A 570267-nucleotide genomic window follows, 5' to 3' on the forward strand; every position below is an offset into this window, starting at 1 on the left:
ACTGGTACATGGGTGAGCTCTGACACCTCGTGAGGAAGGGATGGGACTGGAAAGGGGTTATGTGAAAACAGATTCAAACGTGTCAGTGTACAAGTCCGTCACTTGCTGCAACAGTCCCCTGCGGGCCATGGTGCATACTACAAGATGGTAAATGGAGGTGGAGGTTGGAAAACAGAACATGCCAACACAGGGCAACAAAGGCTGGACTATCCTCTAGGAGAAGCCTCATCTCTAAGTGCCCCATCTGTGCTCAGAGAGGAGCAAATTGGCATCTAAATTTCTGCCATAGCAGGTGGGTATAGGAGAATGAAAGACCTTTGGCATTGGAGAGCTGGAACTTTTCTTAATGTTCAGATCTCTACATTTTCTTTTTGGAAGTCAGTGTAAGATTTTACAGGGCTAACAAAAAACGTGCTTCACAACCCCCCAGATTTGCTCTTCGACATAGAACGGCAATGTGAAAAGCCTGCTATTTTGCTGTCAGCAAAAATCAATGCCAACCTTCAAAGGAATAGCAGCCTTGTTGTTGTTAGGTGGTCTAAGGCAAGTCAAGCTTTCTAGAGAGAGTTACGAGCTTTTGTTGGACCAAATAACACAGCTGGTCTACAGACAGGCTTTTGGACTCGCATATCTCCAGAGCAGAAGCAGGTCAGACATGAACACTGTCTTGGGCAGCCAAAAGCAAGTCGAACTAATGCTATTACCTTTCCGCATTAACTTGCCCGAGGACCGCCGGGCTGGGACCGCTGCCCTGCGGGTCGCTTCGCCCGTGACCCCACCACGGCCCGGCCGGTCCCACACCACTACCGCCGCCCTCTCTTCACCGCCCGGTCCCCTGGTCAGTGCCTGCCCCGGCCGGGGAGCAGCGCAGGGCTTTCCCTCCGCCTCCCTCCGCCGCCGCTGGTGCATATCCCACCACTCCGGTTCCCAGCGCCCGCTCCTCCCGGGAAGGCAGCGGGAGCCCCGGCCCGGCTCTCTCACGCCGCCGGTCTCACTCCTGCGCCGCCGCCTCCCATCACCGACCTGTGACAGGGGCTCCGAGCCCCCCCCTCTCCTTCCCCTCTCCTTCCCCTCTCCCGCCCGCCCCCGGGCCCTCCTCCCGTCACTGATTCGGCGCCGGAGCCCAGGGTGCCCGAACCCCCTCCCCAGCCCCGGCCCTCGCCGCGGCTCCCGAGCTGTCAGTGCGCAGCCCCGCGCCGCCAACGGCCGCCAACCGCCGCCAACCGCCGCCGCGGAGCCGCCACCGCGGGGCGGCCGCAGGTACCGTGCAGGGGGAGCGGGTACTCCTGCACCTGCGGGGCCGGGCTGCACCTGCGGGGCCAGGGGTGAGGATCGGGGTTCCCCGGCCGGACAAGGGGCGCTGGGAGCGGGGCCGCGGGCGGGCCTGTCCCCGGCGGTGCGCGGCTGCCGGTGCGGAGCGGTGCCCGGGCGGCCGCAGTCGGGTCGTCGGGGGGTCTCACGGCGGCGGCCGCGGGTCGTGGAGAAGGCGCGCGCTCGGGACGCGCTGCGGTGTCCGAGCCCGTGGCCCTCGGGAGCGGTGGGCAGGGCGCGGGGCCGCCCGGGCGGGATGCGCTCTTGCTCCGCTCCCAGGAGAGGCTGGACAATAGAGGGAAATCGCCTCTTTGATTTCCAATAGAGTTTATGTGGGAAAGGGTGTGAGATTTTGGCCCCTCTTAGAATGGAGTCGAGGTTGGAGCACCTCCCGGGGCCGGCCGTGGGGAAGGGCATCGTGGAAAATTCCCACAGGGGCAGTTTCTCAGGTGGGAAATAGCATTAATCTTCAGTTTCCTGGGGGAACTGAGTCCCAAGGGTTTTTCCAAGAGTAGTGTAGGCGACTGATTCTGTAATGTGCAATTTTCTGACAGATAATGTAGCTTAATCCTTCTCTGTGTACTTGGCATTCCCACAGTCATCTCCTCAACCCACTCCCTATGAGCTCCCAGGGAAGCAGTTCAGCATCTCCAGATGATGTTTCTGTCAGACACTCTGAGAGTTTCTGCACTGCTGGCTGACTAGAAGGCAGCATTGTGACCCTTTGGTTTATGCACACACTGAACGAGCCGCGCTTGAATTATTCATTCTGATGCTATTGCAACCTTCTGCAGTTTCTCTTCTCCAGGGACATGATGTGTAACAAGACTTTGAAATGCTTTGCCAATGAGGCTGCAGTCCTATCTAGGCATATGGCAGCTGTTTGCTTTCTAGTTGTTCTTAAGGGTTAATTTATAGCAGTAAAAGGCATGTTAAGGAAGAATGAGGATTCCCAGTAGGGCAGCATTATCCTCTACCTTCCTTCTGTTTCTCTCTAAAAAGCCATAATTCAGAGTACTGAATGGTTAGTGGACTAGGCTCTACAATTGAGTTTTGTATTTTCCATCTGGAAGAAGCAGTGCCTTCAAAGTACATTTGGTTTCCATGTACAAAATGCCTCCAAAGTACATTTGTCGAACCTATGGCTTTGACATGGAATTGATTTGAATCTGATGATTTGTCAGTGTCGTAGATGTTTGCTATTTTGTAGATTAAGATACAGATACAGAAATGAAATACATTGGAACAAGAGATGTGGTGGCAACACTTGGAATCCCATTTGTTGTTATTTATGTTTTACAAGCGTGATCGTCTGTCCATTGTGCTGTGCTCTCCAGAGAGTGCTCATTGATACACTCAGAGCCATTGATATTTTCCAAGTACAGGAGGCTGGGTGGATGCACAATGGCAGCAGCTATACTTATGAAAATACAAGATAACTATACCATGACCTATAATCAAGTAGGTGTATGATAGTTTTATATTCTCCATTTTAATAGTAGACATATTTCTGAACAGCGGCAATGTTGATTGTTGATCGATGGTTTTTGGAACACCCACTCTGGTATCAAATATGAATCTAGATGAACACAGGCACACAGAGACATACTGTATGTCTAAAAAGCCAAGATAGTTTGAACCTTCTGTGCTTAGCACCCAGTAATATGAAGACCAAAAGACAACAAGGCAAATGCTAGTGGAAAAAGAACATCAGTCAGCCTCCAAGCAATGACTGTCATTCTGCTAGAATTTCCAAATTCTTATGGTTAGTTATAGGCAGAAAGCATTGAAATGAACTAATCTGATAGTGATGGTAGATTTCCAAGGTGGAGAGTACCTCTGAGAATACAGTATTAACAGCTGAGAAATGTCTCCCTCCAAGAAATACTTACCTCTACATAGACTCTAAGGCATGAGGAAGAGCAAATAATAGAGCTTAAAATTCCTAGAGTCTTTAAAATGATGAAGTCTAGATATTCATTACCAGCATCTAAGGTCAGATGTCAGGATTTGGTGGATTTTACTCCTGAACTCTTCCATTCACCCATCCTTTTAAATGCTCAAGGTAAGAAGTGTATGTTCTATTCCAAGGTGCACAGTTAAGGAAAATGATGTTCCACTTGCCTTATTGTTACAGCTTACTGACTAGTCTGTAGGGGTGAGGATCTTTGTACAGTCTTCAAAGACACATTAATGCTTGGTAGTTTGAGAGTTCATCATACAATATTTGAAAGACAAGTTCTGATTTTCACCCAGTAGAGATTGAAAGCTTCATCTTTTACTTCTTGAATGACACCCAGAAATTTAGTATAGCTCCCATGGCCCAGCAGATCCAAGCTGAAATAAAGTCAGGACTTTAAAACTGAGTTTTCCTCTCAGTTTTCCTTTACCTTTTCCTTTGCTCCTATCCCAGGAAAGGAAATTTGCCTGATGCTCAAATGAGATAAGCCAGTAATACACAGCTGCTGTGTTCCTGGCTGTTTCGTCAATCCCTTGTCTCCCCCTGAATGCTTTCTTGTCCCTATAAAGCCTCTCTATAGTTGCATATTTCCTCCAGACAGGTTAGAGAACAAAGGAGGAATTCCTGCTGCATCTAATCAAAGGTCTAAGGTTTCCGGCAGAGGTAACACTGCCAGAATCAGAAGATGATCACAGAGCAAGCAGTAAATGGCTACTCCAGAGGCTAATAACTGATTACGAGGGCCCCACTTGGAAACAGTATGAATTCACAAAGTCCTATTTCTCTCTCTTCACCCTCCAGCTGGTTAATTCATCCCATGCATGTTTTCTACTGTGCTAGAGCCTCAGCCACAGTGCCAGGGAAACCATCCATATTGGGTTAAGGAATCTGGGAAGACTAGAGTAGTGGTTACTGGAATGAGAGCCAGAGGCAGATGAGACAGTGAAGCCACTGTTGTCAGGAGGAATACCATATCATCTTTATTCCTATGTACACAAAGGCTTTCTATCTCTTATGTGCCTGCTGGTGACCACCACAGCTGGCATTTGAGCTCAGAGGAGAGGAACATGGAGTCCTTTAGCCAAGGGCAAATGCAAAGAAGATATTTAGTCCATTGAAACCAACTAACTGATTAGATGCATCCCTTCCAGTGTGTGCTGCTGGTGTAACTGCAATGAATGTAATAAATTATGACATTCCTAATATATCCCTAAGTCTATGAAGAGAGCTGGTCACATCTTTCCCATTCATTATTTCAATATTCCAGCAGGTTCTAACAGAATCGGCTTTTGTTCATTTTGCCTATTTAAAGATATTTGAGTGAGAGATTTAATTTGTGTTTATTTGGGGTTTTTTTCAAGTAAAAATTTGGGATTCTTGACTGTGGTTGCACATTAATTTAAATATTTGCTTTGGTGAGGCAGAGGGCATAGCAGCGAAGGAGACTATAAACTGGGTAAACATGATTTTATGAACAGAAAGATCTTCTTTAAATAATATCAGAAGGTTCAGAGCTCATAATCCATGTGCCAGCCCCTCAGAGAAGCCACAAGCTGCTTAAAATGGATATGATAGCTGTGTTGGTGTGCCCTGGATCTGCTTTTCTCCAGTGTTCTCTTAGGTGACCTGTATGGTAAATATAAAGAGTGGGTGTATCACATTTGCCAGGGACATTAAACTGTGAGATTTGAAATATGCTGGAGGAAAGATGAGAATTCAAAACTATTCCAACAAATTGGAAGAATTGCTAGGAAAATAACTGGATGAAATTCAGTAGGGATAAATGCAAGGTACTACAATAAAGCAGGAATAATCAACTGGATAAGCACAAGAGAGAAGTAAATTACTAGCCTGCCACTCTGCAGAAAAGGATCTGAGTGTTATGATAGATCACAAGCTGAACATGAGTCAATGTCATGCTGTTGCCAATGAAGGCAAACATCTTGCTAGGATATATAAAAGACATATAGCCTGGAAGACATGTGAAGCAATCCTCCTGCTCTGTTCAGCATTGCTAAAGCCTCAGCTTGGAAGTTGTGTGAAGTTTTGGTTATTACACTTTAAGATAGGTGTGATTCATTGGAGAGAGTCTAGAGAAAGGCATCACAGGTCAGAAAAACATGACCTGCAAGATGATTTGAAATAACAGAAAGCATTTAGCCCAAAGACCAGAAAGCTGCAGGGGAATATTTCAGTCTTCAGACACAAAATAGAGGAGGGAGTGATCTTTTCTTTGGGCTTATGGTAGATGGAGCAGAAAGCAAGAAGTACCAGAAAGAAAGATTATTTTAGACTGCAGGAATAATTTTCTAGGACACAGGATAATAAAAACTGTTGAATATTTGGTCTGGGGAAGTTGTAAAGACTTGATCATTTTAAGAACAAGTTACACAATTATCTGTGAAGAATGAAATTAGGCTAGATCTATCATGGGAATGCACCTTGAACTATTTGACATCTTAAGTTCTCTTCTAGACCATCTTTCTGTCATTTTATGAAGGCAACATCCTCATTTCATGTAAATGAAATAAAAGCTGTCTGTTGGCCCTGTTTTGGTGTTTGTCTGTTATCCAAGGGTAGCACAGCACCAAGAACACAGTGCAGCTCTTTCTGAAAAGAGCCTGAAAGAAAAGCAAGAGCTTGGTAGAAGATGATTAAAAGAGGTGTCTCTTTTTGAAGAAGACATAAGGAACAGGACATTCTGCTTGACTGACTCCATGAATGCTGGAAACAATGATATAGAAGAAGAAAAATGAATGAGGATTAGCAGTTAGGAAAATTATCTGAGCTGAAAATACAAAATCTTCTAGTATTTAACTCCTTGAATGAAAGACTGTAGTCCAAAAATACTTTTTTTAGAGATAAAGTGAAATAAAATACTGAAATTCAAAATAGGAATAAAATAAAGCATAGTCTACAATTGATGTTTTTAGGCATTTCTCCAGGGAAAGGAAATCTAGGTCCTGTAGTATTCATGGTATAACATATATTGTTTAATATAAGTGGAACAGACAGTCCCCTGTGCATAGTGAGAAAGTGATGGATCTCTGTGAGGAGACAGGTAGAAAGAAATGAGAGCAATGATCATTTCTTTTGGATGCTGCAGTGGAAAGCTGCACATAAGATCCTGAATAGAACATGTTTTGAATCCAACCAAAGAATTTCTTAATCCTCTAAAGGGAGAAAGATTTTTCTCTCACCCCAGGCTTTTGGTCTTTCCACTCAGGCAAAAAGAAAAGCTCTTGGAGAAGTTACAGACATACTGAGAGGAGTGGAAGTGAGTTTTATACCAACTGGTAACAGGGAATTTTTTCTGTGAAAACAGGTACTTTCTGGGACTGAAAGGCTGCAAAGCAACTGTTGGAAAGAATCTGTGTTGAATGAACAATACAAAGAGGAAATGAAGAATTAGGCTGTGCTTTCATGGAGCTATTGCTCAGCGAACTGTTGCATATTAACATTATAATCTGGTGTCATTTAAACACTCTTATACTTGAATTATCCATAAATGGATGGAAATCCTCATATTTTGATTTACTCTGGGACATGTGAGCAGAAACTGTAACACACTATAAGCTCTGACTGATTTTTTCCCTGCCCCCATCTTCCATTGCCGCTTGAACACTTCAGGAGAAGAAACAATTTGCTTGGAAAGCCAGCCACTTGATGCCCCAGATATTTCAAAGTAAATTCGCATCCCTTCTACCCAAGGGCTGACCCATAGCACTATAAGTGCTTCGCATTAGCTTGTATTTCTTTGCCTGATTTGTTTTATTGCTCCTTCTCCCATCCTTCTCTTTGCTTTCTTTACTTCTCATATAAGTATATGAAACCCAGTCTTCATTTGGGAGACAGGGTATCCAAAAGAAGGTTTACTGTGACTCAATGCTAAAGGAGTTTCAGATTTGGAACAAGGTGATTCTAGAAGGAGATAAAGGTTAGCTAATGTAAAAAGGAGGAGGCAACAAGATGGAGGGGTTGTTCTCTAGGAAACTTGGGAGGAAATGTGGGGCAGGGTAGGCAGAAAACTACTGAACATGCTGGAGGGGATTCTGCAGATGTTAATCTCCTGTTAGAAGCTGTTGATAATTGTCTTGAAAAGGAAAGGTGTTAGACAGAAGTAGCCAGAAGGAAGGTAGGGAACTGAAAGAATTTGAGTAGAGGGAGCACTGGTTCGAAATATGAACTGAATATGAACGTTTGGGTTTAGGGTGCCTGGCTGAAATTTCTCAGTGTGGTTGTGAGGAAATTGTGTAGGCTATTGCAAATGGCACTTCTGTCGGTATGAGCTGCATATTTAATGCAATGTAATGATATCCAAGCCTGCTTTAAAAAAGCATCTGTATGACAGTGTTCAGAGCAGCCATATCCTTTATTTCTTCTTTCTTCTTCTCTTATATCATGTCCAGCTAGAGTCTAAAAATCTCATAAATCCTGCCAGTAGGTTCCTGCACTCATTATTTTAGTATTTTAGAAAAATTCTTTTCCTATAAGCAAAAATCAGAGGCAGCAGCTTCAAGCTGTCAAAGGCAATTTTGCCTAGGAGGAAACTGGCTGGTCATGCAGATAAGCCTGGAATCTGTGAACACTTGACAGGCTCTGAGCAGTTTCTTACTGTGAATGAGGAACTGATGAGTGAAGAGCAGTGTCCAACAGCGCTTTTTGATGGTAATGCCAGAGCCTTTTACCAGCAGCTTCCCGGTGCAGATGGAGTTTTACAGAAATAGTCACACAAGGATTTCTACTGCCATGATGAGGGGACTGGCATTTATTTCAATATTGGAAACAATATAGAGCCAGAAAGCAGATATAGGAAAACTTTGTAAAACTGCATGTGTATTGAGGAGATTGTTCAGCAAATGCTTCTCTCTGTCACCCCAGCCCAGCTAGGGCAGTAGATTCTGCACTGTGGCGGCAGCATCTCTCTGCCAGACTGTCACAGAAAAATCCAAGTTCGAAAGCACAACTGTGAAACCTTGATTTGTATAGGGCTTAAGGGAGGCTAAAAAATTGCACAGGCCCAGGTTCCAACTGCTATAGACATTTCTCAGAAAGGTCTCACTACAAGGGATTTGGCAGGAAAGACCACTGCACGTTTGTGATTGTGAAGGCTCACACTCAACAAACATGGGATGTAGACTAGATGATCTCCAGAAGTCCCTTTCAACCCTGACAATTTTGTGATTCTGTGACAATGAATAACTGCTAACTTATTTTTCTACTTTTAACAGTGTATCTGTAGATATAAAAGAAAGAATGCTACTGGGATGAGAATTTGCTAAACCTGATTCATGAAAAGCAACTAATATTGAAGAGCACTATGTGTACTGCAGATTTTCATTGTTAATTGAGAACTTATGTGTCACCCAAAGGAAGTCTGGGTCTCAAGAGACTGATGACAAATACCGTGTGCTCACATACAATGATTATTCTTTATATGATTGTTTCTTGATCTATCTACCAACTCACATTGTCATATTGGACAATTAGAGAACAGGACCAGAAAAAAGACTCATTAGTTTATGTGGAGTTTGACTGACACCTCCCTTTCCCCAGACAGTGTTTGGCAGGTTTTATTCCAGAATAATACTGGCCTCTGTTTTGGTGCTGAGTGCATGATACTTGTTTCTCCCCAGTTCTCCAGCTCCAGGCCTGTGTCCTGACCCAGCAGGAGGAGGAGCAGAAAAGCAGATGTCAGAGCAGAGATGCGAGATATGCAGCTCTTAATGCCTTTAATCACCTTCTTCACTAAAGCAGAGCTCAGTGAATTTCCAAATTGAGATGTTGCAGCATGTTGGCAGTGAAGAGCAGCACTGCAGTGCAATTCACAGTGTTCTCTGAGTATCTTCACAGTAATAAAACAGCAGGGCATGAAAAGAAATTAATGTGATTTTTTGGCTGAGTGTGGTGGCAGATGTTAAAAGACAGCATGCTTTCCTGCCTTACCTGTCAAGACAAGAAACAAAACTCCCAAGGAAAGCAGCATTCCTGTAGTGAAATGCCCCAGTACAGATAGAGGTTTTATTCAGGTGGATTCGCAAAGCCTGCTGTCAGAAAATACTGGTCAATAGCAAGTGACATTTTCTGATTCTGTTGTAGTGCAGCCTTTGATGGACAAAAAGACCAAAGCAATTATGTTTCCATTGATGAAACATAGTGTTACAAGTTGATCTGTCAAGCAACAGGAACTGAGTCTCATCCTTTCTGAAGGTTTTCTGTTAACTGCAGATAATCAAGAGGAGGACCAGAGATACCCAACTTGTGAACATCTTTGGTTGCATTGCTCAATCAACTCATAGAAGTCAGTGACCTCAGACATAATCCCATAATCCCAGCTGGCGCTCAGCTATCCATTTATTCCCTTAAAGGATGACTACTGGACTCCACAGGCTCAGCCTAGCTTGTGATCTGATGATCAACCAGCAAGAATCAGCGTATTCCTCTAGCCTTTTACGCAGGTGGGTGATGTGGCAGGTCTTAGAGCAATGACTGGAGGGCAGCATTCCAGAGTGGGGGAAGGGGTTAGAAGCAACAACTGCAGGCACAGAGTTCTGGGGAAAGTGAGAATTATGTGCCCACTCAAGTGAGAGAGGGGAAGAGACGGTATGGATATGCAGCTAGAGAAGAAAACAGACAGGAAAAATATAAACCTTGTTCCTTTTTCTTCATTAGGACCTTACATAACAGTTAAATCAAAATCATACATTGGCTGATACAAAGTGCAGGAGCACCGACTCAGAGAAAGGAAGTTGAGGATATAAAACCGTTACAGAGAGGACAATGGGCAAACACCACAGGTTTCAATATCTTTTATAATATCTCCACAACCTCATGTATGATAATCTTCAACAGAAGAAAAGTTGAAATTTCTATAATGTATATACAGTCAAAATTACTTTCCTATTTAGTGCACCTTCATGGGTGTCAGGTTCCACAGGTTCCTATTAGGTCCTGGTCAAATAAACCTACTATTAAACTACTGTTTTCATTCTTAATGAGGGGAGGAAAGGAGCATAAAAGAATCAGTGCAAGATTTTTCCCAACTGATGATGCTGTACCTGACAGGTCTGCTGAACAGCTAGACATGTGAATGGAAGTAGTAGTATGGAACAGGAAGGAAAGGCATTACAGCCTGTGTTTAACTGAAAAACTTATTCTCATCTTGGCGAAATTTCCTTTAATGTCTATAAGTATTTGTTACAACTAAGGATTGAAAGAAAATTGGCAAATAGGGCATCAACTCTGAGAACAGCATAGGAACCTCCTTTTCTAGTCTGCGTGGTTGGAGGATGAAAATATTCATTCAGCTGCATTGAAGGAAACTGCTGCTTAGATACATAGAGGAAAATGTGGTTTAAAAAAACTCCGAACAACCAAGAACTACCTATGCTGTAGATACCTGCCTATAGTAAATACTGTAAATAAGGACCTTATCGCTCTCTACAACTACCTGAAAGGAGGTTGTAGTGAGATGGGGGTCGTTCTCTTCTCCTGAGTAACAAGCAATAGGACAAGAGGTGACAGCCTCAAACTGCGCCAGGGGAGGTTTAGATTGGATATTAGGAGCAATTTCTTCACTGAGAGGGTGCTCAGGCATTGGAACAGGCTGCCCACAGCAGTGGTGGAGTCACCGTCCCTGGAAGTGTTCACAAACCGTGTAGACGATTGCTGGATTAATGGTTGGACTTGATGATCTTAAAGGTCTTTTCCAACCTAGCTGATTCTATGATTCTATAGTCTCCGAACTGTTACTAGATTTTCATTTGTTAACAGGAGGAGTAGAGATTATCCTGAGTTCTAAACTTCCCTTCACTGGGAGGAAGTGGGGTAGGAAAACTGTGCCGTGGCATGTAACAAAGAAACAAGAAGAAAGAATAAAGGAGTTAGAACCTGAGCTGATTCCAGAGTACTGATTCTAATGTCATTCTGCCCACCTGGTGTTTCCACTTTGTCACTCACAGTTCAGTTTACACTATTGACTATAATGCAGAGATGTATTTGGAAAGAAAAAAATACATGTCCCTAAGGATGTGAGCTACTCCATCACTTCAGGAAAACCTAAGAACAAGCTGGTCTTCAGTGGGGCTGTCTAAACAGCCTTTTCATTCTCTACCAGCCCTTTAAAGTCCCCATGCTGCACTTGTTCTTGAGAAAAATCTTCATCTTTTTCCTGCCCAAACTCTTACTGAAAGAGAAAAATTACAAGAGTAGTCTGTGATGCTGAACCCATCTGCATCTTCCTTAGGCGCCTGTGTCCAACTCCTTTCTGGTTGGACACAAAAACTGTGTCCAACCCAGAAACGTCTTCTGCAAATGCTTCTAAACTTTCTCCCTCATTGCCTCTTAAGAGTGTCTCTCATGGTCTGTATAGCCATTACTTTCTTCTTCACATTCTCCTTTTTTGCTGCTATGGTACTAACTGGATCTTGGCTGTTGATTCCAGCTGGTCAGAAATGGACCATACCGTAACGAAATTGTACCATTTTATTTGCTGACTCTTTCAATTTAGCACCTTTAGTCCTGCAGGGTTTGTTGTTTTTTTCCCCCCAGACTTAATAATAGCATAGTAAAAGTAAGAAATCTTATGCTACATTTGCTTATTATTACCCATTTCTCTATCTGATGTCTTCTGGGCTGTAAGCATCTTTTAAAAGCTTTTCTATAGACTCCAGCAATGTGCAGTTCAGCAGCCTACCAGTTTCTTTGCAGTTTACCATAGTTTAAATATCTTAAGGGAGGTGAAATTTTAAAATTAATTCATCCCTGTAATTAATTCTTATTCATTTTAAAATAATAATTTCCAATTTGCCTTTAGAATAGCCTGAATCGCGCTGCTTGTGCTCAACAGTCTTCCTCGTAAGGTCTCTGTCACTCCAGTAGGTCTGTTGCTGGGGCAGTCTGTCTGGCAATGTCCTGCACTTCCTATGGTTTTGCCTGCACAGCCAAAGCAAAAAAACTCAGGACTTCTGTGAAGAAGTTCTCCTCTACATGCCTTCCAGCCCAGCGACTTGGAACAATGAAAGTGGCCTCTGCTCCATTCTCTGAGGTCTCTGTGCCTTTCTCTCTCTTGCACTGGCCAGCCTGCCTTTTGGTCCTCTCTCTCTGTCTTACCTGAGATCTTTCTGGTATATGCTGCAGAAGTGTCAGTTACTTCCTTTTACCCATCAAAATACCTCCTGGTATTCCAAGCCAGACTGTCTCTGTTAATCCTTTATGCCAGTGTGATCTGCCTTCTGGTGCAGCAATCCAGTTCTTCCAGAGAGATGGGATGCTTCAACAAAGCCTTGTTCCACAGGCTCACTATCTCTTGTGCACAGCATGAGAAAGAAATGCGTACATAAACCAGGCTAAAAAAGGAAATTAGGTTTGGGAGTGGGAAAAGAGATAGTTTAACTTTGACATTACTGCAACTGGATCCATGCAAAAATTCCTGCTGTCGAAATGGTCTCATTGTTTTATGTTTAAAGGTAGCTGTGTTACATAAACACGGCACAGCAACAGACTTCTGGCTTTCTCAAGCTGTGGGGTCCAGTCTTCTCTGGCCTATGCTTTCACAAAGCACATTTATCACTGAACTCATTCCCAGCAACAGCTAGCTTTTTGCACTACTTACTTCACGTGTGATTTCAGTGACACCTTAGCAACAGTTTGTTTAACTGCATGTGTATAACATCTTTATAGCATTCAACACGTTTTATGAACTACAGTTTAAACTCAAATGTTCTAACAATGTTTTCTCTTGGTTAGCATTAGAGTATGCTTCTTTGCTTTACAGCTTTTAGTCCTGTTTTCTTGAGGAGTTTGTATGTGGTTGAGAGTTGAACATGTGTAATTTGTTCATTTAGAAAAGGATGCAAAAAGATTATATCACATATTAAAGCATTAGTCTGTTAGAATAACTCTTTTCTCCCATCTGGGGTTTATTCATCCATCTTCTCTACTAAAACACCACTTTGTCTAAATGAGTATTTTTCAAAATACAAAATAGCCAAAATAGAAGACATGGTGTGTCAGCCAGCCTCTTCAACTGTGCATAACAAATTCCCTTGAACGCTGCTACAGGAAGAAAAATCTTAATGTCAGAACCATTGTGTTTCTATTTTGATCAGTGAATATACACCATGTTATATATCATCATTTTAGCTTAAACGAAGTTGTTAGAGCTTCAGCTGAAATAGAGCAGGTTTAATTAATATACTGAAGTGCAGGCTAACATTAGAGGTTTATGCCAAAATTAAGTCTCTCCATTTTCTTTTCCTGATTATGGCTGGAGTTGAGGCACTTCAAAAGATTTTTTTGTCTCTCCACGGATCTTTGAGTACACAGAAGCTGGTTTCTAATGTTAAAGGACTCCCTTGGCTTAAGAAAACATTGAAAATTAAATACTTTCCATATTAATGCCATACAGTTCTGCCATTCGAAGTACGGCTTAGTTTCCAAAAAGCATTCTGAATGCTTCAGACAATGTTTTACCTCTCATGATTGTTCCAGAGTTCCAAAAACCCGCACTCATCAAAAGCAGAGAACAGCTAAATCTGTATATGAATCCCTCATTTTGTCACACAGTCTCTTTATACAGATTCTGCTTTTGAGGATCTGCTACAATTAATTTCTCCTTGATGTTGGAAGAAGTGGTGCATTTGCATCATTATCTGATGCTTTTAATCTGTATCAGATGTGTAGAACAGACAGTATGTGGTATCTGGGGAAAAAAATTTTGCTAACTATAATCCAAAAGAGCTGTTCATTACACAGGCTTGCACTGATTCGAATAATAGAAACATCTGCAACTGTCCTTAAATGTTAGAGTTAGAGCTAGGAAGAACAGGGCTTTGCTCTGGCAGCTTACAGGATTTTAAGAACTTTTACTAACAGTTCATCCAACTGCACTGCTTCGCCTTTGTTTCATATTTCATTCTTCAGTGGTCTTCTGGGTAAAACTCCCACTGAAAATAAAGGACTCTCGCCTAAGGTAGGAGTAGGGAATCTAGCTCATTAATAGTTTGGAACAAAAAGAAAACCCTTGTGAGTTTTGCAGGAAGATCTGGCCTACAAGTCCAGAAGTGGGGTGACCTTTCTATTATTGAAAGGCCTTTTGTAAATCCATGGATTTCAGTAGAAGAGTAGAGGTCTTTCCACTGGTGGATTGATTGTTCCAGGACAGAAAAAGCACCTCCAGCAAGCACAAAGCTATTAAAGTTTCCTGGGCCATGCAAATGGTGATTTCTGTCTCTTCCTTTTCAAAATAGATTTGCAGCTCCTGTTCTACTATGTGAGTCACTGCCATTTTTGCCTCTTCTTTTCAGGTCATTAATTTAATGTCAGTGCCATTGAGAACTGTTTAGCTCCATCACGTGTTTTGTGCCCTCTATTCCAAAATTAGTTTCTTGACTTTTTCCGTGTGGGCTCCTGCCCCTGTTGGTATTGCCTAGTGTAAAGGCAGTAACATACCTTGTTTATCCCTTGGGTGTGCTTAGCTTCATTGCATACTTCTGTGGTATTAGCACAATAAGAAATGGTATGGTAGGGGTTGAAGGGCCCTGATTCATACATAAATGGAATAAGAATAACACTGTTGCTGTGTTCTTATGTATGGCAGTGCATGGCCCACGCTGAAGACCCACTTTTCACCCCTACCTTTTTCACCTCACTCTGCAGTTTCAATACTTATGCCACAGAGTGAATTGAATGCTGATACCACAGGGTCCATGGCCAGCCTCACACCCCTGTGCTCTTTCTTCCCTACTGGAAGAAAGCTATCCCAGTAAAAGACTTGAGCACCAGAAGCATTTGCAGGGGGAGCAACAGAGCATTTTGGAAGTTTTATCTTTCAGACTTCATACACTAAAACGCAAGTCCAAGAGTTGCCATGAGTTGCCTCTGTTTGTGATATCCCTGTGCTAGCTGAGTCTTCCTAATGACTGGCAAATTATTCTTAGGCTGGTTTAGAGTGAGAGGCAGATCTTAGATACTTTCTAAATTCTTTTTAAAAGATAAAGAACTTAAATAGTCCTGAAAGCAGTGAGTAGGAGCTGTCAAGGAAACGACTTGCTAATGGAAGCACATCATAATCAACTGCCTTATTGAAATGACTTGCCAATAAGTTACTGGGAAGAACTGATAAATAAGAGACTGCAGCAGCAGACAATCTGTGCGACTGTAACTGTGTGACCCAGCCTTTAATAAGTGACCTTATTACAGAGAAACTAGTTTGGCACAGAAACAAGGATAGTGATCATTTGAAGAAACATAAGGTCAGATTCACTACAGAGTTTATTAAACTCTTATTTGGTTTTAAACTCTTTTTGTGCTTTTTGGCCAGCAGTGATGTGCTTGCCACATATTCACTGATTCCTGGATACACCGAGAGCTGTGGAGCACAGGCAGCACTGTAGAACCAGGCTTGACACTGGGGCTAAAAACACAAATGCCAAATCCTTTCTTGTCTTTTCTTGTCTCAGGAGCATGCAGCCATGTCACAGTCGTCCTGGTTCTCCATGCAGCCACACCACTGTGATCACTGGAATAACAATGGATGATTATGAATCAGAAACATCTAATAGCCCTTATAAATCTGCCTTTAGGGCTTGGTTTTCTGAGCTGGAAACTGAAATGAGCCTGCCGTGCTAGATGTAGCACTCTGCACTCTGCAAAAACAATACTGCTGAACCAGAGGCTGAGCTCGCAGGGTGACAGTTTGGGATTTAGTTCATGGTGGGATGTAAGGGCCTTTTAGTATTGTTTAAATGGCAGCAATAGCCAAGTGCTGTACAGACATGGGAAGAGGGAGAGTCTTTGCCCCGAGGAGCACTGAAGCTAAATGACCAAGTGAAGAAAAATAAAGACAGCATGGAAGCAGATGCATGGCAATTAGCTATGGCTTAATAGTTCTATTGAAAATGCCCTCTTAAATTAATTTCTGGGTGAAAGAGAGTCTGTCTGTCAGACCTGCTATTAGCTGTTTTGTCCCATGTAAGTGTCATTACTAGGGTTGGAAGGAAGTCAATTTTCAGTTGTGGGAAGACAGTATCTGTAGAAATCAGTTATAGAATCAGCAATCATGACTTAGAAGGTCTCTATTCTGACTTTCTGCTGCAAGCAGGGCCAACACTGTATGCATACATTGCTCACAGCTTAATAAAGACTGGTCTTGAAAACTTCCAAGCATGGAGATATCACAATCTCTCTGGGCCCCATTATTAATTGCCCTCAGCATGAAATTGTTTTGATATTTCTGGTGCGAACCAGAACCCTTTGTATTTTATGACCATTGTCTGTTACTCTCTCACCATGCACATCAGTGAAGAACCTAGCTCTATCATCTCAGTAACCTCTTCATAGGTACTGGAAGGCTACTACTAGATCCCTCCAAAGCTTTCCCTTCTCCAGGCTAAAGAAGCCCATTTCCCTCAGCCTTTCCTCATAGGGCAGGTGCTCCAGACCTCAACCATCTTGGCTGCTCTCTTCTGGAGTCACTCAAGTGCAAAATAAAGTGGAATAATCACTGCCTGTGGTTACTGGCTACCTTCTGTTAATACAACCCAGTGTGCTGTTAGCCTTCATTACTTGCAGAGCACGGTGCTAACTCAGGAATAAATTCTCGTTATCCAGGACTACTAGATGCTTTTCAGTAACATTGCTCCACAGTGTTAATTGCTACCTGTACCAACACACATCACAGCTACAGGGATTTGCATTCATCCCTGCTGAATTTCCATTCAGCCCATTCCTCCCGCCTATCTAAGTCTCTCTGAATAGAAGCTGTGCTTCCAAGTGTGTTGGCAAACCCTCTGGTTTGGGGTTGTCTGCAACGCTGATGTGTGGGCACTCTGTCTCCTCCAGGTCATTGCCAAAAAATACTAAAGAGGAATAAACACTAACCCTTGAGCCTGTCAACCCAGCCAGTTTCTCACCCATCTAGCACCCCACTTATCTAGATTGTAACATCACAACTTGGATACAGGAATGCTCCAGGAGACTGTAACAAAAGCATTGTTAAAAGGTAGATGACATCCACTAGTTTATTCTCACAAGAAGGCAATCAGTTTTGTTAGACATGATCTACCCTCAGTCAATCAACGCATGCTAAATGTCATGTCCTTTGCCTAGAAATATGTTCCAAGAAATACACTCCATGATTTTTCCAGGGAACAAGGTGAGGGGCTAACTGGCCAACCAGCCTGTAGTTCCTCAAGTTGTCTTACTTGTCCTTTCTGAAGATGAGAGCAACTTTTGCCTTTCTCCAGTCACCAGGGACCTGCTTTGATCTCCATGACATTTCAAAGATAGACAGTGGACTCTATATGACATTAGTCAACTGTCTCAACACCCTTCAGTGCAGCCCAAGGGATCCCATGGATGTTCAGGAGAAGCAGGCTAAGTCAGGAATAAAAATCTGGGGCCTGGAGGAAAATACTGAGATGTTTGTGAGTGAAGTAATCTAATGTAAAATTAGCACATGGATGAATAGCTCTTTTTGTCTTTGCTAATGTGTCCCGTTCATGTAATTAAGTGAGAATCTAATTAATTATTGAGTTCGTATCTATTGGAGCTGCATTTAAGATTTCAGTTTTATTCTCAAGTGTGAAAGAGCAGGGATTTTAGGTCAAGCTGAATTCCTTTTGGTTTGATGAGTGATGCTGGGTATCACATCTTGTCAAAACAGGATCTCATTGCCACCTCACACTTTACATGGATTCCATCTGCTTTACTTCATTCCTAGGCCATCCCAGTTGATTCAAGTATTTACCCCTTTATCCTTTTTAGTTCAGGATTTGCCTTCACCCCTCCCCTCAATGAGTAGCACGTTTTGCTCCTGTTCTGCTGATCTGTGGATTCATTGTTTTCAGGCTGGCAAGCCACCAGTTCTGAGGTGACAGATGGAGCAGACTGCAAACCAGGCAGTTGCCTCCCAGCCTGAATGATATTTTAATAAGCACAGAGAGGTGACAGGGAGAGGAGTTTCTCACTGGAGTGACTGGCAGGTTTGTTTTCAGCCTCAAAGCACTAATAGAGGATTTTGGCCTCAGTCCAGAAAAGAAAAATCACAGAAACTGGAAGCAGAAAATCCCATTAGCTTCTAATTTATCCCTCTATTTTAAGGGTCAAAGTTTTTTCTCTCTGGCCTATTATCCAGATAGGGATAGTTTCCCTGTTTTCCGAATTTCAGCTCTCTCAGGGATTCAACACTTTTATTTATTTATCTTTATCTTTTATTTTCCTTCTTTTTTTTTTTCCTTTTCATTCATTTTCTCCATTGCCTCTCTTCCTTCCATAAACATTCTCTCTTCTTCTAATTTCTTTGCACTCTTCACAGATTCATGGTGAAGTCTGCCTGAATAACGGGGTCTACCAATTTACTTGGCTTCCAGCTTCCACATGCTGTGAAAACAGCTAGTGCAGTGCTAGGCAATGGCATCTGCATGGGAATCTCGAAAGCATATGTCCTCTTCTCCCTGCCCTTCAGCTGTATCTCAGTTGTATAATACAGGGTCTGTGTAGGGCTTTGTTTCATCCTTGGTCTTGTGAATAAAAGCACTACAAAAGGGAGCTCTGGCAAAGCCCCAGCACACTCTGAGATCCCTCTGCATTGTGAGCAACACAGTGTTTTGCAGGCAAGCTGTAGGATAGCCAGGCTTTCAAATGGGAAGATTGTTTTTCTTCCTACAAGCACAGGGAAAATAGATCCAGCTCTCACTAGGAAAATATCAAAATGGTACTGGGATCTGAACTAAGGTATGGTCCTGCACACTGATCACAGAACGCACAGGAAACTTCTCAGTATCGGGACGTAGACCTTCATGTCTATTTATCAAAATTCAGGTCTGGGTTTCACCTGGAAAATGAGCTTTAAATTAATGGGATTCCTGCTAAAATATGCTGCTTCTTCCTTTCAGATACAATGATGACACTGAAGGTTCAGATGCTCTTTGGCTTCCTTTGCTGCATGATTTTTCTGCCTACAGACGGCTTCCCAGCGGACCCCAGTACTGAATTTCGCTCTGCTTTCTCTGTGGCCAGAACCAGCAGCATGGAAGGGAGCTCTGAGATGGTCATTACCTTTGACAAAGTGTATGTGAACATTGGCAATGACTTTGATCCCAAGTCTGGATTGTTCCGCTGTCGGATCCCTGGAGCCTACTACTTTTCCTTCACCGTTGGGAAATACCCAAAGAAGAACTTGTCAGTCATGCTGATGAGAAACAAGAATGAGGTGCAAGTGATCGTGTATGATGAACATCACCGCAAGGAACGGAAGGTAGCAAGTCAGAGTGCCATGCTGCAGCTTGACTACGGTGACACCGTTTGGCTGCGTTTACATGGAGATCCCAAGTATGCTCTTTACAGCAATGTGGGCCCCTATACAACTTTCAATGGCTACCTAATCTACCCAGACACTTCTGCCTTCTTCCAGAATGCTCTTAGCTCTCAAGAGATGGGGCCACACCATCACACTATTCAGCAACTTCCCAGAGAGCAGAATGAAGCTTCACAGCCACACATGTTATCTGATCAACCAAGCAGGGAACAAGACCCTCGCTCTGCATTCTCTGTTGCCCGCTCACAGAGTCTCCTGGGGACAGATGACAAGCAAACCCAGCATGAGCCCATCACATTTGACACGGAGTTTGTGAACATTGGGAAAGATTTCAATTCCTCCACTGGCATCTTCTCATGCCGTATACCTGGTGCATATTATTTCTCCTTCACCATTGGCAAAATGCCCTTCAAGACTATGTCAGTGAAACTTATGAAGAACCACAATGAGGTGCAGGCCATGATCTATGATGACAACCACTCCAAGAGGCGTGAGATGCAGAGCCAGAGTATCATGCTGCCTCTGCAATACGGGGACACCGTTTGGCTCTACAGCCATCAGCACGATGGCTATGGTGCCTACAGCAACCATGGCAAATACATCACCTTTACGGGCTTCTTGATCTATTCAGAGGCTCAGCCAAAGCAGCTTCCAGGTGCCAGCTTGAATAATTAAGGGTCAAATAATTAATTACAGATGTGAAAGCAGCATAAGAAGAGCCAAGGTGCCATGAACTTGGGTATAGCTCCTCTTCAATTATCGTCCTCTACTTTGAGCATGCTATCATGTGTCCAGTGCTTCCCTTACGCTGCACGCTTGTGCCCTGTCTGCAGGGTCACTGCTGTGTCTGCCATTCATCCACAGAGAGGTCTTTACAGTTTGTATGTGTGTGTCCCGTGTTGGTGTTTGATTTAAGCATAAAGCATGAGGTAGTTTTTTGGGGCAGGGGTGGGCCAGTGTAATGAAATGCCAAGGATCAAAGAACCACTGCAGTAACATTCGTGCAGATCCCCAGCATCCAGAGAGCAAAGAATACGGTGACTTTCCTTGCATATCTGGGGAGGGAATAAATGTAATGAAAATAAATGTAATAAAACCACAAAATATGTAAAATTTCCTCAGATTGGAATTTGTTGTTACTTGTGTGCTTGCCACCAGCTGAGGTACCAGTTCAGGAGAGAAAGCAGCATGGTGATTGTACCAGCTGCAGTATGTGCTACTGAGCCAGTCTGTACACACTCTTTCTTATCATCCATGTGTGTGAAGTGTTGGTACGTCTTATGATTTTATTGCAAATTTCACAATATTTGGTGCTTTTCTTCATCTGACACCAATGAAGTCAAGAAGCTGTGTTTGAGAATCTCAGCTTCTACTTAATGAAAATAATACATTTAGAAACAAACTAAAAGCAGGCTTCTAGCCCTTGTAGTAAAGGTTGAGGGCTCAAATCTATGAATGGAGCATCCTCTGAAAGCTCAGAAGCAAGGTAAGTAAGAAGAATAAAAGAAGTGTCTTTAAATCCCTTAATATTTGGGTCAGGAGCAGGTTCATAATGATAAGCGTGAGTAGTATCATGACAAGCAATGGCAGTGTTTATTGCAGGGGCATTGTATTCCCCAGAAATGAGCTCCTGGAACACAAGAACCCAAAGGTATGGCTGACCTGCTATATGCTGTATTGGTAACCTAGTGCAAACAGGGTCAAAGGCACCATTAGGTGACACTTTCAGCATCTGTGTTCCAGTGGTTTCTCATACACTGTGTTCACCAAGCCATAGTGCTGGTGTAGAGGGGCTGGTGTGGCTGTGGAGGGCACTGGCGTGTTCCCACAGGGCAATTGGGACTGACAGCAGGATCCACCCAGGGGGGCAGTAGGAAAGCAGGAGGCTGGAGGCTTCATCATGGTGCAATTGGTGCTATTTCAGTTGACCCTGGTTTGTCTCACAAAATACATAAACTGCAAAGTGCCAGGTTGGACGGGGCTTGGAGCAACCTGGTCTAGTGGAAGGTGTCTCTGTCCATAGCAGGGAGGTTGGAACTGCATGAGCTTTAAGGTCTTTTCCAACCCAAACCGTTCTATGATTCTGTGATTCTATGATCTTGAGCATGCACAAACCTTTGTGACATGACTCAAGTTTAATTTATAATCTCCTCAAAAGATAGCAATGCTCTTAGACTGATCCTAACAAAATCCTGAATTCAAAATGGTGTGTTTGCATCTAGGTCACCAAGCCAACCCACTCAACTTTTATCCAGACATTCACATAGCTCAGACTGTATATTCTCCAGCAAGACAATATTCTCATGCACTAATGCCATCCCGGCTCAGATTTTGATGATATTCTCTGCTCGAGCTGGACTTGTCTGCAGCCACTCCCTGGCTCCGTCACTCCATACGTACCCTAGACATTAAAGACTGGGGGTATATTTGGGAAAAGGGTGAAGGGTAGAGATTAGAGTTATGTAAAAAACAGCATAAGAACAGAACAACATTAGGTGGGACACTAGTTTACTAGAAGTTATACTTCGAATAAAGTGCTACATCCTTGGGGGGGGGAGGAAGGGGGAAATAGAAGCAACAAACAAGCTGCTTTATGAACTGTGTAAATCGATCTCCTCCTGTCATAGCCCTAACCTGACCTCTAAAACCATTCTCTGTGGCATCTTGCTTCCAGGCTTCTTATTCCTGCCTCACCACTTCTCTCCATCTGTTGGGCAACAATGGCTTGGAAAAAGATTAATGAGGGCAAAAGCCAACAATTCCCACTTTGAATGTCACACATGACTCCTTTGCTCAGCATGGAAAATTAAGACTATATCTATAGAAAAAGAATTATAGTTCCCATCATCTAAACACATGCAATAAATGTGCAAAATTAATGTACCTACAATGGCATCAGGAAACCAGTAGAAACAAAAAAAAAATCAAAACCCTATTAGTAGATAATTACGTTTATTTAATTCCACATTGCAGTGTGTAAGACAGAGAAAAGTTAATGATCTCTTTCTATAAAATAATTGTACTTCTCATTTTGAGGATAGAGATCATCCATTTATTATGTTTGGCTTGTAAAGTGCCATAGCTGTACAAAAAAACTTCATAGAATAGGTAAAATCTCCTCCAGAAATAACTAGGTCACAATCCTTAGGAATTTAAATGAGCTTTAAGGAAGTATATTCCAGATATATTCCTGATAACTGACACAAAGCAGTGTACATGTATAAATATGATATGCAAATACTAGAATGCTTCATGGAATACGTATGTTTTCAGGTTTCTTTTTAAAGAAAAGTGAATACATGAGATGGGAAATTACTACGGATACATAAAATATGATGACACACAAGCAGAAAGCTGAAATTAAATATGTGACCCATATCATGAAACACAAGAAAATCTGCTTAGCTGGTTACTGGAGAGGAGAAAAGATACTATATTTGGCTGAAACCACAGGAGGGATTTAAGGAGGCTGAACTGAATGATCTGAAATGAAGTCAGCTAGGACAGCAGTATGACTTCCTGGAAAAAAACTGCCAGGGCATCTCTCCAGTAAGCATCAGTGATGAAGACAGTTAACACATCTGAATAGCACTGCCCCCTTCAGCACAGCCCACTTAAAACCAAAACACAAGCAGAACAGAAACAAAACGGAGAGACTGAAATGCACTTTATGGTTTTGTCCTATTTAACTTAAAAATAAAAGCTTGTGCATAAATCCTTAGATGGCTGCAATGCAGAACGCAGGACAACAAGGTGTGATGTATTTGTACAAAGTCCTGAATAGTGTGGAAACCATCCAACATAACCAAGGATGCAGCTGAAGTCAGGTGTGTCCTTTCCTATGGTAATTTCCTGTATTAAGTGTCTCTCTTGGTCCTGGCCAGGTTAGAATGATAGAAATGTTTCAGGGATGCTAAATGTGAAGGTTTCTCCTTCCAGGGCCAGGAAGCCAGGAGCAGGGTGGTATTCACAGGGCAGAGCCCCTTGCACAGGTCACGAAAGATTTCATCGACCAGCTGAGAGAAAAAGCTAATCCAGAGATTTTTATCCAGACCCTGCGTGGAGCGAACCTGATAGGCACAGTAAACATTGGTGAAAAGCAGGCGGTCAAACCCCAATGGAGGTAAGGGGGTGTCAGTCAGTGAATAGTAGCTCAGATGCTGCTCAATCTCTGCTGGTGTTTTGGGAACTTCCTCCTCAAAAATGTGCATGAACCACCGTGCCGGGCGCAGAGAGGCCAGCTCTTCATCCTGCAGCCGGACTGTCCCATTGGCCTGAATATCCAGCCCTCCCCACAGCATCTGGAAGAGAAGAGCAGCATGTGAAGCTCAGTTCAAACCCTCCGCCAGTTATAACCCAGCTGGAGGGCCATCTGCAATGCTGCCAAATCTCAGGCCACACCAAGAGGCGGCTGCTCCCTGACTCGCTGCTGGCGGCCTGCCTAGTCCCACTCCATGGCCTTCCCCGCCAGCCCCACACCCCTTTTCTGACCGCCCCACACCTCGGTTTTCCCATGGGACCCTTTTAGCTTTCTCCTCCCGCCCTGCTGCATCTCCTGCTGCATTCCCACCCACAGCGGCTCCCCAGTGCGGCTGCCTTGGGAAGGGGTCTCGGCCATTTGCTGAGGAAGTCACTTATCCCATGGGGATGGTCCCTTGTCCCACCCCAGAGGTGTGAAGTGCCATGGAGGGGATCAGAGCCCCCTTCAGCTGCCCCCCACAATGGGAGGGAGCACAAACGCATTAGGGCATTGCTGAGGCGTTCCCTAGGTACTCCCAAAATCCGGCAGGGATGAGAACAAGCAGAACATGTGAGTTTTTCACATGCAGGCAGGTGGGACCATGGGCGCTAATAGTGCCTTGGCCCAAGGGCCCCCAATACCCAGGAGACCTCTAAAATGATGTTAGCATCCTCTGGTCTGCGATGGGGAGTGTTGGCGCCGGCACCATCCCTGCTGTAAAGATGTTCATCTGGAAGACATCAGGCAGAGTTTGGTAGCACAAGACTAGGTCCCTTCCTGTTTATGTTTGTCATTTGGTTCTCAATAACATCTTCAATGTTTCTGAGCTGTCACTGATAGCTTGCCAAACATGACAGATGCTGACCACGGGATTTTGGTAAGCAAAACAAGCTTTTTAAGAGAAGCAGAAGTGTTTAAGGGAGGCAAGTGTAAGTTTTGGATATGACAGTCCTTAATCCTGCCAACAGAGCTAAAGCACATGGCACCAAAGGCATTTGCTTTGACAGGCAGGAAGGAAGCCTCTCGCACTGAATATGGGTGGGTTTTAAACTGATGGGATTTGGTTGCTCGGCAGCTTTTGCTGGAGAAAGCAATGCTCCCCCATGGAAGGAGGGTGCTGGGAGGCTCCTTGACCTGCTGGTGGAGACATACCCTGATCCTTATCCTGGTTTTATACTTCTTCCCTGAGCATCTGCTGCCAGCAGGGCCAGTGTGAGGGGCAAAGAAACCTGTTTGGATCCATTATAGCTCTTCTCATGCCCACCTACTTCCTTGCCGGGCCACCCCACATCATTTAACGTGGGAAAAATAGATACAAGGCAAGAGGAATAGGAGTTTATTAATATGAAAGTCACATTAATCCTAAGAATTCTTAAATTTTCATTAAGTAATACTTCTACTGCTTTAACTTTTTGCATTTATTTTGCCTTTATTATTTCTTTCTTGGTGAAAAAGGAGACACAAGTCCAGTCCAGGACTGTGACAGGGAAGCTGCATCCCCTCCCTTCTCTGGGTTACTCAGTGTAGTCGTGTAGCCAAGATTCTCTTCTACTTCTTACAAACTCATCCTTAAGGTCAAGAAACATGAAATGAAAAAGGCTCATATAAAATAGTAACCTTTCAGACACCTTTTTAAAAACTATTTTTATATGGATTAAAGCTTCTTTATATAAAAAGAGGGAGGATTTATCTTGAGGACTCCAGAGTTAAGGTCAGCACGCGCTTATAGAGAGTAGAAAAATAACTGTATGTGTGTGATGACTACTAACAAACTGCACTTCCAACTTTCCATTCTTGATTAAAGCCTTTCAGGGAGACGCACAAGCTACCTGAAGAAGTGCACTGCCAACCCCAAAGCTGCAGTGATTGGTTTCTCTGCACAGCTGTAGGCTCCCTGGTCCAAGCCAGCCGTGGCTTTGGAACGTGAGCAGGGATGTAGCTGCTCTTTCCTACTCCTCCATGGATGTGCCAGCAAGACTTTTAGCTCAGGTAAAAATACTGCATCATCTGAATCTTTCTTTGCAGGGCTTCTCTCTGCTAACTGATACTTTAGGTTCACAGATCCCTCTACTGAGACATCTGACTGGATTCAAAGTCAGTGTATTTGTTGACCAGCCGCCAAACTGCTGTTATTAGTAACTGTCTCATAAGTATGTGCACTGTTAGATTCCTGAGTAGAGCAAAACAAACACCAAACAAATCATAACAAATAATGTATTGAAATAATAACGTAAATATCCTCTGGAGATGGGAAAAAAAGGTCCCTTGCTTACTTTAACATTCAACAATTGGTTGGTTGGTTGGGTTTTTTTTTCCCAAATAACATCTAGAAAATCCACAAAAATTCTTGCAGGAGGAGATTTTTCCAGTGCAGACCCAAGAAAACCCTCCCCCTGCCACTGAACACAGCAGCAGGTCTTTATCCTGCTAGTAGGTACAAGTGCCTCCCCCCGTGAACTGGGACTCCAGCGCTTTCCCATGTCAGCACGGCCCCAGCCGGAGGCTTTGACCATAGTTAGAATCATGGAATCTCAAAATGGTTTGTGTCGGAAGGGACCTTAAAGCTCATCTAGTTCCAACCCACCGCCATGGGCAGGGACACCTTCCACTAGACCAGGCTGCTCCAAGCCCCGTTCAACCTGGCCTTGAACACTGCCAGGGATGGGGCAGCCACAGCTTCTCTGGGCACCCTGTGCCAGCACCTCAGCACCCTCATAGTGAAGAACTTCCTAATGTCTTGTCTAAATCTATCTTCAGTTTAAAGCCATTCGTCCTTGTCCTGTCCCTACCTGCCCTTGGAAAAAGGCCTGAAGAAGCAGGCAAAATCATTCCATTGGCATTGCAGGAATGTTTGCCAAGCCAAGAAACCACATTCCAAGCAGGTGCATTTCCTACCTGTCAGCCTCTGGGATCCAGCAAACACACACAGGATCATCCAGGCATTGACCTGTTCCGTGGCCATAGCAGCTCTGCTCTCACCCGTGCGTGGTCAGTGCCGTGCGTGGAGTGAGAGCGTTTGCTGTGGTGTCCTCCCTTCTGCTTCTGGTCCCAGCAGCCTCTGTTGGAACAGAGCCCTCTTTCTGTGTTTCTGGTTACAGTCCTGGGAAGGGCTCACAGTTCAACTTGCTGACCCCAAAGGATATTTTCCATCGTATTTTGGAAACTTGGAAGACTTTGTTGTGAAGTTTTTGGCAGAATCATTTAAGCTTCTTTTCCAAAGTCTGACTTCCCACTGCAGTGTACTATAAGAAGCTATCATTTGCACTATGCAAATGACTCTTAACAAGGGAGGTTCCTTCTGCGTCCACACAGCACCTCTGTCACATCTCTGTGACACTTCTGCTCAGCTCTTTGGCTTCATTCTCAGTTTTCTTTTTTCCCGAGTTTGAGAATCTGCAATCAGTCCTGAACTGTCACAAAGAGATAAGGCCAGCATGCTTATCCATGATTCATAGAAGCAGATTCATGGAATCGAAATAGCAGCCAAAATACACAAACAGGCAGAAGAAATGTCACTTTCTCAGTTCTGTATCAAACCTCCCAAAGGGAGAACTCGGTATACTGACCTAGCAAACAGCAAGGATCAGAGTCAGGCAGGCTTTAGCACCTCATTGTCCTCTCCTGTGACAAGACTTGTGGGTTATGATAGGCACGGTCTTCCTTAGATGTTATGAATTACGTAGCTGAAACTACGTCTGATTCCCTTCACAGCAGATCTATGTTCTCTACACATCTTTCCACTTTTCTTAGGACCCAATCCCCAGTCAAGCTGTTCTGTATTTCTACTCTGCATGGCACTGTATGGTCCTGGATTCTCCAACAGTTTCTGGGATTCCAGGGTTATACAAATAGGTAATAATATGAACAAATAAGTAATAATAACGTCTCCCTCAGGTTAAAGGGGGAAAGAAGTCATCCCAGAAAACAGAGGAGATGGAGCTGATACTCATACCTTTCTCTGTAAGTTACAGGGTGTCAGTTTGTAGTGACTACTGTCACCAGATATTTTACTGAGGGTAGGGATGATGTTCCAGTTAGTAAGCTGTCAGCATGCAAATATCATGTCTTCTGAACCTTTCAGGGTCTGTAGCTCTATCTGGCAATATGTGGACCCACGCCAGCTGTGAAGAAAAGCAGCACATAACGGAAGAGTCCCGGATTTGGCTCTTATATACTCAGAGCCCTCAAAACCCAGAGCCATTCTTGCCCTCAGTTTGGATCAAAGCAAGACCTGTGTTTCTGTCATAACCTTGGCTATCTTCAGATCAGGCTACACTTCTTTCAGTTTTCATTATTTTCTGCTGCTTACGCTTTAGTTACGTCCTGGGATGAGGTATCTTTTATTAAACTGTGAATCACATGCTACTCAAGAGGCAGATAGTGATGACCCATCTGTGCGGTGAGATGGATATGCCTTCTGGTTTGTGCCAGAGTTCCTTGCAAACCACAGCATACGCACGACTTTGTCTAGAAGTCACTGTGCAAAAAGCCCCTACATCTCATGGACCATGAAATAGCCTCCCTTTAGCATCCACAAGGAGGAGTCCAGGATTTTGGCCAACATCTGCAAAAGCCATATATGATTTTGTCAGCAGGAACATTTCCTAGGAACAGCTTGCAGCTGAAGTGCCTCGAGGAGTATACCCATGATGGTGGGAGGGAGAAGAAAGGAGGCTCAGAGGCTGTGCTTAGTGGACTGATACAGAGGCAGGCAGGGGACACGAATCAGTGGTAGATGCTGCCTCGAGCTAGGGAAATTTTACTGAATTTCGTCACTATCCCACACAGAAAGGCAATTGCAGAGTGTAAAGATATCCCTTAGTTGCTTGGAAGCAGCAGCAGCTACATAGTGCACAGGAACAAGCCTGAGTTTCTGACAGCTGCACATAGTCCCTGCATGTACTATTGCAATGGCAGTGAGCCTGCTCCTCCTGATGGATTTTGTCCTTGCCAGGTAGTCACAGCTGAGTGTGCACAACCCTGCCCCTCTGCACCCCACCTGGCCATACCATCTGCTGTAGGAGCAGTTTCAAAACATCACATCACGCCAGGTTTCTGCAGGGGCACCTTGACTGGTTTCATCCTTTCCACCATGACCTCCTGAAGCAAGAAGATGGGAAACAGGAACAAGATATGAAGGATCATAAACTTCAGGAGCTGTCTGGATGGTGGTTGAGACACGAGGTGTGGTTAATACAGCACTTAAAGAGCCTCTTTGGGAGGAAGGTTTCTTTGAGATGGGACTGCAGGGAGATAGGCAGCATCTTCACATAAGGGAAATCACGCTTATAGAATGGGAGAAATCTCTTGCTTTGAACCTGTCGCCCAGAACTTGGGGAAGACCACAGCCCCCCAGCCTGGGTCTGTCTGTCAGATGCTCAAGGAAGGAAGATGATATGGGTTCAAACTTAAACAGGGGAAGTTTAGGTTAGATATAAGGAAGAAGTTTTTTACTGTGAGGGTGGTGAGGCACTGGAAGAGGCTGCCCAAGGAAGTTGTGAATGCTCCATTCCCTGGCAGTGTTCAAGGTCAGGTTGGATGAAGTCTTTGGTGACATGGTTTAGTGTGTGGTGTCCCTGCCCATCACAGGGTGTTAGAACTAGATGATCTTAAGGTCCTTTCCAACCCAAACCATTCTATGATTCTATGATTCTATGATTCTGTGATTCTATGAGAACATGGCTGAGGAAAGAGGGAAAGGAAGACATACATACATGACTCCCAGAGAAGGTGAGGTTTGAGTCACAGATGGGGAAAAAGAAAGAAAACTGTGAGGGATGTAGAAGCGAAGCATTGGCAGTAAACAGACAGGACCTGTACTGTGATTTTCCAGGTATGGTGCTGCTGGTCCTTATGCAAATGCTTTCCCTTTCTCTTTCAGTTTGTAAGTGGCATCCACTGCTTGAAGGGGTAATGGGCTGCATATCAGTGACAGGGAGGGCCCCAACCCACTGCACCTCCTGCACAAAAGGAGCTCCTCTGAGGTCTCACACAACTTGGAAATATCATGGGATGCAGCAGGATGGGTGGTATGCAGCATGCTGTCACCCAGCGTGGCCCTCAGTAGTCCCATAAGCTCTGTTCTGCAGGAGTGCAAGGCCCAGCTGAAATACCCATCTGGATTTTGACTGGAGATCGATTATATGGGCCCATACAAACCGTGTGGCTGTGAAGCAGGCGGATACCCTGACACCATCAATAGTCATATCCTGAGGGAGGAGAGCCTGCTCGCCTGGCCATAGGGAGGAATGCCAGAGTTCTGAAAAACACCAGCAAAACCTACTCAGCTGGGGAAGCTCAACATGGTGCCTATGAGTCATCTCCTAAAGTCTATTTGTCCCCACAGTACCAGAAAATCTCTCTCCTGAATAGTGTGTCTGTAAACCCACTACATCTGACTTACATCTCATCCAACATCCTCCTACAGTTGGGAAATCTAACCCAGGCAAACAAGCCTCACGGAGGCTGGCCTTGTGGACCAGGCAGGGACAGAGGATTTAGAAGACAGTTCTGCACTTGACCAGGCTGACCACAGCCTTGCCCAGCATGAAGCAAGTGCCCATGAGCCACAAGGAACCTAGAGCAAGCAGGCTCTGTAGGCAAGAATGGCTTACAACACTCAGGAGCAGTGGAGGAGGTAGTGTGCCAACACTGGCAGTACTTTGCAAGGCTGTGCAACCTCTTGTGCCCTGGGATAATGCGTCTGGGTGAGTAAATTGCACTCTTCATAATCTCCCAGGCTTCTCTAATGAGAAGAGATTTGGGTCCATTAGCAACTATGCCACATATTAAAGACCTGCTGGAGCCATGCCTGTCCCCACAGGGCTAGCTAGTTCTCCAGTACACACATTCTTCAGCAAAGCTTACATGTTGTTTAACTTGACAGCATGTCTAACATTTCTTGATGTCAATCAAATTCTCCTTCTGCACAAACATCATGTTTAAATGGCAGTTTTCCTTCTGTTCCTGCCACCATCAGTCTTCTGACTTAATATACTGCGAAATACAGATTTTTTACATGATACAGACCATGAGTCTTGGCATGGTGCCTCAAACAACCTGGGATGAGGGAGGGAGAACATGGGGGAAATGTGCTTTAAAGAGAATTTTCACAGCAACAGAAGTGGTGCCAGGAACTTTTCTGTCTTGTGCAATAGGCATCAGCATGCAAAAAGAGCCACCGCAACAGAAAACAGAACCAGCTGTGGAACATGTGCAGGAAGGACTAAAAGTACATTTCCTATTTAATCGGCTCAATTGATGGCAGATCCAAAGTGAAGCTGAGAATTGTATAAAACCCCAAACTTCTGCTGATCCGAGTTCCTTTCTCTTTTCTGTAGAGCTTTAACTTCAAAGGTGAGTGGCAAATGCTATTAACTAGAGAACACTGTTCTGAGCCACATCCCAAATGCTGTCAGCCACAGCAGCCTGAAACAAATTAAAGAAACAACAACAAAAAGGGAATTTAAGGAGCCCATGCTTACCAGGCTGGGGTGGAAAGAAGCAAACAAACATGAGACCTGATTCTTACCATACAGTTCAACTCTTTGTCCTTGAAAACAGATCACATTCTAGTTACAATGAGTACTTGTCTCTTCTTTTTCCTTAATTGAATTGACTATTGTCCTATCCCTTCCTCCATCCCATACTTTAACCCCCCCAAAACCCCTTTTTTAATTAGTGCTTTTACAATTTAAAAGCTTAAGTAGTGATTCAGGGAATCTCTACAAACAGCTTGTGAATGATTTTATGAAATCTCTTATACAATAGTTTTCAGATCTTAATGAGGTCAGTCAGCTTTCTGATGCAGAACTGAGTTATGCATTTTCTGGACTAAGGACAAGGGACATCATTATTAATTGACGACTGCTGTAATGTTATCCACTCAAACAGGTGGTGGGCGGACTGAGACAGTGTTTTTCCAGCTTTTTTTGGAGAGCGCTGAGATTTTCCACAAGAGCAAAGATAGTGGTAATGCTGTTATATCATACAGCTCAAAATAATTGGAGTAGTGACAAAAAAGGCATAGACTCTCATCTATGGCACAAGGGAAGGGAGGTATTTTTGACTGCAAGGAAAAGCACAATCTGAAGATGCTGGAGGACTCCTGATTGTGAAGAAAAAGCCAGGATGAGAGAGCAGCACGTGAGAGGTTACCTGCAACTCCTCTGCCAGCAGAACAAGCACTGACCTAATTCCCAAGGAAACAATGCAGAGATTTCCACAGTTGTTTTGCTCCGGATCCAGGTACATCTTGTGTTGTCCTAATAACAACTGTATTAGAACCATTTACAAAAGCTGTGCCTGTTTGGTATATTATTAGCTTCTTCCCAACACCCATCTTGGAGCTGAGATACTGCTGTACCACTGCTTAAACTACACAGTTGCTTTCAGTACAGTCTCCTGGTGAGCATTCAGGTTATGATTTATGCCTGCAGGGATAGTTAGCAGAAGCAGTGCACATAAAGCACTTTAGCCACAGGGAATTCCTGGACTCCGCTCAATTTGCAAACCGAAAAGACTAATCCAGTGTCAAAGCAGCAGATAAACATCTACCAGCTGGATTATGATGATTGTAAATTAGCATCCCTCACCCTGTACTTTTCATCCAGTTTGAAAACAACATTATTCATGTGACCACATTAGGCAGGACTCTCATATCAATTTTTATTATTATAAATACTATGTAAGAACAGAAAGGATGGTGCTGCGCATCCACTCCATTCTGCTGCTATTTTGCATCTTCTTTCTTGGCTCCTGCTTCTATTTTCAGGGTTTCTGGAGCTGGACGATATGCAGGAAATGCCTCCCAAGGACTATTCAGATCAAACTTGCGAAATTCCTGAGCTAGCTCCACAGGCTCTGCCACTACCCGTTTCACTTCATCGTCATACCGCACCTAGAACAGTGCAAAGGACACAGTCATTTTCACACAGTCCCCACAGCATCTCTGCTATTAGCTGTACAAAGTAATGACCCGCACCACCCTCCAGTGTAGGCAATCCTACTTCTATGCCATGAATAGGCCACAGGCCCCTGCCACAGCTTCAGTTCTTATTAAACAAGAGCCTCCAGGTGTCCCCAAGACCTCTGGACTCTCCAGGAAAAGCCTCCTCTTTTGCTACCACATACCTCAGGTATCCTGACTAACTACACTTGAGTTAGGAGCACGCAGCCTACAGTCCATACGAAGTCCACATGGAATAACATATTTAGTTTGTCATATGAGAAAGGAATTTCTCCTGAGCCACTGAAATAAGGTGGCCCATCTGCCTGGCATAGCTGGCGACTATTCTCATGAATCTTTCTAATATAGCTATTGGGTTTCAGTTGTGCTTCTTAGCATAACACTCAGAACACGGGACAAAAAGACAAACACGGTGAAACACAGGTGAGTACCAGACAGCAGTGACTGGCTTGCTTTATTCCCACTGTGCCAGTCCAGATCTCCAAACCACAGCTCAGGAGATGCCGCCAGGTCCTCACTTGCAGGATTTGCTGTTATTTCTACTTTTCTTAAAAACCCTTTGATGCTTGCAGAACCTCACTGTTTTCCTCTGAAATTCAACTCAGTCTTAGAACTGCACCAAATACGATTGGTTCTGCAAGGCAGTCATTTGAAACTAAACAGATACCAAACACTCATTTCACTTGTGGTTTGACATACAGAGGTTAATATTTGATAAATGGTAAGAGTGAGTTCAACTAGTTTTATAATCTGAGCCTACAAAAATTCACTGAAGTGGAGTTCAAAACTGCATCAAGATCAGTTCAGTCCTTTATTCCTCTGGGAATCTCCAGTTTTGCAGTGGTAAGTTTAATCTTCCAGAAGACACGCTAAAAACAGAAGCACTTCCCCTGACTGACAATTGTCTTTGGTATACAACACATGAAATCTGCTCAATGTCTCTGGCTTTAGGCTGCCTTATTACAGATGATACTTTGTGATTACTTCAAATTTCCATGCAGGACATCTATACAACTTCTATGGAATACACACAAGTGAAATACCCCTAGCACTTTTCTGAAAAGGATTTTATATTACTATGGTCAGAAATAGAGAGCATAGTATTGGAGAGATTTGATGAATTTAGACATTTCTCCTACCTCCACATAACCAGAGAGTGGGAAGTCCTTACGGAAAGGATGGCCCTCAAACCCATAGTCTGTGAGGATTCGCCTTAGATCAGGGTGGTTGGCAAAGAAAACACCAAACATGTCCCACACCTAAATGAAAGAGAGCCAAGTACATTGAATCAGATTAGAGAAAAAACACATCCAAAATTTCATGTATTACATCTATAAAACTTCAATTACATGCCTGGCTTCATGCAGTGCCAGCAAAACTGATGCAGGAACTCATTCCAAAGCATATCAAACACCCTTTTATCTCCTACTCCGAAAATGCAGCCAGGGAAACACTTCCCTCTTTCTTCATCAGGGCCCTGGCAATCAGTTTAATCAGGAAAACACAGGCTCTCTCCACAAAGACTCTGCTCCAAGCACAGTGGCACTCACCTCTCTTTCATACCAGTTTGCTGCCTTGTGCACAGACACTGCTGAGTCAATGGGTGTCAGCTCATCAGTGTATGTCTTTACCCGGATCCGACTGTTGAATCGCAGAGACAGGAGATTATACACAATCTGAAGCAGAATAAGAGAAGGCACTGGTCTTGCATGGCATTTACGGTTTTATTTGCAGCACAGTATTGGCTAAGCAAAAGCACACAAAGACTATTTCAAACATTCTTTATCAGCAGAAACACATTCAATGCTGGGCACTAAAAGACGCTATTACAACTGAGGTTCCAATAGCTTATCACTTTGGTCCTTGGAAGTGCAACAAAAATGATGTGAGATTTAGTAAATGTGACTGATGAAGAACAGCTGAAATAAAGAGGGACTCTAAATCTTAAAAAAAGAGAATGCTGAAGGGAAGGAGATACTTGACAATAGTCTTTCAACAGCCCATTACAAAGAAAACAGCTGAAAATTACTCTTGGCATCCAGTGGGAGAAAGCTAAGAAGAAATACCCTTAATTTAGCAAGTAAGTTGGATATCAGGGAAAATTTCTACCTCTTCTGGTGATGAAATACTAATAAAAAGGCTGCTTACGAGGAATACTAGAACCTCCAGGGCAGGGGGGAGGGAATAGTTACTACCAGCAGACTGAAAAAAACCCCAAACCTTTGTAGCAAGTTGTGTAGCCTTGTTTGATACTGCCTCTGTGAGGAGGCCTTTGAGCTAAAGAAACTCTCTCTACAACCCTCAGGATTTTTGCCTGATCACAATTTATGTTACCAGAAGTCAAAGCTGTTATTAGCAAAGCAAGAAGGAACTACATCTGAAAACAACAGACATCTGATTAGCTAATATAGCAAAGGCAAACCTGCCACCCCTCCCTTTCTGAGCAGTTGTTGCCAAGTGATTTAATACCACAAGATAAACCAAAGGAGGGAAATAAATCAGCTACTTTTTGTTACCCTTGTTATTTGCTGGGAACTGAAAAATCTACCAATTTACTCCTCTTGCCCAAAAGACAGTCTGCCCAGATCAGACACAGGAAGACAGATCATCTCTTCATCCATAAGACTACCTAAACCATAGCCAGCCTCCCACAGCACATGAACCCCACGTGTTTTCTGCCACTGCCTTTTACAGATCTTCCTAAACTACAGTAATATGAACAAAGCTTTTGAACAGTGCAAACACAATACGCTGAGTCTGTGGTTTCCCCAAAGATGCATCTTTTCTTCTTCTATCTGCAGCTGCAATTCTTCTGCAGCTTAAAAGCTGTAAATTGAGATATTCAAATTTGTGGGAGCCAAATCTCCAATATTCATTGAAAGTCACTAAACTGGAAGTCTTCTGAGCTTTCTGAAAATCTGCCTCATGGCCTGTTTGGTACTGACTTTCAGGGAATGTTTTTTAAAACAACTAGATTTTGTTTTGTTTTAAAGAGCAAAACAAAAAGAGCAACTGACAGGCCTAACTGGAAGAAGGAAGAGCATCAGTTCACATCTGGCCAGAAAGAAGTCTATAGACAATTTGGTAAAAGCAAAACAGAAGAGAGAACAAACAAAACAAATCAGAGAACAAACAAAACAAAACAATGCAAGAGAGAAACTGTCAGCAGAGCACAAAAGGAAAGCTAGAGGAAGAACCCAGGCAGTTTATCAGTTCTGCTACTGCTTCCATGATCAACAGATCAAACAAAACCCAGCATTTCAGAGTGGATTTTTTTTTCACTGTCAGAAAGCAAAAATGTGGTCAGAGCTGCAAGAGCACCCACAGCCATGAGCACTTGTGAAACTTTCAAAGTCCTGTACCTATGAGCAGTCCTTACCTCAAAGCGGTACTGCCGAGATGGGACATCAACTGCAGTCAAGTCAGCCAAGGATTTGAACTGGGCATTAGTGTGGTCACGAAGGAAGGTCAGAACTGGAATGATCCCATCTGGATGGATCAAAAGTTCCAGCTCATTGAAACAGGTCACCTGATAAAAGAGTGGAAAGGGCATGAGTACAAACACCAACAGGACTGACCTGAATCCAGCAGAACACCCAAGGAGGTATATGGTATAGCAGACACACAATGACAGCGGATAAAGGGGCTTAATAATGGCAGTAACTTCATGGAATTCTGAGAGTCTTTCTTCCCCAGAACAACTTCTGAAAACAACTAACAAACAAGTAGTGTGTTCACCGAGTCCTGTCCCCCCTACAAGAGCAATTTCTCTAACAGCACCTACCTGTGCTTGCTGGATATACTTGGGCATAATCTCAGCCACATACTCCCCGAAAGCACATAGCTGCTTCTGTTCTACTTCATTTTTTGGTCTGACAGTAGCTAAAGAGAAAAATAAAGTTCCCAAGATTATGGCAGGGAATACAGAAAGCTACAGAAAGAAGGGTAGCAACTCCTATCCCTGACTTACGAATCCCTTGTAATAGTCTAGCTGTCTGTCAGTGGCTCTGACAAAAGCCAAGCAGCTTCAGGGGTAGGTACCCTGCAAAATTTATTTATGGTAAATCTGAAGCTAAACACAACATATAGTGTAACATATAGGATGCTGTAATAAAGATAAGACTACAGCAACATACCTGTGTTGTGGTACACAGAACACAAAACTAAAGACTCTGATAAAGCAGGAAGTTTGTGTTAGCGCTAGACCATTTCGTTTGGCGCACTGTAAAGCAGCAGGAGAAACAGTGCAACAAGAAGATGGATTTATGGTAATTGCAAAGTAAGTTTTCAGAGTGAAGACCTACTCAAATCAAAACCTTTCAAGGGGATAATGGAAGACACCACAGTACCTAAGTGGAAGATTGTGGTCTTTTAGTCATTTAAAAGTGCAGTTTTTATCAAGCGTCTCAGTTCTTCTAGGTTCACCGCTTAAGGCTGGAAGAACTTGTAGGATTACAAAGAAGACAGAGACTCCCTTTTTATAGGGAGTCAGATGGAAAAGACAACGGGTGATGGGCACAAGCTACTCCTGGGGAGATTCTGACTGGACACAAGAGAAATCATAGAATAGTTTGGCTTGGAAGGGACCTTCTAAGGGCATCTAGTTCAACCCCCTTGCAATGAGCAGGGACATCTTCAACTAGATCAGGTTGCCCAGAAGCACATCCAACCTGGCTTTGAATGTCTCCAGGGACAGCGCATCCACCACCTCTCTGGGCGAACTGCACCAGTGTTTTACCACCCTCATTGTAAACAATTTCTTCTTCACGTCCAGCCTGAATCTCCTCTCTTTCAGTTTAAAACCTTTACCCTAATCCTATCGCAACAGACCCTGCTAAAACATCTTTCCCCAGCCTCTCACTTTCACCAATGAGAACAACCAAAACGGTTCCACCGCACAAGAACGTCCTGAGGGCAAACAAGCACCCCAAGGCCGAGCTGCCGGGAGGTGACAGGGACACCACAGAGCCTCTTCCACTGCTCCCCCCAACCCAACCAACAGCTCCAACCGCAAGACCCGCGTCCCGCTCCCCCTCACTCACGGCGAGTCTCTGTGGCGGAGCTCCCCGTCAGCCGGGCCTGTACCGCCGCCGCCGGGCCTGCGCCAGCTGCGGAGAGAAACGGACACGTCTCACTCACCGACCGACCGACCCGCGGCCATGGGCTGCCGCCGCCGCCACCCCCGGGGAGCCCTCACCTCGTAGCGCGGCCCGCCCCAGACCCCGCGCCGCCGCCGCCACCAGCATCCCGCCGTGACACGGACGGGCAAGGGCACGGACCGGAAGCGGAAAGCGCCGGGGGACGGAAGCGCGCCGGGAGCTTCCCGGGGACGCTTGCGGCTCGGTGGGCGGAAGCGGCGGGTGGCTGGCGGCCCCTGGCGCAGGGCGAGCGGCGCGGAGCAGGCTCCCCGCGGCGGCGGCATGAAGGGAGGCGCCGCAGGTGGGTCCGGCGGGAGGGCGGGGAAGGCGGTGAGCTCTGCGGAGGTGTGTCCCCCGGCGGGTGCGAAGGGCCCTGGGCTGTGGGTTCGAGGCGGCTCGTTGCCTGTTTCCATAGCGTTGTTGTGGCCGTAACGGGGGTCTTTGGTTTCCCGGGAATTGGCTTTCCAAGCACACCCCTCCGCCCCAGCCTCCGGAGCGCGGAGCCGCTGTCCATGGAGCGCGGAGCTGTGTCTATGGGTTCGCTGATCCCGGGCGCTGTTATGATAAGGAAGAAAGGCAGTAGGTGTGTTGGTTACACCGTCATTATTACACTGCTGTGCTCTTGTCAGGCCACCCCTGGAATACCGTGTTCGGTTTTGGTCCTTGCAATGCAAAAACGATGTGGACAGGCTGGAGAGGATCCACAGAAGGGCCACAAAGATGATCCAGGGACTGGGAAGCCACATGAGGAAGGGCTGAGAGAGCTGGGCTTGTCAGCCTAGAGAAAAGAAGGCTTAGGAGAGACCTTATCACCATGTTTTAGTATTTAGAGGGTGGCTATAAAGAAGATGGAGACTCACTTTTTACAAGGAGTTAAATGGAAAAGACAAGGGGTGATGGGCACAAGTTACTTCTGGGGAGATTCCAGTTGGACACAAGAGGAACATTTTTCATAATGATAATCGTCAGCCATTGGAATAATCTCCTCATGGAAGTGGTGACTCCCCGTTGAGTGTAAGATTTTGCTTTATGGGACACTTTACTGTTCCTGCACCTCTCTTTCTTTATAGTGAAGATGCCATGGATGCAAAGGGGAGCTTTATGTTTACAAAGAAGAGTGTGAGGTTTACAGTAGTCTTTAGCAGCTGTTGGCATTTCTTTAGCGACTTGGCACCAGCCTTCTGGAAGTCGCGCAGGACGGTAGAGGCAGCTGGTTCTGTTATGTCAAGAGGAAAGAGTGGTTCATCCGTCCATATCCTGGTGCTCTGCATGGTCACTTTGGTGTGCTGGGCTGCAGAGCACCTTGACTTACAGAGATGAAGAGTCTTAACTGAAGTCTGACTTCAGTTAAGACTCCTGGATTTGCAGGGTAGGCTCATACTTGGTACGATGTGTTCTCTGCTATTTGCAGTTCCTCAGTCTCTTACAGACTAATGTACAGGTACTTTTCAGACAGACCAGAACTATTGTAAATTCACACTAAGGGTAGAATTAAGGCAGGCCGTCATCAGGGATGGGGTGGGCTTATCCAGCCATTCAGGGATGTAGACATTACTTCCTGTGAACAGAACTTGAGCAAAGAAGGAGGAGCCTTCCTGTATCAAGCAGAGCTATTGTAAAAAAAATGCATATTCGACAAAATAAAGCCTGGAAGAGTAACTATGAATCTCCTGGAGAAAAATTCTGTCTTTGGGGAAACATTGTACTGGAAATCACGTTCACTATTAATTGAAGAAATTTGTGGTGTTAGTCATCATGGCTGACAGTTGAGGTGTAGAAATAAGTTTAAAGTGGATGAAGGTGGACATGTATTTGCTCCTGTCAAGACCCACGTGAAAAAGGAGCACTTTACAGCAGTCCTTCTCTGGTTCAGAAGGTTTTTCAACCCACAGTCTCCTTGGAGCTCTGCAAACAGTCTCTGGTACCTACTTCGAGGAGTTATCTTTTAAACTGAGTTCTCCTTACACCTTGGGAAACAGTGACTAACAACATCTAACAGGTTATTTTGCATGCTAAAGATGTATGGCACGTTAACAAACTGAGTGTAACCATCAGTTACCTCATTTGGTTAGCTTGAAGGACTGGTGGTTATGTCTCGCAGACTTCTCGCGTATCTTTGGGGTAAAACCAAGTTCACCTTACTTGATACCGCTGCATCATGTTGGTTCTGGATGGTAATTAACTCCTGGTGCTAAGAACTGCTGTCTGTGCTCTCTGTTAGTATGATACTGTAATCCTTTTCCTATCTAGCCCAGCTATGGTGCTTCCACATTTTTTTGGCTTCCCAAGTTTCCTAGGGTGGTTGCTGGTCTTTCCACTTGAATAACTGTTGCTGCATTTTTTTGTGTTAGTGAAATGAATTGTAAAAAGCTATGCACGTCTCCCAGTTCTGCTGGGACGTGATGCTCACTGTACTGGAAGTTTTGTATATGTTATAATTTTAATCACGCCAACTTCTCATTTGTTGTTTGAGATTCTGAAGCTCAAGCAGAAGTTTCTGGCTGCACTATTTATATTCAGTCTAAAATATGCTGGCCTCTTACCAATATGTTTGATTTTTCCCTGTATCCTGAAGTACTGCATAATCATGTTAGTGGAGAAAGACATGTAATTATTGTGATTTTACAGATTGCTGGAGGTCTGATCTGTGCAGCACCATGGATTCATCAGAAGAGACTGGAGGCTCCTCTGCAGAAGAAAACTACTTTGTGAACTACACCTTCACCGACCGCTCCCACTCAGGCCGTGTGGCCCAGGGTATTATGAAATTATGCTTGGAGGATGAGCTCTTTGCTGATGTTACAATATCCGTGGAAGGCAAAGAATTCCAGCTGCACCGCTTGGTCCTCTCAGCTCAGAGCTGCTTTTTTCGTTCTATGTTCACTTCCAACCTAAAGGAGGCCCACAACCGGGTGATTGAGCTGCAGGACGTTAGCGAGAGTGTCTTTCAGCTCCTTGTGGACTATATTTACCATGGGACTGTAAAGCTGAGGGCAGAGGAGTTGCAGGAGACCTACGAAGTGGCAGACATGTACCAGCTGACTGCCCTTTTTGAAGAGTGCTCCCGTTTTCTGGCCCGTACAGTGCAGGTTAGGAACTGTCTGCAGGTCATGTGGTTGGCAGATCAACACAGTGACATGGAGCTCTACACAGCTGCCAAACACTGTGCAAAGTCACATTTGTCTCAACTGCAAGACACAGAGGAGTTCCTACACCTGCCTCTCCGCCTACTGACAGATATCCTTACAGGTAAGGAGTTCTTGGGACTAGCCAGGATGTGGATGTAGAAGGAGACTTTCAGAGAGTCTATCAGGGGTTGAACAAAATAGATGGAAAGATCCAAGCTTTCAGAATCACTATTCAGAGGCTTAGCTAAGCTAAGCAAAGCAAAACATTCTGGATAACCTGATGAGAAAAAAACCCTATTCATTGTTACTGGACACGAAGCATCTAAGCTATAGAAAAGAGGCACAGAGGGTGCTGGTAATTCCCAACAGTTCCTGAGTCAACAGGTCAGATGTATTACAGGTTTTTTAAATATAACTTAGTGACTTTCAACAATTTGTTGTATTTTTATTTGCATTAAAAGTAAACCAAAGAAGCCTTACCAGAAATGAACACTTTATTAAAGTATCATTCTTTAGTATGTAATCATTTAACATAATAATGTAACAACTCAACATTTGTAAGAAGGCTCGAGGACAAGCTATATTTTTAAGACTATGTTCGTGTTATTAACAATTGTATATAATTGTTAGGATTCTTTAGGCTAGGCACTCAGCTGCCTGAAATAGAGGCATTGTAACATCTTAGGTAATACAGTAATTACCCTGCTTGTCAAGGTAATAGCGTTCCCCAGTAATGATGCTGTGACTCAGTGCTGTGAAGGATGTGTTAATACGTCAAGAACGTAGTCCAACTGCCACCAATCCTTAAAGTTTCTCTGCTGCCGTAGCAGGTACAGCCAGTGCGTGAAAAACTCTTCATGATGCTGCATTCACAATTTCATTTTTGTGCATTTATGTATCTTTGCTAGAGGAAGCAAGAACGTAGAAGAAGCTCACACATTCAAGTGTGCTGGACTTGGGACCAGAGAGATTGCCCCTTCCTTGCTTTAATCAAATAACTTTGTAAATGAGTAAATAACTATACTTCGTGTATCACCTGTTTTATATGTTGTTACAACAATAAATCTGCCATGACTGGCTACTTTGGAATACTGTCAAATCTTTAAATCTTTAAAAAGATTTAAAGTAGCCTTTAAAGTTGATGCTATGCATATGAGAGTCTTTACAGATATTGCATTGTATTATCTCTATTGCATCTAAAGAAATTCACAGTCGAAAACCTATTGAGAATATGGACTGATAGTTTAAAAAAACCTATTATAAAATTAATTTTGATAATTAGCTAAAGTTATTAAACAATGTTGTGAGTTCCTTAAGAAAAACTAAATTCCTAAAATCATGAAATAAAGCTATAGTGGTCAATCACCCTTAACTTCCTAGGAATTACATGTAGTAAAAATAGTTTTAGGACTGCGGCCTTTAGTGCTTGTGATCCTAACTTAAAATAATTGCTCAATAAAACTTTTTTTTCATGCATCATCTATTTCCATATATAGAATAACATTACTTAATATTTATGCCAAAACTAAGCTCATAAAATGTATTAAAATCTGAAATACACTCTTACTGCTGGTAGGGAAAATTTGTCTTCTGCAGTTCCTGCCTCTGTTTAGTTAATGGTGAATTAAATAGAGGAAGCTATTAGTGGCAAGGATTAAAATTAATGAAGTAGTAATTTATTAAGCTTTTATTGCACTCTAGGACCTATTTCAAAATCAGAGTTTCTCCATTTAGCCGCTACATGTGATGGATAGCTTATGGAAATCCCCTTTACTAATGGAGTTGAAATACCTGCTTTTGTTCCACACTTTTTTCTCCTCCCTTACAGTAAAAGGAAAGCGTTGGAATTTGTCTGATGCCTTTAGCATCATTGAATGCAGGGTTTGATGTGAGAGCAAATTGCAAAATCAGAAAGCCTTCACAGGGAAGCCTTTCAATGAATAAAGCATAATTGCTGGCTTTCAAGCTGGAAGTAAATACCTAAAATCATCTAGGTAACATACTGATGACGATGCAATAGTTTGTGGCATGACCAAAGCTTCCAGTTATGTCTAGAAACACTGAAATCTGATGCAGTCTCTTGCGTGTTTCCTATAGTCACACTGCTAAGGAAAGCTACAAAAGCTCATTGGGGATTTCCAAATGTTAAGAGGATAGCAGCAACAGCAGATGTTCAGTCTTGAGGGTCAGCTGTCTGACAGTGCTCAGAGAAGGAAAATTTCTGCAAATGGCTTGCTAGATAGGTGTCTAGGACCAGCCAGAAAGAAAAACAGCTGCTGAGATTCTCAAATAAGAGAATCTTTTTGCCTAAATACTTAAATAAGAAAATATTTTTCATCATCAGTCACAAAGCATTTAAGTTCTCTTTCCTGCCCTTCCTCTCGGACATAGGTTCCTTTGTTGAAACTCATCCAAAGTGCTTAAGATCTGGCAGCTCCGTCTTCTGATACTTATCCAAACTAATTTCATGTAGATGTCAGGCTGTCAGTGCGGATCATGCCTGCCAAAATCTGTAAGCCTCTATATCCCTTTTTACTCTCTAGAAAACACGGTTTGGGGTGGGAGTAGGGGAAGAGAGTCACAGGAAAAGGATGTTCCTGAGTACATACACCTTTGTCTAGATATTATAAATGCCTTTCTGTCCCCAAACCGCAGATGGCGTTCCATGTTCTCAGAATCCGACAGTTGCCATAGAAACCTGGATCAACTTCAACAAGGAGGAGCGAGCGGGCTTTTCGGAGACACTGCGATCGAGTCTGAAGGTATAAAAAGCCCTTCTGTTCCGGGGTTGGTGTAGCACTTGCTGGTTTCACACTTCCCAAGCCAGGGTATTCTGCTCACAGGTGTGAAAGTCCCAAAACACAAATGCCATTGAAATTCATGGTGCTTGTGTGAGGAATACTTTCATTGTCATAGATAGTAACCCCACTGACAGCTTTTCTAATTTAACCCGAGGCTGCTTTCAGTAGTGATTAGAGCAATGCCACAAATAACTTATTTCACCAGATGCTCTGTTACGAGAGAGACCATTCAGAAATCCTAATTGAGCATTCCTCTCATAACTCTACTCCCTCATTGATGTAACCAGCCCTTACCTAAACCACAGACACTTGAGTTCCAGTGAAGTCTGTTGCTATTTGCTATGTCACATATGACTGGTATATTAAAAAGGCTTTGAGGCTCTGAATCCTGAACACTGTAAGGTGGCAGGACTTGGGAAGCAGGTCACACACCTCAGGCCCACAGGTGGGTCTTAAGCTGAAAAATTGGGTCTTAGGCATCACTAATGTTTGTGTAAACAGGTCCAGTTCTGCTGACACACTCCTCCTTTCTCTCAGGTGATAGGAGAAAACGTTCACATCTACCTGATTGGAAAGGAGTCATCACGTACGCATTCACTCGCTGTCTCTCTGCATTGTGCTGATGATGACTCCATAAGTGTGAGTGGCCAGAACAGCCTGTGTCACCAGATCACCGCAGCCTGCAAACATGGCAGTGACCTGTACGTGGTTGGTGGCTCCATTCCACGACGCATGTGGAAATGCAACAATGCAACCATAGACTGGGAATGGTGTGCTCCTCTGCCCCGTGATCGGCTCCAACACACCCTCGTCTCCGTGCCAAGCAAGGATGCAATATACTCACTGGGGGGGAAAACTCTGCAGGACACTCTCTCTAATGCTGTCATATATTACAGAGTACGAGACAACGTCTGGACAGAGACCAGCCAGTTGGAAGTGGCAGTCTCTGGAGCTGCAGGTGTAAACCTTAATGGTGTCATTTACCTGCTGGGTGGAGAGGAAAATGACTTGGACTTCTTCACCAAGCCCTCTCGGCTAATTCAGTGCTATGATACCAACACAGAGAAATGCCACGTGAAGCCATACGTACTGCCTTTTGCAGGCCGCATGCATGCAGCTGTACACAAGGATGTGGTGTTCATTGTAGCCGAGGGGGATTCACTGTTGTGCTATAATCCCCTTCTGGATAGCTTCACCCGGCTATGCCTGCCAGATGCCTGGAGCTCAGTACCATCCCTCTGGAAAATCGCCAGCTGCAATGGCAGCATCTATGTCTTTCGTGATCGCTATAAAAAGGGTGATGCAAACACTTTTAAACTTAACCCAGCCACCTCTGTTGTAACAGTCACAAGTGGCATCAAAGTGCTGCTCACTAACCTGCAGTTTGTCCTGGCCTAAGCAGGAAAAACAGGCCCAGTGATAGAAAGGGCAGCAATGGTATTCTGCTGTGCAGCTCAGAGGCACCTACCACCCTCAGCACCAGTCCCGATTACTACGAGCTCACAACATCCAGTAAAGACCCCATCCTCTATACTGTGCAGAGGAAGTACAGGCTTTCTGGCTGTGGGCCTGTTCTGTTACATAGCACTATTAAAGTTGAACGGCTGCATCGTAGATTTCAGATGGACTAAATGCTATTACTTTGATCCCTTGATGATAAGCTGCTTGTGTTTGAGGCCCAAACTGCAGCAAATGGCCTTTTTAGGCAGGAACCAATCTGCCAATAACAAATCCTGTGGCATATGGACAACGTCCTCCTTGGCCCAGACTGCTGATTTTAACTGCCTGGGAGATTGTGTGTTACAGCCATGTCAAAGTTAGACTGTGCACTGTGTCCTCCAGGGATGTCCCCATTTAAACATTCCTGTGTCCCCATCACAGAAAGAGGCACTGGCAGAAATATTTACAGCAGATTCCAGAGCTGACCCCAAGTAGGTTGCATTATTCAACACTTCTCCTAGAGGAGTGGTAACAAACTGGGAACTTGCTTACTGCTCTGTCATCATGTAGCATAAAGACAGAGATGGTTTTTATGAGCACTGGCTTCCTTTACTGTACAGGGAATCCCCACCTCTAATCATAATGTAGTGTTGATTAAAGACAGAATTAAGACCACTTCCTCCTACCCCTCTCTGTTGGCACTGTAACCCTTTGGGTAAGAATCTGAATAAAGTCTCTGCTGAGACAAAGTTTCCTTTCCCTTTGCTGCAAATGTTACAGAACTTCCTGTGGATTGCAGGTCAGCTCAGCACTGATACTGTGTGTGGGAGAGAACTATGGGGCTCCAAGAGAATTAAGGTATTGGCCACAAGGAAAGGTTTTAATGAAACTTTACTGTAATTTATGTAAAAACTTCTTTATTGGTGGTCAAGAAGTTCAATGCATAGATCATTAAGACTCAAGTTTCTTTTAAAGCAGCCAAGACAAGAGATTTTGATATATCTTACTGACACTATGCAGTTGTCCCAGCGATCACGTTCCTGTGAAATGTCTCCAAGACCTGGACTTGCTTGTGCCGAATGAGGATGTGGGGACGGATCTTGGCAATAGCCTCTATTGCTTCCTGAGGGCTCCAGTGATGCAGCTGAAAAGGCAGAAACCCTGCAAGTGAAAATACACTCCCTCTCTGTACTAGTTAATAGAGCCTTCCTGGAGGCTACAGGCAACACTAGGGTTGTTTTGCCCCTTCTGTTTACTTCATGTTCCTCACAGAGGGGCCTGAACATCAATGCAAGTTCATGAAATGGGTCCCTCAGGTAAAAAGGGATGGTTACTGCTTGGGATCTCCATTTTCTGTCTCACTCACACTTCCATCAAATTGTGAATGGTTTCCTGTCCTAGTCCCACCAGACCAGAGCAAAAGTGCAGCTTGCTGCTTTGATTTTTTGGAAACCTTTATGAATATTCTTATCACACTTCAGCACTTAGAAAATTTTCCAGGGAGCACTTGAAAACACCAATATTAAAATCCACATGTGGGATTTTGTTCTTAGTGCTGGGTCTGTAGAGGAACTCAGAAAACCAAAGTCACTTCTCTTGATCCTGATTTGCATTTATTGAAAAGCTTAGAAAGGTTCACCACTTCAGCTAACTAAGGAGAAAAATCTGAACAAAAATGGATGTTTAATCTGCTCAGTGAACCTACCCTCACAAGTGACTTGCTATTCCCATCTCAATCTGTTCCTCCATAGAATTAAAACCAGCAGTATCGCTCAAAACTTCCATCTGCCACATTCTACAAATCATCAGTCCAAGCTTGGACCTCTCCTAAACTGGGTCTCCAGTCCAAACTCTATAAAGTCATAGAATCTAGAGAGCAGGGAAGAAATGTAGCATGTGTAGGGCTGTAGATACACATGTGCCTGTGTACACATGTAATGGAGCATCTCCCCTGTGAAGAAAGGCTGAGAGAGTTGTGGTGGTTCAGCCTGGAGAAGAGAAGACTCTGAGGAGACCTTATTGTGACCTTTCAGCTCTGAAAAGTTCTATAAGAAAGATCGGGAGATACTTCTTAGCAGGGCCTGTTGTGATAGGATGAGGGGTGATGGTTTGAAACTAAAAGAGGGGAGATTCAGGCTGGATGTGAGGAAGAAATTCTTTACAATGAGGTTGGTAAAATACTGGCACAGGTTGCCCAGAGAGGTGGTGGATGCACCAGCCCTGGAGATATTCAAGGCCAGGCTGGATGTGGTTCTGGGCAACCTGATATAGTTGAAGATGTCCTTGCTCATTGCAGGGGGGTTGGACTAGATGCCCTTTGAAGGTCCCTTCTAACCCAAACTATTCTATGATTCTATGGTACATTAATGCACCTGGTTATTAATGGTCAGGCTTCTTACGCAAAAGAAAACTGTAAAGGTTGGCTGTATTTGCCTAGACCATAGGAAAATAAACCTCATTTAGCATTGAATCCTTCTTACTTGAATTAAATATGCTGCCACCATGGTGGCACTGCGGGAGCGTCCCGCTTTGCAGTGCACATAGACACTGTGACCGCAGGCTCGGTGTTTCAGAATGAATTCAACACCCTTGTGGAGGTTTTCCAAGGTGGGGACTCCAGTTAGATCCACGGTGCTGAGACGCAGTTGCTCCACTCCCATTGCCTCCCATTCCTGAAATGGACATAGCAGAATCGATCAGTTAACTTTGGGGTATTTTGTGGTTATTTTCCAGAAAGTTGGGAAATTCAGTAGGGTTGTAAGCTGACTTTGAATGTTAATACAAACCATTCCATTGAATAGAACCATTCTACAATTCTATGTATCCTTTAAATCAGATGTATGAAAACTTCAGCGCTGGCTATCAGAAAGAAGTGAAAGGGAACTGAAAAGGTGTGGTTCAGCTGAAGGAAAGGAGGGGAGCTGGGATCTCGTCCCGAAGCAAAAGGTGTTCTTGTATGTGCACAGGGATGTACATGGATTCAATATTCCCCTTTCTGCCGCCGCAGCTCTAACACTTTCTTTCCATCCTCACGTTTTACTGGCCTCTCGCACAGTGTCAGAAGCCAGCTCAGGTACGAAGAAGCCGCGTCTTTGCTGTCAGAAGCGGTCGCTGTCAGCATCCCGGCTAAAGCCTCGCCAGCGCCGGGACAGCCAGGGCGACAAGAGACCCTGACGGGCACCGGCAGCTCCCGGGCTCACCTGTGCGGAGCAGCAGAGGAAGCGGGTCTCGTACTCCTCGTTGAGGGTGACTACGGCGCGCACGTTCTCCTCCGCCACCAGCTACGGGCACAGGCACCGTCAGGCTCCGCCGGCCCCCCGCAGCCCGGCCCGCCTCGCCGCGACCGCCTTACCCTGCGGCTGCGTCCCCGCAGCGGCAGCGCCCCCAGCAGCACGGCGCCGTCGATGCGGTGGAACCAGGGCCGACGGGACCCGGGCAGCTGCGCCCGCGCCGCCGTGTACAGCAGCGTCGGGTAGAAGAGCAGTCGCGCCGCGCCGGCGCCCAGCGCCTCCGCCAGCACCATCGCGGGCAGCGCCGCGCCGCGCCGGCTGAGGGGCGGGCGAGCGCACTGAGCGTAAGGAGGCGGGGGAGCCTGCAGTGGGAGCGGGGCGGTGTCGGGCGGGGCACCGAGTGGACGGCCGGTAGGAGGGGACGGCGGGCGCACAGTCCCGACCCCTCCACCTCGAGCCCGCTGTGGTCTCTCCCGGAAGCGCCGCCATCTTGCGGAGCCGGCCTGAGGCGGCGCAGGGAGCGGAGCGGGGCGCGGGTGGATCCCCGGGGGCAGGTGAGGGCGGCGGCCGCCAGGAGGAGCTCGGGCCGGGCCGGGCCGGGCCGCGCCGGGCAGGAACAGCGCCGAGCCGAGCCCGCGGAGAGTGCGATCCGCATCGCGCAGGTAACGGCTCTTCTTCTCACCCCGTTTCCCGGGGCTCCCGCCGTGAGGCCACTCGTGCCGGGCCGCAGCGGCAGCCTCTGCGGCGGGCGCCTCGCTCCCGCCCGCCCGCCCGCCTCTCCCCTACCCCTGGCGCGGAGGGGCAGGGGCCCGCGGGGCGCCGCCGCCCTGTGCGCGCCACCCCGGGGGGGGGGGCGGTGCCGCCCCGTCGGGAGCCCCCTCTGGGGCCCGGAACCGGAGGCCGCCGGTTGTCGTATCTGATCCGAGCGCTGACAGCGCCTCGGGCGCCGCCGGGCCGCGGGGCGGCGGCGGGGGGCGCTGCAGGTATGAGCGCAGCCCGAGGTGGCGTCGCCATTGGGGCGGGGGGGTGCTGCGGCGGGCCCGGGCGGGCCTTGGGGCGGGGGAGCGACTCCCCTGGGCTACGGCCGCCGTCAGCCAGCTGAGCTGGGCGGCTCGGGCGCTGCGGAGCGGCCCGGGGGCTTAACCTACGGTGCAGTTACAAGTCGTCGGGGGCACGGTAGAGGCCTGTCATTTGGACTAGTGAAACGTTTGGTGGCATGCGAGGCAAGTCGGGTGTGCGAGAAGCGCAAGCAGGGGAATTGGAGTTCAGCACAGTGTGAGGATTTGCAGTGTCAAGCGTGAGAAGGCAAAACGGACACCACGGGAATGAAGTAAGAAGAGAAATATAAAAACCAGGAGAGACCGACCGTTAAATGAATGATAAATACATGAAGAAGCAATAAAGGTTGATAACACCATGGGGTTTTTATAGGACTGTTCATGAGTAGGTAGTTGAGAGGCAGCATTGTAATAAAGCATTGAGCCTTCATTCCTTTAAATTCCTGAAGGATTGTGGCCCAGCCGTTTTCACCTTTAAGGCAGAGGCATTCTCTTCTGCCAGAAGTTGTCAGGGAACATTTTTCAAATGTTGCAGCTTTCTTGTATGTGCTGTTTGAGTGTGGCCATCAGGTGTGTTTCACCAGGAGTTCACTTGATTCAGAAAAATACTTGGTGGGAATTTATATCTTGAAGTATGTTTTGCTTCTGGTTTGCAAGAGCTTGGACTTGCTGAGTATCTTGAATTTATTTATTCTTACTTTTATTTTTGTGTGTGTGTCTGTCCTTCCAGTCTTTGTATTAGTGATCACAGTAGTTGTGGTATTATGTCCTGGTGCCTTTTGCTTTCTTCTCTATTCCTTTTCTGCAGATTAGTTCACAAGATAGATTTTGCTGCACTGACTTGGCATTGCATATCCATAATAAACCCGTTGGATTTTTTTCTTTCCCCTCAGCTATGTTGTTGGCAGCTCTGCGTAATGTGAGATACTCTGTACTTCTAGAGTTGTGTCTGGACCTAAGCCTTTAAGAAGCAGCTTTGTGGAAATACTACTGCTGTGGTAGATGCTTAAAAATTCCACTTACGTCTTTACGCTGAGATAGGAAATGTGAAGGTTGGTGCAGCTTGAATCCTGCAACTTTACTATGTTCAGTTGCATTCCTGCAGATGAAAAGTCCCCAGGGCAGGAGCACAATTCTCACTATTCTTTTATCTGCTCAGGGACATGGGTGCAGATGTGTATATGAGTAAAATTCCTAAATAGGAATTTAAAAATACAATGAGATAAAGGATTATTTTTAGTTTTAAGATGATTACTGTTCTTTTTCAGCATATGCTCACTTTCAATATTATTCCTGATATTTATTCTTGGAAAGTATATGCTGTTTGTGGAGTGTGCTCACCCCTTCTGAATCATCTCTGTGTTCTTCCTTTCACTCTCAAAGTTTCTAACGTTCCATTAGAGAAAAATCAATCCCAGATCCTACCTCCTTAGTTACATGCTTTCCCTTATGTATCTGCTTCTTTTTTTAATATAAAACAAAAGAATAGATGCAGGCTTAGAAAGGTGTGTTAATATGCACAGAGATATATAATAATTTTATATCTCATCAGTAATAAATCCATAATTTGTGAGGTCCCTTGCAAGTACCATTTACATCAATTGAAGAATCACTAGATGAAACAAATTCAGAGAATCATAGACTGGTTTGGGTTGGAAAGGACCTTAAGATCCAGCCCCCTGCCATGGGCAAGGAACACCTTACACTAGACCATGTCGCCCAAGGCTCTGTCCAACCTGGCCTTGAACGCTGCCAAGGATGGAGCATTCACCACTTCCTTGGGCAACCTGTTCCAGTGCCTCAGCACCCTCACGGTAAAGAACTTCTTCCTTGTACCTAACCTAAACTTCTGCTGTTTCAGTTTGAACACATTACCCCTTGTCCTATCACTGCAGTCTCTGATGAAGACTCCCTCTCCAGCATCCTTGTAGCCCCCTTCAGATACTGGAAGCTGCTCTGAGGTTTCCACGCAGCTTCTCTTCTCCAGGCTGAACAGCTCCAACTTTCTCAGTCTGTCTCCATATAGGAGGTGCTCCAGCCCCCTTGTCATCCTCATGGCCTCCTCTGGGCTTGCTCCAACAGCTCCATGTCCCTCTTACGTTGATGACACCAGAAATTATGGCACTTTGACATAAGAGAAATATTTATAATACTGTGTAACTTTCCTTTTGAAATTACTGCAAACAATACTATGTTGCATTTCATATAAAAAGAGATGTTTATGTGAATCTTAAGTACTTAGACTTGCATTGAGTTAATCCAGTGTCCAACTGAACTTTGTAAGAAACTTTATTATGAGCAGGTTGTTTGTTAACTGTTTCTTGCATCTTTTTCTGAAATGTGGTCATCAGTTAACTCTGCTTCTTCATTTCATCTGTTTGTCTTCTGGGTCTCCTGCCACAGATCTCTTCAGAGGGCCTGCTCTAATTTTTTCTCCAGTGGTTTCTTTAGGCTGAGTGGGAAGTGATACACATTCTCCCTGGTTTTGAGATTTCCTGATTATTAGTCTCTAACTCTGGTACCTAGGAAGAACCTGGTGCTCTGGCTGTTGAAATAGAAACTGTTGTTCAGCAGGTATGTCCATGAGGCAGCCAGTTCTGCACAGCAGCAATAATCCAACAGACTCAGATTTATATTTCTGCATTCTTATGTATCAGTCTTGCCGTGAATGTCTGAAATGTTTTATTTCAATGTAGGCATGTTCAGTATTGCTTCTTGTCGTTCAGTTCACCATTCCCCAAGGCTATGTGCAGAGTTATTTCACTGCCTTGGTAACTGCCTTCAGGCAGGAAGGTATCATTTTTATCCATTGATCGGTTATTTGGCAGGGGAAAAAAACAGTATAAAAGCAGAGTAAAATACTTCAGGGTTTATTAGAATGGGAGTTGTAAATTGAGAAAAGTTATTTAGGCCCTTGTATGGGTATTTCTCTTGGAGTATCACAACACCGTGTCTTGAGTTGTGATCCTGTTACAGGATTTCTTGAGGCAAGAGAGATGATATTGATTGGAAAAAAGTAACCAGTAGTTTTATTGTCCTTCCTTCTGTCATTAGAGATCCTTGTGTTCCATGAAAAAAATGCAGGATACCACCTTTTCTGCTGTTTCTGTCTATGCCTACTTTAGATTGTCTTGTTAAGACACTCTGTGTTTGGGGTGTAACAGTGAAAAGAGAGCGCCTTAGCATTCAGATTTTCAAGAGGAGATTTCCCAAACATCAGCTGAGCAGCATCTTGTTTGCACCTGATGTGACATACAAGCATGTAAAGCTAAAATATACGTTAGGTCAAAGCAGGAAATTTGGATAGAGCAAGGGAGAAAATGTACACTACTTTAAAGCTGCAGTGCAAATTAGTCTGCAAACGCTTTGCTGTAGGGATGAATAGCTGAACTGTGATAGACGGAGCAGGCTTATTTGTTTGACAGCAATGTAGTACAGCACAGTCATCATCCCAGGTAGAGGAAGTCTTCTTCCTGACATCTTGAGTAGCATAAAACTTCCAGCCATCTTAGCTCTGTGCATTTTAAAAGAGAATTGTTGCTAACTGAATTCAGGATGAACAGTGAGCGATTAGATAACTGAACAGAAGTCTTCAGAAGTCTTCAACTCTTAATGAAGAATTTCAGTTTAGGTGATACAGTTTGTGGCACAGGTATATATGTGTGAAAGCTTTATGCCAGAAATAGAATCATTGTCCATAAGCTGTCTTCTCTGTCGCATGTATGCATATTGTTCTTCTGTCTTCAGTATTCTTGGTATTTCATGGTCTGTTTCTTTGTTTCATTTTTAGAAAAGATACGCTGTTTTACTGGCTGCTCTGTTAGAGGCAGAGTGCTAGTGGGAAAACTGACAAACTGCATGTTTTGGTAATGACTATTGATTTAGAGTAGATTTATAACTGATCTAATGATGTAAATTGCAGTGGTAAAGTTCGAGGAAGTCCAAGATTATATAAACTGGTCTTAAAATCATATCTTGGGGATTTTCACATTGGTTTAACTAAATTACTTGTAAATGTAACTTGGAATAACTGGCTTAGACACTGCTGAAATTCATGCCGAATAATCAGGCTCTTGGGGTTCTTTATCCTTTTCAGCAGCACACCTCAAGGAGGTCTTGAATAAGCATGCTGATAAAAGGATGAGTGTTCACTGAGTATCCAGTGTCATGGCAGTATGCTACCTGTCAGGCTTTCCTTTGCAGACAATTTTGGTTTTATATGGTTGCATGCTGTGTATTCTCTCAGAACTGAATGCTTTCCCAATTCTTACAAGAACTCAGGTGAAGTTCTGTGATGTCTTACATTCTTTTTACTTGAAATTAGAGTTTTTCAGGACTGTGACTTTTTTTCACTTCCATTAAAAATGTACTTTCTTTCACTTCTGTCTGAAGGCTGTTTCATACTGCCCCTTTCACAAAAATAATGTAGTTCTTATCCACTAGATTTCAGTATCTCGCATGTCAAAGTAAAGCTATTGTTCTTCAAGCATCTTATCATTTAGAATTCAAGTTTTCACTGAATACATGAATATTCTCTGCTATTTTTGCCCCAAACTATACAGTTCAAAAGATATTCCCACATACACACTTTATCTACAGATCCTTCAGAATCTGTTGGAAAAGGAACATTCATGTCTTGTCTTTTCAAAGCAGAGGAGTTGGTTATTTTTGAAGACTGTAGTTTGAATGAAGTACTTAGCAGACAATGTCCAAGTCTACATACAAAAATGATAGCATCTTCCTTAATTTACTATATGTAGAGATTTGCAGGATGAGCACCAGGCATCTTAATATCTCTGCAAAATCTTAAAAGATAGAGCCTTGATAAATGATTCTTCAGAAGGCAACGAAATACAGGTCTTTCAGGAAGAGAGAATATGTTTTGAATGTCACATCTAGCTCTTGCGTTTCCTATGAGCACCACACAATGTAAAAGTAATTTTCTCAATTATAGTCCTAGATTCCTAAGCAGAGCACTATCTCAAAATCTTGCTGCTAACTCACCTGTGCCTTCCTGTTACTTGCTTTCAAAAAATTCATGGTTTTCATTTAAACTTCTAAATAAAAAACCATACATCTTGATGACATGTCAGCTCAGAGAAGAATTGTGTTTCTTCTGGGTTTTCTTTTGTCTTGTCCTCGTGTTATGACTGTACAAATGTCTAGCACAATTTATGAACAAACCAGTAAAGATTCCTTGTATAGTTGTAAATGATGTTAGAAGTGATATTACTGTTGAAAATTATCAATGTGCAAGATCTTTGGGGGGGGAAAGAAGGGTTGTATGTTTACTTTCCTAAAGCAGTTTTGACTGCTTAGAAATCTGTGATCATATGCTTGGGCACTTAGGAAAAGATACGTGAGAATATTCTGATATTTATGGAGTAAAGCCACCTATATTACATTCTGGAGAGGGACATCTAACAAGGACATGTAGGGACAGGACAAGGGGGAAGGGCTTCAAGCTGAAAGATGGTAGATTTAGATTAGATATTCGGAAAATTCCTCACTATGAGGGTGCTGAGGCGCTGGCACAGGTTGCTCAGAGAAGCCGTGGCTGCCTCATCCCTGGCAGTGTTAAAGCCAGGTTGGACGCAGCTTGGAGCAACCTGCTCTAGTGGAAGGTGTCCCTGCCCTTGGCGGGAGGTTGGAACTGCATGAGCTTTAAGGTCATTTCCAACCCAAACCATTCTATGATTCACTGCCAGAATGTGATCACTATCAGAGACTGGCTGTAGGTGATATCGTCTGTATTTCACAGTGTGGAAGCCGCTCTGACAGATTCTCTGATGTAGAATTTGCTTTAGAACTTCTTTGGATTTTAAAGTATTTTTCATTTAATTCAAGACTAAGTTTAATAGGCATTTCATGACTACTGTCAGGGGAGCTGGACTCGGATGCTGTTGTTGATCCTTTTTTCTGAGGAAAATAATTCAGGATATGCCTTGGCATCCAGCTAATTCTGAGTATGCTCAGAATTTGCAGGTAGCCTAAACCATTATCTCAAGTCATGAGAAATTAAGAAAAATCCATAGATTGTTGTTTCAAATACCGGCATGTTTATATGTACTTGCAAGTCACATTAACAGAACTACCTGACAAATGCACTTATCTGAGTTCTGAATTGGTTACTACATTTGTGATACAGCTGAAAGTTACAGCTTCCACTTATTTGTATGAGAGAACTTTTCTGGTAGCTTCTGTAAGATAGTTTCATATCACCCCATAAATGTGAGGAGATTCACTAAGTATAAGATTAGGCAGCACAATACAGTGATAAATCTCCCATGAAAAATTAGGCTTTTGTAGATGAATGAAACTGCTTTCAAGTTTGCTGACTTTCATACCTGTGTACTAGAAAAAATCAGGGACTGTGCCACTTTCTTTTTTTCTTTGAATACCTAGGGATTTGGGTTTTCTTTCAATTCTCCTCTTTCTGTGCCAGAACATGAAAAGGGGAAGGGAAGGAAGGAAGAGGATGGGATGCTGCATAGAAGTGGATTTCTTTGGTTTTTTGAGAACAAGAAGTAGAAAAGGTTTAGTTTGTGTTCAAACACTGGCAAAAAGGACTACTGGGAAAGCAGACAGAATATAGCAGGTCACCATAGTAGTTTGTGTCAGCTAATGGGAAAGGTCATTCTTGCTGGTTTAGGAAAATACTTAAAAAGGGAGAAGGGTTTATAAAGTTTGCTCTAATTTCATTTGGGGCAGGAGGTGAGGTCAAACCAAGAGTTTAGTATGTGAGGGTGTGTGTCCAAAAGCAACAAGGAAGACCTGGCCAATTTAGTAGTTCTTGAAATGCTGGTGGATGTGGGGATTCCCTGGAAGGGAGATTTTTATCTTGTGTCTGAGTTGCTGCCCAGATTCTGATGGATGAAGCGTGTTGGACATTTCTGCATTGCTAAGGTGGGCTTGAGCAAAATGGACCTGGAACTCATTTCAAAACAGTTACTCCTAGAAGTTTGTACACGGATTCTTTTCTTCTCCTGCACAGTGTTACAGTGCATGAGAGTGTGCATGTGTAAAAGAACTTATCTTAGCAATGGTCTCCTTCAGAGTCCATGTATGGGTAAAGCAGTTCGGCTGGTTCAGCTCCCTGCTCCTCCCTCTGAGAGCTGAGCAGAATCTCTTCTGCTGAAACGGTTGTTCCGCTTTGTGCTTTCTATATTTGTACAGCACAGCACGCTAGCTAACCAGGCAGTGTGGCCAGCCTTGTGTGCATGCTGCATTGGCTGGGCACAATTGAGAGCCAGGGCTTGCAGTCTCTGTTGTTACGTCTGTCTGTCTGCGTCTCTGGGGAGGACTGGCATTCCAAGTGAAAGGTGATCTATTTGTGGATGTTTTCTTTATTTTTGTGAAATGGAGTTCATCCAAACTGGGAGTCTAGAGCCCGGGAGTGGAGGAGGGAAGGCAGTTGTCTTGCAGAGAGAGTTATGGAGTGGGTGGCAGTGGCGTCAGATACAGTTTGAACCTGCAGAAGAGCTGCTGCCTGCTGGGATGAGGATTTTAATGTCCCTGCCTGCTTTGGGAAGTGATTAGCCAGGGCCTGTAGGTTTCCATAAAAGGTCTGTTGTCACTGTCTGCCATGAAGATTAATGAAAGGTAGATCCTGTCCTGGAAGAACTGAATGCTGTCTTTGCTTGTTATGGGCAAGGGGGATTAATAAGGAGCTAGACCCTGGCCAGCCTAGTTTGGAATAAGGAGCTGGTGTTGAGGGATGAGGTTGTAGGAAATGCCTTGTAGGGAAGAGCTGGAAACTTCTAACTAGGACTTCCCTGGCTGGTCATTTGCATAAACTTTGTGTTAAGGCCCTGCTGCACACATTGGGATGACTACTCACAATTGCTGTTCTTAAGTAGTAGATCAGCTGAACAAACAGTGCAGGAAGTCTGTTAGCTGCTGACACTGCAGTTAACTGTTGATCTGATGTTCTGTGAGTAGTAGAAAGGTGCTCAAAATAGCGACAGCAACTATATCCACCATTAACATTGACAAGAAATCTTTTTGAGATGGAGAAAGAGGGAAATAGGTTATAGGGTACTTTTTCTTAGAAAAAGTCTTCTAGATGATGCTGTCAGCTTACAAATTCTGCTCCCTTTTGAATATCTATGCAAATAGGCATCTCACCTTTTGTGTTTGGACTTTGAGTGAGGAAAACATTGTTTCACTTGTGAAACAGAAGCCAGCATCTTGCTAAAATCATTTTTGAGGACCATGTTCCACAAACTCAGTCTGAATAATATTTCTTTCCTACCACTGCAGTGTCTTCAGTGTCTTTCCTCCCAAGAAAGCTGTGTGTATCGAATTTGGAAGAACCAAATTTTGGAGGCAAATCAGGGGATTTCAGCTGCTGTCAATGTCCATATCTCACTGTGTCTGCAGGCAGGCAAATGTGATGGATGCATGGCAGAGGGTTCTCATTCTTGAACTGCTTGAACTCAAGTTGTTGTATGGCTGTTTTCTGATAATTCTTGGTTTAACGACAGCACGCTGCAGTAGCTGTCCGTCTTCATCTGGAAAACCTATGGAATTCATTGTGAATATGCAGTTTCTGGGATGTTAAGGTGGTTGTGTTAAGTGCCCCAATACATTTTCCAATTCTCACATCCTCTTAAAGCCTCTGCCTACCTTTCTTTCCACTCTTCCACTTCCTGACTCTCCAGTTGACATCCTCTCACTTATACAGGCCAGAGCAAAGTGGCAAAAACATAATCTAAACTGTTCCTGAGTTTACAGTACCAGTTAAAAGCAAATCTTTTTACTGTTTGATGCCAGTGATTGGGGTCGTCAATTCCTCTACTTTAAAGTAGAGCTTCAGCTCTACACACCCAATATTAAAGTTTTCTGTAGCATACTTAACTGTTGCTTGTAGTCTCCTGGCAGGAATATGATTAGGCAGTTTCAAAGGCCTCTTGTATGTACACTACTGCACGTTTAAAAACTAGTTTGTCCATTCTGTGAAAGATGTCATGATAAATGGGTAGAGCACTAAAGAAATATGTTCACCAAGTGCATGGAGTAGATGACAAATAAAGCCAGGCTGTAGAATGGCACTAGGGAATTGAAATCGTCCATTTTGGAAGGATTGGCTGCATTGTTATCCTGTTTGCAGAAAAGGTTTCATCAGTGTTGGAGGCAAGTGAGAAATTAACTTTTGTCTGACATCCTTTGAAGGTGCTGAAATCCCACAGGAAGGGGTAATTTTTTATTTTCTTCTTACCTTGCTGCTTTGTTCTTTATGAGAAGCATTCCTTTTTTTTTTAATGTCATAATCGTGCAGTTGAATAACAAAGTTAGGTTAAGTGTGGGAAGATTATGGGTATTTGGAATTAAGTCCAGTGTCATTTGAAGTTAGTTAAACTTATAACTGTAAAGGTGATAGATGCATCTGTTTCTTGCAAGTATAGTGTTTTCTAAACAGAAGTAGTGGAAGCCTTGTTTATCACTTGAGGCCTTTAAAAAGGATTAATCAGAGAATTAATGATGTGAAATTCAGCACCTAAATCTCATAATGTCATTTCATGAGTAATTTGAATGAGCATATGCCAGTATTGCTCCGAAAGAGACTTGTTCCATCTTTCATGTGTTTCCCCTTTCCTTTGTGCTGCCAAGAGCATTTGTGTGGTTGTGCAGTGAAGTGAATCAGGGAGCATGTCTGGGTTAAAACTATTATTTTCCTGTTGTTGTTGGTAGGCTAGATCCCACCTGGATCATTTCCTCTCCCAGGCTTGTTTTACAGAGGTGGGGATAGATAGCTGATGATGAAAGAGTTGTAGTCCATTCTTTTGGCAAGAGCATCGGCTTAAATGGGATCTGCAGTAGGAATAACTTGATCTATTCCTTTGTATTTCCACCTCATTCTACCTAATCTTTATGAAGACCTTATAGCCAGTCTTCTCTAGTAATATAACCTCAAAAAATAAAGTTACAATTGCTTGCATGTGTTACCTGTTGTGGCACATATCATTTGGTTCTTAGGGAGGTACTAAATGTCGTTGTAACATTTCTTTACGAATGCAGTATTTGATATATGCTGTGTTTGATGCTGCGCTACAGAGAAGCCTGCTGTTCATTTGGGAAGAAATTGGTGAACTTTTCTGATGTGAGGCAGAAAGAAGATAATGTGCTACATAGTTACTGTGAGGTTTTGGTTCAGGAACTGTAAGGTACCTCCCTGAGACTCCAGCAAGATATACAAGAGGATTTTATGTCTATTTTGAGCCCTCATGCAGCCAAAACTGTATTTATAGCACTTGGTTTTGTCTTAAAGTTTCTGGAGTCTTCTCCTGCTAGCAGTGGAAACCAGCTGATGTCATACTGTGCCTTCCAGGAACAGTGAATGGAAAGAATTGATGGAGAAGTGTATAAGTGAAGAACGTCTGAAAATACGTGCATAAACCTACAAGCAAGTACTGAGCCTCTAGTTCTTGGCAAAGTGTACTGACACTCCTGATCCTTCCCACCCCCTTCTCCCCTCATCCAGCTAAAGTCTAAGATCGGGTGACTGATCCAGCCTTGTACAGCAGCGAGGGTTTCTGAGGCTTTGGGAAGAGAGGAGTAAGCAAAGCTGAGCTGGCACAAGTCGGAGAGCATTAATCACTACAGGCAAGCAGCCTGGAGGGAGTGTCTCAGGTCACAAAATGCACCATGAGGGTAATTTGTGGAGTAAAAAGCTGTTAATAGCAGTAGGAAGGACATTCTATTAGTCGTCTTTGGGTGATTGTAACTAGGACATAGGTAAGCTGCTTCAGACAGAGAAAAGTTCATGGTAAGGGTGGCATTACATCTGTGAATGGTATTCAGGCAAAAATAGTGCTTCAAGGTGCTCATTGTGTTTATGCATTGGTGTGTTTTCAGTGGGAATTAGTTTGTAAATTAATGCAGATTATATTATCTGGGTGGTTTTTTTTCTATATTATTTACAGTGGTTTGTATGCTTCAGATACTACATAAAGATATTAGAGAGGGGTAAATACTGCAAAGTAAAGAAACTAACATATATTAAATGATGCTGCAAATGATGACAAATGAGAAACCTTCAGAGAGCTGGAGAAGAAACTTAGGAAGAACTGCTTTGCAGTGAAATGGTTAGATTTTCTTTCATTTGGGTTTTTGAACAAAAGTCAGGACATTCCTAAGTGAACATTCCCACAGCAATGCCAGTGTTTGAAGAAAAAAATAATAGAGAATATTTTTTTAAAGCTTCAGCTCTACACACCCAATATTAAATCTCTTGAAGCGTTAATGAAAATTATTTGCTGTTGGAAATGATTTGAATCAATATTCATTCCTTAAAACAGGGCATTGACTCCAGTTCTTTTCAGATGTAAATGAGTGTAATTTGAGACTTGTATCCATTTACTTCTGCAAAGGATTTGACCATGTGCCTATTACAAAAAAAAACACCTCAAAATAAAAGTAATTGAGCATATTTTTACTCTTTGGTTTGCAGGCGTGACAATGGCAGACTCTGCACGGTAGAGTTCATGGCAAGTATTTGCCTAATATAAGCCAAGCAAGAGACAGATACAAGCTTAAGGTAAATCAGTCTTTCATAGTTGTGCTTCTGTGCAATAAACTACAAATGTTCACACTTAAACATTTGGAAAATACAGAATTTCAAACCTACTCAGAACTTTGTGTCCAGGTTGATTCTGATCTTTCAAAATTGGGACACCTCAAGATGATTTTCCCTCTGAGGCTGGCAGTAGGTGCTGGAAATGATCCTATGCGCTGTATCCACTTTTAGTATTTTAGGTGTAATAGTACAGAATAGCAATTGCACTTGAGGATTTTCATGAGGGACCCGCAATACAAATTCTTGGTTTGGATTTTATTTTACTCTGTTTCGTGCAGTGAAAAGAAAGAAGTACCTTTATATCATTAGGAAAGACTTACTGTAATGGAGAGCTGTGCAAACTGTCTGCACAGAGTGATTTTCCCATTGAGCTTTTTTACCTTGCTTTTAATGATAGGTAAGTGAAAGTGTTAGTGTTTCAATCTTGTGGCTGAGATGGATGAGGCTATTAAAGTTCAGGTAGTGTTGTTGCTTCTAGAACTAAGCTTAGTGGTTAAGCTGAGTATATTGTTTTTGTTCTCTACACCTTAATCTCTTACCCCAAAAGAAGACATAAGCCTCTGTGCTACATTTGGTAGGTCTTCCTGTGGCATGTACAGTATCCATAAAGCAAAACATGAATGTGTCTTCCCTGTGTATTTTGGATCCTCATTCAAAAAGTAAATGAAATGTTGTGTTTGTATCTACATTCTATATTTGCAACTCTTCAGGTATTTTGAGAGTCCCTTGATGCCATAATCTGTTACTAACAGTGAAATGTTTTGTGGAAACTTTTAATGAAGTTTTTTTATTAGGTTTTCAGCTGAAATGCAGCTGTAACAATGTGATTATACTCTGGCTCCTATTGAATACATTCGGTCATTAGTTCTCAAAACACCTTGTCACAAAGAAAACAAAGAAATGATAATACTGTAAAACCAAAACCTCTTAGGACTATCAGGTGACTTGTCCAATGCTATTCAGTCCCATAGTTAGTAAGAGAACTGGTGGCTTCTGAGCCCCAGTTTCATGTTTTCAACAGTAGACTAGGATTGTTTTGCATTCTCATAGTGTGTGTCTCTTGACACTTTCATTGTGGGTTGTAAGACTAATGATGGATCTTGGGATTGTTTAAGCTGTAATTGCTGACTGGACATGGAACAGACATTGCAGATGTAGTCTACATCCCAAATCTGAAGTGTTTTATGCTATTCTGTTTACGGTAAGCTGTAGCATGGCGTTTACAATGTTTTCATCTCTTTTTATTGTCTTAATCTGCAGTGATCCCAAAATGTGAATTTCTTCTATTTATTCTGTTCTTCCTACTATGTCTTAAGTTGAACAAACTTACATCCTGATCGTTGAACATACTGTCGAAATTCAACTGGTCTACTTAGTAACTGTACAGATTGTGTGCTAATATGTATGTATGCACATTAGTGCTTGTGCTGGCGACACTGAAGAAAACAGTATTTGATAGCTCTGCACAAATGAAGTGAGCAGTTGCAGTGACTGGGAGCTGTTGCCTTGCATTGAGTAAGTAGCTTCTGGTGCTGAGAGAAGTTTGCGTGGTGTAAAGATTGCATTAGAAGCAGCATGTTTCTTAGATAAGGCTGCTTCCTTAGTAAGGTTTTGGCACTAAAGGAGTTTCTGGTTGCTGTCTTTTTCTTGCTGTCTCCTAAGTAGCATTTACAAGAAATTGACATGCTTTCTGTGGGTTGTGGCCTGAGCCCTACAGTAATTGAAACTTCATCTGATTTGTATAGGCCTCTCTAGTTGAAATCTGACTTTCCTAGTGCACTTGCTCCTTCGCTCTCTGATGCACTGTTAGCTCCCTCAGCAGCTCTTCCAGAGAAAGTTATTTTTATATTTCTAACTCTTTATTATTGGCCATAGTGGTACTTTAAACTATGTAAATCCTCAGTGAGTCCAGACTGAATGTTGATTTATGTGAGAGACTGTTGACGCCAGGATGTATCTGAGGTTGAGAGCTATGTGGTCTGTTTTATCTGTTAGCCTCCTTAATTGTCAGTGGTGATCTTGACATCCCACAAACATGAATTCCTGGAAAATGTAATGAGAAATCAGAACTAACTGGTGTAGACAAGTGCTGACTATGACAGTAATTTCATTGATCAGAATCCATTAAATGATCCAGTGTTCTCTTACAGATGGTCCTGGGTGCTGGTGAGACTGGATTTATAGGGCTCGTATCCATTGTCAAGTACTTAGTGGTTAGAGACACTTGTTTTCATTACCAGCTGCACTTCTATTTATATTATATTGCATACCAGAAGTTACAACTGTTTGCTCATCAGTGAGAGTGTATTTTGTCCCTCTTAGATCTGGCAGGTCTAAGCATTAAATCTATCTGTTAAACCCTCATTTTTCTACATAGAATTGTCAGGTAGTGTCATAGTTCCTCCTAGCTTTGTACAGAAGAAGTTGGAAGTGACATCTGTACTCAGATGCAACACTTCAGTCGGGGGCAACTTCAGGAAAGATCTTTGCAAAAACTGTGATGAGATGTCCCAGTTTACATCTGTTAATTGATTTTCTGTCCCCACTAAAAACCTATACTTGTGCACCTATGAAAACAGTTCACTGTCAGCATCTAATGTTGGGCTGGGGTGAATCTGCTGGTTGCAGAAATTCCTATGCTACACATATCGAGCAGCATGAGAGCAGTATATACCTTGATCTGGGGTATCCAAGTCCTGGTTTCTTCTGAGAAGAAATACAGATTTCAGGGTTTGGGCCTTTGGGCCAGATTTGTTTGATTTATCAACTCAGCTCAAGTATTCGGTGTATGTTCTACATGCAATTAAATGAACCATAGTAAATCAACTTTGTTTTGATAAACATTTATAATTTAAGAGCATTCTCCCAGGCTTTTTCCAGGTGGTTGTCAGATTTACTGCTTGCATTTTAAAGTTCTTATTGTCCTGGATTTTGCCTTTGATTCAATGAGGTGTATGTATTTTGCCAAAGGTATCCAAGAGTTATGGGTACCTCTGGCTATGTGAGCTGTACTTTTGGTTCCTTTGAAGTTTTTAAATTAATTCTCTAGAGTGTTCCATAGTTACATGTGCAATGGGCAGATTCTTTTTAACATTAAGAAGTTGTTTACCAGATATCCCTAAGCATTTACGAGATCAGTGAGCTGGGTTTTTTTTTTTTTCCCCCGAAAGCTGATTATCACAGAAGTATAACTTGGCATTTAGGACAACTTCCATAGGGCATAAATATCTGGCAAAGATTGGGTTTAAAAGGAAGAAAACAACAATTTAGTGTTACATGATGTTTTGAATCCAGGTCTCTTAGCAGGAATCTGAGACCATTTTTTGGCCATAAACAAATATTCTTTAATTAAACTTCAAAAAGGCAAAGGAATGTGCGTGAGGTAGAAGGAGGTGTCCTCAGGTTACATATTTGCTTCAATCCCTACTAGGAGCTTCATAATCCGGAGTGTTATTGTGAATAAAAAAAAAAAAAAAAAAAAAAAGCTTATGAAGTATTCCCTGACCAATAGTCAGTTTTCACTAATATTCTAGAAAAGAGAAATCCATAATTCTGAAAATTCGTATTTCTGATAATGGAGTTATTTTTCTCAGGATTCATGGATTGAATTTTTTTTCTTGTTCTTATCAAGTATTCTAAGAAAATAATTTTTGTTGTTGTGATTAGGAATCCATGTTCCTTTAGAGGGTATAACACTTTATTAAATCATAGAATCATATCATAGAATCATAGAATGGTTTGGGTTGGAAAGGACCTTAAGATCATCTAGTTCCAACCCCCTGCCATGGGCAGGGGCACCTCACACTAGACCATGTCGCCCAAGGCTCTGTCCAGCCTGGCCTTGAACACTGCCAGGGATGGAGCATTTACCACTTCTCTGGGCAACCTGTTCCAGTGCCTCAGCACCCTCACAGTAAAGAACTTCTTCCTCATATCTAACCTGAACTTCAACTGAACAAATTGGGAAGAAATTAGAACAATTGAAAATTACTACAAAATAGCAATGAAAAATTCTCAAGAGATCTCCTTCTGGAAAAGAGGGCATTAGTACATGTGATAAAGATCCAAGTATATTGCAAGACAAGATAGATGAGGCTATGGATCACTTATCCATGCTTCTCAAAGAATACAGAACAGAGGTTATGAAGGGGCCTGCAAAGCAGTGAAGATGTGGGAACTCAAATAGCCTTGTATAACTTCCCATGCAGACAGATGCAGTTTTTGGTTTGGCACCTATAGATAAGTGAATGGATTTGGATTTTCTGTAAAATACTTTTAGACTACCATGAGTCCAGTTTTGCAAACTAACCTACGAGGAAGCAGAGAAGAAATTCTTTAAAAAATAACTCAAAATCCAAAGTTTACATTTAAATATCTGTTAGCTTGTGTTGGGGGGCAGTTTGAATCTGCAAAAAGAGAAGTCTGAATCACAGAGTAGTGTCACCTACTTACAAGGTGCTTGTACAGAAAATCTGTGTGGTTCCTGGTTGATGATTTTCTTAAGATGTAGAAATAACACCTTTTTCCTTGTTGCGTTAGTTCTTTGTGTTCCCTAATTCAGAGCTTTCTCATATGTTTTCATCTTACATAAGAGTACCTGTCTGCAGGTTGTCATCTGTTAGTGATGCTGCTGTCAGAAGAATGTAATGCAGGAGTTTAGGATTGTTGGGACTGCTGTTGGTAACTCTGCTTCTGTCATGACAGCCAAAAAGCCAGACAGGTAGAGTAAGTCCATGGAATGTTATTAGGAAGCTACAAGGCTTCTGTTTTCAGCTGTGTTGTGTTTGCAGTTCTTTCTTTTGTGCCCTTACATGTATTCTCTGTATTTTTGAAATGTGCAACTTCATTTTTGAGTCTAACGAGGGTTGTTACTACCTTGTGATTACTTCTCTTATTAGAAATATGCTTTACTTTCACAGGCTTCAGCGTTTTACAAGATGGAGTTCATGTTGTAATGATTGTTATTATCTAATTTTAACTCCAGAGTACTCAATGCCTGTTTTTTTCCTTCCATTTTTTAGACTGAAGACTGGAACAGCTAGAGGGAAGTGCGTAGCTGCAGGTACGAACAGTTTGTATCCCTCAGTTATGTACTGGAGCTTCACTTCAAAGGTTTTGAGAAGGTGTTTTTACTTTCAATGATGAAAGCAGTCATTTTCCACTGCAGTGAGCAGTGCTCCCTGAACCTGAAACTTCACGCTTTCCTGCCTTTGTACTGCTGAAGGAGGCTGGGAGTGTTAGCAACTTCAGACTGCAAGTGCCAAGTCAATAGGCTGCTTTAGCTCCATCTCTAATTTAATAGTTCTAGTAATGAACTACAAAGTAGAAATGTGTGTCATCTTAGCAATTTCTCGACCAGAACAAATCTGAGATACTTTGTAATACATGAAACACTAAAGGTGTGTGTTAGTGTAACAGCTCCTTTGGGCTGGGACAGATTTGATTAAGGACATAGTCTGGTGAAAGAATCCTTGGAGCCAATTGCAGGGGTCTTATGGTGTAATTTTCTTAATGCCTGAAGTCCAGGAAGGGTGTAGTTTCATAAGACAGATGAGACAAGTCCCCCTTGATTTCTAACTGAGTAGTCCTGTGTCCTTTGCTTATGCTGCTGCTCGTGGTAGTTTGCATGGTAGACAAAATCAGCTTGACAACCAAATAAAAAGCTCTTTTGTGATTAAGGTGTTATTTCTGTGGTTTAGCAAATTGGAATGATTTAGTGTGTGGTCAGAGAATACCAAAAGAATAGATCAGACTGTTTATAGCTGTGCATCTCAAGAGTTTGCGTTCATTTCTAAGGACAAATGACCTGTAATGGCCGTGTTAAGTAACACTACCACGCTCAAAGTGGAGTGATTGTTGTTTGTCTGATGAATCACCTCTGCTACAGCAGAAATACTTTAGGTGTGCTTCAATCTGTACACAACCAGGGAGAGTTGTGTTTGTTACTGTGTTGTGAAAACACTTGTTTTCTACTATGGTCAGACATTCGCTGCATTTTTCATAAATACCTTGGAAAGGATATAGTCATGTCTATGTCAGAAAGTAAATCAAATTTGTCCTTAAAGTGCAGGATATCCTGTCTCTCCATATGTTACTCATCAGGGTAGAAAGAGCTAGAATTAGGTTAAGAAATCCAGAAACACCTTCATTTTCAATGGTTATTTAGAGAACTGGTGATTGACCTCTGTGTTTGCATGTACTGGTTTGAGGGCGTTCGCCTCCAGGCATTGAAGGTGTTGCAAAACACTCAACTTCTTTCTTGAATGACTGGTGATAGGTACTTTGCTCTTCCTGCTCCTTTGCTGCTCCAGTAGGACCACACAGAAGATAGGAAAGAGAATACTGGTCATTATGTTTGTGTTTTTGTCTGAAGAGTTTGCATCTTTTGAGACAGACTAATCTGTGATTAGACCTAGTTTTCAAACTGATGAGATCCTGCCAATTACAAAACACAAGTCCAGATCAATAGATTTGGATTACTTAACAAAATAATCAGATTACTTACATAGCAAAATAATCAAGTTCTTATGATTGCTGAAAATAAGTCACAAAACAAAACACTTCCATTTGCTGCAAGAGCTGTGGTTTCTCATCTTAAGAGCAGCGTGAAGTTGAATTCGTCTGCCTTAATGTGAATGTAGAAAGGTGTCCAAATGAAAGAGGATTGAGTCTTTTCTTGAACATCTGATAATGGTGTATAAAAATGTAGGCATCCGAGTATGAAATGCCTCTTACAATTATTGATTCCATAAATTAATTCTGCAGAGAGATTTCAGAATAAAACTGGTGGCATTCCACTTCTGGTCTGGTATAGAGAGTAAAATTGAGGAGTCAGCTTTGCTTCAAGATAAGGAGTCAATCAGCCTTTGAAAGAGCACTTGGTTTCGTTCCCTACTTTTCTGATAGCTGCTATCTTTGAGCAGGCAAGTTTTTGTTTACTCTGAGGCTCAGGATTGCTTCTTGGATTCGGAAATTTGTATGCCACACTTTGCCAAAGCAGATTAAACAGTTACTCTTCTGTCAACTATTTAAAGTGCTTTATGAGCATTGCCAGTTTCAAGACTGAGGAACTCCTACCTCTGTGTATATGTACCTCTTGTCATATCCACATTTACCATGCTGATACTCTGCTGGAAGACCAAAATGCCTTTATACTGTTTAAATGCCCTGTGAATAGAAAGCACTCTAGTTTTTCACATTGTTCTTACTACCTTGCCCCTCCTTTAAGGTGATCTTGTTGTTTTCCTGAAGGTAAGGTCTAATGAAAATGCCGTTGAGACAGATCTATAGGCATGTTGTGTGATGAAGAATAGCAACTTCTCTGTTTTTACATGAAAGATGTCTGTGTTCCAATACAGTATCTGTAGATCTGAGCCCCTTCCAATATGGAAAGAGGTGGCATGGAGATGAAAATGGGCATTAAAAAATTGTAGATTTGTCTTAGAAGGAAATTCGGTTTTTCTGTCATAAGTTAATTCTTCCTCAATGCTTCTAAAGCCATTTATATTGTAGGAAAATAAATGTAAATCTGTTTGGTTATATATTTATTTGTTTGAAGGGACTGTACTGGATCAGAGTAGTCTTCGTACTTTCTGGGCTTAGTTCTTCCTGAAGTTGAAATCTACTGTAGTATCTAATCTAATGGTTATTTAGACCTTGCTAAAGAGGAAATTTTTATCAGGCATGGCTGTATTTTTTTAGCTGATGGGGAAACTGAGGCACATGTATCAGACTGGTTTTCTTTTGTCTCTAGAGGGTAGGAAAGCTTAGTTATATTTCTGAGACATACTCTCTGACATTTTGATTGTGGTCCTGCATATGTAGCTTAAAAGCTAGCTTGTTTCCTCTGTTAGTCTTTTCTACCCCACCATGTATGTGGTAGATGGAATTGTTTGCCTAACCAGGGATACCACAACCCATTCCATCATGGACAGTACTGGAGCTATACTTTTGCAGCCTTGTGCCAAGAGCCAGGGGAAATAATGCCTTCTCATGTTCTAAGTTGATGCACTATGTGGAAATTACTACTGCAGTGATTACTATTTTTAACTGCAAAGTGTGCTCTCCTGGAGCTGTCTTGGCTGCATTTGAACTCTCTTCAGGTAACATTCAACAAATAGTTTTCATTTGGATAAAATAAAGAGAAATAGTGAGTGAATTTTTACTGTAGTATTATATAAATTGATTCTTGTTTGTGTCTGGTACTATTAGTAGAAACTAATTTGAGGTTAAAGGACTCCTTAAAATGGCTTGCATAGCTGCTCTGATAGCTGCAAGGAACAATAACACTTGTGACTTGGTGCTTTGTTTAGTTCAAAAGTTTCCCTGAAACTTAACAGGGGAAGAAAAAAAAAGACTATTATACTTTAGGAAGATTTATGAACATATCTGACTGCTATTCTAAGACATTGCGGTAAGGAGAGGCTTTAAAATCATTTAATAATACGAAGTTTGTTCCTTTGAGTTAAGATGGCATGTTACGTTTCTTAAATAAAAAAAAAGTAACTCTTTCCAGTTCTTAGGGGTTTACTTCACACATGCTTGAGGTGTTTTGCTTGCAATAAACCTTAAAGGCATTTTTGATTCACTGTAGTTCTGCAGTAATGCAACAATCTTCATATGTGGCATTGTTCTGGAATTGTATAGCTATTCTGTGGTCTCCCCTGGGTCCAGTATGCAACCACACAGCAATTCTGTGTAAATGTAGTTGTTTTGCCCGTTGTAGTGCTTTGCGGCATGTTTGGCTTGCAGACAAGCAGACTGTTGAGAGCTTTCCAGGACCCAGTGGATTTCCAGCTCCTTAGCAGAATAACTTCTGGCTCTGTTTCAGTGGCAGAAAACTAACCTAAAATGCATAGTTGGCTCTTTAAAAACCTCTCCAGCAAATATTGCTGAGGTGACAAAATGCTTGTTTCGAGGGCATCTTTCAGACTAAGTACAGAGCTGCGTTTTCTGGTGATGCAGGAAAAGACAGCAAAATACAGGCCTGTTTGAAACCAGATTTCTAGGTCTCGTGTTTGTATTTACAAAGTATTCTGTTCCATATAATGGCTTGCAGGGTTTTTTCTTACGCAAGAAGCTGAAATAGCTAAAGGTAAACTTTGGGCCAGTCTTAAACCCCGTAATTTTTGTAAGCTCAGAGACAACATTTGGGGGGAGAAACAGGGGATAGGCTGTGTGAAGTACATCTGTACCTCTGCTTTCAGGGCATGATAGCTTGCAAGCATAAGTAATTCTTCTCTTCTACTGCAGATTTAAGTGTTGAAGTGCAAATGTGATTTGTCATCCATAGTTTCTTTGTGTCTCATTGTCTGAATTCAGGCAATAGACAAAAAATGAAGTGGGGAGGGGGACAGGGGAAACCTCAAATCTTGCTCTGCCTGAAATGTTCCATCCTGCCTCCTTTTAGTAGTTCTCTGTCTTTTCACAGGCTAGAAATGCATGTCCTCGCTTCTTGTACTCTCGTTTCCTGCCTTGTCTCCTGTTCTGTGTCATACTGCTGCCATTATTTCCTCTTGCTATTGTTGTGACGAAGCCACTTTTCCTTCTCTCTCAAAAACTTTTTTCTGTCTACGGTGCCAAAGTGTCTGCAGGTCTTTCAGATCTCTTTTGGGTGCTTAAGGTTTGAATAGTTTGCCTCTTGCAAAATATAAGCGTTACTGTGTTCTAGCACTATGATGATAAAAACTCAAAATGCTTCTCAAACTATGCTGGAATGTTGGCAGACATTTACAAAAGATAGTAATTTTTAACTGATAGTTTCTTTTGCAAACGTTCCCATAGAGCTTAAGCACATTTCATATCTATTTACAAACCACCATCCCCACAACCTGCAGATAGATTAAAAAGATTAAATCTTGTATCAGTTTTGTTGTTGTTTTTAGCATTTATATGTCTTCATAGATTGAGGGAAAGAAACCTATATGCTTCTGCTTTAAAAGCAATTGTCCTGGGATTCATACATCAGTGCTTCTTCCTCAAATCAATTATTAATTGTAAAATGTCTTGCAAAGAGGGGAAAAACATGGCATGATTCCTCCTTGTCTATGAGCAGCCGAAATGAATTATTCCAGGGAGCCTGCATTAAGGCTTGTTCTTCTCCCTTCTACGAGTACAGATGCTCTAATAGGTTGTCGTGCATTTATTGCTCCAGATTCATGATTTGATCTTTTGGCAATTTATTCATCTGCTTATTTGCTTCATGTCTAGTAACTTTCATACAGTATCTTCTCAGCCAGGCTTCCGCTGTCGTCTTTGCATCACAGTTTTACTGTGTTGTGGGTTTTTGGTTTTGCTTGTAATTCGCTATTGCTACCAAGAAATAGCTGATAATGCTGATTTTCATCTCTCTCTCCATTCCCTGGGTATGAAAAAGCTGTGGAAATATGCAAGATAAAGAAACAAAATTTAGCTGGGAAAGACAAAAATTTAACATACATTTCAGATAACTCTTCTGAGGGGCACAGTTGGGAACTTTAATTACACAGTTGAAGTCTAAAGCTAGCAAAAGAAACTGTCTTACACTATAAGGGAAAGACAACAATCCAGGTACCTCTTGTGTCATATTTCTATGAAGATTAATGGAAGTGTTTAATGTATCATTAGGGAACAGGTATAAGGAAGAGATAATTAAACACCCAAAAAAAGGTGGACTTTCTAGGAGAATATTTTAATTTGAAGAGTTTACTTACATGGGCATCTCTTACTTAATTCACTGTGCTAACGTAGTAGACTGTTATCCTAATGCTGTACAGGTCAAAGATGTTTCTACCAGAGCATTAGTTGATTCCTGGTCTTTACTGTTTGTACTTGAAAATAGGGTGGTCAGATCCTGGCTGCCTTTGGAAAAACCCAGGTAAATACTAACGTTGTCTATCACTTTGTAAATGGCACTGTTGCAAACTCTGATATTTGAAGTTCTTTGGAGTTTCTGCCTCTGTGTAAAAAAGAATTAAATAGATACATGTTCTGGAAATAATAGTTGTGATATATCTCACAGTAATGCAAAAATATTTATGTAACCTCAAACCATAGGGCTTTGGAGGCTACCAGCTTCCTTATTCCTTGTTGCCATAGGGTAATAAGAAATTTTATGCTTGGAGATGTGTATTTGAGGTTATCATCAGGAGGTGGTTTCATGGCCAGTCTACTCCATTTCTTCCTCTTTGGTAATGCCTGTGCAAGTCTTTAGTGTCATCACTGAAGTAGCAGCCACAGCTGCAGTGGGTGAAGCACTGGGTGAGCAGCCTCCTGCTGCTGTGTTAGCTGGCAGCTATGCACTAAGACAGTAAAACTCAGGGGGGCATCATGCAGCTGTTCTGCTCTAGAGAAGTAGATCATTGTCTGCAGAGCTGTGGGTCATCATATTGCAGAATTCCAATACCCACAGCCCCCTCAGTATATTCACAGCACGCTCACATGTCCCCTCTCAGGCAAGCAAGAGACAATTTGTCAGAGGGAGGTGACATGAAAATTGAAGAAGTTTGGATGCCAGTCTCCTGAAGTTTGTGAACTTCATTCATTTGCTATAAGAGGGTCTTAAGACTGATAAATCAACTTCTTTTGAGTTCTTGTTAGACATCCTGTTACTAGCAGTTACTGGCAGAGCAGGATCTAGTTGCAGTTAGTTTGACTTCTTGGATTCGAAGAGATGTTCTAATCCGTTTCCTGATAGGTAGGCTCTCATATTGCAGAGCTACTGTCTGCCATTTGGTGTAAGCTGCCCTCAGGAGTGAGCCAGATATTGAGTGTATCAGAGATTGAATTTGTTCATCAGTTGTATAGTGGCATATTGAAAGCAATTGCAAGGCATTTTAAAAAGAGGGAAAAGTGTGGTTTCTCTCTACGCTGTAACATTTCCTGTACCACCTCCAGGGGTGTGGGTTTGGGGTTTTTTGTTGTGTAGTTTTGGGAGGGTGGTGGGTTTGCTGTTACTAAAGCAATTGAATATAGTGCTGATAATAGCTGAGCATTTTTAGTTAGCATTTACCTAGTATGTGTACAGTTCAGTTCTTGAGTACTTTTAACAGGACAACTCTTTTTTTCCATAGTGCTTTTTGGTTTGTCCCAACACAAATGCTCTTTGGCTTGTTCCAGATCTATCTTTGCCAGTCATAAAGGCTAGTAATCTGTGGTGTTTATTTTCACCACAGAACTGACTCAGTGGTCTCTCAGCCTCTCTGTTTCCAGCTGAGGAGAACCAAGCCTGTTGTGGTTTGTCTGGTAGCCTCTGATGGGTCTCTTCCAAGTGCTCGTCCAGTCTGTTCTTACACTCATGTAAGTTTATTGTATCTGCTTTATCCTGCCAACAAGGAGTTCCAAAAATCAACTTTTTGTATGAAATACAATCTCTTTTCCTCCTCAGAGGAGGAATGGTGGTGTATCAGTCATTAAGATTTTGGGGTTTTAGCTGTCATTCGAAAAGCTAGTTTCACGATGCTGGCTGCTTAAGAAGGTAATAGCCACATACAACCTATTACAGTTGATTTGTGAATTCACTTCATTCTTGTTTGAAATAGAAGCAGGAGGGACATCTAAACTGGTCAGATAAATAAACATGTGGCAGTCAAAGCAGAAATGTTTGGCATCATGTTGGTATGTGGATAATGCTGTAGATTCGAGTCTTCCTTACTTGTTTGTGCTGTTACATTAAGGTCAAAGATGTTTCTATCAGAGCATTAGATGATTCCTGGGCTTTCCAGTTTGTACTGCCAGCAAAGTGATGGTTTAAGGTCACTGGCCTGTCTAAAGACCTGGTGCTCTAGACTGCTTTGGTGCTCTTTGAAGTGCTTTACATTAATGTATGCAGCATGGGAAACAAACAGGAGGAACTGGATGCATTTGTGCAGTCTGTGCTGTAATGTAGAAGTATTTTCATTGACAGAAATAATAGATATCTGCTACAGAGAACTTAGTTGGATTTTTATTGGCCTATTTTTTAAGGAAACAATGCATGAGACTTATACTGTCATTCCTTCCTGAAAACTTTTGAATCCACTGTTCATATTCAGATAAATTTATCAGAGCAGTAAATGTGTCAAGGCATTAAATTCCTAATCACCTAGTATTAAGTGAGGGGAAGGTCAAAACCAGAACATTCGGGTCTTGCCCTTTGCCCATCAATATCCAGGTAGCTCCAAACTAGTCTGGCTGTAGGCTATGGCACAGCTAAACAGGCAGAAGTCACTGAAGGATCTTGAGACTCATTGGATTTATTGTAAGGAGGTACATCCATAGGAACATCTTTCTTTAGTTGTACTTTTAGTATGTATTGGCATACTTGTGTTCAGGGTTACCTCTCTAGTGTTTAGGTTTATTGTATAGCAAACAGTATTCTCAGTTCTTTATGTCCCAGGAAAGCATCAGTGCATCCTGGTTTGGATGTGAATTTGGAAACGGAGAAGCTAAGGGAAGTTGCTTGGATTTTTGCATCAGGTTGGTACAAGGCTGGAAACAGAGCTTTCTCCTACAGCTTGCAGTCCCTTGATGCCTCTCTGAAACAGCATGTTCAAGCAGTAGATCTTTTCTGACCAGCTTAGTTAAGAACCCCTTCATAAACAGACTTACACAGGTATTGTGATCTCAGTTGCCACAGAGAAGCAGTAACTTTGGTAGTTTTCATCCAAACAATGTCTTCCATAGCTATTCACATGAAGTTTTTGCACTGGCTGTCTTGATTTAGAAGGGTAGAAAGTTGTGACTAAGGAACTTGAGAGCTGCCACAATGGACACAGTCTGTTTTGTGGTTTCCTTCTGATAATGCCCAGTACTATGTGCATTAGACAGATGGGTCTAAAATCTTAATAATTATTGATTCGTCTGTGTTTAAAGCTCAGGTTACTTCCTAATGTTGCTTCCTAATGCTAGCTGGAAGGTGGTAGTTCTTACGTGCGGTATTTCGATGCATATAGCAATCTTTTTATAAGCACAAAATTGTTATTTTTTGCAAACTTTGGTGCAAAGTTTTATCTCCTTTTCTAGAAAATTAACCTAATTACCTCGTTTTATAAAATAGGGTTCATACAACTTATTTTTAAGCATTTGTCTTTACTGTTAAATAAAAGGGTACATTTAGCTGCCATTTTATTTTTCCCTTTCTTAGAGTGCTTAGACAGAGAAAACATCATCCTGTAAGCCAGAAGGATAGGTGACTTGCTGCTTCATCTGCTGGCTGGGAGTCTTGGGGATTTTCCAGGTCAGAATTCATTCCTTTTGAGATTTCAAAGAATTAATTGGAGTAGGAGTTAGACCCTGTAAGCCAGCAAAGTAGGTCAAAAATGTATTGATATACCCCATTTTTGTTGCAGAAATATTTTGAGGAAGGGGAGGAAAAAAAGCTAAGTATAAGCTATTTTTAGAATAATATTTACTTACCTGATTTGTGAAAATCCATCTGGGTCTGGAGAGTATGGAGGGATTAAATGCTCTCAAATAAATGCATAAGAGAACACTGTGAAACTTTGCTATTTCTGAGATAGAAGCAAGTGTTATCCCCTTCTATCCTTTTTCTCCACCTGGAAACTTCTGCAAAACTTCATATGAATAAAAATGAGTTTCAGTTAATCCAAATTGTAAGGAGCCCAAAGATTTATGTATCTTAATGGTAAATTCAGCATTCTGAATGTGTCAGATTTGCGTACCCACAGTGCATAACTGTCATAGAGATTGGCAGAGGAAGAAATTGCCATTTTGGCAATTGGGTGGAGGCTTTTTGTACCCAGTGAGGCATGGGGAGACAGTTTGGATTTCAACATGGGCAGAAAATGTTCTGACCACAGGCTTGCATGATCAGCAGTGAAACAACAGAATATTGACAAATAGTTACTGGATTTTGATGCATGTAATTTAGGGGTTATCTGTTCAAAACCAAAACTGCAATTCAGCAGCACTGTAGGGATCTGGGTACGCACAGATAATCCAAGGGGAAGTTTATTCTAGGACCTGTCTCCTTCAGAGCTTCACAGTGTCTGATTTCCCCATAGCCTGTATCCTTTCCCATAGCTTGCTCTCACCATCCCCATAGTCCCTCAGCTTCAGATTTGTGTATGTTGTCCGAGTTTCAGACTGTATCAAATAAAAGGTGGTATTATCTTTAGCTTTCAGAGTTATATCCTCATTGAAATGACCAAGGCTTTCTTAGGAAAGAAAATACAACACAGGATTTTGGGGTTTGTGGTTGTTTTTTGGTTTGGGTTTTCTTTTTTAGCTTTTATGCCCCAGGATGTGATGTAATTCTATAAACTTAAACATAAAAGCAAAACTTTTAGCATTTACACTTTGCAATCTCTGAGGAGCATATATAGCAATAGATTCTGCAGCATAATGTAGGACTTCAGAAGCATAAAAAGAAAGAGATTTAATCTGTAGTATGTAGAAGTTTTTAATGTTCATGTTGTCAGATTAGCACCACATTTAAATGTGTAGCTACAGTCCATAGAGCTTGGAATTTCAGACATTGTTTCTATTATCCTTTGAATAGAAACAGTCAAAGAATGGATCTGGAAGCCAGCAGGAATTTGACATCTGAGCAAAAAATAAGTGTGTTTAGCTCTCTTATTTTTCTTTCGTTCTTTGTGAGCAATGGCTGGGGTGACTTTTGTGGGGTTTATAATTCCAAAGAAACACTGCTTCCTTCTTTAATTCTTCTTATTTCGGTGCGGTACTGAAATACAATCTTTTTCCACTCTGCAATATTTTCACAAGTAAATTCTGTAAGTCTTTTAATTTCACTAGTTTGATGCCTTCAACTAAACGATGTCAAAACAAACCCAGTTTTAAAGCAGTGTTTTGTCACTAAAATCATTATCATTAGTGCGGACGTATGGTGCCCTGGCACTGATCTTGGCTAACATACCTTCAGATATTTATTCATCATTCTAGTATTGATTCTTCTTTTACCCCAAATTGTCCGTAATAGCATGTGAAATTTTTGGCACTGCCATTAAATGAAGTGAGCACTTCAAAGGAGAAATTGGACTAAGTGTAATAAAAATTAAAAATTACTGTGTAGCAGCATAGTTGCACAAAACTGTTTTTATTATCAAACCAGTAGTCTGCATTTGACATGGAGTATGATTACAATGCCTGAACTTGTTGCAGTTCTGTCTTAACAGAACAGGCAGATATGACTTCCATTTTGAGGAACAGAGAGATGAGGGAAAGGGTTGTGCATAGGATCAAATTATAATGACTTAGTGATTTTTCTTCAATAAACTAATCAATCTCAGTTATCTTTTTAAAATGCATTTTCTAGAGTGTCTGTTGCCAGCATCATCTTTCATTAAACCTACAGTGAGCGTGGCTGCTGGGGTATTTTACTGGCTGCTTAAAAAGCTAAAGATGACCAGAAGGAATGAATTCTGGTCTTCATAGATAAGGTCAGAATTTAAAGTGTTAGTGTATGGATCTATGTGAACAGTGGCAAGAACCCTAATGCATCTTCTGCTGTCCTACTAATGTAAATCTGAAGTGTTTCTCTCTCTGGGCTCATTTTAGACAAATCCACCAAGTGGGCTCTAGGCTCAGTTTAACATTTGAATATGATGTGTTTTACACAACATGGCATTTTTCAAGTGGGAAGGCTGTAAGATGTGTCTGAAGGTAGATATGAATAATTTCCTGAAAGCTAATAAATTGACCTCTGTTTCTTAGTGTCTGCATGCTCTTAACAGTGGTGCTTAGCAGATAGCTTACACCTTTTTCATTAAAGAATAAACTTTCTTGCATTTAAAACATGGTAAGAGCATGCGTAAATTAGTTACTGTTGAGTATCTGGTATATGATGACTGGAGTGTTGGAATGGAAGGATACAGCCCTTCAGGAAGGACAGCCAGGGAAGATGAGGAGGGGATGTCACCCTCTATGTCGATGACCAGCTGGAGTGCATGAAGCTCTGCCTGTGGATGGATGAGGAGCCAACCAAGAGCTTATGAGTCAGGATTAAAGGCAGGGCAGGGACAGGTGACACGCCACGCAGCCAGGAAGACTGAGCGGATGGGGGCCTGTATAGACAGATAGAAGCAGCCTCACGTTCATAAGCCCTGGTCCTCATGGGGATTTCAGCCATCCCGATTATCTGTTGGAGGGACAGCACAGCAGGGCATAAGCAATCCAGGAGGTTTCTGGAATGTATTGATGATAACTTTGTTCTCCAAGTGACAGAGGAGCCACCAAAGAGATGGGCTGTGCTGGACCTTGTTCTCACCAAGAAGGAGGGACTGGTGGGGAATGTGAAGCTTGAGAGCAGCCTTGGCTGCAGTGACCATGAAATCGTGGAGTTCAAGGTCCTTAGGGTGGCGAGGAGGATGTGAAGCAAGCTCGCTACCCTGGACTTCAGGAGAGCAGACTTTGGCCTGTTGAGGGATCTGTTTGGTAGACTACCATGGGAAAAAGCCCTGGAGGGAAGAGGGGCCCAAGTAAGCTGGTTAATATTCAAGGATCACCTCCTCCAGGCTCAGGAGCGATGCATTCCAACAAAGAGGAAGTTGGGGAAGAACGCCAGGAGGCCTGTGTGGATGGACAAGGAGCTCCTGGACAAACTCCAGCACAGCTTCCTTTTTGTGGAAGAGGGTGGAAGCAAGGACAGGTAGCCTGGGAGGATTACAGAGAAATTGTCCGAGCAGCCAGGGACCAAGTTAGGAAAGCTAAAGCTCTGATAGAATTAAATCTGGCCAGGGACATCATGGGCAATAAGAAAAGCTTCTATAAGTATGTTGGTGATAAAAGGAAGACTAGGGAAAATGCGAGCCCTCTCGGCAAGGAAAGAGAGTACCTGGTACCAGGACATGCAGAAAGCTGAGGTGTTTGTTGACTTTTTTGCCTCGGTCTTCACCAGCAAGGGCTGCAGCCACACTACCCAAATCACAGCAGGCAAAGGGTCTGGGACTATGACGAGTTGTCTGCTGTAGGAGAAGATCAGCTTTGAGATCATCTAAGGAACCTGATGAGAGGCATCCACAGTTCCTGAGGGAACTGGTGGATGATGTGGCTAAGCCACTATCCATCATATTTGAGAAGTCATGGCAGTCTGGTGATGTTCCCGCTGACTGGAAAAGTGGAAACATAACCCCTGGTTTTTAAGAAGGGAAAAAAGGAAGACCCCAGGGAACTACAGGCTGGTCAGTCTCACCTCGGTGCCCAGCAAGATCATGGAGCAGATCCTCCTGGAAACTGTGCTCAAGCACATGGAAGATAAGGAGGTGATATGTGACAGCCAGCATGGTTCCACTAAGGGCAAATGGGGGAAGGTGTCCCTGCCCTTAGCAGGGGGGTTGGAACTAGATGGCATTAAGGTCCCTTCCAACCCAAACCATTCTATCATTCAATGATGTGTGCTAAATTCATGTCTTCTCTTATTTTGCAGTAACATGCATATCTTATATTACCAGGCCTAACTCCTTTTAATAACCTTTTAATCAAACGCACTGTAGGCACATGATCAGAAATGTTTCTGGTTTGGTTTGGTTTGGTTTTTTTCAGAGGCTGGAAACAGTTTTTTATGAAAGAAATAACTGACATGCTGTAACTGTGCAAGTGTAAATCAAGCTGTATATACTGGCCAGTCTAAATAACTGCGGGTACATGTTGCAGTCATGGACAGACAACAAAGAAGTGATCGCAGCTCCCTCAGCATGCGTTCCTCAATGCTCTTAAGAGTTTATTTTGTGGTTATATTAACTGTATATGTAAGGCTCATGTGAATTCGTGTTTGACTTGAATTGCTGATCCCTCCTGGAGTGTTCAGGCACACCCAGCTGCCTCTGCAGCACTTGCTCCCTGCAGTCAAATATTTCTGCATCTCCTAATGATTCCTGTATTAGTCAGATTATCTCCCCAGTCATTGGGGTATTGGAAAGTTAACAAGAGGTGTGTAATGTAAATACATCTCACAGATCCTTGATCAACATGTTACTCCTGTTATAATGATGAAGCAGCTGACATAGAATCATAGAATAGCTAGGGTTGGAAAGGACCTTAAGATCATCTAGTTGCAACCCCCTGCATGGGCAGGGACACCTCACGCTAGACCATGTTGCCCAAGGCTCTGTCCGACCTGGCCTTGAACGCTGCCAGGGATGGAGCATTTACCGCTTCTTTGGGCAACCTGTGCCAGTGCCTCACCACCCTCACAGTAAAGAACTTCTTCCTGTATCTAACTTGAACTTCCCCTATTTAAGTTTGAACCTGTCACGCCTTGTCCTGTCACTGCAGTCTCCGATGAAGAGTCCCTCTCCAGCATCCCTTGTAGGCCCCCTTCAGATACTGGAAGCTGCTCTGAGATCTCCACGCAGCTTCTCTTCTCCAGGCTGAACAGCCCCAACTGTCTCAGCCTGTCTTCATACAGGAGGTGCTCCAGCCCCCCTATCATCCTCATGGCATTCCTCTGGACTTGCTTCAACAGCTCCGTGTCCTCCTTATGTTGAGGACAGCAGAAGATGTTCTGATTGGTGTTTTCAAAGATTATAAGTTTTCAACAAATAACTGACTTTTTTCCCCTTTATCATCTATAGGCTCTGTATATCTCTGGATTTATAGATGCATGATAGGCAAAGCGTTGTTTCCAGAAAAATGTATGTTTTGCTCTATAAAGGAGTAGGTTTTGATGTTCTGTGGTAGTTTTGAATAATCAAATCTTTTTAGCTGTGATTGTTTCAGCAGGTTCAGAGAAGCACTTACCATTTTTCTCCATAGAAGTTGGGAGGGTGTCAAAGATAGTGCACAAGGTAAAAAAAGTGAAATCAGCCCTTGGAAATGTTGGTGGTGAAGGAACCTCTTAGCTTCACACCTTAATATTGGTGATTATGGGAAGCATCAGTCTGAGCCTCAAGGCCTTGGACTGCCATTTTGGGAGGCAAGGAGTTAGTTGGGGATGGAAAGACTGTAGTTTGTATTCTTTCTGCTCTGTTACCCATTGCTATCTTCATGGATCTGACACTCTGTTTATCTGACAGTGCACTCAGTACTGCTTCGCCAGGGAAAATTGCACAAAACAAGCCCAGTGCATCAGCATTTTCATTGTGTATTAAGCTGAGCCTCCCTTCACATGGTCACATCCCCTTTTTAATCTGGGATTCCATGTCCCTTTCCCAGTCCAGCCTTGTTTCTGTGGTGTCTATTGCTGGTCTCCCGGAGCTTCTGTTTCTGTGGTTTGAGTATTTTTTGTGTGGCTGAGTGTTAAGACCTGCAGGACTTTTGGAAGTGGCGTTGTTTGGGGGTTAGGCAATACACTGATTTAGTGTTAGTAGTTTGTCACAGACTGAGGTGATGGCTGCGTTCAAGTTGGATTTCCTCCCAGAGATGATGGTGGACCATTGCTCATTGAATGCCAGCCCTGTGTAAGTATTTCTGTCTTCATGTCTAAGTTTATAACTGAAGTGATGGTGGGAATTGCTGTCTCTGGAGCCTCTGTTGTCTGATGAACTCCCGTTCCGGGGAACAAGATGGGGGGAATGAGATAGAGCCTGCAGTTTGTTTTCTTGAAGAAATCCTACTGGGTGTTGACGGTTGATGTTGGATCCTGCATAGGGGGAAAAATAATCTTATAAGTTTGGGGATGAGGGCTAAGGAGGAATAAAGCTATTTGGCAGTACTGTTTATAGTATGCTACAGGTGCTGATATTATAAAATCAGTTATTTAAATCAATAGTTGGAAGAACAGTTTCTGTTCTTCCCTATTAATGACTCCAGACTAGACCTTTCAGTTAAGGAATGAAAGATTCCTTGAATACTGTTGAGATCATGTTAAGAGTTGCCCAGTTAATGCGAGCCATGCTAAGCTCTTGCAGCTACCCATGGCATAGAAGGCGGGGCTGAAGATTATTGTTGGAAGAGGGTAAATGTTTCCAGTTGTTCTGCTTCATAAAAGGTATTGTTTTCCTTGACTGTTTGGAGATGTGCTCACCGTTTCTGAGTGGAAAGAGAGAGAGGAGGGAAAGTATTTATGATGATTCCCTTCCGTTCTACTAAGAAGTTTTGTTGCTTATCTCAGGGGAAACCTTGTAACAGTTTTCAGATACCTTAAGGGGGCTTATAGGAAATCAGGAGAGGGACCTTTTACAAGGGTGTGTGGGGACAGGACAAGGGGGAATGGCTTTAAACTGAAAAAAGGTAAAATTATGAGCTTTCCCTGGCATCACTTCTTCCATAGGCTCTGAACATCAGCATATTGAGGGGGGAATTAAATAATTCTTTTGGAAATCTTGTTTAATTCTTTAAATTCTGTTCAGGGGGCAGTATGATTGCAGATGGACAGTGAGAGGAACACTGTTTCATGTGTTAATAAGCCATTCAAAAACGACCTCTAAAGGAAAAAAGCAGTGATGAAGAGAGCTGACTGCTGTAGAAGGTGGCCACCTGTATTCTTCAACAAAGAGACTGGGGGCAGAGGGAGTCATTGTATAATTACTGTTCCACTCACCACGTCCCTTCTAGACTACACAGGGGCTGGTCAGCAATTCTAACCTACTGATCACTATAGCTACAATAGAATGTCGTTACAGTCAGTCTCCCACAGAGAGAGGTCCTGTGGTATACTAGTCTGTGACAACTGATAACAAGACCTCACATTGTACTCACCAAACTGTGAGGGATCAATACAGGAAGCAGTGTATGGTTGTCAACAAGCTATGCGGAGTTTAACGCAGTTTATCAATGGGCTGTAAACTGTTCATACAGCTAGAGATAATGCCTTGAAGTCTGTTGAAGATTTCCATACTCAAAACTTCTGTATTGTTGTAGTCAAAGAAGTGACTTTTTTTCTATGTTAACACCCTACCATTCCTCGATTCAGTGTGTGGCTAACTATGGATTGTCCAATCTTCGTGTACAACCCTAACCCTGTTTTTTCTTGCCAAATATTGCTGAAAGCTCTCTAGTTTCACAATGAGCTATTGCTTGGTAAACCTTTAAAGAAACTTCTCATCTGTTCAGTTGTACCTGTTTCTCTGTGTTAAGATGGATCCTCACCCTGGGAAATAGTTCCGGGTAATCACATTTAAAAACAATGAAGAAAATATTATCCTCTTATTTTCAGTGGTTACTGGTAACTCCAGTGATCTGTGGGTAGACTGAGTTCAGGTTCCTTCCTGTTCTGGCTTCTTTTTCTGTGAAATTTTACATGGTTGAACTAGTGATATTTTTTTAGTCATTTCAACAGAATTATGTCCTGAATCTCAGTTGTTCACTACATATAGGAATAAGCCTTAAGAGATGTTTTAAACAGCTGCGTAGAGAGTGCTTGGTTTCCAGGTACACACCTTGCCAGTGAACGTGAATGATTGGCCTGATTTCGGCTGGAATAGAGTTAATTCTCTTCCTAGTAGCTGCTACAGTGCTGTGTTTTGGCTTTAGTCTGAGAATAATGTTAATAACACACCTTAAGAAGCCAGGAGAGAGCACAGCCAGGACAGCTGATCCAAACTAGCCACAGGGGTGTTCCATACCCTAGAACATCATGCTCAGGATATAAACTGCGGGGAGTTAGTTAGAAAGGATTGATTGCTGCTCAGGATGGGCTGGGCATCAGCGGGTGGTGAGCAGTTGTATTGTGCATCACTTGTGTTTTCTGACTTTTTATTTCTTGTTTGTTGTTGTTGCCTATTATTGTTATCAATAGTTATTGTTAGTTTTATTTCTATTATCATGTTCTACTTCAATTATTAAACTGTTCTTATCTCAACCCATGGGTTGTACATTCTTCTGACTCTTCTCCCCAAGTAGCTACGTGGTACTTTAGTTGCCAGCTGGGTTTAAACCATGACAGTGATGTTTCTGAATATTCTCTGGTATGCAGGACTGGGAATGTGCAAGAGTCTTTTTTTATATGTGTATCTTAATTACATACATTGATATATGTGTAGAAATAATTTGGTTTTTTTTTATCTTGCTGTAAGCATGCTGCTTCTAGCTGCAACAGCATCTAAAACCTGTAAAAAGATATAAACCAGAAATTCATTCTTGATTTCCATAGTGCAAAGAAAATGAATGGCACACTGGATCACCCAGACCAACCTGATCTAGATGCTATCAAGATGTTTGTGGGTCAGGTCCCACGGAGCTGGTGTGAGAAGGATCTAAGAGAACTTTTTGAACAGTATGGTGCTGTCTATGAAATCAATGTCTTGAGGGACAGGAGCCAAAACCCTCCTCAAAGCAAAGGTGAGAATTTCTATGCTTCTCATGAGACTAGGAGTGTTAGCTGCTTTCATGTAGTTAGTCTTAGCTGTTTGCTTATTCAAAGTTTGTTTGCTTATTCAAACGTCCCTGTGAGGAGCTCCTGTGTGACCAGGTGTTCATGCTAGCCCAGGCTTTATAGTCTGAAGTGTATGTATCTGATTATATTTGGACTGCTGTCCAGTCATTAACTGAGCTGAGGAAAATCATAATTTAAGAGCTCAGAAGTGATGGGGATGCTTGAAGAGTATGGATTATAATTGCAAAGCAGAACTTAAAGTTAATATTGTGTTGCTCCAGAGCATCTTTGTGATGCTATAATATAGTCAAAGTGTTGCTGGAAGTGTCACAGTTTCAGATAAAATACAAAATTGAGGTCTTACTCAGTTGTATACCATCAAATACTTGTGTACATCAAATCCTAACTAAATGCTGTACCTGGATTTGCAGCTCAGTTAAGTGCAATGTCTTATTTCCTGTGAAACTAGGTAAGTTTTTGGTACTAGCAAATAATTGTTGAGTTTGATAATGAAAGTAGCCATCAATTCTTCGGCAGATGTATCTAAGCATTTGCTTTAATAGCATATTGGTGATGTTGGGCCAGTTATTTTATTACACTTAGAAATCTTCTTTGAACAGTCACTATCAGTAGTACCTACCTATTTCAATGTCTACCCTCTTCTACTTGTCATAAGTTTTGCATTGGAAGGATAGAAGTGGGACTTGCAATTTCCACACAGCATATCAAGATTCATAGTTCTTTCTTGGCTAGAATCTTGTTTTCATTGCAGGGTGCTGTTTTGTTACATTTTATACCCGTAAAGCTGCACTAGAAGCACAGAATGCTCTTCACAACATGAAGATCCTCCCAGGGGTAAGAGAAGAGCGATGCTTTCTTCACAACTCTTTGTTTTTCTGAGCTCTGGCACCACTGATGTACAAACATATGTTATCTTGCCCTCAAATAATGTTTTAAAAGAACTATTCAAAAGAGCAATGTCATGAGATTTATATGATAACAGATCTTAAGGGAATTTTGAAGCATATGGTAGTGAAGTGGGTGGGTATGGCTCCTATAATACTCTCCAAGGAGGAATGATGGCATATCATAAGGAAAGCTTTTCTTTCTTCTAGAAATCTATGTGTTGTTACATATGCATTTCTGTAGAGGCAATTTAGGCCTTCTTTCTCTTTTTTCCACAATTCATATGGGATGTATTTCATAGAGTATAAAGTGAATGTTATCTAGGATTAAATAATCTTTTTACATTTCAGATGCACCATCCTATCCAGATGAAACCAGCTGACAGTGAAAAGAGTAATGGTAAGCTTTAGTATAGCCTCAGTTCGGTGGCATCATTTGCTCTAATAGGGAAGCTTGAGGATTTTCCTTTTGTTAACAGCTTCTGATGAAGTCTTCTTGAATTGGAGACAAAAAAAAGAGAAGCTGTGTTTTCAATGCAGTAGGTAGTATAAGTGATGTCTAAAATTCCATGACTCAGAATCTCCCACTGCTGCTGCCTGCAGTAGAACCATGTTGTCAGTTAGGGAAACATCCAGTGAGTTCTTCTTTGTACTAAGGTGGTTTAAATACGTGTTGGGGATGTGGACAGTGGAATTGAGTGCACCCTCAGCAAGCTTATGGATGACACCAAGCTGAGTGCTGTGGCTGATATCCTAAAGGGGAGAAATGCCATCCAGAAGGACCCTGAAAGGCTAGAGATGTGAATCTTGTGAAGTTCAACAAGGCCAAGTGCAAGGTCCTGCACCTGGGTCAGGGCATTCCCAAACATGGATGCGTGCTTGGTGATGAGTGGATTGAGAGCAGCCCTGTGGACAAGGACTCGGGTTATTTGTGGCTGAAAAACTGAATATAAGCCAGCAGTGTTTGTTTGCAGCTGAGAAAGCCAGTCATATCCTGGTCTGCATCAAAAGAAGGGTTAATAGGTCAAGGGAGGTGATTCTCCTGCTCTACTCCCCTCTCATGAGACACCTCCTGGAGTACTGTGTGCAGCCCTGGGGCCCCCAACATAAGAAAGACATAGACCCACTCTAGCGGATCGATAGGAGGTCCGTGAAGATGATCAGAGGGCTGAAGCGTTTTTCCTATGAAGACAGGCTGAAAGTGTTGATGTTGTTCAGCCTGGAGAAGAGAAAGCATAGGGGACACCTTATAGCAGCCTTCCCATACCTAAAGGGGGCCTTACAGGAAAGATGGGAGGTATTCTTTATTGGGGAGAATAGTGATAGGAAGAGAAAGAACAGTATTAAACTGAAAGAGTGTAGATTTAGATTAGATATTAGGAAAAAGTTCTTCCCTGTGAGGGTGGTGAATATTTCTGCACATTGGCCATTTCAGATGGATTAAGACATTTAGCATCTACCACTGGGTAAATGATCATTTTTCCATGCAGTTCCATGATGAGTTTATATATGTACATGCTCAGATGATTGTGTATTTATATAAATTGCTGCAAGATAAGCAAAGAAAGTGTTTAACATCTTGTAGTTTCAGCCTATTTGAATTTATTTTCTTCATTTGCCATAGTTAGTATAAGATTAGCATTGCATCATGGAGAAGATAATCCTGGTTCCAGAAAACTTACATCTTAAGATAATTGAAAACAGAAGATGGGATATATGGGTAACATCTAGTAGGAGTAATTCCATCTGCAGGTTCCTCCATGTGTGTACAGAATATGTTTCTGTCTAAATACATCTAGAATGGAGTAATTCTTTTCAACTGTTGTTGGGAGGAGAACAGAATAGGTTCATTAAATTAAAACTGATCTTGCATCTCTCTCTCACACACAGACACACACACACAGACAAATATCCTGGGAAAATAATGGAAAGAGGAAAAAAGTATTTAATGGAATTTTAGGGTGACAGTTCTGAGGCTATTATGAAATTATATGAGTTTTAGTAAAAGGTGTAGGTGAACATATAAATTAGAAAGCATCAGTTAAAGTATTTTAATTTGCCATTATTAAAAGGGATTCTGGTTCTCTTGAACTAAAATGGATGGCAGAAAGTATTTGAAAGCAGCTTTTTGCTCTGAGAGCTTGAAAGTGAACTGAGTGCAACGTTAAGAATTAATAATCAGTTAAAGTCATAGAGATGGAATAGTTTGGAATTTTCCTCTTAAACACCATAGAATGCTCAGCAAATAAGTTGATTTCCCCTCACCATGGCACTTAATAGGAGGAGGCTTTCTTGAAGCTTCAAATTGTGCTACATTTTTCATGATACTGTATTTTATATTGTGTTGAATCTTGTATTTTCAGACTGGTTTATATTTCCAAATGATATTCTACATTATTTGCTTCGTCCTTTAAAAGCAAGTATTTCAGAGGTGATTAGCATCCTTAAATAAGTAAAGCGAGACACAAAGTTCTGCTCTGGATTTGAATTTACCCCACTCCCTTAAGTGACCTTAAACTGACATTCATAACCACTAACTGAAAAACTAAGATAAATGTCTTTCTGGACCATTTATTTTAAATTGGTCTGCACAGTGAAAGGCGCTATTCAATTCTAATGTATCTGGTAACACCAGCACTTAGAGGCAAGGTACAGTAGCACACAGTCTATTGTTCTGATTTGAGGTGTTATTTTCATGCTCATGGTACAGAACAGAATGGATAAATCTGAAATAGAACTGAAACTGTTCTGGTTTAGCAACAGATGTTGCTTCCACTGTTGAGACAGGAGCATGAGGGAATAGGCAGATCTAAATTTAAGTGATTGGCATGATAAAGAGGCTAGAAATAAGATTTCTGCAGCTCTGTATCAGTTTATGTACAGTTAGGTATGTTGGTAATCTAACGATAGGAGAGACAGAAGCGAGAGGATGAAAATAGTCCAATAAAACATGTACAAGTCTTCTCTTACTGACCGGGAACTGAACTTAGGAGATAGAGGGAAGTGCTGAATCTGATATATTCTTTCCTTATGTTCTTGCAGTTCACAGGCTTGCAAGGGAGAAACAGTCAGCAAAATCTAAACATAAACCATCATAAAATGGGCATCCTTGAGGTTCAGTGAGCTATCTTATATGCATCCTCTTAAATTGAAGCGATACTATTATTGGGAATCTGGTTTTGACAAGTCATTACCCTTAGTACAAGGGAAATAACTGCAGCTGGTGGAGAAGTCTTGACAAAGTAAGATCTAGTAAGCACATACTTGCTGGTAATACTCTTTATCTTTTGCTTTCTTAGCAGTAGAAGATAGAAAGTTGTTTATTGGAATGATATCCAAGAAGTGCAATGAAAATGATATCCGAGTGATGTTCTCCCCCTTTGGACAGATTGAAGAATGCAGGATATTACGTGGCCCAGATGGCCTGAGCCGAGGTAAGCAGGAAGCTTTTCAGACAGTTCAAGGCTCTCCACTGGATGCTGCTTTTTGCAACTCAAGGTGGCATTTTTTTCCTACCCACCACCATTTTCGTGTCTGTATTCATCCAGTAGTTGTGGGTGTAAATGAATGACTTGGTTTTTTTTTTTGTTCTTTCCCCAGGTTGTGCATTTGTGACTTTTACAACAAGAGCCATGGCGCAAACAGCAATCAAAGCAATGCACCAAGCACAAACCATGGAGGTAAAATAAGTTAGTGGGTGGCAAGAGATGATGTAATTTATCAGGCAGTCACTATGGAGTTTGGAGGACTAAAGGGCAGAGAGAAGGATAAGTGCAGTGTGTGTTTCTTCACAAATGCTACTCCCGGACCTTTGTGTGTGTTCTGCTTCTATATTTAGAGCTTGAGATAGAAACTTCGTCTGCAGAGAAAATACACCAAAATAGAAAATAGAATTAAAAGCAAATGAGATTTTGAACCCTTAATGAAATGTGCTGTTTGAATATATATATGTGTATGAATGCATGTAGAGGGAGGGAAGAAGAATACTTCCAATGACTGGGTCTTAATGCAGTATTTTTGTGACTGCTGGGGATAGCAAGTATGTAATTGTTTGAATTGCTGTTTGCAGGGTTGCTCTTCTCCCATTGTGGTAAAATTTGCAGACACACAAAAGGACAAAGAGCAGAAACGAATTGCTCAGCAACTCCAGCAACAAATGCAACAGATCAGTGCTGCCTCAATATGGGGAAACCTGGCTGGTCTCAACACACTTGGACCCCAATACTTAGCAGTGAGTTTCTGATTTGGGTTCTTTTAATCTCTTCAGGGATTGCAGTGTCTGACTGTCTTGTAGTGTTTAATGGATTAATTTTTTAGAAGGCTCCTGATAGGTTTATGAGCAGGCTTCTTAATCCCCACTTAGTGGATGAAGAGGCTGAAATTCAGTTATATGCTAACAGCTAGTCAGGATATATTTAAGTGAGGATTTTGACCCCATCCACTGTAGCCCTAATTATTGAAACTTCTTTCTTTGTTTTCCTGTCTTCTGTAGAATGACTATGTGCTGGGAACATTTTCTTAATATGTTATGGCCTCAATGTAATATGAATGCCCTTTTCATGTTTATCTGATATACATAGTTCTTGTATTCCTATTCCACCTCTTTTTCAGCCTTTATTTCTCTCATCCACTTCCAGTGAAACCTAGTAGTTGGTGTTGTCCAAATAGAAAAGGTGATCAGGTTGGAAGTGCCAATCAGACAGTGCACAGTAAAATGAAGAAAAGCTACTGTCTTTAGTAAAACTGACAGAAAATAGTCTGTTGTTTGTCACTGATTTGAGTCGATTTTGCTGGGTCACTAAAGTGTGAACTTGCCAACAACTGATGTGCTCTGACTAGAGTGGCTATGGGAACTGTGTTCATGCAATATAAGGTCTAGGGAACAGAAAAGGAAAATTTCATGGCATTCTTGGTGTGGTGTGCTCTGGAAGTGGGGGCATTCTCTCTTTTACTACTGCTTTAGGTTTGGTAGATGGGAATTTTTTATAACACCACCTAGTTAGTTGAGAAGAGAATAGGAAATCCCTCTAGCTTCTGAGCTGAGGCTTGAGATTTCTGTCATGGCTGCTGTCTTTAAGGAAAGCAGAGTGGGTTCTCTCTCATGGTGTCTCTTTGGTTTTGGTATGGCATATGCCATTTGTTCTGTGCTGGCAGTGTCAGCTCTAAAGTCTGGCTTGAAGTATGTAGCCTTAGGGGTATCAGTCCTGCCTGAGGTGCTTTGAGTAGGAGTTCTCTCACTACTGATTCCACTGTTTTTTGTCTTGGTGTGTTAGCTATAAACTTCCCTCAACGCTGATAATGTTGAGTGAGGAAAGCATTGTGCTGTTGCTTTGGCTGCAATATGCATGGGCAGTGTGGATTTTCACTACGGTGGTGCTGTGGCTGTAGTGTGTAAGGGGAATTCTCTTTACGCTTTGCTCCGGTGTGGTGCATGGGCAGTGGGAATTCCCTCTGTGACGGCGCTCTGGCTGTGGTGTGGTGCAGTTTCTCCCAGAAGCGGAGCCAGCCCTCACTCTCACTCTTGTTTTGTTTTTTGGTGTAATGTCTAGCTTTATTTGCAGCTCCTTCAGCAGACAGCAGCTGCGTCATCTGGGAACCTGAACACACTGAGCAGCCTCCACCCAATGGGAGGTGAGTTTTTTCCACCAGAAGCAAATTCAGTGCCCAAGAAAAGAGAAGGGTAGAGAAAGTAGCCAAAAGTCTGTAGACATGTTAACCTCATTTGAAATAAGTAGTCCTGAGTTCACCCACTCCTTTGGAGTGACAGGAATCCTCTGTTACAAGTGTGGATCTTCCTCCTTAGTCTTAGTTAACCATTGTCCCCAAGGTAAGTATATGCTGGTAATCTCCCCTACCTCTGGCTTTAAAATTATCTTCCCTTATGGGTGCAAAAAGATGGCTCTCTTTTATTTCATCCATGCCTATGTGAAGCATTGTGTTTTGAAGTAAGCAGTAATGCATGTGTTCCTGTGATAATGGATACTTAGATTGCCCATTTTAAGTTCTTTATTCTTAAATACTTCAAATTTGGAGATGCACCATGAACTAGTCCTTCATTTAGGTTCTTTAATTCCTTCATTTGGATCATGATTGGCTATGCTATTGCTGTTAGGGAAATACCAGCTTCATATGTATGAGCTAAATTCCTTGCTGTGAACTGCTAGTCAGAATATTCACTAAGTATAGCTGTAAGTATAAGTGCAGCCACTAAGTACTAGGCTGCAAATTGATTGTCACTTCTGTCTTCACAGGGTGGGTAATAAAAATCCATGTGTTAGTAACTCCATTCACCACATGCTCTAAATTCTTCTGATGGCAAAAAACCCTATAGTTTTGGTTTTAATACTCAAAACTTTAAGGTTTTAAAATTGCCTTCTGGAGTTGTACAGTAGTTCACAATACTACATGTCCTGTCTGTGCAGAGGTTAATCTAAAAGTCGTAAGGAAGCGTCTTTGTACGTCTGACTTGTTACTGATGGGTGTACCAACACAGGTAGAAGCTTTTGGAAAGTGTTATGTTTTAGATTGTAAGAACTTGATTTATACTTGAGCAGCCATTCTAGTGGAAGATGTCCGTGCCCATGGCAGGGGGGTTGGAACTAGATGATCTTGTAAGTCCCTTCCAGCCCAAGCTTGATACTTGAGGTTGATTCTAACCTTAGCCTATTATGCTTACTTTTTTCATATTAGAACTCTTCAGCTGATCTCCTTTCTTGAAATTCACAGAAAGAAAAATAAAGTAGGTAATTAGATCCCAAACTACATGAAACTTTGTAGACAAAATTTAATCTTGATACTGTTTGAAAGCAGATGGGAAAACAATGTGATGACGAGAGGGCAGGTGCAGAGTGAACATGCCAAACTGCTTCTAAAAGGAAGCAAGCTGCTTTGTTCTTCACTAGCTTTAAGACTTGCACTTTTAACCCTCTGTAGCAGAATAAAAACAAAAAGTACAACTTCTTGATTTTAATTTAATCCTTTTGTTTTACAATGGCACCTTGAGAATCTAAATAAAGGCAGAATCCTGTTTCAGGCACTAAACGTGGTTAAGGAAACAGACCTTGTCACAAAGAGAAAACAATTGAAAAAGATTTAAAAAAATGAACTATGCTAATAGTAGAACGGGGTTTTGGAAAATAAGTAGTTTATACTTCATTGCCATTTGCAATTTTTTGTCTGCACATGCTTAAATTGCAAAACTGAGATTTTAATTGTTAGAGATGTGTGCTTTGTCACCAAGTACTTACAATGCATCCAAAGAAGAGGTGCCACGTCTGCCAAGGACATTTTGATGTTGTAAATGAATGGAGAATAATTTAATTATGGTTTTAATTTTGTAGGGAAGAATTACGAGGGATTGTCTGAAGTCATATGAAAAGAGGAGGGATTGTTAGAATAAGTAAAGGTAGAAAAAAAAAGGGAAATAAGGGAAAAGGGTTGAGAGGCAGAATTGGAAGAATGGAGCTAGCCTACCAAAGGATGGCTAAAATACAGAATTCAGAAGGTCAATATTGGTGATAATCTCATGGCAGAAGAGGGTAAAACTACAGCGTCAGTACTGACTGACTGGTTTCATTCAAAAAGTAATACTCAAAATCAAGGTGAGTCACATTTGTAAATTGACCACTAAAAGTTCATCACCACAGAGGTACCTTCCTCCCCCTGCAGTATTTCTGGCTGCTTACCCACAACATGCCTGATGTTTCCCACTTTCCTTACCACTTTTGACCAGCTGGCAAGCCTACACGTACATGGGCTGATCTTGTGGTCAGCAGTTGCCACTTAACACTCCCTCACAACTGACTGTTGCTTCTTGGCTGCCCAGGGGACCAAACAAAACATGCTGATGCTCAGTTGATTGTAGGTTAAAGGTGTGACTTTGTGGCCACTGTGGTGTGTAAGCCTTCTTTTTGCTGTTCCCATACAAAGAGTGTGGAGCAACATGAGAAAAGAGGAGGCTATTGGCCTCATGTCTAGGCAAGTTTTCTAGCTTGCAGATGAGCTATCAGATCCTGGCTTAACTCTCAGTTAAAGCTGCTATGCTTTTGTCTACATCTTGGGTTAGTGACTACCTGGTCTTGTACTGGAAATCATCTATCTGGGCAATGAAAGACTTCTTTTTTAGTTATAACAAGGAATCTCAATGTGGAAAAGATCAGTAACTAGTATTAAGCCTCTTGTTTTTAAGCTTCTTCCCATCACTCCCTTGTCATGTGCTAAGACTGCTGAATCTGTTAAGCTTGGATGATGGTGACCATTATAGGAGATACTCTGTGTATTCTTCAATGTGTTGCAGGACTGAATGCGATGCAGTTACAGAACCTGGCTGCATTAGCAGCTGCAGCCACTGCAGCTCAGAATACACCGAGTGGTACCGCTGCACTCACTTCCTCCAGCAGTCCCCTGAGTGTGCTCACCAGTTCAGGTAAGACGCTGCCTATGTACATGGGTTGCCTTAGGAATTGTCTCAGGATAGATGTCACCTGTTTCGTCTACCCCTTTTTGTCACTTTCATGTTGATTTTTTTAATAGATAAGCAGTTTTACTTAGTAGATTCACTCGTCCTTTTTTAGGATAGATATTTTTGCCACCAGCAAAGGCTTTTTTTACCTGCTGTGTTCCTTCCTCCAAATGGTCAGATTAATTTAGAGTAAAAAGAGTTTTTGAGGTCATGATGAAGCAGAAAGGTAGGTGACCTCTTTAGAGTCATGTCATTACAGTCTCATCACATATTCCATTTATTTGTGATTTTAGGCAGATATACCCTGTTCTTCTGGACATAGAGATAGAAGATGCCTTAAGCATGAAGTAATGCATTCTGTGCACTAGAACAGTACAGTTTGTTTTCTTCTGGCATTAATGAAGACAAGGATACTAGAACTACCTCACAGAAGTAGAATAAACAGACCCCTAGTACATTGACTGGAAAGCAGTTATGTAGAACTGAGTGTATGAGTTGCAAATAAAAATCAGTATCTTCCTCTTTTGTTTTGGGGTTTTTTGTGGTGGTTTTTGTTTGGTTTGGGTGGGGGAGGGTTGTTCTTTGGGGGTTTTTTTGGTTGGTTGGTTGGTTTGGGTTTTTTTGGTTTGTTGCTTGTTTGTTTTACTTTAGGTTATGTACATTAGCCAGAGAGGCTAGAATGTCCAAGTAGTGTTCTTTTGCTGCCTTATTGTTAAATGTGATAATTAAATACAACAAACAAGAAAACAACATAAATTGTGCTTACATCAGACATGCTCAGTTTTTACCACAAATGAGGATCAGTATCCTACTCAGTTATTTCTGTCCTACTTTCAGTCATTTCTATATGCTGACATGGGAAGGGAGACCCTGGATTTTCAGGGTGTCAGTTTTCCAGCAGCTGTGGTATGGTATGTGGGTTTGGGGTGGGTTTTGTTTTTCATAAAAAGCCAAATTGCTTATCCAGTTTTGAAATCCAGACTACAGAGTTGACATCCTCACCTGTGATTGTGAGAGACCAAATGGGGGTTTTAAATTTCCAGAGGTAGCTTTCTATATTGTGAGAAGGACCAAAGGACTGGACTAAGAGATTATAAAGAGATTACAAGGAAAAGCTGTTTAGAAAATCTTATGTCACATGATGAAGAGTTAAACTGCGGGTGCTTTGCACAGTTTTCTACTTAGAGAAATCCCCAAGAATGTCAAAGGGGGTTCTGCTACTGGACAGGGGGTTTTTACATTAAACTTTGTGGTCTGCAATTCTTAAAGATTAAAATGTCAGAATTTATCTTGACTCCCAGCTATGTTGCCCTATCTATAATTAAAACAACAACAATGAAGAGTTGAGGTTACAGAAAAGCTGCATTTATAACCCACTAATGCTTCTTCATCATAGAGAAAGCATAGACGTGAATATATCTGAGATTTTTTCCCATCTTTCCTAATGTAGCAGCAAAGCTGGAATTGTCAGGTTAAAATTTGCTATGACTGGTGTTTAGAACTAAGGTTTCCTTTTTGGCACTTTAATCTACTGACTGGAGCACGTTTGTTCTCTGATTTGTTGAGGTGGGGTAAGGAACTGGCAGGTTGTGAAGTTCAAATGCCAGACATGCTAGAAAAGGCAGAGACAGCCTCTTCTCAGAAGTGTACAGTGAAAGGACAAGGGCAATGGACACAAGTTGCAACAGAGAAAATTCTGACTGGATACAAAAGAAAAATTAAATGAATGGTGAGAGTGATAAAGCTTAGAAACCAGATGCCAGAGGGGCTGTGGAATCTCCATCATTTCAGTGGTTCAGGTTGGAAAGAACCCTGAACAGACTGACCTAACTCAGAGGTTAGACCAGCTCTGAGCAGACCATTACACTAGATGATCCATAAAGGTCCCTTTCAACAGAAGTTATGCTACTATTCTGTGATTCTTTGGGATTGGTTTTTCCTCCATGAATTTTAGCTGTTCCACAGCACTCTGTAGGTTCCTTTTTTCCTGATGAGAGACATATCTCAGGACTCTGTTCCACTTTTGATCATGCTGGTGGAGGGGCTGAGGTAGTAGGGAGCAGTCCATTTTTAAGTACCTTCTGTGCTGAATCCAACTATGATTGCCAGTCATATCAATAGAAGTTTGAGTGCCAGTAATTAAGTAATCAGGATGGGTCATTTGAATTAATATCCTATACAGATGTATCAGTCAGTTCACTTTTCAGGGGGGACAGGAAATCTCAATGTGTACAGACAGCATTCAATCTCCTGGTACTTCCTGTAATTATAAGCTTTTTAACTCTTTAGTCTGAACTGTTATCTCTTATAAAAGCAAACTCAAAATTCTCTTGATTAATATTTATATGTGCATTTACACATTCAGGGCATTCCTCCTGAACCATACCTAGACCTTAAAAAACTCAGTATATAGCTGTTCAGTACCACGTGTTAGTAAATGCCTTCCTTGTATGTGGGATGTATGGCAACATCTACTGTGATAACTTTTTAAACCTAACTGCAGATGAGATGACTACCACCTTGACTTCTATCCAAATGTTCACCTGATGCTCACTTGGTCATCTCTCCCACATTGTCCTCAAATTGCATAATTGGTGGAAAATCCAGACAATCATCATACATAGTTATATTTTTTATTTTTTTTCATCTGCATTGATCTCTTTTGTGTTTGGGGAACTTAGAAGTCCACACAGTGCAGAGTCTGTGCGGTCTATGGATAGGTTACATGGCAAAATGGTTGAACTCAGAGGTGTTAAGTATCATTGTTCTGCTGTCTTCCTACTCATTTGAAGTGATTTTGTTTGCAAACAGCAGTATTGTGTATTTTGATGGAGCAAAACCTTCAGCCTTGCAATAAAGCACCTACTCTTTGAAACTGAACAGACTGCTGCTGCATGCACCTCTAGGTAATCCAAGTTACAGAGACTGTGGCCTTAGATAAACTCATTTAAACTGATAGCTTGTGAAGGGAGATTCAGGAAAGTATTATAAGAAGTATCTTGGGATTAGAGTGTCTTTTCCATCATCTTTTTGAGTCTGATATCAATAAGAATTGTCTGCTCCAGAGCAAAACAGAATGGCTGCATAAGCCAATGTACGTTTCTACTTCTCCTCCTCTCAAAGAGAACCATCAAAGGTCCAACAAAGACTAGGTGAATTTGCTGGCCTTAGTGTGTCTCCAGCAAAGTTGTTCAGAGACATCACATTTTTTCTGCTTTTACTGGAACTAATTCTGGTACAGTTCAGTCAGATTCATTGCCTGAATTTTAGTGCTCTTTTGCTCATTGCTTGGATGCTAGATGACCGAATTAGAACAGACTTACTGTTCCCTCAGTTTACCCTACCTTACTACAAGTCGGTCATTGATCTTCTTGTCCAAGTTTCATTATCTTTCCTAGATATTCTTTACTACATATTCAGATTTTCTGAAAACCTTTTCAAGACTTTTCAGCTAGTTCTTGTAGAGTTAAGCTGTTTGACTAGCTAGAACTCAGTAGATGGATCTAAGAAAACATAACCTCAGTAGGAACCAAAAACTGCACAGAAAAAATGTTAAGAATTGGGTATGGAGTAAAGCACATGTATAAAGCTATATTGGTTTTCCATCTCCATTATTTGTGCTGTTTTCTGGTCTAAAATGATACACAAAAACCCAGAAGAACAGAAAGGGTGACTAGAACTGTGAAACTCCTTCCCTGTTAGGAACAACAAGGGAGCCTGAAAAATGGAAGACTGACCTAGGAGGAGGATACGATTGAAGCTTACAGATACATCAGTGTTGTGATGAAGACGAATAGGGAAAGACCAGTCGTTAGCTATTTCAAGACAAGAATTACAGGATATCAGGTGAAGTTGTCAGCTGACAGTTCAAAAATAAAAAGAGCTATTTCTTTGCATAGTGCATGATTAAATTGCAGAACTTGTGCCTTAGAACATAGTAGAGTCAAACAAGTTGGTGTTTGTGGAGTAATGGAGGAAATTAGAAACCACTCCCCTGCTCCCCCCAGTCCTCAAAGTTATTTTACAATATTAAGGAAATTATAGGGTAAAATGCAGCTCCTACTCCTGGGATGGAAAGCAGTTAACATGCAGAGAATCTACCCTGAAATAGTTCCACGGGCAACCCTACAACCTTAGCATATGCGAAGATAAACTAGACAGAGTGGAGAAGAGTGAAGACACTACCCCCAGGCTCTGTTTTACTCCCTGCAGGTGTGGGAACATGGAGATGCCATGTACTGATAAACCACCTAGCAGCTGACAAACAATGATTGTACAGTGAGAGAATTTCACACCAAAATATGTATGACTAGAGCCACTCAAGTTCCATATACATATGCTCAAGCTCCCTAAATGTTTAGTTAATGCTCCATAATCATATACTTAAGCTCTATATTCATATATATTTAAAATTCCGTAGGTATTTAGTTAAGAAATTGAGACTTACGTTACTGTGAAAGAGCCTGAACAGATACAAGGGCCTCTTTAAAGGCTCAGGAGACCTGAGAAACAACAGCGGTTCATGATGAGAACTGATAGATGGAGAGGCTGTGGTCTTGTTGGCAGGCTGAGAAAAACAAGACTAACAAACCTCTCATCAAGAAAGACTGTCCTTGAAGTCTGCTGCATCCTGACAACACCTGGACAATCATCAAAATACTGTTTTTCACAAGTGAGAAAAACAGTATTAGTTGTCCTTTTGGTGAAGTATCATCATTATAATCTTATTTTAATACTAAAAATCTCATTCACAAGTCAAAAGACCCCTGCCCAGGTTGGGAGACCCTCCCCATAGCATGCATTATTGGGCATTTAGTTATGTACTCCTTATGCAAATTAGCTGAGTTAGTAATATGAATTAAATCATACAAATATGTGAAATTAAGGGGAAGGGGGAGAGGAAGTTATGACTCCATTGTAACTGCTCACATCAGTTGATGGCCTGAACCTGTCTTCTCCCCCCCATAGGGATGCCTATTGGGTAAGAGCTATGCTCTATGCACATTTCATGATTGATTTTTAGCTGGCTTTATGAATTATTTTCATGCTGCTTCTTGCAGTTAGTATATTATATTGTCACCAACAATATAACTCTCAGTTAAGATCTATTTTGTGTGAGTTTCCAGAGACTTAAATTAGCTTAAAAACTTCCTTAAAAATGTTTTACCTTGATGGGTGAATCTGCTATTATGTACCCTGAATAGGATGGTCGAATCTGATGTAGTGTGCTGTCTGTAGAGGGCTCTGACAGGCTAATTGGGCTCAAGGGTCTCTGGGGTGGTAACAAACCTGTCAAACTTACAGGTGAGGGGGTGAAATCTTCCCCCTTATGGGGGGGATAAACCCCTTACTGAGGTTAAGACCCCCTTAATGTGACAGTGTTCAAAATGCACTGAAATTAATAAATGAAAATTGTAACTTTATTACAGAGACATTGCCCTTGGCTGAAAAAATCCTAGATTCACAAGTTGCTGCGTTGGTATACAGACTATGCCTAGGGTATACTCCTGTATAATTGTCCTGTGTTTCTGCTCTACTGTTATTTATCTGCCATTAGTCATCGTCAGAAATGGGTGCTGACTCAGTACAGCAATTCCTAGATACATATGATAAAATAAACCAAATGGTGTTAAATTCTCTTGGCATTTTCAGTACTAAAGCATATCTTGTTTTGCTTAAAAAGACTTCTGATAAAGTCAGCTAAGCTAAAATAACTGTGTTCAGCTTTTTGTAGTGGTTTAAATGAATTTCTCTAAAACCACAACCTTTCTAAAGTAGGAAAGGCATCTGTTCTCTCTCACCTTGCTCTTTAGCCTTGACTTCATTCTTCTTTTCCCATACTACTACTGTTTTATTGTAGGGTTGTCTTTTTAAAAGGTGTTCTCATGTGTCAAATGTAGCATATCAGTCTTGCAGAAAAAAGTGATATTCTAAAATCAAGGCATATCTGAACACAGGCTTTTATTCTGTCAGCTGTGCAGGGGTTTTTCTACCAGCTTGAGGGTTATCCTGTAACTTGTTCTCTGTATTTGTCCAATATCTAATATGCTACTGATAGTAAGATGGGAAGTGTCTCCTTTTCTTCAGAGTAAGCATCTTAAAGTATAATTTGGAACACAGTCTTGTAATTTCTGACTTGATTGGAGAGTTTGTCTACAACTTTACCTACAGGAGGTTTGTCATTAACTCTGTCAGTACAAACTCTAATCAGTGGTATGAAGTGCAGCTCACTGGGTTCTCATGCAGCTTTTGTTAGGTACAACTCCTTTTGTTAGGTACAGCTCTTGCTGGGGCTTGTTAGGCAAGTTTGCTGTATTCCATTTAAATAGTTACTACTGTATTCCAGTCCAGCAGAGACTTTGTGCCACATACATGAAGTGGGGAATACATAGTGTGTGAATCTGCTTGAAAGGTGCAGACCATTCTTTTAGACGTTTTAATGGCTGTATGCAGCATAACTGAGAGTCAGAAAAACACAAAGGAAACTGAAAATGCCTGAATTTCACTTCTGTGGCTACCCACTTGGTCAGACAGATAAATTCCTCTTGAAACAACACTACATGATGCCTTTACAGTACTAGTCATCCATATCTTCTAATATGTAGAAGTCATAGATATTTTCCAGTGCATCTTGTGCAGTAAATTTAAACTGCATCAATAGCTATATGCATAGCTTTTCTTATTTACCTTCTTCATATTCCGAAGTAGTCCACAAACCTGTTAGGAAAACCACTGCTATATAATCATAAAATAAGAAAAAAAAGAGTAATTTTTTTTTATCATGTCCATAATCTTTGTAGATTAATGTGAAATTCTGTTTCTTTTGATATACCAGCTTAGAAAACTTTTTTCTTGTGGCTTTTATGTCTGTTTCTGTAGAACTTACTCTACCTGTTGTAGAATTTGGCAGGCTGTGTAAGCTGTTAGTCTGCTAAGTACTATACCTGTAGACATCTCTTACTGAGTAAACATGGTTGAAGATGTTAGTGGCACAGTCAACAGAGGATAGACTGTGTATTTTGGATGTACGTTTCAAGACTTCTCATGGTTCTAGCTCCAGCTGTTGCAGCGAGATTTTTAATGGAAAATTATTTCATGTGTCAAAATAATCTGGGCATCTGCTGTTCCTGCTCTGGCAGTATGGGAAAACCATATGTTCAGTTTGACTGGAGCTTTCTTTAATGTCTATAGCATGCCTATTTCAGGTCTTTTTCAGCTTGTGAGATGTTTCACGGATAGATACTAATATGCAGCAAGTGATTCTTACTCACTATAGTCAGCAGGAAACAGGCACTGCTGCTAGTCACCTTAGGTTGAAGTAAAAAGCTGTACGTTGTGTGAATCTTGGGTGCCTTACACTTTATTTTTTATTATTTACTATTATTTTTTTATTATCTACAAAGAGTAGAAGTTACGATGAATTAGGAACTATTTGAAAATGTAGGAAGGGATTAGAAGATATAAGCAGTATGATCAGTCAAGTTGTGTGGGTCTGGGAATAATAATAATAATTATAATAATATTATTATTATTAATTATCATCATCATTATTATTTTGACGTAAAGTATACTGCATTGCCTTGATCTGTTCCTTACCAGCCTTTTCTTCAGAAAAAACCTTAATGAAGAAGTTGTATTATCAGGACCAAAACAATATTGCTTGAAGTCTAATTATCTTATTTTAATAGCAGGTTCCTCACCTAGCTCCAGTAGCAGCTCCTCTGTTAATCCAATGGCTTCTCTTGGAGCATTGCAGACACTGGCAGGGGCCACAGCAGGCCTCAACGTTAGCTCTTTAGCAGGTAAGATGTGTGTTGTGGTGGGTTGGGGCAAGAGCTGGTCATCATTCCTCAGGCTGTGCTAGTTCTCTGGGGGTTTTCCTGCTCCCTCATTTTTGTAATAGCGCAGAGGATTTGAAAGGTAATTGATCTGGCTCAGTGGAAGTACTCAGTCATCTTTATTTTCTCTTATACAGGAATGGCAGCCTTAAATGGAGGACTCGGCAGTGGTGGTCTCTCAAATGGGACAGGTAGCACAATGGAAGCTCTCACGCAGGCTTATTCTGGAATCCAGCAATATGCTGCTGCTGCATTGCCCACCCTCTATAACCAGAGTCTCTTAACCCAGCAGAGTATTGGTGCAGCAGGAAGTCAAAAAGAAGGTAGGCAAAAAGGTGTAGGAACAACTCGAGAGGGGTTTGCTCAGCCCTTGCAGCTACCTTATCTGCAGAGCTTTTATTTGGCAGCATTTTTTAGAGTTCTAGAGTTACTGAACATAAAGAAGGAAGACCTGTGAGGTCTCTATTAGGGGCTATCCAAAGTAATTTTCATATAGTAGTTTTCTCCCAGAATTTGTCTACTCTTAAATGCTTAGGAATTGTATTCCTCTGCTTTCCTGGAGTACAGAAGAGTGAATCTGCAGCCTGATGCATCCCACTGTCAAAGAATCAGTTATGTTTTTGTGAACTTCATTCTCTTGGTCCTTCACTTCTTCCCACAGCTACTTAATGCCAATCTCTTCAGATTCAGAATCAATTTAACATGTAGTATAAAGTAATGAAGAATGTAGGAGTACATTTTCAGCAGAATGTAGGATGTTTAGAAAAGAACTTGTCAGATTACAAGTACTGCAATTACTTGTATTTCATATTGAGATTTACTTAGTTCCTTTGAGCTGCAAGCTTTGCATAGCCATTTTAGTTGGCATCTGGGGCTCAAACTTAGTCTTCAGCTTTCATTGCAACAAAGATCTGTGAAGCAGTTTTGACACAATGTGGAAATTACACATGAAAACGGTGAGAAAGAGCTGGAATTATTTGCATGGTCAGTCTCAGCAAAGGGTCATGCTGACTTATTCTGGAGTCAAGTACTCCACAGAAGTGCAGACAGCAGTTTCATTGTTTTACCTAGAAAATTTGGCTCGAATGGCTCTTTTACCCTTTTTGGTGAAGTGGGCCTATGTTATCCATGCTGTTTCTGAACTTCTATTCCTATTTGTTGTTTGAAGGTCCAGAGGGAGCCAATCTGTTTATCTACCATCTCCCCCAGGAGTTTGGGGATCAGGATCTGCTGCAGATGTTCATGCCATTTGGAAATGTCGTCTCTGCCAAGGTCTTCATTGACAAGCAGACCAATCTAAGCAAGTGTTTTGGTATGTTGGGTCTAATCATTACCTGTAGAAAGGTGGCTTCTTTCTAGTAATCTCTTTTCCAATATATTGTTTAGTCTAGCTTTTAAGTCAAGTAGTGACTTTTTCTCTGTATTTGTAAGAAATAATCCAAACTCTTCCAGCAATGAAACTGTATTTTCTCCCCAGTTACTGATTCCAGCCATTCACTGGAGTTATTTAAAATGGGTTCCTTCAAAACCCTGGAGAAGTTTATTTTGAGGATACTCTTTCCCTGGAAGTATATATAACTTTTCATCTGAGAGAAATCTAAATATAATGGTACAAGTGCCATGCTGCCTTGACAGCCACTTCACTCCAAACAAATCTGCTCCCATAATGCCAAGAGAGTGATTTCAGTCTTATATCTTTAATGAGCTTTCATGTATAGATTAATATTTTCCAAGCTTGGTGTTCTCTCTGGTATGAGTTCTTACGTATCAAACTCATTTTTGTTGGAAGACCAGAAAATGTTATTTTAATATCCTGACCTTTGTGTGTCTTTTGGCCAAAGTTCCATACATCAGAAAACAGTGCTTTGTCTGAGAGCCCTTTAGTAAGAAGTTCTTATGAAGAGTCTGCAACAGTTAGGAGCTTCTAAATGGCATTTCATGCAAACCTCTCTTACCTTGCGAGTACCTGCATTTCCAATTGTGAGTACCTGTTCTGGAGAGCTCTGGCATGCCTTAATTATGGATTTTCCTTTCTTCAGGTTTTGTAAGTTACGACAATCCTGTGTCTGCACAGGCTGCCATTCAGTCAATGAACGGCTTTCAGATTGGCATGAAGCGTCTGAAAGTACAGCTCAAGCGCTCTAAGAATGACAGCAAGCCATACTGAGCGCCCCTCCCCTCCGGGACTGGAGTGAGAAGGATCTTCTGGTAAGTTGGAGAGGAGCGCACTTAGTGATTCGAAGCCCTAAGGCTGTGTTTTTACAGTCCTGGAAGCTGATCCATGCCTTCTATCTGGCACATCTTCCCCTGAAGACTCGGCTGCAGCCTCTGCTGAGAATCCCGCTTCGGATGGAGGACAAGTTTGTGCTTTTGTTTCCAGTGTTTTACTTTGGAGTTTAGGTGCCATATCGCTGAGGTGTTTCTTTTTTATTTTATTTTATTTTTATTTTATTTTATCTTATTTCTCTTTTATTTGAAGTTTGCTGTGTTTGTAACCAGTGTGTGTTGAGAAGGACCAATGCCAGCTCCTTGGGGGTGGGGAGGCAAGGTTAAAGGGAGCAGCAGAAACTGACACCACACTGCCTTGGGCTAGAGAGGAGAAGAGGGAAGCAGAACTGACACCACACCACCATGGGCGAGAGGAGAAGGGAAAGCAGAAATAACACAGAACAGCTGATGAAAACAAAAGATGGGGAAAGAGAAGTGAGTCCATCCAACTTTGGGTGAGCAAAGAATTGACTCCATGTAGCCATTGTCATGCCCCATCCACTCTTTGAAGTTTCCTTAACTGTATGCCATGGTGGGGGGTTAGTAAATCATCTCTAAAGCAGGAGACAGTCTAGAAGGGTGAACACATTAACAAGCCAAAGGAAAACTGCAGTGACTTTATTTTGCTGTATATAAAGTAGTGTTTATATAGCACTGTGAATGTACACAGCACTTTATAAAATTATTAGATAATATCCCTGCCCAGAAAATTTCACTGTCCATTTACAGTTGAATATTAATGAGATGCAGTGAATTACTCCATATTTAAGCAAACTTATTCTATGTACTCTATCTAGGTTTTGTAGAAAGGTATAGAGACAGCTTAGTCTGGATGAAAACATCTGAGGCTGGAAACGAGAAACTTTTTATCCCTGGTAACCTACAGATTTTTTTTGACAATTTTTCTTCTTAACAGTTCATCCATTTCTGTGGAATTCCCCATATTCTGTGGAATAATGTCCTTTTGCAGAGTATTACTTTGAATTCATTCTTATAAGCATAATATAAGTGCTGTTTGTTTCTCTATTAAAATGACTTCAATTGAGATACAAAGCCCAGAGTTACACTAACACAGCTCTTGAGGCTCCTGTTTCATATATGTTCTTAGAGGATTTGATTTCTCAGTCTTAACTCTGTTGCAAAGATAACTTCCTGTTGTGTTTTGTTTTCTAAACAATCTGTGCAGTGATTTGGTCTAGTAATTAGGTATTTATTTATACTGCAGTTTTCCTTTAAGGTGGTGTGTACCAATGCAAAGCTATAACACAGGAGCTGTGGAACCAGAGCAGAGCATTGAGCCATTCAGTCCTATTCTGCTGTTTGGTACTAGCTGTTATCTTCTATATTGAAGGAAAACTGAACACACCCCTTCAATGAACACACGCTTTCTCTGCACACTTGTGAAATTGCTAATGCGTTGCTAAGGGCCTTTGTTATACACTGGTTTTAGGGGGCTCAAAGGACTTTTGACACTCTGGCCTGAGTTTTAAGAAATCAAGAGTAGAGTCCCATTTTATAACCACCAAAATCCACCTCTGTCACAAGAGGAAGTTTACAATTTTTGTGTGTCTTTAACAGAAGTTCCATTTACCTCATATTTTCTCCTTTTCCTTGTTTTATTTGTATTGCTGGTTTGTGATGCTGTTTCCCAGTTAACATTGCAGGCTGGGAGCCAGATTGTGTGTGGGTCAGATGTAGGGTTGAGACATCCTGTTCTGCTCCAGCAGGAGGAGCACTAAACCCATCAAACCTGAGATCCCGTGGTCTGCTGGGAGTGTCAGTGTTCCCAGAGACAGGGCCTCTTGGGATCTCAAACCTCAGAAGTACCAGGCCTGACCCGTAGCATCCAAGAAGAGCCCTTTCCATTCTTAAATTGAAAATCAAACCGTTGATGCCAGTCTGTCTGTATTGATGGCAGACAGCAATCTATCAGTATTATTCAAATCATTTTGTGGTGGCAAAGGTTCAGAGGCCAGATTGCCAAATTTCCCGGTTATGCTGGCATGTGGTACCCTTCCGTGTTAATTATTTGAATCTCTCTAGAAACGTGAACATACACTTAAGTGAACCATGTACACTTGAATTCTGCATGATGGGAAAGATGTGTCCTGGTTTTCTGAGAAAAGAGTGTTGGAGTGTGAAGGCCTCCAGGGTGATAATGGGATTTTTTTTTTTTTTAAATATACATAATATACTTTTCAAAAAAAAAAAAAAGAAAAAAAAAGAAAAAAAAAAGAAAATAAACCAACAACATATTTGGGAGCAACTGCTCCAAGTGCAACCTGCTGTAACCAAGAATGTTGTTTCTATTTTTATAGAAGTTTTATACTGCTCCAGGGTGGAGAATATTTATTACCTAAATTATTTCACTGGAAAAGACTAAAAAAAAAAAAGGCCAGGGTTTTGTAGAATCCTGAATGTGATTGTTTTACACACATAATGATGTGCATGATTGAAACTACTGATTTTCAGTGGCCTGTTTGCAGCCCAATAACTGCTAAATGGGGAAGACGAACGCTGTGAACCAGTGGAGGAGAGCACTGTGCTCTGGGGTCTCTACAGTCACTCTTACCTTCTTTGCACCCTGCCCCACTGTACTATCCAAGACCTTCGTCCTGTCTTTCTTTTAACCTGATGCTCTGGCCTCTTTACGAGTCATTTCAGTCACCCAAAAGTAGATATTCTAGCTCTGCATCCTATAGTGTGTCCTCAATACTGTACCTTATGGATCAAGCTTGGCATTGTTGCAAATAGATGCAACTCCTATTGACATTAGGAGATTGACCAGTTTACACTGTGGCTTAGTTTGATCAGTGACTCCTCCCAGACATAATCACCTTAAGACACCTAACTTGGGCTAGCTCTTGTGCCTTACTGGCATAACTGTAAGTATTGCCAAAAAGATAAGAAAAAAACCAAACAAATCTATGCAGGTTAAATTTTAAAAGGTGTGATCCTCAGATGGTTTGAATCAATGCAGTTCTGCTCTCTTCAGAAGAGCTGCATCAGTTTTCACCAGCTGAAGATGTTGCCCTCTTTGTGTATTTGTTTCAGATTTCCCTTTCTTGGTGTATCTATGTATATGTTGCCAAAGTTAATAAATGTATCGAGTTTGTGACTTGGGCAGATTTTTTTCTGATAACAGAACTGATCAGATAAAGTCAATATTTCTGTGTCTGTTTGGTGGCTGCCACTGACTCTGGAGATTTAGGCTCTTCTTTGCCTTCCAGTCTTAAGACAGGTTTCTTCCTCACTCATTGGCAAGGAAGTCTGGGATTTTGGGGACTTGGGGCTTTTAAATTTTATTGTATTTTTAATTCCTATCATGCTCTCATTCAAGTGCAAATCAAATCAGTGTCAAATGCTTTATATCCTGGATAGTAGGATAAGAGTTGGGTGAGTTCAAATGAACTGCAGAAGGATTGGCTTAAGTAGCCACATGGGCAGAGTATTCTGTATGCTTATAAACCAAAGAATCTGAATTTTCTACAACAAAAGCTAGTAGGTCTTCTGATGAAATGGAATTCCATATTACATGTGCCACCAGGAAATACTTAATATTTTTAGAAACGAGACAGAAATGGTCTACTTCATAGATTTGTTTTCTCACATTTGTTTTTACTAGATATGCCATAATAAGATAAAAGTATTGTGAACAGTTGAAGTCTTGGTCTGATGCCACTTAGTATCAAGTACTGTAGTAAAGAAAATCATAGTCTTCAGTGCCCTCGATAATCAACAGTCCAAAATAGGATTATCTCTTTGTAGCTTAGTTTTTTCTTCCAGTAATACAAAACTTGCATTATTAGAAAATGCTTTTCATATATAGTGATTAAATTTTAATCCTAAACAGAATGAGGATTGGAATTTTTTAAAAGTACCTGAGACAGTGATGGTGAGTATCTCTATATTTTAATACTGAGGCAGTTTACTAGCTATGGGCACTACTCACTGGAAAATAGGTGCCTCGGAAAATTTCTCGCTGGCAAATATATCTATAAGGAGAAAGCTTTTCATCTGAATACTGAAACTCCACGTAGTATGATAGATTCTGCTTGCATGATAGAATTAATTGAAGTGTTTCTTCTAGTTAATGGTTGTGAGTTAGGGAAGAGCAGCCAAGCAGAATGAAATTGTCCCATTTCATTTGGAAATGTCTAAAAGCAATTTGGATAAACCAAATTTCAAATAAAGGGTGCAAGCATGAACACATAAAACACACAAGAAGCTTTGAGAGCTGCTTGTTGCAAACATTTAAATGTATCTACCACAAAATATAAAACACAGAAGGCAGAATCATCACACTTGCGATAATAAAACAAGGACAAACTGGAATAACTTTCCCCAGGTTATTAAGTTCTTATCCAGCATCTCACGGCTTTGCTCTTGCAGGCCAGTGTTTCCTCAGGGCTTTAATGAAACTTAGTCTTTCTCCTCAAATTTGCTGAGCGAAATATTTGAAAAATCCCTATAAAAAAAAAAAACCAAACAAATCACACAAAGAATTTCTATGGTACATGCTTACATGTCACTTGATTTCATGCCTCGTTCCTCATGCCTCAGTTTGTGATGAATTTGCCTTTCTGGTTTAGGATCCCAAAATGTTCCTTATCTCTTGCAGCTCACAAGCTGAGGGGAGAAAACAAAGGTATTTATATCACGTAATATAACAATTATTTATAAAGTCTTCAAGAAAGCTTCAGGAAACACATTTTTTTTCTACACATCAAACTGGCAACAGTGACTGTAGAGCTTCTCAGAGCCCAGAATCCCCTCCTCATGAAGTCAGGGAGCTGGGAATGCAAAATCCCTGTGTAGGCCTAATGGCATGAAAAGTGCTCAGCTAGGACAAGTCTTAACTTGCAGTCAAGTCTTAAGGAATTCTTCTCTGAGATATGGAGGGTTTGTCTTGTATAATTATTTTTCCCCTTCCCCCTTGTTCCAAATCACCCACCCCCAGTTTCATGGGCTCCTAGGGAATGAGAAGGGACTGTAGCTGAAGGAAAGAACATGGATTTCCTGGGCTACTACTGCCTAAGAACTTCCCACATTAGGGTGCAGGAAAAGTCTCAGCCGTCAAACCACCTGTGAATCCCTTATGTCCTCTGTCTTGTCTCTCATGGTCTCAGTCTCTGTGGGCAAATGTTAGCCCTGGAGCCATATTTTTTGGAGTTGGTCTCCTGGGGAGGGAGCTTGCTCTGTTCTTCTCCTTAACAGAGCTAGTGCAGACACTGGGCACAGGGCAAGGCAAATGCATGCTAACCAAAGTGCTCTGGGCTGTGGAAAGCTCCCCAGACTGGGTGTTGAGAGGGAAATCCAGGCCTCTGCTTCAATTTGGTTTCTGGCAGTTTGATGTTTACTTGGTGTCCTTCATGTACTTCGACTTTTACTTGTCCATCGTTGGCATGTGCTGCCCTTCCCTGTCAACTCCCTTCCCCAGGAGATCTCATTGTACAGTGCCCATTCTTGTTCTCTCTCTCCGTGTTTGGATGTACTGCTCTGTGTAACTCAGTGGGTCTCCCTCTTTCTGGTTTGTTTTTTTTTCTAGATTCCTGCCGTTTGTTCATCGTTGTGCCTAAAGCATGTCGATGTGGCGTTCAAGTACATCGTCCAAATCCTTGTCTCTTCAGCTTCTCTGATGCTTGAACTCTCACCTTTGACCTTGTGTTCACCTTTGATGCTGATGTGTATTTTTATTACGTTTGTTTCTTTCTTTTTTTGTTTTTTTTGGTTTGTTTTTTTTTTTCTTTTTGGTTTTATTTTATTTTCGTGCTGCCAAATTGGTTTTGCTAGAAAGACTGCTGCAGGGGAATATTTAAACTTGCATTTGAATATAAAAGAATTTCTATTTTTCTAGACCTTCGTAAGATAACCACTTGATTTTGTGAATCTGATTCTTTGTAATTGTCTTCAGAGCAGCCTTGCTAGCATACCTTGTGAGTATTTGTATTTCTGTGAACATACAGCCAATCACTTTCTAGGCTTAGGGGTTTTTTTCTGTGTGCTTAGTTGGGAAAAAAACATAAAACACCACCGTTTCGAAGAGAAAGTCAATTCTATGGTGTGACTCAATCTTTCAGGAGACTTCCTAGTCACATTTTGCTGATCTGGTTTCTGTGCTTGAGGAGACAGCATGTGTTTTTATGAGTTCAAACTTGTGACTTGAGTGGCATCAGCAGAAAACACTTGAACTACATTTTCTTCTGATTGTAGCTACATTTTTTGCCCAACATTTATTGATTTTTTTTATTATTATTATTATTTTTATTTTTCCCCCCTGCTTCCCTATGTGATTATCAGTCTGCAGTGAAAATTTGATCAAAGTTGATGTTGTATTTTGTTAAGCTCCAGCATGCTTGGGTTCTTTTTTGTAACTACAATCTCCTCAGCAAAATGTGATGTTTCTGTTTTAATCTTTCAAACTAAGATAGTGCCCAGAAATGTTTTGCATGTTTCCTGCTGTTTTCTTCACACCCTCGTATATATCACCTTCACCTCTCCGTTTTCTATAGTTTGTGCAAAAACTGAGCAATTTAATGGGTTTCAAAGGTATCCTTTAAATTGGTGGTTTTGGTATGACAATTATCTGATCAGAAGCCACCTGAGGGCATCTACCTGTGCACTTAGACTGTCTGCCTGACAGAGCACCTGGACCTTGCTCCATCTCCAGTGCTGTCAGAGGCGCCTAGGGGCTTGGCTGCACTGTTCTTGTACTGGAAATTTTGGTGGAAGGAGATAGCTGGGGAGCAGGAAGGTGGGGGAACTTCACAGTATTTCTGCTTCCGAAGTTATCTGAAGCTAGGGCTCCATTGAAACATCTTTTGTATCATTCAGGGCATATTTATGTCAAATCCAGCCCCAGTTTAATACCATCAGTCAGACCTTGATGGCAGGATCCTGGAAAGCAGGATCTAGGTTAGCTCTTGCAATAAAGTGTTGGAAATAGCCCGGAGAAAGCATTTGTAAACCTGGTCCTACAACTGCTGGCTCTTTTCCCAAGCGACAAGCACAATACAACAGCCTCTGCAGCTGTTACCTGAACAGGGTACCATCCCCAGCTCTCTTCTCAAGGGCCTTAGCTGGGGAATCTCTCCGGAGATTTTTTACTTTTTGTTTAGTTTTTAATTGGGCAATGAGCTAAGCAGGTTTTTTTTCTGGCTTGCAGGATGAACTAGAACAGGTTACTGCTTTCTGGGTAGCAGGCTTTCCCCCTACCCTACATACCATCTGCACAGGTAGAAACTGGGATGTAGCTTCTAGATGAAGAGCGTGTACTGTGATGAAGTTTCAGTCAGAAGGAGAAGCAAGCTTGTGTAGGTATCTTAACAGTAGAAAATAATGTGAAATGAAATCCCAGGAGAAGGGGTTTTGCTGAGAAAACAAATCGTGTTTGATTGGATGGAAATCTCACTTTTGTCCAGTGTTTGGGAGAATGCAAAGATGCAAAAGGATTTCTTTTCTATCCTACTCCTGAGTTGGCTGAGGATATCCTCAGCAGATACTGGCTAGACTTGTGGAGACAGTCCTTAATCTGCTTATAAGACAGACCATGTTTGGGATATGGTACATACACCTGGGAGTAAAGCGTGAGGCTGGATGAAAAAAGGAGAGAACCTTGTTGATTTGGGAGGTAGGGTTGTGGGCTGGCTGCTGTTAGTCCCACAGTCTGAATGCACAGGGCTGTGTGTCAGTGGGGGGCACTGGTACCCTGCAGTGTATTGAGTAACTGCCAATACGTTTCTGTACATGAGCATTTGGTTCCATAAGGAACTTTGGAGAAACCTGTGGAAAAACTATCTGAAGAAAACCAAAATGCCAAACGTTGGATGTTTCTTTCCTTTCTTCTTTCCTTTTCTTCCTTTGGTTGTTTTAATTGTTCTGTGGTGGTTTTAATGGATTTGAGACAGTGGAGCAGCAGCTGCCTTTCTGATTTTTGGCTGCTTTTTGTGAATAATTTAAAAAGAAAATTTACATTTTGGAGACAAACCTGTGGGCTTTTTTATTGGTACAAACATTGTATTTAACACTAGGGGTTTTGTACAGTTTTTTGCCTTTTCTACTAGAAAACAATGTAAAGTGATTCACAATGTGACGAGAAAACAAATTGCCACTATGACCAAATGTAGAGTCTGTTCTGCAGTAATGGGATTTAATCAACTCGAAGTCGTGGTTCAGTCGTAGAAATGCTTTTCTTTACCTTGTTTTGAGCTGTTCCTTTTATTATTTTTTTTCTTGTTTTGATTTGCAAAACAAAAATGTCTTTTTTGTGTGAAATTGTGTTGTACTCTGTAGAGAATTACAGATTTTACTTTAATGGTTTAAAAAACAGAGGAGCACGTGTTGCTTTTCTGATCCGATGGCAGAGTTTGTGTAGTGGATTTCAAGATGAAAAGATTTGTTACAAGTTTGGAACGAGCGAGTATGTGTTAAAGGAATTTTCTTCCTTTTGTGTGTGTGTTTTTTTTTCTTTTTTGTCCCAAAGGGCAACTTAAAGCTGTTTTAATTGCACAGACACACCGACAACAAGTCATTTTGTATATGCCAAGTGTGGTACCTTCCTTTGTTTATTTGCTATTAAACTGTTTGAGAAGAGTCCTTGTGTGTTGTATTTGTGTCTCAAACTTGAGGTTCTTTTTGGGTGGGAAGATGAGGAGAGACATGAGAGAATCTTCCAGGTTCTTAGCTGTGAGCCACAAAAGTCTTCATGGCCCAATACCACTTGTTCTGGATGTACAGTATAGCCCTGAGTTTTAACCTTTATGTAGATGACCTACTTTGAGTAGAAATGGGAAAGGTTTTTTGGTTGATTAGCCTCCATTTTGCATCATTTGGCACTGTGTAGCCACTTGCCTGTCCGTGCACTGTGCTTCCTGGTGTTTCAGGGGCTGAATAACCAGTGTAACACCAGACTTCAGCTATATAGGGACAGCACATGTGCGTGGTGGTGTGTGGGGTGTGGGATTAGACAGGCACCAGCTCATACTGCTCCTACGAGCCCCATACCCACCACTGCCTCCTTACCCCTCTGGAACACGGCTAAGCTTGCTGAACCTATCCTGGTTCTGCAGTGCGGTGATATCTGCAGTCCCCAGTGCTCCCAGTCCTTGGAAATACTACACAGGGAAAAAACCCAAATGGGTTGGGATTATTTACTAGCTCAGGTTTTGTGATAAGCAAAAATTACCTGCTTTGCTTTTAGAACTGTGATATGTTAATAATGTGAAATAAAATGAATAAGAAACAAATATTTGGTGTAGGCAAAGTATAATCCATTTAGAAACTTGCCACGAGTTTGACATTAATATTGTCTCTCTCAGAAGGAAAGTACCACAATGGCCATGACTGCCACATTTCTGAAAGCTCCTCAAATTCAGTGATGTTACTCCTTCCTTCTGCTGTCTTGCATCTCAGAGACTGCAAGCGCTTTCAGGGCAGCTACGTTTCTCCTCTGTGTCCTTTTCCTCTGTTATCTGGCATACTCTGTTTCACCCCATTACTTCCTACATGATTGTAAATCTGAGAGCACTTGCAAGCATCGGGATTCAGTGCTGCATTCCTGTCCCTGCAGCGCACCAATTGCGATGCGAGGTGCTGAGCCATCTGCTGCAGAGTGTGCTGGGATCCCTGCGGTTAATTTGCAGCTGTTGAAAAGGGAGGCTGGGGAGATTTCAGCTCAGATATGTCTGAGGTGAAGGATGGAGAGAAACAATTGAGTCAGAAAAAAGGGCTGTTTAGGCAGGATGGAAGATTCTTGCTTATGCAAGAAGTTGGCAAGGCTTATCTTGCACAAAGCTCTGCAGTTGTATCTTACAGAACTTGACACTAGATCCCTCTGGGTAGGTGTATCGAGAGTCAGAGTATTTATCTCTGAAAATAATCAGCATTTCACATGAGTTGTTATATTTATCAACATCAACAGGAAAGACACAAACCTGTAGATTAAGTCCTGATGTTGAATGTTTTCGGAGAAATAGTTTTTCCTCTCGCATCCACCTCCACCTTTCACTACGTGTTCTGACTCCAGTCTCCAATCTTCCTGACTTTACCAGCCATGTTCTGCCGTGTTCATATGGCCAGGAGTCACCGGGACACATTATGAAGACCAGTGGGGAGGAGGACAAGCAGCTCAGCGTGGTCACTCTGAAGAAGTGACTGCGTGATTAGCCACACCGCGTGTATAGCTCCACTGCATGACAGGTGAGATTCCCTAACTTGGTGTTTCCATGCACCTTGCAGGCTTATGTATTTGCAGTTCCTGAGAAGAAACTGTGGATCATTTACTGTAGAAGCCATACTTCAGTCTTGCGTGAACTAGAGCTATGTTGAGCCAGAGACTGATGATCACTCTGCCACTGCTCTTGAAGCAGCACAGGTAGTCAGTGTCTTGGTGATTCTACCAATTTACCCCTCCTTATTTAGGCAGCTGCACTGGGCTTGGGGTGGGATGTTCCATATCAAGAGTATACTTCTGGTTTCTGAAAATGACCAATATGAGCTTGATGGAGCTCAACCTTATTTTACTAGGATAAGTTTTTATCTCAGTGGGTGAGTTTTGAGTTGATTCTTAAGAGACTAAGCACAGTTTCATAGGAGAACTCGAAAGCAAGAACAGTGTGATCAGCAAAATGCAGGACAGATCGATCATTCCCCTCCTGTTAGATGGGTTTTGTCAGACTGCAAAGCATCCTCTTCTCAGTTTGCCTTCTTGTGCAATCTGAGAGTGAATACTGAGGGGAGCAGTGCTTTGGTGAAGTGGTCCAAAAGCATCAGGATGAGTCTGAGGTACAGGCAGGTTACTTGTAGAAGGTTAATTTTGCAAAGTACTCTGCTCCTGCAGAGAATGATGGCATTTTTGTTTTCCTCAGTCCTGGCTTGATTCTTTTATGTAGCAGACTCCAATGTTTGCTGTCCTTGGCCTCTTCTCCAGCCCAGAAATGTGATGGCCTCACCATTTTCAATGCTTTCCAGTGGGACCAGTTTTCTGCATCTTGTGTCCATCCCACCACCCCCCTCCAGAGAGACATATAAGAATTACTGCAGGGAATAGAGACTTAAAATTCTGAATCAGACCTTTATGGAAGCCCTAAAACCTGTAAAGTATCTTGGTAGTAATTTTAACAGTGCTGCTGAAGGGTTTTTACACAGTGACCAGCTGTGCCGCAGCACTCTGTAGATTTTTCCACACTTTCTACTTCCAAAGCCTGAGAGTACACAGAGTCTGTGCTGGGACATCATCTGGCACATTACTGCTCTGAAAAAACAACGCTAAATTTAATAATGCAAATGTCATAGAGTATATAAGCTCCCAGAAGAGACTCAGTCTTGACTACAGCAAGACTTTTCTACCATTTAAAGTGCTTTTCTTTAAAAACTATTTTTCTGAGGATATTTTCGATACAGGTATGGATGAAATCTCTTAGATCATGACAATGATGTAAAGCCTCTGGGCAGACTGGTTCCTTATTTTTGTGTGTCCTGCTTTCCTTGGGGACATTCCCTCAGGAAGGCTCCCTTGGGTTTGTGTTTCCTTAGGCAGCCATGATGCAGGCCATGATGTGGTGGCCTGTGAGCTGATGCTGTTGGTATTTACCTTTGCTTGTGGAAGAACCACCACCAAATTCATATAGGAGGAGGGAGGCAGCTGAAGATGTGCCTGCATGTGGGTCTGTTGTTAAAACCCTGATTTGCCATTTCTTCTCTTTGGCCTGTAAAAGGATCCCAGAACACGTCTGGGACTTTTGTATCTGAAAAACATGAGACTTCCCTGAGGCATTCCCCCACCTTGAAGTTTGATTTCTCTTCTTATAAAGCAGAGTAAATCCATAGATAACCAAGACAGGGCCCATAACAAATACAGCATATCAATGGCTGTATGAAACTGGACTCCTAGAGGAACCAGTCTAAGATTTTTGCTCTTTCAAAGGTGTGTAGGAGAGTTAAAACTATCTTCTAATTGGGCAAACAATTCTCATATGCAATCAGAAGGTGCAGAAATCTGTTGCTTTGGGTCATTAGAGTAATTTTGGTCATTAGATGCAAGTCCAGAGGAGGCCACAAAGTTGCTCCAAGGGCTGGAGCAGCTCTGCTCTGGAGACAGGCTGAGGGAGCTGGGCTGGAGAAGAGAAGGCTCCAGGGAGACCTTAGAGCAGCTCCTTCCTGTAGAACTAAAGGGGCTACAGGAAACCTGGAGAGAGGCTTTGGACAAGGGCCTGTAGGGACAGGACAAGGGGAATGGCTTTAACCTGCCAGAGGGGAGATTGAGATGAGCTCTGAGGCAGAAGTTCTTCCCTGTGATGGTGCTGAGGCGCTGGCACAGGGTGCCCAGAGAAGCTGTGGCTGCCCCATCCCTGGCAGTGTTCAAGGCCAGGTTGGACACAGGGGCTTGGAGCAACCTGCTCTAGTGGAAGGTGTCCCATCCCGTGGCAGGGGTTGGAACTGGATGAGCTTTAACGTCCCTTCCAACACAAACCAGTCTGTGATTATTGTCCTTCATGAAAGATCAGCAAGTTCTGGATGCAGAACTTCAGCAGTGCCTTTGGCATCTTCCACTGAAAACTCTTGGGAGGACTGTCACAGGTATCGAATGGCAGCTAGCAACAGTCAGTAATGAACAAAGCTTTTCAGGATGGTTAGCTGCTTCTTGTCCCTGAAATTAAGAGCTCAGTGCCATATCCAGCAAATGTGTGACAGATTTGGACAAATCCTGTGTCCACACAAAAAGCCAGCTGTGGTCCTTAAAAGCGAAGCTGAATTTTGTGCCTGGTAAAGTATTCAGCACATTGCTGCAAATATAATACTGCACAAGTGTATATGCTGGAGCCCTAGTTCATACCTTTTTAAAGGCACGTATTGTTCCTAAAGCTACTCTCCCAGCTGAGGCTGCCACCTCCCAGCCTAGCCCAGCACCACCAGTGCTTAGAAAGCAGGATGGTCGGAGGGAAGGGGAAGAGACAACCAAGACATCCCTGAGACTGTGGCGATTGTCTCTCCATGGGGTGTTTATAAGCCAGCGCTGGCGGGCAGGGGTGGGCAGTTGGCTCACCATGACCTTGGGAGCCGGGAAGCCTGAGCAGCATTCCTGGGAGCCACGTGAGCCGGACTGGCAGGCGCAGCTGCAGCCAATGGGGAGCAGACCAGCGCTGGCTGCTCGGGTTGAGTTTCACTCCTGTCGCTTGAGATTTTTCTCCTTCTCTCCCTGTTGTACTTTTCCTCTTTGTTTATGGGATTGGACAGGCGGATGCGCTGATGGAGTCCTAGAGAGCAAGACGTTTGCCCACTGGATTTGGGATTCTACCTTCAGTGCTGAGCAACCACTTCTTGCCATTGCCTACCACAACTCCAGCCCCCTGCCATGGGTGGGCTTTTATGGCTCCAAGCCTTCTGAGCACACAACCCACCCTCCTCTATCAGGGCATTTTATGTTGTGTTCTCTTCGATGCATTTGCTTTTTGTTGTCCTTAGAGGTTAGTGTATGAGGCTTTTTAATGCACGGGAGATGGGTCAGGACCAGACAAAGCAACAGATAGAGAAAGGACTCAATCTTTACCAGTCTAATCAGACCGAAAAAGCCCTGCGAGTCTGGATGAGGGTGTTGGAGAAGTCTGCGGATCCTGCTGGCAGGTTTCGGGTTTTGGGTTGCCTCATCACTGCTCATGCAGAGATGGGCAGATACAAAGATATGCTGAAGGTAAGGAACTGGAGATGAATGCATGCCATGGTGTGGTACCCACTACGGAGAGTGGCTGGAGATTAGAATGTGAAATTGGGGGTTTACTTTGTATATAGTAGAACATACCAGATACTGAGCGCAAATTGTGTGCTGCTGTAATCACTGGGTTGTCCAATAGCTCCAGCCCACAAGGCACATAGAATACTACTTTTCATTGGGTCTGGTCCCTCAGGATATCCAGGTTATTGAGGTTCTCCAGTTAATAATGGGGACCTTTCTTGATCTATTCCCCACATGCAGGCACATCATATTATCAAGCTTCAAGAAAAGAGATGAAAACAGGGCCTTTGCTCACTTGAAGCTCTTCACAGCGTGTATGTCAGTGTAAGAAGAGATCTCCAAGTGGATTCTGTAGAATAAGCAGCAGTCTTGAAAAGACATGTGTTGTCTTGTTCTTCAGCTGCTGTTTGATATCTAATGCAGATGTTACTTTGGTTTTATTACAATTCTTTGTTTGCAAAGGGGCTGATTAAGAGGGGAGGGAAAATGCTTTTTTGGCAGGGGGATTGAGACATTCCAGGAGGGGTCTGACATTTGAGGTCAGAGAGGGGCTCCCAGTTGTCAGGACAGCATAGAAGAAAGAAGGATATATAGGGCTTGAGTGGTAAAAGAAGCTGAAGTTACGTTTCAAGAGCATGAGGATAAATGTGTTTGATTAAATGAACAAAAAAGCTGATGTGTGGATCTGAGAAGTAACGGGATGCATGCAGAGAGCAGCAGGCAATGTTTGGGAGACTGACTCAGGAATCTGGGAAACGAGGCAAGACGATGTTGTAATAGTCTTAAGAAACCATCCCAGCCTGAAATAGGGTCTTGCTGAAGGGTCTTGATATTCTTGTCCTGGAGTTTTGGTTTGCCTCTTACTAGATTAGTAATTATTCAGCATTTAGCACAAAACATGGACAAGAGCCCACATCTCATTGAAAAGTTTTTGGTAGCTCTGTTTAGGGAGGGGGGAAGCACATTTTATTAGTAAACCCATGCCCTGTCTTAAAACCAAATACTTGGGATGAAGAAGAGGGGTGTTAATACACTTGGAAAACATTTGAAGAGAAACAATTCTGATAAGTGATGTGGAATTAGGTGGTGGCAGAAACAACAGACTGATTAGGGAGAAGTAAAAAAGATGTGGGTACCTGAAGGAAATAGTGAAGGCTTCAGGAAAACAAGAAACAATCAGAGGAGTGGGCTCAGTATAGAATCATAGAATATACCTGAACCTTTGTTTGCTACCTGAGAACAGAAAGAGGGGTCAGAACAGGTGAATTTTAGTTCTTCCCAGTATTAGGAAGAAAAAATAGCTTCAGTCAAACTGAAGATTTTATACCACGAGTGATCAAAGATGGAGGAAGAACTTTAGCAGTAAATCACAGAGGAAATAACAGGAGAAAAGGAGGCAGAATTAAAGGTATGAAATTAACTGTGATTTAAGAAGGGTTTGCGATGGAGAGAAAAATTACTTCACACCAAGGAAAGAGGCTCTGGCAATCAGGAAATAACGCAGAACTTGTACAAAGGTAAGGGAATGTGGGGAGCCATGAGCTAATGCACAGTACTGGGTCCACACAGCAGCTTTCCTACAGCGTGGAGGAAACTGAGAACATATATCCCCAAATATATGCAATTATGGTTGGTGGTTTTTTGTTCATTTTGTGAAGAATTTTACAATGTTATAGTAGCTTAAATTACTATGTGTTGCCACTGTACAAAAACAGGAAGTAATTGGTGCCCTTGGGAATTGTTATCCATAAACCTCTAACTGATAATCTCTAATGAAAATACATACAGAGAAAATTGCTATATATTTACCTTTGCTACTGGTATTAGTTCAAGCCTGCAGTGTGCTTGGTTCACCCCAGAACACTAGAGTCACTGCTCAGAAGAGTTTGCAGTCTAAAAGAAGGAGACTTCAAGCCATTTAGGAGAACTGTATGCAATTAATCCTGAAGGTAATAGAACAAAAACTGTGAAGACTGAAATTCATTAGTAAAAACTAATGAAAAGTAGCAGCTTGCTTACTTTTATTAAAGGGTACTTTAATATTTTAAGAATTCCAGAGAAAAGGGGAATAAATTAAACTGAGTGAAAGAAAACTGAGCAGCACTGTGTCAGATGCGTCCTGCTTCTCTTTAGGGCCTTTAACAGCTTTCTTCCACTAACCACCAGCTGAGTTAATCTGTGTGGAGAGAGGGAGAGGTTGCTTCAGACTGCTCATAGGCCTTTTAAACCACCAGATAACTGCTCAGTGTAGACCATGCTTCTCAGTCTGTGCTGCTGGACTGCACCCTGCTCAGAGAGGAGCCGTTTCTCCAGCACAGGGTGCTGCTCTGTGGGTGTTTGAGCTGCACTTAAATAAACTACACACTTTTATAAACACTGTCTTTTCTACTTCAAGTTTGCAGTGGTACAGACTGACACAGCACGGGAGCTGGAAGACCCGGATTTCCTTACAGAGAGCTACCTGAACCTGGCTCGCAGCAACGAGAAACTCTGTGAATTCCAGAAAACAATCTCTTACTGTAAGACGTGCCTGAACATGCAGGGTACGACGGTGAGCCTGCAGCTGAACGGCCAGGTGAGCCTCAGCATGGGCAATGCCTTCTTGGGCCTCAGCGTTTTCCAGAAGGCTCTGGAGTGCTTTGAGAAGGCTTTACGCTACGCACACAACAACGATGACAAGATGCTGGAGTGTCGAGTCTGCTGCAGCCTCGGGAACTTCTATGCACAGCTAAAGGTGAGGTCACCTAAAGGACAGAAGGGTGATTGTCTCATGGATTCAGGAAAGAATTGGAAGTGGTGTGGATTTCGGCTTATTGCTTTGCTATAGGATGTGAAGTACTGAGAGAGCGTTGAAAGCTAAAATCTCTTCTTTGTAAAATCACCATCCTTCACAGTAAGGATGGCAGGGTTAGTGCAGTGTTCATACAGCACAGCAGAAGCAGCTGTGAATGTTCCTGTGTGCTGAAAAGATCAGACTTAGCTTCAAAGAAGATCACATCAGAGGAGGTACTGTCTGTACACAGGGCTGGCAGCCAGAACTCACGGATTCTCTTCTTCTACCATTATCACAGGCAAATAGCTATTGATGTGAGCAAAACCAGGCGGGAGCTGAGGATGGGGGTGATTCACCAAGTTCTAACTTCTGTTACAAACAGCACCGAATAGGTTTTCCTCACAAAGTCTTGATTTTTGTCACTAGTGAAAGACTCACCAACTGAAGTGTTGAGAACTATCAGTAAACCTCCCTCCTAATGCCCAAAATAAAGACAATAACATTGTGCTGGGTACTTTTAAGGTATGAAATAAAAAGGGAGAAAGAAAATTGTACAAGTTGTGGTTTCCTTTGAGCATCTCAGAGAATCAAAAAATATGAGGCCTTTTTCATCTCTGCACTCTCATGTAACTTACTTGAGAATGCGTTTAGATAGTTAGGTAACAGTTTTGCATAATTATGGTAAAGTAAAATTTCTTTTAAAAATGCTTTTAATGCAGAAAGATGCCTAAAAATGAAAATATGTTACATTAGTACTTCTTGGGGATTTGGCGAGGCCATAATTCATTGTTCCTGTTTCCTGGAATATGATGGATAACCAGATTCTGACTTTCCATATGGAGAACATAAGGGCTCCATGTAGATGTTGAAAGCAGAGATGATGTCAGAGCAGAGGTTTTCAGCCTTTGGTTGTAGAGAAGGGTAAATAGTTGCTTTTTTATCTTTTATTTTTGCTGTAACTGCTGTCTGTCTGTCTTACAGGACTACGAGAAAGCCTTATTCTTCCCATGTAAAGCAGCTGAGCTGGTGAATGATTATGGCAAGGGCTGGAGCTTGAAGTACCGTGCAATGAGCCAGTACCACATGGCAGTGGCCTATCGGAAGCTGGGGCGCTTGGCAGATGCTATGGACTGCTGTGAGGTACAGGGTGCAGGCAGATGCAGAGCTGTCAGAGGTCTCTGCAAGGGGATCTTCCCTACAGGACTGGGAGGAAGAGATACACATGACATTCACACTTGTCTCTAGATGTTCCTGTTGCCTCCCAACCTTAGAGCTGTGGTTTCAGTAGCCCAGAGGGGCTCAGAAGTTTGGGTCTATGAATTCCCCTTGGTTGGGAACATGCAAACAAGACTTTGTGGCTGCAGTGCACAGCCCCAGCACTGCTGTTTTAAATGAGGGACAAGCTCTTTTACTGACCAAAGACAATTTCTTTCAGGAGTCCATGAAGATAGCCCTGCAGCACGGCGACCGGCCTCTGCAAGCACTGTGTCTGCTGTGCTTTGCAGATATCCATCGCAGTCGCAAAGACATACAGGTACAGCTCTTTCCTGCCAGGGAGGACAGAGGGGATAGCAAGAGGGTGTGCAAAGCAGGCCATAGCAAAACATGTGTTTTCCTCCCTGCTTCTACAGACAGCCTTTCCTCGGTATGATTCCTCCATGAGCATCATGACAGAGATTGGAAACCGCCTGGGCCTGATCCAGGTGCTGCTTGGAGTGACCAAGTGCTGGATGATCCAGAAGGAGCTGGACAAGGTCAGTTACAAACTTGTTTCTACAGAAGTTCGTGAGACAAGATTGGAGCATACAATCTTTTTCTGAACTGTGTGCCTATTGAGGTGCAGTAGAGACCTGTACCCCTTGGTTCTACCAACAGGGTCTGTTGCTTGTACAGTTACATTTCTCCAAATGGTCCCTCTCAGCCAGGAATTTGTTACTAACGGCATGAACATCCATTCTGAGTCAGAGAGCTAACATACAGAAGTGTCTCATCAGTCAATCCTCATGACTTTAAGCATTACACTGAGAAGCCAGCACTAAGAGAAGGAAGCCTACTCCGACATTGTAGCCAATCAGCTTATGCTTGTGCTCTGAAATAGATTCCACTGCCTACTTAACAGCTATGAGTTAAGCTCATTGTTGTAATAGTGATGATGTTTAAACAGCTCTACAGCTCCACCATGTGCTTTGCAGACAAACGTGGCATTAAATTCCTGGAGAAACTTTGAAGGCATAGAAACTGTGATGTGAAACAGAGAAATGAGGGCAGAAAATCATATAGGAATGAACAACTGGTCAGTGTAGTGCAAGTGGGTGATGTTACTTACTTTGAAAATGCTTATATATGTAAGTTATATACACTTACGGCAGTGTATATAAGTTAAAATCCAGATTGCACTAGATGCAGCAGATTACACTGCAGGAACATTACTGAGCTGCAGAATGAGACGCTCAGAGACTAGCCTTGAACTAGTGCTGAAGAATCTGGAATGCCTGTGCAGTGCTCCATCAGGATGCTGGTTCGGGTGTAAAGATGATTTAGATTCATTCTTATCACTCATATGAGACACACAGAATTTTAGCTCAAAGCATCCCAGATATTAGGAAATCAAGTTTCTGTCTGTCAGAAAAGACAAACTCAAGGTGCTGTCGGCATCTGAGTTTGCCTACAGCAAGGAATCAGTTGGGTGAGATGCCTTGCAGTCTCAGCAAGTAAACACTGTGTTTGCAATGGAAGAAGAAACTGTGGACTTAAACTTTGCTCAGTGTAATCCCAGCCTCATCTCATATTCAAAAGATAGGACAGGACACAGCAGGTAGGCCTCCACATAAAGGAATATTCAGAGCACTCATCAAACCCCTACATCTGCTGATCCCACACCCAGCCATTGCCACCCTCTGGTATCACAAGCAGCTCTCACTTGTGAGAGCCTGGGGAAGGCTTTGCACAGAGCCCTAACCTCACCAAAATCAAGAGAATGAATAGATGAATCTTGTATTCTGCTCCAGGCATTAGCAGGAAATCTGCCCTGGTGGGTCAGGGACCTCATGCCCATTGCCCCAGATGTGACCTCCTCAGATGTCACAGCCCTGAATACTCACCCAAGCCTGTTCCTCAACTTGCCAGTCCCAGTTTCCATGCTACTCATCCCAATATCAGTTACCTAATAAAGCAGTTTGCCAACTCTCCACTTGCAGATTCCCTGTTCTTGTCTTAGCTTCCTCCATCTTCCCAGCCTTCTCAACCAGTTAATCCATTTCCTTTCATTTGCATGTGGTCGATGCTGTTGCAGATCCTCCCAGGCTGCTGTCAGTGTGCAGATCCTCTCAGGCTGTTTGCCCAAACTCTTGTGCAGTCTCGTATTCCTGTCCAAGACAAACTGTCCCCTGGACTTCTCAGCATCTCTTCCCCCACCCCACATGCTTCACTTTGATTCTTAGTCCCAGCCATTCATTTCAGGGTTTTCCAGTAGCCAGCACTCTTCCTAGGCACAGCTCTCACTAACTGGTAGCCTTCAGTTCCTGCTTCCCTCTTCGACACGTTCCTTATCCTAGGCTGTTGCTGCCACCACAGGTCTAATGCCATCTCCTCTGTATTCAAAGTCCTTTCATCTCATCTGGTCCTCCTCTGCTAGAATAGTAGTAATGCCAAATTATAGGGTAGAAGTTTTATAATGTTCCTCCCGAAAACTACTGCATCACAAGGAGACCTCTTCTTCTCCTTGGACAAATCTGAAGCAGATCTCAATAGTTGTGGTAAAAAGACTGATGATCAGAACAGTGAGGAACACTGTGGCATTTAGCAGAAAGTAGGGACTCATTTTGGGTAACAGCTGCTATGCTAAATACTTTCCTTCAGATTGAAAAAGATGGATAGCAGTACACTCTTACATCACATCATGTGCAAAGTGGATCTGTAACAGCAGGGGGAAAATGGAAGAGCTTTGTGTGTTGGTGGTGCTGATCCCCTTCCTCCCCTCTTGTACAAGTGAAATTGGAGTTGCCCAATGACTACTGAGCCTGCAGGGTAGGATGGGGAAAAGGCACAAGGTTTGCTTGTGCTTCATCCCACCCCCAGTGGGCATGTGTGACTGAGTTTAAGTCTTACTCCCCCTGCTTGGAAATACCAGCCTCTGCCAACATCATACCCCCCATTGCACCGTATGGCTGTAACAGAAATGCAGCTCTTGGATTATCTATCTGTGGTCCTTCAGAAGCCAAGCTTTTCTTATGGATGAACTTTTGGGAGGGGAGGGAAATCTGCCAGATGGCTATCCTGCATCTCCTCAGCTGCAGTGGTGCTTGTTTATCCAAATGCTACTCTGTACCTCTTTACCGCTCTCTTTTAATAAGTCCCATAGGACATTCATACAAGTCTGGTTTTTATATATCAGGTTGAGAACTGATGATGCATGCTCTCCATTTACAGGCTCTGGAAAGCATTGAAAAGGCACAGGAGCTGGCAGAGGGACTAGGGAACAAGGTAGGATCCTACAGCTTCTCTTCAGCACTGTCTGTAGTTTTGTGTCAGGCAGCTTAAGAACCCAAGTATTGAAATATCCAGACTTGTTCTTGCTGATTAACATGTCTATATTAACAAGTCAGTGCCTGGGACTTGGTTTGTTGTGAAGTGTTTAATGATGGGCAGTTGCAGAGATGATAATCAGTGTGCAGGTCGGAAAAGTGAGGGAAGAATCACAATGGGATAAATAAAGGGGAACGGGAAGCAGTAAAAAGAGGATATTAAACAAGCAGAGAGCTACGGTATTGGGGGTCTCTTCTTGAAAAGCATTATTGCCCTGAGCAGCAGCTGAACCGTGTGCTGGCTGGAGGCAAAGGGAGGTGAAGTACAGCCTGTGTCATGGATAGCTGAGGAAAACCACTGATGAAAGAGCTACCTAGTGCCTCAAACCTGGTGTCCCCTTTTGTGATAGAGGGAAGCAGGGTTAATGGCAGGAAGTGCTGGGAGACAGAATGTCCTTATGACTGATCCTGTCCCTCGGGCAGCTTTCTGTGCTGATGTTTCCCTGGCTGGCTGATGGGGCTGTAGTGGTTTCCACTGCTGTTCCTGGTCTGTCTTCACCTTGTTGTTCACTTCTCTTGTTTCTGCCCTTCGTGTGCAGCTTGGCCTGCTGAAGCTCCACTGCCTGTGTGAAAGGATCTATCGCACAAAGGGGCAGCAGCGAGAATTGCGTGACCATGTAGTGAAGTTCCATGAATGCGTGGAGGAGATGGAGCTGTACTGTGGCATGTGTGGAGAGTCCATTGGGGAGAAGAACAACCAGCTCCAGGCGCTGCCTTGCTCCCACTTCTTCCACTTAAAGTAATGAGCTGGAAGTACCAAAGATCCTTGTTGTGACATTAGTCACAGGAAAGAGCTGTTCATGCCCAGAGTAGGACAGCCCTGTGCACGCTGTTCCCTAGGTCTTTGTCCTGCTTTGCCCTACAGGATCCCATTGCAGTGCTGTGAATCTCATGGCCTTGAAGGGCGAGATTTCATAGAACCATAGAATGGTTTGGGTTGGAAGGGACCTTAAAGCTCATCCAGTTCCAACCCCCTGCCACGGGGGGTGGATGTAGGTATAACGTCCATCCCATTCCCAGTTCTGTCCTCTAAATGGTTGCTCACTGATTCAGGTGCTTAGCCCAGTTCACAGATTCTTATTTAATTCCTCCTGGGGAGTCAGTTCTTCACTCCCAGGGCCAGTCTGGATTTTTACCCTGAATCCCCCCATTTTCTCTCTCATCTGGCTACACTGAGGTGAAGGTGTTGGGTCTGCCATTGTGCTACTACCATGAAAGTTTAGCTATACCATCATTTTATTTTTAGAGGAAACGCAAGTGTAACAAAACACTTGGTTCTGAAAATTAAGAACGTAAAGACATTTAAAGCCCAATGACACCAGCATTAGGATCAAAGTACTGGGCAGGGAGAGGTGCCCGATGAGCCCTGAGGGTTTGTCTCCAGCACTCCAGGAACTTACTTTTAAAGAGGGACGTGCTGAAGCGTGGAAGAGAGATCATATCGGGAATAACATTACGTGGTTAATACAGGGAGCAGGAGCGGCGCCGCGGGCGCAGAGCCCCCCCACAAACGACCTCCTCCCTTTGCAGGTGCCTCCAGACCAACGGGACCCGGGGCTGCCCCAACTGCCGCCGCTTGTCGGTGAAGCCCGGCTACGTCTGACCCTGCCGCGGGGCTCGGCCTGCGCCTCTGGAACTGCGGCACCCCCGCTGTGCTCGGGGGCCCTTCGGGGCCGGGGTGGGCGGCGGGGTCCCCTCGGCTTCTCCCCTTCGCTCGGCGGGCTGGGGCTCGGCCCGGCTGCGCTGCTCTGTACGGGCACTGACAGCAATAAAGCGCTCGGCGGGGCCGGGACCATGGACCGCGCTGCCTCCCTGCCCACCGCGCTCCGCAGCCGGGCCCGGCACCGCCTCACGGGGCAGCAGCGCCGCCGCTCCCGGCCGGGCCCCGCCTCTGCACCGCCCCAAGATGGCGGCGGCGCCATCACTCAGCAGATTTACCCGCGGCACGTGATCCGCGCGGCGGTTCCCCCCTCACCATCGGAGCCCGCAGATTCGCCACAGCCGTCGGGCCGCTCCCCGGGTGGTGGCGGAGGGGCTGCGGCCGCGGTGCGGTGCCGTGCCGAGGAGGAGCGGGTGGGGAAGAGGAGGGACCGCGGGGCCGCCGAGCCGCCTGTGCCGCCGCCTCCCGCCCTGCTCCCGGGGCGAGGAGCGCGGAATCTGCCGCCCGGAAGCCGCTGCGCTGTGCGGTCACTGGCTGAAAGATGGCGTCGGTGTGGGATGAGTCCGAGGTGAGCGGCCGGGGCCGCGGGCCGGGGGCTGCGGTGGCGGGGTGCGGTGCGGGCCGGGGCGCGGGCCGAGGGTGACGCTGCCGCTGTGCCCCGCAGGATGGCGTCGGCGAGGAGGTGCTCAAGATGTCCACGGAGGAGATCGTGCAGCGCACGCGCCTCCTCGACAGCGAGATCAAGGTAGCGGCCGGGGGCCGGCAGCCGCGGGGGGAGCGGGGCCGAGCCGAGCCGAGCCGAGCCGGGTCGGGTCGGGTCGGGTCGGGCTTGGCGTTGGGAGCGCTGCGCTGCTGGTGCAGTGAGGGGAGGGCAGGGGGAGGTTTAGCACAGCCGTGGGAGCAGAGACAAGGGCAATGAAGAATCAGACGCAGTTACCTAGATCGTGAGCCGTAGACTGAGGAGTAGTGAGCTTCGAAGGTAGAGTAGAAATACTAAAGAGCAGGGAGCTGAGGGGTCGGACGTTCCACAGAGCTTTGGAAGTGCTTGCTGGAGGTACACAAGGCCTCCCAGCTCTCGCAGGTCCAGGAAGAGTCTGTTCCGTGGCCTGGGTCAGGCAGGATCATCGTGTAACTGGGGTTGGAAGGGAATTGAGAACGCTGGTCAAACCTTCTGTCCAAAGCAGGGTCAGCTGTAACCCAGGCTGCTCAGGGCTTCCATCTGCTTGGATCTTGAAAGCCTCTAAACAGAGATTGCACCATTGCTGTGGGTGTTCTGTGGCACAGTCTGTCTCATAAGGGTAAAGATTTGCTTTACATAAAGGCTGAACCTCTCTTGTTTTGGTCTTTGTCTGTTGTCTCATCTGTCTCCCATGCACTGCTGTGAAGTGTCTGCTTCTGTCTTCTTGGTACCTTCTCCAGTAGTTTTCTTCTCCAGCTGAAGAAGCCTGCTTCCCTCACTGCTTCTCATAGGGCCTGTGCTCCAGCCCCCAGCCATTTCGGTGGTCCTGTGCTGAACTCAGTGCACTTTATCAATGTCTTTGCTGTAGGGACAGTTGCTCCAGATAGGATCTAACACATATTGAGTAAAGAGGGATGATCACTTTTCTCCATCTACTGGCTACACCCCTGTTAGTACAGCCCAGGGTGCTGTTTGCCGCCCTTGCTGTCAGGGCATGCTGCTGCCTCCTGTTCAGTTTATTGTCCATGGAGACCCCCAGGTCGCTTTCCACAGAGCCAGTTGCCAGCCTGTGTCACTGCAAGGTGCTCTTCCTTCCCAGGCACACTCTTCCTCTTCTGTAGGTTACTAGGACAGACCTGGGTAGACCTGACCCAAGATAGACCTGTTTTCCACAAAAGAGCTCTTCTAACTTTGGTATAAGCTTGTCTCTGCTGCCTGATTTTAGTAGTATTGAGATAAATTATTTCAGGAATTCTACAGAGCAACTTGATCCTACTGCTTCAGAGGCCACAACTGATTCTGACTTATTAACATACTTGTTTTTTAAGACAGCAAAGATAAATGTCTTATTTTTAAATTGCAGAAGACAGTAAGGAGTAAAAGTTGTCTTCTTTATTTTATAGTAAGAGCATCGTAATTGAGAAATGTTTATTGGCACCTTCCTTTCATGCAGTTTTCTTTGAATGTTTCACAGGCTAATTAATCCTAAATTATTCTAATAATTTAGAATATTATTCTAATAATTTAATTATTCTAAATGTTTTGCATTTATATGTAACAGATACAGTACTGACTCCTGTAGTAGTTCCGTCCCGTGAATAAGTACGTGTTACAGCACAGTATTGGACTTAGGTATCAAGAGTTTTAAGAAGATGATAGTTTTTTTAGGGAAGAGTGGATTTCCCCATTAAACAGAATCACATAAGCCAGTTCTCCAGAGATTATTTGGGGCTACAGTTACTTCATTGAGGTCACAAAACCAGCATGTTTTCAAACTATGTGAGTAACCAGGAAAGGGGGGAAAATGTATGTGGGTGTCAGCCAGACAGCACTGAGAAACATCTGTATTGAATGCATTGGTCTTGGGTATAACTGTACTAACTGTTGGATGGTGAGCACAGAGCTGCTTTTCTGACAGGTAATAGAATCATACAATCATAGAATGGTTTGGGTTGGAAGTGATCTTTAAAGATCATCTAGCCCAACACCCCTCGAATGAGCAGGTCAACCAGATCAGGCTGCTCAGAGCCCCGTCCAGTCAGACCTTGAATGTACAGTTGGCTTTCTGGGTGCAAGCACATACTGCCAGCTCATGTCCAGCTTTTCATCCACCAGTACCCCTAAATCCTTCTTGGCAGGGCTGCTCTCAATTCGTTCATCCCCAGCCTCTATTGATATTGGGGGTTGCCCTGACCCACGTGTAGGACCTTGCCCTTGGCCTTATTGAACCTCATGAGGTTCACATGGGCCCACTTCTTGAGCTTGTCCAGATCCCTCTGGATGGCATCATCCTGCCCCTCAGCTGTGTCAGCCGCACCACACAGCTTGGTGTCATCTGCAAACTTGCTGAGGGTGCTCTCAGTGCCACTGTCTGTGTCATTGCTGAAGATACTAAGACGGTACTGGTCCCAGTTCTTCTCTAAACCCAACAAAATGTAACTTTAAAATAGGTGTGTGTATATGGATGCATATAGATATGCACAGGTGTGTATATCTAGTCACTTGGGTGTCTGTATGTCTGTGTATATTAAAAAAAGAAAACCAAAACACAGCTGCTTTATCTAGGTCATATCCTTGTCTAGGTCATATTGCAACCCTGTAAGCTGCTGTATTGATCAGGGTAAGGTTATCCAGTGACACTGGGAAGAAATGACTTCAGGATATTGATTAGTTAGAAACCAGAATGGATTGCGTAGCCTTGATTCCTAACCAGTGCTGGCTAATTTGCTGGGTTTCCTCTTTTTGTATTAGGTTTCCCTTTATAACCACTGTTTCCTCAGACTTATGTTTTTATAACTTTTACTTTTGGAATAATGCATGAATTTTATCTTGCCTTGGTCTTCTGCTTATGATCCCTATCTCTTTCCTCTGCGTCCTGGTTCCAGATCATGAAAAGTGAAGTACTAAGAGTGACCCATGAGCTTCAGGCCATGAAAGACAAGATCAAAGAGAACAGTGAGAAGATCAAAGTGAACAAAACCCTGCCATACCTTGTCTCCAATGTTATTGAGGTGAGAGCAGGGCGCTCTTTTGCAGCAGTGTGACAAGAGTGTGCTTGGGTAGGAGAAGGGCATGAAGCTCATCAGTAATTTCAGACACGGTGTATTCTTAAGCAGCTGTCACTCTGCTTTGCAGCTGCTGGATGTTGACCCCAACGACCAGGAGGAGGATGGAGCAAACATTGACCTGGATTCCCAGAGAAAGGGCAAGTGTGCTGTGATCAAGACCTCTACACGTCAGGTAAGACCCATGTGCCCAGCTAGGTGTGGGGAGTGCTGAAAAGGACCTTCTTCTCTAGAACTGCTGGTTTTGCTTACTTCCATTTTTTTCCTACAGACATATTTCCTGCCTGTTATTGGATTGGTTGATGCTGAGAAGTTGAAGCCTGGGGACCTAGTGGTGAGTGAGGCTGTTGTGACTGTTAGATACGATGCTGACCAAAAAACCTGCCCCTCAGAAAGGAGACATGTCTGCCCAGATTTCTCTAAGACCATTTCTTTACTAAAATATTGATAAAAAGATATTATGGGTTCAGTCACTATGTAGTATAGAAAGGTAGTTTGGGGGGGGTGTTCTTTATGCATACTATTAGGTGCTGACAATTTAGATATCATCAAGTAAGCTTTCTAAACCCAACCTTTGGTATCGTAAGTAGATTGGACCCCTGTTTTTTGACATGTGCTGGGTAGCTGTAGTGGTGTCCACTGTGCCAATGAGTGATTTCATGAGTGCCAGTGTCAGAGCTGGTTATTCCTGCATCCTTGAGGTCTAGTGAATCATCTTTGATTGCATGTTCATTAATTGCTATCTGAAGGGCCTGTTAAAGGCAAAGGATTTGTGTTTACAGGGGGTGAACAAAGACTCATACTTGATCCTGGAGACTTTACCTACTGAATATGATTCACGGGTGAAAGCCATGGAGGTGGATGAGAGACCCACAGAGCAGTACAGTGACATCGGGGGGCTGGATAAGCAAATCCAAGAGGTAATACTTTATGTTTAGTTCCTGGTGTGACTGAGGACAGCAGTCTTTGAACTACAGCTCAGAACTTCAGCTCAGAGCAGGCAGCCTGGATCTGTGGAGAAGAATGGCTTTATCTGTTACTATTTTTGTTTTGCTGTAGCTCGTGGAGGCCATTGTCCTGCCAATGAACCATAAGGAAAAGTTTGAGAACTTGGGTATACAGCCACCCAAAGGAGTCCTGATGTACGGGCCTCCAGGAACAGGGAAGACGCTGTTAGCTCGAGCGTGTGCTGCCCAGACCAAGGTAAAAGAAACCTTTGAAAGCATGTGCTGCTGTAGCATAGTACCTAAAAAGAATAAGAACATCTCCAAGGGGAGAGGGATCATACATACAAATTAGTGTTACAAAGGCTGGGATCTTCTTGTCTTTTTTCTTGCTTGGTTCTTCTAATTAAGGGTTTCTTGTGGTACTCAGAACTGACCCTACTGAGAAACAAGGCATAGGATTCTCTTTCACTTCCCAGGCCACATTCCTGAAGCTCGCGGGTCCACAACTTGTGCAGATGTTCATTGGTGATGGAGCTAAGCTGGTACGTGATGCTTTCGCTCTAGCCAAGGAGAAAGCTCCTTCCATCATCTTTATTGACGAACTGGATGCCATTGGCACAAAAAGGTGAGGTGTAGGCCATGTTGTAAAGCTCCTGGGAGCTGCCCAGCAGCCCCCTTTGCCTGTGTGTGTGAGGGAAGACTAGCTTAAAGGATGGCCTATTCAGAAACAGGTAAAGCCCATCACAGATAGCAGTTGCCACAATCCTTGAGCTCATGAGTGAAGTTCATGAGACTTGGGATCTATCTGATAGACTCCTGCTGTATGAACTGTTTTCTGATAACTGCATCAGGCACATGGAGATGATGTTCACCCTCATTTGCTACTTGGGCCTGGACAACATTAGCCCCATTCAGCTCTAAGAACATAGTAAGACTTAGCTATTACTGCCAGCTATTTGAGTCACAGTCCTCATCAGAGTAGGACTTCCTGTAGTTTCAAGGAGGAGTTTGGAAGATCCTGGCGGGTGAGCATGAACTGCAGTCATTCTGACTTCTTATGTGATTAAAAACATAGGGACAGCGTGGTCAGGTTCACGCTGATAGTTCTACCCTTGTTTCCTCCTCAGGTTTGACAGTGAGAAGGCTGGTGACCGAGAGGTGCAGAGGACCATGCTGGAGCTGCTTAATCAACTTGATGGTTTCCAGCCCAACACACAAGTCAAGGTTGGGATCTAGCAGAGAGTGCTACTGAGGCCCAGGGTGCTCTAGCTGGGGCTGGAAAGCAATGTCTAGGGAGGAAGTTTGGTGGATCCTTGTGGAGGAGAGGCCTGTCCTCCAGATGTCTCAGACTGACGACCCTACTTCTGTTTAGGTGATTGCAGCAACCAACCGGGTTGATATTTTGGACCCAGCTTTGCTCCGCTCTGGACGATTAGATCGCAAAATCGAGTTCCCGATGCCTAATGAGGAGGCCAGAGCCAGAATCATGCAGATCCATTCACGCAAAATGAATGTCAGGTAGGGCAGAAGCATGGCCTTCTGGGGCTGTGTTTGTCACTATGAGGGTACCTCAGGGCTCTGGCGTGCTAGGCACTTTTGTTGAGAGCTCACTGTTGGGTTTTAAGGCAGTTCCATACCTGGGTGTTTCTATTTGGTACATATGCTCAGATTTACTTTTTTTTCCCTGCCCATCTCAGCCCTGATGTGAACTACGAGGAACTGGCTCGCTGCACAGATGACTTCAATGGAGCCCAGTGCAAGGCTGTGTGTGTTGAAGCGGTAAGTATTCCTCTACAGCAGCGAGTACTGATAGCGAAAGGTGGAAGCTAGCATGGAATAGTCACTTTGAACTGATGTGGTGCCCTCTCTAAATACTGTCTCATTGGGCAGGGGATGATTGCCCTCCGCCGTGGAGCCACGGAGCTCACCCACGAGGACTACATGGAAGGAATCCTGGAGGTTCAAGCAAAGAAAAAAGCCAATCTGCAGTACTATGCCTGATCTCTGCCCAGTCAAGGTTGTGGCCTTGGCAGAGGACAGGACTAGACTGGACTGTACCACGTACTTTCTGTCTGGAAAAAATAAAGTATTTTTTCCCTCTAAAAGCAAACCCATGATGTGTTGGGGCTGTTGCCCTTGCGTGGTGGTCCTACATCTGCAAAAGGGAAGGTGAGAACCTCCTGTCATGGTGCCCATCATGTTGCCTTTGGAGCCTCTTCTAGAACTGGATTAAATCCTGCTCTGCTGCTTCTGGATGAGGACCAACAGGTTATACTGCAGTAAGGAAGTGTACGTTGAAGTGGATGAATGGCAGCCTTGGTTTTGCCTGTGCAGCCAGTGAACAGACTATACAGCTTTGTTAGAGTCTCTGAAACTTCCGAACACCCATTTTGCAAGGGAACATGATTCAAGTTACAACTTTGTCATTTCACCTTAACTCTGGAAGCTTAAACACCATCGCTGATGTGAGCTCTCTGGTGAATCAGTTGGTAATTAGTCAGAAAGAACTGAAGGTTTCATCCACTGAACAAGTCTTTCAGTACTTTTAATACCAGTTGCGAATTACAACTTCCATTTAAAAATTACACTTTTCATAAATACACTGACTTTAGCATTAAGTATCTTACATGCCACTGTATTGTATTTTAAATACAATGTAAACATCTCCAAATGCTGGCCATCTCATCTTTACCTGTGCAGTTTTTGGACACTTGGGAGAGGGACGGGGATGTGAGGGAAGAAAGAATAGATGAATGAAAGACAAATGCACCCCAGAGTACTTTGGCTGATGTTCCTGAGTTAGCCCTAGTACTAGCACTGGTTTCTCACTGCTCATTTTGGAGAGGGAGCTTGTTCCAGCAGAGCGTGCGTGTTCTTGACGCGCTGTGCTCAGGGGGCATCTGACCTTAGAAAGGGCAAGTGGTGAAGTGAGCAGAAGCCACACATTCCTGAGGAAAATACACTGTGGTTCCTTTGGATGTTAATATGAGGGAGAGGGGGCTGTTACTTTAGCAGTACTGCTGTTTGAGCTCAGGGGGAATTACTCATCTCCTTTCACAGAACAGGAGTTGCACCCACAAGTTAGTTGGGGCTGAAGTTTAATCCCAGCAGCTCAAACTATGACATATTTTCAGAAATAAACCCTGGCCTCTAGTGGAATAGTTTAAGCTGCATGTTGCATACATCTCCCTGTTAAAACAAGGGTATGTTAGCTGAGTAACCTTACCTGTGTAAGAAGCTGAGGATAACTTTCCCCTCCTTTCCTAAAGCCAGTAAGAGTTCTTTTAGAGTCTTACTGCTCAGTTACAGCCAGCTCCTTTTGGAAACAGCTTTAGTAGTGAGTAAATAGCTGATATCACAGCATGGAATAGAACAGATTTCTGACTTAAATTAATTAATACTAAGAATGGGCTAATTCTTTGGCCTAAACCTCGGCTTAGATCAAGGTTCTTTTGGGAAATGATGGCCTGAGCCAACACTAGACACGCCTGTTGCAAAAGTGTTCAAGCCAACTTCACATAGCTCCTTGCCCTAACTTGGGTCTGAATTACACAGACCTGCAGCAATAGAGTTGGTGCGTAAACATCCCTTACAACTGGACAACAAACAGGACCATGGAGGTACAGTTCAAAAAACAGCACAAAAAAAGACACAGCCTTGGACTTAATCCCTTGTAAACAGAAGAAAAACAAAAGAACTGTCCCCCTTAAACCATCAATGAGCAAATCACCAATAATTCAAACCTGGAGTTACTTGCAATGTCTGTATCCGCGCCTGGAAGCTGTAGCAGCATCCCACAGGCTGGTGTTTCCACAGCTATGGCACTGCTCTCCACGCGCTGACATTCCACCTCTTCCTGGTGTTAACCCACAGCTCTGCCCAGGCTGCGCTTCCCAGAGTCTCTTCTCACTCCCGCCGAGGTCACACGGCCCCATTTTCTTGTCTGGGTTTTTGTACGGACGCCCGCGAAGTGTTGAGGGATGGGGCCAATGTGCAGAGGAACCCAGCCAGCAGGGTGAGGCCCAGGCCCCCCCAGGCACAGAACATGGACCAGCCATAGCCATGACTGATGTCCTCTGGCAGCCCATAGACGTAGCGAGGATAGCGAGATAACTCAAAATTGATCCCAGCTACGCATGTGCAGAGTGAGATGATACAGCATGTACCTGCAGGAGAAAAGCAAGAGGGTTCTACGCTGCCCTCAGACAGGTTAATGATGCTGGGTTTTTTCCCTAGGTGTTTTCAAAGTCATATATTTTCAAAATCAAGAATTACCCGGGTTTTTTGGTAGACCTACCAGTCTCTTCTTACAAGGTAGGGATGGAGGACACAAACTACGTAGGACTACACTTCACAAATAACCAATATTGCCTTAGCTCCCTCTGTTGCTCTTTCAAACTCAGTCATCATGCTTCGAGTCTCCTGAGACTTTATGTCCAATGACTAATGTCATCAGGTTCCAGACAAGACTTGGGCAGTCTCTCCTGTGGAAGGTGAATTGCTGATGCCCAGGGCTGCAAAGTGCAGCTCTGCTTGGTTTCTACTTGGAGCATCCAGGCTGTAGTCTTGCCCCAAAGACAGTGCCCAGGTTTTTGTCACCTGCTACACATTCCTTAAGCACACTGAGCATAGAGGAGAAAAAAAAAGCTGAAGAAATGCAAGGCACTCTAGTATGTCTAATATACACTAGACTCAAGGTCAAGGTGATCATTTTATTCCCTCCAGCTCTGGATCTGTGTCTAAATACCAATAACAGCTCTTACTGCTGATAGCAGTACTTACGGGTATGGTGCCCATCACCATAAGTGCAGAGCACTCGAAAGAGACCCAGTCTACCTGTTCCACTTACACTACTTTCCTCTCTCACTGTTGTGCTATAAAGAAATGAAAATGTTCCCAAAGGAACCTGCAGTTAAGCAGCACATAAGATGAGCAAGGACAGCACAAGCCTAGCTTCCAGCCTTTCTAGCATGATGCTGTGTCAGCAGGGTAGTTTTCTATGCAGCTCCCCAGCACCCTTGGCAAGCACTGAGCTCATGTCCTTACCCTCGGGTCAGTGTTCTCCAGGCTTGGCTAGGTTTGGACTTCATTGTTACCCAAAGATGCAAGCATCTCTGAGCAGCAGAAAGGCACTCTACATTGATTGCTTGGTTTGTTTGTTTGTTAAGATTCCCAAGGGAAAACTGAGCTGAGCTGTCTGACAGGAGCTGCAGGCTCCACACACTCAGATCAAGGAAGAGGACTGTACTCATTGTGTCCCTGTGCCCACACACCAGCTCTCCAGAGCAGAAGGCATGTGCACATACAGTAGGGGGTCTCCTCAGAGACATGCAAACACCCCTGCAAGCACAGGTCCTGTCCAGTGGTAACTGCACTGTGCTGATGGGGTGCTGCACTATAGAACTGCTTCTTGTGTTTGCTGTGGGCTGACTTTGCTTTTAAGAGCACCTCCCCAGCCAGCAATACTGACTGTGGGGACTTCAGGAGTAGAAGTGAAATGCTCTCACCTCCCATTAGGAAGAGCAGCCCAGCCACATACTGCATGAGCTCCTGCTGTTTGCAGCAGCCCAGCACACCAATGATCCACCCAAACAGGATGATGGACACTGCCATGCCAATGAAGCCTGCTGTCATCCTCCGCAGATCTGAGGAAAGAGAAAGGAGAAAAGCAAGAAAGAAGACATCATGAAGATAGCAGCAGGCAGACAAGACAGCCAGCGGAGAGTCCAGACAGATTCAGATCTGCTGTTTCTAACATTTTTACTTCACCTATGGACTCCTCCTGTAGCTTCTTTAAGGTAGACAGTGTGCCCATTACACTGAAACTCATGGAATCCAACTAACTTGACTCCCTTCTGCTGGGTACTGTACAGCTAGAGAGCATTCCTGTCCTCATCAAGAGGAATACTGGCCAAATACTCCCCAACATGAGACAGAAGGCTTGCATTATGAATTCAGCAACAATTTGTAACTGTTAGTACTGCAGGGGCTTTGGTTTTTTTATGTGGTGTGTTACTTTAGGATAGAGTTTGTTGGGTGAGTGTCTGCAGAAAATAGGAAAGAAGTGAGGGGGATGCTGAAGAGAAATAGAGGAAAGTGCATGGAAGGCAGATACTTTGAACGGAAAAGAGGACTAGTGGGAGGACAGAAGCAGACAGCAGATCAATACAGTATGATGGGAACAACTCCAGTAACAAGCTCTAAAATAAACCTTGGGCACCAGTGATATGAACAGCACTTTGTCATCCATAATAAAAGTGCTGTTCTTGTCTCCTAGTTCAGTCTTTAGCTGGATTTCCTCAGCACTGAGGCTCACAAGGCAGGGGCTAGGCAGAATTATGGGAGGCAACAGACCAGAAAACAAACATAGAGAGAAGCAGGAGCAGAAAAAACTGATTAAATCATTCTCAGTGACTGACAGGCTACAGGTCATTCATCTGTGTGGGAAGGACCTGGGGATAAGGCAGCTTGTGGGCCAGGAGCTGGTAAGAGGAGGTTGCAAAGACAAACTGAGATGTTGGCTAAAACAGCTTGTTGCCAGGTCACTGGTGTGCACACAGAAAAATCCAACAAGATATATACAGACTGTTTGATTACCTTTGCTGTAAGCTGGCTAGGAATTGTCAGTTCCCAGATGATTACATCTTGCAACACACTAAATACACGCTATATTCCTGAATTCACCACTTAAGCCCCTCCAAATCTCATGTCCCCTTCCAAATTACACTGTCAGCTGCTTGCCCTTCCTCACTAACAAATAGGTATTTATGCTTAGAGCCCAGTGATGGCTGAGTGAGAGCCCTCACTTGGCTCTGCATCAAGGCATTAAGTAATCCAAACACTCCTGTAGGCTGCCTGGGTTACTTACGGAGTGCATGCCACTCATCCTGCCGGATGGTGTTAGTGATGTTGATGGGTAAGTTGCGAGGCAGAGAGCTGGAGGTGTAGTGATACTTCACAGCAGTGCAGCGCTGAATAACTCCTGTAAGAGAGACATCAGTGTGAAACAGCATGAAACCCCTGCGCCTCGCACTTGCTGCCGCGCTGGCTGCCCAGCAGCGCTCACACAGCCTTAGTTCAGTAGCAGAGCAAATGTAAGCAAAAAAAGAGAGCTGTTTACATCAAAAGCCTTAGGGATTAGGAGGGGAGGAAGCCTTGCTGCAAAGAGAAAGCAAGGTGCTGACCCAGGCAGACTCCAGGAAGGAACAGCTAAAGGCAAACAGTAACAACAGTCACTAAAAACAGCTCCAGAAGCTTCCTAGAGTAACTGGTACAATCTCTTTGGGATGGCTGAGGAGTACAAGAACGTGGCTGAATACTAACAGCACTGCTTTGTCTCTAAGAAGACAGAGTTGAACCACGTTGAAAATTTTGAATAGATGCTGTGAAGCAAAATATATGGGAGAAAAGTCTGAATTCACTCGAATAGTCAGTGGCTCTTTGCTTTTCTTTTGCTAAACAATAGTACCCAAGTAGGCTTGTTTCCATTATAGCTTAAAGAGAAGTGTACCCAGATGGAAATGTGAACCTACATCCATGCTCTTCTTGAAAGGGATTTTTAGTTTAGAAAACTGATAACAGAGCAGATACCAGGGGGTGGAAGGAAAGGAAGGCACCTTTCCCTCCCTGTTATAAACAAAGCCAGGGCCAGGGGGAAAAATAAACATGGGTGGTGGGGTGGAAGAGAACAGCCAGAAAGGTAAAAGAGCTAAATAGTACAAAAAGTTCCCCTTAAACAATGGCTACAGGGTTATTACCACTATTTGAACGCTGGGGCAGAAGAACCATTCAGAAACAATCGGTTGGCCAGTGAGCTAATGAAGCTGGTGAACAACCACTATCACAGAGCTGCAGCCTCAGTGACGAGCTTTGCAAAAGACACTAGAAAAACCCAGGCGAGAAAATGGGCTTTGTGCCACTCCCACAGCAATGGGAATCATTATTTTATTCTCTAACACTGTTCACTGGGACTGTACTGACCTGGTTCCTGCAAGGACCTTCAAAGAGGAAGACCCTGCCACGTGTGATCAGTTGGTGCACGCAAGAAGCCCAGTCAATTCCAGCCATCAGGCAAAGGAGGGAAAGGTGATCTGAATTTCCTCACATTAACAGAACAGTGACACATGTTAACCCCAAAAGAGGTAAGAGGAAAACTCAAAGCTAGAGTTCCAAAAGCCTCTGAGCAGCAAAGCATTTCAAGCGGGCTCCCATCTCAGCTGTGCCTCCCACAACTCCCTTCCCGGACACCCCAGGGCACTGACACACAGGGTTGCTGCCCTTTACCCTCACACCCTGGAGCAATGGTTTCAGAACCATTTGTTCTTTGTGGTTTCAGAACAAGCCTGTAGTCCTGCCTGAGCAAATGGACCAGCAAGACAACAGAGAATGCCAATTCACTTGCAAAAGCTCCCTAAACATCTGTATGAAGAACTCAGGCCATGTACAGCACATCACAGTATCTAATTACATCTCACCTGTAAGTGTTGACCAAATTCAATTTCAATGTTGACATGATTTACATGTGTTGTCAAGAAACATGTATATGGTACAAACTAGTGACATCAGGTTTTAGATTACAATGCACTGGATTCATGAAAAGAAAGAGCTAAACACATTGTGATTATAAAGCACTAGGTATGAAAGACCAAGAATTACTACTTTTACAGCTCATTAAAACAAAAATCAAAGACTAGAGATACACATCCTTTATGATCAAAGCTATGGACTCCACAGCTAGAACAGCACTGAGAAAATCTTTCTTCTGTGTTATTACAAGAATTTACATGTAGACTAAAAGGAAAACTTCTCCACCTTCTTACGCAAATCTGGTTATTTAGAAGTTTTCAAGTATCAATTCATTCTGTCTCTGGTTTAAAAATTTTACTCTTAATCCTTTCTTGCTCAGAATTCAAAGTGCTTATTACCCAAAACAGGTAGGCAAGAGAGTCAGGAGATGGGAGAAGCAGTGAAGGTGATCTCTCAGCTCAATCACTATCCACTTTCCTACCAGAAAATCATAGCATGCACCCAGGCAACCCTCAGTAGCCAGATTTTGCATCTGCAGTTCATTCTTCCAGTACTCTCAGTGGATCTCTAAGCTTGCATGCAAATATAGTCAGGTTCTCCACACGGCTGTGTTTAGAGTGATACAACAGCCTGTTTCCAAGTACTCAAGAAAAAAGGGGAAAAACCAAACCCAAAACCCCAGTCTCAAAGTGATAGCAAAGTCAAAGGTATTTCAAAGGTACTCCTGTAAGTCCTTTGTCCTAAGCCCTTACATTCCTTAAATCACAGTCTGTAAAATGGGGACAGCATCCTGCCCTCCACTTCAGAACCCCGCTAGCAAAGTTATTTTGCTTTTGTTTAGAACACACTCAGAGAAGCACCATAAGAAAGCCTGTCAAAATTAAAAACTTGGCCTTCAGGCAAGGGCTTGAACAGAATGGAGTCATGTGGTGAACAACAAGTAATGGAGCATTGTCTTTTTTGGCACACGAGTACGTTGAGAATACAGGACAAAAGGGAGCAGGTGCTCATGTCATTAACTTACCATAAAGCACATGTACAAGGAAAAGGTTATCCAGGCAGCCTGATCCTGGCATTTCTTACAGCATTAGAAGAACACTATGCAGATGTACTGTGTGCAATCTTCTTGATTAAAAAATAAACATAGGCAGCAATGAACTGCACCTGGCAGTGTCACACAGACACTGTCATGGCCGAGCTACATCCCTGTGCCCTACCACAGCCATCACTGTTTCTCACACCTTGTACTTAACGTGGGGTTTTTTCTCCCCTCAGGATTGTGATGCAGAGACATTCCCCTCCTGTACCCCCTTACAACCCTTGGGACACTACATGCAAGTGTCCCTGGTCAAGTGCCTTCTCCTGACTGAACACAAAGGCTAGGAAAGATCAAAGGATGCTGGCTAGATGCAGGCACAGCACGGGCCCCTTGTCTCTACGCTGCCAGACACCTGGAGACCCAGGCCTGCTGTGACATATTCAATTTGTAATCCTGGACTCAGCACTCCCTGACTTTCAGTTTAGCTTTTGTCTCTCTCTTTGAAACATGCAGGTTCTCTTCTCTATGCTGCCTATGTGCCAGTGCATGAGAAGGAAATGGAGGGGTTCTCATTTTCAATTCTTCTACCTGGCCCAGTCCTATCTTAGAGGAGTTTGGCTTTCACACAGTTAGGAGAGACCCTCTTCTTCTCACCATTAGCAAGGCCAGGGAGCAGCCATGGGCAGTTAACACTGAGCTACCATGAGATCTGGCCCTCCCTCCCCTCATGCCCCAGGACACAGCGGCCACTGAAGGTCCCTGGCCTATTCTGCCCAAGATTGTGGAGAGCATCACAGCTACAGGATCACTCTGCCCACGTCACCCAAAGGCCACTAGATCTGGTAAATCGACCTTCCTTTAAAACACCATGATAACTCTTACAGATCATATTTACTTACAGATCATACTTACCCATGGCCATGACCTAACAGATTGAGTTTATTAAATATGCCACTACAACACATGCTTTACAGACCTTACAGTCACTCCTGTAACTCTTTCAATTGATCACCAGTTGGAAGGGATGGGAAAGTCAGACACCAGGACTGAGCAGTTTTCTCTCAAGAGGCTCATTACTGCCACAAACCGGTGCGTTCCTCTGCTTAAGCATCCAGTGGTTCTTCTCACTTTCTCAGCTACATCATGGCACTAAGCAGTCACTTCTGCCCAGTAAATGTGAGACGTACCAGTCTCACCCCAGTGTTTCCAGAGCAAGCTTGAAAAGCAGTGAAATCCCCAGTTTAACAAAAGTGATGAACTTTCTCTTTGTTAATTCCTTCTATTCATTGGTGTTAAAATGCATGTTGTTCAAATGAACCCACCAAGCTACCTAAAGCAGCCTACTAGAATGGATCTTTCCCAATGAATCATTTTCTGCTGTCACCACTTTGTAAGCAACACTTTTTTCATATTAATAGAGAAGATCGCTAAACAGCACGTAACAAATTCCTGCAGGACCTCAATGCTTCAGAATTCTCCATGCAAAAGGTTTTAGTTGCAGCATCAGTTATCCAGTGTGTAACCCACATAGCACAAGCTCTCTATAAGATGCATAGTGCTCAAGTTCTTACACTCACAGTCCTTCCCTTCACACACACAGATCCTCTTAAGTTACTCCAGCAGTGTTTCAGTTCTTTGGCTGCTATCTCTTGCTGCTTGCTAATCTCCATTTCCCCCATTTGGTTTGTACATTTTCTCTTCTTTTGCCTCTTTAATTGTATTTTTAAAATGAAACTCTCTATTTTTTTCACAGCTCCAAAATAGTGATTTTGCATTTTAAGAAAAATCCCACACATCATTCCCTCTTACATTTCACCATTTCCCACCTCGCAGTTTTGCACCACATTTTTTGACTCCTGCTTTTTCCTTTTAAATACATGAAGTGAAAATATTTTACATTTAAAAAAAATATACATAAATGTATGCGTGTATATGTGTCATCAGCTAAAAGGCTCAGGTATAAAAGTTTAGTCAGAGCTGCTTTGTATTAACAGTAGATAAATACAGGACTAGAAATCCATGGAATTACCCAAGTGGATAAGGGTATTTATTAGTCATGTATTCAGAATTCAAGAGAGACCCAGAAAGGAAAGAAGCCTTATTCCAGAGGTGCTAGAAAAAGGAGAGTATAAATATAAACCCAAACCAAAATTACCACAGGCCTGTCACCAAAAAATTTACTCCTCTGTCACTAAAAGCCTATAAAAATCTGCAGTTTAAGGAATATTAGGAATATAAGAAGGCATCACACATCACCAAAGAACTGGCTGAAAACTTAGTGCAAATCGAGGAGAAAGCAGGCCTTTGAGAGGTGCACAGCAGTGATCTTCAGCTCACGTGAGGAAAAAAAACCCCATTTTTTTTCCTTTTGGAAGCCCCAGCCCTAGTATTGTGCTTGAGAGAACAAGTCAGGCAGAGCCACACCTGAGTGTCAGAGGGAAAAGGCTGCTTAATCACAGCTGTCAGAGAAAAGAGAGACACAGCAGGAGCAAGGCAAGGCTGGTAGTAAAGCAGGTCAGGGGAAGGGATAAGAAGAGTGTCATATCTATTTAAAGATCTGACTCCACAAGAACTATTATTAATAATTTCCCCCTATAAAATGGCACATAAATCTTTACAGCAGCAACTGCAGACCTAATAGGCAAAGAAAATGAGGGAAGCAAGGCTTGTAGGGAAAGGCAAGGTCTTTTATTAGGAGAGCTGAAATAAAAAAGAAAGTAGAAGAAGAACCTTTTGGATTTAGAGTCCATGGAGTTTTACACATTAGACTCTGAGGAAGATCATTTACCACCCTGTAATGCCCTTGTGCACGCACAATGCAGGTTCTAGCATCTCTGTCTGACCATTACAGTGTTGGGAAAATACCTTAAAAACAGAAGTACTGAGGACCAAACTAGTATTCTTCCTACCCCTTCCCCCAGTCTTTACTAACCTAAACAGGAGCTTAAGGCATTTGGCTTAATGTGAAGCAAAAAAAAAATAGATAAATATTTTACATGACAGGCACAATTAATAGAAAGAAATTAATGAGCTGCCTTTTAGTGAATGAGACCAACGCGTAAATGAAAGTGCATAAAATGGATCCTAGGAGATTAAATAGAGTAAGAAGCTAATCACACAGCACTAGAGTTGCTACAAGCGTCACTGCTGTGTACTGGAAAGAATGGACAAAGATGAGCTGAGCTTCACAGTGCCAGTCTATCCATCCTCTGCTGTGCAGGACTGGCGTCACAGTTGGAAGCCACACTGAAGAACTGCTCCCACTTTCTTAAGATAGCATTTCCATTTTGTGCCTCAGTGGAAGCACTTCTCCCAACTCCTACTCTCCCTGTCCTAATATGTACCTGCTGGAACAATAAGTCCTGTTATTTATCATTAACCATACACAGCATTTCTTATCCTAAGCTTGTTTTAGACATCATAGAATCATAGAATAGTTAGGGTTGGAAAGGACCTAAAGATCATCTAGTTTCAACATCATTTATTTTGTCTTAATGGGTCAACCCACTACATCATTTATACCATCCAGTCCAGGAATTTTATTCATACTTCCTGAACTGCTTGGCTTTGTATCATGTGCCACAACAAAAGATCACAGCTTTCTCTCCTGTCACCCCTGGAGCCCTGAGTGACATCTGTCACAATGAAGGCCTGGTCCACTGCATCAAGGAAAGCACCCCCATGCTAGAACAGGAACAACAGGTCCCTTTCCCCTTGCTGCAAACATCACAGAGCCATAAACAATACTGTTTATATACAAAACTCTCAGTGCTCAGTAACACGAAGGTGTCAGGGGTAGGAAAATACCCACCAAGCCCTCGCTCAAGTGCCAGGCCCTGCCCTGGGCCACAGAAGGGGCTCTCCGAGGACGCGGTCCCACCCAGCACTGCAGCATCTTAAGCAGACAGGGACGCGTACAGGACCCGGGACCGGGCCGAGGCCGCTTCCCGCACGCCAGGCCCAGACGGAGCCTCCTGGGGCTGCACCCGCGCCCTCCCGGGCAACCGCAGCAGCAGCAGCGCGGCCCCACCCGCAGACCCGCGCCCCGGCCAGGCCGCGACGGCAGCCGCGCTCAGCACCACGGACAGCGGCGGGGCCGCCCTCACCCCCCGTCCCCGTCACCTTTCCGGATGAGCTCCTCGCTGTCCGGCTCGTAGCCCGCGCGGTGGCAGCGCCTCCAGAGCCCCGAGACCGTGGAGTTGAAGCGGCGGCCGCAGTGCGAGTCCAGAGCGGCGGCGGCGGCGGCCGGGGCAGGGGCCGGGGGCCGGCCGGGCAGCAGGGCCCGCGGGGGCCGGGCGCGGAGCGGCAGGTGCGAGCTGGGCGCCGACATGGAGCCGGGCGGGTCGCTGCGCTTGTGGCCGAAGCCGCGGCAGCGCTCACGGTGCCGCCTCGCGTCCGTCTCGTACCAGGAGTCGGTGCCGATGGCCACGGCCAGGAGGGCGAGGGCGGCGGCGGCCAGCAGCAGCCCGGAGCCGCTCAACGCCTGAGCCGCAGCCGCCATCTTACCGCGCCGGGGGCGGCAGGGGCGGGCGCTTCCCCTGCAGCCCGGCTGGGGGCCTCCGCCTGTGGCACCGCCCCCGGAAGGGAAACGGGGCCACCGGGAGCCGGTCCGAGGTTTGTCCCACAGCGGCAGAGCCGGCGGGGCGCTCCTAACCGGGGCTCAGGGGGGTCCCGGGGCCGCCCCCCCCCACAGCCCCCGCGTTGCTCCGCGGCACGAGGCCGCTCATGGCCCGCGCGCGGGGCAACGGCCGCGCTAACGGCCACCAACAGCCCGGCCGCGCGCAGCTAACGGCCCGTGTGGAGCTCGTGGGACGGGGTGAGCGGGGCCTCGCCGTGCCCGCGGCCGCCTCTTGCCCCGTGCTCGGCCCCTCCAGGGCCGGAGCTGCCTTATCCTGCCAACACCGGTACCACGGGATCGAGCCGTTCTTAAAGCGTGGATGAAACAAACACACCAGTATCAGCATGGGTTGGCATTTGGATACTGATTTCTCCTCAACCCTTCGTTAACAGTCAATGGAAAATAAGGCCTGAAGAGCTGAAAAATGTCAATCGAGTTTATGCAATGAGAAGCAGGCTAAAGCCAAGCCATTAGTTAAATGCAGCATTTCCGAGAACACAGAATCCTTTTTGATCCTACTTGTTCTATAGGGCTTGTTCCACCAGCTGCAGCACTATCAGTCCCCAAAGCCAGTTGTTAGGTCATTGTCTTTTCAGTTCTGGCCTCTAGATAAAATTATCTAGTGATACAGTAAGTCTAAATTAACCAATTCAATGTCCAGTTTTAAAATCATGGAACCATAGAATGGTTTGTGTTGGAAGGGACCTTAAAGCTCCTCCAGTTCCAACCCCCTGCCACGGGCAGGGACACCTTCCACTAGAGCAGGTTGCTCCAAGCCCCTGTGTCCAACCTGGCCTTGAACACTGCCAGGGATGGGGCAGCCACAGCTTCTCGGGGCACTCTGTGCCAGTGCCTCAGCATTCTCATAGTAAAGAATTCTTCCCTAATATCTAACCGTCCCTTATGTCAGCTTAAATCCAACCCCCCCTTTGTCCTGTCACTATATGCCCTTGTAAAGTTCCCCCCCTTAGTTTTATCTGTTAAAAGCACTTTTAAATTGTTTCCCAGGAAAAGAGCAACTGTTCAATTGTAGGAGATAGACTGAGAATCTGCACACACCCCTTATCACTTCTTGGTCTCTCAGCCACACCAAGCACAACCTAAATGCTCTCCCCAGCCCTTCTTCAGGGACCCTGCCCAGAACAGACTACTACTACTCTCCTCAGAGCACTAAGCCTGGTGGAAATGTGCAGGAACCACAGAAAAAGCTTGTTTTAACCACATTTCAGCATGATCCTCTTTAGCAGTTTGCACTGGACAGATGAGATTACCATCCATGCAGCTGCACATTAGTGCCTTCAAGGCAGACAAATTGAAAAGAGCTGCTGTCAAAAGGATTTTCTTACACATACTAGCTAAATTGTCTTCTACATCAAGAATGGAAAAAAATAATCACATACAATCACTCTTCTAGATAATATGTACAAATCCTTCCATTATAACAGCTCATTCCTGGAAAAATCCCAATGTTCATGTTTCCTAAATCTGCAATCCTATTGTGACACCCTACTCTCTACATTAGTTCCTCAGGCTGTAGTTTCAGAAGACGGAGGCTTCAGCAAGATAATCACCCTACAATGTTCTCATGTACGAGACTCCTTCCATTTGTTCTCCCCTCTGTGCTACTGCAGTTGTGTCAGAGCCACTCTTTGTGGAGCCTGTGAACCAGGCAGCTGATTAATCCGTGCTAGTTTTGATTGCTTTTGAGAATGAAAAAGGGATGGGGGTGGGAGGCTCATAGCACAGCCCTATAGGCAGAGGTACCAGCACAGCCAGTAGAGCATGGCAAAGCCAGGGACACAGATTCCAAAATGTAGATGGCTGGCAAAATCCCCAGGTGGTGAAGTCATGCCCTTGATCACCTACCTGTCTTCATCTTCCAGATCTTGGGTTATGGTTTTCCTTCTGAAAGACGACTTCTGGTAAGAACCAAGAGCCATGTAGTATCATTCAGTATATTTATAGGCTGAAAATCTTCCAAATGAAGAGTGGGATAAGACATGCTCTGAATCCATTTTTGAAGGGTAGAGAAAATCCTTTTAGTTCTTCCTGGACTACACAGAACATTTGACGAACGTGCCTTTATCCCACATGGCAGGTAACCAGCTTAGTGTTAACTGCCCATGGCAGGGGGTTGGAACTAGATGATCTTAAGGTCCTTTCCAACCCTAACTATTTTATGATTCTATGATACCAGATAGAGTAGTTCAGATTAAGAAAATAACTGATCATAACAGAATATGGTTGCAAAACTCTGGACAATCACCATGCAACCTCTCCCCTCAAAGAGGAGCAACTCCCTTGGTGATACTTTTCAGGGAACCCAGACTAGCAGCCAAGAATTAGAATCAGACCACACTACTCCTGGCTCTCAGTGCCACAGCAGCAGGAACAGGAAACTGGATTAGCACCTTTTCTTTCAGTTGTGAAAGTCTGAGGAGTAGAAAGGAGGGCAAGGCAGAGCCCAGACTTCTCTAGACTAACCCAGAGATACTCTAATTCAGATGAAATTTGAATTGAATTTGTAATTCAAAGAAAAGTAGAAGCTTAAACAGAAGGAGAAAAGGAAACAAAAAACCACAAACCCACATGGAAAACCATTTATTTCATCTCTATTGTCTCCATGCAGAGCAGACCAATACAGATGAAGGGGGAAAATGCATAAGAGCAGCTGAAAAAATAGAGCTAGAAAATACAATTCTCTCTGCATTTCCAAAAGTGACAAATGTGGTGGAGTGATTCCATTTCCTCCCAAGGCTCTTCATCCTCAGCCCCAGGGCTGATGTACTGGAAAACTAAGGAGCCTCTCCCTCCCACAAGCCCTGTGCTACCCAGGAATCTTCCCAAGAACCGCAGACTGTCCAGGTCTGTTGTGGCAGCCAAGAAAAACAACTCCGAAATTCTTTCTTCAGTGTCATCCACTTCACATTCCTGAACACTGAGCACTGACTGTGGTTTTCAGTCCTGGCAAGGCTCAGTGCTGATGCAATAACACCAACTCATGGGCACTCACCTGGCAATGCCTCAACTTAAATGCCAGCCTCATCTTGGGAAACAGCAGGCACGTCTTTCTGTGCAAACCTCCTTCCTCCAGATCCCTACTACAAGGTCCGTTGAGCTGAGCTGAAGGGACACCCCCAAGGCTATAACTATAGGGTTAGCATATTCCCCCAGTCCCTGCAGGCTAATCAGATTAATCCTTCCAGGAAAGCAGGAAGTGGATGCTACCTTCAGACTGGAGGGAGTAGTTGGCAAAGGAAGGCAACTTTTAAAGAGGAATAATAAAATTACATTAATCCTCCCTCATTGTTGCAGTGAAACAAGTTACTGGTGTAAGCTCGGGGTAAGGAAAGGTGAAAACATTTCAGACAGCAGTTCCTGGGCAGTGAGCACTGCGAGCATGAGCTCTCCTGCGCTGAAAACTAGGACAGGGGCTGTCATAAAAAAAGAACTGTGTCAACAGTTCAGGAATCTCTTCGGGAAGTAAATGCCTCTGCTGTGGGCAGCATACCTGCCTTGTTGCTCTGACCCAAATCGCCCTCTCAAGGCATGATCCTTCTTGATAAGGCCCTGTGCAGACTGGAGGGCTGTGCTGATTTACAGAAGCTGTTTAAGGACAGAGCTGAGTTGGTGCAATTCATATTTTGGCACCTGTTTTGTGTGCAATGACTCTGCTAGTTCAATTAGACCTGTTTTTAAATAGACTTAAGCAAAGATAAGCTCTGCAGAAGGGATGATCTACTAATTGTGTACATCTCTGTGGCAACAAACCAGCCCTGTGGAATGATGGCCTGCTCAACCCTGTGAGCTGGAATGCAGGAAAGCACTAGAAATGTCATTTATTTTTATTGGTCTCAAATTGCCCAAAAATTTATCCCAAGTGTCATACAATAGAAAACTCCTCTTAAAGCACACTTATTGTAACCCTCTCTCCTACTTAGCACAAAGCTTTTCTAGACCCACTTTTAGCACACAGCTCTTCTAGACCCATATTTAAAATCTTTCCACCAGCAGTTTCACCCTTCCCATTTCACCCTCCAGCATTCTTTGCTGCTGTGCCCCTTCCTTTAAGATAAGAAATAGATATTTCTTATCCATTCATCCCCAACAGACTAACTCCACTGTGAGGTAAGAAGCCTGGAAATAGGCTACCATCTATTTTTTGGTGATAGCATGCTCTTAAATAGGCTACACTGAACAAAGGAAAAGCTAGTGGCTGCTGACCAGGCTGTAGTGTTCAACTATTGCCCCAAATGCCCAGACCTCTGCCATGTAGCATGCCAGGCAGGGCTAACATGCCACACCACAAGAGAGCTCTGAAACATGGTGTGGGGCAGATGGTGTGTGAGAGCAGGCTCAGCCATGTTCAGCTAATGGTTATGAGAAGAGGGAGCTCAGTCACAACAGCTTCCTTCCAGATGCAGGGGAGCTGGTAGCATGGCAACAGAAGAAACATTTACTGACCATTTTTCAGATAAACAGGCTGTGCTGGTACTGGAGTGGTTAGGGCTGAGGCAAGTAATCACCAAGCTGAGCCATTTAATTGTAGTGACCTCTCCTAAAGTGCCTCAAGCTTTTGGCTCGATTTTAACATAAACAAATACAAAATAGACCAAAGATGTGGACTGCTGACGCTAATAGGAACAAGTGATGTCAATTAAAAGCTGGAGATCAAGTTGGAAAGGGTTCTTTCCCCTCTAACTCATAGCACCGTGAACTCCTCATGGGTAGGGAGTTCTGGCTAAAGCTGTTGGTTTGTTGTTGCTTTGCCATCCTTGTTCTGCCTCCAGCCCTCAAAGTGGCAGGAAAGGTCCTTCTTCTTCATCAGCTCAGGAATCACTTCTGTTGTTTTCACACAAGAGCTTGGGAGGTGTGGTTCCATCTGAACGAACCAAATGAAACATTGTCCATTCGCTGTGGAGCAGCTTTCAGTTCATTTCTGCTCACTTTATCTTTTGCTCCATAAAAATAACAAAAAGGAGAAAATAAAAGGAAGCCCTGATGTGTGGATTTTAGCAGAACAGGGATAGGAGAGCCAGGGAACGAAGTCCTGCACACCCAGAACTCTTTCTCACCTGCTTCTCATACTAGCAGCCAGATCTGCACGCACACACATAGGAAGTAACATTAGTGTTCCTTATTGCTTTGTAACAGCTCAGAGTCACTGTGGTGGCTCTGGGAGGCATCATGAGGTCTGCGCAGAGGTCACTCAGTTGTGAGCGAGAGTAGCACCATGACTGTAATGCCTGTACACAGGAGCAGAATTTGCTGCAGGGAGTTCCTGGGAAAGAAACAGCAAAATTAGGAGGAGCCATAGACCAAGTCTCAGTAGGCAGCAGCGTAAAGGCTCACGAATGTTCTTTGCCCTTCCAAATCTACTACAAGGAGAACACAACAGCTGTATGAAGTCACTGACACAGCTGAGAAGACTCTTTCCCAGCACCCCAAGCAAAGTTGTCACAAAAACATCACTTTATAGATGACATGTTTTTGTTCCGCTCAGCTGCAAGGCCCAGATTCAGGTTTCAAAAACAATTTAAGCTGGCCATGCAGCTACCCAGGTGTATATTCCTGTCCTTTCTCTCACGAGAGAACCAGCATTTCTACAGCATGTTCACAGGTACTTTGGGGACCTCATCCAGCTGACAACTACAGTTATGAAAAATGAAAACAAAAGCTGATGAATTTTGCCATTCTTTTATCACTATCTCAGGTTCAGGCTGGATTGAAGTCACTATGTACCCACCACCTCTGCATACTCTGCCAAGAGCTCTGCCAGCACAAGAGGTTATCAACCCAAAAGCAACCTCCCAACTCATCACTAACATTTCTCCACCACCACTCCTCTCTGCCAGCAGATCTGAGAGGGCCTTTACTATGGTACAGCTGGATTTGGACCTACTAAAGCCCTAATCAGACTGCAAGAAACTAAAATAATACAGGTAAGGGGAGGTCAAATGTACCAGAATATATATACCAGGGTAGAAGAGAGATGACTGAGGTGGGATACAATAACAGACTATGAAATGCTGAATGTTAAAGAGAAGAAAACTATTATTTTCTACTCACACAGTGACATCTAATCAAATTTAATAAGCAACAGGCTAAAAAACAAATAAGAAGCATCACTTAACACAGTGCAGTCCAACTATGCAAACTTGCTGCCAAAGGGAGATCACAGAAGCCCAAAGTAATGGATAGGATCAAAAAGGGATGAGAGAAGCATGTGAAGGACAGTTTCAGTGTGGTTATCAGACACACACAGCTCTATGGGGCCCTGGTTCAGACAGACCTTAAACCAGTACATGCCAAAAGCTGACAAGACAGACTGGGGAACGGGTCACCTTGCTGGACATGTTTGTGAGCAACCTGCTACATACTATGGCAGCATGATCTTTGGGACTGACTCAGTTGAAGGCTCTCATGTTTTATAGGGTCTTTGTAGTTCCATATAAAGGCAATACCTGGGTATTGCCAGTAATACCTGGTAATACCAGCACTGCAGCCTATCTAGATTCCAGCCTTGCCCATGAGATTTGGAAAGCTGGCACTCATGTGCTCCCAGAGCAGGCATGGGGAAGGATTGTATCCCTAATTCCCTGTCAACAAGAACTGCTGCAGCAGTGTCCCTGCCCATGGTAGGGGGGTTGGAACTAGATGATCTTAAGGTCCTTTCCAACCCTAACTATTCTATGATTCTGACAGGAGAGAACACTTACCAAGGATTCTTTTCCTCCAAGAGATCAGGCACAACATTTACCAAGGCAATATACAGAAATCCTCCAGAAGTGAAAGGGAGGATCCAGGCTACCGTTTCCCCTGCACGAATACAGAAAGCTTTGGTTATTACTGAGACAAAGCTATGGGAGAGAACACAGAAGGGAAAGAAGACAGACACATGGGGACAACAGCCCGCCCTCTCCCATTCCTCCAGAGGTCCCATCAGGGAGCCTCACCTGCTCCTTTTGGTGACTGAGCACATATTGCAAAGCAGGCTCCTAGAATCCCTCCCAGAGCTGTGGAAAGCTGCATCTTGGCTGCACTCCAGCGGTCAAAGCCAGCCCGAAGTAGGATTGCAAAGTCTCCAACCTGAGAAAACCAAAAGCTAACAGTTAATGAATACAAATATGAATGGCTGCCTCATCCCTGGCAGCGTTCAAGGCCAGGCTGGATGGGACTTGGAGCAACCTGGTCTAGTGGAAAGTGTCCCTGCCCGTGGCAGGGGGTTGGGCCTAGAGGATCTTTAAGGTCTCTCCCAACCCAAACCAGTCTGTTGTTCTCAGTCACAAAGGGCATCCATAAGACCAATGCTTCAAGACTCTTTGTAGTTTTCCATGATGTCAATCTCCCAGAGGATGCAGCTTCCACAGGCACAAGAAAATGTTAACCAGACCCAGCCCTCCTCTTAGTAGATGAAGCACCCCTGTAATCCCTCACGATAGCAGAATACCAAACCCTCTCACCTCATGTGGGATTTCGTGCAGGAGAATGGCCATTGTGGTTAAGAACCCAACCTGTAGCAGAGGAGAGAAGGTGATTAGCAAACAGTCTCCCAGCTCTGAGAGATGAGGCTTCCATTAGCATGACAAGGCCCCTTTCTCCAAGTTCAACCAGAGGGTAGACAAGCTAACCCTTCCCCTAATATCAGAGCAAATGACCAACATGACCCAAATCTGAAGAAGTTCTCCATCAGAGGGTCAGGACAGGGTTGCTTTTTATTTTAGTCCCCATTTCTCAGAAAATTTCCCTCCATTTCTCCAGAAAACAGGAGAAAACTCCATGCATCTTTGGGTTTTTTGCATCTTGTATCACACTTGAGAACAGTCCTCTCCAGTTAGCACACAACTGGTGACAGAAAACCTTACCTTTCTGCTAACCAGGAAGCTGGCTGCTACTGCCAGGCCGTGTGTAAAGTTATCAATGGTGTTGGCCAGCAGATTGAGGTATCCACTAATCTGCAAAGAGAAGGAAGAGCCCCCGATAAAGGAAGAGACATAACAAGATAAAAGAAAACACATGGCTTAGACACAAGTTATATGGAGGTACGATCACCTGGGAAACGTCAGGGCATGGCTCTTCTGGTGAAGACAAACTATGTCAGTGCTCAAGTACAAATTCAATATTATGTTCAGTTCTAGAGTAAACTAAGTTTTAGGGTAGGCAAGTGTTGTCTGAGATGAGGATAATCATCTTAAGCACATGACAGAGCCTTAGAAACAGAAAAAGGAAAACGAGGAAAGCCAAAATGCAAGAATATATCTGATTCCAAGCTGAAAACATTTTAGGTAACACTGACTAATTTACACAGGTGACTGGCTTCAGATATGACCTGACCTTGTTTTCTAGTCACGTACTTTAATATGCAGCTGTTAAATATCTCCTCTTAAAAAGCTGGCAAGAACAATTCAACAGAACAAATGTTGCTGAAATTGCTTTTTATAACTAAACAAATCTTCAAACATCGTACTAAAAAAGCTTGTGCTTGTGGGTTTGCTTTACCCTTAACAAAGAATAAAAAGAGAAGATAGTGATGACAGTCACCGAAAAAACACCTACTAGAGGGCTGGACAGCATGTTTATGTATTTGCATATAAATACATTTTTTAAATTATAAGCATAAAGCAGTTGCCCTCCTCACAAGTCCATTCCCATGTTAGACTTCCCTATCATGCTATGGTCATCTCCACACAAATTCTGAGTGTTTGACCTGAAGTGATTTATGAGGAAACCACCACAGCTCTCCTGCTCACAGGTTTCTGGGCTTTTTTTCCCCTCAGGTTTAACAAAAACTACTTTGTGTGGGTCCTGAGACACTGCAGTTTGAATTATTATCAAACCAGGTGTTGGCCAATACACCAGGCTCTCTCTGGACTGCAAGAACTAAGCTGGCATATATTAACTGCAGATATATGGCAGCATCCAGTGAGTGGAGAGACTGTCTAGAAACTGTGTGTTATTGACCTCTTATTTCACCATAGCATCAGATGCCAAAGTTCAGCTGGAAAAACAACACAAGTGCTGATGGGTTTCATGAGCCCTTTCTGGTCTTCTGCTCTTCCCTGTCTCTATCACTCTCTGCTTGGGGCATCTTTTCTTCCTGCCATATGGGGCTTTCTGTCAAGTCTTTCTCTCCAAAGCACCACTTTTCTGCAGGGCACTTCTACTGCACAATCTCAGGACATCTTTATAAGCTGTAAACTTTTAAGAAGTGCATTGATGACTAAGGAGGAAAATAAAGAATTAAGCAAAGCCTTACTACAGATCACGTTAAGTGAATAATCTAAGCAACATCTCCACAATGGATGCAGAAGTTCCCTGCATGCTTTGGTAAGAAAGGGAACACAAAGAGATGCATGCAGGCAGACCCATAAACACACCAGTTTTACTTCTCCCTCCTCATTTTTAGTCAAATATGACTGTCTAATAGTTCTGCTTTTCATGTTGCGAATTATGTGATTGCTTTTTCCCCACAAGCGAGTAATAATTATTCACAGAAGTTTTACACAAAAATGCTTTCCCATACCACTGTAGAGGGAAAAAATAGACCTCATGATTAAAACATTATGACTTTTTCTTGTCAGTGGCTTGGGCAAAAGCTGTCACTGAAAGAAGCAAAGCCTTGGAGTGCTCAGAAATAAATTGGGTTGATGTGACAGTTATGAGTCTCTGACATTTACATTCTGTGAATCCCTAATAGGATGTTCTCATTGCTCATAAAGAGCACAGCCAGATGAAGTGTTTATGTTCAGGCTTCAGAATTAATGTCACTGTGCAATAAAACATACTTCTACAAATCAGCAAGGACCTCATGTGCCATAGGAAAAAAAGAAAGTACAAGCAATGCAGAAGTACTCTACAATATTTTTACTTGCTAAGGGAATGAAGGCTGCAATGCAGGGCAGAACTGATCTATGTTTGGGTGCAAAGGAAGCCTCCCACCTGCAGTTTTCAAGCTAGGACAAATTATTACAGCAGCAGCTAAAGAGAAGATCTAATATAAATGGACAAAAGGTGACCGATAGCTTACCGGTCATTAAGCCCTGAAGGGTGACGTTTTTTGTTTAAATAGTATATTTCCCTTTTTGTTTTCTGAAAACAAAAAAGGGGGTTATTGAGTGAATAGTAGAACCTAAGAAGTCTGGCTTGCCATGGTTTGCTATCTTTTCTTTGTAGGCACCTACCTTGCTCACTTCCAGGAATGCTGTTTCCCCGTATGTACCTTCCCCACCTTGCACTGGATGACAGCCACTTCCCCACACCATAGGGGCAGTGAGACCTACCTGCTGCTCTGCCAAGCAGGGGGACCTACCAAGCAGCATCTGAGTTCTGACACAGTTTGTCAACAGGGCATTAGTTTGCATTCCTCCTCTACTGCCATGCTGATTTTTATGGAACTTGCAGGAATTTGATTACCCTCAAGACTTCTCTCCTCTCTTGAACTCGAGCAAAATTAATTATGGGTTCAAAAGTTATTGAAAATGAAGGGCAGAACAGATGGACAGACAGATGGAATGACTGCTTATGTTGTTGCCTAAGGAAACAGGCTAACAACGGAGGAAGATCTCGGTAGTTTTGGTAATTTCCACCCTGCCAGAAAGCCTATTAAAATATTGAGATGATATGCTCTGAAAGTAGAAAGTTAAAGCTACATGTTAACTCATTAGTTTCTGTTTCATGCATATTGACAACAGTCGATAGACTGAGAAGGGCTCTCCATGGTTGTCTAGACCTTCTACATAACACAACTGAAAGAATTTTACTCAATTTATGCACAAAGCCCGTTGTTTCTTAAGCTATAATGTATTTTGTAGAAAGCAGCTTAAATCGTAGCTTAAAGCCCACAAGTGACAAAGAATCTACCATGTCTCTAGGGTAAGTTGGTCCACTGGCAAGTTACCCTCAGTTACAGAGTTGCCTTTGATTTCTAGTCTGCTACTGTTTGGTATAGCTTTAACTATTGAAATTTAGCCATGCCTCTTACATGGGTGTTAGTATCCGTTAAGTCAGCCCTGATCTGTTACATTTACAGAGCTAAAGACTAAAGAAAGCCACTTCTTATCAAATACAGCAAACCTAAAGTAATTATTTCAGCTCCTTCCTGAATCCTTTACAAACAAGCAGTGGTATTTTGGATATTGTGAATAACACTATTGGAAAAAGTCAGATAGCTGTTTCATTACTGCTATACAGAAAGAAGAGCACTTGCCTCTTCTCTTACATACTATTTCCTACTCATCCATCCTCCTGACTGTAGCATCATAATGGAAGAATGTGTTCAAACAATTTCCTACTGTGATTCTCATACCTTTTTCCAAGGCATTGACTTCCCAGAAACTGTCCCGATCTTGTAAATACGATCTGCATTCTTTCTAATCTATTCCTTAATATTTGCATGGATCAAAGCATGCTAAAAATTCAGCTCTTCTGATGAAGTTACTCTGTTTAGCCAATACCACTGACCTCGTGCAGCCACAATGTGCCATTTAAGTAATGTAGTATCTGCAAATGTGAAGATATACTGGTTTTATAAACAATCACTTAGAAAAATCAGAAATCGTGAGGGCTGCATTAATCCAGTCCTTGTTGATAATACAGAATAACTGGTTTTTAATAGAGCTAATATTAGCAAAGTTGATTTAATGCAGTACTAGTTTTATTAGAATGTGGGAGAAAGTTATGTTTTATATTCATTTCTCAGCATCATTACCTTCATCAAACAATCTTACGACTGAATAAAAGGCAGGGAAAAAAGTTTGGTTGACAAGAATTTATCTTCCATAAAATCATATCAATTAACATTAATTTCATTATTATTTTTTTGAATTAGGAGCAAGCCCTGAGCAATTGTGTCGCCCATCAGTGTTTCATTTCTGCTTGAAATCAGTGGTAAACTAATCATCCTCTAAGTCTCTGGTTCTTCATATAAACCTTTCTAAAGTAATGGCAGTGTTTCGTAACCCAGTAATACTGTTTTTTTCTTCACTATCACTTCTGGAAACATCAATGCAGCACCCTGCAGTTTGTGCAGTGTCTGTATAGGTTATACGAATGTGACAGACATCAAAAATGCCCAGTGACCTCAGTGTATCTTCCACTTACTTGTGTAGTAAGAGCTACGAAATTACAGCAAAACAGATCTAAAATAGAAAGACTGAAGAGCCTCTGACTGACCACGTATCTAGGTTTGGGCTAGCTCATGCAACCGCACTTTCTGTTCTTAGTTACTATCCTCCAATCCTGCACATTTTTATGGGCTTTCCAACTCAAATTATAGGTCCTCCTTCACCAAAGCGGTCCTTCACTCTCTTACGTGTAATGTTCACCCAGACAAAGGTTTCCACAGTACAAAGATAGTACCATAAAACTGAAAGCAAAGCCAAGCTAAAGGTTAGCCACTTCCCAGTGGCACAGTACTCCTTTTCCCTCCTCCACCTGCTAAGCTGATTCAAGAAGTTAGGAGAGAAATAAACCTAGGGAGGGGAAAGGAAAAAGGAAGAAAAAGCAGCAGCACTAATTCTTTGCCTATGAAGCTCCCTGAATAGGCTCACTGTGGGGTCAGATGACATCCAGTGCAAAGGAATTGATAAAGGTTTGGAGGCAGAAGTGGATAAGAAGCCCCTTCTGGCAACAGATAAACTGCTGATCTGAGAAACTGAACTTCTTACAGTGGATAGCTTCAACTGTCAAAATGCTTCCAAAAGGTGCCTTAAAAGGAAAGGTGCAGCTCACAATTGGTACAATGGAGGCACTAGAGAACAGAGAAATCAGGGCACAAAAATTTAAGCAAATAAAGATATAATGACTGTAAGATGTAGAGTAGCAAAATGTGAAAGTACTGTACTTTGGTCTCAGGATTCAGCCAAAACACACGTCATCAGACATATGCCTTCACAAGAGTGATTTGCCTCTTTGGCATAAGCTGCAGTGCAGATTTCTCGTAAGTCCTCCATTTCCTCCCTGCTATGACCCACACAGACACTTTGACAGAGCAAATTAAGCACAAGTCACTCAAGCACTGAATTCCCCACTCAGGCACAGTTCTTTCCACAGACAACTCCTGAATTTTAAAATAGGTGCCCCAATAACATAAGATGTGGAGGTGAGTTTGTGAGTCTCTTACCTTGATTCTGTTGTCAGTTGGACAGGACTGGCGAGAAGAGCCATTACACTGAGCTGAATCTGTTCCTGCTCTTTGGGATTGGCCTGTCACTTTTGGCAGTGCGTAGCCACTTCCATTTGGAATCTTTCCAGCTGGTGCTTTGGAATCACAGACCTAAATTAGGGGAGAACAACTTGTCACTCCCTTTTTGTCAGTGATGAATAAGCATGAATCAGGATCAGAAATCCAATTTTCACCCTTAATCCTTTTGTCCTTCCAATGCAAATCAGCAGCTTTGGCACCCTAATTTAATAACAACTGCCAGAAATGAGACAGATTTCAGAGAGCAATGTGACATCTGCACTGTGAGACAAGAACAAAGACTTCCCAATCACCCAGAGAAGGAAAGTAGAAAGAGAGGAGGAATTGGAATCATGCTGCCTTGGCATAAGCCAGGTTCCTCTGGAAAGACAAGGGACTGAGCCTGCCACTTCTGCTGGCAGCTGCTGCCCAGAGAAATACACCTCCACCTGGGCAGGGGACGGGGCAAAAAGAGTTTTGCTCTCCCCGGTGCATCAAATAACTAAGTCAAGAGAATCACTCTATAGCTGGGATTTGTCAGCTTCCAAACAAAATGTTCACCTCAGTCTTCAGTCTCTCTGTAAATGAAAAGATCAAGTTCCTTTCAGACTTTAAAGTCTCATGTCAAGCCAAAGTAACATGTAATTGCTCTTATGCAGTGCCTGACCTGCAGTTTCATCTCTCAAAAGTCATGGCACAGCAAGGACTGAACAGTCTGTAGGAGCTGCTGTTAGGAGTTGTGCGGATGTCTGAAGACTAGCTGTTGTCTCCTGATACCTCTGCCTACATTGCCCCTTTGCAGCTGGGTGACTTTCCTCTGAACCATTACTTGCTATTACCTGGCCAACCTTAAACCTGTTTTACACAGAAATTTGCCCAAACAAATGGCCTGGTCCAGGCCATACCAAAGAAGAGGAGCAGTGAGGAACACCTTCCAGAGAAGACTGGTCTTCGTCCCAGCTGAGGACCCAGAAGGCAAATAAGTCACGATGGCTCAGTGGAACATGCATCAGCAAGCTGTCATCCTTCAAAGCTTGCTTGAGCAACAGTCTCATCTGCAGAGTGCTCCAGCTCCCAGTCCCCATAAAAGGGTAGCTCTCTTTTACACATACCACATCAAGAACAAAGCCCGGAGGTGAGAAATCTCAGCTAAAACCACAAAACCAAAGCCCAGAGATGAAACACCTTCTTCTAAAGCCCAGTGTCAAAGAAGTGGCAAAAAGCTCCCGAAGGGCATTGACAAGCTGCTCACAGTTCCAGGATCATTTGCTGCGCCTGTCAGATAGGGCAGATGAGGTGTTTAGTACAGTGCTCTAAACAGAGCAGCACTCCCTCCCCTCCGGCTGAAAACTTACCACGCCAGGGCACTCCTTCTCTTCTTCCTCTAGGAAGATCTTCTCTAGCACCAGGAAGGTCAGGAAACCAATGATCACCCAGAGACCCAGTAGCTTCTGCTGCTGAAAGCTCTGCCCTTCTCCTGAGGGACAAGAGAGAAACCTTCATGACACTAGCAAGTGCACAGCATCTCCCACGTGTGAACCTACCCTGCCCCAGACAGTTTAACCAGCAGTTCCAAGACATAAATGACAATGGAAAGACCTCTTGTGAGGAATAAAGAATAAACATATCTCAAAGCAAATTAGTTTAACTTGCTCATTCTTGACCTAATAGATATCCTCATCTTGGAAACTCAGAGTAAGAGCCCCCTTTTGCTCCACTAGTGCAATCCAGAGTATTTCCCGACAACACTGGGAATTTCAGTGAGCTCCAGAGGCAAGTGAAGGTTACATCAACAAAAATCCTGCAGCTGCATCTACTGAGCAGCAAGTCCTGACATGAAATCTGCCATTAGTGGAGCTACAGACCCACCTTCCCCTTTCTGACACACCTGAGCAAGTTATGAAGCCCAAAGCTATAAACTTCCTTTTCAATTAGAGCCAAGCTTGTGAGATAATCACCCATTCAGGCTGGCTGCAGACTTGGAGACCAAACTGCAGTGGAAGAACAGAATGACTCTGTAATGGGGCTTACATGGGTCAACGAAACCTTTATGCTTTGGGACAGGCTGGCAGAAGCAAACAAGCTAGAGCAGGAAAACAGAGTAATTTGGGAACCACTGTAGAAAGGGGGGAAAAGCACAGCAAGTTCTGCTCGCAGTGCTAGAGCCGAGGAAGAAAAAGACCAATGGCCGAGCAGATCTGAAATCCCAGGACACAAGGGCAAGGAAGTCTGGGAAACCCAGGGCATCCTTTTCCCCCTTTCTCACATTCTCAGAGGGGAAATGATTTCTTGTTTTCTCAACAGGTGAGATGCAGCAGCACTTGCCTTCTATGCCATCAGTTTGCTGAAGCAGACAGATACAATCATTACAGGTTTCAACAACCTTATCTGATGGGTGAAGGAGATACACGGGTACCACAAGCTCTGTCCCAACCCAAACAGTGTTTAGTTTGCTGGCAAACACAGGTTTCTATCACCTGCATTTCCTTTCTTCTGCATTTCCATTCCTTTCTACCATGTTAGTCATGGCTCTGTAGACAATTTTCCATGACTTCTCCTTGAGCAAAGATTGAGAGGGCAACACATCTGGGCTTCCATAGATGGAAGTATCCAGTGGAGGGGTCCCAGTTAGTCCCAATAAAGAGGCTCTTGAAGCAACACTGTTATAGGGACAGATTTATAGACAAGATGGACCTGATGGGGCAGAACCCCTCCCTGAGATGGAGCACATGTTCATGTACCAGACCACTCACACATTTATAACTTCCCATCAGGTTAAAGAAGCACCCCCTTTCCTTACAGAAAGGACAAAGGAAAATCAACAGAGATTTACAGGTGTCCAAGATAGGAAAAGTTGGTAGACAAGAAATCCATTGCAAGTTACTAAACATAAAGAAACTGTGGCCAACTCAGGAAGCCTCCAATCTCAGAATCTTTGGAAGACTGAACAGTACAAAGAGGAAGTATTACATGTGTTTTCAAGATGGAATGTAGCAGTAGGCACAGCATAGACTGCTTCTAGGCACATAAAGCTTTCATACCTGACGTTGCACTGCATGTGTAGGCCCAGGCTTCGGGAAGCAGGTGCAGAAACACATTCCCCAGTAGCCCACCAATTGCAAAACTCAGCAACTGCTTCAAACGGTGTGATCCAGCTAAAAAAAAAACCCACACCAAACACTGATCACAACTCAGCTGGGAACCAAAACATCTCCAGCTGAGATTTTGCACAAAGAGACCTAAATTGGAAGCATCTGCAAAGCAAGCTTTCAAAGGAGAGAGCATAGAACAAATAGCTGGAGTCCCTGCACTGGTTGGCTGGACAGCAGTGAGTGGGAGGTTCTGGACCACGCAGGGTGCAAAACAAACAATACCCTTTGTACAAGCTCCATCCAGGGCTTGCATTTGTCCAAGGACTCCCCATCACATTTGCAGGTTTTGCAGGTATAGACTAAAGCATCAGAAATGGACTGTCTCTTTTACAGGACAGTATTTCTGTGACAAGGTGCTGTTCATCACTGTGCCACTCAGTAACAACCCAGAACTTCTGGCTTCAGAAAGACTAAGGCAGGTAGCAGGCTTACCTTCTGACCGCAGAGCAGCTCCTGTCTCAAACGGGATCACCAGCAAGGGGAAGACCCCACTGAGCCCCACCATGAATGAACCGATGAGGGAACAGATCCAGGCATCCAGCCGCTCGCTGCTGAAAAGGTTTCCCAAGGATTGTGTCTCCTTCTCGCACAGAGGACCAGAACTAGCAGCAACATGACCCGTCTGGAGCTGCTGAGCTTCACAGGCCACAATCAGAAACAAGGAGAGCGTCCCATCAAGCAGAAGCTTTTGCTTTGTCATCGCTGAGAGGTCTCAGCCGGGTTGGCCAATCTCTGGAAAGAGCAGAGGAGAGCAGTCCTGAGTGTGCTGGAGATTCCCTCCCATCATCCCAGAGGAAAGGCCTTGGCCACACCATCCCCTCCCTCAGCATCCTAGCACAGGTCATGAACATCTGAATCTCTTCCTGATTTCAACACAGCACTAAAGGACAGAAAGGTTGTTTAGGTGTATGAAACTGCAGGTGTGAAACATCTTTTAAGAGTCTGGCTTTCAGTATCTCCTCTTACGTAGCTGGAATAGGACTCTTTGTCCTTGCCTTCCCAAGACTTCAGTGAAAGATGCTGACCAGAGATGTCTTCTCTTTGCCATGGAACTGCATCCACGTAACAAATCAGGATGCAAGACAGGCAACATAACAGAGGTCTGTAAAATCATGAGTGGTGTAAAGATGGTGAACAGGGGTAGGTTATTCACCATCTCTTCAGATGTTAAGTACTACCAGCCATCACGTGAAGCCAGTGAGGGTCAGCTTCAAAACAAAACAAATGTGACTCTTCATCAGCAGCTACCTTTTCCAATATGGAAAATTTTACATGGACTACACAAAAGACAGGACAAGTACTAAAAAGACAAATCTATTGATTGCTCATGGTTAGACAGCTCACATTAGACTCAGGCAATACTCTTATCTGAAAGGAGCTGGATGAGTAGTTGGAAAATATCATATATACTTGCCCTATTTTTATTCTTTTCTAGAAGGGTATGGGTTAGATGGTCTCTTAGTCAAAACCAGCATAGCTGTTACTAAGAACTCTTCAGTCGCAAGGAAACTGGAGAGAAGTGGGCATGTTATTAGAGGAAAATAAAGATAATTACACTCTCATGGGCAATCAGGAAAGAAAAGCAAATGATGCAAAGGCTGAAATGCAAATGCTCCTTCAGTCTCCAGAAGAAAGTGAAATGTGACAAGCAAAATTAATTTGGAAATGGGAGAAGAGTGGGTTAGAAAAGAATGCCTTAAAAATGTTCTCAGAACAGCTTTAGACTGACAGGGAATAAGAGCATTCAACTGAAGGCATGTAAGAAACCAGTCAAAGTAATCGTTGAAGTGTTAGTGACCATCTTTGAATAGGGAAGGCTACAGAAGGCTGGAGAAGCATCATGCCTCACCTACCTTTATAAAAAGAAAAAAAAAGGTGGCAGAAGACTTAAGAAGTTACAGACCAGTAACTTCAATCCTCTGACAGACTCTTGATCAAGTTAAATGATCAGTTTGTAGTTACCTATAAGATAAGAAAGTAATAAAGATACCAAAGCATTAAGTAACAGCCAGACAGAAAGGGGCCTGAAATTATCAAGACAAAATTCATGGTGCTGGAATCAATGTAAGGGCTCACTGCAGCCGAAAAGGGCAGTGTTGCTCCTTGTCCCCATTCCCCCATGATGCATCAAAGCATCCCCTCCCCATACTCATACCTGGCTCCATAAGCGAGCAGGGCATAATAAACTAGCAGGAAAAGCTCTGTTATTTTTAAAGGCTTGAACTTTTTCTAGTTTCAGTTCCTGAACTAAATCACTGCAGGAGGAAGGCCCAGTTGCAGTAAGCAAGCAAATATTAAAGGACAGAGCCCCATAGCTCCCATGAAGGAGGACACTGAGCTCCAAGCACAGTGACCACAGACATCAGGAGCAGGGAGGATGCAAGAAGGAGCCAGGGAAGACACCGGCTTGGCTAGCTGTGCAAGAGCCACTAAACTTTTAGTGGCAAGATAATAGCTGATCAAGCGTAAACTCTACTGACCCAGAAAAATCCCATCCCTTTTTTTAATTGTTATTATTTCACAAGAAAAAAAACCCTCTCAACATAGCAACTTCAACCCAGCTCAGAGTTTTGTGGCATCTTACTGCAGCGTTTTGATCAGGCTGCAGGAAACCTACTACCTATGGCATACCTTGAAACAATCTCAGTAAAGATCAGTACAATCTGTATCTAAGGGAGGGGGGAGAGAACAGTAACTCCAATGTGCCACAAAAAAAAAGCAGCACACACACATTACATTGATTCAGAAATTAATTCCAAGCCAGCAAAGTAGGCAAATGACATCCTGGAACGTGTTATTGTCCTTATATTGTAGGTGTGACACAGAAGCAGTTATTCCATTCCAGTCCACACAGGTGAGACTTTAGCCAACAGACTTCACCCAACCTCACTTATTCTTCTCTATAAAACAGATGAAAAAGATCCGAGACACTGCAGTGGAAAGAAAAAGCAGAGTGCAGAAAGGATGACCTGGGAAAAACAACTGAAGGACCTGGGTATGTTTAGTCTTAAAAAGATAACACTGAAGAGAACATTATGGTCTGCATACAATAAAAGTCACGAGAATGGGGGAAAGTGCTCAACTCTTTTTCCACATTGTAGCATCAGCTCAAATGGTAAACAAGATTCAGCCTAGATATGAAGAAGCAAATTTACATGGTGCTGAAGTGGCGATACAGGTTATCTGTGATGCAGAACCTCCAGCACTGGGGTTTTTTCAGTTCTTTTGAGAAAAAGAATAAACACCTGATGCAGTTGCTGTTTCATTGCAAGGACTAGGTCCCTTCTTGAAGTCCCTCTAGCCCTATGCCTATAATTTGATGTAAACTGGAGAGATCCTTGTTCCACTGGCAGGACCCTAGGAAAGGGGACAGGTTTTCAGCTGTAAAGCACTATTGGTAGAACCACTCCCGGTGCTGAGCTGATGCTCTGAGCACTAGTAACAACTGCAAGGAAGTCTGATGGACCAGAGATGCTGCCCTCTGCCCAGCTCCACCACATGAACTTACCTGGGAAGCTGCCAGGCCCCCTTGTTCCCCTTACTGGGATTCAGGCTCCCCACAAAACTATGCACACAGACACACACAACTATGGTAAAACTATGCCACAGAATCCTCCAGATTTCTCCAGTGGGGGAGACTGGAAGCTCTTAAAATGTTAGCCGTCCCCTAACATGGTACCTAATGGGTAGCTCTGTCCCAAGTACCAATGCAGGCTGAAGCCATTAGCCACACAGGCATCTGTACAGGGAGGTGACGGGACTCTTCAAGCACATTACACCAGCCACAGCCTTCTCTCTGCTTACTAGCTGCTGCATAACAACCTGCAATTAGAGAATTTCCTGCTTTAAAAAAAAACGGGCAACCTTTCCAACCCCAGAGCAAGCCTGATGGACACCCTCTTCCTTTGTGACAGGATTAGACCTAGAAAATGACTGAGAACGGCTTCTTTGTAAGGAACAAAGAGAAAAGAATATTTAAAACCAGGATTTATACAACCACCACATGCCTGTGAAGAGGCAAGAAACACACGCAGCAAAATGACTGCTCTCTGCAGCTTGGCAATGATGGGAAGTGGCACAAACTGGCCTCTTCCACAACCCTGTTGTCACGGCTTTTGAACTCAGTCTGGAAAAGTAATCACTGCAATTGATTCAACAAGTCCATTCCTTCCATCTCTTCCTCCACACTCACAGCCCACGTCTGCCCCAAGGGACACATGAAATGGTCTTTGAGACTAAATGGCCAAAATCCTGGAGAGAGGCAGTAGCACACAGGACAAGGGGCATGCTCAGGGCTCTAAAAACAGGCTGCATACATGTCCTTCTTCCAGCAGCAAAATGGACCAGGTTCCTCCAGAAAAGGACAGTAAATAAGCATAAAGAGGTATAAAACTGATTCCCCTAATCACATTTATGTTGGTCAACCTTCTGTGGCCCACGGGTCTGTCTTCTCTTGTTACTCACACAAGGAAAACCCCGTACATTTCTTGAAACCTGTGCTGCCTGACCATCATTACCCTGTGGCTCAAGAACATCCCCATATCTCATGCAATAAATTCCTGATGCTTATAAAATGCCTACAAGGAACTTGGGACATTATCCAGGACACACCTGATCTGATCTTTACACCAAGCTAATTATTTAGAGCATAATCCCAGCATTTGCTTTTTTCCTAACATATTGTAATCACTTGCTCAACGAAATGCACTTTTTATCTCTATAGCCCCTTTGCTTCTCTATCTTATTAGTACATGCTCCTCATGAGATACCAAGTTTACTTAATGTTTGTAAAGTCTCTGAATTCAAACCGGCTGCTCCTAAGACAAATATTTAAGAGGAAGAAAAGGAGCAGTTGGGATGTAGCCCTAGGACAAAAGAAGATTAAGGGAGAAAATAATACCCTGCCACTAAAGTTGCAGAGCATGGAAGAAGTCTTTACCTACGCCTGATTTTAGACAACAGCTTCCGGTTTCAGGAACTCAACTAGAGAAGGTCTGGAGAAATTTCTAGAGAAAGCACCTGCAGGTTCTCAGAGAAGTCTGTGGTCACTGAGGCAGAGGCATAACCAGGGTTATAGATACATATTTTTCTCAAGAAGAGTATATGGTCTATTTAAGGACATGCATGGGAGAGAAACAGCCAGTGCATCATTTACTCGTCAGTTTTGACAATGCCATTTGGGATCACAGCTCTCAGCCGGGTCAGACCACAACCCTGTCACCATCAGGTTAGATATTAGTAATATATTCTTCACTGTGAGAATGGTGAGACACTGGCACAGGGTGCCCAGAGAAGCTGTGGCTGCCCCATCCCTGGCAGTGTTCAAGGCCAGGTTGGACACAGGGGCTTGGAGCAACCTGCTCTAGTGGAAGGTGTCCCTGCCCGTGGCAGTGGGATTGGAACTGGATGAGCTTTAATGTCTCTTCCAGCCCAAACCATGCTGTGATTCTATGATTCAGGAGTCAGACCTGCTCAGCTCCTCCTGCAACAGCCTCAGGACTGGAATAACCATGAGGTCTTCCCAGCTCAGGAAAAACAAACAAATGAGATTTGCCATTTACACACCCCTGCGTAGGGGCAGGCTGCACACCAAGGCAGATGAGCTCCTGTCCTCCTCCCTGGTGGCTCTGTAGCAGGCAGTGCCAGAGAAAGCACGGACAAAACTTAAAATGCCAAAGGGAAAACCTACTGGAAAAGAGAAGATAGAATATTGACACGACGACGATTCCTGCAGCCACCCACCTCCTCCCCTCCGAGACACTGCCTTTTCAGACCACACAGCTTCATCTGTCTCAGCACAATTGCTCATTGCCACACAATAACATTTTAGATGTTGTTAGGGAGGAAAAACATGAAAAAGAAAAGGCTTTTTTACAAGTGTTTTCCCTGGAAGCCTGATCTTACAGTTGCAAAAGAGCACTGCATGGAATGGAAAAAAAAGTTATTTTCCAGGGAGGAAGCATAATTTTCAGCCAAAAATTTCTCCACAAGCCACCTCCCTCCATTAGCCCTGTGGAGAGCTTTGTATTCCTCCTGGCAGCCCTGACCTCGGCAGAGGCACACGAGGTCTCCAGCCCCCCCACTGCCCACCCCGAGCATTCCTCCCTTAATCACTGCCCACCATTAGGACCGCGCTGCTCCGGTGGGACCCTTCTTCCCCTTTCCCTCATCCCTCTCATCAAAACCACTTTGCAGAGAGACTCGACTTCTGCAAATCACGCACATCACAGCGTGCACAGCCAAAGGCTGGAGATGCACAGGATTAAGAACGATGGGGTATCGCAGATCAGAAGAGATTACAGACCCCGCGCAACCTAAGAGCTGGCAAGGCAGGCAGTTAAAACACTGTTCAAACACGGTTAAAACGTAGTTTGGGAGACAGCGACTCCTTCCCCATCCTTCCCATCATGAAAGAGGAAAGTTTGCGATCGGGCAATGGCGTTCAGCCCAGGGCTGGCTGAGATTTCTCCTCCCAGCCCATTAGCCGCGGCAGCCTGGGGCAGAGGCCGGGCAGAACCCCCAGCACAGCCCTCTCCGGTGCTGCAGCCCTGGCCCAGCCGGGCCCGGCTCCTGTCTGCAGGGGATTAACGGCGGCCTCGCTCCTGTCACTGTTTCTAACACCACGGCGGTGTGGGGGCAGTGATTTACCCTGCTCACGCACCTCGCCGGGCCGGTACTTCAGTCTCCCCCCAGGGCCCATGTGCGGTCCCAGCGCCGAGACCTCCCCGCGGCTTCCAAAACAGACACTTCCAAAACAGACACTTCCAAAACTTTCTCCGCTGAGGACTGAGCTCTCGGCCCCAGCGCGCCCGCAGCGGCAGCCACACGGCAAAGGCGGCTGGACCGGGGGGGATGCCGGCCGCGGGAGCCCAGGGGGAGCCGGGAGCGAGCGGCGCGGAGCCCGCGGTGCCGCCGGGCCGGGGCATGGCTCCCGGCAGCAGCGGCCGGGCCAGGCGCTGCCCTCACCGTGTTTCCCAAACTTCCTCCGCGCACGGTCGGGCCGGGCCCCGCCGCTGCGGGACTCGGCTCCGTGCGGGCAGCGCTGCCCGTCGCCGGCCCCGCTGCCTCCGTCCCGCCGCCGCCCGGGGCTGAGCTGCGCGGCCGCACCCTGCCCCCGCCGTTCCCCCCTTCCCCGCCGCAACAGCGGAGCGGGGGGCAGCCCCGTGACCCCCCCGCTCCCGCTCCGCCAGCCCCCGTTACCGTGCACCGCCGCCGTGCCCCTGTCCGCCGCTGCCATCCAGCCGCGGCTCGGCGCGGGCCTGCCCCGCCCGGCGGCCCCTCGGCTCCGCCCCCCCCCGGCCGGCCACGTCGGTCCCGGCCTCCCCGGCACCAGCGTCGCCGCCCCGGGGGAGACCCGCCGCCGAACGCGCTTCCGGCCTCCGCCGCGGGGGGGCGGGCACCGGCCGCGCTTCCTGCCGGATGCCCCCCCGCGCCCGCGGCGCCCCCCAGCGGCACGGGGCGGGAGGAGCGGACCGGGGGGGGCGGACGGAGCCCCGCGGTGCCCCGGGGATCCCGGCCCGGCCCGGCCCGGAGGAATCACCCCCCCACGGTCCTTAGAGGTTTTAGCGGATCCCCAGCAGGAGCTTGTGGGCAGGGGGACAGAGACACACAGGCACTGCAGGAGTCCGGCCGTCCAGAACGTGGCTATGAGGCCTTTTTACTTTAATTGACTGGATCTGAATTGTATGGAAGCCTGCACTAAGTTTTAGCTTCCAGATGTTTTTAAATACTAGAGCAGCTCTTATACATACTCGCCTGCTCCTTACAGATTCAGCACAACCTTCATGATGACACGTGTGTAACCCCAGAGCCCATAAGCACCACTATCCTGACTACTAGTGGTGAAGAACATCCACGGTTCTCACAGAGGTTTGCAGAAACTTCAGACTAGGTCAGAGAAGAGCAGAGATTTACTTTTATCCAGGCTGAGGTAGTTTGGAGCTATCTGGTTTCCAGTACGGACACTTTCCAAAACATACCAATGGACCTCTTAGTTCCATCTCTTACCATTTTCCCTGTGACGCAGAACTTGTTTCTCACTCCAGTTTTAGTAATGAATCCCGTTCCCCAAGGAGGCACTGCTGATGCTGACGCTTCTTCCTATGGTTTTGCCCTGGCCTCATTACATCATACCAATGTCATGCCCTGGAGCATGGGAATTAAGTCAGCTGCAGTCGCCTGCACTGGTTTAGCTGCTCTTTCTGCACTCGTGTAACAGGAACACAACCCTACCTACAACCACGCTGCAAATGCAGCTAAAGAAAAGTCCCGCCTTTCTCACTTGCAAGCAGAATGCTTATATAGAAGCTGAATTCTGAAAGGGAACTTTTAAAGACAAAGTATTTTGCATTTTATTCTCAAATTTTAAGATTCATGGTTCTTGTGTTCTGCAGCCGGTGGGTCATACTGTGATGACCACAGCTACAACAGGCACCTCCTCAGGTAAACCAAGGCATGCCAAGCATTTCAGACTGGTGCAATCAACAGAGGTATCATGGTCTCCGAGAAATCAGTGGGAGTCTGCTTTAGTCTTCAGTGCTGTAGAGTTTCAGGTTTTATGGCATCCCACCGTAAGCCAGCACAAGAGAATTTGGGATGAAATGGGCACTCAGCAGCTTGTGTCCCCAGGTGGCAGCTGCTAATGCACCACATGGAGCTTTCTCATAGCTGGTGGCTGCTACTGTGAATTTGCAGCGCTAGTTGAGATATCAGCATGGCAAGATCAGAGTCCAGCAGGCTGGGTCCAAGAGCCAGTAGTTAGATGGCTGGAGCAGGGACGTGGGACCTTCTCCCACAGAGTTGCTTCAGCCTGATTTCTCTGACAATGACATGGAGGGTTTTGTATTCTTTACTGAATTATTTCCCCAGCTGAGGAGAAAAAACCCCAAACAGATCACATTTAAAGGCAGACAGACAAAACCAGACACCATATATCCAGTTCTCTTTGACTTGCAACTGATGTTCTCGCCTCTCTAACATCTTTACTTGGGTGTCTCCAGTGCTTACCCTTGTTTACAGTCTTTGTGGTGTCTTTTCTGCCAGGGTGGGGCAATGATGGAACTGAAGCAGCTTTCCAGAAGAGAATGTAAACCCATTATAGCTCAGTGCCATCCATTAAAACAGAGGTGGGTGCAGCCACAAAAGCCAAGACATACCAGTGGAGCTTGGCACATCTTTGGGGTAAATAACTTGTTTACTGATAAAAATTCACTCAAAAATATCAGCTAATGGATGACAAATGCTGTGAACAGATTGATTTTTTTTTTAAATTATTAATATTTTTTTAAGTTCTACTTTGACAAAGTACCACGCTATTGGCTACGTCTCCAATCTGAAAAATCTGTTCAGAGCATTCAAGCTGAAAACAAAAGGATGGAATAAATGTGAAAGGATAAATGGAAAATCAGTTGTTCTCACTCGCCTACTGGGCTCTGGAGGTCGCCGGAGTTTGTGGCTCCCGGTAGCTCGGAGCACCAGAAGCTGCGTTTCTGCAGCGGCACCGCCCGGGGGTGCCCCCCGCCCGCAAAACGCGATCCCCGGGCCCGGAGCGGCTTCCCCGTCGCTGCCGGAGCTGAGCTACAGCGGCTGGCAGCGGGAAAACGGAACTTCACCAGCGGCAGAAGATACAATAACCTGATAGGTTAGATCTGATCTTTCGCACAGCTACTGGGCACAAGCAGCTAAACCCACGGGTAACACTACATGAGAGCTGGGTCTTGACATCGCAGCTCCAGCTCAGCCTGGTACCTGGGCTCTGTGTGCAGTGAGGGTTGGGGAATGAGGATGGTACGGCTGCACCAGTGGCCACCTCCCCGCGTTGAGGTGAGGCAGGATGGGAACACCCCAAACTCAGGGATGGTGCTAAACCTTCCCCTGATCAGTGCGGAGTTGTGGGAGGCTTTCCCTTAGCCAGGCACAGCCTCACTGGAATTTGAACCCTGAGTGTCCACGAAAGCCTGTCAAGCATCTGCTTTGGTTGAAGGAGGGGACCCCCTCGAGGAGTCTGGCTCCCAAGCCACTGCAGGGGGAGCTGGACTCTTTCCTAGGAGACATTTTGGCGGCTGAATTTCCACCATAAAAGTTGTTAAGAAAGGGATCAAAGTGGCTTAGTATGGAAGAGAATGGAATGGAATGGAATGGAATGGAATGGAATGGAAGTAAATTCATGCTTCCTCACACCTAACAGTGCTCTTGGCACTCCACCCCCAGGACATTCTTAAACATATTTCTTTTTGGTGTACAGTCAGAAGCTCGCTTTTGAAAAAGGACATGAATGGTGCTCTAAAAGTGCATTAATTGCAAAGAAAGGGTACCAGAGCCTCAGCAAAATCTCTGGAGAGGGCACATGAAACATCCCTGGAGGGCCCACGTGTAAGACTAGATGTTAAGCACTGGCAGATGGGGCATGGGCAGGCAGAGAAACAGGGACAGGAAGAATGTGGATAGGATGGGAAGGTTTTAAAAAGTTTTTCCCCATAAAGGTGGTGGTCAGGCACTGGAAGAGATGTCCAAGGTTACTGTTGGAGATTTTCAGAAGTTCAGCTGGCCTTGACGTCAAATAACCCGATCTAATTGTGAAACTCTGAGCAGCAGAATGGACTAAGCGACCTCCAGAGGTCCTTTCCAACTTAATGTTTTCTATGATCCTAGGATTCAGACAAAAACAGTACCCAGGGGTATCAAGTGAATCAGAGGGAGAGCCCTCTAAGTGTCTGAAAGGAGCTACCCCAGCAGTAGGCATTTTTGCCTGCTGTGTGATGGGAGCCAAATGCAGTAATGTTACTGCCTGGAAGTCCTGCTCTGACTCATCCCAGGACACATTTCTGCAAGGCACGACAGAAAAGGAGAAGTAACTGCTGAGCCCTGAATGGGGGGGAGAGGAGCTGGCCCCATGGATGCTCAGAACAGGGAATTTTAGTCTTACTCATCATATTATTTTTATATTTGGGTTTTCAGATGTAAACCTCAGTGTTTCTGTCAGCATATTAACTCTGTGTGCACCACAAGTTTGTCTGCTAAGCCCCAGTGATTCCCTTATGCACAACTGCCAGCTGGGAGCTCGGTCTGAGCTACTGCGCTTGACTAGTGTTTGGAAGGAATAAATGGATTGTTTGGTGATTTAATCTGGGAAAATTTCAGTGTCATGTTGGACAAAAAAGACAGGGCTGGTTTGCGAAAGAAATAGCCAGAGAGCAGGTATGGGTAGGTGAGTGAAATGTGGCAAATGAGCCATAGAGGATTTACAGAAGTTAGAGCTGAGATTCATCCTGAAAAGCTGCTCTACATAGTCTTAACAAATGTAAGCAGGAAAAGGAAGGGAAATCTGTATGACTGTGAAAAACAAGTAGTGCTGGAAGGTCTAGGTGAATCTAGACCTCTAGCATGGGTTTGTTCTTTGCTGAACTTAAATAATGAGGCCACAGTATTACCCTGCCAAGCTGGGTATTAGTATTGGTTACGTGTCTGATAGACAGTCTTCATTCTGTATCTAAATTTAGTTAATGACCACGAAAGAGGGTTTTCTTACGTTCTTCAGTGCTCAGTAATGAAACCCCTGTTTTCTATAACTTAATGCACCTTCTTCATATCTCCAGGGTAGAGCCCAAACATTGGTTCCTGCCCTTCAACTGGCAGCAGACAGGCTGCAGTTCAGTCTGGATGTTTCGATATCAGTGTTGCAGGCATACAAATACTTTATAACCAACATCCACACTTTCATTCTTTGCACAGAGTGAGATCTACATCCGTCTCTAGTGAGGTCCATATTCTGAACCCTGGTGCCAAGATTCACACACTCAGCTACTGCAAGTAGTGAGACCTGTGCTGGCACTCACCCTGAGTGCTGCAAGCTCCAGACTGTACAGTGATACAGACCCTGGAAGTGAAGTAGCCATCACTTAGCAGAGTTGTAAGATTAGTGTTTACACTCTAAGGCATGGTGTGCAGAAAGGGTTAAACAGAAGGGGTTTATGGAGTGCAAAAGGATCTCCAAAACAGAAATACTGTGATTCAGAGCAATGCCCACCTCAAGCCAGCAGAGACAGAATTTAAGTTCTCCAGCTTCTTAAAAGCAGGAGGATCCATTATTCGTATTCACCACTCAAATTCTCAGTCCAGGTATTACAGCCTTGTCCAGTTTTCTTCTAATGAGGATACCACAGCAGTGAAGAGGTCAGTGGTTTACAGTCTCCTTCCATACTCGATGAATCTGTGCAACCTCCATTTGGGTAAAATACAAAGCTACTCAGTAGGTTGGTACAAACAGTTCTGTAAGAAGACTCAGGAGAACATCTCCTGCTATGTTTCAATCTGACATGCTGCATTGTGGAATACGGTCTCAAAGACGGAAGAAATTATGAGATCAGGGTTTTTCCATTTCTGTTTGTCTAAGGTGACAGAAGTTGTATACAGCTGGCACTAAAAAAAGTGCAATTGATAGCAAAGTTCATCTGAGGCACTTCAAAGTAGGTGGGGGAAGCCCTTTTTTTCTCTTTTCTAGTTGACAAAGCAGCCCAGGACTGGAGCGATAGTGGGAGTGCCACAGGCAACACCGAAACCGAGTTGCAGACATTGTTATGAAGGAGGAATCAGAACAAGAATAGCAAAGAGAATTGTCACTGGAGCTCAACTGACATCCACTGTTACCAGTAATCTGACTTGTTGGTTAAAAGAACAATTCACACGCAACATTCAAGATGAGCAATCCAGCACACAGCAATGGTTTCCTGGTGCTATGATCAATGATGAAAAGGTGCAGGCAAAAGTAAATTTGGCAGAGACACCAAGAGGAATGATTGGAAGAAGGAAAGATGCAGCCTGGGGCTGTGTAGAGACCAACTCAAAGTAAGTCTTAGGAGGAGAAAATTGGGATGCAGGCATAGCATCTCAAAGATGAGGTCTAGAAAAGTGATTTTAGTTGAATCTGGACAGTATCAGATACAATAGTGATCAAGAAAAGATAGGTGAGAAAAGTTGTGAGATAAAGTAGAGAGTACAGCAGTGAGTACTGCCAAATCCTTTCCCCCCCCCCAACTTTGCACTGTTTTGTATTTTATCTTTTGTTTTGTGTTCTCAAAAGCCACTATCAGAAATGGGCTATGCTCTGAATAGTGCACAGTGCTTTTTTTCCAGCATGGGCATTTACTTACATTAAGCAAATGCATCTGCTGGTTGGCAGAGCCAGCGGCCCCACATAGATCACAAATCCTGAGTTTGAAAGCTTATCTACCACCCTCATTCCTTGCTATTGCCACAGACCTCTTCTCACCAGTCTGGGGCTTTGCTCCCCTGATGCTGGGCTTCTCCTCCACAGCTGCCCACCCCTGATAACACAGCTGAGGAGCCCAGAGGAAGTTGTACAAGATGCTTTTGTCAACACTCCTTCCCCCACAGACCATCTCCCATCTCCTTTGTTACTGTAAATTGACATCAGAGCTGCTGAATCATGATATGGGAGTCACAAAATGTTATTTATGCTGTAGAAACAAGGCCCCCTCCCTCTCATTTTTTCCTGCCTGTGTCAAAATGGAGTCACTGATTTTCGTCCTAGCTCCTCCTGCACTGGCACTTCAGGTGAAGCAGGCTGAGTTCTCCTCATATGGGCTACAGGCACAACCAAGGTTTTATTTTGGTCTGCTAAGAGACAGCCTTACTGAGCAGACACTGTCTGGACAGTTCAAAAAGCCATTTGGAACCAATGTCTAAGAGATTTGCCTACAAGGTCAGAGCCCCAAGGGAAATTTTCAAGTGATAGACCGCACATTTAAAAAGTTGGCCTCCCACACAGAGGACTTATTGTACTGCAAAAATATTTTGTTAGGGTGCTTGGTTACAATGGGCTTTATTCCTAAACCTGTAGATGGAGCTGAACTATGGTTTGTAACTGGATTCCTAACAAACCAGAGTGTTGAGGAAAGAAAATGGTGCGGTGCAATGAAGGGGTGCATGGAATAGAATGACTTGGAAAGCATTAGACAACATAGAAAAAAGCAAGAAGGACACAGAAAAGAGAAGAAAGAGATAGGAGGAGCCATGGTTATAGTCAGGGAGATGCTGATGCCCAGAGACAAGAAGTTACAGAGAAATGAAATATTAAAAATTTACAGGGAACAAGGGTAAGTGATGTCAAAGGGGAAGTCTGAGAGGCCTGGCAAAGCACAACGAAAGGGAGAGATTATTATCAAACCATCCAAAAAACTTCATAATGTTCAAAATTTGCTTTGTCATAAGCATTTACAATTTTTATGTGCAGATAAATGCTTTTTGAAGCCATAGCCTAGTGAGATTTAACCTTCCTACTCTAAACTGGTACACAGATTCCATATAGATTTGCTAAAGTATGCAGGGGAAACTTTCAGACTGACTGTCGAAACAAATGTACCAGGAAAGGATACTTACATATCTCTTGCAGAAATCTGATTCAAAACTGTGCTATCAGTTAGAGAAATCTAGGAAAATTCACAAATGAATCATAGAATCATAGAATGGTTTGGGTTGGAAAGGACCTTAAGACCATCCAGTTCCAACCCCCTGCCATGAGCAGGGATGCCTCACACTAGACCATGTCGCCCAAGGCTCTGTCCAGCCTGGCCTTGAACGCTGGGATGCTCCAGGGATGGAGCATTTACCACTTCTTTGGGCAACCTGTTCCAGGGCCTCAGCACCCTCACAGTAAAGAACTTCTTCCTTATATTTAACCTGAACTTCCCCTGTTTAAGTTTGAATCCATCACCCCTTGTCCTATCACTACAATAGAACTGAAAAAAAAAAGAACTAATTTCATTCACAAACGAAAAGCAAGTTGTAATTTCTTTCACTGGAATACTGTTCCTCTGCTGTTCTCTTCCAAATTCATATTGTACAACCAGCTAACAAAGAGACAAATCTATCCCCAAAAAGAAAATATGGAAAAGCAATAAAGATCTCAGTTCTCCATTTCCTGGCAGTCTTCCCCAGTAACTATGACTCACCTTAAGATTATCAAAATACAGAATAACTTCAAAATAACAAACTAGCCATGAGTTATGAAATAGTGTAGCCGACACAAGTCATTGATTTTAAACACATTACAGAATTGTTATTGTTGCTATTAGTACTTTAGCAGTAGGTGAGAACAACATTTGGATGAAACGATACATGTGCAAGAACCTAATTTGAAATCAAAGGCAACAAGAGAATGACAGAACCTATAGAAGTTGTTATTGGAGAGAAAAGAAGATAAAGTAAAAACCCAGCTGGTGACTTGCATTAAGTGTGTGACTTAGGTCATGTGAAAAATTTCTTTTTGAACAACAAATGACATCATCTCCCTTGCTCAGTTCAACTATCATTGTTTGGCTCATAGCTCATTAAAACACTACAAAATTAAAAGTACTGACATAGTCATGACTAAATGGTTAGTTAAAAACAGACCTTAAAACTCTGCATAAACTTCCCTATCATGTGCTTTGTGTTTCTCATGGTTTCAAACATCCCAATTCTACTGAGAAAACAACCTGTTGTACCACTACTATATGAAGGTTTATAGAACTGTGCTATAATGTCATAGGCTGTTCTCTCAATAGATCTCAAAAGATTTTACTCTTCTTTAGACACAGCATCTTACTTCAAACAGGGCACTGAACATGTACCCCCTCCATGACCAACAGAGAAAATAAAGGCATAGAGCATGCAAGTGGCCAGGTAATGACTCTAGGAGCAAAAAACCTAACTCAATATCCTAGATTACAAGCCAGACCCCAAACCACTGTGGATCATACACTTCTATATTAGTAGTTGCAATTCTATTTTCTTTATGAAATCCACCTTTCGATAAAAGTGATTTGGAGGTTACAGGTAATCGAAGTGACATTTCTGCAAGTATTTGAGGGTTGAAAGAGAACACCAAATGTAGTAGGATGAGAGCTCAAGATGGAGGTGGTCAGAAAACGGAGCACAGCAATGTAGCTTTAATGCAAGGACAGGTAAAGGCAAAGGAAAATTTTGGGGATTTGGAGGGTGATATTATTAGAAGCAGCAGATTAGTCACCTTTCATGTTGGGGAGAAGTTATTTATAGCTCTTTGTTTTCCACATGGTTTGCTGTGGGATTTTGACAGAAAACACATGCTTATCTGTGTTTGGCAATATGGGGAAGAGGATAGACTGAGTTTAAGAGCCCAGCAAGACTTCAGAGCTCTTATTTTGCCAATGCAATTAGTAGTTTTCCAGCTGTGGCTCTTTGAAAAACTTCCATTGAGTATCTTTAGTAATTTGTGATAGGATAAAATAAAAGGTCTTAATTTTGGATAGAATGTTCTTGGACACTGAATGCCCATGAAATTAATTCAGTTATACATGGAACATTTACTTTGGATTTTTTCCCTTGGGATTAATTTGACATTTGTCAGATTATCACCAGGAAATCAGGACAACCCAAGTACAGACTTGTCACCAAGTCTCTAAAATTCAAACTTGTGTTTATCAACTGTTTATTACTCTCCATTCCTGAGAGACTGAGAGGATAAGCAGATGGTCTGCAAATCAAAACTGTAATATTTGGGGTTTGATGGAAGATATTCATTTTGGCCAAGAGGCATGTACAGTCTTGCCTGCTGTTTATTTCCATCACTCAAAAAACTGGCTGCAAAATAGCTGTTCCTAGCCATCACGTGCCTATGCTAGGATGGGCTTTGTTATGTAATTGAACCTGCTGTAGAACAATAAATGAACAGTCATTATTTGGATAATACAGAGCAAAATGGTAGTTTGACAGGTCTTTCAACTACAGAGGATAGGCCTATTTCTGTTGCAGGATGGACACAAATTCAAATTAGAAAAGGTGAGACAGAGAATGATGATCTGAAAAGGCTTTTTCCCTGAGAGGTTATTTAAGCACAAAGTCTTAAAGTCCTCCACATCTGTCATGAAGGAGCTGCTTTTTCAAAGCCTGCTAAAAGGGGGCTGGCCCTGCTAACAGGCGAGGAGATGGTCTCAATGCACTAATGGTTCTTTCCATCCAAATTTCCTGTGTGTGTCACAGCTGCTGGTCTGTGCAGCTGTCTCTGGTTTGTGTGTTTTTTTGCCTACCCCATCTCATGTTTATAAATGGCTTATCATTTTATATTGCAGATGAGGGAGATGAAGATTAAGAAATACTACTCTGATTTCTGGTCACAAAACCCCCAACAAACAAATGTCTGTCCTGTTTGTAATTCAATAGTAAATACCAACACATTCTTACTCAGACAGAATTTTGCCCTTGGGCTTTAGATTTTTCTTTGTTTTCTTTTTGTTCTCCAGGCACATATGGCCATGGATTTATCCCCTGCCAAAGGCTTTAGAAGGCCTCACTCCTTGTGAACTCCATCAAGTGTCACTCTTCCCTCTGCAGAGGTGATTTACAGGAAATGCATAAAAGAGTACAATCAGTTTCCCTATTTATTTGTGGGATTCAACAAATTTCAAAGCAGATATGGGGCAATGAGAACTTTTAGTGATGGAACCTTATGGGAGCTGCCACCAACCTCCTGGTACAATGAATATATCCCCCTGGGACATGATGGGGGGCACTGGTTCTAGTCATGGGTGCCTTCCGGCAGGCTGAAGCAGGTGCTATCACCCTCTGATTCCTTCAGCTTTCTCTCATTTCATTCAGCAGTTCTTAGCCAAATTCACTTGTCATCACCTAGAGGTGAAGATAACAGCTCGAGACAAAAAGAAATGACTGATGAAAAGCCCATCCCAACCACTCCAAAGCTCACCCACTGTGGCAGGTAGTAGATTGGCACTGGTTTGTAAGAGCATTGCTCTTGCAATGCTCATGCTGCCCACCCATCTTGTGTTCATGTCATCCTCCTTTTCCCTTTTCATTTTTTGGGCAGATAGACCTCAGTTGCTGAGTGTTGCTTCAGTGTAAAATAACACATGGTGCTTGTGGTGTGGGAAGGAAGCTGGCTGTGAGAGATAAAGGTTGAGGTTAAGAGCAGACCGACTGTTACACTCCTGGGGCTTTGCTGCTCTTTGTATAACCTTGGTGCGGCTGGGTGATACAAATCAGCACTACCTTTTCTGATAAAATCCATCTACAAGAGGCAAGCAGCAGCCATACCTCCACATCTTTTTTGTAGTTCCAAAGTGGACAGCTCAAAGGTTAGTTTTCCATTATATTACTGACAGAGAAAAGAGACCAACCAAGTTTGGTTGGGGCTCAGAGACCTATGAGAGAAACTGAAGGGAAAAAAATATCAGAGGACCTGCAAGAAACAAAAGCCTTGGGGGAAATTCCAAGATTGCCAAAGGAAAGAACAGTCGCTGCGAATGTTTGTGCAAAACCACAATCTTCTCCTTCCGTCCTGCAAGGACTAGTGCAACTCACTTTGAAAGAGAAAGAAAGAATCAAGAGAGCAAGCAGCACTTCTCCCAGCTGTCCCACTCTGCAAAGCCCCACTGCTTTACTTCACTCAAACCAGCAGGCAGGCAGAAATGCAAAATCATGCCATTTGTGACCTACAGAAACAAAGCCTAATGTTTGCATGGGAGGGGAGACATAGAGTCAAGCTTATCACCAACTGGAAAAAATGCAGAGTAGAAATGTGCAGGTTGCTTTATTTATTTATTTATTTATCCCTTTCCCTTCATGCAAGCCTTAATTATTTTTTCTTCCCAGGAAATGCAAATCCTAAGTGAAGTCCAGCTTCATTGCACATAATCATAGACACTGAGACTGTTGGTTTTGAAAGCTAGAGACTGAACCTAACGATTCTGGAAGATGCTGCACCAAAATCAATGTTTAACTCTTTTATTAAAATCAGGAAGCATTGAAAAAATAGAGATCTGAGCTGATCTCCTCAAAGTGGTCCTTAACCCATCTTAAATTAAAATCTTCTTCCTGATCTTCTGCAGTTTTAAGCAGTAAGGAAAGTTCTTACAATCCTGAGGGCTACAGAGTAAGCAAATGTGGGTTTACCAGGTGGGTCTATGGCAGCTGCAGTCTCTCACTTTCCTATGTCCAGAGCAGAACAAATATTGTCCAACCATTCTGCCATCTGATTCAGACACAAGCTCTCTGCTCAAAGGGAAAAAGTACTGTGAGCATCTGCATAATTAAAACCTGGGACAAGCATAATGTTAAATAAAGCTTAAACTGCTAAAAAATTTCACAAAGAAGGGAAGCAAAATCTGCTCTTTCTCTGAGGTCAGCTCTATCCTGAACATAGCTCTGGTTCTGTCGCAAAATCCTGATGTAAGGAAGTTATTCCCTCTAAGAAAATTTGGTGGAACCGGAATGGAATTGGCAGGTAGAAACCCTCTGTCATTCAAAAATATATACTTTGTATATTTTAGAAACTGATGTTAGTCAAGCAAATCTAAAGCATTTGCTTTAAGCAAAAGTAAAGCTAACGATGTTTTTTTTCCCTTAAGCTCTGATTACACCAAGAAAAGCTGAAAGTATTTTACTGCACTGGTTTAACTTCAAAAGTACTACTGATCCTATAAAATACTTTATAGAACATATGCAACTCTGAAGAGGACTGGACTATTTAGTAGTAAAATATCTAGTCTAAAAGTTCCAGCAACTGCAGTTGAAACCAAGAGAGCTCAAGGCCTGTGAAAAGCAAATCTTAAGTGTGTAAGAAAAGAACATTCTGTTTTCCTTTCACACTGTAGAAACTGTAAACAGAGTCAGAGTTTGAATTAAAATTACACTTCAATTAATGTAATAAAAATGTTTTGACTTAATGTAGAATTAAGAAATTTATGGACTAAAATATATGTTAGTTTGAAAGTAAGGAAACTGTGTTTTGGTCTTTCAGCCTTCCTTTCATTGTTCTCTTTCTGCATTGCTCCAATTCTTTGTCAGTTTTTTCAGCTAACAAAAAATAATCAAATAAACCTGAACCATATTTCACAAAACCAGTTCTAAAGAATTCTAGCTCAGCAAAATTAGATTATGAGGGGTTAAAAGAAGCTGCTGACTGCTGAAAATACAGTATGGATACAGAGCAAACAGAGTGATTCCCTTGCCAGTGAATTTAGGAGAATAAAGGGACAGAGTGAAGTGTGCAGAATAATTTTCAAATTAAAAAAAAATCAGAACAGATAGTTTTGAAGTAAGAACTGTATGTTATAGAATGGCTAGTGGGGAAATGATCCCAGTAAATAAAGAAATAAATAATCTTGCTCCCAGTGAAGGCCTATAAAGCTGCGCATTTATGGACTTTACCTGAGGCCTTCTATACTCTTGGTAACAAGAGCTGAAAGGAAAACTAGAGGAGCCAGCTCAGAGCCTGCCCAGGCAGAGTCATAGGCCGGAGGGATACCAGCAGCTTGGCATTTTGAAACAGTTATCTCTGAAAAAATAGTTAGAAATAATTGCTTGAAATGAAATCAAACATAACTAACTTAGCTTCCTGTAGGATAGATTTCATTCTTCAAAACACTGATCATGTCCACATTTTAAAGTCTGTTTCCCATTTTCTTATCTGTACCCAAATAATAGAGCTTAATACAAGTCATACTTTTGTTCACAGAGGGAGGGTTTTTCTAGTTTAAAAGGCAATTTCGTACCTACTTGACTTGAAAAAGGCTAATTCAAATCCAACCAATCAGTGCTTTCTCTACCAGAAAAAATCTTTCTGACTACAAGAATCTCTCAGCTTCCTAAGCACCTAAAAGTCACTAGTCCTGAACACTTTCTGAGTTCATTTGCATAAAATGTACCCCTCTCCTTCTATTTCTTGCCTCACACATTAGATTATTTTCATACTGCATATTAGACCACTAATAAGGTACAAATTTAAGACAGCGTGATCTAGTCTAATAAGCACCCAAAGTTTAAGAGGACTGAAAACTCCCGGCTTCTGTGATCATATTCGTTGGCTCTGTGATTTAGCGCAATGAAAATCAGTGATAACGTGTGATTTTTCAACTCAGAACATAAATTTATATCTGCAGAAGTTAGTAATACTCACTTTGGGTAGGTCATAAGGAAAAAAAATCAATCTCAGTAAATATTAAGCTGGAAACAGGTTGAGACAAATCATCAGATCTCTGGAAAATGTCTGGAATCAAATTGCAATTTGTAGTCAAAACTGAATAAAGTAAATGAGGAAGAACTGGTGGAATGGTTTGTTTCTGAATGTTTGGTTTCCAGGGTAGATTTTCACAGTAACAGGCATGAAAAGGATCTCTGCCTTGCTCAGGACAAGTTATTTTTCATATTTACATGGCCAGGAGATGGAGTCCCAGAAGTCCAATCTTAAGTACATGCACAATATTCCAAAAGGGACAGAATTCAATGAGACCTCGTATTTAAGTGAGCTAGTGATTTTTTTTTATTACTTTTTTTTGTGGCTGCAGAGTGCTAAGACATAAGGATATGTTGATTTGTCCAAAAAAATAATAGATCATTAAGTCCTTCATGGAAAATCTGTGACAAGTGTGTGAACTGGAACATTTTACTAAAACCAAACAGAACCAGCCATATATTTTGCCTAGTTTGCCACCAAGAGAAAAGCATAACTGTATCATAGTTTTCAGGAGAAAAGGCATAAACAGCATAGCAGTATTCTGTCCAGTAAACTTCATGATTTTATTCATATATTTATAACTTTGAAAATAGCCAGTAGACAGAATAACCAGCTGAAGAGAGAGATGTTAGATCAAAATGAACAGAATATGGATGTGTTAATATTGGAACTAGTTCTGTTACTAATCTCTGTGCACACTTGAAATGAAAACATATTTTATGGCAGGAAAAAAACCCCACAGTTACAAGCTTTAGAAAAATTCCAGTGTGTGCTGTTAGGAGAGCTAACGTAATGAGGGGAGTTACAAGACAAACTGAAGTTGCCTGCTGAATGACTGGGCAAAACAGAACTAATCTGTATATAATGTGTTCCTTCAAAAGGAAGTATTGTGAAGTTTTCATCTCGGATTAAGTATTTTCAAAGTAAACTGTGCTGGAAGTGTTCTAAACTCCATTCTAAAGCAATTGGAGAACAGAAATCTGGATAGAAGGCTCCCTATAGTAACAGCAGCAGGTAAAATGTTCACTTCACTTTTGGTAGAATTGCATGTCCATTCACCATAGAGCAGGATCAATTGAACTGTGACAGAGAAAGAAAACACATAGAAGCTAGTGCTGAGAGACAAAGACTCAACTCTGCTGAATAAAGTATTTGTCTGTAATCCACATCCAGGCAAGATCACTTAAAGATTCTATATACAATTTTGCTGCATTAGTAAACCCAGGCCAACTTCCTAGCGATGTTTCTTTTATGTTCTGATGGCACTATCTTCAAACCTACACTTACTCTCTGTGTAGGACTTTCAGCACTCTTGCAGTGTAGCTCTTAATATTCTCCATCTTCCTGGAACACTGAACACCAGATTTCAGGATTCTGACTGCATTTCTCAGTTTGGTTGGAGTTGTGGGAATAATTGACAATTCCTAGCTGAATCCAAAAAAAAGGAAAAAAAAAAAGAAGACAGGGAATTGGTTTCACTCCAAATAATTTTTACCATTTTCTCACAAAAATGGAAATCCTCCTAGATTTAAATATGAGTTGCAAGAAATATTTGTTTCAAACCAAAACAACATACTTTTTAATTTCAAATTTTGAAACAAGAACCAATTCTGGCTTCAAAAGCTTCAACTGTTGACAAAACAATTAAGAGAATTTAAGAAGAATTTACAAATAGTTTGTTTTCCAGGACCAGATCCTCAAATCTGCATTTGTTGGACAAATGAAACATCTAGCAGAAAACTAATGCGTAGATCTAGTCTCAGTAGCTAATGTCATCTTCCTGCCTCCTTATTATTGCATTTCTTTTGCAGCAGCTTCTCTAATTCAAAAACCCTGCTTCTTTTTAATTTAAAAGCTCCTACTAAAATTTAATTTGCCCATCATCCAGGACATAAACCTGCTTTTTGTTTTTCTCCACTCTGATTTTGCAGAACAATTTTTCAAGATGATTTTAGTACCCAAACACAACAAAACCCCTCGAAGTTCAAACCCTTTTGCACATTGTATCTCTCTGGTCTCTTTTGCTTGTTGTGGAAAATCCTGTTCTTCTCTTTCAGTCATTCTTATTTCTATTCTACGCATCCCCAAGGTATGGTGTTTCCTACTTAGAGCAGTTCCTCCTGCTCCTCCTTTTATATGCAGAAGGCACCTCTATTTTCTGTAATGCTGTGGCACAGTCCTTTCTCTGCAACCATGAGAGCGAGAAGTACTTTTTCTTGTTTAGTAAGAAAAACATCCGAATCACCAGATATACATATAAATCTCCACCCTAAAAACACCCAGTTCTTCCATGTTGCCAAGGAAATGAGTACATAGTTAATCACGACGAACAAAACACAGTCCTCTCCACCTTCTCTATTTCTTTCAGCCTGTCAGCCCTCCAGACAAACAGCTTCTTACCACATTTCTGTACAAATTTGGGGGATGAAACAAAATAATTAAGAAAAAGTCTTCACATTCTGGGTAAGAGCATCCTACTTTAGCAGATGTAAGTGGCAGTGACAGAAAAACATGGGACATGTTGATGACTGAATTAGGTTACAGGCCAGAGAAACTGAAGCCAGGAGTTGCACAGGGACCCAGAGGTCAGCAGATTTCTTGTCTCTCTCTCTGTGTACCCTGCAGTGTTCTGTTAGCATTTTGCAATAGGCTCAGCAGCTAAGTTTTTGGGGTGGGTGTAAGAGTGCACCACTTCTGCGGTGGCCGTTGTGCTTCCTGTTTTCTCAAGGCTGATGGAGACGAGCTGGCGGGGCTGCTGATTTTGAAACAGGGGCAGCTGCATGATTGCCTTGTGAGAGCTCAGAATGAATCACCAGCTCATCCTTATAGAAAAATCCCGAAGCTTTCCAGAGCTGGAACTCTAACTCTGGTGGCGTTGGGCTACCTGCTTGTGCATTGAGGAGAGGGTGGGGAATGCCCAGAACACCAAACAGTCAAAAATCAAAGAGCCAGACCACAACGGATCATGAGATTAGTTCATAAATCATACAACTTTTGGAAAAGATTTTTTTCTGTTAATTTAATTTCCATTCTTTGAGATACATCCCATAATTATATATTTCATATATATTTCATAATATGAAAAACATGAAGTATCATGAGACTTTAACTAAAACCACAAATCATTAACATTGGATGGACAGGAAGGTAACTGAAACACAGAACTACCTTTACACACGTTTTGACCGATAAAGATTCAAACCATTGGAAGGTTCAAGGATACACAAAATTCAGTTTGTTGGTAAAATAAGGGAGCTTTTTGGTTAAAGACAGGAAAGAAAGGGAAACTACATTAACAACAAAAGATTTTCTTATGTAGGATAAAAGATGCAGAATATGGGGTTGGAACTAGATGATCTTTAAGGTCCATTCGAACCCAAACCATTCTGTGATTCTATGAATAAATCTATCAACAAACAACTTTATCCAGTTAGTATTAAAACTTTTGTATCAATATAAGAAAGACATTCCAGACCTGTTTACAAGTAACTACAATATAACCAGGATTACAGAAGGTGGTTCCCTGATCAGGACACTCTCAAAACTGAAATGAATATTTGAAGCACCAGCTTGCAAGAACAAATCAAGCCCACTAATCAAAGCAAACCAAAGCACCCACCCCCCACGCCCCCCAAACCAAACAAAAATGGAGTTAAATTCATCCTGTAGTTTGAGCTCCAGACTCACATTGGCCCCTAGATTGTCTAGAAATTTGAGGCTAACACCTGTTAGGTAACATGCTAATAAATATGCTTGAGAAACCTTGCATAGCCAAGGCAGTGCATATTTTACCATGCACTAAGCTCACTGAATTAAATATTAGGCTTTCCTCTATGCTTTGGGTTATCCATCACAGCACTAGCCATTTTTGGCAAACTAATATGATTCTTTTTTAACCTGTTTCAGTTCAGATCCAAGCTTCCCAGCCTGCTCCAGATAGTTTCATGATTAAAGCCTTAATTCATTACTGTTGTCTTCAGTGCCATGGCCAAAAAACAGCCCAGGTCTGTATTTTGGAAACAGGACTGATGCAAAAGGAAAGGAGATAGTGAGACAATAAGAGCCTAGAAAACCTCTCTTAAGGTTGAAAGGAGCAGTGGTTAAAGGAAGAGCTCGTAGGACCCTCCTGGGGAGATATTTGTGGTCACTCCTGACATTTGGAGCCAGGTCAGAGAGGAACAGAGACTACTATTTAAACCAAATAGCTCTGTTACTCCTTGATCTTATTGTATGTCTCATGCCTCAATGTGATCGTATGTTCAACCCAACTGACTGTCAAATGTTTACATTGTGTTGGATGCATTTAACACACATGCTAGAGAATGGTTTTGTATTTCACTACCTGTATGCTAATACCTCTGCTTTTAATCATCTGTTTGAACCACTTGCTACAGTGTCTAAAATACCCCCAAATATTTGCACATCATTTTCCACTTCCCAGACCTTCACACCCTCCCACTCTTGCCTGGCCCTGCATAATCTTAGACTGTAGTTTACATAAATATTCAATATGGATGAATGTCCCTCTACTTTCTGAATTCTTGCCATAGGCCTGCCCTGAGTTTTCACAGAGAAGTGAATACGAAAGAGCTTGAGTTCCTCTCCCCGCACTGCATTTGTTTCACTTTCTCCGCTTTTCACTCACTGATTTAATCTGCAGCTCTCTGAGCTCAAGTGTAGGGTTCCTGAATTCTGAGTTCATAGGATGAAGAGCTGCTGGAGGATGCAAGAAATGAGGACATGCCATTAGATATCTTGCCGATCTGGCTCAGTGGCTCTACATTTAAAAGTGCATTTATTAACCAACATTCTTTACTGAAAATCTCATCAAGCCTGCTTAGCAGTTTCTACCCAGGGGTTGCATTTAAAACATTAGAATAAGAAAGAGCACATCCCAGTATCCCTACCATACCACTGAGCAAAACTCTGAGAATCAGTCTATGGGGTATTATAAGATAACTTACTTATTTTCCCTCCCTAGCTTTAGAAGCAGAACAACTGCAGTCTCCCCAGTCACATGCATCTTTGAGGGTCTGGCGTGCAGCTCAGCTTGCAGCAGTATGGAGCTAGCATGGTTCTTGTGGAGCAATTCCTTATAAACTCAACTGAGGTGTTCACAAACTGAAGCAGTGTAGACAGATGCAGGCAAGTCTTGGAACTTGAGAGGAAATGCAGTGCCAAAAGATGTGGAGTGTGATCAAATGCATGTAGATGGTGGTAAAGAAAGACAAAATCTAGGGACATGTAATCTATGGATTCACTAGTGTTCATTATTTTGGATGACATGATGAATGATACTAACTTTCCCAAAATGTACAACAGTATTTTCTGGAACTGAACTAGCACAGAAGATCAAATCTCATCACTTTGCAGTTACTGGTGTACAACGGCAGCTCCAAAGCTAATGCATGAGGAAGGAGGCCTTCGCAGACCTGTGTGATAAACCTGCCCAGTCCTTTGGAACCACATACCATGAGTGACAGAGCCCATACTGACCAGAAAGGCAAGCTGCTATCTGGAAACTGGCTACCCCAGACTGCTCCAGGTCCGTGGCTAACTATCAAGTCAACTGTCAGACTGCTAGGTGGGGGAGGAGGGGGTTGCAGTGTTATGAAAGTTGTTTATCCACTGATTATCAGCAGCAAGAACGTACACGAAGTAACAGCAGCCTTTTGCAGGCAGAGCCTCTGAATTGCATTATGGCAGCAGAGGATGCACTGTGCCCATGGTTTGTGCTCCAGCAGAAACCTGTAAGTTAGCAAAAAACAATCCTATCCTTTCTTCCTCAAGGCTTGATAAACACAGACTGATCAAAACTAATGTGGACAACAGTAGCAAAGTGTGGGATGTGAAAGTTCTAGCACGTGTATATGCAAAGTTGGGCAATCTGGAACCTTATTCTTTTCCACAGAGATAGTAATCAGCAGAGTCCACTCCAGACACTGCTAGTCTGCAGTTTTGTCCTTTCATGCAACATCGGTGTTTTCACCTCAGATGGTCAGGAGGGATGGGCATGAATACAAGCTTGAGCTTGAAGCGATCAGATAAATCTTAAGTCTGTTAAAGAGGAAAAGTTGCGGTGACAGAATTTCTCAGAATTTAGCAAATTCATATCACTGCATAGAAGAACATACCTGCAAGACATTGCAGGGCTGCACTGGATGACAATTCAAGAAGTAGTTTATAATTCAGGGCTCAATTCTCATTTTTCAGGTAACTTCTTTTTTTCTGCTCAGGACCAAGAGCATGTTATACCAAACCTACGAGTTTTTTTAATTTGGATAAAATAGTATGGAATATGGATGAAGAACAAGAGCTTCTGTTCTTATGTAAGAGGCCTATAAAAACATACAACTGTTTTTAGAAGATAAGTCCTTTTCTTCATCTTGTTTTCACTCTTGCTTTTCAGGTTCCTTTCCTAATCAAACTGGGAGAACAAGTAATATGCTCTCAATGCTCTAATAAGAAACTAGTAAAAAAAACCACAAAACCGTCCTAGCCTGGGTGAAACCTCTCTGACTCCCTTGTATATAGAATCTTCTATATATGAACATAAGCATGTATAGGAGACAGATACAACACAAGTCATTGTAAAATATGAAAGGAGTAGCAAAGCTCAGCAACAGAGTGTTCCAAGGTGTGTTTTCTGATTGTTTTATGAACAGTTTTATATATAATTTGAAGAAACTGGACCCAGGGAGAAAATAACTAAAGAAATACTTTGTGGAAATTCATTACATTTCCAGTCCAGCCAAATACAATAAACACGCTGCTTTGAAATATATACACGAAATCTAGAGATAAGTCATCTATGGATTTATCAATATCCAGAGAAGGAGTGGCTCTGTTGTAAGCAAGCAAGCAAATTCCTCACCTGTTGAAGGCTGGTGAACATAGATCATTCTTACTTCTGGTGCATACACATTATGTGTGTGAGGCCTTTGACCAGTAATAGGTACTGAACAGGATGTGTGCCCTTTATACAGCTGGAAGAAAAATAAAGTAGTCACTTGTCCTAAGAGCCATATGTTCCACAAAAAATACATCATCTCATCGGTAAAAGGCATATAGCAAACGTGAAGGAAGAAAGCGGCTTGGGGATCCATGCACACAAAAATAGGAGGACCAGGAACTGCAGAATTACATAATGACTTTAAAACCACTTTGGATGTTTTGTTCATATTGATTCCAAGTGGATTCCCTAATGACAAATTAGCAATTTCTGATGATAGGAAGATGACCACTGGAGCACTCACTACAGATCCTAGAAGTCTTCTGCAAATCTAACATCTAAGCTGACAGTCAGGTCACAGAGTAATGTAATGCAAATGTAATACATCTAAGACAGGCTGAGAAAACAGATTTAGCCTCAGTGGCATGTGCTAAAATGCTAAAATAAGAGAAAGGCCCTGCTGGCTGACAGAATTTGTGAGAAAATTGTCCTAGGATTGAGGCAAATTCTCTGGGGGAGATTTCTTTCAGAGCGCTATGAACTGTCACAGAACATGTCCTGAATAACACATTATTGTGCCGAGATCTTCAAACTGATGCCATGGGGAGGTATGTGACATGCAGTGGCATGGGCAGACTTACGGCTGAGCTGAAGTTTCTTCTTAGTGTCTTACTATGTAGGTAGTTTGTCTGGGGGATCTTCAGGATGCTGCTACACCCTGGGGTGTGGATAATCCTACTATGGCCCTTGAAACTATTTAGCATTATCCTGAGACTAGAAGGTCGTCATTGTCTAAGGTGTGTGTTTAGCATCATAACACATAGGAATAAAGCTTAGGGAAAAATCCCCGAGAGATTGTAATCTCACTGACATTTAAATTTGCAGCTACTTTAGTTATTCTTGTATGAGGCTTTATTGTCACAAGATCACCCTGTAAGGAGGATCTGCCAAGAGGGATTATTTTTGGACAACTTGCCTTTTCTGAAGCAATAGCAATAATAATTTTTGACAAAAAGGTAACAAGTAAACAGATCTGACAAAATTTGACTCATCAGACCTTTGGGCTTCCAAATTGAGATGGTTTTCTGTAAGAAAATAAACATGAATCAGACTTAAAAAGAATATAATGCCTTTTAAACTTACAGGGACTGCAGGTTAACACATCTAGTTTCAAAAGTTAAGTCTTGGTTGTTTCAAGAATGTAAAGAATAAATCCATCTGGGATGGATTAAGACTTCTCTTGAAAATAAAACCCACTGAAAATGGTTTATATTTAATTTTGTTGAAATAACATGACAATGACTTCCTGATTTGGGTTATTTTTTATATTCCAGGCAAGCATCTTTCATCAGTGATGTTCCCAGCACCAAGGCAGATGTACTCCTTTGGGGTCAAGGTGAAAAGTTTGTCCTTGTTTCTTTGAAAGCATATCTAGACCATTTGGTGATGACTGATGATGAAAGTGTTGAGGATCTGTTCACTACTCTTGTCTCAGGAATCAGGGGTTTATAAGTAACTACAATCACTGCATCCAATTTTGATTTTCCTAAGAACTGATTGGATCAGGAGAACAAACAGAAAAATACTTAGGCAACTTCCTTTCCATGGTGGCAGAAAGGCAGCTGGGAGTGATCCCAGGATTGCGCACACTGCAAAAGAACTAAGTGCATTTGTTGGATTGGAAGAGAGCTACACAGTGTCTCTCTCCAAGCCTACGCATACTGGCCATGAAGAAAAGCCTGGTCTCTTCTGACCTCATGCAAAATGGACATGGAAAGAAATGGAGAATGTTCTCTGACAGAGACTCTGAGGAAGAATATATATGGAATAAGGTCATCTTTTCATTGCCAGGAGGTACTTTGTGAAAGGAAGTAATTTTAGTGTTGTCTTTCTTGAAGGTCTGATATTAATGTTTCAGCAAGAAAAAAGAAACAAAGAGCACTGCAAATCCCACTACTAATTCATCACTGTTTGCTAAATATAGAGGGCTCTCTCACCAGAGCTGAAAACACCTTGGTATATACTGATATCTCAGGCACTACAAGCAAATGTGATAATAGTTTGGTGCCAGAAAGTCAATGATAAAGGGAAAAAAATCCTTATTATAAAGTTTGGGTCCTTAAACAACCCTTTGCAACTTTGCTCAGCATTCTAGCTGCCAGGAAGTCATGAGATCCACGTGTTGTGTTACTGCCTTTTGCCTCCCACTTACAGAGGAAAGTTGGCTAAGTGTTGTGACCCATACTGCAACAACACAGGTTGATTGCAGATTAAACACATCTTCAGTTTGTCCTCAAGGATCATGCCCAGTTCTTCTAGGTCATGCCAATGGCAGTCCTCTTCCTAGGACTAGCACAGCAACTGAAACAGGTTATGACATCTTTTTATGGTTTTCATTTTCATTCTTTGTGTTCAGATTCAGAACAATGAAAATGCAGAGAGACTCTGCCAGGTCCTTCCTTCAGAGAACTAAGTTTGCAGTGTGACACAAAATGCAGTTAACCTACAGACCCCCTAAGGTTTTTCCCTCTGCAATGTTTTCTTCTTCCTGAAGTCTTCTGACTAGCTCTACAAAAAGTTAATCCTGTCTCAACTAAAATACACAGAATCAAATATGTTATCCCAAAATAAAAGAGATTCTAATCCTACTAATTTTCATCATCAGCCTTTCTCACATTATTCCTCTGCTGTCTGGGTTTAGCTTCCCAGTTACTCTCCTTTTGATGCAGCGTATCTTTCATCACTTGGCTTAGCACTTGTAATAAGACCCAAGATGTAACCTTACAGGAGGTTTGTTTTTTGGCTGGAGAACATCTCATCAGCCAGACTTCCTTCCCAAAGTGAAAGGAGTCAGTCTGTGCCTCAGTGCTCAACTGAGCTCTTCAAGAGCACCTTCCTATAGTCCTGACACCCAGTACAAGATGATGCATTCAGTAGTGCCTTAGATGATTTCCTGCTACTGGTGCTTTGAGGATGAGCAGCAGTCTTTCACTTTTCAAAGGACAAGAAGAATAATCAATGAAATCCACAGCCTGAAGTGGATGGGAACATCAGAAAACAAATCTCAAGAGAACAGCTCAGCATATCGTGCAAAGGAGGAGCAAAGTGGCAAAAGCTGTTCTAGTAAACTTCTATTTACTGGCATGCTATTGAGCAATAGTTATGGTAACGTGTCTATTCATACTTACATACACAGATTCTCCCATGTATGCATACGACCAAAAAGAAGTCAGAATAGGGACATGATTTGCAGGTGGTGTTCAGAAAGGGATAAATATTGTGGGGTGCTCAGTTTGTCAAGTTATTGCTGTTCTTCACAGCACTCTCAACAGCAACTTAAGAGCCAAATCTATTTAAAAACAGTAAATGCAGAGAAGTGAAGTTGCCTTTGGTTGTGCTGTTTTTCTCTTTCCCGTTGTAGCTTCCTCTTTCTGTTCACCAGCTCAGCACTGCTGGCAGCTTTTTATAAACCACGATTCCTACTGCTGTCAGCTTGTTTGGAAACTACACGGTGAGCTCAGTCCAGCAGCTACTGCTGTGGGTTTGTGTTTAATTGCAGGCCGGATTTGCTTTAAATTCTGTATCTACCACCATAATTTTCATTCCAAAACACTCAAAGAGCTCAACATATTCAAAATATTCAGTACAAAGCAGAATTTTGCACTAAATAGGTATAGTCATGCAGCATTAACTGAAAGTGTAAGCGCATTCCCATAAAAAGCAGTAAAGAACTGCACAATGCATATGGGAGTGATAGCTTCTGGAAGGTTAAACTGTGGCAAGGCGGTCAGTAATGCTGGGTTATTCTAGGTTGACAGTAATCTGCACTGAGTGTGCAAAGAGATGTCATGATGTCACATGGCTGTGAAGCAAAAAGCAATATTGATAAGATCTTCATTTGCAGAGGAATCTTCTACAATACCTTAGAATCTTTAACACCAGAGACAGGATGGATGAGTGAGTAGATTGCTGTCCAGAAAGATTATGATTACATGAATGATTAGGAATAAAACAGTGAAAAAGCTTTATCTAGCCATAGCATCAAGGAGAGATTACTAGGAAAGCAGGCAGAAGAAACAACAGGGAGGAGCAGAAGTGGGACTGAGGAGACACTGTAGGTTGAGGTAGTGATATAAACAGCACCAGCACTCCGTATGTTTTTGTCCTCTGCTTGCTGCTCCAAAGGCAAACTTTGCCATTGGTTTGGTGAGGAAACTAACTTGGAATAGACACATCATATTTCTTCTCACCACAGGAGAAATCCTACAGCCAGTTTGGGACTGGGGGGTGATGGCAAGATCTTGGCTTGAGGTAAATGGTATTTAGAAGAAAAGCCATACAAAGAAAATAAAATCAAAGGTTCCTGTAGGTCACAGAGCTCAAAAAACTTTTTACTTGCAGATCTCTAAAATGCTTCCATGTACATGCAAACATACGTGTAATTTACATGACCAGATTAAGCCCACTGATAACAGGGTTACTTTTTGTTACTGTTCTCAGATCCCCCAGAAGGACTTGCTGAAGTCTGTAGACCATGAGTTGAAAAGACACTAAATCATGACTGGCAAACATAGGTCTGAACATAGTACTTTTACTAGTTAATTTAATTTCTGTATTACTGAATTAAATGAAAACATCATTAATAGCAGGCTGCAACTCCAAACTATGTAAAATTCAGTCACTTTTTAAAATACACAAGCCAGTACTTGAATTAAAGTTTAAATAAACAGTTAAGGATTTGTATGTAGGTGAGGTCTGTGACTGAAGAGACAAAAAACTTGAGTAAGCCCAGGGACACAGGAGTGGGAATAAGGTGACTGCAGAAGAGCTGAAGCTCCATTTGTCACTAAAGCACATTTTATCAGCAGCTTTGCCTGTATTTGCCCATGCTGTACGTGGCTGCATGTAGTATTCCTAGTAGAACTGTAACACTCTCTGCCCGTTATCAGTCATAACAAAACCCCCCTCAACAGACAAAGCCATTGGGAAAGTCTGTCCCATTCTCAGCTGGCAGGAATCCTACAATCTGGGGACAGAGACAGCCAAGTTATAAATACTCAGCCGTGGCTCTGTTTTGGTGTCGACTCTTCTGTCTCCTACCATCTCCTACTGAGAAAAGAACCATTTCCCTTTTCTTAATGACCACTGAAATCATTTAGGGAATTTCCAGCACACGGTGTACAGATTCTGATTCACTTTAACCCCAGAAAATGCTTAACTCCTTCTGGGAATTATTGTGAATTGATCCAGGTCCTACAAACTGAGATATCCCAAGTTCTTCTTTCCCTTTTTCCCTTTCAGCTGTATACAAGCACTTAGAATCCAAAGTATTCTGCTCCTCTGCACCCCTCTGTCACTGCAGTGAAATCTCTTTAGTCATGAGGCTTTAGGCTCTCACACTGTCAATTGGGTCAGATGTGTGGAGGTTTCTTCTCCTGAAATGGGAAGACAATTTTCTTTTTCTTGTTTCTGAGACACATATATACCTCTTAGCTTATTCTTCTGTAACATTCATGTTTCACTGCTACTACTAATATAATATGGTCAAAAAAACCCCCTCTGTTTTCCTTCTCTTCTACCTCCTTTTAGCAAAGCTATTCTTTTTACTCTTGCTGTCACTTGGGTGTTGTCTCTGTCACTATGCCAATCTACACAAGCAGGCTTTGTCAAGGATGTGTAGCTTCCTCTTGCAGGACACCTGTAAGATCGATTTTTCCTTTCATTGCCTAAGCTATCACCCAGCAATGGCCTGAACTATGGCAGTCTCCCTTTCTCTGGCCCTCCTGGCTTCAGACTCTCTTTTCCCTTTCTCTCCTTTCTCCAGTGTAAGGGAAGACCAAAATAGTGTCCAAATGCACTCTTTTGTTATTTCTCCACTATATTGCTCTCAATTACTACATCAAAACAAAATGTTGAAGTCCTTTTAAGACCCTTCACTAGGTCCTCCCATGTCTTTGTTTAATGTATAACATAGCACAATAATATAATTGCTGAATGTTTGGTATAATACTTCTGGCAAAACAAGAAGAGTTAAATGTAGTTCAGTACAGTCAAATACTGGATTGTAGGTACAGAAAATTGCTTGTATTAAAAAAAAAATTGCAAAATTAGAAGACCACAATTGTGAGAACAGGGGGGAGGAAATAAAGTATCCACCCATATACATAGCAGAACAACCTTACAAAAAATATAATACTAAAACACAGAGTAAAACACCTACAACCAAACAAAAAATTATCAACTCTTCAATGGACCTGCAGTCTTTACATGGCTGATGGAGCATTTGTAAAAGCAGGGAGCAAACTGTGCTTCTAAAAACCTGAGCAGCTTAACATGGAGCTACTTACCTCTAGACTGACAATTTTTTCTACCAGAAGATTAGTGAAAGATGTCAGCTTTTTACCAAACCATGCAGATTTCAAGGCAAGAAAGCAAAAATGAATCCTAAAGAATCTAACTGAATGTGGCATATAGTAAAGATGGTCTTAGGTTACAAAAGAATGAAACATAATTAATTCAAACACAATTTCTCTTAGCAGTAACTACTTCTGTAAGAAAAAAGCTTCTATAGATAATATACTACAGTGTCATACACACTTGTCCTTGTCACACACATAAAGCTGTAACATGAGGCTTGCTTGCATGCTTCACCTCTTATACAGCCAAATGTCTATTGTGAGGATGTATAGAGCACTGGCTTCTAGCACTTCAGTTCCTCTGTTTATACAAAATTCCAGACACAAAGTCCTTGTGAAAGTGGTGGCAGAGAACAGGAAGCACAGCTGTAAACCCAGCAGCTACCTAAAGATATGTGTACTTATGAAGAGTGGTTTTCTCTTTAGAATTCTGAGACATTACTAAGAGATATAATCCTAGTAAGATTCAAGTCTGGAACATCTTATTTACATTAGGAGAGCAAGACTTCTTCCTCGATACAGCTGTACAGCAATCTATTCAGCAGAGGTATTTCTGACAGCTTGGTGGAGGTCACTACGGAGCCAGGGGAAGAATCTTCTCTAATGGTGGGTGCAGATCAGCAATTTAGTTTAGATGATAAGTGCACTTCTAAAATTCAACTCCTGATCCTCCCCGCTTACTGTGGTTTAGTTTGAACTACACAGCAGTATTAGAGCACATAAACTGGATTCTTTTCATATGAAACTGAAGATGTGGCTTAGGACTCTAGCTGCAAATGGGAATTCAGTCCATGGCATCAGACTAGACCCAATCTGAAGTGACACCCCCTAAAAGATACACAGAGTGGTTGTTGAGCCTTCATCAACAACAACTTTTTTTCTTGACAGATAATGCTCTTCTTGAGTCATATCTCAGATGTATCTTTTTCTTATAGTTTAATTTTTACTATTAAAGTATCTGATTTGGGGGGGGAGGGCACCCACAAATTGGACTGTAGGTTTAAGGCACAAGTCTATGAAGGGATCGTAGGCTATACTGCTTGCATCTTACTGGTGCTACTGGTAGATTGGATGTAGACTTCAAGAGCAGATGCTATTAAAGCATGCTTCCATGTCAATTGCGTGAAATGGCACAAGAGTTTTGAGAGATTGGATGACTATAAATGAGCAGGAATGTGTAAACTAAAAATCTGATGCCTGCAGAATGCAGAGGATCATTGAAAACTGACATCAAATCTTACAGCTATTTGAAAACACCTTACAGCCAAAATAAGTTTTTCCAAGTAGAGTAGGTTAGAAAATGTAGCTGAGATGTAAACGGATCTTGAAGCCAAAGAAATTGCCATAGGCAGATTTTCTTCTTTGCTGAATTCTGCTTTATGGACAGTTTGAAAGTTACTAATAAAATGAGAAATAAGTGCTTTTCATTTCTAAAAGTGATTGCATATCATAATGGTCCTTAAAAAAATCCATGAGGCTTTCTGGATTACTATTGACCCAAATTATCACTCTTCCTCCCAGTGGAAATAGGTATCTTCATTCTGATATGGATTTAGTCTAGTCTAAGCTTGAAAATCTTTGTCAATATAGCAAAGTTAGTTAAGACTGTGATATTTTAATGATATTTCCCTCTGGCAAAAGTCCTTATAGAGACGCTGTTACATAAAACTCAGGAAAACTGGAAAGCCAGATTGTCAAAAGCACTTGTTTTGCCATTAGGAACTTCATCAATTCTAGGAGGGGATGCCCACATAGTGAGGATAAGTCTTTGTTCAAATGTAGCCATGGTAATAAACCTCTGGGTATCACAAGGGTTCATCAGTGACTGATAATGTATCACAGTGGAAAGGGGAGCACATATTTCAGTGAAGTCTACATTCAGACTATTACAGATCCTAAGGTGTTGCTCCACATGAGAAAAAGTGGTAACAAATTCTTCTCAGCCAGTAACTTCCAGCAGCCATTTTTGGGCTCCTACTCTCTCATTATGGAAAAATGTAACAAAGCTATCTCAACTCATATCTTCAACTCAGTAGCACATAGAACAGAGTTAAATGCAGAGGATTGTGCTCAAGAGCTCCAGACTCCACAGGTTCCACAGTCGGAAAGACCCATAGGCTCTCTTTAAAGAAGAGGGCAAGCCCCCTCCCATGTCATCTGAATGGATATTCGATGTTAAAGGACGGTATATAAGACCCATAAGCCTTATTACCTCAGGATAAAAAAAGTTCAGTGGAAAACATAGCTCTGGGAAGAATATGGAACATACAAGGGAATCCTTGCTTGGAGGTCTTGTCTTACTGCTGCAAGAAAACTCAGTAGCAGAACATTAAACACCTGCTTCTGATTAAAAGACTTCAGGATGAGTGATGTTGTATGTGGTTTCAGCAGGGCGAAAAATTACCTTCCAAACACCAAACAAGGTTTGAGGTAACGGGACCTCTCTGTGATGTGGCTGAGAGTTGAAACCCTTTTGCTTTGGTAGCTTGTGGTTAGAAATAGCTTGAAGAAAAAATGGGCAAAGGCAGGGGAAGAACTGTTTCAAGAAACTGCACACAGTGAGGTGATGTTTAGAGGGAAAATCTCTCAGATTAATATGAATTTTAAATGTTTCCAGAAATAATAATTCAGAAACTTAATCTTTCAACTCAGCAGGTTTTCTCTAGTCCTCCAAATTCCCAAAATGGTGAAGGATCACTACCCTACTTCAAAAGCCTTTCTGAAGGTCAGATTACACTCTGCGAGTAGCAGTTCGCATCATATGCCTCTGGAAATCAGTTTTTTCCTATACAATCATTCGATAACTTCATCTGTTTTCTGCATGTAAGTCATCTAATAAGGTACTGCAACGATCTAGGCCACACGTATCATCTCTAGTAGGCCTTCCTTTTGGAGCGAGAAGATTCTGTGATTACAAGCATAGGGTAAAACACCAGTTATATACAACGGTGAGAAAGTATATGGTGAATTTTAGCAAGATTGTTACTAGTGATGTTCCTATACCAATATGATAGTGTAAACAAGCATTTTATTTCACTTTTAGCATTTCTATTTATGGAGATACTCTCCTTCTTAGGAAGCTTATTAAACTTCTCGACTTTCTGCTGGTACCCAAGCTTTATGGCACATTCTTTGGTTGTAATTTATCATATAGAGAATCAGTTTCATTCACTACATTGATAACCTTGGTGCACTTATGATTACTCCTGTGTTAAACATGGTTGATAATGGTGGCAATCTAGCATTCCCTGAGTGCAGTAAGGCTGGTGCGAAATATCTATCCTTATTAGGTAATTTCCTGTGCTAAGAGATGGTGCAGAAATATCCTCCAGCATATGAAATACAGCTGCATTCCACTTTAATAGAAGCCTCTCTGTGTAAAACACTACATTTTTAAACCTTCCAATAGCTGCTTAAGCTCTCTTTCAGTGTACGATGAATCAGACAGCATATCTTCTTTGTTCTGAATGGCCTTTTTAATAGAGACACAATTTCCACAATTACTTTTATTACCTATCCAATACCCACTTTAAGATTTGTGTATGCTATTGTTCACTTCCTTGTCTTCTGTTTGCACTGGATCGTATCATTGGTACTGTACTTTGCTGATCACTACCAGGCTGGTATCCAAGGAGAGACTCAAGAACCATCTCAACCATCAGAAGTGGACTGTTTAGCAGCTTGTTCATTTCTAAGTTAAAGTCAAGATTTCATGGTATGAATAAAATGAGAATGAAATGCTTATGTACCAACTGATGCTGGTGAGTTAATCTCCCATCATGTTCTTGATCTTATCCCATTGCCAATATGGTTTGCTTGTTGAATTCCTTTAGGGTGAGGAATGAGAGGAACTTGTGAGCGGCCCCTGGTTTTACCAGTGTACGAGGAAGTCTGTAGTAGCTGAAATTCCCCCTCACCCGTAGACCCAGGTGAGTGGTGCACAGGCTACTTTCAAAAGCAGAACCTGTGGCACATGGGCATAGATTGAAAGGGAACAAACCAGACAATGCAACTTCGCTTTTTCCAAGGCATTACTAACTAACTGCGAAGCAAGAAGGCATTTTGCAGAATGAGAGTGTTCCCCCCTTGTAGCAACGCCCCATCCTCTACATCCTGCCCCACAGCCCAGTTACCCCTGCCAGAACCTCAGTATGAAAGGCATTTGTTCAGTGCAGCCATATGCAAGTAAAACAGTGGGATAAAGTTTGGGGAGAACACCATGTGAGAAGAGCTAAAGCAAAATCTCTACAAGAAATTTCAGCACCTGACTGTTTAGATACAAGACTACAAACCTTGTACTCTGCTGTTAAAGGCAGTCACGATCTGAGAGATGCCAAGCCATTGCATGGGACATGTAATACATTCTCTGTTTCCCCACTCATTTTCTCCTTGCAGGAGCCAGAAAAGAAAAGAAATCACAAGAACAAAAGAGAGGACTAAGTATCTTCCACTGAATCATTTTGCTCTGTTGCAAAGTTTATGAAGAAAGTCTGATGGACTTAACTTTAGGGTTTTTTAGAAACCTAAGACTGCACATATGAAACTGCATACTTCTTTTTAACTTTCTGCTAAGTATTGCCACTCAGTTGCAACACAGAACTCTTGTCAAAGCAAGTCTATGCCACTGCCCTGTCCTCACAGAAGTTGTCAGGGCTGTGTCTTTACGGTACCTCTATTAAACCAGAGAGCAGCACCATCGTTCCGGTTCATCTACAGTGGGAAGCACAGAGTCTTCCCCAGAGCGCTGCACCCATGTGCTTGTTTATTGGTAGCAGGCCCAGGCTCTGGGTTGCTGATTATACAGTAAGCACCTGCCCATGGCTCAGGGCAGACTTCCTGTTACAGCTCCGCAACTCTGCAATGAGATTTATGCAAACTGGCTAAAAGCTGTGATGTCACAGCCCCTGATAGACCCACAGGATATCTCCCTTCTACAGACATTTGATAAAATCAGGAACTTCATATACAGCTCAGGAAGAAGTTCACCTCAGAAACTATTAGGGCAAAGAATAAGAACTTGTTAGGGTCTTTCTCCTATCCCGAGATCCATCACAGCAAAGGGACTTCACGGAGTCCGAGGATCTCACTTTTTTCCTTTTTTTTTGCTTTTTCTTTTTTGTTTGTTTCATGTGATTTTTTCAAGTCAGTTTTTCTGGATGTTTGAAAACTGAATTAAGAAAAATTCACTCCGAAGTTGGCTGAATGTTGCAAGCTTGCAAAATGGAAGGATTTCCCCTCATTCCCCCTGTGAGTATATGAGGTTTATTCCTAATATTGATCATTGGGATCAGTAGTGAAAAGCAAAGTAAACCAGGTTTCTTATGTGAGAATATCTCTGGTTTGGTCTTTATTTGTAAGGCCAGGAAGTTGGGTTTAGGTCAATATATAAAGCTAGTGACAACACTGCAATGAATGGGAAATTAACATTTCCTCCCTAAACTTGTATCTGATTTTTGATCTCCATTTGTTTTCACAGATTAAAGGTATGGTATTGTTGTACAGTATGCATAGAGCAAGTCAGTATATTTTTCCCTTCAGTGCCGGTTTTGTGATACAAGGCTGATCCTTTCTTTAGGTTGTAATTCTTAATAATCTGGATTCTCTGCCATAGTTTATGTGTTTAACTATCTACCAATCTGTGAGAGAAGAGTTGTTGAATGCTGACTTCACGTATTGCAGATTTTAGGACTCTGTTCTCTTTGCAGTGGTGGCATCTTAGTCTCTGACTTTAGTTTCTCTTGAACTGAATTCTCTTGAAATCACTTGCTATGTAAAAGCAATTGGTGAACGAGAATTCAAGATCCACAGGGCTTAATTGGGTCTTTCAATGTGCTCTCTAAGATACAAACTTTTCTGTGTGCTTATGAGGCTGTTCCTATCCTTTCTTTAACCCTGAAGCATTGTTACACTGCTGTAATTTATTGTATGAAGCACATAATGTCGCTAACCTGTTCTTCAGAAACAAACCTGAATGGAAAATCTCCAAATAGAGTGGGTGAAAGAGGCCCTAAGTAGATTTTATGAAGTTTGTAGAAGCCAAAGAGATGTCAGATAAGGTGTTTTACCTGGCTTTTTATGTGGTAGATGACTTGTGGTAATTGCTCTCTGTGTTCAGAAAACAGAAAGAGACAATGCAGATCCAAGAGTCCATTTAACAAGACTTGTATCAAGTTTTGTTTTTATCTTGTCCCATCTAATGAAGGCTAAAGACATGGTTCCTTATCTTCCACCCAGAAAGATGGCCCTTTGAGTTCCTTTCATGTTTGGTATCCATGTTCACTGAAAATATACGTCCTCTTTTGGGGAGACCCTTCATTCTAGCAGTTCATCATCAGTGTCCCTGAAATCTTGTATCTATCCAGAGGACGAGAAGACCCTAAAAATTTTTTCTCTTTTTCTTTAATACACCGAATTGCCCAATGGATCTACTGTAAATGTGTCAGGATAGAAAGCTGAAAAGAAACTGAGAAAATGAAAAAGTACACAGAGTTTTCTCAGTATGTTACGTGTTGGACTTAAAATAAATATAAAAAGAAAACCAAACCTTGTCCTCAACTACCAGAAACCAGCATCTCCATTTGAAAAAAGTAAATAATTTTAATTTTCTGTCCACTCATTCACTCATAACCAAGTTTTCTGGACTCTTTTTTTTTCAGTATTGAATTCCAGTGCACACATCGAATAAGTGGAGTGAAAATCTAACACATCCTGGCCCATAATTTGCGTTGCAGTTAATATTCTGGCTGAATTCTGTTCAGATGAATGATACAACAGGCAGTGAAAATACAACTGCGTCCTACAGGAGCACTTCACAGAGCAATTTGGTTTTTATTTTTGTGATTAAAGTGTCCCAAGATTAATAACTTGTGTTTTGTATTTTCAAAACTGTTTTAAGTGCACTTTGAGGCCTGCAAAATAGAGCCCCACACAGCTTCGTTATAAATGTCTGTGCCTCCTGGGACCTTTTCAGAGGGGAGCCATAAGCCTGTTTCTAGACAGGGGTTTCTGTGAAGCAACACTTCCCTCCTCTGCCCCTCCCCTTTCAGTTAAGGGTGGTTCAGTAACTGCCTTTCTCTTGACTATGTGAGGAAACTCTTATCCTCCATTTGGAAAACGCTGCTCAAATGGTTTAAATAGTTTAGGAGTATTGCATCTTTCTCTGAAGATTAGGACTTTTGTATGGAAAAGGTCTGCAGACTGGGCCCTTGTCTTTCAGTGCATGATTGATAGAATCGAGTTGTGCTACAGGGCCAAAAATTATTGAGTCGAACACCTTTGCCTAGAGAGGACCTCAGTTATATGTGAATCCCTAAGTAGCCACCTGTAGAAATCACAGCTTTGAATAGAAGTATATTCATATGAGAGAAAAAGTGCCTCACAGAAGGCTCTGTTCCACACAACTGCATTGCCAGCATGGTCCAGTGAGGCTGCCCCAGTGAGTGATTATGCTAATACTCTTACTCATCTTTTCTAAAATAGTTATACTGTAATTTTTTTCCAAGGAAATATGGTTAATCTGGGCCTTCAACCTTGTCTCAGCAGCACATCATTGGAAACTGTGGGGTAATTCTGAATCACATGCTAGTGAATAGTTATGTTAGGATAACAAAAAAAGATCAGCTTTTAGTGAATTTACAATCACCTGGAATCATCTGACAAAGCCTTGGTGATTAACAAGAATTTTCATATTGCTCTTCAGTTAAGTCCCCTGTACCTCTCTTAACCAATGTCAGCCAAACCTTCTAGTGGTTTTGTGGCTTTTCCCTTGATTTTCATTGCCAAGAAGGAAGATGGTGGTAAATCTCCATTTATCAAAGTCTGTGACAAATAAAGGATTGTTTGTTGACCTCTTGCTTGAGGTTGGAATATGGTTTTAGATAGTGTACTGTACCCTATGGCATGTACAAAGGAGATATCAACTTCAGACCACAGCTATGAATAACAAAGCTTTCTGTCACTCTCCTATATGACAGAACAAATGGCCATTGACATCAGTTAAATATTAAGTTGTAACATAAGCTATTCTTTGCTTTTTGTCAGGGGAAACAAAACAGTTCAGTGTCATGGAAGTGCTATTAGTAAGATGATGAAATGGGTGTGTGGGTGGGGAGGTTCCAGAGGAGGATGGGGCAAGTGGGTAAAGATTGGTACAACAGGCAACAGCAGCACATGGTGAAACCTATTCTCTCAAACTGGAGAAAAAGCTCTTAATAAAAAGAGAGAGATTAAAAACAGGTTCTTGGCAATAGTTTCTCTAATGAACAAAGGAAAATATCCCATCTTACCATAGGATAGAGAATCAGAGACAGTACATGCTGTACTGTCTGCTTTGGCCACCATCTGATTAAGTTTATGACACATAAACTTTTAAATATTTAATATACATCTTCCCACATTTGTTACTGTACCCTTGAAGCTCAGACAGCAAGATGGTAAGTGGTGCCAATTCAAGTCCTTTGTGGGGCTGGATTAGTCCAGATTGCAGGAGTTAGCAAGGATATACACATACATATTTTATCACATGGGTCACTGAGCAGAAAACAAATTCAAGGAAGAAAATTCCCACAATACATAATGAGAGATTTGAAGTCCCAGACTTTTAAAACTGGGTATTATAAAAACACAATGATCTATGTAAAAGCAGACTGGTTTTTAGATGTTGAGCATCTGCAACTCACTCCACAGTCAGCCAGGTCTGTAAATATTAAGAAAACCACTTTTTTATTTAACACACCTTCCTCTAGCTCTGCTCATTGAATACACCTCTGCACTTGTAAAACTAGCTTCTGAATGGTAGAAATACTTCATTCCCAGCTCTCAAACTGTGAGACACCGTTGCCTGTTACAGTATATTGGACTGAAATGGGGGAGTTTGGAATATCTTAGGGAAGAAGAGACAACAAAGGAAGAACACAACTAGGAAAAGTCAAACATTCGTTCCCATGCCTAAAATATGTATTGTTGTTTTACTTTTGGACTGATGCTTGGCCTTCCTGCCAAGCAATACTTCTGTACAGAGCTTTTGTTGTGGCAGTGGAAATTTTATACATAGCAAATTAAGCCTAGATTGACAGGACACTAATTTCTTTGGAAATTTGTTTACTTTTGGCAGAATATTTGTCAGAGACACAAGTTTTGATACATTTAGATACGAATTTTTATCATTTCAGTCAGTTTCTAGTATTTTAGTTAAAAATAAATGAAGATTTTTCTTTCAAACTATATGCATTTATATGACTTTCTAAACCTCCATTTCTCCTAACTAGTATGATGTGCATTTTCCATTTGGCCATTGAGGTGTCTCCTTTCTCAGAATATGAATGCCTTCCTTTGAGTTATCACAAATTAACAATTCTGATACGAAGGTAAACAACTTCATACATTCTTCAGCTTGACGTGATTTAACAAGAAGCATATATTTATGGAAAGGAAATGGAGGAGTGAGGTAAATGAATTTGGAAAGATAGTGAAGAGTAGAAATTCCATTCAGAACTTTATCCTGAAGAAAGCAAACCACAGTTGAAATACTTTTTCTTGTCAGAGATCAGAGTACACCACTGGTCTAAGGAATGTAGATGAGTGAATGCATATAACCAGTCCTGGTTAGAGAGAACACAAAGCAAATGTGTAGAGGAAAACCAAAAGCATCAGAGAGAATCCATGCTGTACTGTCTCCTTTGATCACCCCTCTGAAGTCTGGAGAATAAGTTATGTTTCCCATTAAATCTTTGTGTAGATGAAAGGCAAGTTTGTTGGAATCTTATGGATTTGAAAAGGGAGACTGCACCTGTATCTTCTGGAGACCAGAAGCAAGATGAGTCCCTTCACTGGTATCCCTACATTTAAATGATGATTTACTCCTTTTATTCAGTCTTTCCCTTAGGTTGTCTTTATTGTGGGTTATTGTCTTCTCAAGATTTGTCCAAAATAATTATCCACCATCACAGATTAATTATATTGGGAGCTGACAGCCAGGCAATGGGTTTGCTCCTGAGGCTTTGAATATTCCATGGATCTGATGCCCATGAACATCTAATCCCCTCGGAATAAGTGTCTCTTTTTCTTGATGCAATTTCATCAATGTCATCATAGAAATCAGAGCCCTAGAAAAGGACAATCTTTAAATCCCTGAATTCCAACAGAATGAACTGAAGGAGTTAACTAGAATCTACCAGCAGAGTTAATGAGAAATGGTAACTCTGATGTAGTATTCACCAGAAAAAAAATCTTTTTCCTCTTGCCAGCTGCTTATCTACCACCTCCATCTGGATTTTAGTGGCAGCTGCTGCCTTAGGTTTCATGTTCTCCAGTGGGCTAGAGGAGGAAGGAAAAAAAAAAGCTCTCCTGCATTTCTGGCATGCTGTCACCATAGCCTAAGCTTACAAAATGCTGGTGTCCCAAGAATGAGATAGATTTATGGAGGGAGTTAAGGATTTGGGACATACAGATAGGCATAAGAACATATAAACATGTGAACATTAAAAACATGTCCATCATTTAAGTTATCATATTGTTTTAAATACTTGTTCTTTGATTTTGAAGTTAGTTATGCTGAAGTCATTAGCAGAATAAAAATGCTTCTATTAGTACCTACAAGAAATAATTTCCTTTCAGCACAGAAAGCAGAAGGTGTTTGAGTTCTACATTCTGTTGGCACTGTAAGAATTTGTTCAGATCAAACTTAACTGGACAAAAGTTTAGCAAAGACCTGTGAAGGACATTGCCCTGCTCTGAAACTTCACTCTGGAAAAAGACAAAAACAAACATCAAAAGAAACAACAGAACTGTGCACAACTAATAATAAACAGACCATTATTGAAACAACAGAAGATGTTAGAGTGTTGACACTGCAGTTCTAAGCGTGGGAAGGAAGACAAGTGGGAAAGTTACCCTATGCCACCTGTTTTAAGAAGACAGGACTTCAGTTCTACAGCTAAGCATCCAATAGGTTATGACTCAATATCTGCCCCACATTTGGACTTTTTAAGTCTTGTCTGTGCTTACCTAACAGCCCTGTGCAGCTGATTTCAACCAGCAAACATTTACAGTTCATCTTGGACAAAAACTGAGAAAGAAAAAGTTTTTATGCCCCCTGTCAACATCATTACCCTCCTACAAACTGCCACCATTTAATGAGACCTCCTAGAAACACTCAGAATATCATCCTTAGGAAAGATAAGTTTCTGCTTTCTCTTTTGTGCATAGGAGGAATAATAATAACAAATGTCTGTCACTACCAAAGACAAGGTTTCCCTGCTGTGCTGGTGTGATGGCATCTTGGCTTGTGGCTGATGTTCAAGACAGCTCTTCAAGCAGTATCCAGAGAAGGCTGGAGGGTGGGATATCAAGGACTTGTGTAATATCACAGGACAAATTCTGCAACACAGACTGGGTCTAAGGAGGTGAATTACTCATTTATTTTTTGCAAACTAGTGTTTGGTGTCAAGCATTTTATTCCTGCTGATTCAAAAAGAACTTGAAGCCTCCCGCTTCTTTCCCTAGGCAATATTAAATGTGTTGGCATCTCCTCTTCACTAACTATGAATAATTTTGAAAGGATTTGTATCATCTTACAACTCAAAAAATTCCTCTTCTCTTTGCAGCCCTCTGAAGATATGGTACCCTATGAGTCAGACCTCTACAGACAGCCCCATGACTATTACCAATATCTCAACAGTGATGGAGACAGTCACAGTGGTAAGTTAAAAAATATCTCCTTGGAGCATAAAGTCTCATGGGATACCACAGGAAAGAGATTTAGGACATTCAGGAAAAGAACAAACATGTTGCTGTGATCTATAATGTATGGGCACATAATTTCAATTCAGAAACCAACAGTATATTTTTCTCCTTAATGGCACTGTTCCAACAGAGAACTGCAACATGGTTTCTTTGAAAGAGAATTTTAGAAGGCACTGAATAATGCAAGGAGCTTCCAGGACATTCAGTGTATTGCCAGGAAGGTGGCGTCTCATGATCTATCCTGCATTATCTTCACTGTGTTTTTGCTTTCCCCTGCAGATCAAAAGCACTCTGCTTGTTTTAGAACTCTTTAAGGACCTGGATTTATAACACTGTATTTCTTTTCTTGTGTTCCCATCTCCAATTGCTGTTTGACATAGGTCCTAGAACTCTCTATTTGTGCCTTCATTTTAATTATGTTTCTTTGGTATTTGGCCTATATATTTCTCTCTTTCTTTTGCTCTCTTTTGCATGCTGCCACACCTAGCTTTAACTTTCACTCTTCGTCCAGTACACCCAAGTACTTCCTCTCTCTAAATCTATGTAAAAGTTCCTTGTAGCAGTTTGTACATAAACCTAGCTCAATATAAAAATACTCTATGATTATTTATTGCTTCAATTTATGTATGTGATTTCAAAGCTTTGGTGTCTTTATGTTTTCACGTTGTCTGTGCACTGGACTCTAAATCATTGCAGAGAGGAGAATCTGGCTTTGTGCATTTCATGTCCTGTGCAATACAATGGTCCAACACCACCACCCTGGAAATATCAGAGTCAATATTGACTCAGGAAGGAAAAGCACCGTTCTGTATCATTTGTGGCAGTCCCTTCAGATCCTGGAGTTTCCCTAAAAGACTCCCACTGGTAGAGCAACTAGACCCATCACTGCTTAATTTAAGACATCTACCAGCTTCACAGTATAGCACTGTTTTATCTGTAGAAATAAAAGCTACCTTAAGCGACAGCAAATTACAGAATAGGATTGTTCTGAGCATTTAACTGAAAAAGATTCCTACCTAAATTTGTTCTCTACATTGCATTCAGGAAACACCTATAATATTCTTAATGCCTGGAGATAAAGAATTAATTCAGTTGTTATAAGTTATCTCATGGCATCTGTCGAGTCACATTAATCAAACCCAGCAAATTCCACATGGAAATTCAGGGTTTTTACATGATAACTTGTACCTGTTTACACACCCATAAAGTAAGGATAAGGTTTATTATCTCGAAAGGCAATTGTGACAATTAAACAATGACTATAAAAGATGTAGAAAAAAGCACTGGGAAATAACTTTTCGCTCATTAAGTCTAGGTTACATCAAGCAACAACATCCCTTTATCTTTCATAATTTTATTATCGCACCTGGTTTAGTGCCCATTTCTTCTGTTGGAAGGCTGTTCCTAAGCTAAACTGTTCAGATCATTATGTTAATGATCATTATGTTAATGATTTGATTGTTTTTATTCGTCATAATGAACACAACAAAAACTTGACAGTCACCTCTTCAGGTTATGTCCTAAGTAGTACATAAACACCCACTTTGAACAGAAATTTGACTCTTCCTAAACTTGTGTTGCACTTGTCCTAAAGACCCAAACCCCTGTTGTTTAATGTTTTAGCTCCTACAGTAAGTGGTTATGAAAGAGGCAACTTAATCCCAGCCCGCACATTTCAATCAAATCTTTATTTATGAAAGCACATGTAACATAGTTGGTTGTGTCTAAGTGCCTAATACACCCTCTGCTTTCCTGAATTGCTCACAGTCCAAAAGAGCAATGAACAACCAAAGAATACAAATGGGAGTGAAAACCACAAATTAGCATGTTTTGCTTCTTTCCTGTTAACACTGACAAACTCAACTTTGGCTTTCATTTTGGTAGCATGGCAGAAGTAGTGGGTCTTGAGAAGAGCCATGCAGAAGAGCAGGAAAGGGACATCATAAACTACTTTTAGAAGTATGTACTAAATGTTCAGAACAATGTGGATAAAAGCACAATGATTGAAAAATGGTGGGGAAAAAGAATAAATAAGGTGCTGCAGTGGGAGCAGTGAAGTGAGAGAGCTGACAGCATGATTAGATAGGAAAAAAAGAACAAATAATCAGGATAGAATTGTGAGAGAGAAGTTCAGCTTGGGGTACAGTGCGATCACTGGCAATAAATCAAACATAATTTTGCAGGTCTACTCAATACCACTATGGACTTCAAAGAAAGGCTACCAGGTAAAGTAAATACATACTACAATACAGAATAATACTTCTGACTTTGCTGACAAGGGACTGCTAACGGAATAGAAGGTCTTGCTCAAGTGTCAGACTACCTCCCTCTCACTGCTAAAAAGTTAATTTTGTGAAAGGAAGATGGCAATATCATAAGATGTGTGCTACATGCATTACTGTCACTTTGCTAGAGCACAATGCCGAAGGCAACCCTTACCCCATGTTTACCTGAGTAGGCAGTGAAGTACACACAATGGTGTTTCACTAATTTAATGTGTAGATCATTGCCAGTAAGTGAACACTGAATTCAACAAGTAAAAACACACCATAAACATATCCATATGTTCGTCACAATATGCATTATTTGCATTTATTTTCTATACTGCATTTTAACTGTTTTGTAAATACTGTAATAAACATAGAGACACAGCCAAGCAGGACAGAAGCTACTTCAAGTGATCAGGTATTAGTCCATCACCCCACCCTAAGCCTGTATGCTAGTAAGTCTGTAAATGTAATACAGCCTGTTTTGTAACACTAACGCAATCTTAGTAATTACAAAATTCCACTGCAGCTTTGTCTCTAAGTTATTACTAAACATTACAGGTTTAGTAAAAATCAGTTTTTGTATGAAGCCGAATGCTGACCCTTGTTCACTTTGTTGTTGGCCTCATGGAACTTACTAGATCTCGTGATCTGGGATTTTATTTTCATCCCACCATAGTAATATGACCATTTAAGAAGCCCAGCTTTGACTTTTTTAGGATTTTAGCCCACACAGAAGTGGAGGAAAGTCCAAACATGTGAACCTTAGTCTTAAATGCTGTATGGAAAATAGAAAGAACTCCAAACTTCATTAAAAAACCCCCTCACTTCAAAGCCATTCTCATGCTTTGCTGACTCATAGATTTGAAAATTTTGGCGTTATTAAAATCATGAAGTTTGTAAAGTGAGAAGTAACGAAATCCTATTGTCATTACAGACAAGACTGCTGCACTGCCTAGGAGCACAGCATTTCACTCAACAGACTACAAGTCTGTAGGGAATCTAGACATCAATTTCCCAGTGCCCTTCAATTATCCCAGCTTTTCTCAGATGAGCAAAACACAGTGGGAATATCTAAGTTGTGCAATGAGACCCTGTGTAAGAAACCCTCTCCTAGTTCAAAATGTGTTGGAAAATGTGTACAGCACAGAGCAGATCCACTTGGAGATACTAGCTCAGACCTCACAAGTAGAGCCATGTCAACAAGTTGTCTCCTTGGTCTGGGCAGAGTGCTGTGCTGACAATGCTGTCACGTTTCCGGTTCAAGAGCTGGCTCATGAATTTCTGCATAGTTTTGTGCTGTGTGGTGCAGATCTAGCCTATTACTCCACTTTCATTATAAATACCTTCCTTAAGCCTATTTCATAGTCTAATTGGTGGTTCTAACATTATTTATCTATTAGAACACGAGCAGAGCTATTCACATTGGTCAGAAGATGATTGAGAAAGTTCAGTTATGTTTTCTCACTTGTAGAGTGAGAATCTACCTCTGTGGTAAATACTAACACAATGCCTTTAAGTCCACAATTGCTTCCCAAAAGGCTAACATCCTCCCTGGCATGGGAGGGAGTTCAGAGTTCATGATTGTCCTTCCTCTAACCTTTCACTACATACAAGACCAAAACAAACACGATCTCCATGTCTCTATAAGAGAGAATTTATTTCACATCCTCTTTCACTTCACATGAAATTTCTCATAATGACTCCATTGTGTAGCTTTAGCTTGGCTTTTAATGACATTTGCCTTTACCCAAAGAATAGACACTTTCCATTTCTAGAATTTTTCTCTCCTTTCTTTTTTCCTCCTTTCACCTTAACATTTTTGAGGGAACAGAATTGCTATATGTTACTGAGATAACAAAGAACATAGAATAAGTAGCTACTGCTAACTCTAATAACTGCAGACACAGATATTGAGAGGGGTTTTATGTTTTCATGAGCAATAACTGAGCCAGGCTGCTTAACTACAGAGGGGCTTGTGGAGACAGAAATTTCTCTTTCAATGTAACTAAACCAATATTGTTTTTCCTAAGAATCACTGTGAAATTACGGGTAATTTAGAAAGAAATAAGAACTTTAACTCCTGTCACAGCTTGAATATTTGGGCATAAGTTTGTGTTGAAGTAATTGCTGATATAGACTCATTTTGTAACGCATTAGTATTATGTGATGACTGTTAAGTCCCTAAATGCTGTGCTATTAGTACTATGCTATTATAGTATTTTAACAGCTGCACCTAATTCCATAAAAAGGGAATTCAGTAATGGTTAGACTAAATAGCACACAGTGATTAACATGAATATGCATAAATAGTGTTTCATAAGTTAATTTATTTGTCTAGAAAGAGTTTAAAAGAACAGTTCTGGAGGCAGCAGGAACCTTGCCGCAGGCTTCAAAAACCTAGATGTATCTTGAAGTATAAAAACATGAGTGCTAATAAAAAAATACTTCAGAAGAATAAAAAGTAGACACTCAGAGCACGCACAAATACTTCCTAGGTGGTTTTGTAACTACCTTTCCATCCCTTTCACATGCAGTGACATGATTTATCCATGAATCAGAAAAGCAGGAAGGACAGAAAAGTAAGCACTGTGGTAAATGGTCTGATAGAGCCTCCAAACAAACTTCTACAGGCCTGAGCCATAAAGGCAGCTAAAAGAGCTTACAACTTCTCAGGTACCAACTATATTTGGTATAACCATACCACTGAATTCTCTCTAAAGAAAGCCACATTCAAAGTCACTATTCCGGATTTCAAATCCTCACTGGGATTAGATCTAATAGTTCAAAACATAAGCTGAGAAGGATGAGGAGACAGAAGCTGAGAGAAAGAATGAAGCTGGTATTTAAGAAAAAATGGTCACAGTGCATTAGTATCCAGATAACGCCATACATAATAACATCATATTGCAGAATGAGACAATGGTTTCCTCTATAAATTCAGTACAACTACACTTAGTACAAAATGTTCAGTTCTGTCCATCGCATTATTGGAAGGATGTCAACAGCTGGGAATTTGAAGAAGTGAACAAGTATGATTAGGGGGGGGGAATATACTGATTTATATTGAAAGACCGAGAGCTAAGTACATGCAGCAGGGTTAAGTGACAATTGGGAGTAGATTTTAAGGGAGTGTGATAGCAACCTGAAAGCATGTGAAGGGTGTGACAGAAATGGTTTCTAGTAATACAAGGGAAGAAAACTTGGAATAGTAAGATGTAAATTAGAACTGTTATACTGAATAACATAAAGAAATTTTGGCCATGCATAAAATGATACGTTAAAAGTTAAACTATGGAAGATTAATTCCTATCTCTGTCAGAGCAGAACAAGTGACGTCAACTTTGATTTTACAAAACAGAGTGCACACAAATACATGTGTAATTATGCATGCAGCTACTCTATGTAAGAGAGAAACAGAATCTGCAATGCTTCACATTTCCTGCAGCAGATTTTCAATTTTGAGCAGCAAATATGAAATTCTAAAAATGTTGGAGGCTTATATTGAACTTAAAAACCAGAAATCTAAACCTGAGAATGATAGGGAATTTAATTTCAAAAGCAAATAAATCAGGAAACAGGATAGTGGTTATCCGAGTACTTCTTCATGGTTTTGAAAAAAATTATCACAGACCTTTCCAACATACTGAAGAGATAAAAAAGGTAGAGAAGAGTCTGTGCCAGATACTGTAAACAATGTACACCAGACTGCTGCAACAGTTTATCCTTTTATTCTCTTGTATTGGTACTGAAAAATGTGTGACATTCCAACACATGCTTACAGGAACTACCTCACAAAGTGCTGTGCCTTTTCTGCAGCATTCCTACATTTTTTCTAGCAGAGCAAAATAAGGCCTGAAAATAACTGCAGAAAAATCTGTACATTTGCTGCATCCCCTCATTTCCATGCCATGAGGAAGAGTGTAACGAGGCTGTGACAGTATGTAAAACAGTAAAATTTGTGGCCTCAAGGAGGAAAATGTAAGACTGCTATGGTCTCTTCTTGGGAAAGGTGCTAGCATTAATATCTTTTACATCTGGTCCTAAATTATCATTGAAATCCACCTCTCCATCTAAAAGTATTCTCCTTATTAGAATGGCCTAAGTATTACTTTCCAGCCACAGGCATTTATGAGATTAGGAAAAGAAACTTTACAGGGATCTATACAGATTGTCACCAGAGACAGACAGATCTACAAGGGTGGTGTGGAGAAGTTGGAAAGGACAGCACCAGGAGAAAGAACTGATGCAAGACAGGTAAATGCCATGTTTCTTAATCTTGTAATGACAATCTATTGTTATTTCTTTAGATCATTACTGGGAATACCATCCACACCACATGCACAGTGAGTTTGAGACCTTTGGAGACAATCACTTCACGGAACTGCAGAGTGTACAGCCTCCCCAGCTGCAGCAGCTGTACAGGCACATGGAGATCGAACAAATGCATGTCTTGGATTCTACAATCCCAACCACGCACATCGGACTCAACCACCAGGTATGGTTATCAACCCTTCCTCAGAATTCAGCATGATAGTAAAGGGTAAAGAAAATAACCCATCAGGGAATGCATACTCTCATATGAAACAGATTGGTGAAATGAATTACACAAGTTCTTACTGCACAAGCACTTGATATATAACTCTTCATTCTCAGGACAAATGTGGTTTAAGCATTCCTTTTATCTGGATAATGAGGAGTCATGTTCCTCGAACTGTGCCTAAAAAGATCATTGCATTTTGTGGAGGTTTTTGAAATGTCAAAATTTTGTTTCATTTAGAACTAAAATCAACTGTTCTGAAATTCTGCAGAGGACCTGGACCTGAGAAGCTATGCATTGTCATAGCAAGGGTATCCATGGCTGCTAGGAAGGATTATGAGCCTCAAAGTAGTAGGAAAGTTTTAAGTATTTCCAAGAAACCCTGACAATTTTACATGACCTGTACAAGAAATGCTAACACAGACAGGTCACTGTCTGTGTTAATGAACAGGTAATTTTACCACGGTGAAAAAGGCTGAGGACAATCTCCTTCTGGTTTTGCCTGAAAGTAAATAAGTCATGAGCCAAAGCACACTGTCTTGCTCAGATTTTACATGAAGCCAGTCATCTCCCTGTAAAAAAAAAGATACTCCATTGTGCAGTAAAGATAGTCACCAGAGTGCCAGTGAACCCTCATACAAAGCTGAAATTATGAGAGGTTCCATCATACTGCAAAGATACTAAGCAAAATGGGCATGGAGATCACTTTTAACTTGATCCTGCAAGAATATGTCCAAAGTCATTACTGGGAGCAATAAGAAAGCTGGGTGATCTTGTGCTAAGGCAGGCAGCTACATACAGTGTGGTGAATACAAGATAGAGTAGGACTGAGGCCAGAGAGAAAAGTGATTACTGGTTACAGTGCTGCATATAATGGTGCCATTGCTGAAGTTTTGTAAGGGAAACTGCATGCATGGAGTTGTCATTTTGAGCTTTTTATGTTCAAAGCAAACTGAAATTGTATACAAATACTCTATTAATCAAAAACAAGGAAAAAAAATTGAGTGAATAAGTTAACACTGTCAACAGGAAACTGACTGACTCAAGCCATCAAACTTGTCACCTATTACTCAGAAAAAAATCAGGAATAGAATAGAAGATGCAGATACAAACAAAGAATTAGGAACAGAAAGTTACGAGTATAAAAAATGCTTCATGGAACAGCAGTCTGTGGGAAGCTTCAAGTTGTTTCAGTTGCTCCCTGCAACTGCTAACACATAATGACCTACTGTTACCTCCAACCAAAGGCAAAGAATAAAAACTAGCCCCTTTATGGATCTCTTTGGAAGCACCAGCAGAAAATTAGAGTGTATGCTTCTGCTTATCCCACTTCATTCTACTCAGTTATCATCCTCTATTTCAGGACAAAAGGCAGATAATTAATATTGTTGCCACTTCCAATAAAGAGCATTGTGCTCTCTCTGCCCCAACCAGTACCAAGCTGCAGAAGATACCAGTACGTAGAATTCACCACTACCCTCCTTCTCCTTACCAGTTGGGGATCTTTGGATTTTTACTTTAACTTAGAATGGCTCATGCAAGTGGTACCTGGTATGCTCTGAGGTTCAGGCTCTGGTGTGTCTCAGCCACAGTCCTAGGCAACAGATACTATTCTTCAAGGCATTTTCAAAGAAACAGAAGCAGGAAGCAAGCTTTAATCCTCCACTGAATTTGCCAGTTACTAACTTCACCCATCTTGTCATGCAATATCAGAGTTACAGTGAATAAAGGAAGAACTTGCAAAGATATTTCTCTAATTATCTGTTGATACGACATTTTTTTGTGAAATCCAATTTGAGGCTCAAGCTGTTCTTGGACAAGATTTCTTTAAAAAGTTGTGTTAGCCTGTCAACAGGTGGTCTCACAAATTATAAATTGAGAAATGAACAGTCATTCTGAAGGGAGAATGAAAGAAAAGGCTGGAAAACTGTGAAGAGCTTTAGAAAGAGGAAAATCACATATGGATGCCACAGACGCTGAGACAACATGGATATGGAAAGTAGCTAGCAGTTTCTTAAGCTTTCTCTCTCCAGAACTGCATTAGTAACCTGGGTCTTTCAAACTCACTGGCAGGTCCTCTGTGACTCTGCAGCATAACTGTGTGACACCGTATGCATTGACCTGTGCCGAATTTTAGGCACAAAGTAAGTGTAAGCAAAAATACAGGCAGAGAAAGTGGGCACAGTGTGGGGGAAGCTTACACAACTCCCCAGCTTGGCCTCTGCAACTCCCTTTGCTGGTGAGACACCATTCCCCCTCCCTTGTCCACAGCACTCTCCCACTGTCCCCCTCCAGCCCCAGATAAGTGGTTTCCTTACTCCCAACACCACCCCATGGTGCGCTTTAGGTTTCCACAACCATTTTCTCTGCAGGGGCACCAAACTCACTGTAAGACATTGTCCCACCTTCTCATCTCCCTTCCCCCATGGCACTGTCTCTCCCTTCCTGCCTACCCCTGGGGCCACAGCTTTCTTAACTGTAAAAAGCTAAAGGTGACTCTGTGGTGAGGGCTGAAGTTTCTCTCTTGGGGATCTGACAGGAAGCTTACACACACTCTTACCCAATCCTGGCCTTCCTGCCAGATCGCCTCCAGCCAATGTGCCAACTCATTAACCGCCAGCCGCTGTGCCCCAAAACCAGCCCGTGGCACACACTCCTTATTGGGACATTTCAAGCTGGTGCAAAACTCATTTGAAAAGCACCACTCTGCAAAGCCCAATGTGGGGTGTGTGGTGTGACTCATGAACACCCGCTCGCTGCTTCAGTGCATAAGGTCTCCTGGAAAGGGAATCAGGTTCGAGACATCCTTTCTTGGTTGAGGGAAGGAAGAGCAGTTCAGAAGGAACTCACATTCCAGGACTATCGATCCAGCCCATTTAATGAAAACCACCTTCTATATACTGCTGGGATTCTGGGGTGTTGGTTGTTGGGTTTTTTTAATGTAGGAATTAAGTTCTTACTGCCTGTCCCTCAGACTGATCTGTTCCTCATTCTTAATGCAATAATTCATGGCATTGGACCTGGTGAAGGGTCTGGAGAACAAGTCTGATGAGGAACGGCTGAGGGAACTGGGGGAGTTTAGTCTGGAGAAGAGAAGGCTCAGGGGGGACCTTATCGCTTTCTACAACTGCCTGAAAGGAGGTTGTAGTGAAGTGGGGTCGGTCTCTTCTTCCAAGTAACAAGTGACAGGACAAGAGGAAACAGCCTCAAGCTGCCCCAGGGGAGGTTCAGATTGGATACTAGGGAAAATTTCTTCACCAAGAGGGTGCTCAGGCATTGGAACAGGCTGCCCAGGGCAGTGGTGGAGTCACTGTCCCTGTAAGCGTTCAAAAACTGTGTGAATGAGGTCCTTAGTGACATGGTTGAGTGGTGGCCTTGGCAGTGCTGGGGAACGGTTGGACTTGGTGATCTTAAAGGTCTTTTCCAACCTGGTTGATTCTGTGATTCTAACTGGTCGCGATCCCTAACAAACCAGACTGCAACTGAGAATTTACAGAGCAGAAGTATATTCCACACTGCTCTTGACAAGACCTCTATAAAAGGGCAAGACAATTTAGAATAAAAACTTGTTTGCTAGCTTTGCAGATGAGAAATCCCCATTAACAGGGTATTTTCAGATAACCACTTCAGAAAAGAGAATGTGAGCCAATGTGATGTATCCTTTACCTTAGTGCTAAGGCTATTCGCCTCCTCACAGGGGAAATTCGGGACAGGAAGCTGACAGACCCATGTAATCCCATCTCTAGAGCTGGATGCAGTGCTGTAGAGATTCAGTGCTGTTGGAAGGTACTATGCCTGAGAAAGGGAGAGGACAACAGAGCCAAAGCCAGTCAAAGCGGCCATGCTAGGGAAGAACTGTTCAGCACTTTCAAATTTAAAAGAGCAGTTCCAGAAGGTCTGTGTTAGGAAAAAAGTTGTTTTCAAAAGCAGTTTTACACTGGGGGTAGGCAACAGGGATCAGAAACTCATTAGGAAGAATGCTAGCTTTGGGGATGTACAGAGGAAGAGGGGCAGTATCCCTTGCATAGGATATAATGTAGGGGAAAGTTTTGACTTTCACAACTTTATTCCTCCTTCCCTCATGTAAAGATGTATCTTTGTACATGTGTAAGTGTTGACTGTTAGGTGGAAGAGTTTCTTATTGCATAATATTTATTATAAATGTCAACAACTACATCACTCAGTATTACCCTAAACAATCTCATATACCTCTTACTTTCTCCTGCCTTTTCTGTGTAACTCTCTCCATGCCCCACTCTATCACTATCTCCTCCCTCTACTACTCTTTTCTCCCAAAGGTGTCCTATTTGCCTCGGATGTGCCTACAGTACTCCTCTCCACCGCAGCCCAGTTCTGATGAGGACGACATAGAGAGGCAGAGCCCCCCACTGGAAGTATCAGATGGGGAGACTGATGGTGTGGACCCTGGGCCTGGAATTATGCATGGAGAAACAGGTCAGTGAAGACAGAGAGACTTCATCAAGCTGTGTGCTGAGCAGCTGTTACGTTACCATGATGATAGTGAATAAAAGCGTACAACTGCTGTGACAGTGTTTTATCCCACTGCCAAAGCTTCACTTTCCCTGACTCCTTGCACTCTCCCATCCTGCAAATGACCATAACTGTGTCTACATCTCAAATCCCACCTCTTCACGTACTCCCACTTCCTTTTTCTGCCTTGCCTAATCAGTCTTCCTGAATGGATAATGGCTTTTGCCATTTATACTGCAATTTCCATTAACAAGTGGGAAATCCAAGGCAAGAATGTCAAGGAATTGATTTTTAAAAACATTTAGCTCTGTTTGCTCAGTTCTTGAAAGTCAGGTTCTGTATAACCTGCCCAAGTTAGCTTCAGATGGTTTCAAATTAGGATTGCTTTTCAGTTACCTCCAAATTAGCAAATGAATTTCAGAACAAGGCCTTGGCCTTTGGAATCTCTTGTTCTTGTTTCTTTTGCCCAGTACATCCATCTACATTATGTCCTCACACTATAACACTGTACATTGTTACAAGCGTTGCAAACTGAAGGAGTTACGTGACTGACAAGCTAGCTAAAACAGTTACACGAATTACATATTTTCTGCTATTTCAGCAGCAACTACACAGCAATCCTAATGTTTCACTGCCTTTCTTCTCTGACTCACACACAGGCAGCAAGAAGAAGATACGTCTCTATCAGTTCCTTCTGGACCTTCTTCGCAGTGGAGATATGAAGGACAGCATCTGGTGGGTGGACAAGGAAAAAGGTACTTTCCAGTTCTCCTCCAAACACAAAGAAGCATTGGCACATCGCTGGGGCATCCAGAAAGGCAACCGCAAGAAAATGACCTACCAGAAGATGGCACGGGCTTTGAGAAACTACGGCAAGACAGGGGAGGTGAAGAAGGTCAAGAAGAAGCTGACCTACCAGTTTAGTGGAGAGGTGATGGGAAGGGGAGTCACTGATAGGAAGCATTATCCTCACTGAGGCCACGGGACCCTAAGCAAGAAACATATTAATACCTCCTGGCTGGATACCAGCAGAGGAGATGGACGCATCTTTCTCTTTGCTTCCTGTGCCCCCTTCTCTGCCTTTAAACAGCCTTTACCGTCAGATGTTTCTGGTACGAATTCCCTTCTTCAGCATCTGAGAATCCTAAACATGACAGAATTCTTTGCTTCCATCCTACAAGTTGGACAGAGTTGGGAAATTTAAACCATGTACAAATATATTATTATCAGGAAATTGGTTTTGTTGTTTGATTGTATTGTAACTAAGAATACAGCTGATGAAGTTTTGCCTTCAAAGGTGGTGCTGTGTCATTCACAGTGACACTGCATTAGCTTACAGCTTTCAAACTAGCATTAATACAGGCTCTGCCGCAGCTCTCAAAGCTAGAGAGAAGTTTGCAGATCTTGGAATGATACTTGTTCTTTTAAATAGTAATAACATGTACATATTTAATAAAATTTGATATAATGAAGTTGTTGTGTTTGCATAATAAATGATTGCTTCACAAACAGATCTCACGTGCATTCAGTTATGCAGATACAGTTTATGTGTGGTGTCTGAATGAAAAGCACACTGGGTTATAGGGCTTTATCCATCTGCCACTACTTAATTTACTTAGAAACATCTTCAATGCTGTCAAACTAATTAACACAGATAATAGGTGAGATACATTACTGTGAAAGAGACTGCAATGATGAAGTCCATTTTAAAATACATATATCATCGCTATTTTTTCCTGTGCAAACGAAGCCCTGCTAGTTGTACAATTTCTCTTCACTTATACCAAGAATGGCATTTATAGCTCTATCCGGTTTAGAACATAACAATTAACCATGTTCTTCTGTGGTTTCACTCATTTTCCTGCTCCTGTTCTTTCCTTCTGCTTGGTTACCTCCACAGTGGTATCTTGATTTTACTTATTAATCTTTCTGGGAAATAAGTTGTATTTAATCATGTTTTTGCAGAATTATAGAACAAAAGGTTTTGAAGCTTATAACCGTGGATTTTAATCCTTACTGTAAAACAATTAATAGTAACTAACAACAATTCTGTTGCATAGATTACACTCAAAGTGCAAAATAAAAGATCATTCAACTGCTGAGATACCATGGTGAAGCTTCCCAGTACATCTAAACACAGAAAAGAAAATAAAAGTCACCCAACACTGAGAAAATTAGCATTTTAATTTTTAACATTATTTAACATATCTCAAATGTGTTCAAGCACTCAGAAATCAGGAAATGTCATCATGACTCTTCCAAAAGAGAGAAGGTGAAATGAGATACATCTAGAATGATGAGAAGGGTTTTCTTTAAAATATTAAAATTAGGAAGAACATGCCAAATATGACAATTCGGAAGTTGTAACTCAGTAATGTAACTAACTTGAAGCTTTTCAGAGCTTGCTCCTCATTGAAACCAGAAATAGTTGAAAGTGATGAGCTTCTTACAGACCTGAGTTCTCAAAATGACATCTAAATGCAGTCAGTTTTATCTACACTGACAATCTCACTGTGGAAGTGAAAAGTCTGGTGACATCACTGGGCTACAATGTCTCCTTGGAGCCAACCATTAAAAATCACAATGTAGTACTTCTCAGTTCATGAACACCTTAAACACATCAATCAATGCCAGAAGGTTAACTGAAGGTTAAAAGCGGGTGAAGGCTTCAGAACTTTCTCTATCCAAGACAAGAATAAGAAAGAAAAGTTCTCTTTCAGTCTTATAAAAAATCCTGAAACCCAACTTTTCCTTACTGTTCTTTGAGGATCATGTATGTTCTCCTAGTCAAATGGCTTTTATTCAATTCTGGTTAGAATATGCCAAAGCTATAAAACAATTTAAGAAGACATTTTGTTTCTAAGATTGTACTGTAAGAATTTAGTTCCTATAGGACTCAATGTCATACTCACTAAAGTAAACTCGCATAAACGACATCTGCATCCATGCTGCAGTTGTAGAATGTAGAATGGAAGCTGAAGATACTCTCAGAAGACTAGAACAACAGTCAATAGTGACATCATTAGGGTTTCTTCAATGCTGAGCTAGAAACTCAGAATTTTTCTGCTGGGTACTGATGATGACTCTCCACCTCTGACTTGCTACTAGAAAGAGACATTTGCCTTCACAGAATCACAGAATCATAGAATAGATTGGGTTGGCAGGGACTTTCAAAGGTCATCTAGTCCAACCCCACTAAAACAAGCAGGGGCACCTTCCACTAGATCAGGTTGCCCAGAGCCACATCCAGCCTGGCCTTGAATGCCTCCAGGGATGGTACATCTAACACCTCTCTGGGTAAGACTGGAAGATTTGATATTCAAGAAAACTAGAGGATTAATTCCTCTCTTCATAAAAATATCTTTATCATAAACACAGCTTGAAAAGCAGAACTGATCATTCTCTAATACTATAATTTGGAGGAGAAGGATCATTTCCTCTTACAGGAAAACTATGATGACTGAAAAGAGCTAACTGGTGAGCTAATTGTGAAGATGTTGAGGGTAACACAAAAGCCATTTCAAGCTTGTCAAAAAGCCTTCTTACATCTCAGAGATCTAGTTTTCTATTTTCTTATGCAGAAAACAATTAGATCTTAGAGAAATAATACTAAATTAAAATAACAGAAAGAATTAGAACCTTTACATGAGTGATTTGAGCACTGTGAATTACTACAAAATATTATTTTAGAGCAGCCTCTTGCACTTGAATTGAAGAATTTGCATTTTACACTGGTTTTGGCCACAAGTCACATAGAAATGGAAATAGAAGAATCTGAGGAAAAATATTTCTGGAGATGGTATTATTTATAATTAAAATGTTTCTAAAAATACTATTGAATATACTTTAATGAGCAGGATTAAAATCTTCTTTATCTCCAAAGTTGAAATCTTTTTCTCTTCCTCTTGTTAATGCTTTGAAATACTGTTTCTAAAAATATTCACTCCCCATCTGTTTCTGGTTAGGTTTTTCATCTGTGGCATAAAGAGTCTGAATAATCATGTGTTGCAGCTGTGAAGGAGGCTAAATGATGATGCTTCTCCGCCACAGTACCGTTTGCATTCCATCCAATCAAACTGGTCAGGATAGTAGGCTGTCTAATCAAGCTGAATTATCGCCATTGAGTTTCACATGCAAGCAGAAGCTTTTTGGCTGTTTTAGAGAAAAATGCCAAAATTCATGTGACAAAATCACCGGTTCAGGAAAATTACAGAGAAGGAAGCATTCCATTTTCTCTGAAAGTGGCCAAGTACCAGACAGGGACACATGTGGAAAAAGGCAGGTCAGGGCATTATCTGGAGAGATGACCCATGACTAGCACAAGTTTATTGGAACATTTCGTGTCCCACTGCTATTGGAGATCACCAATCCTCTTTCAAAGCAAACATCCATACTATAGCTGGATATTCAACTTACATATGACCTTTGCAGCCTACTTTAAAAAACAAAACAACCACCTTTATTAGCTGCTGACTGGTTCCTGAACAGTTTTTGTGGAAAGATATTATTCAGAAAACTATTGTGGAGCTAAATCCAAAATACTGAATTTCCTACAATATTTTAGACTCCTCCCATCACAGTGTAGAAGGTTAAAAAATTGCCCTGGCTGAACTGAGGGAGAATCTGCTGATAATAACTTATAGAGATCATATTTTTTAATTCTGCCCCATCAGAGAGAGTTTTAGACATTTCTAGCTCTGAGCTGCTACTCACCTACATCAGACCAAACTGCAGTTACAGGTGCGATCATTTGGTTTTGCTTGACAATCCACTTTTATAAAATCTGCCAAACTTCCTGAAAATGCATATATACATATTCTAATCTATTTACGGGTGGGGTTCTTTGTTTCTGCCTTCACTAAATTTTATCTCCATAGCCTCATCTTGTGATCCACACACTGCCAGTCTTACAGTCTGTGTCTTCATTTTCAATTACAGTAGGGATTATGCTCTGTGCTTTGCCAGGTTTTTTTTCCCCAGTAAACCTGCCTCAGCTTACCTTTTCCTATTTGTATCCCTTAATCTCTTTTCCTTTCTTCCATTTCTTTCTATTTTTTTCTCCCTTATTCAAATCTCTGCACAACAAAAGTCACTTCATAATCATTAAGCTTAATTCAAGATATAGTGCCAACCTCAATAACTAGTAGATGTATCACGTGATATATCTACTCTAGTAGATAGTTTTACTCTGTTACTCTAATTTTGCTTATACTCTAACTGCACATTGTAAATCCATAGCAGAGACTTTAACACTGATGACAATACAATAAGCGTTTTTTCTTTGACAAAGCCCAGTATCTTCTCCATGGGAATCCCACTCTTGTGTGTTTAAAATGTATGTATTAGTGGTAGAAAAGACTAGGATATGACACAGACTACAGCACTCTGTGGGTACCAAGTCCAAGAATTTGCATTTATTTCTAACTGACTTTGTCTGTTAACTTGCTATCTCACCACCTTTCTTTGTTCTAAGCAATACTCAAACCAGATTTACATAATTTCACATAACCATATACCTAAAACAATAAAAATGCAAAGCTTGTAATAAACAAAGCTACTGAAATGAACCCACTAATCTCATATTACAGTCAAGAAGACAAAGTGCTTTGCTCTTTGAAGCACTGTAACACAGCTAAAACTTCACTAAGTTTTACCTAACAAATTTACATGTTGCAGTTCAGTTGGCTCAGTTGAGCCTGTGATATGAGGGAGGTCTGTACATAACCCAAGGCATCAGAGTCCTATCCCAAGACCTGGAGAATGTAAACATGAAAACAACAGTAGGCTGCAGATATTTCTCATTTTCTCACTGTAACTTATCTGTGTCTGCTTTAGTCCCATTTATTTCTCTCATAGTACCTCACATGACCACACAGGATCTCACAGAGTAATTTCAGTTGGAAGAGACCTTTGGAGGTCACCTCATCCAAGCCCCTACTCAAAGCAGGCCAATTAGATCAGGTTTTTCAGGGCAAGTTTCCTTCCATTCTCTGTTTCTTTCCATTCTCTCCACCTATACAGCCACATCCCCCTTCTTCATGCCTTCAGTTCCCCACAGTGTTACTTTTCACTACTGGGGAGCCAAAGCAGTACGTGAGAATGAGCAGAGTAGTCTATGGGCAGGAGGGGAATGAGGATGTGGTAGGGCAGATAAGGCTTAGCAGGAGGTGGTGGAGGAGAAGGAAGGGTGGGAGGAGATGCTGGGGAGACCAAGGTTATGCAAAGGATTGGGGAAGAGGCTTTGTGGTAGGAAGGAATGCAGTTTCTGTGCTTTAAGAGCTGCCCCTGAGCTTTTGTTTTAACTCCCCAGCAGCAGAGCAGCACTGCTCTTCATATGAGAAGACGACCACTTTGACCACTAACACCTTCGTGCAGAATGCTCCGATGCCCTTGCCTTATGCAAAGTGAAGAATGTTTGGGTGCTGAGCTGGGCATTTGCTTATGCAAATCAGTTTGGGTTTCTTTTAGATATAACTCATTTTCTGAGGGTTGCATGTTTGCTTTTAGAAGCCTAATTCTAGAATTCTTCTTTAGACATTCCCTCTTCCATGTTTTCCCACACACCAACACTCTGTTCCTTTCTCAGTCAGTCCCAGTTATCCACTTCAAGCTCTTTGTTCAGCTTTTCTTCATCTCTAGACTCAGCCACCAGTCGCCTCCATATTTAGTAGATCCCAGTTGCTTTGTTTTCAATATCAGCTTTCAACTTTTGCCCGGCTAGTCTTATTTCTTACTCTCAGACCAACTTTTCTCACATGTGCCTCCAGTCAGCTTCTCTTTATGCCTATTGTTCTCAGTTCCAATATATTTGTCCAGCCATTTACAGTTTTCCCATCTCACTTCCTCTTACAGTTTCAGTCTTATCACCTACTGACTCCCAGTTTTCTTCCCTCCCTCCCATTTCAACCAGAGCTCCCTACTCAATATTCTTGTCCTTTGAGGACATATTTCTATCCTCTCTCACAACCTCTACCCTCGATTTTCTTCTCCTCACCCTTCGATCACATATTTTTATTTCCTTGTCCCACTCTACTTGGTGTGTTCCCTTTTCTCTCTGAAGGTGCAATTCTTTGCCTCCCACAGGTCTCCCCTCCATTTTATATGCACCTGAGGAAAATGCTATTTGAGCACAGAACGTACACAGTGTTTACTCTTAGTTCAAGTGTATGGATTCAGCCCAAGTGCCACAGTAGCCCAGAGATAAATGCAGAGAAAATTCTGCTGACCCCCACACCAGACTCAATTGGCACAGTGAAAACTTCTTCAGAGGATAAAATCTAGAAAGTTGTCACTGAGCATATGTAGACTGCATTTTTTTTCTATAGTCCAGAATATGGAGCAACTCAGGTTGGGTATCCTGAAGCCAGTTAAAAGTAAAGCAAGTTGACAGTCAAATGTCCAGCAAGATCTCAAATATGGGGTGTAAAGTGTAGGGATGCAAAATGTGCAGAGAGAAGCTCAAATAGGCAGGATCAGTGTTACCCAAATCTCATAACCCCTTGAAAATTCAAGTTCTGCCAATGAGGCCAAGTGCCTTTGGACCACACACCCCAGAGCTCTGTGTTCCAAAAGCACAAATGAAACAGTCTGTGGGGTTTCATGGTGTGCAGCACTTTAGCGAATGACTCCTGCAGGGCCCGTGCTCTGCACTGAGCCAGGTCAGCTACCTCACCATTCACACGAGCAAACCTGCACTCCTGGAACTGAGAGTGAATTATACTGCCTTCTCCTCAGAAACTGCTGAAACGTGGAGGTGATATTTTCACAAAACAAAATTAAGAGGCAGAGACACAAATAAACAGAAATAAGAAATCAAATAGTATAACAGAAACTAAAAGCAAAAAAAGCCCAAAGCAGAAAAGTAATATATAGATTTTCCACCTGGATAACTACATTTGGGCAAAGTCGTAACCATCTAAAAACATAGCCTTTTAATAGAAGTCAGAGAGTCATATCAGAAGGAGGTGCTGCTAACTTTGTCTATAAATGATAAATCCTCAGGGTTTTCTGCATAAATCATGCTGCAGCTATCCAAAATCACGAAGATACATCACATGCCTGTCACTGCAGGCCACCTATTACTGTCATTTTTGAACCTGACTTTGAACTTCATGATAAAAGCCACTGTCTAAGGCACAGAACAATTTAAGACTTGCAAGATAATTCCTCTGACATGGAAGGACACCCTTTTCCCTCTCATTCACTTCTTTAGCAAAACTGCAGAGAGATTTATTACAAGTAGCTTCACCGTGCTTGTGCATCAGTTCCATTTGAATATAGGATGGAACTTCAGACACTTTCTAAAAAGTTGTGTAGTGTTGTGCTGCACTGGTAAGTAGGTGTCACAACCCACTACACATCTATTTTGGGCCAGTGTAACCCTTGCTATCATATATTTCATTTGCATAGCAGTTTTGTTATTAAAAGTGTCTAACTAAATAAATAAATTAAATGTAGAAAATGCTAGAACAAACTTTACTATTACAACAATGCTGCCACCTGGTAACCAGAGGTGTAATAGCAGAGAAAACATTCATTTTGCTCTGCCTCCGACATGCAGATAGATTGAAAGTGTTGTTTTAAGTAACATTTAAAATAACAAAAGCTGCAAATTTATAACTGGTATAGGGTCATTCCCCTACATCAGATTAAATTCTCGTGGCTCTGTTTCATTATGGGGAAGAAATAACTCATACCCTCCCCAGATTAAACTTAATTCTGAATCCTGGAAAGTATCTGCGGAGAATAACCAGCTAAGGGACTGGCTCATCACAGTACTTGAATTAAGTATGCCTGATTTTGAGCACATAAGTAGTCATGTTAGGTCCATGTTTATTCATGTCCTCCAGTAGGTTGCTGAATTAAAACTATACCACTAAATGTTTACAGAAAAAAAATCAAAACGACTGTGAGAAAGATATGGAATACAGAAAACGAAAATCTGAGAAAAGAAATCCAAAGAAAATAAGATGGCAGGTATTTTCATGGAAAGGAAAATGCTACAACCACATTAAATAAGGAATATTTATGGAAGTAGAAAAAAAAAACCACATATAAAGGTTGGGAAACACAAAATGCATTGGGAAAAAGTTCCCAGGCACTTATGATGATCCGTAAGTCTAAAATAAATTCTAAGTATCTGTGACAAATAAACAGGAGAGAACGCAAAACAGAATACTCTTATTTACATGATCCCAGCAAGCATCACTGAGGTGAACTCCTGCATCCACTTCTCCCTACATTAATAAAGAAATGCAGAGTACATTGTCTAGCTTTCTTTTCTCATATACAGGGCAAATGCTTCCTCATCTTCTTATACATTTTTAGCATCCTGTTACTATAAAATATTAGATTTTGTGGATTCGCATAAACTTCTTTCAAATTCCCTAGGAAATAACGGCTTATAGACAGTCTGGGATACTACCCTCAAACAACATGCCCTTAGAATTCAGTCTAATGAATGATTGTATCTCATTTGAATGACAGCACAGTTAAGATCATCCCATACATTTCCAGATAAATCATGCAGTGGCAGAATGAACTCCCCATTTGCCCTGGAAGGAAGCAGGACCCTTCCGTCACTGTCCAAGATACGTGCCTGACAATTTTATAGGCAAATACCTGACAATAAGAAAGCAGCAAATAAAGGAAAATGCTTCCATATGTAACGTTGGGTTTAAAAGTGTTGTAATGTAGATTTACACAGCTGTGGGTTTTGTCCTAAAAAAATTGGAGGTGCTGTGACAAATGTATAGAAAACAAACAACATTCAGAGACTGAATGGGAATTTCTGTTCTCTGAGAACAAGAGGGTATTCAAATTTGAAATTGGAAACTTCAGAATCAATAATTGAATTCCTATATTTACAATGTGTATGTCAACAGTGGAATCACCATTATTGGAGAGTATTGAGTCCAAGGAGTTAATGTCATTTTAGGAAGAAATGAGTATTTAGGTGAATCAATAATATTGAGAGTTCCAAGGACTTTGAATAAATATTTAGGATGTACTTAAGCCATTATCTATGAGCATTCAGAGTGAGTTCTGTGTTAGACATGCATTATCCTATATTGAATTATCCCAAGGTTCACAGTTCTTGCTTTGAAGCCCCTCCTACTGGACACTCACAGAGGACAAATACAGGCTTGGAGTATATGATAAATACTACAGACTACAAATATAGGCTTGGAGTATATGATACATACTACACACGTAAAAAGCTCTGAACAGAGCATATCGGCTTTCAGTGAAAATAATTATTTCCTAATAGGTGAATGAGAGAGGATGAAGTAGCAAAACTCAATTCTCTGGCCAAAATGATTCCCGAGGAAGATTAGTATATTCTGATGGCATTTACAAGAGGTTCATTTTTTAAAATACTGCAGATATTTTATTTAAATACATTTTAGGCACAGAATCATAGAACGGTTTGGGTTGGAAAGGACCTTAAGATCATCTAGTTCCAACCCCCTGCCATGGGCAGGGATGCCTCACACTAGACCATATCACCCCTTATTTCAAGGACACATACTGGAGAGGCAACTAAGAAGTGTGGCTTGGATCACAGTCCGCCTCTGGATAATCTGCACACTTTGCTTTTCTTTCTCTATGGTAGCTCTGCCTCCTGCAGCCTCTACTCTCAAGGGTTGCATGGAGACAACTCTCTTCCCAGAAAGGATATGGATGTAGTTCCAACAGTGTTTGGGATCCGCTTTGGAGAGAAGAGGGAGTTAACGGCAGCTCTCTAATAGGGAGAAACATTGAAGAAAGGAATAATGATCTTCACCAGTTGAGTGGCAGATTTTTCATACTGTGGGACACGAGCCCTTTGAAAGAGTTCAAGCCAAAACAAGTAGCTGAGATTTCCTGACTCCCAGTGAAATGCCCCCGACACAGGAATGTAGGTCAAGAACATATCATGCTAACCTGTGCTCCACTAGAAACAGACACAATGGAAAATGTACATAGGTCACATCCTGCCCATCTTTCTCACTCATCTGAAAAAATTCCTTCAGGGGAAGCGGAGGAAGTATTTGGGCCCAAATCAGGAGAGGTAACAGCAGTCATTCTTGCATGTTCACATTTGCCTATCAGTCTACCCAAAGAGTCAGATGTGAAAGACAGACACAAAGTACAGTGACTGATGGGCTCTGTGCACACTTGGCTATTCTGAGTTCCCTGCCAAAAGCAGAAATCCTTTAGATTGAGGTTTTTACAGGTTTGTAAAACTGGAAAACCTGAAAACCACGTTGGTTTTAGAAGTTTTATTTCAACACTAGTGGCAGCTAAAATGTGCTCATTGGTTGGCATACAGAGTTTCTCTGATAAAGCTCAAAACTCAAAATGAGACAGATATGAAATGGATATAACACCAAGTCAATAAAGGGAGGATTGTCCACACTTACTATTTTACATACGCTAAATGTATGAATAAATAAGAAGCAATGACTGGAGCATGAAATAGAAATACCAGTGTAATTTTCTAGTAAGATTTCCCCCAGATCTTTTCTTTATAATTAAGCAGAATTAAAACTTTTAGAGGTATCAAATAGAACCTTGGAACTATTTTTAAAATGGTACCTAAAATTAAAAAAAGAAAAAGACTTGCTAGTTTTCAATAAATACATGCTGAGGATCAAGTGGGTGGATGGGGAGGGAGGACTGAAACTATTTCAGTAATGTCATGCTTCCTAGTTGTGACTGCAAATGTCAGTAGTACATAAGTGTCTCTGAAAAAGAAAGCTCTTTCCTGAAGGTTCATATTCAGTTCTACAAACACAGTCTTCAGTAGAAGAGAGCAAAAAAGAAACAAGAAAAAAGCTCTCTGATGGGCTGTTCAGGTCTTACCCAGTTATAATAACAAAGACTGAAACAGGCAGCAAGAATGCAAGCAGATCCATCATCAGAGTAAGTACAGAACCAGCATGGAGGAGATGTAACTATCAGATCTACTTGCTGAATGTGCTATAAACATGGCAGTGTAGGAATTCTTAATGCAATACATTATGTGAAGCTGGAAAATGTACTGTACGCATGTGCAATGTCATACTGTGCTCTGGTTTATACCAGCAGCCCAGTGGTAGCCAGACTTGGGTGGTTTGAGCTCTCTGGCTCCTGGAACTTGGCTATATTTATCCCAGCTGATGTAGCCTGTCAAGTGTGTTGACAAGGTGCCGTAGTTGACAACAGTGGGGAATCAAAGGGGAGGAGCAGGATGGGGGCTTCCACCAAGTGTTTCTTTAGGGGGTCTCAAAAGCCCTGTGCTCTCATTCCTGTTTAACTTGGACCCTGCTTTCTAGATACAACTGGGAGCTTTTCCAGAAACAAGGTGAAGATGCCAGAGCCTGCAAAGAAAACAGGTAAGAATCATAACTGACAGGCAAAACTTAACAACAGCTTGACAGGGAAAAATGTGAGTAGCTTTTTTACGCTAGAGAAATGAGATACCTTGGTGAATAAAGAAAATGAGAGAGGAAAAAGAGATGCTATTTTTTGAAGTTATAAATACAAGGGATGCTGAGTGATTTTTCAGAGAAATCCGTAAGTACTTTGGCAACCCTTAGCCACAGAATTTTCTCAGGAGACTGTGGGTGAGGAAAGAATAGAGATGAAATGCATTTAATTCTCAGACTCTTTGCATTTCTCGTTTCTTTTCCCAGTCACCTTTAGGACTCTGAAAAAAGCTGGTAGTGTCTCTCTTGGTCAGTTAGGCAGCATAAGCCTTTCCTGCTTTTGTTTGGTTTGTTTGGGGTATTTCCCTGATAATTTAGAGGAAGTGTTATTAGCAGATTTTTTTGCTACTTGTTGTTAGTGAAATCTCTGTGAAAATGAAATCAAATGGCACCTGGTTTAGAGCTTATTCTTTCTAGTTCTTCCAGCCAGTGACAGTAGAGCTCTAGGAAAAATAGAAGATATTGTACTGTAAAGAATAGATGTGTACTTCTTTTCACTCACCCTCCTCCATCCTTTCCCCTTGAGCTACAAGATAACTAGCCATTTTCAGAGAGCCAAGGTCACAGAGCAAGTCCTGCCCCACTAGAAAAACATCAGGAAAAGATTTCAGGTTTAGGATAGTTCTAATTTAACATTGAGAAATAAGGGATCACTCATAGACTGCTCACATAGGCCTAGTTTGGGGTATAAGGTGCAATGAATCTGTCTGAGGAGGAGGAAGAGAGCTTGGAAAGCAGAGGTAGGGAGAGTTTAGCTTCAAGACACCTGTGTGTGAGTAGAGGAAGATGTCTCAGGAACACTTTGTGTCCACAACTAAGCTGGGGAAAAACATTGTCAAAAGCTGAAGTTATGATTGTAAAGGGTAAGTGTGCACATATCCATTACACAGGGCTGGAGAAAACTTCTACCTCTGGGATTCTTCACTTTTAGATCTCTCAGTTCACTGATGCCAGTGCACACCCAGAATCACTACTACCTGATTGCACAGTACAAGGTGCATGCTTTTTTAACAACATGCAGTTTCCAGAGTTAATAATAACTGCTGATAGTTATTATTTGTGTTTTGCAAAGGACTGAACAGTCTCCTGTTGGGCTGGTAAATGGGAAAATGTCCCATGGTCTCAACAACAAAAGAAGAACTTGTTAAGAAGAACTTTCATTTTGGCCAAAATATTTGGAATCAGCCACTGCCAGAGGCAGAGCACAAATCCAGCCCATATCTCCCATTAAGAACTGCAAAGTGCTTTAATCAAAGTTAATCAAAGCATCATTAACTCCAACAAGATTCTTTATGTTTCCTCTATATGATAACACTAAAGCAACCGTGGTATCACCAAGCCTTCAATTTTATCACACTATAACAGCTTAAAGCTGCAATTTCTGCAATCAGATGGAAATAGAATCATATATAAAATAGAATACCAGACCCTGTAACCATAGAGAAAACCTTGAAAATATAAGCTGTAAATGATCAGCAATCACCCCAAAAATAAGACATTCATAATCATATTCTATTTTTAAAGTCACATGATTTTTGAGATTTATTGAAATGTCTAATGCTTGTGATTGACAACGCTGGCAAAAAGAAATATGACAAGTAGGCAAAATTTGGTAGTATGATCACCTGGGCAGTGGGACTTGATTTCTAATGGTTTAACTGCCTTTAAATTGATATTTTTAGCCTCTGTGGATGAAAGGCAAGTTCTCTGTGAAGATGCCTGCCTTTGCTAGCTAATGGTGAAGAGAAATCCTATTCCAGCTTATTTCTCCAGAGAAATCCAATAGGTGTCTAACATCACTGGTCCTACACAATCCCTATGAACAAAGCAGCCCAAACACTGATTATCACAGTAGGGGGAGGAAAAGCGTTTATTACCCACTCCGACGGAGACAGAACCAGTCACATGCCCTGTAACTTCTAGAGCAGATCTTCTCATTCCCCCAAGAGGCATTAATCCCTTTGGTTTTCTATTTCATGTTGTTTATATAGTTCAAGCCATTTCAAGATGGGAAAATGTTGAGTACAATCACAGGAGAACTGAATAATCATCTGGTGATTCATACTTGGACAAGTCACAATCCCTGTTGTCACATACAATATAGTTAAGACACTGAAGAACCCTAAGAGATCTTTTGTCTCTATTACTGAAATGTAGGCATCTGGTGTATAGCTAAGAGAAAACGCTTCATGCCAGAGAATGATCAGAGATATTCTGCCTATATCTGCTGTTTTAACAAACCTTTTCACATGTTAAAACCAAAACAAACCACGAAACCTAAACCAGTGAAATAGATTTTCCAACAGACATTCTTTTACTTTAAACTCTCCAACTAAAACACTTCAGGATGAGGCACTGCCCTATTTATTTACAGAATACCAAAAGAACTGTCGTAGCTTTCCCCCCTCCAAGAGCAACTGGATTTAGCCCTGTAGCAATTTAGTGTCAGAGCAAACAATTATGCATTGAAAAGCATCGCTTTTTGCAGGGTTCTGTTGCAGAAACTTTATGTTCTTCTCCCTTTGATTGAAACATTTCATAGTTAATCTCTGTTCAAAGCTTTTTGCAAAGCTTTGATGGCATATTTTTTTTTGCTGTGAAAATTCAGAAAGGTTAAAAAAAAACCCCAACCATTTCCCTAACAATATTTTGTGACATTAAGAGGAAACAGCTGACCTTTTAAACACCAAATTTAGTAGATAAATGGGACTTAATGGGAAACGAGTGCATTGCTATATCTGGAAAAGGAGAAGTCTGGTATTACTCACCTTCTCTGAAAATCAGACAATTTTTATTCACATATTTTACAGACTGAGAGGTCTAGATTTTGCAGTTCAGATTAGGAAATTTATCACTGGTCTATAAATAATCTGGCTTGTAAATACACAGAGGCTTTTGGCATTAATAATAATCAATGTTGCATAGTGCAGAGTAAATTGTAGAATTTCAGTTTCAATATAAACTCATCATTTTATATTTGCAAGCACCTAGCACAGTAAAGCACTGCTCCATGGTAATGAATTTCTATGCACTACAGTAATGCCAAGATAAATAGTAATAATTCATATAGATATCTTTTCCTCTTTTTTAAGTTAAGACTCAGAGCAAGCCGAACATTATTATCCCCATTTTACAGAAAGTGTGATGGATGCAGAGAGAGGTGACTGCTTAGTGAAACTATTCCTCGCCTGTTGCTCATGTTACAGGACTTTACAATCTCAGCTGCTGAAGTAGGCAAGGAATGACGAGATTGAGCAGTTCAATAGCTTTTAGATCATGGAGTGATTAAGCTTGTAATTGCAAGAAGCCACTTAGGTCCTGACCGAGGAATGCACAGCATCTTTATATAGTTCCTCAGCAAGGAATTTACAAGCTGTGTTACTGAAGTCTGCTTGTCCACAGTCTGGCTTTTAACTCAATGGAAGAACAAATGGTGTAAAAGGAAAATTAGATGCCAAGTGTAAGTACTAAAGCAAAGATAAATTTTCAACATGAAGCGTTAACAAATTAAGGAATTCCAACAGATAATACTACTTTTGTAATATTAAATACATTGACCAGATACATTTTTTAATACCAAATACACAGAATGTGCAGTAACATAACTCAGCTTTGTGGGAGAAAACCCGTGAGTGTGTTTTCTGAGTACATTCATCACAGATTTCTGCTGCAGTTTGTACATGAGCATTCAACCAAATACATTAGATTCTGCTAAAACATTTATACCTTTACCAGTTTTCATTTCAGAAAGGCAGAAATACCATTTGAAAGCCTTTATCTAACACACACTCTCCCTAAGTACTCACCTCCCTCTCCTCAATGTACACATCACAAACAATGAATGATGAAGAGTTGAAGTCAGAGCCACCACTCTGGAAAACAGGATGAAGTAGAAAAAAACCCAAAACCAAACAAAACCAACCAGCCAAACAAAAAAACAACAAGAGGATTGCTCTCCTCTACCATTTCATCTAGTTAAAATCACTCTTGGGGAATGTACACTTCTTCCTCACTTTCAGTTCACAAAGTTCACACATACTTTGAAATTCAGTGGTTTTAGGAAAAGGTTTTCACCTAATGCTTGTGATTCTTAACAAGCCACATTATTTAAAGAATGTGGCTATTAACTGAAATCATCCCAGTTATTTCAGCATTATTTTAATATACTCCCCATCTCCATGTTTTCTGTCAATCATCAAATAGGAATGCCTCTTCTGACTTCTAATTTTTACTCTTATTAGGGATAAAACAGTACTTAGTAGCTATTACTAACAATTTGATGCTGTACAAAGGCAACAGGAAAACAGTCTCTGCCTCAAAACACTTACAAAATAAATACCCAGTAAATAGGTAGTTCAACAAGAGGGCAAAGGAAACAATGATTAGTACAACAGTGGGCTGGGTAGTAGCTTAGCTGTTTTCTAGGCTTTTGTATAGGAGAGTATGAACACGTTTTGAAGCAGAATAGTAAACTAGGTTGATGGTGGATGTTAGAAAGAGATTGCTTCAAAGCAGGTCAGAAAGTAAGGGAGAAAGCATGAAGGTGCTTGCATGAAGATTTAATAAATGGCAGCAGTAGGAAGCCAGAATACTAGTTTTATTATTTTATTTAGGTGAAAAGTCAAGGAAATTGTTATTTTTGGATCTTAGATTATTTCATTCTAATTTAATTTGGCCAAAAGCAAATGTATTTTATATTTCTTCATCCTCCTGATTGAAAGACTTATTAATAAATCACTATCAAGATGAAATCGGATCATGGATCTCCAAATAGAGCTTCTTATTACTAAATGATGAAGCTGTAGCTCATGTAACATACATAACTGTATGGCTGATGTGTATATCGTCAAGTGTTCCAAGACTTTTAAAGGATGGGTGCTGCAGGCAAGTTGTGGTAGGAGCAGCATTAGCCACCGAAAAGTTTTCTGCAAGACTGCAGACCACATGCAGCCTGCCTCCTGTTCTGCCTGGGGTAGAAACTTGATGGTTTACATTACTCAGAAGTTATAGGAATTTCTTTGCATTACAGAAGCTAGAAGTCATTAGGAATGTCAGGGATATCAGAAGGGAAGTGTTGAAAAGTGGCTCTAGCCTAATTTTCTTTCTTTAGCTCCACACCACTCTTTTCTCCCTATGTTAAACTCCCCAGAGCAATTCCAATTCCATCCCCACAAAACACACACAGAGAACACTTATCACTCTCCCTCCCTTCAATAATTCCTGTCATCATCAGCACTGGTAACTCATGTGCATTCTCCAGAATTGCTATAGTATGTTAGTACTAATGTCACCCTCCTCTCCCTTTGTGCAGGGTGGGTTAAAATTTACTGGAAAGCAGAGAGTTATCAAAGTGGGTGGCAGAGGACATGGCCTACTCAGCCATCAGGTGTCCCAGCCCAATGGCATGTTCAATGGGAGCCTGGATAAACGTGTGATAGTGCCTGACAGGCACAAGAGCCGCAAGACATTCCACAACATCACATGAAAGGTGTCACAGTCAGGTTTTCCACAGCCTGATGGTGGTGGTCGTATCAAAGAGTGTTTTGAGTATGGGATGTATATATGGAGCCCAGAGGGGTGTATCTGGGTAGAAGCCAAATGTTGAAGTGCGAGATTGCTAAATGGGGAATGCACTTCTGATAAAAACAGGCAAATGTGGTGTTTTCAGGACAGACAAGAATTTTTTATGGTGGTGCTTAGGAACATTCCCAATGAGGAAATAGCTGGATTAGATTGGAGTAACTGCATAAGAAACAAACCCAACAAAATCTGCTGGTGAACTTGGATTTACATGTTACTTAAAGTAGCAGCCACAATGGAGAAGAGTAGGAATATTTGATCTCTCAGTTCTCTTTTTCTATTAAGCAGCTCATTTTTCCTGCAGAAGGAAGAATGATGGAATTCTCTTCACTTGCTCGTTCAGCAATATCTCTTCTTTAACAAAGAAATTTCCTGTAAAATCTCCAGCTGTATAATGCTACTTTTCCTTTGCAAATATGGAGAGTGAAAGATGAAAGGGAATACAGATGGATACAGACACACACTATTTTGGACACTGTCACCCATCGACACTGAATCTCAAGTGCAGGAATATGACACTTAGAGTGTCCTCTAACTGTAAAAAAGTGGGTTCTCAACAACTGTTCCAGCAGACCTTTATTCTCATGGGAGATCTTGGGGTTTTCCCATTTTATGCTTTAGTGGAAGTATTCAAAATAATTTTAAGTTGGAACTGAAATTAGTCTTTTGGCAGGAAAGGGAGAGAGGAAAAATTAAAAAGACAAGGAGACCTACTTGTAAACTTCTACATATGTATTTAGATTTCCCAAAAGTCAGAAATAGTATGTGGTGGTGGTGATTTCTCACTGTGCACGTAGTTCTGGCCAACAATCTGTTTCTGTTGAGTCATGTAAAGTAAATGTAAGAAACTTAATCACTTTGCAGGGTGTGCAGCAGAGCAGAGAGTTACTTCCAAGTATGCATGTCTTGAAACCCTGCCATTTGTAGGCTGGAACCTTTACAGGCCACATTGCTGTTAAGTAATTAATATATTTATAGATTCTTTTGTGCTAAAATGGAAGAGCAATGATGATAGCACTCCGAGACAAAAAACATGCCTCTTTGCTGCTTTATCTCTAGCGTCACAGGAAAAGGAGCCAGGCAGTAGGTATTTCAAGAGTGGGTTCCAGAACAGACCTAGCTCCCCACTGTGCAGTATCCTGGCCACCTTTATATGTCTTTTGAATTCTGTACATCAAACCTGATGTCTGCAATAACTCTCTGCAATTATTCACAATACATTGCATCAAAGAATACCCCCCTGTGTTATTTACTGAGGTGCAACAGTGTATCAAAAGCCGAGCAACTGGTAACAGGCATTGGAGCATCACTCTGTAGTAGGGAGCACTACAGGATACACAGGGCTATATTCTGTTTAAGAGCAATTACATCTCTTACAGGCCTGAGGTTGGAAAAAAATCAAATAAAAGCATTCAGGGACATTCCACTTTCAGAGGAAATTTCACACACGTATCTTACCATGGAAGAAAAGCATGCAGAGGAATACAACAGGAGCTCAGACAAGGCTGCTATACGCTCGGTGCAAACCAAAATTTTTTTCTCATCAGATATACAAAATGTGAGGAAAAAAGAAGAGAAATATGTAGTTTATGTTTTTTATATAACAAAGAGAAGCAAAATACAATACATACTAAATTCTAAATTATTAGCAATTGATACTGATTTTTAAGCAGCTTTGAATCCTTTGCAGAATAGTGCAAGACACATGACGCATATTACAACTGAAGTACAAAGGTCATCAGACCAAATCTTTGCAGATTTAAATCCACTGAGGTCAACTGATTTATGCAGTCTGAGGACATGCTACAAGAATAGAGATTTTGTGCAATGATCAAATGGTATTACTAGAAATATAATATTCACACTAACTAAAGCACCTTCTTGAAAATGAACATAAAGTATTTCTTTTAAGATATTTCCATGCCAAGTTCCTTTCATTTTTATAAAGCAGAACCAAAAGTTTAAAGCTAATTATAAACATTGTTGTGGTGTTTGGAAGAATTCTTGTTGCTGCCCAAGTAGGAGAGCCATAGACAATTTGCTACAGAGGTAACAGGTATAATTAAATGAGTTGGAATTACTAATAGTTTATAAAAGCCTGGTTATGCAGGTGTAAGCCAATAAAAAGATGACATAATGATGCACAAAAAACACCCAGTGTATGAATCAGAATGTTAATTACTGGTATTTTTATACACGAACATAATTCATTGCAATTAGTGAAAAGAGAACAGATTTCAGAAAGACAGGAACATGAACATAAAATGAAAAACTTGATTAAAAACAAAGTTGAAGAAATATAAATAAATGAATCAACTTAAAGAAATTAGTAAAACTAGTTACCTTATTAAAATCTAATCTCGAGAAAGATTAGGCTATTCATGGACAAAATCACAATATATTACTTGCTTTCCAAAGTCTTATCCTATTGCTTGCTATCAAAATGCTTTGCTAACTTTAATTACATATGACCTAAAACATCATGTGGTTTATGATTGCTCACCTTATATATTAATAATTTTATTAATTCTCATTATAAGCCTTCAAGTGCTTCTTCACACATAGAGAAAATATTTTGATTGACCTTGTAACTAATTAGAAAACTAGTAGTTCTAGAGAGCTCTGTAGACAAGTAGTTTAACTTTTAATGCTGAATTAAACATTTGAATGCAAACCACAGTTGATATTATTTAGCTGGTATAAAATTACAAAGGCCATTAGAGGAATGTGCACTAAAACCTTGAACAGTCAAACCAGAGGATTAAAGATGAACCATTCATTCATTGTGCCATATTAGGTCACAGGTTACTGCACAAACTGCAATATTGTTGGAGGAACAGATCCTGAGCCTGTTTAACAACTGTATTAAGCAACTGTTAGGACAGAATTAGTATTTCTAAATAAACCTGCATGGCAAATTAATGCAGAGAGTTAGACATGTAAGAATACACATCATGCCATGTTGTCATATATCAAAACCTTTACTCATGAAAAACCAGAGTTCATTATGGGGGGAAAGAAGGAGTGAGATGGACAGTGAGATGAGTTTTCTATCCACTCCATTTTATTTATACGACATCTCAGTCAGAGACAGAACTCGATAAACTCAAAGGCAGTTCACAACTTCTCTGTGGAAAGTGTTGTAATGTATATCTTGCATGAGCAGATGGGAGAGCAAGGAGACAGCTGCTGCAGCCACAGCAGCTGACTACATCAGATAGGCCACAATTGCAAACCAGACTTTTGTGAGCCCTCTGTCTTTTCTTAGTGTCTGCATTTACCAAGAAGCCGAAGACAACAGAGGTGACAGCCGGAAGCACAGCTGTGTTTGAAGCAGAGACAGAAAAAGCTGCCGTCAAGGTGAAGTGGCAGCGAGCTGGCACAGAAATCACTGAAAGTGAGAAATATATCATCAAGGCGGATGGAAACAAGCATTCACTGACAATCAATAATGTAGGAAAAGAAGATGACGTGACATATGCTGTAATAGCTGGAAGTTCCAAGGTCAAATTTGAACTCAAGGTCAAGGAACCAGGTACCGCTTTTCCTAAGCAATTCTAATCTCATCAGTATTTTCAGTTCCACAACCTTCAGAAATGAGGCCTACAGGAATTAGCCTGTCCTAACACCATGAATTTTCTTTACCAGAAATACATATGTTTTGCCCAATTATTTGAAGCTACTCATTAATATTAAGCTGAGGAATACAATTCCTGTGGCTAAGACACCCATTTATAGATGTCAGAAGTCCACACAGTGGAGACCACAGAAGAAATCTCAATTTATGTCTTTAGAATTCTGTCAAGCTTTTCAACTTAACTATTGAAAACCAAAGCAAAGCTACTCTAACCTAACCTGACCTAAATTAGGTAGGTAGTTTAGGTCAGGTATTTTCATTTTTAAAAAATAATTTATTTAAATACAAAATTGTCACCACTGACCAAATATTACAAGTTATGCTGCAAGGTTTTAGGAGCTCATACATTCCACAAAACTGTCTCAAAATCACCTGCTAATAACAATACATATTTCAAGAGGGACTTGAATGCAAAGAGTAACTTTTGTATTATTTGTATCACCTACAATAACTATCTGTGTAAAGGATCAGTTTGATGGGAAATTGAAAAGCTTCTCCAGGCTTTTCTTGGGAAAAACTATAAAGAGCCAAATTCCTTGGAATGTTCTCATGAAAAATGTCTGAAGATGCTGGGGATAGAAGAAAACACTCATTTTTTGAAACATTTTGACCTTCTCAGTCCCTTTTTTCCCCCACAAAGTGGTCCCCATTTAACTTTTCTGGTATTTTAAGTTTCCATTTTTATTTTGGTGACAAGCCTTAAACTCAGCTTATTCTTATACTAGTTCTATGTTCCTCATTGCCTTTCAAGTTAGTTCCAGGTAGATCCTGCTACAGGCAGACAGCCAACAAATAACAGCATTACTGAATTTGGAAGTGTAATCATTACCTAAAAGCAATATATCTCTGACAAGCACACATTCATGATGGAGATATTAGGATGCCAAAGGAGAGCTAAGTTTCCTCTATACATTATATATTGATGCCTCAAAATAAGCCTTTTCTAAACAGCCACACTTCCCAGTTATGAGAGCATCTACATTACATTTGTTAGAATAATGTTTAGTTCTCTCCAGTAAAAGTCAAGTTGAAATTTATTTGGTTAAGATCTAATGGGCTACCTTCTAACAATTAAAGTGGGATAATATGATACTTCAGTATTGAAATAACACCAACTTAAAATCACACCGTTTTCTTTCAAGACATAAATAGAATTTAGGGAAAAGACACAAATTTTGTGAGAGTGTGGTTGACTCATGTTCATATGTTCACAGACACTGTCTTGTTTTTCTGACCTTGCTAAGATTATATTGTTAAAGAGTAACTGGGTGTCCCGTTCTTATTTTCACAAACAATAATAATTGGAAAAATGGAAACTGCCCCCTAACCTGCCGAGACACAGCCACCTCCCTTTGTGACAGAGGCACCACTCAAATCAGTCATCACATGGTACAACAGGGCCTGAAATCCCTGGTGAAAAAAAACATTACAAAAAGCTGGGGAAGAAGTGCATGTGGGACTTGTGTGAAAGGTAGGTGAGGCCCTTTGGAAGTGGCTCCACTAACTATGGAAAAGAAAATAATCTTGCTACAACTGATCTGTTTCAAGAAATTCTACCTTCCTCCATCTGCCCCAGTTGCTCACTCCTACTCCCTTTTCATACATTTCTACCTTCTCCATTGTGCCAAATGCATTTGCCTGAATTTGTCTGTGAGGTCATGGTTTAATTGAGAGACCAGAAACATCCATGAGCCAGGGGAGGAAATGACAGATGCATTTATAAAGTACTTTCTCCATATTAATTACTGGCAGTGTCTAGAGCTTTTCCCAAGCTGCACACAGCAATAGCATCTGGAACATTACATTCCAACAGCAGTTAAACAAAATCTTATGAAGCAGCAAATTGTTTACAAAAATAACTGCATCATTTGACATTACTTTTTCTATTTAGACCCCTGAAGTTAGCATCAAATAATAGTGTTATCGATCAGCTGAGTTTCTACACATGAAGACCATAGAATGTAAAAATCCAGGCATCAGTTCTTTCCAAGCTCAGCAAAAGAAAGAGCCTCATCCAGCTTCAGTAGGCCTCTTCTGCTTCCAGCACATCCTCTCACTTCTAGAAAACCACAGCTAATTTCTCTGCATTTCCTAACATATACTAAAAACTGATCTTGTGCAAGATTTGTTTGGAAAGGAAATAGAATCACAATTCTCTTTAATCTTGGGTTACATTCATTTCCAGAGAAGAGTGAGACAGTCGCTCCTGCTGAAGCTGCTCCTGCCCCAGCTGCCTCAGAGCCACCTGCGCCACCAGCAGAAAGCAGCCAGAACACAGAAGGTAATAGAGAACTAGCACTTCTATCAAGTCTGGTTCGTTAACCGAAGGGAAGAACAGGAACAGGGAATCCTTAGAGTCATTGAGGAAGAGACAGCAGCTGAAAGCAGACCACTGGTCATGAATGACAGACAATAAAGAATAAGGGATCCCAGAGAGAAACATACTGAGATATTTTGGAATTATTTAAGAAATTCAGTACATAGGCTGAAACAGAAGCTGATGCAGAATGTTCTGACCAGTGATTCTGATGTTTCTTTCAGTTGCACCTGCTGGGACTCAACCAGAAGAGCCTCTGGACCCTATTGGGCTCTTTGTGACACGACCCCAGGATGGAGAAGTTACAGTTGGTGAGTAAAAAATGTGAGTGAAGTGATGCTTGTAAACTGTACTTGTTGCTTGACTATTTAGCTTTCCATGTGCAGCATGACAGCAGTGATACAACAGATAAATTAAACACTGTCCGTAATCTTATTTTAACCCCCTTCCCTTACAAGGTGGAAACATCACGTTCACTGCCAAAGTGGCAGGTGAGAGCCTGCTGAAGAAACCATCAGTGAAATGGTTCAAAGGAAAGTGGGTGGACCTGGGAAGCAAATTGGGGAAACATCTCCAGCTACATGACAGCTATGATCGAAATAACAAGGTACAATTGGCAGAGTAAGGTTCTCAGTCTTCTAGATCCTAATCTTTAATCTGGGGAAAATAAAAGCTAATGTAGGCATGGTTTGATAGCAAGGTACCCAAAGCTGCACAAAATGCTGTGCTTATGCATGGAAGACAATCTTGCAGACAAGAAACAAGCACTACAGTTTCTTGCATCCTTATCTATGGTGAAATAAGAAAAAGGCTGGAGGACTAGGGGAGCAAGTGTTGCACTACCTACTGCAGGATTCCCTCCATCTTCCTCTCAAGTAGTAGATATTTGTTATATTTAAGAGAAAACAATAAATCAGACAGATATTTAAGTATGGTCTATCTCGGTTTTAATAGATCAAGCATTTAGCTATTAATGTTGGAATTTATTGTTCTCTTGCATTGTCTAGACTACTTTAAATAGCTGAATAAGATCCGTTTTTGCCACAAATGTGTTCAAAGATGTACAAATAGGACTACAAGAGAGTCTGTACCATGACTTCTCATCCTGTGTGGTATATGAAACACTACTACCCTCTCCTGGATGGAACGGAACAGACTTGCTCACATTAGCCACTCCTTTAGCTGAGTTTTCGAACGTACTGTCTATATTTTGGGTGGAGGCTGTATTTGTTTAATGAAAGCTCTATTCCTGTTTACAATGCGACGACTGCACACATCACTACACCAGCATAGTTTGCTAATACAGCATCGTATCCTCTTAAAGACCTGTACTGATAATACTCGTTAGCTGTTCCTACTAAATTGAGGGGGTATATGTAATTTATATGATAGTAATGAGTTACACACTCCCGAAGTTCTTATTCTAAAAGGACACAGAGGCATATTTCACCTGGTGTCTATTTCTCTCCATGCTTTAATATGATGTATTCTCTCTCTATTTCACCATTTCATTTGTGAACTCATGAATTGTATCATTGGTGCCTGTTCTAGGTGTACACCTTTGAACTGGAGATCATAGAAGCAAATATGACTTTTGCAGGAGGGTACAGATGTGAAGTGTCTACCAAGGACAAGTTTGATAGTTCTAACTTCAACCTGACAGTCAATGGTAAGATGAATTCCTGCCACCTTGTTTCTTCCTTTCATTTTTTTTCCTTCATGTATGCCCACCAACAATTCTTTCTAGTACATCGTGGCTACTAGACAGAATAGATCTGAAGTATAGACCTGAAGAGCAATAGGTACACTTACAGATGCCCACAGATGAGGATTGGGATGGGTTGGCAGAGATCTAGAGCATTAGAAGTGACACTTTGGTGTCACTCAAGCTAGAACCATGATGCTCTTAAACACGGAAAGATGCAAATCAGCCCAACTTTTCTCTGGCTTTATTCCAGTCTCAGATCCATTCTTTCATGATATTTAATTCCATTAGAATAAAAGAGAGGGCCATTCTTATTTTGGCAAAAGTTCAGTACTAAAAATGGATACTTGAAAAGAAAAAAAAAGAGGGAAAATGAAAGATTTAGGGATGCGATACTATTACCAATTCCTTTCTTTCCAATAAATTCAAGTCCTGCAGAAGCACCTTGAGATGTAAAATTGTTTTAAGATTGGATGATTTATTTTACATAATACATGGTACCACCCTCACAACTGCTATACTGGAAAGCTTATCAGCAATTGAAAAGGAAGGACATTTTAACATCAATTGCCCCCTAATGTGGAAGAGTTTACATAAAGCAGTATAAGCATGGACCACCTGAAAGAGCTGAAGGTTTGGGCCATTTCCTATCTCAGGGGTTCTGTTGCAGGGACTGCAACATTGATTTGCGCCCATGAGCCTGATGAGCCTAATATGCAAAGACAAAAGTGTATTGAAATTACTCAATCAGCAGGGTTCATTTTTGATGTTTCACTAGTTGGCTGTAGGAATCATGACTTGGGAGCTGTGATTGAGAACAGTTTTTCTGCCAGTAGTAGCAGTACACCTATTCATACCAAAAGAAGCTTAGAACTGAGTAGTAAAGTTCTTTCTGTGCAACATCCTTGATGGACTTTCTGTACCTCTTTACACATTTTCAGGAATCTACTTTTGCTTTCAGAGGATGGATTATAATTCATTATTAGTATTAATATTCAGTTGATATCCAGTGTTTTTCTCATCAGGGTTTAAATATCCTCTGAAGCCAGTATTGAAACTAAAATTTACCAGCATGAGAATTGACAAAGAAGAGATAAGACAGTTCATCATGATGCAGGTTATTATGAAGCATGCTACAAGAGTTAAACTACACACAGAACACTGGATGTTGAAAGCTAATTACTCTTTGAAGATGATGCTTCAATCTTTCAATATGTAGTTGATCACAGTTTACAATATAAGACCTTTAGGAAAAAAATATGTCTGCAAAGGAAAAGCTTTAGAAATAGCAATGTATTTTTGCATTATTTTGACTTTCTCACCCATTCTTGTTCATCACTTTTTGTCACATCAGAAGCACCAATACCTGGAGACTTGGATATTCGCACTGCCTTCCGACGCACGTGAGTATGTACAGTGGAAACTTCTGTAGATCAGATAATACTTCCATGTGGCATTCATTACTTTCCTAGGCAAAACTAACTAAAAGCACAAAGATAGGGATGTCTACTAAGAAAATATTTCTACTATTAAAATACTATAAAACTCTTAGAAATCATCTAATAGAGTTTAGACTTCATATTAGCATAACAATCGTGCTTGTTTTCAATTATTCAACTGGTAATGTGTATAATTCTACCAAGAACTTCAGCAGTTTATTTTCCAGACCTGTAAAGAGCACTCCAGATATAGGCTAATAGAGAAGAAAAGATTCAGTGTGGTGCCTGGTCTTGATGTGGTCTGGCTTGAGGAACTACATATACCTTAATAAAAACATTTGCTAAACAGAAGTGGGGTTTGATGGGAGGTCTGTGAGCAGCATATCACTGATAACATTAATACAAGTATTTTGATTGTATTTGCTTTCATGTTCTATAATTATATTAATTGAATGAAGCCAATGATACTGTAAATGTTTGTGTAAAAACTCAGATATATGTATCTTAGATATTAAAGACTGCAAGGTATTGCATTGGTGCTGAAAAGGCTATTCTCCCCACACCTGTAATACTGTCTGGACTGATATATGACTTAATGGAATAACTTTCCCTTCTATTAGTAAAATTTGCAAAACTGGTTGGGTTTCTATTTAGACAATAACAACACACGTTTCTTGTTTAGTTTTTAGGTACTTTTGCAAAGTTACTAGACCAAGAATATTCCAAGAGACAACTATTTCTCTAACATAGGACACAAACCATCTGTGGCAACTTCTTGAGTTTTTCCCTATAAGTTCTATTTTTTAATGAATTTTTAGTTTCGTTTTGGGTTGGTTTTTAACATTATATCACAAAGAACTAAAAAAGGCTTGCAGCATCTATCTACAGTCAAATCCATCTATAGGAGGCTGATCATCCTTGCTGTGGTGCCTATTAAATAGAGGACACAGCGCATAGCTGCGTTGTGTTGTTTCACTGCAGTGATATCAGGCTTCAAGAGTTTCTCTTCTTGCTAGCACAGAATTTAGGATCAGTTCAGAGTGAGTGCAGTATGAGCAGCTTCAACTGTTCAGATTTTCAGCTTCTGCTGTAAGAATAGAGTCAGATTTTGAACTGAACTGTTTAAATCTGAAGCTTTCTCTCTGATACCCTCACTCAGGAGCCTAGCAGGAGGGGGGAGACGGATGACTTCAGCCTTCCTCAGGTAGCCACTGTCTGCATCAGCAGACAAATTCCAGTCTAACAACGAACTGTCTCTCTCTGCTTAGGAAAAGAAATAAAATATGGAAAAAATAGAAAACAAAACAGCAGCTTAAATTTCAAATAAATAATTGTTTATAGTATGTAGTATTTATGAGTCAAATCCATACAAATCAGTAGTAATGTGAGTATAAATAATGAAAAGAGTAGTTTGATAGTCCCAAGAGAGGCAGATTCATCTACAGAAAACGCATGTGTTTGAAAAGTGGCATCTTCTCACCACTGTCACAAGAAAAAAGTAACTTCAAATTACATGCATGTCTGCCCCTGATGTTTTACATGTTTTCCTTTCTACTGACCACATCCTGATTGAGATTGCCACTGCTCACCGGAAAGTACCAACACACACGTATATGAAAATCTGTTGTTTCCTGGCACACTTTTTACCCAAGTACCATTAAATTTCCCAGCCTATCCCTTTTGGTCCTGATGTCTTCTACCATAACAAAAATAGGAACTCTGAGATTAGACTTAACTCTATGCATGTTACAGGAATTATTAGGACCTTATTCTTCAGAAAAGCTAAATATTGATTGCTAAGCTTTCCTGAAAATCTGATATAACTACCACCTGGGAAGCAATAGGTGACTAGTTATTCTCCCAGCTGTAGATTCTGATTTTCTGACTATTTGATCACAAGAATCCCTTTCAAAAATTGGGATTATATTAATGATTTTCATGTACATTTTATGCCTGCAAACACTGAAAATCTTCTGAAAGTAGGGAACAAAGTGGTCAAAAATACACTTTTCCATTTTAGCATCATAACCAGAAAATGATCCTTTGTAGCACTGTACTACCTTGAAAGTAACCACAGAAGTAAAAATGGTACTTTCTTAATAAAAAGATCTCTTCTCACAGCATATTCGAAATTACACTTCTTCAAGATTGTTACTTTTCTCACTAACATTGCATTGTCAAGCAGCACAAGAAGTTTGGTACTTGTTTCTCTTCTGTTTAATAACAGTACTGTTAAAATGCCCTCATTCATCTGTTGAGGATGTTTTCTTATGTTTTAAAATATTTGTTCCTCCAATATTGAGTTTTCCTGACATTCTGGTTTACACTTCTGCAGACAGATTTTCTCTGAAGCAACTAGCATTATGTATTGACAGAGCCAGCATTATGGGCTACTGCTGCCACCAGTACAACTGAAAAGAATATTTTCTAAGTATAGAACAATAATTAAATACAAGTTGTTGCTGCTGGATAAATCTGAATGCTGTGAGACAGCATCACGAGATACTCATATTCAAGACAACAGAGACGTTAAGGAGCAGCTGAACATTGATGATGGAAGACTGAGACAAAGAAAATCTCCTTTGACTTTCTGAACCCTGTCTGAATGTAAAAAAAGACCTTTTTTTCCCCAAAAATTGAATAATCAATAGTCATGAAATTCAGTGTAACTCCCAGTGCTTTTATATCAAATCCTTGAAGTGATTTTTTAGCAATTAAACCCAAAGAAGTGATTTTAGTGACCTTACTCTAAGTTTTCAGAGTAGATCTATACTTCAAATGCTCAGAAGCACAGCTAAAAGACATTTGATTTGGAACACCAAAAATAACATTGTACATTCCATCTGAGTTCACCATATGTAACAGACAAAAATACACATCAAAAAACCTCCTGCTTGTTGCTTCTTGTTCTCACAAATTCATCACAACATTGTTGTGATGACGCTTGTTGAGCAATTGCATACTGAACCTCGTCTCCGAATCAAAGTCAGATCACAGAATTCCTCCTTTAACTCTTCCAAGCACCAAAGATGTGACACTTCATTGTATAATGAATTCTGGAATCACAAAGACCATTAAGAATCAATTACAGCTGGGATAATACTAGAAAAAAACCCACAACACATTATTTCAGGTTGGAAGAAGTCCCACAGAAAGGTTTAAATACTGCCAACACTGCAAACAGTTTCCACATTTCTGATATGACAGCTTTCCAAAAGCACTAATGATTCTAAAGAAGAGCTTCTAAAGCATCTTTATGATAATTAATATATTCCAGATCAATATGACCACCAAGTTAATACCCTGTACACCTTTATCCATAATCAGCACAGAAAAAATACAAGTTCATTAAATATACTTCTTAATATATGAAGACCAATATGGACAAAGAGCCTAAATAAGTCACCTTCCATGTCAGTTCACATTCTAAGTCATTCTAAACCAATCTACTACTCCCTTACAAAAATGTATCAATCATCTACATAATGCTATAGTCTCACAAGGTATTCCCATTTCCTTTTGAAACTAATTATGGTTTTTTGTTACTACACAGTACCGAGGGTCATGAAGATGGAGAGTTTAATTTTAGTGCTCTGCTGAAAAAGAGGTGAGTAAAAATCCATAAACTTAAAGAATTAAAGTAACCAGCTTCCGTTGAGCAACTCTAAAAACACGAAATCTAGATTAAGTGAAAGTTTCATAAATTCAGAATCCTTGTAGTTCTCCTAAAGCAGCTCTAACTGGAAAAAAGGATGACAGGAAATGATGGCAACTTCCCCAAATACTCGGCATTCATGCATTTCTGCTTGGTTTATAAGTTTGATGTTCCCCAAGATAGAAAAGGCTCGGACTAAGACAATTACATGCTTCCACCAGCACTTTTCATTACAAAAACTCCCAAAACACAACAATTTACAATACCTGTCTATAACACTGCCTTAATAAGAATTTTCTGTCCTAAGTTTGCACAATACTTCATATCAGCGAGCTGGGAGGATAAGCTCTTTTATTAGATATCTAAATGTTAGTATTATACTATACAACTATATATTATATAGCATTTTATTACATATATGTAAAGATATTCCATGTTGCATAAATAGTTTATCAATATTTTTTACTCTTCCAATTCTAATTTTTATTTCTTGCTTTTACTTTCACATTTTTTGGTGGAATTTCCTCTCCCATTCTCATCCTTCATTGCCATATCTGTTTTCATAACCTGTCTACTTCTGTTTTTCTCTTTTTCCCACCACCTTAATCTGGATGTTTTGGATTCTGCTGGTGCCAACAGAGAGTAAGATTTCTATTTTATTTACTTATTATAAATGCATAAGAATTATATGAATATAAGAACCATTTGTTTGAAATAATGCATGCATCTTTTTCTTAGGTGTAGAGCGTGACAAAATTTAGATAGTATGTAAGAAAATGATCAGCAATTTCTGAGACAGAAATGCTTTTAAAAAATTAATAGAGTTAAAGGTGGACCACAGAATACAAATCAATGTGCTTCTCTGAATGTCCTTTCATTTTCGCCATCACTTTCTTTTATAAGCAGTCTTGAATTGTCCTTGAATTTCCAGATTTTCTTAATAACCTGCTTCTTTAAATTCCTAGAGTCATAGAAACTAGAATCAGAAAAGCATTTGCATAATATACCTGCTGGTGCCTATCAAACATGTGCTGAAGTTTTGTTCCATCCTTCCTTAAAGATGTTACTGGAGGTGTTACTGAAATCACTTACTTCATAAATGTACAGGCTTCTCCATTACAAACCATTTCATTCCATTCCAAGTGAAGTTTCCATTGCTCATTGTCATCCCATTACTCCAAACATGCTTCTTTCTGTTCACTGCCCCTGGCCACTCACTGTGTCTTTCCAGCTCCTGAAGTTTCTATAAACACTTGTCTCTAGACTCACGTTCTGCAAATGTAACTTACCCCGTTAAGTTTTCACAGTCAACTACTTGAGTGAACGTTGTTGTGTATCTGTGTTCAGTCTTTGCTCAGCTATTAGTATCACTACTTATAAAAGGGGTTTTGTCTCCACAAAGAGTACTGGATCATTTAAACATCTGAAGTAGCTTGGTTACAGAAGGCAATAACTCAATAGCCTCATGTTTCAGTCAGGTTAACTCACACAAGTTTCAGTGGGGTAAACAGGGTCACATCAGTGTACAAAGCCCTGTATTATGCAATATGTAACATATCCAGCTAGAAGGGAATTCTGGCTTTGCAGTAACACTACAACCAGAACTCTCCAGCCAGACAAGACAGAAAGTCCACCTATCAAACTTTCTATAGTTGACACTGATACCCATGTTTCTTGTTTCATCAGGAGCCCAGAGAAGTCTGAAACAAAACCTGCATTTGAATGTTACTGTAATTCAGAAGTAGGGAAAATCTGCTTTCTGAAGAATGGCAGTAATCAAAACTGTACAGGTTTGAGACTTGAAATGGAGTAGTTGTACACACATCCTACTTTCCACAGAAAACGTAGGCAAAAAAGAATTGCTGATCTCTTTTTAATAATTTCAACTAAATGGAGGCCAAAATGAAAATATTTGCATCATTTCATACATTGACTCCAGCTGGAATGAAATGCTAAGCACTGAGAGCCCTTCTCTTAGTGCCTTTCCCTTCTGCTTTCATAATTAGTTTTGAGCAGTGGTAGGACTCTAAAAGTAGTAAAAATCTCCAGTATTTCCAAAAATGTTCAGTTTGTGGATTTAACTACTCATTATTTGTTAGACTAGAAACACAATTCATTAGAAGCAGCTTATAAACGTCACTGCCTTCTATTGCTGGTTTTGACCTTTCTTGACTTATGAATCTCTGTTTAGTGAATTTAAGCATGCTGATGATTCACTGCTCCTAGTTGTTTTTCACAGCCACTTTAGAAGTAATTAGAAGTAATTTGTGGATCCTTCAGGCTTTGCACAACACAGCTTGAAGGACACTCCTATGAGAACTGAAAGGCAAAAAACCCTCATCATGGAATGGAAGTATTGTTCATTAAAGCAGAATAGAAAAAGTTCCTCATGTTGAGGAACTCTCAAGAGCTATGCAGATGCAAATAGAATTGAAGAGTAGTCTTTTGGCACTTCAGCTTTGTCTCACCTCATGTACAAGTGCCGCTCAATCCAGAGGTAATGAACATTCCCACTATAATAAAAAGAGCTTTATTTAATATTGTATCTCCTATCATTGTAATTTAATTAACTGGTGTTGACATACAGATGTCATGGGCCAAGGAGAGGTCATTGGGAAGAGGAAGGGAACAGCTGTCACAGAACTATCAAATGGGATAGTGAGCAGAGACCTTGAAGGAGGTGACAGCTGACAGGGTCCAATCAGTTGACAGTAATGGGATAGGAAGGAACCATCTCTGGGATGTACAAAACTATTTTTAACCCCTCCACATATGTTTAAAACATATCAGCTGCATATCCTCACTGAGCTGCATCTTAATGCTCCCAAGTGCATAGTTAACCTATGAGGTGATCGCTCTGAATAAGGATCCCAACATCAGGGAGAGTAACATGAGGACGGGAGAAATTTCAGGGGTCCAAGTGCTCTATTACTTTTTGTACACTACTTAGTTCCTGTTGGAAGGTGGAAGAGTACAGCCTAACTATGCAAACTCTATGTCTTTATGGGATCAAAGAGAAAATTTGAACAAATGCAAAATGGCAAAAAGGAGGATTAGGATGGAGAAACCTTTGCTCAGAGGCAGACTTTTTTATTTTCTTTTTCATAACTCAATTAAACACTATGAAAATTACAACCTTTAACTTTTAGTACAACTTTACATGCAACTTACAAGCCTTTCCCTGTAATTAAGAAATATTAGTATTTCCAAGGAAGATACTATACTCATGCTTACGACCAAATTTCTTGTATTTCAGCTTGCATGCACCAAAACAGTATTACCAGATATAATGGTGGGATGACAATAAGTAATGGGAAAGCTAAAGCAAAAATTAAGGAAGTCTTCTCAATAGTGGGATATACTGGGAATTGCTCCCAAATTGGAAGATTTTTCTCATGATGTAGTTAAACACAACTTACACAAAATACTTTTGAAAATTCCGTGAATAATCCTGCCTGCAAATTTCCAGGTAAAGAAGTGAATACGGATGAGCACAGAAGTAGGCAGATGGAGAGACCACCAGTATTTATATAGTGCCTGTTCAGTTTTTCTTATTTCCTATGAATTTATATTTCCTTTTGAGCTACAGTTTGTGCCACAGAACATCAATTGTACTAGTACAAAGAACTCAGCACATTAGAAATACTATATACTCCTAGATTTATGTACTTGGATATCTATTCCAACTTACATATATTTAGAAATATTTAAAAGTTGCTCATTGATATGACCAGGGCAACTAGCCCAAGAACTGCTCATGTTAAAAACGCATCTTGGACTATCTGGCAAATCAGTTCAATTGTCCTGCCTTCTGCTAGGCAAAACTACAAACCATTTGTAGCGGCCCCAGACTAAATGATAGATATATAGATAAGAGGAACCTTGATTAAATTTGTGGGTGATGTTGACGCACTATTGGCAGAAAACTAATACCCAGTAGGCTGCACTTATCGCAAGAAGTCCAACCTTCAGATATTCCTATCAATTTAGTGAGTGCTAGTGAGGGCTTAGTAAGTGATTAACCACTCCAAAGATATAAGATATTGCATGCCATATTTCAGCTCAAACTCACTGAGCTGAAATCCTCTTCTCTGGCTTCCTTTCTGTTCAAGAGCTACAAGTGTGCTGGAAATCCCAAGCCTGGACTGCAGTACTTTAATAAACATAGTGTTCTCATTACGAGCAAGCCTTTTTGGGGCAATAAAAGGAGCACCAGAAGTGTTTGGTTATATCTGCTGTCTAGACTGACTAGAGTCATGATTTTTCAGTAATAATATTTCTCACAGACCAATGGGATTGTTATTTTTTGGAAAATTTTGGGGAAAACAATGGAAATATGCCCAACAATGCTTCACTTTTCTCTGCATTACCTGCTGCATAACTTGTCTTCTTATTGGGGTTTACAACTGAACATGGCTTCATTATAAGGGTGTGTTCTGGTGCACTGGAATCTGCTTGGTCCTGGTGATACCAGAAACAACAGCCACATGAAGTTCCTTTTCCTGAAGAAATTTTAAAGTTACATCTTTCATCCTTTCTCTGTTTACCAAAATACAAACTATGACAGGCAACAACTCTATCATGACAGGCTAGAGTAGACCTGTTTGTTTCCCCATAAGGTAATCAGCCATAATTAGGAATAACCAGATGTGCTTACACTTACAAATTGCAGAGTGGAAGTGTACAAAGTGTCAGAATGAGTTTGGTTTCAATAGGGAATGGCCTTTTTCTTAATCCTATATCAGAGCTTTTGCATGAGCTCCTTCATCTCCTGCTACTGAAGCACAGAGCACAGGCATGTTCTGCTAAAGGTGAAGATGACATTCATGGCTCTTTTGTATTAACACATGATGCCTTCTTTTTTGCCCATCGGGATGCTGCATGTGTTTCCAAACGGTTCTCTGTGTCATTCTGGAGTACAGCAGCTTCTTGCGCACAGTAAATCGGTAAGATTATGACAATTTCTTTTTCTGTTTATGATCCTTTACATTAAAAATATGATGACAGAATAAAAATGCCTTTCCCAAAGCCAGGCAACCAAATTTTCACTTGGTTTTGCTAAACCAAACATTAATTCTTCCATAATCGCTAGTTCTTTGGTTAAACTATAAGTAGTCCATTGTACATACTGTCTTGTTAGCCATTACTCACCCATCTATGTGTCTTCATGTTTTATAGTTTCATATAGACAGCAACTATATAGATGATAAATATTTTAATAACCTCCGATTAATTTTAGTGAAGAGAAAAAAGGTCCTGAGTAGAAAAGGATTTGTTTCTTACTAACATAAACCAACTGCTTTGTTTCTAAGGCGTTCTCAGGATGTCAGTTCAGTTCCTTGCTTTGCCACATGTTTTGTGTATGACCACACCAGGAAAACAAGGCTCCATGTGTTTCCATTACCAATCATTAAAGGGAAGTTAATATTTATTTGCTTTGGCTAATAGAAAGTAAACCCTTCAGGGCAGTAATTGGATTTTAATCGCTGTATATATAAATAGCAGGAAAACTAGTTTTATTTCATCATTTTAGGTAACAATATAGGAAAAGACTACCACACTTTTTAGAAGAAATGGCTTCATCGAGCCAATATGTAGCTTGCCAAGCCTATGGGTGTTTTTAAATCCACACAACAGTGGCAATTCAAATCCTCTAATCCCTTTCTGCAGAGGTGAAGCAAAATCTGAATCCCAATCTGATGTTGATGTCTGGGAAATCCTGAGGAAAGCTCCTCCTTCTGAATACGAGAAAATTGCTTTCCAGTATGGGATCACAGATTTGCGTGGGATGTTGAAACGCCTCAAACGCATAAAGAAGGAAGAGAAAAAAAGTACAGGTTGGCAAGTTGTATTTATTCCAAATAAATGTGTTCTTACCTTCTTCAAGTATCAACATCACCTGGACAGCAGCCATGAGAGAAGCATGAGGAATAGAGTTTCCTATTCTAATGGTTACACAGTCTTTACATGTGAAATGCTGACTCCCAAAGATTAAAGTGATGTCCAAAGCTCTGAGCTACCTTCCTCTGAAACTCTGGATGTTCTGAACCTGCTCATTTTAACTAGTTTCTTCTGCTCTGCCCCTTATCTTTCCCTGAACATAAACCAACAATACCACCACCCCCAAAACTGGTCAGTATGTCAGGTATCAGTGATCCACTTAAAGAATTTCATTTCCATTGGGATGATATATTTGGAGTTCTTGAGCCTTTTCTAGACTTGTGAAGTATTAATTGCCTAATTTTAACTGATTTGCTTTAAAAGTCTGAAACAGAGAAGGCAAACTGCCACTCATCAGTACTGAGATCAGTATCATTTTCCTACATGGGTAGACAAAGCTGTAACTCTGTGTAGGATGTGTTGAAGTACAGATTCACATCTGATTTAGAATATTCTACTGTGCTTATTTTAGTCTGTATCATCCTATGTTAAGGAAAAAGAGAAAACAGAACATGATGAAGAAAGGACAGGAATGGTAAAAATACAAACAGGGATGCAGAAAGCAGGGAAGGTTTAAGATGATGATAAACCACAGGAAAGGGAATAAGGATTTATGTCCCTGACAGAGAATGTAAAAAAAGTATGAAGTATAAAAATGAGTAAGTTTTTTTTTTTTTTACATTCTTTGTCATAGCATTCCTCAAGAAACTGGATCCAGCTTACCAAGTGGATAAAGGGCAAAAGATTAAATTAATGGTCGAAGTTGCCAATCCAGATGCTGATGTGAAATGGCTGAAGAATGGACAGGAGATCCAAGTGAGCGGCAGGTAAACTAGAAAGATGGGAAATCCCCAAAAGAAGGAACTGCAGCTTGGACAAAGTGGGAAAACTAGCTCTTATTGGAAAGAAAGGAATATAACAGGAAGAAATAGGAGCTGAGAAGGAATCTACATAGTGCTTTGTCTTCGTGACAGTTTGCTTATCACTTTTTCTTTTTCTTCCCTCTGCTCTATATATCTACACATGGAACTGGATGCTTCCGTCTACCTACGTAGCAAGTAAGTCCTCAGATTATATTCTGATCTTCATGTGTATATCCAGGGGTCAAAATTACTTTCTCATGATCTGAGGTATACTTCAGAGTAGCTTGTTTGTAAAAACAATTTCCAGCGATTTTGTGCTGAAGCCGTGACAAAGCATTTTTAATTGTAGCCAGGTTTGTTGTATCATTAGATTTTAGAAAAGCATCCCAAGACCATTTGCAGGAGTTTGTACTTCTCACACTTGTATGAAGATTTCTCCATAATTTCCCATGCTATAGTTTTTCAAGCACTACTGCTGTCCACTGCACCAGCACAGGGATACAGGGCTTGAGGCTTAAAAAACCTTGCCATTGATGCCACTAGAAAAAGAAGGAATCTCTTTCTCTGCCAGGCAGGGGAAGACAGTGTCTGGGTTGAAAGGAGTTACACTCTGATAATTACATTTAGATTCTCTTTTCAGATATATTTTTGAGTCTGTTGGGAATAAGAGAATACTGACCATAAACCACTGCTCTCTGGCTGATGATGCAGCATACGAATGTGTGGTAGGGGATGAGAAGAGCTTCACAGAATTGTTTGTAAAAGGTGAGCAATGGACTTTGAATTACTGTCACCTTCTTTACTCTCAGATTAGTTAATCTTATAGAAATGGAAATTCTCAAACATATGAACAAATTCTGACATCTCTTCAAGTATATATTTTCTTTTACAGTTAAATGAAGGAAAATTATTCCTATAGCTGCAACTAAGAAAGCACAGGCAAACAGCATGGTGATGATTACTATTAACTCTCATTTGGGAAGTGATTTACTTCTTCCCAACAATAGGGCTAGAAAGCTACTTGAAAAATTTGATTCCACTCAAGATGAACTCTACAGGCAGCTCAAGTAGTACAGAAAAATAGTGCCTCCAGTTTAGAATTTTAGACTACATATGAAACTTGATTAATCCTGTGTTTTTATTCTGTCTCCTGAAGCAAAACCCCAAAGGTCATTTTTTAATATTGATAATGTGATCTGGCATAGTAAATTTTAAGTTTCAACATGGAGAGCATCACCATATGGTTCTTCTTGTGGAGTGTAGAGTGCTAAAATCTACCTCTGGTTTTCAGTCTTTCAGAATACTGTTTTAATAAAAGTATCTTCATTTTCAGAACCTCCAATCCTGATCACTCACCCACTAGAGGACCAGATGGTGATGGTCGGAGAGAGGGTGGAGTTTGAATGTGAAGTGTCTGAGGAAGGAGCTACTGTGAAATGGTAAGAGAATAGAAAAGGGAGAAAAATCCTCAAACAACATGAAGCCGTATCACTCCATGGGACATTCTAGGATCAGTGTTTGTGGACAAGAGTTGTGACTAAAAAGGAAGAAGGCATCCTATGTAACTGCTTTCAGAAAAAGGCAGATCCTCCTCTTATATGTCAAACATTGAGGAGAAACTAAGAGGCCAGAAAAAATTAGTATAGATATTTTATAGTGTCTCTAGAATTTCTTGATCAGTGTTTACAGGATGCTGCTGACTGTACTGAGCTATTAGCCTTAAACTGTTCTAAACACTTGACAGTAAAGTCTAACTATTGCCCAGACTAATCAGATCTGTATTGTGATGAGTTTGCTGTACTTTATAGAATCTTCCAGTGTTCTCAACCACAGCAAGGTGTGGTGTTTGGTTATTCTAAAAAGTATTTTTTCTTAGGTAGAAAGTTAGTGTCTCTTGAGAGAGGGAAGGTGATTGACTTACTGTAACATAACTGTTGTAGTGATCCTGTAAAAGCAGTCATTATGTTTATGCAGTGAGTAGGATTAAGATGACAAACATTTAGACCATAGAGCCCATTTTATTGGGCATTCCAGCCAAGCGGAAGCTGGGAGGTTCATGTTGCTTGGGCAGGCAGAGCAGGCAGTGCTCACATACCAGGTCTTACTCACACTGTTCTCACTTCATTCTCTACCAGATGAAATTTTCTTGTGCTTGTTAACAGCTTCAGGCACGTGGTTATCAACTGTTCCCACAATGCCCATTACATTCCTGGAAAGTGCCAAACACTCATCTGCTCTCCCAAAGGAAGGAACTGAGTATTTAAATAGAGCCCAAGAGCTAGTACAGCATATGCATTACACCATTAAAGCCACATGCACAGGCACACACATGCTATTGTTCAGGAACTGCTTAGAGATGCCTGGTCATAAGAGATGGGGACAACCAGATCTGTCCCTCTCAGAGCACAGTGCAGCTGCCACACTTTGATCCTTTGCCTTTGAACAACTCCCCTACATCTTACAGGGCTGCTATCTGTGGGATGGGCATTTGGTGTGACAAGGGCAAACCAGCAGCTGCCTCAGCCTGAAAGGCAGCAAGTGGCCAGAGAAACTCTTTAAATCACAGCAACAGAAAACTGATCACTTAGACATTTACACTGTATTTTATTGGTTTTATTATGCGAGACAGTTAGTGCTCTTTGGCAACAAAGGGAGTATTTTGGACAATGGAGGGCAGTGTCCAGGGAAAACATGAAACACAGTATGGAGAAAGACTTTCAGTTTTATGGCTCAGTAGGGAAATGCTCAACATTTAATCCAAGTAACAGGCACTAACTCAGTGCACCTGTTATAGCAACCTTTAAACCTGGGATATGAAATCACAAACACATGAACAAAAGCAATTATGTGGCATGCACAAGACAGATAAGGCTTACAACCTCTTAGGCATGGCCATAACACTAGGACTTGGAGAACTCATTATGTGGGTCTCTTCACAGTAATCAGGAAAGAATGTTCTCTTGATCACCTGGAAAGGTCTGACGTTAGTATGTGTTACTATGGAATAGTTATTTTTAAAATTCAGGTGCTCTTGGAAATAATATAATTCTTGAAGAAAAAGATGTAAAGAAATACATAGTTTTGACCTGCTTTTTCCATCTCTGAATGCTGGATGTATCATCTGACCAGTTCCAAAGGAAAACAAACTATAGTAACACAACAGTAACAATAAATCCCTGTGTACTCGTTATCACATAGTACTTACATCAGCGTTATCTCAGAAGACATTAACCAGTTTATCCTTGGAATCTTAACAGGAAATAGGAAAGCATTTCCAGTCAGAGAAGAGAGTCATTGAGTGGCAAAGTTTAGAACAGATATTTGATCTTGCAGATGTTCAGGACTAAACCATGGCTGACCTAGCTGTTATTGTACTAGTTTTGCTTCAAGTCTGAGGCTGGACCAGATGACCTACTGTGGTCTTTAGACCAACACTTTATGGTTCTACAAAATCTTCCACTTGCAGTTTGATATCAATAGGTTCTTCTACTTCATTGCTCCAGTTACCAAAGGAAGGCCTCTAACATTACCTTATACGCGGGTTTTCACTTTTCACTGCGGAATTCTTTTAAGACAAATGATATCTGGGAGTTCTGTTTTGAGGTTTACAGTTTTATCACTCCACTATTTGTAAGTACACCCTTCTGCAAACACTCTACTCATACACAGCATCAGCAATGTGCTAGTCAGTAAAACAAACACAAGTTAAATGTACTATTCCTTTCCCAGGGACTTAAGACACTACTCATTGCAAGTAGTCTATTTTCATTATTTAGACAAGATTAAGAGAGCTCTTTCTTAACAATGGCTGAACATTTAGGTATTTTTCATGAGCCACATGTCAAAACACCTCACTAAAATAGAAATGAAGAAGTTCAGCTTTGGAACACTAACCACAGTGCATATGCCTGGTTTTGCAAGAGCAGCATGTTGAACTTCTGGATTACAGTCTGTTCTCAGAAGTTCAGCAAAAGTTTATGCGTTGGTTTGTAGCACTTGTTCCAGAACTAATCTGCATGAATGAGACTATCAGCCTTAGGAGAACATCTTGCATGTGGTTTCAGACTCTTGCCACTCAGCAATCAGAGGAAACATCATCCTGACGTGATACTAAGCACTCTGTTTCATGTGGTTGGTAAAGGCATCTTCTGTTTCCTCCCTTACTTACGTTGTAGTGCTGTGATCTGGAAGGGAGAACAGTGTTTTCCTAAACCAATGATAAGCTCCAATAATCTGTGCTGTAAAGAACAGTTAGGAGGGAGTAACCTGTAGGTATCTTGAAATGCAGTTGCAGCAGGTACATCTAAGTCACAAGCTGGAGCATTCCTGTCTCTGCTTAAAGTTTTGATCTTGTGGTTTACTTCAGCAGACTAACAGAGGCAAAAGGTTTCCTTGCATATATTTACCTGGAAATTAGAACTACAGTATTTTAATGAGTCCCTAAGTAGCATTTCAATTTGCTATCCTGTAAGCTCATTTGTTGAGTAGTCACTGGTAATAAATAAGAGAAATAACACAAGATAGGAAAGTCCTACTCTATAAAAAGCATCTTTTCTATTTCTTTTTTCATGTAAGTATCAATGAGAAAAATGTTTTCATTTACAAACTGCAGCAGCATTCAAGTAGCATAATATAAATATATTCAAATAATAATGAAAACTATAAAATACTACAAAAGGAATATGCTGAAGAAACTACAAGTTATTTTCTTGTAGCCTCTTCATGTTATTTAGGATTAGGAACAGGAAATCTTGGGTATTTTTTGTGTGACCTTGACTGAACAGCATGAATCCTCTCTGCTCGTTTCCCTTCATGACGATTGGAAATGACAATAATTAAATTTCCTCCCAGGCTGGATGGTGAAGCTTAATTTAGTAATGTCTTAAATAAACTGGGACATCCTTCAGTGTAAAGGGCTACAAAATCCAAAATACATCTTCATTTCAATCCATCCCAAAATTTTCTTAATTTACTGATGCCCACAAACCATGGATTTATAACAATTATAATTTACATCAGGAAAATTAAGACTTTTAAGTCATTTCCCAGCAAGTCCCATTTACAGTATGGCAATTTATAAAATAGCAAATTCCCTGCTGTTGAAGTGTCTTCATCCCTGTATCTTCTACAGCATTTAATATACTTTCGTGATTCTCTATAGCACATAAATAGTAACAATTGAGTAATTTCTGTGAGTGAACTCTCTTGACCCAGAAGTCAAATAGCTAGTGAAAAGTAATGGTCAAGCTGGAAGAATTCTGGTTCTAATAACATTTGTGCAATGGTCTCTCTTTTGCTAACTTGAAATTGGATTTATCTCGTGTCTTCCAATCTCTAGTAATATTAAGCTGACTCTTACTCTCTTCCAACCATAGAAAAATGGCTCAATACTATTTGTGGCATTGCAGGGAAAAGGATGGAGTTGAGCTGACACGGGAAGAAACGTTCAAATATCGATTCAAGAAAGACGGCAAAAAGCAGTATCTAATTATTAATGAGTCAACCAAGGAGGACAATGGACACTACACAGTGAAGACCAATGGTGGGGTATCAGTTGCTGAACTAATTGTACAAGGTAGGCACCAAATTTAAACAGGCTAAGGTAACCTTCTCCAGGATAGTGCATAGGGGTAGAATGATGCTTACGCCAAGGAAAAAGAACACTTACTAAGGGCTATAAGGTTTGATAATAGAGGTGTCAAGGATGTAACAGATACTCTGATAATCACAGGTGCTTAGCTATCAGCCCTGTTTAAGCCCTGCATGCTGTGGCTTTCCCTTCATATATCACTCTTCCACACAGCTTGCTCAGCCCTAGCCTTTTCTACTGAGTAAATCCACACCAAGCGTTTCCTTACAGCGCTATTGGGATTTATTAATGTGCATATTGATTATTCTCCCGATATCAGAGAAAAAGCTGGAAGTTTATCAGAGCATTGCAGACCTGACAGTGAAGGCACGTGACCAGGCAGTCTTCAAGTGTGAAGTTTCTGATGAAAATGTGAAAGGAATCTGGTTGAAAAATGGAAAGGAGGTGGTTCCAAATGAAAGGATAAAGATCTCCCACATTGGCAGGTTAGTCTTGTTTCAGAAAGCAGGTATAGGCTTGGGTATTGCATTACATTCTACAGAAACTATTCTCTCAGGGGATAGGAATATAAAACAAGACTCTGTCTTGGCTCCATCTAAAAGGAAGAAGTTTGAAACCTTCACGTATGCAATCAGCATATAGTCACAGACTTGCTTTTGTATGCATGCAGTCTTTCGTGTTAGTACGTTTGCATGTATGGCATCAGTGGTATAGCAGCAGAATTCAGTCTCATTTTTTATTAGGATTTCATGTTTTATTGGTATTCAAGCAACCTAGAAAACACATTCTTGATAACTTTAAAATTAGCAGTACTATTCAGGCAGATTCAGATAGCACATATGTATAAACCTCTTCAGAAAAACTAGTGTTAACACACAGATGTGCAATTCTGTGCTCAAGTTTCTTAGCAGTCTAACTACTACTGGAAATGGAAACCAAGAAGGTTCAGAAGATACATAAGCATTGCATGCTAGGTGAAGTCTTCCTTGGTACTCCCTTTCTGTATTCTGTTTTGAAATTACAATATACAGGGATGGAGCATTGATTTTTAGCTTGTTTTTCAAGAATTTATTGTAGTCACAATCTGCTCAAATGAACCAGTCAACAGTGTTACAGCTGCCCTTGTAATGGGAAAGGGCTGGATTAAAGCAGAGAAACAGTCTCTATTCAGACTAGACTATACCCTTGACAAGAAAAATCCATAGACAACATGCTGACATGGATTTGCTTGAATACTGAAAATAGAGCAGTCTATAGCCCTGGTGATTGTTGACTTGATGTTAGGGCAAGAGGACAAGAAGTAGTAGTAACGTCTGTTAATATCCCATAGACTGCACCTTCTCTCTTGAGATAAGCCTGTTTTTCATGGAGAGGTAAAATAAGGGAGTGGAATATATTTGTTCATGTTTCCAGAATCCATAAACTAACTATTGAAGACGTAACACCAGATGATGAGGCTGATTATTCCTTCATCCCTCAGGGATTTGCTTACAACCTTTCTGCCAAGCTTCAGTTTTTGGGTAAGTTATCTTAGGATATGTAATTGAAATTCCAGAGAGATAAAAGATGGAATTAATCATGGTTACAGCAGGAAAGAGTATGCAGAATCTCCTTCCTGATACTTTAATATAGGCACATTTCATTTCCCTGTTATATTGTTTTACTGAGCCTGTTTTCAAGTTTACTGCATTAATCTGTATATGTATATGTCTTATGAGGTTTTAATGATGAATAGTTTTAGAATTACATTGTGGGAGCAGATTCTATGTAAATTCCGTTTTCTGATCTATTTCTCCTCTCCCTCCCTCTTTCTTTCCCAGAGGTCAAGATTGATTTTGTACCAAGAGAAGGTAAGAACAGGAGTTGTTACTTATATGTAAGTAAATATGTTTTCGATAGCAAAGGAAGCAGTGTTTTTTCATTTTTAATTTAATGTATGAATATTCACCATTTTATTTTTCCATACAGAACACTTATACTAAAATTTAAAACTCTTTTTCTGCTTTTGCTATAGAACCTCCTAAAATCCACCTTGACTGTCTGGGCCAATCCCCTGACACTATTATTGTGGTGGCTGGGAACAAATTGCGATTGGATGTTCCCATATCAGGAGATCCAACACCCACTGTCATCTGGCAGAAAGTAAACAAGGTAACGTGGAACCTGGCACAATGGCTGGGGCAAAGAAGTTACAACAGGAAGTTCATTTTCTTTCTCAAATGTTGCTCTGATTTGCAATTCTTAGTTACAAGTATTTCCACCTTCTTTTTGAATATCTGCAATGCAGCTGTTTGGGATTTTGCTGGTTTTGTGAGAGTCACCCTGAACTGTTCTTTTTCTGAATGTTGCCTGGTTTTCCATTCCAAAAGAAGGGCTGAGTATGTGTGAGTTGACATGCACACAGTAAGATACGTGTTTAGTCTCTTCCTGTCTCAGAGAAAAAGAAATAAATGATGAGCCATCCCCACCATGTTCACCTGATAGGATGGATGTGTTCTGGAGATGGCAGCTTCTTTTATAATCTCTCTCAAGAATTCTATAGTCTATGCAGAAAATGTCTTCTTAGCAGACCACTGGGATAAAACTGTATTTGGTATAATGAGAATTGAGGACACTTGCTATTTGCCTTATCAAACCAATTACAAAACATCAAAGAGAGAATTTAGAAGCTAGACACAAAATGTTAAGTAGGCTCCTTTTCTGGTCATATCAGAACATCCCCACCCCTCACCATCTGTGGGATCTTAAGCTGTAACTAGCACAAAACACAGAAATACTTTGCGTGATATTCTACAGCATCATTATACTTCTCATATGTGTAGATACAGACAAAATAATATTGCCAATTATATTAATTACGCTAATAACACTTAGGACTTTTTTCTGCAATGCAGTGTTAGTATGAAACATAAAAGCCATTTGTCTCTATTTTGGGAACCAAGAAAAAGTGACTCTCTCATACACAAGTTCCTCTGATAAAACAATGACTGGGTATCAGACAACCCCTATACAGTGTTATTTCTAAGGCATGAGTACTCAACATTTGAGTAAAAGAAGCCACTCCTGATTTGAAGGATGTATAACATATACTTGCTAATGAAATCCTAAACAAACAGTAGCACAGCTTCAGAATACATTGTTTGATGCGTGTTACAGACCTGACCATGTTTCTTAGTGTTCAAACATCTACACTGACTTACTACCCTGTTGTTACAGAAAGAAGTAATCCTTTTTTTTATAGTTACAGGATGAGTAACCAGTACCTCAGGACACAGAGAGATTTACAATCAGTTACAGTGCTATAACAGGAATGCCCTGCATCTTTGTTAAGCTGTAAATTTGGTTTTGCTGACTTATTCTTCCCTTAATTCACTGCAGTCTGATACATCTATTTCCATTTCTACTTTTCACTTTTGTATCAATTGATTTCCTTTCCAGGTCTGCTTGCTGCCTTCACTTTGCTCTTCACTTTTCTCACACTTCCATCTTCAACCCCCCTAACAAACCTATGGATTCTCCTCTGTCTTGCAGAAACAGCTTTACCGCTGTGGTCAGAAAGCCTTAGCTGACTTTTTCTGGTTTCTTTGCTTTGCTTATCTAGAAAACCGACCTTATTCGAAGCAATGAGGATTCCATGACTCCTTCAGAAAATGGCAGTGATTTAAATACTGACAGTAAGGTAAGTTCCCCATTATTCATGCAGAGACACAACTATGCTTAGTGTTTTCCAGATAAAAGGTTACATTCAGAAGGAAATAAAATTAATTTCAGTAGATATTAAAACTGGTGAAGCAAAGAGAACATCAGGCCCAGCACCCTGCCTCACAATGGTAAGTACCAAACACCTTGAATGGGCACAAGAGATCTGGGGAGCAATTTTAGAGTTAAGATGCTGATTGAGGAAATCTCTTTCTAATCACCATCACAGGGTGGCTGGATTACAAGAAACCAAAGCAGTATTTTGAAAACTTCTTTAAATATATTTGTAAATGTTTTTTCCTTTTCTTTTTTTACTCACTAACCTGTAAACTTCAATAATAACTAGAGGGGAAATTAAAAGGAATCTTATAGGACACAGGGAAAGATGACAGTGGGTCAAGAGGGTGGACTACGTATGGACACAGGCGAAAGAGAATCCATAGCTTTCCAACATGTTTCCCTATAACTTATTTTGATAGAGTAAAAGAAGAAAAATTTACATTTACTATGTAACAATAAATCTTTCTCAGGTTTAGGTTTCTGGTGGCACTGTTCAAGCACATATGCTTTCTAATGGTTCCTGTTCTAAGTCTGAAGATACATGGATACATGAAGAAAAGTGTGTTATAAATGTACAGCAAAGTTGTGATCATTATGTTTATACTTCGTCTCAGAGTAGAAAGTTACCCCATATGACAGAAATCACACTAATGCTATTAACAGTTACAGGAAACATGGTAAAGTTTTCGGAGAGAAATTGTTCAAATCCATGTTATCTGATGCCAAACGCAGGTACTGTTGATTGGGAAGGTTTGCTCGACAATTTGAATTTGAAAACATTCTTGAATTTACACAGTACCCAACTGTTATCCATAAAACTCTTCACATTGATAATAGCAGCTATTCCAAGTAGGAATTTGTGGATGTACTTTGTAACTTCTTTGAAACATAACCGGGTATGTGTAACTAGCAACTAATCTTAACGACACGCAAACTTCCAGAACCAATTTTCCCAATGTTATTTACGCGAGACACTTAGTCTAAATTTTCTTTCTTCTGCATACAAATAGAACTTGAAAAACTTCATTGCTTTTCAGTAATTTTTATTCTATTCAATGATTTGAAGATTTTCCCCAGCTTACCTGCAGGCTCATCAAGCTGCCCTGGCACAACTTACAATGACTTTATCTCTTACTTTCACTGCCCACAGCTTCTGTTTGAATCTGAAGGCAGAGTTCGTGTGGAGATGCATGAAGACCACTGTGTCTTCATCATTGAAGGAGCAGAAAAGGAAGATGAGGGAGTATACAGAGTTATAGTTAAGAATCCAGTGGGAGAAGATAAGGCTGATATCACAGTCAAAGTTATTGGTAAGTGAAGGAAACAGCCAGAGCATGGAAGCATCTTGAGCTCACTGAAACTCACCCTTCTCTAAAACTGGGTCAGGTTCTGACTTTAGGCTTGGAAAAACTGAAAAGGATCATAGGGGAAGACATACTATCAACCACAAAAGTTAGCAGATGTAATTTGCACAGGTAGTTGCCTTCTGTATGACAAGGCAAAACAACAGCTCCCAGTAGAAATCTGTGTATTTTCTTTTTATATATTTCCAGTTTCAGGTGATCCTGTCATTTTACAAATGACATTCTGTACTGTATATATTTCATGCTTGTCTAAGAAAAACTTCTTGTCATTTTGTTTTGGTTTATGTTTTTAAGCAAAGATGGCTTCATTCTATAAGCAGTAAGTGGAATAAAGAGACATAACGTACCTGATATAAAATAAACAGATTGCCACTGTGAGTCACAGAAGAGCTGGGGGGGGATACAATTTTCGGTCAGTGATTTTTATAACATTTCTCACAATATTGAACTTCTTTTATACTCTGCCATGCATATGACAATGTCAGGTTAAAAGCAAACTTAGAAACGATTAAAAAAAGTTACTTTCACCTACAGCATTAAAATTTAGAATTCACTGCTTAGGTGAATACTAAGTCTCTTTTCATCTTTTACAAATCCTAAATCATAGAATCATAGACTGATTTGGGTTGGAAAGGACCTTTAGATCATCTAGTTCCAACCCCCTGCCATGGGCAGGGACACCTTCCACTATACCAGGTTGCTCAAAGCCCCTGTGTCCAACCTGGCCTTGAACACTGCCAGGGATGGAGCATTCACCACTTCTCTGGGCAACCTGTTCCAGTGCTTCACCACCTTCACAGGGAAGAACTTCTTCCTTATATCTAATCTGAACTTCCCCTGTTCAAGTTTAAACCCATTTCCCTTTGTCATATCGCTACAGTCCCTGATGAAGAGTCCCTCTCCGGCATCATTGTAGGTCCCCTTCAGCTATTGGAAGGATATTTACTATTAATATCTCCAAAATAACAAGATATAAAAGACATGCAGACATTGTATTCTATATAAAGTTTATTCTAGAGGAAATAGGAAGCCCTGGAGCAAGCCTTCTTTTACAGAATCACCTTGTTACCTTACATTTTTGCAAAAAGATGGCTGGGAAGAACAAGGAATAATCCATGGTGTTTAAAGGAAAACCGACCTAACATACAAGAATCAAAGAGCAGGATTCACTTTAGACTAAGAAACTACACTCTTAATTGTACCTCCTGTTGCTGTCTGACCAAGAGACATCGATAAAGAAAAAAATGTTGAAGAAAAATATTTCATTGACCTGTATACACAGAAATTGAAACAGTAACAACTCTTATTCATTCTCACACTTTCTGCAGATGTTCCTGACCCTCCAGAAGCTCCCAAGATCAGCAACATTGGAGAAGATTACTGTACTGTGCAGTGGCAACCCCCTAAATACGATGGTGGGCAACCAGTACTTGGTAAGAAGCGCTAAAATACAAAGTCCCCAGCAGCCTTGCCTTGATTTTTTTGCTACTCCTTTAAAATGGCACAGAAAGATTCTCTGTTTATTCACTCTAGGAAGGCTGACACTCAGAAACTAAATGCTCTAATATATCAAATCTTCCAACTGGTCTGGATTCTAACCCTTCAATTTTGGGGAGAGAGTGCCCCCTACCCTACTATTTGAATGAGAGAAATGAGCAACTCATTCAGCAAACAAGTTACCAAAGCACGAGAATGTGATGCTAAAAATAAAACTAAATATTCTCATTCAAGACTGAAAATTTAGGTCAGTATACAGGCCTTTGGACATACCGAGATCAGTCATCAGCTCCAGTTGCCTGCAACCTCAAACACTCTTACAATACATGTTTCTTTTAGAAAACAACTTTACAACTCTACTTCATGTAAACCCACACACAACAGGTCACAAAACACACTTCAATCATTTTAATGACCTTAAATCTGTGCTAAAAGCTAGAAAAATGTTACCATGTGATAGAGGAAATGCACAGAAGCCATCAAGAATATCACCAATCCCATTTTAGGTTCTCAGCAAAGCACGGTGGGTTTTAGATAAAAATCCCTATGGATCTCAGAAGGAAAAGAAATGCAAGGTTTTGACCAGTGTTAGGGAAAAGGTCCTCCGGACTCCAACTGTAGCAATTTGTTTAATAAAGATCACTGGATTTTGAGTTTCTTTAAAAAGAAAAATACACTGAAAGCTCTATGGGCTGCCATGGGGAAAACAAAGCTAGAAGTGTTCTAAAATTCTTTTAACTCCCTGTTAGTGTCTGGCAGAGAGAAGTTTGTATTTGCTTTTGGATAACTGGACTTCATCCACTTCCACAAGAATAAAGTAGCCTAATTTAATTCGTCAGAAGTTATCTGTGCAGCAATAAACAAGATGATATTGGGCCAGTCCTTTGGGGTTTCATCTCATCTGACAGGAAGAAGAAGTTAACAATTTAACCTATTTTGTGCAAACATCCACTGCTGTAGAGTTTTCAGGACAAATACTTTTGAAAGTTCTTCGTTTTGTTTTCACTGTCAAAGGAATTATTTTGCCCTACATGAAGAGGTTTCAAGCCTGCTACAAACAGAGCTAGAATAAAACACCTGGTGCGGAGGGAAGCAGCCAAGATGCAGCACTATCCATTCAAACAAAGCTTTACATCAAGTTAAAAAGGCAGGAGAAAAGACATATGCATTCTTATCTGTCTTCATATTGTTACAGATGGCATTGTAGGCAGTCTGCTACAGTCTTTATTAGCTTTATCCAACAAATATAGAAAAGAAATTCACACCCCATTTTCACTTTTATGCCAGCCTTTCACGGTGTCCTGTGTAATTTTTATGTTACTAAAGCAGTGTCTTTATCTATCAAACATTCTGTGCATTTGGGGAAATAATCTGCTTTCCCAAATGTCACCAGCAGTACCAGTATTGCCTTTTTATCTCCTTTTTACCCTTTTTTTTTGTCTGAAATTGCAATTCTGGTATGCCACAGTGAAGAAGTGTCTCAGTTCTGGCAGGAAACACTGCATATCTAAACCAGCAGAAAAAACAGAAACTGAGCTGCTGAAACTTTTCTCTGTCTCACAGACACTGAAGAAGAGAGAAAAAAGCAGGAATGTGTCAAAGGAACCATAGGTTCTTTGCTTCAGCATTCAAGCCTGTTTAAAAGCTACCGAAAACAAGCATGCCAGGGGTAAATTTATACATAAGAAGTGATGATACACCCTGTCAGCTCAGGTACTTCTTGCAAGTCAGTGTAGACAGGGAAGGCTGCTGAGGCACAGTACCTGTACCTACAGCATGTCAGCAAACATGTCTGTCGTATTCTCCATGGCCCTCTAGAAGCTGTAAGGGTGAATCATACTTCGCAGGTATACCAAAGGGATATCTTTAGGTTTGATAGCCACAACCTTTGTGAGCAGCAGGGATTGAATCACTGACCTACACAGCTCAATTCATAACTCTTTACAACATGTTTGCTATGGACTTCTACTGTTGTAGCTGACCACCGTTATGAACACACCCTCTGTAGACTATGGGGAGAGAGAGACATAGAGTACACACAAATACATGGTATGTGTAAATAACTACTCCGTGTGTTTTCTGATTATTCACTCCACAGTTAAAAGATACATAGCTTTTAAAACTAAATTTATTTAAAAGAAGTCTATGTGCAACATAGTCTATTTGTGACATCCAGACATGCTATGTGCAACAGAGATGCTGAGAAATTTAATATAGCCAGATGGAAAGAAAGAGTTTATAACTCCTCTGTAGCAGGTCACTGGAAGATAATTTATACAAACATTTCCAATATGATATAGAAATATGGATATATATATATCTAGGGATATATACTAGAGTATATATATGACATACACTCGGGATCAGGAATCACAGATTCATCTCCCAGTTTTGGGAAGCGAGAAGTTTGTCATCTAAACTGATAACCCAGCCTGACATAGTCATTCTGAAAAACAGCGTGGTAGTGTGGGGAAGGCTGTGGATGTTGAGAGGGAAGGGTGATGCACTAAAGATGTGGATTCTGGGCACACCAGCCTATATCTAAGCTATGCTACAGATTTGTTCCACAGTGCATCCAGCTCTCTTGGTTCTCTGTAATGATACTTGTTCACTTTCCTTCCCAAGGGAATCAGAGCAAGAAAAACAGTGCATGGCCAGGACTCACTTTGCTGCAGGGCTGAAGCAGAGCTGGAATCTGCACTGCCTGGGAAGCACTCTGCAATTTCATAGAATCACAAAATGGTTTGGGTTGGAAAGGACCTTAAAGCTCATCTAGTTCCAACCTCCCTGCCACGGGCCGGGACACCTTCCACTAGACCAGGTTGCTCCAAGCCCCATCCAACCTGGCTGTGAACCACTCAGCCATGGAAACAGAGATCTAACAAAGAGACAAACAAAAAGGGAAGTGTCAAACTGTTCTTCCAACTGATCTTTTGCTTTGGGATTTATGCTGTTAGCATGATGAGTGAATTGCAGCAGAATGTAAGAAATTAATGTTTTAACTCTATGTTTCATCTTACACATTTCAAGGCAATTTCTCCTTCACTGAAAGGGCTTTCCATTGAACTGCTGTGTCTCATGCATTTCTCTGCCATTAGCAGTGAATGACCACTTCCCACCAGAACGGATTTACCATTTCAACCGGCTCTGCTAGTATATTTTGCTTACATCTAAATACCTTAATAGTAGTGTATAGAATGCAAAATATGCTTAAATCCTAATGCCAGACCTATTCTAAATAGCTTCTATTCTGAAAAGTATAATTGTTCAGGTAAGAATGTCAAGATAAAAGGAAACTGCAAGAAAAGACCAAGACTTCCCACAATTCAGCTATACATTATAATTCTGAATCACATTTGGCTCTTTTATGCCATTGGAAAAATATAAATCAAATTTAGAAAGGTGATTTTCTTGATTTTCTTTTTTCCTGCAAGAGCAGTTCCTTTACATTATAAGAGCTGTCCTTTCCAGGCTATATTTTAGAAAGAAAGAAGAAGAAGAGCTACCGATGGATGAGACTCAACTTTGACCTTTTGAAAGATCTAACCTACGAAGCCAAGCGAATGATTGAAGGAGTCATTTATGAGATGCGGGTTTATGCTGTGAATTCTATCGGCATGTCCCGGCCAAGTCCCGCCTCCCAGCCCTTCATGCCAATTGGTGAGTTTTCTCACACTCTGCATTATTTCTAGGCCAAAATCAAGACAGGACAGTTTTTTCCTCTTCAACTGCCCTTAGACATAAAAAGAATGTGTTACGAAAGAGACTATCAACCATCTCTATACTCTATACTTAATCAACCTTTTCCTTTGTAATCTTCCTCTTCTCTACCCCTCATTCCCCTTTCTGAGAAGCACAGAGGTTCCAGTTTCATGAAATTGCTGATGAAATTGTAGTTGTTATAATTAGAGGTGTGAGTGTCAAGCAGGATCTGGAAAGGAGAAGAACTAATTGACAGAAATTTCCCTGTCCCTCTCAGCTTCTCCCATTCCCTTACGGGTGCAAATATCACAGTATCCCACCCAGTACTCCCTTAATCCTGGCCCTCTTCACAGCTAAAAGGATCGCTGATTAAGAAAATATTTGAGGAATGATTTTCTATAAATAATCCTTCCCAACACTGTAGTGCAGTGTCTCCTGCAGAATCAGAGCAAGGAGCAAACTAAGGGAGTCCTCAGGAAGCTTGCCTGCTAAAAGCTTGAGAGAAGACCCACAAATACAAATAGGTGGAGGTTAAAATGACCAGAGTTGCTAAATCTGCAAATACCAGTGAAGGGGTCCAGCCTGCTGAAGGAGATAATATAAAAGCAGATGATACAGTGAAGGGGTCAGAAGGAAAGGATGAACTACAAGAAGGGTCTCTTGATTCTGGATTTCAAACACACAACGGCTGGTCTGGAAAGGGAGAGGGCAACCGAAATGCATCAAGTGGAGCTACTGAAACAAAAGGTCCAAAGTCTTCATGGGATAAGCAGAGTTTTATTGATTAAGGATAAAGTTCACACTTAGTGCTTCAGAGAAGAGGTTTGGGGTTTTGATCATGTCCTGTGTGGTTGTGTATGTTCCCGACTACCTTTGCCTCCTGTGTGCTGTTCACAGCCCATGCTACCGTTTGAGTATGAGAAGTTTTGACACAGCTACAGAAAGGAAACTGGGTGATATTTTTTAATTTTACAATAACTTTGGGAACTAAGATCAATCTCAATCTGTTGCACAATTTATAAAACCTGTCATTAACTTGCTTTATATAGAAAATATTTTTAATATTTGTATGTTACATATATTTAAAAGATGTTCAGTTTATAATCCATATACGCAGAGTATGCCAAACATACATTTCCTGAACATGATTGCTTTTAAACCATGTATACTGCACTTTATGTTCCAGCACTCTAAATGTTATTGTATAAAAGTTATCTTTGTTTGCTTTTTGGAGCCAATGATTTCACAGGAGCATTTGTGTGTATTTGGGATTCTCCAGTAGGGGCTCTTCTCTGTTGTTTTTTAATCAGTAAACAACAGTCATGCTTAAGGCGCCTGATTTTAGCTAGGTGTCTTTCTGAACTGGGGGGTTAAAAAGAGCCACGACACTCCTGTTCTGTAAAGATATGAAATAGCTATAGGTAACTGAACCGAAAAGTTTTCAGCCCTGGAGTGTTTTTTCTCCAGCTTGTCTCTATTACAAATGCACAAATCAGAACTAGTGTTCCTGTAAGCATGTAGGCATAACTTTGGGTCATTTTCTTCACTGTTAGAAAAAATGAAAATGAGTGAAGTCAATTTTAGTCACTGATGAATTTGGTCTATGTGATACTGTGAATTTTGGCCGATTACAACAGGGTGTAAGTACAGAATACAGATTGTAAGTCATTTTTATTTCTAAACTTCTCTGCAGAATTCTGCCGACAATCTGACTCCCTTCTACAACTCCTTTTTTCCACTGGTTTTACTCATAAGGGAGCATTCGTGAATAGGAACTACTATTTTCACCCCTTATTCCCCTCCCTATTACAGGAATCTTATGCTGCATTTCTCTTACATGATCAGGTATTACATTTTAAAACTGCTAAATTTATTTGAAACAGAAAGTGGTGTGTAATTCAGCTGCTGATTACTCCTGTAGCCTTTGAATGCTCACAGTTATAGTGCTGTTTCTCAGAATTTACTTCTACATATTTCCTTATAGCTCCTCCAAGTGAACCCACCCACTTTACAGTGGAAGATGTTTCTGACAGCACTGTTACCTTGAAGTGGAGACCCCCTGAGCGGATTGGAGCCGGGGGATTAGATGGTTATATTGTGGAATACCGCAAAGATGCATGTAAGTAAGCACGAGTTCTGGGCAGCAGCAACTGAACAATAACTGCAGTTATTACAATAGCTTCACTGCAATATCCCAATAAATTAACCATATCCAGTATCATGAAATTTGAACTGTTACCTATGACTAACACCATCACCAGTTACCACATGACTGTAAAACCATGAAAGTCACATTAACCATAACATCTTCACAATCATCATAAAATTGAATACAGAAAAGTACTACAAAGCAAACCCCAAACAAACACAGTGCTGTTCTAGTCACTGCTATATTTTGTAGCATTCAGAAATTGCATATTCCTTAAAACCAATATAATAACAAGACTGTAACAATGTAAGTCAAACTTCCAAGTTAACTGTTACCTTATATCATTTAATACTTGTGGTCTGATAATCAAGAGTATAATTGCACCTGCTCTGGTTTCAGCTGGGATAGAGTTAATTTTCTTCCTAGTAGCTGGTGCAGTGCTGTGTTTTGGCTTTAGTCTGAGAACAATGCTGATAACACACCAATGTTTTAGTTGTTGCTAAGTAGCACTTACCCTGATGAAGGACTTTTCAGTCTCTCATGCTCTGCCACAAGAAGCTGGGAGGAAGCACAACCAGGATGGCTGACCCAAACTAGCCAAAGGGATATTCCATACCACGGAATGTCTAGCTCAGTATATGAACTCGGGGGGAGTTGGCCAGAAGGGATCATTTGCTGCTGGGCAGCACCATATCTACAACACCAAATTTACTGTGATGCTACAGCATAACATTTGTGTCATGGAAATCAAACAACAAATTCATCACTTCAATTTACTCTGACACTAAGATCAAGTGCCATATAATCTAAAGTAGAGATTTTACAGGGTATAATTTATGCAGAAATAATTTATAGTCTTTAATGAAACAGCATCATGGAATTACTGGAAACCCTACATCATTGTCATAGAACAATGATTTTATCAGTCATACTTCTGTGTCATTAGAATAACTAAGGAAACCCTAAGTATCCTGCTATACCGTGTCAATTAAGAAGTTAATAATAAATTCCAAGAGTTATGTGGTCTATTATTGTTTTCAGCCCATGTGGCTCTTGCCATTCCATTTGGGCACCCACAGGAGATATACTTATTCCAAGAAAAAAAATTAATTAAGACTTCAGTTTCTTGCTAAAAATATTTCCAAAATTCTCTCCCCTTTAATGAAAATAAATGTAGAGAAGCCCCATAGCTCTAAGCTCTATATAACAGAATGCCAAAGGAGCTAGCCAAAGATGATTCCCCTACCTTTAGGTATTTTGAATAACAAAGTGTATACATTCCTTAACTCCATGTATAAAGGCATCTTCTAGATCCAGAGTTCTCTTTCCAGCTTAGTTTATTCCCTCTTAAGTGTGGTATTTGCATGTTAAATTCATTTTACCCCAAGATAAATTTACGTGCAATTGCAGACAAGGTATCTGTTTTGAAAAATAATTATTAGAGTATCTAAATCCTGTACTTGCAGCTATAGAATGGATGCCAGCTCTTCCTGGCCTAACTGAGCGCACATCTGCACTGATTAAAGACCTGGTCACAGGGGACAAACTTCATTTCCGTATAAAGGCTGTAAATGTGGCTGGTGAGAGTGGAGCAGCAATAATCAAAGAGCCCGTTACTGTTCAAGAGATCCTGCGTGAGTATCTGGACTGAATAAATCTTATTCATCTATTTCCTCAGGCCAAAATTCTGCCTTCTGAGAATAACACCCAAATAGCTCTTTCACTTTAATTTCTGATTCTGAGAACTTATTATACTGCCCAAGTCTTATATTTCTAAAGCATAGGTCTCAAAACAAAATCCTTCTTCTTTCAAAATATGGACATTTCACCTCTTGAATGCCAACATCAGCATTTAAGAGACATTTTTTTAACATATAGCTCTCTGCTTGAAAAGTGGTTTTAATACAGCAAAATGACAGCACTGGCTACAGCAAGAGATCTATTGAAATAGAAGCAGTTATCTGTGATTGTCCTGGGTTATTAATTAACACCCTGTGTATCATCCAACAGCAGCAGATTGGAATTCATTTGACTGGAGTCCAAAAGACATCAACAGCTGCGAATAGTGGAATCCTCAAACCTTGACTCACATCAAATGTCTGCCAGAGTCTCACTGACAGTAAAATGACTCTGTAAATGAAATGAAGTTGTAACATATCTCCAAACCAAATGCACATGAAGGCAGATACTCCAACTGTATTTTAAGAAATTCTTTCTGTAAATGACTAGGAGAAGAATAAGGAACACATGGAGAGCAGAGAAAGCTTTCCAGTGAGGTAGGGGAAAGCAGGGACTAGATGAAAAAATGTGCACTAAGGTCCTCTTTTTCTTAGTGATAAGTAAGCTGCTACAGTGAGACTTCACTCCTTCCACCTCAACAAAGAACTGTAACTGAATGGCTGTAGAAAGGAAATCCATAGACTGCTCTACTTTCTAAGTCCATAAACATCTACAAATGGCAATTTACAAAGAGCTGCAGGATCAATACAGCAACAGATTAATCATAGTCTATAATCACTTTTTTACTCCCATACACACTTTGTGCCATCCTTTCTACTGAACTGATAAAGTCCTGCAAAGAAACAAAGTCCACATAGAAAGATCACATCCAATGGAAGTCACCTGTGTTACAAGTAATATTTCAAATTATCAAAAGCTTTGTATTTAATGTACTAATGCTTACCTGCAGAGCGCCCCAAAATCTGGCTGCCACGTCATCTCAGACAGACTCTGGTGAAGAAAGTGGGTGAGACAATCAACATTGTGATTCCTTTTCAGGTATGTGTTGGTTTCTGTTTTGTCATGGTTATTTCTCAGTTCTTACCTAAGTAGTTTCATAGAACGGTTTGGGTTGGAAGGGACCTTAAAGGTCATCTAGTTTCAACCCCCCTGCCACAGTTTCCCTTCTGCAAGTTCCCATTGCTTCACTGCTTAAGCAGTATTACAAATATGGCTGGTTTAAAAAATCCTTTCAAATATTAAAGAAAACAACAAAAAAAATCACTCTTCTTTCAGTCACAATTATTTTCATAATCCCCCCTTTTGGGGAAGAAGAGAAAGGAAGTGCTGTATGTAAGTACCAGCCTGTTCTTGCTTATCAACCATAGGATGCATCTTAAAGAGAGAAGTACACAAAAGCATAGGAATTCAACCAACTGCTCTTCTGGAGCCAGTGTACATGTGTACATGTTCATTTCTGAAAGGCTTACTATAAAAATTGTTTCTACCTAAACAGAGTATCGGCATTGGCCCTATATAGAATCTATGTGTATGCAAAGAGTAGTTTTAGTATTACAGTACCTGAGCTCAAGGTGTGCAAAGCACAGCATGCCAAGGGTTATCAAGAGTGCATGCATGTAACTACACATGCTGCGATGGCAGGCACAAAATGGCTAAAATACACACACAGACTGACCTAACCAGTTATCCTGTCTTTGCATTTTATACTGTATACATATACAGCAGTATAAGCAACTGTAATGACTATTTGTAAAAGACCACATACAGTTTTTCAGATGCAAGACTAATATCAATCCAGTGCAAGAATTAGCATGTGAAAGGAAAAGGTTTTCTGCATGAAACATAGGAAAAGAAATTGCAAATTGCAGATGCTGGCTTTGACAGAAATATCCTCAGTAATAATAGATGTATCATTTAATTTAGTCCTCATTTATCACTTGAAGACACTAAAAGTTCCTTGCTGTCCAGGGTTGACATTTATGAAAATGTAATGACTTATTAGTGAAGAGCTTTGAAATTCTCATGTAAAAGATGCTGGAGATATGCAAAACATTTCAGCAAGGGGGACGTGTGCACACATGACCTGTAGTCTTTTGTTTGAGCAGTACCAGCAGGAAAGTAAAAAAAAGATCTATAGAAGAGAAATATCTACATAAAATAAAATATGTCTTTTTCCTGTGGTTCCTGGGTTGCATGAAAAGTTACTTTTTCACAAAGATAATCCAATCAGCAAACAATTGCAAACCAATACATGGAGCAACTGCCTTGAATTGCATGACTGCACCACCTTGACATAAGCACATGCTTATTGTTTTCTTTAATGTTTCTTATCTCCAAAATTACTACAATGGCCCCTTCACTGAGGTCTAGACACATGCTAAATTTAAGATCTGATATTTCCAAGTTATGAAAGTTTTAAAAAATTAAATATATTGTTGCAGCTTTGATATCTGAGTTGAAGAAAATTTGCACAAAATTGACATGCTGCCTCATAAGCAGAGGAACTGATGCAGTTTGGTGCTTTACAGATTTGTGTCTTATGTCCACTTCAGCTGGTTTTGGTAGGCTAGAGTTAGTTTTCTTCATAGAATCATAGACTAGTTAGGGTTGGAAAGGACCTTAACATCATCTAGTTCCAACCCCCCTGCCATGGGCAGGGACACCTTCCACTACACCATGTTGCCCAAGGCTCTGTCCAACCTGGCCTTGAACACTGCCAGGGATGGAGCATTCACAACTTCTTTGGACAACCTGTTCTAGTGCCTCATCACCCTCACAGTAAAGAACTTCTTCCTTATATCTTCCCCTGTTTAAGCTTAAACCCTTTCCCTCTTGTCCTAAAGCTACAGTCCCTGATGAAGAGTCCCTCCATGGCATAGTGGCTAATACGGGGCTATGTTTTGGATTCGTGCTGGAAACAGTGTTGATAATTCAGGAACCTTTCAGTTATTGCTGAGCAGTGCTTACACAGCATTAAGGCCTTTTCTGCTTCTCACCTCACCAGCAATGGGGTGCTTAGTTACAGCTGGGGTTAAACCACAACACCCCTATATAACCACCCACCTCTTTCCATTAGAGCAGCCTCACTGCAATATTCCCAGAGATTTGTCCTACTCCCCTAGGTGACATGTCCTCAGTTCTCCAGGCTGGAGAAAGTACATACAGCAACTAATCCAGAGCTTTCCTTATCCTGCCTGATCATTCAGCTGTTGCCAAGCAAAATGGATAAAGACAAAGTCTTCCCTGACTTGTACTCAGTGGGGACTCTACCTGAAGTTTTGGTATTTCACTCTGTTATCAGTTTTCACAAAACTATACTAAGTTAATCTGACATCAGAGTAGCTGAATGACAGACAAATCATATGATGGTGTAAACTCTTGTCTCCTAAAAGGGAATTTGTCATTGTTGAATTCCAGCTATAGCTACAGTTCTTAATAATGCAAAAGCTACTTAAAATATGCAAAACTGAGCATCTTCAAAAAAAAAAAAAAAGCAAAGAAAAGAGAACATTTCACTTTACATTTTGAAACAGTTTAAATCACTGGCCATTTCTTGAAGAAAAAGACTAAGTAGATGTGATTGTAATCTTCAAATTAGAGAAAGAATATAGGAGAAAATACATAAACATGGGAATTACTGTGAACCCTGAGCTAGGGAACACAAGCAGGCAGTATATTATCTAACTAAAGTGTAAGTCAGTGTCTTCCACTATTTAGTGTCTGTGCAACCCTGCCAGTAATGTCTGAGGTCACTACTGTGTCATTTAATGCTGACATTGTATTTAATGCCTTGTAAAGGCATCCTGGGGTAAATGCTATTTGCAAATCTAGTAAAATCTTTAGATTAAAATGTACAGAAAAGAACATTATTACTAACCCCTTTTCTGTTGAGTGCATTAAGCAGGTGGGACATTCTGCTGAAATGCAGGGAATCAGCACACTCTTGTTTCAAAATTACCTACATGAGGACATGATTGATGGGATATTCTGTGCTATTAGGGGATAAAATTCACAGTATTGCCAAGCAGTCATCTTGCCAATCATGTATGTGTGAATATAAACATGTACAAGCATTTCGATTCATTCTTCCCTGCCCATAAACTCCCTGAACTTTCTCTGATGTGATATTTACCCACTGTCAATCACTGTTCTCTCTCAGATTACCTATTACACACTGCAGAAATCCAATCCTCTAAGATATGTATTAGGAACATGCTTTCTATCTGTTTATGCTTTTCACAGTCTATAAATATGAGTATATGAAAACCAACACTTTGAACACTTGCAACCTTTCACTGGCACTCACAGCACCTCAAAAAAGGAGGTGGTACGAGTGAATATATCTGATCAACCACACCAGAACACCAGCAGTACCAAAGCTTGATTTATAATCAAGATACGTCTTATAGTAAAGATAATGCTATGGTTCCTCATGCCCATTTTTGCCAAGATATTTAAGGCCAGATCCTTGACCCATCTCATTACTCAATCCACCAAGAACTATTAAATCTTGTAATAAGTCTGAAAACCTATTTGGAAAGTAAGATAGAGTCAATTCCTGTCAAGTTCACCAATAAATAGACACAGATATGAGAAAAACCTCAGAACACCAAAACAAGAGTTACTTGTTCAAGAATTTCTACTATACCTTCCAGCTGAAGAAGGGAAGACATGTCTTCCTCTAACAGGTATTTATACAGGTTGTATGACATAAGGTCAGGTTGAAGGTACACTGGAACTGGACAAAATAATTTGGTATATCATATTTCAGTGCTACAGGCCAGAGGTGACTGTACTTGGCAGAAAGCAGTAAGATAATTAGTTACCAGATGGGGAAAATGGAAGATTCAAAACCATTGCTCATTCAGGATTTATTAACAGCCCTGATGTAAAATCAATTACAATACAACTGATGACTTCAATGCCAGAGAAAAGAACATCTATTAAAGAATAACATTTCTAGGTGTTTCAGAAATCCTTTAAGTTTTCTTTTGGACAGATCTTGGCCTGACTCTTATTAGAAAAGTTTTTTTTCTAATACCACAGAAAAATAAAACTATGATGCACAGATTTACTGAGCAAATACCAGACAAACCTGAAACAAAGGTACAGCAAAGCACAACGATTTCTTTTTATTATGCCTACCTTTAGGCACCTAAACCATGAGTCTGAGTACGCTCATTTCTCACTGTAGGAAATAGTCTTACAGGGTATGTTTCAGACACCCAGTGAACTAAGGAGCCTTCTAGACGTGTTTTCTCTGATGCTTACTAGAGGCGGAGGGCAATATGTGTCCTCATTTCAGTGCCTCAGATTTGAGTTCCAGGGCAGCCTGGCTGCTGGCTTGGATGGTCTCATTTTCTCTCCCCACCCATTTGAGCTACTCTTGGCATTCACCTAACCCTGTGCTGCACTGTTGCACCATGTTAACCTGGCAGAAACTTAAAAAACCCTCCAAGTTATTTTCTGCTAGATTGGCTATTAATACAGTTAAGAAATATGATATGGCCTTTTTCTGCTCTCTTGGGATTCTTGGTTTGGACCTGTACTGTGGAAGTACTACTCCAACAGCATTTGAAGAACTATTATCTACCAGTTTTCCTGGAAATGGCTGAGTGACAGTGATGTAAACCACAGATGGGTATAGCAACACTGACTGCTTAGGTTGACAGTCACTGAAACAACTTTTGCAACGCAGAAGGAATTATACACTAAGTTTCACATCCAAAGACTTCGAGATTATAACTTCTTTTTAAAGATCTTAAAAATCCCTGGGGATAGAGAATCAAATGTTTTAAGAAAGGGAAAAGGGGAAAAAAGTTAATAAACTCCTCAGGTACTAAAGAATTCTGTTACTTAATAATAATCAAAGCAAGCCAGATCAACTCCTGGCTGCACAGATGCCTGGTAAAGAGACCAGACCAGCACAAGAATATTTGTTCTTGATATAACTTCAGTCTCTTCTCTGACTAAATGGCATCCTCAGGGCATGGTGCCACTAAACCACACATGTGGGAGCAAATATTTGTCTGCAAGAAAACAGGAATTGGAAAGTATTTAGAGAGTTTACTACCTCAACTCTAGATATTAAATTAGGCTTTCTAGACTTAGAGATCACTAAAAAACAGGAAAAAAGGAAAATGGAAATCTACCACCACCTAATAAAAATTCTTTTTTTCTCTTCAGGGTAAACCAAGACCCAAAATTGTTTGGTTGAAAGATGGTCAACCTCTAGACTCCAAAGATGTGGGAATTCGGAACAGCAACGCGGATACAATCCTTTTTATCAGAAAGGCAGAGCTTCATCACTCAGGAGCATATGAAGTCACTCTTCAGATAGAAAACATGACTGATACAGTTGCAATAACAATACAAATCATAGGTAAGAACCTGACAACATCAAAATATCATATAAATCAAAACAGTGGCCATTCAGAGGCAATCCAAAGATCCAACTTCCTCAGAATCCCTTCACCAGCAATGGTTGATAGCAGATGACTAGAACAAAGCTCAGACCAGGGCTAGCACATCACTTCATTTTCTCAGTATATTTTCCCATCTTGGAATTATCTCCGTCCTAGAGACTTTTGGAGGGAGGGGGATTACCTGTGTGTCCCACAGCTCTTCAGAGATTTGGTTTTTAATATACCTCTACTGTTCTGAGAATTAGAAATGACAAGGCACAGTCCTGTGAATTTGGAACATTCAGGTTTAATGCCTTATTCTGTTAAGACTGTCTGGTTAGCTTGAGGCTTAGTGGAGGCTTATTCTCTATTATACAGTTTCTAGTCTTTCCCTAGTGTCATTTTAAAGGAATTCACTGCCAAATTTTCAGTAATTTCCCTTGGGATTTTGTAAGATATATTATGAGATCTTCTCTACTCAGATTTCATTAATGTTAAGCCAGTGCTCTTCTATTTCTCCTTATCGCAGCTCTATTTAACGTTCTTCATAACTGTTTTTATTTCTCTTTCCCCACACTTTCACACGGTCATCCCAAATTTCCTCCAATGTATCAATACATTCCCAGAATATGTATTGTGGCACAGAAAGAGTATTTAAACATAACTCTTAATACTTTGGAATTAAAGATATAATGCTGACTGTATCCTGCTTAAAGTTTTATAAAGTAATGTTGGCAGAAGGGGCATGCAGTGGTGCCAACAGCAAACAAGAAAGGAGCAACAAATTGGAGCAAATATGTCTTAATACCACTGGCTGCTGCTGCTCAAGAGGTTGCTGCAGTTCTGCTACAGCAAAACAAGTAAATGGCAGCTAAAGCAAAGTAATGCCAAAGGACTCTGGTAAAGGGGAGTAGTGCACCCCACACACCAAAACACCTTTCTGAAACTGGTTGGTGACACTAGATTCTTGCACACTGCTCTGACAGTACAGTACCAAGGATCTTTCACCCATTGTTTGGTACTGTAGAAAGGTATAGACACACATACATACACCATTTTCAAAGGGTTATTTCCTATAGAAAATGAATAGCTAAAAAAAACAACTAATCTTACCACACAGATTAATACAAGGCAGAGTTGGAGGATAGCTATTAAACTTCTTACTTTTTGGGCAGCTTGCTCAACTAAAATGGAACAAATCAATTTTGTTTAACTCCTGTCCAAGAAGAGAAAGAGCTTGTCCCATACACAGACACTTCTGCAAACAAGGCATCCATTTAGCAAATTCGTCTATCTCCACCTTTTGCAAGACTCTCCTTTACAAAGTCTTACAAGTCAGGGATATTCCCAAATGGCCAGCCTTCCTTAGCTGAGAGGAATATATACCCATTTATTTTATAATATACTTTGTTATTTATATTACTCTCAGTGTACCTAAATGGCTGAGAAATTGCACTGAGGTAACAAAGCAAGTAGTAAAACTGTAGTTAAAGGTTTAATCACACCCATCCAAACAACACAGACTTCTTATGCCATTTTAAGGAAGAATGTCTGGTTCCTGTTATTAATCCTACTGCAGTAGGTTTCAGAAGAGTATTAAGAGAGTATTTTTCAGTAGCTTTCAGAAGAGCACTCAGAAGAGTATTAAGAGGGTATTTGAAAGTGTCCCAGCTTTCCTGTTTACAGTTTCAACTTCACAGAAATGAAGTGTATTGCTATGGAACAATTATAGATTGCTATCAAGCTCCATTTTTTCCCTGCATGGGAGGAAATGACAAAGCTCTTAGATCTTGAACCAAAAGTTAAGTTGTTTGGTTTTTTTCATGTCCCCTCCTGCAGACAAGCCTGGTCCTCCTCATAATGTAAAGCTTGTAGATGTTTGGGGATTTAATGCAGCCCTGGAGTGGTCACCTCCACAAGATGATGGCAATGCACAGATCTTGGGCTACACAGTTCAGAAAGCTGACAAAAAGACAATGGTAAGAAATTGCACTAAGTCAGTGACTTTGTGTGGAGTTTAAACTGCTGCCTGCTCTGGGAACACAGAGACTTGAGGAAAAGAGATGAATTCATGACTTATTTTGTCTCCAATGTGTCCTATGGCATAGTGGAGGCAGCTAAACATCGAAGAACAAAATCTAAAAAGAACCAAAAGGCTAAGTATAGAACTGCATAAAATGCCCAGTAGAGAATGTAAAAAGAGACCTCTAGCCTGTCCTGTTTCTGGTGGTGACTGGACAGATAGCTCTACTCAGAAGGTGGAATTATATATTTTTTATTTGGGATTCTATTTTTCATAAATGCAGAGAAAAGCTGAAGGGTAGGGAGGAAGAGTTAGTTGAACTCAGCTGCTTGGGTACTAGGGTATATACTGGGAGAGGTATGTATGCCAGCCAAACTGGGAAATCTCCCCCTCATGGAAGTTCCCATCAAGTAGTCACCTTCTGAGGATACATCTTGTATCAGGTTCCCCATATATGGCTAAAATGTAAAGAGTTGTTTTTATTTTCTAAAAATGCAACCATTCATTGATAAGATGTGTACATCTATCACATCTAGTAAGAAAATAGACCAGCTGATCTTCATGGGTAGCCACATATTAATTTCACAGGCTAGTGTTAAATACCTGTCTTTTCCTTGTAGCAAGGAAGATCTCTCCATACCAAAACTAGCACCATGTCTGACCTCTCATATCGTCTTTCTAAACAGTATAGTCTTGTTGCAGGAATGGTATACTGTGTTTGATCACTATCGTCGCACAAACTGTGTAGTGTCAGACCTGATTATGGGAAATGAGTATTTTTTCCGAATCTTCAGTGAAAATCTGTGTGGATTGAGTGAAACTGCTGCAACCACCAAAAAACCTGCCTATATCCAGAAAACAGGTAACATATTCTTTAAACCAAAGATCACAAAAGCTACTAAGTACCAGAAGTAATACATTGATAAATGGAAAATACAGTATTACTAGATAGGCCACTAGAGTTATTTTCATTACTTAGTAACTAGCACTTACAAAGTATTTTAGCATCAAGAGCCCTTATCTAGGCAGATCTCCTGTATTGACATGAACATCTGTTCAAAAATAGTTTAGGAAGACTGTGTGATTAAATATGTTATTTTCATAAAATAATACAGCTGGGGGGGTATATTTACATTCTGGGGTTAAAAGTTTAAGACTTCCCCTGCAGCCATATGGCTTTCATATTTTTAACAGAAGCTGAAACCCCATGATTGCCAGGACCTTTTACTTTAACTAAGCATTAAACATTAAATGTGTTTTAAAGCAAAGTGAATTTAAAGATTTGTTATATCATAAAAGCCATAGCTTTGATGTTTCTTTAAGTCACACAGGCAAATTAAATGACAAATAAATTGTACACAAGTCACCAGAACTGAAAACACAGTTCTTTCTTACTAGTTTGTTTCTTTGAATTGCAGGCACCACTTATAAGCCACCTACTTACAAAGAACACGACTTCTCCGAACCTCCTAAATTCACTCATCCTTTAGTAAACCGTTCAGTGATTGCAGGATACAACACCACACTCAGCTGTGCTGTAAGAGGAATCCCCAAGGTACAGATTACATCAACTGTCACTGACATTGTTGCAATAAGCCAAGATGCTGCCTTAGAATTCATGCCAGTTCAGTGTGACTGGAGTGCAACATGACTGTGTTAAGAAAAAGGCTTTTCATCTCCTACCTCACTCACAACTGGTGCTTAACCAGAATGCCTGGTACAAGCATTTGGGTGGTTGCGCACAGAAACAGTGGGGCAATACAGTAAAGGAGACAGAGGAAAGGACAGTCATTGCTTATGGTAACACCACACCATTGAAAATGCACCATGTAGACATAAAATCTGCTCACTAAACAAACAACAAAAAAGTATCTTCTGACAATGTATGTTTTACTCTCTTCAGTCTTTCAAGAAAACAGCAGCTAATGTAATCTCCTCTTCCACTGACACAAATAATGTGTAGGAACATCAGTTTTTCTGTTATGTCAATAGATCCACAGAACTTTTTGAGAGTCTGAGCTATTTTACAGAATTAACTAGAATAAGACCTGCTGTCGTGTGTGAGGTTTTGGGGTTTTTGTTTCACCCCCCCTCTCCAGTCTCACAGGAATATTTTCTCCATCTAAATATATTTGTTGAGGTCTCTTTGAAGAGTACAAAAAGACATATTTTTTTGTTAGTCGGGAACAAGCAGAAAAAATTGTATCAGCTAGGAGTTAAATTTAGGTTTCTCAAAAAAGGGAAATAGGCTTTTTGTCTGCAGTGAAAGAATTTACCATATTATGACATAATCTTGTCATAAATTTAAATTAGTACAATCACCAAAAAATGCAGTATTCCTTTTCCCTTCCCCTTCTGGCTGCTTATTTCCAGCTCCTCTCCCTTTCTCATGCCTGCACAAGGATCTGATAACTACACAGCAAATCATGTAAGGTAAATACTCAATGTTCAAAGTAACACCCCACCCCACCCCCAAAAAAAAAAAAAAAAAAAAAAGGCTTTAATGCAATCATTTACTGCAGTTCATTGGATGAGGCAAGAGCTCCAGGAAAAACTCAAATATAAAAAGGAAGCATACCCAAGTAAATAGCTGCAAAAGAACAAGAACATTATAAAAGAAATACCAGCAACTCCAGGCAAAATCCATCCTCCAGTAGCTACCCCAGCTAAGATTAATCATGAAACGACAGTGTTAGCAGTAATATTCCCCCTTGGTTAACTGACCTTTTGTGCATCTGTATCCACTTCATTCCGTTTCCATGGTTTTAAGATTCTAAGAAAACTGCATATTTCACAGCTGTTAAATACAGCAGTCGCAGGCTTTTGAATGTGAGCACACTGATTCTTCCTTCCACACTACTTTGAAGGACACAAATGCATCCTCCAGTACGTCTAATGCTCTTAAAGCAGCTTTTCCAGATACATTTCTGCACTTGCATTGCCCAAATTAACCTTAACAGAAAGTTTCTGTACCTAAGGCACAACACTATAACAGGTCTTCTCCACAGAGAGTGGCTTCTGTTGGTAGAGCTTTCCAGTTCTGAACAACAATAGATTATCAAGCATACCTCAGATATGATCTGCATGGCATGAAAAAGTTGCCACTTCAAGCGGTGCCAATATTCATGCTCTGGTAGCAGTGTTGAAATAAAAGACATACACCCAGAAACATCAAGAGGCTATAGAAAATCAGTAAAAAATGTTGAGGCAGGAAAATATCCAGCTGATATCTTGAAAGAAAAATAAGCATAGCAACTGGGATGCACTGCATGTATATCACAGGTCAGACACAATTGATTCAATAGATTAGAATGCACTCTATAAAACAGTACAATAGTTTTATTATGGTGAAGAAATAGAAGAAATTAGGTCTGAAAGTAAAACGGATGAATGCAGAGATTCATCCTGCATGATGAATCTCATGCAGGATTCATGCAGAGATTGAATCCTGCATGAATTCTACTCTTTAAAGCCTGTTTCTTCACTGTAAGTATTAATAAGCTTGAACTAAATAAAAGCAGTTGGATTTATATCAGATTTTTCCTTTTAAAAATTTCATTTATAAAATGTAAAGGTACATTTTCAGGTATCAGAAACAAGACACAACAGCTTGAATCGGTACAGAGCAATCACTTTATTGCTCAGCCAACAGGAACTTTAGTTTGAAATTCCTTAAGTTGCTAAATATATGCTAAATGATTTGGAAAATCCTTTCCCAGCCCAAAACTTCGCATCCCAAGTTGGCCACCCAACATCCATAGACCTTTATGACACTTCTGCTCTAATAATGTGTGCAGTTGAATTCCCCTTCGGTAAGATACCTGAAGCATTCAAGTTGATTTTAATTAATTAAATCCTGAAGGAATTGATTTGTAGCTGGTTTGTAAGGTTTTTTAAAAACTGCAATAAAATAGGGAACAGACCTACATTCTCTAAATGCTATTTCAGAGTTAAAGAAAATACTGAGCATTTGAATTATTAGTTTCATGAGTTTGTCCTGACTGAGAGGTTCCTTGAGAAATTATTAACACTGGTGTATAACATATAGCCCTCATAATGCATAAACGTTTGATAGCTAAACGAATGCTGCAAGATCAGCCATAAGTCTTCTATTTTCTACTTCCTATTTTAAAATTCTTCTTTTGTGTTCTTCAGCCAAAGATATTCTGGTACAAAAACAAAATGGATCTCTCTGGGGTTGCCAAATACCGCATGTTCAGTAAACAGGGTGTGCTGACCCTGGAGATCCGGAAACCCACTCCCTTTGACGGTGGCTGTTATACCTGTAAAGCTGTTAATGAGCGTGGTGAAGCTGAAATAGAGTGCAGACTGGATGTCAGAGGTAATCAGATCTTATGGATAATACTAATACTGCAATGAAGAAAGAATAGTGGGTAGCTAAAAAAATAATAAAAATCATAGTTCCCCTTTCTCTGACCCTGACTTCATTGGTGGTATGTGAAAAGTTTGTTAATTACATGCACCGGCACAATTGTGGTTTTCATTCTAAAATGTCAGGTTAGAAATAGGTTACTTGCAAGGTAATATAGGTCTGAAGGTGGATAATTATTACTCTTCTAACAGTATTTCTCAAGAAGATTCTTAACACTGGAATAGAGGTCTATCTACAAACTCTGCATTGTGGATAATTTTGTTATCCTTTGTGTCATACTCTGTAATAGAAAGTTTTAAATTAAGTCATTAGCCATTAGTAAAAGGTAGTTCATGCTACATCACAAACATTTTTCAAACATCGATGATTTTGTTTGTCAAAAGGGCAGGAAAAATGTCACATGTTTATAAAACACAGTAAGAAATACTAAACATTTTTGTTAAAGCTGCTACTAATGTACCTATTTATCAACACAAACCTATATAACCCCACATTAAATGCTCATCAAAACCAGAAAAGGCTGTGCAAGTGACCTGCTTAACAGCCGTTGATGGGAGATGTCTCTTCAGCACAGCAGCCTGAAGGTATTTCTACACGGTACAGAGTTCAGTATTTTACTCTATGCAAGCCAGGAAGGTGAAGGCATACGCAGTACACCCGAAGGTGCTGGGCACTGATATCCTCACTGGGGTCATTGCAGCAAGACATTTAGTTGCATTACTACAATAACAATCTCAGACTAAGCATTCTGAAATGTCCAGCTAATCTGTGCAGCTCAGTGGCAAGCTCAAGTATTCCTTTTCAGTGCCGGGTAGTACAGTGTAGACAGCTCAAAGTTTAATGAAGCTTATTTTAGTAATATTAAAACTCCTTGGAAGCATCAGATAAAACCAGCTACTATAAAGCTTCCATATTTCACCTTCAGCACCAAGTCTCAATTTAAAATTAGCATCCTTTAATATCTGATATCTTTGTTTTTCTTTTTTCCATTCTCCAGCACCTCAGTAAAACTCTGAATGTCAATTCATCTGCAAGTCAAGGTATGAAACAAAATAATTCAACCAGATAAAGGAACAACAGCTGTTTGGTTAGAGATAAGATTGAACAGTCATTAGATATTCATTTTAGAGACTTCATGGAATTTTTATTATGTTGCCAGGGTGTGTGTGCTTGTTTTGATTTCTGATCTTTCAATAATCATACTAAGATCACACTCCCGTGAGGTAATTTATTTGGCTTCTTTTCCAGTCAGGATTTCATGGGTCTCAACATTTAATACACTGTGCCAGTGCAAAAATCTGTAAGAATAACAGAACACTTTGTTGACTTTTTTCCTTAACTCACTACAATCATTCCTTCTAGGAGACTGTTATCTATTAATATAGAGCTAACTACTAGCAATAATCTGTGTGCATTATTTTAACCATGCAAGCAGACTTAAAATCACAATGCATTTAGAAGTGCAATGTACGTTTTAGACTTGAAGAAAATTAAATAGCTGTAATCAACAATCAGGTAATGCATTTGACAATAAATCCTTGTCCCCATTCTCTGTCTCAGCATTGGAGTGGAACTTGAAGAGAACTGAAGAAATTAATGAAGGATAATTTCAATTACATTTAGGAGTCCTGCTCATCTTAAAAGTCATGTAATTAATAGATGTGTACTAAGGAGGTGGCAGTGTCTTGTAGTGTCCTGCTTAATCAGCATATTTTCAGACAGTATTTCCTCTTTCCATGCATCTGCTTTAGTTACATTGCCCCCATCTCCTTGTGAAGAAATTCAGGGAAATCAAGATGAAACTTCCCCCCACCATTACAGACATGATATGTCTGAAAAACACCCAAATACTACAATTACATGCAAACCCAGTCCATTCCTAACGTCTGAAATGAATGTAAGTTCCTTACTCCTACAGTTCACTCCATTTTTCTTCTGCTCAGAATTCTGACATTCTTCACACAAGACAAGTAGCTCAGAATAATGAAACAGTAACAAATTATTTGTAATATTTAATCACCTTTCACTATACTGATCTTTGCACAATAGGAAGCAATTTTCATTTCTACTGCTTTGACTGTCAGTGCTTGAAATACCCACTTCTCTGCTCCTGAGCAGATCTTTGCAGAACCACATCTGAAACACATAATTTGAGAATCTCTGGCTAAAGCTGCTTTTCTGTTTTATGTAGAGAATAGTTTCTTTGATACTTACTCACTGCTGGTTTTCTAGCTTTTTAAAAGACACCAGCATAGAATTACAGATATTAGATATGTCTGCAACCAATCATAGACACCATACTAACCTACAGAGGTAATTTTGTACATCAGATGAAACAGTGAAAGATGTAGTGAAGAAGATTATTTGCACATAAAATATTTCAAAACACAAAAAGATTGTGATGAATGCAGTAAACACTGTCATCAAATACTACTGAAGGCTCTTGAAAGTCTATAAATGGTATGGATGTATTTTTGCAGTTAATTCGGTCTAATCAAGACACCCAACAGTATTTCTGGCTTCTCACCTACTAGTTGGAATAGTACTTGGGGTGGGGTTTTTTTGCACCTGCAGTAGTATTCAGTAGTTTCTGGCTGGAAAGTACTTTTTCATGATCACAGTACAAGAGAAGGTGGGAAAATGAAATTAATCCAGGAAGCACTGTCTTTTGGAAGATCAACACAAAGAAACTAAAGTAATACTATTCCCCTACCTCCAACTTGCCAGTTGAGACGGGGAAGTGTGTCTGACACAGCATGTTGCTTGTGCTAAACAAGCAAATACATCTTCATAATAAAAACACTGATGATAATCAGCTATGTATTTTGATTATTTTATTAAAGTATCAGAACAAAGAAGTGTACTCGGCTAAAACCAAAGTCAACTTATCCAAGGTTAACATCTGTTAATTGCAGATTGTTATTATTCAGCAAATAAATTTCGAAAATGGAAAATACACAAACAAGTTTACATTGGTTTGTACTTTCATTTTCTGAGCAACACTATCGTTTAAAAAATAAGGCACACGCCACATTCTGTATTATAAAGAACCTATGACCAGAAGGTAGTGGACCAAGAGGATCATCCCAACATCTGTGGGACAATGTGTATTGACAAGCAGAGACTGAACTGCAAGAGCTTAGATTACAAAGGACAGCTTACCCCAAGGAGAGCAGGTACTACATCAAGTACATCCTTTAATCAGAAAAGTGTTTCATGAAGAGAGTAGACTTTCATGCCATAATAAGGTAAAATACTGAAAGAGTACAAAAATAAATTGAGAGTCACTAAGAAAATGGCATTTTCTGCACAATTATTGGCTATTCAGCATGAGTGCAATGTTTTGGGGGAAGGCAGTGCTTTCACAAGTGAACATTTGTTTCCTCTCTCAGCTGTGAAAAGCAGTATACTGCAAACTGATGCCCTCACTAGATGTTGGTCAAGCATTTCTTTCATGAAGTTTCATTGTTCAAATGGTCTTCAAATATCAAATTCTAATATATATATAAAATAAATTTCCAGTACTCACAAATTTACTTACTGTTTTGAAGTCCTCAAACTAATGATAATCAAAGAAACACCTCCTCAAAAAACCCACAACTGGCTGAGATACTACTTCTGGAAACACTTCATGTATAATTCAATAATTGCCAATTAATTCTGTGTTAATAAATAAGTTACTTTCATCCTAATCTGATTAAAACTACATAAACTGAGCAAACCTAGCTAAGAACAACAAGGCAGCTCTCAATTTTCCCCATCACGCCTGAAAGACTACTTGACAAAAGATGGTTTTAACTATCTTTTCCACAAAATTATTAACATAAGCCATAAAGTTAAAAAATTCTTATTTACTAATATTCTTTTAACATATTAAGTGCCTTACACAGCTGACAGCAACTACTTTCCAAACCAACAGCCCCACTGAAGTCCTTTAGTTTCCCTGAGACAAAAAACTTGCTGCTCAAGTAAAAGATGCTTCCATGTGAAAAGTATATATAACTTAAACAAACATAACCTCTTCAGGCCTACTATTGCTATCCAGTTAGATGTGAAATTGACTTTCACTTTGATGCTACCACAATTCCAATGTAAAACCTATCAACTCAGCCTGCTTGCTGCCAGTTCAGTCTATGTGCAGTTCCTTCAGACAAAACACCACTAACTATATACCAGGAATAGAAATACTTACATGCTTTGAATTAACATACATAAGACTTAGCTGAAGCACAAGGATGTTGCAAAGCATTCCTAAAGATGCTCATGAACCATGGAAATAGTCAAGCTGACCCAGTGGTTCACTTGAACTAAGATACCACTTGCAAGAAACATCAACTAACCTCAAAATATTGAGACAACAAATAACACTTCTGGTACTTCTACTAGCTCAGTTCTTTCAGTGTGGCATTGCCTGCTAGCCAAATAAACCCTCAGCTGACACTTTAGCCCAGGATAACACATATTTCACACCAAAGCATCAATTCTTTTGTGTTTCACCTGTATTTCAGCACTGCTGTGTAAATATTATAAGTAAACAATGTTTCCTTGCTCCCAACAATGGGAAGCTTCACTGACTGCTCTTTATAAAAGCCACGAGATGGAATTAAACTGTAAAATGGAAGCAAAGCTTACCAGAACTCCTCATTGCCTTTAGTTACTTGAGATTGCCTCAGTGCTCAAATCCCAACTGTTATTCTATGAGCAAAAGAATAATAGCAAAATGAGTTCATGGTTGATCAGTGCTTCACAAAATAACAATAAAAGAAAAAGTGTATGAAACCTGTAAGAAAAAACAAACAAAAAACCAAACAAAAAACCTATCAAAAGCCAAAGCACAATACACATTAAGAAAATACATTTTTTAATTGTAATTCTAAAATTGAGTCAACTTCTCAAAGATGAAAGATAGGTTCCTTCAAGCCTACATCAACTATTTTCTTACTTCATAACCTAACTGTAAAACACTACCCAAAACTTACTTAAAAAACTTACTTAAAAGGCACAAAATTGAACTTCGCAGATGGTCACAGACTGAACTTCAAAACGGTGATGGGGACGTGATTGCCCTAAATACCAACACCTGAATTTTGGGTAGTGGCTGTAACAGGTATGTGAGGAGGATTTGAAATCCACCCTGCTCTAGGATCATGGGTGGGAGCTGACTGGGATACTTCATCACTACTGGCCAACTAATACAACACCCTCGTCCCATGTGTCAGCATCCCCATCTCCACGGCTGTTCTGGTTCTGCTCCTGGAGCAGGGATCTACGAAGAGGAGGGGACCGGAGCCCGGTGCCGGGGTCGGACCCGGGGACTCAGACCGACGCCCTGAGGTAAAGGCGAGCAAGGGCGCCCCCGCCTCAGGCGCGGCGCTTCCCGCCCAAGGGGGACGCGGCCGTTGATGCGCTCGCGCGTCGCTTCAGCGCTGGGAGCTCCTCCATGGGCTCCACCGGCCGCTCCGGGCGCAGAGCTCGCTGCCGGGGCGGAAGGAGAGCACCTCAAACTGCAGCAGCAGCGCAGGGGGGGAAGGTAAAAAGTGCCGGGCCTCATCCTGTTCCTCCTCCAGCTTCAACTCGGGCTTAGGCAGAATCTGCCAAAGGTGTGTGTGAATTCACTGATGGTCCCCCTTGGAGACAACCAGTTCTTCCCATTACAAAACAAGAAGTGGATCCGTTGGTGCTAAAGAAAGGAGTAACGCATATGGCCACACTGAAGTCACAACAGTGGCTGCGTTTGGTGGAGCTTCTCAGGTTGCAGCATATTCTGTTATCATAAATATGTGGCTGTTAGTTTAAAACTAACTGGCATATCCATGGTAACAGCTGCAGAGCAAACATGTTCATTGCTTCTTCCCTGAGCAATTAGATTTCTGACTGTTAATAAAAGTAACCCTAGCATTTCATCCCAAGCTACTGGTTATAAAAAATGCACGTAGTATTTCATCCCAAACCACTGTAAACCCAGGTATATGCTCTAGTACTACAGCTACTCTTGCAGAAGGGATGACAATACTAAATACATTTTTATGATGTCATGGAATGGTTTGGGTCGGAACTTAAAACTCATGCAGTTCCAACCCCCTGCCACGGGCAGGGACACCTTCCACTAGAGCAGGTTGCTCCAAGCCCCGTCCAACCTGGCCTTGAACACTGCCAGGGATGGGGCAGCCACAGCTCCTCTGGGCACGCTGTGCCAGCGCCTCAGCACCCTCACAGGGAGGAAGTTTTTCCTCATGTCTTATCTAAATCTACTATTGTTACAAAGGTTTTCAATGCAGGGCAAGACAGATATTTAAGACAGATTCAGCACACCTCACCTGGAGGTTTCGTTCCTTCTAAGCAAGGATTATTGTGTTAGCTATTCCAAGGAAGTTCTACAATGCAATAGAATGAATAAAAATACAGGAAAATACTAGTAGAGTTTTCTCCTTAATGTAGTCATACAGTGGTCATTCAAATGAGAGCAGCAAGGGAAAAGATACTGCTGGAAATCAGAAAAGTCTTTTGTTGCTTTTATCACAGAATTGCTTTGAAATAAAATCATTGAATGTATTTAGAAGAGAGGCTGGCCACTAACCTATTGTCTTGGAGCAGGTTTAGAGCTACAAGCCATTCCTGTCTCCTTACGAATGAATTTTGTCTGAACAGTCTGATGAGATTAAAAATAGCCCCACTGATAACTTTCAAGTGCTTCCCAACAACAGAACTCTATTTTAGGGAAACAAAAGCTGTCATTGAGATATCCTTTACTGTCTTTGGGCAGGGTCCCTGCAGCAGTCTGCATAAGCAACACATCATAAAACAGGTTCAACTGGTGAAAGTTTAAAAGCAAGAGATAAGAACAGCTTTATTTATGAGGTCCTGATACAGAAAAAGATCATCTAGCATCTGGTTTCTGTGCCAGACAGAAATGTTGACAATAAGCAGCCCTGAAATCACAGTCATAGCTATGAACGGATTTCTGTCATAATTCTGTATTAGGATAAACTTTACAAAAGACACATAATCCAAACCAGTGACTAATCCAATAAATATAAAATATCAGTATGTGAATATGTATGGAAGGTGATATAAGGTGGGAAAAAATGGTGTGTCCCCTTTTTCTTCTTCATCATGGATAATCATCTGAACTTGATTCTATATTTTGGTTTATTTAACAAACAAAGAATATCATACCTAGTTTTCATTGTTTTCCTTGGAAGTGTAAGTTGTGGGACCCAAATATAGGAACCCAGTGTGGATAAATGTAATTTAACCTTCAGTAACTTTGCATTTTCTTGGTATTTGTCATAAAGCTAATGATTGCCCCAGTAATCCAGATCTATTCCAGGGAAGTATGATCATGAAAAGACTAACTACTAATGTAACTCTCAAATATAGTTTTGTTGTTTACTGCTGGTTTTCATATACCAAACATAGGGAAAAAAATGGCGAAAAAAATGGCCAAAAAGCTTTTCTTCTGCTTTGTAGGTCAGTTCATGTATATGCTGCCTTAAAAAAACCCAAGTATAGTAGATTTTGATCATAGGAAAATCCTCAAAATTTCTACCTGGAAACAGGATTTATTCTTCCTCACTTGTATAAGGGGGGATAACAGTGTTTACAAAGCATAATATTTCCTCTTACTCATTTTTGTTTCCTACAGCACTGAAAAAAATTTACAATTTAGAAAATTTTTTAGGCTACAAGTGTTTTAGACAAATTTGTTTGGTTTTGGTATGAGATTAAATGGTTAAGCCATTTCTAACAAGGAGGGTAAAGAAGAGCTGCTGCTGGGAGCTATCGCTAACAGCAGAACTAAGCCTGTTTCCTCTATAGCACTCTTCAGCACTTCACCAGAAACAATTATATTTAAATGCAAGGGAAGTAAGAGTGGAATGAGGCTGAGGCAACAAAGAAGATAGATAACCAAGAGCTTGGCAAGAGCAGGAAAGAGGAAGATGACTATGACTGGAAGCTGGCTGAACAGGCTAAGGAAGAGCATAGGTCTGAACTGTTTGGGCAAAGAAGCTGGAAGATGATGATGGTCAGGTTGGTGAGAAGAACATATGAAAACAAATGAAAAACCTGAGGGAAACAGTTGGAAACATCTGATGACAAACTGATGTGCAGAACTGAGCCTGGCTGCCTGAAGAGAGTGTAGGCCAAGAAATTCTGAGGAAACAGCAAGGAATCCAAGCAGGGAGACAGGTAAAAAGGGAAGAAGAGAGCACTTTGATACCCAGAGCACTGTGGATAGACTGGCACTCACAGGAGTTAGTAAGAGAAACTGAAGAAGTAAAAAAGAGTGGAAGGATGAAAATACAGAACTAGAGTTTTCACATACTTGAAGGAAGCAACTGTTTATAGAGTTCTACTGGTGTTTTTCCTGCCACCGTTTGTTCCTTTTTATGTACAGCTATTTTGGGAGAAGGGGATTTCTATTTCTATGTAAGTTCCTAAACCACGTTTATCACTATAGTAACTGCTGCAAATAAAAGCAGGACTGTTTGCCCCTGGCTGTTGTACATATGATTCTTTGTTGGACTGATCCTTTAAAACAAAATTAATGCTAGACTTTTCAAAACATTGTACACCCATAAACAGAAAATGATTTTATAACTTAAAATTATACTAAGCACATGTAAACAGAAAATTGACTTATGATTTTAATCTTGGTGTAAACGTTGAGCTGATTTTTATCACATCTGGGTACAGAATCTGCCTGAAAGAGGTCCTCTCTAAATCTGGTTTGTACTCAACTGCACTCGAACCTCATTTGTCAGCAACATCAAACTTTTAAACCTTCAGATACAGGAAAGATGGGTCACACACCTAATGCTATTTAGAGCATCATCACACACATTTCTGCTATTTTTTGTGAAACATCCACTCTGGGAATGGCTGTAGGAACTCAGATCTGTTGCTCACACTGAACATCCTACAAGAGCATTAAAGGGTAGAATGAAGCCGTTGCTGCTAGCAGAAGCAAAATGATAACCCTCAGCTGTTTGGAAATGTCTTGTCCTTGTGAGAGCAGATACCTCTGGCAGAATTGTAACTTCTGGAAGAGCAGGAGGCTCTTTGGCATTGCCTTTTGTGTGGCAAGATCCTTTGCACAAAGCTGCTGCTTCTTGGTCCTAATTCCCACTTGTTTAGGAGCTGGGAGATGCCTTTTACTAAAATCTGGCTCATCTAAGACTTGGAGTTCCTAAATACCACTGAAGCTGAGCAGAAGCCATTTTTCTCACAGAAGGAAGAGCTCACGTCAGAGGCAGTATCTTCTGCCTTTCACTCATTTGTCACTCAGGGGAACTGGGATGTAAATATTTCTCTTTGTGAGAAGCTCAGCATCTATTTTCTGTCTAGTTCTGAATTCAGTGGTTACAGGAGCCTATGCCTGACACAGGGGCAAGCATCTGCTTCCTTATTAAGAACACACTTGGTGGGAACCAAAAGCCCTCCTCTGACATAAGCAGTGTGATTCTAGAAGTATCTGCAATATCTTTGCAACAGAAAGGTTCCTAAAAAGACTTAGACTTAGAATCAGAGCCATGTTTTTCCATCCACTTTGATCACTAAGATAGAATTTTAGTTGGAATCAAAATTCTTCATGATTTACATTTACTAGAAATTTAGCTTTTGAGCTCCCAGATGAACTTTTTATCTTACAAACTCTGTTATTCTGAAAGTGTCAAAGTAGAAGGGTAGGGATTATCTGCAGCTAGGAAGCAGGGTGTAAGAAATTCTTGCAATGATTTCCTTAATGAACTCTTTTCTCCAACAGACATTTTCAAAGTTTTTTCCATATATCTTTAATAAATATCACTTAATATGTACCATTGTTACGGCACTGATGTTAAAACCTTTAATCTTTAAAACGTGCATCCACTCATATTAGAAACTGACTCTGCATTCACAAACAAATCAAAGGCATTTTTCTGGAACATCACAATGAAGATCTGCGATCCAGAGAACAAGTAATTTAGCAACCACCTTGAAAACTGCCACACACAGTAGTCACAATCCCCAGTGTTTGCAGAGATCACATTCTGAAAGCCAGCTTTCACAAAAAAGGAGTTGCAGCAGAAAAAGAAACTCATTCAGGGTAAGCAAATACTTCAAGTTTTAAGGCAAGTTCATAAATCTTTGTCACATTTGTGCAAGTGCCTTGGCAATACCACAAGTGTTAGAATAAAAAGGTTGTCTTCTCGGAATACTTAAAAACTGAGACACAGGCTCCTCCTAGTGGTAAAAACGGATTACTCATCTTGTTCTAAGACTTCCAGCACTACTATTACCAGTTATTCTAAATTACTCTTCCATTTGGTTCTGAAAGCTTTAGAAGCCTCAAAGTTCTTACTGCTGCTAAGGAATTCTTACCTAAAGATCAAAATAAATAGGACATGACAAAACAAATGCAAATCACTGTAATACTTTTTTTTCCTCCAAAGTAAAGTTTCCTTTCCATGCATTCCAAAAGACTTAGGCTTTTATACCATTTTTAAATCCAACCTGCTTTTGCTATCCCCAGAACATCACTGTGCATTTAGTAGTGGAAACACTGCACGGCATGCCTTTGTCTCAGGTGAATACATACATTCCCACAGTTAGCAGGACACTGCCAAGTCACCGTCAGCAAGTACAAGACTGATTTTGTACACTTCAAAAATGTCTTCAATTTTGAAGCTAAAAATCAGTTGCTCTCACCTAAAGACCAGAAGCTCAGTGTTAGTCCACTCGTTGAGGTTGTTACTGATTCTTCTTTGCTGCTTAACAAGTGTTGCAACTGTTCAGCCCCACGTTCTTAATAAGAATTCCATCAAAAGAAACATTTTTGTTATCAGGTGCTTTAAAAGTCTTATTCTGGCCTGAGGATTCTCAGCAGTATGGAGCATACAGCAGTTCATGCAATTTATGACTTTAAGTCACAGAAAAATACACTTGCAAAAATACAGCTTATACACGGGGAAGATGTAGTAAGTGATGCTGTGCATTTAATGATTTTAAACTCTAGTCTTCCCTTTATAAGTTAATGGTTTGAATATGTTTCAATAGGTCTGCTAACTAAATCTGTCTACCTAAGTGGGACCCAGTATTGCAGTAAATGGAATATCTATTGTAGGCCTAAGTGATTTAAGCTTTAACTGTACTTGTAATACAGTAGTATCAACAATACTACAATTGCTAAAAATTCAGATGTTCCTGTAAGAAAACTTACAGTCTCAGAAGACAAAAGAAAGAAAATAACCAACAAAACAGGCTAATTTCAGGGTTTGGCAATTTCAGATTTGCCTTTATATTAGCAAAGGATGAAAATTCCTTTACATGTTGCTTCTATACGCATGTGTGCAAAAAAAGTCAGTATTTCAGTTGTGTCCATTTTCCCTAGTCATGTTTTTCAGAGACTTTTTTTAAAAGACAAATCACATGCATGTTATGATAAAAGAAAGAAAAACCCAACAAAACAACTTTCAGCTGCTTATGTGGAAAGAAACGTAGATTTTCTATTTAGAGTCTTCTTTTTTTCCTTACTTCTCATGTGTGTGATGTATTTTGCATATAATTACATTAATTTCAGAATAAGTTGCATCAGTAGAAGAGCACAGGAGGATGAAAACCAGTTGCTGGTTGAATGACATTTTATTTTCACATTCAGAGAGCTGTACAGTTTCTATAAATAGATGTGGTACTATAATATTTACATCATTTCCTCACCCATTACTAGTACATTCCATTCAAAACAGTAGATACCCCGACTAAGGGTTATTTCTGGGTGCATTTACTCATAATTTTATGTCAAAACATACAATACATCAGTTTGCATCAGAGCATTTTTCCAGGTATTTTACATGTAACAATTTCTCTCTAGACAGTCTCTCCTTTGAGCATCCTGAGAGCTTTCCAGACAAGTGCAGTACAGTTCAAGAACAAAAACAGGATGCAAAAAACATTCACATTCGGCCTACTTAAAATAAGGAATGTGATGGATAGTTTTAACTGCAGGAGTTTCATTATACAGTAACACAGGATTTGCAAGAAATACAGGTAGAGATTGAAAAAAAAGCAATAGCTTAAAAAATTTGGAGACAGAATAATCCTTTGGGTTCTGAACATGTTCACCAGATAGCTATAGAAATATCTGGTGTTATGAACCCACAAAGACATGGATCTGCCAGGTGCTTTTGCCAGTCATGTTCCAAGTTTTACATTTCCTTATGCATTTTCTAACCCTTGTGATCAGCTGCTTTGGGTAGTGCTTATATGCATTTGTCAACTCTGCTGCTGGGATATCTACACATTATTACCTAAACTCCCATTTGAAAATCCACAGAATCCATGAGGTGTCAGGGTTGTTCACAATATACTGCCTTCAAAGCTTCTCTATCCCCTTCTTTTCCCACTTGAAAAGAAGGCATATCCACAGATGGACCAAATTAATAGCCAAACTTCAGCTGTCATGTGGTGTTTTAAGACTATGGTAACTAAACTGTTCATCTCTACCAAAAGGGTCTGAAAGAACTATGTGACGAGAACTCCATGTTGGTGGATAGAAATGAACAATACAGAAGGAAAACAATAAAAACAACATTTAAACAACATGCAGGACCAGACTGCTTCCACTGTGCACATACCAGAGAAGCTGAAAGCAGAAGCCTGCAGTTTTTAAGTGATAAATCTGTAACAACTGCCACTAGAAACAAAAAACATCCAAACTGAAGCTGTTAGTCATCTTAAGAAAAAGGGAATTCCAAAGGAATGGCCAGAATAGGTCACTCACAGCTGGATAGTGATGCTCAAAACTGTCTGATTAACAGCTGATAGAAAAACTCCATAAAGAACAAATTCAGAAGGAGATTGAGCAGTGAAGTCTTAGGTTTTTCTATGGGGAAAGACTTGCAAGGTCATACATAAATAATCAAGTTCTCATAGAAGACAGTAAATTGAGCTCCAGAAACTGCAGTAAAAATGGGAGTACTGCATTATCAACCAAATGGTGCCAAAGGGTAGGTATTTCCCAATATCAAGATCAACTTGAAACTGGTCGAGGTGGTTTGCTTTTGTTTTCTGCCTCTTTTCCACGAACTGCAGCCACATAAGAGAAGAGACACAGCACGGAGTAGCAGATCTCATGAGCCTAGAAGAATTTAGAAAAGGAGATAATGAAATTAAAATGATTTAGTGTTTTACAAAATCCACTGCACATTTTGTATTTAGCTGCATGTCTTCCCTCTGGCTACAGACAAAAAAATCAGGAAAAAGTGTCTCATACTACCTTCTGATTGAGATGGATAGAGAAGAAAAGCCTTATAACAACTATAAAACCTTAAAATCCGGGATAAAAACATTAGTTGCTTGATAGTATGAGTCTAATAATTTTTAAGAACAGTATGCTAAGCTAGAAAGTTGGCCAGCTGGCTTTAGAAATAAACATCCTACATATCTGCCTTTGGTCTGTTATATGAAGTTACAAGAATTTTTCTGGGAGAGGTTGAATTAAAAAGTCTACAGCTAAACATCCAGTACTTTAACTTGCCTCATGAGATGGTGGGATTCTTCCTTATTCACAACTAGCTTTTTATGCTCAAAAGTACAAGGACTGGTAATCCTTGTCATTTTAACCAATGCTAGTGAATCCATGGATAACATAAGCTTTTTCTTGCTTTTATTTTTTAATTTCAAAAAAGCAACAAAACCACAACCCAACATTGCATGTTTCACATGAAGAATCCCAAGCAATTGTGTCACTACCTTAAAGAAGAGGGTTGCACATAGCATTAGCATGATTTATAATTGCTTTTAAATGATTAAGTGTGCTATTATTTAACAGAAAATCCCCTTTTAGCACATGACTGGCAGCACAATTCACTGAAGGTAAGACTTAAGATTTAGTTTATATCCTAGTTCTAATACTGGCTATTCTGGTGATCTTAAAAGTTCTTGTCCTGTCAATTGACCTTTCTTATCTTTGCAATAAGTGTAACAACATGTTTTGTTGTAATACAACACAAGCAAAACACTTGTGTAAAATATCACTAATTTGCATTAAACTGGTTTTTGTTATTAAAAGATACAGCTGCTTCTTAAATTACATATATTCTAAGCATTTTGTTCCTAAAACATTTCTAGTTTCTTCAAGTAGTTTTTCTCTCTCTCTCTCAGCTTTTGAAGGACTGTGAGCTCCATGCAACCACCAAATGTATGCGCTGCACTTCAGACTTAAAATAACTGAACAGATTTCAGTTCTGATGATAACCACTGGTTTCTATTCCTTCCTTATAAGTGCACACAAGCCTGATCATTGAACTCTTATGTTTAAAAGTGCTCAGTACCATTGTCAACTGCTGGTGTTCAAAAAATGCTGTAAAACCTGAGCACTAAACCACAGCAGTAACTTGCCTGTATGAGAGGAATCAATACTTGCATAGGTCTCTTGCATTTCACTGCTCACTTGCAGGAGTAAACGGAAATTTTCCATAAACTCAGTTAGCAATCATTTTATGCCCAGGAACCAGTCTCCCTTTTCATCCATTCTGTGGATTAAGCATTGTGTTGTGCACTGTCTTAACAGTTCCACTAGCTCTTACTGTGCTGAAGTTCATGCTAAGCCAGACACCTTGCATCTCTATCCTAACAAAAGAGACTGTGCTTTTTTGCACTACCTGTGAGTTCCTCTAGTTTTATAGAAACAACAATCACCAAGTTTTGTTGTCTTCCCTTTAGCAAAACAATCATAAAGGAGCAGCTAGTGTTTCACTGCAGTATTAGCACTGCAAATCCTGCAATCTCATCGTCATTCTTTCACCACATGAAAACATAAAGATATATCCTCTAAAGAACTACCAGAAAGCATCAGAGTTGACTCACCATTGGCGTCTTGTACTTGTGGCTCACCACTTCTTTAGTTTCAGGAACTAAAACCGGACGGGCAAGAGACAAAACAAAAAGTTCAAAAAACGAGAGGAAAAGGGGAAAGCAACAGCACAATGTTCCCTTAGGAAAGGGAAGGGATGCACACAGACAGCAGGTGCAGGTACAGGGCACCTCACTATCCCTCACTTCTAGATACTCTTCCTTCTTTTCATTTATATTAAATACGTCCTTGAAGGTACTGGTAATGTCATAATAAATTACTCAAGTTGGCAAAAATATTTCACTGGCTCTGTTTGGAAAGACATTGCAGATATTTGATGGTTTTTAGAGACTCCAGCTTTTCTCATACTACTTATTCCTGCTAGAGAGCAAAATTCATGATAAAGTATGTTTAATGACAAAATATGCCTAATGTCTACTATGCTAAAACAATAACCAACAATCTCAGAGGAATTTGTCAGTATGTGATTCCCAAAGACTTTATCCTTCAGATGTTTGAATCCTTCTCTGCTAAATAACAGATCTCAACAGAACCGTTGGACACTCTGTAGTAAGTTAGTGAAATCCAGGACAAAAAAAAAAAGGAGATGAAGGAGAAAATTTTCTGAACTGGAAGACTGTTTCCCAGTTCTATTTCAAGTTTCTGAAGACATTCTTTCTCCTGTCTCGGATGTGTGTGATGGTAGTTACTTGACATACTCACTGAAAACGTTCATTGCTTTTGAACAAGTTGCCTTAAAATAAAATACTGAATTTCAGTTACACATATTCTTAAAATACCTGTTGATTTCTGTAAGACTTTATATATAAAGATGATCAGGGCACTGATGAAAAAATACTAAACCTATTATCCAGAATATTTCATCTTGCTCCCTTGAACTGCCCCAAACTACTACCAGAAAGGAAACAGGCCTAATAGAGCTAAAGAAACTTTGCCTTTTGTTCTCACTGTGGAATGCATAGAAAAACCAAACTGTAACCATCCCATTGGTATGTATTGCATCTGAACTGTGCCTTTGACCCATGCTTGGTCTACAAAGGTTGTTGTGAACAGATACCACGGGAAATCACCAGGAGAGAACAAAGACCACACTAAGAACATACAAATGGCAAATTTAAAATGTTAAGATCAGTCAAATACCAAGACCAACTGTGAATACTTCCCTTCCCAGAATAGCTGAAATTTGCCATGAAATTTCTGTGTCACATCAAAAAGATTTAGAAGAAGCAATACAGAAATTATGCAAAACCAAATCATACCACGTTCATAGAGGAAGGGTAAATGTTTTATTACATATAGTACTAGTGACAAGAAAAGAAACGGAGGCAGATGAGTAACTAGGAAAAGTCCACAACAAAACCTATTCATGCAGATGTCACCTTTTCTATGAGATGACACAGCTAAACGCTGGAGAGGGAGATGGATCACACTCTAAGGGGCCAAATGTAGGCAGTGCAGACTGGGTTGGAGAAAGTCACACAAACCAGTGCCTACTAATTCTCATATATCCTGTAAGTCATTCTCGAAAGAAAAGCTAGTAAAAAGTACAGAATATGACTGTAAAAAGCAATGGTTTTGTTTATTTATTCAATTCTCTCTTCTCTTGGATTGGCTGTTACATTAAGGACTGAGAAACAGGGGAAGCACACACCCAGGCTGCACTGTCTCAGTGAAACCAGTGACTAGAGCTGGGAGGATAAGGAGGTGCACATCCAAGCTACCTTACCCGTTGGCACCAGATGGTTCCAAATTAACTCCATGTCACCAGGGGATAAAAGTGGGAGCAAGGCTGGTGCACAGCCAACTAGGGTAGGGCTTTTACAGCTGTGTAAGTCTCACTGCCCACTGGGTAACATACAACTGTTCATATACTCTTCAAAAAGCAGGAAAGGAAGCTGTAAGGACCTTGTGCCATGAGGGAAGGAGAGAAGGGAAACTGTAAGTCCTGTATCATAATTGAGAATTGGAAGAGAGGGAACAGAGAGCACCTAGGCAAGGTCTCCCCATTTCACAGTCCGTATACTGCTTTGTCTGTAAGCACAGTCCTTCCAATGGAGAAAATACACCTGAGAGGACTGAGTTAGGAAGAATAAAAAGAATGGGTTTGGATTTATGCTCAGAGAAGTGAAAGCACTACTACTGCAGAAAACAAAAAGAAGAAATAAAGAAAGAAAAAAAGACCCCAGCCTCAAATGAAGAGATTAGCAGAAGCACTTCTAACATTAAAAGTCATTCCTGATGCTGTTGAACTAAGTGGATGAAGGGATTAAATTATTAAGCACCATCCTGCAGCCTTTGGTCCTGTGAATGAAAATATGGCACTAGCGTTGAATGAGTTTAGGGGACAACACTTTACCTGCTGGAGAATGAAGGTTTTCATAGCAGCGGCGGTGAAGGGGCCACAAGAAAGTAAAGCACAAGTACGCAGCAGTAACTCAAATTCCAGAGGGAAGAGCCTCACATTTCCTCACTTACTTAAATCTCCACTTCCATTTGTGGGCAAGAATTCCCGAACTTCTGCTTTGCATCCTGCTCTGAAATTACAATTCCAACTTTCATGCTGCCATCTAAACCCAGCGTTAACACAAACACTGCTGTGCTATCACTGAACTTGGAGCACTTGTGCTTGGCAAAACCAAGTAAACCAACCTTGCATTGAAGTAATGTCTCACCAGGCTGGAGCATGCATGCTCACTGCTCTCCACCTTCCTAAGATTGTATAATCCTGCTATAATGAATCTGACTGCAAGGTTCACAATGCTTAACACAGCTAAATGCCTTCGCTCTGAAAAAATCCACACAAGTTTTTGCTGAATGCTGTTCTTTCGTGTTAACAAATTAACATGTTAAGTTCTCTTGAACAAGAACAGGTATCTTCTCATCTTCATAACAGTTAAAAAAGCAGCTCTGAGGCAGTCTCTCATCTGTGCACAAGAAAGTTTCGCTCCCCTGCAACATCTTTCTTCCTTCTTTCTGTTTATTAGCTGGATGGGCAAACTGTGAATGTCATTTGGTACATTTAAATTGGTTCTTGTCTATGACCTCTATTTTGGGAGAAGGGTATTTTTAATTTGATTGGTTTCATTTCTCAGGTTTTGCTTGTAGTGTCCAACTCCTGGTTTATTTTTAACTATTCTTAAAATTACCCTTTCATAAGTTCCATTATCACGATTTTAGCTTTTGCAATAAGCCTTTGATTACAAAATTTTCTGTTAAAAAGGCTCTTTTTCTTACAGTTATTACAGTCATTATTTAGGGGCTAAATGCTATTAGAGCCATCAACAGAAGTTGAATATCTGTCTTCTTATGCAATATAAACAAACTATTAAAAGAAATACTTTGAATTAAAACTTCTCCAAAATGACCAAAATTAATTTCTGATCCAAGTAATTTCTTCTAAGTTAAGGGTTTCAGAAGCTGAAGCCATTCTTTAAGCTGACTTTATGGCTTCTGAACTCTCCTCTTTGTAAAACTCATCAATAATCTTTTACAGCCTTAAGCAATTTCTGTAAGTAGTAAAATGAATCAGGCCTGACAGGGTGAAAACATGGTATCAAAGGAATATGCAGCCATAAAGCACAGACAACTTCTGAACATCTAAACTATTAGAAAACTTTCAGGGTTTGAATACACTGATTTGATCATCTGAACCACAAACAACATTTTTAGAAAATGGGGAAAAATTGTTAAAAATTCAAATCCCAAACTTCTGGGAGATTAATTTATGGCAAACAAGAAAACTGCAATAGTCAGAAAGGCTTTATCATCTGAATAGCTTATAACTTTGTATCACCAAAAGGAGGTAACACATTATTATGGTCAGAGTCATTAATTTCAGCAATCTCATATTAAATGTCTTTTACATTCTAAGAGAGAATCTTTCAGCCAGAACATTCTATTCACAGCACCAAGGAACAACGAGTCTTGGTAAAGGGAGCTGCTGGGTTAGATTTTGAATAGGGGCCAACGTATGGATGCTCATCTGCTATGGAAAGAACATTGTAAATTTCATCTTCTTTTGAAATGTTTCATACATACACTTAAGACCTAGACAAATGTCTCACAGATGGGTGGAAGAATAAACCAATATGGATCTGGGGACTATTTCAGAGAAGTATGTGGATCACTCCTCTGGAGAGCTGCATCTGAAGTCACTCTTTTTGTTCAGACACTAGCAAAGTATAACGTGACTGCCATTAATACTGACTAGTAAACCAGAATTGTCCTCAAACTAGACTGCAGGCAGAGTCTAATACCTGACCAAAACAAATTCTCTATTCTCCTTAACCTTTACCTTTCTACTCTTTACCAGCCATGTTCCGAAACAAAAACCGCAGGATAAATCAAGTGCAACCTGACAAAACATTTTCTGCTCCCTACAACATAATGAAATTCCACATAGAGCAAAGAGGAAGCTTTGCAATTAACAGTAATTTTTTGTAATGAAAGCATAGCATGTTGAGAAAGATCAGCTATAAGTCCTGCTTAAAAATGTGGTTTCTCAGATGAAAAAGAAACATACCACAGAAAAATCCTACACACATCCAAGTTTAACTGTTTTCTTTGCTTCAGAAGACTCAGAACATCATCTCTATTAACAAAAAGCATGTAGGCCACAAATCTTAATATGATGAAAATGAATGTGTAAAGTTTTATGTTTAGTCACCCATCTCTCAGGCAACTCCTCATGTGCAATCTACATTTCTCTCCCATCTTTGAAACTGCAGTGCAACTGAGGACTGGAAATTTGAGTTACTGCCATGTGAGTACAGACCTAATATCAAAATAATGTAATTACCAAATTCCTCCAGGACAAAGACTCCTCGCACAGTATTGCACTTTTTAATGTGATTCAGCTCTATGAAAACCTACAAAAACAGGAAGAAAAGTAACATAAAATTAGTCAGGTTGGTTTTCTTGAGGTTTTTATTTAAACTAAAAACCAAAATGAAACAAAAACATCATCACAGCAGATACAACCTGAAGTGTTATAGCATACACTACCAGTTCATTTACAGTTTAATATATAAATAAAAGGTGAAATAAATATTCAAAAGACAAACTTGCCACAATGCTAGAAATCAACAAATAACTTAAAAGTGCTAAGAAGCGAAGACAGCAGAAGATGAAGTACCTTCCGCTCCTTGCAGGAGGAGAAAGCATGGAAGAGAAACGAAGGAGTTAGTAACTCTGACATATCCAACATTGCTACCCCTTCAGGCACTCAAATGAGTTATTGCAAAAAGAATATCAACACACCTGAAATACAACAGAAGAGGGGGACGAGAAAAAAGCCGGCTCCCAAATTTGGCACCATTTGTAGCCTCTGATCCATCCCAGTTAGATTCTGCCCCTCCATGCATCCTCCTCCAGCACAGAGGGCAGGTAAGGGGCACTCTACTTCCCACCCTGACACTGATCCTCCTAACCCATCCAGTATTCAATTTAATCCAGTGAAGAACCACTAATCTTCCTTCTCCCTGACAGCCTTCCCATTTAAAGATTTTACTACAGCTTATGATATATAATGTGCATACTTACTCTTGGAATTGTCTCCTCTAACAGTCAGTACCAGTTTTCTGCTTTAAGCAGGACCAGAGAGTTTGGACCCTTCTATTGTTTGCTCACTTTGTGTATGGCTGCTGTTAGGTGAGCAGTCACTTAGAAAACAAACCTGCTTCAAACTTACACTTTACATATGTAAACCCCAAAAGAAAAACAGTTGAACTGCATGACTAGGTTTCTCAGTCCAGAATGTAGATGCCAAGATTGCATAACCAAACAAGTTCTCTGAGCATATTGAGTTTGTTCAATATCCAATCTATTTCAAGATACAGAACAGTTCCTTCTTATGTGCACATCTCCAAAAGGGTCAGATCAGTACACAGACAGAAGAAGCTGTAGAAAGGAGTCAATTCCACATTCCAGTTTCCAAATATACTTGCTTTTTCAATGCAGGAGAAACACTGAGAGTAACATTGCCCTAGAGTTCAGTGTAAATCTTTGTCCAATACCTTAGAGAGACCCTTGCAAGCCTATATAGCAATAGTCTGGATTGACACTTTCAGTGGCTTGTACACTTCAGACACCATGAACTCAGGACCTTTATTAAAAATGTTACTAGAGAAACTCTGTTGTCTTGGAAAGAAGAGAAAGGAAAACCCTGTAACCCTCTGAATCCAGTATTAGCAATACCCATGTAATCATAGATGATATACTACCCAAGAAAGGCAAAGGAAGTCAACACTAGAAATTGTTGAGTTTTAAAGAATCAGGCCTATCTGTATGGGTAGAAGTCAGTAACTGCACTTCATATCTGAGAGCAGTCTGGCTGATGTTCAAATCAAAGGGATTTTATTGTTATTTTTATTAGTAGAGAACTAACAAACAGACCCAGGGTATTTTTTGCTCAATATAAAAACAACTAAGCTGCCAGTTATTTAGTCGAAAACCTGAAGCTTACTTTGTGCTTACATTTAAGGGAAAGGAGACATAACCCATCTTTTTTGTTTCCCTGTTTTTGCCCTTATTCTGTATCAGTTTAGTTGGTCAAAAAAACTTATCTTTTGAGGAACGGTTACAGAGTAAACAAGTCAAAACCAGAACTTTCTTTGCTGCACTTCACTTCCTTTTTCTGTAATGTTTTCTGTGAGAATTTCTTGCTACTAAAGTAAAAAATTCAGAAAGCCAATGGAAAGGCTCCGGTGAAACAATGGTTGTTTAAGGTGGTAACAGTAAAGCTGCCTGAAAGACCTGACTGCCTATAGTGCTCATGGTCTGAATATAACATTCAGGAGTGCTGCAATTCCACAAGAGGTATGAGCAAGATGAGAATTTAGTGCTTTTGGTACAATTACAGTAAGTTACCCATTTTCAGAAGACATCTGAGTCGATGGGCAATTCCTTGCTCTATTGTTTAAGGGACAGAGATGCTCTCTTCTCACTTAGTCAAAAAACAAGTGTAAAGGAAATAACAGTTACTTACCCTAGGGAAACTGTGGTTCTTCAAGACAGAGCATTCAGTGTGGATCCTACTGTAGATGGGCATGTGCCTGCTGCATTTTATTAAACTTCCATCTATTTTTGACACAGATGAATTCATAATGGAGATAGAGTTACTGAGTCCCAATATTATAACAGACTTTGGAGATGTGAACTCAGAATAATCTGCCAATGCCACAGGGACACTTGATTCCTCCCTACTCCAAAGGGCTTCCTCTGACCTGACAGGCACAGATAGACTTGAACTTTTTTTCTTCTTAAACTTATGTGCTCTGCTGGCTTGGTGAGACCATTTGTGAGCACCAAAGACAACTCTCATGTGTAAATAATAGGTTGGCCCACCACGCATCTAAGACATCTCCTGAGGGATTCACAAGGGGGTACAAGAAAGGATACACACTGCAAATCAAGAGCCTTCAAAAACAGTTTCATGAAAGGAAGCACCATTCTAACACTGGAGAAGTATGTTCCATCTTCTCAGGTGGGACAGAACAGACTCCATTTATTTACTCCTGTTTTTAAATAAAAAATTGGAAATCCCTGTTCTAAATGAATTCTATGATATCCAACTAAGCAGAGCAACAAAAATCCTTTCTGTTACTAAGCTGCACTGCTGAAAAAGAGTACTTGGAAAGAGGGCCCCCAAGAACAGAGCCTGTGTATGGAGTAAGGAGAGGCAGATGAAGAGAAAGCTGTGCCTGATGAGGTCCTGTAGGCATTTGTTGGTCAGCATCCTCATCCAAACTCAACAGACGCAGAAAAAGCCCTTTTCAACACAGAGAAACAGCTGCAGGATCCTGAGTTTAATCATGCTCATATATATATATTCTGAAATCAACTGCCTTAGGGAGCAATTCATAAAATTTATATGAGAAGTGGAAAGGACAATTCATCTAGAATAGCAGAGCTTTTATTAAGCAAGCAGACTGGCTAATGAGTGCTAGAATAAGAATGCAAACATCCTTTAGATCCCCAGATTAAGGAAATTGGAGGGGACTTTATCGTACAACTAGCAGGAGCCCTTTATGTAACTGCTACAGTTGTCCATTCTGTACAGACCCTCACATGGCAGACTTCTGATATCTGTCTGGACACTTTGAGAAGAAAAACAAGGGTATGCCTTAGGCCCACTAAATGGTACTGAATGCCCTTGCCAGCTGGCAACGGAAATCTGACGGACCAAGAATCAAACATATTGAATACATTTTCCAGAACTATATTTGTTTCAATATCCATCTTCAGTAATGAAACTCATCTGGCTACAGCTCACTGGGAAGGGGATGAAGAGGAGGAATAATCTTTCAGGTGGGAGAGACAGCTGGCATACTTCCTGGGTCTGACCCGCACAGACTGTCCTCCTTTTCACCACAGACAGCAAACCAGAGCACTCTTCTCTGCAAGGAAGGATATGATGAAGGTAGAACTCTACAAGTGTGTGTGCTAGCATGGGACTCGGTATCTGTGTTACAAAATTCAACTGGTGATGGTCCTAACCATCAGATACAATCAGTATCAGGTTTCCCTAAGGTTTATTTCAGAATGTTATTCGAGTCTTCAAAAAGACTTTAAGAACAAGGGTACGTTCTAGAATTTGGAGTTTTTCCTTTGGACACGTGCATGTGTGCTCACTATATGCTTAACACTGAGTGGTTTTGTCTTGTCATGAAGCCTGTTACACTTAAGAAACCATGATGGTATGGTTACCTTCTTATATATCTTTTCTAACTGCAAATGTATATGTGCCTGGCTGTTCGCTTATGAAATCTCCCTAAACTGTTCAGGAGATGAACAGTTTGAGCTCAATGTTGTTTTTGACTTCTGGAAGAAGCTAAAAAAGGAGAAACAAACAGAACATCCCCTGGGGTGTGTCCTTACCTCAGGACAAAGCAATTTCTAGTACATCCATCTATAATGATATCAAACTGTTGTTTCGAGACCAGGGTTTAATTTTCAGAGGCTTTAGACCTGACATTTCCAATGACCGTGAAAATTCATTCTGTGCTACCAATGAGTTCCTCTTGCAGTTCTTCACATTTCAGCACATCCAATAAAAAGTTAAAATCTACAACCAAGTCAGGGAGTAGGTTAGAAATACTACAGCAGATCAGCTGTAGCCCAAGTTCTACCTTGGTAATAGATAGGAAGGAAACTGAAGGAGGTTCCCAACTCTGCACTCCTTATACTGGCACATACAAACTCAGAGAGACACATGGTGCTGCTGTGACCCTGGGAGAAGTATTAAAGATTCTGAGCATGTGTGTTTGAGATGCACGTGCACTTCCAGTGGGATCTACACTGATGTATCCTCAAAAGAAGAACAAAGCTTGTGTGGGGAGAAAAGTCTAGTCAGGAGGAAAGGAAAAAGCACTCCACAGAGGACTGACAGAAGCTTTTCTTTCTCTCTCTCTCACACACACACACTCTCTCTCTCCCCCCCTAAAAATTGATTCTACTGTCTAGCATAACATGCATTTAATATCATAAGCAAAACAAAAAAACACAAAGCAAAATAAAAAACAAGGATCAAAGGAAGCAACAGAAACAACATCCAGAGAAAGGAAGAAATGACAATTGTAGTTGTGTTTCCTCTGTGCCCACTCTTTGGAAGGAAAAAAGAATAATTTTGTCTTATTTTGGGGAATTACAGCAACAGCCACTTTCCCATTTTATTTTCATACTGAATTCTACAGCTGATTTCTCAAATTTTAGCATTGTACCTGCAATATTCAACGACTGTGCCTTTAAGGTTCACTGCTTATGGCATCAGGATATGTTCAGTGTGATGCATTATGGCAGATTAGATTACTAATGATCACTTTTTCTGTCCCTTGGCTACCATTGGTTTTGTGCTTAGACAATTCAGACCACCAGAAACAGTAACTTGGAACCTGTACCCACGTTTTTTTTCAGTTGATTATAGTATTCCTGAGGATATTTAATTTCAGTGTATTTTTACACACATTATATATATTTATATATGCATGTGTGTTTATGTGTAAACATACATATGCTTTTTTACCCCCATCATGCTATCCCTTGTCCTTGCTGATACTTTGGGAAGAGGAAACACATACACAGGCGTGCTGCAAAAAGCTTCATGCTCACAGTCTTCTCATAGATTTCCCTCATACCTGACTGTGCATAAATTTCAGGTTAATTCCTTCGAGTGTGACCTGAAGAAGACCTCCTTCACCCGTTTTCATATCCTGCACGGGGAACTCACCACCCAACTCGGGGCCTGGGATGGTTATAAAAAAAATAATCAAAGAAAAAAACCCAAACAAACAAAAATATCCAGAGAAAGAGAGAAAATATAGAAAGCAGTCAGCCAAGTCAGGACATGTGGAAAAGAAATCTAAATCAATACAAACGATTTCCATTTGATGTGCATAGCAAGAGGACACTGCTAAGAATGGCAGGAGCACTTCAGCAGAGTCCTCTCACTAATGACAGCATGCTGAGAACCACTAGATTTTTAAGAATCGTAACAAAGTTCATTCTGGTTACATGAAGGGACATGAATGTCAGCTCAATCTGTATTTGTTTAGTTCATATTGGGGTTTTGTTTGTTCATTTTAAATGCCATATTTCATTTCTGCATGGTAAGACACTGCAATCACATAATACCACAGACAGCATAGTCTTAAGTGCATCTGAGCTTGATGATTTTTTGTTGTATTCATTCAGCAATGAAAATGTCAGCATGGTTACAACAATGACAATTTAATAGAGGACATTAATAGATGACAATCTAGGCATTTTCATCTACTTTCTTCAGCATCATTCAGTTCAGCTTGATTTTTAGAAAATTATCATTTGTGCAGAACCACTGAACCCTGGAGAATGGCTTTCAAACACATTCTTAATACTACATTATTGCCCAATTCTTAATATAGCTTTCAAACACACTTTTGCCTCCTCTACCTTCAGTGAAAGTCCAGTCTTCCCTCCTCCTCCTCGAATTAAACTGAATAAATAGTAGGAGGAAGAAAATGATAGCTCCTCCAAGCTCCAATAGCTAGCTGACGTTGAACACTTATGACGCTACATATACATAGGTGTACAAAACTACCCTGAGATTTCCAAGTAAAAGGAGTTTATATTCCATGAAGTTATTAATAAAAATATACTTTTTGGATTGCAGATTAAACAATAAATGTTTCCAACAAACAAAATCTTGTACCTGGTTTAATGCTTTGCTGTCTTGCTGCTGCTCGCTCCATGCTGTCTTTCACACAGTAGTATAATTCCCGACACTAACGTATAAAAGAAGAGTAATACAATGTTATTTTTCCAAATTACTAAGGGAAAAGAACAGCAAGATTCAAAGATTCTACAAAAAGAACAAGCCCGTTGTGGTGCATAATGACCACAGCTAACTACTAGATGGTATTATTTTTCAAGATGACACAGAAACTCTTTCATATCATTTCATAGCACAAGCTAGTAAGGAGTTCATGGCTTGGTACATGCTCATGAGCAATTTAACCAAGTTTACTCAGTTTCCTACTGTAGAAAAAGCCTCAAAACAGTATCACAAATCCTCTCTTTCAGCTTCCAGTAATCAATGTTACTGGTCATGCTCATCTAACCTATCTTTTTGTTATTCATATCAATTTCCTTATGCCATATTCTTCTATTCACCTTCTTCCAACATCCCTCTCTAGTATCAAATAATAGTTAAGCCATAATCTCTGAGTAAAATATAAGAACATTTTCTATCTGAAACCCAAGATACAACCAATTAGTTTTCCAAGTAACTTCTGTAGCACAGTGCTTTTGTCCTACTTCCCTTTGTATTCAGACCTGTGTTATGATGACCTGGTCTGTATAAAAGGAAATTTTCTGAAGCAGAATTCTAATCCCTTCATATACCTCAAAGATAATAAACTTTCTATATAATACCTTCATTTACAAATCTTCACCTTTTGTTTGCTCGTTATTGTGTAGCAATTACTGAGTTCTAAGAGTTACTGGAGTTTTCCTAGCAGGTTTAAACTACTTCTTTATATTTGCAATTAATTATAAGGAGAAGAAAAGGGCTTTCCTATTAGTGGAGAATGTAGGCATTTACTCAGTATTTAATGCTGCTTTCTTTCTTCTAACCAAAAAACTCAAGTAAAAGCTACACGTATAATGTCTTACACTACATCCTGCTGTACTACTATCCTCAGGTAAAGGACAAGGCCTAATGCCAGCTTCAGATGTCAGTGCTGTTCAACAGCCACTGCAGTTCACTAACCAGTGCTGGAGAGAGAATACTATTTTCTGATCAAACATGGAACATAACACACCCAGGATTCGTTTGTTCTATGCTGCTTTCCCTCAGTGTTGTGTGTGTTAAACAAGACGCCTACCTTCTTTGTGTAGAACTTGTTCAGCTGTGTCTCCTGACCATTCCTCCGCCAGAGGCACAACACTTTTGTTTTGGGACAGTAAGTCATGTTGATGAGCTTCTCATACCACCACCGTTCATACACAGTTCCAATGTTGCTTCTCAGCACAATGCAATCATCACATACCTGGGAGCACAAAATACTGCATAAGATTTCTAATAGTATTTAATGAATGCTACCAGTTGCATTAATATTATTCTTGTCTCTACCTCCATGAAAAATATGTCTCCTGTTGTGTCTGTCCCAGCATGCACTACAAAAGTCTGCTTCTTGATGTGGCGGCTGCCACTGGGTCTCACAGGGAGCTCCCGTCCGTTCTAGGAAAAAATATGCAATCATTAATGAACTTTGAAACCAATTTCTCCTGATCTACTGAAAAAAAAGTCCATTAGGTGACACTAGAAGCATTTTCAACAAATTAAAAAAAAAAACAAGTATTTTTAACACAGCTGATTTGAGGCAATTTTGGACAAAGCCTTAAGCAAGATACTCCAGTAAGTTTAGTTTCAACAAGTGTGACTCTCAGTTATCACAGCTTACAACAACATCCATGCTGGTACCATACTCAGTATGGGGTAGTGAGGTGTCTGGGTTCCAGTAACATTGCAGTAAACTGGTCTGCTTTTTCCCAAATAATTGTAAGATAATTTTGTGTCCTTTCTGTGCATAAAACTAAATTCCAAATGTAAAAATGCCTTGAAAAATTAGCTTTCAAAGGGCCTAACTTGCATCCACCCTGGTGATGGCTGTATTAAAAGCTGGCTAGTTTTATTAACTTAAATTTTAGCCTAAATTCTTAATCAGCATTACAGGAGGTAAGGTTTATTCTGCATAGCAGCAGATACTAGAAACAGTTTTGTATAGAAACTGATTGCTACAAGTCTTATAATGACCTGGAAACCAACTAAACACGTATTACAGTCATAGTAGGAGAAATGGTTCTCACCCTCAAAAGTGCTATTAAGAAAATAATAGAGTAGCATAGAGCTGTGGTACAGTCATGTTTATACATACTTGTATTGTGGTTCCAACTGATAACTGCATAACAATATTATAAACAGCAGCATACCATCCCAGTCTTTATTCTATTCATATGAAGGCAGCATTTAATAATTCAATTTAATTATCTGTAATATGTTTTAGTGAGTGTTGTAGAGCATTTTTAAATTAATTTTCTGATAATCTTTTTCCTCCAATGTAGCTCCCACACAGACATCACTGTTTTACTTACCAGATTGGCCAGTTTGTCTAGAATATCATTTATTTGCTGGCTGTGCACCAATCCAATATGTGACTTCCCCATCAGACGGCGCACCTTTTTCCTAATATCGTTCTTGTTCACCTAGAGGGCAAATATCAAGACAGTTACAAACCCTTCTTTATTCACAAGTGCCACCTCCTATCTTAATTAAAACACCAAAGTGTTGGGTTTGGAGGATTATGCTCCCCTTGACAGCTCAGAAGAATTCACCTCTCTAGTAAAAGGCAGCCTTCCAACTTTGCAGTTTCTACTAGAAGCTGCCCTAAGATGAGATACCTTGGTACAGTCTTTAGCCTCTTAAAGCTTTCACTCCAACTGCTTGAAAATATCCTATATACAAATAATATGTACCAAGTTCTAGATCCACCACCTTCTATCCCAAAACTGATAGTCAGGGGTGGGAAAAAGTAACCATGACAAGAACAAGATAAAAACCTCACTCCAAACCAAAACCACCCCACAACACTTCTTTTGCCCAGTTCTTCATCCCATCCTTGCTCTTGAGCATCTCTGAAGAGGCACTGAAAGCTGTTGCACTGGACAGCGCAGTGCATCAAATCTGTTACAGGTAAAATCAATGAACCTAAGCTAGTTTTAAACATGACAAGAATTTTAGAAGATGGATCTTCCAGTGACTATGAGGGAGGGTTTGGACTAAGAAATCGTTGAGACTAAAAGATATTGTAAGGAGCCACCTGCAGCATTAAGGTGCACATAGAAAACCCACTGAATGAGAGAAAAGGGTTGCTTCCTAGTAACGACAAATTTCATGTCAGTTATTGATACTCATATTCACAATCTGCCCATGTTTGGAATTTGCAGCTGTGAGGAAATCAGATTAGAAGATGCTCTTTGCTTAATTTCTAACCCATACTCTTAAAAAGAAGAATGGCCTCTAAAGTTACTAGTAGAAATAGTAAATGTCTATTTTTAATGGCAAGGTATGTGCATACCTATGGCATAGAACTGCATAAACTCAGACAACATCTCTCAAAGAATCTCCAGGTACTGAAGCCATTTTTCCATTAAGAGTAGGACATTCTTTTTTACTTCACTGTTCTGAGCTCCATGGACAGAGATGTATTGTTTCAAAACAACACCAACACAATATTCTGCTCAAATCTGAGCAGTGATCTATTAAAGAGAAAGAAGTCACCTTTATCATAAGCATATAAGCAATCATATTATGCAGCAGCGTAGCCAACAAGCGGTCCTCATCATCCTCCAAACGCTTTCGATCGTGTTCTCCCAGGGAAAGATACCTGCAAGAAGAGCTAGATCTGAAACAGACTCAAAGGCGTAATTTATCTAATTCGCTAAAGCACTCTGCCAGTGCTTTAGTGAATCAGATATTTACAATTATATAATGATATAAATGCTTAGATATTTACAAATAGAGCACTATTTGTAAAGCGTATGGCAAATAAAACCTCCAAAAACAGAAAGCCAAATGGGCATTTTCCAGTAAACCACTGTGATCACTAATTAAACATTCCCATTAATTATTAACTGGTTGAAGTACATAACATCTGCTCAGTTGGAAAGCTCTCAGTAATCTGCTGGGCTTATCCATTTCCTGGATCAGTCACAGCTCCATGACAATTACACCTGCCAGAAGAGGAACATGAAACTCAGCAAGAGCTACCAGCCTTCAGAGCTTAAATACAGCTGCAAGGCAGGAGTGAACTGATGAAGGAAGCGCAGAGACACTCTTCTTTTTCCAGTAAGGTACCAGTAGATTGTGGAAAAATCCAGTTTTCAAACTAGCACCCCACAGACTAGTTCTTATTTTGCCTTCCAGATCCCATGTTACATGATAGCATGGGTGCAGGTGGTACAGCTGCAGGTGACAGATGGAGCAGGGAATGATCAGATATTAACAGAGCTGGGAGGGGATGGGGGGCGAAGCAAGCAAACATAGATCAACGTCTTAAAAGCAGTCCAGCTTTAAGCAACCACACAGATATTTCTAGAGAGTGGTTCCCTATTTGGTTTTTTGTTTATTTCTTTTAACTACAAACTGTAAAGTAAAAACATCTCTAAATGACTTTGCGTTTTGAGAAAACTCAAGATGCAATTCCTGAAGACATTTCATTCTCTCACTTTATGTCACACACTGATAATCTTCCTTTATTCCAGAATACAGTCATCTTGCCACAGAAATCTCCTGCTTTACTACTGATCTAGCCTATTCCATCTATTCATACTGTGATTGTGCTTATGCTACCCATTTCTCATGAAGTATCACCTCTCCGCGAGAGTTAAAAAAACAGATGTTGCAACTGAAGACAAGATTCTAGTATCAGGAGATACTGGCCAGCACAGAGACAAAAGACTCACTTTGGAACAGTCAGGTATAGTAACAAGGTTTACAAAGTGACAATAATATGTTCAGCAGAATTAAAATTATTATATTATTACTTTTTTTTTTTTTTTACTATTTGAGCCCCAGGTGCAATGAGGAGGAAAGAGGTCTACTGAAGAACTTTACCTGTCAATCATCTCCTGAGGTCCCTGGTCCATCCCCATTCCTTCTCTTTCTAACATCACAGCATCCAAAAAGGCATCTTCCCAGAACTGCATCTGGTCCCACAAAGTTGAACGCTCTTTGCCTGTGTAACGTATACAAAAAAATGAGCATTTATTCCATTTATTCCAGCCAAATACTTGAATTCCTGTTCCTTCCCACTCCTTCAAAATACCACAAGCCAACACACAAGTAATCCTTATTAAAAAAAAGGTTACTTTTAAACCACAAGCAATATCACAACTGATATTAACTGTGGTTTAAAAAAGTGTAAAAGAGAAAACAAGACTTATTTCTCATGCTAATTCATGGCATAATCTTTTCAAACAAGGGTTTGAAAACAACACAAAAGTTCCTCTCATCTCTATTCTTTAAGGAATACACCTTCTTTCATATTCTGTTAGCACTGCCCAAGGAAAACAGGAATATCTCACACACACAGAGAGATCACAGCAAACACACAGAGAAGTGGAAAGATAAGATTATTACTCATAGAGAAGGTTTCCATTGCAGCATCCTCTAACTGGTCCCAGACAGATCCTTTATCCCTACCTGCAGCATTCCAAGCAGGTAGGAACGATAAGTGGAAAGGATGAAAAACACAGGAAGAGAGAGCTCTTGATTAACAGCAAGTCCAGATGAAATACATTTCAAAAAGTCAATATACTCCTAATCCAAGGATACACTCGAAGGCCATTGGTATTCTAATGTGTTCTGTTCAGTGACTTAAGCTGAAGGATCTTTTTTTCAAGATCAGTGATACCTTTTAGCCTCTCATGCATAGCTAAATAAGTTCTTTAACCCTTTTTCCAACAGCTTAAAGAATTCATATGCAAAACCAGCAAGAGGCTTGGACAACCTACATTCCATGCAAAGCACACCACTCACATCCATCTCTTCTTACCCTTATTCAATCTCTGCAGCAAATCTTTGGCTTTACTCTTTATGGCCTCATGCACCCTCCTATTCTAACAGCATGGACAACACTAAGTGGTTAAAAACAGGCCCTGGGAATGTAAAATTCCAGTCTGCCCCAGACATGGCTCCATCCAAACTTCAGTCTAAAACATCCTGTCCAAGCAAAAAGAAAATAGTTTACCCAGAAGTCCTTCATAGAGATAGACACGTTGGTTCCCATCCTCTGGAGCTCTCCCTGGAGTGCTGCCTTTGCTGTCCTTCACGCTCTGCTTCACGTTGTGAGACTTTGCCTGAAAATAACAAAAGAGGTGTTAGGGTTAGGGTTAGGAAATGAAGAAAGGACATGGATCCATATAAAATTATATCTTTAATATTTTAATATTGTAAGTCATTGCTGATTAACCCTTAGAATAGAATCAGAGATTCTCTTCCATACATCCACACACATTGAAGTGATTACTGTAAATAAGAGATTTAGTAAAAATCATAACAGATTTAACAGAAAATAAAAATAAAAAAGGGAAGTCTGCAATGCCCTTACAAAGATGGAGCTGGTAGCAGAGTTTGTCTCAATTTCACTGTCTGACACAGTGCCTCTGGATCCGGCCAAATTGCCACCGTTTTCTACACTGGGACCATCACCAGCATTGCTGCTCAAGTCACTGTCTGCTCCTAATGTCTCTCCAGAACTGTTACTAACCTGTGAAGAAACATAAAGCAGTTACCTTCAATAGACAAAGACACTGCAGAGACACAAGATGTAAAATGTTTCTTCTTAAGGCACAAAATAAGCAGTACAACTGAAGGCCACGTTTTCCTTTTCTCCTTCAGTAACATCATCTTTTATCAAATCCTACTCCTCAGGAAAAGATGAGGAAAGATTCAAAAAGCCCTTTTAGGAAGGGGCTGTTTAGATTGGAAGAACTGCTTAGAACTGTTTGGACTGGAAGGGATCTGTTAAGATCACCTACAGACAAACTCCCCTGCTCAAGCAGGGCCAGCTAGAGTATGTTGCTCAGGACCATGTACAGTCAGGTTTGTAAAATCTCCACAGATGGAGAATCCACAGTATCTCTGGGCAAATTGCCACAGCATTTGACAACCCTCAAACTAAAAAGGTGTTATCTTGTGTTCAGGTGGAATTCCTTGTGCTTTAATTTTTGAGTTGGAACTTCCTGAGCTTGGAGGAGGGCATAGCTGAGTATTAACCAGCTTTTCTAGACCCCTCTTCTATCTGATGCAGTATCCAATAAAGTACAATTTCTGTGTTCATTGGAGAAAGACAATCAAAGCATTATTCTTGTTGACAGGCTGAGAAAAGATCCTGGAAAGCCAGATATTCACAGGTATGCAGCAGGTTTGAGAGGTAGAAAACAACAGCAAAAAGGAAAGTTCCTTGGGTTTTGTCCCTGGAATATGCTGTATCAGAAAACATGTGGTAGGGAGAAGGCTCATTCTCCTTTTACTGAATGCATTCCTGCTACCTTTCCCTCTAGGGTCTATACTTGATCAGAAAGCAAGCAGACATCATTTGATATGATTCAAGTACTTTAAGGTAATACATCAGAAAGTTTGTTCTTTTTTTGCTCTCAGGTTACATTTCTAAACATCATTCTTTATAGGTGGTTTATACACAACTAAGGCATATTTATAGAATTATTGCAATCCAGTAGTTCCATAAATAACACCAATATGTAGGAATATGTAACAGCAACAAGCACCAAATATGAAGGATGCAATCTGTTAACAAAGCACTATGTTCTGACACTCATGCTTGCCACGCACCCAGAGATCTGGAGAAAGAACTCACACATTATGCATATGTGACAGCATGCAGCCATACCACACAGAATGTAGGCATGAAATGTTCTCCCCCACTTTAGCAAGCAATGACTTATGATTTCACTTTGGCCACATCCTACCACTGTGCTGACTTCAGAATCCTGGCTTGTACTTCGGACCATAACTGCTGGTCCTCCGCTGGGAACAGAGTCAAAATCACTTTTCTGCAGTCAAAACATACACAGGACAGGAAGAAAAGTCACATTAGTTTTTATCGTAAGAAGGGAACATCCCATTCCTCTTGAATCATACTTACACTCCCTTGGTTTAATTAGCCAGCCAAACAGAAACTACTGCCTGCATGTCAAAAAGATCATGGGGTCACAGAATCATAGAATCAGCAAGGTTGGAAAAGACCTTTAAGATCATCAAGTCCAACTATTACCCCAGGACTGCCAAGTCCATCACTAAACCATGTCACTGAGGGCCTCATCTACACGTTTTTATGTAGCCTCATCTACATCCACAGTTTCTGTACACTTCCAGGGACGGTGACTCCACCACTGCCCTGGGCAGCCTGTTCCAATGCCTGAGCACCCTCTCTGTGAAGAAATTTTTCCTAATATCCAATCTAAACCAGGGAAGGGAGAAGAAATTTTACTCAATGAGCCTTTCAAGAATACTCAAACCTGAGAATTGAATCCTTTCTCTTACCACATAAATAAAGCAAGCATAGAAGCCACTGACCTGAGAACCTGAGGCCAAACTGAGGCCACTGTCTGCACTGATTTGGGATTTCTTCTCATCCGTTTCTCCCAAATCAAAGTGTTTCACACCTTCTGGCCCTGAACAAAGGAAAAAGTAAATCATTACTGTACCAAGAAAGAACAGTATGGCAGAAAGCAGATGACAGACTGAAAGCAGGAACAGTACCAAGAAAACCAATTTGGTTTCTCATTCCTTGGATTTAATTACTTGTTTTATTCCTTGGTACTGTGAACACAAGGCCAGCAGGACACATCTGCCATTCTTCAAAAGTTAGTTTGAATTTCAAATACTCCAAAGGCATAGTCCAGGAGTGACTATCACTAAACAGTACCTTTGTTAGTCACTCAAGAGAGAAAACAGGACACACAAAGGTCAAGTAGCTTCCAGTTACAAAAAGACATGCAGAGCAGTTGCCATTCAACTCTAGGAAGCCACTTCCTTTATTCTTGGTAAAATAAAGGATACCTAAAGTCAAAATCCTTTTTTGAACAGCTAATTTGCTCCAACTCTTAGACTGAGTTTGTAGGTTGCCTGCGACAACTATCTCCAATCAGGCAACACATGGCAACAGCTTAAGAAGTGACAATAGGTGTTACACTAGTAAGAATGTCAAGGCAGAAGCTTGGATGATGCTGTACTTCACAACATTCCCCAATTACATTAACAAATGGCTCTCCAGAGTTGACAGTCACATGGGTCAGTAGTGAGAGAGGGAACCAGCAAGCTTTAAGTCATGCATTCATTAACCCGCCGATCCGAAACAAAGAAGGAGAACAAGGACAGAGAACTTTATGTTCCATTTCCCATGCAGTTCTAGAATCACACCATCTATTGTCCTCTGATGGGATGGCAGAAGGAAGAGAGAATGATGGACAGGTAGAGCCTGAAAAGAAACTTGGATAAGCACTGAACGAGGTAAATAACGAGGCAAGGAAAGAATGTGTTATAGACTGTACACAGAATGTCACTACTCTCAGAGAGGGGAAGAGGCTGAATGCAATACTTCTGCCATATCCATATCTGCCAACTATTCAGTAACAGGAAGACATGATCAGCAGCTGCAATATTTGTATTATATACCCATGACTATATCCAGTATTTCTAAGCAAACAATACCACTGATCACAACAACCTGGAAATCATGAACATGTTTGTATTATATGTAATATTAGAGTGGGTAAGACAGCGAAAAGGAAAGAAAAAGGGAAGGGAGGAGAGAGAGAGAGAGAAGGATAATATACAAAGATTTGTGGGAGTGAGTTTGAGATGGTATGTAAACTCATGAATAGCAAAGCCATAAGCGGGCTGTGCAGACCATACCAACTTACTACTCAACCACCAATTCTCCATTTGAGGTGTTTTACAGAAAGTGTTCTTCATTTGTTATAATATCCTGCCTCTAAATCCATCTGCCTTAGTTACTGTAAATCAAATCATCAAAGATTCTAACAAAGAGAAAGTATAAACCAAATTTACAAGAAAAAAGGAAAATAACTAGAAGTATCCTTTCTAACAATTTGGAATCTAATTTTCCACTGAAATATACATTGGTCACCTCTAGAAGTCTACTTGCACTCATTCAAAAAGCCACCATTTCTAGTTCTGAATAATGATGCAGACAAAACTTTTACATCTCATTACTACAGCAAGAATACTAAAATTCAGCTGTCTGGTTTAAGCAATTTGAGAGTTCCCTGTCCCAACGCATAATTCAGATATGTTTCCAGCAATTTGACCTTTAAAGCAAGTGCAACTCACTGAAGCAGTTCAGGGATTTGACAGTGGGGCAATACTGGTAACTGAGTTCAAGGAATACAAATAACCACAATCACATTGTCGTCACTATCGATTTACAGGCAGTTACAAACCTCCCCTTCCCTTCTTTATGGAGCTGTATGTCCAATACACATAAAACACCTAAACCTCAATTTATCCCTCCCAATGTAGCTACCTACCCGAAAGGCCCAGTTTGGGAGCGTAGGTGCACGTGCTATGTGTCTTTCACATATACTCCTACCTCAGCAGAAAGCAATTCACATCTTACATGTAGTAAGCTGTACTGCAGAGCTGCCCCATTTTCCCCATTCCCTCTGAACTAACTCCAGGTGCTCATTTGTACTTAAGTATTTAACTGAGGAGCCTAAAAGGTAGCAAATCCAGGCCAAGTCAGAATATCGGGAATTCTCACCCATTCATCTTAGCTCTTAATGCTCCCGAGCCTTCAGTCTGTAAAAGGGGCATCAGCTTTGCAAAGTAGAAACTACACTTACGGTTAGGAAACACCTACCACATCATGGTTATTATAAACTAGCTACTGCCCTTCTGCCATATGCCCCTATTTACAACAGCCATAACCAAAAGAGCAAAACCTTGTATTATACCTGCAGATAATATATAGTCAATAACTTATTCAACAACATATTTCAATAGATGTCAAGATTTATGTAGATTTAGGCTATTTAGATTCTGCAAACAGCCTCAGACTACTTCACTCCTCCTTTAATATGACGTATAAAAACCAAAATCAGGTTGATTCCTTATTATGAGGCTATTATACTAAATACAATTCTTCACATACACCTTCTCTCTCCCCCTCAAAAGTATTTCTTTTTGCAGACTGACTGCGATCCTCAACTGTTCATGATTGATGCCAGGTAACAAAATTCATTATTCCATGGCTTGAAAGAACAGAGAATTCTTCATTCCAGTAACATTAAATCAATCTATTCATGTCAAAGACTTGTTAAGCAAAACTGGTCTTTAACTTTTAAGAAAGAAGATGGAGTATCTTAAAATCCTTCAGATATATCTGATATGGTGAGGATGCAGAATACCTGCTTCCCCTTCTTTGAAGAAGGCAACAATCAGGGGAGGAAAAAAAGAAAAGAAAAAGGGGAAAAAAAAGAAGGGGATACATTTGAACACAATTTCCCCAGGGCAAACAGATCGGTTTGGTCTCCTCTATAACTCAGGCTTTCTTGGTAGCCCTTTGTTGTGGTGGGTATAAAAACTGTGTGCCAGAGATGCAAGCTCACCCTGCACCTGGGGAGTTGGCAGTTATGGGGAGGCTGGAGGAGTCAGTTTCTATGGTTTTTAAATTCCTTACTCGTTTTTTCCAAAGCTTTTTGCTTTTTCACTTCCTGGTGCTTGTTCCACAATTCTACCCAAGATGCATTGAAAGCAGGAGAGAAAGAGAGAGAGTCAGCAGCTGGTCAGACAGGTGAAAATGGGGACAAAAAATGGAAACAAAAAGCCCACCCCTTCATCTCAAAGGAAAAAAAAAAGGAAATTCCCAACAACTGCTGAGTGAAGGGTTAATTAACACCATTTCATAGGAAATCAATGTTAGGAATCGAGCACTGATGGAGCATCATCTCTCGTTTACAGAATTCAAATCTGAGAGATTACTTCATATCAGCTACAGAAAACCAGCTATTATGAACACATATAATGCAATTCATCACCTTTCCTGAGAAAGGCCTTTAAGATTGTCAGTTATTCCTCCCAAATGTAGGCATCACAAAAGCTCTGATTAACAGAAACATTTTCATGTCTCATTGAAAGGAAAATGCACAAAACCAGCAGCAGTAATTCCCAGAAAATTAAAAGTGTAGCTTAACACAATATTTAACCAATATTATAGCTTAAAAACACCACAAAGTTTCCAAGCACAACAATGACCTAAGAGCAAACAAAGTAACTGCTTGGCTCTGCCTATCAACTAGTCCTACGTGGAAAAAGCTGAACTCTGCATCCACTTGTTCCTACCTGGGTATAAAGAATGGAAAATAGGGAAGAAGAAGAAAAATGAGGAAAATATCAGTCATGCTTAATGCCAAATTCCAAAATTCAAATTAGGTCACAGTACTCCAACGGAGTCAAGGAATTCCATAAGAGGATACAATGCAGAGAAAAGAGAAAAAGCCTGAAGTCTGCATGCACCCTTTTCATTTGAAGCTTAGCCCTGAGACAAATAGTGATGAGACACTTGCATTTTCCTATCATATTCCTCAACCCTCTGAACTGAAGTCATCTTTTCTGCTCAGAAACATCAGATCATTCTAGGTGCTGGCCTGTTGGCCAAAGGAAACATTTCAATCTGACATGCTGAACTGACTGAGTGCTGGGGACTGTCCTCTCTCACTAGAGTTTTTAATGCTGGAAATGCTACAGAGGAAAATACTCTTAGAAAAGTGGCAAAGGGAAGGAAAAGGAAGTATAATGTTCTTCTACTGCTCTGCAAGGAAGCTTGCTGAGCAAATAAAAAGTCACTTGAACTGTGTCAGAAACCTATCCCACCCTGCAAGTGGCAGAAACGATGGCAAGACAGGCTCTAAAAGAGTTCTATTTAGCAAAATGTCTACTGGAGAAATAAATACATAAAAGGATAGTGTTACAACTGTGGAGGAAAGCTCCAAAGTATTACAATTAGATGCATCAGGAGCAAGGCAAAGGTAAGCAAGGGAGATAAAGCTAGACAGACAGCTGCTAGCCAACTGATTTCTGTATCTGCTTCATGATTGATGGATGTTCCTTCAACTTTCATAAAGTACACAGATGGATAGGATAAAATTGCTTATGGATCCAAACAGCATCCTATAGGCTTATCCAGCTGAGCACACACTGCCACAGATAGCAAACTCTTTAAGATGTACTGAATTTGGTTTTTAAAGGACTTCGGAAACACCTGGCCTTTGAAGTGCTCAGTCTATCAGGCTTTACTCTAAAAAGCCACAATATCTGCCATTCAATTACTTTTAGCTGACTTGCTTGTTAATTCAGGATAGAGTATATGTCCTGGCACATTAAAAACAGTCTACATGGTCAAATAAGAGAAGGAAAACCTCAAATAAACTCAAGGGGCATAAAACACTGTGCCTGACTTTGTTACATGAGCCTGAACTAAACAGGACAGCAGGTCCAGAATGGATCTGATGAAAAGTAGGTAGCACGGTCTTTTCTGCTTCAAAAAAACTGTCAAAATGAAGTGATCTGCCAGCATCAAACAATTATTTAAAAGGTAGTAATGGAGACTTCATGAAGTACTGACTTTTTCTGCAAGTAAAATAAACCGAACTAATCACTAATGTGACAGGGAAGACTATTAACGGTCAACTTTAAAGCCACTAGTGTCCTAACAAAAAAGCCAACGCTACAGGTGATAACCATGAACCCTGGAAGACAAGAACTCCAGAAGTAAGCAAAAAAGTGGTGATCTTTCAGGAAACAAAGTATTGAAAGCATCATCTTCACAATGAACTTCCCAGCTAAGCAACTAGGTATTAAAGCATCCTCAACTGATACAAATCCATCACTCTTCACCTCAGAATACCAACAGCCTTCGCTGTTAGAAAGGAGCATCCTACATACTTCAGAGGTACAGAAGAAACCATAAACCTTCTGAGAAGTGGAAAAGAAAAGGGAACAAGCAGGAACATACCCAGCCTGAACTTTGGAAGACTGCAATCCTCCTGGCCGTTGTTCCTGTAGTACAAGAAAACTGCACACGTTCAGCTACCATTCTCTGGATCTGAGAGATGCAGACACACTAACATACACTTTATGTATGACTATTGCAAACAGTGCTGTACATGATCTTACTCCACATGCTCATGACTTACTTTTCATTCTAGTATTTCCTCTTGTAACTAGGTCAAAAGGTTAGCAGCTCAATTTTTACTTTGTCCATAGATACCGACAGAGTCATTGAGAGTTTTATTCACAAATCTGCAACCTGAGGCTGTCAGCACCTTCCAAACTTCATAGAATCAAGGAACTGCTAAGGTTCAAAAGGGTCTCTGAAGATTATCTAGTCAAACCTCCCTGCTCAACACAGGGACAACTAGAGCAGCCTGCCACAGGACCACATCCACTCAGGTGTCCACTATCTCCGCAAATGGAGAATCCAAAACCTTTCCAGGCAACCTGTTCCAGTGTTGCATCATCTTCAGTAAAAACATTTTGTCTCATGTTTAAATGGAATTACTTACAAATATTTCATTTCAGCAACGTGTAAATGTTTACCAAATGCTTCTTCCCTAAAGAAGTTAGTCTGCATTTCCCTACAGGAGGAATTTCAACCTACTCATGACTAACTCTGGCCCTGTATATCCAAAGTATTGTCTTATACCAAAGCTTCCACAACAGAACATAAAGGAAGTATAACAGCCAAGCAGCTTTAAATTCTCTTCCTGCAATATGAGAGAAATTCCCTTTACTTCTCAATCTCAAGGGTCAGATGAACATGGACACTACATGTTTTTTACAGCAATTTCTTAAAGACAGACTTACACACTAGTTTATGGTTCTTGGTGACAGACAAAACCAGTTAGGAATAAAAGCTTCGGAAAAAAAAAACCACTGAAGCCTTTCAAACTTTGAGCAGTTTTGGTGAAACCATGCCCTTTTTGTAACTTAATTCTACAGAAGTCAAGTGGAAATCATTAGAGCATCAGAACCATCAATAAGAATTTGAAGACAATTTGCTTGAAGACAGCAAATTGTTTAAGGCTAATATTCTGGCAACAGCAGTTAACATGTTGCCATGTTACTAAGAAATTTTGAAAAGCACTCCTTATGATGCTTCACAACATGGACTGCCTGATCTCTGCGTTTTCCATTTCTATGAGGCTTTAATTTTATCTGAGGGAAAGAAGCAGTCTCGGCAATCCAATCAAAAGACCTCCCTTCATTCTTTAACAGAACTCGGGCAGAGCGTCTGTTCTATTCTCAGCCGTGTCAGAAGCGTACTTTCCTTTTTCCCCTTTTCTACAGAAAAGAAATAAAGTACCCAGAGCAAACAAAACCACTAAACTGAAGTGCTGGAAATGTGAACCTCTTTTAGCTCCCTGATTGATTTTCAAATAGAGTGCAAGACTGGCTTCTGAGCAACTGCCTCCATAGATTACCTCTTGAAACAAGAAAGCAAACCAAGTCAGAGGGGTTCAGTATCAGTTCAGAAGGACTCAGCACCACTCAGCCTGAAGCTATTATGTGGGTATAAGGATGAATGTCTGCATTCCTGCCATGTATTCCCTTGTCTTATGCCATACTACAAGTACAGCCTGACAGCAGCACACTGCTTTTAGAAGATTAATCCTTCATACAATGATTCCATTAAAAAGTTACATTGAACAGGCTATAAGAAGCAATGGCTAAAATTCAACATGGCATATTTTTGGAGTTGAGAAAGAATTTACCTCATAAAACCTACCTCTAACTTTTTCCCAGACATAATGAAAAGCTATGCCAGCTAAGAAATCAGGCTCGGAAAACTTCCAGTGACCAGCCTAGCAGATGCTGTTTAGAAGGACACGCGTTCTATTTGCTATTGCATAGAAGGAAGATCCATCAGTCCTGCTCGCTGAAACTGTAACACTCCAACTAAAATCTTTTTGGCAGTTTTTAAGATTACTAATCAGCAGATCCTGGCTCCCACTCCTATCAGGATGCAATCTAGATAATCCACATGTAGTCAGCAATTAGAGAACTTTTGTTTCATGTAGTCCTTCCCACAGTTGCCGTTTCCAAAGACCTGCTGTTCCCATTTCCCTCTTGCCACTTCCTGTTGCTTGAAAACATCAATCACAGAGCAAAATATAAAGTTATCTATAGTGTAATGAAATTCAGAGACAATTAAGATTAGAAAGCTTCTGAGAGAAAACTGCCCTGGATAGTTTATCCAAGAGTAGAGTGAAAACACATGATTGGTCCTTGTGATCCAAGGTGTAAATGAAGCATGTTACAGCAGCAATGTAGTGTGTTAAAATGGAGAGAATGCAAATAGAACCTAATGCCAAAAGAGAAGTCCCTCCTGTACTTCACATGCACCACAATACACACCAATGGAAGCAATAAAATTCTCTTCCTTTAGACTCCTTGTGTCAAACTCCCTTGGCCCTTTGCCTGGAGGGCTCAGTGCCTTTGGCATCAGCTGAGGTACCGGCAGCTGCATCACAGGTTTTGGCTCTGCTCTCGGGGATGATGCAGGATCCTTGCCAACTGGAGTGACAGATCCATCCGTTGGGCTTCGTTTCCTCTTTTCTGGTTCTTGAAAGAAAAAAAAACCCCGAAGTGTTGGGGGGAAAAAAAAAAGAAAAAAAACCTACATCAGAAAAAGGAAATGAGAGCAGGAAAAGGAAGATGAGACAGATGGTCTCACCTACATCACTCAGCCTGGCACTGAAACAGCTCAGTCCCACATTTGTTCCCATAGGTCACCATGGCTTGCAGATAGTCTGACACGCTGGTGGAAACAGCAGAGGAGAAAGCCAGAGTGCTGGTTTGGGGATACTGAATTTATCTCCTTCCTGTGTATTTGAAACCTAGGAATCTTCTTTGACACAGTAACTGTATTATCTCCTCTGCTGCAAAACTAAACAACCCTGCCTAAATCAGCAAGCATCTCACTTTTGGAATATAAACAAGTTCCTCTCACAGTGCAAAGATGACAAACACAATCATCTTTGATGGGTAACACTAAATGAAACTTCAGTCAGGAAAAAGACTAAAACACTATCAACTAGAGCTCCCCCATCATTCTCCAAGACTTCCCTGATGCAAGCCACCCAAAACACCAAATTTAAAGTATTTAACAGATGTTACTCCTCTGCTACAATGACATAAACAGTTTTCATCATTTAAGATTACAGCTGAGTCAGATGTTAAGGAGAGAGGCATCTTTTTGTCATCTTTTTCTCTGTTTCCTTATGCATGCATTTTCTTATTTTGCATTAAGAATCAGATTTTAAGAAAAAGCTGAAAAATAAAGAGGTATTTTCAGACTCCTCTCCAAAGGTACTTTGATGATGTGAGAATTCTTATTTAGTGCAAGGTGGTTTGTGAGATACAAGTCTCATATGGTTTTACATTAGAAATATCCCCCTCCCTATTCAGGTTGCCTGCAATAACTTTCCAAGACTGTGGCTGGGACAGTGTTAGCTGAAGGTCCCCACTCTCAGAATTTCCATCTGTAAAAGTCCCAGGTTTTGTATCTTGCTGCACAACTTCCATTTTCAATCAAATATCAGTATAGCCATTATTTTGTTTTGGTCTGGTTACATGTGTGCAAGAAAATGCTTTCAAGCTTTGTAAGGTTTCAGTTACAGTTCTCACCTATTCTAAAAGTGTTGTAAACCCTTTGAAATGTCAGAAGCCACAAAACAGCTTCCTTCACAATAAGGATCTTGTTTGGTTCATAAACACTGTAATTACCTTTCTTACCTTTGTTGTAATAGTGAGTATGTGCTATCTCTAGCAGGCCAAACACGCTGGCCATGCCTCCCAGGCCAGCATTTGCATACGACTGCTCCAGGCTCAGCACGGTGCACTTGAGCAAGTCCAGCATGCCCTTGTAAACCTTGCGGCTGATCTCCTGCAATGAAAACCCATTTGTGTCACTACTTCAGAAGTGAGGAAGTAATTCAAGAACATAAATCCCAAAACTGCTGTAACATCAGCTTTTAGGAAGCGGTTTAACAAAGACTTTCTACAAACTGAGCCTCAGCAGGCACTAGGTATGAGGACCCTGCCGAGTTCACCACTGACCACATCCTGTATGACATCCTGTCGAGCGTCTTCTTCTGACTGGATCGTGCGATTCAGCTTGCTCAGTACAAAGACACGGAGCTGCTCACTCTCCAGCAGACGGCGGACTCTCTTCATGTTCAGCCAGCCAACACCTTGCCCATCGAGAACATTGTGTACCACCTCCTTCAGGAACTGCTGGTTCTCACTGGTGGATTTAAGAGGAAGCAGGCAAAAGTTAGCCCTCTGCTTACCTTGGCTTGCATGGGAAGAGAGACGTGGCCAGGACACACACAGAAATGCACTTCCTATCAAAGCTAAGTTTACAAGAACAGAAGCTCAAATCTAGCTATGCCTGTTGCTAACATACCTGCACACAGACCAAGCTCTCCTCCAAGGGAGGAGAAGCACAGGCACAGGGGAGGTAATGTTTACTTGCACCATTCTGAGTCCCTTCCCAAGGCTGAGAAAAGCATTTCATATTAATTCATTGAATCAAACTGCTTCATCTGACTCAGCTGATCCCCTGCATGGTGCATGGAAAACTCCATTGGATAGACTTGTTCAGAATAGACTCAATTATAAAGAATAAATACTGAGTTAAAATAGGGAATTTTTTGGATCTCAGACAGCAATGGGATCCATTTCAGAGCACAGAAAATTACGTTTGTGTACTATTAACTGTAAGACCACCCATACTAAATCTTCTTGGACCATAACACATGCAAGCTTAGGGCCACAGAAAAGTACTACCTAGTTTTCAAAAGCTAGACTGCTGAGGAAACATTGGCCAAGTATGACATGACTCTTAACAATTTTTATACTCAAAAAGCAATGAAAAGTCTTACCTGGAATTACTAGTTCGTCCCTGAGGTGATGGAGATTCTCTCTTCACTGTTGGACTGTGCTTAATGACTGAAGACTTCTGATCCACAAGGGCTCGTCTGTTTCCTAAACGGGAGAGGAAACAGGATGAGAGGAAGGGGTAGGAGGAAAACAATCTGATCCCAGGACAGTAACAAGCAACGCTAATGTTGGCTAACACACCTATTTGGATTACAGGTAACAGACTTCAAACAAAATGGAAACTCCAAAAAAGCAGCAGCGTAGATCATATTCTAGCATCACACATCGGCAGAAAACAGTAATGGGAGTAATGCAGAGAGAAAAAGAGAAGATGATAATGGGAGCAGGAGGTGAAAGGCAGGAAAGGTTTGGCTGCTCTGCATGCAGTTCCACAACAAGAACCATCTTCAAATTAGTCACTATATGTAAAAGCGTAATGCATTGGGGGTGACTAGTATAGATCATGTGGTACTGGTTACCCAGTGAGAAAGGTAGCCCAAAGTCAGGCATAGGGAATGCTGGAAATCGTTATATCATGCACAGCTCATGCTGTAGGGAACCCACCTTCATTGCTTACTGGGCCAGCTTCAGTAATAATCTCCATTATAGTATTTAACCCAAATACTGGGACACAAAATATACAATTAGTAGTGCACTACAATATCTACACTCCCCACCATCAGCATCAAAAGAATCCAACTACCAGCTTCTTCCCAGCCCTCCCTCAAAACAAAACCCAAATGATGTCAGAGCAGGAAGGATGCTTGAAAGCCCAAGACAACAAGGGCCAGCCTAATTAATGTTAGAGATAGAGCTTGACTTGAAATTTGGCATCGCAGAACCAATGTACTGCATCTTCAAGGACATTATGGCACATATTGTATTTCAAGGGCACTATCAAAAACATCTGCATCACTGAGGAAAAATTATCAATGGAGGTGCATGAAATCAAAATTAAAAAGGAAGATGGAAAGTGGTCAAACAGCAGCAATGAGATGGAGTCCCAGCATCATTTCCCATTACGGTTAGAGACACAAGGTACCACACACATTTGGTAAGAACAAGTTAATGCAGCAGTTTTATACCTGTACAACAGAGACAAAAACATTTAAAAACCAGTGAAATGCCCAGTGGGAGTCCCAGTGAGCCAGCATGCACACGTCAATGAACACAAACACACACACAAACACACACACTGGCACATGCATAAAACAGACTGAGCTACTCTACAGAAATCCCATCCTCGTATCTGCACAGTAACAATAAAGGCCCTGCAGGGTTACAACAGTCAGGAAAAGAACACAAAAGTGCACAAGACGAGGCACAAAGCATGAACGTGGAATGGCAAACCCCATCACTGTTTTCTTCCAATGCATGGAATCAGTCATTAAGTTTACCCATGGAAATAACCCTGATATGAGGTATGTTTCTTATCCAGTACAACTGGACATGAAAACATAACCAACAACTGGTAAAAGGTTGTGCAAAACAGCTGTGCAGAGGCTCTGCGAGTGTTTTCACCCTACCAGTCCTGCTACTCCTCATTTTACACACAGGGAATGGTTACTTGTCTCAAAAACAAAGTCCAAAGCAGAAACACAAACCCCAGCTTTGGGCCTTTGTTTCTACAAGGTCAAAGGTCAGCAAAACATCATACCAACCTTCATTCACATCCCTTCCCACTTCCAGATTAAAGTAATCTTTACCGATTAAAATGATGAGGAGGAAAAAAATAAATGAAAAATAAAATCAACATATTAAAAGAAAAGCAGTTAAGTTCTAATCAGATAGAATAACTCAAAAGGTAAAATAAAACCACTCCCCAGTTTAGCAACTGAGAAGGTCTCAACACTAATATAGCAGCATGTGTTCAGTCACCCTTCTGTTATCACATCTGGTACAAGGATGACCAGGCTGTCCTACTCCCCATGGTAAGAGGGTGCTTTCTCTAGTGCCCATTCAGGTGTGTTATCTAATGATACGGCAGACAAACAGGAGATGTTCCAATGAAAAGACTGTGCACGTAAGTTAGGAATTGATCTTCCCTCTGAAGCTGAAGTATGGTTATAATCTGATTTTCTGCTTAGTGAACTGAAAAGGCTATAAACACTTTTGAAACCCACATAAACTGCAGACTTCATGGAAGCTTGGCACTATCCCTGCTTACAAACGCAGCATCTAACAAGTTATCTAAGACTAATCATGAAGAGAGTGGCAGTGCAAAAGTAGCATCTACCTCTTGGTTCCTATTTCTTACACTGAGCACTTAAACCAAATCGAAACATAAACCAATATTCACAGTGCATCTGTTAATACAGGCTAGACCTGTGCCAGCCAGTCTCCCATCCCAACACAGGCCAATTGTTGGGAAGAAGTCCGAATGAGAACTGTCAAGACAATTTACTGTCTTGATACTTAAGACAGGAACTACCTAAACTATCAAAATGTGTCACCCCCAGGATTCCTGTTAGGGGTAAGAGCTCAGACTGCCAAGTCACAAGAACTGTAAAAGCTGTAGAAGACAAAGAGAAAAAAGGTTACCTTTCAGGCTGGGAAAGGGAGTATTCTTGTCTCTCCCGACTTTGGTTGGTAGGGCTAAGTTGGACAAACTGAAACTTGTGCTGTGGTTTCTGTACAGGCTGCCTATGACAAAAGAAGAAAACAGTTAAATGCCTAATGCTCACTGCACACTCCCAAGCTTCCTGCAATTCACCTTCTTATTCCAAATCCTTAAAGATTAAGTTCTTTATTACCCCAGAGTCTCACAAGCTTAACAACATCACATTTACATCACCACCACATCTGTAATTAGGTAATTCTAAATTCTTAGCTTTCATGTTACAATCACTGCTGGTTTATCTTTTGAGTCTTAAATGTAACAGCAACATCCACTTGTCTTCCTGCACTTAAACAGGTAACCTCATGTCACCTGTGTCTTCTAGTTTGACCTTCCTTTTTGGAGCAAATGGATTGCAGGGGCCACATGAGAAAAGAGGATGATGGAAGATACCCAAAACATGCAATCCTGAAGTGAGAATTGTGCACTGTGCCTTATGAAACACTGTAAATCTGCCACAGAAGGGTGCTTTAAAATAGCAGCTTTCCATTTATTAGGAGGAAACAAAAGTTCTTCCTAGTACAGACAAATCTTAAGAATACAACAATGCATCATCATCTGGTTGTAGACAGCCTGAAAGCATCTCATGCAGATCAATGAGCTGAATAACACTTCAAGATGTTCATTTAACATGTCAGCATACCATTTAAATTTGCTTTAGTTCTTTTTTCGCAGCATTATTTTAATAACAATCATTCTACAAGAAACATCCAATATATTATCCCCGCTGCTGCAAACTTCTTGCACTGCTCCCCACTATACTGCAAGACGCAACTGGCCAGTAGAAAGTAGATGAGCACAGTCAAGAAACTGAATTTAGCACCTACACACACACCATGGTAGCATGGAAAGCATGCTATTTTTGTACCAGCTTCATGAAATTGCACAATTATTTGTCTAAATTAAACTGAAAGAATTTCTGATCTGTGCCCTGAAGTGCCATATAACAGAAGGGCCACATAACCAAAGTCCTTCTTACTGAAAAATACATAAAACAGTAGTTGTCAGCAGTGTAAGTTAAGTAAGTCCTGCGGCTCCCCCCATGAGAGACCTGGTACCAGTCTGACAACCAAGTCATTCTTTGGAGGAGCCCTCCCTCTATCCCATCTCTCTGTAAACTCTAATATAATAAATAAAACCAGCTTAATGAATGCATGAGTACATACTTGCAAAAGACATGATGCCCCCAAAACCTTCACTGCTGTTGTTGGAGACAGTCGAGTTTGGGGAGCTGGCCCTGGAATCTGAATCTGCATCAGAATCATTGGCCAGTTTTAAACTGTTTGGGCGGAGTAACTTTTGAGACCTGTAAAGAAAGTACAACTGTTATCAGCTTTCTCCCTTCCCACCCCAAATCAACACGTTGTATGATTGTGAGAGATCGATGCTGGTCTCATTCCACATCAGTTTTCAGCATTCTGTTAGCTCCTACTGCTTACATAAAAGCAAGGAACTGAGGGAACTGAGCAAGTGCCTTTACTCAAGCCAGAAGGGGTGAGAGAATCATAGAATGGTTTGGGTTGGAAAGGACCTTAAGATTGTCTAGTTCCAACTCCCACCATGGGTAGGGATGCCTCATACTAGACCATGTCACCCAAGGCTCTGTGCAACCTGGCCTTGAACACTGCCAGGGATGAAGCATTTACCACTTCTTTGAGGTTGCGGTTTCAGTATTAAATGGAAGTGACCAACACCACATTTCAGATGCAAAAGGTATTTGAACGAATTAACATTAAACAGCATGAAGTAGATCGAAACCCCAAAAGTGCTCTACAGAAGGGCAGAAGAGTAGGAGGACTCACCTGCTTCCATTGAGATTCTGGTTAAACCTTGGGGTGTAGCTCTCTTCCTGCTCATCATCTTCATCCTCTGTAGGAAAACCATACTGTGGTTCAAAGTATGGATTGTCATACTCCCGCCTCCTCACCACCCCTTCTGAGGAGCTCATGCTGCCAGCGGCACTGTCGCTCTCCCGCCGATCCAAGCTTATCTTGGGAAAGCTTGGTTGCAGTGACAAGGAAGGGAGATGGTTTGAAAATCCAGCAACCAACTTCTCTTCCATTTCTGCTGCATCTGCTGACTCCTGTGGGCCAGTCAAATCATTGATCTGCTCGCCCACTTGCGCTGCATACAACTGAAGGGCAGGACAAGAACAATTATTTCAACCTGGGAAGTCTGTAGGATCTCTACTGTTTGTTACTGGGCCTCTACCCCATCCCCACTCTTTGTAGCTTTAATCTAGGACTTCACATACACTGCATTATTTGTGCATTATTTATTCTATGGGCTTACTCCCCTGTAAAACAGATCTTACTGCTAAGTGTTAGCTCAGGATAACAGCACTCCATTACCCTGCTTCCTGGTTATGCAAACAACTCCCATTCTTCCTAAATGACCACAGATTCATGAGTTTCCCCACCCCGCTCCCTGTTTCTCTAACACATCAGGTCTTTCCAGACTACACAAGCAATTCTTGCAGTCACAACCTGGACCACTGGTCTTTCTTAATGCTGCGCTTTCCAATGCATGGGAACTTTTATGTACAGGAATGCTCTATCTCAGCATTAAGACGGTACCAGTAAACTCCACCTTGCTCAGAAAGTCCAGAAAGAGCATGTAATTTAATGGTTTCACAGTCCTACTAGGTTTTGCCCTGCTCAGAAAGAACCATGTGCATCCTCCCATTCTTTATATCCTAATACACTGATCTTGGGGCTGAACTCATCTCAGTACACACATGATTCACTCCATGGATGACAGTGCTGGGGCTGCTACTGGCTGTAGTACTGGAACTTGAACGAGGCTGGTTGTTCTCTTGGGAGTTTTCACTGTCCATGGCCTGTTCATCCAGATCTCCCGAATATTCTTGGAAATCATCAAATTCCACTTCACTGGCATCACCAAGGGCTGCGTGGGTCAGGGGGTCAACATCTGCAAACAGAGTATTTTGCATTAAAGAACATTGCCTTTCTCAGCCTTTTGACCATCTGACTAAAGTTCCCCAGCAGATGACAACTGCTCAGTAGAATAAACTTGCATAAAATCTTAGGTTGTACAGGGTTTTTGGAAGTCATCTGTTCCATCTCTGCTCAAAGCAGGGGTAACTTCGAAGTTAAAGTGGGTTACTCAGGGCCTTATCCCACTGAGTTTTGAAAGTCTCCAAGGCTTGACATTCTACTGTGATCCTGAGAACCTGTTTAACTACACTAACCACAAAGATCTTGTCCTTATGTCCATGCAGAGTTTCTTCTGTTGCAAATTATAGCTATTAGCTCTTGTCCTTGGGACATAGGAAATGCATTGGCACTCCTAAATTTCGTTTACTTAAGTGAGAGTTTCCCACTCTCACAAGAGAAACTACTGCTGCAGTCTCCATATAAGCCACAGAGAATGCATTTTCCTGTCCCCACTAGGACACAGTGACTCACTAAAGCCAGCACGAAGAACCAGTATGTGGGGGCAGAAGAAAGCTCGTACTCTGCTACCCATATTCCACATTATTTACTGGTGGCAGCAGGTTATTTCCAGATCTAGTGAGCCAGTTTTGTTCAGCAGCAGCTATTTCTGTCCTTCCTCCTCCCACTGTCCTTTGGAGGAGGACATTTCTCCTGTTCATGAACAGGATAAATGTCTTTTTTCAGCCTACCCCTGGATATTGAAGGAGTATAGAAGACACTTTCACCTCAGAGCAAGACTACAATGGAACAATACTTTACTCTGACTCAGGGACTTAGGGGAGGTATTTTTTCCACAGTGAAGATAAATGGGGACAAGGAGACTTACGTGGACCTTGTGAAAGTGAAGTTCAAAGTTACTCACTTGGGGTATCACCATTAATGTCACATTTCATCATCTCACTGACAAAGTCACCAAGGGAGGAGTAGGAGGAACTTGAGTCGTCATAGTCGACACTGTCACTGCCACTGCCACAACAGGTAAGAGAGAGAGATGAGTGGCAGCATAACAGCAATAGCCAGGCCTGATGTTTCAAAGGTGTGAATCAGCACTGTTTGCATGGGCCTCTGAAAAATCTCATGGTATTACAGTCTCCACAAACAAATCTCTTGCCAGACTCAGAAGCCAGCTTCATAAAAGGTCAGAGCAAATGAAGTAGCTTTGAGGTACATGAAGAGACATTATGGGAAGACATTTAAAGGCTCTCAGCAAAGTTAATGAGGTCAAGCATAAGTGAGCAGGGAGTAGTGTATTAATTCTTTGTGTGTGTGTCAACTTCAAGGGAAGTGGAAATGACAAATTAAAGCATTCCCTTTTTATACTAATGAAAAATCTCACTCTGTCAGAACCACTGGTGCTGTGTAGAATGTAAAAGATGTGCAAGTCCAAGCCTGAAAGATCTCACAGGCTAGCAGAGAATTAAGAATAATAAAACTAGATGCAAAACTCTGGGAAATATGGCCAAAACTACTATAACAAAAAAGCTTACTCCTACTTTACTGAGCAAATGAGGAGGCCTCAGGCAGTGGGTAGTACTAACAAGCTTTACATAACTATGTGCACTGAGTAGAGACTTCAAAGAGTGCTAGGATGGGTGGGAGTACTTGTACTACTGCCGTAGAAATAACCAGAGAAAGAACAGCATGGAATTAAAAAGCATTAGGGTGGGAGGAAATACCAAATGTCAAGAGGCATATAGATAGCAAAAGAAAAGAGGAAAATACAAATGGAGTATCACATGATATGAAGGCTTGAGAAGACTCTAACAAAGGGTTAAGAGGTTGCTGTGATAACAGAGCAGTGAGACAGTTTACTTCAGCGTCAGTATTCTGCCCAGACAGAAGAAATAAAAGAGCAACCTGGCAGGCTATAGGAAAAGGCTGCAATTGAGAAGTAGGAGGAGAGACCCAGCAATATGAAGTAACTACCACATGACTTGTGTCATGTTCCTCACTAACCTGTCATCAGTGGGATCCGAATCTGTTTCTTTCTCTGCTGGGACATTCAGTGCTTCAGCCAGCTGTGAATTACTGTCATAGACACGATAGTGGATGGGCTGCAGCTGGTGAGCATACCACTTTGGTTTGTCACCGATCAGTGCTGGGTCAAACATGTCTGCACAAGTAACAAGGAGAGAGTTAATTGAACTCATTTATTGGTGTCGAAGGCTTCATTCACAGAGGCTAGCCCCTACTAAGTCTTGCACAAAGGAAGGGACAGTTTCTACTCTAAGAAGCCTACCAGACTGTACGGTTCAAACAGGACAAGAGGTAAAATTAATGGGATGAGTGAGTGGCTAACAATAGGGCTAACTTGGTAGAAACACATGAGGAAATACATAAAAATGCTCCTTGAACTGGATTTCCCAACACAGCAGGAATAACATAGTGTAAAACTAAGTCCTTCCCCAGAATCAATCTGCTTTTTAAGCTCCTGAATTACATACAAGTGCAGGAAAGGCAAGACCAAAACTTACTGTTATGAATTCTCTGGAAAGCATAGTTCGTAGGGTTGAGTGACCATTCTCCAAAGTATTCTACTGCCTGTGTCCTGGAAAGCTTATCTGCAAAAGGTGTTTGCTTTGGCCTAGAAGCAAGGAAAGAATTTGCTTGGAAGGCCACCACTGGTCGTGGGAAGAGCCGAAGAGTGCGTGTATGCATCTGGAAACCTTGCAAAACATTTGGTGAGTTGAAGAATCTCACCATGGCAACCCTAAAAAGAAACAGAGAACAGTATATCAGATAAAAAACACAGAACACAACAGGAAAGAAGACAGTCTTCTTAGAAAAGCATCTTAAAAAAAGGAAGAAAGGAAATTAATGCCACTGAGAAATCACTTTGTTTTAATTCACCACCTCAGCAATAAGACCTAATATCCCAATGAGGGATATTCATTCTCCTACCCACTAGTTGAGGTGACAACTAAGTCTTAAGCATTTTTTGTAGTTCAAGGCTTGTGATTTAAGCTGAGGATTGAATTTCAGACTGACAAGTGCATGCAGAGTGGATGATCTACAGAAACATGCAAGAAACAAAACACCTGCTCAAGACACAGTTATGTTCATGCAGTTAACAGATCCGAGATAAACAGTGTAATCTCTGCTCTTTTTTGCCCATGATGTGAAGTAGAACCTGGAAGATGCTGCTTCCACCACAGCACCCACAGAAATGTCTGCGCTGCCTTCAAGTGCAAACTTTATGAACACTCAACACTACCCTTCTGTTCAGGCTCACCTGGTAGCCACATCCACAGAGTCCACATCATTTCCATAGATCAGAGGATTGAATTCTGTGGAAGGAGTAGACTGCAAATCATTCTGTGGTCTTCCCAGCAGCAATGGCACCTCCTGTCCCTCTTGGAACTTCTCTAGATTAAGAATGGGCTGAGTATTCAGACTCATGCTGGCCAGTGCCTAACAAAGGATAACATTACGCACATATTCAACAAGAAAATTATTCAAGGAACAAGAGAGAGAGATCAGAGGTACCCTACCCTATAGGCAACTACAACAACTGTGCATGCTCCATTAGCTTTTCTTAAACCATCTCCTATGCTGAGTCAACAAAGATCTCCAGGCCCTCCTTTATGTGGATTGTCAAAACAATCTCCTCAATGCTGAAACAGTCCTGGAGCCAGCCAAGGGGTAGCACACAAATCCACTTTGCTAGGTCATTCATGATATGGAAACAGATAGTTCAAATTAGACTACCAGTAGTATAGCACTGTGTACAACATTGCAGAGTTATTCCCATGTTTAATTTGAATACACCTTGGGACTCAGAGGCCTTGAAACTTGCTTTGTAACTTGACCATTCAAGCAGTAAGTTTGATATCCCAGGACAATGCGGAGACACCTTTACACAGGCATCCACCTGTATCCCTGTAAACCTCCACTTCCCACCTGAATGAGGTCTTCATCTCTCCATAAAGCTACCATCGTCTTCAACCCTCATAACAACTTTAAGGATGTGCACCGGAGCAGCACAAGTGGTAAATCAGTCCTGGACACCCAGACCTATCCTAAATCTTCCTCATTTCTCCCATTTGCCCACTGAGTCTTCACCTTTTTTATTTCAAAAATAAAGAAACAAAACAAAACCAAAAATTCCAAAGGAAAAGGGTAAAATGGAAAATTGAGGGAAAAAGAATAAAATAAAGAACCTTGTTGTCAGAAGTGAGCAGCTGTTTCTGCGTGATTGCAGTCATGCTAACCAGACACTGCAGGCAAGATGGAAGATCATATGATAACAGCAGCAGCCCATCAGAGCCAAGACGAACACATGACCACAGAGAAACAGATGGGAGGGAAAAAAAAAACCTCTATTACTACCAAATATCACAAATGAGAGGAAATAAAAGGGACCACAAAATAGGTACACCTGGGGAGAAAGGTCTAACTGCCCCACCCCCAAACATTCACATCTGGCCACTTGGCTGCTGTCCTTACTGATGCAGCTTAGAACTTTCTACTGCAGTTTAAAAGCAGATATCCTGAATTTTATTCATTGACATTAAGAGCCAAAGGCACACCAAAGTGTTAACCTTAGTGATGTGAGTCACAGTTTAGTCTTCTTTACTTTGTACAGCAACCAGTAGCACTCCTTCTTTTCCAGTGATCAATACTTAATGATAATCTCTATAGGAATACATAGACATGTAACCTGAATTTGGGTAAGCACTAAGAATTTTAAATGTCTTCAATGAATTTGCAATTTGTTCTGATATCCAGCACTGCCCTAGTGAGAGAGTTTTGCTGAACAGTGCCTGAAATTGCAAGGGGGTGAGGCAGAAGTCATGGGAAGGCGGATCTAACAAACTCCAAGCAACACATGGCTTCCATCTGTGCTGACAGCAGGTACTGGGGTATCACAGAGGATGTACACTTTGCTCTCCTGGTCTACAAGGAGAGAGAAAGAGCAGACGTCATCACACTAGTAACACACTTTACCTTTAGATACTGCATGCAGCGTGCATAAGGAGAACAGAAATAAAGAGATAAAACCTGCTTGACACGATCAGCCAGGATGACCCAAGCTGATTAATGGCTTAGCAGGACCTGAGAGGAGAGACTGAGACCTCACACACAGATCTGTGAATGGAGGGGAAACAAAGATGATCATAGCTTGATGGATCAAGCCAGACTTTAAAGCCCACATGGCAAATGTAAAGGAGGAATCTGGAACTTTCTGCACCAACTGGAAACAAGTTAGCCCCAAATAACAGTAAAAAACAGAAGATATCTGTTGTGTCCAGGAGAATTTAAACTTATTCCTCACCTGGCTAAGAAATTAACTGCAGTTATAAGCCTCAGTGACCACTCACTCTTCCAAATTAACTCACTCTTCCAAATTAACACAGAAAAGCAGCAACTGGATACCTACCACAACATCTGTATCAATAGATACTGCTTCTCAAGTTCAAAATGCTGTTGTATGCTAACACGGGGATGTTCTAACTGGCAGCTATACTAAAGAGGCATTTTAAACAGGTTGACAGAAAATTCCTTGTCCAGTATAGCTGCAGAGCTGTGCAAGACTACATCAGCTACGTTCTACTGAATCTGAGCCCTCTCCCCAAGGTGTTTATTACCTGTTTCAGGTGCTTTTTCAGCTCGGAAGCTTCTGGTTCTGGCAGTGCTGGCAAAGATTCTGCATTTGTGGGAACGATCACCTGGAATTAAGCACAGCAACAGATTCAAAATTCCCCAGCTGTAGTCACTTCATTTCCAAACCAGAATCTCCCAAATCTCCACCACTCCTGAGACTGAGGAATGAAAGCCATAAAGTAAAATAATTAATAACAATAAAAGAAGCCACACAACACACAGGCACCTGCATCAATACTTTGATTTTCACTGCTTTATGGTTGTTATTGTTTAAAACATGACAAACAATGGAGGAATTACTTTGTCATTTACCACAAAATAGAGAAGTTTGAATAAATCCACACTCATCCTTTGGGATTTCCATCAAGTAGAAGATGTTATACACATTTCCCTTGAACGTGGGCCTTGCTTGTGCCCCCGTAGAAAGCAGGATACATAGTTCTATTTGAATCATGATAACCAGTGCTGCTGGAAGGCTCTTACCAGATTGGGTTTCTTAGGTAGGGCTATAAAAGACAGGGTTACAATTACTCATGACAACAGCTTTCTAATTTGTTTGAGGATTTATCTTCTAGTGATATAGCCAGATGGATTAACTAAGAAAGAATGCCTTAGAAGCAGAAGAAATGGGGACCTTGAGACACAGCATGGAACATAATTCTCAGGGTTAAGACGGGAATGGCACAGGCAGGCTGAGGCCAGGCATTCTTAAATTCTCAGTAGGTACATTGATGAAAGCACACAGTTCCTTGGAAGCAAAGCCACAAATCTTTATGGGCACCACTTACCCTGTTGGTATCCAGGTCAATAAGCCAGACATCATCAGGCATTTTAAAATCCAGTTTGTAAAGGAAGAAACTTGCTGGAACGCCAATGATATAAGGTGTAGGGGCTAGAAGCAACTGAGAGAGAGACTTTATTAAGGACAAGGTCTGCATATGATAACAGAGAGAAGCAGCAAGTCGCAGATGAGTACATCCTCAGCTCAGAGTGAGTCTGTGCCATTGTAAATAGGCACTGATCATATGCAAAGGCTCTACCCTTACAGTTACAATGGTAATTTGGTTTCAAACCAATAACATCTCTAGGAAGCAGAAGAAACAGACACACTTTTTCCAAGTGGACATGGAAAACCTAAGGGGAAATTCAGGCTGTTCCTGACACGGTAATCAGCAGAGGGAAAAGGTTTCAATCAATAAGGCATGTAGCACCTTGAGACCAGTGGCTTGGGAGGCTAATTTATTCTTTAAATCTAGAACACTTGGTCACCCCCAAGGGATGATACAAGAACAAACCTGCACCATTAGTTGCACAATAGCAAGCACTGCAGTAGTAAGATGGCCTGAATTCTATCTTTCCAAGCAAAATAATGAGCTCCTACAGAGAGCTGACTACTGGCAAAACACAGCTCCCAGTGTAAGTAACTCAACACTTCATATTTCTGAGGAGAATAAACTGCAGGCAATAGTTTCTAAGCTCAGAATCCAGAGTTCTCAAGTGTCCTTAAATATCACTCTGGACCCTCCCCAACAAACCTTAATACTCTGTTGGGAGGAGGTGGGTGGGGGATTGTGGATCTATGGCCTTTCAGTCCATTGCTTGTGAACTACTGCTTTGAATCATACAATTTACTAAGCATGCTTTGAAGATATCCTGAATAAGTGGTGTTACCTATGATTTCAATAGTGATGCTCCTAGAGCATTCTTCACAGGGCAGACTTTGCTACAACCCAGGACAAAACAGTGGGGAAGGAAACAAGGACTACTCCTACGTAAGTTTCAGATATCACAGAAACATCCTTTGCAAAAGACCAGTAAAGGAAAACTATGTACCTGTTCTGCAGAGGCCATGCAGGTGGGAAGCAGAGGGATCACTGGGAACATGTACTCTAATGGGTAGATCATAGCCACAAAGGCCATCACAGACATTGAGAGCGCATTATAATCTCTGGACTGCAGTACAACCTGGAACCAAAGAAACTCACATCAGCACTGCAGCAACCATTCACTTCTAGTACTCCCCATCAGGGGTATGCAAAGATCACAGCCTGCAGGCATCTGGTTTGAGGGCTGTGAACTGGATGACCCTCCACTCATCTGTCTGAAAACAAGTTTCAGATGCTTTTTCGAGTGAGAGCAATACTTTTCAGAACAGGAACCTGAGAAGAAGCTATTCCTTCCCCTCCAGACAAACTGATTCCAGGAGACACCTCTTCTAATACATCCAACCTACCCTGGTTTTGAAGAGGACAGAGCACCCTACATACCTACCAAATATCACCTTTTACTTTCTTACCTTGTGCTCCAGAAGGATGCAGGTCAGCACCTGCAGGCAGGCATCCACTCCCAACAACTCCAAAGGCAGATGTAATGGAAAATCCACCAAGGTGAAGCGGGATGGATCAGGAAGAGCAAAGGTCAAAGCTGGCTGCAACTCATGTGGCAAGACTTCCACATCCACCCGCTTCTGACCAGCGACAGGCATCGGTGAGCGGAGCAGCCGGTATATCCAGGCCTCGATCTCCCGCAAGTCGTGGAGCAATGCACTGGACTTCTCTTCCACCAGGAGAGAGCCTGTGAAAATCCTCCACATTGTGTCCCTGTACAGGGAGAACAACAGGTTAGTACTCCAGGAGCTTCACTTGACAGCCATTCTGCAAGCCTCCTCCAGGGAAAGGGCATATCCACTGAGAATTAAAAGATGCAGCCAACAAACACTTGGTCACAGAGGAGGTAGGGATTTAAGCTTACTGAAGTAAGCATGTGGGGAAGTATAAATATTTCTATGGCAGGAATCAACACAAGTATGTCACTTCCACCTGAGAGTTCACTCATTCATTTAAAGGGTTCAGTTAGGTCCAGATCTCTGAAGATCTCTCATCACCCTGGTGCCTGAAATTCAGCATGCACATAGAATGCCTTCCTGTATCTGAAGGGGGCCTACAAGGATGCCAGAGAGGGACTCTTCATCAGGGACTGTAGTGATAGGACATGCGGAAATGGCTTCAAACTTAAACACGGGAGATTTAGGTTAGATACAAGGAAGAATTTCTTCCCTGTGAGGGTGGTGAGGCACTGGCACAGGTTGCCTAAAGAAGTGGTAAGTGCCCCATATCCCTGGCAGTGTTCAAGGCCAGGCTGAATGGTGCTTGGAGCAACCTGATGTAGGGGAAGGTGTCGCTACCCATGGCAGGGGATTGGAACGAGATGATCTTAAGATCCTTTCCAACCCAAACCATTCTATAATACTCTCATATCTCATCCAGAATTGTAGCAGATCAATTGACTGTAGGATTCTGCTTCCAGCAGTCCTACAAACCCCTGCAAGAGTATGATCTAAACCTGAGATAACAAAAATATGCCACACCAAGATCTCCCAGATATTTTAGCATGATAAAATACCACATAGTAATTCAAACCTGCTGCTTTACTTTTCCCAGAGAGATATACACAGCACTCCTTCTCTTGCCCTCCTCATCTGTCACGTGGTTCTTCTCCTTAAGAATTATGCCCAATGAAAGCAAATTTTCAAATAGCACATGCCATTCAGACACTGGAATACTCTAACACCCCTTCCAACAATCAGATGAGCTCACAGAATTGTGGAAAATCATGAAATGTAGCTTATTTCTCCCTCAATAATTATCAGACTAAACCAAGTGACAAAAATAGGCTCCCTTTGCCATTAGAAAAAAAAGTTTTATTCTGATAGAATCATTTCCTCCCCAAGCATCAGTGGCTTCAGGTGATAAATCTGTTTATGCAGGAGTCAGCCATAAGCTCAGGACACTCCCCTGGAATTATCCCAGGGCAGTAACCCAAGAAGCAGGCTACTACTCTATGAACAGATTTCCCCTCCCCTGCAAAACTGTAAAGAGCTTATGAAGATAATGAAGGATGTCCTGTCATTTTTCTTGCATTTGACAAGTTTAATTTGGAGTGTACCAAGCTACTTACTTCATGCTATGAGCTACCTCACAGCACCGTCCCTCTTGCTACGGAGATAACCCCCTCCTTCTCCAAAGATATATTTTGTATTTTCTCTTTTCACTTAGCATATTGGAAAGGAAAATACCATCCTTGGATGTAGGTGTCAGGCACAATAGCACAGATATACATCCATGACTGATACAAAGACATTGTTCCTTCTGTACCCAACAGCGCAACAGCTTTTGTTACATATCCACCATTATAATAGCAGATATGTAAGGTTACTACACTGCATTAAAAATACACCAAGTCCATGTTAATTTGCTGTCCCAACCCCCATCTCCATATGCTTCCTAGACGACTCCTTTGTTTTCTACCTCTCCACCCTCTCCCCTTCAAATATTGTACTTTGATCTCTTTTAGCCATTCCTGCTTCTCTAGTCTTTTCTCTCCCATGCTGAAGTTCAGAGTTACATCAGCTCACCAAGCACATTTTCATCACTTCCCTCTTGTCCCAAGTGGAAATTCTGTTATTTCTTGGCTGTTTCTAATTTGCCAGAGACTCAGTCCTGACATACACTGCTACAGAGCTTACGTGCCAAAGCAACAACAGCGGCATCAGTGCTCAGCTTCAGGAAAGATCAGTTGTTAGCAGGATAGTGCCTCTTAAGGTGTATCAAAAGGAAAAATCATAGCAGGTTACAGAATCAGACACAGAAGTTCTAAAGAAATCATCACAAAAATTTCCTTTTCCTATTGTGATCCTGGGTTAAAACAGCAAAAAGGTCAACCATTGGTGTTTGGCTGCTTCTGCAACCACACCTGTAGCCACAATTTGCCATGCAGACAATTGCAGCCCTGGACACAAACACTTGGAGGAAAAAGTTCTTTCTTCCTTCTCAACATACCTCTGCACCCCACGAGGAATCCCCAGCTTCTTGCCCAACAATCTCTCACTACAGCAGTCCACAAGTCTCTTGAGGGTGTACAGACACTCACGAAAGGTGGAAAAGAAGGGATAATGACTAAGGATGCACAGAGAAGTCAGAGTGCTGTTCCGAGAGCGATGGCTGCCTTTGGCCAGGCGCTTACTGCGCGGTGATCGATTCACATCTGGGGTAGACTCTGTACTGGGAGCTTGTAGCGAAGAACCACTCTCGGAACTCTCAGTGCCCACTTCCTCCTGCGGTGCAGATGCATCCCCAGACTTGGGGACTTTCTGTCCCTCCCGAGCTCGATGCCCCCCTGTGCCTTCTCCCTTCTCCTTGGGTACTCTCTTCTGGAAGGAGCGGTAGAAGTTGACACAGATTCCATAGCGAATGACACCCGTGTCCTTGTCTGTGAGTGTGAAGACAAAGGAAGTGTCATCACGGAAGCTCATGCGTTTTTGCCGCACACTCAGGCATCCTTCTGGCTGGCAGAAGAACACAACATCAGGTGGTAGAGGGAAGTCCACATGGTCTTCTAGAGGGTAACGCCGCAGCAGTTCCGGAGTCTGAGCAACACTATCACTACTTGGCTGCCTACAGAAAAAGCAAATACAGAAAACATACAGAGTCGACTAATGCCAACAAAAATCTTTGGTTTCTCCCTACTAACACTGCAGGAGCCTGTGGGCTCAGCTTCATCTTTGCTTCTTCTGTCCCCTACTAGCCAGGGGAAGGGCAGCTCCTCAGCCACTAGCCACAATGCTCAGTCACAAACACAAGGCCACAATGATAGAAAGGTTAAGTTAAAAATTCTATACCATCATTATCAAGGCCCAATAAGGAGCCTGTTCAAATTTGACTGAAAAAAGAACTTTCAGGAGTATGTTGTTCCCAGCAGAACATCGTGTTGCCGTGTTTCCCTGACTTTGATTGCCAAAATTAATTGAACCACACGGGTCTCTGGACAACATTTGGGTAGGAAATACACTGTCCCTCAGCAAATATACAGTCAGATGAAACCCCCTGGATTTCAGTCATTTATGAATAAGATGAAAACTTAAATGAAATAATCCAATATCAATTCCTAATTGGGAAAACCATCAATTTACTAGGAAAGAACTCAGATAAATAGCAGAATAATATGGACCTCATCCTGTAAAATCTTCACTAAAAACTTCTAACAACTATAGATACATATATTTCTGTGTTTGATTTCAAATTGGATTTGAAGTGTAAGTTACTATAAAAGCTGGGTGGCAACATGGAGACCTATTTAACGCCATGGCTCTCCAACCTTTGTACCACAAATCACTAATGGGACATACAGATACAAAGCAATACTGTTTATTCCTAATTTTCCACCCGAATAATAGATTCTTTCAAGATATTAGCTATTTTCCTACCACTATTTTTCCACTAAAGTTACTGAATAACTGCCAGAGAAATAGTCTCAGATCCACACAGGGAAGAAAGAAAACTATGTCCCCAGAACCACCTCTCTTTGGTTTGACTCCTTTGCTACAAAGTCTGACCTCTCACCATTGTCAAAAGTAATCAGCATTTAGTATCATGTTTACTAAATGGGATGTAGGAGACTTGGCTCCACCATCACTCTGCTACGAGATCTCCTACAAGACATTTTCTTACCTTGATATTTTAGATTTGCCCATTTCAAAATGGAAATAACCCTTGCTTTTCTCTCATCCATCTGACAGGTGACAAAACCCAAACAAGTAGTAATAGAATGTCTGTAATTTACCCAAGAAAATCACTGCAGTCAACAGCTCTGCTGACCAATGCTCCCAAACTAATACTTTATTGAAGAATAAGTAAAAAAAATGATACTGCCTGTACAGTTAAGTACTGAAATACAGCAGAAAAAAGGAACCCTAAAAAGCTTTTCTATATGAGGGGACACAACTAATGCATCATCTGCTGAAGAAATATCAAGTAACACTGGTACTGTTTAGAGAGTCTATTTGGCAATAAACGGTTGAAGAAAAAAGTCATCAGCAAAGCACCAGTGAATATATCACCAGTTCATGCCTTTGCAGTAATATTAGCTACAAAGACAGAGTCTTCTCAGACATTTAGAAAGTTTACATCTAATAAAAAGGGAATACTTCCAAAAGGCATTGCTATTTGTGCACAGTGGGTAAGTTGTAATGTTAAAGGCCACATGCAGTATCTAAGGACTTTGCAGGAGCTACTTCAGGTCCACCTCTTATCACTGGCATTTGCTGAAGTGCCTTATGACACAAGCGTAGGATCTGGAGAATAAGTCTGATGAGGAAAGGCTGAGGGAACTCGGGGAGTTTAGTCCAGAGAAGAGAAGGCTCAGGGGGGACCTTATCGCTCTCTACAACTGCCTGAAAGGAGGTTGGAGTGAGGTGGGGACGGTCTCTTCTCACAAGTAACAAGTGAAAGGACAAGAGGAAATGACCTCAAGCTGCCCCAGGGGAGGTTTAGATTAGATATTAGGAACAATTTCTTCACTGAAAGGGTGCTCAGGCATTGGAACAGGCTGCCCAGGGCAGTGCTGGAGTCACCGTCCCTGGAAGCGTTCACACGCCGCGTAGACAAGGCCCTCAGTGCCATGGGTTAGTGGTGGCCGTGGCAGTGCTGGGGTAATGGTTGGACTTGATGACCTTAAAGGTCTTTTCCCACCTGGCTGATTCTATGATTCTACGATAACACACCTCTGAGCATTAGCCATCTAGCTACTCTTGCCCAGCAAAAAGCAGGAGAACTGTAGGAGTCCAGCAGTGATGTTAGCAAATTTCTAAGTGAGAACATCAGACACTATAAGCGTTACTGGAGGATGCAGTTAACATTTCTTCCTCCTCCTTTTCCTAGTTAGTGACACACAGATGAACAACTTGGTTATTTTTCTTCAGACTGTAAGAAATAATTAAACTACTGAATTATTCTGTCCATAAAATACAATAATAAAAATAACTATTACTTAGGATTATGTAATTTCCTCCACTGAGTCTATTTAGATATTGCACTCAAAGTATTCTGAGAAGAAAGGGGGAGGTAAAGCAACAGGCTGATGCACATAAACCACTGATATTTAGAAATGAAAGTAAAACAGACTTTAGAATACACCCATTAAATAGACTGGCAGAAAGTTACTGCATAAACTTTGAACAAAGAAAAGTAACATTTACTGAGCGCCTGTGTACCAAGCAGCACACATACCAACCCCCCATTTCACATGTACTTGAACTAAATAAGCATAACATTTTACCTATTGTTAGTAAGACTTAAAAAAAGAAAGCATTCATGTCATTCCCATGAGGAAAAACGAGTATTAGATGGAGAAACAGCCAAGTAAGGCAAGTTCCAGGTTTGTTTTCTTTTAACTGAGTTTACAGAGTACACTTCAAATGCTAGGAAAGTAACCCCAAACTAGTATTTTACTTGCACCTGGCTTATGGTATTTCCAGTTGGTGAATCCCCTTGTCCTGATGCCAGTAGAAGCAAAGAAGTTCAGGCACACAGGCTACCAGGGAGTCATATATACACTGGCTTTTCTTAGTCACCCTTTGCAGACCCTTGAAAAGGAGCCTAAAGACTGCAAGTTAAAAAACTTTGGCTGCACTAGCGTCTTTCAGAAAGTGTCATGGCCCAAGCAGATGCTCCCATTATGTCAGCATCCTGCACACATTCCAGACAGCACTTCATCGGCACCAAGGCAGGCTTCACCGGTAAATTCTAAGCTATTTATCCCCACTGCACTGCCCAGCCAAAAGCAGTGCTGAGACTCTTTTCACTACCTCGCTCCAATGATCACAAGATAGTCCAGTAACCGAGGGCAGATTTTCTTCTTCTGCACCATTGTCCTTGATGCCCCTCCCTATGTCATCTCAGTGAATGTCTGTTCATCGATCCAGCGGTCAGTTATCCAGTCAGCTGGGATTGAGTGCCTTCGGGAACCAGATCTGCTTCAAAGTGCCTGGCACGTCCAACCTACGAGCAAGAAAAGCAAAGTGTCAAAGGTACATCAGGAATACCAAATAATATAAACAACTTCATGAGCTTCACTACATTCCCCAAAAGCCTCAGTGTTCTGCACAGTAGTGGCCACCCACAGATCTTTCTCTTCACAGAATCATAGAATGGTTTGGACTGGAAGGGACTTTAAGATCACGTAGTTCCAACCCCTCCGCCATGGGCAGGGACACCTCCCACTAGATGAAGTTGCTCAAGGCCAGGTCCAAGCTGGCCTTGAACACTCTCAGGGATGGAACATTAACAATTTCCTTCATGAGTATAAAACCACAAGCCCAGAAAAGCAAAGAGAGCTGAGAAAACACACAAAAAAGTACAAGAGGATCTCAAGAAAGCCCACAGACAAAGAAGCATATCACTGTCAAAGAACTACTCATGAAACGGTCCGAGGCAGGAGTATTGTTTAGGCAAACCCCTGGGATTGCTACAGTGCTTGGGAAAGCAGCTTTAATTGGCAATTCTGTACAGTTGAACATGACTGAAGGAAAAACCACAACCTGAACAGATAAACAGAATAACTAAAGATGGGGTAATAACAAGACAAGTCCGATTTGACATAGTGCCCCTCACCATCTCAAACCTGGATGTGGCCTAGAGCAAGAGTGAGCTCCACAAGCCGCAACAACTGATCTCTAATATGGTATTTGAAAAGATACAGAACTGCACAACTGCAGTTTTCAACAGCAGAACTGCACAACTGCAGTTTTCAACAGCAAAAGTGCCTCTTGTAAATCATACCTCCATTTATCTTGTGTATCTTCACCATTTACTCCACACCCACGCTGCCTAGAGCTACTTTCTCTGCCTATTTCATAACAAGAAAAAAAGCCCCTTTGGCACAATTGGTATTTTACTGCAGGATTACTATTTGTCAATAACTATGATTAACAGGCATCCAGAACTCAGTAACAACTGAGTTACAACTCAGCTTTTACAACTGTAAAATTGTTCTTTTCAATCCTACCATTCGTACTTCATTGGATTCATGAAAGAGAAGAAAAAACTCTTATGAAGTAATCAAATTCCATATTACAACATTTGAAAGCGAGCTGAAAACAGAAATTTTCTGCAACAGAAAGTTCTCGGAAACTCTAAAATCAGATGCTCAAACTGCACTACGAGTTTACTGAGTATCTCAATGAAATCAGTAATAAACTTATTTTATAGTAAAAAAAATACCTGCTTGCTTGTTGGGGCACATTTAGAGCAGGGTTTCTATTTCAGTTCACATTTACAACCTAAGGCTATCACAGAATTCAGAGAATTTTTACTGTATTAAGATCTTTCAGCTCTGCAGCATAAAGTTTAGATTTCATTTCTATAAAAGTAGAAGAGATTTCCTAACAAGCTGTAAACCTCAGCAAAATTAGGTACTTTTCTTACGTTTCTCTCACTACTTCACATCCTAAAGCTAGTTAAAGGCACTGTAACAGTCACCTCACAATCATGTTCAAACTCTAGCAACACATTTGCTTTTCTTCTCAGCCCTTCACATTTCAGGTATAGAGCTGGGGAATTTTATTGATTAGCCCTCCAAATGCCAGTAAGGACACAAACACACGGAAAAAGAATGCATATGATTTATCAGAAAAGGGAAATCATACTAGTCAGTAAGTATTATTTATGAAACAATAAACTGAATGAAGCCTTAACCCTCCCACACACAAAACCCCACATTTTGTAAGACTTGGCATGGTTTTAGTAGATCCTCACTTACAGTCGCTGTAGGTTCCTAAGTGATAGCACTATGAATTACCTTCAGCAGCAATACTTCTGTAAGTTGTCTTCTCTGGACAACAGAGAAAATACAGACACTGGGAAGTAAAGCTCCTGTTTCTTCATTTTCATTATATTACTGAAAATACTGTAGAGTCTGTCCTGCAACAGCTCTTGATCCAACTTATTCTGCAAATTTCTTGTGTAGATAAACTTGAGAGAAACAAGATGAAGTTGGGATGATCAAGTGGCTCTTTTGCCTTCAGTTTAAAGAACTACTTTATCTGTTTTCTTTTCAAATAGCTTTACCCAGAACTCTTCAAGGAATTCACTGTTCAATTACAGATATGGACATAGAAGTTACCACAAGGTAACCTAGAAGTATGACTTTGAGACACTTCTGCTACTCGGTAGTGACCAAACACATTCTTCCTCTATAATAGAGATTATCCTACCTCTCAGTGAAGGTGGAGACAGTAAACTGCATTTACAATGGGTAAGAACATATGCAATGACTACAGAGTAAATGAGGGGCTACAAGACCACAACCTTAACTCACCTTTCACAGGGTGAAAGGTAACTTGTCCGTACCCTGTGATTTTTCTCCTATTCTCTAGCCTGGATGACATCTCTTATGACTGCAATTCATTACACACCTTTCCCACAGTCCTGCAGAAGAGCTAATGAGGTATGTGATATGAAGACCTCCATCAAAACTCGAAAGAGAATCTGAGCAGACCAAACTGAAGCTGCAAAATAAGATCTGAGCAAAATAAGGTCTTGATCTTCCGAAGATTTCTGATTTCTACTGCAACACAGACTGATACTCTGCAGGGGCTTCTGGAGTCTCCTTTACTTGGCTACTTATTCTTAACAAGGCCACAGTTACAGTGAGTCATAAGAAAATAAAGGTTTTCTTTTGAAAGATGAAGTTTTGTTGGATTGGAGCAAGAGGTAGAAGAATTAGAACCAAGTTTAAGGGTTTTCCCTTCCCCTATTCAATCTCTTACTTCTTCAGATAACTAATAATGGATGATGACAGTAATTGAAGAGCATTAGAGCAATATTTGCTGGAACTCACCTTCCTACTCCTGGTTGGAATCACACAACACAGTTGATGATCTGTGTAAACCAACAGAAACAGGCATTACAGTCCTGCTTCTCCCTCCCCCTCTGCCAAAAGTTTGCTTTCAGGCCAGTGTCATTGCCTCATCTGTGTTGATAGAAGCACTTGTGCAGTTACATGGTGAACCAGATTGTGGAATTGATATGGACTAAAACTAACACCCTTCCTTCTCCTCCCTTTGTTTTTACTAGGTTATTTCTATGACTTCATTCACCAAGTGACCAGATAAATGCTAGCGCAGGCACAAAGGCGCAAGCAGCTAAGGGAATCTGGAAAATGAGATTGAACATATTACAGTCACAGAACTACAGATGACAGCTTCTCTACAAGAAATAAAGAGGTAAAGTAGTTTCTTTCTCAGAGAATTGCTACCATCCTTTCTCTAGCTCCCAGATTTTACAGATAGATTAGAACAGAAAGAAATCAAAGAACTGAGAGGTACTTCCATTTCTCCTCTTTCATGTTTGCATTTAGACCTGACCTGAGAGCTTATCTTGACTCTGAGATGGTACAGGTTTTGGCATTGATGGCCTCTTCTCTCTCTCAAGCTGTTTTAACTCCAGGTTGCTTTTTCTGTAAAGGTCATCTGCAGTGTACTTTCTCTTTGCAAACATCTTGGAACCAGCCCATTGAAGGCTGAATCCTTAAGCAACACTTGAAAAGAAACTTCCCACAAGTTAAGCTCAGGAAAGGGAGAAAAATAAAGAAATGAAGGCTACCACAGGAACATACTGCACAAACAGATCACATATCAGAGAACACTATGATTTAAATAAGCACTCATATGGATGGTGAACAGGTTGGTGAGAACTAACACTACCTACGTACTGTAGCAGCCATCAGCAATACTCACAAACTAGTAGAACTTGGCACAGTAGCCTAGACACAAAGACAAAGAGCCAGCACGAACCCACAGCCTACCAGTAACTCAAGACAAAAAAGCGTTCAAAACAACAATTCTATTACTGGCACTACTCTACATTTCAACATTCCCCAAACACCCACGTTTTAGGTTGCAGCACAAGTGCTTAGAGGCCAACCCACATTGTATTCTGCAATTTAAAGTCCTCCCAGAAATAAAGGTCTATATAAAACACACACAGAGACATGAAAAGCACCACACCACAGAATGGATATGGTAGCATGAAAGAACTGCACCAGATGTTTTACCAGTTCAGAGCCATCTGTGTCAAATCAATACCCAGCATCAGTCCCGAGACACTGCACTGAAATGTGCAGCAGCCCTGTCTCATCTACCCCTTGGAGTCTTCAGTCTTTTTTAAAAGACACCAAGCTAGAGGAACAGTCATTTAGCCAAAGAATAGCACAATAAACTGTTAACCCAACTTAGCTCACTTAGTCATCTTCTTCACACAGAAGCTTCCAGCTTTGATAGTCCAGCTTTACACTAAACTGCATGATAGTCAGCAGGTATTTGAATCATTGCTCGAAAAAAAAAAGATACCAAGACAGCAGATTCTTTTTCAACGGGCAGATATTAAGCCCTGCTTTCCTTGCAACTCTCCATCGTTTAGGACGGTACCAGAAAGGTCCCTCCTTCCATTATCTCCAGCTTTTATCAGGTACAAGGATCATACTGCATAGTTCACCAGTGCATGGATACCTTTAGAACGTAAAGCAGGGTCAGACAATTCAATTTACTGAGTGAGTGAAGAGCATACAGTGGGACATTCATTTCTAAGATGAAGAAAAAGAGCAAGTCATGAAGGAGACAGCAAGAATTACAGGACAAAAGCCATATGAATTCTGGTTCACTGAAATCTCACCTTGTGAAAGACCAGATTTCTAGCCATGTCCAGAAGGAAGTAAATTATGTTGCTTGGAACATCTTGAATTTCTATTTATTCTCAGCCAAGATAGTCTGTACTCAATTCAGATCTATAGCCACTACACCTGAGCTTAGTGCATTGTTTCCCGTGAACTCAAGATCCATACCAATTGGATTAAACTGAAAGCTGAAACAAACACAAACAGGGCAGAGGTATCAATGCCCACTTTTGGGTTGATTTATGTTTCCTTTTCTCACATTATACACCTTGAGTACAGATACTGAGACAGTTGTCTGCTGAGCTGTGAGAAATACGTGCAAATACCTCAGGACCAGCCAACCTCACCTGTATGGCCAGGAATCCCACTTAACTCACTGCAGAACTGGAATCAACATAGTTTGAAGCACAATATGAACTATTCATGGTAGCTTTGACCTGTCTCGGACATTTTAATAATCTTTAAGGAATATTTACTGCTGAAATACTTCTTCTTCCAAGTTTGTTTCAAGTGATTCCAGCCATTATTTCTGTTATAACACACACTATTTTTGCTTGTACTGAGCTTTTAAAGCAGCAGACAAGCAGTCCTCATTTCACATGGGCCATTTTATAGTTTCTCTGTTTAACACTTGTATTAGCATTAAACACTGCTAGTAGGTTTCTACTTTAAAATATGCAGTATTCTAGGAAGCCCTTTACCACTATTATCCAGATACTACAGTGGTTCCATTAACCCAAGATGACAGCACAGATGAGTTGAGCACATCTCCCCTTCCCCAGAGCTTGACAGAACATGGAACAACGTCTAAAGGCAGACCTGGATGGACTTGCTATTCTGGTGCAGCTGCTTTTTGTGTTACCATGCTCCTTGGCAAAGCAGCAGTGCATGCCAATGCTGGGACTCCCAAAAAGATAGCAGCACTTTGGCACAAAAAAGAAAGAAGGCAGGCATTTTCAAAGCATTGCAACCCAGACAATGGCATATTTATCTAGTATAGTGAGTCTATAACATAGGTGTGGTTCTGTAAAATGCCTGGGGATAGTTGCAAGCATAAGAAATCACCCAGCAGATAACAGAGCTGCAGGCAGATTCTAAAAGCATCCTCCCTGGAGCACACGCATCGCTTCAGTCAGTAAGAGTTCCTTATGGATAAAACAGCAGATATATCCCAACTGTTTCCACTTTCTATCTGGCCATAAAGCTTGAGGAAAAGGACAGAATAAATCAAATTAAAGAAAATTAGAGAATGAATTGTGTAAACAGTTTTTTGTACTACTAAGACATCCTTGAATGCCCTTCTGAAGAATGATAATGATTTAATTATTTAAAGATTTCTTCCTTTCCTACTGAATGATATTATCTCTTTGCCTTCTGAAAACAGTGCTGACACAGCCAAACATCTGTAGCTTCCACATTAATTATCCCAGCAAAATGGAGGTAGCATGGACAGGAATGCCAACGAATAGACTGAACATGACCAGAATTAGTTCACAAACAGAAGTATTGAGCCACACTGACAGGAACCTTTTTGGAGCATCATAGAGTGAGGCTGGACTGGTTCAGGTTCTTGGTTGCTATAGTGACTGATTTCTGCCCTTGTCATATGTCATATGCTGGCCCTTCAGTGCTGTCACCTCCTCCCTCCCCCCTGCTTCAGCCAAATGCCTGACTACAGCAGCTTGCTGTACATGCAAGACCACGCAGCCACCACACATGCACATGCTGTGAAAACAGACCCACAGGTAATCTGATTCAGATCAATCTCCATAGCAACCCAATCTTCAGTCCCTAGATTTTAGCCTCTCGGGTTTATTTATAGAGCAGCTGCAGCGCTCCATCCCCCCTCCTGCTCCACCACCAAAGCTCCCAGCACTTGCCCACACTACAAACAAGCTTCACCCAGGCACAAGGACTGCCTGGAGCCAATGCTGAACAGTCGCCTTCTGGCACCCATCAGAGCCTGAGCTAGACGCCCGGGTAGTGCTTGCAACACGTTAAATGCCTCCCAGCCAGTGAGGTTTTCCATATCCAGGAATAGAACAAATCTCAGATGTCATCATTGCTCATGGTCAGCTGAGTACCAACAGCAGCTGACACAATCTGCTCATCCAGGTACCCACAGGATGCTTCCACAGAGACCCACTGCGGCTGCTCCTCTGGGTACCCACAGGATGCTCTACAGAGACCCACTGCAGCTGCTCCTCTGGGTATCCATAAGATGCTTCTACAGAGACCCACTGCAGCTGCTCCTCTGGGTACCCACAGGATGCTTCTACACAGACCCACTGCAGCTTTGTGCAAAAAGGATGTGCAATGTGTGCTAACACAAACGTGCAATCCTAGCAGGAGCTTTCAGGCAGCAGCAAATACAAAGGAGCAGTCCCAGCAATATCTGTCCCATAGAAGCACAGCTGGACCCACCAGTAGATATTTGAAACCATGTGGCTGGGACATTCATCTGTTAACCGTTAAAAGAAAAAAAAAAAAAAAAATAAAAAGAAAACTCAAGACCAAGGCCTTGAACAAGCCATGAGAGATCAGCATGCGAGAAAGAACGGAATGCAAACATTGATATCCATTTTATTCTACTATGCTCTTTGGGAACACCATCCACAATAAACTAATGGAGGAGAAGCAAACACTTCTACAGTGCTCTGGTTGCAAACAGGAAGGAGATGACAGATTTTAGCCTCAGCTGCAGTTCATTTCGCTCACTTCAATTTAGGTTAAAGACTTTATTCTCCTCCCCTCCTTTACTGCCTGAAATGACTCTCTCGTGATGCTCCCCGCAGCTCCTCATCATGCAGGTCACGCCGAGCACCACTCACCAGCTTCTCATGGAACATAAATTCTGCCATAAAACCCCTCTGTCAACCCGGGCAGTTCTCCTGCTCTCTGCTGCTTGAATTTAAATTCATCTCTTATTTAAAAATGATCTCCAGAGATTCACATGAGAGAACAGCAGCAACACGGGAGCTTTGGCTCCCTGCCCTTCACTATTTGTGTCTGTCATTTGTTTCCCCTCCTTGTACAACATCACCGTCACAAAATACAAGAACCTTCTCATTTATTTCTATCTCATCAGCTCTTCATTGACCCTCAAATCTCCAGTAACAGTCACTCATACACTCTGTGGTAGGGAGAATGAAGGAAGGGACATCCAAAACCTACACAACACCCCCAAACTGAATTAGCCTCACCTTCTGCAACCATAACAGTATTTACTGTTATGGTTGCAGTATTACAGTATTTTTCGAAACCAAAACTGCTTTTGGCTTGAGCTTTGAGACTTTCTCACTGCTTCTGAGCACAGCCTCGACCCCAGCACCCACATGATGCCTCCCTTCCCAGCCCTCTGCCCAGTCCCTGTTTGAGAAGCAGGCAGCAGTTGCCATAACGTGTTTTTTTCCAAAAGGCAAACACTGCTAATGTACAGCCATAAAAACTGAACCAGAAAACAACAAAGCATGTGACATTTGAGAGAACTGCTGGATGCAGATGCGGCTGCTAAATTATTCAGTGCTCTCCCTTGCCACAACACCTCCCCCAGCCGCGGTGAGCAGCCCTAGACCAGAAGCACAAACACTGGTACAAGAGCACAGCAGGTAGAAAAGACACACCACAGGCAGTGAGGAGCACACTAATGACTAGTGGCTTCTCCTCTCGTGTAGGTTTCAAGCTATTCACTGTGTCATTTAACAGGTGACATCTCTCCTGGCACCACCACCACCAAATACAGGCACATTCATGGAATCACAGAATGGTTTGTGTTGGAAGGGACCTTAAAGCTCATCCAGTTCCAACCCCCTGCCACGGGCAGGGACACCTTCCACTAGAGCAGGTTGCTCCAAGCCCCTGTGACCAACCTGGCCTTGAACACTGCCAGGGATGGGGCAGCCACAGCTTCTCTGGGCACCCTGTGCCAGCGCCTCAGCACCCTCACAGGGAAGAACTTTTGCCTAATATCTAACCTAAATCTCCCCTCTGTCAGTTTAAAGCCATTCCCCCTTGTCCTGTCACTACATGCCCTTGTAAAAAGTCCTTCTCCAGATTTCTTGTCAGCCCCTTTAGGCACTGGAGCTGCTCTAAGTTCTCCCCATAGCCTTCTCTTCTCCAGGCTGAACAAGTCCAGCTCTCTCAGCCTGTCTCCATAGCAGAAGTGTTCCAGCCCTCATGGCCTCCTCTGGACTCTCCTGAGCAGCTCCACACCCCTCTTGTATTGGGGTCCCCAGAGCTGAACAGAGTTCTGCTGAAGATGGGCCACACAGGGACAAATGGCAGGCTCGCTGGGATCCCAACAATAAATTCCAGTCATTTATAAGGCAGAAAAGGAGGACACTCACAAACAGTGTGGAAACACTGAAATATTGCTCAGGATAACGAGAATCAGAAAATAAAGAGAAGTATTTTAAATAATCCAGTTATTTGGCTGTTGTTAGCACCACAGAACTGGTACTCAGAGCTTCACATCAGTTTCGCCTCATCTTAGAAACACTCAGCCTGTCTCCCCACGAGTGCCACCTGCCTTGTTATTCCTTCCCTCCACACGCCTCCCCCTTGCCTTCATCAACATTGTGGAATACCAGAAATTTCTACTCTCAAACCAAGCCTACTTTTAATTCTGGTGATAAATCATAGTACCAGCTGGTCAAAACTGAAAGGAAATCAAAGAGTAAAGCCCACTTTCTCTCTGCTAGAGCTCTGGGATGTGAGAAGCACGCTTTTGGCAGACTTGCTCACACATAAACATCGGGGGAAGCAAACTCAGAGTGGAGAAGGGATAGGAACCACCTCAAGCAACTCTTAGGGACAGAAGGGGTTCCAAGAGGACTTTCTAGACATCTGCAGTCACCACGGCAAAGGGAGGGGGAAACATAACACCTGATGGCGATGTCTGAAGGCAAATAAGAGAATTAGGTCGCCTAGAGGACAGAATGAGCATGCCCAGCCTGTAGCTCCAGCAGAGCAGAGTTTAACCACTATCTAGTGGAAACAGACCCAGCAGCAGAGTGGCTCAGTGTTCATGCATGACACAATTTTAGTGAATACCGGATTTGATTCTTAACCATCTTTACCACAAAAAGCATGTCTCCCCTCGTGCTGACGAGATGCAAACAGGCAGAGGCAGGGCTTCCCATCCCCTGCTGGAAGGGCCTTTCTAGAGCAAGTACAAGAGATCCCATCCCCTGCTGTCAAAGCTGTGGGCAGGAAGATGAACAGTTTGCTACTGACAGTGGCAAATTCAGTTAGAATATGCAGTGAAGCAAGACACAACCATGGTGCTGAACTTGCAGATGTTCAAAGGTCCCTTCCAACCCAAACAATTCTATGATTCTATGTGACAAAGGAACAGATTAAGAAAATTAACCTGACAGAGGGGAGATTTAGATTAGATATTAGGAAGAAATTCTTCCCTTTGAGGGTGGTGAGACTAACAGCACAGGGTGCCCAGAGAAGCTGTGGCTGCCCCATCCCTGGCAGTGTTCGAGGCCAGGATGGAGCAACTTGTTCTAGCACAAGATGTCCCTGCCCATGGCAGAGGGCTGGAACTAGATGATATTCAAGGTCCCTTCCAATCCAAATCATTCTACAACCCTATGACAATAAAGGCTGCTCTGCTCATAAGACAGACACAGTTCCTGGAAGTCATCAGATAGATCACTGTCAATCTGGGTCTCTTTGTCCCCTGTGTAAAAATAACAAGGTTAATTTCCTGATTCTCACAGACAGAGCTTAGGAGAGCTGTTTGGAAATTAACTACAAACAAAACAAAAAGGAGAGATCTGACAAACGTTACAGGATACATCAAAGGCAACATCATGACCAACCCTTTTTTTGGGCTGCTGTGAAATATTCAAGGCTGTGGGAGAAACAGAAAACCATGAAACATTGTTCCTTCCTGCTCTGCTGATGCATTATTTCTCACAGGGACCTAGAAACACAAGTCTCTCATTTAACCACAACGCCACTGCACACGAACTGCCTCGCATAGGTAATTTAGGCATATGCAAGCAGCACTTCTTACTTTTATATCACTGCAAGGGTCCTGCAAGTAGCAGTGATGAAAAGTAAACACAACCCCTCATAATTCCATGGTTTCTGGGCACCAAAAGGCAAAGCCTTTGGAGAGTTGTCTGGTATAAAGAGATTTTAGAGCTCCTGGCAGTATGTGGGTCATTTCTTCAGAGCTTTGCTGGCTTTGGGGTTTCAACTGGCTATTCTATGTTCCAAAAGACAAATCAGGAGCATGTCACTCAACCATCAACAGTAATTTCCATGTGGTTGTGAGAGGTTTAAAGGCCTCAGTGACAGAAAATCTAATGGCTCTAAAATTATTTTCTAGCTCAGACAGGAGAGCAAAGACCAACTGAATTACACAGGCTGGGTTACAGAGAGTGAACGGGAGGTCATCCTAACAGTTTTTCATAGCTCCTGAGGTGGAGAAGGAAAAGCAGCAAACCCTCCCGTCATCAAAAGAAATACCACAATTGTTCCACAGATTAACAGATTATCACACTAAAAAACATTCCCTCCTAATGGATGCCTCAAGCTGCTCATTTGTATTTCACTTTGTGCCTTGTTTAGGTCACCGACGATGCTTTTCCTTCATGAAAATTTATACCTTGAGCTTGATGGAGATCATTTCAGCTGGGGAAATAATATTCATCTTGCATCTCAAGCTCTTTCATTCTTGTTTCTAAATCCTTTCCTCATTGCTGCTAATCCCCAATCAGTAGCTGCATTCTGTATTTCCTACTAGTGCGTTGAATAACTACGTCAAAGCCTTTCCACTGAGGGGCTGCCCAGAAATTGAATGCAGTATATCTTAAATGCAGGCACAATAGGGCCAAAGGAGATTTACAGGAATTAATTTGGGTTGTACATACGCATTGCCTGGCTCCAATTCCTCCCTCATGGAAAGTAAGTGGAACATTCAACTTTGGTTGAAACCAAAAACATTGGTTTTAATACAAAAGTATCCATTTCCATCTTGTGAGCACAATGGCACTACCAACCTAGGTAAAAAACTACAGTGTGAAATGACAGCCAAGACACTACATTTTACATCCCTTGTTATCCATTCTCATACACTCAATCTCTAACAGTATTTCTTCCCAAGTAATTTCTCTAACAAATGTATCTGGGAAGAAGTATCAGAGGAAACCTATTAGCTCAAGTGCTGTACATTAAAAACTGGGAAGAGATTTGTTCTCTTCAAATTCAGCAGTACTTGTGACTTGCTAATTTAATACCAGAAATTGGCATAAGTATTTGGTTTTTCAACTGACTCATTGCAAAAGATACTGACTAGACCAAACCAAACATCTTGCCAGAGGTATGTCTAGTATGTCCTGTCTATACACAACTGTAATATTTGATATGGCTTGAGATGACAGGGGAAAGAGCTACAAATGATGAGCCTCTGTGCCCCTCACCCCAAGCCAGATAAAATCAAAGGCAACATTCATTCAATTTAGGGAAATGACATAAGTGTTTCAGTAACATTAGAGATGCACTGATGCCTTTCCCATTTCTGCTGAACCACCACTCCTGCTACTCTATAACTAAAAAGCTAATTTGGCTAATAGGTGGGCAAGGCTTACTGTTAAAAATCTTCACACCCTTTTTTTTCTCCATCTCCAAAATCCTTCTGAGACTGAATTTGAACTACATTACATACACCCCCTCTCTGCTTTCAGAAGATCTGCACGATGGTATCAAGGTTGAAGAAGAGGGTTTGGCCTTTAGAATATCAACTTTATGTTTTTTCCATGAAAACTTTAAACCAGAACACCTATTTTTTTTTGCCAGTTGCTACACAGCCTTTGGTTCACCACCATCCACGGCTTTGGCACACAACACATACAGCATGAAAACAGATCTTGGCCATATTACACATTTTGTATGGATAACATTCTTCCAGTTATTTTCCTTTTTGCCCATCCAGTAAAACAAGAACTGTTTTTCCTGTGTGGAAGCTAATGCAGTGTTCTGGGTTGAGCAGGACATGCAGTAGGGCTCTGAAGCTTACAGAAAGCTGCTAATTTGATAAAAACACCAAACTCCAGACTCATGATACGACTGCAGCACCACTACATAGACATGTACACGATCTTTTAATGCTGACAAGGCTATTATTATTTTCCAAACAAAAGCATTCTAGAAACTTGTTGATGATTTTGCATTTTATTAAATACACAGTAAGATGTTTAATGAGTGTATAATTAATTCCAGGGTATATTAAATTGGGTCCAAGATGATACAACAGTAAAGAAAAAATAACTATTTTATAGCTGGAATGATGGATCAGTTCAATATTACATAACACGCTATGAATGGATGGTCAGATTAGATCTTGCAAAACTTGCATTTTAGCTATATTAGATGTCAGAGGTGCTCTCTCTGATGTGTCAAGATTGCAGGCTTCCATTAGTGCTGAAACCAGCAAGTATTTTATGTGCCCATCCAAAACAGTTCCCAAGGTTCAAGCAGTATAAAGTCCAAAAATGGATGCACTTCCCAAATAACCTATATTTAGACGCCTCTGCTTGGGTTATGTGACCCTCAGGACATCACAACACATCTTCCCTCCCCTTGCTTCTGCCTACCAGTAGCATCCTTTTTGCAGATAAGTGATGCTGCAAAGAGCACAGCAAGGACACTTTGAGAGCACACCAACAGAAATGCTGACCCAGAGTTACACTGAATGTAGAGAAAATGGCTGGCTTGCCTAGGGCAAGCAATACAGATTGCCAGATACACAGTCCTAACCCCACCTCCATGGGGCTAAGAATTTATCATGCATATTATTTTGTGTGTGTCTGACAACAGTGTGGTATATGGGGCAAGTTCAGGGAGAAAAGGGAGAGAAGAAAGCCAGACAACAAACCAGTTTCCTCCAAGGCTTATCATTTCTCTAAGCACTTCTTTATCGTGGCTGCACACAAACAGTAGCACAGACCAAGCTTTCTTCCCCTCCTCCGCCTGAAAATAAACCTGAGCACCACGGCAAGGTGGTGACACCCATTTCTGAGGGGAAAACGCTCTTGATTTAAAGGCTAAGAAATTGACTAGTATAAAGTCGATTTCCTATTCTATTGTCTCGGAGAGTAACAGGATCTGCTGTTTACAAACCAAGGAGTAAAAACACCTTTCCAGTCACATCACTGCAGCAATCCCTTCCCAACGCTGCACACCTCACCTCTTCCAAGCGAGAAGAAGGGAGACCGGTCCGCCCTGAGTCTCCGTTCTACCTGTCCTAACTGTCCTGCCCGCTTCCTCCCGGCAGGCAGCGAGGAGAAGCCGCCCGGAGGCCCGGGCCCGCTGTGCCCTCACACCGCCGCCGGCCGAGCCCACCCCCCGGCCGGCCACGCCGCTATTTCCCGGGCCCCGGCGCCCCGCTGTAACCCGCAAGGGACCCTCCCCAGGGGCTGCTGCCCGCTCCCGCCCGGGGACCGCTCCACCGCCGGCAGCGCCCCGCGCCGCACCGCGGCCCCGGCAGGATGGAGCAGCGCTCCGGGCCGGCGCCGCTCCCTCCCCGCACCTCTGCCTCCTCCCGCAGTGACCTTGCGGAAGGGCTCGCTATACCCGAGCATCACCACAGCACCGGGTGGCTGCGGCGAAGCCTGAAGCGGGCAGGGGGGAGCATACCGCAGCTGTCCGTGCGCGGATCACCTCAGGCACCGCCGGGCGGGCTCCGTGCTCCCCTGCCCGACCCCGCTCTTGGCATGTGTGTGCATGCACGCACGGTCGCGCACCCCCGCCACCTGCGTGACGGCCCGGCCCGGCCCCGCTCCCCGCTCACCTGCCGCCGCCCCCGGCCGTTCTGCGCCGCCCGGCCAGTTCCGCATCGAGCGCCAGGAGCGGAACGCACCACCGCCCCCCGCAGGGAGGAGCGGAGCGAACCACTCGTACCGACGGCGGGGGGGGGGGCAAGGGAGGGAAGACACTTTCGCCAGCCGCCCGCCGGGGGGCGCTGCGGCTCGGGGAGCGCTGTGGGGGTGTGGGGGAGGCAAGATGGCGGGCGGGGAAAGGGGGCCCGCATACGAGCTGTGTGTGGGTTACCTGGGGCATACCGGCCACATGGAGAGTAGAACTGCTGCGTTAAACCGCCTCCTGGCAAGCAGAGGGCGAATCATAGAATTACAGAATCAACCAGGCTGGAAAAGACCTTTAAGATTGTCAAGTCCAACCATTACCGCAGCACTGCCAAGGCCACCACTAACCCATGTCACTGATGGTCTCATCCACATGGGTTTTGAACACTTCCAGGGACGGTGACTCCAGCACTGCCCTGGGCAGCCTGTTCCAATGCCTGAGCACCCTTTGGGGAAGGAATTGTTCCTCATCTCCATCTAAACCTCCCCTGGTGCAGCTTGAGGCTGTCTCCTCTTGTCCCATCCCTTGTTCCTTGGGAGCAGAGACCAGCCCCCTCCTGGCTCCATCCCCCTGTCAGGTAGTTGTAGAGAGCGATAAGGTCCCCCCTGAGCCTTCTCTTCTCCAGACTAAACCCCCCCAGGTCCCTCAGCCTTTCCTCACAGCAAAGCCTGGCTCCAGGCAAGCAAGGCCAGCAAGGGCCACGTGGGTAAGAAACACTACCTTACACTGAGGAGAGCGGTGTGTGCTCTCACCCTGTATTTATTGAGCTGCTTACTTGCTTCATATCGATTATCGTATCATATTCGTATTATCGATTTGCTACTGGCTTCATAAGATCACATGGGAATTTGGTTATTAAAAGCTTGAGATACATGGGTTTGTTTTAAATTCTTTCCCTGCTCCTATGAACCAGCACACTCCGCAAACAAATAGTTTACTAACAAAACCAAAATCATCACAATAAACCCAAAATGCAACCAAAATCATCACAGCTATCACAATGTTTTTAAAAAAAAAAAAACAAAAACACTTGAAGTGCAAAATGGTGAAATACTTGATTTGATATTCCACATGAATGCTCTGCCCACTGTAGAGGAATTGGGATTTCAGAAATACACCCATCTGTTCTTCCTCTGTTGATCTGAATAGTTCATGCGCAAACACATCCGTCGCATAAGGGCACAGCCAACAGAGAACGCCACTGACATTGTAGCTCAAGCATCCACGATTTCTCCAGTGGCCAAGTTAACAACATTAATTTGAAACAGGTAGCGGTACAGAGCCTTAGAGCAGCAGGATGGAGTCTCAAGCCCAGGTAGCATTTTGCAAATACAAAAGCACAAAGGTGACTGCTCTCCAGGGAGGTTCTTCCGCTAAACCTGCTTACTTGAGTGGCTTGGGCTAACCCAGGAAGCTGCTATACAACAAAAAGAATATTTCTGTACTGATTTGCACTTAAAATAAAAGAGAATGTGAATATGTAGACAAGGAGTTTATATTCAATTACATAATGAAAAGGGTTGGAGAAGCCAGAGCTGACGAAAATCCCCACTGTCACCACTGCCATCAAACAGCAACAGCACTGGTTGTATCTTGAAAATCTCTCAAATTTACTTGCAGCTTTTCCTCTTAAAATTAATGAGATGCAGCTCAAAATGAAGCTAAAAATGAAGCTGCAGCTTCCTTGCCGCTGCCTTTTCTCACTGTTAACAGCCTCATTCTTTAGCAAATCCTCCAAGCAGGGTCCAGCTGCCCTCTAATCCACCCAGGGCTGGCTTGAGCCCTCAAGCTCTGCTCATTACTCCCCACCTCATACCCCACTGCAGCCTCCTGTAAGCCTATTCCTATTCCCTCTTCCTCTAGTTCAGTAGTTTAAATTTAAACTTTATACTCTGGAGTAATGCAGAGGCTTCAGCAGAACAGCCCGTGGTGTGGAGCTCTGCTGAATTGACAATTCCCGTTGTGTGCCAAGCGCTTGGGAAGCAGCTGATGCTGGACAGCTCTCCGCTTCCCCCCTTCTGCTCTTCCCTTCGAGGTAATGCATGTGGACAGCTACTTCTGTTCTTCTCCTGTGCTAATCATTTCTGATGAACTCTGCCAGGTATCAGGATCCTACTGAAATCCACTCAACAGTCAGGGGCACACTGGACTCCTACTCAAACATACACAGCATGGTGCATAGTGAGCTAAAATCTCACAGAGGCCAAAAGAAACTGCCTGGGGTTGCACTGCTGTTTCTTTCTCCCCACTTTCAGCTTCTCCTCAGCCTATATACTCACTTTATCAGCTTTGAGCTTGTTACATCAAGAACTTATTCCACCCCCTTCCAGACTAATGACAGCACATCAGAGAATGTCAAAATCCTGTATTAGGCTTTATTCTTTTATATAAACATTAACATTTCTCAAACAGATTAGTTAAAAATACAGATTTAAACAAGAATTTTTGCAATTGCAATGAGTTATAAAAAACAACAGATTATTTTACAGATTGTTACAAATGCTTTACAAAGGTGCAGAGTGAAGGCCAGTGGCAGGGGACCAACCTCAAGTGCAAAATGGACACGATACCCTCACCACGGGCATAGCGCTCAGATACACAGCCAAAAAAAAAAATAATAAACCAACCAAAAAACAAACAAACAAACAAAAAATGAGCCATGTGAACCTCGGCTCTTGGGATGCTCACCGGGCAAGCAAACATAGACCCCTATCACAGAGAAGACTCATGAGACCAAGCTACCAGAATACTTAAGGTTACATCTCTGAGATCAGCCACAAGGTGTTGTTTCTTGGAAAAGAAGGAACAGGTTTTACAAGAGTATTATTTGTCTTCTGGCAAACAAAATATTGCTGTAAATCCTAGAATACTTATGGATGTGGATACTTATGAACTTGGGGCATAAATCCAGTGTGGATCTCACAGTGCCCAGAGTGAAGAAAGGATACAAGACCCAAGTGTCCTTCTAAAGCAGTTGGCACTCCTCATACAAGAGGGACCTTCACGTTCCACAACCATCACTAAAACCTTGAGCAAGTACCTTGGAAAGACTTTGGCAAAAGGAAGAAGATGGATCTGGTTACACCAATATTCTTGCAGCCCATGATTTGGGAGTTGTGCAGCCCATAGTTTATGCAATGCCCACATATTTCACCAAATGCAGTGTGTGTCCTCTCTCCTTGGCCGATACATCTTCACACCTACCTTGGAACACATACCACATGCTCCAAATTCTTGGAAGTTTCTAAGATCCTTCCACCATACCTACCTTGCCTAGGTACCTTCCCACCTATCTTTCTTCTATTCCACCCCTAAAGATAGAATCTATGCCCTGATTTGTTTTGAACTAAAGTTTTCCAGCTGTTAGCAAATCAAAGGTAGAGTGAACTGGCTGAGAACCACCACGAGATAAACTGCCATGTATTACAGTAAAAAAATAATCCACTACTTTATGCCTGACGTCCTTCTGATGTACAAACATTCCCTACCCAGAGGACCTCCCTGTTAGATGAAGGGCACTACACATTAGAGGAATCCTTTTTCCAAAGGAGGGCCAGAATGAAAGGGCAGCTCTAGAGATGAAGTCTCATAATACAGAAATAACAAGCTACTTCTCTTGGAATTGTAAAGGGCAGCACATACGAGAGATTTTATTTATAGGAAACCCAGTGAAACCCCTAGAACATCCACATTGACTTCCCTGAGCTCCTCAGATCCAGGTACACTGGGGACCCTGCAGAAGCCTTTTGAGCTGGGTTACTCTCAATAGAGAGGGTTTGGCAAGTTCCTGCAAATGCATTTTCATAATCAACAAGAGAGAGGGGAGTATCAATGGGCAAACCCTCAGGACATGCTTAGAGAAGAGAAAGACTCAGAAAGAAGAGGTGTATGCGTGGGGGGAAGGTCTTCATTTCTACCGTGTTCAGATGTTTTGTGTCATTCCTTTGGGGTATGGGCACTACATTAAAACCAACCCCTCCCATCTGATCTACCCCAGCTGCCTCCTGCATAGTCTCATGACAACACTGAAACCCCAGGCTCATCACTCCCTGCACTGCTGAGCCCAGAGTTCAGTGCTTTGAAGAGGGAAAGCTGGCTTCTCGTTAGCAAAGGCTGGGAGATGGCATTATGTCAGCACGTCAGTGTCCTGGGAGCATGCGGTCACTCATGCACATCCCAGATTTCTGAGAGCAGGGGAGGGAGTTTCTTGTCCTGCAGCCGAAGGGCAAACACCTGTTCAGAGTGGACACTGCTCAGTGTCCGAAGACTGACCAGCTTCATTAACATCCGTGGAAACATCAGGCGGTCCTGCAGAGGCAGACAGATAGGCAGCTGTTAGCAAAGTCACACTAAAACTTGGTTAAAAGATATATAAAATCACCACACCACATGATGCTCTGTAACCCCAATCCTGACTTCCTCTAAACCCAGCATCATCCAGGAGGTGACAGTGTGTAAGAATACATATCATATCATAGAATGGTTTGGGTTGGAAGGGACCTTAAAGCTCATCCAGGTCCAACCCCCGCTCAATGAGCAAGGACACCTTCCACTAAACCAGGTTGCTCCAACCTGGCCTTGAACACTGCCAGGGATGGGGCAGCCACAGCTTCTCTGGGCACCCTGTGCCAGTGTCTCATCACTCTTGCCGGGAAGAATTTCTTCCTAACATCTTATCTATATCTCCTCTCTGTCAGCTTAAAACCATTCCTCCTTGTCCTGTCACTACCTGCCCTTGTAAAAAGTCCCTCTCCTGATTTCTTGTAGCCCCTTTAGGCACTGGGATCTGCTCTAAAGTCTCCCCAGAGCCTTCTCTTCTCCAGGCTGAACAGCCCCAACTCCCTCAGCCTGTCTCCATAGGAGAGGTGCTCCAGCCCTCTGATCATCTTCGTGGCCTCCTCTGGATTCACTTGAGCAGGTCCATGTCTCCCTTGTGTCGGGAATCCCAGAACTGAATGCAGGACTGCAGGGGGGTCTCATGAGAGCAGAGTAGAGAGGGAGAATCACCTCCCTCAACCTGCTGGCCATGCTGCTTGTGATGCAGAATACTACACCATGTCCCAAAACTCCAGACTTTCCATGCTGGCTAAACTATGTAACATGCTACAGGACAGAAGGCTCTGACAGCTCACAAATCCTGCATTTACAGCCACTACCAAACCAAGCAGCCACAGAAGGGAAGAACATGACAGCACAGGCAGCAAGAGACCTGTTACAGACAGTATCGTAGGAACTGCGCCTGCATAAACACAAAGTCAGTTTGCATCATCATTGGAGATGTTGTGGTCAGGCACTTACATTTGGTCTGTTGATGCAAATGTACGAATGAAGGGCTTCTACATAAGTGTGCTGCAGCCTCTCCACCAGGGACTGGTCCTGCACATTCGGTCGGTCTGCCAAAAAGCACGTTACAAGTAAGCAGATGGCCACAGGCAATTTCACTGGATTTGAAATCCCTGCTTAGTCCCACTCCCTCAGTATAGTTTCTCCCCAAAAACCTCATCTAGCAGTCACCCGGCACAGCTGGGAGAGTCATCCATGACTGCAGCACCTATCTCTGTTTTCCGTAACTGCTCTTTCTCAGTGATGTCTATGGCACATGGGGAGTCTGACCTGACTGCTAGAGAGGCAGAGGGTTAGAGGGACCAAACAGCACCCTGTCAGTGTGTTTGGTGTCACGTTCCTACCCAGTGAGGATGAGAAGGTGCCACTAGATGTCACTCCCGCTGTGTGACCCGATTTACACCAGAGGTGTGCAGAGTACATTAACAAGGCAGTGAAATAGCAATTTCTAAATGAGGAAGATAAATATCAGCTGATTTTAATATACAGATTTCCAGCAGTGGGGAATCTTATTTCCTTTGGAGGCGGCACTAGAAAATTCATAATACAATGAATACCCTAAGCAGAAGTAGTAACACACTCCCTTTATCACTAGACCTTACATACCCTCTATTACTCCTCTTCAGCTTATGACCTTCCTAAACTCTAATTTCTTTGCCCTCTGACTTACTGCTGCAGCTCTTCAGATCTCCTTGGCTTTTTACCTGCAGAGAAAATGTTGATGGCGATTAAAAGTGCATATTCGGCGTCGTTGAGCTGTAGCTCATTCATTCCCTTTGAGAACTCAAAGATGGGGTTAATGAACTCAAACTGCAGACCTGCAGCAAACAGAAGGGAACAATGTGAGGCAATGGTTTCCCTCATGGAATAAGCTGCCAGAAACCCACTGCAGTCTGCCAGGGAGTGGGGAGGACAGAAAGGCTGGGAAAAACCCTTATGTTAGATTCCAAGTGTGGTGGAAACCTCCCCTTACATCCCACTACTACAGGTGAGCACCAACAACAGTGGCTGAGGAGTCAGGCTCTAAATGTAAAATGACACTACTTCTGGCTTTTCTTAAAGCCTTAAATGCCTTACAGCACACTACCAGGCAACAGCTAAAGGAACATGAAACCAACTATCAGGTAAGTCTGTCACAAAGTCAGAAGCCCACAAGTATAACATCTACTTGTTGCTTTCCACTCTCACACCATCACTTCCTTCAAACCCAGCAGCCCCTCTTGCTTTCAAAGAAAGCTTTCATCCCGTATTCCAGGTTCATCTGAAGTCCATCTGAGCTGAAAATACATAGTTCCAAGAAGTCTGAACTATGCCATTTCCTTCAGCTCAGAAAGCTGGAATTACTGAAGCAGAGCCTGTCTTAAGCTTCCAATCACCTCTTTTGATAAAGGCAGTCAGGCAGAAATGCACTGATATTTATTGTAACATACAGAAGCCACTGTCAAATCAGGCCTCTGTGCCATGTGCTATACAATCATGCTGAAAACTTTAGGCCTTTCCCCCAAAAGAGCATCCAAGTTTCTAATTTCCTGCAGCACAACTGCATCAGAGAAGGACGAACAAGATGGAGGGAATCTTTCTGGCTGCTTGCTTTTTGCTTTCCTAATAATCTGAAGAAAAGGCTATCAGGAAGAACATCAAAGAGGAAATTTTTATATAAAACCCATCTCAAGTATAAGTGGCAAAATAGTTACCCAGGGAATCAAAAAGTCATATGAAAGACAACTAAAGTCTCATTTCCAGAAATGCTGGATACACACTTCCTGTTACTTCACTGGAAATTACACCCACTCATTGCTCCTGGAAAAACAGACTTCAGAAATCACATCACCACAGACCTTCACATACTGAGCTGATGACATGACTAAAGCACTCTGCGGGGATCCTCAGTGCACAGCATAGACTTCAGATCAACTGAGGTGTAATCACACTAACGTCATCACTCAAAGCATGCACCCAGATTAGCAAGTAATGTACTTGCAAAGGAGAGAAGACTGGGGTTTGATTTGCTGTTATCTGATACGGCTTTAAGACTACATGTCCACATCAGATCTCTACCAGCAAGGAAGCTCATACCAGTTGGTAGCCCTAGGTTCACTCTTATAGCAAGATTTTAATGCCATAAGGGTCCAATTTTCCCAAAGCAAGCTTAAACCTAAAGAAAGAGACATGAACTAAGCTAGTATCACATGTTAAAGGCAAAAAATGGCTTGTGGGGCTATTGGTCTGGTCCTGTTCTAAACCTCTCACCTGACTTCAGCTTTAAGGCCCCACATACTATTTCCAGCAGCTCACAGTTAAACAGAAAGGGTGGAAGAACACAAGACACAGGGAAGGAAGAAACATCTGTCTAATGCACCACCTGCTTTGGCGAAGTCATCCCGATTATAGCTCAGGTCCTTAAGAAAGGTGATGCTCTCAATCTCTGGATTGTAGCGCCGAGATGTCTCCAACAACATCACCTGAAACCAGAAACAGATTTACTTGATTTGAAAACAGGAAAGAACTTTATAATATCAATAATCTATGGAGTGTTAGAGCATCTCTGGAAGAAAAAAAACAACCAACCAACCAACCAAACCCCAAAACCAAATTCTGCTGCATCCTTTGTGGTATCAGCTTCAGGGAAGGGGGAAATACCTGCTTACCACTACCAAGACTCTTGCCTCATTCTCCTCCATGGCCCTTTGCCAGTATAGCCTGGCATTGCAGTAATAGTCCCATGGCTGAGGTCCTTCAGCCTGCCATCCCCAAAAAAGGGATGGAACCATGCGAATACTCCAAATTCTTTTCTTTCTGCTACTATTTATTGTGGTGGAGCCAAACTCTCACCTCTATGGTAGATGTCTTCAATAAAGCGATCTGATCTTCCCTAGTGAGCTCCAGGAAGCCAGGTAGTTGCTTGGCAAAGTCCACAATCTCTTGCACAGAGATAATTGCAAGTTCTGTGAAGTGAGCAAAACGCTGCTGCCTTGCTTCACGGTTATTAGGGTCTGGAATTTGGGGCCATGGCTGTGGGAATGGGAAGAGAAGGTGTATATATGTGAAAGATGGAGCCAGGGCAGAAAGATGAGAAGATTAAGTGAACAGAGAAGGAAAATGAAACACATTGAAACATCATCCTTTGCTATTCTCTACAGAACTTTAGCCCATAGATGCAATGCCTAATGTATGTCTGTTCTCCCACATAATTTACCCACAACCCCAACTCCCCAAACTTCACTTTTTCTGATTTTGGGAACACGGGTAGAGTTTTTACCGTCACTTTGAGCCTGTCAGTGAATGAGCGCTGGTTGCACTGCTGCTGAGCGGCCACAAGCTTCTTTATCATGCTCAACTGTTCGGGCGTCAGTTTGTGGGAAGGGCTTGGTGGATTCGGAGGGTTTGGACGCACCACCACTGTCCGAGCCTGATCATCTTCCTGCTTCTTCATCTTCTTCAGTCGGATCTGTTCTTCAGACAGAACATCTAAAGCAGGAATAGCCAGAGATCAATCATGACATACAAGCACACTGGAAACCACGCTGAACACAGGGTAACGTGCTGTGGATGGAGAGGCAGAGATCACAGCTGCCTGCATCTGGTGTATCCAAGTGTACACAACACAGACAGCAGACAGTGATACTGCTCATTTGTTTCTCCCTCTTTTCCCCACCTTAAGTTGTTCCATTGCCTTTCATTTCACCATACTGTCATGCAAAGTGTTCACAAAGGACAGAAGCTCCCTTCACAATCTCAGAAAGACAACAGTGACTTTCCCCAGTGAGCAATTTCCCAGTATGTCATGTTCTAACAGATTCCAGCAGGTGCTCTCTTCACACACCATGGTGTGTCCATTGGATTTTATATTATTCTGCTGTTGCATCTTTTCCCTTTTGTCATTTCATCTTCCTCTTGAGAGGTCAGAGCCAGTCCTGGATGGAGTCCAAGCGTGAAAGAACAATTTCCTACACAGCCCATCTGCAGCAAACTGTAGAGTAGTAACACACTGAAGATGAATAATGAAAGAATAGCTTGGCGTAAAACGTACCAAGGACCACAAGTCCTTCAGGAGCAGGGCCAGAAGTCTTCTTCAGTCGTGAAGTCAAAGGATATGTCATTCAGATGTAACATTGTAAGGAATAAAACAATTCAGAGGCATGTGCTGTGAAAAATCTTACTGGACCAACTGCTCACTAGCTAATCTAAATATAAAACCCTGTTAACAGCCTGTAACTGAGTTAACTGAAGAATTCACTGTTTTGAATGTAAAGGAGGCTTCTTGTTGCTTTAAGTCAAAGCTGCAAAAACTATCTGCAAGCTGCATCCCAAAAAAGGAAACTACCAGACAGGCCTGGATTCAAGGATTATCTTCAAGAAAATCATCCTGCTAGAGATGAACAAACAAAAAGAAGAAAAGGGACTGACTGGAAAAAAAACCCAAACCACCACACATCTTCAGGAACAAAGATAAAAAAAGACGAAGCCTGACTTTGCACACAAGATTTAAAAGTGCTGAAAGATTCTTTGGCCATTTTCTATGCACAGATCACAAGGAAACATGACTGCTACGCAGAAAAGCAGGGCCCAAAACGGAACAAATATGTACTTCTTAAAAGAATCATGTTAAACATGAAGACAAGAAATTAAGAACTACTGTGAGAGAGCATTCTGAAATGGACAGTCCAGTCCACAGGACTGGAGGGAAAGATGAAGAACATGGCACATTCAAGCTGAGAGTAACCTTTATCCCGAACTTCCAGCAGAGAGGAGGCATACACAGGTATGCACACACACAGAAATGCCAATTCTAACAGCAAAGAACATTCAGTACAATTACCAAATTCAGGGGGATCTGTAAGATTAGAGAATGGAAGTCACCATGTTAGTTTAAGAACAGAAGTAATTGATCCAAGTGATTACAATCCCTCATCTTGAGACTCAGATGCACAAAGAATTTATAGCTGAGTAACAAGTTACCAGATATTACTGAATCTTGCAAACTGCCTATGTGCAAGCTTCTACACCGTGCTAAATTCAGAGCATCCAAGTTACTTGGTTTGCCATAAAGGAACTATTTAACCTCATAGCTCACACTGGCTTAAGAACAATAAACTGGCCATGAATAACTTCAGCCTGGGAATTAGAAGAATGTTTCCAACAATTAGTAGAGGGAAGTTCTGGAATGACCTTCCAAGTGAAACAGCTGGAGGAAAAAGCCCTCAGTTTCTGTCAAGATTAACAAGATGAATTTGCAGTGGGATTACAGTGTCAACAAGAATTGCTGAGCACTTGATAATAAGCCAAAGATTCCTTTTGGCCTCATCTTCCAGAGCTGTCTTCAACATAAGACAATGAGGAAACACAGAAATGAGGCTCTCTGCTATCTACCTGCAACAGAAGACTAGCGAGGTGGATAGGCAGCCGTGCAGCTCAGCAGGACTCACTCTTTGCAGAAGTATTTTTATAAGATGTTTCCAAAATACTCTCTGTTTCTCACTGTTCCATGTTCTGGATGTCAGAGAAGGAGACTTCACACAGATTTAATGTTAACCAAGCATCCATTTGGTCAGTCTTGGTCAGCAAAGAGATGAAACCCAGATGGCTTAGCTGAAGAGGGCTACTCCTGATATGTGAGAGGAATGTTGTTGAATATTCAGAAACAGCAGCTTTATGGCTCATGTGAGAAAAACAGCAGAGTTCACTAAAGGGAGCAATGAGATCAGGCCTGCACAAACACAGCTGCAGTGCTGTGGTGCTGCCCTTGACCTCTGTCACAAGCTCACAGCATGAGGCAAAGGGAAATGCCTGTTGTTCAAAGAGCACAGTGAACAACCTTGCAGTCCCGATCACAAGACAGACAGAAGCCTGAGTTTACCGATACAGTTGACAGCATACTGAAGAACACTTAAATCTTGGTTGCTAGTCTTTCCTCTGATGTCATGTTCCACACGTTCTTACAAGGCAGGACTGGGGCTCTCAGCACACCGGTGGTGTTCCACCAACAGCCTCACCTCTCCACGTGACCCCTGCTACAAGCTCAGTGACTTCCACGTGCATTCCAGCAATGTGATCTCCAAGCACTCCCATTCACCTCTTCCTTACACCCATCTCCCCCCAGCCCGTGCCCACAGGCCTCCTGTCCCAACACCACAGTGCTCCCACCAGCACCGCTTCCCGCACTCACACTGCTCCCGCATTCCCGCCTCCTGGCACTTGCGCAGCCGGCACTCCTGGCACTTGCGCCGCATGTACATGTCCATCTCGCACTTGCCGCCGTTCTTGCAGACGTACTGTGCACCCTTGATGACGCTGCGGCGGAAGAAGCCCTTGCAGCCTTCACAGCTCAGCACGTTGTAGTGGAAGCCGGAGGCCTTGTCCCCACACACGCTGCACACTTCATTGCCCAGCATCTTAGGGGCTGGGCCCTTCTTCCGCTTCAGGGGGGGATTTTCTACCAAAATGAACAGTACAGAGGAAGAGGAGGGAAAAAAGAAAACGAAAACCCACACGTGAGGCAAGAACGGTGTTTGCAGCTGATTGCCCCAACCAACATCCTCACTCAAACCCACTATCTCCCAAACACACAGACGAAAACATCAAGTCTCCCATTTCACAGACTCCCCTTCTGGGCAAACATATCTTCTGCAACAGACCAATTATTGACGTAATCCAAACAGTTTCACCCCAACTATATAAGCAGATATAGATTCACATTTGTTCCCCTCCAAAATTGGGTTAAAGAGCTAAACACGCTCGGGCCAGATATTCTTCTGCACTTTCCATCAGCAGGAGTGACAGTCAAGCTACCAATGTGAGAAAGACCTCCAAAAAAGTTGAGCTGAAATCCAAGACTGTGCCGAAAGTTATTTTCTTCAGAATTCAACTCCAGTTCTCTTACTACTCCTTCCAGTTCTATTTCTATTCCTTGCCACACTCACACATAAGGATAAGGAATAATGGTTCAGCAATCAAATAGTGACAGAAAACCAGTGCTGAAACTATGACCCTACAAAAAGCAGACTGAGCAGGCAATCCCTGTAACTGGAAAACTTGGGGAAACTGTCTAGACAGAAGGCAGCAACTTTGTGGTGTTAGGGGCAATAAGCAAGCAAGCCGCACACTGCACAAGCCCTGTGAACATCTGGAACCCCAAAACCTTCATTTCTTCAATGAAGAGCATTCCCCACTCCTAAAACTGAAGCACACTCATACTAAACCTTATCATTCCATCTGGAACACAGGGCCTTCACTACTGCATTACATTTCAGATGGTCTTGTGCAGTAGCTCCCAGTTCTTCCTATACCATTCTGACAGCTCGTCATCTTGTCACTGGGTGTGTTTTCTGAAAACATCTTTGGTAAACTCCATCGTGTCTCACTTTAAGCATCCAGCCAAATGCTTGCCCATGTTATTTGTGTATTCCCTCCCTATTAGCCATCTCTCTTTTAATTCCATTTAATTCTAGCCATGTTGACATCTGACATGTCCTTCTGCACAGCTCACAGCGCAAGTATTTTTCTGTATGTCAGATATTATAGATTTTTCTATGCCAGCTGTTCATAAAGATTACAAACAGCATGTCTTGATAAATCTCCAGATTATGTTCAGATATGCCTGGAAAGCCTTTACACTGGAGTTAACTCATAGGGATTGGCTTGCAGGACAAGGCTGCTGCATTTCCTGATCAGCATCAGGGTTACAATGGCATGTCTCATGCTCGTACATATGGTTCTAATACTTCTATCTTTACTCTCAGTAATACTTACTATTCTGCTCAAGTTCCTGAAACGGTAAAGAGTGTTAGGTCAGTCTCAGAAATTATTCATGTCCTTTACTGCATATTGGTTTTCACAATCTTAAGTATCTTGGTGTTGATTTTTAATCCCACAGACTTTACAGAGGTCTGGAGGTCACTCATTTTGGCCTTCACTTCTATTTGCAGATGGGACAGCAGGAAAATGTCATCAGAAAGGTTAAGTCTCTGCTATTTCCCTCTCTTGCTCTACTATATTTCTCTTCACACAACCTATTACCAAGAAGAAATTATGCAATGCCTACCATTATTTCAAATTACTTAGTCTGCCATTGCACATATATGAACTGGTATAATAACTTTGTGGAAGCCTCGGATCATGTTCATACATTTCTGAGGGACAGAGTAACCTAATGACTTCCCTAAGATGAAACTGTCCACCTTGTGGATTTCTTACCTGTCTTTCAGGCACTACATAAACATCTGATTAACATTCCTGTGACTTTTATTGAGACAGATGGGTTTATCCTTTGATCTATGCAAATTATTTTCCATCTCTGAACACTGACCATTTTAGTTATACAGCTTATTATTGTCTTTTTCTGTAGTGAAAGAGAACATCGAAATAATATGAGATGTACCCAAGCGTGAAGGTAATATCTCTGCACCTTTAGCTCTCATTAGGGTCCTCCCCTTCTTTGGTAGATCCCCTATTTAATAATTTTTTCCACATCTTGTAGTTTTTGTTCTTGCATTTTTTGTAGGGCATTTATCGATTGTTTTCTTTTCCCGTCCTCAAATCCGTTTTAAGGACTTTTATTGGGTAATATCGCTTTGCCTTTCAATTACTGTCTTTGTTTCTACTCTACCGTTGAGTCCTCACTGAATGTTCAGATCACCTTTTTATATGAGGGATTGCCCATTGCCTCACTCTTCAACAAATACATTTATTTGTCATATTTTCATGAAGTTGCCAACTATATGCTGGACACCTCACTTGTGCTTTCCTGTTTTTCCTGTTACCCATCAGAGATTTAATACTACATCTTCTTACAGTTTAGAAGTGTAGGATTGTGTGAGTCAGCAGCAATTGTAACTGCAAAATCTCAGTATTATTTCCTGGAACTCTTTCAACCTCAGTTAACCTCAGAAATATGTAGAGGAAATATCTACTGTCTTCCTATTATATGAATCTGCAAGAACCTATTATTTCTTTGCATCACTAACCGTTGTTGGATTGTCACCTGTAATAAAGCTTTATTGTTCTACAGTTTTTGATAAGGCTATGAAAGAGAAATTCAGTTTACTGTCATGGACCTAGCCTCTGGAAGGTCACATAAGCAAAATACTCAACACATAGATCACCTGGATAAACCCAGTGATCTTCAACTATCGACAAGTGATTCTATTCTTACATTCTGAGTGCCTCAAGCACAGCAGAACTCACACTAAATTTTGCCAAGTATCAATTTTTCCAGTTGAAAGAATAGATAGCCTTCAGGTTGCATGGATTTAGTAAGAATTTCTCCATACCTGCTTGCTCAGGGGGGTTCTCTGAGCCAGGGAAGAGTGAAAGCCCTTCCTCCTCCATCTCAAATACACTTGCCACTCTCTTCCCATGATCCTGTGTGCTGAGTTGAGTGGGACCCATGGAGGCCACACAGGAAGGGCTCACGATAATCTCATCGCTGCAGCATTGTTACTGCCAAGCAAGGGGCCACAGGGGTCTTTCTTCAAGGTCTTTAGTTTCTCTCTGCCACTGAAAGTCAGAAAGGAAGTACCTGTGGAAAAAAAAATAAATACGAAAGAGGCAGAGTTCAACTACGGAGGCTATTAACTCCCAAATCCATTATAAGCTGCAAAACAAACAAGCTTCAAGAGTTTGTTTCCTTATTTATTAGAAGGGACAATTGGCTTTGTTTTATCAATGTTTATGCTCTTGAAACACAGTATTTTAACAAACTGTGTTAAAGGTACAAGATTAGCACACCCAGGCGCAAAACTATCCTTCTATTGCCAAAACATTTATCAAAGCAGAACAAATCTTCATTTCCGCTAACACCGTGAGAGGACTTCAGCCCTGACCTCTCCAGGTGTATAAGAAGGAAATTCCAGACTTTACAACTGGTTGCCTTTGTTACAGCTTCCAGTAACAAATAGCTCATTGCTGCCCTGGATTTTATGGCATGCACTGCAGCACACATAGAACATTGTAAAAGACAATTTTGCTTCAACTATTTAGCAAATACTACAAAACATCTAATTTCCCTGTTAATACCATTATGCAAAGGCTGTGCTAAAGTTCAATGATGTATCAAAGATGAAGATGACAAATCCTTCCCTCACCTACAGCAAGAAATTGAAAGCCAGCATCATACCTACAGGAAATTATGCCACCCTCAGGAAACAGATTCACCACCACCTTTCTGAGGATACTCTTTACTGGAACCTGGAACCCATACTGAAAAGCATCTTTATTATATAGCACTAACTCCACTACATAACCCTAACCTGGAAAGTGAATCCAATCACTTCTTCCAAAAAGCCCCACCTGCACAGAAAAAGGCCTTACTGGTTTGACTGCACAGACTTAGTGAAACTGATGCAAACTGCTAATGTAGACAGCCCTAATCTGCTTGAACATGCAACTGATCAGTCAATCTTAACTCAGCAATTTACCAATGCAAGCTAAAGGGATTAACCGATTTAAAAAGCAACTACTTTAAAGGTCTGTACCAGTTTAACTTGTGTGACTGAGTTCAGGACTGGAAGCCTGACACTCTCTGAAAGACAAGAGGTGACAGAAAGCTGGGCACCAGCCCAGCTACAAAAGCATCAGGTAAGCAGGATCATGCCCTACACACTGCAGTGCTGAATGGGAAGAGGCAGAGGAAGAAGTCCCTTCTTCCCTCCTGGGTATTTGGACCAGACTGCGTAACTCTTCTTAGAACACCAAAGGCAAAGATGAAAGTCATACTTCCACAAACCACCCCCTCCCAGGACTCTGAAAGGGTCATCAAGCACAAGAGCAGTCATGCTGTCAAGCCTGCTGAGCTCCTGCCATCTCTCATTATCCTGTGGCAGGTAATAAGGTGTTAAAAACCACAGGGCACATTAATCCACGTGAGCTTTGTAAACACAGTCTCAGAGTGTATGAGGAATTCAGAGTTCCCTCCCCTCTGATACACGCAGGCACTGAATCTCTGCACTGCAGCAACTGAAAACCTTGTCGACAGGCACTGAGCATCAGATGGAGATAGGAACTTCACCGAAACAAACCCAAACCCAACTTGTTTTCCTAGTCCATGTAAATTCACTGATGTCGATATCAGATGTCTCTGGACATGTTTGGGCATGAAACAACAAAGCTAAGCGTAGTGCCTCAGTGCATCTCCACATTCCATTAAACCATGCAAAAGAGTCACTCAAACATTAACTATTATGCAGAATGAATCACCAGCAGCAGTACCACAGTCATTTTCCAAAGGAAGAGTTTGATCCCCCACCTGAGGGACTGAGTGACAGCACTCAGGCCCCACTGCCTTCCGTTCAGTGACCCAGTCTTGCTGCATCCCAGCCACAACTGCTATGTATTCCAGAAAGGAGCATCCAGCCTGCTGGGATTCAAAACTGTGTCATGCACAACATGACTGACACTGCAAGAGCAAAACTTGCTGTCAGCAGGACATCTGGAGCCGAAAGGGGAGTTTCTAAGAGACTGCAGACTTCCTGGCAACATCTGCAGCTACCAGCAGGGAGGGGAATATAAATCCATGTGCACACCCAGGGCATGACGAGGGGTAAGGCCTATCAGCTACTGTCTTCATGCTGTAATACCAACCCCCACGTTCCTACTTCACGCACCAGCCTCCTCAAAGGGCCAGACAGGAGAGGCCTCTCATCTTCTTTGCTCCCAAGACACAGCATTTTTCAGTTCTGTAGATGCAGTAACAGTTGCAGGCTGTGGGAAACTGACCTAACTGCAAACAGCAGCACTCTGGTGCTAGGTAGAATCATAGAATGGTTTGGGTTGGAAAGGACCTTAAGATCTAGTTCCAACCCCCTGCCATGGGCAGGGACACCTCACACTAGACCATGTTGCCCAAGGCTCTGTCCAACCTGGCCTTGAACACTGCCAGGGGTGGAGCATTTACCACTTCTTTGGGCAACCTGTGCCAGTGCCTCATCACCCTCACAGTAAAGAACTTCTTCCTTATATCTAACCTGAACTTCCCCTGTTTAGGTTTAAACCCGTTCCCCCTTGTCCTATCACTACAGCCCCTGACGAAGAGTCCCTTTCCAGTATCCTTGTAGGCGTCCTAAAGGCAGTAAAGAAACCTAAACTAGCATTTTCCCCACAGGTATACAGGTGAGAGGCTCTATGACTAAGCCAGGGAATTAGTTTTCCAAAATACAGGAGAATTGTTTTGAAATGACTAAAAATCTTGTTGAGTTTTATACTAAAAAACATGTTACTCGAGGTTTGCATTTCCCAACTAAAAATGGAGAAAGGTGATGCAAGCCGTAACTGCAAGAGGGCTTGCATCTTCTTCACATAATCTGCTGTGCTGCCTCCCACTGACTGTCTCAACCCTGTCAGTTTTAGAAACCAGGGCTGGCCAAGTGACAGAAGATGAAGCAATTGCTTCTCTCCAACGCAGCATCTAGAACAGAGGAACCTGATGACCAGACATACTTCAGTGAGGAAGCACATATAGATGAAAGGCTAAGAGAAGCAATTTCTGCCAGCCCTTGCCACCCATGTCTCAAATAAGAGACCAGATGCTTCTCAATGTGTTGCACTAGCATTGCCCTACTCCATTTCTTCCCTCTCCCTTTCTCTTCTAAGACAATGGAACAACTCAGATTCTGATGGTCTCAAGATCAGCACTCTTGCAACATAAAGTGCTATTAACAGAGACTAGAGGTGGCAGCCCTGGCTCCTGCACTTCATGCTAAGTACCAGAAACATTTATCAACAGGCACAAAGCTACAGAATATGCCTAATTTCTGTCCCAAATTCATTGACGACGAGTAAATGAGATAGCATCACACAGCACAAAGAAACCAAATGAGCCAGATGTAGTTGCTGTGACACTTCTGCTAAACAGGTCTGTCCTCTCCCTGGTTCCTTTTTTGGTGCTTTCTGTGAGAAGTTTTAATGATCAGGGGCCAGACCAGATGCAAGTACATCTCCAAAGAAACACTACTGTGGAGTACAGGAATAGCACAAGCCCTTTACCTCCAAATACTGGATGTTCAGAGGAAACGGTAGCTTTTTAGAAAGTCTGCGCAAGTCTCTAGGATCTTTCAAGACAGGATTTACAGGTCAGAGTCCTGTAAACTACTGAATCCTACAGCCTTCTGCCAAGGGAAAAAATACAATTATGGTTCAAGTCCTGTAAATCACAAGGGTGCACTCTGCAGCACGTCAGCACCAGCAGAAGAGACCTTACATTTGTATACGTATGTCAACATGACTGTGCTTACGCATCACACAGCTGTGTGTCAACAGGACTGTGCCTTTGCACGTCCGCCTAACAGGCTGTTGGTGAACAGATGCATCTGATAGGAAGGGCCATCTTCCAGAGATACCTGAAGCAGGGATATAATTTGTGTTGTGACATGCAATACCAGTGCCAGCACTCAAGCTGAATCTGCCTCTCAAAGCTGGGCATGCAACAGTGCATAAGGGTTCTCTGCTGAAATCTAAGTGAACAATTCATACAGTGGTGATGTTACCTCAGGCATCAAAAGCTGGCTGCAGATCTAAACGGCCAAGATTTCACAGGATCCCTACAGCACTACCACAGAACTAAGCCCCTTTAGGAAACACCACTGTTCCAATCCTTTCATAAGGAGTAACAAGTATTTTGTCACCTAATGTTCTTCCTACACTGTCTCTGGTGTAGCAGCAGGAGTATTTTCGCAAACATCCCCAAGGAACTTGTACTACCTTGTAGCTGCCTCAGAGAAACAAAGGTGATTCCCAGCTCATGTTGGCTCATTCCTCTTCCTTCCCTCTGCACCATCCCATTTCTCAAGAAATGCTGGAGCAGCTAATAAGTCTGGAAGCAGGGCAGAAGTACACCTAGAACAGGTCTCAATTAGGAAAAAGTTGAAAGAGACACTTGTACACTTCAAGCAGAAAACGAATCCCACGCTGATCTGTCACTTTGAAAATTAAGTCATACTTCATGTGAAAACTGTCAAAACTCATGAGGAAAAAGCTTCAGACTGTCAATGGGAGGGACAAGCCAGGAAAACACAAGATGTGCAAAGCAGTGCAACAGGGTAGCATAAAGGATGATTTTGAACAGTATTTTTAAACAGTGTATATATATTCCATTCCAATGAATAGAAAGAACTCTCAGGAACAGAGACTAGTTCTATGCCCCCACTGTAAATCCCTCTCTACAGAGAACTGCAAGGACGCAGCCTGAAGTCACATTATCCATTTTGATCTCTCAGAAGCATAAAGACAACCGCAAACTGGAAGGAGTCTGCAAGTCACTGTCAGTCCCAAGCTGATAAAAAAAGCTATAGCCTCCTGCTTGCTTTCATTCGCTGTGGAGCCAAGCTTCAGCTGACCACAAGCAGCTGCCCAAGAATGCAGCACTGGCCTGTGAGCCTTGCAAGTTGTTGCCACCTCTGCCAACTATGCAAAAGAGTCCTACCACTAGGACTGCACATCCTGCTCCTCAAGGATGGGCAGCTGCATTCTGGTCTCTTGCGCCCAAGTTAAGGGTCTTATTCTCACCTCTGCCTCCCTAGCTCTGAGTTTCAGAGGGCCAGCCCTGCTTACTCAAGCTTTTACTCCTGCTGCTGACTGTCACAACTCGAAAGGGGTTGTTTAGGACAACCTCCTTCCCCTTGGGACCAACCACCAAGTTCATGATACCCCTGTCCTGAATTAAGGTGAAACGACATCAACCGATGAGATTTATGATTTATTAATACAAAATACAAGGCATGTGGTTAGATATAATCATAGAATCATAGAATGGTTTGGGTTGGAAAGGACCTTAAGATCATCTAGTTCCAACCCCCTGCCATGGGCAGGGACACCACACACTAGACCATGTTGTCCAAGACTCTGTCCAACCTGGCCTTGAACCCTGCCAGGGATGGAGCATTTACCACTTCTCTGGGCAACCTGTTCAGTGCCTCAGCACCCTCACAGTAAAGAACTTCTTCCTTATATCTAACCTGAACTTCCCCTGTTTATGTTTAAACCCATTACCCTTTGTCCTATAGCTACATCCTTGTATGTCCCCTTCAGATACTGGAAGCTGCTCTGAGGTCTCCACGCAGCTTCTCTTCTCCAGGCTGAACAGCCCCAACTTTCTCAGCCTGTCTTCATACGGGAGGTGCTCCAGCCCCTGATCATCCTTGTGGCCTCCTCTGGACTTGCTCCAACAGCTCCATGTCCTTCTTATGTTGGGGACACCAACACTGTACTCCAGTGAGGTCTCACGAGAGCAAAGTAGAGGGGCAGGATCACCTCCTTCAACCTGCTGGCCACGCTTCTTTTGGTGCAGTCCAGGATACAGTTGGCTTTCTGGGCTGCAAGCACACACTGAAGCAGCTCATGTTCAGTTTCCCATCAACCAGCACCCCCAAGTCCTTCTCCGCAGGGCTGCTCTGAATCTCTTCTCCGCGCAACATGTAACTGTGCCTGGGATTGCCCCAACCCATGTGCATGACCTTGCACTTGGCTTGGTTGAACTTCATGAGGTTGGCATCGGCCCACCTCACAAGCGTGTCAAGGTCCCTCTGGATGGCATCCCTTCCCTCCAGCGTATCAACCGAACCACACAGCTTGGTGTTGTCGGCAAACTTGCTGAGGGCGCACTCAATCCCACTGTCCATGTCGCTGACAAAGATGTTGAACAGGACCGGTCCCAACACCGACCCCTGAGGGACACCACTCGTTACAGGTTTCCAACTGGACACTGAGCCGTTGACCACAACTCTCTGTGTGCGGCCATCGAGCCAGTTCTTTATCCACCGAGTGGTCCATCTATCAAATTGATGTCTCTCCAATTTAGAGACAAGGATGTCATGCGGGACAGTGTCGAACGCTTTGCACAAGTCCAGGTAGATGACGTCAACTGCTCTGCCCCGTCCATCAGTTCTGTAGCCCCATCATAGAAGGCCACCAAATTGGTCAGGCAGGATCTGCCCTTAGTGAAACCATGTTGGCTGTCACCAACCACCTCATTGTTTTTCATGTGCCTTAGCATGGTTTCCAGGAGAATCTGCTCCAAGATTTTGCCAGGCACAGAGGTGAGACTGACTGGTCTGTAGTTCCCTGGGTCTTCAATTTTCCTCTTCTTGAAAATAGGGGTTATATTACCCTTCTTCTAGTCGTCTGGAACTTCACCTGACTGCCATAATTTTTCAAATATGACAGATAGTGGTTTAGCATCCACCAGCTCCCTCAGGACCCATGGATGGGTTTCATCAGATCCCATGGACTTGTGCATATTCAGGTTCTTAAGATGGTCTCGAACCTGATCCTCTCCTACAGCGGGCCTAAAGTCTTCATTCTCACAGTCCCTGCATCTGCCTTCTAAGACTTGGGTGGTGTGGTCAGAGCACTTGCCAGTGAAGACTGACGCAAAGAAGTCATTGAGAACCTCAGCCTTCTCCAAATCCAGGGTAGCCAGTTCTCCCAATAGATTCCAGAGAGGGCCCACATTATCCCTAGTCTGTCTTTTCTTTTGTTTGCTACATACCTATAGAAGCCCTTCCCGTTATCTTTCACACCCCTGGCCAGACTCAATTCTAACGGGGCTTTAGCTTTCCTGACCCGATCCCTAGCTTCCCGGACAATGTCCTTGTATTCCTCCCAGGCTGCCTGTCCTTGATTCTACCTTCTTTAAGCTTCCTGGACAATGTCCCTGTATTCCTCCCAGACCACCTGTCCTTGCTTCCACCTTTTTTAAGCTTCCTTTTTCCTTAAGAGTTTTCTCAGCAGCTCCTTATCCAACGATGGGGGCCTCCTGGCCTTCTTGCCCCAAGCGGTCAGCTTTGAACAAAGGGGTCAGAACAATCCTATCTACGCAGTATGAGAGCCAACATCCTTGTTATTTGCTTCACTTACACTCAAGGCCTCCCATGGTCAAATGCAAATGGTGCTGAGACGAGCTCAGTTTCCTGTCTCTGAGTCACACTATGGAATGTAAGCGGTGTTTGAGACACACTCGGTGTCTAGGCTCTCACACCGACCAACTCCTTTGCTGACATGACACTCTTTGATGAGGCAGAAACCAAGAGGTGAAGACAAGGACAAAGCCAAAACCTCTGACTTTGCTGACTTCTGGCACGGCTTTTACACACGCATTTCTCTCTTCCTTTGAACTGGCGCATCCCTGAGTGTGACTCAATTCTCACCGCAGCACCCAGCTCTCACTGTGAAGACATCCTTTTGCTTTAGTCTGGTCTCAACACACAGGATGCCACCTCCTGTGCAGGTCAGGTATGGATGCCATGGCAGGGTTCGGAGAACAGCAGCAAAAGTGACTAACAACTGAAGAGATTAAAATAAACAAGTGTGTCACTTGGTTGAAAGAGTCCTGGGAAGAGCAGCAGGAAGATGTAATGATGGAGTACAGCAGGATGAAAGGCATCATTCTGAAAGATGCTATGCCTAAAATGAATAGAAGGAAACCAAGGAAGGGAAAGTAGAGAAAAACACCCTGAAGGTGAGTTCTGGGAGACTGAAGGGCAGTCTCCATAATTTTCCTTCCAAAATTAGACCTTATATTACAGCTGAGATGCAAAGAGATCTGCAGACACTTCTAAACCTAATATGACTTAGATGCTCTTGACCCACAGAATATGCTATTATAAACAATGTCAGCAAAGGAAATTCTAAGCCAGTTCCACCCTACCTCAGGTAAGAAGGAATACAGGACTGAAACAAAAAGACAAGCCTATCTCCATTGAAAGAATTGGTTAGCCAAGTGAATTAGGATCATAAGGCACAATTGTACTACCAAACAATGCAATAATTCAGGGCAAAATCAGCCCAAAGTACTTTTGATTTGCTCTGAATAAAAACAAAACAACCAACCAACCAAACTCATTCCTTGTCTATGATCTTCAGAGCACAAGGTTTCTTTCCTACGTAGCATGTGAATCCCACTAATTTGGGAACAGGGCTTCCCAAACTGTACATCAGGTGAAGACAGAATGCATTGACTCCAGTGCCACCCAAGAACCTACAAGCTCTGCAGAGGAACTCCCCACCCCAACAGCAATTGTTCTGCAAGAAGTCAGCTCTCCTGTTCCCATGCCTCATCCAGCAGGAGATGCTCCCTCCCCTCTCACCTGCCTCTCATTATTCTTTGCCTGTCAAAGGCTGAGGTTTTGGCTTTGCCCTTGTCTTCACCTCTTGCTTTCTGATCAAAGAGTGTCATGTCAGCACAAGGAGCAAGAGGAAAAGAGGAGACACGTGTGACTGCTATCAGGAAGGGTAAGACCCTGAAATGGGCAGTGCTTTGCCGTTTCCTCCCTCCCTCTCTCCAAACTGTCAGATGCCCTTGGTCCTGCGACTGAAAGCAGAGGAGGTTATTGCAGTTCATTCACACGGTACACAGGGCTGCTCTCGCCTCTCTTCCTGTTTGCATGGAATTATTGGTCTCTCTGGCAAATGGAGAAAGGAAGAGGCAGACAGAGAGAGAAGGAGGAGATGCTGGTGAGAGAGGATAGCCTTTTCCCTGGTTAATGAGCTGTAAATGAATAACAAGTGATATCAGAGTGATGTGGCCACCTTGCTGCTGACACAAATTCCCTTGAACAGTGTGAGCGAGTTCTGGGTAACAAAGCTCCAGTCTCTTCTACCCATTCTAGGCTCTCTACCATCACCTCAGCCTTGAATCTTCTGGCTAACCTAGAGTATAGTCACCTCAGGAATGGCAAAAAGCATGCACTAGCTTATACCAGCAAAGATGCAACAGCAGCAGCATCCCTCCACCCTCCCCTCCCCTCCAAAACATCTTGTAAAATGACAAGTCATCCTTTCTCAGCTCTGTCTGGCCTGATGAGCTGTGAAGCCAGTGTCCCAACACAGGGAGCACACACAGAGCACAGCCACTTTGGAGTAACACCAACTTGCGCAGCACGCACTGGGATCAACATGAGCACAACTTGCCATATGTAGCTGAAGTGCAACAATCCCCCATGTCTGGCTGTGAATCCGGCTCATCGACAGCTTGATACTGCTATCAGCACGGACCTTCAGATGGCAGGAAGCACAACTGAGGCTTTGACAGGGCCTTCCAACAGGAAAAGTCCAATCTGTGCTCCTCCCAGGAAGATGAAACGCACAAGGCAGAGCAGCTGCCCCCTCCTGCTAGCAGAGGAGCAAAGGGCAGCTCTCTGCCACTCCTGGGGAAGAAGGGGAAGGGAGGGGGTCCAGCCTGGAGCCTTCTCTACAGAGTATGTTTATCAGCATCAGCTACAATAGCCAGCTCTCCCTATGGAAACTCACTTTAAACCAGCAACAGCATTCTTTTGCCAGTACCACTCACCATTTCCCCAAGCAAATGAAGCTATCCTACCAGTATGTCCTTTTTTTCCCTTGCACATCTAAATGTAACTATGCAAAGGTGGTTTTGGTTGGTGTGTTTGTTTTTCTTCCTAGGGCCCTTGTATTGGCTAATGGTATCATTCTTTCACACTTCTAACCACACATACACACAAAGAAAAGAATAAAATCAAATGTGAAGTGTTCAAGTAACCTACGAAACTTCCTACTACGAAATAATCTGCTGACCAGCAAGACCCCGCTTCAGAAGATTGAAGTTGAGATCTTCGAAGCTCATTATTCCTGCTGCTGACTGGCTCCTACACAGCCTACGTGCAGTGACAGCTCATCAAGTCCTACTTGAAGGCTGAAAGTGAGACCTGACCCCACCACCTTAGTTTCCTTATAAATGCCACTGCATGGCAGCACGGAAAGTATGTCCACAGACTCTGTTTCTTTCTGGACTCCTTCTCTAGCTTTACTCGGCCATCAATACCTTGTTCTACAATTACACATAGTTCTCCAAAACACAACAGCCAGACATTCTTTGAAGCAACAGTTTTGAGACCCAGAGCTTCCTTAGTCTTCCCAGAGAACAGGGTTTAAGTGACATGAAAGACACAGTGTCATTCACTCATTGAATGACACATTCACAGTGCCAAGACACCTCATTAGAGGTAATGGCAATAACCAGCTCGCTTCAAAAAGCTGGGTTTTTAAAAGGTGCCTGCACAGAAGTGGGGAGGAAAAACAAAAGAGAAGAGTTAGAGAAGCCTCTTTCTTCAATCATTCTGGACTTCCACTGGGATGACACATTACAGAACAAAAGAAAACTCTACCTTAGATCCTACATTCCTCCTGTATGACCCTCAGTCCCACAGACCTTACAGCCCAGCTTCAGGGAACACAAGTCTGACTCATGGTGGATTTGAGATGTCATCCCAATGTCATCTCCAAACTACTGAAGCAAGAGCTCAGAACTTAAAAGAAAAAAGAAGATAAAAAAAGAAAAACAAATATCCAAAATAACATCCTGATAGTGGAGCTGCCAGGGAAAATGGTTAAACTTAGTCTGTAGCAATAAGAGGACCAATTAGATTATGCCTAGAAAAGAGTACTGCAGGCCTTTTTCTGCATGTAGGAAATGATAATGATAAATAATCCATACATACTGTTTACCTGATTGTTCCCTTAAGAATCATTTCATCTCCACTGAACTATGCAGTAAGGGAATAACGCTTTATGAATGACCCATGCCTGTTGTAGCCAAGTGCCTTTAGCAGCTGGTATCATGCTCACCTCAGCAGGTTGTCTCTTCAATATCAGTATCCCACACTGCTGTTGACTCCTCTGAACAGGAACGCTGCCCAATCCACTGCCAGAACTACTGCTAAAACAGATAAAAGCAGTAAGAAGCAGCTGCAATATTTTACAGGGAAGATAACAAAGGATGTGTAAAGCTGTGAAATGTACCACAGAAAAGCCAAAAAGAGAACTTAACAGCCCTCAGCTGCTAGCCCTTGTCCAGACTACCTTCTCTTTCAAACTGGTCTTCTCCATCCTCTAGCAGCTATGAAATAAAACAGCGTGAAGAACTGAGGCAAAAGAGGAAAGAACAGAATAAAGCAGAGGGCTGTTTACAGCACAGATGTTCATTTTTGTGATTTCCTCCCTTCCTCCCACCCCAGGAGTACTTTCATCAGCATGTGCTGCACATCACCAGAACTGATCATAACTGATACAGGATTGTTTCTGGGAAACAGCCTTTTTATAATGTATCTACGGAGCACTTTGTATCCAAGCACCATCCCACCTAAAAGCATCAATCAAAACAAATCAAATACTACTGCTCACAGGCAAAACAGAAATACAGTACTGGATTGCAAAACAGGCAGGAAACTCATTAAGATTCCCTTAAGGGCAGTAGGGGAAAAGTACCAATTCCCATTCATAGAAATATCATCCCTAGATGTAGCACAGAGGTCAGTACGAAGTGACAGTACTACAGAAATACCCATACAAAGAACACATCGGAGAGATACTGATATAGAGTTTTAAATTGCTTCAAGGTAAGCTTGACCATTAGTCTATTTCCCACTCATCCATTACCAGGCACAGATTTTGACAGGTTTTGCTAACACTGCTCTTAGAAGAGAGCCAGGGGTTCCCACTCTGCAGATGTACATACCCAAACCTAGATCAGCCAGAAGACTGCAGTAGAGCAAGGAGAGAAATGAGAAGAGCTGCCAAGAAACACAGCGAAGACTGGCAAAGGGGTGCAGGTCAGAATAAAGGACTATTAAGAGCTCTGTTGCAAAGCAAACTTGCCCTGATTTTGCCTTTACTATTCTGGATCCTGGCCTGTATGGTCTATTTCTGCTTTGGGGGTCACTGCAACTAAACCCAAGGTACAATAACAGCAAAATAAGGAGGGATTTTTTTCTTTGCCTTTTTTAATAAGCCCATAGGGTGGCAGTTAGGAGGGAAGGGTTAAAGGTCTGAAAATGAGAGAAAGAGGATCTGTGTGACAGGAAGGGAGCATGTGAGAGGGCGTGTGACAGGCTGTGTAGCAGAATATGTGTGTGTAGATCTGGTTCCCTCCAAGGCTGTTGGCCAAATGTGGAGCTGAACTTTCTGCAGACTTTGTCCTGCCAAGTCATGTTCCCTTCTCACACTGCCTGACATCACCACAAATACTCAGCTGGAAAACAGGCCAGAGCCAGGCAGAGTCCACTGCTCAAACACCAGCCAGTGAAATGGCTGCACTCACAGCACACCCACCAGATGAGAAACCAGAGCCACCACTCTCCTCACAGGTCATCTCCAAACCCAGGAGGCCCTACCCTCATCCATCCAGAAAGAGCCTTAACAAGGCACAAAGAGACTGGAGATGCTAACAGGCAAATGCTTTTCTATCACCCAAATAATGTAGCTGAGAATGGATCGAGCGCAGAGGCTCTAAGAGAGAAAAGCAAAAGGTAACCATCGGATTGTCAGTTTGTCACAACGTGTTATAAGGACCCAACTCTGTTCCCAACTCCAGTGCAACTCTACCATGAGGAGAAGAGAAGGAAGCCATCACACATGACCCATGGACAAACCAGGAACCAGCGGTTCTGCAAAGGCCAATGCTCAGCAGGGTCTGCATGAAGCGAGCAAGCAAACACTTCACTGTCAGAGAGCTCCCATCACCTGACTTCTCAAAAACAACTGTGAACCCAAGATCACTGCTGGAAACGGGAGCATGTGGACAAGTGTGTGGGAGCAGGCCATGGGGCTAAGCCAGTAGGTGGCTGGATTTCTTATTCTGATCCCTGTATCGAGGGAGAAGGGTGGGGATGGCCTGACAATTCTGGGACACTGCTGAAGGCACTACCCAGAGCAAGTATCAGGGAGTAGCAGCTGGAGACGATACAAGGGAGAACGAAGTCTTCAGTTTCTTGTTTTTATTTCAGCCTTCACCCCCAGAGCCTGCTTCTTAAAAGCAGCATGATAGAAAATGCCCTAAAAGTACAGGTAACAGGGAGAAGATTAATGTTTTCTTCAGGCAAAAGCTTCTGCTTTCTCCACTCCTATGTCCAGAAAAACAACCAGCTACTTGGGAGCTTTCTGCAGACCAAGAAAAACTTTTTCTTCAGTCCCATATAGCCCAGAAAGTCAAGTCCCCTCTTCTTACACACACCTACATAACAGAAGCTATACTATATGAACAGAAACTACATTATATTACATTAGTGGTGAGGCACTGGCACAGGGTGCCCAGGGAAGCTGTGGCTGCCCCATCCCTGGCAGTGTTCAAGGCCAGCTTGGATACAGGGGCTTGGAGCAACCTGCTCTAGTGGAAGGTGTCCCTGACTGTGGCAGGGGGTTGGAACTGGATGAGCTTTAAGGTCCCTTCAACCCAAGTATATGATCTATACTTATAGTATTTTACATTTTAAAGCACTCCTCACAACAGAAGTTCCCTCTTCCTTTGCTAAGGAAGGGAGTCTGACACCTTCCTTAAAGGTCTAGCAGGGCAACCTGTCTGCATGCTGTATCTACCTTAGATCATATCCCCAGGGCTTCCTGCCCAGACCTGCAGATGCCCAAGGACAGGTCCCCCTCAGCAGCTGTTAACACAGAAACCACCTTTTGAACATCTTCCTGGCCCCTTCCCAGAAACCAGGATATTATTCCTCTCCTCCAGCCAACAGCCACGGATGGAAGCAATCAGTCAGACCACCAGGATCACAGAGTCGGTGTTTGAAGACAAGGTGACAGCTTCTCCTTCTACACTCGGAGCGTGCAGCCAGGTGAGGTGCCCTGCCTCGGTGGCAGCACTCATGCAAGCCAAAGCATGCTGGCGAGGAGGGCTGGCCACAGCATGGGATGTGCATGGGTGAATGCATGTCAAGGCAAGCACCATCAGAACAAGTCTCAAAAGGCTGTTCCAGTGCAACCTCACGTCCCCACAAACATTTGCATGCGGGTTCCTGCTGGTAGGTGCACAAGAAGCCACTACATGTGCATGTCTGACAGCGTGACTGTGTCAAATCCTCCAGGAAAATTCAGTGGCATGGCATGTGGAGCCCTTTGGGGGCCGGCATATTTCAGCATGTATGCCCCTGGCAACCGAGATACACCACGGAGCTGTTGCAGAAGCCTACCTCTTTGCCCTCATTTCATAATGGCCCTAGATAGACTATTTAAATTCCAAACATTTTCCTTTAAATGGATCTTACACACATTTTCCAAGATTACACTCAATCAGTTTATTTTCTAAGCTAATGATAATTTATGATAAAGCCTAAAACAATCATTTAAACAAACACCCTATCCAGGCAGCACATGGTTGCTGGAGAATGTTTAAAGAACATAGTTCCTAAACTCAAGAAAGTCACTAAGTCCACAGAATCAGCCTCCACTCAAGTACCAAACAAATCCTTCTTAAAAAGGCAGAAAGATTAGCTTCTTCAATTCACTTATTAAATTAGTTCAGTTCAAAGTTGGGGGAGGCAGCATAAAACAGAAGAGGGTGTTTCTCTCTCCCAACCTCTGACTAAAAACAAGACATGGGAGGATGAGTTATGTTCATTCTAAGATCTGGAAGGACACAATGACCAAAACCAACCAGTTCAACTTTGCGAAACGCAGATAACACTATCCTGTTAGAATAAGGCAGTTTTAACACCACACTCCCCAGCAAGCGTATTGCATGTTTTCTCTTATGTATCCAGTGAGTGATTAGAGTCTAATTACAACAAAACCTGCATATTTAATTTAACTTTTTTATCCAAACGCAGTTTTGTACAAGTCATGAGGAAAGAAATTACTCACCTAGTAAATACAAATGACCATTTTCTAATGTGAACATTGACTGTGATATAATACAGCATAAGTGGGTGTACACACCGTACCATTCTGTTTAGCAAGAAGCAGTAATAGATGAGCCTAACCTATTAGAACAAACCTCCCTTTTAAGAAAGCATCAAATGCAAAACAAAGCTTAAATGAATTATTTAAACCACCAGCTTTAATCATGATTTAAACCAGCGAGTGGGAAGCCTTGATTTAAACCCATTAACCTTGTTTGTCTCATAGCTGTGGTAGGAGCAGTGGGGGCAGCACAGCCCCTCTCCCTGGAGGGAGAGAGGATGCAACTTCCAGCTCATTTCAAGACATTTTACAAGTATAGTTGCCAAATGCTTTCTCTACACCATAAAACAAACTCCAAAGCCTCACATGCCAGAGCCACCTACTCTCTTGTCAGTCATCTGCTTTAGCAATCGGGCTGATACTCACCCAACATCTTTTATTTACATCTCCGCGAGGTTTCTACACGTACACAATACAGCCTGACTCTGCAGCGTGGCTTTTGAATTGCTTCAGCCCTCACATCCCACGAGACTGTTCTCCTACTTGATCCTACAGACACTGTTCAAAACAAGAATTGGATTCCTCATTCTCTAACACCGTTCTCTTCAGTTCTTCACCAACTTCCCACTAAATAAATATTTATCCCCTAAACACACTGGAAGGTCTGCAGTGCTCTGCTCTTCTGTGCACTACCCCAATTAGCCTTTGCCCTCCCCAAATAAGACAGTTAAAAGATTGACAGTCTACACTGCAAAGTGATTTATGAAGTTATCCCAAAATTGAGTATATCACCTTAACGTTTTCTGACACTCAAAGTAATTTTGCTTTACAGGAAATCTGGTTTTGAGATCTCCAGATCTAAAAGTACAAGCTCCACTGGCTCCAGGGGTGTCTCCTTTTTAGTGAGGACACAAGAAAGGAATTTGTCTATGCTCCAAAAATAGAAAAAAGGTATTTTGTCCTGAGTGGGAAGTCACAGAACGATGACGACACAGGAGTGCTGAAGTAACCCATCATACCACTCCTAACAGAGACATTTTTAACATCTGCCACAACACAGCCTCATCTAATTTAACAATATTATACACATCTCTCAAACCCAGACAGACCACAGCACACCTTCTCTCTGCAGTAACCACAATGAAAACGCCAAGTCAAACGTTGTACTTATCTATTAGCAGAAGTACGATCCAATGACCAAGTTCAACCTGCCTGCAGCTGAAACGCAGACCTGTACCTGTCAGAGGAAGCATTCCCCTGAATCCCCTCCTAAAATGACATTCCTTCCCACCAAGACAAGTTTCCACAGCCCAAAGAACATGATTCTGCTGTCTTAAATTATTAGGTTGTGAGGAAAACAAGGCAACGTATCCTACTGCAGACCAGAACATTTTCCCCCAGAGAAACAAGGTATCTCTGTACAGTCACAGAATGGCTTGGGTTGGAAAGGACCTTAAAGATCATCCGGTTCCAACTCCATTGTAACATGCAGGGAGGCCTACAACAAGGTTTCACCTCAGTTCTAACACACTGATTTTTCTCCCAGATTGCCAGGTCTGTGAATCTTATTACTTGGTGGAAGGGAGGGAGAGTGACATACAATCTGATAAGCTTTCTTATTCAACATGCAAAGACCCACACATCCGCAACAATGAGACTTTCACAGCAGCTGCTTCCAGAGCAGAAAGCAGGATTCCCCCTTCAATGCAGTCAAGACAAAGCACATTATATTCCATATTCTTCCTTGAGCAGACGGGAACAGCATTTCTGAAAAACAGCAACAGACCTTAAATTCAAAACCTAAACTTTTGAAAACAGTCAACTTTGAGAGTCATGCGACCACAGACCACATCTGCTTACAAGAGACATGACCTGAGGTCTGGGACCATCAAACACTGAACAACAGCAAGAAAATCATCCTTGTGTTTACCACAGAATGAGGTTGCTGTGTTGTGAGGACTAACCCTCAAGAAAGCATCTTTCTGGGGGAGAAGTAGTAGTCACAACAACCAAACACACTTTAACACACTGGAAACAGGGCTCTTCCTGCAGGTGTGAGATCAGGGCAAGGCAGCAAACTCGCGCTCTGTACTCTGCTCTTCTGCACACCCTCTGCCTGCTCCTCGCTGCACAGCAGCTGGTAAAGGAAACGTGCTGACAAGGCGCAGAGAGCTGCGGCAGCAGCAACTGGAAACGACCGATGACTGTAGCCCAAGGCACAGAGCCAGGACACACTAATTCTCTGATAAAGTTTCCTATTCCTTAGTTTTGTTTAGAGTAGGCAGTTTATATATATAGTCCCTGCTATGGTACTTCTCACATCCCTTCACAACACAAGTAGCTGTAGGTTTCCTCCAGCAGCTACAGAGCTCCCGAGCAGCTCTGCAACAACCCATGTTCTGTCCTACCTAAGACTAGTTTGGGTTTTTATTTCCCCCATCTTTCATTTCGGTGGGGTGGGCTGGAGGAGGTCATTAGTTATTTTCACCCCTGCTTTTCTCATGTAAAAACTGGCCTCGTATGAAGAAGGACGCAGAGGTGTATGCGCGGATGAGAAAGACACATCACCAAGATAATAACTCAGAGCTGTGTTTCAAAAGTGGTTACCCCAGGAAGCCACACGGCCTGTCTGCCCTCACCAGTCTTGCACCAGTGGTATCATCCTGGTACACGTGCCACAGCTGTGATAGCAGAGAAGTGCAGTAAGGCCAAACTCCACCTGGTCCTGCACAACGTGTCCTGTGTCCGATGCCCTCCTTCCACAGCCCGAAGGAAAGAAGGGCCGAGCTCAGCAACACTCGGCTGAAATGCTCAAACCACATTTGCCTCCCCAACTAAAAGACACTTTTTTTTCCTTCTGTTTCTATCTCAGCAGGGGGGTTATGTCTTAGGACTCACTTATCCCACAATCCAAGCCCACTACTCACTAAAGGAAGTAAAAACCAGCTTTCCCTTTTTCTCCTCTCCTCAGGTATAACCTTCTCTCTGACACCTGGGGAGCAGCAGATAGTCCAGGATCCTTGGAAAGAGCAGCAGAGCCAAGAGGGCTCTTCCCTACAGACAAACATAGCCTGCAGTCGCAGCCAGAAACCGGCTGACACAAGTGATCCAATGGGTTAGTCAGAAATGTGACTCAGTGTGAGAGACTCCCTGAGTAAAATCCTTGCAGTGAAGGGCCTGGCTGTCCTTCCAGGAAAAAGAAAAGCGGGCAGGAATTTTCAGGAGATGAAGTATTGCTGCTTCACCGGTGATCCGAGGTTTACTTCTGGTCCAGAGCAAAATACCCATCCTGACACATCTGTGGCACAACAAGTCCCAGTGAAACGGCACAACGAAGAGTCACCACCTGCATAAGCAACATTACCTTTGAACAGCACCACCCAGGCTGACAGCTGTGCAGACACCTTTGTGTCCTAGGAAGGATCTGGGTGGTTGCGATCTGGGTTGACAGGATGCGATGGGTGAATGGAACACAGAAAGGCAGAGCTGAGCGGAGCAGACAAGGGGAACAGACGGCAAACAAGTTACCGCAGAGCAAACCAACATCTCCGTGCTGCACCCGGCAGCATCTCCCGGGACACCAAACGATAACGCTGCTCTCCCGACGCACGGCAACTGACATCCCCCGAACTCCTGCTCTAACGCGCCAGGTCCCGCTGCTGCCGCCCGACCCGACCCCTTCCACCGAGGGACCGCATCCCACCGCACAACCGCAGCCTCCGAGGCGCCGGGCTGGGCCCCGCTGCCACCGGCAACACCGGCCCCGCACCGGCTCCCACCCTCCGTCCACAGCGCGGGGGAGCCCGGCCCGCACCCGTCAGGCCCGGGGAAGTTCAGCGGGACGGGACAGGCCGCTACCGCCACCGCTTTTCCTTCCAGCGCCCTTCCAGCGCCGCCCGGCCCGGCCCGGCGCGGCAGCACCACAGTGCGCTGGGCCGCCGGCACCGGGTCCCAGGAAGCGCGGCCGCGGCTCGGGCCGGCGCAGGCCGCGGGGCGGGAGAGCGCGTCCCGATCCCACACCGGGAGTCACGGACACGCGGAGTGCCCGGGCCAGGCCGGCGAGGGGGAGAACGATGAAGAAAGAGAAGGAGAAGGTAAAAGGGGGAAGAAAGGGAACGGGGCAGGAGCGCGCGCCCCACGAACAGAACCGAGAGGAAAGTTACCGGCGCGGCCCGCGGCTCCCCGGCGGTGCGCGGCCGCCGCCCCCCGTGCGCAGAGTGCTGCGGGAGGCGAGGGGCGGCCCGGCCCGGCGCGGGTCCCGGTGCGGTGCGGGTCGCGGTGCGGGTCCCGGCGGGGCGCCGCGGCGAAGCTGCGCTGATGTCACGCGCGGCGCGGCCCCGGGTCACGTGCGGCGCGGCCCGCCCCGCCCCGCCGCCGGCCGGCGCGACAGGCCCCGCCCACAGCCCCGCCCACCGTCTCAGCCCCGCCTCCTCGGTCTGTGGCGACCGCGGGGCGCTTCCGGTGTGCGCGGGGAAAGCCGCGTCCGTGCGGGCCCGCGGGCGGCGGAGGGTCGGTTCCGGGTGGGGTGAGGCGCGATGGCGGCGCGGTGCGGCTGGGCGGGCGCCGTCCTGCTCCTCGCAGCGCTCTGCCTGCAGCCGCCGCCCGCCCGGCCCCGTGGCCTCCGCTTCGTGACGCTGGTGAGGGGGACGGGACGGGGCGCGGCGGGACGGGACGGGGCTGCCCCCCGGGGCGCGGTGCTGACGCGGTGCCGCCCGCAGGTGTACCGGCACGGGGACCGCTCGCCCGTCAAGGCCTACCCGCGGGACCCCTACCAGGAGGACGCTTGGCCGCAGGGCTTCGGGCAGCTCACGCAGGTGCTTGCGGGGCCGGGGCCGGGAGCGGGGTTCGGGGTCAGGACTGTCGGTAACGCGCGGTGCCGTTGCAGGTGGGGATGCGGCAGCAGTGGGAGCTGGGCCGGGCCCTGCGGCGGCGCTACCGCGGCTTCCTCAGCGACAAGTACCGGCGGCAGGAGGTACCGGGGCGCGGGGGGCTGCGGGGGGCGGCTTCCCTCGGCGGGGAAGCGCCGGGGCCGGGTCTTGTCTCGGTGTTCGTGTTTCCCAGCCCGCCCCCAGCGCAGGCGGGAGCAGAGGGGCCGAGCAGCGGCGGGGCTGGGAGGCTGCCGGAGCCGCCGGCTTGGGACCGCAGGGGATCCATACTCCAGGCGGTGTGCGATGGCTGGTGCGCCTTTCTTACTCGAGGTTGTAAGGTTATTCAGTGTGTTTGTGTGTGTCCCGTCAGCTGAGCAGGATGCAGCCCGTGTTGGCTCTGTGGGGACCCCAGTGCGCTTCAGGGACAATCTCATGGGCATCTGTGAACATAAGCAGTAGTTACTAACCAGAAATAACCCTCTCATTTGTTTCCACCTATAAAGTACCAATGGTTTCAGTCCCCCAAAGCTATTAATTTTCCTCTCTCTCTCTCCAGGATGTTGCCACACTTTACAGTAGTTCTTGAGAAATGGGTAGGTTTCTTGTGTAAAGAGTCGTGGAGCCCTTGTGGAACCATGTGCTGAGCACAGGGGAAAGTCTGAAACATCCAGAACAGTCAGGAAATCCTCCCAAAATACTCCTGATGGTTGGTCAGAGAGGTGTGAGTCAACGGGAACATGAGCAAGTGTCATGCTGAGAGGCATGCCATCACGGGTTCAGATGGACAGTGGGCAGGCAAGACCCCGTATCCTACACTGGCTCTGCATCTGCTCAGTTGTTTTATCCCAGCTCACTTGGGGTGATTAACCACACTGAGAAGCCCGGTACAACTTTCTGTCATCATTTCCCCCCTTTTCAGGCTGCCCAGTACATCCCCAGCTTGCCAGAGTTCAGATTGCACCCCTTCTTTGACATTTGCTTCATCAACAAAACTTCCAGAATCGGCTCAAACAGGATCCTTTAACATTCCTCAGCGGTTCATTTGCAAACATACTTCACTCTTATAAAGCTTTTGCCCGCTGAAACTGTTTTCTTTCCCATGTTTGAGAAGGAAAAACAAACGGAGGCATATGCAAACACAAGCAGTTGTGCTAACCAAGCCCAAAGCCCTGCTCGAGTTGAGCAACCTCCCTTAGCAGGAGCGTTGTCTCTGGGTGACAGCCTGTGACCCTCTGTCACCTGACTCAGCGACAGGCTGGAGCCCTGGCAGAGGTGCTGGAGGCAGCACCCAGGGCTTGACCGGCCTTTGCAACACTTCTACCATTAGAGCCTTATCTTCTAATATATTTCCCTTCTATTTCTTCAGAGCTGACGAAGGAGGGAAGCAGTCCGGGGTAATGAGCACAGGGGCAGTGGTTTTCAAGCCATAGTTAAAAGTGGGTAGAAATTATCAGAGAAAAGGCAACTTTTTGTTTTCCTAGTGACTTTTGAGTTTTGAGGCACACTTCACATGAGGGATGCTCTGCACAGTGAGCAGATGTGCTTTTTCTTATGTTTCTGTCTCCTCATTGAACATTAAAAGAAAAGAATTCCCCATCTTGACATTGTATTTCATTCTTCTGGCTTTTTGTTCGTGGTGTTTCAGGTTCAACGTGCTGGTTTCTAGGTCATTCCTTCATGATTTCCTGTGTTCCTCTTGTTTTCTCAGTGGCTTCTCTCCAGTCTCCCCCTAAAAGTGTTTTCAGCACACAGATACCACAATACCGAAGTTTTGCCATTTTGACCTTCTGAACTTTTCTGTATTTTTCTCATTTCTCTTCTGGTGCAGATCTCTCCCTCTGAGCTCTGGAATGAGAAGTCTTGGCCCATTCATCCCAAGAGTCTACAATGATCAAATGAAATCCCTGCTCCCTCTTTTCCTCCTCTCCTGTTAGTCAGATCGCTCTTGTCTTCATTTCTCAGACGGAAAAACTGAAGTGTGGAGAAGCCAGTTTTTTCCCATGACTCCAGCAGGGCATTCCCAGAACTGGGAACTGAATGCAGGAGTCCTGCACATTTCCTGTTTGTGCCATCGTTATCGGCATCTGTCTTGCTCTTATAGAATCCCAGACTGGTTTGGGTTGGAAGGACCTTAAAGCTCATCCATGGGCAGGGACACCTTCCATTAGAGCAGGTTGCTCCAAGCCCCTGTGTCCAACCTGGCCTTGAACACTGCCAGGGATGGGGCAGCCACAGCTTCTCTGGGCACCCTGTGCCAGTGCCTCAGCACCCTCACAGGGAAGAACTTCTGCCTAAGAGCTCATCTCAATCTCCCCTCTGTCACTTTAAAGCCATTCCCCTTGTCCTGTGTCCTGGGTTCAGGCTCTGTCACTATAGGCCCTTGTAAAAAGCCCCTCTCCAGGTTTCTTGTAGCCCCTTTAGGCACTGGAAGCTGCTTTAAGGTCTCCCCTTAAGGAGTCTTCTCTTCTCCAGGCTGAACCAGCCCAGCTCTCTCAGCCTGGCTCCATAGGAGGAGTGCTTCAGCTCTTTTACTCTTCCCCATGCTCAGACTCCTCTCTACTTGTATCCCCTGGGGACAGCACCTGCCCATCCCACTGCTCCAGCACAGCCCCCTCCAGTGTTACACACCAAATTGTCTTTGTGTCTGTCCTTACAGTTTTGGCCAGGCTGACATCAGCAAGCTCGGTCCCATCAGCTCCCATTATCCTGTTGTCCATGAGCAGCTGCAGGGCACTTGGCAACGTTCCTCAGCGAGTGCATCCAAGGAGCATCACCACTTACAACAGCGTTACTAATGGTGCACTGTCCTGTCCTGGCAGATCTTTGTCCGCAGCACGGACTATGACCGGACACTGATGAGCGCGGAGGCCAACCTGGCAGGCATGTATCCCCCAGAGGGAGCACAGGTCTTCAACCCCAACATCTCCTGGCAGCCCATCCCTGTGCACACAGTGGCCAGGTCCGATGAAAGGGTAAGTTAGGCTCAAGGATACGTACTGACTACTCAGTGTGTTATGCTTTCTCCAAAAGTCTTTGCTTCAGTCTGGATTCAGATTGTCTTAACTCCTCCTGGGACCTACCTTGCAAAGGTTCTTCAGTTCTAAGATGAGAATTCAGGGGTTGTGTTCACTCAGCATGTTAGATGCAACACCACAGCAGACCGCAGACGACCTGGACTATGTTGAAGGCAGTACTTGAGGCTGTTTAGAGATGCCTCCTGCTTGTCAGGGTTTCATTACAGTTGCACGTGTTGATTCCAAGTTCTGTACTTCCATGTTCAAGCTGCTCTTGTTGTCTCTGCCCAGCTACTGAAGTTTCCTTTGACCCCCTGTCCACGGTATGAACAGCTACAGAATGAAACCCGGCACTCAGCATTATACGTAAATAAGACCAAAGAGAATTGGGTAAGCGATTGTTTGCATGAGATAAGGTGGTCTTAGGCTTGTAGTTAAAGTATTATCACCTCTGTATAATCAGAGCTCTGGGAAGAGGGTGGGAATACCTGTACATGTAATACAGGATGAGGTTAGAAAACTGAAGACCTTTCTCTTTTCTCATACCTACAGCAATTCCTGCAGATGGTGGCAAATGAGACTGGGATCCGGGATGTCTCTCTCGAGGGTGTTTGGAGCGTGTATGACACACTGTTCTGCGAAGTAAGTTTGGCCATCACCGTACAGCCGCCGGAATTTGGCCTGTGGGACTCTGGATTTGGTAGAAAATTATTTTGCAAAGTCCCATAAAATCCCCAAAACTTCTCACCATTCCCACCCTGCAGTTACAAGTAATGTTCCGATTTCAGAATAACAACAGTTCCCACTCACTAAAGGCATGTGCCAAGAATTACCTGCTTGGCACCCTATAACCTCCCACTTTGTAGCTTAGGTATTGTGCCAGAGCCAGAAAAAGTCCCACCTGCATAATAAATACCTCTTTTGCAAGTACCTAGAAATGACCACAGCTGAAATCTTTAGATTTCTGTGGACAAGGCTGAGTTAAGCAGGGTAGAAATGAGATCTCTGGGAACCGAAGAACTTTACGATTTAGATTGGGAGCTTAAATGAGGACTATTCCTGGTTCTATCTCTCTGTTGCTTCAGATCAATCACTTTTATTTCTGTGCTTCTGGTAATGCCATCTCTAAAAGAAAATAATGCTCTTCTAGGTTAAGTGGGGTTCATCCGCATCTGGTTTTTGACCTGTTGTAATGTCCTTTGCCAGAGACGGACTCTAGAGATAGATGTTACCCTTTTACTGTCTGGGGTGAGGCACCAGACTCTATATTCATGTGTTTTTTTGAAAGCACATCTCACGAAGGCTTAAGCAAAATAAAAGATCAGGTTTAGCTGTGCTGTGATAGTGCTAAAGTAGAGATCACATATCCCAGAGACTTACAGTGCTCACACACAAGTTCATTTGTGTGTAACTATATAGCACAGTAAATTATAGAGTTCTTTCATGTCAAAACTAACTGAAGGTGAAGGAAGCCATAAACCTGAGCAGTTTGATCCTGTGTCATGCTAATCCTGGGGAGGTGCAAGACTACTTGGCTTGCTGGCAGTGGTACCCAGTGGTACGTGCTATTTTGGGGATGTGAAAGATAAATCTGCGTGGAATTGCACTTTGCTATGTAAAGTAGCAGCTTGAGTTGCTGCAAGCTGAGAATATTCCAGTCCAGAGCTGTGTTGCACTGTGTAAATTTGCCCTTTGATACACGAACCCGACCTCCTCTCCTGGAACAGTGAATCAGAGTGAAACAACTGCTGTTGGTAACAAAAATCATTTGATCAGAGAGATCAAGAATTTCAAATCTCTTTCATTTTCAAGACTCACTGAGCTTGCACACTGAGCCCTGAAGGCCAGCTGACAACCACTGTAATCCCCAAGAACCTGGAGAATGGCTTCCCAAAATGAAACAATGGCATTGTGAAAAAGGGGAGATTTTACGCTCAAAACTACACCCTCAGGCAAAAAGTCTCACCCGCTTTGGGCTTCCTCCTTTTTTCTAACTCATAGAAACACTGCTCTGAAGAGGAGGATTGTTTTTCTCACCTGAGCCAGTGGATTCATTGTACCACAAGAAATAGCTGAACTTCCGAGCCATTCTCACTGTAATTTACTGAAAAACTAACTAAATACCTGAGTTTTTGATGGGAGTTTCTCCAAACCACTCAGAATGGGCCATTAAGGATATTCCGTTTCATCTTCTGGCAGTTGAATGGGATGTGGCATAGAAAATTGCTCCATCTAATGCCAGGAAACCACAACTGCTGTTTGCCTGCCAGGATAACTAATCCTTTCTTGTAATGGGTTGGCTGCAAAGCAAATTCTTCCCTTGGTTCCCAGTTCTGTGTGTTCTGGGTTGGTGTGTGGGGCTTTGTCAAGTGGTGCATCCCAGTGTTAGGTCTGTAAAGCACTTGATAACTTTCTCCAGGATCATTCAGTGCCCCTCAGGGAAATGGTACACGAGAAACCTCGAGTTCATGCTCGCTCCTTTATCTTTTCTGTTGGGTTTTGTGTTTGATTTTCTTCTTGATTGAATGGTATCTGCAGGGCAGAATCAGCCACATGTAAAGTAAACGCCCTGAGATTATTATTATCAGTGGTACAACATGATCTGGCACAGAAATGTAGCTCTTGGATTTTACTCTTCATGCTTCTCATTAGTAATTTCTGGAACAACATTAAACTCCACATCTATTCTTTGCATACAGCACAGCAGTGTGAGGACTGAAGCATAAATAGGAAAGGGGCATATTTAACACAATACAGGAAACCAGTAGCAGGATGGGCAGGACTCCAAACCCCCTGACTCCCATCCTCTCATCAACCTGTGCTCCTTGCTACCTGCAGATGAGTATTGTGTTTCTCTTTCTAGCAAGTACACAAAATGGACTTGCCTGAATGGGTGACACCAGATGTCATGGCTCGATTGAAGCAACTCAAAGACTTTGGGTTTGAATTTCTGTTTGGGATCCAAGATCGGGTAGAAAAAGCTCGTCTGCAAGGCGGTGAGTGCACCAGGAGGGAGCTTCATGCTGCTCTGTCTAGTTTCTGCCTCTTAGTAGCTGTTCCCTTTCTTCAGGGGTCCTGCTGGATCACATAAGGAAAAACCTAACCAAAGCAGCAGAAGTTTCTACCCACCAGAACCTGAAACTGCTTGTCTATTCAGCGGTAAGTGAGAGCTCAGGGGCTTTTATCCATCTCCTCCTCCTCACAGGGAACTTGGGCTTGGTGATAGTTTTAACCCTTTCTGGCTTCTCTACAGTCCGTGCAGTGATCAGGACATGCACCTTTGCCTCGGGCTGGGTGGGGTGTGCGGAATCTGGCATTATTCCTAGGGAGAGCCTGAGGAAATTCCCAACCTGCACTTTGTTCCTATTAGCTTATGCTTGTGGATGAGACTGGCAGGCTCTGGGGAGCCACTGCTGTGTTTATTTGGTTGATGCTACTCAGATGTGATGTTTCCGCAGTGTAGGTAGAGCCATTCCCCCTTTCCAGCAGCTTACAGACTGGAAAATCAAGCGTCTCCCAAATGGCTCCCTAGAGATTAATTCTTAAAGAACAACTCAAGATACATGACCATGTTTCACTTCCTCCCCTGGCACCACCACAGATCACCATTCTAGCAGTACAGTTCCTCTGCCTTCTTCCAGATGGAAGTTGCAAAGGTGACAGCACTGCCCTGTCCATTACTGGTACAGTCTGAGCTGCCCTGCCACATGCCTAAGGGTGACTGATTTGGTTTTTTTCCCTCTTCCTCAGCATGACACTACACTTGTGGCACTGCAGATGGCTCTAGATGTCTACAACAAGATTCAACCACCATACGCCTCATGTCATTTATTTGAGCTGTACCAAGAGGATGATGGGTGAGGGCTGCAGTAAAGACGTCTGCTGTGATTTCACCTCAAGGGTTAGATACCTAGGCCAGGCTCCACCCTAGGGGGATGCAGTCTTGCTCCTAGTGGCAGATTTAGGAGGAAAACTACCACCAGAAGAAAGGGAAGCGTGTGCACACTGAGGTTATGGGAAGGGATGACTTCAGTTGGAGGAAGAAGAACAAACCTAAACATGTGGCTATGTTTTGTTTTCAGTAACTACTCTGTGGAGATGTTTTACCAGAACGAGAGTGGGAAGGAACCTTCCCCACTGACAATCCCTGGCTGTCAGCATAAATGCCCACTGCAAAGATTCTTGGAGCTCACAGATCCTGTTATTCCCCAGGACTGGGAGCGAGAATGCCAGGTAGCAACCATCATTCACGATACAGGTGAGCCCAGGCTGGACCCACGTGCAGCACAAGGGGAAAGCTTGGCTGATCCCATGCTGACCACTTGTTTTCTCCCTTGCAGAACTGTTCGTGGGTCTGGCTGTCTGTGGATCCATTCTTCTTCTCCTCATAATCCTCCTCTTGACTGTACTCTTTCGCATACAGTCCCAGCACCCTGGCTACCGGCATGTTTCCAACGAGGGAGAAGATCAGGCCTGACAGTTGCTTCGACTCCTTCCCAAGCAGTAGGAGGGAGCAGTGTTGCCCCTAAGGATGATTTGGGCACCTTCAGTTACTGAGCATTCTTTTGCTTTGGCCTTTGCTTCCCAGAATGAAGCGGGACTTGATTTTTGGATATTCGCTAAAGGCGACATCCCAGAGAGGGAGGACTGAGCTGTTTCTAATGGAAATGACACCTTAATTCTGCAGCCAGTGTACTGTGTGGTGCCCCCAGCCCTTTAGAGTTTACCTAGCCTGGGATTCCCAACACGGCCACCTGGAGCTGGGCAAGAGTTTTCCTCTGTTCAAGTGATTGTAAATGTTTTACCACTCACCATGACTGTGGCAGAGGGGCCTCCAGCAGCTGCCACATGCAGTGCAGTCAGGAGCTGCATGTCTCTTCAGGGTCAACCTGCCCCGAGTGCTTTTCTCTCAAGCCACTGGGCTGATGATGATGGTGGGAAGGCTGGGCTCGGAGCAGAGCAGCAATGCACCAAGACTCATCTCCTGTCCACGCAGAGGGAGCTGCTGCAGGTGATGGCAGACAGTCAAAAGTGTTTCTTGAGGTTGCTGCCAAGTAATTGCTACTGGCAACTGGTCTTATTTTCTCTCCTCACATTGTAGCTCAAGAGAAGAGTGGCCTGGAATCAGGACAAGATTGGCAGTAGTTTCTAGGATTCAGCTCTGAGTAGGTGACATATGACCCAAAGAAGCTTTAAGTGCTTCATGAGAGATGAATTCCTGTGGCCACAGCAAACTCACACCCATTTCTTGTGCAACATTGGCTCTAGAAAGGAAAGTCCCCATAGATTAGAAACTTGGGCCCCGTGTAAAGATTCAGCCTTTGAATTTCACTTACCCACCTCTGAGTTTCAGGTATCTATTACAGGGATAGCCAGTAGTGCAGGCAGTCCAGATTTCAGCTGTGAGCCGAAGGAATATGCTTTACCAGCAGAATGGCTTTACGCTGTAATTAAAAGAGATGTAGCAGAGCTGTACCTAAGACTAGATTAAATGCCAGGGTCTGTAGTTTTCCTTCCTATCTTTCCTACTGGATGGACAACAAACAAGCAGAAACCCCGCACCTTCACTTCCCACAGGGTTTGGCCAAAGCATGGTTCTGTTTCTGGGCTGGCCCCTGTGCGCAGCGCAGCTGCTGCAGGAGCTCCGTGCCAGGCACTCGCCACCTGCCCTGGAGCTCTTGGCAGCAAAGGAGAGACTGCGGCAGGCACCAGAAGCACAGGCTCTTCACATGGTGATGGTGCATATTCACTTCCCACTTTTACTTCCCTTCCTGGTGCACTTCCCTTCCCCTCTTGGCGGCTGAAGCCCGTTCTTAGGTTACAGACATTTCCTTTTCTTCCCCTATGGAGTGCCATGGGGACTCTTCCCTACACCGTAACTAGTCTCTCCTAGCATGGGAACTCTAAATCAGCAGAAGCAGCCTGCTGTTCTCAGCATCTTCCTCACCTTTCTGTCCTCTGAAAATATAATCTATGTCTTTTGTACAGCAAGATAGTCATAAAGAAAAAGCTCCTGCCCGTGAGAACACGCACAAGAAAGAGGTAATAGAAAGTGCACTGAAGAGGCCCAGACCTGTTTTTTAAAGTCAGCAAATTTTGCACACAGAGGAAAGGTTTCTATGATGATTTAAACATTTTGACTGTGAATGACTTTCTGTAATTGTTCCAATACATTTCATGATTAAAATCAAATTTGCACCTAACTATTCCTCATCTTCTCCAAGAGCTCACAGGGCACCAGTGTGCTCTGTGCTGGCAAACAGGCAGCACTTGCTGCAGTACACCCCATCCCAAATTAATCCCTGAATTACAGTCCCCCTTCCAGCAGAGTGAGAATTCAGGTAAACTACTTCTGACTGCAGCTAGAGCTTATGACACAGCCCATCTAACCTGGAAAGGTCTGTTGCAGACACAGTACTATGACTGATACTTCCACAAGTGTTCTAGGTCTCTGTTCCCTCCTGCAGAAGGGTCTCTAACTCCTGCCCCTGTATAAAGCAGTTCAGCAGAATGCTCAAAGCAGCCACTCTCTCTATTGAAGAACTTTAGTTTAGTACAAAACTTTATTAATAATCAATACTGTGAAACTATAAAAGTGAACACAGAGAATGTGAGCAGGCCTGGAGCCCGTCCCAGCCCCCAGCCCCTGGGACAGCAGCAGGGCCCCGGGCAGCCTTGTAAACAAACTAGAAAAAGCAAAACCTTTCAGTTTAACAGCAGTCTTGAGATTTGGCTCTGAGCAGGGGTGTTTCAAAGACGTTCCTCACATCTGCTTTACATCGCCTTTAGCCAACGTCCCGAAGCACAGAGGCATGGCTGAAACAAATTACCCATCAGTGGCAAGAAAAAAGCCTCGAGCTCTGACAACAGCAACTACAGCATCAGTAAGTTCCCAGCTCCACACTGCCCTTGCATCCCATGAGGTGAGTAAGAGCTCTGGCAGCAGCATGTTCTTTATGGTCTAGTTAAACAGCTGCAAGCACAGAATAGGCTAAGCCTGAGGTCTTGGTACACGTTCTCCAAGCTTGCATATGAGTTTGATGTTCTCTGAGCTACCCATTGCCTCACCCTTCTGAACATTCTACCTTTCCAGGATGTTAATCTTGTTAGCAAAGGGTTTCTCAGCTCGGTTTGACTAGAACAGGCTGGAGACCCTGTCAGGAGCTGCTCCACAGTAGACTACAGGAGGTGGTAACCTCTGACAAGAGATGACAAGCAGATGTAGCAGGCTGGAAGCAGTAACTTCAGCAGGATGTGAGAACATCTCTGAAGTTTTCCTAATGCCTCAGAAAGTGGGTGGTAACTCCACGTGGAGGAGGAACCGAGTACTGACACAACTTTCTAGAAAGGGAAGCAATGAGAATGAGGGAAGCAGGATCAGATCCAGGGAGGAAGGACAAAGTAGAAGTCTAATGCCCTGCACGGCTTATACTGCCCATTGCCAACACTGAATTTGTACCCTGTGATCCAGAAAGGACCAAAATACTAAATCAGTTCTCCAGATCCTTCCCTTTTAACTTCCTTCCCTGGGATTTTGTGATTTAGAATCGTTGCTTTTTGTTCCCATCTCCTCCAGCTCCCAATACAAAGTTAGCTTTGAGTTTCTTTGTCCCAGGTTTTGCCTGCCTCTGCCCTCCACATCTGGACAAACTCCAGCTTCCAATCCCCTGTTCTGTCATGGCTTTCAAAAGATGTTCTTGCTTCTTGGCCACCATCTCCTCCCGGCTCCAGATCAGAATATTAAAGCCTGAGAGGAAAAATTAAACACCATGCATCAGAAACTGCATTGAATCTAACACCTTAGGCTATGTCACTTAAATGCCAGAAATCCAAAACGCTTTGTCCATTCTAGTGCCCCAGGTTCTCTTTACTTACCCATGCCAGAAGCCAGCGTGTCCCCCATAGGGTTAAATTTATTGAGCTGAAAATGGAAACACAGAGTCTGTAAGAGCATCACTGCTTATATAACACAGCCATAAGAGCACCACGGCTTATAGAACAGCAACAAACCATCTGGAAAACCCAGTGTTCGCTAAAGAGTATCACAGAAACCCCACAGGTGACCATGGACCAGCCCTGCTGGAGTCAGCAACTTTAGTTTGGCAGCCCCATGAGAGCATGAGTCTGTCACAACTAAAGAGGATACTCCTGTTGTTGTAGTCCCTAACCCATGTCTCTCAGCTATGGTTCAATACACAGCAGTATTGAGCTGCTAGTATGTAACACAATGCTACAGTGCCCAACTCACCGAGATGATGCCAGAAGCGTTTGGGTCGTAGAGCTGACAAACCATCTCCCCAGTGTTGCCATCAAATACATCAACAGTTCGTAGCTCGTTCACTGTGTACCCCGGGAACTTGGGGTCTGGGTAGCGACCTGCCACAATGAGGTCGTAGCGAGGATGCCACGTTGCCTGGTCACAGAGCAGAGTGATGGGGAGTTAGGAGAAAGGGACAGAGCTTGTACTGAAACACACCAGACAACTGGCAGCAGGGGCAACAGTTTGTACATCCCACCCACAGCTTGAGGAATGCGAGTATCCTCACAACAGTGCTCTGCTGGGAGTTGCAGCGGTGTGAACATACACTCATAGAATGGTTTGGGTTGGAAAGGAGCTTGAATATCATCTAGTTCCAACCCCCTGCCATGGGCAGGGACACCTCACACTAGACCATGTCGCCCAAGGCTCTGTCCAGCCTGGCCTTGAACACTGCCAGGGATGGAGCATTTCCCACTTCTCTGGGCAACCCATTCCAGTGCCTCACCACCCTCACTGTAAAGAACTTCTTCCTTATACCTAACCTGAACTTCCCCTGTTTAGGTTTAAACCCATTTCCCCTTGTCCTATCACTACAGTCCCTGATGATCCACCCACGACTGTAGTATCCTGACCAGAAATCAAACCATTTGTGATTTACAGCTTGCTGTTAGCACCGAGTGGGATACTCCTCTCAGGCTTAACTCACCTTAATAGGTGTGAGGTGCTGAAACTGCCGATGTGGATGTGGGATCAGATGCTGTGGCTTGGTCCAGTCTGAAGATGAGTAAACCCTGATTTCACTATGCTGGTCCGTGCTGAGGAGCTTGGCACCATCTGTTGGGCTGAAGTAAGCTAAAGGAGGGGAATAGGAAGGCAAACAAAAGATCACAGTGCTGTGACTGGCAATATAGTAGTCACATTTCTCTGGTTGGAGACCCATTGCTACCCTCTTTAATAAGGATGTGACTATGGCCATGTGTCCCAACAGACTTTTCCTCTCTCAAACTCAAAGCTCTTACAAACAGCCCGCTGAAACCTACAGCACGGGGTTACAGGGGAAGAACCATCATTCTCATTTTAGAACGGCAGAAAGAGACATTGCAAAGAAAGGAACTTGCTCACTCAAATGGATAGTAGAAAAACTGCAGACACCTGCAGTTTGGGCTTCCATGAACTGGTGAAACTGCACCCAAGAAACAAGAAGTTTGTGTCCCAAGCTGTGCTTTGGCAAAGGAACTGCCCCAATAAATACAGTTTTCTAATCTCAGCCATTGCTGATGGTTCCATCCTCACCTCTTGAGGCACAGCGCCACAGCCTGCATGGCAAGTCTGACCGTGCTGCAGCTGCCCTACCCACCTCCCTGCCTCCAGCCACACATTCCCAATGCCTTCCTTGCTTCCAGCTGCTGCACCACTGCAGATCTGAGTGAAAGCTACACTGCCACAACAATAAATGCTGAGCTGAATGGGCTCTGCACACAGCCATGCAATGAAATTCTTAACTCACCTGCATTGACAGGTTTCTCATGAGGAAGCACATGAAGAACACTCATTTTGTTTTTGATGTTTCTGAGGTCCCAGATTTTGACTGTCTGATCCACAGACGCTGTGGCCAGCAGCCACTCACATCGGGAGTTAAACTCCACGTGAGTCACTTTCTTCCTGTGCAATTTCAGCTTCCAAATCTGCAGCAGAGGAAACAGAAAATCACACAGGAAAAAATAATCAAGGTCTGGAGTAAAGAAATGGCACAATTCTACTAGTGCAGAGTAAAGAGGTCTCACATTTAGAGAGTAACAAAACTCATAAAATACATCTAAAGTTTATCCACTGGGAACAAGAAAGGATGACTTTGGGAATGATTGAATTCTAGGAGAACTCTGATCTGCAGCTCTAAGAAAGGAAAACGCAATCCCTGGTTCATGGAGGGAAGTATTAGTGCCACTGTATAAAGCAAGGTCACATCTGGTATTTCTTTACACAGTGCCAGTCCTCCACCTCCAGAAAGATTAAACCAAACTGGAACAGGTACAGAAAATCCACTACCAAGGTAATCATAAGAGGCAAGGACCTGCTTTGTGGGAGACGACCAAAAGAGCTTGCTTTATCTCAGTGAAAAAGGTGAAGGGAGATATAACTGGCTTCTAGAAATACAGCAGCAAAGAAACATGAGGGTAGGAAAAATATTTTGATTAACGAGAACAAATGGATATAAACTGGACACGAAGAAACTTATATCTGAAGCTGAAAGATTACTTCGAATCAAAAGGGTAAAGCCCACCCTCCCTACAATAATGGGTAACTCCCAAGTGCAGAAAAGGCTGTCACATTCTTTGAGGTGAAAAAAAGGAGAGGAAGCAACTAACCTTGAATAAGCACAAATCATTTGGAGCACCCCTGACTCTGCCCACTAATGCACACAGCTGCCTCTGGCCACAGCTCACTGGGTGGCAAACCCTTACAGAGGGTACCTGCCCTCACAGGCAGGGGAAAGGGTAATACAGGAGGCTTTGAAAGCCTCCAACTGGTCTCCAACGTGTTTCTGTCCTAGTTTAGCCTCCAAGGCTGCCTCTGCCTGCCCTCTCGTGTCTGATGGCAGTAGCGCACTTTCTGTCCCAACATTGGCTGAATTCCTGCCGTGTACCCGCTCCAAGGTCACAGAAGGGCATATACATCAAAGCAGCATCTCCTAAACGACTCACATCAGTGCACTAAGTTTCTGGATGTGAAGGTTGTTGGCAGAGGGTGCTCACAACTTCAGGTTACCCCACCATTACTCTAGCCAGTAGCAAATACTTTTAAGGAACGTGTACACACAACACAGTCCCTGTTTGGGAATTACTATCATTACACTCAAGTGTGAAAGTGTTTAATGAATGGCAGAAGTGGAGGACTTCTCACCACCTAGACAATGAGTGGACTAATCTCCTGAGCTGCAAAGCACTTGCTCCTCTTTCCAGAGTCCCTGTAGTGTAGGAAAGCACATGAGCCATGAGGATTCCCGTAGAGGAGACGCTGGAGGGAGCCATACAAACCTCTTCCCCAGAAGTGCTGAGCAGAACCACGTTGCCCACATTATCACCGGTCACCACCGCCCGGCAGCTCGCAGAAACATCAACGCTGCAGTACCAGCAACTGGGGGGAAAGACACAACATCAGTGCTGCCTCCCGCCGGCAAGGGAAGGCAGCGGAGCTCTGCTTCACATCTTGTTCCTGACAAGAGAGACTGCAACAGACCATAACTGCCATCTCCTGCCTGGTGGTGTGGGCCTGAGTATCAGCAATGCTTTCTGCTGGTCACTGAATATGAAATAACTGCCTAGTCGTCTGTGAAGTGTTCATCAGATGGAGTGTGACACATTTGGACAGTGGAACATAACATGGAGGCTGATGAGCCACTTGGTGCCTGCACATGGACACACCTTAGGAAAGATCAGAACACCCTTGTGACACTGACAAACACAGAAACAGCTTTAAAATGACATTTTCCACAAACACTGAAGCAGCAGTAAAGAAAAGACAAAAGCTTTGGACTGGAAAGTTGCATTTCAAACTGCCTCCACTTCATGCTCCAGGACCCAAAACTGAATAGAGCCTTATCTGATGAAGACATAGGTCTTAACCCCAGCTCTGCTGGGAGGGGAAGGGCAGCAAGAATAAAGCTGGGGTCCTTCAGGAACTTGTTGGGAAACCTTCACTTGCAAAGATAAATCATTCTAGAACTCAAGGTCATGAAAATCAGCATGGTGAACATGGAGCCTCCAGGAGGGCAGCAGGGTAAACTCAATAACCTGAAACTCCAACTGTGCAGGAAGGTTTTGTGGCTTTCCTACACTACCTCAGCTGCTACGGACAAACAGAACACTGATGGCAACGAAGAGGAAGTTTCCTGCTCTTCTCACCTCGCGCTTTATGAAGTGAAAAGCTGTCAGCATCTGCAAGCCAGGAGATGGCGTCACCAGAAAGCAATACCAGAAGATGCAGGCAGCACGCTCAGCTCCTGTAAAAGCAGACCTGCCCTGTGGCTGCCCTGCTGCTCACCCACCCGGCAGTGCGGAGCCTGTCTCCAAGTCCTCTCACGGGACCAGTTCATACCAAAAAGTCTCCTACCACTGACAAAGATGAAGATGTTACAGAGCACAAGCAGCAGCGCAGCATTAACCCCGAGGAACAGAGAGTCAGCCTTGTGGTGCTCCCTTCTCACCAAACATTATGGTGCTCATGGCCACAGTCCGGGGCACGGGAGATCACCTGCACCGCTCTGCCCTCAAGGTCCTGCAGGCTTAGGGTGCCATCCCCTGATGCCACAAAAAGCTTCGCTGCCTCATAAGGACTGAACTTGATGTCTCCAAGAGAATCTCCTGGCCCCTTCTGGAATACACACAAAGCCAAGAGGCACCAAGGTTAGAGTGGAAGATAAAATCTTAATACAACACACCTCCTGGGACACGCTGCCGTTTCCCTGGGTACAACGCACAGTTTGCTGATGGGGCATGGATATAAAAACTCTTTCTTTCTAATGTTTCCAACATAAGTACGTACATTCCAAGCCTATAAATTCAACCCCACCACTCTGAGCTGCAAAGCTCATCATCAGGATTGCTTTTTCTGCTGTGGGGTAGGACTAATCTGCAGTGAACCACCTGGCTCAGACCAGGCTTAGGATATCACAAGCAAAATCAGAACCACTGCATTCAGAAATGACATAAAAACCTCATGACAGCTCTGCACTAAGCTTTTCTTACAGAGACTTCATTCACCAGTCCCCTACAGGCTGCTTCCAGTGCTGTATCTGGTCTTTCTCAAGGTACTAGCAGGCAGGATGAGTGATGCGAGAAATTCTACTGCTAACCCCATGGCAAAGGAACTTTATGTTCTGTGATATGTCATATCATTATTGTTACGTTGTTTTGCTATGTTGTTTTCCCCCAATCTGTTTACTGAGGAAACATGGAAACCCTATACAAAGACAGAAAAGAAGGATGCTACCTGGGAGTCCCCAAACTCTTTGATACTCAAGACTACTTCATCTGCTGCTCACAATAAAGTCTCACTGTGAATAGTAGATTTCACAAAGCCAGTGAAGATAAAGCCTGCCATAGAGCCTGCCTGTCCTCACAGCTGCAGCAGCAGACATGCCCTTTCAAATCCAGGCATCATTGCTGTGACAGGCATCCCGCTGGATACAAGATCCTCATGACCCAGGACCCAGCCTATCCCTCCCTGCTCACCTGGCCACTCATCCCAGCACTACTTGGGGGGTTCTGCCCTATTACAAGGCTCCATCTGGAAGAGCTAATTTGGAAACCAACCATGGAAGTTGCCACCCAGAGAGAATCAGGTGGGGAAAAGCAAAGAGGGGGCTAACCCAAATTCCCTCACTTACCTTTAAGCACTGAACTGAAGTAACTAACTGAAGAGCTCAGGCTTCCTTTTAAGTCCACAGAAAGAGCAAGTTTGAGAGGGTGATTCTAAGCACAGGCAGAGTTGCCTCTAGAGAGTCATCTCCTCTTTCCACTCATTACTGAAGGAACCCAGACTCTTAATTTTGGTATTTTAGAGAAGCACCAAAAGTGAGGTGGGATGAATTAGAGTGATCCTTATGACACGCACTGCTTGAGGTCAGCGGCATTTGTGGAGAAGCACAGAGGGGACTATAAATTGTCCTGTGAAAACCATCTGACAACAAGCAGCACTGCTAACAGGTGAGGAGGGTAGAAGGTCCCCAGGGCACAGAGCTAGGGGAGGTTTAAGGACAGCTGAAGAAATCCATTGGCACCCCCACACTCTCCCATGTACAACGGGAAGTAAGCAGCAACAGAGTCCCTCCCCTTCATGAGGTAAAGCTGTCTCCTGCCCACCCCCCCATTTCAGGGAAAAATAAAAAGGGAGAGTGAGCCTCTTTGGAAGAGAGAGGATCCCTGGAATTCAGAGGATAAAGGACAGGTACGTGTAGAAGAGGAAGCCAACGTATTAGAGACAAACATCTCTCTCTTTCTGTCTCTGTAGCGCTCCTGCCAGCAGGACACAGAGGCCCAAAGCATTCTGAATTTCTTACTCCCAGTCCTCGGTGCTGGTGAAGACCCGGACAGTATTGCCATTAAAATCCTGCAGGGCGGTAGTGCCGGCAACTGACGAAGTGTACAGCTGACTAGGGTTAAAAGGGTTAAACTTCATTCCTGTGATGGCCCCTCCAGCTCCCATCTACAAGGAAGGGGATGAACAAAAGAAAAATCCACTGAGTGATGGGGAAGGAGAACAGGGTGTTCTCTAAGTCTGCATTCACTGCTATGTCCTTAACAGCAACAGTGAAACACACCACAGCCCTTCAAGGAGGCAGACACAACTATGCCTTCCCACACGATGGCTGTCACAGCCAGCTGTCCTCTTGGAGGACAAACCTGCAACTCCTTCAGTCCCCAGGCTATGTATTCCCTGGCTGGCACCACCCTATTCACGAAAAGAGAAAGATGGCTCTGGAATTTCTGGAGGACAGACCTCCTCCCAGTGTACAGCTATATTAATTTAGAAAGGGGATAAAAGTTAGAGAGTCTTTGAGCCCCTGTCAGAATGGGAATGGCTGAATACAGCAACAAGGGGGCATGCCAGCTACATAAACCATTCATTCTACCTTAGTTTCTCACTTTAGATAAGGAACTTGGTTTCTCCCCACTCCAAGATGTTTCCTCATCTGACACGGAATAAAAGGTGAGGAGAGAAAGATCAAGACTAAACCAGACAGACCCTCTCTGCCTACTTGTTTCTGGCATTCCTTTAAGATAACTGTTTTGCCAGTTGCTGTATTAGTTTTCCACTGCACACACACCAAGTACTGCTTCATTATCAACTTAAACAACATGCCTCAGTTCCCCCCAGTGCTAGTACAGTTTGGGACCTAGGAACAGACATGCTGTTGCACCTCAGTCCTGCCCTATAGCTGGCTACTCTGCAACCCAAGACCCTTATGTGCTTCCCCACAACAGACCTCAGTTTTGATATGCAGTATTTGGGGGTACTCCAGTTTTCCCTCCCTCCCACCCATTCCACGCACGCGGAGGCTTACCCCTTTTATGAAGCAGGTTTTAGTAAGTACTTCATAGTCCCAAAGGATGATGTCTCCACCTTTGGAACCAACAGCTACAGTACTAGGGTGTGTTGGATGCCATTCCAGGCATGTCACCCTCCTGTCAAAGGGACTTGCTGTTCGAAAGAGGCGGTATGAGGCAAGAGAGCGCAGGAAGGGCAGCTGCAGACACTGGGAAAAGAGAAAGAGAATTATTATTTCTGCAGGGATCCCCAAGAGGCTCTGAATGAGGAGAGGTAACGGTTTCTGCCATCAGTGTTAGTACATTCACACTGTAGAGTGAAGAGAACATGTTGTCCCCAAGGAAACAGCCTGTGACCACGCAAGTCCGTATCAGCCGCAGCACTCAGACAGCAGCAGAGAACTGAGAGTTACCACGCTTCAAATGAAGCCTTGTGGGCTGAAGTAAAAAGGCAGGATAAATAACAAGGGAGAAGACCATGCCTCCGTACCAGTAAAAGTCACTTAATGCTCTTCAGTGAGCATCCCAGAATGTTATACGTCATCCAGAGATACAATATTATGGTCCTCCACCCAAACTGCCTGCAGCTCAACTGTACAGCGCAAGAGTGAACAGAACACTTGAAATAAGGAATGAGAAACCATGACACCACTGTACTGTTATTTGGCTGAGGAATAAGTTCTGCTTGGATGAGCTTGGTGATGTCTCTACCATTAGAATGCTTAAAAAAGATAAATCATCTGGAAGATAAAGCTTGCCCAGGTGCTTCCCAGCTATAGATATTACAGAAAAAGTTGCTTTTCAAATGAAAGAAGGAGTATGGCTCTAAGAAACAGTAAAACATTATGGACTTGATGGAATATGTCTGTGAAGAGCAAAAATCAATGCTAAACCTGATTAGCAAAGTAGAGTGAATACAAAACTAGTATGATAAAACAGTTGGATCAGTGTGCAAAAGTAGCACTGTGCAGTAACTCAGCTGGTAGAGTGGATAAGTTTAAATGTGTGTCATAGTTTAACCCCAGCTGGTAACTAAGTACCACGCAGCAGCTCACTCACTGCTCCCTCCAGCAGGATGGGGAGAAGTGGGAAACAGGTAAAACCCACGGGCTGAGATAAGAACAGTTTAATAATTAAAATAAGGTGTAATATGATATTAATAATGAAAAGGGAAATAACAAAAAGAGACATTTAAAAAGCAAACAAACAATAAACAGGGATGCACAATACAATTGCTCACCACCTGCTGACCAACACCCAGCCTGTCCCCGAGCAGCGATCGGCCCCTTCCAGCCAACTCCCCCCAGCTTAAATCCCAAGCATGGTGTTCTATGGTATGGAATATTCCTTTAGCTAATTCGGATCAGCCATCCTGGCTGTGCTCCCTCCTGGCTTCTTGTATCCCTCCTCACTGGCACAGCATGAGAGACTGAAAAGTCCTTGACTTAGGGTAAGCACTACTTAGCAACAACTAAACCATCAGTGTGTTATCAGCATTATTCTCAGACTAAAGCCAAAACACAGCACTGCACCAGCTACTAGGAAGAAAATTAACTCCATCCCAGCCAAAACTGGGACAATATGATTCAAGAAAACACAGAATTAACAGAGGATAAAGCATAGAGTGACAGGGCTGGGTCAATCGAAAGGGAAAGCCACCTCAGCTCTTGCATTATACAGGATTAAGAAACGCAAGGGTGTGCCAGATTTGGAGCCACAAACTATATGTGAGGAACTTTAAAGTTTCCCTGCTTGTGTGGATCATGTTTTTAAGTAAGGAGCTGAAATGCTGTATTGGGTTTGTGTGTCAAGGTTTTGGTAGCACGGGGTGCTACAGGGGTGGCTTCTGTAAGATGCTGATAGAGGCTTCCCCCATGTCTGACACTGCCAGACAGCTCCGAGATGGCTTCAGGCCCTGGAGAAGAGATTCCCCTGCAGCCCGTAGTGCAGACCATGGTGAGACAGGCTGTGCCCCTGCAGCCCATGGAGGTCCATGGTGGAGCAGATACCCACCATGGGAAGCCCACGCTGGAGCAGGCTCCTGGCAGGAGCTGTGGCCCCATGGAGAGAGGAGCCCACATGGAGCAGGTTTGCTGCAGGACTTGTGACCCTGCGGGGCACCCACGCTGGAGCAGTTCATCAAGAACTGCAGCCCATGGGAAGAACTCATGTTCATGGAGGACTGTCTCCTGTGGGAGAGACCCCATGCTGGAGCAGAGGAAGAGTGTGTGGAGTCCTCCCCCTGAGGAAGAAGGAGCAGCAGAGACAATGTGTGATGAACTGACCACAGACTGCATTCCCTGTCCCCCTGTGTCACTGCAGGGCAGGAGGTAGAGAATTTGGGAGTAAAGTTAAGCCTGGGAAGAAGAGAGGGGAAAGGGAAAGGTGTTTTTAAGATTTGGTTTTATTTCTCATAACCCTACTTTGATTTGATTGGTAACAAATTAAGGTGATTTCCCCAAGCTGAGTCTGTTTTGCCCATGATGGTAACTGCTGAGTGACCTCCTCCAGTCCTCATCTCAACCCACACAAGCTTTTCTTTACATTTCTCTCCCCAGTTGAGGAGTGGGCACCCAGCATCCAGCCAAAGTCAACCCACCACACATGTCCAAGAGGTCATGAAGAAGGTGGTCCTCACCTGCCTGAGCTGTGCCCGAATGGAGCCTCCCAGCATGTTCTGGTACACGTAATGAACAATGCTGCACTGCCGCTCCAGCTGATGGAAGAGGACTCTGTTGTTTCTCATCATGGACGCACCTCTACTCCAACCTGCCAGAAAGGAAAAGAGAAAAACTTATTGAGAGCCAATGCCTGTGACGCTCATTCACTAAACAACATGGGAAGACATCTGCATTTGCTGCTGCATCCATCAAAAGCTTCAGCCACAAGATAAAAGTCTCTAAATGATTCTTAGATGTCTAAGGTGCAGCAGCCTCTGCAAGTATAGAGTCCCACTGCCTGCCAGAGCTTTGTGTGTGCTCCCTCTTGTTAAATCTTCCTTCTCCTTGCCAAAGGTTTATCAAGACATGAGGAGAGGCCTAAAGCAATGCCACAGGTGGTGCATCTCTTGGCCAGTATACAATCTGAATGGTTCATATCCTCAACACAATGAAGCTATCCAAAGCCCTAACAACTTGGAAATGTGCCATGGCAGGTGGTAAGTCCCTGGATACAGCAAAGGGAAGGTCAGACGTGTGACCAGCAGAAAACCTGAAAATTCCCCAAGCATAGCAACATTATTTCCCCCAGTATTCCTGAAATGCCTCCTTGTCAATCAGAATGTTCGATCTGCTTGTGCTGTAGCCTGTCAGCGCAGAGTTTAGGGTTTGATAACAGACCTGCTGACTCCTCACTGCCTGAAAACCTTTCTGGCTGGAGTGATTTTTGCTGAGACTACACCATGCTTCTGCATTCTGTTCATGTTTCAAGTTTTTTTATCTTCAGGGACTTTCACATAAAACCTGGCTCTGTTTAGTCTCGTGTCTGTGATCTAATCACCCCCACGGCAATGGTCTGTAACATCCCAGGGGATCTGGCTGATAAATGCATTGCTTAAGAAATAAAAATGCTATTTTCATTTATGGATATTTATTTAAAAACCAAACCATAGCGATCATTCTGTATTATTAGAACCTAAACAAGATCTGTAATGCAACCCTGGAGCCTAGAAATGCACAGGTATGAAGCTAAACTTCTTTGTTTACATGCCAACATAGTGCCAACACTTGTCACACTTGAAACAGGTATAGAAGTATTTATATTCTAATTCCTTTCTTTTTTCCCCCACAGAAGACTTAGTATCCACAGAAATTGAGGGTTTTTTTCCAAATTCCTTTATATTATCGAGGATAACTTATTGAGAAAGAAACTTTAGGCCTTTTTAGAATCTGCTGGAAGAAACTCTTTAAAAAGGTGTTTCAGTTGCAGGAAACTGAACCTGTCCTATATGGCTCGGGAGAAAACAGTGGTTTTTCCAAAACACATAAAAATCAAACCTGGAATACAGAATGAGAAAAGCTCAAATACAAAGGTCCTTATTTTTTAAAAAAGGTTTAAGGAAAGATATGATTGCCCCCATTTTTCCAAAGTACTACCTACATCCACTTCCCTCTGACTCCTACAGAAGTGAAGATGCTTACCAGAGCTGAAGATCAGGCCGTGAAGTTCCAATGAAAGTCATGTAGCTAAATTAACTACAGAAGATGCTTTAACTATCCACAATTATACACAGAACTCCTGTCTCCACATCCATTGCTCGCACTGCTGACTGCTCCAGATTTGGAGTTATACACCAGACAATGGAAATAGTAAAAATCATAAAGCTCCTCTATCTTTGACTGTTGAAAAACACCTCAGTAATTTTTGGATCCTTTAGGCCAAAGTTGTGCAGAAAGTGTGTGGGATTTCCACACAAGGCAGTACCTCCAGTGATCTCCTAAACAAACAATGGAATTAAATGTTCTAGCTGAAAAAAACAAGGAAGCTCAGGGAGACCTTATGGCTCTCTAGAACTACCTGAAAGGAGGTTGTAGTGAGGTGGGGTCAGTCTCTTTTCCCAGTAACACGCAATAGGACAAGAGGAAACGGCCTTAAGCTGAGCCAGGGGAGGTTTAGGTTAGATATTAGGAAAACATTCTGCACTGAAACAGTGGTCAAGCCTTGGAACAGGCTGCCCAGGGAAGTGGCTGAGTCACCATCCCTGGAGGAATTAAAAGACGTGTAGATGTGGCAATTAGGGACTTGGTCAGGTTAACGGACTCCATGCTAGGTTAACTGGACACAATGATCTCAAGGGTCTTTTCCAACCTAAACGATTCTATGATTCTACAAATATAGCCCTTACTGTAACTGAAGCCTATATAATGTCTTCATAATGCAAAGCATTAACCTTTCCAGTACCTTAGAACTTAATCACCTCTCTTCCTAAAGGAATAAAACGCACATGAGGAGAAGTGGAAATTGTGTCCAGCCTAATCTGAACACAGAGATAGAAAATATTCCTATTTGCTGCAGCAGAAGTTAAGATATGCACAGAAATGCCAGCTTAGGCTGCATGCTGTAAGATACCAACCTTATGACTATGGAACTGCACAAATTGAATGGGAGAGAAAACAATGTGTTACCAAGATTGGTATGTCCTATGATAAAGCAAACATCTGGTAATTCAGGAATTCCACAAAGCCTAAAAACCCTCAAATAAGCGGTGACAGCATCTTCAGGCTTCTATCAAAGGGTACAGAGTCTCAAAAATGAAACATGCATCCATGCACACACACACACTCACTAGACAGAGAACTGGAGGATGTACTACCCCAGTATATGTCCATGTATCACTTCGATATATAACCCCATCCGAACACTCATGCCTGAACACGCTTCTTGGCATTCTCTCTCTTCAACTAGTCAATGCCTGTCATTTAGGGTAAATCTGGTTGGGAGAAACATTAGGGATCTGAGGAAATGTTACCGATTTTCGCTGGAGGTTTGGATGTTTTTCTCACAAACAACCTCTTTGCTTGTGGCTCATTCCCTAGTTCCTTGTAGTCCAGTTTCCTCTTCCCAGCTGATTTCGCCTCTTCCGGCCAATGCTCATGTGCCTTCTCATGCTTCTTGTCCTTTGCCTGGTTCACTGGAGCCATTCTGTCTGACCACTAAAAGCAAACAAAGCATGGAAGGTAAGACTGCGACACACTTAAACAGAGAACAGAGAGGAAAACTGGAATGAAACTACCCCAGTGGTCTGAAAGTAGTGATTATACCTGCACCCTCTTTCATCAGCATGACACTAGCTTTTTGTTGTGCTCTGCTGGAGAAAGGAAACAGGTTCAATAAACTCTTCTTTGTTCACATATGAAAATGAACGCATCCTGAAGCATTAGAATATGTTTTGACAGATGTGCTTCCACCGAACTTTTAAGCTTGAAACCCACAGATCTGTATGAAGTACATCTGTGAAACCACATAATACCCTAACTGTTTCTGTAGTAGCTCACACTGAGCTCTTTAGATTCAGCTAAGAAAAAGGTCAGAGCTTTTACGATGATGGCCGGGGCTGACTTGTCTTCCACCAAACACCCCCAGAAGGTACCTCCCACTTAACAACAGCGTTTCCTCACAGCCACCACCTTGGACTGGGCTCCTACCCCGGCTGGCAGCCACCCCTGAACTGCTCTTCTGACTCGTGTCCTTGTGTTGTGACAACCAAAACGCCAGCAGGCCTCTGAGGAGAGGCAAGGGGCTCCCGCAGCCCTCCCGGCGCTGGGACCCCCAGAAGATCCTCCACCAAGAGCGCCGGGCAGCTAAACTTAGTTATGATCCGTGAATGGCTGCCACGGCTCTCTGCCCGTGTTAAATATAGCTCCAGCTTCCCCACACAGCGCCCGCCCCGCGCCTCTGGCCTCCCCCGGCCCCGCCGAGCCGCCCCTCAGGGCCCGGCTCCCCCGCGGCCTGTGCGGGCAGGGCCGCCCGCTCTCACCTGCGCTGCGGCGGCCTCCGCTCCCCCGGCGCGGCCGAGCACGGCGGGCGGCAGCCGGCCCCTCCCCCGCGGTTTCATAACCGGGGCGGGAAGGGGGGGCAGCGGCTCCCCGCGCGGCCCCGCGGGAAGGGCTCCCCCGCCGGCGCAGGCCGCAGGCTCCGGCCATGGCGGTCCCGAGCGGCCCCGCACGGCTCCCGCCGACCCTCCGCCGCTGAGGGGCAGCGGCCTCGGTAGGGGGAGGGCCCGGGGAGCCGGGCCCGCGATGCCTGCCCCAGCCCCTGCGTCCCCCCGCCGCCCTTACCCCTGCCGGCCTTCCCGCGATGGGCATCAGCAGCTCGGCCGGGGCACACTGTGCCTATGGCCTGGCCCAGAACACGCAGGCAGGGTCCGGGGGCTGCGCTTTGGCAGCTGGTGGGTGGTTGTGTGTACTTTATTAGCTTCTGGAGCACCAAACTGGCGCGTTAACCACAGTAATTAGAATAATTGATACCGTATCCTGGGCTGCAGCAAATGCGTGACCAGCAGGTGGAAGGAGGTGATCCCGCCCCTCTGCTCTGCTCTCATGAGACCTCACTTGGAGCACTGCGTGCAGTTCTGGTGTCCTCAATGTAAGGAGGACATGGAGCTGTTGGAGCAAGTCCAGAGGAGGCCACGAGGATGATAAGGGGGCTGCAGCACCTCCCCTATGGAGACAGGCTGAGGGAGTTGGGTCTGTTCAGCCTGGAGAAGAGAAGCTGCGTGGAGACCTCAGAGCAGCTTCCAGTGTCTGAAGGGGGCTACAAGGATGCTGAGGAGGGACTCTTTGTCAGGGACTGTAGTGATAGGACAAGGGGCGATGGGTTTAAGTTTAAATAGGGGAGATTTAGGTTGGATATAAGGAAGAAGTTCTTCCCTGTGAGGGTGCTGAGGCGCTGGCACAGGGTGCCCAGAGAAGCTGCGGCTGCCTCATCCCTGGCAGTGTTCAAGGCCAGGCTGGACACAGGGGCTTGGAGCAACCTGCTCTAGTGGAAGGTGTCCCTGCCCGTGGCAGGGGGTTGGAATTGGATGAGCTTTAAGGTCCCTTCCAACCCAAACCATTCTATGATTCTATGATTAAAGGTGCATGGTAAGGGCCAAAAACACATCAACCAAACAACAATTAAAAAAAAGATACTATTTCAAAACACAACTTCCACAAGAAGATGCACTTGGTGTTGGAACTCAACACACAAAAATAAATGCACTTTACAGGCAGATAAAAAAAGTCACAGCAAGATCAGCTCAGAGCCTACCAGATCTTACATGATGAAGCAGACAAGAATGGGGAAGGAAGAGCCCTACCGACGCAGCTGGAGGTACCGGCACTTCCCCTTCACCTGCAAAGGCTGCTGTCTGCCGGCCATGCTGTGAGGGGAAACACCTCTCTGGAGCAGTGGGGTTCTGTGAGTCATCCACACAGCTGGCTATGAACACTGGTCCTAAAATATCTGTACATAACCACTCCTTGAATTGTGGGCTTTAGGCTTTGGGTGTTGGGGGGGGGTTGCACTATTAATTTAGTTCCCTATGCATTTTCTCACGTTAGGAAATGCACAGAAAAACTACTAAGGAAAACAACTAAGACTCTATGCTTTTATCCTGAACTGTAACATTGTATTAATTGCTGCCACCCTAAGAATGAGCATTAGAATGACATACACGAAAATGATAACCACTGACAGACAATACAGTATAGTTTTGGACATATACATCAACCCAATTAGCAAATCTTCAAAGTCTCATCAAGCATTTCTGTAATACACAACATTCTTCTTAGAACTGTACCCATTAGCAAAAAACAGCAAGAGGAAAGTAGCAATTTCCTTCTTCCCTCTGATGCCTCAAATGTTCAGGAACATTTTTCACCAAGAGAACCACCAACCATTGGAATAGTCTCCCTAGGGAAGGCGTGGATTCCCCGACTTTGGACACTTCTAAGATTCAGCTAGACAAGGTGCTGGATCATCTAATGGAGGTCATGAAAGGATGGACCAGATGATCCTTGAGGTCCCTTCCAACCTGGTATTCTAGGATTCTCTGATTTTCAGGAAGAGAAACTACTACAGGAAAAGATTGTTCTTATCTTGACAGTGATCAACAGTTTCATCTGCAGAACTTGTCATTGTTGGAGACAGAATCTGTGGAATTCATCACGAATCATCAACAAAATTGAATAAATTTTAATATCTTTTGGTTTTCATATGCTTTAAAAGAGGGAAGATTTAGATTGTGTGTTCGGAAGAAGCTCTTCCCTGTGAGGGTGCTGAGGCGCTGGCACAGGGTGCCCAGAGAAGCTGTGGCTGCCCCATCCCTGGCAGTGTTCAAGGCCAGGTTGGACACAGGGGCTTGGAGCAACCTGCTCTAGTGGAAGGTGTCCCTGCCCGTGGCAGGGGGTTGGAACTGGACGAGCTTTAAGGTCCCTTCCAAACCAAACCATTCTAGGATTCTATGAAAAAAGGGGCCCAGATACCACCCTTCTTAAAAGTAGACTGAAAGACTTGTAATTGATTTCAGTGTTCTATGTATTAATCCCAAGGAAAACTGACACTGTTATCCAGCAAGTTCCTCACCAAAGATGTGCACTTCCTGACCCTGCTCCGTTTGTCTCTATGAAAAGCACGCATCCAGTAACCAACATGTTTCCCTTTCCAAGCTACCATGGTTAGCCTTTTCTGGAATGGAATGGAATGGAATAGAGTAGAATACTAGACTGATTCAGTTGGAAATGACCTACAAAGATCATCTGACTAATTTAGGCCTGATCAAAAGCTAAAGCATGGTATTAATGCATTGTCTAAATGCCTCGTAATGACAGGCTTGGGGCATTGACCACCTCTCTAGGAAGCCTGTTCCAATGTTTGACCACCCTCTTGCTAAAGAAATGCTTCCTGATGTCCAGTCTAAGCTTCCCCTGGCACAACTTTGAACCATTCCCATGTGTCCTGCCACCGGATACCAGGGAGAACTGATCAGCACCTCCCTCTCCACCTCCGCTCCTCAGGAAGCTGGAGAGAGCCATGAGGTCAGCCCTCAGCCTCCTTTTCTCCAAACTCTTGACATATTCGAGGCCCTTCACATCCTTCTTAAATTGCGGTACCCAGAACTGCACGCAGTCCTCCAGGTGAGGCCACACCAGCACTAAGTACAAAGCTAAATACAGTAATTTTATTAATTACCAACACCAAGTTTGCTTTCTCTCTAGAGAATCACCAGATATTTTTGTAACTACTATTCACTAAGGACAAGAATAGCAGATAGCACTCAGTTCACACACAGAATGTGCCACCAGCCCAGGTGCCCCAGCTCAGAGTCACTGCAGTGAGCAAGCCAGACTTAGACTATAAAAAAATATTCCTGTGTGTCTCTTCAAACTACATGTGCAGCAAAGTCAGAGTATAATTACGTGTGGCCAGGATATCAGGCTTATTTTTATGATGCCTTTTGTCTGATGTACAGTTACGGTGAGGCTCTGCCTCAGTTATGGGATGTGGTTCTCTACTGCAGGATAAAGCTGTCTTGTCACTGGGTCTGCTAAAGCTATATTGTGACTGAGAAGATGAACTTCATGGTATTTTTAATACCATTAGTTATTCCACCTCCTTGTTGCCAGGATCTTTGTCCAATGCATGAGTATTTTTGGCTACTTTAGACTGACTATCTATGTAAAGAGTACCAATACAGCAACTGGAGTTTGGTGTGTGTATGCAAACAAGCCTATATTCCACTGAAAAGTAGGAAAAAATATATAATCCTAAAGAGATAAAAGAGTAAATATCATGCTGACCTCCTCCTATCCTATGACCATTAACAAACATTAATTTGATAACGGAATTAACATCTTAGAATTGAATTTAATTAGAGACTGTATATGCCAAAGAGTTGGGTTTGGTTTTGCTTTAGTAAAATACAAAGTAGAGGCTTATACTCTCAACTATGATTAACTCTTGAGGACAAGATAAGCATCTTACATCACTTTTGGAAAGGTCACACCACACCCAGTGACCCGTCATGGGTACCCACCTTCCAGGGACCCCATGCTGGTAAAAGTGAACAGAGGGTTGGCCTTAAATTCAGTGGAATGGTTCCTAATGTCCTCTTTCCAACACAGCAGTTCATCCTATCTGAATAGCATCAGTAATTTTTCCAGTTCCTATGAAACCTGGGACAGTTGTAAAGAGAGAGAAAACATCCCAGTACTGCTCCAGAGAAGGAGTGGCACAGATTTAGGGCATGTTCTTTCCTCTCTTTCTCCTGCAAGGCTCTCAGTCTTTCCTTTCTCCACCAATGGAATAAACATCACTGCAAACACACAGCTGGTCCTTGGAGCTGTGTCCCAAGTTACTTGGAAGCAGTCAACAGGAGACAGGCGAGCGAGGCCTCCCAGCACTCCTCATGCAAGCCCTGCCCCAGCATCATGGGGAATTGCACTGGGACCTGGCACTGGAAATGGAAACTCTGGCAGGAAAACTCCATGGCATTTAGAAAGAGCTGGGTTTAACTGAGAGGCTCCGAGGGCTCAAAGATGAGGTCTGGATTATTCACATGGAGGCTTTCAGAGGAAAGGGAGAGTGGCCGAACAGTGTTAGCAGGGAACTAGATGATCTTAAGGTCCTTTCCAATCCTGACTATTCTATGATTGGGATGAAAGAGGAAGGATGCCAGGCGGACCCGAGGTGAAGCTGGTCTCCAACCGTCAGAGTGAGCGAGACTTGGGGAGCCCACTGGGCCTCCTGCTCCAGCACACCCGGCTGGCTCTGGGCCCCAAGTGTCAGCACACGAACTAACTTACTAAAAACTACCTAAAGCCCTAAATCACTGGGCTTGCAACACAGACAAGAGACCGACTCCTGCCCGAGCGGGCAGCTCCTCACGGGGCCGCCCTCCCCCTCCTCCCGGTGCCCGCCATGCCGGGCAGAGCGCCCCACCCTGGGGAGCCCCCAGCCCGCTCCTCGCTGTTTAGAAACGGCTCCTCAGAGCCAACCCCCGGCCCTCCCCATGGCGGGGGAACCGCTGCGGGAGCCCGCGCTGCCCCCCCGGCCGCCCCCCCCGGCCCCACCTGCCCGGGCAAAGCCCGGCAGCCTCCCGTTAATTGGATCAGGAGCGCGGCGGAGGGGGGCGGGAGTCCTCGCCGGAGCTGCCCCGCCGCCACCGGAGCGCTGGGGCCGGGCCCGCCCCGCCGGGAGCCGCGGGAGGCGGGGCGGGAGCCCCCGTGTCCCGCGGCTGAAATAGGGGGAGGGCCCGTCCCGCTCCCAGCCCAGGTGGCCGCTGCCCGCCGGGCGTCCCGCCGTGTGGAGCCGCGCCGCCTGCGAGGTAAGCGGCGGGGTCACCTCTGCTGCTGCCGCCGGGGCGCTTTGGGACCTGTTCCCCGTGGGGTGCCGGGGGTCCCGGCGGCACAGCCCGGCCCGGTCCCGCGGCGGGCAGCGCGGCTCGGGAGGCGCTGGCAGCTGCGAGGGAAAAGTTTCCTCATGGAAAGGGGGCGGACGGGGGGAGGCGGTGCCCGGCCGGGCGCTGCCTGTGGGCAGAAGGGGACCGGGAGGCGGCTCGGCGTGACACGGAGCGGACACCCGCGGTAGGTGCGGGGGAGCGGCGGGAGGGGCGGCGGGTCCGCGGTGCCGGGCAGGTTGTTCGCGGGGGGCTGCGGGGAGCTCTCCGCAGAGCTCCGGTCCCTCCGCGCCCGTTGCAGCCCGGCTGCGAGCCCGACCTTCACCGGGTGCCGCCGCTGCTGGGGGCTGCGGAGACTCCCCCCTCCCTCCGGGGCCAGCGCCTCCGCTCCGCGGCGGGGACAGGGGCCCCTTTGTGCCGGGGCCGTGTTGAGCCGCTTCCCACTCTGAAACCGGAGCCGCGGGCGCTGGCAGCGCTGTGGCGGAGGGGGTAAAGCGGCTTCCCAGGACCCCTGGGGGAAGGGGCCTCGCTGGGGCCCAGGCTCGGGGGCTGCACCCCCTTGCTTGGGGGTCCGTGTTGTCGGTCTGTGAGCTGGGTTCAGCCCTGCCCTTGCACGTCCTCTTCCCCTCTTCTGGCTGCTGACAGCGGTCTCGGTGTGCGGGAAGGGAGAGCAGGGTGTGGGGCAGACCAAGGGGTGCTGCTTGCGGCTGTGTCAGCCGGCCCCTGGCCGGCTGCTGGGGTTACCGTGTCCTCTCTGGCCCAGGGCAGGAAAAAGCTGATAAACATGGAGGGTATTAGTGGGCCTGAACACTTAGTGCTTGAGGAGACAGTCTATGATTTGTCAGTGCGTGCGGGAGGAGGGATCAGTGATCTCTGCGAAGCTATCGATAAATGAAGTTAATATGACCCAATGTATTAACCAGTTTCACCACTTTCCATGCCAACTGTGCGTTCTTTGCTTGCTTCAGTTCTTCAGGCTTGCAGAAGGCTCAGAGTGTGGTGATGAGGGGGAGGTTAGCTGACCACCTCTGCACACTTGCTCATAGCCCTAGGATGTAGTTTGGTCTTTTTGCTCACTCTCCTTACCCAGCTGGTGCTCACTGTCTCCTGCAGCAGGGGATGAGCCTCTTTCCCCTTCAAATCAACTGCTGGTCTCACTCACACAGAGGAATTCCTGATACGAAGGTAACTGATTGCAGTACAGAACCCTGGCAGAGCCTCTTACTCCACCCTGAATTCACATGTCACCAAGAAGTCCCTAAGTGTTGCGATGACTCAAGTTGCTCTGGGTGCGTAATGGGACCAGAATGCACAACTGCAGCGTGTGGGCTAAAATGACAGGGTCCAGATACTCCTTGCTTCAGGTGTGAGCTGGTCTCGGGGTGGAGCCTGAGTAAGGCTTCTCCCCATGCATTGCATAACTGCACACATTCTTTCGGGCAAGGATTCACCTTTCTGTGGCGTGTACAACGTGCTCTGTGCGAGAGAGAGTCTGTTCTGCTTTGACAGTGGTTTGTGCTATTAATAGCGTTTCACTAGAAGTTCCCTAAAATATTTACTAGATTGTCCTTTGATTTGCAGCTTGGAACAGAATGAATGTGTGAGCTGGATCAGCTGCTTGCTGCCTCCCCTGTTCTGTGCTCGCTGTATTGTATTGCTTTATCAGCTTTCTTTTTTTCTTCTGACCCATGAGTTTGAGCTTCCCTGGCTTGCCTGCACTTGTCCAAGTGAAGACTTTTCTCCTTCTCAGGCTGTGTAAAGCAGTAAATTCAGTGTGTCAGCTCTGTATAGGCCTGAGAACAACTGTCCACCTGGAACTCCATTCTCAAACATCAGTGAGTGAATAAGGATTGTGTGTAACTGAACTGTGCCAAAATGCTGCAGGTCCTTGGCAGACTCTATGCGTAACCAAGTCATGAAAGCCTGAAAATCTTATGGACCCAAATTAATTTCTTCGCAGGACAATGACTGGTGCTTTTAGTCATTTTAGGTTATTGTGGATTATGCAAGAGCTAGCCTGAATCTGCTGGGCTTTCTCTAAATGATCATAAGTTTCAACATAAATATATGTACAGAGAGAAAGAGAAAGGTTTTGGGTTTTAATTCAACAGTTCGCTCAGGTATATTTGATGTGACTGCTTTTAAGAGATGGTAAGCGGAGAACACATTAGTCCCTGCACTGGGGCAACATGAGCTGCTGTTAGAACTCATATCACCCAGCATGGCAAACACTGTATATTCTTTATTTTGACCGTCTTGAGGGCTGGAGATTATTCGGTTGTTTGAACTATTTGGTCTGTGCCATGGCTGACATCCAGGGATTGAACTGGGGACCTGGAAAGCTGAAAGTATCTGCCTGTAGCCTGAGTGGAAAAAGCTATGCTCTTGATCAGAGCGCATTAATAAACTGCCTCTATTTCTGCCATCAGCTGATCAGTGATGTGTGAATTTGGGCTGCTCTGGAGAGTTTGTGGGGAAGTGCCTAAACAACAGGAGAGCTGTTTAAGCCCTTTGAGGGACTCTTATCTTTTTAAAGCAGACTTTCTGATCGGGCAAGCTATTTTATCACTAGTTACTCAGTGTGATGGGTGTAGAGGGGACTGTGTGACAGGGAACTGTGTCAGAAAGATTAATAAAAAGCCGTAATTCATTAGTCTGAGGTCTTAGTGGGTAGGACAGAAAACAGTGGCTATTGTATCTGGAAGTTTTAATGAAAAACTTGGGATTTTGCTCTTTGAAGACTAATGAAAGAACTTTGCATCCTCGGAGCGGTTAAGGAGCTGTTTAAGAGCTAGCTTTTTGCCGCTACCTTGTGCCATGGTGACCACTAATTTAACATCTAAATTCACTCTGACTGTCTGGCCACAAGTTTTTCCAGCAGCACAAAGTGTAATGTCAGTGCAGTGCCAGTGGTGCATCCTCTGCTATAATCATCCAGCTTTTTCAGTGACAGGTACATTAGTTTCGTGTTCCTTCAAGCTGAAATGTGGGCTGAAGCCGGGCACTGCCATAAGGCATTCTGTGTGACTGGCATCCTAATCATACCTCAGTCTTAAGTGGTTTCTCCTCACTGTGAATGGCACGATGGGAAAGAGCCTTTCAGACCTGTGATAGTCAGAATTTGTGCATTAAATCTAGTGGCTGTCACTGGGCATTGTAGTTTGTTGAAGAGGCATGTGAGAGATCTCCATGGTACCGGGGGCCTGGATGCAGAGGCATTAGGCTTGTGTGAGATTTCATATTCTTTGTAGGAGGTTATAGTAGGACTCTGTTTATTGTAACCTTTTCCAGGTTAGAGGACTTAGAATTGCTGCAGGCAACCCACAGCTAAGTGTTAGCAAGTCCTCATCCTCCTCAGCTCTTGTCCATGCCATGAGCTTGCCCAAGCTGTGTCTCTTCTACTTGCAGGAAGATATAGTAGTTGCCTCCTGGATTGTTAGGGACATGGTCAGTCTTTTCACTTGCCTGTAGGTGATTATCTGTTGGCAGTAACTTCCTCCTCTCCTCAGTATCCCTGCTGCTGAGCCAAACCTCTCCTGCTCCTGGCAGAGCTGAGCTGTATCAGCTACTGCTAAATAGAGTCCTGAAGTAGGCTTGTGCCTGTCTCTCTGACAAGGGCAAGAAGCTTTCATTGAGGATTGGGAGAATACACAGCATATCTCACTTCTTGAATGATTCTAGATATTTATTTTTCTTTCTTGGTGTTTTCAGTCAGCTCTTTCTTGTACTGGGACTGCTGACCTGTGTGAAAGCCTGATGCTGACTCCAGCAGCAATGCAAGTAAAAACCTAGGGGTTTGAGCTGTGGGATAGGAGCTGCTTCAGGAAGCCACTGGGGAGAAATAAACCCCACTGGATTGCTCTGTTTGTGCTTTCTGGTTTTAAAAAAACCTCTTAGTGTTCTTTTCTTACGTGTCAGGTTGAGTCCTGAGGATCAGAAACTGAGATCATTGCTTTGGGCAGTGGGCTGAGAAAGCAAATGACATTCCAGTGATGCAGAAAAGTTAAAATCTATGCTGTGATGTGTGCCTTTTGGGCTGACTGTCTCGTTTGCTTGTGTTCTCCTGGGGTCTTTTTGATATGAAGTAATTTATATTAATAGTCCTGTTCTTCAGCTTGAGATCCAAAAAACTTACTTAAAGAGGCACTACTGATACCAAAGAGCAGATTCTGTGCAGATAGTATGAAAGGAGCTAAAATTTCCTCCATGACATTCAGGATAATGAACTTCAAGAAGAATGCATGAAATAGGATTCTGTACGGTGGAAGCCACTTCCTAATGGCTGCCCTACTTCACCCTTGTTATCTGTGTGTATCCTAGGGAAAAATGTCAGAAAGGCACATGAGTATCTTTAGGAATGGAGTACCTACAAGGTGATTGAATCTACCAAACTTCTTGAACCAGGAGATGCTATGAAGGGAATTGAAGTTACTGAATGTTCTCTCCAGTCCACAGAGCAAACATGTTTGGTTCCATAAAAGACTGAAATGACTCTCTGTAAAAGCTGGTCTATAGTTCTGCCAGTTCATGTGGTACTGAAGCCTGTCTTACAGTGGCAGTTGTTCCTTCTGTTGTTTAGGTTTTCCTGGGAGGAAACAATTGAGTAAACCTAGCTATGGTGGCAAAAGGTGAACAAAGAGCCTTGCCATTGGAGCGGGGGAACTGACCACAACATGGAACAGAAGCACTGGGTGTGATGCTTTACCTCATTCTTCTCCTTTACCATAAGAGCTATTCTAGCACTCAAGCTTATCTTCTTCAGCTCTCACGTTAAAAAGTTGGTTGTACTCCCTTCTACAGCGTGTTTGGGACTTAAAACTGCACAGGGAACTGGATGAACTTCAGAAATGTTTTGATGATCTTTCAGGTTCTTGTCTTGTATGAATATTTGGAAGGAAAGTATTCACATAATAATCATCTTTTATCAAGTAAAACCAGAAACCTGTTTGATGCAACCAGAGATAAAGAAATGCAGTACATTGAATTCATTTGCCGTATGTTTGCCACACACTTGGTCTGAATGACAAAATACTTGCCAACTCTATCTGCCATTCCCCCTTCTTCAAAAGACAGCTAATGGAAAAGACAACTATAGGTAAAGTGATGCCAGAAGCTTCACAACAGCAGCTGGGTAAAAAACAACCCCCCTGTGATTTCCAAATGGGAGGAAGGAGCAGAGAGGGCTGATTGGAAACATCTGACTACTGTGCAATCTGGTGAAACAAGAAACACCCAGAAGCTCAGTGTTAGAACAGAGCTAACTGGCTTGTGGTGCCTATAGAGGTTGGTTGATTGCATTGATTGCAGGCTGCTTCCTTAAGACTTCTTAATGCATTCAAGTAAACTTGATCCCTGCTCTGGGGGTTGCAAAGTGATTCAATCACAGAAGGAGAATGTTCCATTGACAGGGACTTCTCCCTCCCCTACCCCCACCCACAGGAAACACCCCCAATCACCACATTCCGTTATTTCTCTCTGCTCGGAGTTGAATGAAGCTGGGGCATTTTGTTCTCTTTGGATCACTGCTGTTCACATAAAGATCTGAACAAAACTTCTTCACTCAAAGCGTGGTTGGAATTGGGTGGACTGGCTCAGCCTGCTGTTGGGATGAGTTACCTTTACTAAGTTATAGACAACTGGGTTACAGGATGGACTGTTGATCTTGTCTTGCCAGTCACATTACCGGTGAAATATAGATCAAATCCTGGAAAAACTGTCTGCATTCAGTGCAGACTGAGACTGCTGAGGAGGGGTATAATAGCTTTGGCTGGAGCTTTAAATACCTGTTTATTAATGATTTAGGGAGAAATAGCTTCCAGTTCTTTGGAGTCCCTTCTGATTAAAAGGGAGGTGCTGATTGCATGTATTTGCTGGCAAGCCCGGTGTTTGTTTGCAGAGGCTGATACAGCAGGGTAGGAAGTACCCTGAGGAATACCCAGCATGTGAAGCAAACAAGTGAAGAGGCTCAGGGAGTGGGACAGCAGAGATTACAGGTTCTCAGCATCTACATGGCTTAAAACCTTGCCCCTGAGAGAGAGGCAGGGAGTGTGAGAACTGGGAAGTGGGCATGCAGACTGGTGTGTGCAACAGGAGCTATGCTATTCACAGTGCTAAGAGTAGGCTGGTGTAGTGCTGTTCCTGGTAGCTTGCATGCATGTCTTATTAAGCTACCCACTGCTATTTGTAGCTGCCTATTAAATACATAGACACAGCATACATGTCAAGATTATTCTAGCAACTATCTTAAACATACAAAATGAATATGGCCTGTTGCCCTGTTAGAGTATGGTATCCCATGGTCCAGCACTGATTTCCTCCTTCCTTTAGCTCTGTGGATATTTGAGATTATAATCAATTTTTTCATAGGAGGAACAACTGAGGAAAAACAAACAGACCTTGACAGCCCAATACATTCCTTCATTAACACTGCCTCATATTGTTGTGTTAAGCAGCAGTCTGTGTTCCTATAATACTAAAGATCTACATCACTGGAAAAGCAAACAGGATTTCTCCTTATCTTGTGAAACAATTTCTGCCTGGTGAAGTTATGTCAGTCAGGAATCTTAACCTTTAGATCAGCAGCGATGTGCTGGTAGAGCCTGTCTTGTAGCCTTGGCCTCTGAGAACCTGACAGGGAATAGCTACTAAAGGTGGAAAGTATTTATCTCTGAATGAACATTTTGAAAGCAACTTGGGGTGACACATAGGGGGATGTCTGTCTGCAGTACATTAGCTTGGTCTGAATGTGAAGACCAATATAAAGCAGCTGTGGTCTGAAATAAGAGAGAATAATGAAGCAGCACGCAGGATGTCAGCCCTTTAAGTGCAACAGGATCTTGTCTGTATTTTAGTACTTCAGTATAATCATGGGTAATTTTGCTAGCAGGCAGAAGCATGATCTCTAGAGAATCACTGTATGGGAGACAGGCTTGCACATAGCTGAAGTGACCTTTGTGTGTAGCTGCTCTTTAGCCCGATGTCTCTCTGACCTCTCCCTGGCTGGAGAGATCAGCTGAAGTCTTGCTTGAAACTGCGCTCAACAGCCCTGGCAGGCTTCGGTCCTTAGGGAGAGGCCGGGAAGCACTGGCTCCTAGTCCCTTTCCCAGTCAGGTGACTCTACCAAGGGTGTGACCGCAGCAGTAAGATAAATATCTCTAGAGGAAGTTTTGGGGAATCTTCATGTTGCTGCATCCTCTCTGGCTGTAGAGAAAAACCAGCCCCTCTTCAGAAGGGTGAGTACACCTGTAAATATCAGTCCTCTTCTGTATGGCAGTGGAGAGCACATTACAGGGAATCATCACAGTCACTAGCTCAGAGCTATTGGATGTATGCCACCAGAGATGGTGAGGCTGGAAAGGACATCCCATCCCATGCCCCATTTCATTCTCTCCATTAGGGACCTTCCTAGCACTGCTGTACCAGCAGCAATCCAGTTCATTCCACTGCTGGAGTCATGTGGAACCTCCTGGTTCCAGCTCTCTAGTTCCATTCTGACAACAAGTGAACAGAAAAAAAACCCAAGGGTTTTCATGTCTGTTGTTCTGTAAGGGGAGGGTGTCGTCATCCTTCTGTGTATTTGTATTGTTCAGATTGAAATGGTTATCTGCAACCTACACCAGAAGTGCCCTGGAGTGAAAACACCTTCACCACTGCCTGCTGTACACAACAGTGACTCTGGGAATCAAACGAATTGGCTGCAGAAGTCTCACATTGCTGCCTTGTGGTGGTAGTTGTTGTCTTGAGGTGGAAATAATAGCAGCCCATTCCTGATTTAAACTCTTGCTTAGCTTGGCTTTAACACCTATAGAGAAATTGGCCCGTAATAAAAATATGCCTCTACCAAAACCTCAGTTTCTGTTCTTGAATAAATATAACTTCACTTGTTCCTACATGTGTCTGCATGCAGCATTTGCTGTTGCACTTGGGAAAGGGGATAGGAGTTGGGCAGAAAGTATTGTTGAGTGCAGTGTGCAAGCTCTGTTCCTATGGATGAATTCCTGCAGGGCTGCATGCTCCAGCCCTTGGAGCATTTGTAGAGTTCAAAGGCTTTTCTTGGCAAACTTGGAAAAACAATTGCTTACAAGGAGTCTTAGGAGGCAGTCAAGCAATGCACAGAAGTGATGCCTTGGGCATTTGGAGGCTGGAATTATTGGAGTGTGGTGTAGAGGGAAGAGGATCTCTGTGGTTTACCTGCCTTAGGAAAAGGTTTCTGAAGCGAAAAGTGATTATTACTATTGGGTCTAGAAGTTTTATTTGTGGATGAGATGCTGTCGTACTCATGTTGTGCAAGCATGAAACAAAAAGGCTTACCTTGTAGTGTGTTGCCAGGTTCACACATGTTTTGAATGGGAAGGTTTGTTTGGAATGACATGTTGGTCTGAGGGCAGGGATCTGCGGTCAGAGATGTGTGACTGACTGGAGCAGGGGTGAGATTAACAACATGGTTAAAGGTGGAAACGGCTCTGTCATGACAAGCCCTGTGGCATTTCCCTACGTGGAGCTCAGTACCAGTGAGGCAGTCCTGAGCCATTCTGCCTTTCTGCAGCTGAAGACCAAGAGCCATTCTTTGATAACTTAATAGGGAGTTGATAGCAGGTGTGGCCTAATAACTCTGTTGGTCATGAGAGAGGGAAGGTATTTGGGGGAAGGAGAGGATACTTTTCTAACGCTACTAGCAGGAAGGGTTGTAGCTCTGTAGAAATCTCATTTGCATGGTTCAGTTTGTCTACCTGATGTTGCTGGTTGTAGTGGTGCCTGTGATGCCCTTGTCTGTGATCCTGCAGAGGTGTGAAATTAACAGAAGTGTAGTCACTCTTTCCTTCCTTCTTCAGAGAGCTCGTCTTGCAGGAGCTGCAGTGAGGTCTCAAGTAGCTCTTAACTGAGAGAGGAAGGTGGGAAGGTAGGGATAGACATTCCTTTGTCCTGTAAGTATGCTTTGCTGGATAGCCTCCTATTAGCAGAGGTGGCAGTGGCATCAGGAGTCTTGTACCTGGTGCTGACTCACATATAACTCTAGTTGACCCAGTATAACTCCAGCTCTATGCTCATACTGTCTAGACTCTGCCAGCCATCCTGAATCATGTGGTGGTTCTTGCTGTCATAGAGTCACAGAATGGTTTGGGTTGGAAGGGATCATCTAGTTCCAACCCCCCTGCCATGGGCAGGGACACCTTCCACTGGACCAGGTTGCTCAAAGCCCTGTCCAGCCTGGCCTTGCAATATCCACAAGGTAGCCCTGTCATCTCTGCTGCAAAACAACCTCCAGGCTTTGGCATCTATAACTCAAATATTTGCTTTTCCTGGGAAACTCAAATTTTCCTTGGTCTCAACCTCTTGGTGGCTCACAACACGTGGTGTTTTGGGAATAGCTAGACATGAAGGGGTGGAATGACAATCTATTTGCTCTTCTAGGGCTCAGAGTGACAGCAGCAGCTGTTCTTCAGCCCGTGTGTGCAGTACCAAGCACTTCCCCATGTCTGCATGCATTTCCAATTTGATCTGCTGACTGACACGGGCTCATGGAGTATGTGAAGTCCAGAAAAAGCCTGGCAGAAAAGGGTCCTCCTTGTTCTTCGACCTCTTTGCTTCCACCAGGCTAGATTTTTCTACACTTCTATGAAGTGTATACAACTGCTATGGAAATATGTACTCGACTGGCTGCTCCTCAGCTCATGGAGATAAGCATGCAGAAAGAGTATACTACTTTATTGTATTCTCTCACCTAGCTCCTGTGGTGATGATTGCAGGATAGCCTTAAGCTGTGGGATCCTTTGCCACATGATATTGTGGATGCTGAAACCTCATGTGGGTTCAAAAGCACATTGAAGAAATGAATGGAAGAGAAATCCATTGAGTGTTGCTAAATTCATAGGTGCCATATCCAGCTCGGGAAGTTGCTGTCAACAAATGGTTAGAGGCTTGGAGAGCATGCAGGGAGGCAGCATGTATGCTTGCTCTGTTCTCAAAGCAAGGGAAGGTATCTGCTTTTGGCTGCTGTCTGCAGAGACTATGAGAGCCCTTAGTCTGACCCAGCACAGCTACTATTATTTTTCAAAGCCTGTTGATCTTAGTGATAGTAAATCCAGTTACTTGGGTTTGGAACTGCTGAGGAGTATGGCTCAAATTTGAATGTGGAAACTGCAGAAAGAATGGATTTAGAGGGGTTTCTTTGGCATTTTGCTTGACTGTCCCTCAAGTGAACAAGCACGCTGTGATTCACAGCAGCTTTCCACATTTACCCCCAAATCTGAGTGCTGTGGAATCAGCCTGAATTGGAAACCAGAGATGGAAGGCATGTTCGTGATTCATTGCTTCCTGATAAAGTGGGGATGGGGGTGTGGCATGGAAAAACTGATACAGCCTCCACATATCATATCCCATTGATCTATGTCTTCACTGGCAGAAAGAAAGACGGGGTCTGGGGCACTTTTAAGTCTACTTTTTACACCAGTGTTAATGACGTTTCTTTAATCCTGGCAATTTGAGGAATGTGTAGTCTGGTTTATTGGGGGCCACTGGGAAGCCTTAGAAGGCTTGTGATGAGCTATAACCTTTTATCCAGTAATCTGGATCATGCTTAAGTGTCCCAACTCTTCATCCCAACCCCTTCCTCACCAAAGGTCACTAGTCTGCAGTACCCCAGTCTGCTTTTCTTTACCTCTTCTACTTTCCCTACCTTCTTTCACTTCTTCAGAATAGTCTTAATGTCTGGGTAAAAATCCCTCTTCCAGGTTTTGCAGTTTCTGCTCTCAGTTGCCATCACCTTCTAGCCACAGCAAAGTGGATTTTGCTGACTGAGGAGAAGGGGTTTTTTTTGCTTACCAGTTTTTTAAACAAATAGACTTTTGACATTGTAATAAATCTTCAGGGAAGTGAATGTGAGGTAAACAAAAAGGCCTCTTTCTGTCTTTGCTTCCCTTATCCTCTGCAGGCCTTTACTTCCCTTCCCTCTGTAGAAAGTCGATGTCTGTTACCTGTACTATAAGGGCAGAATATTTCTGAGAAGGTGATGGGGACAGCTCACAGAACCAAGGGACAAAAGCACTGCTGGCTGCTAGTTGAGAGCTGCATCCTACCAGGGCAGTGCTGGATGCTCTGACACTAAAAGGACTTTAGGCCTCTAGACCAGACTATGCATTCTAGTGAGTTTTGGGTTTGTTTTTTAAATACAGACTTATCAAGTCCTTTGTATATAAATCCTCTTCCTCCTTAGTAAAAAGGAACTGGAGAAAGTGCATGTGTCTGTCCTTCCCTTTTCCTTCCAAAGCCACTATGTGTAAATGTGCAGCAGTGCATGGAGGTGGTGGGGTTGCTAAGCTGGACGCTGCAGTGAGGGGGGACCAAGCCCCATGTATGGTGCCTGGGGAGTGCTTATTTTCGGCCTTCCTGGCCCGAGCTGTCCCTTTGCTCAGCTGTTGTGATGGTACCTTTCCCGCACAGTGCTGTCATGCCGCCCCAATGTTTCTATTTTCACTCTCTCTGGGGTTAGATCTTGTGACACAAGGATTTGGCATCTCTCCTACGTGCTGGAACGTGGCATCTCAGGAGGCACAGTGGCTGCAGCTGCTATATCAGAGGGTGCCCCTCCTAGTAGCTGGCAGAAGGGGGACACCTCTAGGGTTGCGATGCATCAGACCAGGCAGCATCCCTGCAGAGCAGCAGCAGGGTCTAACCATGCTCATCTTTGTCTCCTCCAGCCTTTTTGAGGGAATTTGAAGAGTTTGGGACATCCTTGCTGGCTGCCCACTGCTCCCCTGCAGCATCTCACTTTCAGCTTTCAGGTATGTAGTTACTGGGGACAGGAGTAGAGTTGCATGCCCTGGAGGCATGTAAGATAGCTTTGCAGCCTACTGACAAGTGGTGGGGAGGGAGGACAAGGACAGCTGGTGGCATGGGTGGAGGTATTTTTCAGGTTTCAGGGTTCATGCTCTTGAATGTCACGTCCCATTTAACAACTTCTTCAGTGACTGGAATTCAGCTTCAGCCTTCAGCAGAAACCCAGACAAACAGCATTAATGTACTTCTGACACTCTCCATGGGGTGAGACTGGTCAAACAGAGCCAAACTGTTTCCAGAAGAACTGCAGGAAATGCCTGCAGTCTGTGTTGGGATGCTTCATGGTGTGGCTCAAATCACTGAGAAGGATTTGCGGGAGGTGGGAGATGTGGACTCTCAACCTGATCTTCATGTCTGCTGTGTTCTCTTCGGGCTGGCAGAAGGAGCAGATACCTCTCTGGGGTGTGAGGGAAGCTTTTTATAACTAGGAATGTGCAAGAGGAGAAATGGCAGCAAAGGACATCTCTGCTGCATTAACCCAGCCTTGCCTAGAATGGAGTGGCTTTGTGTGCAAGTGACTGGGCTTGGGCCGCCTTCCAATACTCCCTCTCTCATTCCTGTACAAGAGCAACCCTGAACTTCTCCCTGAGGAATCCGTAGTGTTGCACCATTTGAGGAACAAACTGGCAGCGCAGACTAGCACAGAGTTCTGACACAACAGAGGGTGAGATGAACCTTTTCTGTTCTAGCCGGAGTTTGGGTCTAATAGAATCAACCAGGTTGAAAAAGACCTTTAAGATCATAAAGTCCAACCATTACCCCAGCACTGCCAAGACCACCACTAAGCCATGTCACCGAGGAGAGCTGAGTGTAATAAGAAATCCAGCTCTCCAGGGCTGTTTCTGGGAAGCAGTGCTGCTGGGGAAGCACCATGTGTGCTGCAGGGCCCTTCGCCTGGGTATGCCCCAGCATGTTTCTGTAGCTCTGCTCAAGCCCAGCTCAGCTGGTGGGCAGCTTACAGAGCTCCTCCCCATTCAAGACATGCCAGCCTGCTGACTGCTCAGCCTTGTTTTCTCCAGTCAGTAGTTGTAATCCTGTAATCCTGAGTCACACCGGGAAGCTGGAGTCATCTCCGTTGACAGAAGAGTTACTTAAAGTCTTTCAAGGCAGATTTTAACAGCTTTAGCTACCTCAGTTTTCTGTAGCTTTTGCTACCCTCTTGAGGGCCTTGGTTAGGAAAGGAATCCCTGCAGAGATGTCTGGTGCTGCTGAAGGGTTCACTACCATCTCCACTGTTGGATTCACCAGTATCTCCAGTGTCTGTACAGCTGAGGTTTGGCAAGATTGTCTTCTACAACATCCTTTCCCAATATGCAGGGAGAGAGGGGACAGGTCCAGTCCTGGGCATTGCTGCTGGATCTAAGCAGTGCACTGCTGGAGGTGCAGTGGTGTCAGTACTTGCCTGCAGGGCAGTAAGTTGGGCTCCTCCAGCTCCAAGGGTCATGGAGAAGTGTTCTCTCCGCAAAGGCTCAGCCGGTGCTTTGTTAGAAATCACTTTTCTCTCTTCTCAGCTTAACTGAAATCTGCAAAGATTCTCTGCTGCAAGAAAACGGGGGTGATGTCATCAGAAGATGATGCTGGTGGGGAGGCTCCTGGGGGCAGCTTCTGGGAGGTAAGGAAAGATAATCGGAGTCTGAGGGAGGGAGGAATGTCTTCTGACCTCCCACCAGTGGAATCAGGGGCTGAGTTTCAAGTTCCTGGGTGACACGCTGTTCCTGGGGCGTGGGAGGGAGGAACTGTGGGGAGGTTTAGGAACACAGGGTGTTACTGCAGGGAAGAGGTGACCCTTTCCTCCACAGATGCTGTGGAATGGGAGTTCCTTGGTGAGCTGACACTGATCTGAGTGGGGAGAGAAGCAAGCAAAGCGTCTTGGCTTCTTCTCTCCTCTGCTGTGCCTGCCTGAGAGAGTGCCAGAGGAGGGTCTGAGCTCAGTTGCTGGCTTCAGAAGGGCTTGTGCTCCCTGCCCGTGCAGTGACTGAGCTGCTGCTGTCTGCTTTGAAGGAACATGGAAGTCAGTACAGTATAAATGATGCTGCTGTGTGACATTTCAGGCTGGAAACTACAGGCGGACGGTGAAGCGTGTGGATGATGGGTACCGGCTCTGCAATGACTTAATCTCCTGCTTCCAAGAGCGAGCCAAGATCGAGAAGAACTATGCCCAGCAGCTGACAGAGTGGTCCCGTAAGTGGAGGACCACAGTGGAGAAAGGTAAAGTTGACAGGTTGGACTGGAAGCAGGATGCAATCATTGCACTCTCTTCCTTGAGTGCTGTCTCTCACTGAGATGATGCTGTTTCCTTGAGGAACAGGCTTCCCTTCTCCAGGAAGAGGGTGACTTTCTTGGGTGTCTATTTGTGTGTGTTTTTGTAGCCAGTCCTCTGATCCTCTTGGAGAGGTGTTCTCTCTATTGTCAGGTGTTTGGGTACACAAAAACCCATTAGTGTATATTTCTTTAGCTTGGCAATTCCTTGGGCAGTCCAAGTCTTAAACCAAGCTGCAGTTTTCCCCTTTTAAGCATGGCTTGGCTGTCCTGCTGCCTCCTCCTCCAGACAGAGTAGCTACTAATGCTGGGATGTAGTGGCAGTGGGCTCAAACTGATAGCATCTCCCAAAGAAATGGGAACTAGTCCTGGAAGCAGAAGCTAGCCCAGTCATGATTTAGCGTTATCTATCCTGAAGCTCAGGCCAGATCTGTGAAGAGAATTTTCTACAGAAACCTTCGCCTAGCTGGCACCATGTAGGAAAGCTAAGCCTGCCCAAAAGTAGTAACCATCAGCCAGTTTAGATGCTGCTTGTTGGGGCTGTGTGGAGACCAGTCAGTGCTGTCTTGTGTGATGGGGGAGAGTTAAGGAAGTGACTCCAGACTGATACATGTGTGTAGGAGGAAAAGAATCTGCGTTCCCTTCTGTAGGCAGGAGGTGTGAGAGCCCCTCTGGTGCTTGTTCCTGCAGGTCCACAGTATGGAACTCTGGAGAAGGCCTGGCATGCCTTCCTCACAGCTGCAGACAAACTGAGTGAAATCCACTTGGCTGTTCGGAACCACCTGGCTGGGAAGGACTCGGATAAGATCAAGGCCTGGCAGAAGGAGGCCTACCACAAGCAGATGATTGGAGGCTTCAAGGAGACAAAGGAGGCAGAGGATGGGTTCCGCAAGGCCCAGAAACCGTGGGTGAAGAAGATGAAAGATGTGAGTGAAGTGTGAATGGGGAAGGAGGGATGAGGGCAGGTGAGGTGGCTGCCTGAGTGTGGGAGCCACCGGGCAAACTGGGTTTAGCCAGAGCTGCAGAGAATGCTGGAGAAGGAGGGATGTCTTGATGCTCTCTTGGTTTTGGTGGTTTTGTAGCTTTCTTCCCATGTGGGAAGACTTTGGTAACAGGCTCTGTATTCAGTGAGCACTGAAAAAGAGCTCATTTGGAGGTACCTCTTCCCTTTGGAGCATGGTTTAGTAAATGCCATGTAGGCATTCCTGCTACATTGTCCTGAAACGACTGTTGCCAACACTAACAAATGTTCCCATGCCCTCTCTGAGTAACGGAGGATCAGTGTGGTCAGGCTCATGGCTTCCTCTGCATCCTCCTCCTACATACAGGTGGAAACTTCTAAGAAAAACTATCATGCAGCCCGGAAGGAGGAGAAAACAGCCCATACAAGGGAGAACCATGCCAAGGCAGACTCCTCTGTCTCCCAGGAACAGCTACGCAAGTTGCGGGAGCGTGTAGAGAAGTGCACTCAGGAGGCTGAGAAGGTGAGTGGTGGTGTATGGGTGTGGGTCACGGGGATACTCCTCGAGGAAGAAGCACTGGTTGTAATGTCACTCAGAGAAATGGCTCCTGCTGAAGCCTATAAGAAGGGGTGAGATCCCACTGTCTTGAGGTTTGAGTGAGTTAGACTGAGACTTCAGTAACTCTGTCTTTGGGGAAGATCTAATTTATAAGTAAATAAAGTAGGGGATTTGGTGGGTGGGAGCTGCAGGGCTGAAGATTGTGCTACCCAAAGTGGCTGGTTTGCCTGCCCACAAGAGTGAAAGTGTGGAAGGTCCTCTATAGAAGAGGGTGGCAAAGAACAAGGAACTTGCAAGAGCATTAGGAGAGCAGTGGACTGGGATAGCAGCTGTGGGATTTCCTCTTTCTGTGGTGTATTTGTTTAGCAGTGCAGGGGGAAAAAGAAACCTTGTCAGTCCTAAGGCAGAGCAGGGTGACACGAAGGCAACACATCTCACTCGTGCTGTCCTTCTGGGTTGACGCAGTGCAAGGATCAATATGAGAAGATGCTGGAAGAGCTGAACCGTTACAATCCCCGCTACATGGAGGACATGGAGCAAGTGTTTGAGGGCTGCCAGGAAGCGGAGCGCAAGAGGTTGTGCTTTTTTAAGGAGATGTTACTGAATCTGCACCAACATCTCAACCTCTCCACCAATGAAAGGTACCAGCCCTGCCACAGGAGGGAATTCTGCCAGCCTGGGGAGCCCAGGGCTCTGGTGAGGGGTGCCAGTTCTGGGCTCTGGGAAGGGGAGCTGCCTGCTTGCATCTGCCAAGGCTCCTTCCCCTTCCAAAGTGTGTCTTGGAACTGGCATTTGGTTCCATTAGACTGACCAGTGCTGGTGTCTCACCTCAGATAGTGCCAGGCTCCCCAGAGAGGATTCTTTCTGCCTCTGAGCCCTTCCACTACTTCTGTGCTATGAAATGCCTCCATGTTGCTATATGTAATCCCAGCCTGAGGGGTGCAGGTCTGTTGCCTTCTAGTATCTATAGTTGTTGCACCCATTCTGCCCTGAGTAAAGAAACCTTTTGTGAGATAATGATAACCGTAAGCCCACAAGTTGCCCTTAAGTAGGGATTACACAGGGGAAATGCGTGTAGCCAAAAATCTTCTGTGCTTCTATACTTTTAAAGTGGAAGCAACAAATCTGAGCCACCTCCCTGTCTGTGTGCAAGAATGTGCCAGGCTCTTTCAGTGCTCACTTGGTGATGTTAACCACTGCCACACCAAACAAGCCTGTCCTGCTTGCCAGGCCAACTCCCCTGTAAGGGTGGCTCAGAACAGGTGCTGCTCCAGCATCCTTAATCCTGTGGGATTTTGGATGCTATGTAATTGTGCATGAGGTTATACCCTTCCTTCCTACTTGGCTTTTGGGAAACACAGGGATGTGGTTATTGGTGGTTCTGTCTGTTCCTGCTCATAGCTTTCATGCGTTGTATCGAGATCTTTACCAAGTCATCCTGGCTGCAGACAACCAGGAGGACCTGAAGTGGTGGCGCAACACTCATGGACCAGGCATGGCGATGAACTGGCCTCAGTTTGAGGTGATGTAGCATTCTGGAGTGTATTTTTACTATTTCTAAACATTCAGCTGCTTTACTGGAATTGGGGGATTGCTGCTGTGTTGGAAAGAGCACGTCTTTGCTTGGCAGGCTCAGGATGTTGGGCTCTTTTGTGTTGCAAGCTCCCCGGTGCCCCAGGTGACACACGCAGCCCTGCCAAGCTGCAGATAGCCAGCCAGTTGCAAGGTCAGAGAACAGGACTTGGTGCTTAGGGCCTTGGGACAAGTTCCTGTTACAACTTTCTCATGGGGCCTCTTGTTGAAGCTTGTGATTCCATAGGAGTGAGCCTGCTATGGCAGCAAGGCCATGTGGCTGACCAGCTGAGCCACAACTGAAGTATGACCTGGTGTTCTGTCCTGTATTGGCCAGTAAAGATGCACAAAGCTTTTGTACTGGACTGGCTTGATTGTGTTACTGCTTTTCCCTGGACAGGAATGGTCCCTTGAAAGCCAACGGCCCATCACCAAGAAGGAGAAGAGTGGAAAGATGGCTGATGATGTCACCCTGACCAGCATTCTGCCAACACGGGATGGGGTTGTCTCACAGACCCCTCTGCAGACAAGGCAAAGGTAAGGGCTAAAATCTGGGATCCATCAGGTTAGGAAGAGTACAGTCCTGGCTAGGCTCATGGATGGGTTGGATTGATAGGAGTGATTTCTCCTTTAACTTCCTGTTTCTTGCCCATCCCACTTTAGAAAGGACAGGGTGGAAAAGGGGTTTTAGAGTAGCTGCCTTCTTTTTGTCTAGTATGTACTGCCTCCCGGTGCATACTTGTCCCCTGGCACAGTGCTGAGTGCTACCTGACAAATCTGGTATAGCTGCTTCCCTTGCCAGGAAGCAAGCTGGAGAATAGGGAGAGGCTGAAGAGACTCTACATGTCCTGCAGTTCCAGCAGCCATCCTGCTTTAAAAGGTGAACTTTGGCCAAAGTGCACCAGCCAGAAAAGAACTGGGATATAGAGATGTGTCAAGGCCACTACTGTATTTCACAGCCTGTTGGATTCAGGGGCCCTATTTGCCAATCCACAGGTTTTCCTACCAAGAGGAGCAGAACAGCCTCTTCTATGACAGCCTGAGGGCACCCGCCCAAGTGAAGTTAGTATGGAACGTAACCTCTTCAGGGGTTTTTTGGGTGCCAGGTGCCTGTCCTCTGCTGCTCTTCCCCTCTGCTCTTGTTCCTGACTTGGAAAACAGCATTCCAGACATCTCTTTGGGATGGGAGACATGGGTTTTCCTGTCTTATTCTTGGCTGGAATAACTCTGGACACAGCTGGGCTCTCCAGTTAGGACTGGCCTTCCTTGTGTGAGAGGGTCTGCTAGGGAAGGATGAGGTTATGAAGAGTGTGCATGTGTGGAAACACTTTGGGAATGGGTTATCCTCTTGCCCCTCAGGGCTCTAATGCTGCCATGCTTTCAACCAGATCTGGGATCTCTCCTCCCTATTCACCCTCACTTGGCTGTTGGGGCTCTTGCACCTTGTTCTATAGCACAGCAGTCTCAGGGGGGTGGTGCATGGTTCAGGAGGAGGTGGGTGAGAGCTGATTCTACTCACAACCATCTTGTCCCCTCTCTCCTCGCACATGCAAAGTGGAGGGAAGGAAGACATTTCGGAGTGGTCAGATGAGGACACTCCCAAGAAGTGCCTGGATGCCAACGGGCACGAGGAGGACATAAAGGTACCAGGTGTACGGGTACGAGCGCTCTATGATTACACAGGACAGGAGTCTGATGAGCTGAGCTTTAAAGCAGGTACAGAAGCACTAACCTCTTACTAACATTGTACTGTCCTCCCTCGGGCTGCCTGAATGATGGAAACACTCTCTAAGAACTGGATGTCCCCTTGAAAACTGATATTCTTCTTCCCCTGGTCTGACCCATTGCCAGCTCCTCTGAGGTGGATGATGCACTGGAAAGACCTCTAGTCTTAGTTCTAAGACTAAGAGACAGTGAGGCCGTCTAAAAAGAGACTGTCAAGGCCTTGGTCACAGTGTAGGAAGAGCAGACCCTAAGTGGTAAAATGGATCCTTTCTGCCTCCTCTTAAGGAATTTATTCTGCCTTGTATCTTGAGACTTTATTAAATGTTTCTCCCTTGTGCCATTGATACAGAATTTCTGTAGGTGATCTGGATTGTCCTTTGAAGGAACCAAAAGATAGATGTTTTGGGAGAAAGCTCAGATGACTGACAGGCACTACTGAAGGCAGAGTTCAAGTGGCAAAAAAGAGCTATGCAAACCATTGCTTAAAATGGGTATCTTGAGAGTGGAGATCCTGGCTCTCAGCAGAGGATTGAGTGAGAGAGAATGCTGGAGAAACAGACCCCCTTACCCTTCAGTTCAATTTAGTTTGCATGTGCCATCTTTTCTAACTCCAAGAGGACATCTGGATCTTGAGGGTGTTTCTTGTAGTCTTGCTTGGTTTGAGTGTAACATGGTATCTCTGTGCTGTACCTCTCCAAAATATACCCATTTTGAAAGGGCACTGAAGTCCCTCAGTAGTGGGGGCTTGTGCCTGAGGCCAAAACCTGTACTGCAGTGCTACCATACTAGTAAACTTCCTAACACGAACTTGTTGCTTTAAAGTATCTTGCAGTGTGGGTGTTCTACAACTTGACTTTCCCTCTTTCCACTCAGCAGATGTAATGAGGCATGACTGGATAGCTTTAGTCATCCCCTTTTTGAATCTGCTCTGAGCAGCATGCACCAGTAGGGCTTAAGCTTAACAGCAGACAGCTTGCTTTCTGAGCCTCTGCCAGTGTGGGATGTGCCTACTGATGCAGTCAGACCTCCCTCTCTGGCAGAAGTATGGCCTTCTACTGGTGGAGAAGGGGACCCTTCTGCCCCTTCCCAAAGTAGATGGGGGAAGGTTGAAAGCCTTTCCTGGCCATAGTCTGGGAAACAAGTTGGTTCCATGCCTTGCTGGCCAAACCAGACTCTCCATCATGGAATAGGCATTTTGGGTCCTAACAGCCAGAGCTTAGCAGCCTCTTACATTTCCTTCCCACCTGCTACAGAGGAGCAACTAAGAAATAAATATCTGAGATCCTTCTGCTATCTCTGGCTTCTAAGCACACCCCTCTGGAGGGAGGAAAGCATGCAGGAATATAAGGCACAACAATATTTCTGATGTTGAACAACAGAAGTGAAGATCTGTCTTTTAAGTTCCTTGGCCTGGGGGGTGATACTGAGCATAGATCCTGAGGAAGTCAGGAACTCTGGCTTTTGTTAAACTGCAGTGTGATACCGAGTGTGATGTGGAGAGAAAAGTGTGGTGATTCAGACCAATAGGTCTTGCTTTTTATCAGCTCTTCTGAGGGCAAAATGCCATGCTGCATTTCTCAAGACTGCTTCCTAATGACTGGTTTTGCTTTTAGGTGAAGAATTAATGAAGATCAGTGAGGAAGATGAGCAGGGCTGGTGCAAAGGCCGACTTCTCAGTGGCCAAGTTGGACTCTATCCTGCTAACTATGTTGAGAAAGTTGGATCATGATTGCTACTGCCCTGCTAGTGTCTCACAGCCACACCAGCATCTCCTGCAGAGGTCACCGGGTCACTGCTGGCCCCAATCCACCTTTGCAGTATATCCAGCAACTTCTGGACTTTGAGGGCATGAATTCCATGTAACTAATGCTTTATTTTAAATGCCTAGACCTGTAGGGATTTTCTAATAAATAAACAAGGATGAGTAAAGATTTCTTTGCCTGTGAGCACTACAGGAGTGCAGAAAGGGAACATGTCCTCTCAACTTGCTGTCAGTGGAAAAAGATAAGTAACACATGCAATTCCTCAAAAGGGAGCAAGCAGCCTTCCTTGGCTTCAGTGCAAATGCATCCATAACCCTGCCCCTAAGCTTCCTGTTGAAGGAACTTTTGGATGTGCAGTGTAATAGGGAACTTGTGGTATTGCTTCCCCTTTTTGGCTCAATCAAGCTGACTGGCAGAAATCTATTTATTGTCCCACATCTTTCAGAAGTCTTCAGTATCCTTCACCTGCAGCTTTGGTTCTCCTGATAAAGCAGCTGGTGTAAGTGATACAGCTTCAACAACCTTGATGTCTCCTCCCAGAGCCCTCATATTTCTTGGGATAACCCCAGAAATGAATGATAGTATAGCCTGGGGACAGGAGCAAGGCTTTCCTTGCATGATGTGGCTGTTCAGGTTAACAAGTTGTTAACACAACTCTCTGGCAACAGGTCAGAGTTGACTTGAATGTTCCCTGAGCTAGAATAGGCTAGAATGGACACACACTGACAGCTGGCAGTAACAGAAAGGCAGCCACATCCCAGAGCTGTTCTGCTTAGGGCCCCTAAATGCACTAGTATGTGTTGGTTTCTAAAGCTTCTAGATAGTTTTGGCTATACCCCTCTTCATGAATACTTGGTGCACAGAAAAGACTCTCTTTTACCTTCTCCTACCTGTTCTTGACTGATACGTGCTTTGCCCAAAACCCCTATGCTGTGATGAAGGGTAGCAGAGTCTGGAAGCTTCCTGCTGGCTGGCACAACATTAGCTATAGAAGAGTAACTCTTCTTCTGGTTCTGAATTGCTGCAGGAGTACTTATGCCCAGTTGTAAAGTGCCCTTCAGCAGGGAGCAGTTATCAAACCTCTTGTATCTGGTCTGTCTTTCTGTCCTTGAAAGCCTCTGAGGCTGCTGAGGCAAAGTGGGGTCCTGATCCTAGTGCTCTGCATATTCAAACATGAGGACTGATGGACATGTTCTGAATAGGATAAACCCAAGATCTTGAGGGAACAAAAGAAGGAAAAACTAGGATTTTAGGAAAAATAAAGAAAAACAATAGTTTAAAAACTCTTTACTTACTATATTCAGTTGAACCTGTTGATGCACTGTGAGTTTGTAGTAGCCTTTTGCAGTGAAATTCCTGGGTTAGCACATGTGAGGAACTTGGGTAAGTCAGACTTGCAAACCTCAGTCAAGCCTCCACCAGCCGCTCCAGGGAGAACTGCTTCAGAGCTGTTTGGAAAAGGGATGATAGAGATAAGTCTGAAATCATAGGTGAGCATCTGGGATTAAATGACCACAGAATGTTAACAGCAGCTCGTGAACCAAAATGGGTGTTTTAACAAGTGTAGACTGAAACGGAGGGTGGGGATGGACAGATTCCACCACTGTTAACTTATGAGAGGTTAAAGTTATCACAAACATCTTGTTCCCTGCCAGAGAGAGCAGAAATTAACCTTTTACAGCACACTGGATGTCTCGCAATGTAGCCTGCCATGGACAAAGAGATCAGAGACTAATGCTATTTAGTGCATTTGTGAGACCACAGAAATGCATCAACTGGTGAAAGGTCTTGCTCAAAGCATCCCTCGGACTGTACTTCAGGAATGGGGGGAGAAGGGTGCAAACCAACAGAACAAGGCTGAAGCATTTTGTTTGGAGTCAATAATGTCATTTCTCAAGCAAAGAAAAAGTATTCCCAAGAGGCCATTAAAGATCTAACCAACAGACATTAAAAACTCCTGGATTTAGCTCTGAATTTACCTATTATTCAAGGTCCAATGTTTGAAGAAACCTCTAAGCTTACAGTGTGTAACTAGAGGTGGTGGTGTGTAAGCACTTGGATTTATTTAAAGATCTGGTTGCTGCTTTCAGTGCTATGTGCCAGGTAGAGTATCATTAAGTGTTGTACAGCATCTGCACTTGCTGACCCACGACTGAATGATTTGTTGCTGCTTTGTCCTACCAGACATGAATGTGAAGAGAGCAGCGCATGGCTGCAGGCTTGGGAGAGAACAGGGATCAAAATACCTGGAATGTGCTAAAATGACTACTGGAATTTACCTTTCAAACCACTAATGCTAGCCTTTCGTGTAAGGACAAAAAATCGACAAGGGAGTTCTGATGGAGGACATGGAGCTTTGACTTCAATTTCTCTTCAGAGTTGCACTCAAGTTACAGAGATGGAGTCTGGTGTGGCCAGAACCTGCTGTGAGGACAGAAATGTCCAGCAGACTGGTTACAGAACAACCAACCTGAAATTCCACAGGACAAAGTCTGCTCAGACTTGTTTGTCCTGGGAAAACACGACCACCTGATCACAATGGGCTGCTTGCAGGGTTCCAGAAACGTACTGCAGCTTCTGTGAACAGGCCCCAAAAGGAATGTTTGCACATCAGCAATCCCTGCCAATACCTGAAGTACTGGACAAGTGACAACACATTGAGAATGAGGAATTGCTTGGCTGGACTGTACAGCATAAATCTTGGTGTGGCACTTAGTCCTGGCTACCCAAAGGGACTAGTAAAAGAGAGCCTCTGTAGTAAAGAACCAGCTGGAAGGGGGGAAGAAATCCAACCCAAGACACACATCTAAGGATCTTCTATTAAACTAATGGCTCTGCCTGGAGACTTAGTTGTCCACAGAAGCAGATGAGGTTTTGTTAACCACAGGGCTCTAGTTGAGACTTGTCATCCATGCCAAGAGTTTTGTGTGTGAACTAATTGCTGTGCCTGAATTCCAGAAGGCCAGCAAAGCCTGTTCCTCACCCAGGGCTTCTGTAAAGCCATACGCTGCATCTCTGTCCCTGAGGGGCAACACACTGAACACGTTATCTAGTCATTTTTAATAAAACCACTGCTTGTGGAAAGCTTGTACAAATGCGGTTGGCACATAATGAATCTGGTTCTGGCATCTTCCTGGAAAAGCATTTCTGAAGCATCACAAAACTCTTGGATTTCCTGTAGCTCATGAATTTTCTAGGAAGAGGAAGTTAAAGATTCTCGATGATGGATCACACCCATTTCCCCAAAGCAGCAGCTGAGCTTGCTCAACCCAGGAGTGATGTTTCTGCCCTGTAGGCAAAATGTGGGTTGCAGAGCCCACAGGACAGCTGTGCTCTGTGATGGCAGCTGGGTTGTGGTTAGTGTCTAACTCCTGGTGATGCTCCCACAGCCCTGCATAGAGCTGGGGGGGCTGCTGGTGCTTCAGTTTGCTTTCCATCTCGCTTCTCCATCCCCTGTGTCCTTGTGGCTGTGTCACTTGGCACAAAGCACCAGGCAGGTGCTGTATGTGGTAATCCTGCAGGGACACCCCTCAGAGCTCTTGCCAACTGCCCTGTGCTCCCTTTGCTCCTGGTTACAGATGCAGCCCAAGGCTGCAGCCCTGCAGAGCTCAGGTTCTCCCTGTCTTCAGTGCAGGCTGTGAACTGGGGCTGCCTCAGTTGCATTCCTAGACCTGCTCACATCATGCTTACAGGCTGCAACATTCCCTTCTGCTTGTGAGGAAAGCTGGAGTTAAAATGGGCTTGAACACCCAGATCAGTAGGTGATGGATGGTTTCTGCATAGAGACCGGCTGTAGACTGGTCATGAGGCAAAGCCAGTGCCACAAACTCCATCTTGAGCCATGGAAATGTGCTTGGAAAATACTCACTGCTGGCTGGTGGGAAAGGTGCAAAACAAGCAAAATCAGGGTGCCTGATTCGAGGCAAAGTGTCTTCAGAGGGACCTTACACAAAAATAAAGGAGGAACAGAAGACGACTTGGCAACCTAGTGGTGCACCACTGCCCAGGTCAGGCTACAAGGAGCTGGAAAACTCAGGCCTGTTTACCAAGCTACCTGTGTTCTTAGAAGATCAAAGAGGATGAAGATGAGATGTTTCTGGAGAAGATGAACAAATCCTTGCTGAAAGGGGGGGTACACAACCACAACAGCATAGGCTCTGTAACTGGAAGAAATAGGCTGGTTTTCTGTTGGAACATTCTGAGTAAGCAGCATGGCTCCAGTAAACTTTTCCAAACCAAATATGAGGCCAGATCACCTCAGCTGCTTTCAGGACATCCATTTGATTGTGTCCTCCTGGTTTTTGTCATTTCTTAACCCTGCTTGCAGAGGTTCCTGCTTTGTCAATCTCAGTTTAAGGCAATTCCAGCTGCAGCCTGAGACTTCCTTTCCCCACAAGCAGTGTCGTGGTGCTCAGCACTTCTTCCCCTTTAGTGTGGGGGCCCATAATCTCTTGTGCTTTCACTGGGTCCAGCTATTTACAGATCCTGTGGTCCCTTCTTCCTGCATTTCCTTTCTATCCTGCCAGCTGGAAGTCTTTTTCCAGGTCCTGCACTCTCCCCCTTTGACTCCCCTACCTCTTTCCTTCCTGAGCCTATTGTTGCTGCTTTCAGTAGGAGGCTGACACCAAAACAGTCACTGCCCCCAGCTGTGACCACATGAAGCCTTTCTCTCAAATTCTCCTCAGGGCTTCCCCACAGTTCCTAAGGAATGTTGCAGCCACAATCCTATGGATGTTTGTCAGACCAGTGGCCCTGCATCCCTTCCACCCATTGTGGCTACCTGTGGAGCTGAAGCACTGCTACCTACACCCTCTCCACCCAAATCCCTCATAATAACCTGCTTGACAGCAGTGCTTGCACTCTCAGAATTGTGTTTTCAAAGGAGCACCACAGTAAACTGAGAGGTTTCCCTTATCTTTTCATTAGCCCTGCCTGCCCTGCTTTCCAGGGTTATTCTCTTCTGCTTTAGACATCCTCTCTATGCTTGTAGGAGCTGCAGGCAACTAGTCCCTGTACTAGAGGGTGATCTGCAGGGAAGAGACTATGTGCCCACTGGAACATCTGGAAGGGTCATGTCTGATGGGAGCACAGCCCTGCCAGCTCTGACCTCAAGGCAGTTAGTGCCTCTGCTGTGACTGCCCTGGAAGGAGGGAGAGGTAGCTCAGGGCCAGCCCACTGCCCAGTCTCTCCACCTTGCTTCCACATGGTGTGGTGAGATGACTTGAACCTATACACCACTTGAGTATGTATAGCTGTTCCCAGCAGGGACATCTGCAACATCTCCAAACTGACCATTGCAACAAGGTCTAAAAATTGCCAGGAAACCCCAGGGCACATGTTCCAGCTCACCTCACTTTGGGGTGTCCCCAAACCTCTCAAGCACCTGCCAGGCCACTCAGAGGGGATGGTACCAGACACTGAAAACAAACGTTTGATGATAGTATTGGGAACAGCGTTACAGAATAAAAGCCTGAACACACACATGTATGCACACACTCAACAGTTCCTCAGGAGTGATGAGGAGCAGCACACTCCTGCCCTGGCCCCACATCCCAGTCACCCTTTCCATCAAACCCCAGCAGTTTTGCCTGCCAGCCCAGCAACACTGGCTGGCACAACTGAAAGCGATACTCCTCTCTTTTCCCTCTCAGACCTTCCTAGCTCTTCCCTTACTTGCTTCAGCAGTTGCACGAGCAGGAGGAAATCAGCTCAGCAACAGAATGGCAATAAGCATTTGAGCGGGGCTAGCGGCACAACTCAGCCCATGGCTGCCACTTGCCAGAGCAAGGGACAGCATGTGCAGCAGGACAGGCCTTTTGGCTGCAACACAACCCCAAAACGGGTCGAGCCAAGCATGACTGTGCTCCTCAGTATCTCTTGAGTTCATAGAATCAAAGATTGGTTTGGGCTGGAAGGACCTTAAAGCTCACCCAGTTCCAGCCCCCTGCCACAGGCAGGGACACCTTCCACTAGAGCAGGTTGCTCCAAGCCCCTGTGTCCAACCTGGCCTTGAACACTGCCAGGGATGGGGCAGCCACAGCTTCTCTGGGCACCCTAAGCAGTGGAATATGATCACTGAAACCATGGGAAATCGGGAGCATCTTCTTACACACTCCAGCAGGGGACACACCTGCTGAGAACGTGTCCCTTGTTCTAGGGAGAGGGAGAATGCTTTCTATGTGATTCTCCTTTCCTCCTCTCCTCCTGTGGCTGTGCTTGCTCTTTCCACTACTGAGGAGGAAAGAGCAGCCAGGCTGCCCTGCAACAGTGAGCAGAGCTCTCTCCCAGGGTTACTGACTATCCCCAGGGGAAATCATGTGCATTAGTTAGTGTCTGTACATTGCTTGGTAAGAAAGGGACAAAAATAAAGTTAGGAATTGCTTCTCTCCCTAAGGCACCATTGTAGATTCCTGGTACCCCATCACACTGTGATCCATGGGAAACTGTATCTCCCAGGTTTTTTGGGGTAGTTTACTAAATTTGCTGGCCCCCTTCCCAATCTTCTCATTCAGGAAAAGCATGAGAGGCCAACGGGGCTGAGTAAGCAGAGCAGGACTCAGCCAACTCCTGTCTCTCCTGCACAGTCCTTTCACCTACATGCTTCGCTGGGTAGTGAGAAGAGAGCAGGGTCCCTCTTCCCCTCTGCCACCTGCTTCTGGACACACTTCCAGAGAAGTGCTTTCTCTTCCCTTTGGCTCAGACCTGCAAGTGCAGGGCAGGTCCTATCCCCATCACTTCACTCCCCAGCCTTGCCAGCTCTCTTTCACAGCAGCCTCATGTCCTCAGACAAGACTTCTGGACTAATATTGTGTCCTCAGTGGTGTGGCAGACTCCAAGAACAAGCCTGGTCACCATCCTTTGCTTTCCTGGATGATGCTGGGGACTATCTGTTACTGACGGAGATGGGTAACAGCAAGGTGATCTCTGATTAGGAGGCTATATTGGGATCAGGGGCTGGTTTCACAGCAGTCAGAAGGAAAGAGGCAGATGTCAGATGTGATGTAGATGAACAGGGAAGCTGAGGGCCAAAGAGTAGGCTGCCGGCTTGGAGCTCAGAAATCCAGCACCAAAGCACATGAGGTGCAAAAGAAACAGATGCAGGAAATAGCAAGAACAGTGCGGTGGCAGCACGCGCTCGCAGGGAACAGTCAGCAGCAGGAGGTCTTTCCTGTCCTGACAAAGGCAACAAAAAGAAGCTGACTGTTTCTTAACCCAGCAGCATGCTCTTCCTGCTGCTTTTAAGTGGAACTGATGGACAGGATCAGCAGCTTTGCCAGGACTTGGAGCAACCAGCATGGACTGGAAGGCCTGCAAGGGACCCAACTGTGGTAGAGAAGCTGGAGTAACTGCTGTGACAAGCTTTCCTAAGACACAATGATCAACACTGTACACCCTTCACAGAGGAGAGGAGCCTCTACTGTTTATCCCCATGTCTCCTAGCACAGACAGGCAGAGGCAAAGCCTGACACTGACCTACTGGCCTCTGAGGCTGCCTTGGCTCGTCCTGCTGCTTCTCTCTCACAAGCCCCAGCATGAACATGACCATAACACCAGCATGAACAGACTGTCCCTCCTAACTCCTGCAGCAGCTCTCCATCTCACACCCAAACACAGACCTAGTGAGAACAAAGCCAGGAGAGGAGGGGAGCAGCACTGCACAACACATGGTTACAAGGCAGGAGCAAGCAACTCAGGTTGAGGCTGCTCGAGCCCACACGAACATGCTCCTCTACACAAGACGCAGCTGACACAGCCTCCACCCTGGCACCATACACTCCCTCTCCTGTCCTTCTGTCTAGCTTCACCTCTCGGGGTGCACTAACAAGCCTTAAGTGTCCTGAGCACCTCACCTGGAGCGTCTACCCCCTGCCCATGGGTGTGTTTTCACTTGAGCTCAGCCCAGAGGTACCACTCCTGTTGGAGGAGCACAGGTCTCTGGCTGTGCTTTGTGATCCTGCCCTCACACTTGCCTTGCCACTGCAGACATGCCTGGTAATCATTGGGCCTGATCCTGACCTGTGCATTGACTTCCTAACTTGACTGAAGACTACCTCATGAGCTTGCCCAACTCTTCTTGCTCATGTGCTGTGGGGATGGGCCATGGCTGATGAGGGCCAAGGCCTGCTGCCCTTGGGAATGCCACCCTCACAGCTCTCCTTCTCCTTGGGTGCAGCCAGCCCTTGCTGCACCCTGATGTCGGCTCTCCTGTATGACTGCCAGGACAGCTGCACCACGAATGGCATCGGGGAACTCAACTGGTTTAAAAATAGCTGTGAGGGAAAAGCTATCACTTACTCGTACCTGAACTGATTCCCCCACTACTGTTTTGTCGTGGGCATACAGGCACAATTAAACAGCAGCATAAGAGCAACAGGCACCAGGGGCTACTTAAGACAAGATTGGTGCCAAGGTTGAGCCTGGCAGGCAAGATCAGGCTTCACTACCCAGTTCAAACACTCATCTGAGTAGCCTGAATCAGATGCTTCAGCCAGAAGCCTCTCATCTTACTGTAAGGCAACGTGCCTCCCATATCAGGTCTCACTCTGACCATGTAGTTAGAGCTTTGCTCATGTGAACACAAGGCTTCACAGCCCTGCTAAACCTGCAGCGCTTTTACTACTGGGTTATTTTGCCCAGCAACTTGGACGTTCTTAATTTCATCTGTATGTCCCAAGACTTCACGGATCTTGCTGAGATCATGGGCCTTAAGTTCCCACTGAACTCTACGTGTCTGCTTTACAGACCTGTGAAAAATTGTGGAAATAAGTGAAAGGAAAGCCTTTAAATTGAAAGTTGTCTTGTCCAGATATTAGTACATTTAACTGTTCCCTTTAGTGACAAGCTGGTGCCACACAGCAACCTCCTTTTGGAGATAACGAAATCCCGATCTATTCCACCTCAGTAATACCAACACTTTAGCTGTTGTTGTTGTCATTGCTGGGCAGTCACTTTTGGTTTTTCTTTATTTTTGGCTAAAGCATGGAATGAGCTGTATGCCAGTGACTTTTAGTTCAAAACACGATCATATATTTTCCTAATTTTCTTGCATTATAACTGTATAGCTTTCCAGTCCATTCCCTCCTGCTCCCAGGCAGGTAATACACCACTTTAAGGCCCTGATACCATGTTTAGTGTGAAATAACAACTTCCCTACCTTGATTCCTGCCTCCCACTGCCTTGATTACTGCACAGGACCAGGCAGTGGGGCTTGGGAAGCCTCCAGCTGACTAAATCATTTCCAAGTACGTTCCCTTGTGCTAGCGCACCAGGCCCCTGAGGTCCAGCTGCCGGAGGAGGTGGTATCTGTAAGCACACACCTGAGCGTTTCCCCTTGCCCAAGGCAGGAATTGCCTCTCCCTGCGGGAGCACTGCCTCCTCCCGCGCCATGAGGGCCTGAGGGAACACCGCGCGCAGTCAGGGCTGAGGGGGCCCGTTCGCGCTTAGACTCGGGTCGCGGTTCGCAGAGGACGGTGCCGGAGCAGCGGACGGGACTAGGATGGGCGCTGACCCGAAACAGCCGAGCCCGGGGACGGCGGGACTGCCGGGTGAGGTGGCTGCAGCGGTTAATGGCGGCCGGCGCCGTACTCCGCTGCCATGGCGACAGGGCGGTGTGTGCTCAGGCGGCACCCGTAGTGCGGCCCGGCCCCGCGGCCATTGGGCCCGGCCGGCACCCGTCGCCGCGGTGGCGTCTGGGAAGGAGAGATCATGGCGGCGGAGCCGAGCAAGACGGAGATTCAGACTCTCTTCAGGCGGCTCCGGGCAGCGCCGGCCAACAAGGTAGCGGGGCAACACCGGGCGGCTGCCGCCCTTCCGAGGCGGACCGCTCCCCTGCGGCCGCGGCCTGGGCTCGGGGCAGGCCCCGCTGGGCTCCGGGCCGCGCTGCGGCGGCGGGGCGGCCGGGTCGGGGGCTCCTGGGGCGCGGGGAGGGCCCGGGGAGAGCGGGCGGGATGGGGCCGCCGGGTTGCGGGAGCGGGTGGAGGAGCGGCGCCGCCGCCTCAGCCCCGCCGTGCCTTTGCCTTCGCTCTAGTCGTGCTTCGACTGCGGCGCCAAGAACCCGAGCTGGGCCAGCATCACCTACGGGGTGTTCCTGTGCATCGACTGCTCCGGCGTCCACCGGTCCCTGGGTGTGCACCTCAGCTTCATCAGGTGCGTGCGGCCGGCCCGGGGCTTACCGCGGGGCGGGCCTGCAGCCGCTGTGCCTCCCTGGTGCGGGAGCAGGGGGGGCTCCGTTAGAGAGCTGTGTTATCGCGGGTCAGCGCCTCGGGATTTAGGCTTGTGGGCGAGCGGGTCCCTCAGTGGGAGTTTTAAGTCAGCCCTTCCAGGATGGGGTTTGCGAAGCGCCTCAGTTGCACATCAACATGTTACTTTTGGTAACCCTGCAGAAACGCCGTCTGAATTGTAGAAGCTGAGAGGTGTGTGGTGTGTGAATCTTGCCAGTATAGCAGCAATATAAAAGTTTCTAGTGATGCTTAGTAAAACAAAAAGAGGAATATTGTTTAATCTTTTCTTTATCAACCTAGTGGGGAAGATGGTGTTGAATTTTCAGCACGTTTTTCTTGGTTTTATTACTTATAAAACGTAGTATTTTAAGTAACAGAGCTGCAACCTTTACTTAGTCAGAGCTAAGTTGAGTAACTGGTATGACACATGCTCCGTCACCTAGCTTTACGTGGTTGTGTTCTCAGTTGCTTTGTCATGTGTTCTTGCCTGTGGGACAAGCTGAATATGAGCCTCTCATGTTGTGGTGAGATCACATGTAGAACGAAAGCTGTTGGCTCTCCTTTCCTAGCTCAAGCTCTGCCCCCTCAACAAGCAATACAAATGAGAAGTCCTCTAAATTTGGAGACTGTTATTTGGTATGAAACTGAAACTGTGCTTTTTTTTTTCCTCATTTTAGAAGTTCGCATTAATTTCTGTGAGGGGCAAAGAGGTTACCAACGTGTTCTTTTCCCTTTTGTCCCTTATGCTCTGGGACAGTAGTGGGATATCTGACTGTTCTAGCTCAGAGCTTGCTTTTGCATTTGGTGTGCATGCACATTGTTAATAGAAATAATTGGCTCTCACACAGGTCCACAGAGCTGGATTCCAACTGGAGCTGGTTCCAGCTGAGGTGTATGCAAGTGGGCAGCAATGCCAACGCGGTGAGGAGCCTCTGTAGGCATTTTGTTTGCTTTCCCTCTTGCTAATCCACATCCTCTGGTTTTTGTCCCTCTCCTCTGTGTGGCTTTCTCGGTACCAACCTCATCTGTTTGGTTGTTTTTCTTCTGGCTACAACCTCATCTGAAATATGTGATGAGGGGAGGCGGTTGTCAAGTGTGCTTGGAAGTCAGGGTGTGTGATCTTGGAATGCGCTGTTTTCTGATGTGCAGATCTGTCATTTCCTTAACTCTCATTTAAGTGAGAGGCATAGTCCTCTTAAATGAAAGGTGTTAATAACACTGATCACTACGAAAGCTTATTCTCAGCGTTGTGACTCAGAAGTATCCTCCTGTGGAGGACAGGGACTGATTTTCCCATGGGGCCTGGAGTGAGACTTCTCGGAGGGAGCTGGTGCATGAGTGGCTGGTTCATGCTGTGTGCTCAGTGTATCATCTCCTGTCTCTGGGATGCTTCTTTTTTCTGCTGAGGTTGTCTGCCACTTGCTTGAGTATGATGTAGCCCTCAGGAGACTGAGTAATCTTCTCTTTTCAGACGTCTTTCTTCCGCCAGCACGGCTGTACGACCACGGATGCCAACGCGAAGTACAACAGTCGAGCTGCTCAGATGTACAGGGAGAAGATCCGGCAGCTGGCAAGTGCTGCCATGGCCAAGTATGGCACAGATGTAAGTCTGAGCAGCTCTCTGCTCTTAGCTGTGTAGTGCTGGGCATTGACTCTTGTAGGATACCTTCTTTTTTGACCCTCTCCTCTCTTCAGCTGCTTATAGATGGACTGAGTGGAGCCCCTGGTCACTCCCCTGACAAGAGTGATGCTGATTTCTTCATGGAGCACACACAGGTGAGAAGAACTGTCTAAACCAGAGAGTCAAATAGCCAGCTGCTGAGCCAGGAGCAGTCCCACTTAGTTTAGAGGGACTCTAAACTGTATGCTCCTTCAGTAGTATCGTGGAAGAATGAGGATTCAGTCATCAGCCTGGGGCATAGTCACAGATCTAAACAGTCCCTCATGGGGCCTGTAATACCCATGTCCTTTGGGTAGAGGCATAGTTTGGAGTTTGGAATACGTTTCCTTTGGCTGAAAACTGAATACAGGTCACTAAACCTGAAGTAAGTTCAGGATTGTTTGGTTCATTCACCTTCTGCAAATGACTGGAATGAACATCTCCTTGCAGTCTTCCAGTACCTGGGATGTAGCAGATGCCAGCCAGAATCCTGCACAGTCTTCACCAGAGGTGGAAAAAGCAGCAAAATCATCAGAAGGCAGCGAAGTGTCGAGTGAGTTCCCTGCTGGATAATTGTTCCAAGAATGTGGCTTCATTTCCAGAGTACATTTCTGTGCCACAGTTGGAAGAGCTGAGTTCTTCCTTTGGCTCAGGCTTGAAGGAGTAAAAGCTCTGTGCACTCTTATGATGTTTAGTGAACACTTTTAAACCTACTGCTCTGCTTGGGATAAATCCTCAGCTTTTCTTGAAATGCACAGAAAGCTATTTTGGGGATTAGTTCTCCTATTTTCCTGCTCCCAGACATCATTGTTTGTCTAAACACTCCTTTCTTTCCCTTGAATTTGGTGTGTCTGCAAATGATGTATGAATGTAGAGCAGAAAACTTTCCAGTGTGAGTGACGAGGAGACCACGAATCTGGGGGCACAGCTGTGATTTGAAACCCTGCAGAGTGTTTGCTTTCTTCTCATGTGTTAAGAACACTGCAGAGAGAATAACTTGCTCAATGGAGATTAAGTTGTTGTGCTTGGGAAATTGCATGTTTCAAACTGTAACTTGGCTTGTTTGGGGTGGTGAGGAAGGGCAGAGGAAGTAAAAGAGGTAAGTGGAAATGTGAGCACACTGAGAAGAATGGGGTTGAGAATCAATCTGCTGAATGTTCTGTCTGGTTTTGTGTCCACAGATTCCAGCCAAGGCCCATCTACTGACCTGTTGAGCACGTCTCCTAAAGCTCCTCTAGGTAAGTGAGACTCTTCACTAGCTCTCAGGTCAGTCTTGGTCTTACTCCTACTGTTCAGTAATAAGCTCAGTGGAGCTGGAACTGATGAGCCAATTTTCAGAATGTTTAAAGGAGCTTATGTTACCATGGAGCCAGTACTGAGGATCTCCCTGAACCCCCAAACCAAGCCACAGGTTACTGGAGGTTTCCTCCTCAATTGGATCATCAAATTCAAAGCTGTTGCCTTCCCAAAAGCTTGCTTTCATCTTTAGAGTTTTGGACAAAGCTTGGCATTCACATATCTAGAACTTGGCTGATCAAGGCCACGTGGCTGTGGGGTTTGGTTTGTGGGGGGTTTTTTTGGTGTGGGGTTTTCCCCCTCCCTGAACCTTTGGAGGCAAATGAATTTTTGGCTACCAGAGAAAGCGGAATTTGTATCTGATTCTCCCCTGCCGTTACTGTCCTGGCTGCACACGCAGCATCTAGCTAGACCTTCTTTCCTTATTGAGAGTGTACTCCTAGCCCACAGTGGGTTCATCCTGGGTGGAAAGCCTGTGTCCTCAAGTGTCTATTCATTCCCCGTGTTTTATGTCTCTTCCTCAGACATGTCCATGTGTCTCTCAACACAAGAGCCTGCTCCTGCCAGAGGTAACTGGCTTACAGCTGGCCTGTGCTGGCTGCTTGTGACAACTCTGCTGCCCCTTCTGTGATTCTGCCTTCAACTCTAACTTTAGCTTCCTCTGCTTGGAGGGAGGGAATGAGCCAAAGCTTACATGTATCATGTTGGGATCTAAACCACTCCATATCTGGAAAGGGATCTTACTGATATTTCTGTTAAACATTTCCTGACCAGTAATATAAAAACCCCAAACAACCCCAAATCAAATGTTAGGAACAGTGAGCTGAAAACAGTCTTGGGTAGTGTGAATGTTTTGAACTCTCATATTTCAAAAACTTATGGTAAGACTAGAAAAGATACAGGAAAGGCTGTCAAGAATGATCTAAAGTATGGCTTGACCAAGGTTATGTGGGGATAGAAAGGAAAGAGACACTTCTGTGGAAGAAAAGCCCAACAAGGGTGGTAAGATTTTGGAGCTACAGGCTGGGAGCTGGGAAAAGATCCTGGGCAGTCCCTCTGTGTTTGCTTTGTTCTGACACTTTTCCCCAGGCAGCTGCTGCTTGGCTGGACCTTGGCTGGTTTCACAAGCGTGGCATGTTCCATGCCCTTGGAGTGACAGGTTCCTCGTGCCAGGTGTTGGGGAACCTGTTGCTTTTACAGCTCACTGCACTTCAGGTCCATTTTGTCGTTGGTCTGTTCATGTAAACATGACCTTAGGGTTCTTGCTTCTTTGTCCCTAAGGCATTGGTGAGGCACTGCCCTTCATATGGTCTGAAGCTGCAATGGACATGCTTCTACAGGCCACCAGCCTGCAATTGTGGAGCTTCTAAGTGCATCTTTCTTGGCTGGGTGAAGTCACCCAGGCTTCTGATGTGAAGCTGCATGGTGTGCCCTGGACTCTATAGCAGCTGGATTGTGGTGGATGTTTGTGTGGGTTGCCGACTAATTTTGGCTTCTTAAACTAATTCACTTCTACTTATTTGCTGCTTCCCCCCTCTTGCAGAACTTAAATCCTCCCTCATTGGAAAGAAGAAGCCAGGAGCTGCCAAGAAAGGGGTATGTCTGAGCTCTTGTTTTATGGAGAGGAGGTGGAGCATGTCCTTTCCCTGGCCCTTGCTTTCTGAGAGATTCATTTGGGGAAGGGAGAGAACTTTGATTATATCACTGCTTATTGTTAAAGACAGCTTGTATGTTAATGGACAAAAGCAATCAGGTTTTGGATCCTGACTCATTATGTGAAGTGTATGTGGCTGATCTCTTAGCACTGGCCACTGGTGGGTTAACTCTTGGGTGTTCTTCCATAATCTTGTTGCAAGCTGTAGTGGGTCTGTAGGTTGTGACTCCACAGGGAGACTGAAGGCCTGATGAGTGCAGCAGGGAGTAGGATTCTGGTTTTCTTATATGATGAACAATCTAGAGTGAAGAAATCACAATCTTTTGGATTTGTTTTTCAAGCTGGGAGCAAAAAAAGGCCTTGGAGCCCAGAAGGTGAGCAGCCAGAGCTTCAGCGAGATCGAGCGGCAAGCCCAGGTGGCAGAGCAGCTGAGGGAGCAGCAGGCAGTGGAGTCCAGGAAACAAGCTGAGGAGTCCATGTAAGTGCCCTGTTTGGGCTGAATACCTTGCACACGTAAGGCAGAAGTAATATGAGGTTAATGCTGTTCACCCCAGGACCACCTAATGTGAGTACAGAACATGCTGCCTGGTAGGATGAGCAGTAGGTATAAGCCAATAGGGTCCTTATGGCAGGGCTCAAGTTATATTGCCATATTGTGTTCAAATTAGCATCCCCAGAAGAGTTCAAGGAACAGATATGGAAGTATTTTGTGTTTCTGTTGACCTTTAGATAGGACTGAAAAAGGCAAAGCTGAACTGGATGGGGCATTCTGTCAGGAGTGTGTGGGGGAGACAGTGCTTACACTAGGAAAGTCATGGTTAGCTTATTAAGACTTGAATCCCAGCGGAGGTGAGATGGGAAGACAAGCAGTAGCTTCTATGCAAGGATTTATGGCAAAGCTGTTGTGGGAGTGGGTGTTTTGATGGGTTGTCAAGGTTACTCTCCCCCTTGCCACTGAACAGCGTGGGCTGAGGGGGAGGGTGATGAGCTGATGCCCACCTTAGCTCTATCCTTTAGAGTCACCTCGATGCGACTGGCTTATCAGGAACTACAGCTCGATCGGAAGAAGGAAGAGAAGAAACTTCAGAACCTTGAAGGGAAGAAGCGTGAACAAGCAGAGAGGCTGGGCATGGGCTTGCCATCAAGGAGGTATTTAACTCTGTATGGCATAGGACAGACAGGTGCCCAGGAAGCACCCTGCTCAGGAAGAGTTTTCTGAAGGCAATAGCTTGCTGCTCTTGTAATAGATAAGGAGCTGATTTAAAGTCCTCATATGCTGGACTATGTCTAAAAACACTTCAGGCTCCAGAAGGAATGGGCACTCTGAGGTTCTAGTTTCCATTTGAGCTTTCCAAAGATGCATTTGGCCTGGCAGTGCCTAGCTCTAGAGCCCTGTCCCCCTGCAGAATACTTCCCTTAAGAAGGTATCTCAAGACTTCTGAGGGTGTGGGGATAAGCTACATAAGTGGTGAAGGGGACTGGCATCCCACAGCTCTTCTTTGAGACTTGGGGCACCTGCCCTGCCTGTGAAGGCCAGATTGAGTTTTGGGGCTGTGACTGTAGGGGCTGTAGGCTGTTGGAGCCAGGGCCCTGACTGCCTATCTATCTGTTGTGCTAGTTCTGTTTCACACTCGGTGATGTCTGAGATGCAAGTAATTGAGCAGGAGACGCCGCTGGTTGCAAAATCTTCCCGCTCCCAATTGGACTTGTTTGAAGATGCTGGAAGCTTCACCTCTGGACCCCCCAAGTAAGACTTAGCTTCAGTGTAGTATTTGGTTTATTCCTGAATTTAATGTTTGGGCTAAATTACCTTATTTTTGCTACCTAGGTACAAATACAGTCCCTTCTCATTCGAAGATGCATTTGGCTCACGGTGGGAAACGGACTCTTCATGGGGTATGGACAAAGAGGAGGAACCTGAGGTGACTGTTTCTAGTATTCGGCCAGTTTCAGAGAGGTAAAGTGCCTGCCACTGCTCCTGTACCTTCCTTGTGTGTGTGACAAAGGGGTAGGTCTAAGACCTGTGGGGAGAGATGCTGCTGTGTGATCACAGGAGGCTGGTGCTGCAAAAGTAAGTTGCATAGACAAGCCCAAGAAAAAGGGCCTTGAGTGAAAGGGGCTTGGGCACTTCTTTGCTTATGGTACAGCCTTTATGGTCATCAAGTGCTGGCTGTCCTGAGGTGGGGAGTGGAGAACCCTGGTGGTAACTAGCACTCAAGGATTTGTTGCTTGCTTTTGGTCAGCTGGGGTCTGAGAGAGAAGGCTGTTTCTTTACTGTGTTGGTGAGCTGAAGCTGAATGTCTCCTCTCTTGTTTCCTCAGACCCACCAGTAGGCGGGAGCCAGAGAACAGGACATTTGTTGTGGAATCCAATGAAGCTCGGCAGAAGTTTGCAGGGGCTAAAGCCATCTCTTCAGATATGTTCTTTGGGCGGGAGGCAGATGCTGAGGTAGATGCATTCTGCAGTGCTTAAGCTGGTACAGCTCTGGCTTCATCTCTTCCTGTTTGCTCAAGTGCTACTTCATTCCCTTCATTTATAACCATTTTGTTTTGTTCTCTGCTGCAGTATGAAGCCAGATCCCGATTGCAGCAGCTCTCAGGTAGCAGCGCCATCAGCTCTGCAGACCTGTTTGGAGAGGCTGAGAATGTGCACTCAGGTTTGTTAGCACTCCGTGGCTAGAGGAAGGGGGCAGGTTTGGAGGACCTAGACTGGAAAGGGTCAGGGTGCTCTTTGGAGCTGGGGGACTCTGGGCTAACTCCTGCTGGTTCTCATAGGTGGCGTGTCCATTGGAAATGTCCTGCCTGCAGCTGACATTGCACAGTTCAAGCAAGGAGTGAAATCCGTTGCTGGCAAGATGGCTGTCCTAGCCAATGGGGTGATGAACTCCCTCCAGGTGAGCTGACACCCTGGCGCCTTCAGACAGGCTATAGTCATGCTCAGATCCTGGCTTCTGCTGGAATTATCATTGTCTTCTCAAATTATATGCAAAGTCCCAGGTAGAGACATGTCTTTTTTAGCTGATGACTACACTACACTAGCTGAGCAATTCCACTTGGCAAGCCTTAACACTCCTGCTGGACAGGACACCTTGTCATGTCAGCTAAGCTTGACACAAATCCGAGGCTGAACTTAAAAAAGTTACGGCTTTTTTACTTCCTGCCTTTTCATGGCATCCTGTCTAGACCTTGTGTTACCTGTCTCTGGAATTTGCATGAAGTTTGTAGCATGGTGTCTTGGTGTGTTTCCTCCTCAGGATCGTTATGGCTCATATTGATGACCCAGGGACTGCAACTCAAAGAGAAGCCAGCAAGAAGCACTGATGCCACCTTCGCCTGGAGTAAACTCTGCAGGATTGTCTTAGTTTGTCTGGGTCGGGTGGGGAGGGGGCCAGGACGTGGCTGTGCCCAGGGTGCTCTCCAACTATCTCTGGATTCCACTCTATTAAAATTCAGTGTGCCCTCACACCCACTGCTATCTACCAGCCAGTGGAGACAGGCCTTCTGACAGGGTTAACCTTGCTGCTGTAAAAGACAGGACAGGAGCTCCTGGGCTGCCCTCATCGGTGCTCCTGTCTGTCTTGGCCTATACCTTAACTCACCAAGTGGCAGAGTGAAGGGGAATGCTATTTCTCTGGACATCATGTTACCTGGGTCCTGTGAACACGACTGTTTTTGTTCTGCTCAGTGCTCCTACTCCGTGGTGCTGTGGAGTCCTCTGTATTTGCAGGGTCTCACTTTGACCATGGGCTAATCCTTTTTACTGTCTTCTAAACCAGCATATATTGATGCATGAGGGGAAAAAAAAAAAATCAAAGCAAATATTATTTTTTTAGCTTCTAATTACATCATCAGCCACAAAGGCCCAGGTAAAGAAGTACTGTAAAGATATTTGCTGGATCCCTGGTTCTTTTGTTGCCCAGATTGATCTGAGGTCAAAGTCCTGAGCCCTGACTTCTCCATGAGGTAAATTGCAGCACAGCAATGAGTGAGGACTCATTTTAGTCCTGTTCAACTTGGCTCCCTGCTTTTAACAAGAGTGTGTTTTTCCTCTTCCTTGGATTGTGGTGTTGAGGAGGGGGTAGCAAGAGGGGGGGAAAGGGCTGGTTACACACTACCCCCGGGGCTGTGCCCAGGCGCAGGGGCTGTGGTACCGCGGGGAGGGGAAGGGTTTCTCGCCGTTGTAAGCGTGTGTTTGGCCGCTGCGGGGTGGTCGGAGCGGGGAAGGGACCGACCCTTCCAGTGTTTCTGCCGCGTTGCCCCGTTACGGTCGCGCCCGCAGCCTGAGGGGACACCGCTGCCGCCCGCCGCGGAGGGGCGAGCGCCTGCGCGGTGGTGCGGGCGGGGGGCCTGCGCTTGCGCGGCCACCGCCTCCCGCGGCTGAGGTACTGGTGCCGCCGCCCCGGGCCTCTCGGCAGCAGCGCCCCGCGGAGGGTCCGGGCCGCCACAGCACGGCACAGCGGCCTCACGCCTTGTGCTTTATTGCCCGGAGGGTGCGAGAGGAAGCGCAGTTAGCGAGCGCGGTAATAAATAACTTACAATAAATAAATTACCCGTCCCGTTACCCCCACAGCGCGGCTGTGGTACAGGCTCCGCAGTAGCCTGAAAATAGCTGCAGTGTGTGTTGAATGCGCTCAGCTGATGGCTGTCAGCGTTGGGCTGCAGCTCCTGGTGGCCCACGCTGCAGTGTTCCAGGAACAGGAGGTGCGAGGAGGCTCCCACAGAACCAAGAGGAACCAAAGTTACCCAAAGAGCGAGTCTGTGCAAGCTGAGGCACAGCAGCAGGGCTCGACCAAGCGTTCAGGCCTGCACTGGTTGCCATTAACACACTGAGATGCTGCTGCTCTCTGTAGTTGTAGAGGGTTACATGCCAATATGTATGATGCTGCAACGCCACTACTGACAAAAAAATACCCAGGGCTCATTTGACAACTGCTTCCAGCTCCCCTCGTGCTTCAGCCCACCCAGCCCCAGCAGATGCCCTGTATGTTTGCAGACCACACAACCTGGGGGCAAGGAATTGAAAGACTTTTCTCCCTCTTTGTCTCTTCCAACCCCTCTGAAGCTCGCTTTTCCAAATGACCTTAATAATATGCTGTTAGAGGCCTCACAGAAGGGAACTCAGTGCAGAGGAGGAGACAGGCAGCACCAAGCAGTACTTATTGCAGCCTAGCTTATTTGCTGTATTTGCTTTGGCAAGTCTTGGATGCATGGAGAAGAAAGCAGAGGTGGAATGGCAAAGCCCTTCTTTTCTAGGAGTATCTCTACCTTTGATCACATGCAGGTGCAGCTTTACTGGGAATAATTATAATGGAGCAGGAATGCAAAGCTGCCACTGGTGATTTAACCCCTCTATTGTCTAAGCCAAGCCTGAGCACAGCTACACAACACAACACTGGCAAGCAGCCTGCACCAGCACTCCCACTGCTCCAGTAACTGCTGAACCGTGAGGGAGAGCCCCGGTGCTCCCAAGCAGAGGCAGAGCGAGCGGGTGCTGGTTTGTGTTGCCTGCCAGCAGAGGGGAGCATAACCCTGCAGCTGGAAATAGCTTCTGCAAGGGAGCAGCTCCTGCATGAGTTTGGAGCTAGGAAAAAGGCGGAGTTCCTCCTGGAATGAGATGGGTGGACCTGGCAAAGGGGACTGGCACAGCCACACACGCACTGGTGGTGTGGACAGAACCCACCGTCAGAGCAGATGCTCTGGGAGGAGGTGCTGTTGCTCCAGTGGGTTCTGGAGAAGGCCAAGATGGGAACGGTGCCCACCCTCACAACCTTCAGTTTTCAGAGGAGTCTGTTTCTTCGTTGGAGCCTTCACTCTCCGCATCCATTTTTCGCCGATGGTGGAGAGGTTTCCAGGGATAGTTCATCCGGGGGGAGTTACGCACAGGCAAATTGGCTGCATCCCCACTGGAGCTGGTGGGACCAGAGATGGAAAGCCCTGAAACCTGAGCTACCCTGAAAGAGAAAAGACAAATGCTGGGCAGCATAACTTGTCATCTCAGCCCTCACTGTAGCACTTCTGGAGTGAACCTGGGAGGAGGACTTATTCACAGCTCACACAGGGCTGGAAAGATGCTCATGGCACTGAGGGGGAACACTTTGCACCAGTACCAGCAAGACTTGCCATTGGGAATCTTTCTTCCTGATTAAACAGATCTTTCTTCTGGGCTGAGCCTGTGTCCTCCAGCACTCCTGCTTTTCACCATCCAAACAAAATTTCCTGTTTCATTAGATACTGCTGCTTCCTCTAGATCCCTCTGGATCCCCTCTAGATCACACTTTTCCTCTCGATTTCTGAAGCCTTTGTTAGCTGCACCAAGGCATGCCAAAGAAAGAGTCCTTCTCTGCTCAGGCTGTTGTGTTAGCTCCTCTATTGTTTTATAGTAGAGCAAGGGAATAGGGACAGTACCTTACTAAAGTCTCCCTTAGCATGCTAATTTTAATCTGTTGCTTTATCTCCTACTTTAGGCAACTCCACTTACAATTTCTCAAGTTCATGGTCCATGGCAGGGTCGACAAACAAGTCTCCTTTATCTGGCAAAGCTCCTGGGGAAAAAACCAAGGGAAGTATCAGAGCAGAGTTAGGCTATAAAGTGCTCAAGTCACAGCAGCATCCAAAATCCGCCCTGCAAGACAGAGAAGACTTCCTTAAACCTGTTAGAGAAATGGACACTGAATGTTGAGGATCATGGACAGATGAGGAATGATGATCTATATTCTGCATCCTTCACACAGGCTGTGGCTGAGCTCAGACTAAATGGGAGGCACTCCCAGTAGTCTCACCTCCCAGAGAACTTGAAGAGCCCTCAGGATTGGCAGTTTCCATTCATTGCACAAAACTATGGAGTATGACTGTCAGGGAGATGACAGAATGTCAATTGAGGCCTTTGCTAATTGCTCTATATAGTCACCAGTCCCAGATCCTATCAGAGCAATAGATCTGTTGTTGTCTGTGCCACAGCCTGAAGCATGCACTGTACCACCCAGGGAGATGCATACTTCTGTGCCACCTGCTTTTCTTGTGGTGCACTGAGCTTGGGGATCAAAACATTCCACAGATGTAAGGCTATTGCCTTCCTTGCAATTCCGGAAAGTCAGGCCTGACTCTGGTACACATCAAGCCTATAGGTGTAAGTGTGATGGACTGTGCCCTAGTGTTGCTCACTGTCTAGGTGACAGCATGAAAGGCTGGGCCAGTAATCATGTACCCTTTTTAGCACGCTCCTTTGCACATTCAAACCCTATTCAGGATGAAGGACAAGGTGTAGGACTGGAACAGCTGGTTGATTGTCCTTGCCATTCTCTGAAAGGACACTGACACCTCAGGAAGAGCCCAGAAAGGAAGATGGGGCTCTTAGGAAAGCCCTCCTTCCTAATTCTGTAACAAACTCCACCTGGTACAGGAGGGTGGGATCAGCCAGCACAGAGATGACAGGAATGTGCCACTGCACACCAGGACAGAAAACCCACTTGGTCAATTGCACCAACAGTGCGGTGAGGAATGCTCTTGTTTGTCAGGAGACCTGGCTGCTACACTCAGTACCTTTGGCAAGGGGCTTTGTACTCCCTGTGGGGACACAAACCTGGTTTCTGGCCCTGGCACCTTGCTCTGGAAGGATGGGCTGGAGATTTACCTGCCTCACACGGGCAAGCTGGCAGCAGTCACCAAAACCACAGCAGTGAGGGCCTGAAAACCAGAACCAGTTTAGGTCAGAACTGACTCCCACTCCTTCCAGTTCTGGTCTTCCCCTCCTGCAAATGAACAGGGAAGCCTGGCACTGCAACACAGAGTGTCAGGAGGTCCAGTGAAGTGCCCCAGCCTGCTCCCTTTCATGGGCTCTATTAAAAGAATAAGCAGCTAAAGCTTGTTTCTCTATTTGCAGAATGCACAGCGAGGTCTCCAGGGCACAAGAACTACACAAGTCAGTAAACAACCCTCAAAGGATTCACAAATCAACACTGACACTGGAGTTAGGCTGCGGATTCCAGTCTGCCTGACAAACACATCCGTGCTACTCCAGCCTGAACGAGCTGCTCTAATCCTTACCCCTGTTCCTCAAGGGGAACTAGCAGCTTTGTGAGACCAGAGAGACAGCAGGCATCCTGCCTAAAGTTCCTTCACCTGAAACTACCCTCTCGCTGAAGGGCTCTAGGGAGCTTGTGATCCCCTAAAGACCCAAAACTATTGAAATCACCCTTCAGGAGAGATTAAAAGGCACCAGGAAAAGAATCCTCCTCTCCGTGCCACCTGTCAGACTGGTGGCTGCTGCCCCTCCTCTGAGAGAGGCCTCAGCAGGAGATGGCAGAGGGCCAGGGGACGGGCCCCACATTAATGGGAATGAAAACCCACACACTTTGTAGATGGCACAATGGAAGCTGTGGGCAGGATGTGTTTTTTTCTGCTCATCTGTTTTCTTTGCACTCGATTAGAAGTGGATTTTGTAGGGCAAAGGGAAAAAAACCAAAAAGATTTTGCTTGCTGCAATCCAGGCATCACCTTCCCCAGTGAATACACTGCTTCCTAAGCCTGTTTGCAGAGGGGATTGCAGGGCTGTGTTCATGCACCTTTGATATATAATCTCCATGTTGCTGGGTAAGCAGCCCTGCCCCAGAGGAGCATTAGCAGCTTAAATGGTTTGCTGTAAGAAGGGGCTCAGCCAGGGAGGGGACACTTCTGCTCTATTATGACACACACCTGTGCAAAAGAACAACCCTCAGGCAAGGTACACCTTTTCACTGAGGTTGGGTTTTGTAACATAGGGACTGGCAGATACTCAAGCAGAGGGAGAGGATTCCTACCCAAAGATAAAGAAACCCTACCCTTCCTGGCTAGATTATTTGCTGAATGGAGATGAGTGAAGACGAGTGTTTGGGCCTCCACATATTTAAACTTACCTCCCGGATACAGCCCTGTCAAACACCAAAAGGCATTTCTGTTCCCCTTTGCAAGAGAAGGAAGAGCACAAGCAAGGCATACAGGGCAATATGGAATTGTGAGTCCGAACTGTGTGTGGATTACATACTGTCTCTTGCCAATGCAACGCTTTGCTTCCATGCTCTAGAACAACTTTGACCAGAACAGCACAGAAACAAGCAGTGAGATGCTGCTTGGGAATCCCTCTGGTTCCCACCGCGGTCTGGTACAGACTTTTGTGGCACTTTCTGTTTTATGATACCACCAGATTTTCAGCAGGCCATAGATGAATATAGTCATTAGATCACACTGCCTCAATGGAAGATGGGGAAGAGCTGGGAAAGATTGGGCTTTCAGTCTTTGAGTTAATGAGGCAGCAGAGGTTTTCCCATTAGTGTGTTCTTGTAGATGAGAGCAGTCACTTGAAATCTGTGAGAGAATGAAGGGCTAAATCATAGGATGGGAATTCAGTACTGTCAACAGCAGCCACCACCTCACTTGTCTCCTGACCTCCTCTGCCCAATCTTTATAGCCAAATGTTAAAATGTTCTGCTAAAATGATCAGCTACTGAAGAGACAAACCACTGCTATCTTAGCGCAGCATTTCATAGCTACTTTTATCCTTGAAGAAGCTCCACAGCTTCAAGCAGACAGCAAAGGCACAGTTACATTTTAAAGTTTAATCCATCAACAAAAAGATGAAAAACTTTCCCTCCCTCTTCCTGACAGTGTAAAATCTGGAGCATAATTACAGAGGAAATTGCCCAGAAATGCAGAATGACTGAAAATCTACAGCTTTACCACTCAAAAGTCTTACCTAGAGCTCTATTGATCCCCTGATCCTTCGCAAGTGCCATAAGGAATCCATAGAAGGTCAGTCTCTGTGCACTACTCAGCATTTCCTTCACAAGAGCAGAAGGTGGACAGCTAGGAAAAGGAAGACAAAGAGATCATCTTGTCTTTTAAATTATCATCTTGGGTTTTCTTCCCAAGACCCAGCTCAAACCACAGAAATAAACCCTGTTACCTGTTCTAACACTGTCAAGTTGCCCTGACTCAGTTTAAAACAAACAGCCACCAGCTTGCTTATTTAGCATTGCATCTGCTCCCTGTTTACTAAGCAAGATGTTTGAGCTGAGGTACATCCCTAGGAGCATTCTTACCTGTCTCCATTCCAAGAACAGGGAGAAAAGCCTAAATTCACTCAAAGGCATACATAGCCCCACTCTTAGCATGTTCTTTCAAAATCAACTGGGAAATCCTTTCTTTTAGAAGACAATAAACTTTCATGAGGGTTGTTGTGGTGTTATCACCCTTTTATCATAGTTATAGTCATCCAAGGAGCAGGAAAACCTCTCTGATGATAGCCTAAATATGTCAGAAAACAGTATTTAGGTAGGAATTAAATGCACATGTCCCCTTCTTCTACACTCACCTTAACCCCTTGCCCTGACTTCTAAGCAATATTATCATAGTAATTCCTGCTCTTGCCTAATACTTCTTAAACAAATTCATGCAAAATAAAACTACCTCATGAAGAGGAAGTGTTGAACAGTGCATGTGGGCTGTGTTATCCATCAGGCAAAGGTGGTTACTAAAGCCTGGCTGAGTATTTAGCTACTGGATGAAAGGCTGGGAATGGCTCCCCTCACAGTGCTGAGCAGAGCCTGATGTACCAGATGGGCTCACAGTGTCCTTCCCATCTGAATCTATCAGGACATACAGGGAACACAGAGCTTTTGTTATTTAAAAGAACAAAACAACCTGGCATCTCCATGCTTAGTTATCTATGATACTGGGCAGCAGTTCAGCAGTAATTTTGTGGATGACAAATTTGGATTCAGGCACCTAAAGAAGGATGCAGGTGGAACTTGTGTCCTGAGTCTTTTTGTGGATCTAACCCATGACTTTCTAGCACAGCATGTGCTTGCTACCTGCAAGAAACTATGAAGTGTCAAAGCTATAATATGAGGGCTGATATTACTCCATCCCCTGCTGAACTAAGGATAGTCTCGTGCCTCGGATCTGTGACTGGAGATCAGCTCCATCATAGGCTTGGGTACAGACCAGCAGTGTGATCTTGTCTAGGTACTAAGGCTTCGAACTCCATCCACCCCAGTGGGCCTTTCCAGTGCTTCAACACCCAAGAACACAACTGCACTTCTTTATCTCCTCTAGTTAACTCCTGGTGGTAGGTGGGCCTCTCCTGGATGAAAGTGTCAATGCTGAAGTGATAAGGAAAGCAGGGACCCAAATAAATCCATTACTTCAAGAACCAGCTCAAATCCCATGTTTCTTAGGTGCATGAAATTGTTCCTCTCCTTTGGTTAAAGTGGTTTAGTGTGATCTCTCCCTTTAGACTTCTCCAATGAGATCTGTTTGGGAGTTACAGCTTGTTCAAAGTCCTGTATTTCATCATAGCTCCAACCTTACAAAGGGTCTCCAGAGACACAGACTTCAAATCTGTGTTTTGGACTCCATTCATACCTGTACTTTGATCTGTCACACAAGGACTCTAGGCACTGGTAGAAGAGAGATGCCTCTACCCCGTCAAGTGGGCTGCAGTCATTTGGGGGCTGGCGCTGCCGATGTTGCCCAGAGGATGATGTTGGCACAATCACAGTATTTGGATTCTTACCAGCCAGTAGGTCTTGATAAATAGCAGCCACACTTTCCAGGAACTCTGAAACAAACAGAAGGTTAGTTAAAACTCAGGGCTACAACCAGTAAAGCATCCTCCTGACCTACCAGACCTGGGATTAAACTGTCATTCCCTGCTCTGTGTTTTAGTGTTTTACATAGCACCGAGAGGAAATAAGCACAACATTACAATGTCCTGCATAGCCAGATCAGATAATTATACAGGCACAAACAGCCATTTCCATAGAAGTTGCTGGCTTCTTCCTGTCGTGATGATTATGAGAGGCCACTTACTCTGTTGAGCAAGATTCTTCTCAAGGAAACAGAGGCTAGCTGGCACATGGATAAAACAGTGGAATGAGAAAGTTAACCTTAACACGAAACTGGTTTGCAAAGCCTAAATAGTTCTCCTTCTCCATCTCTTGCCACTGATTAAGAACTCATCCAAGTTAGGAACCATCTATATGGAACCGCAACAGGAGGACAGGGAGTTAGTCAGGGCTCCAGGCTGTATCCCAGCTTGTCTCTGTGCTGCTCCAAAGTAAATATAACATGGGATCTAGAGGAAGGGCCAGGGCAGGTCAGGGCTAGAGCTGGCAGAAAGCCTCTCCCCAGGCTCCTCATACTACCCACTGTTTACTGCAAGAGTCTAATTTTAAACAAGTTTGTTTATGGATGTGGTCAGCAGTTTACAAATCTAGATTCCATTTGGAGTGGTTTGCATGTGTGTGGGTTGGTGGGAGAGCGTATGACAGGCTGCGTGTGTGCCTTGTGCCTGGCTGAGCAGGACAGGGATGGGATGGTGGAGTGTGTGTACACAAGGGAGGGCTTGTGAGGATTCCAGTGGCATTTCAGCCCCGACTGAATGGAAGTGTAACGCTGTGTGTGAGGCGGCTGGGGAGGGAAGGCAGGATGTCAGCGGGCCCTCAGGCTGTGCCGAGGCTCTGCAGCGCAGTGGAAATATTTGTTTTAGCAGAGAACAACTTTCCAAACGCATTTGCTGTCCCTGGCTCAAGGCATTACAAGCCTGGTTCTGCCCAACCCAAGTCACTGGGTTTTGAACTGTTTTTCTTTGATAAATTGTCAGGGATAATGTTGTGATATGCACAGGGGACTAACAGGGAAGTCTACACAGACAAGTACTGAGAAAAAGAGAGTTTTGTATTAATTAGCTGACTTTTAACTGCTAGAAAGATGGGAGCTGACAGCTTGGATCAGATCATCAGGCCACCCAAGTCTACTCTCTGACCACAGACTATGCCCCACCACAGCTTCTACCCAGTGCCCCCCAGTATCCAAACCTCCCCCCTTTTGCCCGTTCGGGGCCAACCGTGAGCTACGTCCATCAGAGGGAGCTATTTCAGTGCGAGTGGACAGGAATCCATGAGCTTGTGTTGCTGTGTGCGAGGATAGAAGTGGCACCCCAGCAGTCCCCAGCGCTTGGGAGCATAGCTAACTTTGATGAAGGAAACGCTTCCCTCTTTTTTTCCCACTTAAGCAGTTCCCTGAATGAGGTTCCCTTCCCTCAACCGCATTTTAGGGGGACAAACAGGCCATTGTATTTTAAAGCAGTCTCCCTGTGCAGAACAAGCACCTGAATGCTCATTCAAGTTCCTCCCTCTTGTCTCATGAACTTCAGTCTAGGGGATTTTTACAGAGGTATACGTGTGGGTGAGCATATGTAAATATACACAAACACACGAATTTGATCATTTGATTTATACTTTTCCTGTCAGGAATTTTAAAAGAAGTATCCCCTCTAGTTAAAACTCAAACAGGGGGACAGGGGTAGAATATGATGAATGACCAACAATCTGAAGAAGGTAGATGGGGATTAACTGTTCACTTCCAACTAGGGGCTCTCAAACCAAACCAGAGGGACTAGTGGCAGACCTGCAACTCCTTGCCAAAAGGTTGGAGGCTACAAGTTTATGTGATTTCAAGGGGAGGCTGGAGAAGTTCGTGTGAGTGGAGTCCACTCCATGGGTTCCTAACCCCATGGAAATGATATCCAGCTCAGAAACACTTTGAGCTGAAATCAGCTCATAGTTGAGTGAGCATTAGGGGGAAGAATTGTTCAGTTCCTTTTCCTTTCAAGGCACCAGCTGGTTGGGCTTTTCTTACCCTATCTCCAGCAGGGACCAATATTCCAGAGGCAGAAATTAAGGAAATTAAGGTTGTATTAAGGAAAGGAAAAAACAAATGTTCCTAGTAGAAGTTAATTGTTAGGTGCTAACATGCTCTAGATAAAGCTGGGAATTTATGTCTCAAGACTAATACATGTCTAAATCATAACAGTTACAGGTATCTTGTTAGTCACAAAAATTGGGAACCTCCTTACGAAGCCTTCTAATCTCTTGGCATCAGTGATGACTTTTGTCTGTAGATTCCATTATCTATATATTTCCTGGGAAAACCCATATCCTTACAAGTTTCAAAAGAGCACAGGGCTTGGGAAGCTGTAAAGATGTAATGCTATACTGGTGGGTGAATTCAGGAGCTTCCCAGCATTTACCTGAGTAGTAGAACTGGATCTGGAAAGCAAAGAGGAAATCAGAGAAAGACATCAGGCAATCCATAGCATCATCCATCAGCACAATCCTACGACAAGATGAGAGAAACAGTTTAGTATCTACCAAAGAACTAATGTCTGTAAGCAGGAATCCCACATTTAGAGAAACTGCAGCTAGGGAGCTATGTGCAACTGAGGATTGCTACTGGCTTGGCCCAGTATAGGAGGTTAGGAGAGAGGAATGGGAACACCCACTGCTGCATGGATGTGGGCATCCTAACATCAATGAAGGCAGCTTAAGCACTTCAGTGAGGAGAAGATCCCGAATGTCAGTGCTACCACACACTTCAGCTACAGTGTAAATAGAGCAGTGACATGGATGTTGAGCATTCAAAGCCTGGTGGACACGATGGAACAAGCCCTGGCATAAAAACTACAAGGCTGGTTCACAAGGGTATACAAAGAGTAACTGTGCTACAGACAAGACAGTTACACAGGTATTAGACTGGTGTGAGCAGAACGAGACTTATGCTATTCCTCTGTGCATCAGAGTTCATCAAAGTGGGATATTTTCAGATTCATAAGGCTAAAAGCTGTAGTCAAACTCCACTTGACTACAGAGGAAGTAACATTGCACCAACCATCAGCTTTCTAATTACGCACCGTGAACATCCTATCTTCCCTTCCTGATGAATGAATCAGTCTCTTTTCCTATCTATCAATCAAGTCTATAATTTGACTATCAGGTCAAATTTCATGGAAACTGAAGACTTCTTGGGCCAGGGACAATGTCTTCTTTCTCTCTGCTAAGCCCCAGGTGCATGTAGGGAGCCACATGCATCCCTGTTTTGAAGCATACTTCATGAATATGGAAAGTATCAGCCACAGGCCATAAAGTCCAACTCCTCCTTTCATGAAAAAACTCTGGATTTCAGAAGTAAGTTAGGGCAAAAACATTCATAAACATGAAAATAAAACCAATGCTCTGGTCATATGGATGAAAAGGTCAGTCTCTGTGCTGGGAAAGAGAAGGCTTTGGGGAAACCTTTTAACAGTCTTCCGCTACCGAAAGGGGCCTACAATAGGGACTTCTTACAAGGGCATGTACTGACAGGACAAGGGGAATGGCTTCAAACTGAAAGAGGGGAGATTTAGATCTGATATTAAGAAGAAGTTCTTCCCTGTGAGGGTGCTGAGGCGCTGGCACAGGGTGCCCAGAGAAGCTGTGGCTGCCCCATCCCTGGCAGTGTTCAAGGCCAGGTTGGACACAGGGGCTTGGAGCAACCTGCTCTAGTGGAAGGTGTCCCTGCCCGTGGCAGGGGGTTGGAACTGGATGAGCTTTAAGGTCCCTTCCAACACAAACCATTCTGTGATTCTATGATATAATGAAAATCAAACTTGGGCTGACCAGTGACAGACTGGAAAACAGAAGAAAACACCCAAAACCAGAGTATTCAGGCAATGCTAAAGACAGGCAGTTGTGCTTCTTTTCAACTGCGTGCAGGTCTACTGACCCTGTACAGTCAGCATCTGGCATATCATGTCATACAAGAATTACAGCCTTCATTACAGCCAAAGTATAGGTCATTTAGTAGGACCCTTTTGAACATGAGGCCAAATACAATCCATGGTCCAACTCCTTCAGCATCAACGGTCTAAACACATTGCTAGGGAAACGCTGTTCTGTCTCATATAAAAGACTCCAGGGAGCTGTGTGGGAGGCTGACCTAGAAGAGTCACAGGATCTTGCAAGACTTCCCTGCCACTCAGACCAGTTCTCTTCACTGTGGCAAAATCAAACATGTAGAGCAGCTTGAATTAATTCTCTCAAAGAAGAAAGACTGGGGCTAAGAGGGTCCCCAGGAGAAAAGCCAGTATTTAAAACAAAACCCTTTGAAGATGTCAAAGTGCTTCTGATTTATTTATTATGTTCCAGAAGCCTCCTCTCCTCCTGCCTAAAGAAGCAGTAGCTTCAGTTCTTAATTCTCACTAATAAGCATGTTACTGAGGTTGTCAGTGGCCACATCAAGGCAATGGCTTTGAAGCTGGCAGGCAGAGCATCTTCATCTCTCAAGCAATACTGCTCAGCCACTGGTGTTTCCAACCACTATTTAAGCACTGGAAATGCAATTGGCCATGTTGCTGATGAGCTGCACTCCCTCCTTTGAAATGATGGTCTGCCTCCCAGATACCCTCAAAGCACAAGCTCTGAAGCCTTTGCCAGTGTATTTCTCCATCTTGGAGGTGCAGAACAACAGTGGAGAGGATTTTGTACCTATTTGTTATGCAGAGAGACAATATTACATCACCTTCATGACAATCGACTCATTTTGCTTGTTGAATCTAAAGCTACAGTCAACAGCTGTGCTCTGCAGCACCAAGTCCCAGTGTTTTACTTAGGAGAGAGCCTGAGGAAGTAGCCAGAGGTCTGAGAATGTGCTGGACATTTCTTGCTGTTAAAGACAGCGAGGAGCCTCTAAGGAAGGCTGTACAGCACATATGTGGCGGAGCAGCGTCTAAATAGAAGCAGGTGCACTCTGGTGCTGGGTTACTGACTGCACTTGGCCCAGGAGCCTGCACTCCGGAAATGTTGAGAGGTCATTAAATCCAATACAATCATTTATAAGGAGATTGAGAGCAGCTGGCTATTTCCCTACATAGCCAGCTGAGTGAGCAGTCAGGGAAGCTGGGAGAGCATCATATCTGCACCTCTTCCCTGAAATAGCTGGCAAGGAGCGAATCGTTACAGCCATGGACTGTAACCCAGACAGCAGGTCCTGGAAGCCTGAAATGCAACTCAAAAGAGTTTGTCAGTTAGCTGATATTTCAAGGGATTCTTTATTCATTCTTTCTTGTCCAAATTAGACTTTAAGCCCTTAAGGGCACAGATGTATTTACAAAGTTAGTAGCGGCATTCAACGAATAATGAAAATCAAGGAGAAGCTTTGGAAAGGCCTGGAGAAAGACGCCTACACTTGAGGGACTCTGGTAACATGTACAGTGGTCTTCCAGGGTTGAAGTGAGTTTGGCTGGTAGGAAAGCCTTGCTGCGGTGCCAATGGGGAAACTTTATGATCTACTGATTGTGGTTAAAATCTCCAACTAGACAGGATGTCCCCAGGACAAACTCTAGACCAGGCAAGTTGAAAGGACTTTTACTGTTCTCTGCTACCATTAAAGGCTAACTGACACAATCTGCTTAAGGCCGGGCTGGCTCAAATGAGCCTTCAGGGACTTGGTTTGTTTACTGATACATGGAGGCAAAAATAGGCAAGATCATACAAAAAGGGCAAGATCTGCACCCTCAGGCAATCTTTTAGTAACAGAGGCACAGACTCGCAAGCCCTACTTCCATTAGCACTGATCAGTGCAACGTGAGCTCCCATACCACATAAAGCAGCACAGGAGCTGTGAACTACTCGGCTCTCACCACTCCAATGTGGGCAGTGAGTTCCTTGTGTTTCTGTTACAAGGGAAAAGTCGGTGCTCAGGTACAGATCTTGAAATCATGGCATCAAACCAGAAAAATCCCTTCATGTTCTGTCCTTCTGCAATTTCAAGATTCAGAAGCCAAAAGGTGTCTCTGAAGATCAAAGGTATCTCTGTAGATTAAGATCTTCAATCTGCTAATGGCTATAACCCTTTGAAGAGAAAAAAGCCATCCAAGAAATCTCACGGACACAGACAGCCTGGTTCTTTCTTTGGGTATGACTTCTGCATTTGTGTAGCACCAGGAACAGAAAAGCAGAGTGCTCTAGTGTCATGCAAACAAAACCTATATTGTTGTAGCCTCTGTTCTTCTGCTCTGACATTCCTAATCTTACTCCCAGTGTTTGTTATCAGTGCATAGCAACAGCTCCTGGATGAGAGAGGAGTGCACTGTGCCGTGAGATCATCTCAGTCACGCAGCATTGAGACTACAACTACTACTGCTCTCTTCTTCACAGTCCTGGCTGTATCAGTCAATGCTGTGGCTATTCCTGCTGCTACTTTATTTAACTCCTTTTCCAAGCAACTGAACCATTGGGAGTCTGCAGACTGGAGGAGGAACAATGTCAGTGGGTTTGCATGTGACATTCATGCTTAGCAAGGACTCAGTCAACTGGTGCTGGAAGACAGGCTGCAGAGTTCATCTTTCTAACTGGCAGAGAACAAGGACAATGGGAAGTGTAGAGCAGAAAAAGGACAAGAGAGTGAGCAACAGTTGGAAGGGAAGAGAAAGATGGTTTAGAAATATGACAAGTTTTATTATGATTGTTCAGCTACATCAGCTTGTAACAGAATAATAGCAATGTGTGAGTCAATCTCCAGCCAGCCAAAAGCAGGAGTGAGGTCATCCCCACCTGAGCCTGGGTGCCTCTGACAGAGATCTCATTTCCCTCCAACACCTGCTCCCAAAGCTTGCTTGTCTGTTTCTACAGCACACACACACCAGCGCAGCAGGCCCCTGAATGGGGCCTCTAGTTTACAACAGCCCTGTGGATTAAATTCCTTGACACAAACATCAGAACATGTGTAGATACACTGAAGTCTCATGCACCATCACAAATTCCTGCTCAGCTCAGCTGGAAGCCTATGAAATACACACCAGTGCACGGGACTGGTGCTTGTGTACCTCCATGAAAGGAAGCAGCAGATATATCCCTGCTACAGGGTTAGCATTCTTTCTTAGTCTGGCATTGGAGGCCAAGCAACTGTACTCTGTGGAGCCCCAAAGGCTCACTGATGAGCTAGAGGGGAGAGCAGTGCTCAACTTTTAGTTTTAATTGAACCAACGCAGCTTTAACTGCAGTTCAATTTGGATAGCTGCACATAGGAGCCAGGGAAGAATTCAGAGAATCAGCCAAGTGAAGTACTAGCAGATGGACAACACTTCCCTTTTCACTTTCCTTTCTTACTATAATTTTCATGGGACTCTGATGCTAAAGAAAGGTAAGAGAGTGACAAATAGAAAATGAGAACCTTTTCATTATTAAGGCCATGATCAGCATAGGCAGCAGTAATATCCTGATCATGGGTCTGGATCCTGTTTCCAAACGTCATACCTAGGTCCATGAAATAAGTCACATTTCCATGCCCCCTCTGCTGAGGTGGCTGGGAATGAGAGCATGTATTCAGTAATCTTGCTGTGATTATATGTTTCTGTGTGTGTGCACATGCACTCCTACTGAGATCTGAACTGACCCCCCACCCCTACACATGCAGATCCCTTATTACATTTTCACTATCAGATAGTTAATAATCAACTGCCTGGGCTGGACTGGAACCAGCAAGCACTATCAGTAAAAACTTCTATATCACCTTATCAGTGCCCTGAGCCATCTATTTGCTTTAGGCCTTGTCTAGATTAAACTAAAATTTCAAATAGATTAGCTACCATGTTCTTAACTAATGTACTTGAAAACACTGGCAATCCTTCAGAGGGTACTACCTTTTAAACGTGATCAACCAGAGAAAGCTGGGGTGAAGGGGAACATATTTGAAAGCTGGTAAACAGTATTTGAAATAGAGTATAAAATCATGTCAGTTAAAAACACATTGGCTAGCATTCTTTTATATGCAACTCACCTCCTGAATGCACAGCCAGCAGCAGCATTCTGCACTGATATCTCAGTCCCTGTATACCTTAAATACACACTCTTTCCCATTGCTAGAAAAACACCCTGTTCTTAACCTCAAAACATGGTATCTCTTTTCCCCAAAATCTTAAAAGCTGAAGGTTCCTGTCCATACCTTTACCCACAGATTTAGTTCCTAAGTCAGATCTTGCCTGAGAAGAAAAGCTGAGGACCCACCTTGCTGCTTTCTGTGTGAGTTCCATTGGGAAGTCAGGGCAGAGCAGCTGCAGCAGGCAGTGGTATTCCTGTGCTGTCAGCAAATCTGCAGGAAAAGAGAGGTGAGAACATTGTAATTCTTTTACAGGCTGTTCCCTCCCCTTGCTTCCTCTCTAGGAAAAAAACCCCACATATTCCCTTCTACTCTCAATTCAAGTAGACTAGATAGTAATTACAATATAACTGCTCCCTAGATCCTCAGATCTGGGCTCTTCACATGGAGTTTCCAGCAAAGACTATCAGAAAGAGGCCTGATAAAGGGGAAATCCTATTGAAGAGACTCCTGTAGAGAAACTAATAGGTAGTGATTCGGTGTGAAAAAGGGGTGACCAAACCAGGGCAGTTTCAAGTGAGAACACACTTTGGTTTGACTTGAATATAATCATGTGGAAAAAGGAATCATTTCAAAGTTGCTTAAATTTGCTGAAATTCACTGGCATGGTGTCATTCACCACAATACGCCTGAAAACCATCCGCAGAACATCTGGCAGCAGTAACAAAGACAAACAAGGGGTTTGGGTTGTGTATGGAAGGCTGCAGTGTATAAACCACAGACGTTATTACTTTGGCATTCGGTAAGGCAGCTGGATGGTCTCTTTTGGAATAATGTGTACAAATCTGGTCACTGTATTATAGGAAGCACAGAAGGAAGATCCAAAAAACACAAGAAAACCAATCAAATGATTTATGTTTTAGAGAGCAACTTTGTGAAAGACTGGTACAGAAAGGCCTCTGTGGTTCAGCAGGAGTCTAAAAGAGGTGACTCTTAGGGAAGCTTATAGGATCCCAAGGGAATGGAAACATGCTGATGTCAAAAAGCCCTGCATGATTGTATGTTCATAGTCCAAAAGGCTGCGGACTGGAGTTCAGAAGACTTGCAGAACAGCAGCAATTTTGCACTACTTCTATATACAGAAGAATGCAAAGTATGGAAGAAAGAGCCAAGGGTGGAAGTAGAGCCAAGCAGTAGCCAGGGAGGGGATCCAAAGGGCACAGCCATTAGGATTGAGGTACAGAGTGTGAGTTCTTTTGCCACAGACACATCTTGGCCTTCTTTAGGCTCCCATCCAGATAACCAACCTTGTCCCAGATACCTCCACAACTCCTCGCAGCCTGGCAGAGCAACAAAAGCGAGGGAAAGGGAAAATGGCACCCCTTGTCTGATGCTCCAAGAGGCAGGTATGCAGTACCAAAGGCACGTTTCACTGCAACATCCAACCCAGCCACATTAGTATTTTCAGTGCTGACTAAAGAAATAGTCCAGGAGGACTGTCACCAAAATCAAGTTACAAACTTTTCCTTTACCTACATTTTTGGCCAGGGAAGCAGAGGAAAGAGAGGCCAGAATGACTGTTTTTAGTTCAGGAAACCCTATAGCTGAATAACGCTGTTGTCAGACTCTTTGGCATCCATTAGAGACACTCTCTAGACTGCTACACTTTGCACTGCTTTTGGGTGGACTTTCTATCTAATGAAGCAGCTTAGGTTTAGGGTGATGCTATGAAAAGGTGATTTTGCTCTGTCTGGAAAAGCTACCTCTGCTCTAACACAAGGAAGTCCCAGCCTGTGCAGAATTACACCAAGAATTTGTGCAACCTATTCTACTGTACAGATAAATAGATCAGAATCAATCTTCTTCCAGTATTTGAAAGCTGAGCTGAATTAAATTTCTATGACTGCACTGAAATTACAGATGTCTGGGAGAACATGGAGGGCACTGTAACTTTGCATTGTCATTTCTTACTAAAACACAAATCAGAGGCTGCTCTCTATTGCAAACAGTACTTTGGTCCTTCAGTCAGTGTGTATCTGAGCTCAGTGATGGTATCCAGTGGAATGGTGGGGTTTTCTCCTGCAATGTTAACTAATGAGTTCCTTGAAAGTCATCAAGGAAAGTATCACCACATTTTATGTAAAACTGCAAAAGGATATTATTTTAAAAGTCCCACTTATCATGAGCAGGAAGATGCACATTTTTAACTGAATTTTCAGCTCATTGTTTCATAGAGGAAAGAAGTTTTTCTTCTGTGTTATTTTGTTAGATCAACAGTCATTTACAGCAATAGAGATTTTGGTCATCAGTTAAGAAAACTCTCTGTTTTCTTAACTTCTATCTTGCATATACCTTTCTGTGTAAGGTACAAGCAAGTTCCATAAAATCATCTTCAACAGGATCAACGTAGGAAGTGGGTTACAGGAAAACAAAGAAGTTGGGCATAAAAAGGCTCTTTTGAAACAGGCACTTGCTCGTAATTGAAGAGGACAACAGCATGGACCTCTTACAACTACTCTTCAAGGATTTCTAAATGTAACTGTGAATAATGCTGGGAATTAAACCTCTCATCTTTGTCTAATGAATCTACACGTTGGTCTGAAGGAGTCTTTGGAAGCTTTATGCAAAACTCCATTTACATTTTTTTGTTTGCTTAAGTTCAAATTCCTGTTTATGCACCCTTAAACCTCTTGCTCTCCACTATTTTTTCCTTTCATTTGTCAACAGATGATGATAATAACTCTTTCTTCATACTGTATCTTACCTAATCTATGGAACTGATAACTAAAGTTAAACCTTTTTAAGCGTATCTTACCCTCTACATCCCTCCCTCCCTACCCCATTCATATCTGTTGCTCTGCTTTGATCCCCTTTAGATTTTCACAGTGTGGTGTCAAGCAGCGTACAAAGCACCCCTCATGCATTCAGATCAGACAGGCTCTAGGAGGATAATCTGCCCACTTGCAGCAGCAAAGCCACTTTTCATTAATTCTTAGCCTTCTCTTTGCTCCCCTTGAAGGTGAAGGACTTTAAGGTTTTTTTTGAGGATGAGGTTCCCTGAGAAGGTTGCACTTTGTTCGTGGGCTCTAGCAAGCATGAGTTTTGAGGCATGGAGATCTCTCCCTTGCTAGAAATGACACACTTTTAAACCTTACAATCATTTACATTGTCTTTTTCTCCTCCCTCTTCATACCCACTCACGGCATCATCCTTACTCCTCCATCACAAAACAACAGAACGACATAGAGCAAAAGCAGAAGTCTGCTCAGAAAGACTGGCAAAGGGTGGCAGAGATCCTCTGCAGCCAGCACATAGAATCATAGAATCAAGTAGGTTGGAAAAGACCTTTCAGATCATCAAGTCCAACCATTATCCCAGGACTGCCAAGACCACCACTAACCCATGTCACTGAGGGATCAGAGTGTGAAGTTAAAATAAAAGTGGAATTAACTGCAGTTTCAGTCTTTGAGCAAATGGTCGATTTAGATGGGAACTGCACACAAAGCTCGAGTGGTGCAGAGAAGACTTTTCTCTGAAGGAAGAAGCCCTTTGCTTCTTATGCCTGGAGAAACAGCACCAAGTTAGTCCCTGAAGCATGCAGGAGCTCATGCACAGCTCAGCCTGTAGATACCCCAGGCGCCTGACCAATAAATCCTACCAGTTCCTCAGACTGCAGATGGGTACCTATTACACAGGAAGGGGGATCACCACAGACCTTAGGAGGTGTCCACAGTTTGCCATGATGACTGTTTTCCTATTCCCCACTGCAAGGTCAGTGAAGACCATGCAAAAATTTACATTTGCCCATGCACCATATTGTCTGCCAAGAGCTGCTTGGAATAAACAAGGGCACTTTTGGTGCACGACCACATTGCTCCTTCCTGTCTCCAGGCCACAGCTGAGTAAATAGTGTTCAATGCTTCATGATCAAGAAAGAAAGAGAAGGAGGAAGGTACCAGTCAGAATGAGTGAAAACTGCAATCCACAACTGCTACTTTGGTTGCTACCACAAATTACTGTATCTCAAGTTCCAGTAACAAATGAAGGAAATCACGGAGAGTTTAAATCTGACCCCACAGCGCAGGGCAGGGAGCTGTATGCACTCGACCATGCTCTCACAGTGGAACAAACTTGGTCATACCACATGCTTGAGGATGGAGAGAGATTGCAGTCTGTATGTTAAACCATGTTGATTTACAGCGGAACGTAACACTTTGCTCTTCTGCTGCAAAGCAACTAATAACAAATTCCAAAGTGATTTTAAAAGAGCAGTTCACTAAGTTCACTAAGAAGAAGAGGAAAAGTGTTATGGTTAGAGTTGTTCAGTCATGGTATTTGCTGTACTTCTCTTCAAACTCCTGCCCATCCTGTTCGGCTGCTGCTACTGTGCCACTAGCAAAATCCTGACTCTTCCCTACAAATCTTACTGTCTGTGAGTAGTTTATAGTCTTTTAGTGCCTGAGGCAAACACTTCCTCATGTTTCAGAGGCATAGCAGAGAAGGAAGCTTGCCCATAGGACATGAACACCACTTTCTGGATAAAATGGCTTATCTTTGAGAAACACGAAGGCAACTGTTTGTATTTTCCTGACTTTTAATAAAACAAGTACTGTTTTTACCGGCTACGTTTCTGGTTTCTATGTGGCTGACAGATGGCACCTGACCCAAAGTGATGCAAACTCAAAGAATGCTAAATGATGCTTTTATGCTGCTGTCAGTGTTGTGAGTGAAGCATAGACACACCTGAGCTTTCTTTACACTAGTTACCTTTCATCCTGACAGCAGCCTAGCCACAGGAGCCTGGAGCTCAGTGAAGGCTGTAAAATCTACCCAGGAAGCCAATAAATATTTAGGACTTAGCCTGAATTGCAGTCATTGCTGCTGTATCTAGGCTGCTTTTGGCACAAGAAGTAGCTATCTACAATCTGTCACAACACTGTGACAGCTCTAAGTATGCCCAAAGCAGTAGGAGAGTATTTACTGCATTTCCTGTATGAAATCTGCCCCAAAAAGTCACATTAGTCACTTCCCAGAAACTCAAAGATTGCCTGATGAATATACATTAAAGTTCCCTATTCCCATCATCTTTTATGTACAACCGCTATCCAAACAGGCTGGAGCCCTGGGCACTGTAGCCTTCCCCTTTGGGTTATGGTAGGACACAGAGTTTCCACAGGTTGCTTTTCTACCACAGTCATGAAGTCATTCAAGAGCCATAAAGCCATAGAGCTGTAAATCAGCCTCCTGGAAATATAAAAGAGAACAGACCAATAAATAACAACTATTTCTTTTAAGTGTTGGGAGAGTCTTTCCTGGCCTTTAGGTTTTAAAGTTTCTGGTATAAGTAAGCATCACGTCCTTAGGATTCTCTCTGTATTCGTGCAAGCTTGTAGAAAAGAACAAAACCAAACCAAAGCCCCTAAAAATAAATCTGGATGTTCTTGTGCTGTCTATAGGAGCTGTGGTTGTACCAAATAACCCAAATACATACATGAGGTTTGATACTACTGCAGCTTCACAACTCACATCTGGCTAATAGCCCGTGCTCTGCACATGGCTTGTTCCCCAGATACCTATAGCCTAATTTCCTCCATATACCTAGTGCTAATAACAACCAGAAAGCCAGGACTTCTAGGAAAATTAATCCATGTGTAGGACCTACGTGACACACAGCTGTGTAAAACCCCCATTTCTTCCTCAGAACACTTTCTAGTCTAAAAAATGAAAAGTTTTCTTCCTTTTCCATTAATAATATATAAAATTTTGCATTGAGAGATTTTATGAGCTATTATGACCTGTTCTGTTCCTGTTAGTTGTGAGAATGATTGTTTAAATATGAATTTGCAACAGAATGAAAGCATTTAAAGGCTGTTTCTTTGACTAATTCTCTTTCTCCACTGACATGGGGAGATATAAAATAAACAAGAGCCAGATCCAGAACGTGCATCTGTCTAATTTTAACAATTGATTTTCCTTACTTTTCAAGTAAACCAGCAGCTCACATGATTATCCCCACAATTTGAGATGGAAGGTTACATAAAGCTAAACTAAACAATAAAGAATAAGCACCCACACCCTTGCCCTTATGTTGTATAAGCGTGTTCATGTAAGATGTGTGTAGCAGTATTCATTCTGCTCTTGAAGCTCCCACAATCATTAGAAAATAGTCCTTAGAGCATAGGAAAATCAGAAGGAAACTGAGGGAGACCCACCTGTCACTTTTAAGCAACAGGGAAATGCACTAGAAGCCAAAGGTTCCTGCCAGGTTAGCTAAAAAGCAACTTCATTTTTTAAAGGAAGGTTTTCTAGTGAATAGTTTAAAGAGGGTAATGGTCAAACCTGTTTCATGGATCAGCATAGGAATCTGTGCTTTACAAAGAGTCTTGGACATAAGTAGCTTTAAAAGACTATGTGGTTTTGTACCAACATCTGGCTTAATCTCATTAAATACAAACAACCCCATGTCTTAGTTTCAATAAGTGGATGCAATACCTCTGCCTTCCTGATGGTGAAGCTCAACAAGCAGCCAGGCCAACCTACAACCTCAGTCTGCTGAAAGGGGCAAGGCTCACGCCTCTCTCTTCTTTCCTTCCCCCTCCCTTGCTGCTGGCCATGTGGTTCTACTACCCCTTGCACCAGCTCTGGCACTCAGCAGGCCTCTTGCTGAGAACATTCAGCGTTTTTCCTGGGCTAGTGAATTGAGCTGACTCTCAGGAATACCGGATGGAAGCTCATGTAAAGCCAGCTGTGGCAGAGCATGGCCAGGTGGAGAAGGAGAGCAGAACTTCCCCTCCTCAGCAGAGAGAAACTATTAGACATGCTCAGGTAATTCCCCACTTAAGATGTTTTAATTCTTAAAGTCCAGGATGTATGCAAGGCATTGCCACAGGATTAATGATCCTCCTAATGAAAAGCAGGTTCGGCTTTACCGGCTGTACTTGCACTATACCAGCTGAGGTGGTTTGTGAGCACCCTGCTATCAGACACACTCTCCTAAGACATACCTTTTGGCATCCTTCCTATCCAATCACGCAGGTAAGATCAGGTTATTCACAAACCCCATTTACTCTTTCCACTAATACCATTCAGGTCCTCCCAGGATTCCAGGGCATCCTCAGGAAAGGAATCTGGAAGACTTCGTGTGTGACATGACAGCAAAAGCAGGCAGGTAACTGAAGAATGCAGGGTTGCTAGTTTGGCTCTGTGTGTGGGGTGTCTTCCAGGAGGGTACCTGCAGCATGGCTACACCCTGGATTGCCTCTGCTGTCCTACAGGAACACTAGCAAAATCCTGCCAGATGTAAGGGTGCTGCTGCAGGCAAGGAATCTTCACAAGCAAGATATTTTGCTCCCTACAAAAGGAACATGGCTGCAAACAGCAGGCTTAGATAGGTGACTTGTTGACAACAGGTAGAAAGACCCAGCTTATGATGTGAAAAAGCAAAGAGTGACAGAGATTTATGAGATTTGCCTGGTTCAACCTGTGTCAGACTCAGGATAAATATAGTGGAGAGCTAAGCAGACTGACCTAAAAAGATTTGTTGGGAGAGTGCTGCAAGAGAGAACAGTGAAAGGGGATTAGCACTGCGGTTGAGCAGAAAGCCAGTTTTGAGGCACTCAGGTGAAAAGGAAAAGATTCAGCTGCAGCTGATGTGAAGAATGAACTTATTTGTTTGAGGGGAATCTGGACAGCTCGTATGAATGGTAAATTCACTGAAAAGTGGGGTTAGTATGGGCAGAGCTCCAGCAGCATCGTATTTTGAGTGAGCTGAAGGGTTTCTAAAGAGGAAAATCACAGAATCACAGAATGGTTGGAGCTGGAAGGGACCACCAGAGGTCATCTACTCCAACCTCCCTGCTCAAGTAGGGTCACCTAGAGCACATTACTTAGGTTTGTGTCCAGATGGCTCTTGAGTATCTCCAGGGAAGGAGACTCCACAGCCTCTCTGTGCAACCTATTCCAATGCTCAGCCACCCTTGCAGTAGAGAAGACCTCATGGAAGCTCAGGTGAAGCTTCCATGTTTTAGTTTATGTCCGTTGCCTCTTGTCTTATTGCCTGGCACCACCCTGAAGAGTCTGGCCCCATCCCCTTGACACCCTCCCTTCAGATACTTATATACATTGACCAGATCCCCCCTGAACCTTGTTTTCTCCAGGCTGAGCAGACCCAGAGAAAACCCTCTAGTTGCTGTGATTGTTTTCCTGCGCTTTGATCTTGAGCCCTTTTATCAATAAACCACTCACTCAGATTAACAAAAACAACAAAAAAAGAATTTATACAGAACTGCTCCAATTCTATCCCCAAAATCCAGAATCTTGCTGTTTATATAAACTTTAATCATTCTCTAGTCCCTTTCAAATTCCCCATAATTATCCTTTCAGTATCAAACGTTTCATGTGGCAGCATTACTTCAGCTTTGAGTGAATGTTACTCAGGGCAGGATGAGCTGTGCCAAAGGCACAGTCCAAGGCTATCATCTGGCATGCTTATGTGGCTAGCATGGCACATCCACAAACTGAACAATTTAAACTTTCATTAGCAACATAAAAAGAAGTGCTCAGCTCCCATGGTTGTAAAGAAAACATTCCAATAGTGGAAGAGTTTAACTGATGCAGTGTGGGATTCCTGAATCCACAGACAGCCTGAAACACAACTCAAGTTTGAACTTCCCGCCTACTTTGAGAACCTTAACGCTATACCTAACGCAACACTAAAGACACTGTTAATTCTTTAAGTTCTTGTTTTAACTATAGAATGGGACTTTGAATGAAGTTGGAGCTTAGAGAATTCAGAGTTCCTGAAGTGCAAGAATAAGAAAGGAGAAGCAGTCACAACTTCTGTCAGTATTTCCAGAGGTACCAAAAGAAGATAGAAGATGACAAACAAAAGAGCCTGGTTTAAATTTTCCAGTACATTATTGACTACAGCAACCAGATAGTGGCTTAAACTTTCTTTACCACTTGGACAACCAATTTTCTTCATGCAGTTTTCTTTAACATTTGCAATGATAGCTCCGTGCATACTCTGAAGCACATATAATCCTAAAGATATGCTCAGCTCATTGAGTTTGATCCAAAAGGACATTTAGCCTTCTTCAAAGCACATAGGCCTGAAGCAAACAAAGCAGCTAGTTTTGTGGACTACAGTATGAAAATGTATGACTTCCCCTCATGTTTCAGAGGCATTAAAAAGCCATGCAAGAAATGTTAAGAATGTCCTAGCATCTGAAGTGTGATTATAAACATGCTGTATGTTCTTGGGTAACTATAAGCCTGTGAAACAGCAAAGATCACCCCTGGTAATCCTCGGTCTGTAGGTAGTTACAAGGGAAATGACACCAGATAGTAAGAGGTACTTTAATCTACCAAATACAGGCATAGCAAAACCAAACCAAACCAACATAAGACTGGCTCTTAAGATAGATAGACTAGAAAACTAGAAATCCAGTACCATTTCAGAATGAGAGTAATTTATAACTGAAATGCTGTGACATTGAACATTCTTTGTGTGTCAACTGTGAAATGATTTTTTCCTCACTGTAATGTCACTGAAGAGGTAACTAGCAGATCTTCCAAGCAAGAGGTGAACTAATGAAGTTCTATCTTGTTTGACGGTTGATTTTTCCTCACTCTGAGGAGTTTTCAGCCACTCATTGAGCAAATAATAAATCTAGTGTCAGAACTAATTGGTGTTGTAAACAATAAGGAGCAAACATTCCCGCTGGAGTTCTGGCCATCTGGGGGGCAGACTGCTCAACCACTTGAAACGGGACCCACAGCAATTTCAGAGTGAAGTACAGGAATGCCGGCAACGCTTCACTGGAGGGGACCATCAACATTTCCCCAAGCTCTCAAACAGCAGCAATAATCTTTAGCCAAGATGTGGCTCAGCCTCTAGTCAAGAAAACAAGTTGTCATTAAGCTTAAGATCTTCAAAACAACTAAAGAATTCATAGCTACACATCACGAGATGGGCAGAGTAAATGGGCAGGTGGTATGCAGCTGCATCTCATGCAATACAGGACCTTACAACTCCTCCTCCCTCAGATATGTACTAGGTCTAGTGACAATAATGGGACTATGGCCAGGGAGAGGCACACAGTCTTCAGTTGCTGTATGGTATTTCCTTTCTGCTTTGTGAGCCCCAAGAAATACAGTTGGCTGGCAGACAGCTCATCTGTGTCATGCTCACATGGTCAGGGAGCAGAAGCAAGCTGTGACATTGGCCTAAAAAGAAAAGGAGATTAAGGAGAACATACATTGAACTATGGAAATGCTGCAGATTGCTGTAGATCTCCTTTACTTTTGGGTTCTTTCTAGCCTAACCTTTCCAGGGAACACCAATGAAAGGTTTCAGTGAACCAGTTCCAGTACAATCAGGTATTTTCAAATACCTACAATCTCCCAAGTGTTTCAGACTTCAATGTGGCATGGAAAAGCATGAAGTGAACAGTCAACCATTTTCTCAGAACAATGAATGAAACAGAAATATTCTGGACTTTCGACTTTTAACTACTGGTTAGGAAGAGGCTTTCAAGGAACTGTGCAGTTGCTACTAACACCCCATGGAAGAGAGACAAAACATTTCAGCATCATTTAGATCATAATCAAGGATAGCCTTGTGTGTCTCCCCCTATCCCTGCTCCACATCGACTCTTAAATAATGCACTGAGAAGTTTTGAACAGTTAAGTGCACCTTCACCAACCGCTGTCATCACAGCAGGCACTAAGACACTGCTTCTCTGAAACATGTCCATCATGAGCCCAGCCATAAAAGAGACAAGTTCAGGCTTTGTGAAGAAGGGAGAATCCCACATACCACCAAGAGTGTCACCAGTATGCAATGACGCAAAGCAGTCAACTCATTGTGGTTGAAACTCAAGAAGCTGGTTGTGATCCACAAAGAACATCTTTCCCTGTGCACTTGTGTTCACCTGGAACAATGTGACCACCTTACTAACCATGAATCTTCCAAGAACTGAAATCCATTCATAGTCTTGGCCATTCTTTGACTTTACTGTGTATCTATATATATATATAAACCTATGTATATAGGTTTATATACAGGCTCTGCAGTATAATCCCAAGCACCCAGGCTGTTGGCCAGTTTTCTCCAGTTTTCTTTCACAAATTATAATGCTGAAAAAAACCCCAGTCTGAAAGGAAAGGACATTGTTTTCAGGAGCCTCTGAGTCAACACTTAAAGCCTCTATTCATAAAAATAAGTATTGCAGCATCTGGACCTCCGCTTGGGCAGCGTTGTTCAGTCATGTAAAATGCTCTCAAACACACCGATACTGAGTCTCTTTTCTAAGTGTAAAAACTTCAGAAGAAAATGAACCTCAAACCAAACAAAATCAATGAGAGAACAGGCTGGAGGAAGGTAATCTGGTTAATGACAAGACTGAAGAAGTCATCATTAGTTATTTAGAAGGAAATGCAGTGGAGCATGTAAGCTCCACACAGAATGTTTGGAGCCCATTACAATATCAATGAGCTAGATTAATGATTATAAATGACCACCACTACAGAACTGGTTTGAATGCAGAACAGAATGAATGCACTAAGAGAAACCTGAAACAACGAGGCATCCAACTACCCCTTTTAAGGGTATGCTTTTGGCTAACGTTCTGTAACTCTTGATTTTAACTCTTGCAATGCTCCAGTGAGCTGTGTGTTCTAAAAAAGACTGAAAAAAGAGAGGAGGAAATAAGTTCATTTTCTCTGTATTCCACAGGGAGAAATTGATGTTTAATAAGAATTTAATACAGATGTTAATTTCTAAATAATGAAACTACTTTTTTAGTTTACATTCTTTAAGCTTCCGCCCAGCAAGTTCTAAACTCTCCAGATGTCCATTAATCCTGAAAGTTTCTCATGGACATCATGCGTCTTTGTCAAACTTTAACTGAAAACACCACCTGTTTTACAGCTAAATACACTTCCATGGACCATCTACCATGAACCACAAGTTAAGCATATTTTGCTGGAGGAAAGATCAGGCAAATGCCCTAAATCCTGCAGCATTATGCCCTAACACTGATGGTATGCATATATTATGGTAATCAGGGAAGTGTAAGAAACAAGACAAAAGAGCGACTCTTGTTGCAGAAAGAAAAAGAACACTTTCTTGCTGCTGCACAGGGCTTTCTAGAGGGGAAAAAAAGGCCATCTACTGGAGGACAAATGTAGAGATGAATCCATACTGTAATCCTGGCTTGTAGAAAGTGGAAATAGATAGAGTTCAGTTGTTTAATCTTTTTCAGCCTCATAATGAGGTCAGGCTCTTCGGGACCTTTGTAAGGTTCTTTATGGCAGAGCAATAAAAAGGAATATCATTTAACTGATTAACGGTGGGATGATAGCTTAGCGTGGTGAGCAAATGATTTTGACCAGATATGATACGCAAGTGATTTCTCATCAAGGAAGCATGATCAGTGTTCTGTGGATGGATTGCTGCTGTGATGTAGGCTACTGAGAAGACGACGCAAAGAAGAAACAAAACGCAACCTCTAAAAGATGTAGGACTGCCCTTACTTGGAATAAAAGATGGCAGGAATCCTGAAACCCCAAATACAGTTACTGCTGACTAACCCAGTCAATGACAACAGTAAGATGGGCCATCCATAGTGAGTAACACTGCATTAACCTCTACCAGCAGCTGGGGCCTCAGCGACATTGTTGTAACACAACTGTACTCTTTGTGGTTTCACTTACATTTCTTCGTCTCCTATGCAACAATATCCTGACTGTTCAGCAAAAAAACCCATCATGGAAATGTAAGTATGATAAATCCTCAGAGTGGGAGTCAAGATGAAAGCTGCTCTTTAAGCATCTCCAGCCATTGAAGGCTTATAAAACACATGTTCCTTTTATTTGCTGCAACATTTGCCCTTCTTCCCCCATTCGATGCTGAGACTTCTGGAGCAAGTCTGAAGCTCAGATGGTGCAAATCACACAGCAATATAGCTTGAAGAGGTACTTAAATGTAATGGATTTCAGCATATGTTCTTGACTCAAAGGAAGTGTGCTGGATCTTTCAAAGCAGAGCTTAAAAGCTGAAGTCCTATTTGCTCCATGCAATTATAAATGTTTCTTAATGCTGCCCTGTTGGGAAAAAAATTGCTTCCTGGTGTTTCTGGCTAAAGAACTGTATCTAAATTCACTACATCAGATGTAGCTGCATTTTAGTAGTACTCTATGTGAAATGGATGGTAAAAGGAGGGATAATATATAAATGTATTAATTCATATTCCTTTCACTTCCACACCATGTTTAAAGGTAACATTCATCCTTGCATTTGTCTTTCACATGAATTATCTCCTGTCTGGATCTGTTTCAGGCTTTGCTGTTCCAACTCCCCACCTACATGCAGTACAAAGGGCTCTTAAACTAGTAGTTCTAGCTCTTAAAAGATTAAAAATTAAATTATTAACATATAGGGGATCCCAAAGGAAAGCAGAAAACATCGCACCTCCAAAAAAAGTTAAGTACTCCACTTGGAGTACTGCATACAGTTCTGGTATTCCCAACATAAGAAGGACATGGAGCTGTTGGAGCAAGTCCAGAGGAGGCCATGAGGATGATCGGGGGCTCAAGCACCTCCCACACAAAGACAGGCTGAGGAAGTTGGGGCTGCTCAGCCTGGAGAAGAGAAGCTGCATGGAGACCTCAGAGCAGCTTCCAGTGTCTGAAGGGGGCTACAAGGATGCTGGAGAGGGACTCTTCATCAGGGACTGTAGTGATAGGACAAGGGGTGATGAGTTCAGACTTAAACTGGGGAAGTTCAGGTTAGGTATAAGGAAGAAATTTTTCACTATGAGAGTGCTGAGGTGCCCAGAGAAGCTGGGCACCTCAGCAGGGTGCCCAGAGAAGCTGTGGCTGCCCCATCCCTGGCAGTGGTCAAGGCCAGGTTGGACACAGGGGCTTGGAGCAACCTGCTCTAGTGGAAGGTGTTTCTGCCCATGGCAGGGGGTTGGAACTGGATGAGCTTTAAGGTCCCTTCCAACCAAAACCATTCTATGATTCTATGTTCACCAGACAAATACAAATTATAAGAAATAGCTCCTTAGTTATTAGAGAAATACAGAAGTGACTCTCTGGACTTGAAAACCTGGGTCCATGTGCCAAAACAAGACTTAACTTACGAGCTCTGACAGGTAAAATAGGGGCCTCAAGGATCCATGCTGGTGGGCAACAAACAATGCTCAAGTTCAAGGTTTCCAAATTATCTCCACTAAATGGGATATGTTTGGAAAGTCACTTTGCATGACATGTTTATCAAGGGAAAAAACAAATCTCACTATTTACTTTTGCTCTTTCCTTTTAGGAGGATGTTTTCTGGGGTTTAGTAAAGAACAAACAGATGAGTGCTGCAGAGGGAAATAGACTGAGAGCCTTTATGTGTACATCTCATTTTCACTTGCAGCTTTGTATACACAGCTGTGACCAGAACAGACTTTTGCTGAATGAAGGACACAGAGTTCTGCACCCACTGCCACAGCACAAGGAAGAGCATCATTACTTGCTTTGCTGTTAATGTTTGAAGTAACAAATCAGTGAATTATTTGGGGATTTAATGGGCTTTTCTTCAGATTTCCTTTTCTTTTTGAACTGCTGTCGCTATGACTCTAAGTCTTTCCATGAATACAGTGTACATTTGAAAGCTTTTCAGTGCTAGACAGATTAGGTTCTAATTTCAATGTCTGAGTAAAAATGTTAACTATTCTAGATGTTAAAAGGAAGCAATGAAAATACTTCCTGTTATACCTATTAGGAAACAAAAAGAAACCTACACAACTGCTAGAAGTCTCTGGTATAGCAGGACTATGTGGAGATACAGGAGTGGAGTTTGTGGATGCAATAATGTGCTTTCAGATGCTAAACAGGAATAGGGGCAGAATAGTTTTGACTAGATAAAACTTGTGCTCTATAAAACAAATATAATTTATTACTCATCTTTACAGTATTTTATTTTTTCTAAGTGTGAATACAACACTTAAACAAGATGAGCAATACAAACAACATTAGTATTTAGTGATAATGATATATCAGCAAATGGCCATATTCGACTCAAAATGTCCAAAAGATGGAAGGAAAACAATTCTTGAATGCACGGATGAAATTAAAGCAGGTGAAATAGTACCTAGAATTATTAAGCAGAAAGATAAAAGCACATAGGAAGTCAGGGATTCAGTCACAATTCCTCCCCTGCTTGGGAATACAGGAGAAGAATACAATGGTCTAATTATTCATGTTTGAGGCACTTTCTAATAAGTTAAAAGTTGATATATAACATTATAAATGGAGATCTGTAATCCTTTTCTGAACTTGGCTATCATGGCCTGCAAGTATTAATGGGAATAGAAAACATGGCATGAATGAACAATCTAGAGAATTGAAGAGTTACAAACAGAGCTAACAAAGATGATACTATCCCCAAAAATCTGGGACAGCAGTTAGAAGACACTAGTTCTCTCACATGTTTCAGGTAGAAAAGATACCACCACTTTCCTATACGGAGATTGAAAACAAACAAACAAAACCCTAAAACCCAAAGGACTGGCATTCTCATTTCCCCGAAAGAGGTTAAGATTCCTTAGGGAAAGAGGCTGGTTTCTTGTCAGGGAAAGCCCAGTGATCTGTGATACAGAGGCAAACTAACACAGAGAAGTGAAATATGGAAGTGGCTGGAGGAACACTGCATGATTCCCAGGTGGAAGATGACAGCATGCTTTGTAAACAATGATTCCATCCTGCATCGGGTCTGATACTGAAGAATAATAATAGTTACTATTACACAAGGGAAGTTCAGAGGTTCGTCCAGCCTGGTAACTGTGACACTGCTAACTCCCACTGTGCACCCAGTGCTGCTGGTGTGTGGCACACAATAGAGGTCTTCCCATTTCTTATGAGGAATTGCAGTGCTGAATGTGCAGTTTTACCTTTCTTGCTCTGAACGTTAGCTAGAGCTGAGGTAGAACCTATAGGGCAAAGCAACTTACTTCCTCTTATTTACATGAGACAGGCACAATCTCGTCCTGTTCTCTTAAATTACATCCCTCAGACTTTTCACTTTCAAAGCAGAAGACTTTGGGTCAAGAGAGACTCTTCTGTCACAGAAGGCCAAGGGAATTAGGGTACCTAATGTAATCAGAGACCCAGATATACGTTATTGCCCATTCAGTGCAGAATATCCATGGGACAGTCATGCATTTAGTCAGCTAGGCAGCACTAGCTAGATCCTTCAGTTATGGGTCTGGTTGCAAACCAATGTTGAATATTTTCCTCCTTAATTTAGGTAGATTATCACTGAAAGCCTAATTGTGCATTATTGCTAACTGAGCGGATGAGAAACAAACGAACAGAATCCCCAATGAAGAGATCTGAGAGCACTGCAAAGCAGTCTCTAGTGTTCTAAACAAAACCTCTCTTCATTAAACTGGTTAATATTTAAATTTTTAAACTATAAGGGCTTATGTGTTTCTATTTCTAGGGTTTTCCTTGTCTGTTCCAAGACAGATCATCCTGTGAAATTGGAGCCCAACATCAGCTGTACAGAAGGGAGGTCTTTAAGTGATAGTACATGATACCGCATTTAACAGCGTTCCTGTGCCAGTCTGCATAATGAGTGGGGGATGAAAAGCAATCGTTTTTCTTCATGTACAGCTCTGTGAGGACAGTTCCAAGCCTGCCACACAAAACTCCTTTAATAATGCAATCCAGAGCCTTTGATTTGAGGAACACGCAGAAGAATAAACAACCTATTAATCTAAATTTTCTCGTTTGCCTGAAAGTACAAAGAGGCAATGAACAAACCTCTTGGCTACATTAAGTGGACTGAAATGCAAAACTGCTTCTTTTCTCACCCTACAGTTACTCAGGAAAAAGGAGGGGGGGAGAAGAGGGAAGGGAGAGAACAGGCAAGGGAAGCAGAAATGGTTTTAATATAAATTGCTCAGTCAAAACATCGGGCACAATGAATTCTGAAGAAGGCTTTCAAGTATTGCCACACGAAGGCACTTTAATACAAGTGGATATGCTCAGAAGATGAATGCAAGAGATAGCATTACTTAGTAAAGAGCAAGAATCCTCAGGCTAACCAACCCTCAATTGAGCTGGTACTGTCAAGATGAAGGAACCAGTGGTAGTAGCTTGATTAATGTTTGCAGTGGTTTTGTTTGTTTTGGGAAGCTTCAATACAAAATACAGGTGAACACCTTGATTAATGTTAGTCTCCTGACTGACTGCAGTGGTGTGCTTTGCTCTGTTATTCTAATGTACTTGCAGCCAGCAGAGGTGTTTTCATTATCCATCCACAGATTTTAACATCTGAAATAGAATTGTTCTAGAAGCACTGTCAGTCTGACTCAGACAGTCTGCAGCGCCCCAGCACTAACAGTGTGGTTAGAGGATATGTTTAGGCATTTGGCTAAACACTTTTGGCAAAGGTTCTTGGTTCCCCTACAGCCTTTTTCACAGCTTGAGAAGGGCAGAGAAATATTCAAGTTGCTTGTCAAAGCAGCTTCACTGCATCTATGGTTTGGGTAAAATACGTACGGTTTCAGTCAAGCTCTTCTCTGGATGTATAGCAAATTATAATGTACTCAGAAAGTTATTAGAAAGAAAAAAGCTACTTCACTGCCTGTAACAAGCAGAACCACCCTAAACTGAGAAAAGGGTAGGACCTGTGCCATAGAGGAAGTCATATCTGTGGGTTAAGCATCCATAATACTTTTTGTATTGAAAGTTCAGGAAGAGGCTTGAAATACCTGCAACAAGGGTATTTTCAGTCAAATTTCTTTGAGCCAATATACTAATCATCTTTCTGCTTTGGCTCCCACTCCTCAGCACACACTTCAAGCCAGACAAAACAAATTTAGCAAGCTGCTGATAGCTTATTCTGCGTTTGTAAACAAGAGATCTGAAGTTATATATAAATTGTTTTCTGAGGAGAAGTTTTATGGTGCTAAGAGCAAGTTTGGCCTGGTACGCCCTTTGTACCAGCACCAAGCAAAGCTGTAATACAAGCATAGATTTTATACTGGGTCATCTACTGCAAAGGGCAGACCTCTCTACCTCTCATTCCCTCTCCATTATGTCAAGATAGGTGCCTGTACAGCCCCATTGTGAATGAGACAAGAAGCTGATTTAACCGAAAAGTAGTTTCTTTTTTTCCAGGTTATTTTCTGTTTGGATCGGCTCTGTGCTGTCTTCACTACAGAGCCAACTGCACCCCCACAAAGAAAGGGAAGAGAATTAAGAGCAAAGAGGAAGCCAAGGACTACTTCTTCCCTCACTAGTGCCAACCTAAAAGGCCTTATCTAGCCACAGGCTTCACTGTCCTCCTTGGGAAGAAGCAGTTTCCTTGCAAGCCACCTTGTTGAACAGCTGGCCACAGGATTACCAGGAAAACTCTCTTCTTCTTCCTCCAGTGTCTCAAAGCAATGCATCACCTTCCTCAGAATGCAATCCACAAAATGTCCCTACCTCCACAGCAAACAGGACAGAATGCCAGGCAATATTTTACGGATGATAGTACCTGTGACTAGAAAAGGCAAATGAAATTCATAATATTCCTGGTTAAAAAATCCAAAAGTCAACACTAGGGAAAAAGCAGGAAATTAATCTCTTGGAGAGTAAGTTTAACTATCTCCTGCATCACGCAATTTTAAATCATTAAGGAAATAGCTTATGGTTATTAAAGCTAGAGAATTAAAGGGATAAATCATTCCGAATTTATCTACTGAAGAATCTCTTACAAGAGTAAAATCTTGAACTGAAGTTAGTGAACAAGTGCCAGGCGCCTCCAATTATATCCTCCAGTAGCCACCATCTGAAGAAATTTAGGGTCATCTTAATTAAGGACAAATGAATCTTTAACCAGTCACTTTTGTAGTCAGCAATGGTGGAGGAGTCTCTGTTTTGTAGCATTCAGAGGCTGCCTTTTAAACTGTTCTATTAAGCAAGATAGGAACATCCCTTGCTCTGGGCAAAAAAGTCATTAGATGCAGCTAGTTCCACCCTGTCTCTCTTATGTGTTTGTATTTGACTTGGAAAGGTGCATCTCCTTCAAGTGCCATGTCTGCCTTAAGGTTTTCCAACCAAGTCAATTTTCCTTCCTAGTAATGGGAGCATCTACCCTTTTGAAGTTGGTTGGTTGGGGTTTTTGTTAAGACTTACTCATGATTATCAGGTGCTTGAAAGCGCAATAACTAATTTTAAAATTACCAGATTAGATTTCTGTGGAGAGAACAGGTTATTAATAGCTGAAGAGTTCAAAATTCCAAAAACCCACCCACACTTGGACTGACATGCCAACATCAGGCATATTTTGCCTTTGCTGTCAGTTTCTATCACTATTTAGATTTACTCTTCAACTTTATGAACAGCAAACAGCATTACAGCAAACCACTGTAACACTGGAGTAAACTGAAGCGTGACCAGCAGGTGGAAGGAGGTGATCCTGCCCCTCTACTCTGCTCTCGTGAGACCTCACTTGCAGCAATGTGTACAGTTCTGGTGTCCTCAACGTAAGGAGAACATGGAGCTGTTGGAGCAAGTCCAGAGGAGGCCACGAGGATGATCGGGGGCTGGAGCATCTCCCGTATGAAGACAGGCTGAGAAACTTGGGGCTGTTCAGCCTGGAGAAGAGAAGCTGCGTGGAGACCTCAGAGCAGCTTCCAGTGTCTGAAGGGGGCTACAAGGATGCTGGAGAGGGACTGCTCATCAGGGACTGTAGTGCTAGGACAAGGGGCGATGGGTTCAAACTTAAACAGAGGAAGTTCAGGTTAGATATAAGGAAGAAGTTCTTTACTATGAGGGCGGTGAGACATTGGAACAGGTTGCCCAAGGAAGTTGTGAATGCTCCATCCCTGGCAGTGTTCAAGGCCGGGTTGGACAGAGTCTTGAGCGACGCAGTTTAGCGTGAGGCGCCCCTGCCCATGGCAGGGGGTTGGAACGAGATGATCTTAAGGTTCTTTCCAACCCTAACTATTCTATGATTCTATGAAAGACCTGCTTTTGGATCTTCAAAGTTTACAAATCTATTTTTCCACTCAGTAGAATAAAGACGAGCAGGGATCAATCTGTTTAGAGATATTAACCATTATAGAAACTGTACAGCATTGCCTAAGCACTGAAATTTTCATCTGATGTCACAATTTCCTGTCTCAAACTGAGATTTTCCTGTTTGCACCTTCTGATGTTTTGGAAGTCATGCAAAGAATAGAACAAAGCTTTGTCCAAGCTGTTACCTAATTTCATGTTCAGGTTATAAAATGAATGGAATTTGTTCAGCACATGGCATAGGAAGGCAGTATTAATCAATTATTCCAGTAGTGTAAGATCTTATTTATCTCAAGAGAAAACCCCAAGGAAAACCCATTTAAAAACATGACATTATATTTGTATGGCTGAGCATTGTAAATGTCATAAAATGTTAAAATTAGGAACATGCAGAAAACTTTATTGACCTCAAGCCTGGATAAATTATACCATCATTTCCTCCATTATGCAAATACTATTCTTAAGCTTTATATTACGATGGCATTTTTCCTAGTTTCTTCATAACATCTATAATTCTTGCATACAAATCTCTTTGTCACAGTGGTGCCAAACATCTTTATTGACTGATTTCTGTATTATACTTTATTTGGATGGAATGTCACATATTTTCTTTTCCAAAAGGCACACAGCCTACCCATGATGAAATTCAAATAACAGGAGAGATTAAGTTCTCTGCCAAACAGCGACAATATTTTAACTACCTTTCTGATATATCTCAACTGGAAGATTCAAGTAAAACTCATCTAGTATTAGCATAGATATCTTTCATAAACTCCTAAGCAGTAAAAAAATGAATAATGCCATGTAAAATAGAGTCTGCTGATAATAGTGAGTAATGGTGAGAAGCCAGGAATTTGCAGAGAGCTGGAAAGAGAAACCAAATGAAAGAGGTAAAAAGAAACATGGGACAAAAGCCCAAAGCTAATGATATGCATATCAGGAGTAAAGCGTAGTAATGATAGTCCTCTTGACATTTCCCTCCATGGGGAGAAAAATAAAGTGGTGTTCAGAAGAAGTGTGTGCTGTATTTAATGTAAGATATTTAATGTAAGATGTGTCATCCTTCTTTTTCTGCATAATCCAAATCATTTTCCATTTCAGTGATAATTCGGGGAGATGGCAGTAATGGAGTGGTACTTAACATATTCAAATATTAAAAGCAGATGTTCATAATTTCTGTCGGGGGTTGAAGAGGGTTGGCTGAGAAGCTCTCAGCACTGCTGAGAATTGATTTTCAAAGTCTGAAACACCTGGGAAATTTTACAGGACTAGGAAAAAAGCTGGAATGCCATTAGCACTTAAAATTATAAGATCAGGGGCTTACTTTGACTGAAGTGGCTACCAGCAAGAGCATGCAGTACACCAATGAGTGCAAGGATGAGGTCAAAATAAGTCCTAAAGTGCTGCCATCAGTTGAGATACTCAAGGCATCTGTACATGGCCAGCTACATCGTATTCCCAAATACAATATTCAGACAGAAAATAATAGACTTCATTGGTTACAGTGGCTGAATGGGGCTGTTTAGCCTGGAGAAGAGGAGCTGCGTGGAGACCTCAGAGCAGCTTCCAGTGCCTAAAGGGGCTGACAAGAAATCTGGAGAAGGACTTTTTACAAGGACAGGTAGTGACAGGACAAGGGGCAACGGGTTCAAACTTAAACAGGGGAGATTTAGGTTGGATATCAGGAAGAAATTCTTTACTGTGAGAGCCATGAGACACTGGCACAGGGTGCCCAGAGAAGCTGTGGCTGCCCCATCCCTGGCAGTGTTCAAGGCCAGGTTGGACACAGGGGCTTGGAGCAACCTGCTCTAGTGGAAGGTGTCCCTGCCCGTGGAGGGGGTTGGAGCTGGAGGAGCTTTAAGGTCCCTTCCAACCCAAACCATTCTATGGTTCTATTATTCTAACAGCTATCAACCATGAAAAAAAATAATCTTGGTGAATTAAGTAATCTTTTCAAATGGGAACACAGGTCTAGATGTAAAAAAGTATCAAATAACAGTTGGGCTTTGAGAGATACTACACTTTATACTGACCAGTGCTGTGAGTAAAAAACCTGAATTATTCAAAATAACCACCAAACACGTTAACAGGATAACTGTTACAGCTCAAAACAAGAATGAGGAATCACACTTAGAAGGTGAATTTCTCCTGGGATCCCAGAGAATACCCCTGTAGTTCTACGTTCTGAAGCAATTTTTCAATTACTGGCCTAAAAAAGAACAGGAATTCATGATAACATTTGTGAGCCATATGGAAACTGAGGCAACACTAGAAATTTAAAAGGACTGAGTAGTAACATAAAGAATCCTCACTGACATATTGGCTCACATCTAGCCTAGAGTATCCTCAGACATGAAACACCACATCTAGAAACAAAGAATGCAGAGGGCTCCACCTGGGTAAGTAGTTTCTATGAAGACAAGTGGAAAGGAATGTGACCACAAATCCTCAGAATAAGGTAATCAGGAGAGTAATATGGTCCCCAGACGAGTGATCACAGCAATGCGAAGTAGAGAGGCTGAATTACCAGCATTTGACCAATCTGAAATAGCCACAACGCAGGAATGGTGGTGAGGATTGAAAAGGAGTCAGAAGCGCTGCAAGAACTATCATGTTCTTACAAAACCTGCCTCACAGACCTCCAAAAACCTATCAAATAAACAACCTTCTTCCATGGTCAGGACAGTTCCTTTCTCACCTGGCCCTTTTATCATCTCAAGCAGTCTTCACAAGCGACCGTTTCTACATGGCAGGAGGAGCACAAGGGCCACCCTACCTACCACATACCTGCAGAACTACTTCGCATCAGGCTCCCTGCCTCTGCCTGTGCTAAAGCATGTGCGAGCACATGAGGACAGTGTCCAAGAGCAGGCTATTTCCAGCAGCCCCCCCTTGCCATGAAAGCTCAGTGCTTCATGGGGACCGGGCTGTGGGCCAGCCTAATTGCTCTGGCAGCACCAGCAGCTGACTGCTTCCTCCTGCTCTTTTTCCCAGGGGCCCTTCGGCCCCTTCAGGCTCACATGACTTAATCAAACCTGAATGCCCTTCTGGAAGATATGCAAATGCAGTTGGACAAAAGCATTTTGGCTCAATACTGGTGTTACTAAGTGAAGTTTAATGATGTGCTATACAGGTCACGCTCTATGGCCTAATGGTACTTTCTGGCTATAAACTCGGCAAGTGTATTACTCTCTTAAGAAGGTTTTAACACAAAATATTAGTCTACTCATTATATTACCTAATTAAACTGGGCCAAGTATCAATATAAAGCAATATGACCTGTATTTTAAGGCTAGGTTTGTCAACACTGGATTTTTGCCCTTATAAACTGCTAGGTGGTTTGAGTTCAGCCATGCTCACAGAGCACCACACTCTGCATCCCACCTCTGATGTGCCCTGGCACTGGCGCAGTTCAATGTGCTGTTCTGCCAGAAAACCAACTCCAGCAGCAGCAGTACTGGACAGTTTTCTGCCAGTTTAGCATGCTGAGACAGATAAGCACGAGATCAGACAAGTGCTGGAGCTGCCCTCGGAAGGATGCAAGGAGGCAGTATCTCACTAACCAGCAATTAGATCAGGTTATGCTGACGTGGAACTGCAGCTTTAATTAAGGCATTAGTAAAGACTCAAATTCATTCAATTCAGAGAAGACAACAGCTTCAGTTTCTGATTTATCTTAGGCACATGACCAGAATAGGTATCTTTTTCCTGTCCAGCTCTTACCACAACAAACTGTACCACTAGGATATCCTTCTCTTAAATACTGAGCTGAAGCTTTTTCCACTGTGAAGTGGGATAAATCAACTATGAATGTTTCATAGCCACATGAAGCATGGTAGTCTGGTTTTAAAGCCATTTTAAAACTGAATGTGAAGACAGACAAATTACGTTGCTTTCAAGGTAATGAAAGTACAATCTCTAAAAGAACAGGTTTCAACTTGCAGTATTCCATCTTGCCCTGAGCAACCCATTTACACTGCGTGGTGGAACATACAGTGATGTATATTCCCTTTATTTATACTAAAGGTACAACGTGGGATCATAAAAGGCATTACAGGCCAGAGGGATTAACTGAATATTGAACAAGTCTCCAGGACACACACATGTACTTTCAGGGTTCTCTTTCACCTGTTGAGATAACTAAAAGAACCAAGGACACTATTGGAAATGCTAAGATAAAGATAGCATCAGTTGTTCTAGGTATAATAAGGCTTCTGGGATAAGGTGGAAAGCATTTCACTGGGTGCAGGGATCAGTTCTTTCTAAACAATAGTGGTATCTCTACCTTATCCAGCCAGCTGCATGTCCTTGTCTACGTTACTAGAATTAATCCTACACAGAACTCAGCATAATTTGTTGTTTATTTACAACCACTCTTCTCACATGCTAATGAGTGACACCAGCTCTTCAGAGGCAGAATTTGCTCCTCTTGCCAATCCACCCTTGGCAGACTGTGCCCTTGAAATAGAAGACTTCAGGGAAGGACTGAAGCCAACGAGAGGGAATGCAAGGGAGGATACTATGATATGAGAAGAATGCCTGCAATTTTACAGGCAGAAGACCCAGCTGTCAGTTATTCAGATGTTTGAACTCACAGATACTAAGCTGTTTCATCAATAAAAGGTATACATTTAGATACTCAACTGCCAGAAAATGCCAGAGAACAAGTGCTCCTCCGGCCTCTATCCTGCTTTATGTACACTTACGATTGAAGGTGGCTGCATTAAGAAATAATGCAATATACCATGCTTCCTCCCAACCCCTAAAACAAGAAAAACCCCTTTACTACAACACCATCATCTCCATGCTCCTAAAACAAGAAAAACATCTTTAATACAGCATCGTCATCTCCACGCTAGACAAAGCCGACACGGATAATGTGGTTACAGGGCACCTTCTTCAAACTCACCCGTGACTGAGAGAAAACATTTTGGGATTGGGACTTTGCTTTTCAACAAGGAAAAACTTTAAATCTTGACAAATTTTGAAACTCCTTCAAAACCAGTGAAGTCATCTGCCTTCCTTGCACTGTCTTCCAAGCTCTTATCAATCCATAATGGTGCTGCTGGGCCTTTCCAAATCACTTGACACTACTTGGAAAGCAAAGAGATTGCATGCTGTGGTTTTATCAGAATACATCTGTTCAGTGCATTCAAAGCTTGCAATGAAGTATGTACACAGTTGAGTTAAAAAGCAATTGAACCATGATGGTTTAGTGATCCCTAGACTTCTTTTGGCACTCAAACATGGAAGTCACATGCTACAGCTGTAAAAGAAGAGCACCAAAGGATACCTTGCCAATGGTCATGTTTATAGTTCTAACAAGAATGAGATGAAACCCACATAGCATTCAGTAGAACAACAGTGTACATGTTTCATCAGGTATGTTTCAGTTTGTACACTGAAGGTGAAACACCAGTATCTATTTCTTCAGTAGCAAACCTGATGATTTTCTACCTCAACTTTGTCTGTCACAGTTCACTGCTCTTTGTTTGCCAAACCAATTGCTTGAGTAGCTGTGTTAGAAATCTGATTACAAAAGTGATTCAAGTTAAAAATAAGCTTAAAAAAATCAGTACAGAAGTAGTGAAATGATAGAACATCACTGAGTATATCTGGACATCACTCAGCTAAGGGAAAAATAAATCCTTGTGCAGAAAAATCAGCAGCCTACATGGCACTCTAGTTGCACTCAAGTCCCAAGAAGTTCCAATTGCAGCAGATGGAAGCTAGCCTCAGAGACTTAATATAAGGTATTTTCTGCGAGATGTTTTCACTTACTTGGCTTATTTGGTTTTGTTTCTCCTCAAAATCATCACAGAAGGCAACTGGAATGCTAATATTTCTTTAGAGCTCAAGGATAATATTTGTCTTATCTGCATTTACCTTGAAACCATTTCAAGTTCAAAGTTGTCTGAACGAAGTCCCTGAAGAGTTGAAAAGTCCCTCCTGGATACCAGTCAAAAACTCAGTATTTTGAAGAGAACTCACTTGATATTTTCTTTAAATCATCTTTTCTGCATAAATACAAGCTACTTCATCCTGCATTTATTTATTTTTGCTTGTATTTCCTCGCAAAGCTATTACAGTCTGAAAAAAAGATTTTAGAATAACTTCTGGCTATAACATGAACACTGATGTTCCACACAGACTTGGTTGTAAGGAGTATGTTTGATGACACAGTTAACTTCCTGATGCTTCAGGCTCCTCTACAGTCAATTACTGCTACATTCTGGTTTCAAACTGATTACTGTTGTGTAACTTTGGGAGTCATGTAAATTCCTTTTGCTACATTGCCTGCATATTGTCTTACAAGTCAAATAAACATTATTCTAAGAGTTAACGTAGTAGCACGCAAATAGCCAGTGTTTGGAGGCTGCTTGAAATATTAGATTAACTTGATGCTTACCTAAGCCTCTTCTCAAAATACCTTAGAGCCATTCCTTAGAAGTGACTGAATATTGAGGTCTGTGCGCTGCAGAGTGGTCATAAGTAAAAAGTAAAATGCTTCTCTACCTATATCCATGTTCCATAAAAATGCTCAGAAAAGAAAAAGCAATTGAGATTCATTTGTTTGTACAATGTCCCTTTCATAAACTAAGTTTTTAGGTTTTTAACATGCTCAATTTGTACCGATCAGAAATAGAATCATCCAAATATCCACAAATTAAATATGAGATGTATTTGACCAACACCTGATTTATTACATATTTAGCAAATGCTCAAATACAAAGAGAGGAAGCAAAGTGTTAAGGCAAAGCCACAAATTTTAACTATCTGGCTACAATCCGTGGTCCACCTCACCCTCTGCTGAAACTATGCTGGGTCTGAGACAGTTCAAGATGATTATGCACGATCTTCTGCAACCAAACCACAACAAAGAGAGCTGCCACTTTCATATTTCCTCTCTGCAGGTTTGGTTAGTTTTCACATGAATAGATATAAGCTCTTGAAATCCAGTTCTACCTATCATAAAGTCGTTCCTTCCTTCCTTCCTCCAGAACTGATTTTAATATCATCCAAAGAACTGTTAAAAGGCAGAAAAATTCCCATAGGAAAAATCTTCTGAGTCTGAATTGGGAAATGGGGAAGAGAAGAGGGGGGTGGGGAAAAAGGGAAGGAAGACTGATATTAAAGGGGTTTTATATTAAAGTTTTTAAATTTCAAATGCTTATACCGGCTTACTTGCTCTTTTTTGTGTATTTAAAGAAGAGTTAAGTTATTTTAATGGAAAGAAGCTGCAAGGAAGTTTACATGCATCTGTCTAAAATTAACTGCTTACCACTAACAAAAATGTGAGAGTTCCTTAAGGCCTTGATTCCATTAAATTTGATCTACACAGATGTCTAAGTAGTCTCAGTTTTACCTATCCAGCCAAAACTTGTATATCCAATGACTGCTTAATTTAATCCAACAGGTGGAACTCCAGGTTATAAATAGAGAAATGAAGGTACATTGAGATTAAGTGATTTGCCCAAGACACGGATTAAGACAATTAGGATTCCGGAGTTGCCACTTTGAATTGCTTTGCTTGTCCCACATTTGCTGCAGCAGACCAAGTACAACAAGGAGAGCAGAGAAGGGAAGAAAATGCTTAAATCTTCTACGTGGCATCAACAATAAAATGCCAAAACCCTATTGAGCATCAGCTATTTGCCTACAGACTCACTTTACACACACCTAAAGCAGGCCTATTATTAGACACAGTATTTTGAGTACACAAGACCTAATCTTATTTATTTTAAATCAGCAGATCACCCTATAAAACAAAGCTCCAGGCTATGTGTGCATGTGAGGGTGCATAGAGAGATGTTGCAGATACATTCTTGTAACAGAGAAAGCCCAAAAAAATAATGAACAAAGTTTTCAGTTGCTGTATTACTTCTTAAAAAACCTGTTTCCCTCACAAAGGGAAAATGTTTGATTGCTGCATCTGTACATTGCATTTGCATGGCAAAGTTTTGGTAGCAGGGAGGTTACAGGGTGGGCAGTTTATGTGAGAAGCTGCTAGATGATTTCCCCCATGCCTGATAGAGCCAATAGCAGCCAGCTCCAAGACAGACTCACTGGCCAAGGCTAAGCCCATCAGCAACAGTGGTAGCACCTCTTCTTAGTGTTTAAGGGGGAAAAACCTGGGCAACAGCAGCTGGAAGAAAGGAGTGAGAATGTGTGAAACTAACAGCTCTGCAGGCGCCAAGGCCAGTGAGGAAGGAGAGGGAGGAGGTGCTCCAGGTGGTCCATGGTAGCTAATGGTGGAGCAGATACCACCCACAGCCCATGGAGGACCCCACACTGGAGCAGGGGGATGCCCAAAGGAGGCTGTGACGCTGTGGGAAGCCCATGCTGGAGCAGGCTCCTGGCAGGACCTGTGGACCCATGGAGAGAGGAGCCCACGCTGAAGCAGTTCATGAAGAATTGCAGCCCATGGGAAGGATCCACACTGGAGAAGTTCATGGAAGACTCTCTCTCATGGGAGGAACCCCATGCTGGAGCAGGGAAGAGTGTGAGGAGTCCTCCTCTGAGGAGGAAGGAGCAGCAGAGATATCATGTGACGACCTGACCACAACCCCCATTCCCTATCCCCCTGCGCTGGTCAGGAGGTAGAGAAATCAGGAGTGAGGTTGAGCCCTAGCCCTGGAAGAAGGGAGGGGAAGGTGGGTTTAAGATTTGGGTTTATTTCTCATTATCCTACTCTGATTTGATTGACAATAAATGAAATTCATTTTCCCTGAGCCATGGTTTGCCCATGACAGTAACTGCTGAGCGATCTCCCCCTATCCTTATCTCAACCCATGAGCCTGTCGTCGTATTCTCTCTCCCCTGTCCAGTTGAGGAGAGGGAGTGATAGAGCAGCTTGGTGGGTACCTGGTGCCTGCTCCAGCTGACAGTGCTCACTTTCTGAGAAACAGAGAAATAACATTTAACTAGGGGTTTTTTGTCTTTTCATATTAGTTCTGCAAGATGTCTTAGCTAGGATTCAAAGGAAATACTTCAAGAGATTACAAAATTGATTTCAGTGACTATTGATTTAACTCCTCTAGTTTAATAAGATTTAATACAGTATTTATTTTGCTTTGTTTTGCTTTGGGGATACTTCAGATACAGAAGTTATAGAAGATCTATAAGGAAAGAAAAGAGTCATGGAATCAAAAGCTTTCCTAAAAGGTTTATTCATGAACACTACAGAATACTGAGTGTCAAACTAAAATGCAATAACACAGCATCATTAGAAAGGCACATTCTGCTAAGGGTTTAATGTATTATTCTGTAAAACAGCACATGTTTGAAATGCACATGGAAGGGTAATTTTTATGTTGCCTAACTTCAGGCACCCAACTTAGATCCTCAATGAAAAGGCTGCTCTGCCTAAACTCCTAATATAATGAATAGAGAGAAAGAGAATGAATCTTTCTTTCTATAGAGAGAAAGATTACCAGAGAGCGATTCATGGCCAGGATCCCATCTAACTGTTCAAAACTGCCCTATCATCAGTCACTCTCTGTTGGCTATTCAAAGAAGCTTATGAAAACTAGATTTCTAGTTTGTGCATCAAACTTGTATACTCATAGGACAAGACATGACAGACACAAGGTGCCACAGGGGCCAAGCTCCAGCAGGTATTCGTTAGTTGTGGCTTTAGCTTCACCAATGCACATACTCAATTTTCCCATAGCAGCCTCTTCAGAGCAAAGGCCAAGATCCCACTTTGCTGGGTTTGAGATCCAAAGCTCAGCTTTTAAGGCTGTATGTCCAAATAAACAGCAAGGTGTAACATAACCAAACCAGGTTCTAGGTTTCTGTGTTTCACCACTTAAATAAAAGGACTCAGAAGATGGCCCTTCACAGAAGAGATGTGTTTAGAAAAGCTTTGACAACTCGCCCAGCAGACTGGACCTAAGGGGAAAAACAGTATGCTATTTTATAAGGTGGTCTCTTGAAGAACAACATGCTTGAACAAGAATCTATTCGTTAGTACTTTGAAGCTATGGAAAAACAACAAAAGGCTGCAACCTCTATATAAAAGGGAAACATTCTGACTTTACAATGCGGGAAAATGAACAAAGAAGATACTCCAGCATATAAAGTAGTTTCTATTTTGAGCTCCTTCAAAAGGGAATATCTCTTGCCAATTTTACTTTAGAAGCTAGCAACTTCTGTACACAGAGATTGGCTTTCCAAGTGATACAGTTACCAGCTAAATACCAGGATGCTTATAAGCCAAGGTACTTTTAAAGAGGATATACATTACTAATGCACACACATGAAATTACCTTCCCCTCCTGAAGAGGGAAGGATTGGTGTGAAAGTGATACTAAGCATGTGGTTCTACAATCGAGATGCTGAACCTGATGACATACGTGAACTAATCTTTTATCTTGCTCTAAAGACATTGTCTAGAAAAGCAAGTAGCAAAGGGGATTATAATGTTGAAAACAACTAAAAATACGTTATAATAAATACAACCAAAATACATCAAAATAAATCCTGCATCATCCCATGTAGGTCAGGCAGTGATCTACTATTCTGAATAAGGCAAAGATTACTGTCAAAACTTTTAAAAAGACAAAAAGATAAGAGATTCTTACAATTTATCTAAACAATATTGCTTTATACCAACACAAGTGTGTTTTCCTACTTGTCTTGTAGTAAAAGAAGCCTGTATCTGTAAGAAAAATACAATTTTAGCATACAAAATTGAATTCATAATATCCAAATGCCAGACATCCTGATTTTACCTCTGACTACATGAACTTCAGCTAGTCAATTCATTTCCCTGTTTCACTTTCTAGAACTGTCAAGTGAAAGTGGTATTGCCAAGGTTTTTGGAAAGCTTCATTCCTCATCATCTGTAAAATACCTGGAGATCCTCAGACAGCAGGTACAGAAAAGTGTCATGATTAAACATCATTCTGAAATGAAGACATCACGTTTGAGGTTCTGTCCATCACAGAAGAAAAGACATGAAACACTTCTCAATGCCTTCAGGACAATTACACTTGCTCAGTCATTTCAAGTGTTTGATAAAAGAAGTTTCCAATCAGAGTAGACAGAAAACATAAAGTTCTTTCATGAAAAAACTGCAGTGTTAACTGTTTAGTATCCTAATCAGGTTGACTAGTATCTGCTTTGCATCATAACTCTGCACAGCACAGCAATCCCTTTGCCACTGCTGGCAGAAATGAAGAACAATCTATTAACAGTGTGGAAAGTGGGCACGAGAAAGAGGAAATAAAAAGCTTTGTTTCTTTTCAAGTGTTTGGTTTGCTTTAGGTTTATTATGTACCCCATGTACTCTCCAGCCCCCTTGATATTATTGCTTCTTCTGTTAAGCAACACCAGGTTACAAATAATATACAAGTTCTACTGGGGAATCTATACCAGCTTATTAAATCAGCTGATATAAATTCTGACTGCTTCTGGGACTAGACTTTAATGCAGGAAAACCTCAGAGAAGACAAGATTTGACAAGTAACTCTGTGAGCACTAGAACTAGCAAAAGAAAGCTTTTATCCTACAAATACGTGGTTCTTGGCTAACTGACACTGAAGTCTAGGAAGGTGTGAACTTCTATGGAAGCTTTTCCTGTGCCTGAAGCATTTCTAAGGTCTTTGTCTTTATAACTGAAAAATCATTGCATGAGGCTTTAAGGAATTTATCTACCTGGCAAAAAGCAGGACCAGAGCTGTGGATTTAAGGGGAGCAGGCTTCAGTATCTTCAGAGATCTGCTTGGAAGAATGCCATAGGATATAGCTCTAGGGAGAAAAAGGGGTCAAGAGGAGCTCGCTGATATTCAAGTGTCTCTTCCTCCAAGCTCAAGAAAGGTCCATTGTGCCAATGGAGGGGATGAGATTCCTGCTTAGTAAAAGCATGGAATGCAAATCACTCGCAAATCATCTTATGAAGGAAGGCACCAGATTGTACATTATCACATCATGTTCCTGCAACAAATTCAAAATGGATCAAGCTTAACTTATAAATATTACTGACTACATTTCATAACTTATTTGCAGATTACAGGTAAAGTACTACCTTACCCCCATTCCACAAAGTAGTAGTAGTATATCAAAGTACTAATCATGCATGCAGATCATTTCTACTGATACTCATTTAGGATTCTTGAAAGGTGCATAACAGAGCATAAACCAACAACCCTTTTAATCATACACAACACCTTTATTCTTGATCATACTGATTTAAACCAGACTTACAGACGTTTATTGAGGCAAGGCGACTTTAAAGTGATGTAGGAACTTCTCCACCTAAGTACAGCTGTACTGTTTAACTAAACTAATTCAACATCACACCTTTATTCAAACACAGATACACTGAATGGCACCAAGGCCTCAAAACAAAGTACAGAGTAGGAACTTCCTGAGATGAATAGTTTGTAGGCACCAATTATCTTGCCCAACAAGAAAAGGTTTGCTGGAAGAGTTTTGTAACATAGTTACAGAACAGAAATTCAGCTCATATCAGTCCTTTTAACATCACAGGGCAAAAATCCGTTCCTCCAAATAAATCAATGGCACTCCCAAGCTTATTTTACTGGAATAACTGAATTTAAAATTGTTTTTAAGTATAACTAATAAATGAAGGGGAAGAACAGGGAGTGAGAGACTGTAGTTGTTCAAATTCACAATCAACAAACAGGCAAAAATACTAGATATAGGTCAGGCTTGCTTGACTCAATAGGAGACACAGACTCTAGAGTGAGAAGCACACTATATAGATCAACCAGGTTCACTTAGGAAAGCTAGGAAGTGAATTTGCAGTGATGGAAACTACACATAACAAGACCACCTGAGAGGAAAGCTGTAAGAAGCAGCTGGGACAATAAAGACACAAAGAAAGCTGGCTCAGATATTTTCCTGTGCAGCTGGACAGCAGTACTTTAAAAAGATGGCCATTTTAAAAGGTAGATAACTCTTCACTTATCACCTAAGTTACTTTGAAGAATTAATTGCATGCGTGTAAAGGAGGGTCCTTACTCTTCTGTTCACACTGACCTGGAAATTACATTCTCTCCTCATAGTGCTCCTTAGATTGCACCTACACTGCTCAGAGTAGCTCAACACATCTCAACACAATCAGAGATGCCAGAGTTTATTCTGCACCAATGAGCTACATGGATGCACTGTAACAACACTCCCCATATGTCAGCTGATCTGCTGAGATACATCAACTCATCTCAGGCTGCTGTCAAAGAAATAGAGCTCTGCAACTTCCAGGTCCTGAGCTAGTATCTTGAGATAGTGCCGAATTGTACCATGTGGAAATGCCAACACTGAGCTTAGATTGTCTGTATAAATGTTGCATTAAACAACACAAACAGTTCAAGCCAACAGCATGAGGAGAAATATGGTTTATGGTTCACTGAGAAGGGAGGAAGATAATTCTTTCCTCAGTCCAGGCACTTGCACATCTTGGGGCAGATTTAAGAGCCAGCAGTGGTTTGAAAGCAGATATGAGCTTCCCAGAGGCTCTTCTCAAAACTTCTTTGCAGAAAGTCACAGTATAAGTAATCAAGAGAAAACAAGATTTTAATCTCCTTTCTCCACCTTCCTTCCAGCATCTCTGATGCTGAAGAGTAGACCAGAAAGGTCATAAAACCACCTAGTTAATGGAGCTAATGCTTCATAGATCTTCTACTGGATGATTGCCTGTGCATGCATAGCGTGCAGGTCATCTCGCAAGACTTGCCATAAGTGAAAGAAGAGATAGGCCAACTTCATTTAATATATGAAACATGGAGCATTCAGAGTCCCAAGATCACATAACTTAGAACTAATTTTATTCCAGGGCACTTCCCCACAATTTGGAATATGAACTCTTCAGGGCCATATTGGAACCTAAAAAAAGTCTTAATTGAAAAAATCCATTTCAGTTGGTTTGCATAAGAATGCTGTCATAGGGATGGGAAACTTGCCAAAAGACTGCAAAGCAAATGGTAATAATAATTACCAGTTGAATTTTGGATAATTGCTTAGCAGAATGCAGTAGTGATCACTGCACATAAGCTCATTTATATGTTTCATTCAACTGAGACAAAAAGTAAAGAACATGTAATTTAACTTGCCAATGACACAATCAGTGAAGAACTCTCAAAACACACAATATAGCCAGAAAACATTAGAAAACAAACAGAAAAGCTTAGGGTTTTCCAAAAAAGGACATTGAGAGAGATACACATCTAGAATATGAGAAAACATTTGGAAATTACAATGAGCTGGTACATGTGCAGAGATATAACTGAAAATGAATTGTAATATGGGGTAGGGTGGGGGGGGAAGGACACGACCAAACAAAACCAGGTTGGATAAGGAGGACTTCCTGTGTACTACATTCAATTTCACAAACTGCATTGACAAAATAGTATGAACTGAATTTAGGGAGAGGCTAGCTGAACACTGCCCCATGTGCTACTACTTCTACAAATGATTACTGCAATGCATTTTAGATCTATGCAACGCAGATGTTTTAACTTACAATGCTTGCAGATAGACCTCACCATCTCTAAAATCCTCCACTTATTTCTCCTCAGCTTCAGAAATCCTTTGTCCTGACATTCCACAGTCATCAGTGGCTCCAGGCAGAGCTATGTTGATAAATCATAAATAGCAACAGCCAGAGTTTTAGGGCAAAGGAACTGCGAAGTGAGTAAAGACTGGAGATCAATCATGTCAGCTAAGGCTATTTCACTGCAGTATGAGCTTGCAGAGAACACTGCATTAAAATACACAGCTTAATTATCTTTAGGACATATTATGAGACCTTACTGGTTCATAACAACTTTCCTACAATAACACGATATAAAGATCCAATTTGGTTTTAATAACAAAAGGGAAAGAACAGAAGATTCTGACATTTGTGGCAATCAGTCATCACTATATATTGTTCTATGCATCTCACTGAACAGAGACTGGCTAAGCTACAAATGGAGATAGTGTAACAGCTTACAAGGGAGGGAGTAAAAAACACAGGGAGGAATCTAATATATAGAGTTACATGTGGAAGTATTAGAATTACACTAGTGATGGAAGGGGTTTTGGAACATCAAGTAATCTTAACATGCATTAAAATAGCATCTTTCAAAAAAAAGCTGGGAGAACAGTGGTCCTTCCTGCTCTTCTCAATCTCCAGGTTACATGAATCATGTGGACAGGACATTTCTTTAACCTTTTTGTAAGGAATCAAGCCTTCCTGGTGAACTCAAGAACTACTCAGAGAGACATACCACTTCTGTGACAGAGACTCTGTGCTTGGTTGTGGTGAGCTTTTCTTCCATAAGCTCCAAAGGTAGTTAGGCTTCCAATTCCTTAATTCAAGTGTGCAGAAGCAAAGAGGCAGCCATTACCCCACATGATGATTGTGAAAGAAACAAGATACAGAAGATTTTATTTCAATATGAGCAGTATTTGCTCAGTACTTTCTGTCTGAAGGGGAGGGAAGAGTCTGCAAAAGAATCCTCAGCCCATATAATCCAACATGCTTTCTGCAGCAGTTCTATGCTTCAGTGCTGCGTGCATCTAAATAAAGTAACAGTCACCCCCGAGTGGAAGGAAAAGATCCTGTATCTGGTGTTGAACCATTCCAGGGCTGTATCTACAGTATCAAACAGCAGCTATTTTTGCTGGAAGCAATTGGGGGGGTGTAGGGGGAAGCTGTTAAAAAGCACTAAAGAAAGCTGGGGCTCTAGAAAAAAGTGCCAATGGTCCTGACTGAGCTTTCTGTTCGCTTCTCAATGCATGAGGCCTGGAACAAGCTTCTCAGTGCAAAATTTCTCTAATTGGCTGGAAAGCATTTAAGGAAAAAATCTTTTTAATTAAAAACAGAGAAGCAACAAGACATGAAAGCCATGGGGGTTGGGAGAGGCATATGTTGACCTTATGAAGCTTCATAGCCGAACTCTACAGGGGCTGTTTAAACTGAGAAAGCACAGTTTTAATTAAAGAGTCCTGAGGAACAGACAATTCAAAAGAGCAGGTCAGCTAGATTCCAAGAGGTCAATTTAAGCAGAAGCAGAGGGAAAACAAGACTTCTGGTCATTTCGCCTTCCTCTGGGAGAAATCTGTTGCCAACCGAGCATTATACTCTGTGCTTCTCAACAGAAAAGCTAAGCTGTCCTCTAACCACCTCTATGGGTGTTGTGTGTCATTGGTAAGTCCTTACAGGAGGGAAGAAATTTTGTGAAGTCCACCCCAGACACTGAATCATGTTCTAAAATAAACCAAATTTTTTTTCCCAATGCGTGGAATCCCAGATATGCTTATGCATACTTGAAAACAGAAGACTGGATCTTGCTAAGCTTCTAAAACAAGTGGGAAATCCTGTAAAAACAACATCCAGCATATCACCAAACAGAAATCCTCCTCTTAAAAGAGAAAAGCAATAAACTTTCTCTTTACTTCTTGAAGTGTGTTATGTTACTGTCACATTGAGTGAAGCTAGTTGTTTTCCCTTGCTATTTGGAGACAAAAGGAAAAATCAATCAGGCCTCCAAACAAAAGGAGTTACAAAGGGCAATGTAACTAGAACCCATTAAGTATCAGGCTAACATAAGAAAATGGAACATAAAAGCTGTGAAGAACTTTCTGTGGAGAACTACTTCCCAGTAATTCAAAAGGATAAGGAATTCGGAAGAAAAGTAGCATCTACAGTAGTCTCCCAGGAGAAACAGTAATGCTAGTGCATGGCTCTGCACATACACAGATTGCCACATTTAAGTATTGCTTCTGTTCAGATAGATTTCTCTCTTATTGGCCCTTTGAGAACTCCTGGCTAGATGCCTCTGCTTGGGTGATCGAGGCGTATATTCCAAGTCAAGGCATGGTTACTTCAAGACTGACAAAGCAGTACATTTCCCTGCATCAAGGAGGAGCAACTAGTAGCCAAATGAAGCCATCAGTTCACTCATTGGTGAGACATCATCTGCTTTTCTAAGACTCCAATGAAACACTCAGAAGTGGAAAGGTGGGGGGTTGGTTTGCCTGGGGGGCTGTGAGTTTGTCTAAGCTTGGAAATTGTATCATCTTACATCTCTAATTTTATTCTCCCTTGCTTTCCTCCAGCCAGGGTGCAAGCTTTGATGCAAGATCTCATTTATTATGCTGACCTATACCTGCACAGACCTGGCACTTACGCAGTTTACAAGGAACACATCCTTCACAAGTAGACAAAATTAGGAAAAAACCCACCACTCGTTCCTAAAACTGGAATGAATCATAAAGTAAACGAGACAGGAAAATGGCAGTAAACACTTTTCTGGCAAAGGAATAAATAAAAACAAGAACATCCTGAGAAACATGGAAGTTAGTGAATGTAATGCTTTAGACAAAGGAAGACAAATGTGCCTTCATAATTCTTCACAGACATAAATCCAAGACGATACTGAAGCATGGAGCAATCCCTGCCCAGAAACAGGAGAGAAAACTGGGAAAGAGCAAAATCTTCCTATAGAGGGCAAAGAGCATATTTTCATTCTTTTCTGCATACAAAAATTAAATTGAAATAAAATGGACATTCAATGAATAACTCTCCATATACCTGACACAAGGCACCAAGTACAGAAAGATCCGAGTTTAGGTCTCAAAAGCCATATACCAATGTTAATCCAAACTATACTGCTAATTGCAGAACCAGCAGGTTGTTTGTCCCATGCTCTGTTGCATGGTATAGGATAACCATAAACAGAACTTCTTACCAGGACTCCATAAGTTACCTACCTCCTTGCAGTGGGTTGGCCCTGGCTGGATGCAAGATACCCACCAAAGATGCTCTATCACTTCCCTCCTCAAGGAAGAGAAAATACAATGGAAGGCTTGTGGTTTGAGATAAGGACATGGAGAGATCACTCAGCAGTTACTGTCATGGGATGGGGTTGTGGTCAGCTCATCACATGTTGGCTCTGCTGCTCCTTCTACCTTCACGGAGGACTCCTCACACTCCTCCCCTGCTCCAGCTTGGGGTTCCTCCCACAGGAGACAGTCCTGCATGAACTTCTCCTGTGTGAGCCCTTCCCATGGCTGCAGTTCTTCATGAACTGCTCTATGTGGGATCCTCTCTTCATGGGGCCACAGGTCCTGCCAGGAGACTGCTCCAGCATGGGCTTCCCACAGGGTCACAGCATCCCGTGCTCCGGCGTGGCATCCTCCCCAGGCTGCAAGTGGATATCTGCTCCACCATGGACCTCCGTGGGCTGCAGGGCACAGCCTGACTCACCATGGGCTGCACCACAGGCTGCAGGAGAATCTCTGCTCCAGTGCCTGGAGCACCTCCTGTCCTCCTTCTTCACTGACCTTGGGGTCTGCAGGGCTGTTTCTCTCACATATTCTCACTCCTCTCTTCCAGCTGCTGTTGCACAGCAGTTTTTTTCCCCTTCTTAAACACATTATCACAGAGGCACCACCATCACTGCCAATTGGCTCAGCCTTGGCCAGGAGCGGGTCTGTCTTGGAGCTGCCTGGCACTGGGTCTATCAGACATGGAGGAAGCTTCTAGCAAGTTTCTCACAGAAGCCCCCCCGTAACCCCCCAACTACCAAAACCTTACCACACAAGCCCAATACACTCCTGCACATAATACAATGTTTAGATTGTCAAAATTGTGTCATCATAAAATGAAATGCTGTAGCAACAAATTATCCATAGACTAATGACTCCATGCAAGCTTGTGTAACTGTTTTTGATTTGATACGTACGTATGATCTTGTGTTCCACTGCAGTGATCAGAAAGAAACAACTTAAAACTAATTTCTAGAATAATCCAATTGGAATGTGTACCACCAGCCACGCTTCTAAAGAAAGCTCTGCAGTGAAAATCATACTTACTTTGGGCACCACTTAGTCTGACTTTTTCTTATTGTTAAGAAACTCATTCTATAGTTCAGATCATCAATGATCTCACTTCTGGATGCTGGTATTTGTTGTATACCATGACTCCTTCCCACATTCATCTAAAAGCAATGTATTTCAAGGAAAGAAACCCATGTCTGCTCTATGCCTGAGTGAGGTAATGACCACAATTCACCCACCACGTTGAACGGGTTCAGTTTCTTACTAAATGAGTTCAGTTCTTACAAGACCATGAATGTTCTGAGTTCCCCTACACGAGTAAAGCAGAAAAAAATCCCATAGCAAATAAACCCCAAATGAATAAAATGAAGGTTCTAGTCTGTAATTACTGCTAGAGAATCAGACAAATTGGACTGAGTGGCTGAAAATACAGTCAGGAAGTTCTCTAAAGTGATGCATTTCTGTCTCTAGCTAATGTAAAAAGAAAATGTATATAAATGTATAAATATACAGGTAAACATGCCATATTTCCTCACACTAAAAAGCACAGCCACTGGACTTTAAGTCAGAAAAAATATATGTTGAACTCTCATAAGGCCACAACCAGAGTGTAGTAACATCCACCTGAGCTTTTGTTCCTGTGCTCCCTCTTCCCCTTCAAAGTACTTTGGTGTTTACATTTTCCTCCACAACCTTTTCCATATTCACATAAAACTGCTAAAAGAGAAGTGAGATACTACGCAGCTAAAACTTTTCAGTTCTTTCCAACAAATCCAGGTGCCCATCATTTGGCTAAGATCAGATGTTAGATAGATGAAGCCTGATGAAAACCTGCATTGAAAGTACAGCAGTGGGTACTTTCCATCAGATAACTCCTTCTCAATTTGTCAACAAGGCTTACCACTGACACCTGCAGTTCTGGTGGATGACATCTTTACTATCACCTAACTCTCCTACAGGAATGTTCTAGGAGTCTACGCTTGATCTTTCCTGACTATGACCTGACCTCACCTCAGGTATGTCCTCACTGCATATTAGGTTAGTACCATACAATTAACCTGAAATCTTAAACACATTATCCCTGAACTCATGTAAATGATGTGGAATGTAACAAAGTACCTATTACTGGGAAGAAGATGTTACAGACACTAGGAAGATACTACAGAAGCATAGTCACTTCAGTAGCTAACTACAGATTTTGTCATATTCAACTACAACTGTCTACTGTCTAAGGATCTAAATGGCATATGCCAAAAAGTCAAACAGTTATTCAGAGTCTTCCAAACTCTGTTCATCATGAGCAGTGTTGCAAAGCTTAACCAGAAGATGAGGTTTTATCCACACTTCAGAAATAGTTCTAGTCCTTCCTAAAACAAGATGTGAGGCTGAATAGCCTGAAACAAGTGAGGCTTATAGAAAAACAAACCACCAAAATTCACATTTGTACAGCAACATTCAGTGTATTTGCTTAAAATACTAAATTAAAAACTTAAAACCCCATAATTTTAGTTGCATGTAGTTACATAAGTTTATTTTGAACTCTGGCCAGTTCTGTAATACCTAATATACCGAGTGCAGTATAAGAATAGCTAGACAAGATAGCACAGTGCTGAATAGCTATTTTGGCATTGGAACTTTTTCCTTGTGGGTAGGTGCTGTGGTTTAACCCCAGCAGCAGCCACTCACTCACTCCCCTCTCACCCAGCCCTGGTGGGATAAGGAGGAGAATCAGAAAAAGGTAAAACCCGTGGGTTGAGACAAGAATAGTTTAACAATTGAAATAAAGTAAAATATAGTAATAAGGGGGTTGGGGGTAGGTGTTAAGAGACAGAGGAATAAGACCCAAGAAACACAAGTGATGCACAACACAATTGCTCACCATCTGCTGACTGATGGCCAGCCTGTCCCCAGGCAGCGATCAGCCCCTCCTAGACAACTCCCCTCAGTTTATATACTGAGCTTGACATTCTATGGTATGGAATATCCCTTTGGCTAGTTTGGGCCAGACGTCCTCACTGTGCTCCCTTCCAGGGTCTTGTGCCCCTCCTCGCTGGCAGAGCATGAGACACTGAAAAATCCTTGATCAAGGTAAGTGCTGCTGAGCCACAACTGAAACACTGGTGTGTTATCAGCGTTGTTCTCAGACTAAAGCCAACACACAGCACTGTACTGGCTACTGGGAATTAAAATAACTCTATCCCAGCCAAAACTAGGACAGGAGGATTGGGGAAGAAGTCACACAGTTGTCAGTGGTCACCCTTCCATGGCCATCAGGATCCTGCAACATTATTTAGGAGATGTGCCAGGACTAGCTCAGGTGGCAGCATTCACCACCCTAGAGCCCAACACCACTCTACATCCTGCAGGGCTCCCAGTCAAAGCTCTTGGTACCCCAACTGCCCAATAATCTCAGCACCTACTTCCCTTATGCCCCATACCCTATATTCTAACCATCTCTAGGTCTGTTGCCCTGCTCCCATCCACCAACCTCCAGCACTTTATTTTTGTCTATGTATCCTCACACACAGGCCCACAACATCCTCCCTCTGACCTATTGTTGCTTGAGATGCTGTTCTGCAATGGAAGCAGCACTGGCAGCAAAGTGTCCCTACACTACTTCATGCTGTGAGCATTTTCTAGCTATTTCACAGCAGCTCTGCTGGTGTCTCCTGTTAACAATGTTAGAATGTTAGAACACATTGTGAAGTGTCAGTATTTGCACTGTATCACTAGCTTGGCTGATGATTTTAATGTCAAGGAGAGGGATTCCTCATTAGGGACTGTAGTCATAGGACACGGGGTGATGGGTTCAAACTGAAGCAGGGAAAGTTCAGGTTAGGTATAAGGAAGAAGTTCTTTACTGTGAGGGTGGTGAGGCACTGGCACAGGTTGCCCAAAGAAGTGGTCAATGCTCCATCCCTGGCAGTGTTCACGGCCAGGCTGGACAGAGCCTTGGGCGACATGGTCTAGTGTGAGGTGTCCCTGCCCATGGGAGGGGGTTGGAACTAGATGATCTTAAGGTCCTTTCCAACCCAAACCATTCTATCATTCTATGATTCAAGGGAACAGGACAGCAGTAGATGCTGGAATACTTGCCTCCATTCTTCCCCACGGTTCGGAAACACCTCCAGAAGGTCCGAAGGAAAGATGCCCTGTTATGAGGAGTAGCCTGAACAAAGCTGAACTCACGGAACAAGATGTGTGTTCCTTGACGCACGCTGTTAAAGCTGCGGAGATAAAGTCAAAACAAGAGAACGTTAGAAAGCTGAACCAATGTCAATGTTCTGGGGCCAGCTAAAGCAGTGCCAACAAAACCACCGGCAGTTACATTTTGTGAAACCCAATCTCCAAAGCTTAGACCCATCTGTTCTCTGGAGAGAAAACCATTTGCAAAACCCACACACTGAAATTTGATTATACGAATTAGAGGTTTGTGAAAGTAAAATTCATTCTAAAGAATCCCAGCAAGGGGTGTCCAAGAGCCACTGATTTGAAACCAACCCACTGGAAAACGGTTGGCCAAAAGCAACCTTTGTTTATCTGACCAGAAGATGCCCTTTCTTTTAATACCATTGGAACTTCACTGCTATTCTCTCCACAATTTTCTGTGAAGCCTGAATATATATAAAGAAATAAATATATATAGAAAGATATATATAAAAATATATATAAAAAATATATAAAGAAATAAATATATAAAGAAATAAATAAAAATCCCCTTTAACAGAAACCTCAAGATTTAATTGCCAGGTTACTGAAACTTGAATGTATTGGATGTATAAAATCTACTTGCCATGAAGAGCAGGTCGACACTGCACTAAACAACACTTTGCACTAGTGTATTTTGAAGAGAGTAGCTGGTCATTGTGATGGATAGTCAATTTGATATTCACAGGCCTGTATTTTAGCACAAATCTCTCATATTTGAGTTGTAAGCACTTTATGGTAACTTATTATAACAAGCATATAGAAAACAACCTTTCCTAAGATTTCTCTGAAGTGTGAGCAGCTCTCCTTTGGGCACGGTAAAGCTCAACATGCGAGAACAATAGAAATGCAAATACAAACATTATCTACCAAAAGGTATAATGACAGGGCTGCCTCAAAGATGGATTTTGTGCATTTCACTCTGCATCATGCAAGTGGGACTAAGCCTTCAAACACTCCAGAGAGATCATTAAAAACATTCACTTGGGACAGCAGCTTAACTCTCCCGCATAGGAGAGAATTAATGAAAAGCTGGAAGTTCACTTTCATCACAGCAGAACCTCTCCATAGGCAGCATCTCCACAACAGACAAAATCCAGTGGTCACTGGGAACCCTCTCAGTTTGCAATTTTAAATCATCTCTTTAAATATAAATAGCTGAAATCACTTGATCCTTCATCGTATAGAAGAGGGTCTTACATGTGAAAGAGAATTATACCAGAGAGATTTGAGTGAAATTAAAAAGTCATGTAACAACTGGGAGGGGTATGTGGAGAGAAGCCAATTCAATTTTACGGAAAAGAATCACAATTCCTGGGTTTTAATGTCCTGCTTCCCAAAGATGTAAGAGTAAATGGAGTTTTTTGCCATGTGTTGACAGGTAGGTGCAGAACACTGCTGTTAGCCCTCCTACCCAGGAGGAAATGCAACTCAAATAAGTACAACCACCTTATGATTAAGAAATACTCATGACTCATGAATTCTGGAATAAGAAATACTCTTTCTGTAAATACCATGGACAAATATATTATTTTGTATTTATGAAACCTTATTCAGGCACCAGCTCTGTACAAACCAGAGGAAACCATTGTCGCAAGAGATTAAAGTAAATAAATAAATAATGTGCCTGATCAAAATATGCCAGAATTACGGGAAAGGGCTCCCCTGACTATCGTGTCAGTAAAGAGCATTCATTACAATGTGCTGAAGCTCACTGCTTTAGAGTGACTGAGTTCAGAATAAGGGAAAGTAACTTGCATGAAGTCCCACAAGATGCCTGTGACAAAGCTGGAAATGGGTTTTCATATCTTCTCATCCCAATCCACAGCCTGTAAGACTTTACATTTCCAGTCTGCATTGTTTGGCTGATGATTTGAAAGGCTGATGGAGAAAAGAGGGATCTGAATGAAAAGAGAAGAAACTTGGTGTAATAGGAGAAGGCAGCTTTCACAAAGATGAGACACGTAAGGGAGATGTTCAGGAAGAGAAGGAAGATGAAGGCACAATGATACAATTAAATGCACCAAACTGTGTTGCTCAGAACAACTTCAGCACATGCAACTTTTGGAAGCAGATCCTGGCACAACTGCAATGGAAAGGTCCAGACATGAAGCTAACATACTATTAATTCACAGCAGACAGCTCTACTATATTACTCCTTAGTTCTAATAAGTGAAAACTCCAGTCACTTGCATTTTCAGCAAGGGATGGCTCTAAAGCTAGCAGGCAGCAGGGTATGATATCATTTGTTGTTGCTTACTCAGTTGAAAGAATGGGTGGATATGCTGGAACATCAGCACACCTGGATGTGCTGACAGCCAAGTGCCGCCAGCTAGTTGAGTAAAGGAGGTACAATATTGCTTTCATTCCTCATTTCTTGCAATAAGATTTTGTTTAACTGTACAATGGAAGGATTTTTTCCCCCAAAAGCTCAGGTCTGCAAGCATGGGAGGCAGAATTTTATCCCAGTGGAGATGCTGCATTTCAGAGACCCAACTTTATAAATTCCTTCTTATAAACTGGAAAAGTTCAGCTTAAAGGAGCCAGCCTGTGATGGAGCTATCCAACAAGCAGTCCAAGGACAAATCAACAGGTCTATTCTCAGGCAGGGTCAAGACTGCTGCAAGAGACAGGAACATTCTACACTTTGAACAAACTGTATATTTTGAAATTCCTTTTATCATGGGTAGATGTGAAGTACAAAAAGAACTTGGCCACATTTTCCTTAACAACTGCCTGGAGGTGAAGCTACTGTTAATGTGGCCAATGGTAATGGATTGCAGGTAAACCCTTCTGAAAGATAAGCAGTGACAACCCAAAGCTGTTGCAGGTATTCCAACAGCATGTAGGGATTATGACCAACTCTTTACCTATGATCTTTATACACATGCCAACAGATGTCTTTTCCAGTTTCTTTTGAACGCAAAAAGGAAACAAGCTGCAGACTCAGAGGAATGGCTTAAGTAAACAAGGTATCAACAGCAAAGCAACAAACTTAGCTCAAACATTCTCAGCAACTTTAACAGCTGCTCAGATCCTCCCCTTAGGATTGCTCAGTCTTCCCTCTGCCTGCTCTCCTCTCACTGGTGGCCAGAGTTTATCAGCACGGTTGCAGAAGAAAGACTTCTGAACGAACCAGGGTGTCTCAACAAGGTACCTGCTTGTTCTCAATCATTTAGAAATGGGTCCGTGAACCCAGAAGAAGGGAAAATAGGTTTCCAATTCTCTGGTTAACTTCTCCTTTCCCCCTTTTAGGCATTTAGAGCAGCCATCTGCAAGAGATTCCTTCAAGAAAGCTTTCAACAGCTCTGCAAGCCTCAAAGCCTCCTATTGCATTGCCCTGGCCCTCTACATTACCAGTGAACAGAGCAGGCAAATTAGAGGATTAACAAAAGTTACTAAGGACGTGATTTTATTTGTCTTGCTGAAACTGAGACTAGAAACTGAACTGAATGTCCATTAGTTATTTCACACAGGAATTGTTATGCAACTGGATATTACATTAACAAAAGAGCTTTTCCCATTCACTCATGAGAATATTCTGGAGAAAGATGAGAAAAGTAAAACAAGGTTCTCACTCGCTGGGAAGATCTAAAGCAGCTTTTGCAGTAGGGACTTCATGATGCTTACTTTTTCACTCCTTTCCTTTCCTCTACATGCCCTAGAGCAGCCAGAGCATAGAACTCTTCCAATGCCACTGCTGAGAAAGCTCTGTCTTGCAGCACACATAGCCCGTGCTTGTGGGATGGCACGTGCACGTGAGAGGAACTAAAAATGGTTTGGGAGGAGACTGCGCTAGAACAGCCCCAGCTCTCAGAAACGGCTGTGCTGGGAACTCCAGCACTCAGGTGCTGCTCCTCTGAACAGAGCTGCTTTCAGTAAGGCTTTGTCTTTTGTGTAATTACGTTTCGGCAGCTTGCCAGAGTTCAGAAACTTTCAAGCACTCTTTTCAAACCTTTGGACTTCTAAATAGACTGTACAAGTCCCAGGATGCTATGGTAACATCCCAATTGAAACCCACTACAGTCGTTAGCCTCTGCCTGCTGAACTCGGGCAAAGCCAAACATGCACAATGCAGAGAGAGCCCCGAGTCCCCAAGAAGGACAGAAGAGCTTGCCAGGACCCTGCTGTCCCTCCAGCAGGTGCCACCTTTGGTTACCATGCAAAGAGCTGAATGCCCTCCTCTACTAAACAGAAAACTAGGAGCGAGGACCGTTATTCCTTAACTTCCAGCATTACTGCTTGCATTTTCCATTGAAAGGAAGAAAATCACTCTGAAGGCTTACTCTGCTTCTCCAGTGTGAACGATTGCCCCTCACACACACTACTTGTCAGTTACACAAGCGTCTAAGTCATTAAAACAGAATCAAGTGTCTTAAGGTAGTCTCAAATGCAAAGTTGCTATTGGACACTATATTTAGACTGACTGAAACATCTGTACAGAGAAACAGTGCACAGGACCAGATGTCAACATTATGGGTATCTCAGGGTTCATTTCCTCTTGAAACACACTCTGGATCAGCTCTAGTCGGGTCTCATGGGCTGAATGCTCATTTGCAGTTGGAACACATCTTCCAGTTTAGTTCCATCTGAAAGGAACTCAGGTCACGAGCTCCAAGACTGCTTCATGGTGTGAACCAAAGCACAGTAAGTAGGGATAATCAGGAGTATTAGGATTAGAGACTATGGTACAATAGGTAACAAAGAACTAGCTCTAGCAATAGAAAATACTGAAATTCAAAAGGCTTTAAAACCCAGGCAATTTCTGCTGTTAAATAACTCATCCACACACAAAGCATCCCCAAGTGACCAATCCCACTTACCCCAAGGCTATGATCTGAAATAGCAAAATGAGGTTTACCTTGCCTGGAACGAGCCCCAAGAGGGAACGCTTATAACTGTACATATACCATCGGGAAACCAAATCCCAGTTTCACTGCTGGGATGAATAAATCACTGCTGCAGTAGCATAGTTTAATTTAAGATCATTCTATTCTTCACCTCCTGGTTTAAGTGTACTACACTACTTGCAATATTCACACCAACCATGGGACTATTTCCCTCTTTGAAGGCAGCAGAGGAGCATCAGCATTCCTCAATTCAAAGCTGTTTTATCAAGTGCTTTGACAAATTCCACACATATTAAAATTTGGGACAATGAAGTCAGCCTCAAGGAAATCACCATCTTCCTCTAATGAAATTAGCCGTGCTTTTTAGGCACTTCCTCTGAAATGCATTAGCAGTGTTAAGATGAAACAGATGCTGAAAGTTATTCCTGATGAGTGGCTTTAAGGAAAAATCCTTTTTTAACAACTAGGCAGATAGGAAATCATTAACACTCAACATTTTGGCGAGACTGGGTGATGTAACACCACAAACACAGACTGGATTTTCTGAGATCCTTTCTGTCTCACCCACTCAAGTTTATTTCAGCTGAAGGGTGTGGAAAGAGGGAAAGGAGTGACAGAGATTTTAATGATTTGTTTTCAGGCTTCTTGCTATAGGCTCAGCAATCTCTGTATTCATGGCAGAGTTAATACAGGTGGTACAGAGATTATCCCAAGTGCTGTTTGAAAGGAAACGAACCACAGCACCTGTGACACAGCTCAGGGTAGGCAATGAACAGGCTTTCTTATGTTGCTTTGTAGCAAATCGAACCCTCTGGGACCAGTCTACAGAGTGTGGAGAAGCAAAGGATTAAAGGAGTTGCTGCGCTTGCTGTTTATTACCCAGAATCCCTTTATCTTTTTTAGCATGTGTCGTGTCCCCCCCCCCCCCCCTTTATTTTTCCTATGCTAGGTCAGTAATTTAACACCTTGAAGCTTTCAAATCAAAAGCTAAAATGACTTTACTGCGTTGAATTATTAGCCCTGGATTAAAAACAAAAAAGGCAAATGGGGGCAGGAGGGGAATCTCTAAAAACAGAGGTCTTTTGATCAGAGCAGCATCCTGCAGTTTGCTGTAACTCAAGCTGGCCATTCTTATATAGTAGGAATTAAGGACTCCCCCTGCCAGGCAGGGCCCTATTAAAACACAATAGCTGCTTGAAAAGGGTAAGCAAGCTGATATGGATATAATAGACCACATATTGGGGCCCCTTTCTACTCTGAAATAAAGCTGCTTCTTAGAGTTATGAGCTGGGAAACCTAGTATTCAGGAAGATGGGAAAGAGCATACAATGGAAGATGGTAAATAGCCCTGCAGAAGCCCTCCAAGGTGCTTAAGGGAAAAGTAAAGAAGCCTTCAGAGATAAGCATCAATCACCCAGGACTAGCTCTTTCAGGCTGCTCAGGTGGTATTTCAGACCACATGGGGTTGCAGTGAGCCTGGAAAGGTCTTGCTGGTATAAACAGAGATTTAGTTTTTATAGTAGAAAACACAGGGAGTTGTGCACCACAGAGACAGCTGCATGAATACCATTCTAACTGGTTTTATGGAGATCATTGCAAGTTGCTACCCAGCTTCCCACAAAAACCCTTGCCCTTTCACCCCCAAAACCTAAACTAAATAAAACAATCTAGAATTATACCTACCCGAAGAAAGCTGCAAACTCTCCAGCTAATATACTTAGTATTTGTTCAAACTGGTCCAACTATGCATTTTGGGGCAAGAAGAAAATTCCCTATTGAATTGCTGTCTAACCTTCTATATACTGAAGGTATGGGAGATTCAAGTCCTCAATAAGCTTTATTACCATGCAGCCATGCCCTCCATTCTTTGGCTTTCTTTATTAAGCTACAGATGTATTTTTGCCCTCCCTATCACGCCGTGGAATTCATTCACTAGCAGTAAGATGCTACAGAAAGCATGCAGTGAACCTGTGGCAAGTGTGAGAAGACAGCACAAAGAAGAGAACCACTATTAAAAACACAAGCAACACAAGGCAGTGTTCAGATTTCCTCTAGTCTAACAACTCTGGAAGTAGCTCTGGAGTTGACATGGGCTGGACACTGGTTTTGATACCAAAATGTCAATGTCCCCTGAAGGAGGAGTATGAATTTGAAAGTTATTGAATAACTGCACCCATCTTGTGCTGTTGAGATCAAAGCATAATGCTAAGTGAAGGCAAACTGGCTGATTGAAGGCCTCCTCTCTCCATTCTGCATGTAGTCTCCTGTATTTCTTATTGTAAGACAGCTCCATATTTTACAAGTTAGACTTTTCATTATTTTAGAAGGAAGCAGCACCATCACCTTATGACTGTGATGACCCAGGAACTACTGAAAGATAACTTACTGACTGTTTCTAACGGAGTCAATGCTGGTGCCATGCATGCAGCTCCCATATTTGCTCTTGTCACTCTTGGTTAGACTGGAGGATTTCAGAAGAAGAAAACAATATTCAGTTGCTTTGGCAAGATTATAGCACATCAAAGACTGAGCAGCTTCCAGTATTTCCATCATGGCAACAAATGAACCCTGCTGAGATTCCTTTGTATAGATGAAGCTTCATCCTTTGATATTAATGATAACTCTGGATTTAGGGATTGCTAAACCACACTGTGCTCACTACAACTGCTTGGCTACAGTGTTGAGCGTACACTTTGTCTCATTAATTTGAAGATAGGGAATAGGATTAATTTTGCTGGACATGAGGTTACTGCAAGTCTCCAAGGCTAATGTCTTCTGGAATTTGTATGGTTTCAACTCCATACAGCATAGAAAGTCTCAGATACTCCGAAGACATCCAGATTTCCGGAAAGCTGACTTCTTTAAGAAAAGGAAAATAAACCAAGTTTTAAAAAATGCATTCTTCAGACAAGATACAAGACCTTCGGCATTTTGCTGTTCATGGTGAAGCAGAGATGGTGAAGGGATTTTATCCTGTAAAGGTTAAGGAACCCTATTATGGGATCTTATCACATCTCATTGCTGCAGGCGTTTGCTGATTTTTACAGCTCGGCACATCCAATTTAGGAGAAATTTTACGTTCATTGGCCTTGTCCACATTGGAACACACATATTCTTAGCAAGGCAATTAGAAATGCTCCTCAAGATTTGGTGGGACACCACAACATTTTACGGATGAAGAATGAATACACAAGTCCTTCCAACACCACAAAACCAAAAAAGCCCCAACCTCTGTCCTGAGCCATCTTTTCTTAAAGATCTCTCTGGGGAAAACACAGTGTTCCTCAAACCTACACTTTACTCCAATTGAATATAAAGTCTTAGAAGTTTAGACAGATGGAAGCTGAGGACTCCTCTGAAACTGATTTCCTATATATATATAGTAGCTTAGACTCTGACTAAAATGCTTCATTAAAACCAGAACTAAACTATATGAGTTAGCTTCATCAGTAACTACACCTTTCTCTCTGTTACTATCACGTATTCAACAGTGTTTCTCTTACAGCTTGGGACAGTGAAAACTTATTGGAGGAAACAGTATGTTCAAAAAGAAATCCTAACAGAAAATGATAAAAGTATGCCTTGTCATTCTTAAAAATAAAAGCCCTCCTATTTAATAAGGGAAAAAACACCAACATGTGCCAAATTTCCTATGTTTTTCCAAAGCTGCTATTCTCTAGTGCATTTCTACTGAATTCCAGGTGCCAATTTCACATGACTAAAGCCATTTTCTTCAAAACATTTACAGAAGCTGCAGGAAATCCAATCCTTAAAGCATGTGACCAAGCATGTCAAGAGATTACTGCTTTAGATACACACTGCAGATTGCATGCAAAAGGCTGTAAATAGTCCCAAGTACATCTGCTGGGGACATGTTTAATTATGTCGCTATTTAACTCTCTCATTTTTTCCCTACAAAACAGCTGAGCTGTTTTCCAGAATGACAGAGAAGGATGCTTGTCAAACTGGGATCTCAGCACTGACTACCTGTTGAGCACCATGGTGAGCTCTGCTACAGACCCTTCCTCAGTGGAAGATGGACAATAGAAGATTGCCACAGTTCACCAATTCTGCCTTGAGAGACTCTTCCCTTCTGCGAGAACACAGACTATAACAGAGCAGAGACTTGTGATCAGAAATGCAAGAACAGTGGTAAGGCAGGAACTACCCAATCCCAGAGGTATTAAACCCAAGTAGACTGATGGAGAAAATAAAACATGGCATCCCAAAAAGGATATGATGAGCACTGTGAAATGGCCAACTTATGAAATAAGTTATGGCAAAATAACCACAAAGAGCACACATGCAGGAGGCTCCTTAAAGATCTTCTTAGGACCAGCAATGACTTCCATACCTATTTAGTTGTAGTGCCAAATGCAGGCAGTGGGATGGACCAGGGAGTAGAAAAACTGTATGACAAATGCCCATAACCAAGAAAAATTACTTCTTTATTACCTTCTAATTCAGATCAGAGAGATCAATTTTCAGCAATCCCTCGGATTTCGTCCTTTTCCTTTTCTCACTAAATTATCCAAACTTGTTTCAAGAATAAATTTACACATTTGAAGCGTCACAAAAGTCTGATTTTAACTCCCAGGTGGGACCATGTCTACATCTCCAGGTTTGTAACATCATCAACTAGTAACATCATCAACTATGATGAAAAGCAATAAAAAAAATTGGAAACAAACAGATTTATGCTCAAAGTTATGACCTAAAACTAGGCAGAAGATAGTACATTCAACTTTAGCCCAGAGAAAAAGCACAAACACAGTTATCTCGGATATATATAATCCTAATGCTCGTATCATTTGCCAGGTTTCTGGACTTTGGCTTTGGGAAACCTTCAAACATCTGTTCTTCAGTTTTATTAGCTATCAACACTGTCAACATGCAATTAGCTTTAACCATCATTTAAGGCAGCTCAACTTCATGGCAAATGTGTTGCATTTCAATATTCAAGGCTGTAAGAATGAATACAAATGTACTCAACTACATAAGGCCTCCATAAGATAGTCAGTTCATTTCTGCTGCAACTATTCTGACAAAGACCACAAATAAATAGGGAATTTCCATGATGTAAAGGTACAGAAAAGAAGTGGGCAAAGACAGCACCACTACACCAGTGAATACATATTAGACGCATCATAATCTGACCACACTGCATATAGAAGTTGTGATTGCCTTTCTTCATGTACCAAGCTGCACACTGCAGCTCAACCCAGTGTGCGAGTAAGTGAAGGGTTATCTACAGATAACTACCCTGTGCTGACAAGATGCTGATATCAAGTGCTAACAGCCATATGTTACGGCAAGTTCTCTTGATGTTTCTGACACCAAAACACTATTACAAGCTTCCTGAGTGGAGCACATTATCACATGCAGCATCAATATTCATATTCAATGCTATGTTACTCCTTCAGCTACGAGCTTTGCAAGATTGTTCTGCTTACCCAAAAAGCTTCTTTACCTTTTTATCCCCCCTATATTTCCTTGTGAGGGTTTGGACTCATCTGTGTATCAGCTCACCTGTAAGATTCTCAAGTATGTGGGAAGAAAACACTACATTTTCTAATATATTGGCAACACGTACAAACTACAGTGGGAATCAGTGTGTTATTCCCATTAACATATGCATTTTTCCCAGCTGTTTACTCAACAGCAGTCATCCCAATCAGCATATTTGTCAGGCTTGGACTTGTTGCAATGCTTATTACAAAGAAACAACTCTGGGAAAATCAGGAATTCATAGATCCTGGCTGTCAGATGAAGATTCCAATGCTGTTTCTGCTGTCAAGCAGTTCTGTGATAAAAACATCACACTTTGGGTGGCAGATCTACAAGTTCTGGACAAAATTCACATAATTTAAATCACAAATAAACTGAGTAATCCACAATCCCCAAATCTTCCATAGCTCTCATATACAAAATGTATACCCCATGCACAGTAGACAAGGGGTATTGAAATCCCATTTCTAATATGGATTGGAGAAATTTAGATTACAGAAGAGACTTTGCTATTCTGACAACTCTTCTCTGTAGACGTAAGTCTGGTAAGGCAACAAATGGACTTTAAGAAAGGCTTTGTGTCCATTAACAACACTCTAAGTGGAGAAATACACAACTATTATAGGTTCCCAGAAAGACTTATCAACAAATTCAGTCCTGCAAACCCATGTACTCTGTGGAGAGAGACTTTGAAAATGTCTTTCTCACAGCAACTTATTCACATTAGCTGCAAAATCTGCTCCTCAGAGCTTCTGGCATGAGAGCTGTGTCTGAGTGCATACATTCATTCTCTTGCCTCTGAGAACTGAAGAGCAAAGGAGAGGCTGACAGCACTCTTATGCAGTGCCCTAGGGATCAAGGAATCCCAAGCAAAAGCCTGTCAGGAATCATCAAGCACATTATCCCAGCTGAGATTTGCAGCCCAAAGGGCTGTTCACAGCTAGGTCACTGACAGCAGCAGCTTCGTACCAACAGCCTGGCTCAGTCTTACATTGAGTGGGATAATTTTGTCTTTTTCTCTCCAGAGCAGAAGACATGTAGGAATTCTAACAGTATTTGAGGAACACATGAAATATCACTTTTGCAATTTCTCATAAGATTATATCTGAGAGAATATCAACATTTTATGTAAGAACCTGAAAGCAGCCTCTGAGGGGGGGTAACAACATGGATTTGCTCAAAACACATAGAACTAACACTAAAGAACCCACCAACCAACACCCCTGATTTAATTGAGAACCTAATGAATGGCTCCATCTCTCAGAAGGGGAATGTGGCCCAGGCTGTAAAAGCCCTAAGGACGTTCTCACTACTGTTCCTGCTGTTTATACTACAATTGTACAAAGCAAGCAGACGACGTTCTACAATGCTAGATGCTGTAAAGTACATGCAGTACAATGTCAATTCTGTCTTGAAAAGCTTACCTGAACCTTACAAACAAGACAGAACAAGTTACCATGAAAAGGGGAAAGATGCAGAGCAGATGACAGCAAGATGATGACAATGATAAGGCCTGCATACACTGAGATGAAAAACAAATCGATGGCTCTAAGGTAGCTCTAAGAATCTCTCCTCTTTCGAAGCAGATAATTCAGCTTATTTCCAGTTGCCAATTAAGGTTGTCTTCAGTGAATGGCTTAATTCTCATGGGCATCCCATCTGTCCCATTCCTGGCCCTTCCCCCCTGTATTCCCCCCCTCCTCCAAGGGTACTGAGACAATTTTAAAGAGGACAACATTGTTTGCCCTACAGATATATTTAGGTGATGTTCTACAGCAGTACAGGAGTGAACAGGCCAAAAGTTTTTCTGCTACCAAAGCCTGTGTCACTGCTATTGCCAGAGAAAGCCAAAAAAAGCAGTATCATATTTGTCCCTAAGGAATGAATTGAACAAATTGTTCCAGCCAATCCAGACAGCAAAAGAAAATGAGGTACTTACGTTGCTAGAAGTTGATACTTCTCACCATGATAACATCTTCCTATCCAAGGATCAAACTCTATAGCACCAGCAGTCCTGTTACTGTGAACAAAGCCACTGTTCCTTTGTGTAAAACAAGGCTCTACACAGTGCAGAGCTGGTATTTTGAGGCATGTAACAGATCTAAAAGCAGTATCTGACCCCCAACCCCCCCAAATACACCCATCACAGACACTTTCTCAGATAAGCATTATCAAACTGTCACACAAGATCCAGGCAGGGGCACTTCTGAGCTGGAGCCAGCAGAAACATCCTTTACACAAAAAGGGAATATCTCAGACATCAGCAGAGCCCAGTGGAGGTAGTGCTGCATCTGCAAGCTAAAAGCAAGATGTCTTTCCCAGTCATGTTCCAGCTGGCAGGTGGTCAGGGAGACATCTCACCAGAAACAAAAGAAGACACGAAGTGTTTTGAGAGAAGAACGTAGACCAAACAACAGCCTTTTCCTGTGTCTCCCGTTCACGTGTGTTTGGTTTATCAAACTAACTATAAAAGTGATGGGAAGAAGAGTTTCCTGCCTGAGGTAAGTTATCACTGATTCATATTTCTGAGCTTTCCAAAGAGGCTTAAACAGAGTATTGCATCTACCTGCAGGCTGGAAGAGAAAGTTTCAAGCAAAGGGTTAGCCCAGAAGAAGAGCAAAAATTACTGGTAGGAAGTCTCTTGGTCAAGAACACTTTTTGCTGCTTCTTCCAGATGAAGTGGGAAAAAACAAACCAAAACAACAACCAACTAAACAAAACCCCCCAAAAACCCCCCACACAGACTCCCTTTAAGACCACAGAAAGTATAAAGTGGGATGCTCTGCACATTCCCTCTGCGTGATCAAATGCATTAGCACAGGGGCCCTGTTTTTCTTCAGTACAGGAAAGATCAAGAAAACAGGATGATAAATAATGTATAGGAGGAACATGTTCCTTTAAGATATGTTGGCAAAGAAGTCAGGCTGGAAGAAGTAAAGCAGCATTAGTGTGTAATTACACAGAGGGCTTTCAAGAGCCTGCATTTCATGGAGATTCAAAAGCAGAGCAGAGATTTCTTGGTAATGAACAAATATCAGTAGCATTTTAACATAGTTATAAAATCAGACTAGTCCTAAGAGAGGAATAATTTTATTAGTTTAGCTAAAAGATGTGGGTTAACTGGCAGAAGGGTGATTGATCCCTATTCCTGTAAGAGTCAGAAGTCAGTCAGATGAGCGGAGCCTCAAGGTACTCCCAGGATTGAAAGCAGATGTCCACATGATTGGGACAAATGAACAATGGAATTAAGTGGGAGAAAAAACAATATCCTTGAAGACTGAAAATATTCTGGAAGGAGAACTGAAGAGATGAAGGTCAGCCCTCTGCAATCAGCAATCCCAGTGCTAGGTTGTGGATAGTGGTGGAATACATAGCCAGTTTCATTTCCTAGAAACAACTAAAAACATTCATTGCCTGCAAAATACTTACTGCTTGATCCATACGGAGCTACGTGACCACACTTTTCAGCTCTGAAATTTCACTCAGGTTAAGCTAAACCCCAATAAAATGTGCTGAATTACCCATAAAAATAGTTGTTGTAACTGGCACAAAGATTTGAAGGGACTCACAGTGAGGTGGGGCATTGCAGTGCGTGATGGAAAGGCCATGGTTGCTCTTCCGTGGTGAATCCAGCAAGAGAGGTCCCTGGAACACCACTCTTGAGAAGTGTGTCCTCTGAGAAGAGTTTGGAGAATACCCAGTACCTGTCCTTGACACACTAACTTCATTACTTCTGAGAAGTTACTGGGCACCCTAATACCAAGTCCCTTCATTTGAAACCATTGCAGTGTACTTCAAAAATATGCACAAGCCAATCCTCTCACTTAGAATAATCTGGAACAAGGGAAACATCGGGGGAGTGCACACAAACCTTCTGGAATCTCTCAAAGATACTGAGATCAAAGATAAAAATCAAGATCAAGCTTATTTGCTTGGCAGAGCAGTGCAGCCTTCAAAGCACAGCTGAACAAATGTTGACAGTTGTGTGAATGAACAGAAACCCATTGGGCAGTGAGGAGCCCTGGGTGACAGAATATACGACACTTTCATAACAGGAAACTTTCTGTTCTGAGCCTACACCGTTATTACCCATCATTTATTCTCCACTTTAAGATTTGAAATGTGGGATTCTTTCATAGAATCATAGAATGGTTTGGGTTGGAAAGGACTTTAAGATCATCTAGTTCCAACTCCCTGCCATGGCCAGGGATGCCTCACACTAGAACATTGCGCCCAAGGCTCTGTCCAACCTGGCCTTGAACGCTGCCAGGGATGGAGCATTCACCACTTCTCTGGGCAACCTGTTCCAGTGCCTCACCACCCTCACAGTAAAGAACTTCTTCCTTGTACCTAACCTGAACTTCCCCTGCTTAAGTTTAAACCTATTCCTTCTTGTCCTATCGCTACAGCCCCTGATGAAGAGTCCCTCTCCAGCATCCTTGTAGCCCCCTTCAGACACTGGAAGCTGCTCTGAGGTCTCCATGCAGCTTCTGTTCTCCAGGCTGAACAGCCCCAACTTTCTCAGCCTGTCTCTTTATTTAAGAGTTTCACAGCTCTCAAGATGACTAAGCCTGTTTGTGCTCTGGTACAAGGACACAGTTTGATCTGCTGAACTCCAGACATACTATAAAAAACAAAAAAGAAATGAGGGGAGGGGAAGACAGTGACTAGTTCTGACTTACTCACAGAAAAACCAAACATGCAACTTTTTCCTGTCTTTCAAGCAATCACCTCCACAGAACACTCTGTGTGAACAAAAAGCCATTTTAGAAATTCACATCTTACTTCAGAAATAAATAAATGGGAAAAACATGATTAGCAGCACCTAAGTACGTCAGAGGGTTGTGTTCTGTGGTGACAGTTTTGTTTGTTATAATGATCTTGAATCACTATTTATTCTTTCAAAGGTGGAAGAAACACTACAGAGAAGCAAGGTGAGCAGTTTCAGAAGCGTGGAAGACCTCTTGCTCACTGTTTGATTTTTTTTAAGTATATATGATCAGAAGTTTAGAAAAGGCCTTGTGGTGTCAGCTTGAAAGTAGGTGCAAACCAAACCTGATCTTAAGAAATGCCTGAATAATGATTTCAACTGAGTATTTCAGAGCTACCTTGCCTTCAACTCTGGCAAAGAAACCCTGTTGGTGGGTGGAGGTCACTGTAGTCATGCTCTTTGTCTTTCTTAAGCTCTTGTTTACTGACTATTTGTTCAGCTGACTAATGTCAGTATCACTTTCTGTGGAAACTCACCTATACCAGGTGGAGTATCATGATTCCCAATCACATCAAATGCACAGATTGTAGCTTCATTTGTCCCAAATGCCTACTCTCAGTCATTAACTCTGCAACCCTCACTTAACAGTGACCACTGCAGCTCGCTCAGAACATGGAAGTACACTGTTCATTAGGCTGATAGTAAGAGTTTAATTCCTGATAATACGTATTTTTTTAACTTTGGCAGTCTTCAAAGAGGGAAAGCATTTTGAGAGTTTAAGCTATTTTATAAACAACAACAAAAAAAAAAATCACAGAATCATAGAATGGTTTGGCTTGGAAAGGATCATCTAGTTCCAACCCCTGCCATGGGCAGGGACATCTCACACTAAGCCATGTCACCCAAGGCTCTGCCCAACCTGGCCTTGAACACTGCCAGGGATGGAGCATTCACAACTTCTTTGGGCAACCTGTTCCAGTGCCTCACCATCCTCACAGTAAAAAACTTCTTCCTTATACCAATCTCCTTATAAAATCTATGTAATAACAAGTATTTCTGAGGTCTTTCAAAGTCAGTATTCATTCTAGTTACTAAACCACAGAGAAAAATTAACAGTAAAACTAAACAGCATTGATTAGCTATTTGATTGTTGTAGTAAAACTGCCTTTATACTGTTTTGCATGAGCCTTCCAGATTTTGCCACACGGGTGACTCGCACCAAGAGCAAGTTGGAAGTACTTTATGGAGAGCAAACAGATAACATACTACCAGGAAATCCCATTTTCTTGTTACAATGCCATCTATCCAAAAGATCTCTTCTCTAAAGAGATGGAGCCAGATGGCCTGTGCTTTACCTCTTCTGCCAGGATGGTCAAACCACACTACTCCTCAACTGCTTGTTACCCTAACTCAAAAAACAAGAAAAAAAAGCTTTAAGCCTTTCCCCTCTGACTTGCTGTTACTCATTCACCAGTCAGAATCTCAGTTGTTTAAGTTGAGAATGTGCACAGGGCAAAAAATATACTGCAAGTTGTCCAAAGTAGCAAGTTAAGCCTCATTTGGAGATTAGAAGGACACTGATATACAGGAAAAAATTTTTTTCTGATGTACAGAAAAAAAAACCCAAAACAAAATCCACAAAAAAACCTTAAAACTGTGGTCAACTGGAAAAGAAAGCTACTCCTATGCTTTGAAATCCTGTTCTACTACTGTAGCAGCAGTAGTACTACTCTACTACTCTGTATTACAGAGACTATTGTGAAATACTCTGCACGTTGACTTGCCTCAGAAAAAAGATAACAGGAAAGGAAGCAAACAAGGAAAGACTTTGAAATGGGCATCAAAAGACAGAAACATACAACCACTGCAAGCACATGCATTACCAACAGATCTTTAATGAAGCTGCCTGGAAGAGTTTTAGACATTGTGCAAGACATCATCAAGTTGGCAAAACATACAGCAATTGGCTATGTCAACATGAACAACACTGAAGACCAGCACATAGCTTTTTCCTAAAAGAGTCTTTCACCATCTTGTTCAACAGAACAACAACCACACAAGGAGACAAAGCAGTTCAAATTCATACTCAGAAAAAGGAAGAATGAGCGCTGCTGAGACCAGCAGCAGTCTTTGCTTTTGATACTAACAGCCCTGATTAAGACAAGCAGAATTTAGGGGGTTTATATGCTTTTAAAAGCTCTGTTGCCCAAAGTGACCGCTCCACATGAATGTTTGTAACAGAAGAGGTACTGAACTGTACGAAACCCATGCACGTTTCCGAAACATGCTCAGGCAGCCCTTGGCTAACCCAGTGAACTCCAGCATTCACAACATAATCAGCATGTGTCCAGCTCCATTCTCCATGTACCCTGCCTGTTTCCAAAAGCCCCCCCTCAGGCTGGCCGTATTGGCAGTGTCCTGATGTACTTACTATTCAGTGAAGAACCTGGCAATGCCATACTGACTAATATCTTCTCTGTTCTCCAGCAGCTGGCTCACTGCATCCTCCATGTACGTGAGGACATGTCTTTGAGCTGCAAATAAAAGACAGTAAGAGACAGAAGTTAGAATATAAGGGGCCTGCAAAGCCCAGAGCCAGACCAGCCTAGTTGTGTGCCTTACACAACAAGCCAACAAGCATTTGCTCCCTCAATTAGAGTAGAGGTTTCATTCTCCTAGATACGGATAGTCAAATTCCTGACCTAAATCCTGCTTTCTTTCCTGGCCACACAGAGTTAGTCATTAACAGTGCTGACCCTCTTTTAAAATCCCCTGAGATTCTGAGAGTGAAGGAAAAGGAGAAGGAGTTGTTAGGCTGCCTCACTGGAAAATGCTTACTCAAGAGGAGTTCCTGATCTCTGCTCTGAGTCACTGCCATCTTTCCTACACAGATTGCCAATGCTCTATCGATGGGGCTGTTACAGAGCTGTGGGTGTTCCCTGCCCTTCCCTCCTTACTAAAGCCAAGTAGCTCTAAGGTTGTTCTGGAAAGTTTCTTTTTCCTAAAGGTGCAAAAAAAAAAAGCACATCTGTTTTCATACAAGCATCAGTGAATGTTCTTGGAATGGCAGGTGGGGAACATGTCTTAATGTCAAGAGAGATTTATATTGCTCAACAGTCTCAAATAACTGCCTCAACCAAACATCAGGAAATTTCAGAAGCGGTGGATCTGCCAGTATCCAACCACAGAATGTCACTCACTTGTAAGACTCCTGAGTAAAGATAGTTTGGTACAACACAAACAATTTTGCTGCTTCTACAGGAGGCAGACTCTCCACAAATCAAGCATTTGCCAGGGAGGAAGCAGCAGAGATTTGCCACTCAGCCCCTTTGATGTTTTTGGCTACAAACCAAGCTGAAGCAACAAAGAGCCGAGTCTCGGGTGATGCGCCAGCTACCAAGCAGAAGAGCTTCCAACTCTACAAGTTCAACAATCAGAAGACAAGTCACAACGAACCCAGGAAAATCATTCCTAACCTGGAAAGCACACAAACCCTGTTCCCAAAGCACACACCTCCATCCTAAACACGTATGCTACTGCACCTCTGCAAGTAGTGTCGTGTCCTAAAAAGAGCAGGAGAAAACCCTTAGGGGATATAGGAAAAGCAAGGGCTGTTCTTGCTCCTTGCCAATCTGTTCCAGACTTGGCAGCATCACTCCTTCACCAGCAACTGGCCAACCTCAGACCCACATCAATATTCTTCAAACCAGTTTAATTTGTGCTTAATATCCTGGTGAGCATCAAGCCTGTGCCACTTCATATACAGCACGGAAGTCCCTTTCATCTTAGTGTGAGGCAGGTGGACTTCAAGAGAGACCTGGAAATGATTATTCCCAGTGGATACAGTGATTAAAAGCATGTCTGAATATTGATTGCTATCAGGGGATTTCTCTGCCTAGAACACATTTCAGGACAATGGTAAAATTGGTTAAGCACACCCTGGAAAATACCTTGCAGCTGATAGCAAAATGGTGAGCCAAAGGTTCAAAGATATTATCTGGCACTAAAAGATGTAGGGCGTAGCTTTATTTAATTATTTTAATGCAAAGGAATAAATTTAATTTATGTGAGTGATTAAAGAAAAATAGCTCTGCGCACCTGTGTCCCCTGAGGGAGGAATGAGTCGTGCAGCTCAGGCTCAGGCTCCAGATATCAGCAACCAGGGAACTTGATTTCAGCCCATCCTTTCCCCCTCTTCATCACGCAGCCCCTCATGCCCTCAGAAACTGTCTCACCAGGCCCCTCTTGAGTTGTCAGCGTTACCAGATTAAGCCAAGAAATGGTACTAGAAGACAGGCTTCCACTTCTGTCAGCCTGCAAAACCATTCTCAAACCCTTGGGGGGAAGTATACGCTCCTTTCATAGTATAGCCCCTTCTTTAGAGTCATTAAGCCCTCCCCTAAAAGCCTATGGGAATAGACAGGCATGGTCCCACAGTGCTACACAGCATGATGTGACTGACCTCTGTAACAAACACTTTTGAGTCTGCTCCTGGAGAATGAATTAACTTTCAACTCCGAATTTCAGACATTTCTGTCACACTTAAAAATGGACACAAATATGTTGAATACAGTCACTGGTAAAAGGGTATTTCTGTTAAGCTTGGCCTAAGGATCCTGGCAAAGAACATCTCCCTGTTTCCAAGAAGGCAGGTAGAGGTGTGGGGGAGAGAAATTGGTGAGCAGAGAAGCTGAAGGAAACAGCACTTGCAATCTCCTTGAGAAGTGTCTCTCTCCAGCTCTTTGGCTGCTGTTTTCCAGGTAGCACAGCTCATGCTGCCAAACCAAACTCCAGCTCTGGCTTCCTGTTCGCTGGCTGCCCAGTTCCATGGGATGGTACAAGTGGTGTGTTGTATAACCCAATCAACTCTACCCTACACAGAAAAGCCATAGAATCAAATCTAATTTGCAGGCAGGTTCTAGCAGGCCAGAGAGGCAAAATAAAGTGCTAGGAGTCTGGTTATAGCAAAAATAGGAGTTCCATAACTTATACACAAATGGACTTTCCATAACAAACACTGGAACATTATTTATGCAAGCAGAGTTAAATATCTGGGGGGTCCTGTGCAAAATAAATGAGCTGGTTCAGATGGTTTAATAGGTTTTGAAAATTTGGGGAGATCCTGGTGTATTGGAACACATGCTGCTCATATTTTTGAGGCTTACTTTGCAATAATCAGGCAGCAAGTCCAAAACAGAATGTAAAGTCCAAATACTCTGCTATTACAGCTTGCTGTCTCTATTTTCTTCCTGATAGAACTCCAGTATCCTGCATTTTCCACTCAGGAGGAATTACAGTATGTGATAATCCTCAGCATTTATTTGTTTATGGCTTATTGCAACAAAGGCTCTCCTCCCTATTCATACAACACTTTCCAATGCAACCCATATTTGCTAAACTCTTCCATGAAAACCCATGCAACTATCCCAAGCAGTAAGTAAGTGTTCCTGCCACACTCATCTGGTAAGTGCTACTCTTTGCTGTCAGCTTTAAGAATTACTAGGCAGCTCTCAAGGAGGATCTGACAGAGTAGGTGGAGAGGAGTCTTGGGGCAGCCCATGACCTGATGTTCAGTAGATACCTTTGCACAGAATACCTTAATTCTGATCACTAAACTACTAGCAGTGGTGTTACACTTAGAGCCTCTGTCCAATCAGTAGCAACATGGACAGTATAGCTCTTCCAAAGCTGCTACTGCAGCACTCAGGAGAATGGCCTCTGATGGTATTATCCCCATGTTCACATGCTCACATCCCACCATCATTCACATGCCCGATGTTTGAAGTGAATTTTGGAATGAAGTTCTGAGCACTTTTGGCTCAGAACCAAATCGAGGGCTGAACAGTGGCTGATCAATTCAAGCATGGCCAGACCAAGTTGTATAAATCTCCTCCAGCTTACAAGGAAAAGGCAAAAAGAGGATTACATCCACAGTCAAACCACAATCTCTGTGGACTTCACTGCAACAGATTAGACATTCACAATTAACTCCATTTAGCCATAACTGCACCAAATCATTTTGCTTGTATATTTAAAATAGTAAATATAGTCCTTTCATAAGGCACAGAATGACCCGTTTCAATCTTATGAGAACAAACAATCTGCTGATTCATAGGTTTGATTACAACAAGCATTAATACTTGATGAATTTCAAAGGAAAAAGAGAATGTAATGCAAATAACACCATTGCATGACAGACCATATATGTACTCAAATTCTAAAAGCCAGAAATTCAGGAGGAAGGAAGGAGATACATGTCACCTTTCAGTAATAATAGTGCATATCTGCCACATTTTTGCTATCAGCAGTGCTCAGGAACAGAGAGGATTAAGACTTTAGAAGTAACTGACACAAATAGTACTGCAGCACGTGATACCTACTTCAGCAACACAATCCCATTAACCATATTGGTTTTGTGTATTAGTTCCCCAGTTTTACAACTTAGATGCATCTTCCTAATGCATCTAAGTTGATAAGGAGCTTCCCTTCCCAACAAGTTTGCCTTTCCTAAAGGCAGGGAGGAAAAACTGAAGATCAGTACATCAGCACACTTACCAAGTGATGCTGCTTGAAATACTTCAATAGCAAACATGGGATGGTCAGAAGATGCAACAAAAATAGCAGCAAATGCTGCAAAAGAGAAAGAAAGTGTGTCAAACAACCTGAAGAAAGAGCATGGCTGGAATAAATTGGTATCAGACAGTAAGACACACATCAGATACCTTGTTTAAAGAAGCAGCAGAAGAGCCCTACAGCAGAGGTAAGTCTTTACTTATCAAATCAGCTAGCTACATTATTGCTCAACTCTTCCTATGAGATGACTTCTTCTGGAACATGAGCTGTCTACCAAAACAATTTGTACTGTATGCACATAAGAGGGCTTTTGATTTTATGGCTGGTTCATTCCTGGCATAACTGAGGATGTTGAAAAATCAGGAGTGGGAATTCCTGGATAAGACAACCGGCTTTTATTAATTATTTGCCTCCTCCTCAACTGAAGTGCCAAAAAGACACACCATTTGATGCAATTCACATCAAATGATTCATTTCAGTTATCAGAAGTTCAAAAGCATAGCAAACTTTAATATATTTGGAATATTTCTGGCATTTTTTAATCTCTGAGAGCTTATAAAGTAAAAGCTAAACACCCTTTCAGAATTTATTCGAAAATGGAGCTTAACTAAGGACGCTCCTGTATTACCACATTGGAAGGACACATCTATAGTAACACAAAACTGATTTCATGAAACAATAAAGATGCAAGAAGGAATTCATAAGGATACAGAGTGTAAAAACCAGAAGTTTTTCCAGCATTAATGGTCTTTCAGGACACTCTTTTTAATCTTTTCAGATATCATCAGGGATTTTGTCTCTTCAGATATCGCTAAGGAATGGCCTGAGCAAGAGAAGTATGTGAGCAAAACAACCGACCTCAAAGCTAAAGCGCTGCACAGCTGTAGTTCCTTCCAGCTTTGCACAGCTCCACAGTGTAAGTTCCTGTTAACCCTCAGAATTCTTTTGTTTTTGAAGGACAGCACATGTCATGAAGTACAAGTAGACCTTGTGATACCAAAGTTAACACTATGATGTGAGACATATGTCCTCAATATAAGAAGGACATGGAGCTGTTGGAGCAAGTCCAGAGGAGGCCATGGGGATGATCAGGGGGCTGGAGCACCTCCCGTATGAAGACAGGCTGAGAAAGTTGGGGCTGTTCAGCCTGGAGAAGAGAAGCTGCGTGGAAACCTCAGAGCAGCTTCCAGTGTCTGAAGGGGGCTACAAGGATGCTGGAGAGGGACTCTTCATCAGGGACTGTAGTGATAGGACAAGGGGTGATGGGTTTAAACTTAAACAGGGGAAGTTCAGGTTAGATATAAGGAAGAAGTTCTTTACTGTGAGGGTGGTGAGGCACTGGAATGGGTTGCCCAAAGAAGTGGTAAATGCTCCATCCCTGGCAGTGTTCAAGGCCAGGTGGGACAGAGCCTTGGGCGACATGGTTTAGTGTGAGGTGACCCTGCCCATGGCAGGGGGTTGGAACTGGATGATCTTAAGGTCCTTTCCAACCCAAACCATTCTATGATTCTATGACACGTGCTGTTCCTCGGGAACACACCGCGCCAAGTGGCCACACAGCATAACTATACTGTATTTTGTATGTTCACTGTTTCATACTCAAATGCAGAAGAACTGTGTATTCTTCAGTTCTGGAGCTCTACCTAGATCAGGATAGGATTTCACCTGTTACTTTTGAAGTTAAGGTGGAAGTCTTATAGTGCAACAGCAGGTTTAGGGATAAAAACTCCATCTTTTGGAGAAAGTATTAGACTGAGTCTAAGAAGATTCAAACTTAACTAACATTTCTACAAGCAAACTCTTACACATCTGTGGGGAAGTCATTCATCTTTCACATTATAGTTCTCCTATCTATACAACAAAGCAAGGAACAATTATACATAAATAAATAAATAAATAGTTTACTCTTCTCTTTTTAAGACCAGACTATTTCAGCCAGAGTGCCTCACTGAAGCTCATAAAGCATCTGACTAACAGGAGACTGTCAGCTGAGATGTCTGGATAACAACATAACCTATATACTGATTATGCTGTTAAAGAAAATGATTGTACTTGGATTCTCCAACTCAGTATTTCTTAAGGTTGCTCAGAAGAAGAGTAAAGCCTCAGTATCTGCAAAGTCTGTACATAACTGAATCATAAAATCATAGAATGGTTTGTGTTGGAAGAGACCTTAAAGCTCATCCAGTTCCCACCCCCTGCCACGGGCAGGGACACCTTCCACTAGAGCAGGTTGCTCCAAGCCCCTGTGTCCAACCTGGCCTTGAACACTGCCAGGGATGGGGCAGCCACAGCTTCTCTGGGCACCCTGTGCCAGCGCCTCAGCACCCTCACAGGGAAGAACTTCCTTATATCTAACCTAGATCTCCCCTCTGTCAGTTTGAAGCCATTCCCCCTTGTCCTATCACTACATGCCCTTGTAAAAAGCCCATCTCCAGATTTCTTGCGGACCTCCTTTAGGTACTGGAAGCTGCTCTAAGATCTTTCCAGAGCCTTCTCTTCTCCAGGCTGAACAAGCCCAACTGAAATTCTCTGTTGGGAGCTACTCAGTTTTGTAAAGCACCAATACCACAAACGTTCTTTCTAATCATGAAGCCTGAGACCTCTTATAAGAGAGATGAGGAAACATGACCATGTTTCTGGCATTTAATAGCCCCCTGCTTTACTGATAAGGCACTTCCCTAACACAGCATTGTGTTCTTACATGTCTTATACTGGCAAAGGAAGAAAAGAAAGCACATCCTGGAGTTGGGGAGTAGAAGGGAGGAGAAGCCAGAGAACAATAAAGTTCAGAAATCCATAAAAATCTACTGCTTTTTCTCCACAACAAGAAAGAGGGGGAGGGCACACAATGTGAAGCTTCACAAGACAGCTGCATGAGCAGAACAATACACTAAATGCTCCACTGCCTGCTATAAATAACTGAGCAATCACCAGTTATTAAACCATAATGAGGAAGGCATGGAAAAGTGACTCAAATAGACCTCATTTGCCTACTGTAGTTCCAGTCTCATCCATCAAACAAGAAGCACATTTTCATCACTATCCTCAAACACTAAATGTTGTTTATTCAGTTCAAATACTGTTTGAAATGTCCTGCTTGTTACATCTTCATTGTAGCCTTCCTGCCAACTCCACAGACCTCATCTCCTTCTCTATTCACTGAGCATCAATCATCTCTGTTCTCCTACTTACAGCTCCACAATCATTGTGGCATGAGATGTGCTGCCCTGATTTTTATTTTCCAAGAACTCTGCTGTACCAACGCTTTGCAATTATTTTTGATGTTGAAGAGTTGGATGTGGCAGAATCATCTCAAATAAGAAAAAAAAGGAAAAAAAAATAAAAAAGTAATGTGGCAAGTAGCATGGAATGTTATTTTGGCCACTTATTTTATTTATTGGCCTGGTTTTGATATTGATATTGAAAAAAGGGGATAAAAGAGGTCAGGGTGAAGCTTGCACATTGCAGGTCAGGAAAGACAGTGCCATCCGATCTGGGAGACACAGAAAATACCTTATGTGGCAGCCTCGGGCAACACAATGTCAGAGTGAAATTGCAGAGAGTGAAACTTGTTACAATTGCTTAAAACCTGACATCACACAACTATATTGACAAGACTTTGAGGCACACAAGAGAAGAAATCCAAAGAACAGTGATTTCAGAATGCCAGGTCCATGTAGAAAACAAAAGCATCTTATGAGCAGGTATGGGGAGGCGTGTTTATTGGAGGGGAGGAGAATTGGGGGTTTTTGGGGGGGTGGGTTGGTTGGTTGGTTTTTAACCACTTTTATAGAATAGTTAGGGTTGGAAAGGACCTTAAAGTCATCCAGTTCCAACCCCGCTGCTATGGGCAGGGACACCTCACACTAAACCATGTCAGCCAAGGCTCTGTCCAACCTGGCCTTGAACACCGCCAGGGATGGAGCATCCACAACTTCTCTGGGCACCCTGTGCCAGCGCCTCAGCACCCTCACAGTAAAGAACTTCTTTCTTATATCTAACCTGAACTTTCCCTGGTTTAGTTTAAACCCATTATCCCTTGTCCTGTTGCTACACTCCCTGATGAAGAGCCCCTCTCCAGCACCATTGTAGGCCCCCTTCAGATACTGGAAGGCTGCTAATACACAATCCAGTAGGATCTATGAGCAGTTTGGTAAGTTACAAAATCTCACTAAGACAAAAACATTGTTATTGGTAATATTTAGAGCTAATAGGGATACCGTCATGTACCAGACACCTTTTCCCCTCTAATAGACAGCAGGTATTGCAACCTAAAGAGAAGGACATACTAAATGATCAATAGAAATGGCTCTTGTACAAGTTATGGCTTAACCTGACATGCTCACACGTGTGCCTTTTTCTGACCCTAGTGTCAGAATAATTTAAAAGGTTTTACAAAATGAAAAGGGAATGGTAGATCAGAATGTTGAAAAGAGATAAAAGAAGGCTCACTTTAAGTAGGCCAATAAAGCTGCTTGCACCCAACAGTCTTGCGCATCTCTTGGAGGTCTCATTTCTCGACTTCAGATGTGAAACAGAAAACTGGTTTATTCTTCTACTTCAACAACTTTTAGTGTGCTTCCTAAGTTGTTTTGGGTGATTCAATCCTTACCAACGAGTTTCACACAAGTAAAAGTGCCTATTTCATTAAAAACAATAAAATGAACCTAAAACTAAATTGGCTCATTTTGCAAGTTTCAGCCTAGAGCAACTCTGGAAAAGTTACGAGTCTCTCTGTTAATGTGTAGGTTGAAAATGCTGATGCAGTGTGATAGATTAGCACAAAACATCTACATGGCACACTGTGATACTGTTCTCAAATACCTGAACCAGCTCCAGACTTGAAATCAGCAATAAGAACTTCAGCAAAGTGAGTCTCCTGAGACTCAGTCCAAACAGACCCCAAACAGAGCACTAATCACTTTTATTTCTGCCCTGAGTTTCCTTCACACAGAATAGCATTGCAGTTATGTAGGCAGGCATAAAGTGCCCTAACAGCAGCCTAGCAGCGAGAGCATAAAGAAATTCTACTCTAAGACAAATTAGATCACTCCTTTTCTAATAAGTCATCTTTCTTTAGCGCTATGATGTGCTTTGAAATAAGTCAGATGCCTCCTCATTAACGCTATTGCTAGGCAAAACAAACAAGGCTCTTTTCGCCTCCTCCCTGCAAGACAAGTTTTCCATTCACTGGAAGCCAGCAGCGTTTCTCTAGTCCTATGCCAATTTTGACTTATGAGAGATGGCAAAATCACCATGGAACAAACAGCACAAAACAATCCATGCCATTTCTGACCTATCCTTGTACCAAAAAGCCATGGTAAATTATATATACCTTTAAAACAGTTATTACCAAACAGCCTCTTGGGCCTACAAAGTAATGGCTGAAGACTTTCACTTCACAAATACTGTCCTGAACTCATTCCAAATGCTTACTACTTGTAATTCATCTCCTCTTTAGCAATTAAATGAAGTCATATTGACTTTATTCCATCCTAATTATTTCTATTTGACATATTAACTCTGAATCACTTTGTTTCTTAGTTTCCTGGAACATCAAGCAATAACACAAACTGTTAGAGACAGCTTAAAAGGATGTAGGCTGTAGAGTGTCTGCTTTATAAACGAAAAGATTTCCCTTTTATGTGGGAAACATTATCAATGTTGCCTTATTTCAGAGGAAAAAGTGACATTCAAACCATCTCCCAACACAAGAAGCGCACTCCTTCCAATATTGGGAAATGACCACAAGGTTGCTCACATAGATCTGTCAGCAAAGCAGGTTGATAAAGGGCTAAACGAGGTTACAGTCTGCCATAGAGCACTGGACGTCGCTTGCCACCATTCACGCCGTTCAGACGAGCCAGGGGAGGAGACAGCAGCTCACCTCCCTCAGACCGGTGCTGCCTTGGCGGACACATCTGAGGGCACCGGAGGGGAGCTCCCTGTGCCCGAGAGGGCCCCGCAGCCCTCCCACCTCAGGGGAGCACCCGGAGAAGCAGCACCCTACAACACCGACCTGCACCCCTCGGTGCTGCCCCCTCCCCAGCCGAGAACGCGGACACGGAGCCAGCCCGCACCAGCCCAACCAGGGGGCACCTCGAGGGCCTGCAGCCAGGCCGCAGCCACCCCCAGCCCCACCGTGCCCTCCCCATGCCGGGCCGCAGCACACCCAGGGGACGGGGCCCTCGAGGCGCTGCCCTGCCGCGCCGCCCCGCTCCGCTCCTCACCGAGGTACTCGGGCCCCGGCAGCGAGAGCCGCTCGGGGCTCAGCATCCTCCTGCCGCCGCTGCCGCTCCCTCCCAGCTTCCGTCCGTTTCCAAGGCGCCCGACGCTCCCGGCGCTGCTCGGCCGCTCGCCCCGGCCGGGAACACTCCGCTCGCAGCCAGCGTTCCGCGCCCAAAACCGCCCGGGCAGGCGTGACAAGCCCGGTGTTAGCCCTCGCCCTGCCCCATCACCTTCGAGCGAGGGCCAGCGGCCTGTCCCCGCCAGCCCGGCCAGTCCGCACAGGCCAGGGGCTGCGGGAAGGCTGGGAGGCCGTGAGGGACCCTGTGGGAAGGGTCTCGGGGGGTGCATGGTGACATGGCGGCCTGGCGTTGAGGAACCATCTAAGGGCAATATGGCGGCTTGGCCTTGAGGAATGGGCTAAGGGCAATATGGCAGCCTAACAGTGAGGAGGGGCAGTGGACAGCATGCTCCAGCTCTGAGGAACACCTCAGGAAGAGGAGCTAGTGAAGCTGAAGAGCCAAAAATGGCACAAGGAGATGCATGTGTAAAGTCATTCTGGTTAGATTGAGGTTGGAAATCAAAAGGTGCCTAAAGCCAGGAATGGTTGGGACTACAGCTGTGGGGGAAAGACTGATTTGAAGGTGAGTGGTTGTAAGTTAATGAAGGGCACTTGTGTAGCACTCTTATCCCAGAAAGCAGGGACTGAACAGCAAGACCAAGAAGGTCCTTTACTGCTGTGTCCTCTCCATGCCACTCTTGCTTTTTTGCAACCCTTGTGCTCAGGAGAGGGAGATAAGAAGGAGCATCAGGAATCTTCCTTCACATGAAAGTAGAAACTAGCAGAAAAGTCCTGAACCGCAGGGCTCTTTCTTTTCTTGTCTGGGAATGGCCCTTGTCCCGAGGATGTAGGAGGTGCAGGCAGAAGCTGATGGAGCTAAGCTTTCCAGGTTACTTCACAGTTTCTTGTATCACCGTTAGAAAAAATCCAGTCTAGGATGTAATCCCGGGACTTTAAAAAAAAAAAAAAAAAAAAAAAAATTGGAATTTTTGTCTATGCTTTTACTGACAAATGCAAAAGAAGGGAAATTAAATAAACCACTTGTGCGTGCATATAACCTGCCTTTATTCCACTGGAGGAAAGACCTGAGTATGGCTATTGGTAACTCAACTTTATGCTTAAAGGATATCCACATTAAAAAGGGCAAAGAGGATGTTATAACTTACCTGCTCATAACCCCTCCAAATAGCCTGGACTACTCCCCTGTCTTTGGCTTGTTCTGTCTTTAAAAGGATATGGCTTAGATATAAATATTTCAAAGATGGGCAGAGCGAATAATTTAGGGAGCAGCCAATGAAACATTCCAGCGTGAAGAATGATTGGAAAAATGTAAGATTGTCTTAAAGAGGATAGGCGTAACATGTGAAATGATGTTATCTGAAATTATTTGTGCTCGTTACAAATGAAGCTCATTAAAACCTATTTATTCAGTTTTGCTGTTTGTACATTTGATTATAAGCTATAAATTTAAAGACAGGAATTTTTTGTAACAGATACAATTAGATTATAGACTACATGGACACAACATATTTTTGAGGCCAGGAATTCAGTCGAATTTAGAAAGGAAGTAGATACTTTCAAGCAGAATGAGCAAACACAGGATTATGTTGTTACATAGGAAAAAAAGAGCACAGCATCTGTAGGAATATGAACTGTCCCAGTTCACAGTGAAGCCACTCATCTGACTAATGTGGTTTTGGAAAACATTTTTCCTAACATGATGTCTATTCCATAACTGCTCGTTTCAGGGTTTCTGGCGCTTTTTAGTGAGGTATTGGGTTCTAGGCCACTGTTGGAGAGGAGAAAGGGAATTTGATAGACCCCCTGTGATCATTAGGTTCAGGAGCACAGTTCCTGCACTTTTAAAACTAGGGTGAAGGTCTGTTGTCACAAGAAGTCCTTTATCCTCAGCCAGGCAGTTTCACTGGTGTTCAAAAGCCAAATCTAAAAGCCTTCCCTTCTCATACTGCTGGTCAGCTGAACTAGTAGGAGCCTTCCACAGGTTGGGCACTGTTCTTTTTTGTTGTGTAAACCACAGTTTATCCTTGATCAGTGTCTGGAGCACTCATTTGCAAGAGGCTTTAAAGTCCGGTTTTAGATATTACATTCTAATATCTCTCTGTGTGGCCATTTATTTATTTTATTCTTGTTCCTGTTTGTTCTCTATGGGTTGGAATTTGTTATTTCCTTTAAGCCAGCTAAGGGAATCCTTTTGGACACTGAGCCCATTTGTGGTTTTAACAACGATAAGTTTCAGTAGTAGTGGCGCCTGACTGTTAAAAACTCAAAGAAAACTATATAAAAACAAGATGTTGTTTCTGGAGCCATTTATAGACTTCCCTGTTTACTATTATTTCTCTTTGGGCTTGGCAGAGCCAGGATTAGGTGATAGAACATTTCAGCTGCAGCACTCACCTGTTTTGCTCATGACTTGAAAAGGGAGAAATGCTGCCAGCCTGCCCATGGGCATTGAGTTTGTTTTCCTGTATTGATTTTAGATCCCTAGACTAGAGCATTTTAACAAATCAAGAAGCCTTTCCTGGGTCACTGGAAAACATCTGCTGCCTCAAGAGGGGCAAATCTAATAGAGGCTTAATGTTCTTTTGCACCCAGTTGGAAGAATGACAGTGAAAAAAATCCATTTTTCTCTGTAACAACCCCTTGGTAAATTATCAGAGGTACAGGTTTCACTTTAGGGCAAACCTATGGAGGACACTTTAAGGTCACTATTTACCCTGGGAATCGTGGTGATGCTTATCTCTCTTAACTAAAATTGCTGAGTTTTGTCTACCAGAGACATTTGGGTATCCAAATCAGTATTTCAAGAAGGATCAGTTGGACTACATGGGTACATTTTGTGCACACCCTCTTTCAGAGTTTAAGTGACCTTGATTTGATTTAGCTCAATTCACTTCAAAGAGTGGTTTAAGTAGACTTTCAGAAATCATACCTTTGAGTAAATTGGGCTAATTTACTTACAGAAGAGTCCATGTGAGCACAAGTTTGAAAATAGTCGGTGGTATGATTTAAATTATGCCATGAAAGAAAATGTCTTTATTGTGTTACCATGCATCGACTGCAAAATTCCTTTCTATGACAGTTTTCTAGGTGTTTCTCAGTAATTTAGCTTAAATCGGATTTCTGGTTTCCTCCATTCCCACATACTTTGCCCTCACTATGTTAATTGCTTAGCTTACTCTTTGCTGGTTTTATATTCACCTTCCTAAATGATACTATCATTGTTGAGCTGAAATATTTTGCTTTTATTAGCCAAAGTTCTCCTGACAAACAGCTCCTCTTTCAGAGAGGGTATTATATAGAATAATAAACAGGACGAAATATCAAGCAACAAATTCCAGAGGAAATGCCTTGTTTTAAGCAGACTGAGTCATTTTGTCTGGCTTCTATTACTTTGTCTTGGAATGAAATATTTTATTTCCTTAGAATTTTAACAATTATTGTTAAAGTAGTTATAATAAAGCCTTGACATATTGGAAGAAAGTTAACTTTTCTGGTTTTTGTTCTTCAGGTGACAGCTGGAAATTCTATTCCTTTAAGCATTACAACTACAACATACAAAGAACGAGGCCATGGGCAGTCTTCAGTCTTGTTCCATGTGACTTCTATGAAATTAATGTAAGCCAGTTTCACACAAACACTAGGAAACTATCTCTAGCCCTTGTTCATCCTTTTGAGTGTCCGAAGCCTTGTCCTGTTTTTAAACAGTTAGCTAAGAGCCTGTCTTGTGCAAGACTTTGCATTTGGTGGTTTGATGTTACTTTGTATTGTGTGAGGCTTCCCACACATTTGCCAGCTGAGCTTTACCTGGTACATAATAGTTAATAAAATTGCAATGCAATAACAAAATGTATTTTATCTTAAGACACACAAAAATCAAATTGTACTGAGAGGAGAAAAACATTGACTTAAACAACTGTCACTCTTTACTGATAATCTGTTCTTTTGGGCACCATAGCAGAGAGAAGCTTTTGAGGAGGGATCTGAAAAAAATGGAGAATAAGAGCTTCATGTGCTATTATTTATGTAAAGTACTGGAAATCTTATAAGTGCAATTAGGATTCTATTATGCAAGATGTTATAAAAATCAATGGCACTGAAGCTGGATGATTCATTTATGAGTCAGTTGCAAACCCATAAAAACCTCCCATTAAGTTTCTGATTTAATAATTATTTTTATGAATTGTGACCAAACTCTCTAAACACATGCACTAAAAATAAGATTATCTTAAATAAAGAGGTCAGCCAAAATCGTAATGAAATTATGTGATGAAATCTGTGTTTTCATGTTGTGGATTTCTCAGGAGACATTTACAGAGAAAGATCCAGTACTTTTAGTGCTTGTCCTAATCTGAGCCTTCTCAAGCTGAATGAACTGTTTATGTGGCTCACATGCAGCACAGTGATTTTGCACAACAAGAAAACCAATCATTTTTCTCTAATAATGCAGTATGAATACTAGTTTAACTCTTCAGGTCAAGCCTAGACAAACAGATAGGACTAACATTGTTCTTTAAGATCAAGGGACTCTAGAGAAATAAGATTCACAAAGTTTTTATCATTCCTAACATCTACAACAAGTTGAAATCTGTAAATAACTGTGTGTTTTCCAGCTAGTGATAGAACGTGATGACAGCAGCAGCTCTCTTAAATAGCCAGAATTTGTACCATTAAAGGGCTTAAGTTTAGCATGTGTATTTGTACCTGTAACTCTTAAGAATATAACTGTTAAGATGTCATAAGCATGCAGGAAATTGTGCTGTGAACATTATGCCTTTGTAATTTCTGTTTTATTTGCTAGTTTAGCTGCATTTTAATCTGGATTGCTGAGATTTTATTTTTCTTCTCGAACTGTTGGACAGAAAGAAAGAAAGTAGAGATCTGATCTAATTTGGAGGTCTCTCTATATTGATGAACTTTATGTTCACCTGAGAATTTAGGTCTAGTCAAGCTCCCAGATCATTGTATTTCAAACATAAAACATTCATCTACTCTTCAGTCATAGGAGCACTTCTAAATTCTGGGTGATCTGCTTATCAGATGAGGGAATATTATTGTGACAGGTTCTGTGGCTTATGGAGACCACATCTTCATTTTAAAATCAAGGCTAGCTCTAAGTTGTATGATAGATTCCTGGCATGTATTAGATGCACTGACCAAATTCTGATTGGTTTGGAGCTTAGTGTTAGCAAGCAAAGTTGGCTTTTTAGGTAACAGCAAACTGTTGAAAGACTCTCCTTCAGGTTTTGTTCCTGTTATCTTGTCAGGAAGGAAAGGACAACATCTTTAAAAGTACTTAAGTACCAAGCAAGTGACCCTTCTCTGCTGGAATGCTGCCCCACTAATGATGCAGAGAAGAAAAACAGCCGTTTCTGGCAGAGTTTGCAGGATCTCTCATGCCAAACAAAAACGTCTAAAATATCTGGTAAAAATAAATATCACTATGAAACTCTGGCATGGAAAACATTTCTGACAGCCAAGACTTAGCTCATCCTGGGGGGTAACCCAAGAAGGCCTGCAATTTTCATTCTTTATTCCTACTCATTGAATATCCTTGCAAGCAGGCTGCATTATCTATTAGACCAGGTGTCTGTGTGAGAGAATTATCATAAGTAAATGGCTCCCTGTGTGAGCAAGAGAGTAGGCAAATCTGTGTGGGAGTGAGCTGTTGCTTCTTGGGCTGAAGTGATAACTCTGATGGCTGTACTGGCCAGCTCTTAGGGGAAAGGTATATAACTTTGTGTGCAATATAGAGATTTAGCCCATCCAAAGTGCTTGTGTTATGTCTAAATGGAAAAGCAAATGATGGAAGCAAGGAGGGGTGGGAAGAATAACCAAAAAAGCCTCAACAAAAAACAAAACAAAAAGAGATCACAGATTCATTAAAATTGTTGCAAAACAATCCTTAGTTCTGCTCACTAGTTACACAAAAGAGAGTCTGAGTATTAGGGCTGTTGTGAGGGAGCACTTTGGAACCAGGCAGCTACACAAGAGCTCGAGCCAGTTGTTGGGGTTTTTGTAATGAAGCACGCAGTCATTCGCTCTGTACTGTAAGAGGCCAGTGATGAATGTTCTTTCCTTTCTGCTACATAATACTCAGGGTGTTTTCAAGAGTAACATCTTTGTGGAGTCACTAGAAACGAAGAGACCAGAAGATGATACAATGATTGGAGTACTTAGGAAGAGAAGTTGAGGAGCGGTGGATGGGAGACGGAAAGGGTAGTATGCAAATCACTTGCTGAGAGAGAAGATAATCCATGGGAGGCTGAAACAGCCAATAAAGATAATGGCAATTAATTCTAAACAGAATAGAGGGAACGTAGAACTTCTTCCAAAATATAGCAGCAAATGAAGACATTAAATTTTATCTGAGGAATGTATTTAAATTTCTCTTTTGTTTGTTAACTTTATCATGCTAGTTTCTAAACCAGAGCAAAATAGATTGACCATTCTGCCTTTGAAACTGATAATGACATGTTAGATAGTAAGAAAATGTCCTTAAGGTTCCAGCTCCTTATGTGTTAAACTTTACACAGTGTTAGTGAACGAGGAGCTGTTCCTTGAACATTTAAAGTTCAGCTGTGGATCAGAGTTTCTCTCAAACTCTGTGACTAGAGCCCACTTCTGATATTTACTAAGCATACTCAGTGTGCTTTGAGTTAAGTGAAACAGAAACCTGCCCTCCCTGTGACAGGACTTTCACTGTGCATTAACAGCATGGCTTTGTGCTTGCTGAAGTCATCAATAAAGTTTCCATCAACCGTGCTGACCTAGAATGAAGCATAAATGGAAACTCAATACACAAACCCACCTTACCTTGAGCTCAGCTTGCTAACATGATGTTAATATGTTTAAGAATCCTAAAATCCTAAAATGGCAATGAGACGGATGGACACAAGTATATGTAGCTAGGAGGGAGTTTGGACATGTGTGCATAGATGTGGGTGGCTGATCTCAGACTCATGTGGAGGGTGTGTGCAACTCTGAATCTTGCTCCCACCTGTGCTTTTATACAGGTCTCAGTGCTGGTAAGAAGCAATTAATTTGTTCCCTCATTCACATTTATCAAGAGCTGATATGAGAGAGGGAGAGGTGTTAAGAGGCGTCTCTGATTCAGCCACCTGATAGGAAAGCAGATGGTTGACATGCCATATCTCTTATCAGAAAGACTCAAGGGTTATATCTTGTGCGTGCTGGCAGTACTTGCCTAACCCATCGTGCCAGTAAGGTATTCAAACTGAATCATCTTCAAGAAAGAAAACACTCTTTATCTGTCTGTCTACATTTTTACATCTCCATAGTGGCAGGGCTTCTGCAAACAAGAAAGGGTTGTGAGCTGAGGGAAAGATATGTTTGTGTCTTTCACATCTATTCCTGTGACTACTTGTTTCTCTTGCAGGTATTCTTGTTTTCTGAGAAAGGAAAACTCAGCCCATCAGAAATACTCCACATACTGAGACATAAGGTCACCTTTCTGATTGCGTGATTGATTTCTACCACAAACTTTTTAACTGAATACAGAGACTATTGATGACAAACCCCATTAACAGCTTGAAGTCAAAGGCAGACACTGGTCTGCAGTTCTTTGGAAAATGCTTCTCTGCACAGTCAAAAATTAGTCTAGGAGCCACCACTTATTACTTATCCATTTGAATGTGTTTGGAGAATAAAGGTGGTTAGGCTTCTGTCTTCAAACTGAATTCTTCTACTGCTAGCTTTTAAAAGAACATTTTCCTTTTATGCTCATCCTCTTTCCTCTTCTTTTTTTCCGTGCCAGACTCAAGGTATTAAGCTGTGCTGTTCCTAAGGCTAGGCCACAGGCTACCTTTGCAATGCAGACATTGTGCAAGGCCTGGGTAAATGCCATTTCACTGCAGGGAGGAGTCTCAGCAGGAATAAAAGAGAGTGTATTTGCATTATTTTTACATAGAGGATGTAAGGGAACCGGCAAAAGAAGGAGCAGAACCAGCTTGCAAGACACCCAGGAAGAGCTACCATCTCAAAGAAAACATGAAGAAAGGTGGTGTTTTGTAGGTTGGTTTTTTCCCCCTAGTTTGAGAGTCAATTTACTTAAGGTTTGGGGTTTGAGTTTTGTTGGTTGGGTGTTTTCCCCCAGAGTGGAAGATTGAGCAGCCTGACAGGTTGGTTTCAATCCCACTTTCCAGGCACACACACACAGAAAATGAGGGTTTCAGATGAAGCTGCTCTTTGGTCCTTAAGTTACAAAGGGCCTTTTGCAAGATTCTTCCTATCTCAGTTCTGAATGTAGCCATTTAATGTAATCTTTAGTTTTGCAGTTCTGCACTTAGAATTGGTGGTGATCCACGAGACGATCACAGTTTCTCAAAATAAATGTGCAATTGGAATGCTTAGAAGGCAGCAGATAGATAAAGGGTGAAGAAAATGGAGTAACACATAAGCTGTGACTTATTAACCTGAATTTGATTTTATTGTAAATTAAAACAACTGTGGTAACACTGCAGAAGTTGGCACATGGATTACTTTTTTTCTTAAGAATAGTTGGGCAGTAACTTGAGAAACACCATGAAGAACAGTGGTGACAGCATCTTTACATGTCCAACAGTGAATCTGGAGGCCCAACTGATAACTGCATAGTCCTATATATGGGTAAAATCTTGACGCTTCACTTACCTGGTATTCCAGGCTACCACCTCTTTGGTTCAGTGGTGATACTGATGTGGAACTGATGTGGGAGTAATGATAGAAATTAAAAGGGCCATTGGAAAATCCTATAGTCTGATAACATGGAAACTGTGATTTTATCTTGAACATAGAGCTCTGTTGGGAGCAACTTGCTGTTTTCCTGGCTTTTCTGTTCAGTTAGTGGAGCTCACTGGTAATAGAGAATCTGATCAACCAGAGCACAGGGTCTGTAATGATCTTTCCAGTTAGAATTTTCCAGATTATATCCATTGTGGAACTTAGGTTTGGGAGCAGTCCCAAAAGATCACCAAGTCTAGCCTGCACTGCATCAAGACTAAATATATCAAGGCTAATACCAGCATGCTTATCAAACTTTGCTCCTAAAAATTTCCAGTGGAAGCGTTTCCAGCCTGCTCCAGTGTTGAAAAACCCTTAGTTGGAATGCTGATCAGCAAAATCTTTTAAGCCTTTCTTGTCACAAATCAAGTTGACTCTTTCATGTCTTTCTACTGAAGCCATCGAAGATAGCTGATCAACATCTCTCTAATGAGCTCGTGTATATCAGAAAGCTGCATCTCGCTTGAAGCTGTTATTTTCTTGACTAAGGCAAATCTAATTCCTTCAGCTTTTTCTCAAAGGGGTTGTTTTTGAAACTTCTTGTTCTCGTTCTTTTCTTGTTTCTCTTCAGCTGTGTTTATATTCCTAAGGTGTTCAACCAGGGACAGACACGGCATGCCACTTGGGGCTTCAGTACAATGCAAAGTTAAGGAATCAAACAAATTGTCTTACACATGACACACCTGCTGGTGCATTCCAGAATGAAACATATTTTTTGGCAGTTGCACTGCACTGCTGATTTATGTTGTTTGTTATCCGTACAAGCCTAAGAGCTGTTCTTGCTGTATTTCTGTCTAGTCAGGAATTCACGATGTTTATTGATGTCTTTCCTAACAATAATATTTTATATTTCTCATACTGTTTTTTTCCTTCTTGTGTTTTGGACAACCTGTCCAATTTGTCAATAGCATTTGGGGTGTCTGATCTCATCCTTTTTGCCGTTTGCATCCCCTGCTATTGTTTTGAGGTTATCAGGTTCTTTATCACAGGCTTTACAAGCATAAATATTGCGTCATCTCAGTTGTCAGTGAACATACTAAACAAACAGAGCTGAGGACAGACCCTGAAAGGTGGCTTCCCGAGGTGCATTTGCATTTTGATGACTAACCACTAATGACCACTGTGGTTTCCTTCTATCAGATGCCTGCACACCTTCCACTAGTTGTATTTAAAATGTTCGTTGTATGAAAGTGTCTTATGACAGCGCCAAAAGCCATACAAGATGTGTTATGTCCATTGCCTTCTGCTTACCCAGTGAGCTGGACATCACTTAAAAAAAGGGAACCTGGCTTAGAACAAATGCATTTTGCCCGTTTTCCATGTGCTTTTTTCATTCTATGAAATCAATTCAGGCTATCTCAAATATTTAAAACACAATTGCTTCAAACCTTTCTGAACATAGTAATTAAGCTATCTGATCTGTCATCTAGGAAGCTTGACGTGTGGAGAGCCATCTTCCCAAAGAAGGAATGCTTTAAAAATACTTCAACAGGTAAGACCAAAACTGCCCATCCTGTTTTTTACCTTTTTTAAACCTCTTCTTAAGGTCTTTGCAGCTTAAAAATAGTTAGTGTATTGTCCCCTAGTAATCCTACCTGGTTCTGCTTCCTTCCTTTCTTCTTCTTCCAGTAACACCATGTCCTTGGTTCTCTTTTTCCTGACACATGGTTGCTATTTAAAATCACTCTGAAAATGTTGCCAACTTTTAGTATTATTTCATAGTAGCTATTTTCTGTCATTGGACTGGTTTGTTTCTCCAATGTGTCTATTTGGAGAAGGGGAGAATTTTGTCTGGAAATGGTTATTAGGATAATAATCTTCTTCCTGTTCCCTTTATAATGACTGGTGGGGTTTTTTGATTAAGCATGTTGTCATATAAATTAATTGTTCATTAGATTTGAGTGACTTCTTTCTCATCTGTCTCACAATACTTGTGTTATTTATCACTTACCAGTGATCTATAAATTATTATAAGCTACTTAATAATGTTCCTTCCTCATAGCTGTGGGTAAAAGCAACTACCTCGTGCACAGGTTGAAGTGCATTCTGATATAGATATTGTCTTTCTTGAAGTGAAAGAGGCAAGTCCTAAGCATATGGTTAAGTTTTACCAGCATTATTTAGCAACCCTTCTACTTTTCTTTCAGCAAAAATATCCATTTTACGCTGCATAAATCTACTTTCCAATTATCCCTCAAAGACCCCACATGGACTCAGGGCTTTATTCAATCATAGTATTGTATCAACATGTAGGAAATTGAAAGGTTTATAATACAGATTTCCATCTGCTCAACTGCAGCCTGTTGAGGAGCTTGTTGTGAAAGCCAATACTTTGTGCTTCTCTAACATTTCACCAGGGGATTTCAAAATGATTTATAAGACAGGGATATAATTTAGGGAAGTTGAGCCTGGAC

General features: G+C 42.7%; 19 protein-coding genes across 73 annotated transcripts; 10 read left to right on the plus strand and 9 right to left on the minus strand.

The window, feature by feature from the left end:
- Positions 1 to 934: 934 nt before the first annotated feature.
- C1QTNF4 (C1q and TNF related 4) lies at positions 935 to 20710 on the plus strand. Of its 2 annotated transcripts, none has more exons than XM_030484126.1 (2): positions 935 to 1325; positions 19168 to 20702. In XM_030484126.1, the coding sequence occupies exon 2, from the start codon at positions 19173 to 19175 to the stop codon at positions 20262 to 20264; it is 1092 nt and encodes a 363-aa protein (XP_030339986.1). In that variant the 5' UTR covers positions 935 to 1325; positions 19168 to 19172; the 3' UTR covers positions 20265 to 20702. The 2 variants fall into 2 exon arrangements, with proteins under 2 accessions (XP_030339986.1, XP_030339985.1); XM_030484125.1 differs by having other exon boundaries at positions 942 to 1260; positions 19168 to 20710.
- Positions 20711 to 23328: 2618 nt separating this feature from the next.
- On the minus strand, positions 23329 to 26791 carry FAM180B (family with sequence similarity 180 member B). The gene is made up of 3 exons (XM_030484136.1): positions 26725 to 26791; positions 24480 to 24559; positions 23329 to 23890 (listed from the first exon to the last, which is right to left on the minus strand). Exons 1-3 carry the CDS (start codon positions 26789 to 26791, stop codon positions 23447 to 23449), a joined length of 591 nt encoding a protein of 196 aa, XP_030339996.1. The 3' UTR covers positions 23329 to 23446.
- Positions 26792 to 32474: 5683 nt separating this feature from the next.
- On the minus strand, positions 32475 to 38234 carry NDUFS3 (NADH:ubiquinone oxidoreductase core subunit S3). Its single transcript, XM_030484775.2, has 7 exons — positions 37995 to 38234; positions 37840 to 37905; positions 36582 to 36679; positions 36177 to 36326; positions 34348 to 34473; positions 33937 to 34056; positions 32475 to 32728 (listed from the first exon to the last, which is right to left on the minus strand). The coding sequence occupies exons 1-7, from the start codon at positions 38041 to 38043 to the stop codon at positions 32561 to 32563; spliced, it is 777 nt and encodes a 258-aa protein (XP_030340635.1). The 5' UTR covers positions 38044 to 38234; the 3' UTR covers positions 32475 to 32560.
- On the plus strand, positions 38092 to 46060 carry KBTBD4 (kelch repeat and BTB domain containing 4). Its single transcript, XM_030484757.1, has 4 exons — positions 38092 to 38236; positions 40564 to 41184; positions 43719 to 43825; positions 44402 to 46060. The coding sequence occupies exons 1-4, from the start codon at positions 38218 to 38220 to the stop codon at positions 45260 to 45262; spliced, it is 1608 nt and encodes a 535-aa protein (XP_030340617.1). The 5' UTR covers positions 38092 to 38217; the 3' UTR covers positions 45263 to 46060.
- Positions 46061 to 46199: 139 nt separating this feature from the next.
- PTPMT1 (protein tyrosine phosphatase mitochondrial 1) lies at positions 46200 to 48995 on the minus strand. The gene is made up of 4 exons (XM_030484776.1): positions 48657 to 48995; positions 48505 to 48585; positions 47785 to 47976; positions 46200 to 46448 (listed from the first exon to the last, which is right to left on the minus strand). Exons 1-4 carry the CDS (start codon positions 48825 to 48827, stop codon positions 46317 to 46319), a joined length of 576 nt encoding a protein of 191 aa, XP_030340636.1. The 5' UTR covers positions 48828 to 48995; the 3' UTR covers positions 46200 to 46316.
- A 25-nt stretch (positions 48996 to 49020) lies between these two features.
- Positions 49021 to 112422, plus strand: CELF1 (CUGBP Elav-like family member 1). Of its 14 annotated transcripts, none has more exons than XM_030484768.1 (14): positions 49021 to 49196; positions 66192 to 66232; positions 84137 to 84324; positions 85131 to 85213; positions 85615 to 85663; positions 88563 to 88697; positions 88864 to 88943; positions 89333 to 89494; positions 90813 to 90894; positions 93560 to 93688; positions 101413 to 101526; positions 101700 to 101885; positions 102731 to 102874; positions 103602 to 112403. In XM_030484768.1, exons 3-14 carry the CDS (start codon positions 84147 to 84149, stop codon positions 103727 to 103729), a joined length of 1470 nt encoding a protein of 489 aa, XP_030340628.1. In that variant the 5' UTR covers positions 49021 to 49196; positions 66192 to 66232; positions 84137 to 84146; the 3' UTR covers positions 103730 to 112403. The 14 variants fall into 14 exon arrangements, with proteins under 14 accessions (XP_030340628.1, XP_030340629.1, XP_030340625.1 ...); XM_030484765.1 differs by lacking the exon at positions 49021 to 49196 and adding an exon at positions 61048 to 61131; XM_030484759.1 differs by lacking the exons at positions 49021 to 49196; positions 66192 to 66232 and adding an exon at positions 80878 to 81503 and having other exon boundaries at positions 103602 to 103770; positions 109379 to 112420.
- A 99-nt stretch (positions 112423 to 112521) lies between these two features.
- On the plus strand, positions 112522 to 126571 carry RAPSN (receptor associated protein of the synapse). Of its 2 annotated transcripts, XM_030484772.1 has the most exons (9): positions 112522 to 114027; positions 117294 to 117517; positions 119955 to 120293; positions 121314 to 121472; positions 121768 to 121866; positions 121964 to 122086; positions 124761 to 124814; positions 125455 to 125654; positions 126446 to 126571. In XM_030484772.1, exons 2-9 carry the CDS (start codon positions 117302 to 117304, stop codon positions 126516 to 126518), a joined length of 1263 nt encoding a protein of 420 aa, XP_030340632.1. In that variant the 5' UTR covers positions 112522 to 114027; positions 117294 to 117301; the 3' UTR covers positions 126519 to 126571. The 2 variants fall into 2 exon arrangements, with proteins under 2 accessions (XP_030340632.1, XP_030340633.1); XM_030484773.1 differs by lacking the exon at positions 112522 to 114027 and having other exon boundaries at positions 116272 to 117517.
- Positions 126572 to 126855: 284 nt separating this feature from the next.
- PSMC3 (proteasome 26S subunit, ATPase 3) lies at positions 126856 to 133937 on the plus strand. The gene is made up of 12 exons (XM_030484771.1): positions 126856 to 127143; positions 127240 to 127320; positions 130140 to 130265; positions 130390 to 130494; positions 130591 to 130653; positions 131102 to 131239; positions 131379 to 131522; positions 131743 to 131891; positions 132394 to 132490; positions 132639 to 132784; positions 132964 to 133045; positions 133157 to 133937. The coding sequence occupies exons 1-12, from the start codon at positions 127117 to 127119 to the stop codon at positions 133265 to 133267; spliced, it is 1269 nt and encodes a 422-aa protein (XP_030340631.1). The 5' UTR covers positions 126856 to 127116; the 3' UTR covers positions 133268 to 133937.
- Positions 133487 to 145361, minus strand: LOC115607456 (transmembrane protein 178B-like). Its single transcript, XM_030484774.1, has 4 exons — positions 144954 to 145361; positions 138135 to 138248; positions 136774 to 136911; positions 133487 to 135432 (listed from the first exon to the last, which is right to left on the minus strand). Exons 1-4 carry the CDS (start codon positions 145330 to 145332, stop codon positions 135188 to 135190), a joined length of 876 nt encoding a protein of 291 aa, XP_030340634.1. The 5' UTR covers positions 145333 to 145361; the 3' UTR covers positions 133487 to 135187.
- A 2673-nt stretch (positions 145362 to 148034) lies between these two features.
- On the minus strand, positions 148035 to 287807 carry SLC39A13 (solute carrier family 39 member 13). Of its 5 annotated transcripts, XM_030482773.1 has the most exons (12): positions 189141 to 189263; positions 187753 to 188536; positions 180727 to 180828; positions 162214 to 162513; positions 161671 to 161784; positions 159985 to 160106; positions 158570 to 158722; positions 153315 to 153404; positions 152913 to 152963; positions 152406 to 152538; positions 152169 to 152268; positions 148035 to 150730 (listed from the first exon to the last, which is right to left on the minus strand). In XM_030482773.1, exons 4-12 carry the CDS (start codon positions 162479 to 162481, stop codon positions 150655 to 150657), a joined length of 1107 nt encoding a protein of 368 aa, XP_030338633.1. In that variant the 5' UTR covers positions 162482 to 162513; positions 180727 to 180828; positions 187753 to 188536; positions 189141 to 189263; the 3' UTR covers positions 148035 to 150654. The 5 variants fall into 5 exon arrangements, with proteins under 5 accessions (XP_030338633.1, XP_030338637.1, XP_030338635.1 ...); XM_030482777.1 differs by lacking the exons at positions 180727 to 180828; positions 187753 to 188536; positions 189141 to 189263 and adding an exon at positions 287737 to 287807; XM_030482775.1 differs by lacking the exons at positions 180727 to 180828; positions 187753 to 188536; positions 189141 to 189263 and adding an exon at positions 168995 to 169064.
- SPI1 (Spi-1 proto-oncogene) lies at positions 200524 to 220709 on the plus strand. 2 transcript variants are annotated; one of them, XM_030482779.1, is made up of 6 exons: positions 200524 to 201403; positions 207760 to 207853; positions 210082 to 210123; positions 214476 to 214663; positions 219004 to 219160; positions 219856 to 220709. In XM_030482779.1, exons 1-6 carry the CDS (start codon positions 201359 to 201361, stop codon positions 220170 to 220172), a joined length of 843 nt encoding a protein of 280 aa, XP_030338639.1. In that variant the 5' UTR covers positions 200524 to 201358; the 3' UTR covers positions 220173 to 220709. The 2 variants fall into 2 exon arrangements, with proteins under 2 accessions (XP_030338639.1, XP_030338640.1); XM_030482780.1 differs by lacking the exon at positions 210082 to 210123.
- MYBPC3 (myosin binding protein C3) lies at positions 231403 to 291010 on the plus strand. Its single transcript, XM_030482772.1, has 35 exons — positions 231403 to 231555; positions 240497 to 240763; positions 243051 to 243146; positions 243407 to 243493; positions 243641 to 243789; positions 244734 to 244851; positions 246242 to 246290; positions 247486 to 247530; positions 249880 to 249933; positions 250621 to 250623; positions 254904 to 254927; positions 255652 to 255818; positions 256616 to 256748; positions 256977 to 256979; positions 257425 to 257549; positions 258118 to 258223; positions 262193 to 262359; positions 262694 to 262859; positions 263788 to 263894; positions 264195 to 264224; positions 264389 to 264525; positions 265976 to 266053; positions 267284 to 267443; positions 268826 to 268930; positions 272466 to 272654; positions 274681 to 274815; positions 276312 to 276479; positions 277535 to 277623; positions 282772 to 282967; positions 284829 to 284968; positions 285715 to 285874; positions 286431 to 286567; positions 289168 to 289354; positions 290403 to 290445; positions 290966 to 291010. Exons 1-34 carry the CDS (start codon positions 231531 to 231533, stop codon positions 290411 to 290413), a joined length of 3813 nt encoding a protein of 1270 aa, XP_030338632.1. The 5' UTR covers positions 231403 to 231530; the 3' UTR covers positions 290414 to 290445; positions 290966 to 291010.
- Positions 291011 to 301008: 9998 nt separating this feature from the next.
- MADD (MAP kinase activating death domain) lies at positions 301009 to 368859 on the minus strand. 27 transcript variants are annotated; one of them, XM_030481896.1, is made up of 38 exons: positions 368777 to 368859; positions 354104 to 354296; positions 350301 to 350915; positions 347759 to 348062; positions 347296 to 347427; positions 346251 to 346364; positions 345447 to 345527; positions 344019 to 344075; positions 343091 to 343269; positions 342333 to 342568; positions 341815 to 341971; positions 340721 to 340824; positions 339639 to 339832; positions 338704 to 339035; positions 338068 to 338207; positions 336826 to 336927; positions 334849 to 334908; positions 334287 to 334389; positions 333460 to 333646; positions 333136 to 333286; positions 331756 to 331962; positions 327020 to 327073; positions 323893 to 323990; positions 323286 to 323369; positions 321905 to 322063; positions 321545 to 321653; positions 320935 to 320997; positions 320410 to 320530; positions 319075 to 319180; positions 317889 to 317999; positions 316867 to 316974; positions 316619 to 316783; positions 315445 to 315517; positions 314393 to 314499; positions 309394 to 309402; positions 309058 to 309127; positions 304253 to 304299; positions 301009 to 302522 (listed from the first exon to the last, which is right to left on the minus strand). In XM_030481896.1, the coding sequence occupies exons 2-38, from the start codon at positions 354163 to 354165 to the stop codon at positions 302415 to 302417; spliced, it is 5109 nt and encodes a 1702-aa protein (XP_030337756.1). In that variant the 5' UTR covers positions 354166 to 354296; positions 368777 to 368859; the 3' UTR covers positions 301009 to 302414. The 27 variants fall into 27 exon arrangements, with proteins under 27 accessions (XP_030337756.1, XP_030337754.1, XP_030337755.1 ...); XM_030481894.1 differs by having other exon boundaries at positions 340721 to 340827; XM_030481895.1 differs by lacking the exon at positions 368777 to 368859 and adding an exon at positions 368623 to 368641 and having other exon boundaries at positions 340721 to 340827.
- A 2341-nt stretch (positions 368860 to 371200) lies between these two features.
- On the minus strand, positions 371201 to 403162 carry NR1H3 (nuclear receptor subfamily 1 group H member 3). 3 transcript variants are annotated; one of them, XM_030481493.1, is made up of 9 exons: positions 402987 to 403162; positions 383463 to 383710; positions 380360 to 380626; positions 377453 to 377661; positions 377026 to 377205; positions 376556 to 376655; positions 374898 to 375011; positions 374149 to 374243; positions 371201 to 373158 (listed from the first exon to the last, which is right to left on the minus strand). In XM_030481493.1, exons 2-9 carry the CDS (start codon positions 383578 to 383580, stop codon positions 373012 to 373014), a joined length of 1230 nt encoding a protein of 409 aa, XP_030337353.1. In that variant the 5' UTR covers positions 383581 to 383710; positions 402987 to 403162; the 3' UTR covers positions 371201 to 373011. The 3 variants fall into 3 exon arrangements, with proteins under 3 accessions (XP_030337353.1, XP_030337354.1, XP_030337355.1); XM_030481494.1 differs by lacking the exon at positions 402987 to 403162 and adding an exon at positions 394765 to 399207; XM_030481495.1 differs by lacking the exon at positions 377026 to 377205.
- A 99-nt stretch (positions 403163 to 403261) lies between these two features.
- ACP2 (acid phosphatase 2, lysosomal) lies at positions 403262 to 412911 on the plus strand. The gene is made up of 11 exons (XM_030481492.1): positions 403262 to 403460; positions 403542 to 403637; positions 403709 to 403795; positions 406511 to 406663; positions 406997 to 407095; positions 407258 to 407347; positions 409569 to 409701; positions 409776 to 409864; positions 410456 to 410562; positions 410788 to 410963; positions 411046 to 412911. Exons 1-11 carry the CDS (start codon positions 403359 to 403361, stop codon positions 411180 to 411182), a joined length of 1269 nt encoding a protein of 422 aa, XP_030337352.1. The 5' UTR covers positions 403262 to 403358; the 3' UTR covers positions 411183 to 412911.
- A 329-nt stretch (positions 412912 to 413240) lies between these two features.
- Positions 413241 to 428870, minus strand: DDB2 (damage specific DNA binding protein 2). 3 transcript variants are annotated; one of them, XM_030481484.1, is made up of 11 exons: positions 428788 to 428870; positions 427479 to 427662; positions 424650 to 424780; positions 422029 to 422220; positions 421024 to 421169; positions 418001 to 418100; positions 416473 to 416650; positions 415672 to 415817; positions 414954 to 415118; positions 414581 to 414626; positions 413241 to 414452 (listed from the first exon to the last, which is right to left on the minus strand). In XM_030481484.1, exons 1-11 carry the CDS (start codon positions 428812 to 428814, stop codon positions 414247 to 414249), a joined length of 1521 nt encoding a protein of 506 aa, XP_030337344.1. In that variant the 5' UTR covers positions 428815 to 428870; the 3' UTR covers positions 413241 to 414246. The 3 variants fall into 3 exon arrangements, with proteins under 3 accessions (XP_030337344.1, XP_030337345.1, XP_030337346.1); XM_030481485.1 differs by lacking the exons at positions 421024 to 421169; positions 428788 to 428870 and adding exons at positions 419170 to 419336; positions 428487 to 428551; XM_030481486.1 differs by lacking the exons at positions 421024 to 421169; positions 428788 to 428870 and adding exons at positions 419170 to 419336; positions 427771 to 428338.
- Positions 428871 to 433697: 4827 nt separating this feature from the next.
- PACSIN3 (protein kinase C and casein kinase substrate in neurons 3) lies at positions 433698 to 454728 on the plus strand. Of its 4 annotated transcripts, none has more exons than XM_030481487.1 (12): positions 433698 to 433814; positions 445583 to 445666; positions 447233 to 447333; positions 447773 to 447929; positions 448671 to 448906; positions 449309 to 449464; positions 449966 to 450141; positions 450902 to 451022; positions 451473 to 451609; positions 452069 to 452134; positions 452628 to 452788; positions 454411 to 454728. In XM_030481487.1, the coding sequence occupies exons 3-12, from the start codon at positions 447280 to 447282 to the stop codon at positions 454524 to 454526; spliced, it is 1380 nt and encodes a 459-aa protein (XP_030337347.1). In that variant the 5' UTR covers positions 433698 to 433814; positions 445583 to 445666; positions 447233 to 447279; the 3' UTR covers positions 454527 to 454728. The 4 variants fall into 4 exon arrangements, with proteins under 4 accessions (XP_030337347.1, XP_030337350.1, XP_030337349.1 ...); XM_030481489.1 differs by lacking the exon at positions 433698 to 433814 and adding an exon at positions 434016 to 434073; XM_030481490.1 differs by lacking the exon at positions 452069 to 452134.
- Positions 454729 to 464206: 9478 nt separating this feature from the next.
- On the plus strand, positions 464207 to 473442 carry ARFGAP2 (ADP ribosylation factor GTPase activating protein 2). 2 transcript variants are annotated; one of them, XM_030481277.1, is made up of 17 exons: positions 464207 to 464337; positions 464588 to 464706; positions 465629 to 465701; positions 466252 to 466383; positions 466476 to 466556; positions 466891 to 466993; positions 467622 to 467678; positions 468261 to 468305; positions 469280 to 469332; positions 469732 to 469868; positions 470408 to 470539; positions 471009 to 471137; positions 471219 to 471347; positions 471712 to 471838; positions 471956 to 472046; positions 472165 to 472283; positions 472644 to 473442. In XM_030481277.1, exons 1-17 carry the CDS (start codon positions 464266 to 464268, stop codon positions 472662 to 472664), a joined length of 1620 nt encoding a protein of 539 aa, XP_030337137.1. In that variant the 5' UTR covers positions 464207 to 464265; the 3' UTR covers positions 472665 to 473442. The 2 variants fall into 2 exon arrangements, with proteins under 2 accessions (XP_030337137.1, XP_030337138.1); XM_030481278.1 differs by lacking the exon at positions 468261 to 468305 and having other exon boundaries at positions 464208 to 464337.
- A 409-nt stretch (positions 473443 to 473851) lies between these two features.
- Positions 473852 to 559085, minus strand: C4H11orf49 (chromosome 4 C11orf49 homolog). The gene is given in 12 exon segments (XM_030481279.1): positions 473852 to 475340; positions 475868 to 475931; positions 479117 to 479226; positions 480787 to 480982; positions 483455 to 483540; positions 489246 to 489330; positions 514034 to 514082; positions 514085 to 514222; positions 514224 to 514282; positions 531009 to 531143; positions 548624 to 548726; positions 558999 to 559085. Coding segments are annotated over 11 exon segments (1131 nt in total). The 5' UTR covers positions 548652 to 548726; positions 558999 to 559085; the 3' UTR covers positions 473852 to 475159.
- Positions 559086 to 570267: the final 11182 nt, after the last annotated feature.

This window comes from Strigops habroptila, chromosome 4 (genome assembly GCF_004027225.2).
Source record: "Strigops habroptila isolate Jane chromosome 4, bStrHab1.2.pri, whole genome shotgun sequence".
Classification (NCBI taxonomy): domain Eukaryota; kingdom Metazoa; phylum Chordata; class Aves; order Psittaciformes; family Psittacidae; genus Strigops; species Strigops habroptila.

What these genes read in the sequence shown, in the direction of transcription:
- MYBPC3 (XM_030482772.1), top strand. Translation starts at nt 231,531, where the DNA reads ATGCCAGAGCCTGCAAAGAAAACAG. An exon ending in GGAAGAGAAAAAAAGTACAG is followed by an intron (nt 255,819 to 256,615) that starts GTTGGCAAGTTG and finishes TCTTTGTCATAG; the next exon opens with CATTCCTCAAGAAACTGGAT. An exon ending in TACTGTTCAAGAGATCCTGC is followed by an intron (nt 276,480 to 277,534) that starts GTGAGTATCTGG and finishes GCTTACCTGCAG; the next exon opens with AGCGCCCCAAAATCTGGCTG.
- SLC39A13 (XM_030482777.1), bottom strand. Translation starts at nt 162,481, where the DNA reads ATGACAAAGCAAAAGCTTCTGCTTGATGGGACGCTCTCCTTGTTTCTG. An exon ending in CAACTGACAACAGAATCAAG is followed by an intron (nt 153,405 to 158,569) that starts GTAAGAGACTCA and finishes TTCTCTTTGCAG; the next exon opens with ATTAGTGGATACCTCAATCT. An exon ending in TGCACGAAATCCCACATGAG is followed by an intron (nt 152,539 to 152,912) that starts GTGAGAGGGTTT and finishes TGGTTTTCTCAG; the next exon opens with GTTGGAGACTTTGCAATCCT.
- PTPMT1 (XM_030484776.1), bottom strand. Translation starts at nt 48,827, where the DNA reads ATGGTGCTGGCGGAGGCGCTGGGCGCCGGCGCGGCGCGACTGCTCTTC. An exon ending in TGCGGGGACGCAGCCGCAGG is followed by an intron (nt 48,586 to 48,656) that starts GTAAGGCGGTCG and finishes CTGTGCCCGTAG; the next exon opens with CTGGTGGCGGAGGAGAACGT. An exon ending in TGGCAGCATATTTAATTCAA is followed by an intron (nt 46,449 to 47,784) that starts GTAAGAAGGATT and finishes CTGCCTTTTCAG; the next exon opens with CTGCATCACTGGAGCCCTCA.
- NR1H3 (XM_030481493.1), bottom strand. Translation starts at nt 383,580, where the DNA reads ATGGGTCCCACTCAACTCAGCACACAGGATCATGGGAAGAGAGTGGCA. An exon ending in CTGACAGGCTCAAAGTGACG is followed by an intron (nt 377,206 to 377,452) that starts GTAAAAACTCTA and finishes CCATTCCCACAG; the next exon opens with CCATGGCCCCAAATTCCAGA. An exon ending in TTTGCATCAACAGACCAAAT is followed by an intron (nt 373,159 to 374,148) that starts GTAAGTGCCTGA and finishes CTGCCTCTGCAG; the next exon opens with GACCGCCTGATGTTTCCACG.
- LOC115607456 (XM_030484774.1), bottom strand. Translation starts at nt 145,332, where the DNA reads ATGGCGGCTGCGGCTCAGGCGTTGAGCGGCTCCGGGCTGCTGCTGGCC. An exon ending in GGATGAGTGGCATGCACTCC is followed by an intron (nt 136,912 to 138,134) that starts GTAAGTAACCCA and finishes CTCTTTCCTCAG; the next exon opens with ATCTGCGGAGGATGACAGCA. An exon ending in GCTGCTCTTCCTAATGGGAG is followed by an intron (nt 135,433 to 136,773) that starts GTGAGAGCATTT and finishes TTTCTCCTGCAG; the next exon opens with GTACATGCTGTATCATCTCA.
- DDB2 (XM_030481484.1), bottom strand. Translation starts at nt 428,814, where the DNA reads ATGCCCATCGCGGGAAGGCCGGCAGGG. An exon ending in TCAGCACTTCTGGGGAAGAG is followed by an intron (nt 416,651 to 418,000) that starts GTTTGTATGGCT and finishes CCTCTGCTGCAG; the next exon opens with ATTTGGAAGCTGAAATTGCA. An exon ending in ACGCTTCTGGCATCATCTCG is followed by an intron (nt 414,627 to 414,953) that starts GTGAGTTGGGCA and finishes TTCCATTTTCAG; the next exon opens with CTCAATAAATTTAACCCTAT.
- ARFGAP2 (XM_030481277.1), top strand. Translation starts at nt 464,266, where the DNA reads ATGGCGGCGGAGCCGAGCAAGACGGAGATTCAGACTCTCTTCAGGCGG. An exon ending in TCTTCATGGAGCACACACAG is followed by an intron (nt 466,557 to 466,890) that starts GTGAGAAGAACT and finishes ATCTCCTTGCAG; the next exon opens with TCTTCCAGTACCTGGGATGT. An exon ending in GGCTGAGAATGTGCACTCAG is followed by an intron (nt 472,047 to 472,164) that starts GTTTGTTAGCAC and finishes TGGTTCTCATAG; the next exon opens with GTGGCGTGTCCATTGGAAAT.
- PSMC3 (XM_030484771.1), top strand. Translation starts at nt 127,117, where the DNA reads ATGGCGTCGGTGTGGGATGAGTCCGAG. An exon ending in CGTGTGCTGCCCAGACCAAG is followed by an intron (nt 131,523 to 131,742) that starts GTAAAAGAAACC and finishes TTCACTTCCCAG; the next exon opens with GCCACATTCCTGAAGCTCGC. An exon ending in AGCCCAACACACAAGTCAAG is followed by an intron (nt 132,491 to 132,638) that starts GTTGGGATCTAG and finishes ACTTCTGTTTAG; the next exon opens with GTGATTGCAGCAACCAACCG.
- MADD (XM_030481894.1), bottom strand. Translation starts at nt 354,165, where the DNA reads ATGGTGCAGAAGAAGAAAATCTGCCCTCGGTTACTGGACTATCTTGTG. An exon ending in TGCTCACTTCTGACAACAAG is followed by an intron (nt 343,270 to 344,018) that starts GTTCTTTATTTT and finishes ATCCTTTGTTAG; the next exon opens with GCACTGGCCAGCATGAGTCT. An exon ending in TACTCACTATTACAACAAAG is followed by an intron (nt 331,963 to 333,135) that starts GTAAGAAAGGTA and finishes TTTTCTTTCAAG; the next exon opens with AACCAGAAAAGAGGAAACGA.
- CELF1 (XM_030484759.1), top strand. Translation starts at nt 81,433, where the DNA reads ATGGCTGCGTTCAAGTTGGATTTCCTCCCAGAGATGATGGTGGACCAT. An exon ending in CAGCCTCCACCCAATGGGAG is followed by an intron (nt 90,895 to 93,559) that starts GTGAGTTTTTTC and finishes AATGTGTTGCAG; the next exon opens with GACTGAATGCGATGCAGTTA. An exon ending in GAGTGTGCTCACCAGTTCAG is followed by an intron (nt 93,689 to 101,412) that starts GTAAGACGCTGC and finishes TTATTTTAATAG; the next exon opens with CAGGTTCCTCACCTAGCTCC.
- RAPSN (XM_030484772.1), top strand. Translation starts at nt 117,302, where the DNA reads ATGAGGCTTTTTAATGCACGGGAGATGGGTCAGGACCAGACAAAGCAA. An exon ending in ACTTCTATGCACAGCTAAAG is followed by an intron (nt 120,294 to 121,313) that starts GTGAGGTCACCT and finishes TCTGTCTTACAG; the next exon opens with GACTACGAGAAAGCCTTATT. An exon ending in ATGCTATGGACTGCTGTGAG is followed by an intron (nt 121,473 to 121,767) that starts GTACAGGGTGCA and finishes AATTTCTTTCAG; the next exon opens with GAGTCCATGAAGATAGCCCT.
- ACP2 (XM_030481492.1), top strand. Translation starts at nt 403,359, where the DNA reads ATGGCGGCGCGGTGCGGCTGGGCGGGCGCCGTCCTGCTCCTCGCAGCG. An exon ending in GCCTCCGCTTCGTGACGCTG is followed by an intron (nt 403,461 to 403,541) that starts GTGAGGGGGACG and finishes TGCCGCCCGCAG; the next exon opens with GTGTACCGGCACGGGGACCG. An exon ending in CTGTACCAAGAGGATGATGG is followed by an intron (nt 410,563 to 410,787) that starts GTGAGGGCTGCA and finishes TTTTGTTTTCAG; the next exon opens with TAACTACTCTGTGGAGATGT.
- KBTBD4 (XM_030484757.1), top strand. An exon ending in ACTGACAGATATCCTTACAG is followed by an intron (nt 41,185 to 43,718) that starts GTAAGGAGTTCT and finishes CCCAAACCGCAG; the next exon opens with ATGGCGTTCCATGTTCTCAG. An exon ending in CACTGCGATCGAGTCTGAAG is followed by an intron (nt 43,826 to 44,401) that starts GTATAAAAAGCC and finishes CCTTTCTCTCAG; the next exon opens with GTGATAGGAGAAAACGTTCA.
- C1QTNF4 (XM_030484126.1), top strand. Translation starts at nt 19,173, where the DNA reads ATGATGACACTGAAGGTTCAGATGCTCTTTGGCTTCCTTTGCTGCATG.
- NDUFS3 (XM_030484775.2), bottom strand. Translation starts at nt 38,043, where the DNA reads ATGCTGGTGGCGGCGGCGGCGCGGGGTCTGGGGCGGGCCGCGCTACGA. An exon ending in GGGGCGGGCCGCGCTACGAG is followed by an intron (nt 37,906 to 37,994) that starts GTGAGGGCTCCC and finishes TTCTCTCCGCAG; the next exon opens with CTGGCGCAGGCCCGGCGGCG. An exon ending in AGTATATCCAGCAAGCACAG is followed by an intron (nt 36,327 to 36,581) that starts GTAGGTGCTGTT and finishes CTCTTTTATCAG; the next exon opens with GTGACCTGTTTCAATGAGCT.
- PACSIN3 (XM_030481487.1), top strand. Translation starts at nt 447,280, where the DNA reads ATGTCATCAGAAGATGATGCTGGTGGGGAGGCTCCTGGGGGCAGCTTC. An exon ending in GGGTGAAGAAGATGAAAGAT is followed by an intron (nt 448,907 to 449,308) that starts GTGAGTGAAGTG and finishes TCCTACATACAG; the next exon opens with GTGGAAACTTCTAAGAAAAA. An exon ending in TGAACTGGCCTCAGTTTGAG is followed by an intron (nt 451,023 to 451,472) that starts GTGATGTAGCAT and finishes TTCCCTGGACAG; the next exon opens with GAATGGTCCCTTGAAAGCCA.
- FAM180B (XM_030484136.1), bottom strand. Translation starts at nt 26,791, where the DNA reads ATGGCCACGGAACAGGTCAATGCCTGGATGATCCTGTGTGTGTTTGCT. An exon ending in TGGATCCCAGAGGCTGACAG is followed by an intron (nt 24,560 to 26,724) that starts GTAGGAAATGCA and finishes GATGTCTTCCAG; the next exon opens with ATGAACATCTTTACAGCAGG. An exon ending in ATGCTAACATCATTTTAGAG is followed by an intron (nt 23,891 to 24,479) that starts GTCTCCTGGGTA and finishes CTTCTCTTCCAG; the next exon opens with ATGCTGTGGGGAGGGCTGGA.
- SPI1 (XM_030482779.1), top strand. Translation starts at nt 201,359, where the DNA reads ATGTTGCAAGCTTGCAAAATGGAAGGATTTCCCCTCATTCCCCCT. An exon ending in TGATGGAGACAGTCACAGTG is followed by an intron (nt 207,854 to 210,081) that starts GTAAGTTAAAAA and finishes ATAATTTTGCAG; the next exon opens with GTCTACTCAATACCACTATG. An exon ending in AATTATGCATGGAGAAACAG is followed by an intron (nt 219,161 to 219,855) that starts GTCAGTGAAGAC and finishes ACTCACACACAG; the next exon opens with GCAGCAAGAAGAAGATACGT.